Here is a 433,065-nt window from a genome sequence, read left to right on the forward strand (position 1 = left end):
AAAAATCCCTATTTTCCTCACTTGTAACCTCCATGGACTTGCTGGTGATACCATCTAAAAGCCTACTCTATTCTAAAGAGAACGACGTATGTATCATCATCCTACGATAATTACGGACGTGTCAGGAAATTTTTGAAGTTTGTATAGTATCCTTGGGAAATTTCGGAAATATTCGCAGAAGAGGAAAATATCCTGAATTTTTCCCGTCCTTAGTATTGAAGATAGGAAATTGGTATTTGGCACAAGTAATTAGTACACTACGTAGTATTTTTGAAAGTAATTTCCATATCTCTATGTTTACCCAGGGCCGCACCAGAGGGCCCCAAAATGGGGAAAAAGGGATTTTTAAGTAAAAATCCCTATTTTACTCAATTTTTCCCTCCTTAGGGACGTCCGAGGGACATGAGGGTAATACAATCTGGAAGTCTACTCTATTCTGAAGAGAATGACGTATGAATCGTGATCCTACGATAATTAGGGACGTGTCAAGAAATTTTTGAAATTTATATAGGGTATTCTGGGACATTCTGGGAATATTCGCAGAAGAGGAAAATATTTTTCCCGTCCTTAATGTTGAAGATAGGAGATTGGTATTTGGCACAAACAATTAGTACACTACGTAGTATTTTTGAAAGTGATTTCTGGATCTCTATGTTCATTCAGGGCCACGACAAAGGGCTCCAAACCGGGGAAAAAGGAATTTTTTCAACAAAAATCCCTATTTTCCTCAATTTTTCCCTCCTTAGGGATGTCCGAGGGACATGCGGGTGATACCATCTGAAAGGCTACTCCATTCTGAACAAAACGACCTATGAACCATAATTTTACGATCATTAGGGACGTGTCAGAATTTTTTTTTTAAAATTTGTAGGGTGCATTGTAGGGAATTTTTGGGCGTTTTTTTTTAATGCTCTCTCAACATGGGTAAAAAATTTTCCCGTCCTTACTATTCAAGACAGGAAATTCGAATTTGTTACAAGTAATTAGTACACTACGTAGTATTTTTCCAAATTTTTGGAGGTTTGTGCACAGACCCGGTAGAGCCTCAGGGGGCCCCAAACTTTGAAGAAGTTTTTTTTTGGGGGGGGGACAAAAAAATTCCGATTTTCCCTCAAATAATTCCCTTCTGGTAAATCATAAGGGTATGTAAGTGGTACCATTTGAAAGGTTGTTCCATTCTCAGAAAAACGAGGTATAAACCATGATCCTAGGGTAAATAGTGATGACACTGTCGCTGCTTATCTGAGACTCAAGAAAAACGCCGAAAAAGGCAAGAATTTAAAAGGGTTAATAACAAGCAAGAATCATCTTCCCATATACCACTCGATGATCACAATCTTCCGGCGATAATCCCAGGCAGTAATGTGGTTTCCATGGATGAAAAATTAAACTCTTCCTTCAGAACAGTTCGGATTTGTATAGGGTTAAACTACTTTGTAATGCATGTTTTCGGATTTCTGAGGATTTCGAGTGAACATTTCCTGAACCACTTGCACACTTTTCTCCGTCCTGGATGTTGACGGGCGACTGTGTTTCCTAATATCTGCTATAGAACGTGTATCCATTAGCTTCGAATGGTAATTCCTTAGGGTCTTTTCATCTACCACGACAGGAGATTCTTTCACACTTCGCCACGGTCTCTGTACTTGTACCACGGTCCGCCACTGATACCTCCAACGAAATAAATGAGATACCATATAATAAATTATAACACTGTAAGGAACAAAATGCTTGTTGTTTCAGGAAAATTGGTTAAGTATTAAAAGAAGTTATAAACAATTTTCATAGAGTGTTAATTCTCGACCACTCTATATATATATATATATATATATATATATATATATATATATATATATATATATATATATATATATATATATATATATATATATATATATATTTCAAAATTCCACAATGTATTTCGGAAAGATTTCTTTTTTTATTTTCATACTTATTAACTATACGTCAATGAACTTAGCGAGTAAAAACGATAGAACATATAATATTTTCTGAGGTGCCTATTGTGCATTCGAATTCGGGGAATCAAAGGGGGGGAAAAAAAAAAACTCTCATTTTAGAATTTCTTCGAATTTTGCATACGTGAGGCATGTTTGTATTATCATTCGAAAACCTATTCATTTTAAAGGACAACCATAAGGTATAAACCATAAAGTAATTAAGGTAGGAAAGCAGCTCCCTAAGTCTATACAGTAATACTCTTTTGGAAAATAATAAAATGGTTAAACAATGCAACTATTACCACATCGCCATGCATCATAGCAATTTGGACTTGGCACCATGAGTCTACATTCTGTTTTCTATACTTAACGTCTCAATCATGTGAATTTGCTAGTAGTGAGGTGTAACAAGCTTTTAGTATAGAAATAGAGATTTCAGTGTAAAAACAGTTTCTAATGATAGATAGGTATGTTGGTGTACGTGAGGAACTTTAGAACGTCTATAAGTTCCATCAAATTCAAACAATTCTACCACTCGAAACTTTTTAGTCTGACACTTGTCCTATGAGAGCTTTTTTTTCTTCCACTTCCCGTCAAGCCTCCAGAAGAGCCACTCCAGACGGCAAAACGAGTATTAAAAAAAGCTGTCTACTGGGCGTCCCCCTCCTCGTCCCGATAGACAGACACTGCCATTCGATCATTATGGAGTAGCGAGCTTGAAAACATACTGAGTGCAATCAAATCGCTACCCAAGCATGAACTACATAATTTAATTCAATTGCTTTAGCCGGAAGAGCATAATACACAGCAATTCATTGCTGAATGATTAAGAATAACACAGAAACTTGGTAAGTGATGGTTATGTGGATGACTGCTGTAGAATTTGAAGGAAAACTTGTCGATGTAGAGCAGACGATCCTGCTGAATACGTGAATCATATGGTTCGTGAAAGACGTACATTACCATTTCTGAACTGTTGTTAGTTCCCTAAAATTTTAAGATCTGGAGAAATCGAATTACACTTGGTGGCCGCTTGGACTGCACTCGACAGGATTTTAAAGATCGCTACTTCACAACGATTGAATAGTAGAGTGTCGGTGTGAGGGATGGCAACGTCCAATGAACAGATCTATCTTGTCTCATCACTTCACGTGGTTCTTCTCTGGTGGCTTAGCGGAGGTTGAAAAAAAAAAATATATCCCTCGTATTTCTTCTTTCTTTCAGATCTTTTCAAAGGTCTCGTTTCATAAACTTCTTGGCTAGAATTAATTATATGTATCCTACATAAGAGAGACGATCGAGAAAAAAAGGTTACAAAGCATAAAACTTTTATGTTATTCCCTGTAACTTAACGAAAATTTATCTGTTGATTAATAATATGTCTGTCTTGGTGCAGGTTTGAAGACTTCGAATTCCGATCATGTATATCCGAGAAGCAGACATTAAAAATGATAATTCGTCTGAAAAATTGGTCAATAGTACAAGTGAGGTCAGTGGTGCGGTTCCTGTGGGCCAAAACCACTGACCTACTGACATTCATAGGCAGATTGTAGATGTGTATGAGGCAGTAGCGGTTTCTGACGTAGGGCTACCGGGCTACAGCATGCTTCCTATGTTTGTGTATTTGTGTTAGACTAATTTTAGTTCAAAAAATTTTCATCTATTCATTTGTTTAAATTGTTCGTTAATTAACAAAATACAGAACTTTCCCATGACGATCTTCTTTTTCGAGCGTGGAGCGCGATTATCAGCGCCTTCAGCAGTGTGAAAGTTGTACTACGAACCGAGCGGGCTGCACTGAATGGAGCCCGCTTGAACTATACAAGCCTACTCAACAAATATATCTCTACCATGGGGAGCAAAGATCTCAATATGATTTGTCCACTTTCCTTTTTTTTTTTTTTACACCCAGAATAGTTTCCACCGTGCTGAGTTAGGTTGAGCCCGAAGACATTCTGCGCAAGCGCCAAGTATTCCTCTTTCTAGCTTTCTTCTTCTGCTTACTGGCGGCGCTCGCCGCTCGGTTCTCTCTTTTCTCCTCTTTTTTTATTTTCTTTAAGCCTAAAGGTCCGGGAGCCCAGAATTGTCGGGAGTGTATATTAAATGAATTGAACATTTTTGACACAGATTCAGATCGTAGCAAAATTATAGCACATACATTTAATGGGGCATCGGTAATAAGGGATCAATTAATTGCGTACAATCTAAAATTAAAGAACACTTTCCTTTGGCACACTACGTCCATTGTTAACCAATTAAATTTGATAATGCAAAGAACTGCATCTCAAAATCAATCGACAAGGGTTTTTTTTTCCTGTAGTCTTTCAGGATTTTCCACATTTTTCCTCCTGCTCCCCACAGCGTGTATCTGTTTTGGAAAAAGTGGCTGTATGACGTATTCCGAGTGGGTCATCTACTCGATGGAATTTCAAGTCACGAACCGTCAATTCCGTCTATGAAAATTAAAATGTTTCGAAAGAGTGCTTTTCAGAACTAGAGAAATCCAACATAGGGAATTCATGTTTTGGTTAGAATTCTTTCACAAAATAATGCCGCATGTGAACATTTTCTGTAATCAAATTCAGTGCAGGCCTACCATTAAAGTACAAACAGCACTTAAATATTTCATTGAAGCCATTGAGAAAATTCGGAATGACACAGACAATATTAGGACAAGTGATATGTTTCTTCCAACAGTTGGTGAAAACAAATGTGGGCAGATTATATCTTGCAGAGTACCCAATGTCAAAGAAGTATGTGATCGCATTTCTGCGGATGCGCGAAATCGATTTGAGAAAACAAGCCATTTGGATGCCGCCAAACTTCTGGATTCTGCAAATTTTAGTGATTTTTCCGGAACATGTTCTGGACACTGCGGTTGAAAGCTACCCAATGTTAGGTAAGCAGTGACTTCGCACAGAGCTTTTGGTTCTGTCAGCTTATCTTTAAAAACAACTTACAGGACAATTTTAGCGAAATAACAACCCTTTTGCAAATAATAGTGACCTTACCAATGTCCACAGCAGAGCCTGAGAGATGCTTTTCGTCTCTAAAGAGAATTAAGACATTCGTGAGGAATTTCCGTAGGTCAGGAAGGTTAACTGCCCTTGCCATGCTCTCGATAGAAAAAAGTTTGATCAACAACATGCTAGATTTCAACTCCAGGGTGATAGAAAAGTCTGCCAGTATTAAGAATCGAAGGATGGATATAAACTTCTGACTTCAGTGAGTAAATACACGTATATATATATATATATATATATATATATTGTAGCACGCTTTGTTAATGACAGTACGAGCCGCCACTGGTATGAGGAGAGCTAAATTTCAAAGGAACATGAAGGGAAGTGGTGTCGTGCCTTTAAAGAAAGATGGACTAATATTGTTAATGTCAATCCTGGACACAGTGGTACACCCAGTACTTCAACCACTGACGTTACGCTTGGAACGACTAGAGCACACGTTCTACAGCCTTGACCTAGCCACAGTGAATTTTACCTTTTCCTTGTTCTAAAGAAAAAAAAAATGGCCGGCCATCATTATCTGAGATGTGATGTCAAAACCGCTGCCTCAGGGTGGCTATTAGAACTTGATGGATTTTTATGCAAATAGTATAAAATAAATATTTGTCATTGTGATAAACTGTTGAACAAAAACTAATTACATCGAAGACTATTGTTGAGTGTCCTCTATCATTAGGTGTGTTGATCTTCCAGCTATGTCGTACACATAAGCCATAACAGACTTTCTAACCTTTTTCCCGATCATCACTCGTATATTTTCTCATGGGAACGACCTGTCATACCCTCAGTAGTCTTGTCTCAGTAGTCTCATCTTGTTATATGTGTGATATTCGGTAACAAATATATATTGTAAATTTTCGCATTTGCACTCGCTAAACTGTTTCACTTTTATCCAAATGTTTTACTCACAAAGACTCTCTACTTCTAACTCAACTGAAAATAAATAAATTCAATTTGCATCGTGCTTGGGAAAACTTCTATTGAATAACACTTGACAATCCACTCATTCTATTGTTTTCACAAGTAATAAAATAATAATAAATTAGGGGAAATTACTGACCTAAAACTTAGATACTACTATGTAATAGTCTAGTAAGCTTTTCAGACATGATTGAAGTTTACAGCTGAGACATACATCACGTTATGATGCAGTGCAGATACTGATATTATCTAGTTATATTATTAGTGATATAGCATATTCATCAACTCTTCCTAATCTTGTGTTTAATACCATTTCACATTCTATATCATTATATTCTCAAATTTTCATTTTGTTTGTGTCTTGTGTTCAATTATTTTGAAAAAGTAATATAGTACGAACTACTTTACACGATTCTTAGCCATTCATGACGCTTAGCATGTAAGGAGTCATTTACAACACTATGTTTGATAAGGGCGGATCCTACGCCGATATCTAAGTTTCATATTTTAAGATCGAAGTTCAGTACTTCTAACAATTAGTTGTGCTCTTTAATGTTAGAACAAAAAATCGTGACACTCCAAATGCGGGAGAACGTGTTCAAACGAGGCTTTTGTGATCCACTCGAAAAGGACATGTTTAGATTATTAAAATCAACCGCAGATATTGCTGACATTACCACTGTGTCATTCTTAGATGATATAACGAGAATTCAAAAAATAATCCTATTTCCATACTTACGATGCCTTTCATAGCAACTTCTTAATTACAGCAACTCATCCCATAAACAATAACTAATCACTTTTACAATATTGAGCGTGTATCAAATGTTCTGTAACCGTATAAGGTAATATACCATTGTTTCCAAAATACAGAAGTAGCAAAGGAAATATGCATGAGACAAATCTTAATTGAGTCAAGAACAACAAATAATATATGTGTTAATATACGTTAGCTTTAAAAATAATAATAAAAATTAAAAAGCTTAAATACTGTTGCTCATTCAACATATTATATTATATACAGGGTGTGGCAAAAGTCCCGGAACGGTCCAATATCTCGCGAAATATACAGATCACCAAATCAAACAATAACACGTGTTAAATAGTTTTGAAAAAGCTATGTTTGTTTTCAATTCTGGGTCGAAATCACTGTCCCATTTCCTGAAGAATTAAATTGTGCAATAAGAAATAGAGGTTCACATTTAAAATTTTAAAGTTACTCCCGAAAGGGGTGGGGATAGGCGGTTGAGTTTGGTGCCACTGGATAAGCTATTGTATTCAAAGCTATTGTTTTTTGTTTGTTTTGCTGATCTGTACATTTCGCGAGATATTGGACCGTTGCGGGATTTATATTACAAAGTTATTATCAAATAATGGAAGCACGTGAAAATGTACTTTATTAATAGGATCTAGAGCAACGTGTCGCGGAATGGAGACATTTAAGTCCGGCATGATTTCCAATGATGTCCAATTCTTCATGCGTCCAGCACTCAGTTCCGTGAGCGAGGATGGAGGAGGTAGCTGTTTTGGATTCTGAGGAATATCTGCTCTGGATTCTGAACTCCCTTAAAATATTCAATAATGTTGAAGTTTGTGGATTGCGAGGGCCAAGCGAAGTGTTTAATTCATTCCGATGGCACTAAAACTACGCCTTAACAGTTCCAGCAGTGTGAATCGGCGCATTGTAATCCTGGCAAATTATATAATTGGCTGGAAACAGCATCTGGACCATAGAATGGACGAAGTTACCTAAAATGGCCAGATAATCGCTTGTCGTAAAGCGTCCTGTGAGTAAGCGAAGGACCCAAAGGAATACAAGTGAATTCTAGCCCACAGCATTGTAAAGGAGTCATGTTTCAAAATAGGTACTACAAAGTTCGGAGAACGACCTCTGAGCATACATAAACACGAACCATTCTTGAAAATAAAGTGTAAGATGACTCCTCGTTTCCAATCATCAGCTGTCCAGTTTATATGTTCTCGGTGCCTTGCAAATAACGTTCCAGGAGAAAAAAAAAAAAAAAAAGTTTGGATCATTACAGTATATCAGTCATGGGTAATGAAGTTTATCAAACATTAAAAGACATAGCAGCTCAAAACGTGTACCAGAAAGCATCGAATGACCTAGTAGAGAGATATATTTCAGAATATGAAACAAAGCGTTGGTCAATCAGTTCAGGATTACATCTTACAACTTTAAAAAAAACTACGATGGAATTTGGTACATTTCGTGAAGACGCACTAAGAGACCAAATAATATGTAGGTTTTCAGTGAGGTTGCAAGTTGACTTCAGGTGTGGATTCTTCATCTATGCAAGAAGTACAAAAAGTACATACAAAGGGAATAGAACCAAAGGAACAGACAAAGGTTGTGAGTAATCTGAATAACATGGAGAATTCAGAGCTTTTGAGCAGACGCAAAAATTATAATAAGAAAAAGATCTCAAAAGCAAGATTGGTCGAAGGACTAGCTGAACAGAAAAATAAAGTGAAGGAGGAGCACATGTTAAGAAAATTGATTAGCTGAAAGCGTGGAAAGTGATAATTAAATCTATAACATACCTGAAGAAGAAACTAAAATTCGGATTGTGTATATAGCATGGAAAACTGAATTACGATTAATTTGTTTATATTCTTAAATGCAGAAGTATCTGTTCAATTAATTAGAAGAAATGAAAATATGAATGATGAGTTATTAGGGATATGAATATGAATTATGAATACAATGCAGGCTAATGAACATGGTTTGGAACTCATGTTGTTATTTGTTCTACTACTACTGAATTGGTCCTAGTTAGATTAGTAACTGTGTAATGTCAAGAGTAGTGTCTTGATTGCTTACATTCATATTGTATGGATTAAGTGTGTGTAATGGAACAAACTCGTCGATTAAACCTCTAATTCTTCATTGCATTCTTGTAATTTCAATATTGGCAACTATCTGTTACGTTTTACAACGGAAATATCTGTTACTTTTAACGTATTATCACTCGGCACTATTTTCATCGTGTTAAACCGTTGTTGGAGATGATCAACTGTTAGAAATTGTAACAAAACTGCGGATGTTCATGTTATGCAATTCGTATCAGAATGTACTTATTGCAATTGGCTATTTCAGGTGCTGACTGAGTTATGCAGTCTCTCTGCCACATTCGCTCTACGGACCTTGACGTCTTTCAACGCTCGGCGATTCCTGTAATTGACTTTCTGTTCACCATTACTCTTTGCCGGAGCTGTTTAGTCACGAGTTCCGTCGGTTATCATCATCTTGGACACTATTCCTCGTGACACAGCTAACATGGCGTAACACACTAGCCACGTCAGATACACTTGCGCCAATGAACCGCGCACCCACAATTTAGCCCTTTGAAACTCCAAGTCTTTCATCCTGAATTACCACTGGCCGCTTCAACACGCGTATACAGCCTGACGACCTATACACAATCACCTGACATAATATTAACAATTACCAGGCGATGCACACGCATCCTTAGTGTTATTATCTCACATATTTTACGTACCAGTATTGTAAGTTATGTTTCCATTATTGATAACTATAAAATATTTAGCAGTAACTCGTCATTTTTTAAAAAAAAAAACTAAAACTACATTTAGCTTGCTTATAAATACGGAGACCAATTCTCTTTCTCGTCTCGCTTAAAATAATAGTTGGTAAGTTCACAGAATCAATATTCAGGATGGCATTTTTCGGTTTGCTGATTGCTTTGGAGGATATATCATTGGTGCCAGACAGTGGCGTATTTACGATTTTGTTTCGGGAGGGGCTTTGCTAACTTTCGGGGGGGGGGGGCTTTGCCTGAAAATATGAAAATTCTGCAAGATATTTCATATACTTTACTATAGTAAGTAAGATTTCGGGGGGGGCTTAAGCCCGGAAGCCCCCCCTAAATACGCCACTGGTGCCAGATAAGTCCAATGCCTCCCTGATACTACCGCATCCTGAATGTAATGCTCATCGGCGCGCAAAAACCCAGGTTCGATTCCCGATGGGAGCTCATGTAGTTCGGATCCCACGTTAAACTGTAGACCCATGTCGTCTGTAGCCTCGGTACTAAACAGAATGCTAAACTTGAAATTAATCAACTAAATATGTCACTACGGACCAAGAATAGTACATTATATGACTATTGTTTTATCATTTGATATGGAATTTAGCACCTCTTTCAATACTGAAGTCCTATACGACATGGACCTACATCTTGGTGAACAAAAGCTCCCATTGGGAATTAAACTCGGGTCTCGAGTGCCAACCATATAGCCATACGGAAAGCCTATGTAAGACTGAGGACAGAATAGTTTGAAGAAATTTAATATTTGCTAGGGCCTGCACAATCGACCGACCTGAACTTTGAGATATTTTGCGGTGAGAAGAGCAACTCTGGTAACATCCTACAACAGTTTCACATTGAGAATTAGTCATTGTTCACTAAATTTCTTTGACTTCAGTGCAGGACTTGTACTGATATTCCATTACGGGGAGTGGCAAAATCTGATTTGAGATTCCCACAACTTTTGCAGATTATGTATAATTTAGATTCCATTTCTATTCCATAAAAAAAATATTCATATTACTAAATTGAAAAAGGCACGACTAACTACAATAGCTGCGATTACGAAAGTTGTTCATTAGGTTAACTGTAAACTTGGCTGCAACAATACGTACTTATAAACAAACTAGGTACGCTTACACTATTATACATATGTATACTTATACTTACATGCACTTAAAAATACACAAATCTTGAGTAAAGTTAAAAAGAAGGTGAAAAATGGTTTTGAACATTTAAAAAAAGCCACGAAAGTTCAATTTTGAAGTCCGATAACCAATAGTAGACATCACAAACATAAATAGACATTGATATGCCTACCTATATTCTCTCTCATTTTCTGCCTTTCACAGAGCTCCGAAGGGGTCCAGCTGTTGAGGGTTGGCCCCCATTTGTTGTGGCTGTGCAGGAGGAACAGGTGTCTGACCCACTGCTCCGATCACTGGAGCTCCTATTCGAGGACTTCCCATCATCCCACCACCACCTAACATGCCTGCCCCACCCATCATAGGTGCTGCCCCCATTGGCCGCATGCCCTGACAAAAAATACTCCAGTAACTCTATTGTCCACTAGTAGAAATATTATCTACGAAAAAGCCACTACAATACTAGCATTAAAAGTTTTACATGTTTAAGAAATGAAAAAGTGCTTATAATTTTAAAAGAATATTTAACAGTGGTGCAAGTCAAGTATGTGAAGACTTCATGCATAGAAAAGTATCTTAAAATATATTGATTTAGCATTGCATTACGACCATGTTCGGATTACTTTTATCTGAAGAACCTTACCCTATAAACAACTTCGTTTTGTAAGATTCATACACGTAAAGTCGTTTGGTATATTTCGAGTAAGATTTCATTAAAAAAATAGAATTTAGAGACATTGGTGTTGTTCTGGTTACGAAATTACACGAAATTAATCCATAGTTACATAAACAGGCCCCTTTCATCTTACGGCAAAAGGAGATCATTAAGTATTAATATATATGTATATGCACATCTCAAAACTTGTGTAATATTGTAACAAAATACAATGTGTACACTCACATTAAACACTGCTAACTGCTGGCGCAAGTAATGAAAAACCAACATACATATGTACTGATAGTTTTAGGCGATTTCAAGTAGTAAATCAGAAATAAACTTCTGTGGCTGTTTCTATTGTCCACATATTTTAGTAACACCCAGTAAAATGTATGCTTCATGCAGAATGAACTGACAACAAATGCTACAATATGCACGCAAATTGAAAAAAAAGCTACAGACAACTAAGAAAGACTGTACTATGCACGGTTAGCTGGTTTCAACCAAGATGGTTTAAACCACGGTGTTCATAAAATCTTGATGAACACACATTTGTGGGTTATCACATTTCACTCCAGTATATTATTCGTATTATATTCAGACCTAAATTCCGCATTCATTACTCAGAGATTATACTACAAAAGCAACTTTTGTTTCTTTTTTATAAATTTATGAATGTTTTTGATTTTTTTTATAATTTGTTGTTGTTATTGTTATGCAATTGCAATCAAAGAAAAATTCTAAATATTGTTTCGTTTAATAATGTTTAGTATTGATAAAATATATCGAAATGCCATACTTTTTTGCGAGAGGAAGGTCATACAATCCCACGAGAGGCATTTACTGAAATCAGAAGTATCTTTGGTATCTATTTATGTATAAATGGGTCAGAGCCAAAGTGGACTCAAATAATTAGTATCTTTATTCACTTTTCTTACTGATATGCAAATTAAGTCGTCGTATTTCTTTAATTTGGACTAATAAAAGTCGTAGTGAACTAACTTGGACTACATTAGTTCTGTACTCTGCAGTATTTTGAAATTGCCCATATATAATTCTGTATAATGGCTTCACTTGTGCAACTGTGTCTTTTTGTTCTTCTGAAATGACTTGACAATTATATTAACAAATATGTAAAGATCAGTACAACGTATTTTTATCAAGAGTCCTTCGTGAGTGAGTCGGCAGACGTATCGCATTTTTGCCCAATTAGTCCCGATTTAGAGTCCAAATGGAGGACAATTTCTCTCAGGTGTAAACCGAGAAGCGGTTTGCATTCCGTTTTAGGCTTATATGACCCCTTCCAGCGTAACACGGTTGTTGCATAATAACACGAAGACGAATTGATATAAAGACAGAGCAGATTATTTAAACAAAAAACCTGGTTTAAACAAAAAAAAAAAAAAAAAAAAAAAAAAAAAAAAATTCAATAAAAATCATGGTTTTTGCCAACCCTGGTACTATGGCAAACCCTGGTACTATGGTACTATCGTCAAAATACTTATCACCATATACTACTATAGCTGTAGCAGCTGTTACCTTGTTCTTTCCTTTGATAATAGACGACAAAATTTATTTTTCTTGTTAACATCATATACTGTATTTAAAAAGACACTTAATACCATAAGCATATTCTGTAACTAAGCATCTGTTGAGCCGCTGCTGAGCACAAGTGAGAGGAATATCTTAATCCGTAAAACTTGTTTAATCTTTGTCTGACGAAATAATACTAAGAAATGCTCAAATATTAAAATAAAATAAATTGCAATGCTAATCAATATATTTATTTACTTTGAAAATATCTGCTAAACCTTAAGATAAATAATAGTTGCATTTACAGCATGCTTCACTTAGATCTACAGTTAACAATTTAATCCTAGTGAGAGTCAAATGGAGAAACAAAGAGATTTTTGTTCGATTGATATAGGTTGTATGCATATATACATTATTACATTTCATCAACAATAACTAAATTGTTTGCAATAATGATAATTCATTATGTTGTGGAATGTCTAGCAAGTGTTTTACTAAAGAATATACATAATGATTTTGTAGTTGAGTACTTTCTGAAATCTTTCTCAAAGAGCTGTTCATCTTTGATGAAAGTTGACACATCAAGAACGATGCTCTATTTCAATCGGTTGTTTCTCGATTATAATATGGTTAACAACAATAATAAAAGAAAGGAAATGAAGTTTTGTTCCTCTGTTAGCTTGAAAATAATATCCGTTGACTGCACGTAATGGAGAATTAATTGAGTCTCTATTGTGTGAATTGTTTATTATGGCATTGCAAATAATTTTCCTAGAAAACAAATCCATGACAGAGGTACCAGCTAAGACAGTAAATGAAGTACTTTTGAAGTGAATTTTGCCTACTAATAGTCTTATTTTAGAAATGTAGATTGCATTTATTCTGTTTGAGTGAACTAGGTATTAGGATGCGATTAAAATTAAAAACTAACAACCTCACATTCACCAATTCACAACTTACATAATTACTGCAGAGATGAATACTGTATCACAGTATTCTGTATCGTTCTCCTATTGTATAAACAAGGAGAAAACGTTAATTCGTTGATATGTACAATTATTCGTTAGTTAATTGACTACAATTATTTGACTACTCAATTAGAACTATCTAAACGCAATTTTCGCTAAATTTCAAATCTGAAGTTCAAATTTAAAGATGTTGAAAATTTAATTTCTTGACGTCTATAACTACAGACAATGCAGTACGAAAAACAATGGCTGATTTCTCTTATTTCTCAGAATATGATTTTTCTTTCTCTCTCTACAAATGTACCGAAAATTATTTTAACTGTATAGGTTTTAAATGAAGCATACTTTCTGCATGTAGAATACCACAAATACCAGAGTAAGAGAAATTTTATGCATCTGTGTGAAAGGAAGTCACAAAAATAAAATTTATATAATTTTACATATAATCAACACATATTTTAGAATAAAAGCAGATAACCAAGCTTATTTGAATGCAATATGTGGATAAATTTACGTGCACTATATACATAATACTTTGTAAAAGGAAGTGCTTTTTATAAATATTATATATAGAATTTTTTTCTGACATTGCACAGAATATTTTACTTAGACTACAAGAATAGATAATTGATCAATTTTTGTTCATTCTTCAAATAAGTGCTTTAATATACATTATATACAAGTACGTCAGATTTTGCTCAGGTTCATTACTCTGGTATCCTGGCATTTAAAATACTCAAATATATATTTTTTTCTTAATGTTACTGGGATTACCATCTTTCGTATATGGGGACCATAATATACTGGCAGAAACAAAGGTACTGAATTCAACAATAGAAATTAAAGTAAAGAATATTACCGCTGTAAAAGGATTAGAATATTATATTCACAGAGGTGTTTGTTTCTGATAAAAAATAAAGGACAGAAAGCATAAGTATAAAACAATTACTTAAATTACTACGTTTATCTGTAATATACTTATTACAGATACTTCTGAAAATAAAATAAAAGAACTGAAGAAACAAAGTATGATAAGGAAGATAAGAATTTTTAATCAACATTCCACAATGCAAGCAGAAGATGAAAAAAAAAAATTAAAATAATATATTTTTCGGTGTGTAAGACGATCTTTCACTGCCTTCAAAATACGGCTTAAAAACGGGGAGCGCACTACAAAATGAGTGTACAGGGCACAACCTAAGGAAAATACATAACCAGGTTTGGTTGTGCATGTGCATGAAAAAGAATGGATGGACGAAAATAGCATGAAAGTATGGTTTGACAAAGTGTAGGTAAGGAGAAATTGTAAGCTATTAAAGAAGAAAGCTCCTTTCAAAGTGTACGAAATGTGATCAAAAAATATGGTGAATAATTTTATTAGAAACAAAGTAATAATTTAATCTCCTTTAAAGTATTGTCCTTGGCTAGCAATGCACTTATCCCAACGCTGAATCCATGATTGCAAGCATTTATAGAAGGCTTATTTTGGAAGGGAGTCCAGCTGCTCTGTCGTGGTCCTCTCAATATTAGGAATAGTATCAAAACTTTTTCTTTAACCACGGTTTTAGTTTTTGGGAAAAGCCAGAAGTCGCATGGTGATGAATCTGGTAAGGTGGATATGGACAGTCAGGATACTTTTCCGGCCCAAAACTCGTGCATTAAAAGCAAGGTGTGAAGTGGCGCGTTCCTCTGGTAAAGAAGGAAGCCATTTGCTCTTTTGATCGGCGGTTAAAATGCTTTTCACGGACTCACAAGAAATGTTTAGTTCTTCGGAAAGCTCTCGAATAGTCATTCGCCTGTTGGAACAAATCATTTTTGTCACTTTTTGCACGTTTTCATATTTTTTCGACGTCAAAGGACGTCTTGATCGTTGCTCGTTTTCATCTACTTCTTGCCTAACCCACTCCTTGTCGCTTTTGCATCGCACACACCACTTGTAAACAGTTTTCAATGCCACCGGTTCATCGCCACTCTCAGATTTTAACATTTTGTGAGCTTCTTTGGCACCTTTCTGCAGCTTCGAACAAAACTTAATATTGGCGCGCGACAGACACTCTTAATACGTTCTCACTCTTCTGCCTCTGGAAGCCAACATGTCATAACTCGTTTAAACTCGACACTGACTGTACCAAAAGTTTGGCTACCGGGCTTACTAATTGAAATGGATACACCGATAGATGGCACTGTGCAACTATATTCACCGTACTTTTCGATCACACCTTGTACATGAAAGAAGAGTTGAACAAATGAGTTTATCAACTGACGCCGAATGGTGTTCGTCAAACGATCTTCAATTAGACACATGTTAAGACATCTTGGTCGAAAGTGAACGAACACACTGTCATTAAGTCTTTTGTGTGTATTGTCATTTGCTCTTGATGGAAATGAGTATATTTTTGAGTAAAGACGTTGACGATGCAGAGGAAGAAAAATACATTAATGGTGACAACGTAAGTAAAGAAAGAAGGTTCAAATGGCAATAATTGAGGTTTGTATATTTCTAAAAAGGCCAGTGCACTATTCAAAATTTATTACAGTATTTTATTTTTAAATCACAGTCACTTTTTTCTGTCAACTTAGTTTTTTCATTTAAAAAACTAAAATTTTGGGATCCGTCTTACACACTGGAAAATAAAAGCAAATAAAAACTTCGTGTGTCCTGAAGTTAAGAAATGTGTTAAACTGCTTTCTGAATTTAGAATGAGGAAAATTTTACTATTTGCTTCGAATGCTATTTGTTATAATGAATGAAACAGACAGGGAAAAGCCACAAGGATTAAACAGCACGAAAAATTATTACGAATGGATGGTTTCAAAATAAAATTATTCTATATATTAAACCGTCACTTGCTACATCATTGGAGTGTACCACATTTAATGTTTGGCCAAAATCTAAAACAGCAAAAGATGCATCCATATATTTAAGAAAACAATACTTCTATTTTAAAGGCTTTATTATTTCAGATTTAAAATTGTAACCGAGGAATTATAAGTTAGTTTGGCACTATAATTTCATTCGTTCAACCGAGTGATCAGTGCATCGCCTGAAACAATTGCTTACTCGTACTTTATTTCGATTTCTCTTCAACTTTTAGTCGCGAGGATGGGATCAATGGTAAAACAAGTTCTGACTAACAGTTATTTTGTTCATCGGCTTATTTCATGGCTTGGCTACTGATACATTAATCTTTCTTAAGTATGATGGATAAAATGTTTAGAAAAAAGAAAAAAAAATTGGTAGCACTGAAGAAACGGGAAAAGTAAAACAAAGTGTCCTTTAAGATATACGTATGTTCGATCCCCGGCCAAGTAAGTTTGTGGAGGACAACATCGTGTCCATGTTTTTTTCTCGGTGTACTCCCGTTTCCTCCCACATTTTAATTCTACTAATTTTCCCACCAAAATTTACTTGCCTCAATTATAGTCTCCTTTGGCCTAAAAGGCATAACGTGGGACGTTAAACTAAACTGATTTCATTTTCATTACGATATGCATATATACATCTTTAGTATGTCTATTTCCGTACAACCAAGTGCTGGGGCCGCGGTTGCTCGGTAGTAGTGTGCTCATTTCAGGCGCAAGAGACCCCGGTACGATCCCAGCTCCCACTAAGTGGGCTTTGCAGTGCAGAAATGCCATGTGCGTGGATTGTCTCCGAGTTCTTCCGTTTCCTCCCACTTTCTCATTTCCACCATTATCATCCATCTCATCTTCCCCATTTTCCTTAGCCTTCATGCATAATTGTAGGACGTTAAATTAAAATGAAGTGCTTACTCACTCCATTAATATTCTTACATAAACAACGAAATAAATGGAACACTGTCTTTACTTCCTTCCACAGAATTACATCACAAATGAAAGAAAATAGTTCTTTAATTTGTTCCAAGGTTATTGGCAAACGAATATGAACATGGTGTGAAGTTCAATAAGAATATAATTATTTCAATGTATTAAGTATAGGTTGTACAGAAGTGAAAGAAGGAATTCTTTCGCCAAAGTCTCAGAAGAGAGCAAAAATACGTTCAACCCTCTTCTTGTAATTTTAACTCAAAAGACCTGCAGTCTGCAAGTATAATCTGCAGGTAGATGTTTGTACCAGGCAGGTAGTAATTGCTGAAAATCAATATGGGGAAATTATCACTGAATTTTTTTTTGAGTAAAATAAGCAAAAGAACTCATACATAGTAGTTTATCAAGGTTTATTATTTGTTATAATGGATTTATATATGAAAATATTTGTTCTATCCAGTGGTGTCATTCAAATCTATTAAAAAAAAATACAAACGTGTATTATTATTGGGATACGGGGGCTGTGGTAGAGCGCTCGTCCCTGGTGTAAGGGGTTCCTGGTTCGATTTCAGATATGAGTTTGTGATTGGCATAGTTTCCGTGAGTTTTGTTGGTGTTTTCCTGTTTATTCCCACATTCTCATTTCTCAAATTCTTCCATAATCATTCATTTTCATTAATCATATGTTTTCTCTAAATTACACCAAGGAATGTAAAACTAAATATTTGATCTCATTTCATGGTAAGTAATTCATATTATGTATGCTGAGGGATCTACATTTACGAATTAGGAATTCATGGAACTAGTCCAAGATAATAGTAATCCCAACATGACATCCATGGGACACCCCGACTGTTATACACGATGTCTTCAAAAATATACAATACTCCCTTAATAGCACGTATAACCATCTTGAGTAGTCATAAAAGCAACTATTCGGGAAAATACCCGATTGTATAAATACTGAATGTCTCAGGTATGGTAGCCCACGGTCATTGTACACCTTTGGTGTATCTGGATGATGGTCGTTGCTGGAGCATTTTTTTTTCATATAGATAAATTGTTACAGTAACTTAAATATTTATTTTGGCCAACATCAATCAACACGCTTAACAACACTTTATATAGTGTTATGCACATTTTCTAAACGTACACGTAAAACACTTTTTCTTAATTCTATTCTATTCTATTATAAACCACAGGAATTTTAAAGGTTTACACTATTTCAGGTTGAAAAATTTGACCATGTAACTGTTATGGTGATCTTAAAAACACTTAAATCATATGTACACAACTGAAGCTTAATTGCTCCTGCTTAACTATACAGTAATTCTACTCTTATTGAGAAAATGCCATATAGTGGTATGGTCATGAAGTTGTATAGTATTACTGTCTTCTTCGAGGTAGCGGTTCCGTTTTTAATGGAAGTTTTCTGAGAGGTCATATTTTGGACCCAGAATACTAGTAATTCAAACAATTGGACTAAATCAATTCAATCATTTTTTTCTTCTGGACAAGTATCAGGTCCGTATTTAGCATTAACAGAGAGCCCTTTGAATTTTGCCAAATAAATTGTGGTTGTTAATTATTAATAAAAATTTCAAGAATACAAAATTTGTTGGCTCTTTAGTTGGTTTATGAAGAAAAATATTCTAACTTAGGAACTAAATGAGGTCGTAGTTAGCGCAAATCTTGAGATTAAGAATTTCATAGCTACATTTAAGGCTTGTACATCAAACATTGAAGTGTTTCTTTAAAAGGTGCGAATTTTGTAATGGGCCCGAGTATATATATGGGAGTCATGTTTGACGTCATAAGGTATGCTTGACATCTGGTAGTGCGACTCGAAAATTATAATGCCATATGGAAATCCTAGTTGTCTGGTGGTGACCGTGAGGGAGTGGATCTGAGTTATTGTGTTGAATTGGAACAACGCTACAACAGCGTGCTTTACATGAATCTCGAAATTTGAAGAGCCATTGAGAGAATGGAAGAGGGGCAGACCTAGAACGTGAGTGAGATTCTCATGGCACCTGGCGCAGGTATCAACTCAAACCATATGCAACTGACATGGAAAGTGATCTTTATGCACGAACGTCGTTGGTTTGTGTTCCACTACCGGGAGTAAAGCATAATGCACATAGAAACTGGGATACAGAAGATCGCGAGTGAAGTTCCGTTCCCTTTTCAGATAAATAGTGCTTTAGTCTGTAGTTCAACAATCGATGCATACTGGAAAACAAGAAGTGGCAATTGTTCCGACTGTGTGCATGAAATATCCCAATATGATAGAGGTGGAATTATGGAGTCGACGTGCATCTCTTGTGACCAAGTACCGATCAGCATGATTGAGAATGGTAGTTTGACAGCCCACCGGTCCAGATTAGATCCCCAGGCTTCATATTGCGTCGTTGGCTACAGCAGTCATTTCTAGTTCATTTTCATGGAAAATTCTCGTCCTATCGTGCATCTATGGTGGACAATATGTTACAGGAGAGCACAGCGAGGATTGTTTGGTCACATTTTTCCCTGGATCTTAACCCAATAGAATATATATAAGACACCCTGGGAAAATGCATTGCACTTCCGCCGACACCTCCAACTCTGCAAAAGCTGGAATTGGCCCTTTTGAAGGAAGAGGCTGCCTCACAATATCATCGACAACCTCTTTTAGTTCATGCCAAACAGGTGTGCAGTGGTGTTAGCAGTTCAAGGGGATCACAAACCTTACTGAAGTTTATTTGCTGTTGTGCACATGTCCGTCAATATCAACTTCTTCACAATTATATAATTACCTGCCCTGTCATTTGCAGAAATACCGTGCAGTAGCCATAATACTTCATTACAAGACTGCATCGGCTAAGGAACCGAAAATCAAGCTCACACAAATAATCTTTTGCAAAATTTCCAGGGTGATTGGTCGTAATTAGCTGATCCCCTAAATGTTTTGTACATTTTATATTTATTTATTTGAAGTGAAGTTTCTAACTTTATTTAGAACCTAAATAGGAATCGAAATATTTGGCAGATATAGTTTAAAGAATAGTACAATTATTATACGAAAGGTGTAATGGGAAAAAGTTTCGGCTAAAAGAAAATTTATTTTGTTTTTACTGCATGAACTTCTAGAATGCGTATTTAACAATGAAATACTCTTAAATTTCGATAACACTACTATTACTTCATTATATTATTATTATTATTATTATTATTATTATTTTACTCCAAATTATGCTATGCATAAATGACGGAAGTCTCATGGAGGAGTCAAGCAGTTTCGTCACTTCCGCTGTTAACCAAAGTAAAGATTCCAAAAGTCACATTTTCGGTCCCAAACAAAACGTCTGCTAGATAAATAAAGCATACGCCAGTGTTTATGTTTCACTATTTCCTACCTTCCTACCTTTCTTATTTTTAATCAGCTTGTTCTTTAAATCATCTTTCAGAAATTTAAAAAGAAAGTGCTATTCTCTCATTATATTATTCGAAAAAAAAAAAAAAAAAAAAAGTAAATTCCATATGTTGCGCAAGGCTTTGGACTCCACCGGACACAAATGATGCCGGAAGGACCAGCAGAAATACATCATGCCTAATTCATCCATAGAATGGTTATGTCCGTCCGTCCGTATGTCCCAACAGGTATCAGAACAAAAATGGTAAGATATGTCAAGAACTAATTCTTGCAGTCGATTCAGCGTCCCAAGAATAAATTCCATCTCCTCCACTAACCCTCTATTCAAACCAGAAGTGGTAGAAATAAACCATTTCCAGCTTCAACATTGGTCGCCTCAGTAGAAAACCAATAATAGGTACAGACAAGCTGTTCTTTTTGCGATCAATTCATCGTCGTGTGGTTCAAATTTACTAGTACTTCCAGTTTCATTATTGATTTCCATAGAGCAAAAACGGGAAGAAAGCGGTTCTTTGGAATTGATTCAGCGTTCCAAGAACACGTTCCAGCTCCTGCAATAACCTTGTATTGAAACCGAAGTGGCAGAAAAATAAAGTTTATTTCAGTAGAGCAAACATGGTAAAAGATATCGAGAAGCAGCTTTTCGGAATCTATTCAGTGTCCCTAAATTAGGTTTCACCTCCTCCATTAACTCTATTTAAACCGGAAGTGGAAGAATTGGTAGAGATGTTAAGTAAGAGGACTTGAAATAAATTACATGACCGTTTAATTATGGCAACGTATATTAATTATTCTAAATATCTATACCTTTATATTCTTATCGCCTTTACGGATGAAATATGACTCACTCTTATATTGAAAAAATAAATATTTAAAGAAAAAATATACGTATACAACAACTATAGATAACTATTAATACGGAACCATTACTTAGTGTGCGAACATTAAGAACACAAACTTATCTTTCGAACATAATATGAATTACTCTCGTTGGTAATTACAGGGTGTTTCAAAAAGACACGGCAAAAATTCAGGGGCAGATTCCTGATGGGTAGACAAGTAAAAAAGTTCATATGAACATATGTCCGGAAATGCATCGTTACAGAGCTATGGCCACTGACACCACCTGACGGTGTGAAATAGTCACCTTCTGTCCGGAACTGTTTCCCGACGTATTACCAGAGTGTCGTGTGTGAAAGAATATGCAACACAGGTTCGAACGAAAATAATTATGCCGATTGCGCGTTGAATGGTGCAAGAATCAGGAAAAAGGGGATCTGTGGAGACATTTAAAGCCGTTGGTCTACGCATCTGCTGTGGATACTGAGGAGACGCTTCGTATTCGTATCGAAGCAGCTTGCCAGCGACTACGGAACACCGCTTGTACTTGGGCACGCGTTCGTTCATTCATGCGGCGACGGGCTGCAGCTTGCATTCGGGCAGAAGAAAGACATTTTCAGCACTTACTGTAAGGTACTACAGTATCGATTTTGTAGCGCTGGTGATGCACACAATTTACTGTTTGTGGTTGTAACTCTTGTTTGATGCTGGTTCTTTGGACTTTATGATTATCCCTGTGTCGTTTTGCTTTTCTCACTGCCATTTGTATTAGTGTTGCACTTTCCAATACGGACATTAAAAATACCAATTATTATGCATTATTTGCGAGTGCTTTTTTTCTGATTCTTGTACCATTCAACGCGCAATCGGCATAATTAATTTCGTTCGAACCTGTGTTGCATATTCTTTCACACACGACACTCTGGTAATACGTCGGGAAACAGTTCTGGACAGAAGGTGACTATTTCACACCGTCGGGTGGTGTCAGTGGCTATAGCTCTGTAACGATGCATTTCCGGACATATGTTCATATGAACTTTTTTACTTGTCTACCCATCAGGAATCTGCCCCTGAATTTTTGCCGTGTCTTTTTGAAACACCCTGTATAATACTAGAGTGCTCCGAGTCTTTTTTGAGTCTTACTCCAAAATATCAGACCAAAGTGGCCTACGAGAAAAAATTGCTCAATTTAATAATTATTAGTGCTGCGCACAACCTCAAGTTTTCAATACATAAAATATGGGGCAAAAATACCTTGTAAGTTTGGAAAAATACATGTATTATTAAGATAATAACTATTAAATTATTTAGAGATATGACGGAAATATCATCAAATGTGTGTTGTGAAGATACCTAAAACGATGTCACTTTACCCCATTCCTATTAAAAATTGTGGGCCTGTATCCCAGATGACCGCTATGGTGATAGTATGCAGTAGATAATTCAGTTCTACTTCCATTGCCACTATACAAGATATGGCATCACTCTCACTAGCCATGCCAAACTTACAAAGTACCTTTCCCTTATATTGTAAATCCATTCAAACTTTTTGAGGTCGCGTGCGGCACCATTTAATATTACTCAATTGAACTAATGTCTCATAGAGAACAAATTTATAGGTAAAAAAAAAAAAAAAAAACATCTCCGAAGTCGGAAAATAACGGGATCCTACTGTAATACGTGTTAGGTCCATTTTCAATGTTAGGTTATTGGAAATAAAATCATCGCTAGAAACATACGGGTAACATCTCTCGTAAATATCTGTTTGATAAAATGCTTACCGTTTGATTTTACCTTGTGGCTTTCCTGTCTATTCCTTACAAACTTATAGATTCTACAGTAAAAGGGCTACTTACACTTCAAGTCCGTTCGATAAAATTACTTAAATATTAAAAAAACTCGTACCACGGACGTACAACAGAAGCAAAATTAAAAGCTTTAGTATGAATTTTTCAGTCGTACTTGCTTATATCTAAGAAATTCAGAAGTGAAGTATCAACTACTGTCAATTTCTTACCATCTGCTGCATTGCAGGAAACTGGCCTCCAACCGGCATTCCCCCAATGCTCTGACCCTGAAAAATTGATTTTTCTAAGCAATACCAAGCCATAGCATAAGACTAGAAAAACAACGTTTATACAAACTTGGTATTGAAAGAAAAGACGTAAATAATCGAATTATGTAGATGTAAGGAACAATGTTTCGCGCACCTACATAAATAACTATGTTCACCTATCCTATCATTACACTAACGAAAACACAAACTTATCTGATTAACAAAACAATATATTCAGATTAGGAAACTACATACGTGTGACAGTTTCGCCAACTAACACTTTGGCTTCATCAGATATTATGAGATCAATAGTGTCTGAGGAAGCCGAAGTGTTAGTTGGCGAAATTGTCACATATGTAGTTTTCTAATGTGAATAAATTGTTTTGATCATCAAATTGTTTGTGTTTAATTATATACAAAGCAAAGCTTTTACTTATGGAAAATAAAACTAAAACAATTTGACAAGTATTGCGGAACTAGTTACGAATCATTTTTGAGTATTCGTTACTTGTAGTATCCAACAATTTTCAAATGTTTTTTTTACTTGAAGCTTGTTTTCTGGATTTCCTTTCTTACTGCGAAGAACTGTCATAATTGTTATATTCTTTGAGGTTTCAAAGTAGCATATTTCAATTTAGAAAGTTAATTGTGCTTTTGTACGAGTCATAAAAATAAATAAAACTAGGGCTTAAAACAGCTGTGTGGAAATTTGGACACACGACACTAGCTCCCCTCATAAAAGTACATTATCCTCTCCTAGTCCCGCCCTCAAAAACATTTTTCCTTTTCTATTTCACATTGTTGTTATCAATAACAGTGTTATGACTCCACACCAACAATGTATGAAATTTTAATTTGTAGTGACACGTTTCAAATCGCTCATACTGCGTAATGAATTTAAACTTTTGTGTGCAGTATCCTGCATTGCATCGCATATTGGTACTTAACTTCAATTTGTGTTATTGTATATCACCTTTGTGACAATCTGTGCTGTGCCAATGTGTATTAAACTGTATTTGCTGCATCACATAATAATACTCGGAAAAAATAAAAATTTTAACGGGTTAAAACTGAACATCAAGCTCATGAAAATATAATAAAATTTAATATCAGAAAAAGTACCGGTTAAAATAACTTCAAAAATAATTAATTAAAGTTACTATGCAATGAAAATAGCCTTCAGTTTAAAACGTTCCGTAAAATTTATTGGATACAGAACGGTATTTGAAAATTAATCTAGTATGAAAAGTGACTGTGTTCGAACAAAACTGATCATTAACAAAATTAAAATACGGTACCATAAGATATTAATTTCACATATTTGTGTGAAAAACCTTAAGAATTATTTTTTAATCATTACGAAATTTTAAATGACTATCGATTAAAAATTAACTCACGGAAAATTTAATGAACTTTTTAACTAATAAATTCAATCGTTAATTGTTTAACCGATTAGTTACAAACCTATACGTAATAAAATTCTAAGCAATCTTAATAATCCAGTACTTGAACTAATTTGGCACCCCTCTGTGCAAGAAATGGCCGGAAATGGTGTAGTACACTTGACAAGAAGTCCAGTTATTACTGATACTCAACTCAGCTCAACTCTTCTCATCTAGTATTATTTGTCAGGTTAAGATTAATGGTGTTACCAAGTTTGCCCACGAGTATTTGTTGTAATTGGAACACATTGGGTTTAGAGGTCATCCCAACCATTTTTCTTGATTATAATTTGACGTTTATGGGAAACAAAAATTGAGAAAAGGTTTCAGCCAAAGCTTTTAATGGTATTCGAGATGGTTTACGTTGCCTGCGTGGTTTTAATACACATAGTGTTAATTTCATTTAACTATGTGCTGGATGAAAAAAAGGTGTTTAGGAGAATAACAGTAGTAATTAATGTAGAGTAAGCTTTAGCTTATAATCGAAGTAGACAGCCTAAATAATAGATGAACTTCCACGGCTACAACAACTGAGTTAAACCCATTCATTTCAAAGTAATTGGACTACTCTTACAGCCAATATGTTATAATGACAACAAATATTCCTGGTCTAACTCATTAACAACATTAATCTTTACCTCACAATAGTATCCTTTTACACTGTTTCAGTTCTTTCTATAACTTGCTGATGAACGGCCCAGTCTTAAAAAGCAAAATTAGTTCCATTTACTTATTAGTTGGTTAGTACACTTTTGCTTCATCACCGAAGTACCTTTTATTTTGGTTTTCACTTTCGCGCTAAGATTTCGTTGTTCTAGACATAAAAATTAAAATTAACTTTGAATATGCACGATATGATTACCGAAATCACACTAACGTAACTACGAATAATAGTCTTTCACGATAAATTTCTCTTTCAAATTCAACAAAGAAAGCTACCACTGAGTTACCGTGCCCCCCCCAAAAAAGAAAGAGGAAAGTATTTGTGCATTGAGTGAAGAAAATTATTGGAAGAAATTGCTGTGAATATAAACTTATGTAGCGGCGACTGTTAAGTCCATTTCGGTAAATTTACGTAACAAGAAAAATAATAGCGTAGTGATATATACTGTCACTTATAAATAACTATGTCAATTGTAACTGAATAAAAAGTGTTGCAATAAATGCCTCATGCCGCACTTAAGTTTATATTTAAATATACGAATGAGTTCCTTTTGACACTGTGGAACTACGGCAGATTTCCAAACTACAGGAGTCCAATGTTCTAAACAGAAGAAAGATTTATCTGTTCGGTTTCAATAACCATTTTATGGAGGAATGCTCAATCAATCAAAAAACAATTTCACGCTATCTTTTATCGTTTATCCAATATAGATATATTTATTAAAAGCGGAAGTTGTAGTAAATTCTACTACTTCCAGTTTTAGTAGACGGTTATGGGCAGAAATGGCAACTGTTCTTATAAAACAATCTGTATTTTAAAAAAAAAGAAGAAAAAGTTTCTCGCTCTCTCTTACCGACAACCAATTTTCTGGACACTAAATTCGTATCTTAAAAAAAAAAAAAAGTCGCTGATCCTTATTTATTAGCACTTTTGCTCTATTTATCAATATTGAAATCATAAGTTACAACGGATTTCGACCACTTTGTTTCAGTCGAGTGATAAGACAAGAGAGGTTTGTTCATAAGATGCTGAATTCATATATATATATATATATATATATATATATATATATATATATATATATATATATATATATATATATATATATATATACAAAAAAAAACACTTTTTCGCAATATTTTTACAGTTCTCGATATATTGCGATTAACATAAACGCAAATGACAGAGAAACCGGTTACAATTTTAAAACTTCCATCTCCAGCTATTAAAACCAGAATTGACCTATTACCATTTCTAGTTAGAATATTGGACCGTACAGTTTGTAAGTCTACCGAAGATTGACAATGTAAAACAAAACCAACTTATTTTTACATTAGTTTGAGTTGACTGTAGTTGTAATCTATCCTTAATTATCTGTTTTGCTTACCATTGGTCTGTATCCTGCACCTGTCGTTGCTGCCATGGGCTGTGGCGTCCAGCTTGCGGTTCCAGTTTTCGCTGCATTCTTTGGCGAATTCCACTGCACGCCCCTAAAATTAAGAATAAATATTTTTAACAAATCTAAACGAAGTCCTCCTGGTTGTGTTTCGATCGGAATTATTAAATTATACTGTGCATTGCTATAAGCTCCCTCCGAGAGAGACAGAGAGAGAGAGAGAGAAAAGAGAAAGAGCGAGTGAGAGAGAGAGAGAGAGAGAGAGAGAGAGAGAGAGAGAGAGAGAGAGAGAGATAATGATGTTTGTTTTAAGGGAAGGAATCCAACTTAGAGAAAGTAAAATATATACAGTTCACGATAATGTTTATAAAAAAAAAAAACCTGGCCACTAAACTCTGGAAAGCAGTATAACAATATTAAAAATAGTCTTACTTCCTGTTATATGAGTTTTCTTTTTTTTCTTTTTTCTTTTTAAAGTTTGCAGTAACTTTTTTTTTTTTTTTTTTTTTTTAATATGACTTTTAGTAAATTCATTGTGGTACATCTTTCAACTTCTATACCATATTAATTTCTAATTTGAATGATTCTAATTTAACGCCCCTTTACAGCATCAAGATCTATACACATGACACTACCTGCGGCTTGACGACGGAATCAGATTCCCACACTACCCGAAAATTAGAAATATTACAATATTTACCGATAACTCATTACATTATGACAATCTACCTAATAAGATTATAACTTCTTTCCACCTACAGGCAGACTGGAAATGTATCAATTTGGTGTGATGGCAATAGGTATATTGGGTTATTACAAGGAGCGTTCAGTAAGTTCGACGCCTAACATATAAAGAGTAGACGAATGTTTGAAAGTACGTACTTAGATTTTTACATAACTTATCCTGATAGCAACGTACTTAGCACATCGATCAGTATAATTTAGAATACTAGGGAAAAACTTTTTTTTTGTCAATCCCTTAAAACAGTATTGTACAGCAAAAAAGATCAACTCACTATTGTCGCTGTATCATTAACTAAGCAAGTACTTCTTTGGTTTATGAAACAAGGAAAGTCACTTGGAACCAATTCTGGAGACTAGAATAGACTCTGGAATCCGCACTGCTGAATACCAGTTTTGGAAACAGGTGCTCGCTGGGTATCGTAGATATCTTGGGTATCAACGTTCTGCACCGTAATAAAATCCAACAATACAAACAGCGCCTTGTAGTTTTGTTCCTAAGTAAAAAAGGCTAATGCAAACGTTTTACCGAGTTTCATCATCCCACGATTGTTGTGCTGCCTTTAGGCTTAGAACGTAATGAACATTCCTCGTATCTAGAACTACACCCTCCATTCCAAAAGAAACCGAACTTTTGAAAACAAATAGTACCACTAGTGCCATCTGTTGTAATATTTTACCGGTAGATGGCGTAGTCCTTCATTGACAACTGGTATAAATGTCATGACATTTGGATGCACGGCAACAAAGTTACTGCGTTTCAACTGTCAGTGCATTGTGTACATCGGTCGGAAAATGAGTTTCAAACAACGAGCTGCAATTGAGTTTTGTGTTAAACTGGGTAAAACTTTTAGTGAAACGCACCAAATGCTACACAATGCATATGGTGATGAGTGTCTATCCCGTACGCAAGTTTACGAGTGGTTCAGGCGATTCAAATCGGGTAGAGAGACGCTGGATGATGACGAAAGATCAGGCCGTCCCAGAACCGGATTATCGGAAGAAAACATCGAAAAAGTGCGTGAATTCATCAAACATAACAAAAAATCGTCGGTGAAAGTTATTGAAATGGAATTAGGCATTCCTCAAACAACCGCATACCGCATTTTGACCGAAGTTTTGGGCCTTAAGAAGGTTAATTCGCGGTTTGTACCACACAAACTCACCGAAGACCAAAAAGTTGATCGAATTGCGCATTGCAAAGACATCGTTAAAAGTGCTCGGCAGGATCAAAACTTCTTGAAATCGATTGTAACTGGTGACGAGACGTGGTGTTTTGAATATGAGCCCGAAACAAAGCGGCAAAGTGCTGAATGGAGAGCGCCGGATGAAGGAACACCCAAAAAAAGTCGCTTGGTGAAGTCAAAAGTTAAGGTGATGCTGATTTGTTTTTACGATTCAAAAGGAATTATGCACAAAGAATTTGTTCAGCCCGGCCAAACAGTCACTGGAGAGTTTTACTTAGGCGTCATGAAGCGTTTGCTGGCAAGAATTCGTTGTATTCGGCCCGAATATCGCGAAATCGGCAGTTTGACTCTCTTGGACGATAATGCACCATCACATCGTTCGCGACTTGTAACTGAATTTTTGGTCAAAAATCACATTATTCGGTTGCATCATCCGCCCTATTCACCAGATCTCGCTCCGTGCGATTTCTATCTGTTCCCGAAACTGCATTTGGCGATGAAAGGAAAGTGGCACGCATCGATTGATGCCATTGAGAAGGCGACGACCGCCGTCCTAAAGACCATTCCAATAAAGGACATGGAGAAGTCGTTTGACAACTTGTTGGAGCGTGCAAATATGTGTATCGATGCAGAAGGGGAATATATTGATTAATAAAAATGATTTGTTCCAAAATGTACATTCTTTTTCGTTTTTTTTTAAACGTTCGGTTTCTTTTGGAATGGAGGGTGTATAACCATAACAGGTCCGTCAAATCACGTACATTCCGACGTGATGGCGATGAAGTGCGAAAACGCTTTTCTAATCGAACAACGTATGTTCGATTGAACTTGTAGAGTACTGAAAGCAGATAATCAATACCTAGTAAGAAAATTTTAAGTTGCGACAGAAGAGAATATAATAAAGTGAGAAAAAGTTGTTGAGGCAGCAAAGTGCCAACAATATTAGGTTTATTGTGATACTTCAAAAGTGAAACACAACATTTTGTTATACAATTGTTACTGTCAAACTAGAAAGAATTACAATTATTCTAGAAATTATTGTACTGAATAGAAAAATTGAACATTTTTTCCATTAGTAACATAGAATAATACAATTGTATAATGTGAGACCAACATAGTCTTGTTTCTGCAAAACAGAACATGCATATGCCATTATCATTCAACCGTAATCAGTACATTTGAGCTCCCTGTCGACAAGGTTAATGAGAAATCTGGATTTGTCGTATCAGGTGACGAGTTTCCAAACGTCCACGGTTCAACTCTATGTTAATTTCACTTGCTGTCGTCGATGCAAGGTAATTAGTATTGAAAGTCAACTTTGTCTACGGTCCAAACACACAAAAAGTTCGACTGTGCTATATTAAAGAAACAATGTTCTGGTTACCATTATTACAACAACTGCTACGATTTGAGTGTTGGTAGCCATTCGATCAATATATGAATGGATGTCGTTCATAGTTTGTCTCTTGTGCTCTTTAGAAACGTATTCGCACCAATAATACAGAAAAAGCCCACAAGCCACATTGCTTCAGAATACTGATTCAAGGTGTTGTATCACCACAATCTGTTCTTCAGCAAACGCTGATAATCGGCTGCTTTTCTAATTTTTAGACAGCACAGATTACTAACAGAAAGCGCCGGGATATCTGTTCTATGACCTCGATATCAGCTCTTGTTCCTTTATCAATCGGATTCATTTATCACGGGCAGGAGTGATTATAACAAAATGGCTCATATATATCTATACTTATCCTAACATTTCAATGATTACATTATTTAGTGTAATGACCAGGGCCCGGATCTTGTTGACCTAAAATTTTCTAGAAAGTGGCCTAAAAATGACACTAAAATTCCTGTAAAATGCCCCTAAAATTCACAAAAATTGACCTAAAACTTGTGTTTTCTTAAATGTTTATTTCGTAAAACATTGATATTTTAAAAATATCCATTGAATTTTAATTAACGTTTATCGCTCATATTCAAAAAGTTTTGTTTCAGTTAGTTGCAGTCCATTGATCATTTATGTCCGTTGATCAGTCCATTATACGGCATTGTAAGTATTGAAAGCGTCAATTCACTCCCGAGTTGAAACTAAGAAGCACTCTTAAATAATAAAAGTTCGCAAGTGCAGACTACATGAAAATAATAGATAAAAACCTGTTTAAAATCCTTGTACGCCTTCTAATCCATTTTTAGTTATTCACGTGATCACATCCTTTGTGGTCAACAACCCAAAACTATCTGTTTGGACACCTACCAACCCCCACCTTTCGTTAACCAGTTACAGTTTAGTTTTCATTAGCTTGTTAAGAATGCAGTTTTTCCACACCCAATAGTCAGGAAGCAAGAAAAGAGATTATTCAACTTCGTCTTTTCCACAACTGTAAACCGTGTTCATTTAAAGATTTCCTTATGTAGAAGAAGAATAAAAAGACTATAAGTGACCTAAAAATTACCTTAAGATATTAAAAAATGACCTGAAATTTCAAAACGGCAAAAAGTGATCAAAAGTTGATCCTAAAAATATATATTTTTAGAACCTAGAGTTGATGGATAACGTTTTTATTAGAATTTACCTTGTCTTATGCGTAACAGAAAAAAGTTGACTTGTCAACAAAATCCGGGCCCTGGTAATGACTAACTCGTTGCAATTCCATTATTAATGCCCATAATTGTACACATCAACCATTATTAAACGATCATTAAGGCTGAACAAAGAAATGGGAAATAATCTGCAGTTTCCTCTAACACAGGCGCCCAGTAACAATATACATTAAAATAAAAGCATAGCAACGCACTTGAAATTCACATATTCGCAACATTTCCTTTGTTCATTTTGTTGCTCGACTTGCATATAAGATAATATAAAATTATAAGCTGTTAATTTTCTTATCTCTATTGTGTATATTACACTCTCTGCAACTTTTCTGAATTTTAGTGAAAAACTAAATCAGTACAAAAAAATAAAAAAATAATAAAAAATAAATTAGTATGTTTACAAAATACTATTAATTTTACTGCTGCCACGTCTTTCCCTATATGCAAGAATTTGGACGCACAATCTATGACGTCATTACCATGGGAATTTCAAATTTCTGAGGAATATGAAAAGTATTGGGAAAAACTAGAAGTTTTAGTTGTTGCTCAAATAAAATTATACAGTGTTTAATTGTGAATTATGTAACTGTGGGTAACTCTGAAATGAATTTACGGAAAAGTCTCATTTTTGGTAGTGTTATAGTTTATTGTTTGGTGTTCAGTTATTACATTGCATCCCGATAATGGTTCTTCTGCGTAGGTGGCGTGAGTTAAGCAACATGACTACAAGGCTGACAACTAAAGAAAGGAAGGCAGTCTTTAGGTGTTACATGAAGTACGAAACAATCAGGGAGGTTCAACGACAATGGCAAAATAAATTTGGAACACAATCACCGATACGTTTAAAAATCTCAGAATTAGTGGTAAATTCGAAGCCAACAGTTGTTTCAGATGTGAATAAAAACCATTCTGGACGACCTGTCACAGCCAGCAAGTCCTGCTAACTCCTATACTATTTTAGAACAATTCACTCGCTCACCATAGAAATCTGTGATAGTATGTCCATGAAACCAGTATGAGTCGCCTAATTGTTTGTCGCACTTTGAGGGTTGAAAAGTCGAGAGCCTACATTTCAAGATTGCTGCATGCAATAAACGATGACGACCAAGATCGTAGATCGAAGTCCTGTGAGTGGTTTCAGAACATGGCGGATAACGATTAAACGTTTCAAGAGACGATCGTGTGGTATGATGAGGCCATATTCAAACTCAATGACACAGTAAATCGATACAATTGTGTCTCCTGGTCCGCTGTAAATCCGGAAATCCACGTGCATAAAGCCGTGAATTTACCTTTGAGAACACAAATACCAGTGAGGGGTACCGGAAGATGCTGGACGTCCATTTTACCTGTCATCAAAGACCTTTATGAGGATGAGAGATTTTTATCTCCAAGATGGTGCTCCAACCCACTACCAACATCCTGTCAGGCTGTTTCTCAATGAAATTTACCCGAACGACGGATAGGTCGAAGAGGACTTTTAGTGTACCCTTTACGTTCCCCACACTTCACTTCACTTCACTTCTTTTCCTTACGGAGGGCTGTCAAGAACGTTGTTATGGACAAAAGCTGCGTACACTGCATGACCTACGAGCAGCCACTGAACGCTCTTGTGCAAATATCGAACGTAGCATGTTGCAGTCGGTAGTTCGTGCAGCATTTCAGCGGCATCATCAGTATTGATGATAACGTCCAACACTTTGAACACACAAAGCAATGTCAGTTCTTTATCACAAAACTGCAATGTAACAACAGAACATTCAACTATAACACTACCAAAAATGATAAGTTTCCATAAATTCATTTGAGTGTTTTTCGCAATTAAACAGTGTATACATTTTTAAGCACTCTGTATACACAGATGGATAGATATTTAATAATATAATGGAGACCTCGAGTTGAAAACACGCCAGATGTATGGATTGGCAACGGGCAGGCGGCGACTGCCGCAGCGCGGGCTGTTGGTTATGTTGTGCTCCCTACTACATACGAAGCAGCAGAACAGCAATATGCAGTGAACTTAACAGAGGGTAAAAGTGTAAAATGGGCGACCTCCCTGATTTCCAAAGAGGGCAAATTGCTGGCGCTTAGTTCTGTAGCGCAAGGGTGACGGAAGTGGGAAGTGTGTTAGGGACATTGTCTAAGACAATGACAGCCTACGTAACTCAGGAGCAATCACATCGGCGAAGAGAGACAGTGATGAAATGAAAAAAAAAACCTAAGCAACAGGTCTCATGGAACATTAAAGCGGATTGTCACTCAACAGTCGTGAGATTGCGGCACAAGTAATGCAGGAATTCAACCAGCACCTTCCACAGCCTGTATTCACCATCACGATCCGCCGCGAGTTATATGACCTGGACATACGCGGTGAGTTGCATGGGCGAAACTGCTGATAAGGGATCATAACGCTTTAGCACGACGCCAACAGTACTGTGAACATGCAATATAGATCGCTAACGACTGGAAACATGTGATGCTGTCGGATACGTCATCTTTCATCTTGCTTCAATTCATGGACCGTGTTGTGGCAGATGACCGAAGAAGTGTACGATCTGCAGTGTCTTCATCCAACAGTGAAACGGCAATGACTGATGCTATGGGCCGCAATATTTTGATTTTCAATTGGTTCTGTGCTGACGCTTATCGGTCACATTATGTGATTATGTCGCCATATTTCACTATAACAATGCGTCCATCCACACAGCTGAAGATATTGCGGCGTGGTTTGAGGAATATCAATATTTTCCCCTTAATTCTCTCTCATGGAACTGAGTGTTGCACTGCATACGAAATGGTGTAATATTCCACCTGCTACTATTCACATTTCCACTCTACATCGCACAAAGTTGTTCTGAGAGCGAAAGGTGTTCCAATCATATTAATTATGCTAGGCTTCATTTTTTTTTTATCTCAATTAAGTTGATAAGTATCTGTATATAAGTAGTGGTGGAGAACGAACTGAATTTTCTAGAAAAGGACAAAATTACGGATACTTTATACAGTGTGTTTCAAAATAACAACGTTTGGGAGGTGATTCGTGACACCAAGATAAGACGATAAGTATAGACCAACTTGGGTGCACAAATGCTTCCTTTCGAAGTTATAGGTTGCCAAAAACATTAAAAAATGAACTTTAAAGATCGAGAGCTCCCAAAAAAATGGGACTACTGTAGTCGGGTCAAGACTTCACTTAGGAACTAGTATATGTTACTTCCACAACAATTTTTATACAGGGAGTTTGTGAGCACTTCAAATTATATTACCGTAGCCGAACTCCCTCTATAAAAATTGCTGCGTCAGTACCTTAGGATTCTGAAACATGGATTTTTGGGTAGGGCACATACTAGTTCCTTAGTGAAGTCTTGACCAACTACGGTAGGTCTCATAGTTTTGGAGCTATTGACCTTTAAAATTCATTTTTTCATGTTTCGGCAGCCTATAACTCCGAAAGGAAACATTTGTGCACCCAGGTTGGTCTATACATTTTTTTTTTTGTCTTATCTTGATGTCAGGAGTTACCTCCCAAATGTTGTCGGTGTTGTTTTGAAACACCCTGTATAGAGAAACTTTTAAATTGGTTTCGGTTAACCGATATCGTTCATTATACGTCAGAGAGAGAAATAAATAAAAACAGTCTGAAAATATTTACAAGAAAATTTTCTTCACGATTGCTTTAATAACAGAAGAGAAAATTACTGAAGTTGCCACTCTGTCAAGCAATGGATTTACTTCTACGAAGTGAATGGAATTAGCGCTAACGCCCTTTATCATATACGTGTCGATATTTTAGAACAATACGTACTTGACAGCTGGCTGGGCTCCTTTGTTGATTGAAAGATTCTGTGCTAGTGATGCGAGGCTGCTATCAAGATCACCCGTTAATACTTTTCCAGACGTCTGCGCTGGACCTCCTGGAACTGCAGGGGCTACGCCTGGAATTGGTGCACCAGGTGGAGCAGCACCCCCTCCAGGTTGAGAAGTTGGCTGCAGTATATCTCCAAAAGCGTCGAAACCTGTAAAAACACAGCAACACCTTTTAGTCTCTATACCAAATATTATGCATATTTTATACTTATTCCTTAAAGAATTGAGATCGAACTTCAGTATATCTCAAACTTATTATTCAAACCTTACAAGAACTCAACTCTCATAGACTAACATCTACATGATTAACTAAAACAGATTTTTACATAATTGAACTTTTTTTTCTTCAAATTTACCCTGATACAAGTTGGCAGCATAATAGAAGTATGAAAAACGCAGAGCACGATCATAGTTATCTGAGTCATGGTACGCTGTTTATTTACGTGCTGAAGAGGCCGTTCTAAGGTCGGTTACAAATACCATCAAGAGTTATAGCACCCGCTCCTCCTACAGTCACTATTACAATAGTTTTTTCATAAATTTAGAACTTAGTTAAATAGCATTGTCACATCACAAAAGATTCAACATAATTAATGAGAAACTCAATAACGACAAGAATTAAATACACACACACACACAAAGTAGATTGTATTAAGCTTATCATCCACCTTCTATCCTGAACGAATTAGTCCACCCATTTAGAATATAACCTTAATGATAGATACTCTAACTATCCTGAGATTACAATAAAAACACTGAGGGCTACATTAAAATCGCTCCTATAGTCAGTCGAGTAAACCTCATAATGCTTCACAGTTTTATATGGGTATAGATATACATATGGCTATCACAATACTGAAAACACTTGCAGTCTGCAGTACCGAAGATGTGTGCCCAGAGGCTAATCGTTGCTAGTGGTGAAGTACGTGAACGTCTGAGCACGTCAGACCGTTAGAAAAAGTAGAACTGAACTGTGTGTTGAGCTTCAAAGATACCAAATTGTGGGTGTGTAGTTAGTTGAGGCAAATATATCAAAGATGGCTCATGTGTTAGGTGTGTCATGAACCTACAGAACTCATCGAGAAACAACACAAACGAAGAGAAATAGTTGAAAGAGAAGCCTCAGTGACAGGAATCGCCAAGCATTCGAGGATTGTCGCTGAAAACTTGAGCGAATACGACAAAAGTGACTCAATCACCAACTGGAACAGAGTATTACGACAATCAGAGATTGACATGGGTAGCGTGATTTGAACATTTGCGGCAGAGTTGCAATTTATAAACCATTGATCACTGCCATCAACGCGAAGAAAATGGTGTCAAAAACATACAAGCACACCACACATGATTAGAAATGGCATATGATCCAATGGATTCTTTTTCACTTCATTTCCAACAACAGCCCGTATTTATGAACGGCAGGCAATACCCAAAGAAGCTTATGATTCGAGCTGCCTTTACTACAGTGGAATATAGCGACGGCATTGAGATGATGTAAGCCGTAATGTCTTGTTATTCAATGGGCACTGTGATTATGCTCAGAGAATGCATTACAACCAGTGATTATGTGAACATTTTAAGTGAACACCAGCATCATTCTAGCCAGGTGTTTTACGAGGTCAACGACGTAATTGATCAAGATGATGATTGTACCAATTCACTCTACTAGACATGTTGAGGCGTGGTTTTATGAACATAGAGATCAACTATAACACAACACCTCCCCTGGTCCATTCAGTCTTAAAACTTTAACATTACTAAACATTTATAGTCAGTGCTGGAGCTCAGACTTCGACGCAAATACCCCGGTTGACGGAACTGAGTATCACACTGCGAAAGGAATGGTTAAATATTCCTCTGTAAACCATCCACAATTCATATGCCTTTATTCCACGACGAATCAAAGCTATTATACAGGTTAATTTTGGTCCCACACATATTAATCATATAAGTTGTACTTTCTTCAGGTATTTCCAATAGTTTGCAACAGTTCCAATCGAATCCAATAGTTCTGTTGATTAACGAAGTTTACAGATGGAACTGGTAACGGAATTTTATGTCGAAGTTAGAAATGGAACACGAAAGCAAGAAAGTGGAAAACCCGCAGGCACGATGATGTCCACCGCGATAATGATTTGAAGATCTGATACTAATGAACCAGCCATTTACGGACTGAAAATTTTTGAACTCAGGATACATCCGATGTTCCGAGTCATATATTGCAATTCTGGTTCATTACTTCGTACTCATAAGGGATGTGCGTGAACTAAAACACTCAGAACTGCAGAAAATGTGCTTAGAATATAAATCGCTCATCCCAATAACAGTGGTTTGAGCTATTCGCATGCAAAACTGTGCGTCTTACCACGAGAGACATTAAATGATAATCTATCAAAGATCTAAGAGAGAACTTTGGTAACGCAAATAAACAAAATACCAATATAATATGATCAACACATATTGCAATGTCGGGGCCGATTGCCATATTTCCCTGTGCTTGAAATAATTACACGATCTGAACAACAAACCTTTCCCACTGACCTGGTAAGTGTTGTCCCGATATTCAATCCTCAAAGTGCAGGTGTGGGATTTCAATGAAGTGGTTAAAGCAAAACAGAACAGAACAACAACAAAATGCACATAAGACTAAAGCCACTTTTATATATATTCGATACTATTTCTTCATTCAAGTAGCCCAATATCGAACACACACTAATTACATTTTCAAACAATGACATATCAAGATCATAACTTGCCTTTTGCCAAGCTTATAGTAATATAGGTTTGTACTTCGGTGCAAAAGGTTGATTGTGTAACAGAGTGAAGTCTGATGAGGAAAGACGATCGTGTAACTTTGTGGTTTTTCACATTGTAGTCTTACAAAATCAACGATCCTTCTCACGTAGAATTTATATTGCCTAAAGTGTTCGCATCAAGAGTCTGGTAATATTTTGTTGTCTTCGGTGGCCATATGCTGAGCGTAACATCCTTGTTTGGAAAGCTTTCGTGTAATAGCGTATGATATTTACGCATGAATTACACAGCAATAGGTTCTTCGCATCGTCATGTACAAGGTCACCAAGGACGATAATTAGAAAACTTTTTATATACTCTTTCGTTATTTTGTCACTTTTGCCTGCCTCCACATGAATGTTTTGTAGACATGTTGGTTAAAGTTTCTTTGAAACATTTGGCTCAAAAGTGCCTTGTGTTCCTGAAAACAGACTGAGCTTGTTAGCTAATTTTCCACTCGCTGATAAAGCCACATCAATTTGTACAACTGTGTAGAGATATGCACATATGCACAGACTGCAACACACCAGCTATAGTTTTCTCGCCTCTGCGAGACAGTGTTATCAATGAAGGAATTTCGTAATTAAATAAATTTTGGTCACAGTTCCAAACATTTTCTTTGTCCATACTCCGGTCTGTTACATATCTGTTTACTTCCCCACAAACCCTTGAACCTTCTGACGAATACTATAATCATCTCATATGTCCTTACATCTGACGAACGTACTAATATACAGAATAGGTCGAAGATTTATAAAAGATACGTTTTATACCATCAAAGCAAGTGTAATGTATCTGTCTCTCCTTCGCGTTCTCAGATTGCCTCTCCCCAATCCTCTGTAGAAGCAGGAATATCAGACATACTACACTGAAGAAAGTTCATACTACAGTTCCCTCTGAAAACTCCTAAAAACCATCACTCAGAAAATACACTTTTTTTCCTTTTTTAAAGTAAAGAAAGACTCCATTCCCACATTGAGACTAATTTTTCTTTTAACTGAAAATCATAGAAACTGTAAAAGCGATGTATTCAGTGGTAAATGAAACCAAAAACAAACATACTTTTACAAGAGAAATAAGAAGACTGCATTTTAAAACACAGCAACTATATATAGTTACTTGGACCTCTAAGAAGGTTACATGTGAGAAACAATACATAGTTATTTGGACTTCAAAAGGTCACGCGTAGGCATGGATGGGGATGAACTTTATTGGAAGAAAGAGAAGTTAGAGTAAGAGCCAACAAAGGAGTAAAGAAACAGCCAAGACCGAAAGCAGACCTGCAAACAAGCAGGAAAGAGGAAAAAGAGAAGGTCTATTTCCAAGTCTCCAGAAAAAAAAAAAAATGACAGTCTAAAAAGTCTACTACAGTACTGATATGCAACAAGAATTACATGCTTTGCTCCTTATTGTACTTACTCGTTCGAACCTAGATTCAAGCTTCCAAAAACTAAGTAATAAAATAAAAGCTTTTGTCACCTGATAGTTAATTTATTGATTGGTCTAACATATTTCGTCTATCTACTATCCTGTAGATTTCATCAGGGATTTTTTTTTCCTTTTTTACAAGTGTGCATTCCTATATAATCTTTAAATACATTCCTAAAACTTTAACTTTTTTTCAAAGAAAAAAAAAATCACTGGATAACCGCAATTACTACCATGTGCTTTAAACCTTGTGTCTGCTTTACTTCTGTTGCCAAATATTACATTTTAACTATGCATCAACCTATTATATTATTTAAAAAAAAAAGAAAAGAAAAAAAGAAAAAAAAAGAAAATTCCGAGAATGTTGTTGGACATCGCTTATGACGTAATAACACTATTAGTTCTGGATATCAAAATATGTATTAATAAAGGATAAGGCTCATTTCCCATAGGCCATTTATAATGTCCAATCATGATAACGGAGAAACCAAAAGAGGGAGAGAAGCGAAACTTCGCACGAAGCAACTATAGGAAGGGGGACACCTATCCATATATTGAATAACATCAACAGGTGAACAGTGTTGCCAACCTAATATAAAGTTATATTTCTTAAAATGGAATGACTTAAATTTAATTTCATAATTCGAATCAGTAATGAAAACAATGACGAAAGAGATGACACTCGCAGATTAGTGTTGCTTACTTTGAGAAATAACGTTAAACATGTGTCAAATTAAAACGTCTTTTACACACATACAAGGAATGAAGTAGTAACTATTTGTGCACATTAAATTAAATACTGGTAAGAACTCTTTAAGAGGACTTCAAGTTTAGAACGGTCAGTTAACAATGTTACAACAGCAGAAGAGAAAAAAATGAGTTTGAAAATGGAACAATTTAAGTTGGAAAAGGTTACTAGTACAGTATGGTTTAAAATTTATAGAGCAAATCAGTATGTTGTAAGGAGCATTGTCACGTTTGAGTCAAGTACTTACCGAGATATTCGGTATCTTATAAAAGCTGAGAATTTTGTGCTGTACAAGATAGCAACGCTGTCTCAAAATTCCCTATTTTCCCCTCAGCGTTGGAGAAATCGTAAAGAAATGGTTAAAACTAAATGAAACGCTTTCGAGTGCTTGAAACTACTAATTAAGCGCAATGTTGTAGATATAAATGGTTCTTTAGTTTGTAATATGAATTCACATAAAAACAAGATTATACAAAGACCTTTACGAGAGTTGGCTAATAGTTATTTTCATGCGGTGAATAAATATACGTGTTCTCTTGCCACTTGAGGGGAGCAATATCGATACAACTCAGTTCTACCTGTAAATATTACCAACTTGTTACCAATTCATGTTTAAAGCACGAATGAATGAAGTAAGTAACAGTTTGTTGCAACAGAAGCAATACAAGAAGGTGATTTGCAAGCACAATTTCTTTGGCTGAGTGGTAGCTGGTGGGTGTAGCCAAGGCAGAGTAACCAAGAATGTTCACGCAAGTCTCTCGCATTAGCTGGAAGATAACGAAACAAATTTCTTTATGTGATATACTTAGTACAGGCAAACTCTCTTTTAAGAATTTAAGAATTTTGAAGTCATTGGCCCTAACTGAGTAATTTTTTATTTATCATATTGCTACTATATCATAAATCTCTGCAAAGAGAACGAGTTGTATATGCACCAATGAAATAGGCATTAGTATGGAAATATATATATTTACCATAAAATTCGTGTACTTTTTAAATTTTACTTTGGTGGCAGCTTATCAAACTACACGTTTTCTTTTTCCGTATTTGCCAGCTCATTTAGTGAATGTGTAGTTACAATTCATCGAATAAGTTTGAAATGCACCACTGCATTTTATGTGCAGCACGAATTAATGTTTTAAGCACGTATTTAGTAATATTTCTCATGAATTCTAAAGTAAATAAATTGAACAAAATGAAAGTAGTACTGGGGCATTGTAAGATTAATGAATTGTATATAACGTAATGTAGAACCTATTATACACAGGTTCACGCACAACAATGTGAGATACGTTTAATTTATGTAATATAGTGCTGATGGGGTTGAGTAAAATTTTACTCAGGTGTTCTTTTTCTTTCTGTTCTGACTTTTGCAAGTTTCGTTGTGTTACGCTGCCCATTTTTTTGCGGATGCTGTAGTTTTTTTTTTTTTTTTCATATAGACACACGCAGCAGGTAACTTACGCAACGATATACCTGTATTGTAATTAATACAAAACAATCTTCCCTAAGGTAAGCATTGTAGATTATTATATATCATTCTTGTCACATTTGTTTTAAATATATAAGTACCAAGTTACACTATGACAAATGAAGAGTAATATTGCGGAGCTTATGTATAAAGTAGTATAATATGCCTCATATGTAAACATACTAATAATACTGTTAAAAAGAGGAATTATACTACAAATCTAGATTTCTATGTTCACTTCCCGCAAATCGATGCATATTTTCTCACTTCTCTTCATTTACACGTATACTCATCGTCCCTAAAGTGCGTGCTTCTTGCAGACGAAAAGGGTCGCCATCTTCACCCTGCCCTGAGCATGTATACAATAAAATCGGAACCGGCAGTGACTAGGTAACAGAGATGGAGTGTTTCTCGCAATTACTTGCATGTGCATACCATACTCTCACTTGCTGACGCGTCTGTTTCCTATGGACGTAGTCCCACATTAGCTTATTCTCAACTACAAGAATGTTACATCGTGATGATCACGTAGCATAGGTTATCGCCCTTGTCTTCCTTTACGCACATACACACTGTCGCTGACACGCCGCCTCCGTACGGACACAACCCCGTGAGAGCTTTAAGGTTCGTTCTGTTCAATTAGATGAAATGTTGATTTGCAGTGACCATCTTGCAGAAGTTTGTACGTATTTTTCCAAGAATAATCGCTTTTGCAACAGATCACTTAGCAGCATAGCATATAAATCTGCATTCAATTATTGTGAAGCATTGAAGAAAAAGAAAAAGATGGATAACAATTTTTTTGGTCGTCTTGATTGGATTATAACAGGAAAGATATGTGGATATGCCTTCCGAAAGTTAAACTGCAAGAGCACTGTGACTCAGTGGTAGTGCGCTTATCTCTGGTGCGTGGGGTCTTGGGTTCGTTTCCCGGTCAAGATAGTTTGTTGTGGATTATATCGTGATTGTTGGTTTTTAGAGTACTCTTGCTTTCTCTCACATTCTCATTCTACCAATTCTCCATTCATCATTCATTGCCTTAATCATTGTCCCCCTTAGCTTAAATGGCATAATCGTGAGACGTTATGCTGAAAGTTAAGCTGCGCTAAGAAATGCGACGGCGCATATAATTTACAGAAGAACTATGGAATATTATTTCACACAGTACGTTACACTATATTTGTTTACGAGATACCCACCTCTGCTAACGCGCCTGCTCCCTACAGACACGCCGCAAGGTTCCACTAGTTTCGCCTTACTCTGACTTGGTTAAATACATTCCTGATTTTTGTCGCCATTCAGCACAGGTTTGGTTGTGTTTTATTTATATATCTAGTATACTCGTTTACACGCCACCTCACTACGGATGCATCACTTCATGGACCCACCTGGTTCTCCATTTCTTGATCGATCAGATACATTTCTTGCTTTCAATGGCAACCTAACAGAGGTAATTTGGTGCTTCTTCAATTGTAGCTTTAATTTCGTATATCTGCATGCTGTATTTATACCCATAACGTTTGAGTATTCATAAGGAATCCGCACCTATGAATGCAACTCACTTAAAAAGCAATTTTTAAGTTAGCAGAGTTAATTTCGTGATGAATGAAATGCAAAAGAAAATAATGTACGCACTCCTAAAATAGGACAGTACGTATAAATATTGATTTGAAAAATTTTGGTACCAACAGAAGTCAGTAGCTGTATTTCCAACTGAAGTTGACAACTGTTAATATCTAAGGTTGTATTTCCTTTTCTAACATATATTGACGAGAAAGAAATTAAAGAAATATATGTTTGTCATTATCAGGAAAAAAAATATTCACAGCGTACATTACAAGATTAATGAAACACAAAAATATTGAGTTTCCTTATTTTAAATGGTTCGCTTTAGTTCGGCATGTCACAGATTTCTACCTCAATATTTCTCCAACACTGAGGGAAAACAGGGAATTTTGAGACAGCGTTGCTATCTTGTACAGCACAAAATTCTCAGCTTTTACAAGATACCGAATATCTTGGTAAGTACCTGACTCAGATAAACGTGACAACGCTCCTTATGACATACTGATTTGCTCAATAAATTTTAACAATACTGTACTAGTAACTTTTTCCAATTTAAATTGCATCATTTCCAAACTCAAATTTTCTCTCTTCTGCTGTGGCAACACTGTTTAACTGACCGTTCTAAACTTGAAGTCATCTTAAAGAGTTCTTACCAGTATTTAATTTAATGTGAACAAATAGTTACTATTTTATTCCTTGTATTTGTATAAAAGGCATTTTAATTTGACACATGTTTAACGTTATTTCTCAAAATGTACGCAACACTGATCTGCGGGTGTCATTTCTTTCGTCATTGTTTTCATTGCTGATTCGAATTACAGGGTGTCTATTGAGTTTCATTTTCAAAATTCCAGTATATTCAGTTTAACTATCAGCAAAATTCCAGTTCCTAATATACTGATTTTTTAAAAGTTCTTTAGGGATAATCACACTCCTGATGCTTTCAGGTTCGTAATTGTTTTACCATCAAAGAGAATGTTTTATTTTTAATGAATTTAGTTAGCCACGATGTTTTTGTAATACGCATGATTTTTTAAACATTTTTAAAGGGCCTCCCAACTCGTCTCATAGCCCTCCACTCCACCCATTGCTTTAAATGTTTAATTACAAAATGTACATAATTCTTGCTTTGGAAAAATTTACAATCTCAATGAAGACAAAATTGATCCTAAAACTATTAAAACAATTACAAGAAAGTATTTTTAACAAATTACCAGTATCATGATTTTTCCAGTATGCGGATGAAAATTCCAGTATTTCCAGTATCAGTAAACATCCTGAATTATGAAATCAAAGTTAGGTAATTCCATTTTGAAAAACATAACTTTATATTGGGTTAGCAACACTGTTCACTTGGTTATGTTAGTCAATATATGGATACGTGTCCTCCTCCCTATAGTTGCTACGTGCAAAGTTTCACTTCTCTGCCTCTTTTGGTTTCTCCGTTATTATGGTTGGATATTATAAATGGTGCCCCCGGTATATATTAAAGTACTACGTTGAGTTATTACGATAACCCACATTAGTTTGGGCAAAGATCAAGCACAGGCGTGAAAACTGAATTCGGAATTGACATTATTGTCTTTATGGAAAAAAATACAAAATAGACAATGTTTTTTTTTTCCCCTTACAATATATGGGTTTTTATTGTATACAGTGTTTCAATGGCACTTATAGGCCTAGATAGTAATACCTTTAAATTGAGCCTACACTCACCTTCGGGGAATGTAATATTGGCGAGCTATGGCCAATCAAAATATCAGGTTTGTACTTTAGCTATTTTCAATATGACTTAAACTGTAGTCTGTGTTATAGAAACAAAAGAACGTAGTAATTTGTATACAGCCCACACAACAAATTTTGAAGTATTCTGAGGTCGTCCAGATTTGATCTCAATATCTTTGGCATGCAGTCAAACTGCACTCATCGTAAGACTGTATGTCATATGATATAAGCGATATTGATTTGCTTTTTAGGTGCTAAACTCTATTGTACTTAAAACAAATGGGAGTGGAAGGGGTTTGATCCCAAGGCCTTGGATATCCAGTCGAACTGCGCTGAGCATTCGACCATCTGTCTTATTTGATACGCGGCATCTTATTAGGCTTGTATGTTTAAAATATCATTTTGGTTCAACTTTGACCTTAGCCCAAGGCAAGCCTAGCGTCATTTTAAAGGTCTTCCTAAGCACTATGGAAATATATAGTAAAAACCACACATTGTGTTTCAAGAAAATGTTATGCCTATTTTTGTACTTTTTCCATTGACAATAATGTTAATTCTAAATTCAATTTTCGCGTCTCTGTTTGTCCTTTGCCAAAATTAATATGGCTTTTCGTATTAACTCACGTAGTACTTTAACATACGTAAGTTTCATTGGATTATCTGCTGAGGGACATAATTCCAACGTTGTCTCGGAGTTTTGTTGAAGTCAGAACCATGTCTAATACTATACAAGTTTAGTGATTATGCCTAGAGAGTTTATGAATCATTGAAATAGGGTAATGAATATAGCAGACATAAGATGAAGAAAGTTTTCGCAGTGGCGGTTATTCAATAGTTTCAGTATCTTCTCACAAATGTATGGTATAAAAGTTTACGAACATAATTAACTGTAATGTAGGAATAAGTATTTACCTGCAAAAATATAAGCTGAGTTACCGATTAAGTTCACAGCATAATAGATGGACGAAATATATTGAACCAACCAATAAGTTAACTCACTACGGCATCAAAAGCTTTAATAAGTTGTGTAAAATGAATCTTTTAAATTTTGCACACATTATTTAAACGAAATTCTTAAAGATGTCACATTTAACAAACTAGCTGCACCTGACTACAGATAAAGATACTAAGTTTGGTACTGCAAACTACAAGAGACGAAACATTTTGATGAGTTTATAATCAAAGTTAAATTTCCAGGCCCCTCTTTTGCTTGAATTTATTTATTTTTTAATTCTCAATGATTACTGAATAATTTTAAGGTGAAAAAATTGTACAAGCGTAGGTACTTCATATCACGAAACTTCAAATTTCCAGTCTTAAATATCTGGAAGTTAAAGGTACATATTCATACGATCTGAATATGTACGAAATCATGGAATATTTCGCGTATTCAGTGTATTATTACAACTTCTATTCATAATTAAAAACACTTCAACGCTAAACGAACATTTTCAAATTCATCAAGGAAAATCATGCTTAACTGTAAGTTACGTGGGAAGGGGAGAAACTAAGAAAGGAAAAAAATAAACTTAACGAAGGTTGTATGATATCAGAAGTGAGAAGTAACAATCACAACACATTCTTCACTTCATTGTAGAAACCTGCTTAAATTTCAGATACGAGGGAGGATCAGAAACTAAAATTACAAGGCCGATATTTCTGTTATAGAGGAATGACGAGTGTGTGGTAATTTTAATACATGGAGTTCGCAACTGTGCAGTTTCAACCATAAGCCACCTACGGCACTAAATGAAAGTAAAAAATGGCGACTAATCTGGAAAACTGGTCTTGAGAAGAAGTCCGCTCAGTTACTTGATATCTGTGGGTGAAATGTGTAACGCAGCTGATATTCACCGACAGCTAGTAGAAATTTATGGAGAGTGTGTATCGTCAGCATGTCGCAGAATGGTGTCGAAAGTTTCCGTAAGTCCAGAAAACCACCACGCCATGAAGCAGTTTCACTGGGACATCATCGACCACTCCCTTACAGCCCGGACCTCGCTCCAAGTGACTTTCACCTGTTCACGCACTTGAAGGAGCACCTACAAGTCCGTCGCTTCACTTCAGATTAGGAGGTGAAACACTTCGTGACAACGTGGCTGAACACGCAAGAACGGGATTTTTTTTTTTTACCAGGGCGGGAATGTTCAAACTCATCCCACGATGCGACAAGTGCCTCAACCGATATAGACTATATCGAAAAATAATCTAATGTATGTACTATCTATTAGCTTTATGAAATAATATATACACGTTTCACTGCACCTTATTTTCTGATCATCCCTCGTATTTCATTAAAAGAATTAGAATTTCGAATGGAATTTGCAATAACGTAGTTACCATTAATGTTCGAGAATAATTAATTATAAAATATTTTATGACTATGGAGCTCGAAAGGAGGACAAAATTTGTGTGATCTAGAGCAATAATTTTCAACTGAATGCTCTGTGACGTCACCGCTTTTAGGTTTCTCAGGGAGAGGGAAAGGAACTGGCAGATAACCTGACCGTTGATTAAAAAAAAAAAAAAAAGAAAAAGAAAACTGACCGCTGCTTAAAAGATAGTGGTGACAGGCAAACAAGTGCATCGATAACGTAGTCGATAGTTTTTCAGACATATTACCCATGAATTCATGATTGTGTGAACGCTACTAACATTTGATCTCTTATGTCAATCCTCTCTTCTTTCTCAGATTGTAAAGCCGCGCTCCTACGTAGTACATCGGCCAGTCCAGAATGACTGATCTAGAGACTGCAACAGTACTGGGCTGTTGTGTTCAATGTGTACATGTAAGTGTCGCCATTTGCCCACTGCCCATTTGCCAAATTATATTTTCCTCCTTCGTTAATAATGACAGAAACTATTCACTCAAAAAATTAGATAAATCCTCACAGAAATTATTTCTCAAGTATTCTTAAATTAAAACAGGACCGATTTGCCTTAATACATCAGATTGAAGTTTTAACTTTATGGAAACTACGAAACTAGATCACAGCCGTATGCAAACTTTAAAACTTTTATTTATTTGCTGATCTTTGCAACAAGATTTCTCCACCACTTTAAAATATAGTAGATATTAGCACATATTCGCAATATAAACTATGCTACGACTGGTACCAGAACACAAACTAACAATAATTATATCTTAACTCCTGGAATCGAACCAGACATCTGTTTTCAATCGACCGTGAATTTTACTTTTCCACTACACACGGTGCAACCTAGTAGGAATTCAACAGGGAAAGTATCTGGCAGAATCATTCGCAGTACTAACGAGTAACTGGAATCTAACAGAATCGTTACAAATATCAGAAATCTTGGGCTGTTATAAATTAAAATTCTTAATTTACACATTCAGTCTCTATTTCGAATACACAATCATCACAAATCTCCATGATTGTTTATATTTAAACTCCTATATAATCTAAGTATTCTTCTAATCTAATCTTAATGAAGTCTCATAAACGCTTGTTAATCGTTGAGGGATTAAAGAATATGCCGTACGCTTCCCAAAAACAAAAATTAGTAGGATTGGGAAACCCATACTTCACCCTTCAACCGAATACCCCGTACTATTGTATTTCGAGAGCTTTTGGCAGAATAATACCATATTTCACTTATTTTTAAGGTTTTATTTCTTCTTTCGTAAATGTTAAAGTATGAGTTCTGCTAGTTATTAAGTAAACATTTTTTAGTTTTTTTTTTCCTTGTTTATTTGGAGGTTAACGTTACTTTCAGTTCAGAGGTTAAATGAAACGTGATGATATGTTTCACTTCATTATGAACTCCGACAAACAAGTACTCCTACCTTAAGTGAAATTCAAAACCGTGGGCACAGGTAACAATCTAACTACGAACAGACCCTTTAGCTAATCTATTGTGTGGAAAATCGATACCATAATATGTAGATATTCTAAGTCGCGTTTTCTCAGTAAGATGTTATCAGTTAAATAACTGAATTAAATCACGCGCACACGATGCCGTTCAACTTACATGTAAATCAAAAAGCATTATTATGAAATCAGTATGCAATAGTCTCATTTACTTATTTAATTCACATTTGCGATAGCGATCTTTCTTAGATGCTTTCACCAGCACATCTAAATTTTATTTACCACATTTACTGATCTTCACCATGTACTTGTAATATAAGACTACAGAAATGTATCTACGCTTATTTAATATACACAAATATTATATATATATATATGACTATCATATATATACATAAGTAAGTACACACACATGAAATATTCTTGTTATGTCCACTTATACAATGTTATACCCGTTAAAGAAGAGCGAATATAAATTGTCTCTTTTCGTTATGATGAATCAACTACCGTACTTCACGTAAGTTAATAATATAGAATTCATTCTTATGTAGTGTCAAAGTGCACATGCCAACATTCTGATTGAATCAAGCATAACAAACAACATTAATTTTACAGCTACTGGCCAACACACCTTATTGCTAGGATGCAACAGGACTAGCCGATACTTCTCCCTACAAGATCTATCCATTTATACGTTAAACAAAGCAATCTACAAACTTACACCATATGTTATAGAATCAGAATGGTGTCTTAATACTTTAGCTATACTAGACGCTTTTGTTTTTGTATTCACAGTTCACATATTAATATATATAAAATAGCTATTGATGCAATCAACATCACAGGCACCTACAAATGTCAACTAACTGTATAAGCAACGTTAAGTGTCGATATACAGCCATTACATTACTGTGAGCATCACCTGTCATGCCTACTCCTTGTTTTGCTGGTGAACCATATCCAATAGGTGTACCCCCTTGAACTCCTGGAGCAGAACTCCCAAACACCATTCCTCCCTGCATGCCTGGGGGAACTGTCGGTTGGGGAAACTGTGACGGTGCTTGGCCCTGATCAAACGATACACCAAACCCTGCTGCTGGGGGCTTAGGAGGAGTACTACTTGGAACACCTACTTGTGACGTTTTAGAAGGCGACCCGCCGAGTGCCGCTCGAATACTATCATTTAAATCATCAAACGCACTTTTGGAAATAGACTGTCGTGCAGGTGAACTGAAAGGAACCGGGGAAACTGTAGGTGGTGTACCAGTTGTTGGAGGAGACATGCGTGGTCCTGGCATTACTGGTGAAGGTGCTGGAGCTGGAGGAACTGGACCTGGACCTGGAAAAGCAGGCATGGCAGGGAATTTAGTGTCGGTCGCTGCTGCCGCATCTCCGCCCTCGTCAGTGACTTTCGAACCTTCAACAGAGACAGATGGCTCAAATTTACTAGAAATATCACCCTGCCCTTCATCAAAGCCTGTACCTGAACTCCCACCACCCTGCTGCTGAGCTGTATCTGTTGGTTGTAAAACAGATGAATCAGCTGGAACATCTCCAAAAAGATCGGTCGTTTGTCCTTGAGATGGCTGCGCTGTTGTAAAGTCTCCTCCAAACAAATCAGCAGCTGCGTCCACGCTTGGATCACCTGCTTTGGGAGGCTGACCTTGCTCATCAAATAAATTAACCCCAGCCCCAGTGGAGGAAGGGTGTTTGCTAGGAGTAGAGTTAAAGTCAGACATGAAGGGATTTGGTGCAGCCACTCCACCAGAGGCAGCTTGCAGAGAAAAAACGAAACAAAAGAAAGTGAAGATTTATGTTATCAGTACTTGCGTGTCAATCACTCATTACCACATGCAATATTTTTAAAATGTTATAGAAAAAAATACGTTAATGCAATAAAGTTGAAGACAACACTAACACAAAAAGTAAATAGAAAAAGAGAGGGAGAGAGAGAAACAGACAAGATTATATATACATATATGTAAAAGCATATCTCTTTAGCTTTGCAATTTTAAATTCTTTATAAATGCTCACAAATTCAAGTCTTAAATGATAAACTCTCAAATTATTTTTATTTTTCTTTCTTTAACTTTATACTTGCATGAACAAGCTAGCTTAGAAACATCTACTGAGAAAAAAAAAAAGTTACATGCTTTTCTTACTTTTTACAGAAATAATTTATTCTACATGATCACGTAGAGATCAAGACAAAAAAAGTCGTCATTTAAGAATGGTAAATAAATAATCATTTTATCTTCTAATACACTACGCAATGTCACAAGGAACAAAAATGGACTAGTTTGGACCGAGTACGGGAAGTCCCGTTTATAAATGAAACTCGCACAAAGTGAAATCACAGGTAAGTCTTACCAAACTAAAATAATAATAATAATAACAATAATAATAATAATAATAATAATAATAATAATAATAATAATAATAATAATAATAATAATAATAATAATAATAATAATAATAATAAAATATTCCAACAAGCATGAATTGAAAAGTGCGTACTTTCAGACCTCTATACTGCTGAAAATATAAGATTTTGAAGAATCTTAGTTCGAAAATAATGGAAACTAGCACACGCAGTTCGTAAAATTATACTAGTGTATAATATATTTATCTATTCCTATTGAAGCATCATGAGGTACTTGTATAAAGAATTATAGAAATGACACTGTTGAATATTCAGCTATGATTCAACCTTCTAAAATTTAATTAAATTCTTCTCTAGGCAGCCTAGTTTCCACTTTCAAAAAAATTATCCCATTTCATCTGTACTGCACTTAAGACCGAAAACTGACTTGTTTCTTATGTACCCTTGTCAGTAATAAGATGAACTTCGCAGAAATTCATTACAGATGAGTAGATAGCGATAGGGGTCCGCTATTGACTGTAGTGAAATACAGGGGCGTTTGATAGTTCTATGTAATTATTGTTAAGTGCCTCTTTCAGAGCCTTTAAAATTTCCACTTTAACAAAAGTTCTATTGTTTTTAATAATCAAAGAGTGATATCTTAAAAAAAAAAAATCTACTCATTGTGATTACACTTCAGGCTTTTATGAGGTTGTCCAGGTCAGCAGCCCCGCCCTCCCTCCCCAAAATATTCTATTTCCCCACAAGAAATTCACTTTTGAACGTCACGTACATAAGTATGAATGGTAAAGTACGATTGAGCTTTCACTAAATTATGACTATGCTATCACTTTTAAAAAATTGTTCCATTTTTATTCCTTGTGAATACAAGCTAATATGATCAGTCATACCATCACTAATTACAGTATAAATACATTAACACCTTAATGAAGGATGACGTAGTAATAATAAAGCAAATTGACTAAGGCTGTATTTTACTACGGAATCCTTTGCTGTTCAACGCACATATTACATCAAGCACAACAAAACAACTTAAATCCCAGTAAAAATTATGTCTGATGACTGTATGTACAAAATACAAGATTAATTTTACAAAGGCTTAATTAATAATGATTCTCTTTAATATAAATAATGCCGTATTATCAAAGAAAAAAGAGGAATATTTTCTTTGCAACGGGAAGTAAATGGAAAATATTAACGGAACTGAAGAAAAATACATCTGGGCTGGGCTATGACATTTAACAATAATTTAGAAAATATACTTTGTCTGGAGAAAGGGATACAAAGAATATTAATAATTCCGGGCATCTAATCAAGATAAAATAATAAAGTAAGAATAAACTGAGATCCTGTTCATACATGCTCTCTCGAGTTGTTTATTTGACTGGACTGTAGTGTAACGCCCTTCTCAGCACTGAGGTTCCAAGAAATCCTTTGGAATAACATAGAATCAAAACAACTTAAGTTTTCTCCCGTTAAGTAACCGGGATAACTTATTAGGTACCCTTTCATAATGTTTATTATTAGGACTAGGATTTTAGATGATTAAAAAAATAAGTACATCTTGCCCTACATAGCTTTGCTGGTGACACACGACGTAAATACAAATTAATCAACGAATCAATGTAGAGAACTCTACGAGGCGTGTCTTGAAAGTAAGTACCGTTTAAAAAACTAAAACTGGTTTATTCAAGCCAAATTTATTTTTACATGAAAAAGCACATCTAGAACTATTTTTCGACGAAGTTTCCACCAATGTTCAAACACTTGTCAGAGTGGGTGACCAACTTGTCCGAACTTTCCTCAACGAAACATCCTGCCAATGTCCGGCAAGTATGGACCGTTCCCAGGGGGTGAAACCATCAATGCGGAACGATACTGTGAGAAACTGATAAAACTTCGGCGTGCAATACAAAACAAAAGAAGAATGCTCAGTAAAGGAGTTGTGTTCCTCCATGACAATGCTCGTCTCCATACTGCTGAAGCCATCCAAACGTTAATCCGACAGTTCGGTTGAGAGCAGTTTGACCATCCGCCGTACAGTCCCAAGTTACTGCCGTCTGACTACCACTTGTTTCTTCCTCTGAGGCGCGAGCTTGGCGGTAAGCGCTTTGAAAGTGACGATGACGCAAAACTGCTGTGGAGTTATGGTTGTCTTCACTGACGGAATGTTTCTTTGAGGAAGGTTTGAACACGTTGGCCATCCACTATGACAAGTGTTTGAACATTGGTGGAAACCATGTTGAAAAATAGTGTAAGGTGCTCTTTCATGTAAAAATAAATTTGGCTTGAACAAACCTGTTTTAGCATATTTTTTTTAAACAATACTTTCCGGACACCCCTCACATTTCACGTATATTCGTAGATGCACCGTAATGAAAATTTTTCTCAAGATCTGTCTTGTGAAGTGAATTGCTGTTTGCATAATCCCACGCACGCAAGATTTTGATTTGATTATATATAGGTTTTCAGTAAGAAGGTCTTGATGAAAATGAAAGTTTGGTCTTATTCATAAACATTTCTCAAGACAAGCTTTCGATCTCGCTAATTCATAGCTAAACGAAGTTGACAGCAGCAATAGTTCCATATCTTGTACAATCCGCGGCAAAAAAAACCTGCAACATGAGCATATAAGTTTATTGTGAAATGACGAAGTCTTTTGCTCCAAAATAAGTATGCACGGGAGGAGGCTGAGATTTATCCTGGCGTGATTCGTTCCACTTAGAAGTTATATTCATTCCCTGTGCTGTTAGGCGTAGTTTCACAATAAACTTACTCTTCATGTTGCAGGTTTTTTGCCGCGGATTGTACAAAACAGGAATAGCAGTCTTCACCTAGCTAAGTTTCTGCTAAGGAATTCTCAAAACATTTCTAAGAATAAGAATTGTCTCAAGACGAAAATTTTATCAAAAATTAAGTTTTACCCAAAACAAGTTTTACTCAAGACAAGATCTTGAGTGGACTTCATGTATGAATACGGCTCTAAGCTACTGTGTTCACTACATATCTTCAAGCATAAATTATTTTTAATGTATATCTTTCTTCTTAAGTATATTTGTAACTATTTTATCGTACTGCTGTACTAAACTACTGATTTCATTATTGTTAATAAAAGAAAATGCAATATTAATTAATATAGGCTCCAGCCGAATTAAACGAAGTCCGTAGGATTTGATCCTTACAGATTGAATGTGTTCTGATGTAGGTATTAACACGAATTAAACATGTATAACCAGGGGCGGATCCAAGATATGATCAAGGGAGGGGCTAAACCATATTTTGCCGTTTTATCCAGTGTAAAGGAAGATTGAAGCCCATTTTATCCAGTGTATATATGAGCTTCAAGGGGGGGCTATAGCCCCTATAGCCCTCCCCTTGGATCCGCCACTGTGTATAACTAAGTTATTTTGTTAAAATAAAAAAAAAATGAGCTCAGGAGAATTTTTACGAGACTGCCATCGTCTTCAAAATTTTAAATAAAAATTTATACATCAAAATCCTAGTCATATTTATTGCTCAATCCCGTAACTTAGTGCTGAAAAAAGTAAATTACGCTAAAAAGGAAAAAAATTAAATGCTCACTGAATTTCCAAACATCTACACCAACTGTTAATCTGAATTTTATCTACTACTAATGTGAACGAGAAATCGCTGAAGACTATGGAAATACATGAAGAGACACTGTAAACATACGGGATGAGCATAACTCTTTCCAACATATCAAAATTTATTCAACACAAAGTATGTCAAATAGACACTTGATTTTTTTTCTTTTTTGTAATCATCATCAAAACATTCTTTTTCAATACTACGCACGAAAATGTGAAATTTAAGAATGTCTTCCAAAAATCACAAAATGTGTTCTTACTTGTATCTTTCAACATGTGCACCGTTTGTTGCACAGAGAATATATGATATCAATATCTGGAAGTCAATATATGATTAAAGAAAGAAAAAAAAAGTGTGCAGAGGCGTAATATCGGAAGAAGACAGACTATTCCTACCAATTTGGCGGACTCTCACTACAAAATTTAAGCATAGAAGTTGCTGCAAACAAGTGGGTTTCAATCTAAAATGTTGCAATTTTTCCAATTGCTCCAGCTGTTTGAAGTTCACATTGGTTAAGCGCTCTATGTTAAATGAAAAAGCAATGTTTTCTGCTCAGCAGACTGTTCGAATGGAACTTAAAGAGAGAGAAAAATGACGAGGAACGTGAACGCTGTTGGTGAAGGAATTTTAAATACCTCAAATTCATTTCCTAACAATGCTGTATTTTTGTATGACGAGAGCCTTAGGGAACATCGTACTTAATTGGCAATGTTGCTTTTTCAACTTTATATAGGGTGTCTTACCAGTATTGGGTCCAAATGGCTGGTAGGATTGAAAAAAAAAAAAAAAATCAAGACAACTGATTTTCCTCTCTACTTCTTTGTATCTTTAGTCATAACGACGTTGGCCTATGGCCCAAGACTTTTGATACACCCTATATCATATCTATATCTATCTATAGAACTTTTTTTTCTTTACAGATAATCACTAGCTCTGTTTATTGAAGCAACATATCGGAAAGCTGGATATCTGCTCAACAAAACAAGACCACAATCATGAGAACCGATTAACGGAGAAAAGTATGTGTATCTGGTGTCATCTCATCATAAAAACAGTTTCAAGTAGGTAAAACATTTATAGAAACATTGGAAATGATGAAGCAAGTGTATGGTGATGAGTGCTTATCTCGCACACGTGTGTTCGAGTGGTATACGCGATTCCGGGACAGTCGTGAGTCCTTGGAAGACGACTCAAAGCCAGGCAGATCGAATAAAAATCGTGATGAGTTGGTGGAACAAGTGCGTGAAATGATCGCCCACGATGCGAATTCGACTGTGAGATGGTTGGCGGAGGAATTAAATACGACGAAAGGCATGATTCACGAAATTTTCACAAAAGATTTTAAGAAAACTAAATTCTATTTGATTTGTTCCGCACACCTTAAGTGACGACCAAAAACTTGCTTGCGTTGAACATTGCAAGGATCTGATTAAAACAGCCAGAAGGAACAGAACATTCCTGGAATCGACTGTAACTGGTGCTTCAAGTACGACTCGCAAACAAAACGCCAAAGTGCTACGTGGAACTCCCCAGGTTTTCCGAAAGCTTAAAAAATCCTGCGTTTTCAAAAGTCACGTGAGAAGACAATGTTGATTAGTTTTTACGATTCCAAAGGTTATTATACTTCGGGAATTCATTCTACAAGATCAAACAGTGAATGGTGAAATCTGGGTGTAACGGGCAGTTTGTGGAAGCGAATCGTTCGCGTAAGGGCCGAGTATCGAGCGACAGGCAATTGGTCTTTATTGCACGACAATGCACCTTGTCATAGAACCATCGCAGTTGGTGGCTTTTTGCCTTACAAAAAAACATCAGTGTGCTTCCGCCGTATCCACCAGTGTCCTTCGTATACGCCTGATTTATCGCCGTGTAACTATATCCTATTCCCAAAATTAAACTTGGACATGAAAGGAACATTTTATGACAATGTTACACGTCCGATCTGCCGTGACGAGGGTCACTGAGGAGATTCCGAAAAAGGACATTCAAAACTCTATCCTAGCATTGGTTAAACGTGTCTAGCGGTGTATTGCTGCGGAAAGGATGTATTTAGAATAAAAAGAACTACCGTTGATAAAATACCTAATTTATTTTGTTTCATTTTAAAAGTTTCGTTATTTTTCCAACATATATATGGATATTATTCTACGCTTTCTGACTGGCTACTGAAGTAAACTTCAAAACTACTTCTGTATTTTTAAATGCATGTAATATACTCTTGTTCCGGTCTTCAAATAGTTTAAATTGAAAAATTCATTTCATTAAAAAAAAAAATAAATAAAATAAAAAAAAAAATGGATATATACACACAATTTTCTAAGAACTTCAGAAAAACTTATCTTTCTATCAGTCATAATAATTTTGAATATATATGGCTTTTCTTGATCCTGGAAAGATTTTACGCTTATCCAGTATGTTTCCACCCAATATGGTATTTTCAAAATATTTTTGATTTATTTCTGATAATTCTGATATGAAACACAACGTATGTACAATCAAGACACAAAAGAATAAAGACACGGACACAACACAAACTTAAGACATCACTTAAAGCCCAAAAGCGAAAGTACATTTATTTACGTGAACACATCGAAGTACTTACAAATGAGAATCTGAATTCGAGAAATTTCTAGTTATACAATATGAACACCACAACTGCACCTTTTGATGTGTGAAGAGAAGGTTAATCAAGAACGGCTAGCATTTGAGTAAAGACAACTTGAGCCTTGTTTTCACTTAAATCGAGGGTACAGAAAAGGGTCTTAACTTAAACATGAACTTCATTAATCCCACGTAATTTATAACTATTATACAGGGTGTTCGGAACAACAGTAAAAATCTTGAGGAAATTAACTTTCACACGAAAACATGAAATAAATTATATACCATCATTGGTGCACAAATTTTTGTCATTTTGGAGCACTGACCCGCCAGAAACTGGTCAGAATAACATGAAGGCTCATAACTCGAAAATGAAATGTTGGAGAAAGAACATAGTGCTTGTTTCGAATCTAGATTCTATTAGTCTGCCAGTAGATGTGAAGTAGGAGCGACAACAGAGTGAGTCTCGAAGCATAGATTTATGAAGTCTGGTGGAAACAAAAAATGATAACTCAGAAACTGAAAACTCTCTCATTCCATATCCGCTGACACATTAATCGAATTCGGGTACAGAATGTTCGTTTACTCGACCTTCATCCAATATTTCGTTTATGGCTGGATTTAATGTTCTTTCCGTCTCTCACTCCGACGTATAAACTTTTAACCAATATCAAAAAATAAACAATTTATTGATACTTTTGTTTCAACATGTATGTATAAATTTAAATAAATTTTCATTTTGAATACGCTGTAAAGAAAGATTTTTTTTTTTTTTAATAAAGCTACAGAGAATGATTTGGTTTATTGTTTACAATATGCACTAGTGCAATTATTAGGAAGATTAATTTTGAATTTATGTTTGTAATACTGTGAATATACAAACACTAAAAATGTCACTACAACTAACAGAATAATTGATTTGATTGTTGAAGTTTAAAATTTTAATGTAATACAAAACTATTACTTTGACGGCAACAAACTGAACCACTTTTTTAATATTACTTTTTTTTTCTATTCACACTTAGATCATAAAAGTAAATGAAACAGGAGAAAAGGCTATTATGAAACGATAAGAGAATTTGTTGCCATTGTCCAAAAACAGATTTGGATAAGCATTTACCTTTAAAACAAATTTAAACTGTCTTCTTCCTCGCTTTTTGCCAAGCGAAGATTCTATTACATCATCATACTGAATGTCTTGGAGGGCATTTATTCTAATCATGTTTTATTGTCAGCTATGGTTAGACTTTCAATAATTCTGCATCTTTTTCTATTATGATTACAAACTTTGTTCAATACGATATAATTTTTTTTTATTAAAAGTTTAGTGATTTAGAATACATTTCTTGTTGCATTTTTACCCATTTACCAATTTTTGTATTTATTTTTATTTTTACATGCATTTCTACATTTTTGACATTCACGTGCATATTTAGTATTTGTTCATCAGTTTAACTGCATATGTACTAAAAGTTTAAAAAAAAAAAAAAAAAAAAAAAAGTCCTACAATAATTTCTACTTTAAGTTTACGTAAAGAAAAACACATATCCAGCTTTACTTCTAAGAATTCTGCATTCTTGACAGTTGCAAATACTGTATCAATCACATCTCCCTTCTTCACCCAATGATCTTCAACTGTGTAGATATTTCCGATTATTTGTGAGCTAGATTATAGATTGAGGTAGGCAATTTTATACGCTGTATGAAACATATATCGTAAAATGCCTATCGTTACAGAAAAAAGAAGTACATATTTGAAACCAAATAGTTTTGTTTCTGAATTTATTGGTGGAAAGGGTTTTATACAGATAGCTCTAATGTAAGATGTATTATACGGCAGTTGCAACTAATACAAAATTTGCTGTGTAACAGCATGTGTGGGTGGGGGTCGGGGAAAGGCATAAATGTAGATTTAAGCTACGAGCAAATGAGAAAAATAGTGCAACCCAACTCTATAGGTATGAAATACATCAAATCATTGTGTTTTTCGAAGATTTGTGACAGAAATTTATCTGTGCTAACATTCTTTTGAGTAAAGTGGACAAGTGATGTTGCGCGCATTTTTTTAATAACTTCTAAATCCCTTCCTGATTCTTCGACATTAACTACGAACTACGTGAAAAGGATTTATATAATAATAATAATAATAAATTCTGAATATTAAATATGAAGTGCAAGGAAATAGGTGTCCGTGGTAGGAGGAACGCAATACTGTAAACATATTGTTATTGATGTGGCGCAACGAAGTAATACAAACGAGTATGGAATCTATCATAATTATAGTTTTTTTAATTTATTTCTGAACCAGAATGTATTTTATATTTTTACACTTTTTAGAGTATTTTAAAACACATTTTAAGGGATTTTAGAACTATTTTTAGTCCATAAATGCATTTTTTACTCCGCTAATCAAGAAGAAGTAGTAGTAGTAGTGGTGGTAAGGAGGAGGAAGAGGTATTCGACAATTTTTTTTTCTTGCATATTAAAAATTTTCAACGTGTGCCCCTAAGAACGTTGAGTACCTAGGCCCGGGCCTAATGGTAAATATGGTCAAGATTTATACAGGGTGTCCATAAAGTTCGTTGCCACCCCGTGTATCTTCGAATCGACTACGAATATGAGAAAATGCAAAAACACGTCCATCATTATTTTAAGGGGCTTGAATTTTGAGCTATAAAAGATCCACCCCAGACCCCCATATAGGGGTACTTGGGGCCAAATTGAAAATTTTAAATGGCAAAGGGGGTCGAGTAATATATCGTTGGAAAGGACTCAACAAGAGAAATATTTTCCCGAAAGTTTCAATTCCCTATGTTGATTGACCCCATCCAAAATGGCGGGAGTTCACATTTCGTGTCCAAAAGCCCGTTGGCCCCCGTGTATCTTCGAATCGACTGCGAATATGAGAAAACGCAAAAACACGTCCATTATTTTAAAGGACTTAAATTTTGAGCTATAAAACGTGCACCTCAGACATCCCCTATAGGGGTACGTGGGGTCAATTGAAAATTTTAAATGGCAAAGGGGATCGAGTAATATATCGTTGGAAAAGATTCGACAAGAGAAATATTTCGTCGAAAGTTTCAAGTCCCTATGTTGACCCCATCCAAAATGGCGGGGGTTCACATTTCATGTCCATAAAGTCCGTTGCCACCCCTTGTATCTTCGAAACAACTGAGAATACGATAAAATGCAAAAACACAACAATCTCGTACCCCTATCTGGGGGTGTCTGGGGTGGACCTTTTATAACTCAAAATTCACGTTCCTTACAATAATGATGGACGTGTTTTTGCGTTTTATCATATTCTAAGTCGTTTCGAAGATACAAGGGGTGGCAACGGACGTTATAAACACGAAATGTGAACCCTGCCATTTTGGATGGGATAAACATAGGAACTTCAAACTTTTGGCGAAATCTCTCTCTTGTCGAGTCCTTTCCAACGATATATTATTCGAGCCCCTTTGCCATTTAAAATTTTCAAGTTGAACCCACGTATTCCTATATAGGGGTGTCTGGGGTGGACCTTTTATAGCTCAAAATTCAAGCCCCTTAAAATAATGATAGACGTGTTTTTGCGTTTTCTTATATTCGCAGTCGATTCGAAGTGAACGAGGTGGCAATGGACTTTATGGACACTGTATGTTCTGACCAATATTCAGTGGGCTACAACTCCGAAATTATGCATTTGTGCACCCATGTTGGCCTATCTTTTTTCCTGCTTTCGTGTGAGAAAATTTAATGAAATTTAAAAGTTTTTGGTGAGGTTCTTTCGAATATCCTATATAAACTGATCAAACTGGGGTACGATCAATTAGATGTCAAGAAGTTACCTGATGCTGGGACAGTATAATAAAAATGAAAAAGAATTTCATTAATTTTTCCAATTCTCATACATTATGTAAATATAGGAAAGACAGGTTTGACTTTATTTCTGTATTTCAGTAATTCTAATACGACTATTCCAGGTACTTCACGTAAGATATGCATCAATGAATTACGTAAGATATGCAATATTATTCTGAAACTTAGCTATTCCTCAGAACCCAACAGAGAACTCGAGTCTAAAAACTGAACAAAAATTCCACTAAAATCGATTCTGTATCTATTAATCCCTCAACGAGCTCCAATCGTAAAAGGTATACCAAGATCTATATTAAGACTTTATACTTTACTACGTCAGCGTTTCTCAGACTGCAGTCCGCGGATTGCAGCTAGTAAAGTAATGCAAACATATGGCGTCTAACAGAGCATACAAAGAAATGGAGATCAAAATTTAAGCTGCTATGGATTATAGGAAGTGGAGCTAGGGGAGAGAAAACTGAATGTCGTCGAAATGATAGAAAAGCAGTAATGACGGCGAAGCAATATTTTGCAAAGTAAGTAAACGAAATTAATTTACCAACCATAAGAACGGACAATTCAATATAACACGTATGCAACGGAAATAGTGTATGTCTTAAACGGAAATAGTGTGTGGAACCGGTACAATTATATTCTGTGGTAAAGGTTTTATTGTGTATAGTATAATGACTAGAAGAAAGGAGCCGCGTAGTTGGTGCGGAAATGTAAATACAATCAGAGCTACAAAATAGAAGTGTGGTATAATGTGGCATGCTATGGGTCACAGGGAGCGGAAATAGATGTATGCGCACATAGAAAGCGCGCAGAGAGCGTGAGATGTAAAGGCGCGACTGAACCAGTGCTAGTAGTTCTGGTGGTAAGTATTGGTGTTTCTATTATGCATTCGATCACGAAGGTCAGTCAGGTAGTTTCACTGAAAGCAGAGTGCGGCGGTACTAGGAGTCTGATATGGAACGTCCATCATGTGTGTATAAAAATGCGATGATCTGTAGTTGTGGAGCTGTTAGCGGAAGTGTTCGGTATCTCATAGGAAAATCTAACATGGGAGAAATGACTCGTTGCAGAACAGATAAAAATGCAACTGTATCGAAAAAACTTGTGGATGAATTTAACACACTAATGACAGACAATGATGGCACAAATGATTAGGATATTCAATGACGATCCAGCGTTACCACAGGGAATAACGCTGCTGCAAGAACGAAGTCCACCAGTTGCTTAGCACCACGAAAGCTATCGTTCTTATATGCTTCATCACCACTAAAGAAAACTCGCGGACTTGTCAGATGCATAGAAAATCTGGACCAAGCAGTTCAGAGCCATGGAGGTTTCCCAGTTGTGTCCTCCTGGATTAGCAATTGACAAGTCACCGCGTCTAAAATCAGTACTGTTAAGGCATAAAAACGCAAAACAAAATAAGACGGTCTTGCAAAAAATTTAAGAAGATATTCACAACGCTTTGTAGACGCCGGAATTTCTTACAAGCACGATTTAACAATGCTATACATGAGCATTTACTCGGAATGGAACAACACTATGCAATTATTCACGACCGCACAATATGCATCTGGGAGAGAAATATTAAGAAAGGACCTTATTCACATCGTTCAAATCATTTATCCAACGCTTCAAACGTGAATACTAAATAGTTTCGAGTAAAATTACATACAAAATTAGTAAGAGAGTCAACGCTGATGCCGCAGCTACTGTTAATTAAATCAAGTCTTTCATTACAGAGCACGAGTTGATTCCTGATTAGATTATTAATGCAGATCAGTAAGTTCTGGCAGAACTCTTGCTTCTTGATCACCTTTGATGACATGGGTTCAATCGCTGATATTTTATTGTGCTATTTCTGCAGGCAAGTTTCTGCTGATTTGACAACACTGTATTCCAGATAGAAACCCTGTTTATGGTCTTTTATAATTCTTGATAGGTTAAATTTGGTTTTCTTACTTTCACTTTTCACAAGGTATTCAGTTTCACCGTTATTACTGTCTTTCATTTCGGCGACATTCAGAATTTTTTATTCTCTAGCTCCGCTCCCTATTGTTCATAGCAGCTTAGTTTTCGCGATTTCCATTTCTTTTCATGCTCGATCAGATGATGTATTTTTTTGTATCAGGTTTGCGCGACAACCATACTCATCTTTACTTGTTACATTCAACGTTCGTCCAAAAAATATAGAAAAAAAAAATCATGGTAATTGCGTATCATATTTTGTTTTTGAGAATCTCAATGTTTGGAAATATATATATATATACACACGAAATATCAAAATATCCTAGGGTTTTTTTTAAGGGCAAACTAGTAGCAATATGACATTATGCCGGTAGATATCACCAGATACATGTATTAGCTACTGCACTACCAAATTGCGTCATCTTTGGCGTATTCAGCTGAGAGTTGTAGTTGTGCGTCTCAAAATGTGTTTCAGTGCTTCTGCGATTTGTCAAATGGCTGACGTTAAGAAGCTACAGATTTGCATTAAGTTGAAAACTGCAAACAAAACCCACCACATGCTGAAAGAGGCATTTAGTGAGAGTGCACTGAGTCAAGCAAGAACATTTGAGTGATTCAAGCAATTCAAAGAAAGGCGCGAATCTGTGGAAGATGACAAACATTCTGGTTGATCATCAACATGGATAACACTGGTAATCATGAAATTGCGTCATGTGATCCGCGAAGACAGAGGATAGACAATTCACAATGTAACAGACTGCGACTGTCGTGCGGTACATGTCAACGAATTCTAACTGATGAACTGAACATGAGGCAAACTGCCCTCGCCTTCTCAGCATCGATTAAAAAGACCTCAGGATTCTGACGTGCAGTGAGTTGCAGTGAAGAGTTGAGAGTATCTAAATTTTTTATCCAGAGTCATTACAGGTGATTAATCTTGGGTCTATGGTTATGACCCGGAAACGAAGCATGAATCATCACAATGGAAGACGCCATCCTCTCGATGGCCGGAAAAAAAAAAAAAAAACTCAAGTTTGCAGCAAAATCAAATCGATGCTGATCATTTTTTTTCGATATTCGAGGAATTGTGCATAAAACGTTTGTTCCACCTGATCAGAATGTCAACGGGAAGTTTACTGCGAGGTTTTGAAGAGACTGAGGAAAGATGTTCGGCGCAAACGGCCAGAGCTATGGCAAACGAAAGACTGGTTGCTGTACCACAACACGCCCGCGTACACCTCGCTCGTTATGAGAAAATTCCTGGCCAAAAATATGACAACAGTCCCCCACTCTTCCTACTCTCCTGACCTAGCCTTCTACCTCTTTCCGAAGATGAAACTCGCGCTGAAAGGGCGACGTTTTGACTCCATTAAAGACATCCAAATAGAATCGAAATTGGTCCTGAACACTCTATACCCTGCGGACTTCCAGAAGTGCTTCCAAAAGTGGGAACAATGCTGGGATCGTTACGTACATGTCGGAGGTGACTACTTTGAAGGTGACGTAACGGAGGACATTACGACGTAAATGTACTTATCTGATTTTTACAATGACATTCTCGGATATTTTGGGTAGCACCTTGTACATATTATACTTCCCAGCTTTCAATTATTAAACACACTAATATATAGTTTTCTTTCATTTAACAACAATGTCAATATAAAATAAAGGAAACATTAATACTATTTTGAAAATATAAGATATACATAAATATATGCACATTTCCGAAGGGGATAAGAGTAGATTAATACTTGAAAAGAAGCCTGAGAAACGCTGACGTACATGGAAGAACAAATAGAAACCTCCATCGAAAGTTGGCTATGCTAACAACAAATGCCAGAAAAAATCCTTCTCGTTATACAGATACCTAATTTATACTATACAGAGTAATTTCTTTAAATAATTTCGACCTATAGAAGCGCAGCAAATCTCAGCCATATTATACAGTTGGAAACTTGGCAATTTCTAACGTATGAACTAACATGACATCTAATTCACAAAAATCACTAGCATCTACCAAGACCTAACGATGCTTTTTCCTGTCAACCAACCCAGGAAGAGAACTATGATATGAACCGTCACAATGTATTAAGAGGAGTGTTTAACTAAAAACAAAATATAATTGGCTCCACATTGATCTATTATTTAAAAAATATTATGAACAAAATGTCCAGTCTTTCGAGATCTCTTACCTACTTTCATACACTCACCAGCCAAAACATTACGACCACCTGCTAGTTTTTAAATAAAGTCGTTGAGCTGACGTTAAGAGTCGCGGGGCACAGCAGAACAGTTTGCCAGACGACTGGGAATGAGCATCTCGGAAACATAGCGACTTCCCGGGTGTTTGCGAGCTGCCATGGTTCCTGACTTCCAAAGGTAGGAAAAGGACAGTGAAAGCAGCACTAATACACTAGAAAAGCAGTAGCCACACCTCATTAAAAAATCTCAGACGTCGTTGACTGTTGAGGTTAGTACAACAGGATAGGGTACGCTGTGGCAGAATTAACAGCCGACTTTAATAGTGGACAAAGGATGAATGTGTCTGAGCACACAGTTTACCGTACACTTAAGACATTGATCCACGCAGCTGACGTCTTGTTGGGTAAAAAGTGCGTTAGAAAATTTGATATGTACTGGGATTAAGAAAGAAAAAGAAAAAGAATTGTGAAAAGAATGTTTATTTCCTGTTATAATCATGAGTTCATGTTAAAGTTGGAGGATTGTTCGTAAATATTGTACTAAGTTGCAAGATTTCTTAGTAGATTTATGAATAGTACTATCTTAGAGGAGAGCTTAATTAAATATTAGTTTTTATGACAGATGTATTAATTAGATTGGAAATTAGTATTTAGTAAAATTTTTATTAATTTTCCTTAACAGTTTTGGCAACATGAGCCCTTGTTAATAATAATTATGATCTCCTCTAGTACAGTACTATTCATAACTATACTAAGATATCCTGCAACAGTACGATATTTACAAACAATTCTCCAATTTCAACATGAGCCCTTGATTGTAACTGCAAACAAAAACTTTCTTTTCACAATATTCTTTTTTTCTTAATCCCAGTATGTATCAGATTTTCTAATGCACTATTTACCTAACACGTCCCACTTGTGTATCAATGTTAACTACATGACATCATCGATTACGACTGAAATGAGCACGTGCGCATCATGATTGGACTGCTGAGGAATGGCAAAGCATCACATAGTTCGATGAATCACGATACTGTTTTCATTACATTGATGGCCGGGGCAGAATCTGTCATCTTCCAAGGGAACAATTGCTCGAGGACTGAAAAGTAGAATGGCCACACGCTGGAGGTGTTTCCATTATAATTTGGGGAACCTTCGCACTGTTATCAATGGACCCGGTAGTGTATGCGAAGAACATCACTTGACTGTTCCTAGCTATCGGCTGGTCATTCCTGATCAAGTACACATTCATGTCGGACATATTACCAATTGGCAATGGCATCTTTCAGCAGAACAACGCTCCTAGCCACGAAGCCAACGTTGCTACTACATTGCCGCTGTCCTGCAAGCCAAAAGTGAATATACCAGATACTAGGTAGGTGGCCAATCTTTTGGCTGGTCAGTGCATAACATAATAATTAACAGGCGATCAAATCACGCACTACCAGAACGTTATGAACTTCGAATTTTTATATTGTCTTTCCAAGATTTTGGAAAGTATGGAAACCAACGAACCCACGGAAAACTCCTCTTAATATACTCTCGGTACGTTTTCACTCTAACACCTTTGCTTCACCTATCTACACCTCTCACTGGAACAAGAGAATCAATATCAACATTTTATTCACTGCTGTATACGTATATTTTCCTAGTGGTTTAAACCGCTGTCCAAAAAAGCAATGAAACTCACTAGGTGATTTAATGCCGAATTCAAAAAAATGTCTCGGGCAACTCGAATTCAAATTCAAATAACTTCATTGGTTGCACAGGTTGTTAATTGTTTCGTTACTCAAATACATTTCTGAAAACAGACGACTGTAACCTTAAAAAAAAAATTCTAATACTATATTACCTTAAACTGTATAATCAGAATTATATGCAATTCGAATATTAATTGCTCAAAATAAAATAACTATTTTAAATTTGATTTTTTTACTAATACTTTTCATCTATTGTAAAAAAGAAATTTAAATTATGATTAGATCCATACATTATATAAAACTGATTTTTACTCAAGTTACAAAATATGTTACCATCCCACCTACCTGTTCCGCCATCAGCTCCGCCAAATACTGTACTGAAGTTCTTATCACTTACAAACGCATTTGTAGCTCCTGGCATACCACCAAATCCTTAATAAAAAATAAATAAATAAATAAATAAATGAAAATCAGCATAAGACGAACGTAGAAAGAAACAAAAGTGATAATTTATAAAACAATTTAAAATATGCCATTTTCTTTTACCTATTTTCAGCTTTTATATATACACACGGGGTAGACAAAAATATATAAAAACACTTCATACAGGACACCTAAGTTTGGCCCTCCATTGTACAACACGTGTTGCGGTTGCCGATCGTTTTTTGTTTTCAATGTGTCATGTGGACCTTCCTCTTCCGTCAGCAGTAATCCGTTCACCTGTGTGTGTCGTAGTGTGAAAGTAGTGCGGTAAAATGTTCGACCTGACAGACTTCCAAAGAGGCATGATCGTTGGTGCCCGTCTGGTTGGAGCTTCAGTGGCAACAGTGGCGAACATTATGGGGATATCGAAAGGCACTGTGTCCAATGTCACGCGGGCATACACAATTCATGGGCAAACGACGTCTGCAAAGCACAACAGTGGTCGAAAGACAATCCTGTCAGACAGGGACCGGAGGGCATTAAAACGGATTGCAGCATCTAAAAAGAAGACCACTGCAATGAAAATTACGTCTGAACTCGATTCCGGACCACAGAACCCGGTTTCATCGAAAACAGTGCGACGGGAACTTCATAAAATGAAAATTCATGGCAGGGCCGCTATCGCCAAACCCCTGGTCACAGCAGTAAATGCGAAGAGGCGTATCCAGTGGTGCAAGGACCACAAGGCGTGGACTCATAAGCAGTGGAAACACGTAATGTGCGGCTATGGTTGCTTACTTATTAAACCCACAACAGATACCCACACATAGAGGTCATTTTCCGTTGCATATACTATACCAACAATAATACTACAGGAGATTCGGGAAACTATTGCCTCGGGCATGTTTAGCTAGCTACAATTCCAGCATTTACAATTACGACTGAGAGAAACCCTGCAAACATCATAGTCAGAATGGTCAGCAGTAGGAATCGACCCACATGCGAAGCAAACGCTCTACCAATAGAATTAACGCGCTAGATAATATCATCATTCTTATGCTCGCACGAACGAATTGTAAATACCTACACAGCATACATCCACACGTCATCCTCAATCACATTAGACCGCCTCGTTACTATAAGCCTTTCATGGGGCTATTTCTAATTTTTTTCGATTAGTACATGAGGATTTGGATGGAAAAAGGGCCAGAGTTCAATTGAGTTCTTACGAAAAACTGTCCCCTTTTTCCATCCAACTTCTCATATGTGTTTTTCTTCTTGTAATTGTTCCAATTTACGTACAATCACCGCATGAGCGAACCATTACGCCTTCACAATTGAGCGCCACTGAGCTGGAATTTATTTCTCTTTATGCTCTGTCAGTTACTGTTCGTTATGCAACCATGCATAACATCACACGCATTTAAATTTTCGTGCAGCTTTTTGACATATCGTTGTTCAGCAATCGAATACTTGGTTCCTATCAACATGTCTGTATATACATGCTAATTTCGATCCAGTTTTCCTCAGATAATTTCCGGGGAATCCCCACATCTTTTGGGGAATCACTTGCGCACACATTTCTGAATAGAGTAGGTTTGAAGTCTTTGACGTGACCATGCCGCATTCGCTTTATCATTCAGGGTTGTGGTGATATAGAGCTCTCAAGTTCATTTTCCCACGGTTTCTAGTAGCCTCTGACCAAAGTTGCAGAGGAATTTTTTTTTCTTGTCTTTATGTCCCCTATATGGTGGAGTATAGTTGGTGCGCAAGTATATTATATTATATTATATTATATTATATTATATTATATTATATTATATTATATTATATTATATTATATAATATATATATATATATACACCGACAACGTTTTGGGAGGTGATTTCTGACACCAAAATAAGACAAAAAGTATAGACCATCCTGGGTGAACAAATGCCTCCTTTCGGAATTATAGACTGCCGAAAACATGAAAAACTGAAATTTAAAGGTCCATAGCTCCAAACCTATGGGACCTACCGTAGTGTGCTCTATCCAAATATTCAAGTTTCAGAATCCTGCGGTACTACCGCAACAATTTTTATAGAAGTAGTTGGAGAGTATTTAAAATTATGTGCCCGCAGCTAAACTCCCTTTATAAAAATTGCTTCGTGAGTACCTTAGGATTCTGAAACATGTATTTTTGAGTAGGGCACCTATTAGTTCCTAAGTGTAGTCTTAAACCGACTACGGTAGGTCCCATAGTATTGGAGCTATGTACCTTTAAGGTTGATTTTTTCATGTTTTCGGCAGCCTATAACTCCGAAAAGAAGCATTTGTGCACCCAGGATGGTCTATACTTTTTGTCTTATCTTGGTGTCAGGCATCACCTCCCAAACGTTGTCGATGTTGTTTTGAAACACCCTATATAATGTATAGAGGTGTGTGGGTGTGTGCGAGCGAAATTCTCATGTTGCTTTCATATTATGTGTAATGAGGAACTTCACTCTAATATGCTTTTATTTCTATAACTGGTGTCAATATTTTAAGAAATTACCGTTCGAACAAGAGCAGAGATTTCAACCGTAACTTTGATTATGGGGTAGAGTATTTTTACCAAGGACATCCCTCGGATACGCCCTTGTGATTATAGAATGGTGCTTATTGCCGAGATTTTCCCCTTGGATCGAAGATACTATCATAAGTGTTACGGAAATGTGGCTTTATGGTCACTTGCACATAACCACACACACAATGCGAAACTACAAACCTGCCATAACTTTATGAATCATGCTGTACGCAGCTTGATATACAGAAGATCCGCATAAAATCTTGGATGAAACACCCTAATTTACGATTCACCCCTGAAACTTACCATTCTCCAGTTTGATTGTATCAGTTTCAATGAAATAAATGATGTCCGAAATAATCTCATGGGCGCAACCTGCGTCCTAAAATATGCCTGTTGATATCTATCTTGAGAATCGAAAAGTATCTAAAAACTACTGAGTCTTTGGATTTCAAAGTTGAGAATATACTCATTATTATTTCAAAATACCATTACGACACCACACACCCAACATTTTGCTTGATTACCTTCTGCCATTTTTTTTCGACATCATAATCCAGTCGCTATAGAACTTCCAAGTTTTCTGATCAAAAATTGTGAAACACTGTTTTCACAGGCCTCTCATAACTAACTAAACACTATTCAGAGATCTGCAGAGACCGAAAGAAGCCAGTTTGACGGTGCCAGGTCCGAGCTATACGGTGGATGCAATGAAACCTTCCCGTCAAGTTCTCTCAATTTCTAACAGTTCGCTGAAGATGTACGAGGTCTGGGTTGTCAGCAGAGCCCTGCAAACCCAGGCCCAAAAACGGCCCGGATGGATATGTATTCTGTGCTAGGCTTGACCCGGCCCGAATCTCGAGCCGGGCGGAGAACAGGCCGACCACAAACGGGCCGGACGTAACCGGTTTGAGAACAACAAAGTCTGATATGTAAAGTCAATTCTTCAATATGCAATGGAAAATGAGAAAGGTGTCGTCATAATATTGCAATGTCTATTTGTCCTTCTCGAATGGGAAAATCATGTGAAAGGTTACCCAAGGTTTGCTTTGTATATCCCTATTCTGTCTGTCTTGCTGTCCAGCCATGTTTATTATATAATACAGCTCATAGACATAAAAGTCTTATACTACAATCATTAGTGCGTTACAGTAACAGAGAAAATAGGTAAAACAGCTACACCGTATGTAGTACTAATATTACAACTACTACTGCTAATATTACTATTACAATTACGATTACGAATACTAGTGCTAATTTCACTATTGCTGCCAACGACAGCGAATACCACTACTGCTATTACACGAAAACAAAACAATGAAAATGATATCTTAGTTTTACGTCCCACAGATATGCCGGCTAGGCTAAAGGAGACTGTGATGATGAGAAATAATTGAAATAATGGAATGAATGAAGTGGGAGGAAACGGGAGAACACTAAGAAAACCCCACACACGGTGTTTGTCCACCACAAAGTTCACTTGGCGCGAGCTGGGATCGAACCAGGGACCCCATGCACCAGATGTGAACGCTCAACCACTGAGCCACCGTTCCAGGATCACCTAATAGACCCTGGCATCTTGGTGATTTATTTTATCATTATATTTTGTTATATTTGTAGTATCATACTATAAACAATACAGGAACATGTAAAACCATTTGGTATTTGCCTTGCTAATTGAACATAATTACAAATTGCACTGATCGTGTGAACACGCCAGTTCACGGTTTCGGCCTCCGTGGTCTAATGGTAGCGTACCAAATTTACTTAGTAGGTCAAGTACTTGACTTCATCATACGTTCTTTAGGTAACTACGCCTCAGGCCGTATCGATGATGACGGGATGAATTGGTGGAATAAAATGTGTGAGGAAACGGGGCCACCCCGAAAACTCCCATGCACACGGTGTTTCTCCACCACAAAGCTCACATAGCACGAGCAGGAATTGATTCGACTACCTCTAGCACCAGATGTGAGTGCTTTACCTGCTGAGCCACCGTTGTAGATCAAGCATCGGTCCACATTCTACGTAGACCGGCCATAATAACTAGCATTTCCCCGCTTTTTTTTATGTACTTAGAAGGTAAATTCTGTACCACCAGATATGTCAACTATGACGCGAAGTCGTAGCAGTTGTATTAGTATTAGCAGTGGTCGTAGTAGTAATAGTAGAAGTGGTAGTAGAAGTATTACAGTACTTTGCAGGCTTGAATAAAGAGTCAGTTTTCCAAACACACTACGATTAACATAGGCTAACAACATTAGTTTCCGATCCGTCTCTCAGAGTGTCCGGGCCGAGCCGGGCTGGCCCAGAAATATACATGTGCCCGGCCCTGTTCGGCCAGGTCCAATTTGATATTACTTCAAACGGGCAGGGCCGGGCCGGGTAATCCGCCGGGCCAAACGGGCGCGCCCGTCCCGTGCAGGGCTCTCTCAGACAGCATACTTGCTAGCCTGTCGCAAGCTGCAGTGCAGGCAACCCAAGGTTCACATGCGAGACACTTTCTTTAAGTTGAAGTAAAAAGCCAGCGCGCATTCGACTTACAGTTCTTAAAAACCACGTGACGCTGACCTCTTAACTTTCGGCGACAAGGTAGTGTTCGCGTTGTTAGCGTCGTTTTAACATTCATCTTGAATAAAGGACAAAACATTATTATTATTATTATTATTTAAATTGTGCCGTCTAGTATTCTAGTCCCACGTACCTTTAATGTCACTATTTCCTCATATTTCGGTAACCATGATTCATAACGAATTGTGGTATTTATGTATAAAGCATAAAAGTAAACATAGATGGCAGCAGATTTGAGCCCACTTATTTCGCAAAAGAATACAGAACTGTTGCAGATATTTTAATATTAACTTAACGTTTAACTTACAGTATAAACTTTATTTGAATGCTATGTTTACAGTAGAAACATTTTTCTGCGTTTTTATATAAAATGGTAGAAATTTCGAGTACTCGCGGCTAATAGAACAAGATATTGGTAAGAAGCAACGTCGCCCGTTGTTTATCACAACAAAAAAGTTTTGATTATCAATATTTTTGATTTTCGTAGAAGCGGATCGGAGTCGGAGTTTCTACGGCTGTGCATTTGCTTCGATAATTGGAAAGATGAGGGAACATTTATATATCATAGATGACTCAAGGATTGTATAGTAGCATGGATTAAGTCAGCATGCGGATTTCTTACTGTTTTATGTTTTATCTATATTTGCTTGGAATAAACTTAACAAGGTTTGCCATTGATGAGTTACGCTTATACTTGGCTAGCGTTTGAGATAATTTGACTTGCGTTTCACTTACGAAGACAAGCTTGTCGCAAGCCTTGCCCTGAAGTAACTAACTAGCTTGCCACAAGCTTGCAACAAGCAAATTGGCTTTCATAGTAGAACTTGCGGCAAGCCGATTGACCTTCAAAGGCAAGTTTGCCGCAACCTTGCAGCAAGTTTAAATTGATGTCTGGGTGTGGTTGTCAGTGTAGCATGAGATAATCTTTCTGTTGACCATGTCCGGCTGTTTCTTTTGAGTTGCTAGATGCACTCACGCAAATTGTTTGACAGCACAGGCTCGAGTCTATCGTTCTGTTTTGGCGGCAGCAGCTCACAATGCACGATGCCCTCTTAACTTGATCATCTTCTTCGGTGTCAGTGTGGGCTCTGTCACAAACTACGGAGCTGCTCCTCGCTTCGACTACGATCTTTTTCGCACTTTGTTGTCGTAGGTTATCCACTTTTCATTACTCGTGATCAAAAGTTTCAGAAATGACTCTACTTCGTTATGTTACAGTGGAGATTCGCAGATAGAAGTTCAATCAAGTAAAGGTTCTTGAGTCAGGTCATGTGACATCTAAACGTCGAGCTTCTTTTTGTAGCAGCCTTCTACAAATAGTTTAACATTGCCTGGTGATAGATGTTTAGGTCATTGGGGATGCTCCTTACATGCCGATCTTACTGGGTTTTCGCCAGAGTATCATCTACTTTATTGTACTTACGCGCCCATTTCGAGGAACGTTTTGGAGATCGATATTTCCAGAACGAAATCAACTGAACGGTCTTTTGCAGGGTTGGCAAAAACCATGGTTTTTATTGAAAAAAAAAAAAACAAAAAAAACGGTTTTTTGGGTTTAAACCAGGCTTTTTGGTTTAAATAATTTGCTCTATATATTCATATCATATATGGACAAAAATAAGTTTGTTTCGCCCTGGTGTTATTATGCAACAACCGGGTTATGCTGGAAGGGGTCACAGAAGCTTAAAGCGGAATCCAAATCGCTTCTCGACTTCCATCCATCCGAGAGAAATTGTCCTTCATTTGAATTCGGAACCAGAACTAATAGACCACAAATGCGATATGTCCGCCGACTCACTCACGAAGGAATCCTGATAAAAATACGTTGCACTGATCTTTACATACTTGTTAATGTAATTGTCAAAAAGTCATTTCAGAGGGACAAAAAGACAAACAGTTGCACAAGTGAAACCATTATCCAGAATTACATATGGACAATTTCAAAGTACTACAGAATACAGAAGAACTAATTTAGTCCAAGTTAGTTAACGACTTTTATTAGTCCAAGATAAAGAAATACGACGACTTAATTTGCATATCAGTGAATAAAGATACGAATTATTTGAGTCCATTTTGGCTCGGACTCATTTATACATAAATAGATACCAAAGATACTTCTGATTTCAATAAATGCCTCTCGTGGGATTTGTATGACCCCCCCCCCCCACACACACACACACACAAGTACGGCATTTCGATGTATTTTATCAATAGTAAACATTATTGAAACGAAACAATATTTAGAATTTTTCTTTGATTGCAATAACATAATAATAATACTCTATAAAAAAATCACAAAACAAATATCCATAAACTTATATTGAAAAAAAAAGTTGATTTTGTAGTATATTATTTTTGAGTAATGAATGGGGAATTTAGTCTGAATATAATATGAATAATATACGGGAGTGAAACGTGATAACCCACAAATGTGTGTTCATCAAGATTTTACAAACACTTACACTTTTACGAACATTTTTCGTTTTTTGGTTTAAACCAGTTTTTTTTTTTTTTTTTAACCATGGTTTCAACCACCTTGGTTTAAACCAGCCAACCCTGGTCTTTTGGTTATTGCTTTCGGTGACTTATCTTACCCATAAACAGCATTTAAAAAAAAAAATGGGAGGTTCGTTTGTTCTTTTATCGAAACAAAATTATAAAAAATTTAGCACAGTTTTGTGGAACGTTCACTCATCTTCACAGCGTAAGACACCAACTCATATAGACACTAGTTGAGATTTGGGACTCTACGTGCGCTAAAAGCTCAATACTTTTTAGACTAGCTGATCTTTTTGTAAGATCATTACTAAGTAGCTTCTTTTATACATTGCAATATGTAACGCTAGCACTATTTATAATTAGAGAGATTTATATTAGAAGCAACAGCAACAGCATTTACTTACCATTTGGCACCCACATTGTACTAGCCGCGGCTGGTGGCGCTGCTGTGGTAGTTTGAGAAGTGGCAGTAAAGATGTCTGCAAACGGATTACCACTTAACTGAAGCAAGTCATCTGACGCTTTTGTTGACTGAAAATAAAAATGAAAATAATTACTTATTATCTTTTTTAATCTACGCTTTATCCATAAACCTCTCACACACATACGAAAAAAAAAAAAAAAAAAGAAAAAGAAAGCGAGTTTCTAATATGAAATGGGCTCAAGTTCTAAAGTGTGTTTTTTACTGAGGTATATGAGCAGATGGAATAATGCAATTCATCTTAAAATATGCGAACAAGCTTTTTGATTTATGATACAGAAAGTAGTACTGTGCAGCTTTTGTAGTTTTTATAGCTGACACTACAGTAATTAGCGTTTTCGATACATATGATTAACAGTTTTCTCTCCCCCCCCCCCCCCCCCATCGATATTCAACAACTCAGTGATAAAGGTGTCAAAGAATGAGAGTACCGAAATTTTAAGAAGGTTCAAAGTCGTGTGATAACGAACCTAAGCAGCCTAGACCACGAAGAAGCCAAATGACATGATTGCGCAAGTGAAGATAGTTATTACGTAAGAACACCGAATAAGTCTGCGTGCCTTTAGACTTTAGCATTTCCATGAGCTCTGTTGAGACCATTCTGCATGAAGATTTGAAAATGTTAGAAATTCCTTTCAGATCCTCCCCCCTCCCCTACTGACAAGATCGCACAAGTAGCAATATGTCAATATTAACACGTTATGACGCCATGAATGGTGCTTTCATCAATTGTCACAATAGACCAGACGTGAGTTCTGCTTTTCAAACCTGAAACGAAATGGCAGTCGTCACAATGGAAATACCGACTCTCAACCACCAAAGAAATATCGCGTAACCGTCAGACATCAGAAAGTGATGGTGGGTATGTTTTAGAATAGCGAAGGCATAATCCTTGCTGATTGTATTCAAGAGGACACTACAATGACGACTGCAACTTACGAACACGTTTTACATATTAAGCTTCGAGATGGTTGCCCATGTGTTTTTCCATCAAGACAAACTCATGTCTTGATTCGCTAATTACTTTGAAGTAATGTTACATGCTCCCTACTCATCAGATCTCGTTTCTAGTGGCTTTTGGATCTTTCCGACAATGAAGGACACTCCATACACATTCGTTTTCCAGTTACTGGGTTTTTCTGACATCAGTAATAAAGCGGACACGGAATCATGGCGTTAACGCTGCGAAAAATTTACACGTCTACGAGGTAATTACGTTGAGATATGGCAAATTTCGACTTCCTGAAGTACGTAGCTTCTGAAATAAAATATATATGTATATATATATATATATATCAGAACTTAGAACTTGAACGTATTTCGTAGGAAACATCTCCCTCTGTCTCTCTCAGTCGTGGATAATGATTAATTAAATATATTTAGTTAGGTATGGTAGATGATTTTAGATTATATTATTTACTGATAAACAGTATCCCACGCTGTCGTATTTGTGCATAAGAGGTTTATTTTCTAGAAGTTAAGTAAAAGAAGTTGTTTTACCTTGAAATGCTTAATTATAATTTTATTTACATAAAGATAATTTTAATATATATAAAATGATATTAATGATGTTATTTGTATACTTGAGTTATTTGTTATAAAAACTAATTATGTTAAAAAATAAAATATTAAAAATGTTTTTTTTTTATTTTTATTTATTTTTTTTAGCTAAATTTATAAGTGGTAACAATTGAAACTCACATGAATATATGGTAACCTCTCACCCGAAGTCCAAGGTTAATCTTTTTACACATGGCTAAACAAAGGATGTTTTTGTTGCCTTTGTTTTCACTCTCCCTTCTGCCAGCCTAAATTTTTATTATATTATTAAATTTATTAGTTTTTAATTTTAAATTAAGTGTCAAACTTATATTTTTTTTGAAATTAAAAAGTTTTATTAGTTGTTACTACCGTTGTTCCTTAGGACAAGTTGTTATAAAAAAAAACATATTAATGTTTTTTCTTCATCATTTTTAAGGCTTTTTTCATAATTACACTTAAGCACTTTTTTTTTTTTTTACAGATTAGCATATCCATTTATCCTTTTTTCTTTTTTTTAATTATATAAAATCTGTTTCCAACATAATACAGCTTCATGTAAGATCTGAACCACATGAGCTCCCGCCGGTATTCGAATTCTGGTCTTCCACGCCAAAGGCGCGTACCTATCCACATACCAATGAAGAAACTCTTGCAATTAACTTAATAGGCGTAAGATATTATTACAGCACTTCTAATACCAATTACTAACTAATATGGGAAGTATAAAAAATTAGCCACTAAAGTGAGTCGAACTAATTCGTGCATTTAATAAACTAATTGAGCTGTATAAGATATTGTAAAACATAAACTCATCTTGATTGGGTTTAAGAAAATCTCTCTCAAAGATTTTTCGCAAATCTAGACAATTAGACTTTACAAAGAAATTTCTAACACTGCATAATGACGCACTTTTAGTTGTTGCTAATCACAACGAATTTCATTGATATCCGTCTAACGATTAATGAAGTAAATGTACTCAAAATTTATGAAGACTATGTTTGGAAACAATATATTTACAAACTAGGTAAATAAAAACAAGATGCTCATATAAGGATTAGAAATGTGAGCACGATGTAAATGAGTCTAGTATTCCAGAGAAAATGTTCAATATGAACTAGAGGTGCATATTTCGAGTAATGTGCGGCTGGGACTACTAGATGGCACTGCACTGCCAGACTGCAGCTGATTTTAAGTTTTGCTCCCCACGACAAACTGGACTGCAGTGTGCATTCATTAAAGTTGGTTACAGGACACCTGACTATTTCATTCGACTCACCTGTTAAATTCTGATTGAATTTTGGCTATAAAAATTGCATTAATTGCAATATATTCATCCAATGTTCTTGTTAAAGCTAAAACACTGTTTTCATTATTATAGTCGACATAAATTTTAAGTCCATTTATTTCATTAACTGTCAGATGGACAGCAACGAATTTGCTGTGATTCGCAACAACTCGAACTGCTTCATATGTACTGCTAAAAATGTATTTACTAAGTATAGTTCTCCAGATGTGTGGATAATGTTTGAAAGCAATTTTCTCAAAAGCCCATCAAAATGAGTTTCTTTTACAATATGTCATATAGTTTAATTAGGTCCATCAAATGCATGAATTAATTCAACTTACTTCACTTGTAAAATGACTAATACAGAACAAGCCATGCATACTTAACATATGAGAACAAACTATTCAACAAACTGACAGCAAAAAGAGTTTTTTCTTCCGTTCATCTATATTGCTGTATGTAGATACTCTCACAGCTATAGTAACCCCTAGTCCTGGTTCTTTACTTAACAATATCTCCCCCTCCCCCTTCTGTTTTTGAATTGATGACCTTTATTTCATTGGTATTCTTCAATTGTGTCCCTGGTACGTACTAACCTGAGCATTTGCAACTCCACCTGCCGTTGGAGAGCCGAATAAATCCACAATTGGCTGTGACGCTGCGTTTGTTGGAGAACTTAAGAATGGATTCGTACTGGACGCACTTGTAGGCGATTGAGATTTAGCATACTTCTCCTGTAAAACAATGATTTATGTAAGTGCTCAATTTTGTTAATTCAGTTCAAACAGTACATGAACTTCACTCCTTTTTATAGTACTTCATTCTAGTTTCGAAAAAAACACAAACAAGCAAGGTAAAAGAAAACATGTTTCCTTAAGAGAATTTCCAGGTTTTCATTTAACAAGACAAACTTCGTTCTACCTTCAACTAAATGTTCAACTAAAAAAAAAAATAAATTTCTAAGTTTCTGACATTAAAATTCGTAACATACAGCTCAATTCCAAGTTTCCGGTGTACAACTTGGCATCAGTAAAACAATTTTTAACCTATATTGCACATTCGTAAGGAATACTCTGGTGTTTACTTCAATGGCTCACGATTCTACAATCTAGTATTATCCTCTTTATATCGCAAACTTTTCTCCAGCACGGTAAAAATTACACGTTATTTATAACATAATATTACGAATGCATACACTTTATTTCAGGTGTCAAATTGCTATATCGATTTCGCTGCTTTAATTTTCGATGAATGATGGGATTGTAATCTTTGTTGCAGATGTTTACATACTAATAGAGACTCTTTAGGATAAGATTAGGTTTAAAATATGAACGATTAGCTCTAGAACTGATACATTCGATAGTATCTAGATTAAATTGGTATTATTTAAATCTAGTTTGGTCATACATTTACCAATCTTCATTCATATATTAAGAATTCATAAACTGAGGAATACATATCGCCAGATCTTAATTAACGACTTCATTTTAAAATATACTAAATGAACTGTAAGTAAAGTACAAATTTGCTTCAATTGCTAGTTAAAATTTGATAATCTATTTTATTGGAATTCAAGCTTATATTAGTCTGTCATCCCACATTATATTTAACTGTGTTAAAAAGGGGAGGAGTACTTTGTAAATATGTACTTCAATTTATAGTACATACAACTCCAAAACAATATATACTCTTATAGTTTTTTTTTTTTTTAAACAAAATCAAAATGAGAAAAAGTGGGAGAAGGGAATTGGCGGAAGAGTATATTGTTGTAGAATTCCCTCCAAAAGGAAAAATATCAAGCCAATTGGCTATACCCACAACTATTGTCAGAGTGGTGAAATACACACAGAGAGAGGAGGAGGGAAGTTCATAGGAGTACGATGTATTACGACAGTTAAAATTGTGGAATATGAAATGATCATAAAATAAAATGTTATATAATAGATTAGCAACGACTTCTTCAATACACTGATATTACTCTACAGCTTCAATGGTACACAACCGGAGATAGATACATATATTATATATATGTGTGTGTGTGAGAGAGAGAGAGAGAGAGAGAGAGAGAGAGAGAGAGAGAGAGAGATCTTAAATCCATGCTACCGATTTAAGATCAGTTACAGACGTCAAGACCGACTTTCTTTGGAATCAGACATTTTCTGGTCAGAGTATAGAAAGTATGAATAGGTACATCTCCTATGTTAACCTTCTTTTGTGTGTACGCGTTTCTAGAATTTTTTCGTTCAATTTGTGACAAAGAATAATATATAAATGTATATAGATATGAAGGAAAACTACAAATCGCTACAAAATTTCTTTCTTACATGCCACAAAGCGTGAAAACTCAAAATTAGAACACAAAATCTTTGTATCTACACAAGAAAAATTTCGTGTCACACGCAATCAGACTGAGAAAACCGAATAATGATTAACACAGTTTCTTTATGACATTCCCTGTCACGTTTTGACCACCGGTGAGCTGTTGTGGACTGAAGATTTCATCAGCGTTACCATACTTCTTACTTTACCTCTATTATGTAAAAGTTACCCTGAGTGAGTGAGCGACTAATGAACGCCAAGGTTAAACTGCTCAAACTAGAAACTTGAAATTTTAATATGCATAGGATCTGTGACGTAAGGTGCAACTAATGAAGAATTTTTGAAAATTCGACCAGGAAGGAAGGAGAAATAGGGATAGCAATTATTGTAGTAAAATATCCATATGTTCGAGACTGAAAAGCAGAGATGAAATTTGGTATATGGACTTTCCATTTAATAATAATAATTAGACACTTGTTTCGCCGTATTTTGAGATTTCCCCTAAAAAGGATAGAAAAAAGTCGGGAAGTAAAAAGGGTAGGGTAAAATTAGTATAACCATAGCTTGAAATCCCTTATGGGTTAGACATAAAAATTGATATTTAAGCTTCTAATTTAAAACAACTGAAGATCTAATTAAGCGTTTTTGATATTTCCCTTAAAAGGAAAAACGGGGTGGGGGTTGCATCTTCTACAATAAGATAGAAATCCCTTAAGACATATTAAAGTTCTTATTCAAAACAAGTGGATATATGCGACAGCGTTTCCGGAAAATCCGCTTTTAACAAAAGAAGGGAGCAGTTTCTACTTTTTTCTCCAATATATAAACATGGACGTTTGCAGTATCGGCATGGAGAAACTGGTAAATCATTTAAAATCTCTTTTTAACGACGACTACCACTTCAGCAGACATAGGTTATCACTGTGAAATTCGTATTCCAAAGGGCAAAATCTGAAATTCGTATTCCAAGGGACAAAGGAGTTTAAATTTTTCGCAAAAAATAATACCATTAACGTATTCTTGCCGTGCGAATAACGGGAGCAAAAGATGAAGTATGACGTGTCAGCCTGAAGGCCGGGCAAATGCGACGGTCAGGGAGTGAAGTCCCCAGCTAGCCAAAGGCTAGTTACAAAAAAATATAACAAAATTTGGTTCATACGTATACTGGTAGGCATATGTTCGCATTATTTATCAGTACTTTATCGTTTAAATAATATTCTGCTAACCTAAAGTTTACTGACGGATTAAATGATGTAATGGATATTTTCTATCTTCTTGCCACTTACTTTTGTCTGGAGCTTCAAAATGGTCATGAATGAGGTAATTCCTTTTTCCTTTAGAATTTAATGCTGATTTTCAGCATCTACGGTTTAACATGGAATATTAACTATTTCCAGCGAAAATATTATATATATAACATTCAGAAGTGCGTTTTACATTTTTAATGTTAATACAAAATGTGACATCACAAGAATCCACGTCCTCTTCGTTCAAGTAGTTAAACACGGAGTTTAACTATTTCTAACCTTCTACACTGCTTTGAAAGTTCTGTAAATAATCCATAGTAAAGCTATCAAACGAAGTTTCCTTTTTCCTCCTTATCAGACCTCATTTTACATCTACGAATTTAAAAATCCTTCGACTTGTTACATTTACCAGTAGCAATCAGTATCACTTATTTCTTAAAAAAAAAAAAATGCAGAGTAATGACCTTAAATGCAGTTTGATGGAAATTTAGGATCATCATATTTATTTTAATCGTACTTTAAGCGTTTAATCACTTAATAATTATAAAAATGTATTGTCATCTGAGGAAGAGTATATTGTACTTTATATATATATAAAGCACGCAAGAGTAGTATTTAAAAAAAGGATTGAACTATTCAGAAACAGTGTTTTTTGGATTATTTGAAATTCACTCTAGTCACCAAAATACAAGAAATTACTTTTGATAGTTTAGTCACGAAAAATTGAACCAGCTCTCAATATGATGCTGAATTTGCTTTTTTCACAATCACTTGGTTATGTTCCGGAAGACTATACGATGGATCGAATTGAATGAAAATTGTATGAGTTATATTCTATTGTTGAGTATGTTCATTATCCCGTTCAGCCGGTTTAGTTTTTCGTGGCTTACTGTCTGCATTACTTTTGAGATCCACTATGATCAAAGGAAATAAAGCACTAGGCACATGGAATTAACCTAAAGAAAAAGAACGTAACGTTTACATGCATATACACAATGTCGGTTAATTCTGCAAGTCAGTTATTACTGATGAGGTATTTAGTTCGCAAAATAACCCCAAAAAATAATAAAAATAAATTAAATAAAATAAAAAATAAAATGTTCAGTAAGTGGAAAGTTGGTGTTCCAATTCGCACCACCTCGGCATTTCTGCTTTCTGGCTTCCTTCCATACGACAGAAAAAAAAAATAAAATAAATGAATTGAAAAAGTTTGCGATACAAATCAGAATGACTATTTCTATTAAAATACTAATTATAAAATTGCATTGGGTATATGCATGTAATTTGTAATTGTACTGAGGGATACCGTTTAAGGCTTTTGAAGTTTCTCCTCGAACGCTGATAAATAATAATAATCCTTCAATGTTACCACATCTTGTCACAACAAAATTTATTTTTGTATCTGCTCGATGTGAGCGCTGAGTTTTGAATATTTATATGCTTAGTCATACCTATCGCCAAGTGGAAACATCACGTCCTAGAGCTAATTTCATTAACTTGGCCCACTTTCCTTAAACGATATCTCTTGGTGTATCATATCGATATATATAATACAAATACTTTTTTTTTTCTCCAAAGAGAATCTTCTTGTTGAAACATGCAGGAAGTATTAAACATAAGAAGATATACAGTGACACAACGCTTGTCTTGTAATTTTGAAATTCATTGTTCTAACAGCTAATTTCATTGTAATTAGGTGCTTGAATAGTTAAGTGTTATTTGCTTGCAAATCTAATCTTCATGCAGTAAACTCCTATATACAAGTGATTTGCTGCTATTACACCTTATATAGCAGGTAGTTTCGAGAAAAAAAGAACTCCAACTGACTGTATTCACATACTAGGAACTTTAACTATATTGCTTATTTCCTTTAGGCATGCTTGTCTCTCAAGTTCCGAGTACAACTTGTCACTACTAAGAAAATGCAAGATTATATAGTCTCACAGCTATTTGGAAGTGTTTTGGGAGTACAACAATATTTATGTGAAGGTTCTACTAACTGTAAATTACACAGAACAGCAACGTTTTCAGTTTAGAAAATAAGGTTCGCTTAAAAATTGCAACATGAGTTTCGGTCTTTTGTAGATCTTTCACTTTCTGCCATTAAAATATTACGATCCAAGGCAATTTTGTTGTTATTAATTTTATCAGCCTCATTATTAGTTTTATCAGATATTATAGCTAAAGTTCTATAAGAATTTACCATCCTACAATAAACCATCAAATCATTCTAGGTACTCAGTCTACGTCCACGCAAAAAAACTAAGAACACTTATTAATTTAGGCGATAGTGTTCATTCCTGAAGTACATCAGTATAAAAAAAAAAAAAAAAAGCGAAGAATAAGGATGAAAACAATCTTTTTAGTATGTACAGATACACAGTTTAAATTATTATATGATGCATCTCTATGAGCAAAGTTTCCGGAGATAGATGGAAAAGATATCAGCACAATCCACAGTTAGTCTAAATGATTCATCGGGTTTCAAAGCACTATTTATTTACAAGTATACGACGTACAAAGACAGGTGATACATGAAACGATACACTCACTACGTTTAAAAAACCCCGTCTTGTGGCTCGCGTGCACGCTAGATAGCAGGTCTGTAACGGCACTCTACAAGATGACAGCAATACAGTAGAGGAGTATTTGTATGTTAGAATATGGAAAGTGTTCGTCGATTACGAGCGTTCAGCGTGCATTCGTACGCAAATACGGGGACATTCCCTATCCAACTCCACACGGACATACGGCAATTCAATACTCTCACATTGTGACGATTTACCTTTACCGACAGATGTAAAATCGCCTCGTCGCTGAATATCAATATCCCCACAAAATCGTCTTCCATAGCTTGCTATATTCGGATACAAAACTCCAATCTGCGGGCATAATCATCTGGAGTCAGTGTTACACAGCTGCAAACTGTAGGGTTTGAAATGCAAAACACCGCCGCAAAACATTCCACATTGTTTTCTGCAGAAAGTCCAGTTCACAGCTAGCACGAACAGTTGATTTTTGTTGGCTGCGCACAAAACTCTGTCTTACCTGCTCCACGATTTCCTCAGATATGCGGTGGCCCCGTGCTTTTTCCTTTACACATAACCCGTACCACGAAACTGGTGAAAACAACGCAAAATGTTCTGGTGACTAGGCGCAGCTCTTCCGTATTTGCGTACGAACGCACACTGACGAACACTTTGCATATTCTAATACACAAAAACTCTTCTTTTGCATTGCAGTCATCTTGTAGAGTGCCGTCACAGGCCTGCCATCTGGCGTGCATATGAGCCACGAGGTGGGCTTTTTAAACTTTGTGAGCGTATCTTTTCGTGTACTACCCGTCTTTGGACGTCGTATATTTGTAAATAAACAGAGCTTTGAAACACGATGAACCATTTAGGCTAATTCTGTATATACTGAAGATCAATACATATTTCTGCTAAGTACACATGTGGAAATAATAATATTGTAAAACGACACACTGCTAGGTGTAAGTGAGAAAATAATCACATGGAGATACTGGATAGAATTTTCCTTCATTAGATTTCATTATGTCTAACTTCATTAACAATAAAATTTACTCGAGTTTCAAGTAGTTGATTCTCCTTATACATACGAACTTTTTTTCCCCTAAAAATGTCACTGTCTTCAAGAAAAATCTATTCAAGATGCAAGAACTGTAAAATACATGAAGGTCCACTCTTTGTATCAAATTACTACTCGTAGATGCTCAATACGAAAAACAAATACGTATTTATAACATACAACGTACAGGTATTTTTTGATTTCCTGCTCCTACAGTTTACTCTATCATTCTGTAATTCACCATTCTAGTCATGATTCCGAAAACGCCTAGCTTCAATTTTTATTCTCCTACCCCAAAACCCGTAAGACACTGAAAAGCTTAAGATATTTATCCCATGTGATCATTTCAGATTGATTTTTTACTACTTTAGTACTTAGCTTAAATACTTTCACCGAAAAAATTAGGGACAATAATTCAAAGATAGCACATTTTGCATCTTATCAAATTGATTTCTCTCTTCAGTTCATCATTCATAGTCGATCAACCAGGACTTAAAAGACAAGCATTATCGCTGAGTAAAACTAGGTGTTCGAGTATCACTAATAAAGATTACAAATACAATATTGTGGTGAAATAGGGTCAGGAAAAAAATGTTAAGTACATATATGTAATTGTAACAAAAATTTTAAAAAATCATGTGTATGAAACTCACTTTCCCAACGCAATAGCATATACATAGGGACCTACTATCATGCATTTGAATACAATAATTTTGTAACATCGATTTTTTTTTCTAATACGGAAAACAGGAATACTAATTGACATTCTAATACTGATAGAAACAAATATTGAAACATGAAGTAAGTCCTACCTCTGATCCTGACTACAATCCAAATACCAAGGTGTAGCAGCATTGACAAAAACAAATATGACAGCAAAGTTTCAACACTTACATGAAATTGTTAAATAGGACTTGTCATCTGAATACAAACTAAATTTAAAGGATATGCATACGATACGACGACACTAGATTGCGACTAAATCAAGATTATGGAATTTTATTATTTGGTGTTGAAATATTGAATGTGTGCTTTAAAAACATATGCAGCATGAATATACACTTTGAAACGTAATTCATCAAGTTCTGATCATAATTCTTACCTTCCTCCTTTAAGGCGCTACTAAATACGGAAATCCTATAATGTTTCTGTCTTATATCAAATATAGGATAACAGGAATAAGGTAAAATAAATAGTATTACGAAAATATTACGTGAATACCTATTTATGTTACCCTATTTCTGTTATTCTGTAACTGCTATATGGCTACGATATATGAAAACACAATCTACATTACGAAAGCTGTTGAGCGACGTGTTACGAAACTTTAATCGCATTGCTTTCCTGTGCTATTTTATCCAAGTATGAAAATATATACTTCCTCTTCAACTTTTGGAAATGTGTTACCAAGTTGCTATTCTTGCGCGCGCGCACACACGCATATTATATATATTAGACATACATACATATTATCTAACACAGTTATTACACAATGTATATGTCACCTGCTTTCATTATGATACACATTTAATATTCCTTCAATATGTATTTAATGTGAATACATGATGAATTCTATTGGATGTAACGTAGTAACATTCGAACTTCTTAAGTTCACTACTCAAAAAATACTCTCCACTTGAAACGATTTTTTGCGTAATTGATGAGCAACAGTTTTCTTATTTTTTATTTATTTATTTATTTATTTTTAAAGGACATGATTTCAAATTTGATCAATCCATTCAGAAGGTTGTAAATTAGTAACAGGTATTGTATTATGAAGCATTGTACGTAACGGTACATTACTTTACCTAAAAAAGTTAACTAAAATCTACTCGTTACTTATTTTTTTAAATAAAATAATTATTACATTTCATCTTGCTATAAAATAGTTACGTTTTCGTATATGCATCTTAGAGGACCTTCCTCACAATCAAAGGGTAGAAATTTAATTAAAATTTATTAACGTACTGATTTAATTTTGAAGTGAAGATGATTACAAATTCTTGGATTCACTAGAGCAAAGATATCAGAGCGAATTCTTTCGTCTCATCAATTTCGAGCAAAAATAGATGAGAATAGCCAAACCATCATTATTCTTTTGTGATACTACTGCAACGCAAATATTTAGGATAAAAGGTTGTGTCCTTCAGAAAATAAACGGAAAACGAGTAAGATATTTTGTAATCAAAACCCAGGTTCCAGTTTGATCCGAGGTATAATTGAAAGTGTGATTATAACCAGCATTATTGCTCTTCCTGTTATGAAAACAGTCGTTATTCATGAAAAAATCATTCATTATAATTCAACTCATTAGTATACTTCATGTGGAATATGTAGAACAATTAATCATTTACACACGTCTTAATCAGTTAGAGCAATCCATATTTATTTACTGTATGATATCCATCCTTTAAGGATATTATTAATGTAAAGTACATTCGGTTACTGTTGCATTTATGTAATTGTAATTTCAGCTAATGTACTCTATTCTGAATGCTTGACTCGGAAATTTAAAGCACAAACTGCACTATACCCATAAAATAAATTTTGAATTAATATCTGGATGGACAAAAAAAATTCAAACAACACACAATTCTGATTTTACGTCTTTTAACAGCAATCTAGAGAGTTGTTACGAAATTAATACAGGATTTGTGAAATTCAGGATTCTCGAATAGTTTCACCGCCACAATATTTTATACTAAAACGACTCGCAACAGGTGATTTCCTGAGCCAGATTTTTCAGTCAAATCACTTCTTTTGCTGCTTCTGTAGCTGCGACAAAATCAGTTTCAGTAGTTGAGGTAGTGGCTATGCTTTGTCTTAGCCAGCTAACTACACCTTCTGTATACATAACTAGCATTCCTGTTGCTGATCGTCTTGTCTTTTGACAACCACTAAAATATGAGTCACTGTAGCAACGGATTCTTCGTTTGAACTTTACAAATTAACTAACTCAATTGTTCCAGCTAGATATCTAAAGACTCTTTTCAGTCTTATCACGTCCTGTTCAGAAAGATTTTCCAACGTTCTTGATAGAAACCTAAGTAAGCAATGTCAGGTCTTGTTCCTAACATAAAGTACCTTAGAGCTCTTACAGCTTGATGATAGGAGTAATTCGCAGCTTCTTCCCCTTCTTTTATAATAGGAGTTCCTACTGGTTTACAGTTCTCAAAACTAGATCTTCTTAATATTCCTCGTGTAGATTGTTGGTTGATCTTGATATCATCATTACTAGTTTCCTCTAGTTTTAAGCCTAAAAAGAATTAAACTTTCTTTTGTAAAGTAATCTTAAACTTTCCTTTTGAGTTATCTTTCCCAGCGCACTTTGCCTGATGAAAAAGCACGAATCATCTTCATTTCTCTTGAACCTTCTTCCCTGTTCCAACATCGAGGTACTTGTTTCAGATTATATAAGCTCTTCTTCAATTTGCTTGATCAGATCTATCTTCATAACCTTCTGGATGGTTTATGTAGATTTCTTCGAGTTTTCCATATACAAATGTTGTAGATATGTAAAATTGCATTGGATGCATCTTTTAACTTGCAGCAACACTGAAAATTGACTGGATCATTCTTAGCTTCGCAACCGGACTGAATGTTTGACTGTAGTAAAACCTGTCTCCTGATTCAAACCTTTCGCTATTCGTCTGGCTTTAAACACTTTCATCCGAATTTGTCTTCACACCGTAGACCCACTTGCAAGGGAATAACTCCACTAATTCCCAGGTTTGGTTTTCTTCTAAAGATTTTATTTCACTTTCCATAGCTTCTTGCTATTTTCTACATCGTTCGCTCTCCAAAGCTTCATACGTAGTAGGATACTCATTGCCACTCATGAATTCTTCAACTGACATGACGTAATCCTGAAGTCTGGAGCCTTCGAATTTGAAGGATCTCGCTATATCTTTTTTTGAATGTTGTCAACTGCTGTTTGACTTCACGTGAAGGAGCGTGGTTTCGATCTACTGTCTTCCTTAGTTTGAACTGTCATCAGAAACAGATTTTTCTCCTTGAAGTAGTTGTTTTTCTAGTCTGTTCTTCGGTAAATTCTCTTGAAATTTCTTGAAATCGCACATCTCTGGAGAATGTATACTTTCTTTTCTTATCTAAAACTTATTTTCGTAATTGTTATAACCAATCAGATATCCTTTCTTCGCTTTCGTATCCATGTTTTGCTCTTTTAATGTTGTATACGAACCTGGCACGTACGCCCTATCACTGTATCTTTGATCTTTGGCTGCTTTCATGTTAATTCTTCAAAGGCTGGTTTTCTTTTCACTGAAGATTTGCCTATTCTATTCAAAATAAAGATGTTGTGGAGACTAACTTTCACCTAATAGCTGAAGAAAATTTTACTTCTGGATATGAATACTTACGGGTTCTTGCCATCTCAATTACCGTTCGCATTTCTAGTTCATAACTTCTACCTAGCCTTACAATAAATACTGTTCCAAATTTTTAAGTACACTGACACAAAATGGTCAATCCTAATAATATGAGTTACACGACTGCATAATAAACAAAAATCACAAATAATTATTCAAAATGGCTACTATTAGCATGCACACAGTCTGTCTTTGTAGCTACTCATCAATTGCATTACAATCCCAGCCCCCGCCAAGTGAACTTTGTGGTGGACAAACACCGTGTGTGGGGTTTCCCTCGGGGTTCTCCCGTTTCCTCCCACTTTCTTCATTCCACCATTTCATTCATTTCTCATAATCACAGCCTCCTTTAGCCTAACCGGCATAACCATGGGACGTAAAACTTAAAGATTTCATTTCATTTTTTCAATTGCATTACGCAACGCATCAACTGGAAAATCTGCAGCTGCCTTGCGAAGAGACCGCTCTAACCTTTCAATATTGGGATGTCTCTTCTTGCAAGCCATCTTCTGAAGCTTGAACAATCTGTAGTCCTACGGTTTAGGTGCAAACTTGCAGAAGATCAATCTGAAGTGGAAATAAAGTCCGGAACACCTCCCTCCAGCCACTACTGGGTTCTCCGTGCTTTGTGTGCTGGGGCTAAGTCCTGCTGAAAGCTCCAGTTCTGTCCATGGAAGAGTGTGTTAGTTAAATCTCTCAAGCACTGTCTCCTGGTACACTTTGGCTGACGTTTTGACCCCCCTTTTCACAAAAATGGAGCTCCATTATGCATCATGACTGAGGCAGATGCTGACCCCTCTGGATCCTTGGAGCCTTTCCACCGGTTTCTCCATAGGATGTGCCATATATCCAGTCATTTTGGGTATTGAAAGTAGTATCAACACTGAAAATCTTTTCATCAGTGAAAAGGATTCGACGGTGACCATTTGCTGCGTAACCCTTAAGTAAACACTTTGCTTTTAGGAGCTCTGGCGCTTCAATTCGTTTGTCAGGTGGTATCCTTTGAGTTGTTCGTAAACATGGAGTCCCAGGTCACGGCTTAACGTGCGAAACAAATACTTTGGATGTTTTTAGCTCACGATCCATAACTGAATGCTTCCTAGCTGGATTTCGTCGGACACGCGCCGCCACTGCATTTACAAGTTCCGGTGTTCCGTACTGTGCGTAGTCTTCCTTGCTGCGGGCGATCTTTCACAATTCCAGTCTTAACAAAGCGCTGAATAGTGCGGTAACTATATTTCCTGATTACTAATTTGCGACTTCTGGAAGGTTTTGAAAATCCCCCTAGTGATTTGCCTACCTTGTGCAACACTATCGCGGCCACACGATTTTCATGCTTGCCCCATTTCATCTTGAACAATTACAACTGAAAGCTTTACACTTCTTCAGCTCACCCAGCAATGACTCACGTTTCATGAGCGCTCTTGATGTCGCTCGCTTGTACAGGTGGAAGTACAGCTACTCTCAAAAGTTAGAACAGTATTTATAATAAGACTAGGTATTTTGTTGAGATGTGTAAGGATCTGTAAGCCTTTGCGAAATTCTGTTTTCTTTCAAAACAACTTATTTGTTGTCGAATTCACCACCATTGTCACTGAAAAATTCCTTGATCTTTTGACCTTGTGGTTTTGCATAAGCAAGCATTTCCTTCTATGTTCCTCTGACTTCTGTTCCTTTGTTAAAGCAGCCATACCTCAATTTTGAGTAGTCATCCTTGATAATTACCAAGTATGTTTTCTTCTGGAATGACTCTTCAAATAAACAACTTATAACTTCCGAAATTAAGTCTCCTACTTTCGTTACTGGTTTCCTAGCTCCAAATGACAGCCTATGAGCTACACACACAGGTTTCACACAGCGAATTGTCCATACTCACCATAATTTCCAATTCTTTCTTCATTAATTCTCGAACGTGTTCCTTGTCTTGATGTTTCCATCTTGCATAGTACAATTGCAGTAGCTCTTTTTGACATCGTGACGTTAACTTCTACAGCATTCCTCGGAAACTGTTCTGAAGTTTGCCTTGAACAAAGAACCTCCTATTTCTCTGGTTCCATGAACCATCACGCCATTGCTGACCTTAAGAGAACACTTTTGTTGAAGTAGGCTTGAATTCACTTTCAAGTTCCTATCTTGAGCAGCAAATACATTTCTGCTCATCTTAGGAACTAATCAGACGTTCTAAAGAATTGTAATCTCTCTTCCTTTGACGTCTGATACAATCTTAAATATTTCCTACTGCAAGCTGTTTCTCCTCTCGTGTAGCTTTCACATGACATGAGTGTTCGAAAGCTTGAAATTCAGTAAGAAAATCTGGACAGTTAGTCATATGTTTAGTAGTTCAGTTATCTATCCACCAAGTACAAGGCTCCGTTCTTTCTGTAACTTGATCATCTTTAAGGCACTACGTAGCATTAATCCTGCACCTTAGCGTGCTCTGAAGTAGCTTCTTTCTTGGATGGTCTGCAATCCACTTCTTACAGGATCTAAACCAATGACGACTTCTCTTGCTGTAATTGTAATGTCAAGCTTTTTTACTTTCTTACTTCCACTTTTCAAGTATGCTTCTTGAGAAAAATTGTCTTCTTTCTTCTGTACAAAGTTAGGCTCGAACATGCACAGTTGAAAAGTTAGTCGTCAACTGTTCTATTTCATGTTGTGATAATATCAAACTTTATTTGAACGTTTAGAACTCAATAGGAAGAATTTGCAGCATCTTGCATACTAGCAACAAATCTGGTAACTCACTCTTACTGATGTGAGGAAACATTATTCGATTTCCAACAGAACGCAAAAATGTTTATGGAGATTCTACAAGTTACAGATTGAGAGAGAAGGAGAATGTATTTCTTATGGATTCCTATGTTAACTTTACAAGCCCATAAACTCCCGAACTCATTGCTGACTGACGCTGGGAATCGATATGTATCTTCATTAAGACTCTCTATTCCGCCATTCCGGATTCAAAGGAGTCGTGTTACTTGCAAGTTGTTTTTCAAAAAATCGTCTAACCCCCCCCCCCCTCCCAAGAGTAAATCACCCCTCATACATTTTTTCAGGACCAACGAATTATGTCATCTTGTCAAATTATTAACAATATTGCCTGAGTCGTTTTTAAGAAAATAGTCTGAATAAATCACCCCTAATATATATTCTCAGGACAAATTAGTTATGACGCATTACCAAGTTATTAGTGAAATATTTAATTATGGAATATGAACAAAATTGCGTATTTTTGAGAAAAGACAAAGTATACCAATGCGAACTGATGAACAGATGTCAAAAAATCACTTTCAGTATGTATGAGCTATGAAACATGTATATCCGTTGAAATTTCTAATTTGATTTAAATTTTCACGATCACTGTACTTTCTTCTCTCCTTTCGTCGTTCAAAAGTAAAAGAGTTATGCGCTTCTCAAGTATACTAAGACATGCAATAGGAAATGTACTTTGTGCGACAACACACACATTCTGCCAATGGTTCAATCACGCTTCCGCTTATAAAACCTTTCCAGAACCAACGTTATACCCAAAGAAGGTTGTGGCGACTGTAAAATGGTCCGTTGCTGTAGTGATCCATTACATTTTGCTTAATCCAGGCGAATCTATCACAACCAAGAAGTGTTGTTAGAAATTGAGAATGCACCACAAACTGCAACACCTATTCAACACTAATCGACAGGAGAGGTCCAATCATGTTATAGAACAACAATATGGATAAATGATGCTGCCGAAGTTACATGCATTGTGATGCGGAACTTTTCCTTATCCACCATGCTCGCCAGAACTCTCGATCTTTCTTGCCACTTGTTCATGCTTTTGTAGAAACAAGTCTTCAACAACCAAGTAAATGCCGCTCACAATGCCTTCGAGGAATTAATTCGCTTCGAAACAGCAAATTTTTTATACTTTTCAGGTCAAGAGGTCAGTTTCTAGTTAAGGGTAGTTTCAACTTGCGGTTCAAAATCCTGCATTAATCTCGCAAAAACCTAATGCTACAAATGATGTTAACGCATTTACAGTATTCACAACATAACAGAAGAAGCTTCTGAGTCTACCCAATACACTACTTCTAGCTGACATTTTTTATGTATTTGTTATCAAAACATGAAGAACTAAGAACACTTACCTTATACTGGTTCATAGCTGCTTCCTCTTCTGCAAGTGCCTGTTTCTTCAGTGTTTCATCAATGCCCAGTGTTCCATTGGTCTGAGAATCCAAGCGAGCATTCGCCGCTGCTGTTCCAAATGCATTGCTGGTGGAAGACAGTGCAGAGACTGCCGACTTTACATTCACTCGATTGCTACAGTGCCAGCATGGAGAGAAAAGGAACAACAGAACAAGGAGAAAAAGCAAAAGGGCATAGGAGAGGGGAGACAGGACAAAACAAAAAAAGAAACAATAATCAACTACAAAATAATAGTAAAATAATACGTGTACCTAGAAAGCATGCACAGTATATCAAAACTAGAAACAACAAAAACAAAGAAATTGTGACACTAATACTGCGAGCTGTGTAATGTAACTATAAACGTAATGTATATTGCGATAAAACCTTCGTGCCTACAATAGACAAACTCCACTCATAGCATGCTAACTACAAAATGATTTAAAAATAAGTATGATTCATATGTATGTAAGAGAAAGAAGTAATGCAATTTATAAATAAATATCTACGATATATATTTCTCTCATAAAAACTAATTCATGTAACTGCCTACATGCAAGCAAAAAACTCAGACTAAATCGAGAAAGTACCGAAGGCTTAAGATCTAAACAAGCAATCTGATGGCATATCAATCACTGGTTACCGCTCAAATAAAGCATTCTCCAGGACTGTTGGTACAGGAAATTAACTATCTGGCACCGCAGCATCGCCTGTATCTTAATGATTAGAATAGATTTTGTTTCTTAATGACATAAAATAATTTTAATACTATTCTCCGGAAATTACCTTACAGAAGTTCTCTTACTGTATTTCTTAAACGGAGATGAGAATTGCATGCATTGAAATGTGTAAAAACTTCAAGCTATGTATTTGTTACCTAAATGTTTATTTCATTTAATTTCCTGGTTATCAAAAATCTATGTCCTTAACATTTTGTTAATTTGTAGAGCAAACAGAAAAACGGAAAGAGAAATTAATCTTTTTTGAAGTTACATGGTGGCAAAATTTGAGAAAATTAAACATTAATATATCGAAAAAACAAGATTACGTTTTGCACCATCAGTACAGAAACAAATATATTAGGTTATCATGACTGGCCTAGATCGGATTGAAAGGAATTTCAACTAATTGAGCTGAACTAATTTTGAAAAATATTTCTCCAGATTACTATTTTCCATTAGCAACAATTGTGAAATCTAAAATATTTTTACTGGGGAAACAACTCGAGAGAAGGTTATATCTGTATCCTTAGCTATATCCTTCTTGAAAGTATTCGTAAAGCTTGCACAATAATACAAAGTACGAGAGTAAGTTAATTTCTATCATTCGGTATGAGTTATATACCGAAATATATTCTAAACATTGAGACATGATATTTCGTTGCAGTGTATGTGCATATCTCTAATTTGAGATGACTGTACAGTGTTCAAAATTTTTCTCACAATTCTTTTCAATGATCATTTTACAATAAGATCGAATTCTTGGTAGATTGGTAAACATACTAAGCATGGATGTAGTATCCATGAGAAATAAAATTAATCAAACCCAGAAATAAACATTTATGAAGCATACTCAGTTGAACGTGAACAATCCATGCAATCAAAATACACTGCCTACAACCCTCATCTCCAATGAAAAAATAAATTATTATTTACATCAGAAAAGATGTTTAAGTCTCTAGCTGTCAATAAAATTAAAGACTTGACTTGTGTAACACTTATCACATAACTATTTGTACTATAACGTATCTGTCAGTACTACTCAAATCATTTCTACGGTATAGGCATAACTAATTTTTAGAACACGTAAATTAATGAACAATTAGAACAATTCAACTGGCAAAGCTGAGAAGGTTTATTTAGTAGATTCAGCACAAGGTGAAACTCAAAGTACGTAAGAAGAATTAAAAAATCAGGAACAGCTATACAAAAAATACGCTAAAGCGTAATATGTTAGTTACTATGTTCTCAGACATACAAGGTAATCTCTCTACATTAACATACATCTATATTATACGATCAATAAATAATGCACAATATCCCCTTTAAAAAAAAACATTCACAATTTGCTGATACATACAACATTTCTCTTTCCAAATCTGCAATCAGAATTAATTTATTATTATTTGTTCATATATGGAGTATGAAGAAAACATCAGAATTCGACAACGGTCGGTGATCAATTTCTTGTTTAAATCTGGAAACATTCCAGCTACATAACCCATTCAAAACTACAACCTGTGTATGGAAACTATACTCTGGATAAAAGCATAATACAAAGATTGCTTTTACGCTTTCAAACTGGCGATTTTGATAGCGACAAAGAGAGGCAAGAGAGAATCTCATCTGCAGCAACAGTATATGGACTCGTGTGGAGGAAATGATCAAGAATTATCAGACAATAATGACTTCTTAATTGATGGAAAGATTGTCAATCTTGAAAGTAAATGTTTTTAAGCTTCTTTTAGATCTTGGATACCAAAAATTGGACTCAAAATGGGTCCTAAAGCTTCTAACAAGAGAAACTAGGCAAAGTCGGAAAGAACTTGTTTAGACCTCATCGAATCTTTCCCAAGAGCATCTACTTAAGGGTTTAAAGGGTCATAACGTGTGATGAGACTTGACCTATCATTATCATCCTTTATAAAAGCGTCAATCCGTGCAAAGTGTCAAAGGATCACACAACGTCGACAGTCAAGAAAAAGAAAGAATGAGAAAAAAATCAGTAACAACAACAAAGGTTTTCCCTTTCCAAAGACACAATGACGATCTTCTTTGGAACCAAAACTATTTTCATAGACATTCTTGGGAGGGGGAGGGGGGGAGTATCAACAAGAAGTGATACTGTAAATCTTTAATCGGCTAAAAAGAGCATTTTCAGCAAAAAGAGCGGGTCTAAAGACACATAACTCAAATTTTATCAAGACAAAGCAAGACCACACCAGATGCTGGCGCAAATTGCAAGATATGGGTCGACTTTGACGCCTCATCCAGCTTACAGTCCCGACCTGGCTCACTCAGATTTCTATCTCTTAGGTCCATTGAAGAATTTTCTGTGTGACAGAACATTTAAAAACTATGGCAAGTTACTTCAAGAAATTAGAGTGGTTTCGAAAGCAAGATGTAGTATTTTACGAAGGCGCCTTTTTGAGTACGAAAGAACGATGAACGAAATGTATAGAAAGGAAATGTGGATGTATTGAATAATTCTGATCTATAGCCAAAAGTTGCAAGTTCGTACGTATCAAGTATCATTATTGTAAGTTATCATTAAAAAAAAAAAAAGTTAAGAATTGTGCACTACTTACGACCGAACCTTAAATATTTTATATACACAGTACAGTAGACTCACAAGTTTAACCGACCTATGTGGCGGAAGGGCAGGCTACATACCAAAAAAGCCTGAGTTCTGTGAATACTCATTTCCTACCCCACCCCACCCCATAACATTGAAAACAGTTCCTTCTATCAAAACCTGCTCTTATTCAAATATTCTGACCTCCTAGCAAGTACTTTAAAAGTATTTGTTATGTACTATACTGTATATTTTAAAACTTACAGAAAAGTAAAATAAAAATGTTTTACATATTTTAAGATAAATTTCATAATGTTAAACTTAATTGAAGGAAACATAAAAAGAGAAGTTTGGTGAACTGTACAAACATACAATTTTAAAATTAACACAACATTTTCGTAGAACAAGGCCTAATTCTTAAAACAAAATAAACTTATTTTACTATTCATTGATACGTACATAAATGTGAAAAGATAACCCTAAGATACATAGAGAGAGAGTAACTACACTTTTTAGTGTTTCAGAAAGTCCTTAATATATAACTGCTTCTCCCTGGAAAAGTCGCGTTTTCGTGAAGACATTAAGAGTAGATCGTACAAAAAATACTCATTTTATTACAGGTCGGATAATCACGAGTCTACAGTACTAGTAAAGTGTTATAACAAATGATCTTCTAGACTACAAACCTGAGCAAATTTCGTGACGGTGAAAATGGTATAGGTGGAAACTTACTGAAAAACTTACCGTAACTAGTGAAGTTGTCGCGTGGTTATATTTTTTGGCGCTAGCGCGATAGGAGAGAAAACGATTGCCAATGAAGACAAAGGTTTTTTGGTGTATTTTTAGGTCTCCTTGTCTGTTATCACTGTGCATAGTAATTTTATAAAGAAGTTTGGTGAAGATGCACCCAGTGGGGACACTATCCGTACGATATATTCTGAATTTAGAGCATAAGTGAAATTCAACCGGCTCTCTTCCAATAAGCGAGGCAACTGTGGAGCGCATGACGTAGTTTCGTACGAAGTCAACAGAAATCCATTACCTCAGCCAGGAGAAAATTAGAACTAGCAGAAAACCACAATCAACTAGGTGGAAGTTTCTACGGTTTACGTTTGTAGTTCTATCCTTACGGTTTGTTATTGTTGTACGCCATGAAATCGGACGACACAGCCAAAAGCGAGAAGATGCAAATCGAAATGAAAACCGATGGTTTCACGAAATTATTGATGATTAGTGTCAGGCATGGTGCACAAACAATGTCAGGAGGGGTCTGGAAAATCTAGAAGTTCCGTGCAGCATGTACGCGATCAGCCATGAAAAGAAGTATGGTCCTTCTTCGACACAATCACGGGGACTTCGAACCTCTAAATGTTATGGACACGCCTTCTTCCACAACTGAAACATGATATCCCCAGCTTCATTTATCAACATAATAGAGCACCACCCCATTTCCATTCAGTCAGACGTAAACTGAATTGCCGATTACCAAATAATGAATTGGCAGTGCTAGTAAAGAAGACAGTGAACGTTTGCGTTGGCCTTCATGGTTTCCTAAGCTCGCCTATTGACTATTATTCTTTGGTGTTTCGTCAAACACTTGTATTAGCTACCTTTACCAACTATCAACTGGATCTTCGTATTCGTATTAGAGGCCACAGCATTAGTGGATCATTCAAGGTTACAACGTGCATGAAGATATGAACTACAGGCTAGATGTTTGTCACGTGACAAGGTGAGCTCCTATGTGATGTGAACCAAATGTAAAACCAGAACTTTTAATTTCCGTTTCCATTGATACTACTTTCACGCGTCCTGAGTGTTGTTAAGCGATGTATGTTCAGGTTTGTAATCTGAAAGATTGTTTGTAGTAACTGTAACATATATAAACACTTACAAAGTACATAAATAAAGCGTTTATATTTAATAAACAGTGTTGTTAAAAACTATTAGAATAATTTCTTTGCTGTTATTTGAACATTTGTTTTCAATATTCGAATACTAGAATAATGAATTATTCGAACTTGCACAGTACTTGTAAATACTCTAGTTCAAAGTCTTTTCGTTCATTTAAAGAAAAAAAAAAAAAATCAGAAGTTAGATTCTCTATCTTCATAATAGTAAGGAAATTTTTAAAGATCAGTAAAGGAAGACTATTTGGAACAATTTATTCAACAATTTTCATATTCAACAAAATAATACTTACAAATCTGTACGTGTTATCTTCCATTATAAATTCTTTTTATTCATAAATATTTAAGTACTTCATACTTAAACAGTAATGAGGAAGTCTTGAACTAAAACTACACTATCCAGTTACCAAATTATGTAATAGCATACAACCCGAAGGTTTTTTTTTCTTCGCACTGTTATATACCATACTAACCTTGCAGACTGTGTAGGTGTATTTGCCGCTGATCCTTTCTTGCCTTCAAGCACGGCTAAATGCTGCTCTAAAGCATCAAGAAGACTGCTGGGAGCCTGAAAAGCAAATTACAAGTTAGAATCTTAACGTTTACAGATCAATGACTTAACTCTTACTACACATTGAAACAAGTGCATAAATGAAACTACTCTGATAGTGTGAAACAAAAAATTTCTTAACGAGTCCAAATACCTACTACCAAAGTTTTCAAACTAAAGTATAAGCTAAGGTGCAATATGACAATATCTCTATTTCTTATGTTATTTGATGCTCAGCAATTCACCACATAAATGTAACTTTCACTGATTTAGATTTTTCTTTTGATATGACAAAATATATCACTAGGAAATTACAGGGAGAAAAAATATTCTTTGATTTTTCTATAGTACTAAACGCTCTAGCGTTGCAGTCCAAGGAAGGCTATGATCGGTCAGACTATGGTTTTAGTTGAGTGACACGTAGTCAACAGATTTCATTCCATTGCCGTTCAAGAGTGACGGTGGCTCTGTGGTAGAGCACCTATTTCTGGTGCGAGTGGGTCCATAGTTCGATCATAGACTACGAGAGTTCATGTACACTCATGTAGTCGCATATCTATAACTGTCTTCTTGTAAGAATATAATTTCATAATGATTTTGCAGGGTATTTTTAATACTGATACTACGTGTATAATCGGGAAATGTATATTTGTGGTAAATTTCATAAGAAAATTAGAATGAGTAAAACAAAATGTTGCTAAATGGAGATGAAGGTTTTATTTTCGTTTTATTGTTCTTGTTTACTGCTCTTTTGACATGAAATTTGCCACACACGTCTCTCTGCCGATTATACACATACTAACATTATAAGATATACCGGGCGAATTTGTTATCAAATTATATTCCTACAACAACATACTTATAGACATGCGACAATAATTTTGGGCATGAGTGTACATCGTAACACTTGAGTTCTCCTGTTTCCTCCACATTCTCATTCCGCCAATTCTTTCATATAATCCTTTACTTTCATTAACCATCTATCTTTCAGCCTGAAAGGCAGAAAACCGTCAGTGAACGAGTGAAGCTGCGTCCCGTGAAAACGCAATTTCAAGTTATAACCACCATCCATCCTTATTTAACCTACTCTATCAACTATGAACATTTCATAGCTAAATTCCTTGTATTAATGGAGCTATGAACTTTCTGAAAATGGCGTATCTTAAAATGAATAGCACGGGATAAAGTTATAAAACCTTTCGTATAATACGTACATTCCTTTTTCTCGGCTATATTTCGTTTTCACAAGTACTGCAAGCAAATAACCTGCAAACGAACTTCAGCAATAAGGTTTAAAAACTATTCTTTAGACACAGAATGTGCGTAAAAGTACACATAGAAACGTTTCTAATATTTAGTTCGTGAACTATTCTTCGTTTGGACTATTGCTTTCTTTGATTCCTAAGTTTTCTTTTGTTTTCAAAAGAAATAAGCTTTGACTGGATATAAACTTTTTAATCGAAATTGTCATATGACTTTTACGGAATCAAATGTGAAATGGGATAATTATATTGGTATGAGTACACGTAATATAGGATTTGAAAACATTAGGCATTAGAAGAAAGTATGTAAATAATAATAATAATAATAATAATAATAATAATAATAATAATAATAATAATAATAATAGTAGTAGTAGGAAGAAGAAAAAGAAGATTGATTCATCGGTTAACGTTTAATGAGGACGTCAGCAACAAGGCCATTTGCTTCTGTTACGGTAAGGCCAATAGCCAACACAAGCTGCACACTAAGAACTTCTAAATATGTAAATCAAATAAAGATCTACAAACTAAGAAAATAAACCAAAATGCAATACGAACTAAAGCAGGGCTTACAAAAATGCGAAATAAAATATAAAATATATAGCTAGAAAATAACTTTAAAAACATGGCAGTAAAAGAAACTCTTAACGGGAAAAATATAAGAAGAAATTTCCCCGAGCACGTTAACCATTCCAATTGGATGAATAAAGATGCAACTATGGTTACAAAAGACTGCTTTATCCTCCAAAGTCTATATAGCTCTGTATATAGACTTAAGTGTTCTCTAGTGTCTCAGTATTCTGGACATTCTACAAAATGTGCCGAATACTCAGTGGAACGATAGTCTTTGCAATATAGACGGTTACTATCACTGTGAGAAATGTAATTGTCGAAAACGCAAGCGTGCCAGGATCACTTCATCTCTGCGATTAATACGCGATGACATCTTCCAATTGCCTAAAAGAGGTTTAACTGAGTGGAGCTTATTTTCGCTGGCCTGTTATATTTCAATTACTAATTAGAGCACATCTGTGGAGGAAATAGCTACTAACTGTGAGATCAGAGCAAGAAAGAAAGTGCTCCAATGCAACTCCATCCAACGTGACGTTCTTGGCTGCTGTATCAGCATGCTAGTTTCCCCGGATATTATTATTATTATTATGAAGAAGAAGAAGAAGAAAGAAAGAAATTAAATTTCTAGTTTCACGTCCCAGGATTATGTTAGAAAAACCGAAATCAATGAAACTCAACCGTTAAAAAATAATTAGTGAAATAAGAATCTGGGAAGAAAAGAGGAATCCCGAGAAAATCCACGTCTCTTTCGCACGAGAGGTGAGCTAACTACCACTGAGCCCCTGTGCCTCAAAGAGGAAGAAGAACGAGTAAATTTACACCTATGTCAACACGTTTATAAGGTTGTTTACCAAGCCTGAAAGCATACGAAAGCAACAGCAGCAGTGGTAATTATTACGTAAATATCTGAACACTCGACTTTCGAAACTGTTCATTTCAGTCTATTTTGAGGTATCCTTTAATACAATATTGGAAGTACAATTATTTTACGTAAATTGCAATTCCCGCTTATTTCTTACAGTGGATTTCAGTGCAAAAGGTTAAAGTTATACAGAAATTCGAACAGGCAACAGAAACTGAATGTTCCTGTAGCCTATATTTAATCTACAGAATACTATGTATCCTTCCACATGCTCGGTAAAGACATCAGGACGCTTACAAAATTATCAGCAGTAAGTTTTAACAATGAACTCTTGAAGTGAGCAGTGACAGAGTTCCCACTTATTTCGCGAGCGCGAATTCTCTGACTTCCAAGGTTGTTAGGTCATGATTTACAAATTTTCAGTCTACATAATGTAATGTAAGAAAAGAAACTATTTTTTTTCCGACCCGGAGCTTCATTTACCACGCATATAGATGTATATAGTGTATTTGTAGGTAGAGAATTTTTGCAAACAAACTAATTTATTTTATAAAATATCCTGTATCAAACAGCCAAGTAAGGCAAAAGGGCAGTAGGTTCTGATAAAAATCCGTACTTAAAATTCCCTGACTTTACCAGTTAAGTTTTTCTTGAAATCTCCCGACTTCTTCTAGACTTTTTACGAGTAGGCTGAGTTTCTCGACTTTTCGAGGTTTTCCAGGTCTATAGGAACCCTAAGTAATGTAGGTTTTCCCAAACCCATCTTGGATTTATTGTCTGAACCATCATAACGCATTATCACTACGTTGCGTTATCATACTATTCTACTGTATGTGTCGTGGAATAAACTGAATTTGAGTTGCAATTTGTACTACATATACGACCAAGCATATACGTATAAAGCATCAAAACTACTGAATAGATTTAAGTAATAAATTCATACATCAAATCACTCTTACCTTTGTAAGATCCGGTATATCTCCCTTGTCGATCCCAACATTCTACACAAACAGAGGAACAATAATTAGTTATGTGATCAACTATACACTTGAAGTCACAACAATAATTCAGTAATAGCTGCGTTAGTGTTAGTCAATGGCAAACTAAATCAGTAGGAATAAAGAATTAATAAACATCTATTATAGAACTTATCAAATTGAATTAAAACATAACGATAAGCAACAACAGTAAATTTCGTCTGTTTAGTTGTATGTGCTTGAATAATGTATTTAAAAAAATAAAAATAAAAAATCGTTTCAAATTCAAGTAAACGTGATCCTTCCCAATCAAGATTTAAGTAGTGGTTTTAGTTTAGTTTACTAAATAATCAGTATTACCCATCTTCCAGAGAGGAATCTACAAAACGAATTGCTGTAATAAATATTATACTAGATTAATTCGATTGATTCAAATGAAATGTTTGAGTATATTACATATATATATATATATATATATATATATATATATATATATATATATATATATATATATATATATATATATATATATATATATATATATAAAGTAATCTCTCTTCGCATTTAAATTTTTAATGTGGAGTTCTTCAAAAGTCTCACTCCTAAAAAACAATCTGGTTGAATCAAGTCTTGAAGAACGCGGTCGATGAGGCCTCAATCGTGAACCTTTTTTTTACTGTCAGAAACCGATGTCCGTAATGTCTATTATATATGAAGAGTGAGTAACTATCGTATCCTCCCATTAGTGATTGGCCTCAATGTGGCTATATGGTTAAAAAATGCGCAAGAAATCCAGGTTCGATTTTAGTAAGAGGTCATGTGGTTTAAATCTGGATATTAAACTTATTCCACGTCCCATTTAGTCTCGATGTTGAGAAGTGGTGTTAAATTCAAAATGAACCAACCAATTCAACTAAGAAGATGTCAAGTAGCCTGCAAGATGCAGAGTTATTATGCAGCAACTGGAGACTATGTCTTCTGACCAAAGAAGGTTTGTTTCTGAAGATTCTACAGTCTTTCTCAAAACTATGAATACTACATCTCCCCAAGCACTGGCTGGGTTTACTAATTCAAAATCACTTAAGCCTACGATGTAAAAGAAACCATCACCCATGTACCAAGACATGCATTTGCACAACGCTCTGGAAACTCTGCAACATTCCAGCGCGGAAAAAACAAACTAAATATCCGAGTTAATGATGGGTGCAGGAAATTTTGACGTCTGCTCCTGGTAAGGGTACACGTTTAACTATTTCACCATTTTCAATTCCGTTAAGGCCACAGAAAAGATAAGAATGTTGGGCACTAACATGTATTACTATCGTTTTAAAAAACACTTGACTAAAGATCTGATACAATTGAACCCTTAAAAAAAAAAGTTCCCGGTGCGAGGCCAAGGCGGGGCAGTTTCATGGTTGGGGGCTCGGGGGACTGCTGCAATATACCACTGATTCTATAAGGGGCGATCAACTGAAACCAGTTCGTTCCATATCTTATTGGTATAGTGTAGGAAGATATTGTTTGTTTAATAGTGTGTAATGACTAATGTCACTGTGTGTTGAGTGTAGGAATGTTGTTGATACGTGTTTCCGTTTTGCAGGTATAATGAGTGAAAGATGGCGTTCAAGATCCCCAATCCGTCCAAACAGGACAAGCGTGCCGTCATCCAGTTTCTGAGTGCCGAAGGTTGTCAACCAGCTGAAGTGTTCCGGTGTATGAAAGACGTGTATGGTGATGCATGCGTCTCCAAAACAACAGTGGTGGACTGGGCCAGAATGTTTCGGAAGGGGCGTGAACATTCCACTGATTATCCCCGTCCTGGTCAAGCCCATGTTGCCACAGAAGACACGCGTGGAAAGCTGAATGCGGCTATAGCTACGGATAGACGCATTAGTATTCAATCCATAGCGAAGGGTTAAATATGAGTTATGGTACTGCTCAGAAACTTGTGAAAGATCTGGGGTATCAAAGTGTGCGCGCAGTGGATCCCTAGGGTGTTGACAGAAGACCAAAAGTTGGAGCGTACGGGTTGGACGGCATTTGGAAGTTAAGTGACACAGTGGGACAAGTGTATGAACGCTCATGGTGACTTCTTCTGGACAATATTTTTCCTGCATGCTAACCATAGACGCCTCTAGATAGTGTACAAGTTTCCGCTTGAAATAAAATTTATTTTATAAATTATGACCACTGAACGGGTTTCAGTTAATCGCCTCTTATACATTCCATTCTGTTAGAAAAGTGTCGACTTGATTTTGGACATTTGGCCTCATTCCCAAGAAAAAAATATTTTACAGGCAAAAGAGAAGTAACTTTACCTCTGCTACTTTCAAAAATTCTGCAACTCTGTCCATTCGGATCAGGAACTTTTTATATAAATCCAAGGCTTCCCTACATTGTTTCTTGTTCATGTCAAAATATTTTTCTGTAAAGAAAAAAGAAATCCATGATTGCAGCATTAAGTCTTTCAAGATTATGCACTTAACCCTAAATGGATAACGTACATATTAAAGAATTTAATAGAGCATATTTAGAATATGATACAACACTTTTTCTATGGAACAGTAAAAAGGTATTTTCCCAATTATTTTAAAGCTACTTGGAAGATTCCATACCGGCAATTTGGCCCAGAATGATCGACTAATGCATTGGCCATTCAACGCTGCAAGAGAACTATGAAACTTGTGCCAATAGCTCCGTCTAATAGCAAAAATCTTTGTAGTTTTTGGTACCTTAGAACTTTGAGGACGGTTTGCGATATTTACTCGTTCTGCTTCCTCTCCTCCGCATGAAAAAAAAAAAAAAAAAATGAAAAACAACCCAGCTCAAACAACTGTGCGAAAAGCAGTTAGTAATTCCTCTTACTTCTCAAAATATCCAATAGTCGGAGCTAACTTTTAAAACTTTTTTTTTCCTTTCCTAAAAAGAAAACAATAAAAATGGAACTGACCCATTATTGCAGCAATGTCTTCAATTAGATACCACAAAACGTAACACTTTCTTATCAGCTAGTCACTATTTAGTAACAATAATGCAATATAATATAATGCAAGTATGATCATGCATAAAGAATGCTATTTCAGTCGAAACTGATCGTTCCTCTGGCTAAAAAAAATATTGCACAATAACTAATTTAGAACCAAATTTCTTTCGATAATCGGAACACATTATAACCAATAACAAGAACAAATCGACACACCACAGCATCAAAAGCTGGGAATCTAATCAATTTACGGAATTATATTAATCTTACTTGAGAGAGCAGTTCTAGAGTGCAAAATATATAAGTATGGTATGGGAAACAAGAAGTATTCAAATTATTGTTTGGATTTTATTTTTTAATTACTGGATAGAATAAGGCTGCCTACCTTGTCAGTCACTTCGCTTATCTAAAACCTTAAATAGCAATAAGTAGTTATGAGATTCACAAATACCTTACAATGAACTTTGGATCAATGAAAAGCAAGTAAACTTATTGAACCATTGTGGGAAAATCTTATTTGAATATATATATAAATTCAAAATGTCTTATTTACTACATTGAGTATTCATTATAGAATTTAAATACAACTAACTTTCTTGTACTATGAAATCTAAAATATTGGAATAAATATCTGACGGTTGAGCTTGCTGCCAACATCAAAATACTTATCTTCATAAGTATGAACAAAGATACGCTTACTTCAGTTTTCTTAAACAAGACTTTAGAATGCATAAACAGTTATAAATTTAAATATACATTTGTGTTACTGATTTAACAATAACAATGACGTGAAGGCAATTAGTAGTACTAACTAGTGTAAGCTTTGGAAGTACTATGACAACGGATATTATATATATGTCACATTTGACCTTTTTAAGACTTCAAATTTCGTCACATGGTAAAGAAATATTTGGTTGCATAATTTTATGTATATTTTCTTTTATTATATTGATCGACATTTTGTAACTACTTTAAGCAAATTTTTCTCTGCATGCTGCTTCTTACCAAAGCAGTTCAATGTGAATAAATGTTCCTTGGTCACTTACCTAACAAATTAATTATTCCATCATTGTAGCATGCGAACAGTCTTATTAGATCCCTAAACAGCAACATAAATGCCATATTAATAACACCGTTTATTAGGTCATTTGCTGTACAGTCAAATTCCAACAAAGCATCTAACTGGCTTTGTAATACTGGAAGAGTTTTCAATAATTTGTCAGCGCTCATTGTCCTCAAAGTGCCGTCTTCCTTCCTGGAATTTACAAGAAACATATCATAAAGTTAATTACCATCCAGGTTCAATATGATTTCATAAACTTCTTTTGGAATGAAATAACGTTCAAACTTAGTTATTAATGAATACAACAGAATTCAATATAATGATAGTATTCAATAATTGGCATTTAAATATTTTAAACTGAGAACAGAATTCTAAAAGCAACTAATAATATTCCAAAAATATCATTATATTAAAGATGTACATACAAAATCGAATGAAATATACGTATCTTTCAATGAAAGACTGTTTTTTCATGCGCACACAGTCACAAAAACGTGGTAATAATAATAATAATAATAATATTTCGAAGGCAACAGACTAATTTATGTCAAGTTTACGGTAACCTGCATTTGGGGGGGAGGGGGGTCAATGAAATACTTTTTTCCTCCAAAAAGTAAAGGATAAGTGTATCTTTAGCTAACTACTGTACTTGTTCATCGATGAATTACTGTACATTTCAGCGTTAGAGATCCCTAAAAAGCATTTCTCAGTTTTAATTTCAAAAAACCTTTCCAATAACATGAAGCACGACGGAAAGATACAAGTAACCCAAATGAAGAACTAATTAACTATCGCCATCGAACCCGGAGGTTCAATGGATACTTTCTACTTTCTATTGTTATTTCTGCGAGATTTATCTTCAATATAGTCCTCTTACGCATATTATATTATATTATATTATATATATATATATATATATATATATATATATATATATATATATATATATATATATAAATTTTAAAAAACAGAAATTTTATGTGATCTCAGGGATTTATACACTAAAATGAATGGTAATGTTCGTCGTACACTAGCATTTATACAGCTACTATTGAAAATAAATAAATAATCGATCCAACTAGTTCTATTGATTTCAGTTTCTTTCCTTAACTACTCGTATTACCGACTTAATTCTGTCCCCTTTTTGATTATATAAAAACAAATGCTTTTTAAAAAATATATTTAAAGACATTTTTAAAGCTAATTTTCACACCAGGTAAGTGTGACATTTTATTGTTTGCGTCTAAAAGTTTCCAAAACGTTTTTGGTCAATTAATTCTATAGCGCTTCCCCTCAAGATTAACTCAGCTCACTCACACGATGATCGACTTATGAAAACATTATGACCTTCAGGTGCAACGGTTCTAAATCTCTTGAATTTGTTATTTACGTAGAATTTTCTCCTCGGACCTATATTGAAGAAATTAACTTCGACATGATGATTCTTCTGTAGATGTAGGCACGAACAAAATGTGAAGCTCCCTCATAGCTATATGGTTAGCGTACACACTTTTGGCGCGGGAGACCCAAGTTTGATTCCCGGTGGGAGCTCATGTGGTTCCGATCCTGTAAGTCCACATCTCATAAGCCTAGCCGATGAAGGGGAGGCTAAACCTCAACTTAATGAACCAACAAATAAAAAGGTGAATCTTACTTAGGTACTCTTATCTTGATGCAAGTTATGAATATGACATTGAACATCTAGGTAAAAATTAAATTTTATACGAGTAATTAAAAAAAAAAGACAGCATGTAACAATTATAATACAATGAAATTCAAAATAGTTGATATTTAACTTTGTTATATGTAACTACTTTCGCATACAACTTGCTTATTTTATATAATATATATTTTTTTCCATCAAATCTATCTTTATGTGGATTTACACTTAACCAGGTGACAAAAGCCACACAATTAAATGACCGAAACTGTTGAGAAAACCTCTTCTATATACACAATCAATAAAGTAAGTGTTCTTTGAAAATTAGCTTGAAAAATTATTCTAAGTTACAGAAGGGAAGAATATGCACAATTCTTAAATCTACAGTATCACTATACGCTATGTTTCTTTCATTTTCTAACAATAACGTTAGTGAATAATATTAAAACTTACCCCCTCTTTACTTTGCAGAAGTCGAATGCAACTGTTCTGTATGACAAAGCTTTTTCGTTCAAATATTTGGCATACCTTCGTATAAATGGAGACATGTCGTAACCTGAAAATAGTATAATATTTCTTTAAATCAATTCTACGTTCTATCACCTAAAAGAAAAGTAATCTGGACATTTTGTGAATCGAGAAGAAAACAGCACAAGAATACTGGATAGTTCGGGGTGCAATGGTCTATGACGCATTATATTCCATGTATCAATTATTTTGTAATAAATTTCTTAAAAAAGTAAATCATAACTGCATCGCTCAAATCATATTAGTGTATAAAGAAGATACCCATTTAAGTTACAATGTTATTCAATTTTGAGAGAAAAGAATGATAGTAACTATCATAATTCCACAAAATACTGATGAATAAAGTAGGCTCACAATACGGAAGAGTTTTAAACAATTATAAAAGGTACTGCTTTTTACAGCCATCTCGTAATGTTTGCAACAAAGGAAAATACATATTTTATATAAAATACACTTATGTCGGTAACAGCACAATCAGATGTTTTTCGGCTACAAAATACATTAGTAGAAAGACGTCTTTCGGTTATGTCCTTTCAGGAGAAATTTCGGATCGCTGAAGAACTATTTTTTTTCTAATGTGTGTTGATGTTGATAAACATAAATAATAATAATAATAATAATAATAATAATAATAATAATAATTTTACTTTACGAACCCTAAAGTATGTTATTCGTTGTGTATTATACATAGGATGAATAACCAAAACTAAATTTTAACTCCAAAATGCCAAATTCGCCATTTTGTGCAATGCAGAATTGTGTGGAGAGAAAAATAAGAAAAAAGTACGACTAATGAATCTGATTACTTTTGCCACAAGGTTTCCAGTGCTTCACAGAGTCCGATGTGACGAACTTCTTTTGTATTCATATTTTCAATTTATACATATATGAATCAATTTATGTTATACTGATTTTTATTTGCTTATTTAACCTTTTCAGATACTATTTGCAATATCAACCTAGACTAAACCACTGATAATCCTATTTCTGATAGAAAAATATACCTGGCAATCAGTCACGCCCCTAACAGTTCACAGTCGTTCTGATAGGTGTTAGCAGTACTGCCGGCCTGCCTGACAGACACAACTATTATGACTATTTAATTGCAACTTAAAAAAATGCAGAGTTTCAATTTAATTACTTCAAAATACAACACGGGCTGTAACCATATTTAGATTTGAGCATTAAAAAGTTAAATGTAAACCATTAAAATTTTTAATAATCTATAACGTGTGATAGTAGAATCTGAAGAGAAAATTAATAAGATGTTAGAAAACGTGAGGAAAGACTGTGAATACGGAATGAAAAATGTGAGAAAGACACTAGCCATGGTGACTGAAACGAAGCGGTCAGTGTCAAATATAGAAGTAGGAGGGGAGAAAATAGAACAATTGACTAGTTTTCGATATCTGTATAGTATTATTAGTGATGGTATGAAGTGTGAATGTGAAATGAAAGCACGGACAGGAATGGCGAAAGAAGACTTTAGGAGGAAGAAAATACTAATTTGTGGAACCTTCAAGAAATAGTTGAGAAAGACTTATAAAATGCTTCGTGTGGAGTATTGTGCGTGTGGGTCAGAAACATGGACATTATACAAAAATAATGAAAAATTACTGGAAGCTTTCGAAATGTGGGTGTGGAGAGTGGAAAGAATCAGCTAGATTGAGAAAAACTAATGACAATGTTATAAATGGTGGTGGTGGGGGGGGGGACAATTTTAGTCTTCTAGATATTAAGAGGAAAATAAACTGGTTGGGACATTGGGCAAGAAGAAATTGAATCTTGAGGGGCGTGCTCGAGGGTATGGTGGCAGGAAAGAGAGGGAGGGCGAAGGACAGTACAATTAGTGGATGATATCAAAACAGAGAAATCGTAACGTGAAGACGAAGAGGTTAGTGGAAGACTGTGGAGCATGGAAGCTTCTCAGTTGCAGCGAATGAGCTGCCAATAATGGCAGAAAGCTTATGATGATAATGATAGCATGTGAACCAAAAACTTGGAGACAACAACTAGAGAACACAGGGAAAGAAAGCGGAAAAGTCAGCAAGGATCTACATATGAAGGTACTATTCTGGTATTCGCCTGGTGAACTAATAAAAAAATACTCTAAAAAAAATCTGTTAGGATTAACGGCCTTGAGAGTTACAATCCACAACTTCGACTGCAAACCACAGACGGTAAGTACATTAACTCAATCTTATGTTACAATCCCTCCGCCCCCTTCAGTTTGTTTTATCATTCTTATTCGATCACTCGGAAGATTTATTATTTATATCTATTTTTTCCCTTTATAATCTAATAATCTGCTTTCGTATATGCATACCGCTCATTTCACCTTTGGTCCTAATCTACAAGTAAAACATCTAGTCTGACCAAGAAAAAAAAAAAAAAAAAACGGTTTCGGCAATACATATATTGTAGCTTTCATCTGACTGATTAAGGCAATATTATTTGCAGAAGTTTTTTTGCTTTGCTCAGATTTTTGACTTTTACTTGAAAATTCCTCTGTTCTACAACTGATTAGTTCCAATTTGCAGTTCTTCCACCTACCCTAAAGGTTCTAACACACCCTTAATTTTATGCTCTGTGGAACACGAAATTTAACACACAAGAGTACAAAGTAGTAAAATTATCCACATATTTATACAACCACAGATCTATATCAAATGTGTTTTTCTATATTAACTTTCTCCAAGTAAAAAAAGAAGAATGAATCATATGATCACCACCTCAGAAGCTAGACGGTTAAATCTAATTAAGATACAATAGTCAAAAAAATTTACTGTTAATAATTTTAACATTTTACACACACCAATAATTACACAAAAAATGTGGTAGTTTATATACAGCCACTATCTGAAGCTATCTACAGCAACAATGTATAATCTGTAAGGTTAATTATAACGAGATAATAAAAGTAACATACTTAGATGTATTTAGTATAAAATAGTTATTAGTATTGAACTAATTGTAAGTAACTGGAAAAGGCTACATGATTTGACAAATATAGCTAGCTAATTTTAAGCATGCAAATGAAGGCGCATGGGAAAAAGAACAAATCACACATTCTGAGTTACACACTACAAATAATTTTCCTCATGCTGTTAGAACAAGGAGTATCTACAGACTTCCTACAAAACATAAGAATAACAAAGAATAATTTACAAAAAAATGTTAGAAAAAAACGCAAATTGTAGTATTAATTACAAAATTGCAGGAAGAAAAAAATAAAAATTCAACAACCTATAGCGTCCAGTATTCGGTGAATTATTACGAAATAGTCTTTAACATCTTTAGGATGATTCTCGCAAAGTATTTTGATCACCTATTCCATCATTGTAATTAACGTGTGGTCATTTTACTGTGATAAACAATAATATCTGAAAGACTACTTATTTTTAAAGTACTTATTAAGAAAACGCTATGATTTAAAATTATTAATGTTGCTTTGTTTTTCATTATCTACTACACGTTTTTATTTTCCATTCTTCCTGTCTTTCAGTATTGCAAATATTTTGATACGAATGCACTTTTTTTTTTTTTTTTTAAATTCTCCGTTAAACACATGTTTGAATTTATACTGATTTTCTTTACTGTACACATTCGCCAAAATTATGTGGATTAGAAATGTGAAGCCTGAAGATCATTTAACAATTTGTGTCCTGTTTTTCAAATTTAAGTTATCTAACTTACCTGCACAAAGACTGATCAGACTAATATGGTAAAAAGAGAAATTTCTGAGCAATGGAAAACAATTATTATAATGTCAATATTTGTATAGGAGGAAACTAAATGGACTACAGCAGTTGCTGCAGGATTTTCATTACTCAGAAGTTGCTACAAGATCTTTACAGATCATCTTGTACAGTCCGCAGCAAAAAAACCTGCAACATGAGCATGTAAGTTTTTGTGAAACGACGAAGTCTTTTGCTATAAAATAAGTGTGCAGGGGAGGAAGCCGAGGTTTCTTCTGGCGAGATTCGTGCAACTTAGACGCTATGTTGATTCCTTGCGCTGTTAGTAGTAGTTTCACAATAAACTTACATGCTCATGTTGCAGGTTTTTTGCTGCGGATTGTACCACGGTTATTCCTTTATGTCCACGTAACTCGATAATACCAATACGGCTTCAGGTCCAATACGTGAACACTAGTCCAGATAATTTATATAAGACAAATGCTAAAGAAATGGCAGTATACAGTTTACCGATTCATAGACTCTGGGAAAGCATATGGTTCATTTAAAGATGAAAGACTTTACACCATTTTCGAGGAATTTGAAATTTCCCTCAAAATCGTAAGGTTAGTAAAGTAGGGACTAGCAGAGATGTGCAAATAGTAAGAAGTTCGGGATTCATACGGTCTCACGCTTTATCATTGTTCATTTTATTTTGCTTCCGAATAGGTGATTAGAAAAATAAAAAACAGCAACGACACAGGCCTAAATCTGAATTGACTTAACCAACTTCCTGTGTATATGGAAAACAGCCTTGATAACAAGGAAATGACTGAGCTCAGTGCAAGAAGTGTACTAATATTTTCTACCAGTGCATCAAACAACGTTTCTCAAACTGTAGTTTGCAGTCTATATTCCTTGACATCTGCCCTCGTAGTTCTCATAGATTGAACATTAGTTTGAAAAAGACTGAATAAATAAAATTAAAGTGAATTTCATATCACACATACAAGTCATAGTTTGGAAATTAAATTATATATTGCTTCTTTCCCTTTCTCTCCCCCAGAACGGATATTTTATGAAATTTATTACCGTATCTACTCTATAAAATATTCTTTGTAGTCTTCAATTATTGGAAAAAAAATATGTATATTCTTTTATTAAAGGAATTTTAGTTTACTACTTACTATAAAAACGTAAATGTACTGCTATAAACATATGCTTTAAAAAAAAAAAAAAAGTAAATCTGATTTCGAAGTGGACAAGAATATTGACGTCCACTGAGCATTCTGACTTAATAAAAGTGGTCCTCACTTGAAGAAAGTCTCAAGTAAAGAAACTGACCTTGAACTTATCATAGAACTTATAATAGTAACACGTTTGTAGAAATGTTCCTCAAACGAACACGAGTTACTGCTTGTTTTGTTACCTCACTAGATTGTAAACGAGCACTTGATGAGCTCTGAAATTTCCATGTTTAGTAAAAGTTCATTAAAGATTTAATTTAATGTTTTCTAAGTAGAGACAATGGACAATCGTTCACTTATCACTATGAATTAAATAGTTATTCTCTTTAATCTAGAAACAAAAAGGCAGATCAGACAGCAGAAACATTTATCTCTGCCTCCATTCAAGAAGTTTCCCTAGGTCTGTTCGAACGACAAAATTCTTCGCACCATCTTGTACGGTTAAATGGGATTAATTCTGAATTATCTTGTACCAAAAGAACAATGGCCAAATGGGCCGTCCCTACTAAAAAATTTCTGAATAAGCAATTGCTTTCTGTAATGCAGTAACAGACTTATCACAGTCGCTTTGTTCTCCACTAGGACAAGGCAACGGAATTATGGTCAATTTTGTGCAGTGTTAAGGACATCGGGGTGTTTACTTTACCACCGTACTCACCAGATACTGGCTTCAGCAGCTTCCGACTATTTTCAAAACTGTAAAACTATTGCGAAGAAGATCCGATGTGTCCACAAGTGCCCTTACTGTTTTCCACTGTCTAAAACATATCCTTCCTACCCTCTATCTCAGTTCTCTTCAATAACGGGGCAGAAATAGACGGAAATTATCCTTATTAATGGCAGAAAGTCTTCATTCGAAAAATAAAAACTACATAGGACACGGAACAAGGACATAGTAATTTTTGTGAGATACCTCGTATAAAAATTATAAAAGTAGTGAAACATTCACCGATAAGATCTGTCTACTACTGCTAAAGAGAAGTTTAATGAAACCCGAAAGAAATGACTAAATGAATACTCGGTGTTGACAGGGACAAACTATTAAACAAATGTTGTACGGTCCGCAGCAAAAAACCTGCAACATGAGCATGTAAGTTTGTGAAACGTCGAAGTCTTTTGCTCCAAAATAGGTGTGCAGGGGAGGATGCCGAGGTTTCTCCTAGCGTGATTCGTGCCACTTAGACGTTATGTTGATTCCCTGCGCTATTAGGTGTAGTTTCACAATAAACTTACATGCTTTTTTTTTTTTTTTCTGCGGACTGTACAGATGTCGAGTAATATTTCAGACTATGCTTTTAACACTATTTGAAACTTCATGATGTTATGCTTTCTCATACAGGTGTTTCCTTTCTCCTTTTTTCTCTAACGTTAGACAATGAACAGGATTTAAGTTACGTACCTAACGCAAATCTCAATTAATTAAAAGAAGAACCGCGCTTACTACTCAAAACATCAACCTCACTTATATTAGTTTCGGTGCACTTCAAGCTCCATCTATGTATGCCAACACGAGAATGTAAGCAAAGTAAAGTAAAAGGGTAAATGCACAATTACCTAGGTCCTGAAGTTTAAAAATCGCTAGAACTAAATCAAAGATCATCAAAAGGCAACACTGGATCAGTCTATCTACCTGGTAATTGCCATAATTCAAATATTTTGAGTTGCCGAAAACTCTGCATGCCTTCTACGTATTTATGCTCTAATGCCAATTGTTCTAACTTTAATGCGCATTTTTTGTTCTTACGAAAACTTCTTCTTACTTTTCATTTATTTAAATATTGTTTGATTAATACCAGAATTTTCATCTTCAATTATTCCGTAAATAATCATTTTTAAAATAGACAACCATGCGGCTGGAAATACATTTTAAATGTCCTACCATGCTCCTTATTCTTAGTCGCTACATATCTCTTCACGGTTCCTATACAAATAGTTACATGAATGCGACATTATATATATAGTACCATTTGTCCATAAATACCTATCGTAACCGATGAAATATTTCTTTGCATTCCTCCCAGTTTAATATATATTTAAAAAAAAAAAAAAAAAATGTCCTGTTTTAATTTTGTTCTTAAAATTCCATAATGTTCGTTTATCCTTTATCTTTTCTTACACTCCTGTTGGCACCCGTGGATATGGCTCGAAGTGTCCCGAAACTAGTGCGAGACTGAATTATACGGATTTCACTCGTTTCCTTGTAAGTTCTTCATCCCAATGAAAGTCAATTTGGACTTACACGCTTCTCGATTTGTTTACTTAACTATTATGATCAAATCGTTTACGGATATGAATTGACGTATGTTTGTAATAACTTGTAAACGCACCCCTTTATTTACTATGTCCAATATTTAATGAACTATTGAGAGCATTGTTTCGGTGTTCCCTAAGCAACTCTTTCTTCTACAAATTAGCACAAAATCAAGTATAGTCTTCATAAAAATCTTCTGCGTAAATTTTACACAGCAATAAAATCTGATCATATTATCAAGTTTTTGGACACCATTGATTACCATGTACATTAAGTAGTGCAAGATGAAATACTAAGCAGCAAGATTCGTGTAAGTTTCAGTTTCGTGTGGGTTGCCCAGATATGCTGAAGACGATGCCACCGAATACCGAAACAGTACAGATAATAGTAATAGTAAATAGTAGACGCAGTCAATAACAGTGCATGTTTACACATTATTAGAATATTTTGCTCAAATTTGCTGATAATCTAGTGATTTTATACTGGTAACACTTCACAATGAGACTGGTAAGAGAAAAATCGAAAGTTAAGTTCACTAAGGTCCATGAATTGAGAGATGTAATTCCATTATTTCCAAATCGGAATGAGCAAAAATAAATCTCGCCAAAAATTTTACAACCCCAATCCCTTGCTAACTCACTACCTAAGGATACTGAATTGCGAAACTTACATTTGTACAAAAGAAGAAAATTACGACGATCAATGTTACGTAATAAATTACTTGAAATACCAATTTGAATGTTTTCAGCCTGGCATGGATTTTAACAAATGAAGTATCTACATATTGTCGCATGAGAACCAGAGGAACGTAACTCCATTTTCGTAGGTTTACAGGCGAGAGGACAAACATATTTTCTTAGAAAGATGTGTTTTTAATAAGATGGTAATTGAGCTACATTACAACAGATGATCGACAAGCAGAACAGATGGCGTTACGTTCCATTTACACCAAGTGAGGCTTTCAAAATTATGTACAAACGTGAAGAAAACTAAAATCGCATTTTTGGAGTTACGTTCCTTTGGTTTTCATGTGACGATATGTTCTAGCTTAGTCTACATTATCAAATCAATTAAAAATTCACAACATAGAATAGCAAGCTTTACCTAATTATTGTACCTCAGCAATACAGCTTAACAGGAGCGCAATTAGGGACTGACACACTAATCCCAAATAAGTGAAAGAATTCGAACTAGGAATTTGTACATGCACTACCGTTGGGGTGAAAGCAAGTTAGCATTGAAATTCAGTGCTTCTTTTTATATTTACCCATGCTCTAGACAATCTTGTTCCTAGTGTGTACTTACCCACGCGGGCACCTACAGTATTGAAAAATGAGGAAAAACAAGTTTCAAAATCCAATTCTCATTAAACATTATATACACAATCAGAATATATTACATTAATAGAAACAGACACTCAATTCTTAATATATATTGCCACAATATGTACCAAAAAACCTTCGCCCAAACTAAATTTTACGAATTTTACTTCCACCAACAGAAAGAGCCCTCGTACCAGGAAAATTATGATTACTGTACTACATTAGAAACTTAACAGTACAGATCTTTTTATTCTACAACGTTAGTGATAAAATGGAAAAGTTAATTATACTATAAATGAATAATTTGCATTAGAACTACATACTGACTACTAAAACCACACTACACGAGAACAAAGATCTATTTACGTATGAACTTTGCTTCTATGAGGAAGATAGAATGAGAAGAAAGTTAAGAACGAGACACTTATAGACGTTCCACAGAAATAAATCAATCAAAATAAAAAGATCCCTTATTGTTTAGAATAAATACACACTAAAGTTACAAATTTAGTCCCTTTAACATATATTGTTCTAAACAACTAAGTACAATTTTACGCTTTTTATACCCTATGCTACAATTTCTTTGTTGTAATTTTATATAATGTGCAGGCATATTAGAGAAGAAAACCCTATTTTATGTATTTTACAGAAGTACTATTGCAAACTCAAACTTTCATGTCCCTAATCGGAACATTTTTGCAAACTTAAGATTGAAAGAAGTACCACATGCTAAATCTCATTTTCAGATACTAAAACAGAGTTGTCACATAGCAATTTCTACATATTTTGTCTATGTTACGTATTTCAGTACTAGTTTCGATATTAAATTATACTTTTAAAGTATCTTTCTACATATATACAGTATTTTGAGCTATATGCAAATCAGATCATTCATACACCATATTATCCACATTGTCACAAATCTTTATGGAAGAAGTGCCACTATAATAGTAAGCAATACTATCAGAGTTCTATTCCAGAAGGAAATATTTTTGATTTCGATCCTACGTTGTGTTAACTTGTGCTAAAAGTCAACTACAAAATAAGCAACGTATAATCCACATCACATATCAAATACCGTTGCAACTAAGAGTTTTCAGCTTATGTGACCACTATCGACGATTTAGAAAAAGAGGAACTTGGATAAAATTAAACTAATTTGGAGAGTTCAGAAAGCTGTATTATTTATACCAAGAAAGAACAGATGTTCACTGTGATTCTTGCATCAACCGGTTTTACAGTCATTCAAAACTTAGTTTAATTCTATTCACATCATCTGACATTTTCTTTTTCTTCAGATGTGTTACATTCCCAATTGCTATGTTCTAATAGAATAAGCCAGTGCTACTGAAATGTTCGATTTAAAATGAAAACACCCTCTGTAACGTAGCCATAGATGGACTGAGATAACGCATACGACGTCATGATTTCCTACATGTTCAGGAAACAGTCAGGAGGGTTAGTTGATAGTAATGAGTTTAGCGTCCATTTCGGCAGAGGTGTGGCCCTACAGACTAACGTATAGGTCCGAAACACACGAGTTCCCACTAAGAATCGAATCCAGGTCTCCAGTGCTACAGACGCGTAAGCTAACCATTTGGCCACAAGTGCGTCCGAAGAGAGCGTGTCGCTGAACAGAGTCGGGTGAAAATGCACCATGGAGAACACAAAATCGCGAGTGATTTTCACGTATACATTTAAATTGAGGCATTCTGCACATCCGGGAACGAAACACATTAACAGTACATTTGACCTAGAAGTAAAGAAGAGCGCACCATATGCAATTGGTTTGTGAAATTACGTACCGGTAACAACATTGAAAAATGAAAATTAGTCCCGCGATCTGGCGATCAACAGCACGTTCTGATGAGATCCTAAGCAACACCGTGGAAAAATGTTTTTACAACTGCAGACCCGTTAAGCATATACTACGCCACTATCATTTGGCACCTCCGCGCAATCAGAAATGTGAAATGTTGGACTCATGATTCACGAACGCCACATGAAATGACATCCGCCAACAAAGATCGCAGTCTCGAGACGTACAGTTCTTAAGTTAAAAAAAAAAAAAAGCATCGAAATGTCACTTCCGACGAAAAAAAAAAAAAAAAAAAGACATGTTACGATAATAGTAAACGGTCGAGTTAGTGGTTGGATCGTGATTAACGACCAGGACTGCTTAAGTCACCACCCCATTCACGGAAGGTTTTGTTGCTAGCAGGGTGCTCTATGCTGCGGGTGATCCACCACGTCTTTATCATGATGGTGGAACCATTACAGAAAATGGTTATGTACTGCTGAACTACATGGAATGAACTCCAAACAGCCCGAAATGGCCAAAAGACATTTTTCTCATGTGGAAGGATAATGCAAGCTCATATGTCATTCGAAGGAGGGTGTAAACTTTCTATACGCTGCAGTACGAAACCCTTCCTCACCCACAACATTCTCGTGACTTCTCACCCACCGATTACCACCTCTTCCAGCATCTTCACCACTTGACAGGAACTTTCCGAATGACCGGGCGTTGCAACATGCAGTCATCAGCAACTGACTTCTTTAGTTATAGAACGCAATCCTTGATTAACCAATGACAGAAGGTGTGTGACTGCAGCCGGAGACTACTCTGACTAACCAGGTATTGTGGTTTTCAATCTTATGCCTTCAAAAGTGACATGTCAAATGGATATTCCAATCTCAAAACCAACAAACAATATATATATATATATATATATATATATATATATATATATATATATATATATATATATATATGGATTACAGATAATTTTGTTCCTACTTATGTATATTCGTTGGAAGTCCCTACTAAGTCTTTAAACACGAATATTCGAATAAACTACCTGGTTATGACTGGTAAAATACCAACTAGATAATGCGTGGTCAGCACATAAGCTATCACTATTATTTTTATTTTTCTAAACCGAATTTTGTTGCTTTTTTTTTTTTTTTTTTTTTTCAAGGTTCTCAAGTGCCTTCTAACAGCCAAACAAAAATAGAATCCACGCGCAAGCATTAATATTCAATAAGAGTATAAATAAGGTTAACTTTACCAAAATGAGATTAACAAATTTAATTTACTTGAATTTCAAATGAATTTTTAACCATGGATAAACAAAACGTCACACTCGTCCGTTTTTGTTTTCTACAAAGTATTAATATAAAATAAGCTTACCTTGAACTCCACTTTTATCTAGAAAATTACTCAATTGAAAGGTGCTATTGCTGGAAGCTAAGTACTGTGTAAAACGCTGAAATCAGAACACAAAAGACTAGTAAGTGATTAATGAAAAATGAAAAGCCATGACAGAAAAACGTTAACTTAAATTCACTTTTCAAAAGTTACGTACTAATATATTCTTTCTTATTTATGAATATGATTTCATATAAAAATACCCTAAATAGGTAGTGCTTCATTGATTGCAATTCCTATTCAACGTTCACATACAATTATTCAGCTTTAATGACTAAATTGATGGGATGAGACAGTTTGGACAACGCGTGATGGGGTCCTGTACAATACCGATTATACATTAATGAATATAGCAATTTGATTTCTTTACTCATCACTTAGCTGAGGTATAAAAAGTTGTTCGTAGGCTAAAATTAAAGAGCAAGAAAGGCAGTTTTAGTTGTATGCATGCGTGCAAATAACTTTTCTTTGTTTGCGCTTGGCAGCGATAGTAGCAGAGATGGAGACTCCTCAGCAGATGACATTTTGTGTACGTTTTTCAGTTTGCTAGTTGTAAATCAGTTGTTACAGTTCAACGTGCGTTTCGTAGGAAGTTTAACCGTGATCCCCCAAATGCGAAAACAATTGTTGATGGCATAACTAGGTTGAAATGACAGGCTGTCTGTGTAACTGGGACTCCCAATTGAATCTGAGGAAAATGTTTAGCGCATTAGGGAGTCTTTCTTACCAAGTCCCAAGAAGAATGTTAGTAAGGCCAGTCGTGAACTTACAATGCCAGTAATGACAGTATGGAAGGTTTCAAGAAGGATTCTTACATATGCGTCCCTACCGCTTACAAATATTATAAGTTCTAAATCCTATTGACTTCGCTGTGCACTCAAATTTCGCAATTATGTTGCAGTAGGAAAATGATTCTTTCTTGATCGTGTTGTATTCAGTGACGAATCAACATTTCATCTTACTGGTACGGTCAACACGCACAAAGTAAGAATCTGGATATCTGAAAATCCCCATGAACTCTTACTATGCGAACGTGATTCCCCAAAAGTTAATGTGTTCTATGCTCTTCCCATGAAAAGTTTAGGGGCCGTCCTTTTTCGCTGAAAATACCGTAACTGAAATAACTTATTTGGATATGCTCAGAGAATGGCTTTTTCTCCAACGGAAAGATGAACCAAATAACTTCCTTTGGCAACAAGATCACGCATCTGCACATTTGCATCACTGTACGAGATAGTTTGAATGATGGTGTCACTGACAGCTGGATTGGTCGCCATGAACCCTATGGCAGGCTTATCTCCGGTGGCTTACAAGATCACCGAACTTCAATTCGTGAGATTTTTTCCTTTTAAGTTTTAAGACCGAGACTACTTGCTTCCACTGCCTCCTAACTTACCTGAGCTGAGACACATGATTCGAGGAGCTGCTGCTGCCACCACTCCAGACATATTGAAGTTTGGAAAGAACTAACCTACTGGTTTGACGTGTGTCATGTGACAAACGGGGTTCACATTGAACACTTATCAGGTAACTAGAGATGTTACTCTTTCACTTAACATGAGTTTTGTTACTGTTAGTATAATTGTAATTAAAACACCTTTAGAATTGGTATAGTCATTTATGTACACCGTGGACAATCATTATACAGAGAATGCATTGTTTTCTTTCATTTCACATATGCATTTATAACGTACCATACGCTTTATTGCAAACATTTGAAAACTATTAAGAATAAATTAAACTGAAGTAAGAACCCGTACAGACCTCCCACTTTTTTGAATGATAACTACTTACTTTACAACACTGTGGAATGAATATACTATATGATTCCCAAAATATTTCGAATGTTTACTCAACTATCATTGAGAAGAATCAAGCAGAACTACTTACAAATACTCCCAAACATCTTAATATGAAACCACACCAGTGGGAAAAAAAAAAAAAAAAAAAAACTTCTAAAACTTTGGTATGACCTCCTTCGACTCAGCGCATTCTGAAGAACTTAGTTCCATTTCTACAGAGCTCTAATCTTTGCAATTTTAACACTGAAAAATACTGTCACTGAATATTTTCAAAGATTCAATATCAAACCGTATTTTAGCAAAATACCTTTATTAACGGCAAACGTAAATATAAGGGATGGCCCAAATAAAAGAAACATGGTGTGATAATACCGTTTACCCGGCCGGGTTACTCTTATGTGTGACAGCTTGTATTAACTCCAAACATATAACGAAAACATTACATGATTACTGATAAAACTAGATGGTTTCTCATGATCGTATCATAATTTAGTTACAGTCACACTTTTTTGCTGAAATCATGGAACTAAAACTATAACTAATGGAAAGTAAAAAATATAACGACTTCCTTTGTCCGTGTTTCTGTTTCAAGAAATGATTTCAGTACACGTGTCTGATACAGTTCAAAGAAATAAAATGTTCTACTCCAAAAAGTGTGATGTTATCAGACAAAAGTTACTGTTCATGACGAATATTGCTAACACAGTAAAAAAAAACGCAAAACTGCGACCGTTTTAGAATGTTTTCATCACAAATTATGAAAATACTTATTTACACCCACCCACCACACACACACACGCACACACACACACACAAATCATCGTATCCAAAACTTGGCGGGAAAAGAAGGAACGAACCAAGTCATATACTGACATTTCTGCATGCTACGTCGTGAATTCACTAATTAAAGATAAGCAATATTTAATATTAAGCTCTTGTCTTTTAAGAAACAAGCCCTACTTTAATCTCAGTATTACAAATTATGTACTGTACACTATAATAGTAACTTTTCCTCCTCGTATGAAGTTAGCGTAAATAACGAATTAATCTTACCTATGAACTTAGCAGTATAATCAACTTCCAGAAAATATTTATTTTTAAAAGAAACTTATTTTAAAAGGCTATAATGTGTAGTACATGTATATAGGGAGAGAATGTAAGAAAAGCTATTGCAATGTCCTCTCTGGAGCCGGAAAGGAATTACTGTGTTCTTCCGGCGGTGACTGATTTTCTGCCTCACGAATTTGCGACTTAAAGGAGCAGTTAGACTTAGAAATACATTTTTTACAAATTATTTCCATTTGTAGAGTTAAAAATTCTAAAAGGAATGGTGTTTATTTGATCGCGATACGTTCAGTCGTTAGCGAGTAACAGAGGAAAACAGATTTTGTGCTGACGCCATACGTGGGCAACCTGCGAGAGCAGGCTTCCATACACAGAGTGCCACGCATTTCTGAATGGTGCGGTGGCACGTTCTAAACTGCGATTTCATTTTCCAGAATTGATTGTAAAAGACTTAGAAATGTCAACTGCATGTAGAAAATAAAATCTGATGGTAGGCTACACAAGTTTTTTTTTAATAATATTATAAAACGTAGTTTTTCCCACAAAGCATAAGTTTGGCGTTTTACAAAAAGAACTAAAAGTTTCGAAACCAACACCATTTAAATACATGCCAGACGAGATTGCTACAACACCTAAGTACCTTTTCTTTAATCATGGTTCCGATTCCCAAACATAAGTATGTTCATTTTCATGTTTTGTTGCAATTTTTTACTGATGACTCCATAATTTTATGCTTCAAGGTATGTACTGGAGCGTGGCATATGCGTATGCGGCAAAAATGAAATAACATCTTTAAAGTTTGAAAGAATACGAAAAATACTTTTATCCGTTAAATTTGTTGTATTCGCATTGCTCTCTGCGGTACAACTCTAGTCACTTGTTTCATCATCATTGTCACTTGATACAGAAAAATTAAACTATGAATTAATGTATTGAGGAACACTGTCATTGTCATTGATTCATTCTACAAGCCGGTATATTTCACACCCAAATTCACATTGCATAGCAATTGTATTTACATTTATTTCTAAAACAGTACCTTTAGAATCATGTGTAACAACACCGCTATTAAAGCCGAAGAGACAAAGTATCTTTTCTTTTTCCGTTTCCGAGTCGTGATAAATCACCAGATCGATATAAATTATGGCAGAAGAAAATCAATAGGAAAAATTTTGTGCCAAATAAAAACACTCTCCAAACATCTTGAAGAGTCCGACTTCGAGCAATCATGTTTACTCAAAGAAAAGCTAAGCCAGGAGAATCATTTACCAGTAAACTGAGAAAGAATGCTGATCCAAGTATATTATTTAAAGGTTTCGAATCCGAGCCATTGAACAAGTGCTGATGTATGTCCAGTTACCTACGTAAAAAAATCGTACAAGACGCAATTGACGGTTGTAGTGAAGACGGGGCATTAGAGGTTAACTGCACGAGAATTACAACCGAAAACACAGCACGTCTTAGGCATTTCTACCTCACTTCACAGACACAGCACGTGCTGTATTAATACGTGTTTTCTACTTCTTCAAACCATATTTCTGTCAGAGAAAAATGTTCCCGGGGGGCACATATTTTCACACGGTACTATTCTATTTATAATTATATTATAGACGTATTATTTTGGTCTCCTACGGGGGGGGGGGGGGTACTCTCAGAGCTCCGGTAGACAGTGCCCCGCCCAAAACCATGTATTGAAAAGACAATGCTTCGCACAACACTACGTAATAGCTGCTTTCTTTCTTTCTTTTTTTTTTTTTTTTTTTTTTTTTTTTAATACTAATGTTGTAGGGAAAACAATAACAAACGTCCCTCAAGAATTCAACACAAAGCAAGTCTGTTAACGAACCCAAAATAATATATTTAAAATCCATTGCAATAAGTTTATCAGCTGCGCGCAAGTGAATGGTTCCTGACCCACACTGAATTCCTTGCTAGCCCACGTGTGACGTCAGCAGTTGCGATTTATCAAAAACAAACGTCTATAGAAGTTGAACGAGACAGCTTATCAAGATTTTAAAAAAATAAGTGTCTCTATTTTTGTAAACTCTTTCTATTGCACTAAACTTGTTTTTAAGTCGAACTGCTCCTTTAAATTATTTAGAATATTAATAATAAACAATAAAAATGCATTCGATATTAACTACTAAAGTAAGGGAAGTCACAGCTGATAGGGCTTCGAAGGACAAATTTCCAATACGAGGAAAAAACATCGTGTAAGTTTTAAGCGACAAACCACGCCTTCTTTTTCTTCAAGCTTCGCTATTTAAATATATATATAAAATTTTCGATTTGTACAATAATTTGTAAAAATTCTGTCATTTAATACGGAAGTAGAGTGCTTCATGTTTTACGAGCACACCTTCTTAGTCTCTGAAGTAATTCCTAGTTTCTTAAAGCTTAATTAATTTATTATTAGAAAGCAGAACAATGTCAAAAAGACAATATTTGTTTTTCCTCATTCATGGAAAAAATGAAAGCATTTTAATTATAGAAGAAATCTAATTAAACTGTTCGTAATTATGACAATTATATAAATAACCAACTCCTCTACAATAAACTGAAATAAAATATTCATGAAATTTGACACATCAAGGTAAAAACTTTCTTCCTCATTAATTAAAATTAATTTAAGCTGATTGCTAAATACTTCGTGAGTTTATATCCAAATATTTATACAATAAAGCGCATTTTGAAGAAAATGTTACATAAGCCCTTATCCAAAACAATTCTTTCCAATTCTGCCATTTATATAAGGTAACCAAAGAAGTTCTTGCCGTTTTTGACGTCCCATTAATCATGCGTTCACAGAGAGGAAACGAAATGACGTACGTGCCTGCCAAGCGATCGGGAGTTTGACCATCGACCTTCAGTAATACAGGCACGTTGCGCACACATAGCAATCATAGCTCGTCCAGTGTCGAAGAGAAATGAAAGTATCAAAGAAGCTTGTTCGCGTGGTTGTTGTATGACTGTAAAGTGGGCCTATCACCTGCCATATTAAGTTGCCGCATATGCCAGGCATTTGGGGAGTATACCATGTACGAACGCACCCCAAAGCATTGGTTCTAAAAATTCCGTCGGAGAGATGCGATCCTTTCGGACGAACCTCGCAATGGACGACCATGTGTTGGATGACGAGGCTCTGAAAGCAGCTATCGAGGAGAACAGTTGTCCAGAAAGGTTCCGTGTTTCCGCTGAAACAGACTTTAGCTGCACGGGATAGGGAAGTCATACAAGTTATGCACGTGGGTATCCCACACATTGTCGTTAGCCAACAAGGAACAACGAATGACAGCTTGTTTCTCCTTGTTCAATTGATACCTGAACACATCCATGTGATCGTCTGCTCACTGGTAATGAAACATGAATCTTCTACGACGCTCCCACGCGTACCTGACATCGGTTACCACGTGATCCTGTTTCTCACACCACAAGACCATCTCTGCACACACGGAAGGCTACGCTCTCTATAATGGAATTGTCAGCGCGTGGAGCATCACGAGCTCATTCCACCTGGTCAGACCATCATTGCTGACCTCTATTCTTAGCGGTTGCAAAAGTGTATCTTGCATTTCGGCAGAAGGAGCCGACATTAGTGAATCGCAAGAGTATGTTGTTTCTGCACGACAATGCCAAGACATGTGTAGCAAAGAGGATCCGGGAGACCCTTCAGCAACTTGGCTGAGACATGCATCATATTCACCGGACCTTGCGCCAACAGATTACCATCTGTTTCATTTCATCAACCACCACCTCCGTGGAAGATACTTCGCGAATTGCCTCCGATTTGTTTTATATGCATATACATTTTAGTCCATAGCATAGTAATATACTAATGAAAAACGTGAAATTACAGTTCGCGCGGAAAGTATTGATGCCTAAAGCTTAGCGTCAATATTTTTCGCGCTTTTACACGCCATCTCCGTATCTCCTTAATGACACCGCGTACAATATTGTCGCCCGATGGCAGGAAACACTCATCTGTTGTGTTGCTTGCTGTAGAGTAACAAGGTTCAACTTGCTTTAGTAGATCGACAGAATTACTTGGACGGGTCATTTTGACTTCTTCGTTCTTAAAGCGTTTCACCAAACGTTGTATTGTTCTCAGCTCCAGACCCGTTTGCCTAGAGATACCTTTGTTTTTTTTTTTTTTAAAACCAAAATCCGTGCACACGCAAGACCGAAGTCTGGTAAGCCTAGGAAACTGTTTCAAAGAACGCTAAGATCATGAAAAGGCAGCTGCAGAAGCAACCTTCTTTAACAGCTACAGAATTAAAAGAAAACAATCCTGCATTGCTTGGTAATGCGTCCCTTCGGACGGTGCGGTACAAATTCATGACGACTTAGCGCTACGAAGTTACAGAGCTCGCCGGAAACCCGTTCTTACAGAGAATCATCGTAAAAAAAAAAAAAAAAAAAAAAAGGACTTGCTTTCTGTAAAAAGATATGGTACCTAGACTGTTTGTGGCTGGAAAAAAGTATTGTGGACTGATGAAGCCATGTTTTATGTTAGTGGCACTGATTGCAATCGAATGTTCCGTCTACTTTGTGGTGATCCCACCCTTCCTCAGTACACCTGTTCATCTGTAAAACACCCCACCAGTATCATGATCTGGGGTTCTTTTAGTTATGGTGGTATAGGAGAATTAGTTATTCTCCCTAAAAACCAGACAATGAATCAGTTTGTCTATTTTGAGCTATTAAACTATGTATTAGAATCGTCCTTTGCAAATAGTGCGTTTCTTTTATGTAAGATGGAGTTCCTTGTCATGCAGCCAAAAGTGTGGTATCTTAGCTTAAAAATGCTTGTGACCTAGTTTTTGAAGATTGGTCAGGGCAAAGTCCAGACTTAAGCCCCATAGAAAAGAAAAGACGTTTGCATGGTATGGATATCTCTACATTGCCTCTGTTGAAAGCTGCAATCAGGGAGGTTTGGGACAATTTACCACTTGTTATCCTCCAAAATCTCGCCTTGAGTGTTCCAGAATGACTGAAAGCATGCAAGAAGAGGAAATGAGATTGAACAAAATACTGACTATCCGCTAAGTATTCTTTTATTTTGTGGTGTGTTCGGCGTCTTTTTATTTGTGGTTCTAACTTTAACTTGTGTCGCGTCAATACTTTCCGCGCGAACTGTATGTATTGCGAATAGTCTTTTCTCTCCCCTCCCAAAACAAAAGCGGTAATGGGTTAACCGCTAAAGCGGTATTGTCATTAGAATGTCTCATCTTAAGTACATCCTCAAGTCACTCTTTTTTTAATTTATTTTTTTAATATATTAGGACAGTTCTTCCTCACTAAATATCACACTTATTAGTACACAACGAATAATAATACAACATATATATAATAATATAAAACATCTTACCTCATTTCCGTAACAAAGTAAGTGATGTACTGTTATGAGAGCCTTAAATACCACCACCCAATTTGAATGTTGCGACCTTTCAATAAGTAAATTGGCCAACTGCGGAATTGACACATTAGGTTCATTTGTACAATGTAGTAAATCTGGAAAGAAAACCAAGAGAATAATTACTAATCATAAAATAAGATCCAGGTTAACTAAACCTACGCTATTTAATAATTCCAAAACAAAGTCATCTGAATGTATTAAACGTAAGTTTCATGTATCTGATTACAATATGAACAAATAGGATAAACATACAAATATATACAATATAGGCCTAGGTACGTTCAGAAACACTTTTTAATAAGTATTTAGCTGAAGGAAAGTTTCGCCCACAAATGGACTATACATTCCTTCTTACGAGGGTAGTCAAAGTCAGACTTAACCCGTCAGTCAGCTGTAGGGTAATGTGTGATCAGAACGTTCCCATCACCAACAGTTCTCATCTTTGGCACAGTGTTTCAACTTCAAAAAAGCTCCCAACTGTTGCAATGTATGTCGTCTCGCTTTCACGCCTAACTTTCATACTTAGCAGTTACAAAATTATCTAAAAATATTCCTTTCTTTGTATGCATAGTTTTATACAAATTACTGCATGTGAAACTTAATGAGCTGAGTTTATTTTCAGTTTAACTTCGATTTCAGCAGCGAGGCTATATGAGACGGGACCTACTGATTAACGTGGAATTCGAACCACATGTGCTCCGCCAGGTCTCCCACACCAAAGTCGCGTAGCCACGAAGGAGCTCCATGTGAAACTAACTTACTTTGTGTTAACATCAATAATGATCAGAACTCAGGAACTACAAAAACTGGGCGTAAAACAGTACTCATTAAGTTGTCGATAGTGGCGCAGTATCAAGCAGAGTATCAAGCTTCAAAATATGTGAAATTCATAGCTTTTCTTTTAATCGATTTAACTTATGGCACAATTACTGTTTATATTCATTGAAGTGAACAACTTTATCCATTTTCAACAACGCAGAAAGCGTTCACTGAAAATGAAAAGAACAAGAAAAATAACATATTAAGTCACTGACATGAAATCTGAAGGTTGTAAACATGAATGCGAAGTAAAGAATAAAAGAGAAATAGCAATCAGTGAATGATATGGAAGAGGATCGTAATATCCGTTCTATTTCTACATCCAGCAATCCGGACTTCATTATTTCCTGTTGTCTAATTCTTATCTTCAAGCTATGAGTAATCTTGTAATCTTTTCTTTTGTTGAGTTATCTCTTATTCTGCTACCATCAATTTTACAGCGATTACTGATAACGTAAAATTATCAATTAGGCCTTTGGGCGCGAAAGGTTTCAAGTTGTTCTTTCTTCGCCGTGCAAGACTTTTGGGAGCATTCATTTTTATACAAAACTATACATTGAAATTACTAATGTCTGAAAGTAAATATAATGGAAAACCACTCTCTTGTATGTTTTACTTTCTGGGTAGTAATAATATAATATAATTCATAAATAGTTAAGTTTATTTATATATATAAACTTGACTATTTACGAATGGATTAAAAACAAATCGCAATAAATTCGTTATAAAGTTCAGTTTCCAATTTATCTTAATACTAAAGTATAGTTAATTCCGCCGAATTACAAATATTGCCTAGTAAATCGCTTTATTCCATACATGTACTATTATAAGCTTCTGCTTTAGAGTTAGTAGCATTTTGCTGCTTCCAGACTAACCATCAAACGTGCGGCACCAAATACTCCCACACAAGATTTGAAACTATTTTAACTAAAGAATCACTTTATAATGCCGGTAGGAAAAGAAAGATTTATATTCGAGTATTGAACCGGAACCATGTGAAACAGTGGAGAGATTTCCGAACAGAACTGTTCCAATTCTACGAGGGCAAGTCAAGAAAGACTTGGACTGATTTTTTTCCCGGCAGTTCTGTTAACGCTGGAGCTTCATAGTTTGGCATACAAGTAGGGTGGGTCTTGCTGTGCATATATATAAAATGTTGTTAAGGAATCATTGCATGTTTGGTAACCACGACTTTTTATTGCAGGTGATGTTCTAAGCCGCCTCTAGAAGTCGCCTGTAGAAGAAATGGAGTCATTACGAGATGAACAATTTGCAGCTATATGGTTCTGCTATCGCCTGGGGAAAAGTGCAACAGAAACTCTAGGAATGTTGAGAGCAGCCTACAAAGATGACGCTCTGCCACAAAGTACCGTGTTCTAGTGGTTCAAAGAGTTTAAAGAGGGCCGAATGACAATCACGAAAGCTGGTGGACCAGGTGTATCAGCGTCAGCTGTTACTGAGGTGAACATTAACACGGCAGCAGTCATTGTTAGAGAAGATCGCCGCATCAGTATCGACGATCTGGCAGCCGCACTACGCATATCTCATGGCAGTGCCTTCAAAATTTTGCATGACCACCTCCACATGAGCCGAGTGTGTGCGCGATGGATTCCGCGACTCCTGACACCAGAGCAGAAGCCGTTCGAGTGGAGACTTGCAGGGAGCTGTTGCAAAGGTTTGAGGATGGTGGAGACGCCTACCGCACCGTGCGACTTTTTTCTATTCCCTGCCCTAAAATCCAGACTGCGTGGACGCCGCTTCTCCGATAATTCCGAGGTTCTGAAGGCATCGGAGGCGGTTTTGAAGGACCTCTCAAAGAATGGCCTGCGACACGTGTTTGAGGACTGGAAGACTCGAATGAAAAAGTGCATTCAAATGGGCGGGGACTACTTTGAAAAGGATCATGTGCCTGTTGCTGAGTAATAATAAATTGCCTAGAAAAAAAATCAGTCCAAGCCCTCGTATTTTTTATACCAGTAACTACAATTTAAGGATCAAGTATGCAGGCCGATGTATCAAATTGATTGGATTTGTACTAATGGGGCGCCAAGTTTTCAGACCTGGCACCTACGTCGAAAGAAAATTTCTCGAGCCCTGCGTATGCTATTCGTTAACAAGTAGCTGATAAGTTCCGCTGGATAATTTCATAATAAATATTCTGCTAAGCATTTTCCTGAAATTTTGCTTTTGAAAGTATCTGTTCCTCCGATTTATTTGAAAATGAAATGAAAATTTAAATCTTTCAGTTTAACGTTCCTTGATTATCCCTTTTGTCTTAAGAAGACGATGATTAAGGCAAGTGAATGGAGATGGAAGATTGGTGGAACAAGAATGTGGAAGTGAACCGCGAAAACCCACGAAGTTGCCCACCTAAACTTACTTGGTCGGCAATCGAACCAAGAACCCGACACACCACAGGTAAGCGCTCTACCACTGAGCCACAGTGGCCCCCTTCTGATTTATTTGAATATATCATGAGCGTGTGTAGGATTTCTCGCAGGACAGGGCCAAGTTTATAGTGCTTTCTTTTCTACTTTTACTTTTTTAATGACCTTTAGGCAAATAAGGTTCAGTTTGGGATAAGAGAAATGAAAGGGCATGGAAGGTGTCGCCCAAAGATTGTTCCCGGTATGCATGGAACAGTCTGTTAAAAAAAAATAATAAAAAATAAAAAATAAAAAAAACACTCAGTATCATGTCCACTTATTGCCCAAGTACTTTCACAACAGAAGTAAAGAAAATAGGAGACAATTAAAATTTAGCAAATATTGCTCATGCCCGAAAACTTGATTATTGGTTCATCTGAATTCCAGGGAAGACCCATAGTCGCACTATGCTCATGATTGTATACATGATTGTATACATATCGCCACCGGAAACAAAGATGCTAAGCGCCAAACTGCAAATTTCTCAGGAGAGCATAAAAACGAATGAAATACTAATTAACTCCGATTCTTTCATTCCTCTATAGAATTCAGTTTTCACTGCAGACCTTTCATATTGTCTCCTGCCAACATTAAACATGAAATGGGAAGTCAGGATATGCACTTATGTTGGAAATCAAGGAGAATGGCACTCAGCACCTTTCTGTTTCCCGCGGGCAATATGTTGCATCAATAGTATGAGATCTAATTTAAAATCCTACGGTATACATATGCCAACCTCATGAACTTTGACGATCTAGCATTCAAGCAGAACAACTGACGTTTTTGCTCCTACACTATTTACAAAAATAAGACTTTTACTGTAAAAATAAATTTTAAAAAGTAACATATTACTTGCAAAGAATCACAGTGTAATAAACGCCAGAACCTGTCGACCTACGAAGCAACAAAACATCTTTTAAGAATGAACGTGACCTTATTTTGAGTAAGAGCGAGAGTCACGCAACTACCTCGTAATCTTGCTCTGCAAGCTAAGCGATTTTATTTATTTGCTAGACAACCTATGAAAACACACACCGCAGGCAATCAAAATAACCTGTTTCAATCTGCAATGTACGATGAACTCTAGTTAATAAAACGTTATCTGGTTGGGTTGTCTTGAGGCACATCCGTGCTATTACTTCTTTTCCATCTTTTCATTCAGTGTCACTCATCTTCAGCTTAAAATGCAGCGGTATCTGGACAAATTGCTCATCACTCGCGACGAACAAACAACTGCAATCGAGCTCTATTTACTTTTGATGGTTCTTATTAGTTACGTTTTCTAATCTACTTAAAATCATTATTACGTTTAAAAAAAAAAAAAAAACCAGCGCTCATGGTCTAGCACTTAATACATGCTTTAACAGTATTACTGATCCAAACATAGAAATTATGAAGATTTCGTATTTTTGTGAAATAAAATCGGATAAAAAGTTCCTAATGTAATCAAATTATCTTCAAGTTTCGTTTCATAAGCGTGGCTTGTGACTATATGCTATCGTGTGTCATTTTCTTGAGCATACCCCGAATTTTATTCTCGGTGAATAACAAAGCCTTGGGCAAAACATATCCTGTTTAAGCAGGAGATTCATTCGTATGGCTTCGGTGATCAAAATGTATGATTAAACTCCAGTATCAAATAAAATACTTTTAATTATAGGAAATATTCTAACGCGACTTTATTGAAGACTTGGAAAAACTCCAAAGGAAATTTTGGAACACTATGCTCTGGTGCTGGATTAAGTAAATGATAACAGAATTGACAAATTATAATTCAAAAACTTACAATAGAAGTAAGAAGAAATGGGGAATCCTGTAAAACTATGTAGGTTCACCATAAAATCAACATGCATAGCCCGAGATACACCGTGTAGAATAACTACACTTCTGACAGCAGAGATACAAATGTGCAGCACTAGGAGAATGCTGTAACTCAATTATTCGTATTCTGCCATTCCTGCAACTGAGGAACTTCCATGCACTACGGTCTTCAGATAATCTTTTTCTCTTCCTCTTCATTTTTGTTTTGATAAAGTTGAACTGTACACTAAGCAAATGTCCCAACTAGTTTCTCTTCATCTTTGTTCTTTACTCCCCACCATTTCTAACACCCTCTGATTCAGTGGCGGCTAATGTTAGTGTTGCAGCGTTGCGCAACGACAAAGTATTTCAAGAAAAAACATTATTAGCAAGAATAGTAAAGAACAGAAAAATACTTTCTAATACTCCCATATATACATTAAATAACATTTTTTTTTTACTTCTGTAACTGTCCGTTTCGTTAATCCGTTTTAAAAAGCGAAAAATAATCCGTCACAGAGTCTCTAATTTATATTGTGTTGCAGCGACCATACAACGACCAGATTCCTTCAGCGCGGGAATTGGAGCAAATGTTAAGTCTCCTTTCCCCTATCTCAGAAGTTAAAGGGTCTGGTCGTTGCAGTGCTTCTGCAACACAGCACGGTTTCCAGTGAATGAGAAGGTTTTTCGCGCTAAATAAGATTTCTGAATTTTATTTCACTAGCAATTAACAAATGGAATTTGTTTTTATGCATTCATATTTTTAAATTACGGTACTTATACTGAAGCAAATCAATATAATGGCAATTAAAAAAGCGATAGCAGAATTACAAAATAAGAAAGAAAATATGTAGTAGAGTAGAAATCAAATTAAAGTAATCCGCATTTATAAGTTAATTCTTAGCTTATATACATAATGAAGGTTTCTTCTACAGTAATTTGTGAACCAAATATTAATAAGTCAACATGCAGAATCCCCCCCTCTGTGGATAGTATTTTAGTATATACATATTTCTTTTATAAAATAAGTATATTTTATACTCCTGATAAAACTGTATGGTGGAGAACGCCACATTGAATTTGGGACTAGTTAACAATGCTCAGAGGCGTAACCACGAGGGGGTCTACCGGGTCCGGACCTCCCCAAAATTTCGAAACTCGACTAGCATTTCTAGACTTTCTTAACGAACTATACTTGTTTAACAGAGAAATGATTAATGTAAGCTAAATATTTTATTTTACGCCTCATCATGTACTCTTTCTTTTCTTATAGAAGTAATCGTTCTATCATTTTTTCTAAAAATATAGGTGGCAGTAATTAAGAATTACTTATCTTTTCGGGTACAGTATAAGACAGGTTCGTTATTACGTAGACGCAATGGACCTTACTCAAATACTTTGGACCCCTCCCAGCTAACATGTTGTTCCTATATCTGGTGGGTTTCAAGGTTGCTTTCCAGAACGTATGACATTGATAAATAATGTTTCCCCTCATGTGGAAGTATATTGTGTTCATCGTGCATTGCGTAACAACCACGACAGATGATTTGGAATGTAGTTTTTTTTTCTTTTACGCACATGTTGTGTGTTTGTGTTGATGTATGAATAGGGTTGCCAACTCTGTAAAATAAAAAAACCGGCACTTCCTCAAAATTCTCTATGATATAGGTCTCAGCGTGAAGTATCTCTGTTCGGACTAGGGATGGCCACAAAGTTCCGGTTCTAGCGGAACCGGTTCCAGACCTGGATCCGAAGAACCGGTTCCAGACTTGGATCCGAAGAACCGGTTCCAGATCTGGATCTGAAAACCCGGTTCCAGAACCGGATCTTAGGAACCGGTTCCAGATCTGGATCTGAAAACCCGGTTCCAGAACCGGATCTTTGGAACCGGTTCCAGACCTGGATCCGAAAGCCCCCAAAGACCCGTAAAGGAGGCACTAAGTTCACCTTAAAAAATAATGCAAAGAGGACCATGCGCTTGTGCCCCCAGAAAAAAAAATTGGTCCACCAGTGGGTGTTCAGCCAAATGAGTTGGCCAGTTTGCCTGTTTAGCCAATGAGTTTGCCAGTTACCCAGTTTATTTAGCCAAATGAGACAAGCTGCCGCCGCCTGGGCGCCTGCCTGTCACTTCCACTATTTCATCTACCATACTGTTCACAGCTTGCCAGCAGCTCGGGTTTAGCGTAGGGATGGTCACAAAGTTTCGGTTCCAGCGGAACCGGTTCCGCGAGGAACAGGTTATGTTTCCAGAACCGGTTCCAGACTGGATCCGAAGAACCGGTTCCAGACTTGGATCCGAAGAACCGGTTCCAGACCTGGATCCGAAGAACCGGTTCCAGACCTGGATCCGTAAACCGGTTCCGGAACCGGATCTTTTAGAACCAGATCCGTTCAGACCCGAAAACCGGTTCCACCAGGAACCGGTTCTTGCCATCCCTAGCTCGGACCTATCCATGGAAAGGAAATGTACTTCGTGAACAAAAGTGCATTAACACATATATTCTGTATGTCCTTAGAAATTCACTAATAAACTTAATAGATACATTGTGGTATAAATGAGAAACTGAAATTGATCAATCGGCATTGATCAATTTATTGTATTTACCAGTAACTACCATTTCTTTAAAATTACCGAAACAGATAAACAAAAGTATAATAATCTTTACGTGATAATTTTGGATTTGGAAAATGAAATTCACTCTTTAAACATATAGTTTCTACTTCAACTATAGGAAATTGCTTTAAGAAGTCCTTTTCCTCTCTTAATAAATATATAAAATTCCTTGAAAGTAAATTTCAAATTTTCCCTGATACAGTCCCTGTCATCTCTAAAATTTTCTAAACAGGTGAACAAAATATATTAATCGTTGATAGATGGTGAAAGGTAACAGTTTTGAGTTTACAGAATGACAGCTACTTTTCAATATCTATACTTCGAACTAGATACAAATTGAAAAAAAAAAAAAAGGAATATAAAGGGGCTGGTGAGAAGTTTGTACCCTTTAATCGAAATAACAGCAATATTTCCGGCCAGGTCAATGAAAAGCCGGCCAGTTGACAGCTCTATGGATGAATATATGATATTCGCAATTCATATACCAGTATCTCTTTTGTATCAGCTGTTTTGGTTATTAGTTATTAGATTTAGTTTTATTGTGTGTGCTTTAATTCTGTAAATAACTACAAATTCTGAATGAATTGCATACCATGACTTCTGTAAATAAGTTACAAAAAAAAAAAAAAAAAAAAAAAGCTTTCAACTGAGGAAAAACTTACAATTAAGGCTTAGACAAAACAAGCAAAGTGCAATTCAGGAGAGTGTTCAAAAAAAAAAAAAAAAAAAAAACTTTAAATTTACATGACATCTTATGGCAGTAATGTTGTATGCACTATATACATTTCCACAATTTATTTTAAATTTTCCTAGATCAACTGTGAATGAAGTGTGTTCAATTTACATTCTTTTTTATAACACTAATCTCTGCCACGAACTGTCTTCAGTCTACGCTGCAGAGGAATTTGGATCAGTGTCAAGGACTGGGTTTGCTAGAATGAATTGTTCGCAATAATCTATAAAAAATATTTAGTGAATCTACAAAACTTCTGAAATTAATATTAACTGTATCTGTGACGTCAGGAAAATGTGTTTTTCCACATCGAAAAGAATTGACACTTTCAAGGAATTGAATGTACCAAAAAAGGTTATCACCATTTGTTATGCTTTCCATCAAAAAAGACCTGACAATGGGAATACCAGAGTTCAACCAGCATGTATTAGACAAATTTACTCCAATCAAAGAGGTGAGAATGGACTTGCTAATTAAATAAGATGACTAACCGAATAAAATGTTCTGCATTATTTTTTTTATTTTTTAAAAATAGAATTTTATTTAATTTAGTACGGCACCTATGACCTTAAACCCATCAACGTATGAGGGATAACGTCCCTCGGCGGTGCCGAGTCAGGTAACACACTATTCATGGAAAGTATTTTCTAAAATATAAAATTGCATATTTTACTTTAAATAGCTATAAGCATAATCCATACATTAATTTGTTCTATAATTATTGAAAGCTAAGGTGAGATTTTTAATTTATTTATTCATTTATTCAGTGCATTTAGAGCTTTATAAAGGTCTTATGTTGAATATTGTTGTCTATCTTAACATCTTAACATGAAAGCATATAATTCGCCCAAAGAAAGTTCAAAATCTGATAAAAATAACTTTCAATGTGATCACCTTAGTTGTACCAATAATACACTAGCAAAAAAGTCAAAAACCGAGGTGGGTTTTAAGATGTTTTTTTTCAGATGGGTCCAACACGAAAAAACCCGGTGGGTTTTTTCGGGCTGGGCCCACTTGGGCAAACCCTGATCGCCATGGGGTACAGGATGAATTGCGGATGGTATATTAGGATAAACTAACTTTGATTTCTTCTTCATCGAAATACCACTTGCAATAGGAGGTACCACACAAAAGTAACAGTCAGTGATATGATTTGTTGGCTCCCTCCAAATCATGGACACACCAAACTGCATACAACATCCTTTTTTGTTCATCCAAGCATTTAGGTTGGATGTACAGTACATGAACTACAGCACACGTGTGGAGTCCACTTTTTATTCTGATCGCCTACCTTACATCCGAAATACAAAAAAAAAAAAAAAAAAAAAAAAAAAAAAATGCTTTTTTTGTAGTGAGTGGGGGTTATAGCACATTTCGTTTTTGCAAATGCCACCTCACCACAAATATAGCAAAAGTTATCCAGACTGTTTACACAATTTTGCGACATGTTTATAAGTACACTATACACTGATAAACATCACCTTTACGAAGACACTTATGTGTCGGGTGGGGAGGATTGCGTGCTACAGTGAAATTTAGAGCTGTGTCGGTGGTAGTTCACTACCAGAAGGGCCACCCCTACCGAATTGGTCTAAATGGAGTAGCCAGACGAAGAGTGTTCTGGGAGAAGGCAGCAGTTCTCCAGTAGCCAAGTGGGTGGAAATCATAGTGATTGGTACGGCAACTTGGACATTAGTCCCAGGCGTGGTCAGAGTGACTTTAACGGCTGGGACACTGCGGGGTGGAAGGCAACGGGAAACCACCACTCTATTTTCCCTAGTTTGCTAGCAGCGAAAAGAGAACATATGAACAATGGTCTTTCGCAGGTCAAAATGTAGTTCCGGAGGTAAAATATCCCCCCATTCGGATCTCCGGGAGGGGGATGGCTTGGGAAGGACTATTGGACGAGAAAGTAATAATGGGGGGAAGACAAACAGAGAAAGAAAGACAAGGAAGAGCAAAAAATTTAGGATAGAGACATGGAACGTACGTACTATGTTACAGGGAGGAAAATTAGAAAATCTTAAAGAAGAAATGAAACAAAATAATTTAGATTTGGTAGGAGTTTGTGAAGTTAGATGGGAAGGTAATGGGTATTGAACAGCGAAGGATATAGAATGTTTTACTCAGGTAATGAAAAGGGCGGTCATAATGGCGTAGGAATAATTCTTGGAAAGCGCTTAAAGGAGAAGGTAGTGAAAGTAGAATTTATTGATGATAGAGTTATGATGTTAAGACTTAAAGGGAAAACGAAGGATCTAGTGGTGATACAGACATATGCACCGACGACTTCGCATGCAAATGAAGAAGTAGAGGAAAATTATGAGAAAATAGAAGAAATTATAAAATAGATAGGGAGAAGAAGGGTGCATGCATAATTCTAATGGGAGATTTCAATGCAGTTGTGGGAGAAAAACAGGAAGGTAATATCGTAGGCAAATATGGTTTAGGCGAAAGAAATGAAAGGGGAGAGGGACTGGTGAATTTCTGTAGACAGAATTCACTAGTAATTGGGAACACTTGGTTCAATCAGCACAAGAGAAGAAGATATACATGGAAATCACCAATAGACGGCGGAAGATATCAGATAGACTATGTTATGATTCAGAACAGGTATCGGAATAGCTTAAAGAACGCGAAGACCCTTCCCGGGGCTGATATTTTCTCTGATCATAATCTTGTGCTGGCCGAAGTAGATATTCAACTGAAAAATGTAGGCAGAAGAAAAGTAGGTAACAAAGTGTTGAATACTGAAAAGTTGAAAAACGAGGAAATTAGAAATCTTTTCGCTGAAAAATTCGAAGAAAAATGTTCAAACGAGGAAAGGATAGGCGCAGGTAGTAACGCACGGTGGGAACATATTAAACGTTGCTTACAGCAGGCTGCAGAAGAAGCAGTAGGTTACCGCGAACACAAAACTGCTAAGAAACCATGGGTTACAGAGCAGATGTTGCAGGAAATGAGGGAGAGGAAGATGTGGAAACAGGTTGATACAGAAGAGGGCAGAAAGATGTACAGAAAGTTAAATAATGAATTACGAAGAGAAACAGACAAAGCGAGGGAAGAGTTTTACAAAAGAAAATGCGAGGACATAGAAGAATTAGAAAGAGTTGGGAAATACGAGGAAATGTACAAGGAGGTGAAATCTATAGAATTTCGGAGCAAACAAGGGAGTATCATGATGGCAGTAGAAAATAAGAATGGGAAGGTAGTCAGCGAGAGAAATGAGGTCATAGGAAGGTGGAAAGAATACGTTGAAGACTTATATGAGAGTAGGGATAGACCGTGTAGCCTAAATGTTGAAGTGGAAAATGAAGTAGGCGAGGATGATAAAGGATTTAGTATTCTTCGGGATGAGTTTGAAAAGGCTATATCTGAGATTAGGAATGGAAAGGCAACAGGAATAGATAAAATACCAATTGAATTCATTAAAAATATAGGAGACAAGGGAAAGAAAGAATTGTGGCGACTATGCAATGAAATATATGAAACAGGAGAATGGCCAAGAGACTTTCTGAAAACGATCATGATACCTATGGCTAAGAAATCGAACCGAAAGAGATGTGAGGATTATAGAACTATTAGTCTCATATCTCATGCAGCTAAAATTCTGCTCCGAATACTGAACAGAAGGTTATATGGAAGAACAAATAAAGATGTTGAGGAAGAGCAGTTCGGGTTCAGAAGAGGCAAGGGCACAAGAGATGCTATTGGATTATTAAGGGTGATCGGTGAAAGATTTATAGAAAAAGGGAAAGAGGTGTATGCTGTATTTATTGATCTAGAAAAGGCTTTTGACCGCGTGAATTGGGAATTGTTGTTGGGAGTTCTAACAAAGATAGGGTTGGAATGGAAAGATAGAAGACTCATAAGAAACTTATACATGAACCAACAAGTAAGTGTTAGGATAGGGGAAGAACTGACGGAAGAGAGTGCAATTGGAAGGGGAGTTCGACAAGGATGCTGCCTCTCGCCAACACTATTTAATGTCTATCTAGAAGAGATAGTGAAAAAGAGCCTACATGATGATGGTGGCATTTCGGTAGGAGGTAGAATGATTGGATGCATAAGATTTGCAGACGATATGGCCCTTGTTGCAGAATCTGAAAAGAAAATCAATAAAATGTTAGAAAAAATGAGAAGGGGCTTTGAAGAATATGGGATGAAGATAAATGTTAGAAAGACAAAAGCCATGGTGATTGGAACGAAGGGGTCTGTGTCAAATATAAAAGTAGGAGGGGAGAAAATAGAACAAGTGAATAGTTTTCGATACCTGGGTAGTGTTCTTAGTAATGACATGAAATGCGAACGTGAAATAGAAGCAAGGATAGGAATGGCGAAAGAAGCCTTTAAAAGAAAGAAAAGTCTGTTTTGTGGGACCTTGAACAAAGAGTTGAGAAAAAGACTCATAAAATGCTTCGTGTGGAGTGTTGTGCTGTATGGGGCGGAAACGTGGACATTGCGTAAGGGTGACGAAAATCGACTGGAAGCCTTCGAAATGTGGGTGTGGAGAAGAATGGAAAGAGTTAGTTGGGTCGAGCGGAAAACGAATGAGAGAGTGTTAGAAATGGTGGGTGAGAAAAGAACACTTTTAGATATTAGGAAGAGGAAGAGAAACTGGTTGGGACATTGCCTAAGAAGAGATTGTATCATGAGGGACGTCCTAGAGGGTATGGTGGCGGGAAAGAGAGGGAGGGGGCGAAGGAGACTACAATTAATGGACGATATTAAAACAGAAAGATCATACGCGAAGACGAAAACGTTAGCGGAGGATCGTGGAGCATGGAAGCTTCTCAGCTGCGGCAAGTGACCTGCCAATAAAGGCAGAATACCTATGATGATGATGATGATGACACATGTCACATAGTATTTCCACCTAAAGTTACGCTGATTAGTCGATAAGCCCAGTTTATATCTTCTGTCTCCGATCATTCGTACTACAACACCCGAAACCACAATCCACCAACCGCCACTGCTCTGATTACTTTTCCGCTTGACCCAGCTAATTATTTCCATTCTTCTCCAAACATACATTTCGAAATCTTAGTTGTTTTTTTCATCGCTTTTGCGTAATGTAACCATTATGGAGTGGTTACACGACCATAACATTCCTGTAATGGACTGGCCTGCACAGAGTCCTGACTTGAATCCTATAGAACACCTTTGGAATGTTTTGGAACGCCGACTTCGTGCCAGGCCCCACCGACCTACATCGATACCTCTCCTCAATTCAGCACTCCGTGAAGAATGGGCTGCCATTCCCCAAAAAACCTTCCAGCACCTGATTGAAAGTATGCCTGCGAAAGTGGAAGCTATCATCAAGGCTAAGGGTGGGCCAACATATTAAATTCCAGCAGTACCGATTGAGGGCGCCACGAACTTGTAAGTCATTTTCAGCCAGGTGTCCGGATACTTTTGATCACATAGTGTATTTCTTACCTGAAAACGTATTAACGCAAGTATAAATATCAGTTCACTCTATCGACAATATTTGATCCAGGATTATGATGGACGAAATCATGTCCATAGGTCTTTCTTCCATTTTCTCTCAAGTATCTTCAGTTTCGCCTGTTGTTTCATAATCCTTCACTTGGAATTGTGTGTTCCTTAGCCTACATGGCACAGTAGAACGTTAAATTAACTTAATTTGTGATCACTTTCAGAAGAGAAGTGAGAATCTAATAATTTTAAATATGACTATGCGTTCTCTAAACTGACTCATGGAGAGCATAATACATTTTCAAAGGAACAAGGGAGTTTCTTTTCACATTGTGAAATTACAGCAGACTTCCAATGCGAAAATTAAATTCAGAAACAGGAAGTTTAGTAGATGTACAACTTCCCGAATTGCATTGCAATGAAGGATAAAGTCAAAAGACAGAGCCTATCTTTCGGATGCTGAATCTATATCAAAAATAGGGATGGGCAAAACCGGTTTTTATAAAAACCGAAAACTGGTTTCGGTGAAAACTTCTCGAAAACATATAAAACTATTTGTGAAAATGGATTCGGTTTCCGGAGAACGAAACACCATTCTGGTCAGAAATTGAACAAATTTTGGGGAAAAAAACGGAATCGGTTTTGAAGAAAACCGAAACCGGATTTGGAGAAAAATCGAACCGGTTTCGGAGAAAACCAAAACCGGTTCACCGAAACCGGTTTTTTGAAAATTTTCAAAAACCGGTTTCGGTTTTTCTAACAACCGAAAAACCGATTTTTGTGCACACCACTAATCAAAAACAGTTTCTCGTTATTACTATATAGAAACAAATATTGAAACAAAGTTGTACTATTTTTTTTCTACTTTTGGTTGCATTACAAGAATAAGAGCTGAGATTAAACCTGTACACCAAAATCTATATTAAGAAAAAAGTCTGTAGCATCGTATTATTGTTTTCGCTCTATGGCTATTACATACTGAAACCGGAAGTGGTCGATTTCTATCAATTTCAGTTACAATACACGAATGAAGTCTGAGATAGAAGCTATCAATGCGGTACCAAAGAGACATTCATATATTAAAAAATGCTCCTCGCAATCTGTTACCGATACTCACTACTGAATCCGGAAATTCTAGTCTTCCATCACTTCCGGTTTGAAAAATGAAATATTTAAGTTTTATGTCCGACGGTTATGTCGGTTAGGCTAAAGGAGATAGTGATGATGAGAAATGACAAACGATGGAATGAATAAACTAGGAGGAAACGGAAGAATTTCGAGAAAATCCATGTACATGGTGTTTGTTCAGTTCACTCGGCGTGAGCGGGAATCGAACCAGGAACCCCACGCATCAGAGGTGAACATTCCATCGCTGAGTCACCGCGGCCCCCACTTCCGGTTTGAATAGAGGGACAAAGGTCGAGATTACACTTATTCTTGGGACCTGGAACCATATTAGAAAGCCATTTTTCGCTTTCTGATACTTTTTTGTTCTACGATGATTGGTGATCCACTGGCAAAAAGAAAATTAACGAAAGAGGTGGAATATATTCTTCACACGTTTAATCGATTAAAAAAAAAAAAACTCGCTATTTCTTACTGTTTCTGCTCTGATACCTGTTCACCGATAGATGAACGGACGGACATGGCCGTTCTATAAGACTTCCCATACTATACACATTATATTTTTGGAAATCGGAAAAGCTAGAAGACTATCGCAGACTTCCCCTCTCCCCCTCCATTTAGAACGTTGATCAGAATACAACTACTCCAATTCAAAAATTACGTATTACCTACAGCATCAACATCCTCCATTATTTAAAAACCTCACACTTAGCACTCAAAAGGAAGAGAGCGATTATCTCTAGTGGAAGTTGACATTTTCGCGTTCAATACAGCGAAATGTGAAATTTGTTTGAAGACGGACGAAAGGGCGATTAATAAATCACAGCCTGATGATGTCACTTGCACACATTGAAGCTAAAAATAAACAATGTCATAAAATGTTAAAGGGAAGTAATGGAACAAACTAAATTCTCAACAAGCTGATAAAATAAGGGAATATAAGTTAATTCCAAAATATTTAAATGTTACCTCACAAACTCTCATAATATATTCTACATTGAAATATATTTGATTTAACAATTGTAAGAACGAAAGCTTGATTATTGATCTAAAAATTCTCCGGTTAAAGAAAAGCCCTGTCTACACGACGTGCAACGCAGCACACAATATCAGTCCTGGAAAGCATTTCAATAGACAAGGGGCGTTGTTCAGCACTACTGTTATCAGGGGGCGTGCTGTTACCAAGTTTCACGCTCTCAAAGAATTAATGTTCAATAACATCCGCATTCTCTATTTGACATAGAAAATGAAAAGAAATATTAAATTCCACTCTCAACGGAATTTCAAATACATTTTGACTATAAAACATCTAAGATCATACGTACGTTCGAACTTTTTTTTTTTTTTTTTTTTTTTAATCGCTGAGAATATTACAGACAACTACCACATGTTTTTATACGCTTCTTTAGTACATATATTTTACACCAGTCACATATGAAATCACTTACAGGCGTCATCAAAATAAGTAAAGTAAAATTAAACTATATGTCGCTACATGTCATGAAGGTCTATGACTAGTCACTTGAAGCAAATTCAATTGAACAATACCAAGATATTAATTTTAGCCTTTTAGACTGAAGTTCGGTACCTCTTAATTCACAACGTGTTCTATTACCTATAAAAAAAAAAAAAAAAAAAAAAAAAGAGGCGTACACATTAGATACGAAAGAAAAGTAATGTTTCGTAAGACTTTTCATTTCTTTCTTATTAATTTAATAACGAACTTCGCTTTCCTGTAGTAAGACAGATTGTTAATTAATCGTAGTTATACCCAGCATGACTTTATTTATATTAAAAGGAGTTCATATGCTTGCTCCTCTAGCATTAAATTTTTTTTACGAGGTTCTACAACTGCCATAAATTCAGTGTTGAGTTCAATTCTGATGCGAGAAGTTCCTAGTTCGACCCCCGGGCACGACTTTGTAGAAGACAATATAGTATTCGTGGGGTCTCTTTTTCCCCACGTTCTCATTCCACTAATCTTTCAAAAGCATTCCTTTTCATTAATCATCCGTCTCCTTAAGCCTATAGAGCATAATCGTGGGACGTAAAACTACAAATTTCATTTCGCTTTTTACGATAACAATAACACAGTCCCAGGATTGAATCGAAACTGATTACCTTGATCAATTTTCAGAACAGCAGTGACTTGTTTGCTGCGAAGTTATGTAACTTTCAATTATTATTTTAGCAGATCTTATCTCACCACAATCATTTTTTTCAGGGATTAAATTTAAACTCAAGACAAGAAAAGAAGTGTTATTTTGAACAAAAAAAAAGACAACACCACGAAAGCTATATTTTAGTATACATATATAAAATCTCCTTAATGTGAGTAAACTTTTTCAAGAGTCAAATATTCAATTTAAAGTCTAATTTGAGTTTGGTCTGCAAAACTAAATAATGAAGTCATTTTGAACGTATTTTACACTAAAGCACGGCAATAAAAATTACTAACAGAACTTATTCCTTTAGTTTATAGAGTGTAAGTAGATTTAATACAAACTTTGAGAATTAATACTTTCTCCTCCCCGAATAAATATACTTGTCGCCCTTTTCGCACTAACCCTATGAGATATGGACCTAGTTTCAGGTGGAATCTGAACCATCGTAATGTGTTCAAATAACTAAACTACCCCATCACCGCCACACCGGGAATCGAACCCGTGTATCAAATGCCTGTGCGCTTGCCGCTGGACAACCCGGGAAGATTATTTACTGCAGGGTGTCTACTAAAATTCTAAAACGAAATTTCCTGACTTTTTGTGACCTTTTCTTTCCCAAACCATAAAATTTACTAACATTTTCAAGAGCAAATTTGGGTGCAAATTGAGCCGGATTTCCATGAGCCGACCACAGACATTTTTGGTGGTGAATTTTGACGTTTTATAAAACAAAATTTTCCAACCTATACTTATATTGTACAGATGAAAAATCGTGACCCAAAAGCTAAATTTCTTGACTTTCATGACCGTTTTCTGATTTAATGACTTTCGTGACCGATAGACACACTGTACTGTGCAATTCTGAACGATTTTGTGCAATTCTAATTTTGTGCAATTATGAAACAGTGTTTCAATAGAGTTATTTCTAAAGTTCTTTACTTTTGACTAGACGACTCCTTGTTGAACATCAATCTACAAATTCTATTGATCACTGCAATTATTAACTCATTAGGACTCGAGAATCCACCATACACATGTCTCTTTTCCTTTCTCTATGGAATTAATACCCATTAGATTTTGAAAATTATTTATCTTTTATCCAGCGTAAATGCTTAATGTTCTCCTTGTATTAAAATGTGTATTCAAATGGGGAAAAAGAGTAGTTATACTAAAATTTCGTTTGAAAAATTCCTCCCTCGAATCCTCATCTGCAGTAAACAAGGAAAATGTTTCATCACCGTAAATCAAAGTCACGACTACGCACACTACATAATTCTTTAATTATTACTTAAGTCAGTGGTTCCCAACCATTTTTGTCTGGCGACACTTTCCTGAACGTCAATGACAGTGACACATGTATCTTGTAACTGGCATTGTTTCTGTGCTGGACTTGCTCACCCTTACAGTTTGTCTCAAAATTGATTCTAACTAATTTTTAAACGCTTTATGATCTTTAAATTTTAAAATTCTGCGACACACCAGTTGGGAAACATTGACTAAACACTAACTTGAAATGTTTCACATCTTGCTACTGTAAGAACACAAATTATGGGCACTCTCCGTTAATCTAGTGACTAGCGCGCGCGGCTAAAAAATAATAAATAAATAAATAAATAAAAAATCCGCCATGTTCATCGCTGTAGAAATGAAACCTCATAATCGGATGATACCCAATACAGTCACTCCGGATTGTGTAATAAGATGTAAAAATTATTGTAAAATAATATTATAATTTTTTTGAAACTCAAAACTGATCAATAAAATAGCAAATTTTATTCTTCACAATGAAGAGCAGAAAGATCTATTTCAAACTAGTAACTACGCAATATATTTCCGGAGTGAATGACAATCCAAGAAAAGGTAAAACAAGGCATTTAGATTTCAGCGATTGCATGCCAGACATGGAGAGAAATCACTGAACAACGAAGCCTCTGGAAGAAAGAAAAAAACTCATCCATCGTTAAACAACGACGGACGACACTCACTTACAGATCCATTCCTTAGAAAACAGCTCACACCCTTACTTCTTCGCAATATTAGCTAATTACGCGTGACGTAACAAAACACTTCAGTACATAATCGTAAAGAGGTTTTCGCTTCTGATACAGTCATCTGTGATCGCCTCACTCGGGCTAATTATTTGGAAACAGTAACTAAAGTCAACTACATATCTAGGTATGTTTTACGTTACATTAAAACGCTCCCCATTAGCAAAATAAACATGCTGATCTACACAATTACTGTTTATTCAATTCTGTAACGTTATTAGTACTTGTATATAGTTATATCATAAATACTATCACAAGTTTGAATGTGAATAACACAGAATATTACAGGGTGTCTACTAAAATTACAAAATTAAATTTCGTGACTTTTTCGTGACCTTTTCTTTACCATACCACGAAATTTTATAACATTCTCACGAGCGAATTTGGGTGCAAATTAGGCCGGATTTTCATGCATGCGACAGAAGCGTGCTTTGCTTGCGATTTGGTAGCGTCTAAAGCCGATCATAGACATTTTTGGTGGTAAATTTTGACATTTTATAAAACAAAATTTTTCAGTCTGTACTCATATTTTACAGGTAAAAAGAAGTTACCCAAAAGCTAAATTTCATGACTTTTTCTTGACTTTCATGATCGTTTTCTGATTTCATGACTTTCGTGACCGATAGACACCCTGTATTAACACCAAGGCAATTTATTTTGGTCATATTTTACATTGATATGTTTTACACCTGACGCACGAATCATTTTTCGAAATATCCCCCCTTGGTCTTGATGCAGACACGAAGTCTGTCCGGCCACTGGTCAATGGCATTACGCACCACGTCCATGGGAAAAATGTTCACTGCTCGGGTCAAGGATTGTTTCAGACTGTCGACAGATGGATGCCGTTTATGGCAGACCTTTGACTGAAGGACTGTCCAAAGTTTGTAGTCCAACGAGTTAAGGTCCGGGCTGCTAGGAGGCCAATCAGCGGTAGAAGTGAAGTCGGGGACGTGCCGTGCCAGCCACTCCTGGTGTTTTCGCTTTGTGGCCTGGAGCGGAATCCTGCTGGAAGGTCCACCTTACTCCAGGGAACAGACAGTGGTAGCAGACAGTGGTTTCACTATAGGTGTTAGCACTGTGCCCTGGTACACCTTGGCAGATGTTTTAATACCTTGTTCGCAAAAAATGCAGCTGGGTTGTGGCTGAGTAGCTCACTCCCCACTAAACCATCACTGAGGCAGGATGATGAGCCCTCAACCCTTAGAGCTGCCTCAGCAGCTGCAGTAGATGACGTGGCATACACACGGTCATTTTGGGCATTGTAGGCCTGCTAAATTGTAAACACCTTTTCGTCAGTAAACAGAATCTTTCTGTGCAGATTGTTGGCGTAACGCCGCAACAGTCTCTTTGATTTAAGGACCCTCTGCGACATTAATGTTTGGGTCAGAAAGTGACCAGTCCGCCTCTTATACACCCGTAGATGTAGGTCACTCCTGAGCACACGAGACATGGAATTTCTGCTGATGTTCATCTTAGCAGCTATCACACCGTGTTCCAACAGATTTCTTCGAACTCTTGCTGCGACTGCTTTCTGGACCTGCGGAGTTCGTACCGTTCGTGGTCTGCCACTCCTTGCGCGGTCAGCTGCCGTTCCAGTCTCGGTGTATCCCTGTATGGCGCGATACACGAATCTCTTGCTGATCTGTAGGGGCTTCAAGAGGTTGAAAATCTCACCTGCTGTCCTTCCGACCTTGTGTAGTGCAATTACTGCTACACGATTTTGTAATCACCTCACTCCATCAGAAGTCAGTACAATATCAGCATATGTCATGAACAGTAAAACACACTCTACATGCATCTTCCGCCTTATACACAGGTGGCAGCACTGTGCCACTCCGGATGCCTACGGCGCCACTCCAAACTTTGTGACAGTATTTATGATATAACTAGGTAAATCCAAAGATTAGACATATAGTCTACCTGCTGCTGTTGTATGCTGACGTTTAGCGCCCCTCCTCAGTACCGAGGCTGGACCCTCACAGTTTAAGGTAAAATCCAAATAACCTTCAAAGTACAAAGATCACCTACCGTGAATCGAACCCGGGACATGTACGAAAGGCATGCGCGCTAATCACTAGGACAGCGGGAAGGACTAAGAGACATAGCAATCAATAGCTCTCATTGGCCTGAACAAATTAAGGCGAGTAAAAATCCTCGAGCATCGTTTGCGAAAACCCAGAAATTAAAAATTGATGCTGCAAGATGGCCATGTCTCCTATTAAGATGAAACCGATAGTCAAGTATATTCATCAATCTTTTCATTATGGTACCAGCAACACTCCATGGTTAATGAAAACCCAAAATTATAACTAACTCTTAAACTTTAATTAGAATATTGTCCAAAGGTGAAACGTTATCAATCAATAGATGGCATCGAGTTAAACAAAGCAACTGAGACTAATTCTCATGCACAGTTTGAGAAAATAGAGAAAAAGTACTTTTTATGGCGCTATAAAATATGTTGTTCGCTGCCAATAATACTAGTATTATTGTTAGAAAATATTATGCTTTATGTACAGTATATGTAAAATACATTCTTAACTATAAGATTGTATCTACTGTGTTTTCTCCTAATTGTGAAACACATACATAAACACTTCGTAAATAAGCTTCGAATTAAATACTTTGAAGCCTAAATAATAATACTATTCTCGACGTGCTATTTTGAGAAATGCTAGAATTTGAATCTGAATTTAGCGTCCCCTTCATGTGAGACGTGAATCTATAAGCTTTACGTGGGATTTGAACCACGAGTTCCCGCCGGGAATGGAATCCGGATTTATTGCGCCAAAAAAGTTTACTGGCAATACTAGAAGAGCAAACGGTAAGGCACAATAGAATTGCCTGCCTATGTACTTAAAAAAAAAAAAAAAAAGTCAAATCAAAACATATACAATGAAATTACATATCCTGTAAATTTTTCAAAAAAGAAAAAAAGCGAAACTATCTACAAGTTCGCTAGTTTCTTAGAAACATTCAGTATAAAAGGCCAAAGTTACAGAAAGCTCTTTGGAATAGCTTAGTCGTTTGTTTCCTGTTAGTTCAATTGTCAGTTGCACAATGAAACTTATTGTAATTTTCGAGAGTTTTTTAACGACATACTTAATACTTGGAAATCACCCACGTCATTCTTGACATTTTTTTTAAGCTTAACGGAAATATACAAGTTTTTTTGATAAAGGATTTACTATCTACTTTCTCAACTTTACGAGAATTAAAAGAAAACGTAGAAAGATACCCTCAGGTCTACTAATCTGAGAATTTCTAGTTAGCTTCCTGAATAGTTTCAACTATCAACAAATATATACAAGTGAGTCACGGTAATGGCGCATTACAGATCTGATCGAGAAGCAGCGAATGTTAAATGAGCCAACTTCTACAGCTGAACTTGTTTACAGCACCAAAGTATCTGCGACACCTAATCTATTACATCAAATATTCAGTGGAACCACTAATTCTTTGTAAGGCTAGTGATTTTATGCCATACTTAGACATTCACAAATGCATCAAACTCTAATAAATGGTTGATTAACTTTCACATTTACCCACAGTTTTGAAGGCTTATTACCCAGCCATCTGCACAAGTAATTTAGGACTGTTTCGTTGTTGGAGAAACTTGTATTATTATTCATGTGCTTCACAGGTCTTAGCTCAGTGTCTCAATTTTCTACACTGGTATTCATTGATTTTGTGGGGGGAGAACGTTTTTTTCAAATGGCCCGGAACGGCAAAAATATTGAATACTGCCCTGCATACATATCATAAATGTAGATATTATATGAATAGTGAGCATCGTCCCCTCTCCAAACGGAATGCTTAATAATAATTTATTTCACGGTGATTGCCGATTTTTGAGGTTCTTCACCACAGAGGAATGCCGAAAATAGTGTATGGCAACCCGACTGTTACTGACCTACGCAGACTTGCCAAGAAAACTCTGAATCTGCATACTTAAATTCGCGCTAGTTTTCTTTTTTCTTTTACGATACAAGTGATGTTAACCAGGTAAACTTACCACTTTACGCAAGCATTTTCTTCTGTGTCTTTGCAAAAAGTAGATCAGTAGTTTTATACAGGGCAGTCTGAACGACAGTGATGTTGCGTTTGCTGGTTCACTTCATCGTAAGTAGGAACACGCAGGTAATGTAACGTTGGTAAAGGACAGCAGTGTCAAACAAAAACATGAACGACATAATCGATGGTCTTGCACGTATAGCACTCTTATACCCATGACTACGCGTACCTGCCAACACTTATTTCCTTCTTTTATCATATGCCTCTCCGCTATTTCTCAATTCGTAAAAGCGCGCATCATACATCGGCCAATTGAATATTATTTTTTTTAATTTACACATACTTCTGGCCATTACTGGCATGTGTGGCCTTAAAGTCGTCTGGTATAACGGATGACGTCCCTCAGCAGGCATACTATTTGGAATAGGAAGAAGGGAGGAAGCAGCATGGGACCTGTTAGAGATACCATCCCCGCATTTGCCTAGTGAAAGTGAGGAAAACCCCGGAAAAACTTCAGAATGGCTGTTCGGAAAAAGTTGTTACAATGTCTCCACTGTTTCTACCGGGAATCGAACCCGGAACTGCTCGCATCAAAGGCGAGAGCGTTAGCGAGTACGCTATGCGAGGCCATACCGGGTAGCCGAAAATAATTGGTGTTAGTCAATGCTTTGGTTAAAGTGAGTTACGGATATAAATGCATAATATAGACCTAGTGCCACAGTTGTGTGTGATAATCATATGAACCAGGTGCATAGCGTAGCACCAATAAACTATTGAACATTATCTTTTAAAAAGATCAATGATATATACTTTTCTTACTCGCTTTTAGAAGACTAGTTTTCTCTCAAAAGCTCTGATGGAATCGTGCAGTGCGCCACTACTTCTCTTTCTGAACTAATTAATGGGATATCTACTTAAAGGTTCACTCGTACCTTGTTTATAAAGAATGCGAAATCTGCTCACAAACAGTGAAACGTGTGTGTTCCAAGTGATCAAACTAACAAAATTCGGAGAATAATTATTATTATTATTAGGAAAACAAAAGCAAATACGTTTGGAGCTCCTTCGATGCTGAATGATTAACCCCTTTTTTGCATGATTTTTTTCTTTTAGCGAAAAAAAAAAATCAGTATTGGAAATCCTTATATGGGAACTTGAAAAATGAATTAAAACTTGATTTTTTTAGATTTTTCATTTAGTTCCGACGAGAAATAAGTAAGTGTCATATATGACACACAACTCACAAAGAACATGCCAGATGACACCAAAACCTCTTATTCATACACGTCAATATCTCAAACAGCAGACAGAAGTCATTTGGTGCCTTTGATAAATCACAAGAGCTAAAATGAAAAAAAGGGTATGTGCCATATATGGCACAGCATACGGTAAGGGGTTAACATACCTACATCTGATACGGGACTCAGATTCGATTCTTGGTGCGATCACATGTGATTTGCATCCCACGTTAAGCTAGGTCTATATGTCCTGTAGAAAACAGAGCTCAGAGGATCCTGGCCGTTAGGTGTCATGACAAGTAATCAGAGCATAATCTCGCAACAAAATATAGAACAACAAACTGAGTTTATCCACCTCTGGTGCTAGGGGTCCCGGGTTCGATCCCAGGCCCCGCCAAGTGAACTTTGTGGTGTGCAAACACCGTGTGCGTGGGGTTTCTCGGGATTCTCCCGTTTCCTCCTACTTTCTTCATTCCACCATTTCATTCATTACTCATCATCACCGCCTCCTTTAGCCTAACCGGCATAATCGTGGGACGTAAAACTCAAAGATATATTTTGAGTTTATCCACTGCATGTCATATCAGAATTCAAACAAGTAAATCTTGAGTTATTAACCAAAAAAGAAGAAAATACAACACTGCAAGCAAACTTGAACGTGGCCTTGTGGAGAATACTTTATCTTTTTGTAGCTGCTGTTAAGAAACTGAAAGCATTGGTGGGATGCAGTCATTTTCTGAACAACTGAATTGTCAGGCATGATCGAAATCTCCAGTTTGGCACATTCTTACTGCCTATTCAGGGAATTGGGAAGAAAGGAAGCGGCCTGGAATCATTATGCTAAGTACCATCCCGGTATTTATCTGGTATGAACGAGGAAAAATTCACTCAGGATGGCTGGTCTCTGAAAAAACTTTTACACTTCCTCGACGGAGTGTCTCCGCCAGGAATTCAATCCGGGACCGCTCGTACCAAAAACGAGAGATTTAGCGACTACGCTACGGGGCTACTAAATTGGTAAATAATAATTGATTCAATCTGGAATCAAAATTTTCCATGGCCATTAATTTGATGGGTTTGACAGGTCTCATGCAAACCATATTGGAATTACTGTAAACATACACTCAAACTAATATTGAAGTGTTCTTTTCTTAATTTGGCTTTTTAATATACTGACAACTACTACAATGTCACTAACTTGTACTTCCAGCAGTTGAAAGAGCATTTGGTTTACTGCAAATTCTTCTTGTGATTGATGAACAACGATACTACTGGATATTTAATTTCGGTTTCTCTATGTTTAAAATATTATATTATGGACGATATAGTTTTGTAAATGCACATCTTTAAAAAACATTCTTGCATTCGTAAGTAGAAAACAAAGTTTTAGAATGAAGTGAACACCTCAATTGATTCAAGAATATTCCCATTTCATTGGTTTAATTCCACATGTGAACAATTAGAGGTTTGGAAGGGAGGCGTTTGGCCAGGATTTATGCACAAGACTGCTGAAGTAGGTCTTGATCTTGGAGAGGCTGACATTTCCGAACTGTTTAATTCTCGTACAACTACATTTTCTTATTAGTAAGCAACCAGAAAGTATTTTCCAGATTTGGACATCCTTCCCATCCCCACCACAGCCAAATCAAAATCTTATACCTACGCTCTCATTTGATCAATCTGTAAACTCGCTCAATCTAGGACAGCGTTTCCCAACCAGTGTGCCGCGGCACACTGGTGTGCCGTGAATGGGCCGCTGGTGTGCCGCGAGAAATCGAAACAAAATTATTAATTTTATAGCAATCAAATTGCAAAACGTAGAGAAAAATGTATATTTGTATTTCACATTACTATGAACCTCTACTATGAATCTACAATTTTAAGTTTCATATACTGAGAAAAATCCGTTCTCCAGACAGCGATATATTGTACAAATATACGGAAACCTCTTGCTTACTACAGGAATCAGTACGAGGCATACGCTATCCTTATGCTATATATGCACTGCCTAGATGCATCCTAGATGCTATATATGCCTTAGATGTTACATCATGCCGTTGCAGACTATTTCGTAACTTGAAAATTTAAAATATCATTCAATCCTTTCAAAAAAATTACCTACATTTGTGTTTTAAAAATAAGAGATATTTGTTTGTTTGTTCGTTATTTAGTGACCTTCCTTCTTAGTAAAAAGGTTGGATACAGTTTTTAAAAAGAAAGCGTATTTCTAAAAACCTGAGTCCAATTTTTCATTGCATTTGTTTTCTATTTTTAAATTTGAATGAAAAATAAGCATAATTATTTACCACGGGGGAAAACCAGTGATCGAGCTTTCTTCTCTGTGAGGAGATCAACAATAACAGAAAAAATACCACTGTGTTTTATATTTACAAATAATAATATCTGTAAGTGTGCCGCGAGAATCCAAGTAACACCCGTAGTGTGCCGCAAGTTGAAAAAGGTTGGGAAACGCTGATCTAGGATCTAAGAAACCTATAGGCCTATCGCCGCCAAAACAAACAAGTTACCATATCCTATTAACTCTCCACAAGATGATTACAGGATTGGTTCTTTACATGATAATACGTTTCTAAGTGTATTATGAAGACAAAGAAAGCGGCTCCCACCAAAAGGAAATTGTTCTTATATATATATATATATATATATATATATATATATATATATATATATATATATATATATATATATATATATCCGTTTAGATGTTGGATACGTGGCAATTCTTCCTTTTTCTTTTTGGTATATTCAAAGATACACGCAGCTACTGTCTTCCTCGGAACAACTATTTGCTCTTATATTAGGTACAGTTTCCGGTCAAACGTCCGTTTCTAACCGCATGAAATACATGTTTAGGTAACCGAACACCCCATCGAAATTTTTACGTTAAAAAAAATGAATTAATCTTTAATAGGAGCACTATTCTATATGTGCAATCACATTCAAATAGATTTTGAAGTTTGTTGGAGTTTTATCGTCCCTTTTCATTGTTGAGGCTTCATTGATATTGACGAATCCCAAAGTTAATAGCCATTGAGCTACTCACAGCGCCAGTCACAGAATATATCACACACACATGGGTATTGTAACGATACCACTTTTAACCCATTACTGCCCCTTGGCAACTTAAGTTGCCATGGCAATTTTTCGTCATAGCGCAAAAACTCATGGATTGGCATTGCTAGTTATAACCGTAAAGTAACTTTGGGGTCTGTTTCGTTATAGAATTGTTGCATTTTCTTTGTATAATATATTGATGCGGGATTAGCACTGTTTTTTGGGTACAATGTGTTTAGAAGAGAAAGATGCAACTGGATTGATTTGAAAGACTCCAGAAGAAAGGATTGAGGGTCTGTAAAGGAAAGATTGATTTGATTTTGATAGTTATGACTTTCCAGAGTATTTTCTCCTTGAAAATTGTAACTTTTCAAAATGTTCCCTTTTTTTTTTTTTTTTTTTTTGTGAATATGTTGCCTGTTGGGAACTTAAGTTGCCGGGCTAAAAAAACAAGAAAAAAACATAAATATTTTTCAAAAATATTCTAATATATATTTTAGAATACTAGTAAGACCAAATAGGCGAAAAAACTTTTCAAAATACCAGTGGGAAATTCTGGGCACTAATGGGTTAAAGTTCGTAACTTACCTAAGACGGATTTCAACGTATAGCTTTTTTTTCTTCTTTCTCTAAGCACGAAAATTCCGCTTCCTAAGGAATCTTGTCATAAACTTGACCATTATATTTTATTCTAGACACCAATTCAAGAAGTACGTGTATCATAGACGAAACGAACGACATGGTCCTATAATCCACTTATCTTAGAGACGAGATAACGTGGTGGGGAACGGCCTACATTGAGGATTAATCCTGAACAGCAACGAATCCCAGGCCCCAGTCATGGTTCGGAGTTCATGTTATAAACCTGAAATACTAAAACTAGTACCCGATTTACCATTTTTCTTTTGCTTGTTTTTTCGTAAGTGAAAGAAGATAATGAAATGCAGTTTACCATAATCATAGATAATGTTATTCTCCAACAGAAAATATGAACCTGAAGAATTTTCAGTGTTGCCAGATAACAATTCCCCCAAAATCTAAGTAAAGGCAGCGACTAGAGGAACGAACTCAACTGCATTTGACTACGTATCATGTTGTCTTGGAATTCTGTGAACTACTTTTTAAATAATAGTTGTATTTAGTTTGTAACAAACAAAATAATTTTAACCTACAGTTATTAAAATTAAATACTGTTATTTTAAAAGATACAGGATACCAAAACATGATACGTAATCAAATGCAGTTGAGTTCGTTCCTCTAATCGCTGCCTTAACTTAAATTTTGGGGGAAATGTTATTCTGGCAACACTGAAAATTCTTCAGGTTCATATTTTCTGTTGAAGAATAACATTATCTATGATTGTGGTAAGTTGCATTTCATTATCTCCTTTCACTTATGAAAAACAAGCAAAAGAAAAAAATGTATATACCTATTTTAAATCTTTAAGTTTAAAGTCCCACGGTTATGCCGATTAGGCTGAAGAAGGTGAAGATAAGAAATGAATGAAATGGTGGAATGAAGAAAGTGGAAGGAAACGGGAGAACCCCGAGAAAACCCACGAGCACGGTGTTTGTCCACCACAAAGTTCACACGGCGCGAGCTGAGATCGAACCAGGGACCTCTAGCACCGGAGGTGAACGCTCTATCACTGACCCACCGCGCCCCCCAATGGTACATTTTGTATTATTTTTAGTATATGGGACAATAGGTCCTGTCCTTTATAATCTCGTTGTTGCACAAGAACAAACCATTAAAACTCAAACGACATCTTACTACTTATAATTGTAATAAGGTGTAAGGCAGCGTTTCCCAACCGGTGTGCCGCGGCACAGTGGTGTGCTGTAAACAGGCCGCTGGTGTGCCGCGAGGAATCGAAACAAAATTATTAATTTTATAGCAATCAAATTGCAAAACGTGGGGGAAAATGTATATTTGTATTTCATATTACTATGAATATACAATTTTAAGTTTCATACCGTGTTACTGTTCTGTACATTTCTAATGTTGAAAAAAGTATTTGTTATTATTGTTATGAGCATTATTACTTATTTATTGTTGCAGAGTATTTCGTAACTTGAAAATTTAAAATATCATTCAATCCTTTCGACAAATTACCTACATTTGTGTTTTAAGAATAAAAGAAATTTGTTTGTTCGTTCGTTATTTAGTGATCTTCCTTCTTAGTAAAAAGGTTTGATACAGTTTTTAAAAAGCGTATTTTTAAAAACCTGAGTCCAATATTTCATTGCAACTGTTCTCTATTTTTAAATTAGAATGAAAAATAAGCATAATGATTTACCACGGGGAAAAACAAGTGATTGAGCTTTCTTCTATGTGAGAAGATCAATAATCACAGAAAAAAATATCACTGTATTTTATATTTACATATAATATCTATAAGCGTGCCGCGAGAATTCAAGTAACACCCGTAGTGTGCCGCAAGTTGAAAAAGGTTGGGAAACGCTGGTGTAAGGAAAAGGTGAAAGTAAACAAAGGGATAGATTTCAATTAATATCGATAAGAAGTTTTTTTTTCATCTTATTTTTTTCGAATACTACAGGGTGGCCCAAAAATAGGTATGCAGTAGCGTACTCATCAGCTCACTGCATTTTATATCATTTCTTATTGTTATCCATTAAGTAGACACTTTCTTTATTATTTGTTCTTAATGTGTTTTTACTTACATCTTAAGCTCGGAAGTGTCTAAGCAAATAAACCCATAAACTAGAAAGTTATACTTGATCAATACAGGGGTGTATACCTACTTTTGGGACACCTTGTAATGCGTCTCTTACAGAATCATTAAAACTTGTTCTTTTTAAAGGAAATGTTCGTGCACAAATTTTAGTTACCTTCTTGCACAGAACAATGAGAAAAATAAGAGTCAAGGTCTTTTTAGGTTAGGAATTTCCTTTCTGTCGCAGAGAAAAAAAATATGGGAATTTCTTTCTTTTACACTGCCTGAATTAAGTCAATTTCTACACAAGAACATTTTTATTGTTAGTGTCACGCACACATACACATTATAATATACTGGATGACACGGGAGATGGACGGTTTTTAATGAAATAATACTCAGCCAATTTGAAAATTAATGCAGGTTTATTTACACAAAATCAAAGCTCATTATTTGCCATTTTAGTTAACAAAGCTCATTACTTGCAATTTCAGTTATTTGTGAAAAATAATGTCGTCAAGGTAATGTTCTGCAATCATTTCGAATGCAGGACTCAAGTCTCTTCTCAAAATCCTCCATCACATGGACTAACATCTCTGCAGGGATGGCAGCAATTTCTTGCATTCTTTAACTCGTCCAAAGTTCGTGGTTTGTGGTTATAGACACAGCTCTTAAGGTACCCCACAGAAAAAAAGTCACAAATGAGCTTCATCGCTCATGAATAAAATTGCATTTTCATTTGATCCCAAAATCACTTGCATTCTGTAAGCAAAGTCTTCGCATACAGCAAGATCAGTTGCCGTAAGTTGGACAATGAGCATTTTGTAGGGATGGAATTTTAATTCTTTATTCGTCTAACCGATTCACGACTGATTCGTAGCTCACTGGCATGACGTCTAGCTGACCGTCCTGGACTTCTGACTACCGCTTCCCTTACCCCTTTCAAGATTTTCTGGTGTCGTTACACTGCGTCTCGGGCCAGGATGCTTCTTATCCAGTATATTTCCAGTCGATGTGAAGTTTTTCACCCATCTGAGGATTGTTACGACTCGGAACAGCTCTATGTCGACCGACATTAAACCGCGCACAAATCAATCGCTGCGTAGCAGTAATAGACTCACCATTTCTCACGAAACTGTCATAGACAAGCAATCGACGTTGTCAGTCCCACTGCTCCATAGTGACTGAGCAGTGACTGAGTAAATGAAATGGCGTCTTGTGTAGAGCAGAACTATCCTCACCACGACCACCTCTCACCACTGTACTCTCAGTATTACGCAGTTCAAAACCATCCGTCTCCCGTGTGTCACCCTGTATATAGATAGATAGATAGATGGATGGATAGATAGATAGGAGAGTAACAAAAATGTAGATCTTTATAATAAATAGTTTGTTACCAGTGGTAAGTCACTTATTGCATATTGGGAAGCAGTAAGTCCTCCGCTTTTCTCTTAGTTTCGATGCAACTATAAAATCAATTGTAACATTTTTTTCCTTTCCGCTTTTACGTCTTCTAATACAATTTCTTCCCAAACAATTACCCTGTTAATTAAGGTCTATATACAAATTGGTTAAGTATAAATCCAATATCTGATCATGAAAATTTTTTTACAAAACTTATCACTGCCTTCAGACATTTCTTGGTATTAAATCAAGAGTGTGATGTTTGATAAAGGAAGTGATGCAATGTCGAAACTTTTTTATCATCAGATTTTGGAGTTGAGTTGATTTTGAGTTTAACCTCCCTTTCAGCAGCAAGGCTATATGAGACGGGACCTACTTATTAACGTGGAATCCAAACCCCATGAGCTCCAGCCGGAAATAGAACGCGGGCCTCCCACGCCAAAGGCAGTGCTTAGCCACGAAGAACCTCAGTCAAATTTTGGAATCTTCCTTATAGATTAGATCTGAAAGTTAAAGTAAATGTTATTACTTCTTTCCTATTATTTCTAGCAATTATCGTTAATTTTCTGTTATCCATACTCGCATTTCCACGGCCTCCACGTAGTTTTTTTCTCGCTTTTTCGTAATATAACTTCTGCCGAGTGCACTATAATATTTTACACAAAACTTTTCGCAATATTATGAAACGAAATTAAACTAACATCCCACGTTTACGTCCATTTAGGCCATAGAAGACGCAAGATTAATGAAAGTGAGTAATTATGAAAGAATTGGTGGAATGGCAATGCGGAAGGAAGTGGAAGAAGCCACAACACAATATCACCACCAATTCATGGCATGTCGAACCAAGGACTCCTTGCACCAACACTGAGCGCTCTACCAGTGAGCTAGTAACACATGCAGAACATTTCGTACTAGCGATACCCAAAATATGCTGTTCTTTGTTAAAGACTGTCATCCCAATCGTTAGTGCTTTTTTTTTCTTTATTTCTCCCAGATTTGGGGTTGTAATAATACTGCCTAGATACGAACTCCTAAAACTATGCACCTGTTCTACTTCCCCGCTCCTCCATATCTATCTTTGTTCCAATCCTACTACTATCGAATTTGCAGAATTCACTACCAACCCATACTTCTCACAGCTCTGCAGGTTTAGTACACAGATAAAATGTATTCTAGACTAAATTCAAATTTAGACTACAATTTGTCCGGTACCCTAACAGACGATTGGATAAAAACACGTTTAATCGCATTCTAAATTACTTAAAACTCACGACTTTTTATTATTATTATTATTTCCACAAGTTCAATACCTTTACCCTAGCTACAGACCAGAAAACAAACTTATATTCTTACTTTCTCTGTGGACTTTCTTGAAATTTTATGTAATATCTTTTGATAGGTACAACTTGATATATTAAAGCTTTTGAACGGTAATTGAATAATGCATGCAAATAAGCACCAATGAATTACGGTAAAACCAGGCAGTACTCAAACTAAGAAATTTGAGATGCAGATTGGAGCCGAGATTATTATACCGGGTGTATCAAAAGTCGGGGCCATGGTGTCAGTTACGAGTGAAAGATACGAAAGATGGAAACAGAGGGAATTTTTGGAAGTAAGTGGTTTTCAATTTAATTTTTTTTTTCAATCGCACCAGCCATTTGGGCTCCACACTGGTAAGGTGTTCGCGTTAAATGAAAAAGCAGCGTTGCTAGTTCAACTTTCCTTCGGTCCTCACCATACCAACAATATACCATTGTTCTGAAACGGATCTGAGGTTTCCTCACACAATAATGATCAGGTTCACCATGTCATTTTTGAGTGCCCTTGCTTCTGTTCGAAAAGCCAGCTGAACTGAAAATGTTACTTTTCCATTTAACATATGGCACTTTACTATAGTGTTGCCAAAATGTCTTGAGCCGTGGCAAATATGCGAACTAAAGCTCACACCCTCGACACACCCACGGTTGAGAAAATAAGTGTTCAGCTGTTGCTAAGCGAGAGAGCCTTAGCCAAAGGGAGTGGAATTCCTTCAGCCGATAGCAGCGCTCGGAACGGAAGACTAGGTGTCAAGTCAATATGATATATCTTTAGTGTCGAGTGCAAACAGCTGCTGCGATTGCTCAAGTTCTACCATTTTAGATTGAACACCCACTATTTCCAACAACTTTCATCTTTCCATTTTTCCGTACCTCTACTCGTAACTGAATTAATCTATAGCCTCATGCTTTTGATACACCCAGTATGTTTAACTTTCATTATGAAAAATTCTAAATTCAATCTTAAATGAACCTTTCCCTGCTCTCTCTCTTACGATCTACTCTCTAAAGAATATCTGGAAGTCTATTAATAATTACACCTGGCCAAGGGCACTTTGCGCAATTCTCTCAAAGTAGTTTTACATGAACTGACACATAGCTAAATCAACTTACATCCGAAATCTTAGATCATCATTAAGCCATTTTTGACAAAATCCTGCACATTTTAGCTTCTTTCCTAAATTAGTTCTCACAGCTGACCTCGACATCTTTCACAAAATCGTTAGACTCCAGATTTTGTTTCTCCGCCTCTATTACAGATCTTCAAAGGCACAAATCCCTTTTCAGTGACCTCTGCAAATTTTGGTAACGATGGTTCAGTTGTTTTTAGAGTACGTCGAATCCTTACCCCCCCCCCCAAAAAAAAAAAGCTATACTGTTCCCAACTGTTCGCACTTTGTTTTAATTTTTTCGAAATTTAGGCCGAAAAACAACAGATTAACCTCATTTTACAGAAATCGTTAGACTCTTTCAATAAAATACCCTTCTTAAAACCCAGCTTGTGCCAAGTGGCCTGCATGATGGGCAAATCCGTACGCGTGAGTTTTCTCAGGGCTCTCCCATTTTTCCTTCTTCATTCTACCTTTTCATTCCGTCTCATAATGTTTTCTTTAGCATACAAGGGATAATCGTGGGACGTAAAACTGATTTATTCATTTTTCTTCCCAAAGCAGTCTTTGCGTCAGTTGACCAAAGAAATGTCACAAAGTGATCGCATAAAGACAGTAGTATCCCCGACAAAGCCCCCATTACATTACATGCACATGGACTACTGAGTGAAACCTCAGATCACACTCGAACGTTGTGTGTTAACTATAGCTGCACAAAAAAAAAAAAAAAAAAAAAAGTGCCCATTGTATCGCGTACTTTTCCATAGTTTGGCTTGAAATTTCGATCTGATTAATGAGTGTTTATATTGTTCATTAACAGCGAGGTTATATAGGACGAAACCTATAGTTTGAAGTGGAATCAGAATTGTAATCTGTTGGATTTCTTTGCTACAGAATCGAACTCGAGACCTCTTGCAGGAAAGACATGGACACTGGCCACTAGGCCAGTCAGGAGAGTGATCCCCGTTACAAGTCACTAATGGCAGAAGCATAGATTTCTCTCACCTCACAGAAGGCTTTTGCATTTTTACGATCAAATTTGACGGTTATCGGATAAAGATTGTTCTACTTTGTTCTAGTTTCTAGCCTCGTCACCTTCCCTTCCCCTCCCCAAGAAAGAAAGAAAGACCGAGATGGCTCGGAATATGAATTGAAATTTTCATAAAGCACATGGACTAGTGATTACATGCATTTTTTGAAATCTCGTATCGCTATATCTCAAAAATAAAACTCAAAATCTTTATTACCAATCTGGAATTAGAGTGTTCGATCAATAAATGTCCTTCAGAAAAGGATGCACATATGAGAAACGTGTCTCTCATAAATTGGTTTCATGATGAATATAAAAAGCCAATTTATAAATCACTGTGATACTGTAACTACAATCATGATAGTAAATCATGATGGCGTTCTTACTGCTCCAGGTTTTATGTCGACAAACTAAAATATGAGCATCTTGAGAATTGGAATTACATTATTCTGATAATTTCAGAAACATTTAAACATAGAAAGCACCGTCAAAAATTCAAAATGACCCTGTAAAAACAACCTTTTCCTTCCTGACTTGCTAATTAAAGTTTATGAAGGTGAATTGCAAAATGACTGAAAAACAAATTTAAGAAAACATTCCCATTTTTGTATATTGTTTCTCAATGAATCTAAATTTGTGAATTCAACGCTTTTTACACTTTAAAAATATACTAAAAAATGATTGAATCAAACGGTTTTGTAATAAATATTATGATTTTAGAGTTAAAATACGTATGCAAATATTTACGTGCACCTATGACGAAAAAAATTTTTAAAAAATAAATGGAAGTCAATACCACTTCGGTTACAGTTAGTAGACTAAATTATTATGATTAATATAAGCTATCAATTATTACAGTCAAATTTCTGAGTTCGTGTTTAACAAGAGATACACATTCTAAGGAATTCAATTATAAAATACGTAAAAAAAAACAACACGAAAAAAGTAGCAGTATTTACTACCGGAAGAAAAACAGTAGCTTATATAAATGTAAACAATTAAATAAGTGTTCATGCCGTTTTATAAATAACTATATTCATTAATGCCCTCTTTTCTACATCTTCAAAGAATTGTGCGAAATATGGAGAGAACATTTACTATCCATGTAATACTAGTTCTGTTTGATCTGTTCATTATTCATACTTTTCACTGCCCACACCTCGGTTATTAGTCGTTCGCTTCCAGTACTTTCGCTGTAAATCCTATAACATCATAATTCATATTTGGTGCTTGTCTGTAGTGTAACCTAGCTCGTAGCACAAACGAATGAAGTAGTTAACTGTTAGGAAACCGATAAGTTTAAGTGCGTTCTCCTGAGTCTCGGTTCCGGAAGCAGATCCGATTTTTCCCCCAGAGAAAAAAAAATCCGGATACGGATCCTAGAGAGATTTTTTGGAACAGCTTTGGACTCTACCGACAATAATTTTTCGAGAAAATAATCAGTTCTGGTTCTCAGACCAATGTTGAAGTGGAAGCGAAATTACACAGAAAAGGAAAAATCTGTTTATGTATCAAACCCGGTATAAGTGCTTACCCCGAGCTCATTACAGTCGCTCAACAACATTTGATGTTCATAATTATCTTCAGGTAATGATGCTGCCAAATGATTGCAAAATGTACTTTAATTCTCTTTCAAATCACACCGAATTATAGTTTTTGATTCTCTGAACAAAACCGATTTATCGAAACTTTATTTCGACTCTCTTTCCGAAGGACACCAAATTAAAACTTTTATTCAGGTCCCAAGGACGGAACCCAAAACACGTTCGATTCAGTTACTATTAAAAACCTTGCATACGAAGGGTCGCGTGAAATCCGACTTTTAATATTCAATTCCCCCTCACAGCTACACAAGCTGTAACACCTAAACTGAAAATTTCTCAGTAAATGTAAAATGCAGTAGCAACTAGTATCTTCTGCGCATGTGTGTGTTTTCAACATGCAACTGAATGCAACAGGATCCAAAATATGCGCTACATTTTATCTTACAACGTTTGCAGTTTACGCTTGTTTTCAATGAATGTGATAGTTCTCACGGAAGACTTGGTTTCTACTGACTTTCATTTCGCTTTGCGAACGAAAGTTCTTATCATAAGGAAGAACACCGTTACGTCAACCTCCTAGGATTCAGGCCAATGTCGCTCACAAAGAACGTGTTTCCAGTTCAGACGACCAAAGAAAGTAAGAAACGATAAACAAACAGTAATCACTTGAACAAATACACGTTTTATTATGTAATACACTCAATTAAGAACTACAGAACTCGTGTAAGCTCTTGTACCAAAAAGATTATTCACATTTTGCATTTACGCGATAATTGCGCAAGTATTTGTATTTTAGAATTAAATAAGATTCTCTTTTCATTTGGCTTCCGTATTATGACGCTCACTTTTTACTTGTTGTTTCATAATTAATTCTGAATACAACAGAAGAATCTTACGAATTATACTATCACCGTAGCTCTAGGATATTCGAGTAGTACGGTTATTTTTTTTTTAACAGGCCTTGTTCTATATGAGACTTCGTTTTAAGAAACAAATTTTTAAATACTCACTAGCTGAACCTGCGCTCTCTACACAGCGCATCATTCACATATGAACATGAATCTCCTTGCTATTCCTCACATCTGTACATGTCCCTTTATAGACACAAGTGAAAGACGTCTTGATAATAATCGGCAAGAGATACCGTAAAGGCTAGATTTTTTCTATTACTTTTTCAATATCTCGCACCGTTCGCAAGATTTGAGCCTACTTCTGGCTGGAGTTTTTAATATATGACCATATATGACCAGTGTTTTCTTTCTTTCTTGCATGCAGTATGTAGTAAACAAATACATAACACACACAATTAATTATAATGTCAGGGATATGGTGTTCATTGGGCAAAACACTCCAAGCAATAAAGATTCAACTTATTGTTAGAGTGGAGAAATGATTTAGGATTTAGGATTTGGATTTCTGGGCTTTCGGCATCTAAGGCCATGTAGCCCTTCACGATTTGAGGGATGACGTCCCTCGGCGAGCACACAATCCGGGGAAAGGGAAGGAAGAAAGGATTGGGAAAGGAAGGAAGTGGCCTGGGACCTATAAGTTAGGTACCACCCCGGCATTTGCCTGGTGTGAATGAGGAAAACCCAGGAAAACCTCATTCAGGGTGGCTGGCCTGAAAAAGCTGTTACACTTTTTCGACCGAGTGACCCCACCGGGAATCGAACCCGGGACCGCTCGCACCGAAGGCGAGAGCGTTAGCGACTACGCTACGCGGGGCCACTAGAGTGGAGAAATGACTATCCTTCGTTATATCATCATTTGGCCATGAAACAAACGCCTGAGAGGTATGCAAACCCTGTATAAAATTGTGTTGGAATGTATAATGTGTAGGATATGATGCTTTAGTTTTTTTTTCTTTTTTAATTTCAACACATCCAGTGTAATCGCAAAAATGTAATAAAGAAATAATGGCCATGTTTTTTTTCTTTTTTCTTTTTCTTTTTTTTTTTTAATATTCAATTAGAACTGGACAATCGACAAAATTTGCAATCGATCAGTGAAAACGTCATCTTTCTACAGCCTGTAGTTTCGAGATCTCATTGTCGAAAGGATTGGCCAAAAACATATAAACGCCCACAAACGTATAGTTTAAAAGAACTTCAAAGATGGCAGCACAATTCATTTGCATTGATTTTGGAAAAGGCTTAGTAAAATACAAAGGCTTTGAACAATAATTTAAAAAAATAAACTTCATATGAAAAAAGGTTTACTTAAATAATTTATTTAAAGTACACATAGTTTAAAATATTTGTTTCTGTTAAACGTGAAATCACAAATAACTGTAAATAAAGGTTTGAAATCAAAGTTTATAGGTTGGAGCTCAGGCGCTTTTGTTGCTATTGTAGCATTTTAATTGATAGTTTTTTTTTTTTTTTTTTTTTAATTTGCACTCCGAGCTTGCTGTGTAAGTTTCAACCATGGAAGTAACTAATTCTGAATGTAGTTCTACGTCTGGTAACATTTTTCGCGTACCTACTTCAGACTAAAACTCACCTTTTATAAAAATCTCCATTTTACTAATTAAAAAGGTGTTCACTGCAAATTCCAGTTTACTGTAATCACAAAGTAGTTTCCACGAAGCAAATCTTTCAATTTTCCACACAAATTAAGGTCGAATGATGCAAAATCCGGTGAGTAAGGTGGATGTGGCACTGATTCTAATCCCAAATCGAACACAGTCCGGGTGGACAATCCACACTTGTAAGGCGATGCATTGTCGTCCTGCAAGGGAACACCTTGACTCAGCATTCCTCTTCTTTTGGACATGATGTTTTCACGCAACTTCGTCAGAGATTACTGTAATATTCTCCTATAATGATGTGCGCCTTTTCTAGGAAATCCATCACCAGGATTCCCTGGCATCCCAGGAACAACTGGTGCCGAGGAGATTGTCATCAGATGACTACTTCCTGCGTTGTGGTGGCTTTAGATGTTTCCATTCCTTGCTTGCTTTTTTGTCTCTGGATCACAGTAGTGAACCCAGTTTCATTACAAGTCGCAATTCAGTGGAAAAAGAAGAAAGGCACAGCGAGCCAAAGTTGGTACATGTTGTGCATTACCTGTTTGTGGGTATCTATTCATATTCTGTGGATCCACCATTCGAGACTTTAGACAGCCGTAATTGGTCATGAAAGATAAGTTGAACAGACCCAGCACCGATCTTCAGGTGGTTGTTGGTCGTCCACTTCTTGGTTCATCGTCAATGCTCGCCGGAATACATTTATATTTATTTCTCCGTCTGCAAACTGATGTCCGGTGCAGGATAGCGACCTTATAAATCTTCGTGTATTTCGGTGCAAGCAACTCCTCCAATGTTAAACTTTATCAGCGTCACCTGTTGCAAATTCGTAATTTCCTTTGTATGTTGCACACTGCTTCAGATGATTAAAAAAAAAAATGGTTGTCTCCACTTTTCTGCAAAACTAATAATGGACATGACTACATGAGTGCCAAGTCCCATAATCCATGTCCAAGTGACTTACAGAACGAACTAAATGCAAACATTTTTAATTTCCTCGTATTAGTTACACATGGATACATTGGAAATTATTTTCTAAACGAATAGCATGAAACAAATTATGTTAATTAAGATATCTAATGTAGGTGTGTTCAGAATGGTTTGAATAATTGTCTTTCATTTACATGAATAACTGTCCCATTCACATGTTACTGAATTAAATTCCTGACCGAGAACATTTCTGGAGACTCTGCTGTATGTATATGTGAGAGAATACCATTGAGTTATGAATAATGGACCAATGAGAAAACTAAAGAGCTTTTATTGTTACCTACTTAGGCTTATAGGTGGGGTTCTGGCGAGAGTTACAGGCTAAACAATTACAAGATACAAGATCATTATTAAATTAGCACCATGAAGCTCTACACAATCTGTAATTTACAAACCGACAAAAATAAAAAAAAAAAAATAATCTGACACCATTTTCGATAGATGCAACACAGCATCTTGGAATTGGTCTCTCTTTCTCTGTAACCCCTCCCCCACCGATTTTTTCTCTTTAACTAACCAGTTTCTGGAAATAAGTGTAAGAGCTCCACATAAAATTCCTGTCTAAGAAATTTCAACACCTGGAAGACTCATTCTTTTATAAAGCTAACTAGCTCAAAGGTCCCTTCTACGCACGGCGAGAACAGATTTATGGATAATACCTGAACTCCTTTCTCTCTTGGATATGCATTTTCATGAAAGTGTAATTTATAATCATTGAGATTCGCCCCCTTTATGTAACATTATAAAAACCACAAACCTGAGGCAGGAGTTATGCTCCAAGATTCATTTCTAACGTGTAAGCCGTTTGCAGTGACGTGACCAAAAATAGACGTCTATTGCAATGTGGTGAAAAATACAGAAATTGCAACCATAATTTTCGAAAATATGGGTCACGTGTCTGCCTATTTACAATGAGGAATTTAAATGCATATTTTCACCTTCCTAACTTGAGAAACTCATTGGATACTCCATACCCCTTTAAGATAGGCACTTGAATCACAGTACTGACTGAAACCTAGCTCGAAGTAGATACTAAGTATGTTTCAAAATTAATTTCAGTGTTCAGCCATTTTCCCGTGATACCATCACTATATATTACTTCAATGTGGAGGGAAAACAAATAATAAAAAAATAATTTTCATCTTAAAAAGGGAATTTATTAAAAACTCTGAGAAGGATATATGCAGAGTTTTATGTACTTAACTTCAAGGATATACGTGACACTCTATTCTGGACTAAACATTTGAATTATCTTTCACCTTTACACCCCTTAGCATAATTCGTTTCTTATTCTTTGCTCTCGTAATAAAGAGTTATCTGCCGAAGTTTCACATTTCTTCATATATTAACATGACCTAAATTTTCAGTGCACTCACTCTTCCATATAATCGTACATACTGCTCCTCATTCCCATACGGAAAAGAAACTGTACGCCTGAAAAACGCAAATGAGGCTTCTAGTCACACTCGCCCTCTCCATATAGATGTGTTTATATACCACACCTGTATCAATGGAACGATCGACTGTGTTAATATACCACGTTCTCTGTAAAGGATCAAGCATACAAATCCAATAATCTTGCATATTATATCCACACAATATGCACATCAAATTTCCCGGATCTCAAACGACAAACTTTAATAATTAAATAAAACCGGAAATTACCTCCATTCTCACTGCAACATATATTTTATAAATAGTACATCGTAACTGGCAAGTTCCTCTACCGCATTGCTTATAAAATTGCAATGGATTTCAAGCAATAAAATGGTAAGAGTACTTCCTTCTCTTGTGGCATTGGCATGCAAAACTGCACGCAATCAATACAGTTTACAAAATATGGTGATAATTAAAAACTGATTACAAGCTATCAATTACGCACGATAGCAAGTATAAAAAAGAATTCGTAGTATGTATCAGGACTTCGATTTTAACAACTCACGTTATTGCAGGCCAAGCATAATTTTTTTAAAGCAAAGCACTTCCAAGTACTATTGAAACATACATTATTACACCTCGTTAAAAACGAGGAATAGAGTTATTCCTCCAAATCTATTGTGCATAGAAATAACCTTGAATTTTCAAATATTTTTCCTCTGTAAAGTTAACGAAGTGCTGCGAGTTGTAAAATCCGGATTGTCCTTCGCTTCGCTACACAAGCCCCTGGGCACTTCCTTCCGAGATAGTGTGTCGTCATGGAATGTTGAAAGAACTAATGTTAATTAGTTTTAAATAAACACACACACACACACACACACACACAAAAAAAAAAAAGTAAAATGACCGAGGCAACTCTTACGATCCACATGTTCTCGAGTGAACTTCACATACTATCTACAATTAGAACAATTTAGAATAGTTTCCCAATCTTTGTATTATGTCGCGGACGACTTTATAGCAACTGCTAATTTTCCACGGCTCTTCATAAAGTAAAAAATAATGTTTATTATTTTATTATTTTTCCGTATTATAAAATGATGCGATAAACTGCAATTTTACAACACTAATTGTGTCCTTTATGACAACGCAATATACTGTTATAGTGGCGGATCCAAAGGGGGGTTTTGATTTTTGATTTGATTTGATTTTAGTTTAGTTTAGCGTCCTGTTCAGCAGCGAGGCTATATGAGACGTGGACCTACTGATTAACGTGGAATCCGAACCACATGAGCTCCCGCCAGGAATCGAAGATCCAAAGGGGGGCTATAGGGGCCATAGCCCCCTCTTGACGCTCAGATATACACTCAATAAAATGGGCTTCAATCCTGCTTTACACTGCATAAAACGGCAAAATATGGTTCAGCCCCTCCCTTGATCATATCCTGGACCCGCCCCTGCTGTTATACATGTAAATATTTGAAAGAACACCATCATACTAATTAAAACTATTATTATAAATTCAACACCCATGTAATGCTTTTTTCAGACGTTAACTTCCGTACGTTCGGATCAGAACTGAATAATATTAGACGCAGATCTGACCCCACGTTTAGTGTGTTTCTGTATTTGTTTTCCATATGTATGAAACAAGAAAACGTGGCAAATGGCAAACATACATAGTGGCAAACGGCAACAGAATCTTACAGCACTTTTAGAAATTTCGGGATGAAAAGCCTTAGACTGGAACCAAAAATCCAGTAACGGTAACAAAGAGAACAAAGAATTCGACAATCTGTAAGAGGACGTGTGGACGATTTGCTTGTGTTCTTGAGTCATAACCATCTAGATTCTGACCCCGCGGCCAGATATCTCTGTTAACCTGCGAATGTCGGCATAGTTCGTTTTATATTTGAAACTATGTCGTAGTAATTGTTTTACAGTTTCCCCCCAATAGCTTCTTTTCAAATAGATATTACTACAGTGTTTAGTATTATTTAGTTACAAGAACAAGCAAAAATTACAAGCAAAAAAGGACGTCTCTTCCCCGCTGTTCCCAACAGTTTCAATTATGTAGGTCATTATCTATTCCCACTGGAAAACATCGGAACAAGATATGAAACAGCAACTTCCAAATGGTGTGTCGGGAGAAAGTTAGGATATTACAGAATATTATGCACACTTTGAAAGAATTTATTATTTGTATCTTTCAAAACTGTAACAATATCGATTTTCAGTAAGGCAATCGGCAACCGGCAAATGGTAACAATATCTGATTGGTGATTTTGTAGTTCAGTACGCAATATTTGTTTATGATCAAAAATATGAAGCAACTCAGCATTAGCTATGTATAGGGTCGCCATAAAATCCTTTACACCCTAACTAAATGCGTGTGACAATGTAAAATGTTAAGATATTTAAGATTTGAACCTCCCATCCTGATCACTGATATAGCAATAGTGCTCCTCACTTGAATTGCCACGTGAATGAAAGTAACTGCCAAGTGACTGCCCGTAGAGGGAGGAGAATACAGTCGGTGCGTTTACTAGTTCACTGTCTCGCCTTTCCGTGTTTGGTGAACAGCAATGTCAGATACCAGTGACTTCACTTTGGAGGAACGCTTAGTGGCAAGCGTATGGGTCCATGAACGGAAGCACAACGAAAGTATGCTGCAGTTGATGGATAGGTTCCGTGAACGGCTTGTTAAGGACCACCAAATCGTCATAATTTAATCGTGTGGGAGAAAAAAGCTTTTCACCTGGGAGTGTATTGGATCCCCCTCGTTCTGGTCGTCAATAAACCCGAAAGGAAACTGTTATCACTTATGTATTTACTTTCTGTGTGTGTGTATTATTAATGTGGGGATAAAATAAGTGCAGATGAAAGAGGACTTTCTGGCCATCCTGCATAAAGTACCGAATGATTTCAAATAACACAGTGTGCCAGAATCTAAAGACTGAAAACCGCTGATCTCAGGAAAATATTAAAACAAGTACGCACCACGAAGGGGAAACTTCATCAACATCAAAAGGCATCCTGCTAGTCACTTACCGCAAAGAGAAAAGCATCCATGAACCACAGTCCTCACACAGCTAAAATCTCTTGGTAACTACAGTGAAACCTCTGAGGATATCTGAATGAACGAGAAATGTTCGTTATAGACACGTTACATAAATTCAGATTACCCACAGCTCATGTGGTAATTTTATGCAGCATACAGTACGGGAAAACCGTCCTTTTGTGAAGAAACGAAAGTATCTCTGGACGATGTGTTTAGATGGGTTGTGCTTCAAAATATAATGCTTGAGTGATAATTTTCTTTGAGTAAATGCCACACCTCAATAAAAGCCCCTTAATTTGCTTACTGACTTATTCAAAGTAGAACTAACGCTTATTATTATGAAATAATGACAATTTAGATAGAAAAATAAACACTCATGACATACCTTGCGGAAAAGATTGCAATAGTTGTCTGCCGTGGGGACACTAGTTTCTAATCGAAATTTGCTTGTAACTGTTGGATCGCATTAAGATATTTTCTCAAGTTACCAAAAGTATTTTCTGCGCTAAATACATACAAGCTAAAAATAATGCCTATCCATTATGAAGAGGTTACTACATCGTTGGGCGTAAACGACTGTCCGTGTCAATTTCTAAGTGTATCCGTAAAAGGATGTTTTACTGTATACATTTTAATACTATCCTCTAATTCTGTAGTGTCTGTCGCCCCTCTTTTCTTCTATTACATCCCTCAGATGCAGTTCCTTTTTAACTCAGTTCCAGCTAGCTTTTTTTTTTTTTTTAATCTCCAATATTGTTCTTTTTTCGCTTAATATTCCGAGCACTTCCTTACTGGTTATCTGTTCGGCCAGTTAATTTCCTCAGTTCTTCTTTACCCTCACATTTTGAAGCCCTCAATTGAATTTGGAACAAAAATTAGAAATTCTTGAGAATCTTTCTTAGAAATCCTAACAAGACGAGAATTGAAATATGTATTTTCAAAATAGCCAAATATCTTCACATTATATACAACAGGTTTCCTACTGATCCGGAGAAATCTATTTCCCTGACTTTCCTTGACCTTTGGCAGCTAACTTCCTGACTTTCAGAACAGGTGTCGGATGACGTTGACATATAAATAAGGAATGATTAACGGTGAATTTTTATATGAGAATATTTACTCTATAGAGACAAATAGTAATCAATTGGTCAAACGTACATTCCCTTACTTTCCATGAATAAGTATTATAATGGTTGGCTAAGCTGACATTGGTGTGCAATTATGTTACAAAAATATATTTTTAAAAATTTCCCTGATTTCCAGTCTTTTCCGCTGATCTTCCTTGACCTGTACCATTTTCCCTGACTTCACTGACCAGTAGGAACTCTGTACAAAGAATTAGTGGAATGCCCATTCTTCGCACGGAAAAAACAAGGTTTGGAAAAGATTTTTAAAATGTATACATTTCTCTTTTGTGGTTTCAAAATGCGTTTCTGCAAGTTAGATGTCACTGGAGTCAACGTAAACGCTCAACCATGCTTCTCCCTTAAGGAACACGTTTCACCCGTCTCATCATCTTAGGAGGGTATTATGGGAAATATCTGTATCAAACTTCAAGGTTCCACGCCTCATAGTTTCGGAGATCTGAAGAATGACAACATATTACCTTTAATAATAATAATAATAATAATGAACTATGTGTCTGTGTGTATCTGCCTATTGTCAGCTTTTCGCATAAAAAGAAATGGCGTAGAGCCACCAAATTTGGTACACGAATAATCTTCAGAGCTAATCGCCTACTAATCCATCTTCCCGTATTTCGGCACGGAGGAAAATTAGATGGAAGGGTCAAATATATGTATAGAGAGATGAATATCAAGGACACCGGATATTAGCCTTTTTTGGGGTCGCTGAGATGAATAGTAACACGCCATTCGACGCGAACTTAAATCCCCATTGTCATGAAGTTGGGCGACATGAAGATGATGTTCAAAATGAACAATATTAGTATCAAATTCATAGATTTCGAGGTCGCAGAGATTACTGACGCCGCGCCGTGAAAAATAGCATATTCTAAATGACGATATTAATGTGGGATCCATAGTTTTCGGGATGGCTAAGCTGATTGGTGACAGTTCCCATGACACTGAGTCCAAGTTTAGGCAAGAAGAGACTGACAGCCGGTCCAGGAACTGACAGGGGGAATTTATTTCACTCATATTGAGAAGGATAACGTCGAAGGCGTTACTACTCGTTATTTATATTGACAAGAGTTGCATAATCCTTATCTTTTCCGTACGAACAATGGGTATTTCAGCCAGTGTATAATACAATTCAAGCCCCTCAGCAAGCCTTAGGGTCCAAGAACAATATAGAAAATTTCATGGTTCTACATCCAATAGTTTGGGAGACCTGGTGATGAGTGGAGCAGTGAATTTCTTTTTATGTACTTCAGATTTATCATATTATACATCACTCTAATGACAGATTTGTAAGGAAGATAATAAATTTTACAAAAGCTATATGAACATATCACACATTCGGATTTTAGCAGAGATTCGAAAGTGAAATTAAATATGAATGGGTGAAAATCCTAACGATGTAGGTAGCATTTCGGTCAAAACTAAGTTATAAATGATGACTACACACCAGAAAGTTCAAGCTGCAAACAAATGTAAACAGAATAAAGCCCTTTGCCATAAATATAATTGTTTATAATTGAACTTTTGTTAAACTTGTAGAGTTAGCCAACTTATTTATCTCGAAGGAAAAAAAAAAAAAAACACTTATACAGCCATGGATTTTGTCCATTCATATAAACAGTCTTTTCACACTGCAGTTAATATTAAAACGAAAATGGACAATTCATACATTTTTACCGAATGCAATGTAAGGAAAATGTTCTCAATGATCCAATACGATTTCCAACAAATCGAAGCGAGAAAAAGCTGTACCAGTCAATAAAAAAATCTCAATCCAACATCACACTCAAGAATTATACCCAATAAAATGTAGCTTGATAGACGTGGAATTCGAAAAAATAATAAAATGATTTACTGCATTACTATATTTAATGCTTGATATATTTTTGAAGGTCAACGATAACACAAAAATCCAGAAGTGTGAAGCATTTTCATACACTTACAATGATTCATACTTGTTAATGATGTTAAATGAAAAACACAGGAAGCAAAAATGTCAAACATCTACCAACAACATTAAATTCATGAGTACCTGCATGAAGAAGTTTTAAGTAGCACAGCATTGGCACCGTACCATGTTACGTAAGTCATTTCTGTCTTCAAGCAGTCGCGAAATAGCTATTCTGAAATAACTACAGCAAGACTGCTTATTCATTGAATATTTTATATGTGCAATTCTATTCACTTATTCTATATTTTGCTATAGGCAACTGCTACAAAAGCATATGAAGATTACAGTAGTGCAGCTACACACTATACACGGCTTGTTTAATGACCTCGTGGTGTCGTAACTTCAATTCACACACTACCAATCAATTGCATACAATTATAAACTCTTATATAACAAATGACAAATTAGCATTTTATGGACGTTTCTTCCTTGCCTTATCAATCCTGTAAATGGTAGGTGGTTTTCACCGACACTTTAAATTCTGTTAATTTCAATACTACATTTAACATATTCCTTGCTCGTTTGAGTAAATATTTCGAACTAGGAACATTTCTTTTAAATCAACAAGGCTACAGAGAACATTGGAACTTCAAGCTTACCGTAGGATTCTGAATCCCACGTACTGCATCGGAGATCAAACCTAAATCTATTACACCAAAAGCAACGATGCTGACCACTTAGCTTCGAGGGAACTAACTCATTGCTAATGTTAAAGGGAAATATAGGGTCCGGCGAAATGACCTCCCATATTTGGAGAGGGCGCTCTGTTGAGTTGTGGTGGGGATACGACGGCGGAGTGGTATCAATCGATAGCGGTATGCATGCCATTTTCGGTAGTCGCACTAGCATGGCGCGATAAGCATCTTGAGTTTGTTGTGGAGGAATATGTTCGTAATGATGATTCTCTGATTAATGGTAGTTCTGGGATTCAAAGCGTTGTTACAGCTTTGGAGATTGCTGGATGGACGCTCACACACGCGCCATATTTTCCGGCGTTGTTACGGCTCGATTTCGGCTAGGCGATTTTTCTCTCAGTGCAGAACCTGTTGCTCTGAAGTTTGATAACCAAACTTGAATAGTAGTTGTATCCGGAACAATCCGTCGGTCAAGTCCAAACCGAATGCGAACAGAACCACCATTACGAATATACTACTCCATACCAAATGCACGATGCTTAACCATTACTAAAAATGGCACGCATACCGCTCTCTATCGATACTCCCTCCACCGCCTCATCCGTACCACAACTCTCAGCACCTTCTCCAAATACAGATCTTTTTGCCGCACCCTGGTTAATTCAACAATATACTGCCACACACTTCACCTCAGTACTGTTAATGGTAATGGAGATTAATAGGTAGGTCCTGGTTCGGGAACCTAAATAAACATTTTGAAGGGACATGCTTCAAGAAGAGAACCGAAATAAATCTTGACATCATCATGTGCAAACATCGTTAACCAAAGATTGTTAGAAGCTGTAAACGATTAAGCAATTGTGAAACGATAGCTTGAGGTAAACACCCACAGCGGTTGTTAGAAAATTAATTGTATTTAATTGTAATTTCACTTAAATTTATGTCAAAAAATTGGTTTCGGTACGGAGTCAAACTGTCTTATCAGAAAATCCCTTTAGATTAGCCGGCCGGAATCATTTTAGCAGAAAAATTAGTCCGGTTCCGGATGCGAAACCCAGAAGAACCCATTTACGCTTGTCGGTTTCGTTACCGTTAGCAACCCTTCCACATTTATAGTTAGTGTTGTTACAATCAAAGTACAAAATAGAACATATGGAACAATAATAATGGATTACGTGCATTTTCATTCAGTATCTGAACACACACTTTTCATCTATGCTGCTGGCGTCAACTTATCCGAACTTACAGTTTTGAGACCTGCACCCGGTCACTATGGGTCAATTTCTGCGAATTCACGGCTAAGTAACTACGTATGTATCTGTAATAGATGTACTAAACCACTTAACACTCAGCATAGTGAAGATGGTCATATTCTGCTGCTACGGTCACTGACCAAAGCACATATTACTTATCACATAATGATATTTCATAATCACTTTCACTAATAAACTATCTTGTTTAGCCTAAACGGCATAATCGTGGGACGTAAAACTATAAATTTTATTTCATTACATAAAACGCACAATAATAAAAAGCATGTTATAATTTAACACTACGGTATACTAACAATATATGCAATATATGCACTACGTTACATTCTACTATATATATATATATATATATATATAGAGAGAGAGAGAGAGAGAGAGAGAGAGAGTGTTTCAAAACAACAACCGACGTTTGGGAGGTAATTTCTGACACCAAGGTAACAAAATGTATTGACCAACCTGAGTGAACAAATTCTTCCTTTCGGAGTTATAGGCTGCCGAAAATATGAAAAAAAAAAATCAACTTTAAAGGTCCATAGCTCCAAAATTATGGAACCTACCATAGCCGGGTCAAGACTTCACTTAGGAACCAATATGTGCGCTATCCAAAAATACCTTTCAAAATCCTAAGGTACCCTCGATGAATTCTTTTCCTTCAACCTTCAGAAAATTGACAAACTATTAATTTTGCAAAATCATTGTTAAGCTTCTCACTTTAGGTAGTGTATATTTACAACGAAGGATATATATATATATATATATATATATATATATATATATATATATATAAAGGATTATGTGCATTCCTCATCAGTCAACACTGGCTGAATAAAGACAAACCATCTAATGAAATAACTTCCTTTTTTTGAGGAAAAAAAAAGTACAATCTATGTAAGAACAGTTTTTAAAAATTATGATCAACTATGTTAACACGCTTAATATCCCAGGTCAAATCAAACGGGAAACACGCGGCAGCAAGGTCAGCCAGTCAACCGCGTTATACAGCAACTGTGATTATGTTGTGCATAACGAGATCTTTTTTTACCCTGTAAAAGAGTCTCCACGCTTGAAAGGCTTCTTACAGTCTCGTCTACGCAAAATTAATCTTCGAACTCTCGGCTAATAACATACTACCTGGTACAACAGCAACATTATTAATTCACAGCCGAGAGCATTACGCAATTTTAAGGACTGGTTAAACTTACTCCGGTGTATAGTGTTTACGTTCAAATTGCTGCAAATCTTTATTAACATATTTCGCTTTAAAGTACTGCAGACTTCAGAAGAAACCGACATTACTAGGGCTGTACAAGAAGGAGAAAATATTAAGTGATGAGTAAACACTTATGATGTTCTTCATTTTCTTACGCACAGCCACGAAGAGCTTCAATGCATCTGAACTTTCAATTTCATCGTTAGTTCAGTGTGACACACTTTGTCTTTCTAATGTATTGCATTGTCATCTGTAATTGCTTGACTGATTCTGAAAACTATTGTACATTTCAATGTAATGTAAATAAAAAATGTAATTTTAAACGAATGCTGAAATCATAACACATTTCAAATTTTTTTTGAACCTTTTTTTTTTTAGGGGGAATATTTATAGAAAAGAATACACAGAAAAAATGTCAAATAAAAATCATTTCGAGATACGTATCTGTAAAGTAGCTGGAAGGACGAACCATTTGCATGAGTTTTTTTTAAGTTGGGATGCCTCTAAAGAAGGTGGAAGATGAAGATCTTAGGAGACGGATAGTGTGCAGAAGGGGTCATAACAGTGCACTGTTACTCTTGTAATTGGGAATGAGTTTCATAATTGAACTTCCAAAGGCAAGATGATAATGTAATGTTCAAATATAATATAATCTATTCCTTCGCAATATGCACTGAGAATGCAAAATAATAAAGTTTCATTATATAATATTTCGTATTGAGTGAATATTATATAATAAAATATCGTATTTAACAAAAATAATACAAGAACTTTCATTGGATGGCTGAAAGTAAGCAATGGTCTCTTAAACTATACAAATTACTAAGCATTGTAACTGGAGAGTAGATTGCTGTGGTCTTCGACAATAATAATTCTGGTCATATTGTCGTAGGACGATTGTAGTGGCGTAACTTATACCTCGCAGACCCCGTGGTGCAGGGTGAAAACACACTAGAGGGACCTGGTGACTTAGTGGTACTGGCATTGTAGTTTAGTGCTTATCCCTGATGCGAGGTGTCCCTGATTCGATTCCAGGCCATGTGAGTTTGATGTGGACAACACCGAGTTCGTGAGTTTTCCAGGGCGGTCTTTTCCTCTGATATTCTCATTCCACAAATTCTTTCATAATTGTTCACTTTAATTTATTATCGCCTCCTTTATGCAAAATGGTATAAGCGTGGGACATTAAATCGAATATTTCAATTTTCTGGACGTCGTAGTTGAGCATGACAAAGCCCGATCATGTGGATCTGTATATTAAAATGTTAGGTTTATATATTTGTCTCTAATCCTTTCGCATGAGATCTCAAAAATCACAAGTGCAAGGGACGTGTCGTTTTCGATGGTTGATTCCAAATTTTGTGTAGATTGTCCAATTCTAATTGAGTATTTTTAAAAACGTGGCCGTTATTTCTTTATTGCATTTTTAGAGGTACCGTACACTAGAAGTATTGATTTTTTTAAAAAGGCATCATATCCTATGAGTTATACGTTCCAACACAACATAGTTGTATATAGGGGTTGTATATCTCTCAGGCATTTGTTTTATGGTGAATGATAATGAAAAACTATTTCTCCAGGATAAGATGAATCTTTATTGTTTGGACTGTTTTGCCCAATAAACTTCACATATCACTAACATTGTAATTGTGTGTGTAATGTATTTGCTTATTACATACTGCATGCAAGAAGAAAGAAAACACTGATCATACTCAACCGGAAGTAGGCTCAATCTTGCAAACGGTGCGATATTGAATAGTAATCGAAAAATCTCCCCCTTATGGTACCCCTTGCAGATTTTTATCAACACGTCTTTCACTTGTGTCTGTAAAGGGACATGTACAAATGTAAGAAATAAGGAGATTCATGCTCGTATGTGAATGATGTGCTGTGTAGTGGGCACAGGTTCAGCTAGTCCTGGAATTAAAGTCTTCTTCGAGAACTGACGTCTCGCGCTGTCTTCCTGGCCTGCACGGTCGCTCATCGAACATGTAAGGAACAACAGTGTCAATGGCGACGTTGAAACAGTCTTCAGAAAAGTATTCAACGTCTATTTGAATTAGGATCACGCAAGTGGGCCTTAGAAGATTGGATATTGCACACTCAATAACCCTTGAACGATTTATTTATTTTCAATAGATAAGTACAAGTATTTTGGCCGCATTCGTTAATGGAGTCAATCGTATCTTCTTTACAGGTAACAATAGCTTTAACGATCGATATTTATATCACATTTTGAATTATTAAAACAAAGGTAGCCTATATAATTATATATTACTATAAATTACATATTGCGCCGTTGGACGACAGCAAAAATCCTTCAGCAGATGACACCTACCGGACGAAACTGAAATTGTACTGTCTTCGGCAGAAACTTATTTGTATTCACTTTCTAGCTAGGAAAGACTAGATCGAGATCTGAACTACTGTTGTGTGTTCTCCTAATCGGAATCGAACCTCGTGCAAAAAGACAGCTTTGATTCGAAATCACGACGTAGAGATTATTTCCAGCACGTGGAAGTTTCACACCATACTGATCAGAAGTGGTGTACTTTCCTGAGAGAGTAAAATAAGTGAATATTCTGCAGTGAACCTGTGGTAAAAATTTTATTTCAATCACACATATCTTTCTTCGTATTGTAATTTTTAGAAACAGTACAGCACTCACATGGATAATATACCACAAAATCTGAACGACGATAATACAAATCTCGCTTTATTCATAGAACAATCTTCACAGATCATCATTCACAAGCCAGTGCTATGATTAAGGATACTTATGTAGTATCAAGAGGTCACAAGAAGTTTATTAGCTTTAACTGAACAACTGTTTTAGAAAAGAAAAAGAAAAACTTCTATAGGAAAAATTCACTATCAATAATTTAGACGTCGAACAATATTGGATATAAAGCTTAAGCAGACTAGGTGATAGTTGTATTCAAGTTCCCAACTGTAGCCAGGGGTGGACTGGCCATAATCAAGTACCGGCCCGATGGCCGCTGCGCCCTCCTCACATCAGTGCCTTTGCGCCCTCCTCGGGAGGGGCTAAGACCCGTCTTAGGCTCGGGAAGGCGCACAGTTTCCTCTCCGAACACATTAAAAAAAAAAAAAAAGGTACGTAATTATTTTATAAATTCGCTAGCCTTTGGCCAGCTAGGGCTCCACCCCAGACCCCGGTATTTGCTCGACCTGCGGCCTCACTGTTTCTGTTTTCGGCGTGGGAATGCTATTAATGACATTAGATTTACCACTAAATATATAGATTTGACTCTAATATTAGTCATTTTGGACGATTTTTACATATCACCCTTACCAACCCCACGCTCCGCCCCAAATCCCAGTATTTGCTCGGCCTGCGGCCTCGCTCTTTCTGTTTTTGGCTTCAGGAATGTCATTATAATGATCTTATTGACCCTGAAATTTATAGATTTGACTCTAATATCGGTCATTTTGGATGATTTTTATATATCAACCCTCCCACCCCCAATGCTCCGCCCCCAGATCCCGTCTTTACTCGGCCTACGGCCTTGCCCTTTCTGTTTTAGGCTTTGGTGGTACCATTAATGATCTCAGCGACTTCGAAATATATTGATTTCACTCTAATCTCGGCCATTTTGGATCATTTTTACATGTCTCTCCCTCCCACTCCCGCCGTTAGAGACGCTAGTGGCGTTACATAAAAACAAGACTCCGTTCAAGACTTACAGATGAACATCTGGAATCATTGTTCTTGATGAACTCAGAAATATACATTCTGATCAAAATAGACAACAATGTTATTACTGACAAAATGTGTGGAAAAAGCAAGGAGATGCGAACGCTCTTTCAAGCATAAAGCGGTGACTTTACTTTCATTTTCCTGTTTTGTTTTTAAATTTCTTTTTTCGCTAGGTAGGTATATAATTCTAAATTTACTTTTGTTAATTTGTAGTAAATGTTTCATGTATACTTTTTATTAACGGTTTTAAAAATAGATGAAAAATAAGTTAATGTTATGATGAACATAGCTTTAAAAGGACAGAAGTATGAAAAATGGCATAAGCCCCAAACTTAACTCAAATATTCAGTTATAGTTAGGCTGTTAACAAATGTAGCCGAAGAATATAAACAACTGGTGTGATTTTTGTAGTCTCAGTTAAAGTGTGCAGATTTATATAGACCTAATATACGAGGCGTTTGAACATAAGTACACAACGAAAGGTTATTTCAAAAAAGTAAATGTATTTTCAGACCTACATACTTCACTCTATTTTTCGACATAGTTGCCAAGTTTGTTCAAACACTTATCATACCTCTCAACCAATTTCAAAATACCCTCTTCATAAAAACTTGCCGCCTGCTCCGATAACCAAGAGTTCACTGCCGTTTTCACATCGTTGTCATCATTCTAACGGTTGCCACTGAGGTGTTGTTTGAGGTGGAGGAACAGATGGTAATCGCTCGGCGCAAGATAAGGACTGTAGGGTGGGTGGTTTAAAACTTCCCAGCCAAAACTGTCCAACAAATCGCGGGTCTGACCTGCAGTGTGAGGTCTTGCATTGTCATGGAGAAGAACAATGCGCTTTGTCAGCATGCCGCGTCGTTTGTTTTGAATCGCTCTGCGTAGCTTTCACAGGGTTTGGCAGTATGCTTCTGCATTGATAGTGGTTCCTCGTTGCATGAAGTCGACCAACAAAACACCATGCCTATCCCAAAACCCCGATGCCATGATTTTGCGCTGGGACAGAGTCTGTTTGGCCTTCACCTTTACAGGCGAGTGTTCGTCTCCAGTTACGATCTGACTCAAGAAGCTGTCACCTTCTTCGTGATAACGAGTCAAGAACTTCATGGCACACTCAAATCTTTGGTTTTTGTGGTCCTCTTTAGGAGTTTCGGGACCCAACGGGAGCACAGTTTCCTAAACTTTTGGTGTTCAAAAACAATTTTGTAAAGCACTGATCTCGACACGTCAGGAAATTCGTTTGAGAGACCTGTTATTGTGAAGCGCCTGTTCTCACGAACCCTCTCTTCAACTGAAGCAGCAAATCGTCTGTAATCGAAGGGCGACCGGAGCGGTCCTCATCATGGACGTTGTCATGGCCATTTTTGAATTCTCGTACCCACTTACGCACTTTACTTGCACTCATAACAGTATCACCGTACATTTCGCAAATCTGTCGATGAATTTCTGCAGCAGACAGGTTACTTGCTGACAAAAACCGTATCACTGAGCGAACCTCACACGCGGCGGGCGACTTGATAGTCTTAAACATTGTGAAAGCACAGAACACAACCGTACAGGTCAGCTACAGAGTTGAAACTGAGCACATTTGTTCCCGAGGCATGCCGGTACACGACGCACACGCTAGTTGCGGTATGCGCGCGAACTACTAGTGTCTACAACAAAACGGACCTTACTTAAAAAACACGCCTCGTATTTAGAACTCAAAGTCTCTGTTTGTTAATGAAAATATTGAATTTGTATAATTCTATCGTTATTAACTGCAATAGCTAGTTAATCTTTTGTTGTGTTTTGTGTACTAATTTCCTGGGGGAATCCCCCCGGCACTTTCTTTTATTAGGAGAGGGTATTCCATACAAGCGAAAGCCTCAGATGAACGGCGCCCTCCAGAGTATGTGACCGCGCCCTTTTTACATAGCCAGTCCACCCCTGACTGTAGCCTCTGATAAACAGTGACTTCAGCAGGAACTGCATAGTGTAATATCTGCATACAAACAAAACAGTGGAGTTGAGACTTAATTTCGTTCTAATATCAAGCATTTAATTGCAATCCACAGTACTTGTTTATACAGGGTATTACAAAAATGTGTCTTGGGAACAGATTCCTCATATCAAAATAAGAAAAAAGTTCATATGGACCTATGCTAAAAAAGTGGATAGTTTCGGAGTTATAGGGTGCCGAAAACAAGAAACAAGTGAACTTTAAAGATTCATAGCTCCACTACTATGGGACCTATCGTAGTCGGGTCAAGACATTACTGAGGAACTGGTATGTGAACTATCCAAATATCCATGTTTAAGAATGCTCCACTACATTCACACCAATTTCTAGAGAAGTATTAAGTGGAGAGTGATCAAGTACTCCCAAACAGCGTCTCTATAAATGATTGTGCAAGTACCGGAGGTTCTGAAAAATTAATAATTGGATAATTAACATCCTAGTTCCTCAGTGATGTCTTGACCCGACTATGATCGGTCCTATAGTAGTGGAACTATGCACTTCCTATAGTAGTGGAACTATGCACTTCCGACCACAAATCCATATAAACATTCTTTTTTTTTCTTTCTTATTTTGATGAGAGGACTATTCCCAAAATACTGACAAATTTTTGTAACACCCTCTATATTCCGTTCGCCTAGGTATCAATTTTTTTAAGTTTGTGTGCGCCATGCACAGTGAATTATAGGAAAATCAAAGAATTAACCATGTGTTTAACTACTTTAAAATCTTACGTGTCTGCCTTTTACGCTTAAAAATACTCTATCCCTACCGTGAATTCGAACAGACGCCATGGCAATCACTACTTGTCGGAAGCCGTAAAGATAAAGGTTTCATTCAAGTGTCACAATTCGTTAAATACTAATCTTCGATGTTTTTGCAGTATCACATTGAAAAGTAAAATTCCATATATCTTATGATTAAGACAGATTATCTGAACAAATTAAACATTCTCCTTAGTTTAGACCAAAAAAAAAAATAGATATGCTTATTAATTACAAAGCAATGAAGAAAATAACTTATGGAGAATACATCTATTATATAAAAGAGAACGCACAAATCCTTTGTTAGCTCATCACGCTAATACGGCTGAACCAATTTCTTTCATTTTTGGGGGGTTATTAGGATTTGGACCCTAGATGGTTTTTATCATATCACTTTAATTTTTAATTACCAGTGTCTTGAGATAATTGACCATTCAAGTGTCCATAACGTACAAATCCTTTGTTAGTTCATCATAGGTATAAAAATAAACGTATTCATATGCAACCCGCATGACCGTGTCACTCGGCGGGTTAACATAAATGACAGGCGCTATAATGTTAACATTTACTGCAATTTGAAAGCGAAAAAGTAAAAATTATCTAAGTAACAAAGTTTATTGCGTTCCGGGGTGATAGCAGCGAAGCGGGGCGGGTTAACATAAATGACAGGCGATATAATGTTAACATTTACTGCAATCTTCTATGGTTTTTATCATATCACTTGAAAGCGAAAAAGTAAAAATTATCTAAGTAACAAAGTTTATTGCGTTCCGGGGTGACCGCAGCGAAGCGGGGTGAACGCTGCTAGTTGATTGATAAATGGCGATGCTGAATATATGTTGTGACAACTAATCCTGAATATATAATGATGTCATTGACCCCTTTTTCTTACATGTTATGTCGAACTTCGATTTAATACCAACATATCTGAGTAACCAGTCTATATAGAGCAAAAAACGTTTGCACTACATTCCAAAAAACAAAAAAAAAATGAACTACTTTCCTCCTGGGTTGTGCAATACGTGTTTGTAAATATCTTTTAAAACAATCATACTATGCCCCGTATCAAAACTAAACTACTGTCGCATTAAATGAAGGTATAAAAGCTATCTAGTTACGTAGTACGAATTTTCCTATAGTTAGAAAGTCTAAGAATTCATGAATACACATCAGTCATTTAGTCAAGGCCAGTCTGGCGCTACACAGCCAGTGTAATAAAAATATCCAACACCTCTAATTTTATCTCTGAATGAACATGACATTTCACGAACATACACAGCGTGAGCTAACACTACACACACATTGAGTGCCTTGTTTAGCGGCAAAACTTGAAAGACATGGACAGCAAGCGCAAATAAATGTGAGTTTTCCCATATAATTTCCGAAGATTATGTTAGAGGTCATAAAAAGATAAAATTAAAACTGCATATTTATACTTAAAATTAACATTGTTTTAATTCATTTGAAATTATGTTCGAAAAAATCCAAATTTATAATCAATGTTATATACACGTAGTACTGTATATAATACGTATTATTCATATCGAATTGCGACACACTGACTTTTTGATGGGAGGATGGATGATTAGTTAAGCATCTCTTTCAGCAGCGAAGCTATGAGACGTGAACCTACAGCTTCAGAAAATTCAAGACTTCCGTTACTACGTTTGAGGGAATAAATTTATTTATTAAAAAAGTAAGCAAAAAATTCACTGAAAAGTAAATCGAAATTGGCTGTTTCTAAATTAAGAGCATTAATGTGTGTGAAAATGAACAGACCATATAAGCATGAACACAGATCGTCTTTAAAGGAAGTGGCATAATATCTGAGAAAGCTATACTACTTCCCAATTAGTGGTATCATAATCAGAAAATTGGACTTGCTGTGCTGAATATTTTCTTTGGTATATACTGGGTAATGCTAACACCCTAGCCACGGTGATCTACCAGTTCCCATTGAGATAATCGAAGTCAAATAACGTTGGGTCTAGTTCACCTCTGAACTTTTCCACACAGACTTGGCACTTTGAAGTTCATCCAGTGGTTGATTACAATGGAAAGTAACTTGAACGGAAACAGTGCCGAACTCCGGTCAGAAAAAGCAGAAGGAACAGCAAGGAAAAGTATTCTCTGATAAGTAATCTAAAAGGAACGGGTGTTAAAAGCAAGCTGATATGCCTCGGCTTCTATGAGCTTTGCCACTAAGTTTTCTTATATACAGTATTTGCTGGGCAGATTATTCAAGATTCTTCCTTTCCTATAATAATAATAATAATAATAATAATAATAATAATAATAATAATAATAATAATAAAAGCATCTACAGTATTCACAACCTACTGCTTACTTTAAATCTGATATATAAAATTCCTTTACAAATAGTACCGGCCCGGCGTTATTTATCTTTCAATTTAACTTCTCACGATTATCCCCTTTATGCTACGGAGACAATGATTAAGGCAAGTGAACGATAATGAAAGAATTGGTGGAATGAGAATGCGTGAAGAAACGGAGTACCTCGAGAAAACCCCCGGACACGATGCTGCCCACCACTAACTTAGCCGGGAATCGAAGCGCGGACCCTACGTACTAGAGATAAGCGTTCTAACACTGGGCTACCATACCTCCCTCCGGTGTTATCTAGACTCAAAGTTTATTTACAAATATAAGAGGTTCGCAGTTACAACCAGATTCCTAACATTTTAAAAGGTGTCATGACCTATTTTGTCAAGAATTGGTTGGCTGAAATTTTCGGCAATGACTAAAAATATGAATTTAATGTGATGTCACAAAAATTGTCCTGCTTCGTAAACGGCATGAAAAGTTAATTTTCTGAAACCTACAAATGACTTTTCAGCTAATAGAACCTAGAAAAAAATATATCAATGTTGATTGCTTCCAATTGTAACACTGGAGCGATTCTTTTCGCTTCTGTGGAATTTCATACAAATGACAAAAGGATAAAACTATAAACAAACTTCCTACATATTTAATTTGAAGGTTTACCTAAATTTAACGAACACATACAAAAAAAGTTACGACACTTTAGCGACATATTAAAACTACGTGGTTCATCAACAAAGCCTGGTTCTGCCAGTCTGAATATGTTAACTTACATATCACAGCTTATGAGCCTCTGTGCACCTACACGCTCTGCACGAAACGCCCCTGCACTCCAAGGGAATACACTACAATTTTGACACGAATACTTGGATTTTTAACTTTAATATTTCTCACCCATTTTGTATGAACCATCCTCTAATTTCTCCTCATTTAATACAGAAACAACACATATGATAACAACTATGAGCTATCGACTTTAATATCTACACGTGTTGAACGTCACTACAAGGTTTTTTTTGTTTTTTTTTTTAATGGAAATAAAAGTCATAACATCTGAAAGGTTTTCTGACTTTAAAAATGTTAGTTTTCCCTAATTCCACATTAAAAAGAAACGAGCGAAACTTAGTATTCGAATAAAATCAATGGCTATTTTCAAAAGAAATCGAAAAAATGAAATCTAAGTTTTACGTCGCACGCTTATGCCGGTTAGGCTAAAGGAGACTGATGATCAGAGATGAGTGAAATGGTAGAATGAAGAAAGTGGGAGGAAACGGGAGAACCCCGAGAAAACTCACGAGCACGGTGTTTGTTCACCACAAAGTCCACACTGCGCGAGCTGGGATCTAACCAAGGACCCCAAACACCGGAGGTGAACGCTCTACCACCCCCCCCCCTCAAAAGAAATAGAGCTCTATTTCCTGACACATATTACAATAAAGAGAGAAATGAGTAATTCCTGGAAAGGAAATCCGAAGACCCATGAAATGATACATTAAACCTCTCACATTACGATCTGAAAAGTTTCAGTGAAGAGGAGGATTGAATGTCCGTTCTGACAATGAAACTGATGGCTGACTAAAAATAAATATTAATTCAGTTTGAAATAAAGGATGTAGTACTTTCAAGTGTCTGATATAGATCTTTAGAGGGCACTCACATTTAAAAACTGATAAGAGCTTACATTAACATTACTTGTTGCTTATCTATTCTCATTAACAGATCAATAACATTAAAAGAAAGAATGTCTTGGTTTATTAGTTGATTACAGTTTAATGACCATCTTAAGGAAACTGCACATACACTAAGGTGGAATCCGAATCACCACCCGAGCTGTTTCAAGTCTATGATACTTAAAAACACCTATCTCTAAGCGAAATGCACAAGCTACAACGAAAACACTGAAAAGGACCCGAATTCATGCATTAGAGGTGTCTCAATGGTTGAGCACTGAATCATTTGTGCGTCGGGTGTCTGATTCGAGATACGGAAAAAATCTCGCGGGCCAAAACCTCGCCGCCCAAAATCTCGCGGGTCAAAACCTTGCCGTCCAAAAACCTCGCGGACCAAAATCTCGCTTGGCCAAAACCTTGCGGAATAAAATCTTTCCTTAAAATTTACCCAATGAGTTTCTTAATATGCAATTCCATATTACAAATAATAATAAGATACAAAATATCATGTACGTGGGGTTTCTCGGGGTATTTTCGTTTCCTCCTCCTTTCTTCATTCCATCATTTCCTTTATCCTGATCATCTACGTCTCCTTTAACCTACAAGACAATCGAGGGACGTAAAAACTCATTATTTCATACTTTCATAAACATTATTCGATTTTGTTAGAATTTCTTAAGGGCACCGTCAAAGTGAAATAAAAACCATTCCAGGCTCAAACCCCATATGTTGAAAAATTGATTCTCAAACCCATATATGTTGAAAATTTGATCGAGACCGGTCGGGTGGTTCAAGAGTTAAGTCATAAACGCAGCCACTTTCATCTATGTATTTCAATGTCTTCCCCTTCCCGTCAAAGTGTAATGATAAAAACCATCCCAGGCTCTAACCTGATTTGTGTGGCAAATTAGATCGAGATTGGTCTCGTGGTTCAAGAGTTACTAAGTTTTATTTATTTTTACATATCTCCTCCTCCCCTTCATTGTGACGTCAAAGTAAAATTATAAAATACATCCCAGGTCCGAACCTCATCTATGTTGAAAATTTCATCGAGATCGGTCAGGTGGCTCAAGAGGTATGATGTCACAGTCATTTTCATTTTTATATAGGATAGATTTTCAAAGCACGCATTAGAATTTTCTTCTTATTTTAATACAATTATGTGTTATTACAAAATATATACATATAACAATATATAGAGCATTTCACATCAAAGAAATTGTCGTGACGAAGTTTTATACTGACAACAGTTTTTCCCCAGGCGAGATTTTGGGATGCGAGGTTTTGGTCCGCGACGTTTGGACAGGCGAGATTTTGAGCAGAGAGGTTTTGGCCCGGTGCGATTTTGGTCGGCGAGGTTTCGGCCCAGTGAGATTTTGTACCCAAACCGTCTGATCTGAAATTCACCATCAAGATGGATGGAGCACAGGTTTTACGAATTAAAGCTAACATGAAGAATGTAGTATTTCTGTTATGTAAGTATTTCTCTTATGTTTTATTTTAATTTTATTTTGTTTCAAAAAGAGGGTATGGAATATTTTGAAGCGAAAATACTACATACAATTTTGCTAGTTATTTGTGTATTTCTTAAAAAGAAGTGTTTACTTTTAGGGTTGGCTGTTTTACCCCAACTTTTTTTTTAATAACTGGTTTAAACCAAAAAAATAAAAAGAACGAAAAATGCGAATCGTGTGAACTTGATGGTAACGTTTCCAGATATCAAACCACCTGCAATAGTTTTATTTCCCTTTCACCTTTTAATCAAGGTGTCCCACGTTCAATTCTCGGTCGAACCACAATCCTTTTTTCATGCGTAACCCAAGTAGCGGTTCGGATGTCAGTTTAAGCGAAAGTCTTCTCCTTGATAACCTCGGTATTTCGTAAGGATGTTAAGCCTAAATATACGAAACAAACCAAATTGTATATTTCTACATGCCTAAATGCGTGTTGTTTTATAAAGAAGCCAATATTGCTTAAATATATTGATAGAAATTGGCAAAATTTATCGATTGCCTACGTAGCTTCCAACATTAGCTTGGATTGGACTTTCAATGATATCTACGTACCGGTACTAAAATTGTAATTTAATACCTCAGTTTTAGCGTACTGATTATGGTACGTTGACCTTTAAATTTTACATGCAAAGCAATAACAGGATTTTCCCGTTATTGTCTTACATTTCAAGTAATGACGGGATTTTCCCAATGGCTAGGGCGGGAGATTCTCAACTTAAGAAATTTACTGACCGCACTTCTTTAAGCTTATGGGAGTTCTTCCGGCATAACCCCGCTGTTGCATAATAACATCAAGGCGAAACAAACTTAGGCTATTTCTGTGAATATGTAATATAAATACATAAAGCAAAAAATCTAAGTCAAAAAAGCCTGGTTTAAACCAAAAAAGCCTGGTTTAAACATCCCCCAAAAAACGGGTTTTTGGCATTTTCAAAAACAACCACGGTTCTTGCCAACTCTGCTTACTTTTGTATATAGGAGGTTAAAAAATTCTTATTATATACACTGGTTAATCCTGTGGAATTCATAATGTAAATATGTTGAAGAAAAATTGTTTGAAATATTTTTTCGAAATTCATAGTTTATTTTCGATGTTTTATATTATTATCAGCATCAACCACTAATTAAATGATTTTTTGTGTTATAGAGAAGCGATACAAAGTCTGTTTTATCAATTTAAAGCAGTATTTTGAAAAAAGCCCAAAATTTCCGAAGCAAAAAAGCAAAGCAGAAAAACCGAGTATTTTTTTCAAAAAAGCCGGTTCTTTTTCCGAGCCCTTGCATCTCTCGTTTTCAGGATTCCTGGTCCCTCCTATATCCTCTTCCCCTAATTAATCATTACCCATCTGTTATATCATCCACCTTATTTAGCATACAGTCTACAATTGTGAGACATATTAAATATGTTTCTTCACTCGGCAGACCGACACGCATTTTCCTAAGTTCATGTAAATGAGAGCACCAGTATGTATTCCAAGACTATTCAAAAAGTTTTGGATCATGTACACTGCTGTTTGCAAACTAAGAACGAAATAAATAGAGAGAGCAAAGGTGGCCACACCAAGAAGTTGCAATTCCATCAGGTAGATGTCAATCATTGGATGTTTGCTGCCATGTAACAGCGTGACATGTAACTTGTAGATTCTATAATTATACTTTTGTTCCAATAGTAGAAAGTGGGATATGGGTGGCTACCGTTCAAGTCAGTTATCCGTCACGATAAGGATTGTCTCTAACGACCTTGGCCGAGATAATTGCTCTAGCTACCTATTGCAAGAAACAGAATACAAAAATTCGCTTTCGTCTAAGTTATCGTGTGTAGTAACGGACAGATGTATTATCATCACAATCTTATAAGGCCCACTAGCGTAATCCTAATAAAAGTATTACAAAAAGGACATTTTGCTGAAATACGCATTTAACTTAGCATTCTTCACAGTGTCTGTAAAATGATTTTTCCAGTTCTCTAGTTCCAAACAAGCAGCTGCTTGATTTGTTGTAAAACATTCACACGACCCACTTACCATTCCATGTCATTCTTTAACTATACCAAGCAGTTATTATTTGATGTCAGTTTCATGTCGAGCGAACAAGCAAAAAAGGGGGAATGAAGTAAGTTGTACTCAAAGCGTCAACTACCGTGTTATTCTGCTTTATAGAACTTATGAAAGCATTATGGCCTAAAATACGTGAACGGAACTCTAGTCCTTTACAATCCTTTGAAACATTTATTAGTTAGTTTCCTTCTATTAATATCAACCTATAGAATAGACGAAAAGCCTTTCGGTACTTGAGGAAAACTAATTCAACGACTATTTCGAAAAGATGTACTTCTTGCAATACTAGCATAGATTTTTTTTTTTTTTCAAAAAGAAAAAAATGTCAGGATTCGAAAGCGTATTCCATTCTATAATAAATGTTTGACAATCATCCAAGAAAATAAAGTATCATAAGTCTAATATAATTTTGTATTTAAAATAGGTGTACACAGGGTGGTCCAAGTATGGAAACGCTCAAATAAAAGGCAGGATTTTTACAAGAATTGGAAAAGCAACACCGTAGGCTATTAGTGTGTATGCGTGGGGGGGGGGACTTTTAGGACATATAATATCGATAACCACCATTCTGAAATCCACCATTTTCAATTCACTTTCATTTTCTTAAACGAAATCAATATATTGCGATAGCGTGCTCTTATCTTAAATTTCTCAGGAATTAAATGCTGCTGTTCTTGCTTAATCACTTATCATAACTAAGTTATGACTTGTTTTCGGTGTCGTTTCAGATGATTAAGATAACATGACTATGACGCAGGCAGAACGCATTGAGATTATTTTGATATCAGGAGAGCAAAGCACAAGGATCGTTGCTGATGATTTTCACAACTGTCAACCAGATTGGGCACCCAATAGCCATACAACAGTAAGCAAGTTGATCAAGAAATTTAGGAAAATGGTATCTGTGGCCAACAAACCAAAATCAGCTAGGCAATGCACGGCGACTGACGAAACAACGTCAAAAGTAAATCTGGCCGCATTTAGCAAGTGTCTGAATCGAAGCACACGTAGTTTGTCCCAGGAAAGTGCTGTTAGTCGCACATTGTAAGGATGATTTATGCAGGGACAAGTGCAACAGTACCTGTTAGGGGATGACCCCAATCGGCGTTGGAATTCGCAGAATGGGAACAGGGCAACATATAGCCAAAAGCCCAGTTTCGTCTACGTCGTCTTATTTATAGATGAGACAAACTTTTACGTTTCTGGTGAGGTGAACAAACAATGTTTGCTACTGGTTGGACACCAATCCCCGTGAGTATGGAGCATCTGCTGTCATTCCTGGAAAAGTGATGGTGTGGTGTGATGTGATGTGTGTTGTGTTGTGAGTTCTGTGTTTATCACTGGTACGTTAAGAGCAATCGAGTATCGTCGCATGTTGGAAGAAGATATCTTGCCCTTTTACCAACACGATATGTCCCTCCGCATTATGGAAATTTTGTTTCTGAACAACTGGATGTGCAGTTTCTCAACTCGTGGATCGGTAGATGTGGTGCTGTGGAGTGGCCATCACTTTTCGCTGACATCACTCCCCTAGATGTTTATTTCTGGAAACATCGGACCTTATGCAGAGTCGTTTTGACGCGTGATTACTACCATACTAAAGAGTTCGACTAGCATGTTTCCTGCAGTAGTCAGACTTATAGCATGACGCTAATCATAAATCAAAACGGCTCTGCATAAGGCCCATCAAGTTCATTACGTATTTAGTGAAGACCGCCTAAAGGAACGTAGAACAAACGTGTGTGCAAGCATACCTGAAAGCACTTTGAGCAAGGTTTTAGATGAATGGGAATAAAGAATGACTGATAATTCAATGAAATGAACAACACACCGAGCACATCCTTTAATCGGGAGAAATATGTGGTTTGTGAATGATTGTGAAAACCAAAAAACAATCATGATTTCATTATAGTAAGTGATAAAGCAAAAACAAACATTGAATTGCTTGAAAAATTTTAGATGAGGACAAAGTATCACAACATATGGTTTCCATTTAAGAAAATTAAAGTGAGCTTAAATTGGGAATTTGAATATCGCGGTTATCGACATCAAGTGTCCTAGAAGTCCCCCCCCTCCCCCCCCATGTGGAATACTAACTTTTGCAATTCTTTAAAAACTGCCTTTTATTTGGGTGCTTCCACCTTTCGGACCACTCTGTATAAATTACCACTATTCTGAGTTGAGGAAACCCACCTTTGAACGTGACTGTACGATAAAATTACAACCACACACACACACACACACACACACACACACACACACACACAAGAAAGAAAAAAAAATCAGAAGTAACTATTACTCCATTTATAGCTTTTCTTCACTGTTGTAATATTTCTTATTCATATTTGAGGAAATTTTAAAAGATACTTGTAAGATTTTATGAAATAAGCTACAGGTTTTCTTGTAATCTCCAACAAACTTTTGGCTATAATAATATTTAAGCTGAAGATTCTATTAGTTTGCTTTGATTACTTTCAGAGCCATAATCCGGAAACAGTTGAGCTCGCGCATACACATTATCTACTGATAGTGTTTGAATGGTCGCTCAATGGATGTAGGCGTTCTACAGGCATACGATAAATTTACCCCTAAGTATCAATCCTTCCCAACCTTGAAAGCCAATAATCACCAACTTAGCAACATATTAAAACATTTCCCAATCTAACGTTGTACATAAGTTTTCAAACTGGAAATGTTTTAAATTGTAACAACAATTTGGAATAGCTTGATTTACAAACAAATCGTTCTATTCATTGACGCAGAAATTACTTTCATTTTCAGACTGCATGAATCCAAAAACAAGAGCTGATAAACATATACAATTATTTACAATAATATTCATATTATACATCTTGAGAAATGTAATTTGTACATAAAAGAAAATTCAATGAAACTATATCTTTCAGTTTACCGTTCCACGGTTATGTCCTATAACTTAAGGGGTAACGGATGATTATGGAAAGTTAATGATGGAAGAACAGGTGAAATGGAAGTGTAGAAGAAATGGGAGAACTGGGACAAAACTAACGGACACGATGTTGTCCACTACAAATCTACTTGTTCGGGAATCGAACCAGGGATCTTCCCGCAGCAGAGATAAGCACTTTATTACTGAGCCACCGTGTCCCCAAGTACACGGAAGTAAAAAAAAAAGTTACAACTTGAGACACACAAAATAATAGTAAAGGAGTTCAGAGATTACAGGTAAAACCCACCTTTCATTGAGTTCATCAAATCTTCATTACAAGTACACACTGCATGTAATTGACGTTAAACAGGTCTGTTTTATGTACGTATTGTTTTCCCTAAACCTTGTTCTCGATAGCAATTAGTGAAACACGTGGACTAAGTCCAAATCCTACCTCTGACAGTCGATAAATCAGGACCCAAATATCTTCACAGGAATAGGAATTGAGCTATTTATACAATATTTTTCTCAATATATAAAAATAATCCACATATACCTTTTAGCTACTTCTCTAACTCATAAATATTCTTCCCGTGCGAAGATCGAGCATTTCAGCTAGTCACTGTATAATTAGAATATCATTTAGCAGTGAACGTCTAATACAAATATATGATTCCACCAGAATCCATCCATCTAAAATTCTACCAAGTGTCATTTTCATTCAATCCCTCTAATGGAATTGCCGAACTCGTTCCTCCCACCCTTCTCTAATTATCAGCATAATGAGTTTACGAAGTTGCATTCAACAGCAATAACTGCAGTAACCACACCCCACTAGGCGTTTGACCTCATTGCAGCAGCTTATGTAAGGATATGACTAATATAGTCTTTTTACTTAATTACTTGCCGCAAAAATAAATGTCAACGAATCTGTTTCAGCAAACTTCTGCTTCACATTCATATTTAAGATCCTTTGGAAGACATACGCAATAGAAAAATATTATAGCAACATCTCATACATTTTTTTTTTTTTTTTTTTTTTTTTTTTGGAAGCTTTTCCATTCTTGAGACAATACTCAAGTTACACAACGGCTGTTGTCTACCGATTGCTACGTCACGCATTATGAGCACAACCGGTCTCAGTTCAAGGTACTTCACACACAACAGGACACCTTTCGTTTTCCATAAACACCCACATCAAGTAAAGCAGCAATGAGAGTAAGTAATAAATTTAATAATGTGGACTGGCTACTCACACCATAGTAAAAGGATGTAAAAATATGCTTTAACTGAATCATTTGTATGTTTCGTTATCTCCATCCAATGTAATTTAGACGTACTTTTAGTAATGATCTGTAACTTTCTTATCATAACGTTTTAATTCGTTTAAATACGGTTTCATACTCTAGTGTGTTAAAAATCATTACGAATGCGAGTGAAGGAGATAATATAATTGAGAACCGAAAGAGATTTTATGATCAATGTTGTTTCGGAGTCTGTACCGAAATTTATTTTCTTGAAAAAATCGGTTCTGTTTCTGGAACCTTTCAGGAACCTTATCCAATATTGAAGTGGAAGCGAAATCACAGAGGAAAGAGAAACATGCTTTGTAACAAAACCGCTGTAGGTGTTTAACTCAGATTATTTCTTCTATAACAATCTTTACCTATAACTGCAAATGTCATAATGTACTTCGGTCTTATTCTGAAACGCATCGAATTATTGTTTCCAATTTTGCGAACAAAACCGATACGTTAAAATGCGTTGCGGTATATCCCCGAAGCACGCCGAATTAAGATTTTCGGTTCCGTGAAAGAAACCTGTATGTCGAAATGTACTTCGGTTCTTTCCGAAGCACACCGCATTAAGACATTTACTTAGGTTTCGAGAACCTAACCTGAAAACTTGTTTCACTACCATTGACATCCCTACTCACTCATAACAAGAAATTCCTTTAAAAGCTTTACCTTGTACTGAAGTACAAGTCAGAATGGCTCTTGTTGTCTCAGGACGAAAATGGATCGTTATTTGTTGTTGGTTCATCTAGGTAAGAGCCACACCCAGGAAATACACACATTGACTAAGGAAACGCGAACAAATTAAAAAGTTTTAACTGATGGAATGATAATGTAGAGCTAGGAACCCTACAAACCGAAACCAAAAAATGTTCACATATTACAATACGCCAGGTTATGATAAATTCGAAATTCCACAAGTCAGCAATCGCTACTGAGTCGTTAGTCACACCAAAATAAAGTAGACGAGCTTCTAAAGACAAAATAAATAGCATCATTATGTAACTTTGTTCGGGGATTTCCGAATTCATGAGAACGTAACCCTATTCCACTGTCTCCTGAAGTCAGTCTTAAATGTCACTGTGTTTTACAGAAACCTAGCTAAATCGCTTTCTCCCATTCGAAAACGGCAGGTTCTTCCAATACCAGGGAATCAAACAAAAACAAATTCTTAACACATTCTGCTCCATCCTAAAGCTAATGATTAGCTCCCTGAAAACTAGGCGTGATAACAGTTAGCCTTAATCATATTGAATGTCAACGAAGACAGACTTCCGAACTATTCTATGCATAAATATCGATAATCTTCTCTGGACATTCTATTAACCCTCTGTTGAACTGGAAGTGATTTCTAATTAACTCAACAATTTCCGGTTTTAACGTTGATCGCAATAGAGCAAACATTGTAATAGAGAACAAGAACCAATTTCCTTACAATTGATTCAGTGTCCCAAGAAAAGATTTCATCTCTACCCTCTACAAAAACTAGAGGATAAAGATTCCATCTCTACAAAAACTAGACAAAAAAAAAAAAAAAAGTTTCCGGTTTTGTTTTCCATCGAGCACAAGCTGTAAAAGTTGGCGAGAAATGGCTTTTTGATACGGATCCAAGAACATATTATACTTCGATTTTTATCCTCCTATCCTAGGGGTGGTCAAATTTTCTTTCTATTTGTTTGAGGATTAGTATATATATTTTTTTATTATTTATTTTAGAAATCTTTGGCAGTTACTTATGTGTTCACTATCCCACTAGAGAGAATTATAAAACAACAGTGATCGATATAGATAACACTACAGAGACCACATCAAGTTACGTTTCACATGACTTGTCGGTCGACTAGTAGTAGTTCCCAACCTTTCTTGACTGTCGATACAGTTTACGGTATGCTTAAAACATCGCAACACACTTGCTTAACTTTTATTAAAATAATATAAATTATACTAGTTAGTGGGTATGCAAAGTTTCATCACGGATGGGGATGCAAGATTCACTCTCATATCCCTTTAAAACATGAATCTTGTTTGTACATAGATCTTAATATAATATGTGTATTTTTCCATTATATGTTGCTCAAGTAAGTTGAAACCCTTCTTGTATATACTATTGATAACAGTGTAATACTATAGGTATCTATCAAATAGTAAATCTATGTAGTACTGGACATTGTTGCTGCCACTGGAGGCGCTGAATGGCAGTCTCAAAATTGATTCTGATTCTTAAATTCTAAAATTTTGCAACACATGCTATGGGACTCCGCGACACATCAGCTGCGAACCACCAGACTACTAGGACGCAGTCGGCGCGTTGTCCATCCCGGCTATATCTACGATTTCCGCTTCTAACACTGATCGTTATAGAGGGAAAAAAATGGTAATAGAAAATTAAATGAAATCTGAGGTTTTTTTTTTATGTCCCACGGTTATGCCGGTTAGGCTAAAAGAGACGGTGATTATGAGAAATGAATGAAATGGTGGAATGAAGAAAATGGGAGGAAACGGGAGAACCTCGAGAAAACCCACGAGCACGGCGTTTGTCCACCACAAAGTCCACACGGCGCGGGCTAGGATCGAACCAGGGACCCCAAGCACCGGAGGTGAACGCTCTACCACTGAGCCATTGCGCCCCCCCTGGGAAATAAGATTCAGTACTGAAAAAAAAAAAGGAAAGAAAGGAAGAAAAATCAACCGTAAGGTCATTTCTCTTACAATTGGAAGCTACAGAAATTAACAGTCCGGTTTCAATATTGTTCTCCACAGAACAAAAACGATAAGAGAGCGAGATTGCTTTGCAGCTTCCGTAATAATAAGTTTCACCTCAACACCCTCTCTACTTAAATCTCACATAGTAAAACTAGTATAACTTTCGTTTTTAATACTGATTCCTATATAGTAATAATTGTAAAAGAGCGAAAAAATGTTTGAGATAAATTCAGCGTCCGAAGCACAAACACGTTTCCTCTGACCTTACCCCATTATTGCAACCGGAAGTTATAGGTCTATTACTTCCCGTTTCAGTACTAAATCTATCTAGTTTGGAAGTCCACCGAAGCTTCACAATGTGAACGAAACTCAGTTATTATTAGAATAACTCCAATAGTTTTTCGGTAAAAGAAATCAAACATATATAAATACTACACCAGTTGTAAGTTGTACAACAGCACATACAATGTGTAGATATAATGAGCAAGTAAGTTAACTAGTTAAATTGTAACGGGAAATGTTCCCATCTACAGAAACAAAGTAATCTTTACATTTCACTTTACTTTCATTAAAATATAAATTTCACAAACACAAGCAATTAACCAACCACGTGATTGCGAATTCAAGATCAGAATTCTCATCAAATTAAAAGCACCCAACACTAGATTTCGCGACAGTGAAAGGGAGCACAATTGTCACTTTTACCATCCTTGGAATAATGATAATATACTAAGGATTTCAACTTTTAAAATGTTAAAGACTAAACGCCAAGGAACAGTACTGAAAGCCTACTTAAATCAGTGGTAGCTGCCACGTGTCTACCAACATTATAATAATGGGTTACGGAAATTCCGTCAACATTACAAGTAATATTACAGGAAACTATATCTCATTCCAACTTCTCTTATGAATATTGATAGCTAAACTATTTTGTGAAACACTACTGAATATAAATCTATACAAAATTGTCTAAATGCATTGTACAGTCATGTTCAACACATCCTGAGTAACATTTTTGTACACACATTTTTCATATTATACATAATCTGCTGTATAAACAATTTGTTTGCACTTTTCATGCTCATGGCATGAAACCTAAGACAATTATTGCTGTACAAGAATGTTTTGATGGATTATTCTAGTCCGTAAACCACCCAAACATCTGAGCTTAAATCTAGCTCAGGTTTTAAAGTTTTACTTATTATCGTAAAATCATACGTAGTACCATCAATACCATTCGTTTCTGATCTCCACGCATTTTTCCGGAGGTTAAGAAATGTTGATGTTCTTAGAAATGAGCCGCCGAGAAAGAACTCAATTCAATTCAAACCTTTATAATCTCTAACTACAATATTTCACAAGTTCTGTCTACACTCTACTGCGTTAAGAACTTCCTCACAGTACAGTTCCTTTGCAAACTAGTGGTATATCATTTTTCTAATGACATTATACAATTCTTGTTAATTGACTTTTGTATGTAACTTGTGTTACAAGACTAAAGCTGCTTTGATGAGGCTGCTTACGTACAATTATAAATACAATTCGTGTAGATCCGAAATGACCCACACGCTTTAATGACACTTGCAATCATTAGCCTCCTGGCGCTTGAACTCACTGATTTTGTTCGGGAATATGCTCATTTGGACTCGGGCCCACTACTACCTTAATAGGGTTTGCACTCACTTCGGCTCACGCTCAATTTCGTTCAGAACTCCAGTCATTTCTTTCAATAGAACTCGGACTCATTACTTTCAGTGGGACTCGTTTCACTAATCTCAATTGGTTTCGTGTTCGGGCTCACTTAAGACTGTTTACTTAATTTTCAAGAAATAGCACGTAAGATATTGCAGTTTATAACTTACGGGACATTATTGTAAATTGAGCTAACAAAGATAACGTGGCGAGGCTGGGACGAATGACTTTATAACATTCTTTGTCTGCATCAATCACTTTTGCTTTATGGTTTGGTTTAACGGGTTAATGGAGAGAGATAAGTAGACTGCCAGTTGTTTCTTAAGCGAAAAGTGACCCTCAAATCTAAAAAGGATGGCCACCCCTAGTGCAGATACTAGTCTAAATTCAAGGATCTGTGTATTCGAAAAAAAAAAAGAAAAAAAGAAAAAGAAAGAAAGAAAGAAAAAGATTTCCATTTCTTTCGAGTCATATTGCGAAGTGAGACAGTAACTATCTATCATGGACATCGCAGCACCAATATCAAACTAGGAGAATTATAGCGAAGAACAAATTCTGAACATGTATTTCCCGAGAGAACGATGTCTCATCATCGTGCTTATCTAAGACGTTGCTCTTTAAATTATCAGCAAATATTCGCTGACTAACATGTTGCAGAGTTTATTTAACCATACCTCCTATACTGGTTTCGTCTTCCTCCAAGTATTTCTGTTACTGTCTTACACCAACAGAGAAAACACTGACTTGTTAAAGTTATTTTCTGCATTTGACTGAAGAAAAACATTTCACCAGGATGATTGGTGCATGAAAAAAGAAACTAAAACATTTAAAATACACAAAGAACTAAGGTACTGCCCCCCCCCCCCTTCGTTTTCTTATGTCACATGATTATGCACCGACGCTAAGTGAGATTGTGATTATGATCATGAACGACCAGGTGGAATGAAGAAAGTGGAGAAAACAGGAAAACCAAGAGAAAGCCTACACATACCCTTTTTCTCAAAAACAAACCCCACTTGGCGCGAAATAGGACTGATCCAGTATTACCATGCACTAGGGGTGAGCGCTCTACCATTGAGTCAGAAAGGCCCTACTTGAGCTACAACAATGGCTGGTATAGCAATTAACGCATATTAACGCCGACTCCTCAAATTACGGAATGAACATACTAAAATTTAAATACTGACTTATAATTATCAAAAAAAAAAAAAAAAAAAAATAAGTAGCATTAATTGCGAATAATAATTATTTCCCATAGTACATTATAGCTTTCAGATCAATTACCTAATAACTTTGTCATCATTGTAAAAAATGAAAAATGAAATCTGAGTTTTACGTCCCATGGTTATGCCGGTTAGGCTAAAGGAGACGGTGATGATGAGATGAGTGAAATGGTGGAATGAAGAAAGTGGGGGGAAACGGGAGAACCCCAAGAAAACCCACGAGCACGGTGTTTGTCCACCACAAAGTTCACTTGGCAGGGGCTGGGATCGAACCCGGGACCCCAAGCACCAGAGGTGAACGCTCTACCACTGAGCCACCGTGCCCCCCTGTCATCATTGTAGAAAGATTCTTGGATAGAATGAAAAATTTTTACCAACGTATAACAAATATTAGTAAGGCAGAACTTAAAACAGTCTGAAATTAAATCAGGAACTGTGAAGTTCGCACAGAGAATACTGCATGCAACAAAGTGTGAAGGTTACTGGTGTAAAGGTGAAGCCTTGTAATCTTCTGTGAAAACAAGGCTAAGGAAGTTTCACTTTTCCTTATCTCAAACCTGTTTGGATCTTATCTTCACGCGAGAAAGTAAATAAATCGGAGGAAGTTTGCAATTTCATTAGAAAAAGTTTTCTCCACCATTAATCTGCCATATTAAGAATCTTAAATAAGTGTATCAAATGGGAAGGCAAATATTATGCCTATAACAATGAAATAATGATCACTAATTCGAGTAACTGATACAATTCACTGTGCGCGTGTACATGTAGTTTTTCCCATGCTTCTACCTAGAAGCTAATAAACAAACAAAATGTGCAGTACTTGGCAAAACCCTGACGTGGGAGTACCTTATAAAGCAAAGGAGGCACAACGGACTATAAGGACAGCGCGAATGACTACAAAAATTTTTGAATGAAAGTATTGGGAAAAAAAAAAGGAAGAACTTCGAAAAGATCCACGAAAATGAAGTCATCCACCACAATTCTATGAAGTTAGGATTCAACTAACAACTTTGCACTCAACCACCAAGCCACCATCTCCCTTCTGCTTGTATTTAATAAATTTCATGACAGCTTGTATGAAATTCATGAACAACGCTCGATGTTCTTGTTTTCATCAAAGAGAAAAAAAAAGAAGTCTTCCGTGAAATGTAGGGAACTATAATGACTTTCGGCGTATTTTGAAGCATTTTTCTGAATACCTTTAACTTCCCTGGCTTTCGTGGTCAGTGTGAACCTTCATTGTATCTAAATGTTGGTTTATCGGTCGCACGCATCACAAATACAAGAAGTGTACACAAAATTATACCTGAGAGGATTAAAAAAAAAAATAAAAATAAAAAGAAAGAAAAAGAAAAGTCCTTGGGTACGCTATGATGGAAGGAAAATAACACGAAAGATAACAATTCACCTGACTGGACTGATACTATACCTAATATTATACCAATTCCGAATAAATGTGAAGCCGGTGAAATACAAAGTGAAAAAACACTGGATCCAAAATCGAACCCAGGTCTCCAGCTTACAATGCCGATGCGTTAACCCCTACGTTAGTCTGCTTCCTGGACAGCCATACATTCCATCATTATTAAATTCGTGCTCATCCACCCAGATCACAAGGACTGTACTCTTGTAGTGGTTGCAGAACCCAGTGTCTTGTGGTAGGGCGTAGACGCGGCTTCGATTCGCAGTTCAGTCGTGCACATTTGGTCCAACACAAGGGAAAGAACCCACACATTTTACTCGAGCAATAACACTGAAAATGCGAATCTCTATTCAGCACTACACTCTTCATGACCCTTACAGACTAAGGGAAAATATGCCATAATGCGGATATTTTGTTATTCATGGTAGGTCATTTACATCGGAGCCGAAACTGAACTCTCCTATGGTGGCATACGCGTCTTCGTTGCTAGATGTTCGGCTTCCACTCCGGAAAGTGAGAGTTCATGTGGTTTAGATCTCAGGTTCGGGTGTAGCTTCACGTCTACATGTTCGTGTTTTATTTTTTTTTTTTTTTAAATACAATTCTTAATGGAAGAATCATGACAAATTATATAGCCTTGCCTGAACGAATGCTGTGATGGTGCGTAAAATTGTAGTTAGATAACACTGTAGGTGATATTTTTGAAGTATCTAATACATTTTATATATCAAGAAGCAGTATGAGATTTTCTGAGTACCACAATGATACACAAGAGTGAAAAAATGCACGACTAGACCGAAACTTGGACCCGGGATATTCGGCGTACCGTGGCAGTGTGTTAACCACTACCCTACGCAGTTCGCTTCCTGAACAGCCATACATTCCCTCACTCTTTGAGTGTGTTCATTTAGTTAGGTCACATGGTTTGTTCCCCAACTTTCTTGTGCTTGAGCAATCCAGTGGCACAGTTTCTGCGCCCCCTTCCCCCCTTAAGTACACACAGACTTTTGCGTGTGATGTTATGGTAGACCCACTCTACATCCCCCATCATCATTCTATCAAGAAATGACTCATTCTGTGACAGGTAAGCAGGGAATTGCTGATGTCCACTAACTACTGCTTCTGTTGAGTTGCTAACGCATGAAACTCGTTCATTTAACGAGTTTCGACACCTACCCAAAATCCTGCAGATGACTATGAACTGTCGAATGTGAGACGAAGTTCGCTGGTCAGTTCATCATTAATTTGTATCGGATTTGCTTCCATTACTGCTTGCAGTGCATCGTTGTCTAGCTGCATAGGTCCCCCTTCTCGTAGTTTATCGTGAGATCAGTGTCCCAAGACCGAAACTTCTGTAACTACCTTTAGCACTGGCTGAATGTCCCAAGTGAAACTGATACAGTAGACATGCCGTATATCGTCCACCGAAACTGACATGATCAAACAAATTACAATTTAAAACGAGGAGCAGGCTGTTCTTCTACGCATTGCTACACAATGAAATGCTTTTTATGACACAGCTAGGCACATACCGTCTCCTTCACTATTCATTTGTCAGATGGCATCATTAAAGCCGTCATTATATTATATATATATATATATATATATATATATATATATATATATATACGAGAGAGAGAGGATAAGCTGGTAAAATAACGAGATTAAATCTTCAATGTCCCAAGATTATCCTAATAGAGTCGGATCGGATGATTAATAAACGGGAATGCTTGAGAATTGGTGAAATTAGTACATGGAAAAAATCGGGGAGTCACAAACACGATGCAGCCCACCACAAACTCACTCGTCCTTGGGTGTCCATGGTGGCTCAGTGATAGAGGTAGAGCGTTCACCTCTGGTACTGGAGTCCCTTATTCGACCCCAACTCGTGCTTAGTGAACTTCTGTGGTGGCCAAACATCCTGTGCGTGCGTTTGGTCGGAGTTCTCCCATTTCTTCGCATTTTCTTCATTCAATCATTTCATTCATTTTCTTTATCACTCTCCTTTAGCCCAAACGGCATAACCGTGGGATGTACAAGCCAAAGCCTTCACTTAATTTTATTTGTCCCAGGATCGAATCAGGGATCTTTAGCACCAGAAATGAGCATTCTTACCACCGTGGCACCCCCTTAAGATAAATAAAATACATTTGGTGCACAAGGTATCATTCATTCATGCATGTGTGGGTTTATTATTATTATTTGTTTCTAATGTTCAAACGTTATCTTCTACAGCGTATTAATATTTCTCTACATATTTTACTCCTCAACTAGGAGAAAGAACTAAAATCATACGAAGCTGAGCACAGTCTGTTATATTTGTTACACTTGTTTACATTCATCTAAACAATTGAAACACATGTGTCCCAGCTTTAGCATCATTTGGCTTGTGACTCATCAAATTCTTATTTTTCCTTTTTTCAAGTAATGAGTAATGTTTACGTAAGCTTTGAAGAAGCAATCCACTTCTTACGTAGCTGTCAAGAAAACAAAACTTACAATTGGCTGTAACCAATTACATATTGAAATTATATATTAATAGAAAAATATTTGCAACAAAACCTCCCTTAACGGACACCTCCATAATGTAAATAAATCTTTCTGTCTCGGTAAGAAATGGGAGTTATGGAAGAAAAGCCTACCTTTTACAGACACTCACTCACTTAATCTCTCTTTCTCAGATATGGACATGAACAGTCATCTTTTACCCCCGACATTCTAGGAACCTCTTCACAACGGACAGGAATTATTCTGAGCTTATACATATTTATTCCGCCTTCAAGTATATATCTGAATGTACCATGCATTGTAAAAGTAGAGCTTTTCTCACGCATATGTGCCCTTGGTGCATAGGCTCTCGGTCGACTATCGGCTGGAGAGCCCTGAAATTTAAATGCATTACGGAGTTCGGATTTTACCTTAAACTATGAGTCAACGTCTTATACAGTACCAGTGCTGAAAAGGGATGCTAAACTCCAACCATCCAATCTCTGCAAATATATATTTGTACTATAATGAACTACTTAAATAAGCATTATTAGTACAATAGAATTTAATTTTCACCAAGTAAGGAACATTTAAATACAGTAGGACTACAAATTAAACTTTTCTAATCAACAAACAGTGAAAAGGGCATCTGTGACATACAGACCGTGAATGGGTCAATTTTCTCCATGTAACAAAGGCTTTGCCACTTGCTATTGCCACCAGGAGTCAAGGAAGACCCGCCTTTTCATTGAATACGACTTCTAAGTCTTGATTCTCATGGACAAAGGTTGGTTTTGATTTATGCAAAGAAAAACCTAGTAAAATCAAACGATTTGTAACCGTACCAATTGCAATCACACACACACACTAAAACTAGAAATAACAGGCTTCCACCAAGATATCCTACTTATGTGGGTTCAAGTCGGTAGGCCATTACTCACGAAAACAATGTTCAGTAGTTCACAGCGACTGCTTACGAGAGCGCGAGTGTGGCAAGGTTAAAAATTTTTCGCGGCACTCGCGGGCAATCATGGATTTACTGTATAAGGATTCATATCACAAGCATTTCTATACAAAATCCCCCTACACCGCCAACACAGAGCTCCCTCGTGGCTATATGGTTAGCGTATGCGTATTTGGCGTGGGAGATCCGGGCACAATTCCCAGCAGAAGTTTATGCTGTAGGTTTGAATCTTACATAGTCTCGCTGCTGAAAGGAACGATATACCTCAATAAAACAACCGTGTTTACAGAACTCGCAAGTAGTTTGTATTATTAATTTTCAATATTACTACTAACGCCAACCTTCATCTCACTTAAAAAAAAAAAAAAAAAAAAAAAAAAGTCAAGCACTGTTGCAATGCTAAATAGATGTCATTTAATTACTACCAACTACCTATCAAAACAAAAACATTCTCTTAACACCATGGAAGACATAATTCGTCACTTATCGCATTGATTTCAAGATAGCTGTAAAAATAAATTTCAAAGAAATGATGCGACCTTGGTAAAAGAAGTAGACTGAAACCAAATACCCTGAATACAAGGTCACAGGATCCTGAGAAGAAGAGACCTGTTTTGCCAGGAAACACGATCCACACAGTTTTAATAGGCTTTACGTGAATTTAGAAGAAGAAAGAAAAGAAAAAAAAAACACTCTCTGAAACTCATTACAATTTACTTTAATACTTTTACCACTTTCTACCTTCCATTATATAGAGTAACGCGAAGGTAATATAATACCAGGAAATTCATAAATTCAACACCAGGGCTTAGCTCAATTAGGAATGTTAGTTTTCAACTGAAAGTTAAGCAAATAAACCTCACAAACTTGAAATAGTCCAATATTTGTTGAAAGAAACTCTCACATAAATATACTTCTGGCTGATTGGTTGATTACAGTTTTGCGTCCCCTTCCAAAATTGAGGATATATGAGACGATTTTACAATAGGATGTACAGGACGCATATTTGTCCTGTATTTTTTTTACTATTATTAGTACTGGCAGTTGAAATTATTTTGCGTCAGTAGAAAGATATAAATTTAGTATTAATATATTTTGAATAATAACACTTTCGAGGAAACCTATTCAAGTGTGACACGAAATTGTGGACGAGTTTATGCACAAACGAAGTGATTTTGTGTATAATTAAACCCATTAGAGGGAAAAACCCTCTATCTCAACAGTTTCGGGGATATAGAGGAATAAGGGGAAGGCTGCTGCTCCGATATTTTGCTAAGTTTTGAATATATCGCTATAGTACAAGTAAAATAGACTTTTAGAAATTAAGAATTCCTTCATCCACGAAACTTTAGTAATACGTTGCCTTAGACATGAGGGTTACAAAACCGAAGAGTCCATAAAAATTCTAGGGGAACACTGTTTTGGGAGGAGGAAGGCGAAAATAACTGAGTCCAATTGTTGCCAGAAATAGGCCTGTAACGTGTCTATGTATCGCCACCCCCAGAAGAGGAAACTCTTATCTTATATATATAAATAAAACCCAAAAATATTAATAGTTCTAAGTAGCAGTATTACAATCCACCGCCCCCCCCCCCTCCAGAAATCCGTCCTGGATCCGCCCCTGACGCTGAATCGAATAAAAGCATAATTACGTCAGATAGGATGAAAAATATACAAAATGGCAGACGCAACAATATGTATTTATGTTTCATATTATTTGATTTGCTCTTCTATAGCGCTTTTGCACAGATACGACATTGTATTTTTGTTCACATAATAACGTCTCTGTTCCTTTGACAATATAATTAATAAATTTTCATATAACTTTCTCTCATTTTCTACGAACTAAAGACATTATATATTCGCAAGAAATATCATGCAATTTTGTTTTTCGTGTCAATGGCGTTATTCCTCATAGGCCCTTCTCTTTTCGGCCCCGGGTAAAAGCCACGACACTCACCTCAAAACTAAAAACAATTTTCATTCGCTCTGGTACATCTTTCTTAACGTTTAAATGCAATTTTCAAACATATTCACTATCAACATAGCCAAAAATCAACATAATTTCAGAGCACCAGCTTTACCCTTACCCCTCTATATCTCTGGAACGGTTTTTCCCTCTAATGGAATTCATTGTTCACAAAAACACTTCGATTGCGCATAAACTCGTCCACAATTTCGTGTCACGCTTGAATCGGTTTCCTCGTTAGAAATATGTAACATGTACATTCAGAAACCTGTTTTCAGTTTTAATTTATTTGTTGTTTGACAACGCGCGTCCTGTATTTACTGTAGACAAATATGCGCACCTAGTTTATGGTAGAATCCAACTCACTGTAATGTGTTCAAATTTTAAAGCTATCCAAGTGAGAATCGAACCCGGGAACTGTGCACAAAAGGTGAGGCCCTAGCCACTACAAAAGACAGGTCATCCATTTAAATACAGCGCCGAATAGCGATATTCATCAAAAGAAAATTACATTTTAATGCATTATGTCCGTCAGATGTAACGACCAAACCATCAAGAAATAATACTCTTTTTCCTTGGTCAGTTGTACACCTAGTAACGATTGTCAGTAAGAGGGTAAATTTCTAAGGAAGTTACAAACACTTTTACCGCCCACGCATCATGAAATCTGTCATCTACGGAAAAAGAGTACAACATGATGGACGCACTCTGAAAGAGACTATACAAGTTCGTGTTATAGGATATAAGTTTTGAGTTTAACGTTCCTTTCAGCAACGAGGCTTTATGAGACAGTGACCTACTGGTTAACGTGGAATCCGAACCACATGTGCTCCCGCCGGGAATCGAACCCGTGCCTTCCACGCCAAAGGCCCTTAGCCACGAAGGAGCTCAGGATAGAAGTTTCACTGGTAATTCTACAACAGTTTGAAATGAAATGAAATCTCAGTTTGACGTCCCATATCTATGTCCTATAGGCTACGGGAGAAGGATGATTTAAGGCAAGTGATGATTATGATAATGGAAGAACTGATAGAATGAGAATGTGGGAGGAAAATAGGGTACCTGAGAAAACCCATGGATGTTGTCCACCACAAACTTACCTGGCTGGGAACCGAACAAAGAACCCCACGCACCAGAGGTAAGGCTGTACCACTGAGCCACCGTGTCTTAATTTTAAAGTACTATACATATCAACAGTATATATGGCTTAACCTGGACAGGCATTAGCTGTCCCTGATAATTGTTTAACTCTTTCACATCCCATTTCGAAAAATCTTTCAATTACTGTAATATAACGGCCTTGTTTTCTTGCTATTCAAAGAAGTGATACGGTAGTACACATATTTTACTGCTGCAAAATTAAGTTCACGCTAATGTATTAGTAATTAACACATACCAGTTTCAAATATCAAAAGTTAGATCTGCTACTTAAATAATTCTGAAAAGAACAGTCAACGTCGATTATAGTAAAGTGAATGCGTTAAGAAAGCCCGTGGCATATAACACGAGCACCATCATGATGTATTTTCTTATTAACTATGAAGAACGCATTTCAAAGGCCACGTTATTTTACTCATTGCCCTTTTTACATCTACGAGTTCAAGAAACCGAGCAATTTATCTTACTGTGCACATTTATACACACTCAGATGCTATACAGGAATCAAAAATAAGAGAATAATTAAGCTATAAATCAACCAACATAAGTGCGGTCACACACGTGTCATTCTTCACATTCAACTTCCTTTCTACATCTTTAACAGCGTTCGCTAGGTTCCAGAGTATCGGAACATATAGTAGCTAAACACTTGAGTTTAAAGTGACTTAGACGAGCATTGTGACACGGAGTGACCATTACTTTTGACGTGGCTCCGCTCTCCTCTGTCCCGGCTTAACATAATTTAATGTCATGAAACTAACGTACTAACAAGAATCCTTTTACCTTAAAAAAATCTTTATTCTTTCTCTCAGGGGTGGTTCTTATTGGCGAGCACCAATTCCCTGACTTTTCCATGTCACGATTTATAAATTTCCAGGTAAGTGTGTATATATATTTACATATATCTTATGTAAAAAAAAGGAACTATATTTCCCAACCAAAGGATCCTCATCTACTATGAATGTACATACATTATATATATATATATATATATATATATATATATATATATATATATATAGGTACAGAAATTTAGATTTTACCATACCTTTTAGCAGTGAGGCTTGAGACATGAACGTACAGCTTAACGTGGATCCGAACAACATGATTTCCCACCAGGAATCGAAACCTGGTCTCTTACGCTAAAGGTGCGTCCGCTAATCGGAATCCGAACCACATCAGCTCCCTCCGGTAATCAAACCCGGGCATCCTACGCCAAACGCCCGTACGCTAACCGCTTGGCCACGAAGGATCTCAGAGATATATTATAAAATATTCCCTACCAACAACCTGGTAACGCAAAGAGAAATTAGTTTTGAGAAGTAAAAATCCGCACAGAAAATTCCAAGGTGTTCCCAGGTCGGTAGGATATGGACCCTGTCTTTGCTGTTCTGTTTCAATTCGCCGGAAAGTTTTTGACATTAAAGACTGATTACTTACTCAGGAGTGAAGCTGAAGAACAGCTTTATGGAAGACTTCTCAGGACGAGTATTTGATTACACCAAATAATCCGAACAGAATTATTGAGAAAGAATTACTTACATTTCTTTCTCCTTTTATTTCCACACAAGTGAGCCAATGTTCTCAGCGTTGCCTCTTTCTTCCTGTGACACGATTTGTACTTACAGATCAGTTTTGGTGTTTGGACGGTTGCTATTTTTCAAATATTAGCTTCAAGAATTTGTGTTACAATAAACTTTCGTGTGTTTCTAGTAAGAATAACGTTACGCTGATATTTATTCAGAAGGTCATGGTCCAAATTTTCAAGAATGTGCTAAGTTTCAAAAACAGTTCTTTCAGTAGGGCTATATGATTTTGCTATTATTCCAGTGGCATTTCTATAATATCAAACTACAAGCACACGGCATCCGGGTTCTTGAAAATTTTTTCTACAACCCAAAAATGCTTTTTTCTTCTTCTGCAACCTACATAAAAAAAAAATCACCTCCAAAAATATATTTCAAAACTTGGATTGAAATAGCTAATATGATTATAATTACTTTCGTCAATCGTGTTTCTTAGCACATGCCTCATTTCAGAATTGCCTTAAAATATGTACTTATGAACACATCTTCACTGCTGAAAAAATAAATAAATAAAAATATCTGAAAATCGTGCAAACTAATTTTGTCTCCAATCGACGGAAATGAAAAGAATCTTGTTTGTGATCGCATCATTGGGAACGGTTGAATAGTTTAAACGAACTTTTAAACACAATACCTACCTTGACCTATTTTATTATTATTATTGCTTTTTACTGTTTTATAAGTTCCACTAAGAACTGGCCTTTCAGAATTAGTTAGGTCTGGAAATAGGAAAATTACAACTATCTCAACCAAAACAAATTATATTTCTCAACTGCTTTACCTGAATTACGTCACATGAAACTAAACTGATTATAAATCATTCCTCTAACACGCACCATGTTTCAATTGGCATGGCAAATTGTAACAAACGAGAAAATCCTCTAACTTACTTACAAAGAAGTATATACTATTTCTGATTATGACTGAAATTATACACATATGTATATAATTTCTTCATGTGCGTATATATATATATACCGGCAAACAAATTCTTGGGTGTGTAGACAGAATATTACACAACTCCAGAAAATTGGAATTATAAGAGCATTAAAGTATGAGAAACGGACCTACTTTCACGGTGATAATGAAAATAAATTGTATTTGCAAACACTTGGAAGACCATCTTGTTATCATGTTATCTGCAGTACCGGTATCTAAAATTTCCTGCTAGTGGCTCCTACCCTACTTGTCGCCTCCCCCCGCGAGGACGCGTACAGCTGGCACAAAGGGCATAAGCCACTGACCGAAATGAAATGTGACAATTATTGGAAAAAAAAAAAAAACTTGTAATTTATCTTCAGCAAACTTCACATATGCTACAAGTTTCACATTCTGAACTTCCTTTTCCTATTCAAGATTTCTACGTCGCTGAATACTAAATAATTATGAAAATTAAAATTCTTTACGAAATTGTAAAAAATGAGCAGAAAGTGTTAGTTTAGTCAACTCAAGACTTCCAGAAACTAATCTCATCAACTAAGTGCAAACTGTCACTATTATTGACTATTTCAGTATTCAATGCAACACTTTAATTGCGGAAGTGATCAGACAAAAAGCGAAGGGGGGGGGGGGCGCTAGGTAAACAAGAATGGGGATGTTTGTGCCACATAAAGGGGACATCAAGTTGCCGAACAAATGCAACTGACAATATTTCAGAATTTACTGGCAACGCGAAGAGGGAATAACACAAAGCACACTGCAATATAAGGGAAACTGTGAAGTAACCTGTCTACTACCATATACACTGCCGGTCAAAAGTTTCCGGACAGACGCTTCAACTTACATTTTTATGAGCTAATCAATTTATATTCGATAGGGAAAGCAACCAATTCGAAATATTTTCTTTGTTTAAGTCTCTATAATGTCTCAGGAGGATAATAGACGCTTTTCCTTTTTGTAATATGTTTACATGTAATAAAAAAGAAAGATTATTGAATTATTGTAAAGCCTGCGATTGTTTTAATTAAAAATAGCATGATCAGGATCATGCAATAACTTTGCCTGATCGAAGTACGGTTAAACGTTAGCAGTTAATTCCTTTTTATAGTTACCCCTGGATTATAATTCCTTAGTATATAGGCCTTATCAGACAAATAATGTCAGAAGTTTACATCATTAGTGAACAATATTATAAAATAGTACAATGACGTTTTGAACAATGTTTGTGTGGATTTTTGGCCTCTTCTGAGGGTTTCATGCCGTTATTGTTAGAAATCACGGACAGAGGTAAAATCTTAAATGAAGAGGCACACGTTGGAATCAGTGCGCGTCATAATATGGGCTTTTCTATTCGTCAAATACCTTTCAAATTGAAACAGATTCCATCAAGTGTTTTCAGCGAAGACGAAAGAACGTGGACAAAAACTGGAAGGTTTCGTATTACGTCACGTACGAAAGATCATATTATTGTATTGTTTAGCAAAAGAAATTTGAAACTAACTGCAGCGGAACTCCAATCATAGTCACCCTACAAACATTTCAGTTATTACTGTGAATCGACATTTGAGAGTAGCTGCTCTCTGAGTAATAGTTGCTGTGCAGAAACAGTTAAAAGTTCAGTGGAAACAAGTAACAGAGGCTCTAATCGACCTTGAACAAAAATTGGACAACAAACGAGTAGAAACTTTTATTATCGACTGATGAGTCAAAATTTCAAGTTTTTGAACAACGACACCAAGTTTACGTTTTAAGATCTGTTACAGAAAAGATGCGTCCTAACTATGTAACCCCGATTATTAAACATGGAAGAGGTTCTGTGATACTGTCAAAGGACAAAAATAATTATTATTACATTTTAAGCAGCCACATTATTAACTCAGGATTTGATTTGATTGGATTGGTCGCAGAATCACTTTTCTGCACGATACTGATCAGAAGGACACGTCAAAACTTAGTTCTAATTATTTTAAGAAAAAAAAAAGCCAAAGGAGATATTTGTATCATGGAATGGCCTCCCCAGTCTCGAGATCTTAACCCCATCGAACTTCTCTGGGAAGAGCTTGGCAGAAGCGTACGAAAAGACTGTCCAACATCTGCTGCTGATGTTTTTAATATTATGCAGAACGCCTGAATTAATAAATCGCATGAAAATCTTCAAAAACTTGGAAGCCGCATGTCCCGATTGGTGAAACGAGTGATAACGGCTAAGGGCGGTTTCTTTGACGAGAAGAACGTTTAAAGAATTTGCCAATTTTTGTTCTTGGTTAACGTTATTATATTATTCTGATGTTATAACTATCATTGTGTTTCTAAACTACCAAGTATACTGTCCAAAATTGCATCGTATTACAAGGCTAACTTAATATTTCCCTGTTTTTTTGATCTGTTCATAAACTTCTGACCGGCAGTGTATGTAGCAACAAATAGCTCTAGATCCCACAGCCTAACCTTCTCAACTACGCGGTCATCCTCTCACTTTCAGCCCCAACACTCAATTTAGCTGGTTGATTCTACTCTAGCGAGCCCTTCAGCAACGAGGCTATATGAGACGTGAACCTACAGCCGAAAGCTGTATCTACACCACATGAGTTTCGATGGTGAATCGAACTTGGATCTCCTACGCCAAAGACGCGTTCGCTAACCAGTAGCCACAAAGGAGCTTCAAACTATCCCGAGTACGTTATCACAATATCCCATCGTAAGCTAGCAGACTTAGTAAATACGTAACAATAATAGAATGAAGATTTAAAGCACTAACAGACCACTTTCACAACTTTAAAAATTGCGATAAATACAAAAACAAAAAATAATACACCAAACTATTTCCAACGTCTACAATAAAGGGTGGAATGTAAAGTGTAAATATAAGCATTACCGGTGCAACATTACGCCACAAGGGAACACTAGTGACTAAGAAACACATTTACGCAGGCACCAGACTTAGAACTAAATAAAGCAGTAATAATAAATATGCCTACGAGTGAATACCCAAGTAATCTTTTTTACAAGACACCTACAACTTCTGACAAACCCCGCAATATCTTAATACCGTACGTTTCCTACAGATATTTTATACAAGATTCTGTCGACCAAAGTAACTTCACATAGCACTCGCCCCTGAGCCTTCGGTATCTGATTCCGTGCTAGCTGCTACCATCGCTTGCTTAGTCTCGGAATAGTTTTGGAACTGGGGGGCAAATACAAAGTTAACCTAACATAACCTGAACAAACAAAAAATATACCAAGTAAGAAATTTTAACTCAAACCCCCCCCCAAATAAAAAAAAATATGCCCTTACGCTAATATACATTCAGTGGGTTAAGAAATTCCCTTCTGTAAGCATAACCAGTAAAAATTGAAAGCCGCTAAGAGAATACATAAAAATGCCCCCCTCTCCCCGAAAAAAGCACTATTTATGAATATGTAGCTATGCTGTACACTAGAGTATTCTCAATCTGCAGTGGGAATGGTAAATATGTAAACGCGCTGATAAAATACAAACTTCAGAGTAAACATTCTTACCCTGCACGTCACGATTTTCTGATATTATAGTGGGTGGAAAATTAGAATTAATCTTTCTCCGTAAATATATGAGCCTATCACATCTGGTATTACTACAATCACTAAATAGTTCTACGTCCCATCATTTAACACTAAATTCACTTTCAAAGTAATGAAGTACGGAACCATTCAGATAAAGCTACATTGAACCCGAATCAACATAAGTAGGAAGTCTAATCCGCACCTCCGGTATCGTACTACTACTGAAAGCAAAAAAGAAGCACCCACCCATTTTACTCCATTCCCACATTTACCACAAAAATAAAGATACTGTGCTTACACTAAACTTAAAGTACACTACATATTGCGGCACAGTACTTACAATCTAAATGTTTCTTTTTCGGTCCTATCATTTCTTCCGTTGTGGCTTTGCATACCGATTTTGCTAAACCTTGGCCGGCTATGCTATGCCTTGCGGCTAGCAATCTATCGTTAATAGTCTGTCCAGCCATTTTACACTCACAATAAATAAAACTAGTTAATCACACACACTGGGGTTCATAAACCCCGAACTCCGAAAAGCACCAGTCAAATTTTACTCCACAAATGACAACTCAGCTGTAGAATTTCAACTACCACAAGATGGCGATATGAGTCAGGTGATGACGTCAGTATCTACTCCAATAAAATATAATATTACAATCAACATTACGGTAGAAACAAGATTAAGAACAATTTGACTCAATTAATTACAGTTACAATCGTGCACAAAAGATACATATATCTTGCTATTCATGTCAAAAAATGACTTCTCATTTGAGGTCAAAGTATCGGATGCAATGTTGCAAGGTGTAACGATGAAAAATTAACCCACAGATAACTTAGGTGGAAAAGTAAATCACAGGAAGAGGAAGTCTCATTCCATAACATTTCAACACAACGCAAACTTTGCCTTTATTTTGTGATAGCGTTGAGTCACAAATGGTACTTTTTTTTTTTTTTTTTTTACTTATTTTTATTTAAAAGAACAGCGTGAAGAAGAAATAAAAATATATTTCTTTCTTTTTTGTATGCATTAACCTAGTAAATGGAATTTAAAGAATTCATAAGGTCCTCCAACTGAAAGGAATCACTTCCAACGTTTCTTTGGAAATGGTTTAAAGTGCTAAGTGCCCAAGAGTCAATCGGAAGTCTATAAGGCAGTGATTCCCAACATTTCTTGAGTGACGTGACAACATACTTTACTAGTCCCCATGACATCGTGATACACATATTTTATTTTTGTATTAGTACCGATAAAAATCATCATAATGTAACTATAAATTACAATAATCAATATACAAATTCATCAGTATGGAGGTGGGATCGATATCAGTGACCATAGTTTTGGGAGATGAATAGTGACTTCCAAGGTCATATTTTTAAAACAATTAGTCCAATAATACTAGTGAAAAACTTTACAAATATTTTACAATTGTATTATCATAAAGCCATGACATATAAGAAATATCATCATTAATATTTATAAAGACTTTTACTATTATTCTAGAGTTTCTGCTTCATGGTATTTTACGACTGGTTAAAAACATTACAAGACTAGTAATTTTGAGAAATATGCACATGATAACGTTTGAGTATAAATTCAGCCATCATCGGCATGAAAATGAAGGGTGAGCAGGGACTGCGCGTACAAAATGATTGATATTATCCAATCCATACTTTTAGGGGTCGCTGAAATCAATACTAATACTCTCGATATCGTTCAAGTCTAAGTTAATCATCCATCGATTTGGGAGTGAGAATGTGGGAGGGAAAGGGTGATAAGTGAAACAAATCGGAACTAGAGATATTAGTGTCCAATACATGTTTAGGAAATCGCTGAGTAGAATAGTGACATACTTAAGAATGATTATGTCCAAATTCATCCCATATGCGTATCCTAAAGAGGAAGGGAAACAAATACTTTCCCTAACACCTATTCTTCTCGTGCGAAGAACGAGTATTTCAGATAATATATATAAAGGGTGTTAATGAATTAGATTGACAAACTGAAACAGGTTATTTCTCACATGAAAATAAAGGGAGAAAGTTTATATGGACTTATGGTCAGAAGTGTATAGTTTCAGAGTTAGGACTATCCAAAACCGTGGGAAAATGAACCCTATATAACGCCCTGCTATCGCGCTGTGAGGTACAAGAGAGATAGACCTTGCATGGCATTGAATTCGCATGTCCAATATCCGCGAGATATCAGCAGTACGTTGTTTTGTTTTACGTTACATTTGCAACCCTCAGTTGTATATAATCAGCATATTAATTCAACCACATAGGAACTACTAAGTCGTAGGATCAAAATGGTCAACTTTTAAATTGAGGAACTACAGGATATAATTTTCGTGTATGGCGAAACTAGTGGGTTTGTGCTAGCGGCTGCCAGATTATATAAAACAAAATATCCCACGAGAAACAACTCACCATTCCATGTTTGCGAGTGTCTTTGTGAGACTATGCCGAACTAGGTCTGTGCTACCGGGTGTGCGCGAAATCGGTGTTCCATGGACTGTCAGGACTCCTGATTTGAGGTAGATGTACTAGAAGCAGTAGCACGAGAACCGTCAGTAAGCACAAGAGCCCTTGCGCGAGTGCGAGGAACAAATCATATCACAAATCAAATCGAGAACACCAGTTAAGTGCGTATCATTTACTAAAAGTACAGCCTTTGTCAGACAATGATTACGGTCCACGTACTAACTTCCGTGAGTTGTTTCACGGAATGTGTGAGCATAATCTTGTATTTCCAACGTAGATACTCTATAGTGATGAAGCATGCTTTACGTAAGATATTGTGTTGAATACTAGGACTAATCATGCGTGGGATGGAATTTATGATAATGTACGGTTATTTTAAGTGGCTGGCCTACCCTCACCTTACAAAATTTAAGACGGAAAAACCTACACAAGACATTTTCTCAGTAGTCACTATATCTATCAAACAGTTAACAGGGTATTCAGAAAATGATAAATTGCCATATTAGTCATGTTTATTTTGTTACTGAGAAAACGTTTGGAATGTCTCAGAATTCAGTGACCAGTCTTTTAAAATGTAAATAATGGGTGCCGAGGAATAGTCTCTAAAGCATCTCTATCCAAGCATTGCGTAAAGACATTCGATTACACAAGGATGGTTAAGTAAATAATAAACATCGCCATGGAAATTAGTAACAGTGAAAAATAAAAAAAAAACGGGAAAAAAGATCATGGCTGATAAGAGCCAAAGGTTTCGTTTAACAAAGCAAGAATTATTAAAAAATAGAGAACACGGACAGGGTAACAAGTTAATGAACGAGATCAACTGTATTGAACTGGTGAATTTAATCGTAAGATATGGTAAGAAAATTGGAAACCATTTGTTGAAAACAACATTAGCTAGAACTTCAAATAGAGTTCATAATGATCTAAGCACCTCTGTAGTAGAGGAAATTTTCAGTTATCCCTGTATTACTTCACAAAATAAAAGGTGTGATAATTTTGAACTTTGTTACAGGTGGAAAAATGACCATGAATCATATGTGTTACTCGGAATCGATTAGCTGCAGTATTGAAAAAGCATGTATAAAAATGAAATGACATCTTTAACGTTCCTCACGTGTCATTTGGGCTAAAGAAGACCAATGATTATGACAGAATTCATGTAATGATGATGTGGGAGGAAACTGGAGAACATTGAGAAAACTCATAAACATGATGTTTATCATGTTGAATACATTATGTTTGACAATACCGAAGGGCGTATTACTGTTCGTGACCTATTCCACAATTCGAAACAGCACAGTAAGCCACTGTTCCTACGACGCGCCTGTAAAATTAATGTATTTCATTTTCCTACTTCATTCGTAGTTACTAATTTTGACCGTAAAATTACATTTTTTGGCGTCAGTTACCATTTTTTTTACCGTAAATCTGCATCCCTTATCATAACTAAGTATAGAATTAATCTTTAATATCAAACTTACAAAGTATGATGCATTTTTTCACTAAAGGTTGGATACTTCCTTTTGTTGTGAAATACATGAGCTTCACTTGACGAGCACTCTAAGATATTTCGTCCAGTTGCTATGTAGGAATCACAACCACAGTTATTTTCTATTTAACTGTTTTAGATTACATCTCATGCAAACAATTTCAGAATTTTTAGCAATTGGAGAATTGTGAAAAACTCGTTGTGATGACAGCTTGCAGCCTGACTTTTCCGTACAATAGAATATCACAATAGACTTCAACGATTCACCCAATTCTCGAGGATATCGGAATCTTCCTGGGACGTGATAGTCGCGTTCAGTTTCTGATGCTTAATCTTCACAATTTTCGCGGTGGTATTGCAGTGGTGCCCACCCCCCCTTATATCTATGACGCACCCCCCCAATTGTCTATCCGTAGGTGTTCTTCCATGAAAAAATCTTCTTTTCGATTAATTTTACCCCCTCATAAAACATATTTATATAGATTTTAACCCCCCCAAATATTTCAATGACGCAGTTTGCGTCATAGCCCCCCCTTGTGGGCACCCCTGGGTATTGTGAAACAGAAAATTTTCGTTTCCTCGGCATTTTACTGTCTTTAAGGATAGGCATACACTACATATTTGTAGTACTCCCGAGGGAAGTCAGGTCGGTATAAAATATTTTATAACTTCAAAGTAAGACAAGAACAGTTACATAATGTTGTGACTTTTGCATACGGTACAACAATTATAACATTAGGTAACTTTTCTTCCCTTAATTTGAAGCGATAAAAGTTTAATTTTTACCTGTTACTTCCCTTAAGAGTTCCACCTGCATATAAGTGTTTACTTATATTGTGAAGTATCTGTGTAATTAGAGTGATGTGAGAGTGAATGAATGCGAACTATTAATTTAATTTGTTAAATTCTATTTCATTATTTTTACGATTATCTTCGACAGTATCATGAACTCTTTAAAATCCAACGGAACAAAACTTTTATTAATGTTGTACATTGCCAGACAGTTTGAATAAGCATGTATTTGTTAATTGTCACTTTCGAAATTGTCAATAAACTCGACTAGTTTCCTTCACCTTTCTGCGTTCTTTTCTACCCAGCTTGACATAACGTCAGAGTCATCACTTTACAGCCAGACAAAACCACGGAGGACACATCGATAAGGGATATTCGCCACGAAGTTTAGAAAGGTGCAGGATCATCAAAGGCAAACAGATCGTACCATTGGAGGATGACTGACTCCATGTCCCGAGAAAACCATTCTGTTGGTTCATCGCCGTAGACACATTTTGAGTTTGACATCTGAGTAGTGACATGAAGGTGTAGAAGAACATTATCGTAAGAGGCACATCGTCAAGAGAGAATTCGACGCCCCTGGCACTCCAGCAGGATTATGATTCAGCTGTTGGCTGACTCCAGTACATCCAGGCTCCTCCAGGGAAAACCATTCATCATCCAGATGACCAGGACGACACCAGTCTAATTGGATTTGTCAGGCTAGTGCTCATCCTTTATCTTTTAATCATAACCTATCTTTCTTACCTATTTCCCCAACTAGTCACTTTCAAAATTAAAACATTTGAATTTCATTTAAATTCAACCATAATTTTGCAGTAAAGACTGTGTTGTGCTTCAGTTTCATCCCCAATTGTTGCATTTATCTGACGAGTATTATAAAGGATATTAAGTGGTGTCATTCAGCCAGTTCGCCGGAACCAGTTGTTGAAGTTTCTCAGATTCCCGGAATCGTTTGTTAAAATAGTCTCTCAACTTTACATCCAGTGGTTTCGAAAAATGTTAGTTCATCAGTACTACTTTTGAAAATCAATATGCAAAATATCATATGAAGATGCATGTGATTTAGTTAACCCTAGTCACTATTACTATTATCATAGTATCAAATAATAATAATAATAATAATAATAATAATAATAATAATAATAATAATAATAATAATAATATAACAACAACAATAATACTAATAATATAACAATAATATTAATACTAAGTCAAATTACGATATTGATCATGGAACCAACTGTTAAAAGATTTGAAGGATATCATTGATTATATTGATCACAATTTGAAATATTAATTAAGATACATTGTAAAAATAAAGTTATCCATTGATTTAAAGCTACCTGCAGTACAATATATTAAATTTACACTGATAAAGACAGGTATGCTTTTAACAAGATGTCAGAATAAAATCATTTCACAATAGAATTGGAAACACATTCCCTGCGACAAAAAGTAATTGTAATTTGTGACGATGTAGTATCATACAGGGGCCTTATGCAGAGTCGTTCAGACATTCGATTAGGGTCTTACTAAAGACCTGACTACTGTTAGAAACATGTTAGTCAATGTCTTTAGTATGGTACTAATCACACTTCGGAAAGACTCTGTATAAGACCCATTTACTCTATGATATGATAGTCTTAATAAATGACACGTATAAATTGCCAACAAATTAGCTGTTATAAGCTATAATAGTAAATAGATTAAATTAAATTAAAAGTAATCTTTCGTGAGTTATTGGGATTTCTCTTGTTACAGTATTTCGTTTCTGATTACTGTTGAAAAGTTTCCAAGGAAAAAATTTTCTAAAGAAAGTCTTAAATAAATAATGATTAACTGATCTTCATTTTTTTCTTTTCACAATATTTTGAATAGGTTTAATGTTGAAAAGTGTAAAGGGAGTGAATTCTTTAGAAAGGAAAACTCTTAAATAAATAGGTCTTTATGCATAGTCGTTTTGATGTTTGATTAGCGTCATACTAAAGGAGTCACTACTGCAGGAAACAGTCCAAGTCTTTAGTATGTCCCTAATAACGCGTCTGAACGACTGTGCATGGGGCCATATATTTTTCTCCGAATATTTCCTTTACATTTATTACACGCGAAATGGTCATTATTACCGTCTCAGTTTTTATTAGCATTCACAAACTTTGCGGAGTGAATACCAACGCAAAACATTCAAAAAGTCATTATAAATGCTACAACCATTACCTGAAACTTCCGTTGCGTCAATTCAAGCCGTCATGGACTGAGGCCTTTTGGTAACTAAGTATATATAAAAAGCTTATCCTTCTAACATGAAATATATAATACACGATTTGTTGTTAGATAATTTATTTAGTACTCTTGATTCGTCATTAGTATGAAAATATATTATCATTCTCTCTCTACTATAATATTGGCTCAACAAATTAATCATACATAACAACTTTAAAGTCTCATGGCGTTATTCCATAGCATCTTTTGCAAAAATCATGAAGTATAACGGTACGCAATTATACAAAAAAAATAAATTAGAACTGTTATTACAATTAATGCAAAATAAAATTAATACTTTGCTTTACATGGAAGCAAACCCTTGCAGAATGAGACCTCAATACAGATTTAAGATTTACTTGCTATTTATTTTCTCATGTGAAAAATTTCCAACATTGCACCAAAGTTTTTCGCCGGATAGTATTGCCAATTAAGAAGAAAAGTTTTTGTATTTAGTAGAATCTCCTTCAGACTTACGACAAAAACTTTTTTTCGTATATGTCACGTTTTGTGGATTTTAAACGATTGTTTAAAATTTTGTGTATTTTATAATTCGTATAAATAGAATTTGTAGTGTCAATTAAGGCGGAAGTATTGTAGCTCTAATTTTTATCGACTTTTTACCCAAAATTAATTTATCTGTCGTTTAGCGACTTTTTGTTCTGGCAGGTTGACAACACTGTCGTCGGAAAGTAGTTTCGTCTGCGCAAATTTGCCCAACCTGACATACTTTTACTTCAGGAAACTTGGTGCAATCCCAAATTCCATCTTCAAATTAAACATTACACGGTTATCAACCAATATAGATCAGACAATTATGGAGGCATTGCTATTTGCATAAAAAATAATTACTCATATACCACATTCACCTTACCAAATATTACTAATTTCCCTAACATACAAATTCTAGGTGTTACAGTAAATAATATAAAATTCCTAAATATATATATTCCTCCTAAGACTCATGTAAGTGATAATTTTTGGGATTATTTATTAAATAATAAATTAAGTATAGATTATATAGGGGGAGACCTGAACATTCATCACAAAATATGGGGTTCAAATCGAACCGATAAAGCGGGAAAATCATTCTTATCAAAATTAGTGGAATCTCAGTATCTCTATTTAAATAATGGAGCTCCTACCAGAATTTCTTCCACAGACTTAAGTGTCCCAGATTTAAATTATCAAAACTTAATTATTATATTGATACAGAATGGTGGACATACTTCACACCCACATACACCCATTATATTCACAACTCATTTTTTTCAAACTGAAGACATCAATAATTATGAACAAAAAATAGGATTTAAGTCGAAACTACAAAAAATTCACTCAAAAATAAATTGGATTGAATATCATCGTATTCTGGATGGGAAAATTTCCAATTCATCATCTGAATATTTAGGTCAACATCCTTCACAAATATTTAAATTCATTAAATCAACTGTTTCTATCATTAAGAAAAACACAGCAATCACCCCTGCTCCTTCATATAAACAAAAAGAAAAAAATAAACATAAACCTATATGGTGGAATCAAATTTGCCAACAAAATATAAATATGGTACAAAAAGCTTATCATACTTTCATTAATAATAAAAGTAGAGATAATTTTCTACATTATTGTGCACAAAAAGCTAAATCCAAAAAAATAATACAAAGTATAAGAAGACAAAGTTGGCAAAATTTTTGTAACCAACTTTCTGATAGGTCTTCGTTGCATCATATCTGGAATTTCTGGAGAAAATATACAAAAAATATGTCAAATACGAATACTCCTCTATACCTAAGTCAATTAAATTGGATAGATGATTTCCATCAAAACCTATCACCACCTTTTGTTAACAATTCAAGGCTTTTATTACAGAAACAATTACTATGTAACAAAAATCCTGTTTTAGATAAAAACTTTACAATAAGAGAATTAGAACTTGTACTCAAAAATATCACAAAAAATACTTCACCTGGGTTAGATGGTCTTACATACCCTCACTTTAAAAATTTAACAGAAAAAGGTCTCAAATTATTATTAGAATATTATAATAATATTTGGAATACCAGCGTCATACCTCTAGAATGGAAAAAAGTATTAATTATCCCGATTCCAAAGGCAAAACAATCAATTGGTAAAGTAGATAATTATCGTCCAATTTCACTCCTCTCTTGTGCATATAAGATTTTCGAGGGGCTTATACTTAATCGCATGAATTGGTATTTAGAATATAATCAAATTCTGCATAATAATATAACAGGGTTTCGCAAAAATACTTCAACCTATGATGCATTAGCCCCAGTAATTTTAGACATTCATCAGGCATTTTATTCCAGAAACTATCTTCTAGCAGTTAGCATAGATTTACAGAAAGCTTATGATTCTGTAATTTTAGATATACTTATTAATAAGCTATATGAGTTAAATATACCGAGTAAAATTATAAGGATAATACATAATACTTTAATTGATAGAAAAATATATATCAAAATTGGTAATACTTATAATGAGGCACGTACTACATCGATAGGGCTACTACAAGGTAGTAAATTAAGTCCTATACTTTTCAATATATACATTAATGATCTAATTAAATTAAACAAGGGAGCAATACAACTAGTATCATTTGCGGATGACATCCTAATCACAACAACGACTTCAAACCTGGAAATTGGTAAAGAAAGAATAGAAAACTTTCTTAATTCATTAATTTCTTGGACACAGCTTAATGGTTTTGAAGTAAATTGGGAAAAATCCAAATTCATAATTTTTACTAGACGAAAATTGGTATCGACAATAACAATTAATATTGAAAATCACAAATTATCGAACGAATCTTATATTAAATATTTAGGATTATTTTTAGATAAAAAATTAAATTGGAACCAACATCTAAGATATCGTACACAGCAAGCAGAGAAATTTACAAAATTATTTCAATGTATAACAGCTATGAAATATGGTATCAATCCTTTCAGTTTATCAAATGTTTTAAAACATACAGTAATGGCTAAGTTTACTTATGGTGGAATATTTTATTCTAATAATCTCAAACAATTCTATAATCGAGTAGAAAGTATACTTTATGATCTACAAAAAATAATTTTTTCACAACCAAGATTTTGCCCTAAACAAGCACTTTTAGCAGAAACTAATACAATTCCATTAACAATATTAGTACAACGAGCGGCAGAAAGGTTTATTTTAACAAGATTTGGTCGATCCTCTTCATTAATAATTAATAAGTTACAACTAATAGAAGAGTTATTTAATAGGAATAAAAAGATACCATACATCAATAATAGACCATGGATTTATATAGCATATACTGGACTTAAATACATACAACCATTTATCCATAAGGTACCCCTTCTTCCTTGCTTCACATGGCAATATACTATCAATTTAGTAAACATAAATGTCACGATTCCGAATTTTATAAAAATTGAAAATTCGGAATTACGTAATAAAGTATATAAAAATATTTGGGAAGAAGAAATTCAAAAATTACGCACCGACACTGTTTTAATTTATACAGATGCATCAAAATATCCAGATTCTTCAGTGGGCGCTGCAATATTCATATCATCCAATAATCTTACTCTTAAATATAAATTACCATCATCATTATCAATTTTTGAAGCAGAAGCTTTTGCTATTCGTCAGGCATTATTATATATTTTAAAACATAAAATATATATATCATGTATATGTACTGATTCACTTAGTGTCCTTCAAACACTGCAAAATACATACTGGAATGCAAAAGTTACTTGGACAATTTTAAATATAAAACATCTTTACAAAACACTTCAAAACAAGAATTACACTGTACAATTTTACTTTATGCCTTCCCACATTGGTCTAAAATATGGCGATCTTATTGACAGTGCAGCTAAGTCTGCAACTAGAATTGGAAAACCATATTATATAAAAATTCCTTATAGAAGTTACCTTTATATTATAGATACACATTTTTTAACATTAGTAAAACAATGGCAACAAAATAATAAATTATTACCTGGAAATACTTATTGGGAAACCATCGAACATCATTTCCATAAACCCAGGGAATTTATAAAACATTGGGCAAGAAAGGAAATCATTGCATATTATAGAATACTTTTAGGTACAGCACTCACTCCAATTAAATTATTTCAAATTAGAAAAAAGGAGACTTATCACTGTTGGTGTGATAAGGGTATAGGTACCCTAGATCATTTATTATTCGAATGTACTTACTTACAAAATCAAAGATCTACATTTATTCAAAAATTAAATTATCATATCGGAATGGGACCATATAATTACAAATATATTATAGCAACATATAATTGGAAAGCAATTCGAAGCATGATACAATTTATTCTCCTTAATGGTATAAATATTTTTTTAAAAAAAAAAATGGAAAACAATAAATTAGTTAAATATAAGAAGGAATATTAAAAAAAAAAATCTTGAAAAAATCAAAATAAATATATACATATATATAAACACAAAAAAAAGGTATAGAACAAGTTTGAAAAAAAAAAAAAAATTGCTTGAAATATTCCTTCCATTGAAGAAGATAATAACTTAAGTCGAAATGTTCAATAGAGATCACCTAACGAATTTAGCATTTGGAGCCTACTGAGACTACATTTAAGTCGGAGGCGAGGAAAAAACACTGTTAATAGTGATGAAGAAAGAAAGAATTTGCCCATGTGACGAGTTGTTTGAAAAATTTGTGACATATAGAGGGAAGTAATGACATCTGCGATTAAACGGCTAATACTTTCTAAAGTAAGTAAGGGTTGAACTCTGTTGAGCACCGTCGCGATAATTTATATCATGGTAAACCAAATAGAAATTAACCTAAGATAACCTAACCTAGGCTCAACTTTACGATTCGCGCTCCTGCTGGTATCCTTATGCACACATGAGGAATGACACTCGATTAAATTTAACAAAATCAACCCAAACTTTCTTAACCCTAACCTAACTGCACCGTATTTTTCCTGATCCATTAAAGGGTCTTAGGCTTGTTTACAAATTCGCAGCTGGAGCGCGTATTTAAAGCGTGATCCACAGAATTCCACTCTCAGGTAACAAAAATAAAGGAAGTACCGGAGAGTAGGTCCAGGAATATTGGACCTGACCGAAACTAAGCTAAAATATACTAAACCTTAAAACTCTGGGCCTACTGTGCGGCAGAAAGGCCGAAATGGATTTAATGAATGTTATTGTAGGCATTTATTCCGAAGTTGGGCGTCCGCTTTCACCACGTTTTTGCGTTGTTATCTCCTTTCCACACTTTCTGCAATTTATTATTAGGTTCATTAATCCGTGCTCTTCACAAACTTTTAAAAGATTTTGCTCGTTATCAACATATTGCTTCAAAAATGTCAAAACTGGTAGTTCATTGCCCTTGTACATTCATCATGTTGATAACATAAATACTCGTTTCTTTCCCACAATGCAACTGTTCGGTTACATTGCGCCAAGTAGTTCCCTCCGCTCGCCGTATAGTCCCATGTTTATAACCGCTTATATATAACAAATAAACAGGTTTTTCGACACTTATATATTATCAAGCACACAAACGGTCAAATTATCCATATATTTCCTGTAAATTTTAAAAATTTTGCTGGAAACGGACGCCCAACTTTGGAACTTAACCCTCATTGTATTATTGTCACTTTGCTGTTCATTTAAAATAGCTTAATTTGAAAAAAAACAAGATCAAAAAATATACATCAACCTGCGATAGGTGGTCACTAGAAGTCAACTTACGATTATAGTTGCATAGAATAAACCAGATTTATTAACGTTATTTCCAAGTATACAGATAACTTAGATATTCGACGCCTACGTTACTAATTTCTTTTACCATTATTTTTTTATGCGATTGAACACATTTTATCTTACAAACCTGAAAACCTCTGAAGATTTGTGGTGGACAAGCACCATGTGTGTGCGTTTCATCGGGATCCCGTTTTCTCTCATTTAATTGATTCTAACATTATGTTCATTATAACCATCAAAATCTCCATTAGCCTAGGAGTATAATTGTTGACTTGAAAAAAGAAAAAAAAAAAGTACGAACAGAAAGAAGTAAAACATATTTATCCTTGACACTGCAAAATGGGTCCCTTATGTGAGATGGCATTTATATGGCGTTAATTTTTATTCCATTAGAGACATCGACTGCGTGAATTGCTAGTAATGCAATGTTGTGTAATTCTGATATAGCACTTATAATCTGCACATTTTGCAAGTCTCGGATCCGTATTTCTCATGTTTGCCCAAAGTGCTCTAGCTTCAATAATTTTACGGTGGAATGTCCGTAAATTCGGCCAGATTGAGAATACCTCAACACACATATTAAAGCAACAAGTACATTTTGGTTCCCGGCAAGTGGTTTTTCTGGTGGGGAAACATCATATGCGTGGGTTTTCCCGAGAGTCTTTTTTAAAAAAATGTTTAATATTAAATACTTTCTACAATTTAGAAGTTTTGTTCGTAAAACATTCTGTGAAATATCGTGAACACACACACCTATAGAAAGACTTGTGAGCAAGAAACTTCGCAGCATTGTAATTTCAAGGATTTTGTTTCAGTGCGCACTAATTCCAAGAAATCCTTTTCCATATACGAGGGTTATTCAAAATGTTTATAACGATGGCGTTATAATATCTTGAAACTTTTATCGAGTTCGATCTTGAAGTTACCGAGAAAATTGCATAAAATATCATAAACATAACAGAATCTATATTGAAAAAAGGCCTGCTTAAGAGCCTTTTTAAGCTGTTCTTTTCTTTTTAAAAATGTAATAAATGGTCAAATAAATTGAGCCTAATAATTTCTAAGAAAATCACGAATATCGTCCTATGTTTAGATACACACGTGTGTAGAAGATAGAATCTTTTGATTTTCCTTAAACAGACTTGTCAATTGTATCCGCGATACTTTTAATATAACAGGGCTTTAAGGGAGTATAGACTTGTATTTAGGAAGTTTCTACTCGTACGGTAATTATCTTAAATTGATGGTTTGTACATAATTATCTTTAGAATTAATGACATTTACTTGTGACAAAATTCATAAAATAGGAGAAATTCGTTAATATTTTCCGAGAAAACTTTTATCAAATTTGGGTGTCGCTACCGAGTATCAAGTTCAAGGTTTATTGGATAAAATTAGGTTTTATTAAATTTTGTACGTAAATTTAAACCCATATTCTTACTTTGTTACCATGCTTTAAGTATTTATGTTCTGTTGTACAGGACCGCGATAACTCTGTGGTAGAACGATCACCTTTGGCGTGTAGGTCCCATGTTCGATCCCAACTCCCACTAACTGGGCTTTGTGATGCAAAAACACAGTGTTCATGGATTTTCTCGGGGCTCTTCCATTTCTTCCTACTTTCATGACACCACCATTGTCATCCATCGTCTTATCACCGTCTCCCTTACCTTCGGTGCATAACGTGAGGCATTGAACTCAATTTAAAAATACAATAAAATATCGGACAAAGGGAATCTGTGAAACCCCATCCGCGTTTTGTAGGATGTACTTCGCACTACATACTCGCTTATATTTCCATGTCTAGCAAGAAAGAGTAGATAAGTTTGCAGAGTAACAAAAGGGTAGGAAATTCTATCTAACAGAATACGAATTTAAAAAACTTCTATTACACTCACAATTAAAATCCCCCACCCTGTGCTGTCTTGTCTTAAGATTCCTTTAGTTTCTCTAAAACCACGCCAGGCGAATGCTGGGGCAGTACCTCAAGTTCAGAAACCAGATATAGAAAATGACTTTATTAAATGAATTTTTTTAAAAATTGAGTTGAACTTAACGTCCCTTTCAGCAGCGAGGCTATATGAGACGGAATCTACTGATTTAACGTGTAATCTGAACCACATGTGCTCTCGTCGGGAATCGAACCCAGGTCTCGCACGAATTTTTGAAAAATATGTATACATATTATTCGAAGAACTGAAATGTTGGAAACTTTTTTCTTAAAATCTCATTTCCAGTTGTCAATTTGCTGGAATAAAAATCGGGAGTTAGTTCCTAATCTGATTGTTGCTAGTCTTGAATTTCGTTTTGTAAATGAAGCGTTTTCGATTTGTAATTAACTGACACATGGAGAAAGATATTTTATTATTTCTTTGTACTAATATGCGAATATGTACTACAAAAACAAAGGAAATGTAGTCGCATTGCTTTTACGTCAGACTAGCTGAAATATCTGGTCTTTGCACGGAGAGAGTGAGGTTTATGGAAAATACTTCAGCCTCCTCTCTTTCGTAGGTTATGCATATCAATAAATGTATAGTAATAACAACTCCGTAATATATTATATTTTTTTGCATACATTTTGAACCATGTTTCCTTTTAAGTAAAATTACATTATAAAATCCCAGCTTGAGTTAAATCATCATCATCATTAGTATTCTGCCATTATAATCAGGAATCTTCTCAAAACGTATATCGTTTCTTAAATTACAGTAATTTCACCTAGTTAAAACTATAAATAATAATAAGAAATATATATATATATATATGAAAAGGAATACGGATTCTTGATTAAAAAAACCTCACACTACTGCAAAATCTTTAATATTATGGTATTATATTCGTTACAGTGAGGAGAGTGCAAATAACTTGAAATCAAATATTTATATTCATACAGAATTCATGCAGGTGTGCAAGTTTACCTTGAATAACTTTTCTCAATTTTTAAGCAAAATTTATTGATATTCTATCTAAGTATAAACTGCAACGCAATGCAATGCAAAATTTTTGCAGTTTGCAAAATTGTAGCATATTCTACACATGCATATTTTACTTAGGTTCATTACTTATGCTTAAATAGAATAACGTTCTATGATCATAATTAACTTTCTTCCGTAGAAGTATTGTGAAGTAAATTCCGAGGGTCGCTATGACCACCTACTCTTTATGTATTGGGGAAAAAGTAACGTACTGCTACAGACGAACTGTCACGTGTGAGAAACACCTCGGAAAAGACATAGCATACATATCAGGTTGTCCAAAGAGTATTGAGCCTATGGAGATCAAAATTGAAAATGCATTTGTTGTGATTTGAAAGTTACATTATGAAAAATATATGCACCATTTTGTTCTATTATCTGCCATTTTTCCGGCAAGACCATAATCCTGTCATTATAGAACTTCCATGGTTTCTGGTCAAAATATTGTGGCACGTGATTTTCACAAGCTTGTTTTCAAATTTAACTTAATTTCATTCAGAAAACTCTGCACAGGCCGTAACAAATGAGGGTCTGTTAATGCCAGATCCAGACTACATTGGATGCACTGAAATCTGCCAGGCAAGTTCTGTCAGTTTCTGACTGGTCGTTACAAGATGCTTATTGTCTGATGTTGTTAGCTTGGTATGCAATACCCTTTCTGTCAACCAATTCCTATCGTTTCTTTTGAATTGTTAGGTGCACTTTCGCTAATGGTCGAAAGTACATCCGGCAGCAAGAGCTTGTGATGTACGATGCAATTCCAATCCCATCAAACGCACAGCATAACCTTCCTGGGCGTCAGTGCGCACATGCCATCGAGCTGCTTCTCGGTTCGACCACGATCATTTTCGCACATTGTTGTCGTAGGTTATACACTTTTCATGACTTGGGATCAATTACTTGGGCAATGGGTCAAGCTCGTTACGTTTCAGTAGAGATTTGCAGAGGGTAATTCAATCGAGTAAATGTTTCATGTGGGCGCCTTAGCTCGATCTCTTTTTTTGTAACCAACTTTCTCCAAATGGTTTTACACTGTTTGGTGATGTATGTGTAGGTCATTGACGTAGTCATGACCGCTTACTTGTCACTCTTGCTCGACTTATGCCAGAATATCATTCACTTTCGCTGTGATTGGTCGCCCAGTGTGAGAAGGATCTTGAACATCGAAACTTCCAGAACAAAAGTTACAACAAAAGTTTTTGACTTACGTTGCTTTTGATTACATATCTTGCCGGTAAACAACACAAATTTCTTTATGGACCTGCGCAGCATTTGCACCTTGATCGATATAAAATTGTGAAATGTAGAGCTTTGCGAAACGTTCACTCATCTTCACGACGCAATACTTTAGTGTGATTATAACAATTCCAACACATTTTGCACGTCTTCCAGTTTCAACTGTCAGCTTTCAAGTGATGATAGGTCTGACCCTCTGCAAATCATATATCCTGAGATTTGTGATACTAACGCCACCTCATGTGCAAGAGGCTCAATGCTTTTTAGACTATCCAATATCAAAAAGATCCAATTTCATTTTTGCTATAACATCACACAGTAAAAGCAACCGGAAAACCCCGTAGTTTACCGGTCATAAAAGAAATATATAACTTAAATTGTATTCCTTAAAAAAAATTTTAAAAAATAAAAAAAAGGATTTAAATCAAAGAAATCAATAAAAATGGTTCCTATCCAGGAAATTAATTTTATTATTTTAATTCTGTAACAAAACCAATTTTTGGGTGGTATTGCTAAACTCTGTTAGTAAATTCTGTAGAACCTTATCCTTTCTGTATATTAGGAGAGTCATCTGCATATCTATAGTATTATTTTACAAATCTGAAATTTTCATGTAAGAGTTTACTTTCTCATTACCGGTACAAAATTGGCACAAAAAAAAAGAAAAAAAAAAGTAAGAGGAGATCGCCCATAATAAAACTCTATTTGCTTCATTTATTTTCAGAGATAAAGTAATTAATGGAAAGTCCTCTAATATTTTGGTAATCTCGTAAATTTCGTAAGCTGGTAAATTTAGAACCTTATACTAGATTAAATTTTAAACCTTAATTATGCCTAATTTAAAATCTTATATTAAAATACACTCTGTATATAGATTGAATTACATGTTAACGGTAAAAATTACAGATTCTACACTTCCCCACTTGTTTTGTAATTGTTGACTTTAATACATACTCATATTCAGCTTGTTAAGTCTTGAAGTTTGAAATGAATGAATAAATAAATAAAGCATACAGCACTGAATTAGTAATTAACTATGGCAGTACATGTACAAGCTTCAAGTCAACATTTTTTCTCTCTTTCTTTTTCAGATTGTAGACAGCACTAAATACAACCTGACCATTTCGCCGGAAATATCCTCTTCCATTATCACAGTCGGAAATAGAATTCAAAATAGTGGCGCTGAATTTCGCATTCCTGTTCAAGATTTAAGAAAAAATCTTCCAGATAGTTCTGCAGAACCTAGTTTTCAGTCGTTCTCCTCAGATGATGTTATACAATATGATCAAACAGCCGCTGATAAAAATACAAAGGACATTACTTTTAGAGTAAACAAAAATATTTTCATTAAATCTGTGTTAGAAGATATTCTCAAAGACCGTGAGAGTTTTTGGCGCAAAAGTGATTTATTCAGTCAAACAAATAATGAGACAGTCGTTGTGGATTTCAGGTAAGCTAGATAGTGTGTGTTTTTATGGATTGAACATTCTAATATGTATTTTATGGATACTTGGAAACTATACTGCCCTAGACGCATTGGAATACCGGTTCTCGTGAGATCAGTAAAGTCAAGCGGTTCCGGATCTAGGTCAGTGGAAAGATGGGTGACCGTTCGTATTCACCAGATGGTATTAATATTACAGCGTCCACCCGGCTTCGTGAGGACAAATAGGCAGCTACTTGAGAGAAAGAAGTAGAGCGATCTAGAAAACCAGCATTGATGGCTAGGGGACCCGATATGCTGACCATACAAGTACCCCGAAAAATATGATGCTAGAAGATCGGCTGTTAAGGCCTTTTTTTTTTTCAATTTTTTTTCTTAATAGGCAAGAAAATGGCCAATTTTATGGCATACCGAATCCTCTATAGGTGGGAATTTAATGGTATACAACGAGCGAAAAACTGCACGATTAAATTGGGATTCTAACTTGTAAAATTGTTATCGGCGCGTAACCACTCAGATCACACACATTGTACAATCCGCGGCAAAAAACCTGCAACATGAGCATATAAGTTTATTGTGAAATGACGAAGTCTTTTGCTCCAAAATAAGTGTGCACGGGAGGAGACCGCGGTTTATCCTGACGTGATTCGTTCCACTTAGACGTTATGTTCATTCCCTGTGCTGTTAGGCGTAGTTTCACAATAAACTTACATCCTCATGTTGCAGGTTTTTTGCCGCAGATTGTACCACAACTTCTGAAACATAAATCGATTATTTCCTCCACTTAATATATATAATTAAATTCAACCGTTTGAGATGTTCTGTAACGTAGACAGTGGGCTGTCCAAACACAACAATTGTCATACAATCTGTGTGATCTGAGTGGTTTTAAGAGTGATAAAATATATGACTGGAGGGTGGACTCCCTCACCCGAGTTCCCGATTGCCTCGAAGACTCGAGTTCGAATCGCGATTCAACCGTGCATTTTTTCCTATCTGTATATTCTAATGTGTACTGGTCTCCGGTGGAAGCTTTTATATTTGCCACGTCGGTGCCTCAAGTGGTATCACATTTCCGCTTTCAACATATCTACATAGTAATAAGTAATTACTTCTTGCTTTTACGAAACGGTCGAAAGGTCGTTCACAGCAATTACCGCTAATCTATTGCATTATATGCATTGCAAAGCATTGCGTATTTACCTCATCCACGGATAAATTCTACTATTATTTAATAAAGTGTCGTATATTATAATATAAAATCCATTCAGCAATAATCCAACACCCATTTTGTGATGTTTTGCACGAATCAAGTTAATATTGGATGCATATTTAAAATTTGCTTCAGCTCGCGCCGTGTGGACTTTGTGGTGGACAAACACCGTGCTCGTGGGTTTTCTCGGGGTTCTCCCGTTTCCTCCCACTTTCTTCATTCCACCATTTCCCTCACTTCTCATTATCACCGTCTCCTTTAACCTAACGGCATAAGCGTGGGACGTTAAACTTAAAGATTTCATTTCATTTCATTTCATTTTTAAAATTTGCTTTTGTAGTTTGCACACGTTGAGGATTGGATTCTTTAGAGCAGCTTATCCCAATATTTCTGGTTTCACGGACCCTTTGTAGCCATTATTAATTCTTCGCGACCCCCATGAAATCAAAAAAGATTTTTAAAAAATACATTTTATGTATTATTAAAATTAAATATTTTTATAGCAATAAATGTATCGTTTACAACAATGCAATACTTCTATAAATGCAAATATTCGAAAACATACGATCATACAAGTTTGAGCTAATATAATGAGATCGACGTTCATTTAATGTGATGGGTTATTATCTTTCAGTGAAAATTGGTAACTTTGTACTTTCTTTTTTATCTTTTATATTCTATTCTTCTCAATTAATTGAAACTGGATAATGCATATTACAAATATACCAAATGTGAGCAACAAAATAAGATAAAATTTAATGAAAATACAATGTCATGTAGACCTCCTTTTTATCTTTCATACGCTCCCCGGACAGCAGACTTGGACCACTCACTGGAAAATTTAGAGAATCGATAGTTATTTATAGGAGCACTGAAGACGTCGATAACTCTGTGATCGGGCACTGTTAGGACCAGGGGCTAATACCTTTGTGTACCTTGTTACTGGTGCAAGCCGCCAAAGGCAGTGATAACTCGGAAGTCAGGCACCATTAGACATCAGAGGCTCACATTTGACTTTTACATCCGTAGAACAAGAAATATAATCCAGAGTTACGCATGAATTAACATTATAATTATTTTGGTAAGGAAATTGAAGAATTTGTGTTTCAAACGTTAAATTTTATGACCCTGCAATAGGAGCTTTTAGAACCTAATTTGGATCCTTTACATTGCAAAGTAGGTTATCAACAAGTGAGTTTCAATGTGAAACTACAGTAGACTTGCAAACTGTGTAAATTCAATATTCAGACTTGAAGTAGTACATCTGTAACTTCTGTTGCAATAAAACAATAAAATCAAAGATAGATTCTGTTCCTCGGACGCTCAATTTATATAAGGTCAACTTATATATATATAAAACATTATGCTTACTCACTATCGACAAATGTTGAAACCGGAAATGTTTAATTTGAATCACTTCCGAATTAAATAGAGGGTTAAAAGATGAGACAGAACCATTCTCGGGACGTTGAATTAATGTCAAAAAACAGCTTCTTTATACCTCTTAGGGTTTTTGCTCTGTAGAAATCAGATTTGAAACTGGAAGTGCTAGTAAATTTCAACTACTTCCTGTTCCTGTAGAGTGTTGCGGGTTATGATGATGTGTTCTGTTGAGACTCTAAATCGATTGCAGTAAACAAATTGTTGTTATCTGTTACCATTTTTGTTCTGTGGCGATAAATGTTAAAACCGGAAATGGTTAATTTGAACCACTTCCGGTTTGAATAGACGGTTAACGGAGGAGATCGGATTTATTTTTGAAAATTAATCGATTGCAAATACTGCATTTTGATTTCTCTTATTGTTTACGCTCTACAGAAATCAATATTGAAGTTGGATGTAGTAGTAAATTTCAACCTCTTTTGGTTTTGGTAATGTTGCAGATAGTCATGATATGTTTTCGTAATTGTGGGCGAGGAAATTTGAGGGTGAGGATGCCCTCGAGAGGGCTACCCTCGCGAGGGTGAAAATCTCTGGCTCAGGATGTCCACGCCAAATAAGCGAAGCGTTATTCATTTTCTGTGGTGCAAGGACACACCGCCACATATTCCCACAGGAAAATAGAGTTGGTGTATTTGGACAAGTATTTAGCTGCACAAAGTGTGCAGTGGTAGTGCGAGGAGTTTAAAAATAGACGAAAGAAGTCCAAGACAACGAGTGATGGGACGACCTCGTTCCTCGCTGACATCGGAAAACATTACGTATGTTTGCGAAATGGTGAAAACGGGTCGATGTATTCATCTGAATGACATTGCTTGAGAACTTGACACTTCCTGTGGTAGGATTACTACCTTTTTGGTCCATTGAAGAAGATCTTGGCAGGACAGAGATTCGCGAACGATACTGAAGCGTAGAAATTTGTTCGTCGTTGGTTCCGTCACCAGCTGGCTGCCTTCTACATAGCGGGCATCGAAAAACTTGTGGTCGGTGGAACAAATGCCTCAACAGATGCGATGATTATGTGGAAAAATAGACAAAGGGGTGTTGGTTTGTAATCTGGCAATAAATTAGTAGGCGCAAAGACTTTTCAATTTTTCCTCGTATATTGCTGATTATTATTTTCATTCCTTACAGCAACATATTCATTACATCGTGTATTATCAATACTGCTGAATCTAACAACTAGTAACAAACTAATTAAAATATGAACAGTCTTATCGTATGTTACAAAGTAGTTCAACTTCAAACATTATTACAATTTCCTTTACCACAGTTATATTTTAACGCACAAATTCAAAGTTCAAATATACTTATCAACTGCATAAAAATAGCATAACTATAGATACAGCCAACAGGTACTACTATGTTCTAGATATCATCCAAAGTAACTTTGCTAAAGTCCGTTCACAATTAATTAAAATTCTATAAGACCTATAATGCTTACCTAATTAACTTGTAAGGTGCCTTTTGAAAGATTTTTTTAAGGTTTTTTAGGTTGCTTTTTTTCTCTGTCATCTTTCATTTTGTTATCATCTTTTCCTCTCTCCTATCCTTGTTCATTTTTTCTTCGGATACTGCACTTTTTTTTATCTTGGTCATGAGTCTTTATTAATATGTCATATGCAATTCTTTTACTTTTTGTATGTTCATTTTATTTTTATTATTATTATTATTATTAGTCTTATGAATGAGTGTATTTTACTTGATGTATTTAACTTAGAAATATCTATTTTCGGTCTCTAATAGCAACTACATAGTGTCTTTCTGAAACTTTTTTCTTAATATTTTGTAAACTGTTTCAACTATACGGTGAATAATGATTTATTTTTGTATTTTATACGGTATACTTATTCTAAATGCATGATAATTATGCTTATATTTTTTTTACTACTGCTTTATTTTTCACTTTGTAATAGGCATTGCATGTTTTTATTATTACTTTTTTTAACCAATATTTTATTCATTTCACCTATTTTTGTATGATCGGTTGTATGTTGTTATATCTGCATACGTTCTATGCTTGTATAAACTTTTTTTTTTTTTTTTTTTTGAGCACTTGTGGCTGTAACGCTGTTTGTTTCCAATAAACATTATTATTATTATTATTATTATTATTTATTTATTTATTTATTTTTTTTTTTTAAGAAAAAGAAATTAGTTTGTTCAGTTTTTGGAAGTGAAGTTGTTTAGTTTTTCTCTCCAAAATGTTCCAAGGGAACCTTCCCAGATGTATTCAGTTTAGTAGCATTTCAACAGAGGTGTCAGCACATACTGAAACTGTTTGGAGTTCAATTAGTTATGACATAAGTTAAGACTGTTCATGTCTAAGTTATTCATTATGTATTCCGTAGCATCCGTCAGCTATACATGAAAATTCGCAGTGATCGTAATAATTCATATTGTGGTTAAAATATCAAATTATGATTTCGATAATGTGGACACCTTCGAATATCTAGGATTCATATTAACAGACCAAAACCATATTCACGAAAACATTAAATGTTCACTGAAAGCAGAGAATTCCTGTTATTATTTAGTCCAAATTCTTTTGTTTTCGCGAATTCAGTCGAACAATTTGAAGCTTCAAATATATAAAACAATAATTATGCTGCCTGTTAGTGTCATTAATTCTAGAGGGCTGAGATGGACAGGTCATGTAGTCAGAATGAAAGAAAATAGGAACACTTTCAAAATTTTAACTAGAAAGCCAACCGGAAAACGACCGTTAGGAAGACCTAGACACAGATGGGAGGACAATAATAAGAAATTGCAGAAATGAAAATACAAAGTAGAAATTGGATCCAGCTGGCTTAGAACAGAAGTCTGGATTTTCACTTAAGGAGGACAGGAATCAATAGAAGATTTTTGTGAATGTGGCATTCAACCTTAGTGTTCCATAGATCATAGAATTAGCTAGTTAGCATGTATTAGCAATCGGCATAACAAACTACATGTCATTTTTCTCTGTCAGCCAAATACGTTGCACTTAATCCGCGGTACTCTGTGCTAATTAAGCTATAAATTTAGTATATATCCTAACAGAAACCAAACAAGTATGTACCACAGTCATGTGATTTGCTTATAATGTACTAAAAGTGCTAATACAACGAACATTTTATAATCCGTGTGAAGGTCAGTAAGTAATTTGCAGCGATTTATGTTAAAGGTAGTGTAATAGATCACACATGGAGAATACATACGAAATGAAAAACTTATATTAAGGATACTTTTCAGCATATCCGCCAAGTCTCGCAACATATTTCGTGGCACAAGTTTCAAAATATACTTTTCATAGAAGCTTATCTTTTGGGGAGTTTAGCCCTCTGCGCACAGCCGATTTGACTTCGCTGTCGGAATTGAAATGTTGTTTGACTAATAATTTCTTAGTCGGACCTAGATGATGTTAAGTCTGAAGGTTCCAGATCAGGACTGCACAGCTCGTGCTCGAGCACCTCCCACCTAAAGTTCTCAAGTTTCTTTTGAACAGAAGCGGCGACATGCAGTGGGGACATGCACTGCCATGAATGAGTTCGACATTTCCAGCATTAATTTTAGGGCGTTTGTCACGAAGCGCGCGACGCAACTTCGCCAGTTTTTTATACGATACAGCATTCACAGTGATTCCACATATTAGAAAATCTAGCAGTATAACCCCTTGCATATTCCTAAAGTCACAGCATTCTTTTGCAGATGGAGCTTTGAATTTTTTTCAGTGAGGAATCGGTATGTCTTTATTCCATTGATGCCCGTTTTGTTTCAGGCATATAGTGGTACACACAAGACTTGTCACTTGTAAGGATACATTCCAGAAGAGCATGTCCTTCAGTGTACCATGCTAGTTGTTCAGGCGTATTATTATTTGCTCTCTCTATGGATATCTGTGAGGATCTTTGGCATCCACAGAGCACTTACTTTGCGAAATTTAAGTGTACCGTATGAAATCTAGAATATGTTCGAAGATGAATTCGTCAATCATTACGAATTCCTTCTTCAGTTGCTGTGGCATTCTATTCGTGTGATGGTGTTACTGGACGTGCGGCAAGTTGTAAATCCCTAAGGTTCACATGGCCGTTTTCAAAGAACTCGCATCTCCTAGAGATGATACTATGATCCATACAGTTTTCCCTATACATGCGCATCATTTTCCTAAGAATTCCACTTGAGTTTTATCCTTTTGTCTACAGAAAACAAACTACACCTCCTCTCTTCACAAATAAACGACTGTAGCACACACGCTATCGTTGCTTAATAGTTTATCATTCTGCCACTAGAGGTACACCTGATCGTATAACTGTCTATTACATTACATATTTCAAAGTAATTTCAAAGAAACTATTGAATTTTCGCGTACCAGGTCCGTATAATACCGCCTGTGCGATACTTGTTGATTCACCATCGTAAAACTAGAAGTCTAATTTAATTGTTTACTTTTAACGTTTTCAGCATGAGAATATTAGTAAAACTAGACAGAAAATTGTAGCTGCTTTAAGATTAACAAAACATACTTACGCTATTTTTTCTCATCTTTTCAGCTCTCCAAATATTGCTAAGCCCTTCCATGTAGGCCATTTAAGATCAACGATTATTGGGAATTTTATATCTAATCTTCACAGAGCCCTGGGCCGTAAGGTTGTGAAGTTAAACTACCTTGGTGATTGGGGAACACAATTTGGCTTATTGAAAGTAGGATTGGATATGTCAGATTATACAGACGAAATGGTTAGGCAAAGTCCAATCAAATGTTTATATGACGCTTATGTGAGAGGCAATAAAGAAGCAGCAAGTAATCCTAATTTAGCAGAGAAAGCCAGGAAGATATTCAAAGAACTGGAAGAGGGAACATTGGAAGACGTAGAAAGATGGCAGTTGTATCGAAAATATTCAATTGAAGAATTGGAAAGGACGTACGACAGGTTAGGAGTGAGCTTTGACGAATATCATTGGGAATCGATGTATAGTGCTAAAGAAATTAAAACAGTGCTAAATGAATTAGAAAAAATAGGCGTGTTAGTAAGCATAGAGGATGGAACTAAATGTGTTGCTATCCAACCGGATAAAAGTGTAACTTTAGTTAAAAGTGATGGCTCAACATTGTACTTAACTCGTGATGTGGCAGCGGCTTTGGATAGACAAAAGAAATACTCATTTGATAAAATGTTTTATGTCGTAGATAATGGACAGAGTGATCATTTTGTAGCATTGTTTACAGTTTTAACTAAGATGAAACAACCATGGGCGAACAAGCTTACTCATATTAAATTTGGACGAATTAAGGGTATGAGTACGAGGAAAGGAAGTGTAGTTTTCTTAAAAGATGTTCTTGATGAAGCTAGAGACATTATGCAGCAAAAGCAACTGGAATCTCCTAGTAGGTTTTCTTTATTTTGTCAGTTCATTATTGAATATAATTTTCACTCTGGGTAGCTTAATACTTTCACTGCCAGTGAGGTTAAAGTAAAACATTCCGAACCAAATGACTGACCTTACAGTGCCAATTTGTTTGTCCCAATGAAATCATGTCCAAGGATAAGAGCAGCAGCAGCTGTTGAAATGCTTTCGTTGGGATAAATACGTTGGCACTCTAACGTTAATTATATCTTCCAGTTAAGAAAAATGTGCTAAAAGGTTTTAATCTAGAACATTTCTAGCACAGTAAAAACTAAATAGATTTTTGCAAATAGTATTTTAGTATAGAAATATTTTAATTTTATTGCATATATTAATATATTTAATTTCAATAGAGGGTGAGCTGTAAGTCCCTATAAGTCCCTATCTATTTATATATCTCAATGTATCCAGTGTATCTGTATGCTATCCCATTCTCGCTGCATAATATGCGATGCCATGTTCTGTGAGGCATTTTCCGCAACAAAACAGGAGTCATTGTTCCAAATGCCACGAAAGCAGCTGTCCTAAGCTCGTCATTCCAGGTATAACGTTGTTTTGATGTAATGTTCTTTATGTATCCCAAAGAGTTATCATGTTGTCAAGTCCGGGCTTCTTGCAGGCCATTTCTTGGATACTGGGGATATTTAAGGACCACGACCTATCAATCTGTTAGGAAAAATATCGTTGAGATAATCGCGAACACAGAGAGTGTAATGGTTGTTGTTGTTGAACCATACCTCCTCGCTGATTTCAAGTTCATCGAGCTTTGGTATAAACCATAGTTATGATTAGAATTAGGAATTAGATTTCTGGGTTTTCGACATCTATTTGCATGTTAGCCCGTCATATATGAGCGATTACGTCTCGGTGATCTCACTACCCGGGAAATGGGGGATGGAAGGAATCAGCCTGGGACTATTATGTTGGGTACCATTCCGTCATTTGTCTGGTGTGAATGAGGAAAACATCACTTAGAATGAGAGGCTTGAAAAAGCTTTTACACTTTTTCGACCAAGTGTTCCCATCGGGAGAAGATTTTGGGACCGCTTGCACCAAAGGCGAGAACGTTAGCAACTACACTACATGGTTCCATATAAACCTTTATTGTAACAAGCCAATTGAGTTATAAAATATGGTTTTCTGTTTCATCAAAGAAATATGATCCAATAACATAATGCACATTAAGTGCTGCTCACGTCATGACATGCGGGGGATAGTATTCAATTTCCTCAAAATAATGTGGATTCTCTTTAGCCCAAAGGTAAACATTTCGTGCTTTACTCGAATGGCAAATTGATCACTCTTCTGTAAAGATCCCTTTCCGTCGAGGAGGGATCTTACTGAACGTTCGTAGTAACTCATCACACGCCACTTTTCTGTTTTCTTTGTCAGCATCACTCAGTTCATTCACAGAAATAGGTCGCTATACTTCAACTTGGAGATCCTTTTTCATAAATGTTTGCATGATTAATCGCTGAATGCCAAGGTCCACTGATCTTTTCCTTTCGACTTCAATGGTGAGTTCAGTAATAATTGTTTCACACCAGCACATATCTCCCTGCGTAGCAGGGTTGGCAAAAACCATGTTTTTTATTGAAAAAACCAAAAAACCCGGTTTTTTGGTTTAAACCAGTTTTTTTTTTTTTTTTTTTTTTTTTGTTTAAATAATTTCCTCTATGTATTTATATTACATATGGACAGAAATAAGTTTGTTTCGCCTTGCTGTTATTATGCAACGACAGGGTTATGCTGGAAGGGGTCTTATAAGCTTAAAGCGGGATCCAAACAGCTTCCCGGCTTACATCCGAGAGAAATTGTCCTCCATTTGGACTCGAAACCGGACTAATTGGCCACAAATTCAATGAATCTGCCGACTCACTCACGAAGGACCCCTGATAAAAATATGTTGTACTGATTTTTACATACTTGTTAATATAATTGTCAAGAGTCATTTCAGGACAAAAAGATGGTTTCAGTTACACAAATGAAACCATTATACAGAATTACATATAAATCGGGAAACTCCCGCGTTAGTCATTGGGAAATCCTGTTATTACTTTTAAATGCAAAGCAAATCCTGTTATTGCTTTGCATGTAAAATCTAAGGTCAACGTATCATAATCAGTACGCTAAAACTGAGGTATTAAATCCCAAATTTAGTATGTAGATATCATTCAATAAAATTAAAACGAAGTCCTATCCAAGCTAATGTTGGAAGCTACGTAGGCAGTCGATAAATTTTGCCAATGTCTATCAATACATTTAGGCAACCTTTGCTTCTTTATAAAGCAACAAGCATTCAGGCAAGCAAAAACATACAATTTGGCTTCGTTTCATATGTTTAAGCTTAACATCGTTATGTAATACCGAGGTTATAAAGAAGACTTTCGCTTTAAAGTGACACTAGCAGCGTTCACCCCGCTTCGCTGCGGTCACCCCGGAACGCAATAAACTTTGTTACTTAGATAATTTTTACTTTTTCGCTTTCAAGTGATATGATAAAAACCATAGAAGATTGCAGTAAATGTTAACATTATATCGCCTGTCATTTATGTTAACCCGCCCCGCTTCGCTGCGGTTAACCCGCCCCGCTTCGCTGCGGTTAACCCCGAACGCAATAAACTTTGTTACTTAGATAATTTTTACTTTTTCGCTTTCAAGTGATATGATAAAAACCATTATAACGCCTGTCATTTATGTTAACCCGCCGAGTGACACGGTCATGCGGGTTGCATATAAATACGTTTATTTTTATACCTATGATGAACTAACAAAGGATTTGTACGTAATGGACACCTGAATGGTCAATTATCTCAAGACACTGGTAATTGAAAATTAAAGTGATATGATAAAAACCATCTAGGGTCCAAATCCTAATAACCCCCCAAAAATAAAAGAAATTGGTTCAGCCGTATTAGCGTGATGAGCGGACAAAGGATTTGTACGTTCTCTTTTATATATATAGATACAAACCGCTACTTGGTTTACACATGAAAGAAGGATTATGGTTCGACCGAGAATTGAACATGGAAAACCTTGATTAAAAGGTGAAAAGGAGGTAAAACTATGGATGTTGTGATGAAAATGCCTTGTGTCCATCTTAAACACAAACTAATTACAGCTTTCTTACAAGGCTGTCTATAATCTTTATTATAAATTAACTAGAAATGTTACAGTTTCGGAAGTATATCACTTCCTTCTTCAGACTACGTCAGGGAGTAGTAGTCTGAAGAAGGAAGTGATATATTTCCGAAACTGTAACATTTCTAGTTAATTTATAATAAAGATTATAGACAGCCTTGTAAGAAAGTTGTAATTAGTTTGTGTTAGAGATAAAACTAATGTAGATGGTTTGATATGTGGAAACATCGCCATGAAGTTCACACGATTTAAAGCATTTTTCTTTCTTTTTTTTTTTTCTTTCTTCTTTTTGGTTAAAACCTTTTATTTTTATTTTATTTTATTTTATTTTATTTTATTTTATTTTTTTTTGAAAAAAACAGCTGGTTTAAACCAGCCAACCCTGCTGCGTAGCACAGTCTTCCTGAACGAATTCTTAATATTGCCAATTGCACATACTTTCCTCTCGCGAGGTAATATAGTTTTCCGTGTTGATGAAACCTAGTTGAATCTTTTTCGAAATTTGGCACTCAGTGTGTCTATGGGTCACCCGTATTCGTGCACTCATGTACCTATGTACTTACGTTCTAAAAGTGTAAATGGGCTTAAATCGGCCATTATCAGGGAGAAACAAACAAAATTTACAATACGTACAGACATAATTGAATAATATAACATCATAAAATATTGATAGGGAACTCTGCTGTGTCCATAAAATAATCCACAGAACATGACATCACATAATATTATGAATAAGAATGCTCAGCAGCACATAGATACATTTAATACGTAATATATATGAATGGATAGGGACTTAATGGGACATTAGGCCCTATGTGTGTTGTGTGCTCAAGGACTTACTAATGATATCAGAACCATTTTTTAGGTAGTTTCATATATTTCAGAGTTCTATACTTAGTGTTATTTTCTATAGGACATTAGTTAAAATTTTTCAGTTTATATACAACCTCTGACAATAAAGTTGAATGAAGTCGCTATGCTCGACCTGTCAACACCGGCGCAACGAAACACTGTACACGAGTAGCGACAGGTGCCGCCATTGTGGACCCACCGTTGTTCAGCTGTGAGTCAACTATAGTCTGTCTTAGACGTGTTATACCAAGTGAGTGTTAGTGTGTCCGGTTGCAAACAGAACATTAAAAGGAACGAACAAAGGATCGTCAGACAATTCTTGGCCCAAAAGGGGGTGGTGCAAATTGATCATCCACCTTACTCGCCAGATCTGAATCCTCCCGACTTCTTCCTGTTCCCGCGCCTCAAACTCGCGTTGAAAGGAAAGAGATTTGGCCCGATATTCTCAACATCCAACGAAACGTGACGAGGTTCCTGAATACCATCCCGAAAGAAGACTTCTCAAAAAGTTTCCAGTACATGTACAGCCTTGTTCAGCGTTGCATAGCTGCGGGAGGGGACTACTTCGAAGGACAGTAAGGTAAGTTTCATTCATATTGTACCTACATTCTGTTTACGGAATCATTCACCGAACTTTATTGTCAGAGGTTGTATTAGTATATACTGTATGTTAAATGGATGACATAACAGATTTTATCTCACACCAATTCCTCTATATGTACGAATTCAATGATATTCAAAGAGTAAAATATGCATGACTGGACCGTGAATCGAATCCGGGTGTTCGACCATGGCAATGCGTAAACACCTACACTATTCAGTCTACTTCCTGAATAATCATAAACTTTTCGGGTCAGTGTTCGGCCACTTACTTTCTCTTTTTCACTACTCGGGCAAAGTCCGCAATTTTATTTAGCTATTGATTTATATATTTTCATTATTTCAATATATTTTTTCAGTTCATTTTACTTTGACAGAGTGTCTACATATCTGGAATTTTACTTTTGATTTTGGGTTATTTGGAGAAAATTCTGACTTTCATAGGAGTACCTGATTTATTTATTTATTTATGTTTCGTGTCTTGTGATTTTCTTCAAAAGATTTTTTTCGTTGAAGTTTAGTAATCAGATATGTACAAATCCATCCACCCTTCCTACTTACTTACTAACACAATATATATATATATATATATATATATATAATTTGTTGCACGTAGCATATATTACCCAAGTTCCGTTTCGAACTGGATTCGTTGGTAGTGGTCGAAACGATCGGACTCTCGAATATGTAGGTGTGATATGTGACGAAAAGCGTAATAGAATTTAGAACAGTGGTCCTTAACCTTGATTACTTGGTACTGCTGTTCGTAAACCATGCATACTTCATTCCCCACTCCCTTCCTTCCCATAGCAAAGATAAAACATGAAACATGTAGTGTATGAGGTTTGCTAAAACTAAAATGTAAATTGTCATAAGTAATGCTTTATTCATATTTCACAGTTTATTTTTGTCAATAACTTGCGTCCCTTTGCTCGCTCTTCACGCTTACCAAGTTAGGAACAAGTGATTTAGAACACGCTTGATGAAGAAAATGACTAATATTTAAGTGTTTGTTTATATAATATGAACTGAAATGAAACGATTTTTTCGTTGATCGATGTCTTAAGGATTGAAGTTAAGAGCCCAATTGAAGAATTGTGAATCACAATAATTATTTAATAGGCATTTAGTAAATGAGCTAGAGATTTATACACATATTGATAGTGACATCTGAAAGCCTGGAATGACTATATGTATTGGTACCAGCTAATGGTAATAAACGAAGCCGTGGCAATGGAACAATTACAGTAACTAAGATTGATCCAAATCTGGAATGTTATCGTATTGAACGATATTGATAGTATTGGCATCTTGCGAAGAAATTGTCTTCTTCGTAACGCTATACAGGAAAAGATGAAAGAAAAACTCTGAGTAGGAAGAAGAACACAACTGATCGATGATTTGAAAACAGATGAAAATATTGGGAGTTTAAAGAGGAAGTGAAGTTGGAGAAACGCAGAAGAAACATTTTCAGACTAGAACCTAAGGAAGAAAGGAAGGAAAAATAAAAGCTCATTGTCCGTTACCTGCCGGTAGGCAGAATAATAATAATAATAATAATAATAATAATAATAATAATAATAATAATAATAATAATAATAATAATAATAATAATAATAATAATCGTATTGAATGATACTGGCAATATACGTACATCTTGAACGCTTTGACAAAGCAACAAATTAGAAAACACATCGAGCGTTGTAGACTTTTTTGTCGGAATTGAATGTGCATAATTCTGATGCACAAATAGTATGGTGCTAAATACCGCGAAATATGGCTTGGCTGCTAACGTGTTAAATACATATTACCATAAGTATCCACAGTTTTCAGATCATCCATCTCTTACGCCCTTATCTAATAAAGTGATCCTTCACAATTCTCATTAAGTCTGGCCATGCAATTGGGCTATTCCGTCCAATCCACCTTGTAGGGAATGTTGTATTTAAGGTGTTCTTAATATGGTATGGCACCGTTCCTGTGGAATGTTATGCTTGATTGAAGGTACTACTATTGGGGTACCCATACAAAACATCCAGACAATACTGTCCTTCATCATCTGTGTATTTTTACTGAAGAAAAGTAGCCCAAGGTCTCGGTTATGCGAGAATTTAGAATTTTTTTCCAAATAATTTTCGTTGTGGTCTATAGTTCGGCGCAGTTGCTTGTAACAGTTACACCCTATATGTAATGTTTATATAACACCTTGTGCATAGTGGATCGACGTCTTTGTTGTTCTTTGTCATCTAAACGAATGAACTTTTTTGAGTTTCCAGAATATGTCTGGTGTGTTCATTCTATGTTCGTGGGCAGCTAGTACAATCTTGGACAAACATGGACTTGATCTTCATTAACTTCTGGTGTCTGGCGAATAGTATAACGAGATGGTGAGGTTTATCCTCACTCGTTGCGGAAATATAATTTCTTTTTGTATCGAATTTTGTTTCGATGAACTAATCGACGTACTGCACTTTCCCTTTCTGGAACCACTTCATACAATACATTCATGTATTGGCTGTGGAAGCGTTGATACTGTTCTAATAAACCCACACCATAATCGAACAAATGTTTTTTTTAAATATTGTTGTCTCTGCCAAGTAGCATTTATAAGAGTATCGTTTAGCAGTCAGTGTTTGAACATGACTCCTACCACATGACGGCTCCGTCACACTGGATATTATTCTCAGCTGCGTTGAAAGTTGGCTCATTGCTCTTCGCAAAGTATCGCTGGGGATATTAATAACAAGTATTGATACGATCCTTCAATTCTAGTAGTGGCGCATCGTATTTGTAAGACATCTTGCTTCAGATATCTCTACAGAAAAAAATCAGCATATATCAAATCTGGAGGCGGACGATCAAAGTTCGTTACCATAATGAAAAATTAATATTTGTAGAAAAGTTTGTTTTAAAAAATCCATGCTTATTTTGACCTTGTTAGTCACCTTTGATTGTTGTAACCATAAATATACAATACACACGTTCAACATCCGAAATTAAGAAAGAAAAAATGTTCAACGCCTTGAGGTAACTTTCTGATTCACATGATCATCATCCTCGTAAAAATACGACCCGATAATTCCAAAGGAAACAACTCCACGCCACAGTGAAATGCGAACAGTCCAGGGGCCTAGTATGCATTTGATTCTGATTTACATAATTCCAGTAACGAGTTTTTCATTACAGCAAGTAACTCTGAAGTGTTCGTCAGCTGGCATAACCAGGATGGATCACATCTGCGAATTTTGTATGTAGCTATTTTCTGTAGGTCGTGCCCTCCTCTCTCGATACTTTCTCTGATTTTGATTTCACTGTAGGTTTATCCTTTGCATCATTATAGCACAATATTCAATATGGCCAACCTTGCAACGGTGGGAAACGACGAGGTTTTTGTGCCTAGTACCCTTTTTCTTTTCTTCGCATTTTTCTACGTAAATAACGATACGTTAGTTTTGAAAGCCACGTGTTTTTATTTAATTTCCTTTCATATGGTTTTGCTCATAATTTGTGTAAATAATTTTTATTTTCTTACGCCCAAACTGAGATCCCATTGTTATACATATTTAATATCTCGTTATCTCTTACATATAATTGGGGCCGCGGTGGCTCAGTGGTAGAGCGTTCACCTTTGGTGCTTGGGGTCCCGGGTTCGATCCCAGCCCCCGCCAAGTGAACTTTGTGGTGGACAAACACCGTGTGCGTGGGTTTTCTCGGGGTTCTCCCGTTTCCTCCCACTTTCTTCATTGCACCATTTCATTCATTACTCATCATCACCGTCTCCTTTAGCCTAACCGGCATAACCGTGGGACGTAAAACTCAAAGATTTCATTTCATTTTTTTTCTTACATATAATATCTGCTGAAAGCGAACATATTAAACTTGTATGGTGTAAAACTGCAACTGCAGAGGTCTTGAAAGAAAAGTGTATATATATACACACATATATTATATAATGTAAGTTTTTTAAACCAAAGACCTTATTAAAAAATTCTTAGACTGTTAAAATTGGAGCAAACAATTAAGTATGTATTCCAGAGTATAACTAAAAAAAAAAAATACCTGTATATATATTAATGAACTAAATATTATTTATTTTAGTGTCTAGATTGAGGATACGTATAAACACTTTTTGTTAATATTGATTTAGTGTGTACTTAGGGTGATTTCATTAATTCATTTGTTCTATTTATAGCAACAAAGGCCATGAGTCCTGAAGTGGCTGATATTTTGGGGGTTTCTGCAGTAATTGTCAATGACTTGAAGCAGCGGCGACAACGTGATTATGAGTTTACTTGGGATCGAGTGTTAAAGGTGATTTTTTTAATATCATTTTGTAATAATAATAGTATTAGTAGTAGCAAAGGTTATTGTCCTTCTTCTTGTTACTATTATTATTTTGTAATGAGTGTCCCAAAATTCACGCAAGATTTCAATTTTGCGTCATTTGTGCGGTAACTTGTTGCCAACGAAAAGAAAAAGTCAGCGTGACAGATGACAATTCAGGGATATTAAAAATGGTTAAGAATAGGACATTTCGGGAAGCTCTCTACAGCGTATTCTCACGAAAGTTTTACGTTTCCATGCCTACAAGTTCAGTTGATTCAAGAACTGAAGCCTACAGACCATGCACAGGAAAGAGAGATTGTTGAATGGAATCTGGAACAACAAAAAGTGGATGCTGATTTTTTGAACAAAATCATTTTCAGCGATGAGGCTCATTTGCATCTTAATGGCTTTGTTAATCAACTAAATTGTCGCGTTTGTGGTTCAGAAAATCCACGAGTGATTGTTGAGAAACAAATGCATCCACAGCGTGTCACTGTTTGGTGTGGATTTTGGGCTGGAGGCACCATTGGACCATTCTTCTTCGAAAATACTGGTCAAGCAATAACAGTTAATGATGCTCGCTCTCGCAACATGATGATAAACAGTATGTTGTGCCTAAATTACACTATATGGATGTGGACGACATGTAATCCCAATAGGACTGTGCCACATTCCATACAGCCTAAGAAACAATTAAATTACTTTATGAGTCATTTCCTGGTCGTGTATTTACGAAACCTCGTATCTTCCGTATGGGAGAATCGCTGGATCATCTCATCGTTTTTCTCTCTTCGTTGTTTGCAAAACCCTTTCCTTCGAACCACTTTTCAAGCCAGGAAATAGTTGAAAGTGAATGAATGCAAGATCCGGATTGTAAGAGGAATGTTCAGTACTTTCCTAAGCAAGATTATGCACAGGTTCCACATCTCCATGTTGAGTAACTGTGTAATTTTATCCTTTTAGCTTTATTCTTCCTGGCCAGGAGCTTTACAACACCCCTCGTAATGGCTGTATTTCAAGTAGCTTAACTGTACTGCTCAGGCACATAGTTTGGGTTGATATCATTTTTGTTTATTTATATCAGGAAAGTGAAAACGTCACACTACATAGTGAAAATCACACTTTAAGTACTATCGCTAAAATTTCCGTTGTTGGGAGAAGAATACGTAAGAAGAAAAGAAAGAAAAATAATGAACAGAAGAGTAGATATGATGCGTCCAGGTGACCACCGTGATTGGTTTCAAGAGATAACCACATAGACGCTTCATAGCAGCATTTTGCATTGTATAATTGTTCTTTTTCCTTTCTTCCTGCTTCTTTTTTTCTGATAAAACATTTAGCGAAAGAGTTTCTAATGTATTTTTTTAAAATGTTTTTGTCTGATAAAAACATTTTTATTTATTTTTGTGGTGAATAACTTGTTTTTCATGTTCACTTTAAGATTCATATGTATATACACGAGAAGATGGTGAAAACATAATCACACACAATTTCCAGGAAAAGTAAGAAATGTAGTTGTGAAGCGTCTTGGTGGGTGGCACGATCTTTGATTGCAGGAATACTCATACATATCGCTTATTGAATGCTTATACAAGTGTATATAATTTGAACGAAGGACTCAGAAATCACTGTCTTGCATCTTACTCCAAAAGCACCTGAAATCCTGAATTCTATTTGCTATCTAAAATCAACACTCCTACCCCTTTTTCTTGACTACCACCTCCAATTCCATCATCCTTCGAAGACAAACTACTTCCTATCTACTGTTCTCACCATCGCCGAACTTCTACCTTCCATAGATGTAACCTCATTACTAGGGCTTGGAAACTTTTCCACCCAATTAAGAAATCCTCACCAAATTCTAAGTTCGCATTCGTTATCCGAACATATTGTAACGATATAGATCCCAGTTTTCTCGTTTCCCGACAGTATTAACGTTCATTTATAAGTCCTTACATTATTTACAATAATGTACGTAATTTTCTTTATAAAATATCACAACACAGTAGAAAAGATATCGAAACTCAGGAAGGTGTAAAGTAAAGAATCGAAGTAGTTCTTCGACCTCTCTTAGATTGCGGAAAATGCAGCAATATAAAATTTTAGTGAAACTGAAATTTTGCTATTCCTGTTACTCTAGTTATCCTGTAACCCCCCCCCCCCGAGCTCCTCCGTGGCTAAGCGGTTAGCGTACGCGCCTTTGGCGCGGGAGACCCGGGTTCGATTCCCGGTGGGAGCTCATGTGGTTCGGATTCCACGTTAATCAGTAGGTCCACGTCTCATATAGCCTCGCTGCTGAAAGGGACGTTAAACTCAAGATCAACTCAACTCCCCCCCGCCCCCATGGAAGCAAAATTGATCGGAATTGGACCAGATCGTTTGATCGCAATCAACGACTGATCGCTATGTGTAGTGAATAATATGAATAATTTTGTAGGAGGCTAATAATTTATCTCATTGGCTTCCATGGAAGCAAAATTGATCAAAATTGGGCTAGATCATCGTTTGATATAATACGCATTTCTAAGCCTCCTTCCCCCATAATACCCGTAGAAGAAAAGTGATCGGAACTTCGCCAGATCGATTCATTGTCGTCTGATTGCGTTTGATCGGCAGCGATCAGCATTTGATCGCCACGTGTAGTAACGTAATTCACAATATTTTGTAAGGTGTTAAACAAGTTAACCGATTGGCTCATGGAAGCATAACTGATCACACTTGAGCCAGATTGGTTGATCGTCATTTATTGGCCACGTTTGATCGCCACGTGTAGTGACGTAAAACCCATAATAAAGTAGGGGATAACAAATTAACTAATTAGCCCCATTGAAGGTAGATTCATCGGAACTGGACTAGGTCATTCCATTGTTTAGTCCATTGATCAACCCATTCATCAAACAGATTGTGGACGATCAAACGACGATCAGACAATCTTGCCCAATTTCGACCAATTCCATGGAGGGCTAACAGATTAACTTGTTAACCCCCATATAAAGTTACGTGTATTAAGTCACTACGCGTGGTGATCAGACGCTAATTGTTCATAACCAAACAATTTGCTCCATTTCCGATTTTTTTTTTTTTTTTTTTTTTTTTTTTTTTTCATTGGAGGGACTAACATGTCACTTGTGAGCTTGAGTTAATGTTAGAAAAAATCGCGTCCAAAGCAGAGAACTTTATAACATAGAAGTAGAACTTTATAGCGGAAGCTATCAATTCAAATTTTATTTTGTGTTTTTTCTTATCTGTAAGTTATCCAGACACACATACTCCTTAATATCCCTTACATAGTCCATTTATAGTTCTAGATCCAGTATAATGAAATGTATTCACATAAAAACTTATAAGAAAGATTCAAAAAACGTAGATACACAACTTTTCATTTTTGCATCGTTTGAAATTGTTAAAGTTTATTTCCCTTCTCTCTCCCATACGCATATTCATATACATATATAAAGCTACTTCGGCATCTTTATACACGTAGTATGATAAAGTGTTGTTAGTCCTAACTGACCACGCAGCATATGTTGTCTGCATTCAGATGGCCGAAATATCTCTACAGCAAAATGGGTCATACATTGTATCGTGCAGTGAATATTGTGCAGTCGGAATACTGTAAACCTAACCAAAGGAGAGAATAATCTACATATTCTTCAAGTGTATAAGGAGACAACGGGATAGCGCTTCCTCCAGATCCAGTTGTCATAAAGATGGGGCAGCTGGATATGTGCCGTAGTATTCTGTTGTAAACAATTCGCCAAGCAGAAACAATGGATCATACCTCAAGCTGCAAAGTACAGGGTTTGTCCGGGAAGTAATAGGACTGATTTTATTCAGCCATGACTGTACTCCGGAGCGTGCGCGCACCGACTGGATCCGGTAGAGGGCGTTCCTAGCTAACGAACGAGCGGCTGGTCTGTTGTCTCCGAGCACACGAAGAGTCAGGACAGGCTTTTTCGCGCGACGTGTTTCTGTGAGTGGTGCAAGCCGAAAATGCAGCGTTCGTTAAAGCAGAGGTACGCGATTAAACTCTGTGTTAAACTCGGTACATCTGCGACAGAGACGTTTGATATGATCAAGCAGGCTTACCCAGATGATGCTTTAGCAAGAAGTGGCGTGTTTCGGTGGCACAAGGCCTTTTCGGAGGGCCGGGAAGAGGTCGCCGATGAAGACCGTGCTGGAAGACCTTCGACTTCGACAAACACCGACAATGTGACTCGTGTGCGCGAAGTTTTGAACTCAGACCGTCGACTAAGTATTCGTTTAATTGCCCAGATGTTAAATTTACCAAAAACTGTGGTTCATGAAATTGTGGCGGAGCATTTGAACATGCGCAAGGTGTACGCGAAGATTGTCCCAAAAGTGCTCACTGACGACCAGAAATTGCGGCGAGGGGAATTGTGCCAAGAAAATTTGAACATGTGTGAAAGTGACCCCCAATTTTTGAATAACGTAATCACAGGTGATGAATCATGGATCTTTGAGTATGATCCCGAGACAAAGAGGCAATCTTCCGAGTGGCACACGCCGGCGTCTTCTCGCCCAAAAAAGGGAAGAATGAGCAAATCCAAAGTGAAAACGATGCTCATTGTCTTTTTTGACATCAAAGGCATCGTCCACCATGAATTTGTTCCTCCTGGACAAACCGTCAACGCCAAGTTTTACGTGGAAGTGCTCAAGAGACTCAAACGAAGGGTCAGTTGGGTCCGACCAGACATCGGAGCCGACTGGAAGCTGTACCACAACAACACTCCGGCTCACACCGCCTTTCTTGTGAACAGCTACTTGACAAAGGCCGGCATCCCAACGCTTCCGCAGCCGCCCTACAGCCCAGATGTGCCCCCGGACTTCTTTTTGTTTCCTCGCCTGAAACGCCCGATGAAAGGCAAGCATTTTGAGACGACAGAGGGGATCCAAGCAGCTTGCACCGCGGCTCTCAAGGCTATTCCGGAGAATGACTTCCGTGACGCCTTCAGTGCTTGGAAATCGCGCTGGCAGCGCTGCATCGACGCAGAAGGAGCCTATTTTGAAAGTTTTTAAAGAATTGTAACGATTGGCTCAATATTTTTTTTTTTTAAATCGACTCAGTCCTATTACTTTCCGGACAAACCCTGTATAGTCTGCACGGATCAGCAAAACTCAGACTTGAAAGTAGTTTGGCGAAAATCTCCGATCTCTAAAGAGTTCGAGATCTAACTAATATGACGGACCTGGAGTTTTACCATGTAAACAGAGTGCTCCGTTTGTGTCCATAGATGTTCTCTCGCAGTATAAAATATTCTTGGCAAACCGAAAAGTCGGACATCTTCCATGTTTTGAAATATCAACAAATCGAAGGCTAAATTGTGATATTCATTTATATTTTTCAATGTTCATTTAAAGATATACTTTTCAAGTGACCAAATATCTAGACGTGTAGAATTTAACATAAAAATACTAAAATTGTGTTTGCGATGTAGTATAATCATTGACTAGGATAGTTTTCATTCCACCATATTTCTACCAAAAGCGGTGTTTTTTCACATATCCACCCACAATTTCAGTACTCACTTCCACTAGAAATCCTAGCCCTACTCATTACATACGAATATTCCACTTACCTATGGCCTCATAATCCTTGAAGAATTGCTACACATACTCCGAATCGTAAAAGATCAGCACACAATTCCTAATCCAACTACCTCATTTTGTCGTACTGAACAACTTTCGATTTGAAAGTGAACACTCATTCGAAAATCCCGTATCTATTCCATCACGTCGACTCTGACTCAAAATTATCCCGTCAGCACTTTAACTGGGGATATCAGTACGACATTCTCCACAAACAGTTCAATCCTGAAAAAAATGTAATCTGAAAAAGTTGCTATTATTCCAATCTCATTTATATCCTGAAGTTCATTCACTAGCCAACTTCCTATGATGGCGAGACTCCAACTGTTTCGATATTCTTTCAACGCTCCAATTACCCGTCTACCTTTTCCAAAACATATACAAATACATTTGACTACATCTTCCGCGTAAATATTCTCAATATTTGTATTCACCGTAAGTAGCTGACTGGAAAAATCGTGACCATAGACGTTCCAGCAATGACTTGCTTTCATTAGTATCTGACTTTTAAGAAATCAGTGTTGCTTATGTAATTACATTATCTGCTGCTTCCCTGCACTGTAGAAACAGTTTAAACTGAGATTTCTATTTCTTACAGCCAGACTCTTTTATGTCCTTCAGAAGGAGGAGATGGGAAGACACATTTCCATCCTATATGCGGACACCTGTGTATAATACGTCCATTCAGTCCGTTCCCATACACCTATTTTTATTCTTGTTAATTTCTTCTTTTTTAAATTATTTTTTATTTGTATTGTATCATTATTTTTTTTTTCCATATTCAAAATGTCTCCAAGGAAGTACTTGTGAATTGAACACTCAAAGAAAAAAATAGTTACGAGTTGTTTTAGCTGCCTCCATCTTCTCACAGCAGTTAAGCTAAACCTTGCTGTTGGCTAAGTATAAATTTGAACTTACTCCAGTTGCTACACCATTATTGAGAGCTTTTGAAGTGAAATTGTGTTTGTAAGGTGCGTTACAAAAGTGGCCCGGCAAAAGTTTGAACAATGTTGTACCATCAAGTTTTGTGTAAAGCTTAGCGTAATCGCTGTTGTGACTCATGCAAAACTACAAAGGATTCATGGAGAACATTACTTATCCAGGGCACAAGTGTTCAGATTGCACAAGTCCTTTTTAGGATGTCAAAATCATTGCAAATTTTTACCGTTCCAAAGAAATAGTGAGAATGAGTAAATCCAAAATTCAATCGGTGCTATTTTTTTTTTTTTCATTTGTTTTTGTGACAATCCACAAGAAATTTGTGCCACCTGGACAAACTGTCAAACTTTTTATGGAGAAGTCCGTGAAAGCTTCAGGAAAAGGGTGGCATGTGTGCGACCAGGCGTTGCGCGCACTAGGTTATTACACTAGCGGCAACGCACCATGTTATGTGATAGTCTCCATCAATGAATTTTTGGCAGAAGAAAGCATTCCTGTACTTCGGATCTCGATCTGTATGACATTCTTTTTATTCCTCTTGCTTAAGAACCACTTAAAAAGGCGCCATTTTGGTGCTTTGGATAATATCCAGAAGAACGTGAACGACGAGTTGAAAAGTGTTCCAGCAGAAGCCGTCCAGCACTGCTACGAAGAATGGAAACAGCATCCCTATCGGTGTGTAGCTGCCCAGGGAGACTATTTTCAAGGGAATAACCTTGATTTGTAAACATAATGAAATTCATCGTTAACAGAAAAGTCTCACTACTTTTCTAACACACCTTGTATTAATGTGTATCATGTTAAAAATCTGCTAAAAGTATACAAATGTTATTTTTGAATGTATAGGTTATTTCAAAATTAACTACCTATTTTGATAGATTAAAAAAAAAAAAAAAAAAAAAAAAAAACTTTTTATTTTTGTAACTCAGTTATGATTATTAAAATGATAGATGTATATAAAAAGACAGTAAAGAAAAAAAAGATATTTGTTTAAAAAAAAACAATAAACGAAAAAGGATTTACTAATCTTATGTCAATTCTCGAGTATGTCCTTCATCCGTATCCCTACAAATTTCAAATCTATCCTTAGCGTTCTGGACAAATGAAACATATTCTGAAGCATTTCAGAAGTTATCTCCTGTTACAAATGCTTTCAAAGAAGAAAGAATCATAAATTTTTGATTTTGGTAATTACAAGCTACACAGTAAATTTTGGAGAATTCCTTTCCCATTGCATGACTTCAGTTAGTGTTTCATTTGTCCAGACATGACATTGGTATCCATACATGTGTGGAAAGTCGTCTTATCACTGAATATGTTATCTAATAGCTTTTTATTTGCAACTTGCTCTGTAAGTTGTGGTTTTTTCATAAATGTTCAATGCAAGATTCTGTGGACTGTTGTCTTTAACAAAGTGTGAAATTGACGTTTTTAACCGAAGTTGTTGGTTCAGTTTGGAACACTTGTCGAATTCATTCATTGTGTGAGGGTCCGAGTTCCAGTTATTAAATTTTCTTTGAAATTTCTTTCTTCATTTAGTTTTACTTCTCTTTTACGAACTATCACATCAAAGCTCTCTTCCGTAATCATTAAGCAAGAAGTCTGAAAAATAAATAAAACAAAATAAAACGTACGAAAACCTTGTACGTACAAAAATAAAATTTTGTACAATTTTTGCATATTTTTAACATGATAAACATTAAGAAACTTGATTTAAAAAAAAAAGCTTCTGATTTAACAACTTACTTTTGGACCACACAGTGTTTCCTTTGTTATCAGTTGTGTATTTTTAAAATTTATTTTCAATTTTTTAAAACAATTACGTTTATGTGTATTCCTTCCTTATTAGTTTTCCTCTGTCCAGAACTCATACCCACTAATCTGTCCTAGTATTTATCTCCATGTGAAACACTCTACTCCCAAACTTGAATCACGTGAATGCAAGGTGGTACTCACTTGGGTGCTTCACAATAACTTTCTTTTTCTTTCTTTTTCTAGATTGTATTTAATGATGCGTATAGTGAAAGAGTTAGTAGTGTTTCTGTGTGATTCATTATATTTATATAACACACAAATTCAGAAATTAATACTTTGCATATCAGTTTCAGGGAGACACGGGGATTCGATTACAGTACACTCACTGTAGATTGTGGAGCTTAGAAAAAAATTGTGGAGCATCTCTTCCTGAAAGTTGTGACCCGAATGTTTTCACAGAACCAGAGGCCTTGATATTAGTGTTAGAACTTGCGAGGTAAACTTTTTAAATTAAGATTTACTAAAATTAAGTGTTATTTATATACGTATTAAAAAAAAAAAAAAAAAAAAAAAAGTCTGTTAATAGCATTGTGTAGTAAAGTAGTTGACTTGTATATATATGTTGATATGAACATTACCAGCTTACTAGGGCATGAGGAGTTTACAGTAACTCAGTGAGAGAACATTAACGTCTTAATTTGTCTTTATATACTTGTATATTAATACAGAGTGTTTTAAAACAACACCGACAACGTTTGGGAGGTGATTCGTGACACCAAGATAAGCCTAATCTGGGTGCACAAATGCTTTCTTTCGGAGTTTAGGCTGCCGAAAACATGAAAAATTAACTTTAAAGGTCCACAGCTCCAATACTATGGGACCTACCGTAGTCGGGTCTAGACCTCACGTAGGGACTAGTATATAAATTATCCAAATATCCGTGTTTCAGAAAACTGCGTACTTCCTCAACAATTTTGATAGAGGTAGTTGGTGAGTGTTTCAGATTATATGCCCGTAGCCAAACACCCTCTATACAAATTGTTGCATGAGTACCGCAGGATTCTGAAACATGTATTTTTGGATAGCGCACATATTAGTTTCTAAGTAAAGTTTTGACCCGACTACAGTACGTCGCATAGTATTGGAGCTATGGACCTTTAAATTTCATTTTTTCATGTTTTCGGCAGCCTATAACTCCGAAAGGAAGCATTTGTGCACCCAGGTTGATCTATACTTTTTGTCTTATCTTGGTGTCAGGATTCACCTCCCAAACGTTGTTGTTGTTTTGAAACACCTCATATATATATATATATACTACTACTACTACTAATAATAATAATAAAAAAATAAACCTTTACTTTGGTACCTCTGCTTTTTGTTTTCACTCAAATTTCGGTAACTCTTATCTGTTGGCTTTAACTTGGGATGAAAACTTCTGACGAGAATCGAGATTCCATCTGGTTACATTTGTTCGTTGTTTCCAAATTCTTCCCAACATTCCTGATTACTTATCCTGTTATTTTTATTTATTTTTTTCTTAGGTACAACTCCTAGATTCTCTTTAATTTTGTTCCCTAAAATGTTTGATGCAAATAATGAAAACCAAACAAAAAATTATGTAAACTTGAGCTGTAACACAACCACTGTTTTATTCGTTCCAATTGTTGCAGTGTTGCCATATTCGAAATCTAGCTGTATCTTATTCATGAATTGAATAAACCTATAAATATCTTAATGAGTATCCTTTCTTTTTCCCGTGCAGTGTCAATTCTATGGTTTGCTTTATTGCATTTTGTAATCCCATCGTTTATCTAGCAACCCATTATCCTGGTTTAATTCTGGGTTCCTAATTTAACGGAGATATCTGGAACGGTGTCAAAACGCCTTCCTTTCAATGCCAATTTCATTTTCAGGAAAACCTAGAAGTCACATAGAGCTAAATCTAGAGAATATGTGAGTGATCAAGCTCTACGGTCCTATTTTTGGCCACAAACTGGCGTACCATCATGCTCTTGTGCAGGGTGCATTGTTATGCAACAGAAAATTATGAACCTTGTTGCCAATACTAAGGTCGAACCGTACGAATCCTGGTCAATAGACATTGCAAAACACTCGGATAATACTCCACGTTCACAGTGTGACCCTCTAGAGTGAGTTCCTTATGGATTTTGCGTTTGAAATCAAAGAAACACGGTGAGCAAAGTTTTGATTAGGCTTTATTGCATGCGCACTTTGTTCGGTTTAGGAGAACCTTGACTTCCATTTCGACCTTTGATACTTTGTCAGTGATTTTTACTGAACAACATCGTGTTTTATCACCTTCTACAATGCTTGACATGAATCCTGGATCCACATCAACTGCTCCAATGTTCCATTCTACAATGATTTTATTTGTCACTGAGTATGTGTGGCACATACCATGCACAGACCTTTCGTTCGCCCAAATTTTCGGTTAGACTGAGATGAACTTCAGAATTCCAGTGGGACCCTCAATGAGTCATGCAAATTCACAAGGATTTTTGCGTATGCCCTCTCGACCATTACGAAATTTTGCCTATCACTTAAACACGTTCGTACGGGTCAATGCCTCATTACCGTAAGCAGATTGAATCATTTGAAACGCCTCTGTTGCATTTCTACCCAAATTAAAACAGAATTTAATGTTGGCTCGTTGCTCCGTTTTCCCCTTTCCGACTGGCGTTCAGGCTGCCAGTCATAATATCCGCACGCATGGACTGTCTTTGCTAGCATTTTGCAACTTTGATGGAAGATAGTCGAAATATGTCGCTACTTAGTACATATAATTCTCCAATAAATGACACTGGTTGTACTGTGAAAAAAAAAAAAAAAAAGATAAGCTTTCCCACTGAACAGATTGTGTATGATTCATACGTACTTCTTTCAATTTGTGAAGTACTGTTATCTTTTTAATGGAGTGTTTTGCTTACGTTGGATGTGCTGGTGAGAACCTAACACTGGTTAGAGCTTGTTCCTTTGAATGTTTGAGGTATTCTTTTATTCTTGTTCTTGTAGTATTTTTTGCTGTTTGAATGATGATGAAAGAATTGGTGGAATGAGAATATGGGAGGAAACAGAAGTATCCCGAAAAAAGACACTGACATGATGTTGTCCACCACAAACTTACTTGGTCGGGATCGAACCAGGGACCCCACGCACCATAGGTAAGCTCTGGGGATTCGTTCGGTTACATGTATCGTCCGTTTCCTTTAGCTTACAGGGTATTAAACTAAAGATTTCGTTTCATTTTTACTAAGATATAAAATTCTTTTATGCCGAAAACCAGTCCCGATATTACACTAATACAGTAAAACCTGTCTTCAACGGACCCTTTATTAAACGGAAAACTGTCTTAAACAGAAATATTTCACGGTCCCATGAATTTTGGAGAACAAAACGTGTAAAACTCCCTTCATTAAGCGGAAACTGTGTTACGCGGACAACGGAAAGAAAAATAAACATTTAACGGAAAATTCTGAGTTCCGGACTACAGCGTTTAGAAGATGTTTAGACATTCTGTGAGACATACATTACACTGTCTGCGATAAAATGTTCGTTCTTTTGTTAAATATTTCTGGACAGTGTTGATCTTCCCCAATCACTACTCATATTCACCCCCACAAATTGTCCTTAATCCCCGCAACTTAATCAAGAATCATACGGAATGTCGGAAAGAAGAAAACGAGATTGAGGAAGAAGAGGAATACGATACCGAGTTCCAAGAAGAGTGTAGAATAAATACATATCAAGATGCTCTCAGAAGTTTAAAGGAGCTGCAAAAATTTGCCTTACGAAAAAATGATTCTGATTCACTTAGTATAATTTCTCAGGCTAAACTGTATGCGGAAAGTCAAGCAGCCAAGCAGCAATGTACACACAAAACCCTACTTGACTATTAGAAAAATAAAGAAAACGTGTGCATAGCATATTTTGTATTCATTTTAATTTTTTTTGTGTATGTATTTATTCGTAGAAGAAAGAAGTACTGTAATCGAACAATGTACGTACAGCAATATATTTTGTCAGTATGCCCCTTTATAAGCATGTATTTTTTTTTAAAGAAAGGAAAGGTCTACCTCCACTAAGCGGAAACCTGACTTTAACGGAAATTTTTGCAAGTCCCGCTCGATTCCGCTAAAGACAGGTTTCACTGTATTTCATATTTGCAATTATATGGACTGTAATCAACTCTTGAAGCATTTATTCCTGTTTACTGTCTGATCTCTCATGAAAGACTTGTTAATCATATCGATCGTATTTCTCGTCGGAGACAACGTTCTTTTCCCTTCTGCAGGTATTTGGTACACACGATCACCTTTGTACAGTACCGGCAGGGTTGTATGCTTTGGCTTTTTTTTCCTGCGAAAATCAAGTCTTTTTTCTGTTCTGCACTTTCGAATTATTGATTTTACCGTTCTCGTTCTTTATTATTATTATTATTATTATTATTATTATTATTATTATTATTATTATTATTATTATTATTATTATTATTATTATTATTATTATTATTATTCAAATAGATACTATCAATTAAAATGCATTACGATGGTTTACGTTAGGTATTTATGGATTGTGATCCTTGTGGTTGTCGATATACAGCATGGGCCATAAGTTGCTTGACGCTACCAGTTATTGTTCTGTTGATCAGAGTAACAGTAGCTGAGTGAGTAAACAACACGTTATGGTGTGGTTCGTGAAAGATACGTTATATGAAGTGATTTTTATAAAGGATTAGAACTTGGTTATATTTGTAACTAAGCAGCCTTACAATAAATAGGATTTATCAAAGGATAAATATGTGTTCGTACTTCAAACCTAGTGGTTACATGATCACAATTACTAAGATGTGATTGAGATATCTGTGTAACGTTTTCCCAACACTGTACCTCCATCTCGACATGCAATCTATAACTTGAATAAAAGGTTTGACTAAGCGGTCTGGGTAGGATCTTCCTGGTCCAGGTAGGCCTAAATATCTCGACTACAGAAGAAAGTCCTAAGATTGTAGCGCCGTGTTTTGTGCATTAAAAATGATGGGAAACGCTTTGACCATCTGATGTTATGACACAACTTCTAATAATTTTATAGTTTTATAGTTGATAATTAATTCATTGATTGTTATCAACTGATTTGGGCCGCAATGGCTCAGTGGTAGAGCGTTCATCTTTGGTGCGTGGGGTCCCTGGTTTGATCTCCACTCACGTCAAGTGAACTTTGTGGTGGACAAACACCATGCGCGTGTTTTTTCTCGGGGTTCTCCCGTTTCCTCCCACTTTCTTCAGTCCACCATTTCATTCATTTCTCATCATCACCATCTTCGTTAGCCTACACGGCATAACCGTGGGGCGTAAAACAAAGATTTCATTTCATTTTTTATCAACTGACTTATGACCCAGCGTTGTAATGCAGAGACTTTGTCCTTAAATAATAATAATAATTGCAAACCCCCTTGTTTAGCTGCGTTTGCCACTTTGTTTTAGGTGAAGAAGTACAAGAACTACTTATAACTGTTTTGTTAGTTTTACACTTTATTAGAGAGTGAGAGAGGGAGAGAGAAAAAGATTTTATTAGTTATATATTAATAATTCGAATTGTAGAAGTTTGTGGTAGATAGATCACTAGTTGAAATATAAGCTGCTCTGTAGAGCACACGTCGAAACCATACTAACTAAGTTTCTTGGTGATACAGTTACAAAGAGTTATAGCCGATCAAAGCTATGAGGACACAAGGAACTCTTCGTGTTGCAGTTTGGCATCACTGTTGTGTTTGTTTTCTCCACATTCAAACAAGCGTGTGCGCACATCGCCAAGACGCTCATTCTTGGCTTGGCAACCGTTAGTACTGGATCTCCCACTTGGGGGTACTAGCAAGTGCAGAGTTCGCGCGTTTATTCAGTTTTGAACGTAAAACGTGTTAAGCCGATTGAGATTCATTGCCAATTGACAAAAGTATAAGATGAGTCGTGCATGGATGTGAGAAATGTCCGCAAGTGGAATAGGAAGTTTATAGCTGGTTGTACTGAAATTCACGACGGAAAAAAAAAAAAAAAGCGGGAAACAATCAATTTCCGATGAGACAGTCTCGAAGGTTGAGCAAACCAGTGATCAGCACCTGTTTTCTGAGTTGAAAGAACATTTGGCTGGAACAAACTTCAGCAACGACAACAACAAGCGCTTCCTCAAACACATAGCGGCAAGCTGGTATGATATGGGCTTAGAAAGAATGCCACAGCACCTACAGAAATCGAAATGACGATTATGTAGAAAATAGATATATGTACAAGCTTTAAAATGATATAAACATTATTGAGAAAAACTATTCTTTATATTAGAAATAGATCTTGGTTTTGAAATTATCCTCGTATATGTGTTGTTATAATATCGATTTCCATTATCGTTATTTTTGGCTTTCTGCGTGTTGTCATAATAGATTCCTGACATTTATTTTTTGGCTTTCTACCTGTGTTGTTATAATATAGGTTTCCATCATTATTATTTTTGGCTTTTTACATGTGTTGTCATAATACCGTTTCCCACCTTCGTTATTTTTGCTTTTTGCATGTTGTCATAATATAGGTTCCCATCATTGCTATTTTTGGCTTTCTATGTATTATAATATCGGTTCTCATCATTGTTATTTGTGGCTTTCTTCATGTGTTGTCATAAAATCGGTTCCCATCATGTTATTTTTGGTTTTCTACATGTCATAATATAGGTTCTCATCATCGTTATTTTTGATTTTCTACATGTATTATCATAATATCTGTTCCTGTCGCTGTTATTTTTTACTTTCTTCAGTCCAATAACTACTAAAGGAATTAAATGACGATTATAACTATTAACTTAAGCTAAGGATTGCGTCTAGGTATTTATTGATACCAAAATATTTAATGGAAACCTCCACCTTCGTCAATGACTTATCTCGTTACATAAACATACGCTGCTTGCAGTTACATTTAAGGTTACGCAGTAACAACTGTATTCCTTATAAAACTATACATGGATTTAAATGAGTTTGTAGGTTTTATGTAAATAAGTTATGAATTTCTGATAGAATGACAGAAATCTTAATCAAATTAACCATCCTAGAACTAATCGTAAAAGTACCCTATTAGGAGCTACACATTGTACAATCTATGTAAACCAGGAATACCCGTATACAAAAATAACTTTCCGTGACATAGAACATTTGCTGATTACTATGTAAAATTCGTAGTATTCGGAAACTTCCAATGAAATGTCCAACATGTAATATTTCGTTTTTATTTCTAGGTTTGATGAAGTCTTAAAGAAAAGTTATGACCAATTAGAGTCGTGCATTTTGGTCAATTATCTATTCCAGTTGTGGTAAGGATTTACTAAACATGAGTATTACTTACCTAACATTATATTTTTATTTTTTAAATTTTAGTTACTAATTCTTTGGTATGAGACATTGGATAAATTATTATGTATGTACTTATAATGGAACATTATATCTTACGTAGTTCCTTTCTTTCTTTCTTTTTTGTTATAAATATGTTAATTGATGTGTATACCACTAATCATAAGTATTGGTGTCACAATGTGAAAACAGTTAGTTAATAGCTGAAATGTGTGGTGGTCTTGTTATCCAGTTCTCTTGGTGGTGATGTAGTGTGCTGGAGAAGAGCGTGTTTTGTGCAGAATGATCTTACACAATAGTCTGTGCACAGGGCCGGCTCTATCATTTGTGCCACACTTGCATTTGCACTGCTCGGCAAATTTCTAGGGGCGGCAAAATCTGTCATAACTATATTATTTATAGCAAATATAAAGCAGATATTTCTTGGAAACAGATTTCATGATGATGGTAGTTAAATTTACTAATCTCTCCTTCTGTTTGAATACTACATTCATAAATCATGTTTAGGTCGCATTAGTTTAAAATCACATGCACACTGCTAAAGCAAATGGCCAAACAAATCCAATCATCAATTGCATGATTGTTGTCAAATACAAGAACTCAATTCGCGAACAGCTGGTCCATTTAGTTAGTTATCACAATTTTGACATAAAAGCTAGTCTTGTCTTTGTCACAAACAAATTCCTTATGATTGAAGGTGGAAAGAAGTTTTTTTTTTTTTTTTTTTTTTTTTTTGTAACGGATATAGAGGGAAAATCAAGAAATAAAGATGAAGGAGCTAGTTGCACTGGAATTGCAAACTGATATATTGAGATTGAAGCTCAATATTGAATTCTATAAAAAACGATTAGCATCTTTCCTCTGCAAGTGTGTTTGCTTTATCTTTCACAAACATATTATTATTCTTTAAAAAACACACACAACGAGATTGTATTAGTAGAGTTCAGGCCTTTCTGAGTGCGAGTTCTTTTTTTAACCCTCCTCTTCGTTGTTCATGATGGGGTAGCGTACTTAAAATCGTGGCTTTTAAGATTTGTCCTTTCTGAAGAAAGGAAGGCGGGAAATGATGCCATTGCACGGGGCAGCAAATTTCCTAGAGCCTGTCTGTGCCATAGGATTCAAGTTCCGGCGTGGTAAATCGAAAACCCATCCTTCATTACGTCGGTAGTGCGTGAAAACAAAGTAAAATCAACTAATCAGTCAGAAGTTAGAAAATAAAATGATGATCATTAGTTGTCGCTACATAGAAATAGTCTCCAACGTTACTTTTGATTACCAAACTATTATAAAATGACTTTTGTATATTTTGTATAGATGAATGCATTATCCATACGTTAGGTAAAAATTATTGAATTTTCTTGTGCAGTGACAGACTTTAATGACATTATTACATCAGTGCTCATATTTACGATGTCATTATTTTATTCGCTAGAGGAAGAGGAGAAACATAGAAACCAGTCAAAAGTTGCCTGTAAATAAGTAAAACATTAATTCGTTAACACATTTAAATAGCCACCTCTTCGTTGAAGAAAATTAAATAAAATTAAAAATAAAAGGTTAAAACAATCAAAGGACGCCAAACAAAAGTTACTGGTATGCTTGTAATTTTTTAATGTCATTTTAATATCCAGCAATATTATATTTTTGCACAGTTTAACTAGGTTTTGTGATTTACATTGTAGGGTAATTCTTGTTCGTTAATACTTGTGCTAAAATTAATCATTTATACATATTTTTGTTTTACGGTACTTATGTTTTATTGATCTGTGTGCCCAGCTTCGGTTTCAATAAAATATAAGTGCGGATGTAATCGTGATCTGCCGTAGTAAAGCTGGAATAAATGCGAATGAATGCTTAAGTTTATAGAATTTTAACAGCGGCAGAAAAATGCGATTACAACTTGAATTAAAAGCTTTCCTTTGTGTAGGCTATTCTTAAACCAAAAGAAACAGTCATTGATTTAAACACTTCAGAGCAAATATTCATCAAGTTTGTTGAAATGGTTTGACGAGAATGAATCACTGAACTATATGTGTATCACTCTCTCGTCGTATTAATAATAGTATTGTTTTTAATGACTAGATGAATTTGATTGTCGTATTTATAAAATAATTTCCTTGTTCTTATTCCAGCAATGCCATCAATAAAGCCTTCAAAGTGTTGCCAGTTAAAAATCAAGACGCCCATATTGCAAGCCAAAGACTGCTTCTTTTCCATATTTCAAGAACAGTACTTCAGCATGGAATGAGCATATTAGGTTTAAAAGTTCTACAACAAATGTAGTTCATATTTTAAGAGTAGTAATTTAAATATACGAAATGTTCTTGTATCTGTGTGTTTTTGTATTTTGTGAACTTTATTACACAGAAATCTGTCATATAACGTGTTTACCACACGCACATACATATATACTATGTATCTACATTATGAAGCTCAGCAAAACCTTCGTACAACTACAAATAAGGCGTTTTGTTCTCTTTGTAGTTCTATAATGACCATCTCGAAATATGAGACCGTACTGCATTCTAGGTTTTTTTTAGTTTAACGTCCCACAGGATGCCCTTTTGGCTAAGGACACAGGATAATTAATGAAAGTGAATGATCGTGAAATTAGTTTTTTTTTTTGTGCACTCCCATCGGGAATCAAACCCAGGACCACGTGAACTATAAAGACTCATGCTAGCCACTAGATCAGTGGAGAGGGCTCTGGGTTTGGTGTCAGACACCGGCAGTGGCTGTTACTCATTGGAAACATTGGACTTACACCAAACCAAACGAAACTTACTTTCTGACAAGAAACTACCCGAAATTTGTCAGTAAAGCAAACCCTATTTAATAAACCGTCGAAATTTATTTTCTCGCCCACAAATATATGACCCTTTTGAAGCAATATATATATTTGCCAACGATTAACTCAATCATAACATTTTCGTAGTCATTTTCCGGAATAGTCTTCAGCTCCTTCAGCGAATTTCGTTTGATGGATTCAACTAACTCTGAATGCCTTCCGCGAAGTGGTGGTTTGAGTTTCGGAAACAGAGGACATATTAGGTGATAATGGAGCTTGATCAAGAATATTCGTTATTTTATTTATTTATTTATTTATTTATTTATTTATTTATTTATTTTTCCCCCCAAAACTCGGTCGTCATAATCGCCTTTTGTAATGGTGCGTTATCGTGATGCACAGTCCATGAATTGTTCTTCCACAGTTCGAGTCTTTTGCGACGAATATATTCATGTAAATGTCTCATTAGGCTTAAATAGTACTCTTTGTTGATTGTTGAATGTACATCATCATGGTAAGCGGGAAAAATAAATAAATAATAAAAAAAAAAAAAAAAAACAAAAAAACTCCATTACCTTAATTTTGGAGCAACTTTGACGTTGTGTCTTTGGCTTTGGCTTATTTTACCCTCTCTAATCAGTGGTCTTTTGATTTGCTTGCATATTAAACTCGTAAAGGTATGTCTCATCTCCCGTAATAATGCATCCCTGAACGTAGGATCGGATCTTGACCGATCGAGCATTTCTTCAGTAACTTATTGTCCGTTATTCTTTTTGGAGAAAATTAGGCTGTTTCAGAACAAGTCGAATGGGGACGTGTCTGATGCCCAAATTTTAAGAATGGTACGAACAGTTTTGTGTGAAATGTTGAGGTTCAGGACCATTTCACATTTCACTCTCTCTCACATCTCTCACTCTCTCTCTCTCACTCTGAAGCTTGCATGATGATTTTCTATCAGTTTCTTTTATTTTGTTGATGTTTTCATCGGTCAAAGATGTTGAAGGACGACTGGAACAAGGCAAGTCTTCACACACTTTTCGGCCTTACGTTTGAGTTTTGAATAAAACTGATTCACTTTAGGTCTTCAACGATTCTGTGCATGAAATTCTGTTGGCACCAGCAAATTTCAGGTAAACTCTTTGGTCAATATTTTTATTCTTTGTAAAAATCGCAAGACACACTTGAGGTCGGCTAACAAAACTCGTAAACCTAAACAAACTTATTAACCGGTCACGCTCATGTTGCACATCATAACTAGGCATAGTGCTGCCATCTTACAGGAGAAAAAAATACAGAACCTTTTACGCTGGCTTTTTAAATGAGAAATTCCGGATACTTTCTCGAAGGAAAGTATATTGATTGCTTTGTGTTTCCAATGTACTACATTAGTGCTGAAACATATTAGTAAGTTCTTTATAAAATAAATTACTTAATCAAATATAAAGAATATACCAGCAAAATTTGTGTCTCTGCCAGAGAGAAGATAGCTTGTAGTGTATCAAAAGAGGAGGCAGGTATAAATAAAATTATGTCGCCAGGGTCGCAAGTAACATGCAATATCCGTAAACTTATATGGAAAGAAATGAATTACTTTATACAAGGAATAGTTTCTTTATTTAATATGGAACGTATCTTTACAGTATTTGAATGTTCAAGTGGTTCACCAGTTAGTTGGAACAAAATTACATTCGACTTACATTGCTTATTGTAAATTAGTTACGAAAAAAACAATAACATTTCTTAACCCTTTAAGTGTCGAAAACACATTTACACGCCCTCCGCAATTTACACTTGTAGTGCGGAAGGTGTACGCTTTGAATTTGCTTCTGTTAGATTGAATGCTGGTGGCATGTATATACTCTCAAATTATTGTTTCTTCTTAATTTGATTACGAGACTAGGTAGTAAGGTTGTTGCAATGGGTGGAATGATCTAAAAAAAAGACCTTTTTTTGTTTGTTTGTTTTCAGACACATTTTAGGAAAACAAAATTTCTAGAATAACTTCTTCCCAAAAACTCAACACTTAAAGGGCTAACACAATATATTTGTACAATAAGATTTTATCATATACGTGTATATTTCATAATATTACTTCATGATTGGATTAACAGTTTGATGGTACTAAATCATAGATACTAACACTGGTTATGCTAAGTCAGCGTAATAATTACCAAATAATAGAAAATAAATATATCAGTATTTTTATTCCGCGACATTTAACAAATAGTGTACAGTAAACTCACTTTTTTTTACGTGTGTTTCAAAGGCAACAACGAATACATACAATTTATTGTCCAGTCTTTTCTTAAAGGCACCAAATTCATATATATATATATATATCGGGTGTTCTAAAAATGACGCCCACGGACTACAGAGCACTACTCTATAACTTAAAATAAAGTGAAAAAATATATAATTGTATATTTTTCGAGTCCTCGTGTAGAGACGGAAATTGCACTATGTGGCAACATCACAGGTAATGAACCATACAGGAGATATACCAATCTATCAGATAATTACTTCGATTCTTTCCAGATAACAAAGTCGATGGACATTGACACTAGCACCACTTATTATCGTAACAATCGATGTAACCTCTTGATGGATTTGTAGAGCAACGCTAATGGTTTCAAGTTAATCTGCAACGTTGCCACATAGTGAAATTTTGATTTCCTATAGCGGGTGAAGGAGGCCTCGGAGGGTATACCATTATATATCATTTGCGCTTTATTTTGACCTAAAGAATAGCAGCCTGTTGTCCATGGGCGCCATTTTTAGAACATCCGATATATATATATATATATATATATATATATATATATATATATATATATATATATATGAAACGGATTAATTTTATTTATATCAAAATTTGCTTGAATATAAAGATTGTTAATGCAGTATAGTTATGATTGCTCGAAGGCCAATTATATTTTTAAAAATCATCATATGAGAATCCTTTAATTGAATCCATTAACGCTAGAATACGTCCAAACATATTGACTGCATTTGTCATGATTATCCTCAAGTGCTGTTTGTTCTCCTTTAATTTAGTATTTCATAATTCAGGATGAATTGAAGAAATCCGACAGCATAATATTTCAGTGTTATGCATTTAATTTATTTGTCTAATTAGCGATATTTTCAGGTAACAAATGGATTGATAAAAGTGTGTCCAATTGGCTAGAATAATAGTAATAATAATAAAACTCGTGTAAATTTACGTTTTCTGACCTTTACTCTTTTGTCGAGACATAGTACAATTAAACTTTTAGAACTAAAGTGAAAATTTGTAATACTAATAAGCAGAGCCCGGATGTTGTTGACCTAAAATTTTCTAAAATGTGACTTATAAAATGACACTAAAATTCCTGTAAAATGACCCTAAAAATTACAAAAATTGACCTTAAAACTTGAGTTTTCTTAAACGTTTATTTCGTTAAACATTGACATTTTTTAATGTCCATTGGATTTTTGTTAATATTTCTCACTCATATACAAAAAGTATTGTTTCACTTAATTGCAGTCCATTGATCATTTATTTCTATTGATCAGTCCATTGTACGGCATTGTAAGTATTGAAAGCATCAATTCACTCCCGAGTTGAAAGTAGGAAGCACTCGTAAACAATAAAAGTTCGCAAGTGTAGACTACATGGAAATAATAGATAGAAACCTGTTTAAAATCCTTGTACGCCTTCTAATCCATTTTTAATTATTCACGTGATCACATCCTTTGTGGTCAACAACCCAAAACTGTTTGGTCACCTACTAACCCCCACCTTTCGTTAACCAGCTACAGCTTAGTTTTTATTAGCTTGTTAAGAATGCAGTTTTTCAACCCCAATAGTCAGGAAGCAAGAAAAGAGATTTATCAACTTCGACTTTTCCACATTTGTAAACTGTGTTCATTTAAAGATTTCCCTATGTAGAAGAAAAAGAATAAAAAGACCATAAGTGACTTAAAAGTTACTTGAAAATATTAAAAAATGACCTGAAATTTCAAAATGGCAAAAAGTGACCAAAAGTTGACCCTAAAAAGCTATATTTTTAGAACCTAGAGTTGATGGATAACGTTTTTATTTGAACTTGCCTTGTCCTATGCGCAACAGAAAAAAGTTGACTTGTCAACAAGATCCGGGCCCTGCTAATAAGATACAGTGCCTGAGAGCATAGTTTTTGAAAGAATATATGTTTAGTACAAAATATTTATTTTCTAACTCAACACATACCAAACTAAATTACAATACATATTTAACAGTATTTTATTGTTTCAGAACTCATAATTGATTATTATTTTCTGAACAGTACATTAATTATCATTATTGTTTGGTAACACTTATTTAAGACTCATAAAATCTAACTTTTCAGAACAGTAATTTAATGTTTTCCAGTGTACAGTATTATAAGGTTCATAACAAGTCTCCTAATGTTCTATTATTTTGGTATAAGCATTGAAACCTGAATAACTGCATTGATAAATTCGTTAGTTACTATATGTAATAAAATACAAACTTTTAACCAAAAAATACTAAAACATGAACACATGATTACTTAAAACAGAAATACTATTACATGTATATAATGTGATTTTAATAATGAACAGGAAGTAAATCACTTTGAGAATATAAGTACATATTTTTGGATAAAAAAATATTACATTATTATATTTATTTGTAACTGACCGAGACATTATTCAAATCAGAGGATAGCTGTTGATCAATAACACTATACAATTACTTTCATTTGGTTGTACTTGATCAGTTCAATACAGAAACAGTATCATTCAACTTTGGAACTTGTGAATACTCAGGGTGATCCTAAGGAACAAGTCTGCTTCTTAAAAATTGATTGTATCTCACAATTACTTCAATAGCACGAGCCTAACTGCAAATTGGGCAGTTGTTCGAAAAAAAGTAGTACAACTTATTAAGTGGGGGGAAGGATTACGCGATGGACATTCGCATTAAACTATACCATAGTGTTTACATGTTAAAAAGAGAAATAACTTGTTTAGATGAAATTAGATTGTGGGGCACATAATAAAATTAAAATTAATGGAGCTATTACAGTGGATAATTCGTACGCTTAGATGAAGAGGTTAGTTCAGAGCACGGAAGCTTTTCAAATTGGCAAATGATGCCCCATTGATACATAATATTTATTATGAAATATATTAGTACAATTTCTTAAGTAGCTTGTCATTTGTTTCACGAATTAAACGTAGATTCAGTTATGTCTACACACATTCTATGCGTTATCGTACTCCAAATATACCAGAAACACCTCTACATTACATTATTCATACGTATACATACTATAGATAAGTGAGGACTTATACCAAAATTACGAAATATTTGTGTAGTAACTTCAAATTTGATATTTATTGAAATAGTTTATTCGAGTGGAATGACTGTACAACCTATAATGCGACATTAAGAAGACATCTGTCCGAACCCTGTGAATTTGAAATATTGCTTCGTATCGATTACATTATTTGAGAATCCGGATACATTTTAAAATGTAGTTCCATTGCATTTAGCACCCTCAAATTAGTATAAAAAACGCAGTCAGAAACGTATCGAGGTGTGGGTAAATTCACTATTGGCATAACTGGTACTTAAAAGGCCCTCAACTGTGAAGTCATTTTTCGCGTAATCCCATGCACGAATACGTTTCAAAACAAGTACCATTGAATTCAACATCCTCAGATTAGTATAAGAAGTGAAATTACAAACGTATTCAAGTGTGGGCACTTTTACTATTTTCATAAGTAGTACCTCCAAGTTTGAGGTCATTTTTCTCGTGACGTCATGGGTGGGTAAGTTCTAATATAGCTTCTTTGGATTCTGATACTAGTGTAGAAAGCACAATTAGAAACTTTTGCAAGTGTGAGTGCTTTTTGTTAGTGGCATGATCGAATCTCTTTTCGGGGACAATGGTAGCTTTCAGGCGGAGCAAGATAACTATGGGGGGATGAACATCCCTGAACTACTACAGACCACTATAAGGGGATGAGGTACCAATCTGTGTGTATGAGGGTCTGTTACGTGCCCAGCCAACACGAGTGAAGAGGTCACTTCATTTAAAATCTCTTCGTGTATAATCTTAATCTTGACAGAACGTAAATACAAATCAGTCGTTCCAGCAGTTCATAGTAACATTATGTAGAAGCTGAATTTAACCGTGGTGATTTCGCTTACCAGAAATTACAGTAAAACTTGCCTAGAAATTTCAATGACATAAATGTCATATGAACACAGTTTCTATCATTGCAATAGTCGCAATTCCAAGGTAATTTATATCTCAAAATCTATCCACTGTCCAACCTTCTACATCGGTGAAACTCTAACTTCTGTTTTGGTTGTATCAACCGATACTTCTGGAGTGTTCAAATTCCCCGAGCACGTATCTCAGAATACACAACCCATCACAACAATAACTTTGATCACAACTTGCAAGTTAATATCTTCATAACCTTTCCTCCAGACTGTTCCGTGCCCCTCAGAAAGAGATGGGAAAACATTACCATCCTGTACACCAACCACCACACTGATCTTAGCCGTCTATAATTTTCTGTCTCACAACAGTGATTCTGTTTGCCGTACACTTTTATCTTTACAAATCTCTCTTTTTTTATGTATGCATTTATTTATTTACTGTGCCTTACAATAGTGATTCCGTTTGCTGTACACTTTTATCTTTGCAGATCTCTCTTACTTTTTATTTATCCATTTATTTATTTATTTACTTTAGTTCAACGTCCCACAATTATGCATCGAGGCTAAGGAAGATAGTGATAACGGTGAAATGAAGAAAGTAAGGGAAAACGAGAGAACCCCGAGAAAACCCACGCACACGGTGTTTATCCGCCACAAAGTTCACTTGGCACCGAAGTTGGAACCCCACGCACCAGAAATACCGCAGCGGCTCTTTTATTATTTACATTGTTTTTCGCAATTTTCACTTTTTACCTATCTCCTTTTTTTTAATGATTATATTTTAATATATATATATATATTTAAGTTTCTTAACATATATCCCCCTAGTCTCCTAGTACTCGAAGAACTTAAAATTTAAACGAAAACTTTGAGCAAATTTTACCTTGGAATCCGGAAGCCCAGCATGTTCGTGTGTATGTTTGCGTACACGTTCGCTTTCCAGTGCTCAGGCTACGCGTACGCTTTGTCGTTCAGTTCGCTGTCGGGAAGTTGGAGTGAAAGCATCTCGTGCAATTTTCTTGTTATTTTTCTACTTTTAATTTTATTAATTTGCATTTTTATTCAATCATCATCATCATCATCATAGGTATTCTGCCATTATTAGCAGGTCACTTGCAACTGAGAAGCTTCCATGCTCCACGGTCTTCCGCTAATCTCTTTGGGCCTTATGTGCAGTCGTTGTGACGCGTGATTAGTGCCATACTAAAGAGTTCGACATGTTTCTTGCAGTAATCAGGCCTTCAGTATGACGCTAATCACACGTCAAAACGACTCTGCATAAGGCGGTTTGTCTTTACGTACGATTTTGCTGTTCTGATATCGTCCATCAGTTGTAGTCTCCTCGCTTTCTCCCTCTCTTTCCTGCCACCATACCCTCTAGCATGTCCCTCATGATGTAGTTCCTTCTTAACCAATGTCCCAACCAGTTTCTATTCCTCTTCTTAATAATATTTAAAATTGTTAATTTTTCTCTCTCTCACCATTCTTACCATCGTCTCATTCGATTTCCGCTTGACCCAGCTATTTCTCTCCATTCTTCTCCACACCTACATTTCGGAAGCTTCCAATTGTTTTTCACCATTATTTCTTAATTTTCATGTTTCTACCCCCTACAGTATAATACTCCACACTGAGCATTTTACGAGTATTTTTCTCAACTCTTTATTCAAGGTCCCATAAAATAGTATTTTCTTCCTCCTAAAGGCTTCTTTGTTATTCCTATTCTTGCTTTTATTTCACGTTCACATCATATCATCACTAATTATACTACTTAGGTATCGAAAACTAGTCATCTGTTCTATTTTCTCCCCTCCTCCTCCTATATTTGACACCGTTTTTATTCAAATACTATTATTATTTGTTAATATTTTATTTTAAAATTAAGGGTATTTCGTGTCTAAATCATTTTGAAAATTCGAGTTCGTGGAACCTCTCTTAGAACTTGAACGAGGTTTTCAAACGAGTTAAATTCGGATTCCAAGGTATCGCTGTATTTTGTTAACTTCTGTATTAATTTTCTTTTTTTTTCTTTCTTTCTTTTTTTCATTTGATTATTCCATCGTTCTCCTGTACTCTTACCGACATCCCATCCTATTAGTTCTGTCTTCCTTCACTACACTCCATCCATTTACACGTGTACAACTTAACACTTATCACGTGACTTGCATTGGAATGGGACGATTCTCAACTTTTTCCTTATTCTTTAAGTCAAAATGAAAAGTGTGTGCGAGAAATAATTTAAATGTGAAACAGATTGGTAAAGATAAAAATATTACGGCAAACGAAATCAGTGTAGTGAGAGAGATACTTGGAGATGGCTATGATCAATGAGATGGTTCGCGGACAGGATGGTAATGTGATTTCTCGTCTTTTTCTGAGGGCCATGGGATAGTCTGGAAGAAAGGTTGTGAGGATAGTTCTTCCACTTTTCATCTGATGAAATATTTTAGTGAAAGAGTTTATAGTACATGTTTTCCGTTGTTTATTTATTGAAGTTCAGGTTCTCTTGTCACTAGCGAAGCTATATGAGACGTGGGCTTACAGTTTAAGGTGGATACGTTTCCCCACTGGAATACGTTTAAATTTTTAATATTTTCCCACAGAATCGAACCTGAAACCATGTTCACCAAAGGCGCTCGCGCCAGGTACTAGACCATTGGGTAGGACTGTAGTTTCATTCTCTGTGTGTGAGCGATTAAATTTTCAATAGTTTGTGGAAAGTAATTTATTATGTATAATAATAATAATAATAATAGAAACTCTTATCGAGAATGAGAATAAAGTGCGATAAATGCGTGTGAAGGGGCAGCAATGTTGTAAACACACAACTATATGAAATTATATTGTACTTCTAGATATGCTTGCATTCGTTCCATTAGAATTAACAAAAATCATTTTTGTCATTATTGCTAAGAGCATTTCTCAGAAGAATTTCGTTTAGCTTCATCATTTCTCTTAGTTGTTTTATTTCTAAACTCAACCTTTCTATCCCCTCGGCGTGGGTTTCAACAATACCTAAAGAACCAGTCGTGCTAGCTGAGCGCATACGCTGAGTTCTTGGAGGGAATTCAAGATTTTTCTTTATAACCTTGTTGTAAAATTCTTCCGTTCTGTCTGCATTAGTAGGTTTATATTGCCTTCTACTCTTAGCTAATCTTAAAGCAGCTTTCATGACATCTTTTTGTAACCTTTTCTCCCCTGGATTATTCGGTTTCACATTAAGAACTACATGGTAGCCCGTTGGAAATACTAGCGCTGTTCGTTGTATGACGCTTTTAAGGTAAAACGGAATATATTTACTACATAACACCGATTCCATATACGAGATTAACTCTATTTGTCTAATTGTCTTGGCAAGTCCTGCAGTCTTTTGTAATCCTTGTATATCATTAACAGCTATCCCAATCAACAAATTCATCAACACTATAGTTACTAACAACAAAAAAAGTACAAAAATTATTTGAGCACTTACATGTAACACTGTCGGATCGTGATTCTTTTCTTCATCAAGTAAGTCATCAAAATTAATTTCGCCTGACATCCAGACAAGAACTTTAATCAGGCTTATGAAAGGATCTTTAAATCCTGCTGTACTTGGAAACAGAACAGAAAAGCTTAACGTAAATCCAATTAAAAGGCAAGCATATGCTGACAATAACTTTGCGAATTCTCGTGATACCTTCGCATACATTTCAATATAGGATCCGAATGGTGGGAGTTGGCCAATCATCATCATTAGATTCGCCCAACCCATCAATAATGCGAAGGCTCCAATGTGATTTTGCCACTGTTTTGTTCCATCGTATATAAAAAATGACGTTAAAAATACACTGCAACAAGCAAACCACTCAAAAATATTTTCAAATTGAAACAAATAAGTTATAAAAGAGGAGCAAATCGTAATACCGTAAAGTTTCCGTAAAATTTCGAAACATGTGCAGACTACCAGTACATACCAAACTACTTCAACGAATTGAGGATTGTCCTTTATATATTTATCAAAAGCTGTTTCATTACAGTAGCTATTGTATGTACGATTATTGTCCATCACGTTCATTGTCAAACGGCTATTATTATATGTACAGTTAGTGTTTGTCATGTTCGTCGTCAAACGGCTATTATTATATATACAATTATTGTCTGTCATGGTTTTCCTCAGGTTATAACAGTTGTGAGCTAGTGCAGTGTAAACATATAATGATAGGCATATGACAAACACAGCACACATGAGAAGCCGAATGATATAATACTTCCGAATCTTTTGCCATTTTAAATCCAGGAACGCGTTACACAATGGATGATCCAGTAACTCCTTTTGATGCTCATCCGCCAGCATCTTCAGAAATCCTACTTCTCCATGCTGATTTTCTGAAAGCAAATATCGAAAGTCTAGTTTCAATATCACGTCTCTGTTGGATGCTTGTCGGTCCTTCATAGATATAGCACTATTTAACTTTTCATTCACCATCGTGAGTGAAGCAGGAGTTTTACGAACAATGAAGCTAAGGGCAGATAAACCTGCGCATGTCTTGGCTGTGATATCAGCACCGTGGTATATAAGAATATCAACACAATTTGCCAGTTCATTTACAGCAGCCAAATGAAGAGCAGTGTAGCCAAAACGATCCTTATGGTTCACGTCAATGTTCCATTTTATTAATAGTTCCACAATCTCGTTGCCATTATAGTTTTTTCCAATTGCTGTATGCAACGCAGTCCGTTTATCATAATCTTCATTATTCACGTCAATACCACTTTCGAGTAACGCCTCAACACAATCCAAAGACTGTCCTTGTGCTGCTAAATGCAATGCAGTTTGCCCACGATTAGTTCGGGCATCTTTGACCACTCCTTTCTCCAAAAGAAGGATCACGCAATCAATGTGGCCATCTTGTGCAGCTAGATGAAGAGGAGTCATTCCATCCTCAGTTGTTCTGTTTGGATCAGCACCATTTTCTAATAGGAGACTTAAGCACTCGCAATGTCCTAAATCGGCTGCGACATGCACTGCAGTTAAACCGTTTATTTCTTCATTGTTTACATCAATATAATCATTACAATGATCATCAATTGGTTTGCTGGAAAATGAACCATCACTTTTTAAATCACCAATTATATCTCCATTGATGATATCATCGAAGCTTTTATCATCAAGCAAGTATTCCAAAGATTCCGTGGGTCCAATGTCCGAAGGTAGGCGCACCAGTCCCTTTTTCCGCATTTTAGTGGTTGGCATTGACTTCATACTCAAAAGCAGTTTTATACACTCCACAGAATTAGTTACCACAGAATAATGAAGTAAACCTTTAAGATTATTATTGTCAGTAAGAGCACCATTATCTAACAAAACTTTCATGGTTTCAACAGAATTGCCTAAAGCTGCACAATGCAGTGGGGAGTAAGATTTCTCGATTAAATTAATATTTCCATTTTTTGAAATTAGATATTGTAAACAGTCTACAGCACCTACGAATGCGCACAAGTGCATAGCACTAAAACCACTTTCAGGTTCACAGAAATCAATGTCAACACCACACTGTAACAATTCCTCTAAAATTTCTTTTCTTTTGAACAAAGCTGCCCACAGAAATGTAATATGTTTCTCCACATCTCTATTTAGTATTGTTGTAACGTTGACAACTTGACCAGCCTCAATGGCTTCCAATACAGAAACTAAACCACCACAGTTTTCCATCTGTTCCAACAAGCTCTGGCGAATGCTCTCTCTGGATATCTTAATGCTTTCCGTATTAATATTTGGAGTTCTGTCATTGTAATTCGTATTGTAGTCTATATCTGCTAATTCTATATCGTCTGGATCACTTAGATGTTCTATTGTAGTATTATATTCCCAGTGACTTGAGCCCATCTTCGACTGGTACTGAGTTGGAGAAATCATTTCGTTATTTTCGACATCCGCCCTGTCATTTCGGTTTAGCACCTTTTTCTTAATACTAATCATCGCACGCTCCATCATGCAATGAACTGGTGGGTAATGGTGCTCTGATGTAAAAAAAAGTAATCTGAAAAAAAAAAAAAAAAAACAATTACATTAGAATCCAGAAAAGTAATAATAATAATAAATATCACACCTTCGTAATAATTGTCTTGTAACAATTATATATATCGGATGTTCTAAAAATGGCGCCCACCGACCACATAGCATTATTGTATAAGTCAAAGTAAAGCAACATACGAAGGCAAGTCAAGAAAGTCTTGGACTGATTTTTTTCCCGGCAGTTCTGTTAACGCTGGAGCTTCATAGTTTGGCATACAAGTAGGGTGGGTCTTGCTGTGCATATATATAAAATGTTGTTAAGGAATCATTGCATGTTTGGTAACCACGACTTTTTATTGCAGGTGATGTTCTAAGCCGCCTCTAGAAGTCGCCTGTAGAAGAAATGGAGTCATTACGAGATGAACAATTTGCAGCTATACGGTTCTGCTATCGCCTGGGGAAAAGTGCAACAGAAACTCTAGGAATGTTGAGAGCAGCCTACAAAGATGACGCTCTGCCACGAAGTACCGTGTTCTGGTGGTTCAAAGAGTTTAAAGAGGGCCGAATGACAATCACGAAAGCTGGTGGACCAGGTGTATCAGCGTCAGCTGTTACTGAGGTGAACATTAACACGGCAGCAGTCATTGTTAGAGAAGATCGCCGCATCAGTATCGACGATCTGGCAGCCGCACTACGCATATCTCATGGCAGTGCCTTCAAAATTTTGCATGACCACCTCCACATGAGCCGAGTGTGTGCGCGATGGATTCCGCGACTCCTGACACCAGAGCAGAAGGCCGTTCGAGTGGAGACTTGCAGGGAGCTGTTGCAAAGGTTTGAGGATGGTGGAGACGCCTACCGCACCGTGCGACTTTTTTCTATTCCCTGCCCTAAAATCCAGACTGCGTGGACGCCGCTTCTCCGATAATTCCGAGGTTCTGAAGGCATCGGAGGCGGTTTTGAAGGACCTCTCAAAGAATGGCCTGCGACACGTGTTTGAGGACTGGAAGACTCGAATGGAAAAGTCCATTCAAATGGGCGGGGACTACTTTGAAAAGGATCATGTGCCTGTTGCTGAGTAGTAATAAATTGCCTAGAAAAAAAATCAGTCCAAGTCTTTCTTGACTAGCCCTCGTATATATATATGTTTCGAGTCCTCATCTGGCATCGTTGTTAATAAAGAGCCATAGATTAGATCCTACCAATATATCAAATAGTTATATCGATTCTTTCCAGATAGCAGCTAAAATCGATATTGATTGACACTAGCATCACTTATTAGTGTAGCAGTCTATTCAACTGCTTATTGTATTCATAGAGTAATGATTATGGCTCCAAGTAAATCTACGACGTTGCCACATTGTGAAATTTTGATTCCCCATAGCGGTTGAAGGAGATCCCGGAGGGCATAACATCATATATCATTTTCGCTTTATTTTCGCCTGTACTATTGTGCTCTGTAATCCGTGGACGTCATTTTTAAAATACCCGATATATATAATCTTGTTAAGAGGGCAAATTACAAGGAAAGAAATTAAGGAAGTTTCGCTTCTCAAAATCTTGAGAATAAAATATTCAAATAATATACTTTTTTGTAATTTGTACATTACAGAACGTAGATTTTACTTACAGATTCGTAAAAGCGCCTTGCACTTCCTAGCTTTCGGCTCTTTCTTGAAGCTTTGGTCATGGACATTAAAAACAGGAGAAAAAATAATAAAAGCACCAAGAAAATAAAAGAAAGGGTCGAGCAGTGCGAAAAAGCACCTTGTCACACCTCTCATCGCTCATCTAGTTTTGTCACGCTGCTCGGCCCCAGTAACGTAGTGTGGAGTTCCGAAATGGGTAAGCTGAAATTAGGCTCGTAGCTAGAGGATGGCTAAGAGAGGCCAGTGTCCTTGCTAGCACATGAAACCTCGTTGTATGTACGTATACGTGTAAAGTGGACTGAAGGCATGACCCATTTCTCTACTATTCCAGTGCGCCATACTCTTGTATAGTACCACTTAGACTGGAAATGCCCTACTTGCTTTTCATCTTTTTCCACAAGCGAAAGAGATGCAGTGGGTTGTTTATTGTTTGTTTCAACTTTTTTCTCTAATTTGAGACGGGTGAAATAGGTCTCGTTCTCGAGATCGCCCACTAAGTTTCGCGATAATGCCGTAGTAGATCTACTTATGTCACCTCATTAATGCCCCTACATGCACGCGTATCATACAAAGCTGACAAAGTACACACTGTCAAAGAAACAAGTAAAAACGGAAATAGACCTATATTTAAGTATAAATTCCGCAAATCATATACACAAACTTGACCACTTTACCCACAACAACACACGTCAGCGTACTAATACAAAACCTAGTGCTGCAGCGCACAATCAAATTGTGCTCTTATATGTTTTTATGGAAATAATTGTTCTTTAGATAGCAATATTAAAAAAAAGAACTATACCTTACCTGGGGCCTCATTCCGTTTCGGCCCTCGCAAAACTTGCTGATCGTAACCCAAAAAATATAAGCAATTATAACTACTATGACAATTACCGCAAACTAAAATTAAAAATTTGCGTTGCGATAACTCAAACCAGTAAGGAATAAGGTAGTATTCATGACAAATTTTTATTTTTTATTTACTTTTTTTTTTTTTTTTTTTTTTTTCGTTGGAAGTTTTACTGAATGCGAGCTGCTAAATTTCACAGTCTTTCTGTTTTCTACTTCCTGACAAAACGGCGTCTGTCTGTTTTGTTTTCCCGAACACCCGAAAGGCTAGCCCCAGTCATCTTCGTCAGCATTCGTCCACTTTCGTTACATCGTGTTGAATTTGTGTATTGCATAGATAGTTTTCGTCTGCTGAAGGTGGCCGGAAAATGATTGTTACCGCCCCATTCTCCTAATTGCATGAGAGAAGCGGAAGGCTAACGGCTCATAGCCTATAATGTGTTCTTGCAGAAGCTTCACTTCAACTCGCTTGATGTTTAAACAACGAATTATAAAATAAATCCATTTTAATAAAATTCATTGTCCCAATGTCTAAAAGTATCATTTCAAGCTGATGTATAAATAATTGGATAGACTTAGCCTTATAGCCTTAATGGACACTACGTCCCTGCTCGGCCCTAATATTATTGTTCTTTCTCATGATTTTAACGATTGGGTCCAAGGCTCCAAGAGAGAGCGGAAACCTAGGAAATGCAGTATGTTTTCAGGAATTACAGTTAACTTGTAAGTAAAATAAAGAATTTCTGAGCATGTTAATAGGTATTGCCTGAAGTGTACACATGGATTATGTATATATAAAGAAAAGCCATTATGTTTGTGACTTAATAACTCCTGAATCATCTGATCGATCTCGATCAAATTTTCAACATAGATGAGGTTCGGGCCTAGGATGTTTTTTATCAGATCACTTAGGAGAGGGGAGATATTTAAAAATGATCGAATGTGACCGATATTAGTGTCAAATCCATAGTTTTTGGGGTCACTGAGGACGAACAGTGACACTTCCGATGTAGCTTAAATCCAAATTCAGTCCTTTATGTCCAAATGTATTCTTCTTATGCGAAAAACGGATATTCTTCTATTGTTCTAATAATTAACATTTACTGCTGGATGATGTATGGTTATTGTGTTAAAAAATGCATAAACCAATATAATTTATCAGAAAGTATAGTTATTTTTACATTTAATGTTTGTTTAGGTCACAATTTTGAACATAGGTTAATCCCTTCTCTCTACTGCTAGCAAAAATTGTCATGGATCATCAGGAAACTATAATTTTAAACAATGAAGAATTTAAATACTTCTAATATTGTAGGTATGCAGATGATAGCATGCTCTTTATCTATAGAAAAGAGAAAAACTTGAATATTTCACTTAAGAAACTAAATAAAATTCATCACAGTGTTACATTTACCACTAAATTGGAGAAAATTAACAAAATAAATTTCTTGATATTACTATTCAAGGATGGGAAGTAAGTCTCATACAAATAAATTAAAGGTCAGGTAAATTAAACCTAACCAAGTGCCTCAAAGATTTATGTTCACAAAAAGCCACATAGTCGAAGCTATTGATAGGAACAGAAGAGTACTTTATGTCAGATGCTTTTTAGGTTTACACATGAACGTAATAATATTATTACATTTATGGATTGACATATAGAATTATTATTTTACAATAAGAAATGGAGTAAAAATATTTGTTAGCTGGTAGCAGTAATGAATTTTGTTCCGCCCTTCTTCTAGATAGGTTGAGTTGATTTTAACATCCCTTTCAGCAGCGAAACTATATGAGACGGGACCTACTGATTAACGTGGAATCAGAACCACTTGAGCTCCCGCCGGGAATCTATCCTGGGTCGTCTTCTAGATAGGAAGATGAGGCGACACCTGGAATAAAATCGTTCTTGTGACTAGTTGTAAGTTCGATCACTAATTGTAATTTGTGTCATTCCTTTAATGCTTTATGTATCTTGCACGTAGCATTAAAGCTAATAATGTTTTATTGGCGAAATCATATGTAAAATTTAAAGGCTGAGTTGTGTAAATTTGCACACAGATCGACCTAACGAGGCCAGAGTAATGTGTGTATGTTTCTTAAACATATGAATCAGTTTTTCTGTCCTGGCCATCGTCCCTCGTAGAGCCTATTCGATAGCAAGGTAGTCTGAAGATCTTGTCCACTTATCGATTCCCGCGCACACCGAGACATTTTTATTTCTTGAGCACAAGCAGAAAGGGCAAAACAAAGAAAAAAATGAGTCGCATGAAGTTTAGAGCTAACAGGTAAGGCCGAACCAAAGGCATGGGTCATTTACGTAACTTGTTTAAAGAAACAATAAAATGTATTAAAGATGTTTTGTCTGTGTCTAGCAATGAAGTATAAATAAAAGAAGAAACTATAGTAGCTATGTTCTGTTGGAAAACAAGAGGATTGCGCTCACTCTTAATAGAAAGAGGTAGAAAGTATAAAAATACATTACGTGTGAACAAAAGTCAAAACTTTAGATTTGTGTGAGCGTGAGAGACTTTTCACTCGCGTTTAGAAACATCAATAGAAAATAATGAAATAAACTAAAACATCTATCTTTGAGATATTGAGGCAATAGTTACTTAACTATTAAAATATAACAACACATGAATGGAAAATACGTAAAAAGATGTTTTCTATATAAAAAAAACAACAACAAAAGTGTGAAGTTGGCCCCCCCAAGATTATTTTATAAATATATCTTGAAGTTTTTCGAAACAAACTATTTTTCTTCAAAACAGTGAATAAGCAACGAATACAAACGATTGGTTTTGGTTTCGAGTCGAAATTTGAAAGGGGGAGGGGCAATTTCATAGATGTATAGACTGCCACTTAGAGAACCAGTATTCCAATCTCGACCAGGTTTTCTCTTTTTAAATGTGTCGAAGTGGTCGCGTTTCAGTTGTTATGTGGATTGTTTTCATTTTTGAGCGTAAAATACTTAGCTTTTGGAATACCTCTTTATACATACTTTTAAAATATTTTGCTTAGAGAATGACATTTATTTTAAACTTGTTCATTTCTTAAGTTTCAATGACTCCTAGCTGATGCAGAGTTTTATTAACACGTTCATAAAACAAATTTGACGAATGTTCTGAGAACAGCATGATATATCAAGAATACTTTGCAGTAGTCATTTCAATTATATTCAATGAACATTAATAAAAACGCGTCGGTTTGTAAGCAGTATGATTGGAAGAATATGTGTCAAATAGTTTTTAATTCAACAAAAAATGAACATTACGAGCAAAAGTGAAAAAATGCTAGGTAGTAATTGACTCGCGATTATGAAAAATTATAATAAACGACCATAATGAGATTTGAACACGGGCCCTCTTAATAGCAATTTGCGACTTAACCATATGAGCTACGGCAAGTTTTTTATTTTTATACGGAATATGAATGCATTTCTGGCACCGCTTTTACATACTTTAGCTCACTGTCATTTTACTCGAGTATGTTCTATTCCACGAACATGCCCAATATTTTGCATAGTGTGTGTGTAAACCCCAGTTTCTTTCTGATCAAATGTTACCCAAACTGAACCACCCACATATGAAAACATTTTCTAGTTAGCTGCAGAAAACATAATACACATTTTCATCATGTATTCGTGCATTTTGTGCGTATTTTACTTTCACTTAAACCTGATAGGTTGTCAGTATCTTTCACCAGTATCACAATTTCCCTTCAATGCTACAATTTCTGAAGTTTGGAATTATGGGAGCACTCCTATCGGTAGTAGTGTATCTACATTAATATAGTTTTGAATATGGTTATGCTATGAAATGGCAGTACTTGTTCCCTTTGGACAGATACCCGTATCATTCAATACTATTTATTTATGCGGTTACTGAGATTCAGAAAGGATACTACAGACAATAAAGTATTCTGGAGAGGTGCCTAAGGCGCTTTGGTGGAATGAAACACGCATAAGACAGTGAGTCATTTATGTTTCGTATCTCTGTAACTGGAAACAAACAATAAACCTGATGTTAAGTGAAAAAAGACAATGAAATTTGCGTTTGCTAAGGTAAACCAACAGATGAAGATAAACTTAGTGGGCATGCGCACATGCGATAAAGATAATAAAATAAAATATATTTATTTCGTGATTTTTTTTTTATTTATTTCTTTTCTGCAATACAAACACATACGCCTAACCTTGCAGACAGCATTACCGTCAAGTTCATTGTTCAGAAAGTTTCTGTCGCGTACTCACAGCAAGAGACTCAAGAACATGCCACGAAATCGGGGCTTTGTAGGACTAAGCGCTGCTTAGCGAGATGAAATTATCGGTCACGCAGCAAATGGTGAGGCATTGTTGCACATTGTTGGAGATCTTGGTTATGATCCTCGAACAATTCGTAAGTGGCTGAATCGTTATGCAGAGCAAGAAGATGTGGATTGGGTAAAGTCAAGACGTCAAAGTATCCGGCCGAGAGCAACGTCTCTGCAACAGGATGCAGACCTTATTACGAGGTGCGAAATCAGCCCCTGCGTCATCGATCTATTTTGAGGTATAAAGCAGTAGAGTATGAGTGTTCGCATGAAACAATAAGACAACGACTCAAGTCGCCTGGAATCAACCATTCACGTCCCGCAAAGAAAACTATTCTAACAGAAGACCCCAAGGCAAGGCGTCTGGAATGAGCTCAGTTGCATGTGAATACTCCCCAAGCATATTGGGACCTAGTCATCTAGTCCGACGAGAAGGTATTCCGTTCAGACCAACACGGAAGAGTAATATTATACTGACCACGTGGAGCACGTAGTTCGAACTTCGCACTCTGGCCGCGTCGCAGCTCAATTCTGGGGTTATATGACAGCTGCAGGTTCTGGCGAGCTCGTGCCTGTTGCTGGGAGGATGACCAGTGCTACCTATATTCAATTATTAGAGAACACGCTACTGTCATCCCTTCAAAGACATTTCCCGGAACAGGAGGGATTCATTTTTATGCACAACAATAGTGCTGTTCATACATCAAGACAGACGTCGGAATGGTTCGATGATCATCCTGAACTGATGTGCATAGACTGGCCTCCCAAATATCCTGATCTTAACCCCATAGAACATCTTTGGGGCTCTATAGGGTTCAAGAATGGGAAATACATCTATAAGACCGGGACCAGGAACTTCTTCAGGCTCACGTGATGGAATTGTGGAATCATTTCCGAGTGCATCCGGCAAGGTGTTCCAATCTAGTAGCCAACATGAGGAAACGCCTGTCTGATGTCATTGCCGCAAATGGTGATTATACCAAATTTTACTGTCTCAATGCAAATATTGCGTGATGCACTCACTTCTTTCCCTTTTCGGGATAGTCATGGGGCACGGTGGCTCAGTGATAGAGCGCACACCTCTGGTTCCAAGGGTCCTGTCATGTGAATTTGTGGTGGACAACACCGTGCTCGTGGGTTTTCTCGGGATTCTCCCGTTTCCTCTTACATTATATATTCCACCAATTGTAAAATTATTTATATCATCCTTCATCGCCTCTGTACCCTACCCAGTACAACTGTGGAGAGCTAAAGTAAACTTTGCTATTGTAGTCGTATATGAAAATTTTATTTCCTTCTTTTTTTCTTCTTTATCGTGTTTCTTTTGAAGCTCTGAGGCAAATTAAATTCTTTGTTACGCTTATTACTATCAATTATACTAGAAATTCTGGTAAAAGTGAAGTAATATCTTTTGTTGTTTTTATATAGAAAACATTTTTTTTTTTACATATTTTTCATTCATGTGCTGTTATGATATTTTAATAGTTAAGTAAATATTGCCTCAATATCTCAAAGATTGATGTTTTAGTTTATTTCATTATTTTCTGATGATGTTTCTAAACGCGAGAGGAAAATTGTCTCATGCTCACACAAATTCAAAGTTTTTACTTTTGTTTAATGTATTTTTGTTTTATATCTCTTTCTATTAAGAGTGGACGCAATCCTCTTGTTTTTCAAGAAAACATAGCTAGTGTAGTTTGTTCTTTCATTTACACTCCATTCCTAGACAGAGACAACACATCTTTCCTCCATTTTATTATTTCTTTAAACAAGTAACGTAATGACCCATACCTTTGGTTCGGTCTTAATTGTTAGCTCCAAACTTCATGCGTCTCGATTCGTTTTCTTTTTCTTTTTCCTTTTGCCTTTTCTACTTGTGCTCAAGAAATAAAAATAGTTCGGCGTGTGCGGGAATTGATCCGTGGACCACAAGATCTTCAGACTACCTTACTATCAAATACTCTACGAGGGACGATGGCCAGAGCAAAGAAACTGATTTATTTTTTCAAGAGACATACGCACATTACTCTGGCTTCGTTGGTCTTCAATTTTACTCTTAATTTCGCCAATAAGTTATTATTAGCTTTAGCGCTACATGGTGTGGTGGACACGGTACGTGTAAATGATCATAGGGTGTTTTGAAATATCTGAATATTGTCCCTGCATGTTACTTGCGCCATCGATTGAATTTCCAACACGCTTCTTATTATTAAGGATCAACTTCTGCAGAATTTCCAGCAGTAAACAGCAAGTACTGGCCTGCAGTAGATATGCATTCTTTCTTTAATAACATACCGTAAAACAAGAGAGTGCTTGCCTGTTGAATAGTGTTTAATAGAACAGAAGACATTAAATTTGAGAGATTTCTTTCGAAATATCTTCTCTGATAAGTGTGTTGATAGCTTACAAAACATTCACCGTGTTTTTTGAAAATTATGTGACCACCTCCTGCTTACTTCCTCGTACATGACTCACTTTAATCTTCACGATGACCTTCTCTAAATTACTTTTAAGCGGAAGGTCAAATTTGCTTAACAAAAGAATAATATCCAAAAGTTTCCATGATTTGTAGTTGTGTCTTCCAGTCTATAGGCTGCTTCATTTTCTTTTCCTCTGTAAGTGATCCTTCTTTTACCAATGAGTTTCACCACTTTGACAACTCGATGCATTACCAGTCCGTTCTTCTCAACTTGATACTGCCCTTGTTTTGTTTCTTAGCACTATGTTATATTTTGTTAGATACGTAAGCATCCACGCTGGTCTCATACAGTCGGAAGACTCGCGTTCTTTTACATGCTGATAGGCGTGTTTAATGTTACGTTCCTCACGTGCAGGGTTTGTTCGATCTGCAGAATAAGCTGTGCACACGCTGCAAAGGAGCATTTTGAGCAGGACAGTATGACAGTCAAGACCTGTTGGTGCCATCTGCTCATTTATAAGCAAACTCAAGATTAAAGGGTACGCTTTAGTTTGGTTGAAAGAGTTCGTTGCTCTGTTCCCTGCTGCATCACGCTTTTCAATGTTTTCAGTGACTTCGGAATCGGCATCACTAGAACTGGAGCTTTTCTGTTCATTTCCTTCTTTGACAGCAACAATCGTAGCTGATGTTGGAAGCGCACTAATTTCAAAACTCATGGAAGTGGAACTTCTTATTCATTTTCCACTCTGACAGTGACATTAGTAGCTGATAAATTGAGAGCACTAATTTCAGTATTCATGAAACTAGACTTTTCCTGTTCATTTTCCATTCTGACAGTAGCAGATGAGACAGGACTAACTTCAATACTGTGTTCCAGTCTGTTGGAAGTCAGTACTTGATAGTCTTGCAGGTTTGTAGGCTCTAAATGGGTATGTGATCTTTTTGCAGGTATGAACATCTGCTTCTAATAGCTTTACCTTCTTTCCGCGACGCCACGTCGATTTTCACGGTTTAAAGCTTGATCCATTCAGTCCGAAATGCTATTTTACATGTTGCATCTTTGGGGCGATTCATTGAGCGGAGGCGTACCGAGCGCCATCCGGTGGCCCTATCCGTCCCTGCTGACAATCAATGTTAGGGTTCTCCGCTGGCCAGTACCTCGTATTATGTGAATTCACATGACTGGGAAAATGAAACCATACATCATCAATCATGATGTAATGGAAATGGTCTGACTAATCATCCTTGATGTTATTCAAAAGCCACGTGCAGTAATTATAACGAAATACTTTGGATAGTTTAATAATTACCTGTACCTTGGGCAGAAAGTGCTCATACATAAGCAATATACTTAATAGAATGTTAATTTAATAATAACAAAAGAAGAATGTTTTTAATATATGTAAAAAAAAATATATTATGGGATAGTATTATGTAGTTGGTTGCTATGTAATTGTTGTTTATGGATACCTAATCATCATGTCTGTGTGCATGTCAGTTTGAATGAAAATATATTATAAAGTGTATCAACTAATAAACCATTTTGATACCGTTCATCGATTTTATAATTCTGATAGAAAAGGTGAGAATAATAGTATATATAATTATTAAAGATAATTTTACATGCAAACGATTACTACCACTCAAGATTTATATATCATCGATCGAACCAGGTTGACGACTACCCTTGGTGAGTCGTTATAAAAATTTTGGTGCCTTCACACCGGGATTAGCTAAAAATTTTGGTTTACCTCACCCGGGACTTTTCATAAATTCATATCCCGAAGCAAAGTAAGGGTGAATTTACTTTTGTAATAAGGTTGATGAATACAAATTTCACAAGGGGACCGCGCCAAGGTTGGACGACGACAAGATTGGACGACGACAAGCCTGGACACTTTTTGTGTCCAGGCTTGTCGTTGTCCAACCTTGTCGTCAGCGACCCAAAATGAGATATGCCAAAGCATCTCTGGGTCGATCCCGACAAGCCTGGACACCTTCAGGAATGTGTCCAGGCTTGTCGTTGGCCAACCTTGTCGTCAGCGATCCAAAATGAGATGTGTCCAGGCTTGTCGGGATCGACCACGACAAGCTTGGACACCCCAGGAATGTGTCCAGGCTTGTCGTCGTCCAACCTTGTCGTCAACGACCCAAAATGAGATGTGTCCAGGCTTGTCGGGATCGACCGCGACAAACCTGGACACCCCAGGAATGTGTCCAGGCATGTCGCCAACGACCCAATTTGAAATGTCTGTTCCAACAAACTCTACCAGTTAAGGCGTTTACAGTTCATACATACATGCCCTTCAACAGGGTGCGAAATCATTTGAAAATGGGGGGGGGGAAGAAGTTCAACGATCCACACTAATGCTTCGTGGAGCCTCCAAAAAATTGAAATATTAATGGATTATTATTATTATTATTATTATTATTATTATTATTATTATTATTATTATTATTATTATTATTACTCTGCTATAAAATGAATAGAGATTACTACTCACGTAGTTATGAATACTGGTGCCAATTTTGGGGATTGCAGGCATTGAGCGACAGGAGAAAAGTTATTGAAAGAGATTTTATTAAGAAATTACTAGACAATAGCTATCATAGTGAATATTGCTTGCATAATATAGGTATAAGGGTACCAATGTATAATACAAGAAATATATCAACATTAGTTCCGTTGAATCCGAAATCTGTAATTTTAAAAAGACTGACCAATTCTTTTAATTTTGTTTAATTTATTTTTAACAGTATAAAAGCATGAATTTTTGAGCTTGACAAATATTATTGTTACTATTTATGACGACTATTTTGATACTAAAAAAAATGGTGTTAATTTGACAAGGAATTATTAATCCGATATTATTTTACTTTATTTTATCATTATGTTTTATTGTTTCAGTATATAGCTTACATTGTATGTAATATGTGTTTATATTGTCTGATAAAGTGCTGTATTTTTGCCGTTAGGCTGTTCATGGCACAGAAATAAACATTATTATTATTATTATTATTATTATTATTATTATTATTATTATTATTATTATTATTATTATTATTATTATTGTTATTGTTACTACTACTACTACTACTACTACTACTACTACTACTACTACTACTGCTACTACTACTACTACTACTACTACTACTACTACTACTACTACTAATAATAATAATAATAATAATAATAATAATAATAAAAAATGATCAAACTAGTCGTCATTGTTATTTAAAAATACTTTAATGTTATTTATTCATTTACTCAAAATTGGTAACTTATCTACTGCATTTAATATACACTTCGGTGCATATGGTCCAGGGTTAGACTCTCGTGGGAGCACAGTACCCTTGTGTTTACCATCATATTGAAGACTGCATTCACGAAAATAGCTGTAGAGATCTATAAGTCAGAAATAATAGTCCCTGAGAACCGATGTCCTAACCAAGCATTAGAACTACTAACTTGAAGCGCTCCACCTGGCCAACCATAGATCCTCATGAGCTGTAGAGTCAGAGTATAGTTTTTATTATTTTTTATGAAATTCTCGTTTCTTCGCTACGTACGTAGTGTTTCAGTTTGGTCGTTCAGATATACGGTCACCTTTGTAAGTCTAAATAATACTATGTATCTATATTGTATTATTAGCAACAATATATTATTATAAATAACAGATATGATTTCAATACAAATACTTGATATACAACAAAAAGGCGTGTTGCCTCAGTGGTAGAGCGCTCACCTCAGGTGCGTGGGATCAATGGTTAGATCCTAGCTTGCACCAAATTCTGCTTGTGGTATACAAACAATTGTGTTGGGGTTTTCTCGGGGTCTTCCCGCTTCCTTCTGTCTTAATCCACCCTTATAATTAATCTCATCATGACCGTCTTCCTTAGCCTTACTGAATATTCGTAGGACGTTAAACTTTAGAAAATAAAAGCACAAACACTATAATACGATTGATTTGCTGATTTAAATTTGATGACCCTTTTCTGCTGCGAGGCTACGAGATGTGGACTTACAATTCAAGGTGGAATCCGAACCATCGTAATCATTTAAATTTTTTAAGGCGCTCCCACCGGGAATCGAACCTAGGACCCCGTGCACCGAAGATGGTGCGTGCGTGCTAGCCACTAGACCACCGAAGGGAGCCACAATAATACGAGTATTGAATGATTGTGTTACTGTATATATAGACCTAAAATATAGTTTGCAATAACGTATCTTACATTAGAGAAAATTTTTAAGATTAAACTTCACTTTCTTTCCGTGTGTAACGGGAGTTGAAAATGTGATGGCCAGAAGAAACTCACGTATGAGCAGCAGTAATAGCATCCCATAATTTTAAAGGAAACCCACTGAGTTTAATTATCAATAAAGATTTCAAGGTACCCGCCAACATACGGTTTCTTTCGGAACTTTTAATATGAACAACACTGAATCCACGTTCACAGGCAGCAGTTGATAATGGCACAGAACGAACTTTCCGCGTTAAGGCTTTAAGAACTTGAAAATTATTTACCGACTTAGAAATTGACTTGTACTTTCTCCATTCTGATATTGTAGAACCCCCGCTTGGTCTATTGGCTAGCACGCTTGACTTCGGTTAGCGTGGTCCCTGGTTCCACGGTGGGATACAGTTGAACGACCAAAGTGATTCGGATTCCATTATAATCAGTAGGTCCACGTCTCCTTTAGCCTAGCAGGCATATCCGTGGGACGTTAAACTAAATCAAACCAAATCATTCTTACACTGCAGTATCAAGATTCAATCCGAACAATTAAGCTGCTTTATGTACGCCTACGTTACCGTATAAACCATTCAGGCTATTACAATCTTTATTTTCAAACATTGAAAAGCACTTTAGCATATCTTTAAAAGGAAACCTTCTTTCCACTTCGTCTATTAAACCCTGGATTACCTGCCCCCTTATTTGATCAAACTCACTATCATCACTCCCTGTATCAGATGCTTATCTGCAGTGCACTAAATACTTATCTTTACAAAGACTTTGGTTGACATAATCTTTCATACGCATTTCTCTCAGAGCTTGGATTGTAGAGCCAATTTTTTCTCTATTTCAGTGTACGAAACTGCTTCCTTTTGCATCATTTTATTAATATTAGACAGAATGGACGCAATATTCAGAAGAAAAGCGAGCAATAGAATGTTATTTTTCCCCGACAGTTTATTATTATTATTATTATTATTATTATTATTATTATTATTATTATTATTATTATTATTATTATTATTATTATTATTATTATTATTTGTAAATACCACTCAGTTTAAAACTGTCTCTGTTGAAATGGTCAGTATTTTCATACTCCAAAAGTAGGAATTGCATTATACAAGAAAATTATGTAAAGACTGCCAATAATGCATCCTTCTCATTTGAACTCCAACGTATCTGAAACAATCTTTTGATTTTCAGCAGTCCTGCGACATCTGTGACAGTCGTGATACTTTTAAGTGTTGCAGATGTAGATGACTTACTGAACACCTTGTAAAGTTCGCCTAACAAACATTTGAAGTTGTGAACAGCATTCACAACACCAAAAACTCTTTCAGAAACAAGATCAATAACAGTAATAACATACATTTAATGGCAAGTGTGGAATTAAAAATATAAGTTGTTCATTAATCCCCAGTTTTAATATAACTTCTACAAAACAAGCCTCATTATTCATTAGTTTGACTAATAATATCCTTTCTATTTATTTGTTTTACAAATATGTTGTTAAATAATCTGATCACACAATTTTCCAGACAGAATTTTAAGATGTTCATGAGTAAGGAATCAATGGTTAGTACCAGTGTGCGTTGCTCTTGTGAATTTATTTAATTAAATATGAAACACGATATACGAAAAAGATAGTATCCTATTAGTTATACAACCTTTCTTCAAAGTGTTAGAAACAACCAGAAACACTAACATTGATATACACATATTCAGATCATATCTTGCCCCCCCCCCCCTACTTTTAACGTCCAATCGCCGCCACTGTGTATATTCATACTAAATTTAGATTCATCATCTACAACAGTTTGTGTGATCCAATAAGAAGATAAAAAATGTTGATATTTATTGGTTAAAATGTAAATACTTTGCCATGCACGAAAGTAGGTTGTCCTATAATCAGGGCTCGACTCGGACCGGAGCGGACTACAGCGTTCCATAACTTGTAAATTTCCATTTCCAACCCTGTCTATATGTGTTGCTTCCATAATATTATTTTCCATTACATCATCCATATATTTTTTTTTATTTTTTGTATCCATAAAATATTTTATACAACCCAGATACTTCATGGATTTAGAAGCAAATGTATTCAGTTGAATCCTACCTTCATAATAATGTCTAGACTAATGATAGGGTAAAATAGGACCTGCAAGAGATAATATATGTCATTACATATCAAAACATGCCTTTAAAAAAAAAAAAAAAAAGTAGGCCTACTGCAGGACTTAAATAATTTATACCATGCATGTCTCATAGTTTTTTGTGGAAATACAACTATTATAATAATTTCTTGCATTGAAGGTTCCTGCGCCGAAACTTCCTAGCTATAAGTGAGAAGGATGGATTTCTCAATAATTTTGAAGGGATGTTAGGGGGAGTTTTGGGGAATATAGAAAAATCCCTGCCCTGCAGATCTTATGGTAATGCTTTATACCTTCAACGAACGAACAAAACTTTCATTTTTTTAAATTTGTTCACTCTTAGGTTTTATAAATGCAAGAGAAATCCTATATTAATTGTTTGAGGTACTCTTCAACTCTAATCTTGCTATGCATGCAATAATAGGATTGGCGACTTGCTTTAACATTTTTTCTCTGCAACTATTTTTAGCTACATTACTGTTGACAATTTTTGACCGAGCTTGCGAAGTCTTCTAGTCGAAAGTTTGGTATTTGTGTTGTCTGTTTGTCTGTGTGTATGTCGCACGATAAAAGTCGAACGCGTGAACCGATTCAAATGAAACTTTCACAGATTGTTTATTTGTTCAAGTTACAGATCATTCGTTGGAGAACAAAATCGAACCAAGGGGAGGGAGTGGAACCCCATTAAAAGTGCAAAAATGTAGAAAAACACAGAAAATAAAAAAAACGAATTTAATGGTCTATTTTCTGTTGCAAGAGCTTTATAAATCAGCAAATATACTTCGGGGATCTGGAGGTATTTCTTCGGAAAGGGGGGAGGGGGTAAATCGGACAAGGGTGTAGCTAGAAAATTACAAAAGGGGGTTATCTAAAAGTGAAAATTGACAAATACGAATGAAATTTTCGCAGGTTTATCACGAGGTCTATTGTTCGTTTCACAGAGTGTTTATTGGTTCAAATGACAGGTCGAGTTCGTTGGGAAACAAAATCGGACCAGGGGAAGGGGGTGAAATTCCCTCTTAATAGTGCGAAAATATAGAAAAACGAAGAAAACCACAATTAAAAACGAATTTGATGAACTACTCTCTGTTATAAGAGCTTAATAAATAAGCAATTATGAGCTATTGATTCGGAGGAAGGGGAGGGGGTAAAAATCGGATAAGGGTGTAGCCAGAAAGTAGATAAGAGGGTTATTTAAAAATGAAAACGGACGAATCAAAACGAAATTTCCACAGGAAATGACCAAACATATTTCGGCCATTACCTGTTACTTCGCAGGTATGGGGGGGTCGGATAAGGGTGTAGCCAGAAAACGGAAAAGAAAGATCTAAAAAAAAAAAATTAAAACTGACGAATCAAAACAAACCTTTCACAGCAAATGAGCAATGATATTTGGGGATTACGGCCTATTGTTTCGGAGGGAGCGGGGTAAAATCGGATAAGGAATAAAATCGCAAGAATACAAAAACGGGGGTGATCTAAAATTGAAAACTGACGAATCAAAACGAAACTGTCACAGCAAATGAACAAACATATATCGGGGATTACGACCTTTGTTTCCGGAGATGCATGAAATCGGATACGGTGTAGCCAGAAAATGAAAAGGGGGTGATCTAAAAGTGAAAACAGACGAATCGAAACAAAACTTTCCACGCAACACACAATGTATAATATACGTATATTAAACGTATAATAAACATTCTAACGTGTATTAGACATTTAATATGCGTATATTATACATTATGTGCTGTGTGGGTTTCACAGAAAACGAGCAAACGTACTTCGCGTATTACGGCATATTATTACGGAGGGGGTGGGGGTAAAATAGCTAAGGGTGTAGCCAGAAAATGAAACAGGGGTGATCAAAAATGGAAACCGATGAATCGAAACGATACTTTGACAGGAAATGAACAAATATGCTTGGAGAATTACTTTTGTTTCGGAGGAAGATGGAGGGGGTGGTGAAACCAGATAAGGATGTAGCCAGAAAATGAAAATGAATTATCCAAGAATGAGAACTGACGAACCTAAATAAAACTTTCAGAAATTTATCGCGAGGTCTACTGTTCAAAGAATCTTAATACTAATTAACTTAGTTTAACTTTGTTCACTCCAAAGGTGACGCTCCAAGCAATTTGACTTGTGGGACTTCACAGAATTTGTTTTTGACTGTACTTCGATGTTTCATGTGCAAAACTAGTTTTGAAATTTCATAATTTGATTTAAAGACATTTTTATATATTAACAACAGCATTTTTGAGAGTGGCACGTGAACAGGTACGTAATGTCTTTAAATAAACCATAACCCCGTGCCAAAAAATATCGCAAATACCCAAATGACCTAACTGAAAAAGCTAAAAGGGCATTATGGTTAACAAACTAACGTAAAAGATGTGTTAGTAAAAAATATGACATACCCACAGCAGTTTTACAGAGACGTGTAAACCAATATAACGTGAAGTCTCAAGTTACTGTAAAAAATCGAATACTGTAAAAAAAAAAAAAAAAAAAAAACCAGAAGAAATGATTATTGATAAAATTGTGGAGTGTGCAGAGTAGGGTTATTCCGTACAAGAGTATGACATAACACTGATGTTCAAAAGATATCTTAACAAATAAGGGAAAACATTTCCAAAGTTGAAAAATAATTTGCTCGTAAGTTTTCTTCAACGTCATTCCGAAAAATCTCAGATATCGATTTCGTGATGTGTTCGATTTCCATTTTGGGCAGGTAAAAAGGAAACTCTCGCAGCCAAAGCCTTACTATAAGGGAATGATGATAATTCATGTCAGTTGCAATGCAATAGGAAAGTAACACCAAAAAATTAATGCTTGTTCCTATTCACCCCACCTGTTGAATAGAAAAAAACAACATTTAAAAAATTAAAAATATATAACTAAGGAAGAGTATTTTCATTTAATATTTGCAACAGTTTCATTGCCTCAATAAAGACTGTCATTTTAGACCAAAACTTTATTTTCATTGGCCAACTAGTACTAAAATAATTTGGTTCAAATGTGCGCAGTGCTGACCCCACGGCCATCACTCAGGTGGAAATAATTGCACATGATATTGGGGCAGGCTCAGGGCCGCAAGGTCTGTCACGCCAGTGATATATATATATATATATATTAGTGCTGTTGAATTTTTGTGACATTTGCGGTTTTCGGTTTTTGAGAAAACCGATTTTCTGAAAACCGAAAACCGCAAATGCGGTTTTCAAAACCGAAACCGCAAATGCGGTTTTCAAAACCGAAACCGCAAAATCGGTTTTCGAAACCGAAACCGCAAAAGCGGTTTTCAAAACCGAAACCGCATATGCGGTTTTCAAAACCGAAACCGCAAAAGCGGTTTTCAAAACCGAAACCGCAAAAGCGGTTTTCAAAACCGAAACCGCAAATGCGGTTTTCCAAACTGAAACCGAAAAAGCTCTTTTCGAAAGCGAAAGCCGCCCGAAAGCCGTATATATAAGTGTTTGCGGTTTTATAAGGGATTGTCCTTTTCAAAGTAGAAACAATGTTTGCTGTTTTTAATTACACCTTTTAACAATTGTGAAAGCATCTATCGATCGAGACAAATGTATTGATTTATATGTGTGTTTTAACTTTTTTTATTTGCTCCAAGACTATTATGGTAATATGTGCAGCACAGTGCGAAAGGGATAATTCGATGGCTGTACAAGTCACAGCTAAATTAGGGTGACAAATACTGACGTTCGATCATTAGCTTTTTTTTTTTTTTTTTTTTTAGTTATTTCTTTGACGACTATTCAATGTACTTTTCGGCTGCAGGGAAGCAAACTGGACCCCATCCGATTTTCATATATGTTGTAAATTAGACCACCAGGAACACGGATCTGAAGGAATTTTGACATTTCGAATGTCGGAACTCGAGATATTCGAACATAAATTGACCATGGAAGCAAACTGGACCCCACCTGATTTTTATATATTTTGTAAAGTAGACCACAAGGAACACGTATCTGAAGGAATTTTGACATTCCGAATTTCGGAACTCGAGATATTCGAACATCAGTTAAAACGGAAGCAAACTAGACCCCAACTGATTTTTATATATTTTGTAAACTAAACCACGAGAAACACGAATCTGAAGGAATTTTGACATTCCGAATTTCGGAACTCGAGATATTCGAACATAAAGTAACCAGGAAGCGAAAAGGACACTATTTGATTTTTATATATTTTGTAAACTGGACCAAAATTAGCAATTATCTGAACGAATTTTGACATTCCGATTTCCCGATCTCGAGATACTAGAACTTATACAGTAGTTTTATGTAATATGTATAAAAGTAACGAAGAAAGTTCTGTCGCTTTTTGACCTATCACTTAGAGCATAGATATGTCACCAAAGACGTACCTGGAAGATCAAAAATAGTACCCATCAGTATCAATGACCTTCTGCCAACGTTCGGGATGGGCATGGATTCCTTCGCGGTAGAACTTGGTTTGTCGTGAAGCGAAGAAGGTATCAAGTGCATTTAGCACCTCTACTACGGAGTTGAACTGGAGTCCTCTAAAGTGAGTGTCCAAGGAAAGGAACAGGTGATAACCGGAAGTATAATGTCCGGACAGTATGGCGGATGCAATAGTGTTTCCCATTCAAGGTGTAGGATGGTGTTCCGGCTCATTCTAGCTATGTGGGGCATAGCGTTGTCCCGTAATGGGGGAACCCCTTAGCGACTGAGAAGTGTTGGCTCCAGGGTATTGAGTTTTTCTTGAACACGGCTCAACTGCTGACAGTAGACAGTTGCATTGATGTTCTTCTCTGACCGCCCGGTAGCAGTTCCCGATGCACGATGTCGTGAGCAGTCCACCAAACACACAGGAGGACTTTCTGGCCCGGAAACAAATCATCTGGGACACATAGACCCAACTTGTAGTGCTTCCCAAATTGATGGAGGTGCTGGCGAATGGTTTCTCGACTAACATTGAATGTTAGCACCAGTTCCTCACATGTCTGTTCGGCTCAATTGCTGCCTGAAGATCCTCATTTTGTACATGTGTTGGTCTTCCGGCACGTATGGTGCGTCTTTCGTGAGTGTTTCGTCACCGTTCTTAAACTTGCTAAACCACTCTTGCACTGTCTGCGTAATCACGACACCCTCACCAAAGGCCTGAGGTATCTTCCGCCCCGCTACAGTGGCGTTTGATCCAAGTTGGAACTCGTACAGCATACACGCCCCTATGACGCTCTGTGGAGGTTTCATATTCACTCCGTCCTTACATACGTTTACGTTGTAACTGAACTTCCACAACCAGGTAGAATGTCGGATATACCCACACCAACAACTGATCTTCGCCTTATCTCCATTCGCATTAAACTCACGGTATGAGGGTCAATTTTACACAGAATCCCAAAAAAGCGACAGAACTTTCTTGGTTACCTTTATATATCTCTCAGGACATAATATGTTTCGTATAGAGAATATTGTGTTTTTTTCATATAGCGTCTATATTAAACTTTAAGTTTTAATATCTCGAGTTCCGGAGGTCGGAATGTCAAAACGCCTTCAGATTCGTGTTCCTCGTGATCTAGTTTACAAAATATATAAAAATCAGGGGAGGTCCAATTTGCTTCCCTGCATCCTACTTTTCAAACGAAACAGTTTTCCAGATTGTACATTTTGCTTCAAACTGAGTTCTGCCCTGGCTAAGAAACGTAAATTCGCTTCTATAAGAGTCTTTAAAGTTACACTTGAAATTGTCGTTCGGCATTCTTGTAGCTTGTGAAGGTATGAATAATTCAAGTATGTTTGTTACAACATCTACAAACGAATATTCATTCGTATAGAACCTCCAATACATTACATAGAAAACACATGAAATATACAAAGAAAACCATTGTGCATTAGAGCAGATCTCTTATTAGCAAATGATTCTGCACACGCGCACTGCTCAGATAGCCCAGAGCTTGAGCCTGAGCGCGAGTCCAAATTTAACTCAATCGCGATTGAGATTGTCAAAGGTGTAGCGGTTTACGGGGAATATATCATACCAACACTTTATCAACTAAGTTTTCTTAGATTTTTCTCCAATCCCAAAAAGCGGGTGGTTTTTCGTGATTAAGATATGTTTAAGCGGGGGACGAATATATAACCTGAAAATCGGGTGGTACCCGCTAAAATAGGGTAATAAGCCAACACTAAGCTCAATAGAAATAAGGTATATCCCTATTTAAGATCACTACACATGCAACTCATGAAATTCAATTTGAAATATCATCCACTTAGACTGACATCTTTTATATTATTTTTACTCTCTCCCCATATTTTTAAAAATAGTACTGCCACTCTTTCTTTTGTTAACAAAAAGGCACCACCTCCCTTTCTTAATATAAAGAAAGAGAAAAGAAAGAAAGAAAATCTCTATCGTAATACACAATTTTATTGTTGATTTGTTGCCACTTCGATAAATGTGAATGTTGTGGTTTTGCATGTGTCGACTGGCTTCTTATCGCAAGTCCCAGACACCTGCAATAGTTTATACTAGACGGAAACACCGATCATATTTTATTCTGTATCTTTTTACTTCCCAATAACGATAGCCGTGCCTCTTTGAGAAATTGCAGCTTATTTTTTTTTTATTCTGCCAATTGTAAAAGTATAGAATTTCCCTACACTTTAGGACATTTTAAGAAAAAATACCTTCTTTTCCTTCTGCAAATTTTGATCATTTTCCCCTAAGCCGCCGAGGGAAATTTCCCTCCATCTGGCAACTGAGAGCCGGTGTGGGGAAAGATTCTTTGCTGTTTTCTCGTCGTTACTTGATATTAGTGCTGTAGAATTTTTGTGACATTTGCGGTTTTCAAAACCGAAACCGCAAAAGCGGTTTTCAAAACCGAAACCGCAAATGCGGTTTTCAAAACCGAAACCGCAAATGCGGTTTTCAAAACCGAAACCGCAAAAGCGGTTTTCAAAACCGAAACCGCAAATGCGGTTTTCAAAACCGACATTTCGGTTTTATGAAATTTCACTTTTTTCAAAAACCGGTTTTCAGTTTTTTCAAAAACCGATTTCGACAGCACTAATATATATATATACTCATATTAAAAAGTAAACTGCCGATGTGTCTGAAACGAAAAGTTTTCAATGAATGTATTCTTCCTGTTTTGACATACGGGGCTGAGACATGGACACCAACAAAATCAGACATTCACAGTCTGCAGACTACACAAAGGAGCATGGAGAGATGTATGCTCGGAATAACCCGAAGAGATAGGAAAAGAAATATGTGGATCAGGAAGATGACAGGAGTGACGGATATTATTGCGAAAATAAAGGGACTGAAGTGGCAGTGGGCGGGACATATCGTAAGAAGAACTGATGGCAGATGGACAAAGGCAGTTCTCGACTGGATACCTAGAGACAGGAAACGCCCAGGAAAGCGTCGTAATACAAGATGGAGTGACGAAATGAAAAAGCACTGTAAAATAGCATGGAAAAGAACAGCAGAAGATAGATGGTTATGGAGAAGAGTTGGAGAGACCTTCATCCAGCAGTGGATAGACATAGGTTGAAAATGATGATGATGATGATGATAATGAAATTATATATATATATATTAATATTTAAAAACTACTTTTCCTCAATGCATTATATCATTTTAAAATGTTCTAAACTGCACAAGAATTGCTAGGAATGATGGATTGCTGATACAACAGGTCCAGGGTCTGGAAGCGTCCACCTTATGTCCAGGGCCTGCACCGAACTTCCCTACACCGAATCTTCATATCCCCGCAAAAAATACCCTTTCTTGCAATTTGTCCTATTTTTAAAGTACGGTAAAGTCCCTGGACCTCAGAACCTTCATCTATATTTCTAGGTCAAATGGCTAAAGCTAGAAACATCAAAGACAAATGTTGATTATGATGAATGGGAATGAGAATGAAAATTAGAAATACGAAATTTGATATAAAAACCTTTCACCAAACGTGTGTTACGAAAATACTTTCTTTAAAAAGTTCATGAAGTCGCCACCTTGAATCCAATATGGTGGATGAGAATGTATTTCACAATCGCTGGGGATAGAAATATCAAATGAAATACACATATTGATTATCAAGATGTGATCACGAAATGATAAATAAAGTGTGAAAAAGTCGTTGTCTTGAATCCAAAATGGCCTCCTATAATAAAAATCGAAGGTACTAAATTTGGTAGAAATATTCATGAGAATGGGCAGGTAAAGGGAAGAATACCAAATGTAGAAAAGTTCCCATCGTGGATCAGTATGACGCCCTGAATAAATAACGAAAGTATATGCACAACCCAATAAATGGATGAAGGCAGAAACACTGAATTTGGTATAAATGTGCATTATGATGACTACGTAAATGGGATAATATGAAACTTTGAAATGGTTTTCATTTTGGATTCAATATGGTCGCAATCACGAAATAGGAACTTTTCCCTGTATATGACTTTAACCGAAACAACTACTAATTGCCATCTGAATTTAACCAACAAAATGAAAATACAGAAAAAAAGCGAAGATGTCTGAAAAGCCCTCGAAAAAGTGGACGAAAACAAACTACGCTTACATTGTACGGAAATGGTGGCTACTTTGAAATTGTATGTACGGTTGCCGTATTGAATTCAAGATGACAACATTTTCAAAGTTTCCAGTGATGTCATCCTAAAATTTTAGGTGGGATACGCTCTGACATTTATTACACACTCTATAGATGCGGTATATAAACTTCATAAATTTTAGGTAGCCATACAATGGTGTCTCAAAATTGAAGGTGAGTATACGCCGAATATCGTCGTATTCCCTCCATTGCATTCTTGGTATTATCCAATTTACCTAATGGATTTACCAATTTATCATAATGCACATTTATACCAAACTCTGTGTTTGTATAGCTTCAGCCATTTGGTTTGTGCATATACACTCCTTATTTTATTTAGGCTCCAAATAGGATCCACGATGGCATTTTTTTCAAAATTTGGCGTTGTTTCCTTGACTTGCTCATTCTCAAAAATATTTCTACCAAATTTGGTACATATAACTTCAGAACTTTGACTGTACATATAGCTTTGATTTTTATTTTAGGAGGCCATATTGGATTCAAGATGACGATTTTTTCGTACTTCATTGCGTGATCACATATTGATAATCAATATTTGTGTTACATTTGGTGTTTCTATCCCCAGCGACTGTGAAATATATTCTCGTCCGCCATATTGGATTCAAGATGGCGACTTCTTGAACATTTTTATTATTCTTTTAATGCACGTTTGATGAAAGGGTTTTATACCAAATTTCGTATTTTTCGTAGTTCGGGCTGTGCATATACTGTGCTTATATTTTAGGAATCATATTGGATTCAGGATGGAGACTTTTCCCAAATTTATTTTCTGCTTCTAACCTCCTCGTGATGGTCATTATTTATACCACATTTGGTGTCTCTAGCCTCAGCGTCTAGGCTCTGTATTTTTATGACAAATGCTTTCGGCCACCATATTGGATCCAAGACTTTGGGAGGTGATAGGAAAGGTCATTCTAAGCAAAAATGTTTATGTGAACATATAGGGTTTCGGAGATAGAGGTGGAGATAACTTTTTGCATCTTGCACTTGTCCATTCTTGTTTCAAACATTATAGCACACCCTGTAGTTGGTCTTACATTACATATTATAGCTTGTTTTAAAGCTAATGAAACAGGCTTTTAGGAGATCTGCAATTTGTCTCAACACTGCATACAATAGGGAAGTAACGGAGTGTTACATGATGAGAGATATGGTCCCGGAAGTCCGTCGTTCGATTCTGGTGGATGTCACTTACATTTATTTTTTTTCTTTCTTCAAGAATATTTGAAATGTAGCCTCAAGCTTCTTTGAAGCAATTTGTAATACTTTTCTGGTTCATTAAACTAGATGCAATGGCAGAAGTCCTTTACCCTGCACATGTCTACACCTTATTCCTTGTCCTGCCTTTTTTCCCCTTACTTGCTACTTTTCACATTTCACTTCGAGTCATATGTCAGCTATATTTTGTTTTGTCACTTTGTTGAGTCAATATTTTGAAATTGACTAACATGCCAGGTAATGCTCTTTTTACTGAGTGAAGTGATTTATATCCGCAAACATAAACATTATTTTATTGTGGAAATACTTATTTTCTACGTTATCAGCTATATTGGTGAGTTCACGTTGGACGATGTCACCTCCTGTGAGGTTCATTGAGGGTAATGTTTGTGGTACTGAACTTTGGAGGTTTTTGTCCTAAACCTTCTAGAACTTTCTATTTTACGTCAAGACAACGTGACTGTGGGTGTTCTCGAACATTTAAGTTTTGTTGCCTTTTATGGAGAGAAGAAGAAAAAGGGGTTGGGTTTTGTAAAACCAGCCTCTGAATAAAACCACGAACACCGAGTTTATCGAGGAAGTGGGAGTAAGATTTTGACGGAGAAAACATCGTTAAACGACACGTCATGGAGACACTTCGATACTTGAAGGTATTGTAATTAGCTGACATATTGAAGGAACTTTACATTTAAAACCACTGCAATTCTTCAAGACCTAACATTCTAGTCTACCTACCCAAATTCTGCTGCATCTTTTGAAATATGTATTTTGTGTATTTCATTTATTATTACAACATTAACCCTGTTAAAGCTACATCCAAAATTTAGTATCTTTTGCATTACATAAAAGAATTATACAATTTAATTATTCATGTTTCCAGCTTTTCATAAAAGCTGGTGGTGGAGACAACATCCCCAATCTGTTGGGCAACAATTTTCTTACTGTATTAGGTTGCCTTCAGTGCATTCCTACTCTATGTACGGTGATGCAACATGGTGGAATTGATGCTGTGTTTTTTTTTTCTTTCTCTGTAGTACCTTGCAGCTCTACGTAATTGAATTCTAGCAGAAATTGGTCTGGTGGTTTGGTGTAAAGTAATTTTAATATGCTATATTTAATTTGTGCTTATAATTAGTATATTTTTATGTTGCGTCATTTTGCAGAAGGCTATAACATTAGTGATGAATTAGATATAACTGAATTTTTTGAACCTATTGCTTCCTCTTCTCCTGGACGTGTTCATTTTACAAGAAAGTGTTTAGATAAGCTTAAAGAAAATTTACGGTTTTCCCACTCGCTATCTAGTATAGAAGATCCCTCTGTTTCGGTTTTTCAGAATAGTGACGGTTTCTTTCAATCAGACATGGCTGAAGGTGGACAGACAGATAACATAGGGGTTTTGTCACATATTCTCAGGCCAGAACCATTTTATGGGCGGATAGGCGATGATGTAGAGAGATATGTTGATCATTTTGAAATATTAGCCCAGGTGAATAACTGGTCGGATTTGAAAAAGAAGTGGATTTTAGGTTCTTTGATGAAAGGTCCTGCGGGTTATTGGTTTGACACACTTTCGAAACAGTCAGACTTCCCTGATATGACATACGCGCAATTTAAACAAAGGTTTCTTGATGCATTTAAGAATTCTTTGTTACCTCAGTTAACGGAACAGGAAATGAGGGCACGTGAGCAGAATGAGACTGAATCTGTAGTTTCGTACGTATATGCTAAGAGAAACCTTATACTTCGTAATGACAAAGATGCTCCGGTTTCGAAACAAATTCAGCTCATTATAGACGGACTTATTCCTGAATACATGCGGTTAGCAATAAAGAAGAAATACGATACTGTGGAAGCATTGCTTCAAGATTTACTTGAGGAAGAAAAAGCTCGTGTGTTGCTTGAACGTAAAGCAATAGAGAAAATCATGAAGAAAAATCCATTCCTAGCAAATTCTTCGATTCAGTTAAATCCTCCGGAGACTACAGCTGTGCAACAAACACATTTAGTGCAAACTCAGCCTTCTCAAGTTCCGACTCGGACTTTGAACTCTCCTGTTTCCGCTTCACAGACGAGAGAAGAGTACAAAGATCAGTTAGCTGCAATTCAGAAACAGCTAAATCAGCTTACTCTAAAAGTGGATGAGAGTGAAAAAAATACTGACCAGCGCAACTCATTTAGACGTAATAATAATAATAACAACTTTAGACGTAACTTTTCCTCTCGTAGGGGGAATGGCCAGAGATCACAACACAGTGAGTCTCGTGATCACAATAATAGTGGCAATTCACGGAATTTCAATAGACGTCCTGTAATTTGTCACAAATGTGGCAAAGAGAATCATTTTGCTCAGCATTGTAGGAGCAATTTAAACTAGTACACAGGGTTGATGATGAAGGGCCATTGACTCTTAAGCGTGTTAAAGTCCCTATATACATAGAACGAACTCTACCACATATTAACGCTATTATAAGTGGACAAGAGGGCCCTATTCTTCTTGATTCTGGTTCTCAGATTTCGTGTATAGGCTCTCACATGGTTCCACGTGGTGCTAAGTTAATGGGCACGCGTTCATTTTTAAAAGGAGTTACGGGGAACACTTTGTCAGTTAATAAGATAGCTCTAGTTCGATTCCGGTTGGGATCGCATATTTTTTGTCATCCATTTAGAGTGGTTCCTACGTATACACATCCTCCACTTCTTGGACAGGATTTTTTGCTTGCACACAAGGCTAATTTAGATCAGAATGATTTGACTTTAGAAGTTACAAGGTTCGGAAAAATTCCGCCATCAACGTTGCCAACTTCTCCTCATGTTAATTATGTGTCTCATGAATTTGCAACTTTAATCACACCAGTTTTTAAGGTTTTGTCTTCCGTTTGGTTGCCACCCCGTACAAAAACATGTGTTCCAGTCACCAAATGTTTTGATTTAGTGGGTTCTAGAAATTGGTTGCAACCTAACAAGTTTTTAGCAAGTACTGTCAATTTGTTAGTGCAAGAGTCATATGTGGATAGTATTAATTCACATATTTGGGTAACTAACCCCACCAAGAAGCGATTTCTTTTATGGCGCAATAAGATCTTAGGTAATGCGGTAGAAGATAGGGAAGAACATTTGTGTACTAACCTTACGCTTGAAAATGGTCCTCAACCAACTAAAACTGATCAGTTTGACTGTACTAGAGTAAATGTGAATCCTGAACTGTCAGATAGTGAAAAACAACGTTTTTATGATCTAATAACGGAATTTAAAGATGTTTTTAGTTGGTCCCCGGACGATTTCTCTCAAGCCCGCGACTATGAGCATGAAATTCAACTAAAAACTGACCAGCCAATAAACGTCCGTCAATACACTATTCCGTATCATTTACGTGAAGCTGTTAATGAACAAGTGCAGCAGTTACTTAAACAAAAGGTTATTAAAAAAATGTAGTAGCCCTTACAACAGCCCAATCATTTTAGTTCGTAAGAAAAATGGATCTTATAGATTTATTGCTGATCTTAGGCAGTTGAACGCTTGTATTGTACCCACCGTCTTTCCCGTGCCACCTATTCAAGACATTTTGGTACGTTCTAGTGGAAAAAAGTATATAAATATTAGTGACCTCTCGAGCGGTTTTTTTCAAGTGAAATTGACTGAAAAGAGTCAATTATATACTGCATTTTCGATTCCTGGTGACCAGCAGTATTGTTTTTGTTCGTTACCACAAGGGTGCATTACTTCTCCAGCTGCTTTGAACGATCTGATGAAGTTAACGCTTGCTGGTTTGGAGAAATATTCCGTGTATTATTATCTTGATGACATAGTGTGGGGATCGGATACGATTGATGAAGTTATTGAAACCACCCGAAAGTTATTCGAGAGATTGAGAAGTAGAGGTCTAAAACTTTCTCCAGAAAAAACAAAGTTAGGACACTTTTCTTTAGAACTTCTTGGGCATACTATTTCTTGTCATGGTGTGTCGATCTCTGATCGCATTACGGATTCCATTCGAAATTACAAGCGCCCGAGAACTCAGAAACAACTGAAGAGTTTTTTAGGACTGTGTTCTTTTGTGCGAAATTATATAGACAAGTTTTCAACTTTAACTGAAGATTTACAAAAACTGCTTAAAAAGGATGTTCCATTTAAGTGGACTGCGGTCCAGCAGCAGGCATTTGAGCGGCTTAAGGATGCCATTTGTTCAGCTCCAACTCTTATGCAATTTCACCCGCATAGAGACGTATTTGTTTATACAGATGCCAGTGTCCATGGATTTTCTGGATGCATCCTACAACCTGAAAGTGACGAAACAGACGCTCCATTGGTTCCTATTGCGTTTTGTAGTCGTGCTGTGGGTCCCCATGAAAAGAAATATCATCCTTTTGAACTTGAATTAGCTGCATTGATCTTTACTCTTCGACGCTTTCGCTACTTTTTATTAGGTAGACATTTTTATTTACGAACCGACTGTAAGGCCTTAACGTATCTTCGTCAGACGAAAAATGTGGCTAAATTTGCACGGATTCTCGCTGAATTAGAGCAGTATAACTATACTATTTCACACATTCCTGGCAAGTCGAACACTTTGGTAGACAGTTTGTCAAGAAATGTGTTAGCGCCTCGAGACATCGACGACGAACAGAAAAATCTTGAAGATCCGCGAGTTTTCCACATCGAAATTGATGACACATTGAAAGAAGAACAGCGAAAGGACCCATATTTCAAGGATATCATTTTGTTTTTAGAAGGGCAAAATCTACAGGATTACACCACGGAACGGCATGCGTTGCGTTATGAAATGAAAGATGGAATTCTTTATCGTAAACATCGTGGTCCATCTGGCCCACAGTGTCTTGTTGTTATTCCAGCTACTCTTCGTGAAAAAGTATTTTTTTCCGCACACACTTCAACGTTGGGATCGTCACATAATGGTTTTTCCAAGACATACCAGTTGTTACTGAGAACTGTATATTTTCCTCATATGAAGAAATTTATTGCTGCCCGGTGCCGCCAGTGCGAAGTATGTCAACGCCACAAGAAAGTCCCAGGATCGCCTCCAGGAACTCTTCAGATGATGCCATCGGTGGCCCCCTTCTATCGCCTGGGATTAGATGTAAGTGGGCCATACTCAGACGCTAATATTTTACGTCACAAATATTTAGCAATTGCAGTTGATCATAATACAAGATATGTTGTTACTGCTACTATTGGTGACCAGACAGCAGCAACTTTAGCTGATTTTCTTTATAATCACGTAATACTTCGATTTGGCCTTTGTAAAGAAATTGTACTGGACAGATCAACGGCATTTACTGGTTCCCTATTTCAGGAATTATGCAATATTTTGGACATAAGGATGAATTTTATAAATCCATACTATCATCAAACGAATGGTCTTACGGAAGTTATGGTCCGGAATTTGGAAGCGTTGTTAAAAAGGAAAGTGGATCCCATGAACCATGGAAGTTGGGTAGAGCATGTTTCTGCTGTGACCTTTTCTCAAAATGTGACTGTGAATCAATCCACATCTTACAGTCCATTTTATCTTCTTCATGGATTTGAACCATACTTAGAACATCAAGCGATTATAAATGGACCTTGTTTTCATATTTCTAACGAAGAACGTTTAATAACCCTTCACGACATCAGAGAGAAAGCACAGGATAAATTATTTGATAGGTTTCGGACATCACAAAAGTCATATGAGAAACATCATACAACAGTGACGTATAATGAGGGTCAACGCGTGTGGATTTATGATCCAACTAGACGTCGTGGCCACGCCAGAGCATTTTCAGGAGTTTTCTTTGGTCCAGCAATAGTTGTTCGAAAGGACAACGCTAATTCTTATTTTGTTAAATATAAAACTTCGAAAGGCAGGGAAAAGATCGAATCGATAGCCATTACACGATTGAAGCCCTATTACCCAGATGTCACACCGAACGAAGAAGATGAAGAAGTGTTTCATGCTAGTAATTGTGTTCCTGACTCGGAAGATCAACGACCCAATGAATCTAATCATGCTGCATTAACAATAGAATCTGAACCATTTACTGAAAGTTTTGCTGTGGTCGACGTGTTAAAGTTACCAACTATTACTCAAATGAAATATAGATTTCCGGTGAAAAAACCGTTGTATAATTATAATGAGGAAATTAACGATAAAATTAGTATTTATCATGGAAATATTGCCACACTGAAGTGTGATGCAGTCGTTAATGCTGCAAATGAAACTTTAACACCTCTTTCAGGAGTGGACGGTGCTTTGCATTTTGCAGCCGGGCCACAATTACGAGAAGTTTGTGTAAAACTGGGTTCTTTGAAACCTGGTGAGGTTAAAATTTCTCCTGGTTTCAACTTGCCAGCAGATATTGTTTTATTTACATGTGCGCCAAGAGATAACAATAAGCGTATTTTACGTCAATGTTATGTCAACTGTTGTCAGCGAGCTATCGAAAACAATTATAGAACTTTGAGTATTCCATGTTTAGGAACAGGCGCATTTCATTTTGACAAAACTGAAGCTATGAAGATTGCTTTGTCAACAGTACGTAATGTTTTGGAGAGAAATTTAGCTGATTTTGACCGAATTGTTTTCTGCGTTTTTGACAAAGACAACAAAGATCTCTATTATGACAATATTTCCATCTATTTTCCTATGACTGAATATAAGTCTGCTTAGTTTATTCTAGATAAGACATATAAAGGAATATCTCCGTTAAAAAAAAAAAGCCTTGATTAGACTGTGTTTTTTTTTTCTCTCGCTGAGATAATTTACATCTAATCTCTGTTAGACGTTTTCCCTTCAATTACGGAATGGCCATCCATAATTGATTATTTGGGATTTTTTTTTCTTTCCATATGCGCATATGAACTAATATTTGACATATTTTGACTTAACGCCTAACTTGTGAATTGCCAACACCATCTGCAATTAAATGGATTTTGTATCTTTGATACTTTATTTACCTGAACTACTGTTACTTATTCAGAATACACTATTTACATAGTTATGAGCTCAAAAATCCCTATTGTGATTTCTTTTACTAATTTTGATTTTTCATGGACATGACTAATCCTAGGATTCTTAATTTATTTATTTTACCTGAATTATGACATGATTTTATATTTTATTATATTTTATATTGGATGCTTGTTGTTTGATACTATTTAGTGTGACTTCGATACTTAATAATTACGTATTTAATGTGAAGAGAGGGAATAATAATAAAGAATTGAGACATATATATGTTAGTTTATTGAAAAAAAAAACTTATTTTTTCCAAGTATTTTTTTAAACAGGTGTATTTTATTTCACTAACGAACTTGGATTTAGCTTATTTAAGAGAAAACATTGTAGATTTTTTTTTTAATAATTATGCATTTATACTGTATTATTATCGTAATATTAAGGGAATAGTTTTCTTTTGTTTTATATTTTGTATGTTTCTTTGTATTATACTTTCAGATGATCCTGTGCTTCTTTGTAGCATATGTTTCATCAAACTTAGAGGTATCCATATCGAGTGGATTCTATTTTAATGAACTGCATGGGCAAGTTCTTTATCAACACTCAGCCCCACTTTTTTTAATGTAAGTTTTGAATTTCCGCAGGCTATTCCTGCTTCATCTATGTTTAAAGATTTACATTGTGCCGATAATTCCTCTTACCCGATACAGACGTGTAGTCTAGCCTCATCTTTGGATGCCCTACATTCTCACCTAGCAAATAACTTGTTGACTATCAACGAACCGTATAGGCATAAGGAAGGTTCTCGTTCTAAACGTGCTTTATTAGGGTTTGTAGGAAATCTTTTCTCCTATTGTTGTGGTGTAGCTACGCAAGGTCAACTATCATCCTATCAGAAAAAACAAGATAAATTGGAAGAAACTGTTTTACAGCTTCGTCAGCAATTACTACATAATTCTATTTATATTCATAATGCTTCTACGGAACTCTTAAAATTTCAATCAAAATTAGGCCAGAATTTTCAAAAGATGGAAGTATTTTCGAAAACGCTACTTGACCAATCCAAAATTTTAGCTAAATCATTGCAAAGCCTTTCTGATAGAAATCAACTTCAACTTTTTTCGCTTTTGGGCGAGATATATCAATTAGCTATGCATATTTTAAAGATGGTAGAATTACAAAAATATGAAACAGCTGTTCAAAGTTGCCGCTTGGGAAAATTAGACCCAACTTTAGTTCCCTACGATGTGTTGGAAGCCCAGTTACGTTTATTGGAAGAATCTTTGTTTACCCATCGAATGGTACTTGCGATACCGTCCAATTTACCTAATGGATTTACCAATTTATCATAATGCACATTTATACCAAACTCTGTGTTTGTATAGCTTCAGCCATTTGGTTTGTGCATATACACTCCTTATTTTATTTAGGCTCCAAATAGGATCCACGATGGCATTTTTTTCAAAATTTGGCGTTGTTTCCTTGACTTGCTCATTCTCAAAAATATTTCTACCAAATTTGGTACATATAACTTCAGAACTTTGACTGTACATATAGCTTTGATTTTTATTTTAGGAGGCCATATTGGATTCAAGATGACGATTTTTTCGTACTTCATTGCGTGATCACATATTGATAATCAATATTTGTGTTACATTTGGTGTTTCTATCCCCAGCGACTGTGAAATATATTCTCGTCCGCCATATTGGATTCAAGATGGCGACTTCTTGAACATTTTTATTATTCTTTTAATGCACGTTTGATGAAAGGGTTTTATACCAAATTTCGTATTTTTCGTAGTTCGGGCTGTGCATATACTGTGCTTATATTTTAGGAATCATATTGGATTCAGGATGGAGACTTTTCCCAAATTTATTTTCTGCTTCTAACCTCCTCGTGATGGTCATTATTTATACCACATTTGGTGTCTCTAGCCTCAGCGTCTAGGCTCTGTATTTTTATGACAAATGCTTTCGGCCACCATATTGGATCCAAGACTTTGGGAGGTGATAGGAAAGGTCATTCTAAGCAAAAATGTTTATGTGAACATATAGGGTTTCGGAGATAGAGGTGGAGATAACTTTTTGCATCTTGCACTTGTCCATTCTTGTTTCAAACATTATAGCACACCCTGTAGTTGGTCTTACATTACATATTATAGCTTGTTTTAAAGCTAATGAAACAGGCTTTTAGGAGATCTGCAATTTGTCTCAACACTGCATACAATAGGGAAGTAACGGAGGTTTATTTTTTTTTTAAATTCTCTTTTGCAACACAATTTTTCACTGCTCTTGAGTAGAAACTCTGTCAGTAGAGAAACTGTTTCTGATTTGGGCAAAACTATACACAGGTGTCAAATTGTTATCTTCTTTAGAAGCCATAAACACTTCTTACTAATCGGTTTATTTGTTAAATAATGACTTCCACTGGAAACAAACAATTTTGCTTGTTTAGTAATAATGATTATTATAATTTCTTCTCTTATTTTAATTGTTACTGTTATTATTGTCACAATTTTTATTGTAACTTCTGTTCCTACGTGGAAATGTAGAGCTTTCGTATGTTTGAGAATAGTATTGTATTTCCAGTTTTGTAGAAAAACGGCTTATTAACCAAGTAACGGTTATCCTTATATATAAAAATGATTGTACTGTATATATGTACGTATGTATGTATGTATGTATGTATGTTCCACATCTCCTCCTAGACGGTTGAACCGATTTTGACCAAACTTGGCACAAATATTTCTTGCTACTAGGCAACCAACACTGTCGGGATTAGCTACCCCATACTCACCCCGTTGCAGAGGGGGAGGGGGTGGAACACTACACAATGCTTTTTAAATGGCGATATAATTGCATAAATGGTTTTAATGAATTATCTTAAGAACGGTTCGACCGAAACTTGGCCCACATATAGCTTATAGTCCGGCGAATAATAATGTTGGAGTAGAACACCCCTAGCGCGTCCAGGGGCGGAGGTAGAGGGAGTGAAATATAAATAATAGTATAAATAAATGGTTTTAATGAAATATCTTAAGAACGACTACACCGATTTGAACGAAACTTGGCACACGTATAGCTTATAGTCTGGCGAATAATAATGTTGGAGTAGGACATCCCTAGCGCGTCCAGGGGCGGAGATGGAGGGGGTGAAATATATATAAATGATGGAATAAATGGCTTTAATAAAATATCTTAAGAACGACTACACCGATTTGAACGAAACTTGGTACACGCATAGCTTATAGTCTGGCAGAAAATAATATTGGAGTAGAACACCCCTCGCGCGTCCAGGGGCGGAGGTGGAGGGGTGTAAATAAAAATAATGGCATAAATGTTGTTAATGAAATATCTTAAGAACGACTAAACCGATTTGAACGAAACTTGGCACACATATACCTTATGGTCTGGTGGATAATAATGTTGGAGTGGAATACCCCTAGCGAAGGTGGAGGGGCTAAAATGTAAAATTTGTCGAAAATGACCAATACATCCTGTACATAGGTCTTGTACATAGGTTTTGAGGTCACTTAGATCAATGTTAACACTCCAAACGCCGTAATAGTAGTAGTTGCTGTTGTTGTTGTTGGAGTAGTAAGTAGTAGTAGTAGTAGGTAGTAGTAGTAGTAGTAATAGTAGGTGTAGTAGTAGTAGTAGTAGTAGTTGCAGGTAGTTGTAGTAGTAGTAGTAGTAGTAATAGTAGGTGTAGTAATAATAGTAGTAGTATGTAGCTGTAGTAGTACTAGGTAGTTGTAGTGTTAGTAGCAGTAGGTAGTTTCAGTAGTAGTAGTGGCAGTATTAGTAGTAGTAGTAGTAGGTAATAGTGGTAGCAGCAGTAGTTAGTAGGTAGTTGTAGTAGTAGTAGTAGTAGTAGTAGTAGGTAGTTGTAGTTGTAGTAGTAGTAGTAGGTAATTGTAGTAGTAGGTAGTAGTAGTAGTAGTAGTAGGTAGGAGTAGTAGTAGTAGTAGTATAATGTAGTAGAAATAGGTAATAGTATTCCAAAATATTTTTAAGAAACCAGATCTCCCCGTACGAAGTCGGGCGTTAAGGCTAGTAACCTTTAAAAAATAGGAAAATACTTGGATAAACTGCATGTAACGTAAGACCAACTACAGGGTGGGCTATAATGTCGGCAAGTGCACCACGAAAAACGTTACCCCCACCCCTATCACCAAAACGAAGGGGAATAGACGCTATGTTTACATAATCATTTTTGCTTAGCATGACCTTCCCGATCCCCCCTCCCCATCACATCCCAAAATCTTTGCATTTCCTCACCGGACACCGTGTATACATTGTAATATACTTATTGGAAATATCAGTATAATATTTTCAATAAGGGTGATGTTTTTATCAGAAGTGATATTCGAAAAATCTGCATAGAAATTTTCTAGAATTTCTAGCAGAGGATCTCTAATAGTGGATTATCACCTGTTCTCACTTTGTGTGGGGTAGGATACATTAACGAGACTGTTTATGTTGTTCCACTGCGAACTACCGTGGATGAAATGGGGAATCAGTATTTTGCATATCGATAATACTCGGGAAGAAAAAGAAGAAGACTAGATCCACAGATACTACTCTATAGCGTCTCACGGTGCCCCCTACACTATGTTGCGTAAACCGAATTTGAAAATTGTTCTTCGTTCCAAAGATATTTTGATTTGTCAAATTAAATGTACATAAAAACCCTGTATATAAAAAGTGTCTAATTTTTTTTAACTTTATGAAAGTAATTTTTAATGCTGAAATTACCACATCCTATATGGTTATTACTTTTAACAAACATTAAGAAAACACAAATAGCTCAATACCTGCGAACTTGTACCTTTTCATACACACGCACAAATATATTCATTTTCATAACATTTATATTTGAATTGAAATATTTTTGGTAAAAAAGAAGAAAGCAACTTTATGGGGCCTGCAGTGCTACTTTCCGGGGTATTTATCATCTCCCGAGCCTGGAAACGGAACGAAACTTTTCTGGTGGAAGTTCACGCAATGCTGCTCTTTCAGCGCTAAACAAACTTATTTCTACGTGCTTTGAATGCACCAAATCGGCCCATTGGGATGTGTCCAGGCTTGTCGTTGGCCAACCTTGTCGTCAGCGATCCAAAATCAATCCCGACAAGCCTGGACACCTTAGGAATGTATCCAGGCTTGTCGTTGGCCAACCTTGTCGTCAGCGACCCAAAATTAGATGTGTCCAGGTTTGTCGGGATCGACCACGACAAGCTTGGACACCCCAGGAATGTGTCCAGGCTTGTCGTCGTCCAACCTTGTCGTCAACGATCCAAAATGAGATGTGTCCAGGCTTGTCGGGATCGACCACGACAAGCTTGGACACCTCAGGAATTCGTTCGAGACTGGTGCAAGAGGATAAATTGAGAAGTGTCCAAGCTTGTCGTTGTCCAAGCTTGTCGTCGTCCAAGCTTGTCGTTGTCCAACCTTGTCGGGAGCGACCAAAATTAAGTGTCCAGGCTTGTCGTCGTCCAACCTTGACGGCGTCCCATTAAAGCAGACGATAGAGCAGAAGTCCGAAGAATCCAACAAGCAATACGAGGAATTAAAGCAGACGATAGAGCATAAGTCCGAAGAATCTAACAAGCAATACGAGGAGTTAAAGCAGACGATAGAGCATAAATCCGATGAATCTAACAAGCAATATGAGGAATTAAGTAGACGAATGGAACAGAAGTCAGACGAAACGAAACAGTCAATTGTCCAGGCGATGAATGACATCACCTCGCAGTTCGAGGAAAAGTTAAAAAGAATATCCGAGGATTGTCAGGATAAGCACAACCACCAAATCCAAGAAATCAGTGGTGTAAAAAAGGATTTAGAAGTAATAGAATCTTCTGTTCAACAGCAAAAGATTCAAGTCATCAATAATTCTAACAACATACGTGCAAATACGCAAATGATAGCTACTCTACAGGAAGAAATTAGAACGCTACAGGTTAAGGACAATACATACCACAATAATATGGGTAGTGATCGCTTGGAATTTCCCCACTCACCAGAGATGACTTCGCCTTCACCTGTGTCTGATGAGGATATTATTTTGGAAGAAATTCATCCGAAGAGTACAGATGGGCGGAGAAGGGATGGTGCAACGACACATCACGTCATGGATAGGAATTGTCACCCAATAAGTACACGGAATGATAAAAGGAAGGTAAAGTTAAGTGTTAAGATGAGTGAAATACGGGCTATGAGTAAATTCAGTGGTAAATGTAATGAAAACGCTACTTCTTTCCTGGAAAAATTTCAGGACGAATGCAATATAATGTGTATAGATAGATCACAATATATGAAATTAATCCCTCATGTATTACTCCCACCATGTTCTTTATGGTTTAAAGCCGTACGTGATCACATCAATACTTATGAGGAATTGAAAGCAGCGCTGATTGCGAATTATGAAAATGACTTTTTGCTTACAAATCGAGATGCCACCATTAGAAATCAACATTTCAATCCTCGTTTGCACAAATCTGTTGTTGAATTTGTTGTAAATACATACAACGAATTAAAAGTCGTTAATCCATTGCAATCGGAATCTAGAATAATAGCATCGATTCGAAATTTGCTCCCATTTAAGTTACAACAGATCTTGTTTTCTACACAGTGTATGAGTTTCAATCATTTATTAATGCTTGTCCAATGCTATGAAACTCAATACCATGCTATGAATCAACAAGCAGGAGTAGGTAAAAATAAGAATAATTCAGATCATTTTGTACCTGTTCGGAATTTAAATATCCGTAGTGTGAACGATACTGAACACAACCTAAGCCGAGTAAATTCTAGCAATCAAAACGAGCAAAATAGGCAAAGTTATGTAGGGAATCAGCCTAACCTAATTAATCGTGGTAATCCTGATGTCAGATCACCCAACAGAAGTAGACATAAAAACAATCGAAATATAGGGCGAAATTACAGGAATACAACAAACTACATGGATAGACGTAATTGGAGGTCAAGAGATGGCACTTCGTATCAAAATCAGAATCACGATGAAATACATGTACAACATATTGTGGAACCTAATCATGATTGTGCAGTACAATGTACTTTATTAGAATCGTATGCAAGTATGAATATAAGCTGATTACCGTTAATGAAATTAGGTTAAACCCATATCAGTTATAGATTCTTGTGAACTTTTATTTTCAATTTTATGAGTTAATGTTGATAATGAAAACGACTCTTATGAATACTTGAAGTGCTTAAATATAGTTTTAGATAGACTGGAAAGTTAATTTTCAAATGATTTTTATTTTTTCTTGTTAATGTGAAGAATCATAATTCGATTCATAATTGATTAAAAGCAAAGATTATTTATATTAGATTGACTTGTGTTGAAAACTTAACTGCCAAAGATTATGTTAAGTATAAGATTCATCCTATTAAGTTAATTATTCAACGACTATCTTGAATGAAATTCTTCTATATTTTGATGCCTTATTGATCCAATGTTTATTTTAAAATATCACCCAATATAATTATTATATAATGCGCCCTGGATAATGGTAACTCATGTTTTAACTGTAATTGCTTCTTACGATTTTGACTTCGCACCCTTCAAAGATTAAATAAATGGGCGACGACATTTTAATAATAAAATATAATAATAATGTAATGAATGATAATGAAATAAATATAATTAATGTAATAAAAGATAAGTATTAATGAAGTGAAAGATTTGTTATAAATGTATCTATATCTATGATATGTAATGAAGATACATACGAGGGGCGATCAAAATGTGATGGACATATGTAATGTAAGACCATTATTGTAAACGGACCAGTGGTTCTTGAAGATAAAAGCCAAGCTCGCTTATGACTTTTATATTCAGTCCAATTGTCGGGCGACATTTTATATAACGAAATACTTTGGATAGTTTAATAATTACCTGTACCTTGGGCAGAAAGTGCTCATACATAAGCAATATACTTAATAGAATGTTAATTTAATAATAACAAAAGAAGAATGTTTTTAATATATGTAAAAAAATATATTATGGGATAGTATTATGTAGTTGGTTGCTATGTAATTGTTGTTTATGGATACCTAATCATCATGTCTGTGTGCATGTCAGTTTGAATGAAAATATATTATAAAGTGTATCAACTAATAAACCATTTTGATACCGTTCATCGATTTTATAATTCTGATAGAAAAGGTGAGAATAATAGTATATATAATTATTAAAGATAATTTTACATGCAAACGATTACTACCACTCAAGATTTATATATCATCGATCGAACCAGGTTGACGACTACCCTTGGTGAGTCGTTATATAATATACAAACGTTTCTGATTGTCATTTCCCGTAATTGCTGCACAACCGTCACACGATATGATTTCAAATTAAAACTTGAAGAAATAACACTCGATAATTGCATAAACTGTCTGTCCATTGTTTTAGTTGTTTAGTCAATTTCAGAAGTCGAAATATTGCATTCACATTCAAAGGGGATGCGGGCTAGTTTTAACTGCGCTACCCTATATATATATATATATATATATATATATATATATATATATATATATATATATATATATATATATATATATATGATCGAAAATGAATAGGAAGTTTAGTAGCTATTTCCTCCAGTGAATGCGTTCTCATTAGTAAACAGAATGGAAGCTGGCCAACGAGATAAGCTACATTAAGTTATATCTCTTTTCGACAATTGCAGACTGCGTCGCGTATTAGTGGCCGAGGTAAAATGATCCTGAAACACTTGCATATTGAACATTCATATCTCATACATTCCTAAAGTGCGTATTGCAAAGACTGTATTGTTCCACTGAGTATTCACCACATTGTTGTGGAATGCCCAGAATACTCAAACCTCAGAGAACACTTAGGACTACCGAAAATTTTAGGCTCTGGGAGATAATGTGGTCTTTAGTGACCACATTCACAGTTTTGTTCGTGAAATTAAGATATCTGATAGACCCTATGCTCTGAGGTTTCCTTATTGGATTTTTCGTGTTACGCATTATTAATATCGCTATTTTAAAAATTATTTTCTTGTTGTATATTTTGTTGTTCTAGTCTTTTTACGACCACTGCTTTTAACAGTTTTTTGTGTGTTTTATTGTCTTATTTTTTAGTACTTTGATTTGAAATACACTTTTTAAAAATATTTTGAATTGTTAATGTACAATTTGTTTAGGCAATTGGCCTTATCGGATAGGGACAAATAGCTCACTGCTGACATCCTCATTGAATCATAGTGAAAGTCGCGATGTTTGATGTCCCTTTCTGTTCATGTGTTCTTTAACAAACGACTTATCGTGGATAGTCGTTAACCTGGTTCGGCTAAGTAAGATATACAAATTTCGAGTGGTAGTATTTCTTTGCATGTAAAAATTAGCTTCAATATTTATATACTATTAATCTCACCTTTTTAATAGGAATGATAACGTCTATGAACGGCGTTAAAAATGGTTTATTAGTTGATATACTTTATAATATCTTTTCCTTAAAACTGTCAAGCACACAAACTTGCTGACTAGGTATCCATAAACATGTACATAGCAACAACTATCCCATAATAATACTTTACATATCTTAAAAACATTCTTCTTTTGTTAATATGAAATTAACATTCTACTAAGTATAGTGCACATGTATGAGCACTTTCTGCCCAAGGTACAGGTAATTATTACTCAATCCAAAGTATTTTGTTATATAAAATGTCGCCCGACAAATGGACTGAATATAAAAGTCATGAGTAAGCTTGGCTTTTATCTTCAAGAACCACTGGTCCGTTTACAATAGTGTTCTTACATTGCATATGTCCATCACATTTTGATCGCACCTCGTATATCTCTTCATTACATTTCATATATATATATTTTTAACAAATCTTATACTTCATCAATACTTATCTTTTATTACAATAATTATATTTATTTCATTATTATTCACTATATTATTATCATATTTTCTTATTAAAAATGTCGTCGCTCATTTACTTAATCGTTGAAGGGTGCGAATTCAAAAATCGTAAGGGACAAACATGAGTTACAAATAGTCAGGGCGCATTATATAATAAATAAGTTAGATGTTTTAAAATAAACATTGGATTTCTAAGGTATCAAAACATAGAAGAATCTCATTCAAGACAGCTGTTGAATAATTAGTTTTATAGAATGGATCTTATTCTTAACATAATCTTTGACAATTAAGTTTTCAACACAAATCAATCTAATATAAATAATCTTTGCTTTTAATCATTTATGAATTAAATTATAATTCTTCATATTAACAAGAAAGAATAAAACTCATTTGAAAATTAACTTTCCGTCTACCTAAAACTCTATTTAAGCATTTCAAGTATTTATAAGAATCGTTTTCGTTATTGATATTAACACATAAACTTAAAAATAAAAATTCACAAGAATCTATAACTGATATGAATTTAACCTAATTTCATTAACGGTAATCAGGTTACGTTCGTACTTGCATACGATTCTAATAAAGTACATTGTACTGCGCAATCATGATTAGGTTCCGTACTATTTTGTACATGTATTTCATCATGATTCTGAGTTTGATATGAAATGCCATCTCTTGTTCTCCAATTACGTCTATCCACGTAATTCGTTGTATTCCTGTAATTTCGCTCAGTACTTCGATTGTTTTTATATCTACTGCTGTTGGGTGATCTGACATCATGATTACCATGATTAGTTAGGTTAGGCGGATTCCCTACATAACTTTGCCTATTTTGCGCGTTTTGATTGCTAGAATATACTCGGCTTAGGTTAGGTTTCGTATTATTCACACTTCGGATATCTAAATTCCGAACTGGCACAAAATGATCTGAATTATTCTTATTTTTACCCATTCCGGCTTGTTGATTCATAGCATGGTATTGAGTTTCATAGCATTGGACAAGCATTAATAAATGGTTGAAACTCATACACTGGGTGGAAAATAAGATCTGTTGTAACTTAAATGGAAGCAAATTTCGAATCGATGCTATTATTCTCGATTCCGATTGCAATGGATTAACGACCTTTAATTCGTTGTATGTATTTACAACAAACTCTACAACAGATTTATGCAATCGAGGATTGAAGTGTTGATTTCGAATGGTGGCATCTCTATTTGCCAGCAAAAAGTCATTTTCATAATTTGCGATTAGTGCCGCTTTGAATTCTTCATAAGTACTGATGTGATCACGTACGGCTTTAAACCATAATGAACAAGGTGGGAGCAATACATGAGGGATTAATTTCATATATTGTGATCTATCTATACACATAATATTGCACTCATCCTGGAATTTCTCTAAGAAAGAAGTAGCATTCTCGTTACACTTACCACTGAATTTACTCATAGCTCGTATTTCACTCATCTTAACACTTAATTTTACCTTCCTTTTATCATTCTGTGTACTTGTTGAGTGATAGTTCCTATCCATTACGTGATGTGTTGTTACACCATCTATGTTTCGCCCATCTGTACTCTTCGGATGTATTTCGTCCAATATAATATCCTCATCAGACCCCGGCGAAGGTGAGTTCATCACTGGTGAGTGGGGAAACTCCAAGCGATCACTACCCAAGTTATTACGGTATGTGTTGTCCTTAACCTGTAGCGTTCTAATCTCTTCCTGTATAGTAGCTAACAATTGCGTATTTACACGTATGTTGTTAGAATTGTTGATGACCTGGATCTTTTGTTGTTGAACGGAAGATTCTATTACTTCTAAATCTTTTTTTACAGCACTGATTTCTTGGTTTTGGTGATTGTGCTTTTCCTGACAATCATCGGATATTCTTTTTAACTTTTCCTCGAACTGTGAGTATATGTCATTCACCACCTGGACAATTGTCTGTTTCGTTTCATCTGACTTCTGTTCTATCCGTCTACTTAATTCTTCATATTGCTTGTTAGATTCGTCGAACTTCTGTTCCATTCGTCTACTTAATTCTTCATATTGCTTGTTAGATTCATCAGACTTCTGTTCTATTCGTCTACTTAATTCTTCAGAGTTATGTTCTATCGTCTGCTTTAATTCTTCGTATTGCTTATTGGATTTTTCGGAGTTCTGTTCTATGGTCTGCTTTATCTCGGTAGACATCTGAATCAATTGTCGCTGTAAAGCTAACAAGATTCGGTCTTCCGATGTCAATCCTGGTGTTACACTAGTTTCACCGTTGTCACTATTATTTGATTCATGCTCCGTTGTTTCGTTGACCATTTTTCTTACAATTATTTTACCACTTCTCAATACGGTCAAATTTGTATTCATTAACTAAAAAAGTAAATTCACTCCTACTATGCTTCGGGATGAGAATTTACAGTATATCCCGGGTTTCGGCACCAAAATTTTTAACAAACGACTTATCGTGGATAGTCGTTAACCTGGTTCGGCTAAGTAAGATATACAAATTTCGAGTGGTAGTATTTCTTTGCATGTAAAAATTAGCTTCAATATTTATATACTATTAATCTCACCTTTTTAATAGGAATGATAACGTCTATGAACGGCGTTAAAAATGGTTTATTAGTTGATATACTTTATAATATCTTTTCCTTAAAACTGTCAAGCACACAAACTTGCTGACTAGGTATCCATAAACATGTACATAGCAACAACTATCCCATAATAATACTTTACATATCTTAAAAACATTCTTCTTTTGTTAATATGAAATTAACATTCTACTAAGTATAGTGCACATGTATGAGCACTTTCTGCCCAAGGTACAGGTAATTATTACTCAATCCAAAGTATTTTGTTATAGTTCTGGCTTGGCTCTTACTAGTGATTGCCTGCCTCACAAAACTACCCTTTAAACGCCTGCCCTTATGTATAATGTAGTCACAAATATTTTGTTACTGAAAAAAATAATTCATTTTTTTCTAGCTCCTTGCAGCAAGCAGGACAGTGAGAAAGGAGGAAATAAGACTGAATCTAATATTTGTGGCTGTACTGACACACTCTTAACACGAGCAAAGTGAGATGGATTTTTTCCGCTTCTCGCACATACATAACACTGACTCATAATATTTCAAGGACGAGAATACCTGCGTTTATTTGCGACACTCATATACAGATTATTATTATTATTATTATTATTATTATTATTATTATTATTATTATTATTATTATTATTATTATTATTATTATTATTATTATTATTATTAAGGAAAAATATAAAAATAGTTTCTAAGTGTATTTTATAATTTTGAAATTTAAGAATACTTGATGTATGTTTATGTAATTTTTTTCTTCTCTGCAAGGATTTAGGGAGCAAATGAATATTCTTGAACCGCACTATTTTTGAACCGAATATTCTAATAAATAATTATAAAATCACAGTAAGTACAGAATTAGGGATGGCCAAAATTTTCCGGAATCGGAAATTTCACTTTCCGGATTACGGAAAAGTTTCAGAATTTAGAAAAATCCGTAATTCGGAAAAATCCTGAAATTTTCCGATTTTACTTACCGGAAAGTAAAAATTCCGGAATTGGCATCCCTATACAGAATAGTCAATTATCAAGTCACAGGCGTACAACACACGCGCCTCAGTAAATTCGGTCACCGCTAGATTGCGGAACTCCATGCATATTTTCAAGCTTCCTCGTCGGTATATGGCTGGCATACGCGTCTTCGGCATGGGATACTAGGATTCGATTCTCGGTAGGAGCACGTGATTTGGATGCTTTAGAAACGATCGAAATTGAATGCATAGCCCTACTTATGTCAACGCATCATGAAAATAGTATAGTGTCCCTATTTTATCATTTAACTAGCATCAATTACCTGCTTCGCTGGGTGAAATTAACGAAAAATAGGAATATGTTCTGTTAGTTAGTCACTTTTTACTATTACTAAAGCACTCTCTGATATCGGTCATTTTCGATCATTTATATATATACAGTGGCGGATCCAGGATATGATCAAGGGAGGGGCTAAACCATAGTTTACAGCTTTATCCAGTGTAAAGCAGGATTGAAGCCCATTTTATCCAGTGTATACCTGAGCGTCAAGAGGGGCTATAGCCCCTATAGCCCTCCCTTGGATCCGCGCGTATATATATATCCTTCCTCCCCCTCCCAAGTTGAGGGCTGCATTTGGATTTAAACGGAATCGGAAGTGTCATTGTTCATCTCAACGGCCCAGAAAACTATGTATTCGACACTAATATTGGTCATTTTGGATCATTTTTATGCATCTCCCTTTTCCCCAAGTTGCGGGGCTTAATTTGGATTTAAACAGCATAGAAAGTGTCATTGTTCTCAGCAACCCCGAAAACTATGGATTCGATACCAATATCGGTCATTTTCGATTATTTTAAAATAACTCCCCCTTCCCTAAGTTGCACCGTCAAAGTGAAAGGACGAAAACATCCCAGGCCCGAACCATATCTACGTTCAAAGTTTGATCGAGAGCGGTCGGGTGGTTCAAAAGTTACTAAGTTCTATTCATTTCTATATATATATTCTCTTCCTCTCCTCCCCCTCCCCTAAGTTCAACCGTCAAAGTTATATAATAAAAACCATGCCAGGTCCAAACCTCATCTATGTTGAAAATTTGATCGAGATCGGTCGGGTGGTTTAAGAGTGATGAAGTCAGAAAGACAGTCACTTTCATTTTCAATTTTTATATATGTCTCCCCTCTTTTAAAGTCAAAGCCTCCCCTGTCAAAGTAAAATGATGAAAACATCTTAGGCCCGAACCATATATACGTTGAAAGTTTGATCGAGATCGGTCGGGTGGTTCAAGAGTTACTAAGTTCTATTCATTTTTATATATTCTCTTGATCTCTCCCCTCCCCTAAGTTGTACCGTCAAAGTTATATAATAAAAAACATGCCAGGTTCAAACCTCATCTATGTGGAAAATTTGATTGAGATCGGTCGGGTGTTCAAGTGTTATTAACGCACGAGCATAGTCACTTTTATCTTTGTGTATATATATTGATTATTTTTGTTTATCTCCCCCTACGCTACGTTGCTTCGTCAAAGTGAAATGTTAAAAGACACCCTAGGTACAAACCTCATCTACGTTGAAAATTTGATCGAGATCGGTCGGGTGGTTCAAGAGGTTAGGAGTCACAAACATAGTCACTGTTAATTTTATAATATAGATTAATATTATAAGTTAGTTAACTTTTCACTATTATGTAGTTTTTTTTATATCCGCATCAAATTACAGTCTTAAATATGTAGCTATATTAATGAGTATGTAACCAAATGATTTTTTACATAATCGATTTAGGAAATTCAATTGGAGAAATACGTAAGTTTAGATGTGTTGGCAAATTTTACACATGATTTCGCCAATAAGTTATTATTAGCTTTAATGCTACATGCAAGATACATAAAGCATTAAAGGAATGACACAAATTACAAATAGTGATCGAACTTACAACTAGTCACAAGAACGATTTTATTCTAGGTCACCTCATGTTCCTATCTAGAAGAAGTCCCAGGATAGATTTCCGCGGGAGCTCATGTGGTTCTGATTCCACGTTAATCAGTAGGTCCCGTCTCATGTAGTTTCGCTGCTGAAAGGGACGTTAAACTGAAAATCAACTCAACCTGTATAGAAGAAGGGCGAAACAAAATTCATTACTGCTACCAGCTAACAAATATTTATACTCCATTTCTTGTTGTCGTAAAATAATAGTTCTACTCTGTAGACAATGCGATTTTAGTAGTGATACCTTTATCACAATTTACCTATCTGCTTTTGGCATGCCGCTATTTCAAGAACCCGCAAAAAAATGCTAAATCTATCTACAGCTACAAATGGAAAGCAGATAGATGAGTTGTGATGACGGTATCACATGAAAAATAATATTGTCAAGTGCACTCCGTTTTTGCTTTTCGAATATTTTTGTTTGTTTTGAAGATATTATAGAAAAACTCTAAAATTAGCGGTAGTTTAATTTCGCTGTAGTGAAGACCCTTAAAGCCAGGGAATGATTTTACGGGAGCGTTCACCGTTATTTCCGATGTAGCGTCCCTCCTGTAGAACTCTACGGCCTCCACTGAATCACTCGCAGTTGTGTGCTCTTCTTGGAACACTTAATACGACCTTGTTCAACAACGCACTGCCTTCTGAGTGTGTACCTCAGTCTGTTTACTGAATATGTACTGAATTTGTGATGTTAGCCGCGTAACTTCATTCCATCCTTGTGTATTGTAACTGACCATAAGATGAATTTCGCATCAGACAACAAAACGGACATTTCATTCGCGCTAATCTGATAATAATCTCTTCTAATTACTTAGATTTTAAGTTTGCATCGCAGAGTTTCCTTTTCTTTCCAGTTCCTGCCTTGAATTTCCTGTGATAACGATTGTTATATCATCCGCTTAATAATACGACATACGTACAGTATGTATATATGATACATAATTAACTTATTCGCGGCTATATGCTTAGCATACGTGCAATTAACGCAGAAGAAAAAAAAATGAAATCTTTGAGTTTTACATCCCACGGTTATGCCGGTTAGGCTAAAGGTGACCGTGATGATGAATAATGAATGAAATGGCGGAATTAAGAAAGTGGGAGGAAACGGGAGAACCCCGGGAAAACTCATGAACACCGTGTTCGTCCACCACAAGGTTCACTTGGCGGGGGCTGGGATCGAACCCGGGACCACAAGCACGAGAGGTGAACGCTCTACCATTGAGCCACCGCGGCCCACTTAACGCAGAAGAGTAAGGTATGATTACTGAAGATAATTTATATGGTTCGGATCTTTCGTTAAGCTTTAGGTGCATGTTTTATATACCTTTAGTACTGAAAATGAACCTAACACTCGATTTGTTTGTTTACTGAAGTTTGGCGTTCCTTTTCAATACCGAGGTCATATGAGACGTGGATCTAAAATTTTAAGGTGCAGTCCCAACCATCATAATGCGTTCAAATTTCAAAGTTCTCCCACCGGGTATCGAACATGTATTTTGTATATATTTTAAACACCACAAAAAGCGATTGGTATAAATTTTGTACTACGTAGTTATAATCAATTCCAAGATCCCACTGGTCTATTTGTTAATGTACGTGTGTATTGTTTTAAAATGCTCGTATAACACCTATTACTGCTAGATTTTTTTTTTTATTGTTCAGTCGTACATGCATTGTGAAACAAGTCACATGTGTTTTTAGAAGGAGCTCATCAAATTCGTGGGGGTCATGATGTAATCTGTTTGGCCTTCAAGAGTACATCGCAAAAGCCTTATTTTGTTCTCTGGCAAATGCTGTCTAAATGGGATTCAAGAAAACATATATATGTCGTTGACATGACCATCAGTCAGAGTACACGTGTTATGGTCTCTTATACCACTTAGTATTTTTCAAGTGATTTTGAGATCTGTACATTAACACAGGGCCGGTCCAGAGGAACCTAAACTTTTGCAAAAGGGATTTTTCATTTAGAAACCCCCATTTTCCTAGAATTCACCTTTTCAGGTATATGATACGGACATTTGAATGGTACCGTTTGGAGGATTGCTTTATTCTGAAGAGAATGGAGTACGAAACATGATCCTAGGATAAATTGTGATGATGCAGTAGTTGCTTGACTGGAAATCTAAAATTTACCTTTAAAATTCCAAAGAGTTAAATTTGAATGCGTGATTCAGATTTCACCTTAAACCAAACAGAGAAAAATCCGTTCTCCGGACAGCGGTATATTGTACAAATATACGGTATTCTTTTGCTTACTATAGAAATCAGTACGGAGCATACGTTATCCGTATGCTACATAGGCACTGCCCTTAGTTGTTACATCATGCTGTTGCAGGATGTCTGACATCTAAAAGTTTTCCGTATATTACATGCATATACTTATGTTACCTTCGTCAGCTATATGCTATATACGTCCATTTGTATGTGAGATCCTGACCGCCTACATTGTTTCATACGGAAAGTACGTATAGATGGAACACTTATACAGAAAATATAAAACATGCGTTTTCAGTTATACGTCTGCTGTACGTTAAGTCCAAAAACTACAGGAATTACGCATGTAACGTATCTTTTTAAGTACACCACCTACAATTTTTTCTCAGTGCAGTCTCAATCCAGTCTCCTCGATTTCGGAGGAGAATCTGATATTGTAGTGCAGCAGTTCTCTGTCTTCCACGGACGAACCACTATAATTAATACAGAGAATATTAATGTGCCAGGAATCATAGTTATTCTAGAAAAACATAATTTCTTTGTCCTAGCGGCAAAATTACAGACTTACTGATTTAATTTGTACGTAAATAGCTAATTTAAGTATATTTTTAAATTGGAAACATATATTGAAAAATCAACTGTTCCTTAAATGTATATTATTTTAATACATTCTGATAGAAAAATCTTAACAGTAATGATGAAAATATATGAATAATAATAATAAAAAATCAACTCATATAAGTGATCGTCAATGATGTCTCTGTATTGTGGTTTGCTCATAACTTAGTGGAATAGTTTTATCAAATCGCTAATTTAATCATATCTTTACGTTTTGAGATTCCTTTAATATGTTTATATACATTTTAGCATGATGTATGCGTTTGTGTGTTTATGCGATTATTTTATCCACAATAACTCAAAAACTATTCAATCGATCGTATTCAAATTTTGTAGGACAAATTATCCACCTGCAGGCACGATTTCGTGCAAGTGGGATTCGTGACATAAAATACTGTGGTCATCACACCAGGAGCTCGATCATTTAAACTAATTTACTGGAACATATATTGGTTCTTTAAGCAGGATTTCGTAACGGGGGAAGAGGGAAGTAACATAAAATTCTGAGCTTGCTCAATCTAAACTACTTTACTCTTAAAATATATATATATATATATATACTACAACAATTTCAAAAAACGAAATTTTAAAAATATTTGACTTGTGGTATTTAAGACTTCAAAAAATGCATTGATGCTTGTGTGGACTATTTTGAAAAATTGTAAAAGGTATTTTGTAAATAAATTGATTTTTCAGAGTATCTAAAAACTTTCCGAATGCCCCTCGTACCATGCGTGTTTCGTAAGACGACTCCACACTACATGCATTTGTTGCACGCTTATCCCAATACAAACTACATGAAAGCGATTTAAATAAAGACTAATCGGAAGCTTAGAGAAAGGCCTTCGAATGTTGTTACACTATAGCAGTGGCGTATTTAGGAGGGGGGGGCTTCCGGGCTTAATCCCCCCCGAAATCTTACTTACTATAGTAAAGTATAGTAAATATCTTGCAGAATTTTCACATTTTCAGGCAAAGCCCCCCCCCGAAAGAGGAAAAGCCCCTCCCGAAAGAGGAAAAGCCCCTCCCGAAACAAAATCGTAAATACGCCACTGCACTATAGTAACACTTTAAAGGGAATTGACTGCAAGGGCGCCGATTTCTCTGTATATTGGGGGAGGACATTCAGATGCAGAGTATATATATATATATATATATATATATATATATATATATATATATATATATATATATATATAATATGAAGATTTTAAGACAAATTGCATTCAAATTATGCCAAATATTGTATATTCACAAATACAGTAGGGGAATCAACATAAGCTTTGGGGGGGCCACGCCCCCAGGATCGACGCCCTTGGTTGGCTGTTTCTGACAAAGTTCGATTACTTTATGGCCACATCTTGTATATAACTAAAAGCCAAAGCTAGTTTATTAAATGCGAATCAAGGCTTTTTGTCGATAAAAAACTAATATTTAAAGAAATAAGAAATAAGAGAAAAGTGCTAAATACAGAGAAATATCTCTTCGTCATATAGGTCCATACCCAGGGCCGCCCACAGGGGGGATGTATGGCGCAAGCTGCGCCATTGAGAACAATTTTGGAGGGGATTTTACTCTACTTTCGAACTAGCAATTTTACTGTCGGAATAGCATTAAAACACGATTTTGAGAAGCTAATTTTCAAAAATTTTCCGGGGTGAACCCCCGTACCCCCTGTTTCGATACTCGATGAATGAAGTACCGCGCAAGTAGCCGTATGAAAGGAAAGGTTGGTTCGTTTTAAGAGAGAAGGGCCGCATACAGGAGGGACGAATGGCGCAAGTTGTGCCATCGAGAAAAAAATTGGGGGGAATAAAAAAATTGGGGAAGAATTTTACTCTAATGTCGAATAAGTAATTTTGCTGTCGTCAGAATAACATTGGAACACGATGCGATTTTTTTTTATCTCGAGAATGAATCCCCCTACCCCCTGCTTAGAAACTCTATGAATGAAGTACCGCGCAAGTTGCTATATGAAAGGATGGCGCCAAGTGCTGGTGAACAACAGTTACAAACACTCAGGGAATCACTTTCAAATTGAGATTTGAAACTTGCCTATGTTGTCTGTTGAAAATTATAAAGTAGTTTGACATAATTGTGAGCTAGTGGTAACCATACAGACAACAGCCAAGTTTCAAATCTAATTTGAAGTGAGCCAGTGAGTGTTTGTAACTGTTGTCCACCAGAACTTGGCGCCTATTTTTGTGATTTCAATTCTTTTTAAGGCCACTCGTACTTGGCTCTTTTACAGGAATGTTTTTTTGTTGGATATCACTTCTTTTTGTAGGCTAATTTCGAGGATAACATTTTCTTTTGGTATCAAACTCAATAACTTGTAACTTGCGTCTTACTTTTCATGTGCAAGGGAATTATATCAATATTTTGTAAAGAAAAAAATAATACTACTAATTGTGAAAAAAGAATACCTGTGCCATACACGGTGTGTAGAAGTTTTTATACCCTTCAATATCCTTATAGAACATATTTAGTATTGTACACTACCAAGACTACTAATAAAAGTAATGCCATTTTTATAATTACTACTACTGCCCCTACTACTACTACAAGGATTCTATAATAGTACTACAGGAAATAAAAACAACAAAAATAACAATTACTAGTACTATAAAAACTACTGCTACACTGGGCAATTGTTTTTAGAGGACTTGAGTTTTGAGGAGGGAAGAGATTATTAGTTTTGGGGGGAGTGCGCCATCAGCTTTGGGGGGGATGGGCACCCCTGTCCATACCTATTGAATTTATGGTTAGAGTAAGTCTGATATTTTCGGCAAATGATCAGAAAGGGCTTCGTACAATTAACTTCAATGCCAATGAGGAAAATATTGCACAAGTATATACTCATTATAAATCACAGGAAATCGTTTAGACGTAGAAAAGTGTTATTGCAACATTGTTGACATCCTTCTAGGAACCTGCGGTTATTATATCATAGCATACGGAAGAACAAAAATTGTTGCAATCACGGTTGGGATCACATGAAAACCTTTGTTGTGGGACGAGTAAGGAAAAACAGCATTTTCGAAAACTGAGTCTGATCGTGAGTGTGAGCATCCAAGCTATATTTAGAAGGAATGATTCAAGTAGAAGTTGAGAAAGATGTTGCCTCCACTGCATTGAAAATTCTTGAAAATCGATAGGGTTAACGAACATAAGTTTGGTGTGCTAGGCCCACACAACTTATAATGTTAAGAAACAAGAATCCACTTGCAACATCTGCAAATCACCTCAAGAAAAATCACACAAACAAATTAGGACTTAGTTTGTGTAGTTGACCTACAATTTAACAGTCTTGTTTATTTTTATTTGTATTTATTGAATTTAATGTTCAATAATTGCGCCCTCTTGGCTAAAGGAGACAATGAAAAAAGAACTACAGTAGAACTCCTCTAATACGTCACCTTTGCGACTGGGGGTATGGTCGGAACGCAAAAATGGTCAGATTATCAGAAAATACAGAAAAATACGAATTTATAGTAAAATAAACCACCTTTGAACTCAAAAATGATTGTATTGTTCTCAACAGTAAAAACAAACGAACAGAAAACACTAAAAACTATACAGTACAGTACAGTAAACACGCACAATGAAAGAAAGATACAAGAGATCATTGAGCACTAAAGCGGATATGTGGTAACAGCAAGTAAACAACAATGCCACGACGGCAGTAAATGACAATGGGCTTCGTGGGTCACCAACGAGTCGGGACAAGTTCGGTTCGGTCGGATCAACTGAAATGGCGGACCAGCCGAGGGTGGCCGAGAGGGGTTCTACTGTATATGATTGAATGAAAAGCAGAAAGCTAAAAATTTATTTCCTGGGAAAGATCAGGGATCAATACAGATCAGGCATTGGGTTCTGTAACCTATCGTATCACTCTATGCGTATGCTATTGCAGTTTCGTCTAGCAATTACTTTTCAACTTAAAAAAAAAAAAAAAAAATCACAATCGAAGTTGATAATACAGAATCATTCTTTTTCTTAAGACTGAAAATTTTGCTTTGAAAAGTTGCTTTATTACACAAAAACCAAAAGGTTTCAGATAAAAAATAAGTAGCAGTGTCTACCACGTGAAAGAGTTTGGTTATATTGATAGTAACTGAATGATATGGAAACCAACATGATAATTAAGTACCATAAGACGGGGTTACTTTGCACAAAATATGAAAAGAGTTTCACAGTCCTCTGTCGGCAAAACCATGAACAGTAAAGAGGAAGTTTCAACTGCCACCTTAAGATAGAACATCTAACTGTATTTTGGCTATAACGTTGGCGGTAATATCAGTTCTAATTACCGGGAGGGTTCATTGTTGTAGAGGTATGGAAATCAGTCACTGTAAAGGCCGCCAAAATTTGAAAGATATCACGTACGAGATTTTCCGTCAAAGTTAAGTCAGTTTCGTAGAATACTACTGTGTATAATGGGACTGTGATGCAATAGTTGAAATTGAAATGTGAAACGTTTTAAAGTCACAAAAAAGTAAAACTGGGAGAAGACGGTTTCAGCTTCTACTCGGGGTTACTTTGCACCAGTCCAAAATACCGCTTAGATAGGAAATTATTACTACTGGAACCTCCTGCATTCTAAATTTAGGTAAATTTCCTATTTAGGTAGATGCCGGAATGAATTTCTTGTTTGAAAATAAATTAACAGTGGCGGATTAAGAAAAGTAGTTTGAGAGAGGTTTCACTCATAGACTTCATTTTTCTTAGAAATCACTAGACTTTTTTGGGGGGGAAGGGGGGGGACTTGCAGCTTATACGCATAGGAATGACTAACATTAGATCAAAAAAAAAAGAAAAAAGAAATCATGCAATTTGGGTGGGCTTCAGCCTGAAAGTCCCAAACTCCATAAATCTTCCACTGATCACGGTTGGGATGATATTCTTGGACATAAAGATTAACCAAGGCAAATCAGTTCACGGGGATTTTTTTTTCTGTTCCTGAGTTAGCATTTTAGTGCGACATATGCTAAAGTGTTATAATACGGTTCCTGTGCTAGTCCAGAAAATACATAATTTTCTTTACAAATATCGATAATTCAAACAATTACTGATACCGGTACCACCATTCTAATACCAATATTTGTAGACTGCATGCAGTTTTGTGTATAAAGTGAAATGTATAAATACTGAAGGGAAAACATTGCACAGAAAAGTTATGTTCGTATGTTGACCATACTTTTTTGTATATTGAGCAAAGTAACCCCAGCTATGGGGTTACTTTACACCAAAGTTTATATTTTAATAACTATGGTCATACTGAATGTTTACTAATGAAGTTGCACTAATGTTTTCCTTATATATCTAGTTATTATGCGTTTAAAATACAGTGTTCTAAATCATTAGGTTTGCAAGTTACATGCTATTTTCTTTAAAATTGCTTAAATCTTGGGCAAAGTACCATTGGGTTCCATACGACAAACAACGGGACATTTTTTTCTTATATATCAGGTCATCTACAAAGTAGTGAGCTTTTTGCGCACGAGATGGCGATAGTATCACAAACATCAGGGTAATATCATTTGACAGCTGACAGTTGAAACTAGTAGATGTGCAAAACGCATTGGAATTTTTATAATCAAATGTAAGCATCGCGTAATGATGAGTGAACTTTGCCCAAAACTACGCTACATTTTACAACTTTATTTCGATAAAAGTGCAAAATATGCGCAAGTCCGTAAAAAAAATTGCGCTGTTTGCGCACAAGATATATTATAAAACGTAAAGGTCAACAGGTGGTTCTGTGGCTTTCGTTGTTAAAGATGCTTCTCGTAGTGGGCGACCAATTACAGTAAAAGTGGACGTTATTCTGGCAAAAGTCGAGCAAGCTCTTCGTCTAAACAGTCGTGACATAGTCAATGATCAAAATCCATCACCAATGTTAAACCATTTGGAGAAAGAGTAGTACTTCGATGTTTGGGCGCCACATGACCTGGGTCAAAACATGACTCGATCAATTTTTAGGGGGCACGGTGACTCACTAGTCAGCAATAGAGCGCTCACTTCTGTTGCATGGGGTCCCTGGTTAGATCCCCTGCCAAGTAAGTCTGTGACGAACATCATATCCGTGGGTTTTCTTGAGGTACTCCTGTTTCCTCCCACTTTCTCATTCCATTAATTCTTCCATCATCATACACTTGCTTTAATCATCGTCTCCCTTAGCCAAAGGAGCATAATCGTGGGACATCAAACTGAAATATTCATTTCATTTTTCGATCCAATTTCTTCTGGAAATCTCTACTGAAACTAACGATCTTGAGCCCTATCTCAAGCCGTTGATCACAAGTTATGAAAAGTGGATAAGTTACGACAGACACCGTGCTCGTGGGTTTTCTCGGGGTTCTCCCGTTTCCTCCCACTTTCTTCATTCCACTATTTCATTTATTTCTCATCATCACCGTCTCCTTTAGCCTAACCGCATAACCATGGGACGTAAAACTCAAAGATTTCATTTCATTGCATTTTATGACAACAATGTACGAAAACGATCGTGATCGAATCATGGAAAAGCTCCATAGTCCGAAGCAAAGGCCATACCGACGCCCAGGGAGGCTGTACCTTGTGTTTGGTGTGATTGAAATGGCATCGTTTCGATTCCCGGCGGGAGCTCGTGTGGTTCGGATTCCATGTTAATCAGTAGGTCCACGTCTCATATAGCCTCGTTGCTGAACGGGACGTTAAACTCAAAATCAAATCAAATCAAATAGCATCGTGCATCATAAGCTGCTGCCACCGAACAGAGATGCCAGATTTTGACATGTACTGTCGACAATTAGGACAAGTGTATCTAGCAATCAATAAGGAACGTCCAGAACTTATAAGCAGAAAGAGTCTATATCATGCTAACAACGTCAGTTCACATACATCTTTAAAACTTTTGGACCCAGGTGGCCATAGTGGCACACACGGGTGTCACTTTTTAATCCGCTCCAGTGTGGACACTAATTAAGATATCCGGATATTTTTTTTTTTTGCCAAATATGGTTGGACTATAGTTTATCATATTAGTTTCTTTTTCTTCTGGATGTCGAATTTCCTTCTCAAATTTCAGCCCAAAGGAAAAAATTCGAGAATTTTTGAATTTTCTTTTTTCAGTATAGCTTTCTTCGTTGTAGAGAGATCTCCTCAAGACTTGTCAGGTAGAAACCTCGAATAGATACCTAATTGTTGACATCAATTGGACCGGGCCGCGCGCAGTGTTGCCAACTAGGAAAATTAAACATTTACCTAAATTTGGTCAAAAAATCGAAATTTTTGTTTATAACTCCGTACTTCTGCGTCCGAGCTAGTGTTGTAAATATTTCCGGAAATTTTGAACCGGCCGGTAAAAAAACTTTTTTTCGGTTTCTTTCCGAAAAAAATGGGAAAATAAAAATCTTTGTATTAAGTTAGTTTTATTTTCGAACGCGTGGAACCGGTTTTTTTTTTCGAACGCGTGAAAAATGTAAATTGAGAAATTTCAAAATTGTGAATATTTTTAAAAAGAAGGATTCGAAAATAAAACTGTTGTAATTATTCTTGAAAATTAATAATTGCATTCATTTCCTTTATTTGCCTTTTAGTCGTTTACTCCTGGTTGTGCATTAGTTACATAACTTTTACAATTGCATACACATCTACCATCATGAAGTATTCTGTTGCAACAAATAAGGCTCTTGAATAAAACTGAGTTCTTAATGTGCTCTTGGATCCGGTGAAAGTTTGTTAATTTTAACCAAATTACGTCTTAAAAGAAAAGGCAGTAGGCAAATTTCACTAATACTCATGCACTAAGACATATAATTACTATTATTTAATATTCAAATACAGACTTTAATATAAACTTGATGTACAAAATTGTGTATGTAAACAAATACCTGTTTTCTAGTGCGACAAATTATCTACATACATAAAAATGAAAGTGACTATATTTGTAACTTGACAACTCGTGAACCACAAGACTGATCTCGATAAAAATTTTCAACATAGATGAGATTCGGGCCTGGGATGGATTTTACCATTTCACTTTGAAAGTGCAACTTGGAGGAAGGAAGTGCGGATATATATTGAGAATTACCGATCTTAGTGTTGAACTCATAGTTTTCGGAGTTGCTGAGATGAACAGTGACGTTTCCGATGAAGTTTAAATTCAAATTCAAAACTGCAACTTGGAGGAAGGGAAGGGGAGATACATAAAACGATTAAAAAAACGATATTAGTGTCGAATCCATAGTTTTCATGGTTGCTGAAATGAACAGCAACACTTCTGACGCTGTTTAAATAAAATTCAGGCCCGCAACTTAGGGGAGGGGCAAGGGTATATATATATATATATATATATATATATATATATATATATATATATATATATATATATATATATATATATATATATATATATATACAAATGATTGAAAATAGCCGATATCAGTGTCGAATCTATCCTTTTTGGGGTTGCTGAGGTGAACAGTGACACTTTCGATGCCGTTTAAATCCAAATTTATCCCCGCAAACTGGGGGAGGAGAGACATATAAAAATTTTGCAAAATGATCGATATTAGTGTGAATCCATAGTTTTCAGGGCTGCTGAGATGAACAGTGGCATTTCCGATGCAGTTTAAATACAAATTCAACGCCGAAACTTTAGGGAAGAGGAAGGGGTGATATATAAAAGAATGATCAAAAATGACTGGTGTTATTGTCGAATTCAAAGTTTTCGGGGTCGCTGAGATGAACAGTGACACTTCTAATGTCGTTTAAATCCAAATTCAGGCCTACAATTTGGGTAGGAAGAGATATATAAAAATGACTGAAAGTGACTGATATTAGTGTCAAATCCATAGTTTTCGGGATCGCTGGGATGAGCAGTGGCATTTCCGATGCTGTTTATATCCAGATTCATCCACGCAACTTGGGGGTGGAGAGATATATAAATATGATCGAAGATGACCGATATTAGTGCCGAATCCATAATTTTTACGGACGCTGAACTGAATAGTAACACTTCCGATGCCGTTTAAATCAAAATTCATCCTTGTAATATTGGTGTGGGGGAGAGAGGAAATATATATAAAAATGATCGAAAATGACGGATATTAGTTTCGAATCCATGGTTTGAGGTCCTGAGATGAACATTAACACTTCCGAAGCAATTTAAATCTAAATTCAGCGCCGCAACTCGGCGGAGGGAGAAGGGGTGGATGTATAAAAATGATCGAAAATGGCCGATATTAGTGTCGAATCCTTAGTTTTCCAGGTGGCTGAGATGAATAGTGACACTTTCGATGCCGTTTAAATCCAAATTCAGCCCCCATTAGTTACTCCTAAAGGTGAAGGCTGACATGTAAAACTAACTGACAATGTTTTACTAGTGTCGAATTCATAGTTTTCGGGGTCCCTAAGTTCATTGGTGACAGCTTTGGTGGTCTTTATACTCAAAATAAAACGTATTCTCCCAGTGCGATGAACGGGTATTCTGCTAGTCTTTAATAATAACGAACGAAACATTCAGATGTAAAATTCTTTAATATATTTGTCGCTGCTCAAATGTAAGCTCTTGTGCGGTGTATGTGCGTATATGTAAATAAGATTCTCTCTCTTTTTGAGTTGTTCGAAAAATATAATTACAGATAATAAAGCGGGATTTTTATCAGAAATCAGAAAACTAAAAAGTAAAATTAAAAGTTGTTGCTTTAAGTATTTTTCCTGCTAGTGAAGTATTTTGAGTATATGCTACAGACACGTCACAGCAAATAAGATTAGAATAGTTTTCAAATTATATTTTCCGGGTTTTGCCAATATTTCCGAACAGAAGATTTTTCTAATGGATTCAAAATTTCCGGAAATTTTATACAGCACAAGGAAGATACGTATCTCCATAAAATATAATTTCATTTTAACGTACTGGTATTAACTAAAATGATTCTGGCACTGTTATTTTAATACTTTCCTGGCATAAAACGGTAACTATAGGATTACTTAAGATAATTTAAATGCGTCTGTATTAATTATTCTAACTAGGATTATATTTTAGGATCTTTTGTAGTCATAACTCCATTCTATCACAGTGCTAACGTTAAAGGAGTGGCACAAATATATTTGTTGCCACAAAATTTCCCTATTCTAATACAAGAAACATTACTACTCAATTATCTTAACTGCAAACCAGTAAATGTAAAATAGTTCTCATTTTAAAAGCATAATGCAGTGAAATATTCGAAAATTTCAATTTTTCCGTTTTTTCAAGCGTGGAAAAAAACGGTAAAAAACTGTTTTTTTACCCAAAATTTTCTGTTTTTTCCAGGCCTTTACAACACTAGTCCGAGCGAAAGTCAACTTACGCCAGCCGAAAATTGGTTCTTACTGAACAAAAGCGGGTACAGATTGTTACAATGGGGTAATTATGAGGCGCATGAAAATTTCGTATTTAGGTTCTAACCCTTGATTTTATAGTTTTTCCCTACTTTTCTGTGTACCGTAATCTATTTTTTCTAATTAGAAGCTTTGTTTATTAAATACCACCATGATACTTGTAGGATATATTAGGGGTGTACCAATATTTATTTTAAGACATTTTGCGTCTGTCTGTTAGCAGTCTTGCCAGCTACAGAAAATTCCCTATTTTAGGGGAAATTTCGGGAAAATTCCCTTTTTGTCTCTATTATATCCCTCTTGATGGCAAAATTCGAACAAACGTACCACTGTCTGAAAGTCTCATCCTTAGCCTACACAACGCACCATAAAAAGTTTCAGTAGGATAATTAGGGGAAGTACAGTTGAGGTTTATGTAAACCTCAACCATGTTCAGTAAATAAACCATGTTCAGTAAATGGTAAGAAACTGATGAATTTCTTAGATAGAATGAGCTATATATTTGTGTAATTTCATGCTTACTTTATTAAATATCGCCATGATACTTGTAGGATATATTAGTGGAGTACCAAGGTTTATTTTCAGATAATTTGCGTCTGTCTGGTGGCAGTATTTCCAGCCAAAAATAATAATTCCCGATTTTAGGTGAAAAATTCGGAAAATTTCTCTTTTCCCCCCTCTATTCTTTCGCTCTTACTGGCTACATTGGAACAAACGTACCACTATCTGAAAGCCTCCTCTTTGGTCTACAGAACGCATCATAAAAAGTTTCAATAGGATAATTAGGGAAGCTGTAGCCCCGGCCTATGTGTTGATTTTTGCTTTTGAGGAGTAAAAAGTATCAAAATTTCATGTGTATGATGATAGATATTTTTTTCTCTCTCTTTGTATGGCAGCCAGCGACTTCAGGTTTTCACTGTACCTTGTCTAAGCACCAAAGATTTTTTTAGGTGACTAGGACCCATGTAACAACAGTGGCGCCAGGCACAAAAATCTTTAATTTCGGTTAGGGAATTTTTGTTAGTTTTTACCCTTAAATTTCCCTCAATAATTTCCCTCCCGTTGGCAACACATCAATGTAACTTACACCAAAAAATAGCCATCCCTCTTCTAAAAAACAAGGCCTTAACCATATCAATTGGGTAAATAGTTTTTGAGCAAGTCACTAACTGAAAATGTAGGAAGACGCCAAAAATAACCTGGATCAGAAACTAACGACTTTGCTAGTAGGTTTTAATACATCCACTGTATAGTCCAGGACAGGCCCCACCAGACTATCATTATTTTAGTCAGTGCAGAACTCCCTGAGTAGTGTTAACTTCAAAAGAGGCCTGTGAAAACCACATGTCACAATGTTTAGAACAGAAACCACAGAAGTTCTATAGCGACAGGATTATGGTGTTGCCAGAAAAATGACAGACGGTAATCAACGATCATATGTTGTTTCATATTGTTCTTTTCAAATAACAATAAAAGTATTCTCAATTTTGACCACCAAGCCCTGACATAATGCATGAAATCTGATATAATAAACGAAAAAAAAATTTTTTTTTGATTGTTCATATCTTGGCAGGGCCGGACTTAGTTAAGAACGACACAAAAATAAAGTTTTTTTTTTTTTTTTTTTTTGGTGTGTGTGTGTGTATGTTACGTATGGAGCTTAAAATTTTGTTCCATATTTTCCGGCCCTTCTTATTTGCACGAATGGGAGGGGGCATGGTGGCTCAGTGGTAGAGCTTTAACCTCTGGCACGAGGAGGTCCCAGGTTCGATCTCCGATCAAATAAGTTTGTATTGGACAACAACGTGTGCGTACAGTGTCGTAACTAAAGGTTTGGAGGCCTCCGCGTATACAGCGTGGAGTGAGGCCCATTCTCCACGTCCAACTTCACGATTTGGGGGCTCCTGATGGCTTGAGCCCCCCGCAATGCGGGGTCTGCGGGGCCCTTATTTACTCCCCTGTATGCGTAGGTTTTCTCGGGATATTTCCGTTTCCTCTCACTTTCTCATTCCACAAATTTTTCCATTATCATTGACTTGCTTAATCATCGTCTCCTTTAGCCTAAACAGCATAATCGCGGGATGTTACACTGAAACATTTCATTTCATTTAATTTTCATTTCTATTTGTACAAACCGTGAGAAAAAATGTGTAATTACATTAGAACAAAAATAATAATGGAAAATGGTAAATGAATTGCATTGCACGAAATTAACCGCATAGATACGCGAGTAATACTGGTGACACCGATATGTAATGTAGCGCAAAGGGGCGCCGACTCTGTGGGGCTCTGATGCTTGAGCTCCCCCAGAGTTTTTGTGCTGGTGCTCAGCATCCACACAAAAAGAGAAGAAAATTTATAGAAGAGAAAGAAAAGAAGCTAGAACAAAGAGGAAAATTCTAATCTTTGATTGCATTTCCTAAGTAATAGTAGAGTCCGGTATTTTTATAAGGCGGAGAAGCGGGGCAAATGTAAAGTTTCGTTTGACTTTCGAAGAGAGTCGATAGAGAGATTTGGTTTTCTGGACTCGCTCACACATCCCAAGAAACATTACATATCCATCCTGAACTCTGTACTTAATTCGAAATTGATAGAAACCCACTACAACTTCTACTTTGTGATCTACATAGATCAAAAATTATAACAGATAGCGACAAGTAGTTTTTTAAAGTCGATTTAACGTTCTAAGAATAGGTACCGTCTTCTCTCTTAATTTTCTATTCGTATTGAAACTGGCACCATAAACCGGCACCTCAACCACTTCCGGCACTTCAGATTTCAACATTGATCGCAATAGAACAATAATAATAGAAAACAGTAGATACCGAGAAGCGGTTTTCTGTAATCAATTAAGCATTTCAAAAATTTATTCTCTCTACTTAACGTGAAAGTAGCAGAAATCAACCACTTCCGGATTTAACGTTGATCACCATATAATAAAATCCATAATAGATAGCGACAAACGGTTTTCTGAAATCAATTAAGCATCCGAAAAAGATATTCCATTTCCATTCTAATGTTTCTAATAAAACGGTAAGTGGCAGAAATCAATTACTTTCAGTTTGAATGTTAATCTATACAGAGCTAAAACGATAAGAGAGAGCGAAATGCGGTATTCTACAATTAGTATAGAGTTCTAAGAATGGGACTGCTTTTTACCTTAACATGCTATTCGAACCAAAAGTAGTAGAACCACTGCCGGGTTTAAAGTTGGTCGTTATAGAGCAAAAACGATAACAGATAAGCGAAATAGATAACGATAACGGAAAGTGATTTCCTGTAATCAATCAAACACCATAAGAACGTATTCAATCTCAACTCTAATTTCTCTATTCAAACCGTAAGTGGTATAAATCTACGACCACTTCCGGTTTCAGTATTAATACCATATACCAATAATAATAATAATAATAATATATTTATTTATTTTTAGTGCCATGAACAACCAGATAGCAAAAATACAGCACTTAGTCATAGAACTAAGGGTTATAACACACATCTTATATTCCTTTTAATATTAACAATACATTTGTTTCGACGATAGGAGGTCATTGTCTATCTTAAAATATATACATAATTTTATGACTTGTATCTTGTCTGGATAAACATAATTACTTCATTATTCATTAAAATAGTTAGTCAATTTTCTTAAAATTGTCCTTAAAACAAGGATACCGTCAAACATACAAGTATACTATAAAAATATACATACCTATTAAAATCTATACGTCTGTACAATAAATACAATTATCCCGATAATATATTAAAAGAACTTGTCAGTTTTCTTAAGATTATAGAATTTTTATTCATGGGAACCACTTCCGATGCTCTTCTAAGATTATATGTTGGTACCCTTATACCTATATTATGTAGGCAGTATTCACTACTATATCTATTATCTAAAATTTCCTGAATAAAGTTTTTCTCTATCATTTTTCTTCTTACTTGTAATTCTTGCAACCCCCAGTATTCGTTCCAGTAATCATAACTATGAGAGTAGTAATCTTTTTTCTTATTTCTACACAATAGCCTAATGAAACATTTTTGAACCGATTCAATTTTGCTACATAATGTTGTGGATATATTATTCCATATAATTGCACCAAATTCTAATCTGGGTCTTACAAGTACCTTAAATAGATATACATATGTGTTTGGATTTTTAAACTCAGGCCACTGTCTAAATACAAACCCTATAGTTTTTCGTGTTCTATGTACTATGTCATTAATATGATAATTGAATTTCATATTCATGTCAAATGTTATTCCTAAATCTTTAATCTTTTCAACTTTCTGCAGGGATATTCCATCTATGACATATTTGCTAACATAGTATTGCGTCTTATTGGTATATGAAATGAACTTAGTTTTATTACAGTTTATTTTCAGTAGATTATTTTTACACCACATATTAATACTATCCAAGTCTTTTTGGAGTAAGTAGTTATCGTATTCGCTATTCACTATTCTAAATAACTTCAAATCATCAGCATATAATAATATATTAGAGAATTTTACCTTTTCCGTCAGGTCATTAATGAATAATGAAAAAAGAAGTGGTCCTAAAGGAGATCCCTGAGGTATACCATTCTTTATACAGCCAATACTGGAAGTTACATGACCAATTTTCACTCTATATTCTCTGTTTGATAAATAACTTTAGAACCATCGAATATACTGAGAAGATAGACCAACATTGGATAATTTACGAACTAGAAGTCCATGTTCTATAGAGTCGAAAGCCTTTGACATATCAATATATATAGTGTCAACCTGTAGTCTATTTTTAAGAGCTAAGTACGTAAAATCTGTAAAGTGTACAAGATTCGTAACAATTGATATGCCTTTATAAAACCCATGCTGAAATTCAGTTAGTTTGTTTTTTACATTAAAGTATATATGGTTGTGTATTATTATTTCAAATATCTTACTAAATGCATTAACTAATGTGATTGGCCTATAATTTTTCATATTATTTTTATCTTCTGTGTTATGTACAGGTACAATATATACTTGTTTCCATGGATGGAAACTCTCCACATCTGAGTGATTCATTGAATATATTTGCTAGAATTGATGATAACTCAGTACCACATGCTTTTATTATATAGTACGGTATGTTATCTGGACCAGGAGAGGTACTTCCATTAATCTGTTTAATTGCACTACGGACATCCGATTCAGAAATATTAGGTATATTAATTATATCTCCGCTACAAATAGGTAATGTAGAATACATGTTATGGCCATTTACATGACAGTCCCAAATTAAAATTTTCACTGAACATGTCTTTAAACAACTCCACAACATCAGTCTGTGCAGTAGCTACTGTATCATTATATTTCATTTCATTAGGTAATTTTTTGTCATCTGAGTTTTTAAATTCTTTCCAGAAGACCTTATTGTCACTAACAATGCTGTTTTCTAAACTAATAGGCCTTTCTCGCTTCTAGATATTTCTTTTTTACAATTTTACGTAATGTAGAATACCTTTGGTACCACATACTGTCATTGGTTTGTCTTGCTTTGACGAAACATTTAGTTTTCTTATTTATTAAAGTTTTCAGTTCCCTATTCATCCAGGGGTCTTTAGACTTAGGTTTATTAATGACTACTTTCTTAGGTACATAAGTATCTAGAATATTATATATACTATCATAGAAACTGTTGGTCATTGTATTAATATCACTTGTATCTACATTCAATTCATTCATTGCCTTGATACCCTGATATAAACCTAAGAAGTCAGCATTCTTAAAATCAAAAACTTTTGTTTGGTTAGAGATATTGTCTTGATTGTTATTATTACTTTTAATTATTTCCCATTCAAAAACAAAAGGTGGATGGAAGCGGTCAATTTTTATTAAAGGTGGGACATCATACACAATGGAACTATTATCCATGTTGGTTAGCAACAGGTCTAGAACTTTATCTTTCCTATTAGGATCATACGACCTATTCAATTGTTTTAGATTAAGTATATTACTTAGTCCAATTACTTTGTCAGTTTTTTTCATAGTATAATAGATATGTGGTTATAGTTCCAGTAGCCCAATCTATTCCACCTACGTTAAAATCACCTAAAATTATGAGGTTACAATTTCTTGTTATTAGAAAAGTGGTTAACCATTCACAATAGTTAATAAAATTCTTTAATGGTAATTAAGTCAGGGGGAATATAATGCAAGCACAATAATAATGGCTTGTTATAATATGGGGAGTTATAATTTCATATGCATATTCCTTTTTTATGACAACTATACAGCCCCCACCCTTAAATAATAATAATAATAATAATAATAATAATAATAATAATAATAATAATAATAATAATATCGCTTAACATTCATAAACTATAAACGAGTGATTTATTATTCATTTTTATTTAAGTTAATTTTCTTGTTTTTTTTTTTCTCCGCAAAGTATTTTAGAATTTTGCCTAAGTTCAAGCTTTTGCTAATTCCAGGTTAAATGGAGAAAATTCCAAACTGTTCAAACGTTCTGGCAGAATTGATGACCTCAACAAAGTTTTGATCAGTTTCACCCTTGAAAAGGGGAAAAAAATGAAATTAAATCTGTCATTTAACGCTCCTTATGCCCTTTAGGCTAAGGGAAACGGATTATTACGATAAGTGACTGATGATGGAAGAATTGGCGGAATAAGAAAGTGGGAGGAAACGGGAGTACTCCAAGAAAACCCACAGAAACGATGTTGTCAACTACAAAGTTACTTGGCTGGAGATTGAACAAGACACCCCACGCTCCAGAGATAAGCGTTCTACCACTGAGCCACCGTGGCCCCATTTCAAGTTTCTGGTTCGATCCCCAGGGAAGTAAGTTTGTAGTGGACAGTGTCGTGTCCGTGTTTTTTTTTTTTTTTTTTTAGGGGCTCCCGTTTTCTTGTCATTCCATCAATTCTTCCATTATTCATTTGCTTTAATCATTGTCTCCTTTAGCCTAAAGGGTATAACTATGGGGCGTTAAATTGAAAGATTTAACTTAATTTCGTTTCATTTTTTATCTTGCAAAAAACTCCTTACTCCAGATGCTATAGTCACGGAGATTGACAAAAGCGTATGTAGCCTCCTTATATTCGTGTGTATTTGACATTCGAGAGTACATTACAGTTTGGCGCGGAGCTCGATTAGAAACAATCAGTGTAAGTTCAGTCCTATATTTTGAAATGAATTAGCTGGATCATTTTCATTAAGAGTCCCTATCACTGCGAAATTAAAATACCGCTAATTTTACAGTAATTATGTGATATCTTCAAATAGATAAAAGGTAATCAAAAATTGGATCAAGACCTCCCTAGACAATATTATTTTGCATGATGTACCGTTATCAGAGTCACCTAGTAGCTTTCCGTTTGCAGTTATTTAGAAACGCGAAAATAAATGCTGATTTTCTAAATGGCTGGAAATCGAAAGCAGATAAATGAGTCGTGATAACGGTATCTCACGCAAAATAATATTGTCTAGGGAGGTCTTGTTCCACTTTTCGATTATCTTTTATCTATTTGAAGATAACGTATAATTACTGTAAAATTAGCGGTATTTTAATTTCGCAGTGATGAGGCCTCGTAACGAACTCGATTCCTACCTTTTCACTATCTATATCCTGGCCAAAATCGATGGTAACCCATCAAGTGATTCTCGAGGTTATATGTCTCTCGGACACACGGGCAGATGGAGAAAATATACGAAGCAGTCCCTGTGTAACCCCTTTTTACTCCAACGCCTGTTGAAATACACAGACCGGACCGTTCTATGACACAACCTATACTTATGCATAGTATAGTTTGGAATTCTAAAACTGGTGAGGAGGCCGCGGTGGCTCAGTGGTAGAGCGTTCACCTCCGGTGCTTGGGGTCCTTGGTTCGATCCCAGGTCGCGTCGTGTGGACTTTGTGGTGGACAAACAACCGTGCTCATGGGTTTTCTCGGAGTTCCGTTTCCTCCCACTTTCTTCATTCCACCATTTCATTCATAATAACCGTCTCATAATCACCGTCTCCTTTGGCCTAACCGGCATATGCGTGGGACGTAAAACTTAAACTGGTGACAACTGATACGCATCATAAATTATGGAGAAACCAAAACGTTCCCCTTGACTCTATGTACAAGAATCACTGGCGACGCTCATGTTCTCCAGAATCTGAGAAAAATATCCGCACGTTTAGTTTTTTCTTTCTTTCTTTCTTTTTTTTTAAATCCTTACATCTTTATATCACATGGTACCTGTTTGGGCCCCAGGCAAGTATTAAATGCAGTTTGCCGCCAATTTCAAGGCCAAAATAATAAGAACTTACACAAAAAACATGTTGAGGAGAAGGAAGTAAACCTGTTGGAATACTAGCAATACCACATACATTTTTCTCTTATTGCTAAGAGCTTCGCAAAACTATTTTGTGAATTGCAAGCGTGACGAATGATCCTCACTTGCTGTTAAATCTTTTTAAAGCTAACGATTCATACTGTAGGTCCGAGAAAGACTTAATTTAATTAATTGATGTAACAAAAATATTTTACAGTGAATACGTTAAGAATCTGAAGTGGGAAAACTTTTCGAAAGTCAGTGAGTCACGGCATATTTATAGCAGCGGATTCCAATATTGTTTATCAGGCACCCTTCTTTGTAAACTTTGTATGTATCACGCCCCCCTCATACATTCCCGCTCGTTGATCATACGTGTTTTTTTATCTCCTCTCTCTGTGTTTTCAGATGCAGAGTTTCATTCTAAAACCTTCGACAATAGTGATAATAATAATACCATATTCTCATCAAATTATATATTTTCAGCTAGACTTCTGGTTATCCTTGTAGTGCAACATTAATATTTTTTAACATCTTTTGAGTTCAATAGTTTTTTCTTGTGTGCACTGTCGAAAATCCCAAGGGGATGAGAGGGACATGTCCTCTCCAATCTTGGAACAGGGAAGACTGTCCCCCAATCATCCGATTTGAAATGGGTTATCCGGGTAGAACTGTGGTGATTTGTGTCCGATTGCCACAAAGGAATGTGAGATGAAATTGATGTTCCCCAGAACAAGCCTCAAATCTGCCCGCACCCCAAGTGTTGAAGATAACTCTGCTGTCCTGATCCTTCACAGCATTGTTTTTCAACTTCATAAATATTTTGAACATCGCTTTAAAAAAATTATGGGAACGACCTTATCCGTCCCACCTCCAATGTTGAAGTCAGGTTTGCGCCGCTGCTTGTGTGTGTGTGTGTGTGTGTGTGTGTGTTTGTTTGTATGTGTGTGGGTCTGTTTGTGTACGGAATTTCATTTAATGCCTGTTTGTTACATTTGCATAATATTTATAATTACAAATGTAGTTTATTTCTTTTGAACCATTGCTTTATATTCAAGGATACCATTCCAATTAGACTAGTGAAACTGACTTAAAACCATAGATGTTCATTTTACTTCGACCTCACTCACCCTCGCCCTCGCAGTAGCAGTTGGCCCTCGCCCTCGCGAATGGAATTGTCCATCGCCTTCGCGCGCCCTCACCCTCGCGGCCAAAACTTGTCCTCGCCCTCGCGCACCCTCACCCTCGCCATCGAAGCTTGTCCTCGCCCTCGCGCACCCTCACCCTCGCCATCGAAGCTTGTCCTCATCCTCGCGCACCCTCGCCCTCGCTGCCGAAACTTGTCCTCGCCCTCGCGCACCCTCACCCTCGCCATCGAATCTTGTCCTCGCCCTCGCGCACCCTCACCCTCGCTGTCGAAGCTTCTCCTCGCCCTCGCACACCCTCGCCCTCATATCATTGAGGGCGAGGGTAATTGAGGGTGAGGAGGCCTCGAGAGGGCCTCCTTCGTGAGGATCAGAGCATCAATTATTCAACCTATTTGTTGAATTATTTCCTTATCGTCAGTGGCGGATCCAGGGGGGCGATCGGGGCGATCGCTCCCCCCCAGAAGAGGAAACTTCTTTATTTTATATATACAAATAAAACGCATCCCAGAGTTTGGAGCTCTTAAAAGTAGCTCTAAGTAGCAGTATTACAACCCACCACCCCCACCAGAAGTCCGTCCTGGATCCGCCCTTGCTTAACATACGTCCTAAAGAAAGGAAACTAAACATATCATCGTATAACTTACTGTGGAACACCTAAAATGGAACAACTGTTACAATGGAGATCTCGGTCGATAGTGACGTTTACATCATTTATCAACAGTATCCAATGCCTGTACTTCAAAATGTTCCTTGAACTACGATGCAAGCATAAGTATTCAGCCACACAAGGGCGGCTCTCATGAGGGTGAGGGTGAAATCAAGGTTTGATATGTGGCAGTAGAGTGACTGCCGCGGACTATCTGTCAGAATTGGACAGTCAACACGTTGGCCATCCCTGATGTATGTAGCGTAACTGAGGAATTTGAACAAATTCAAAGGGAAAGATCTAAAGAGCTTAATTTTGAAACTCCGTCAGCAAACAAATAAAATACTTCAGAACACTATTGTTGAATTATCACTCGGAAATATATACCCACTCTAACCTATAACATGAATGACTTCATTGATTTGAATGCGAATCTAAGTTAATTGGTATTTTAAAATATAAACTGAAATGTGTCAATGTGCTTGTAAGGTTAATTTCGATCCTCAAATATTGTTAATATTCACCACTAATAGAGATACATTTGTCCTACCTTAACAATGTTAAAATTTTTAATTTTTTTCAATAATTGCCATAAATATGAAACTCTGTCTTAAGAAACTACCCTAGGGGCCAATTTGTGCACTTTATCACTTTGGTCTTGGTTCATTTTTGGCAGCTATCATTGTTGGAAAGTTTATTTTCGGTAATTCCCACAATTATGAAATGATATCTTTCAAACGTTGTCTCAAGGATTCCTTACACTACAAATACGTAAAGGCAAATGAAAAATGAAATCTTTAGTTTAAGATCCCACGATTATGCAAGCTAAATGCTAAAGGAGACAGAAGTGAATGATGAAAGAAATAGTTGAATGAGAATGTGGTAGGAAACTGGAGAATCCCTAGAAAACCCACGAACACGATGTCCTCCACCACGAACTTACTTGGACGGGAATCGAACATGCGACCCTTCGAACAAAGGTAATTTCTCTATCGCTGAGCCACCGTTCCTCCCTAAATGGCACGCTCAGAGCTTAGCGCCTCCAGGGGCCTTGGAAAGATTATCGAGCCTAAAATGATTTAGCAGTGACTTTTATAAATCCACCAATTCAACAATTAATAATGTCGTGCAAACTTTAATACGTGCAAACTTTAACATTGTAGTAATGAAAGAAAAGATGAAATCTTTAGTTTAGCGCCCCAGAGTTATGTAACTGCTAAAGGAGATGGATGAAATTGCAAGTGAATGATGAAAGAAATGGTGGAACGGGAAAGTAAGAGAATAAACCTTTATTTTCTTTAGCATAAATAATTAAATGTGTAGATTAATTGATTTCCAGAAATTTTATTATAATTAGCAATTAAAAACTGAAAGGGCGATCACAAATTTTTCTTGCCCAGGACCTCGCAACAATTTGTTACACTCTGCCATACATCATTAAAACAGGTGTAGAGTGACTGAGTTATTTTGCTCTGTGGTTGAAAAGTAATAATGCAAAACAGACAATTATTGACTTGAAGAGATAGGATAGTTTAAAATTTCTGACTGGGGAATAAAATCTTCATTTTTACGTCCTACGGTTATCGCAGTCTTGTAGCCAACCTGGAACGAAAGAGATTCAGCCCACTGAAGATTCTTTGCGAATATCATTTCAATGTGAATTTCGAACAAAGATCTAAGCTTACCTTCATACTTACGTTACGTCAAACAACTAACATATAAGGTGGAAATTATTCAACTTTTTTCATAAGATGTAATCCAGCTGACTAATTAAAATATTATTCTTATTTGCATTATTATTTTTAATAATTATGTACGTACACACGAGAAATTGTCTACTGCAATTAATTGAAAGGAAAAATACGATTAATGTATAACCTTGCTATGACACTAACTTTTCATCTAGGGGACATGGCAGATGATATTTTAAATTTTGCCTCTCTCCAAAAGAGGTCAAACAGCAAACTCCAAAACAGTTGCTTTTAAGGAAGCTTGTCCTCCTCCCTCACGTGCCCTCGTTCTCCTGAAGGAAGTTGTCTCTAGCCATCGTGCACCCTCGCTCCCGCAGTAGCACTTGGCCCTCACCCTCGTTCACCCTCGCCCTCTTCGTCGAAGCTTTTCCTCGTCCTCGCGCACCCTCATCCCCGCCATCGAAGCTTGTCCTCGCCCTCGCGCATGCTCACCCTCGCTGCCGAAACTTGTTCTCGCCCTCGCGCACCCTCACCCTCGCTATCAAAGCTTGTCCTCGCCCTCGCGGACAAAACTTGTCCTCGCCCTCGCGCACCCTCGCCCTCGCGGCCAAAACTTGTCCTCGCCCTCGCGCTCCCTCGCCCTCGCGTCACTGTGGGCGAGGGAACTTGAGGGTGAGGATGCCCTCGAGAGGGCCACCCTCGCGAGGGTGAACATCTCTGCTTAAATCTAGAAAATGCAGTCTGGATGACAAGGAACATCAATCTGTACCAGCCTTCGCAAATATTGCGGAACGTAACGAAACGCAAACTTGCAAAAATCAATTGTAACAGCCATTACTATTATCGCAAATTAAAATGTTGATGTAAACCATATAGAATACGACCCAGGATGAAGAATTTAAATTTAGGACCTTTATATCGGTAACGGCCAAGGTCACTGTTTTTGTCTGAATCACCCAGGGGCCTCATTCCATAATGATCTTAGAATTTGCGCATCGCAACGCAACACAAATAATACAACAACTAACTGTACTGTTGTGGCGATTATCACAAACTAAAACGCAAATTTTGTGTTGCGTTGACACAAACCACTAAGGGATGAGACCAATTGTCTGTGTCTTGCTTCTCATACTCTGGAAATCGTATCAGCTCTATAGTATTACTGCAAAATTTTGCAGTAGATCCGTTACTCGAACAATATTCCCGATATAATGGTATTTTTAAATCCCAGAACTGATCTCATTAAGATATGGACTTATTATCCTAATGTGGCATGTATCCTACCAGAAATCGAATATCGGAACTCCTATACCAAAGGAGAGAGCACAATCACGTCGTATGCCAACAGTTCATAAAAACAAAATATTAAAGTGAACCCAATTTTGTTCATAGAAAAGGAGAAGAAGAAAGAGAAGGATAAATTTATTGACAAGAGAAAGGAAAGGAGAGAATAATAATCATTAGAATTATGTTAGCAAAATCGTGATTTTTCCTGAGAATAGACTAATAGTCCACATGGTTGTTCATTCGTATTTACAAACATAAAATTGAGGAAAAAATACGTTTCCCCAAGCTAGGTTAAATGTGTGTTGGTCAAAACACATTTTGCCGTTATTTAGCCAACAATCCCGACGTCATACTCAACTACAATTTTGCTTCTTTCGTAGAGGTTACATTGGCAATGCTCGAGAAAGTAGCCTATTATGACGTAGGGTTAGTGTTGACAATTGAGTTGATAGGCAAATGCTCGGGAAAGGGGTGAATTATAACTTAGGGCTAATGTTGGTAATGGTAAAGCAGTCAGATACAACGTGGGGCCATCGTTGGCAATTGAGCTTGTTTGAAAATGCCCTGGAAAGCGGCCAATTATAACATAGGGCCAGGGGCGCACCCACGCGGGGAATTCGCCGGGCCCAGATCCTATTAAAACTTTGTAACTCGATATACATATACAATTTCTTAAAGAAAACTATGCTTGTTTGGCCCAGAATGATTGATGTAACATAGAGAGTTGATCTTACATTCATCTGTACTCTTTCTTTTCTCATAAAAACATTCTAATTTTACATTTTTTCATGAGAATATATTGGCAGTACTTAACAATCACTATCAATCTTTGGGGGGTAAAGGATAACACTGGTTCAATACTACACAGACATAATGTCTTGTAACATTGAACACACTCCTAAACGTTACACCTTTCCCTCCCAAAAAAATTGGGGGGTACGCGCCTGCCCAGAGTAAACATTCTACCATTTGTCATTATTGGGCCTATGCTGCTCGGGTTCGAGGACTTTGCGGATCGGTTAGGACATGGTTTTACATCTTCCGGATCACGAAGCGCATGCCCCTTTCCTTCACTGGCCCAAATTACAAAATATGAATGGAAACTGTGTACTTAAGTTACATTAGTTAGTAACTTATTGTGAGCATGATAATGTTCGAAATTGAACTAAATTCAATGTTGATTCTAATATGTCATTTATGGTTTTATTTCAGTTTAACAGAATAATTCAAGGTTGCTTTTCATCAAATGTTTGAGTCTTTATGCTTAATTCTGATTTGTTATCAGTTTCTGCTTATTTTTTATTTATTTATTAATTATAATAATGCAAAATAGATGGAAGATATTGTTTTTAGGCAATTTGTCCCCTCCTTCTCCAGAAATAACACATCATAAAAGCCACGATTTTAATGGTACCCCATCATGAACAACGAAGAGGAGGGAAGTGCACTTGCACTCAGAAAGGTCTAAACACTACAGTCTCCTTGTGTTTGTTTTTTTCTTTAAACAGCAATCTATTATGTTAGTGAAAGATAAATCAAACACACCTGCAGAGGAAAGATGGTAATCCTTTTTATAGAATACAATATCGATTCACTGTTACTGTCACTGTATCAGTTTGCAATTCCATTGCAACTAACTCTTTTATCTTTATTTATTGATTTTTCTTCTACATCTGTTAATTTTTTGTTTAAAAAACACTTGTTTCCACTTTCAATGATATGGAACTGGTGTGTGATAAAGACAAGACTAGTTTTCGTGTCAAAACTGTGATAACTAATTGGAGCAGATGTTCATTACTGTTCGAGAATTGAGTTCTTGTGTTTGACAACAATCAAGCAATTCATGGTGGGATTTGTTTGACCATTTGCTTTAGCACTGTCCATGTGACCTTAAACTAATGCGACCTAAACATGATGTTGAATGTAATATTAAAGTAGAAGGTGAACTTAGTAAATTTAACTACCATCACCATGGAGTTTGTTTCCAACAAGAAATATTTATTTTAATTAATGTAGTTATGACAGATTTAGCTGCCCCGTGCAAATGCACGTGTTACACATTTGGTACAGCCAGCCCTGGTTCCCAACTAAAGAAAAAATTTTTAAAAAAATGAATATTTCAGTTTTACATCATACAGTTTTGCGTTGTAGGATAAAAGAGACGGATGATTAATGAAAGGAAATTATTATGAAACAATTCCTGAGATAATAATGTGGGAAGAAACGGGAGAGCCCTGAGAAAACTGACGGAAATGATGTTCGTAGGAAAAGGAAATCACAATGTGTCAGAATACTTTGAGGAAACAACGTGAGAACAAGCCTTCACTAGTATTACCCATTACGTATTACTGAGGTAGAATCGTGGCTTTAATTTGTTAAGTAAGTGCACGGTGTTTCAGGCACAAAAGAAAAGAACGCTGAGGGGCTACGGGTTTATTGATGCAGGCAACGAACAATGAAAGCGAGGATGGATTATTATTATTATTATTATTATTATTATTATTATTATTATTATTATTATTATTATTATTATTATTATTATTATTATTATTATTATTATTATTATCCAAAATATCGGGGAGCACAATAGCTCAGCGTTAGAGCGCTTACCTCTGCTGCGTGGGGTCCTGGTTCGATTCCCGGCCTAGTAAGTTTGTGTTTCACAATGTCATATCCGTGGGTTTTCTTGGTGTAATCCCGTTTCCTCCCACTTTCTCGTTCCACCAATTCTCCTATCATCATTCATTGCTTTAATAATCGTCTTCCTTAGCCTAAAGGGCATAGTTGTGGGACGTTAAAATGAAAGATTTCATTTCACTTCCAAAGTATGCTAAGCACCGGAAGTCTTGTAGAAGAGTTTATGTGCGCCTGTTCGTCTACCGACAGGTATCAGAGCAAAAATGATCAGAGATATCGAGAAATGGTTTCATGGAATCGATTCAGCGTCGTAAGAATACATTCCATCTCCTCCATTAATCCTCTATTCAAACCGGAAATGGTAGAAAACAACCGTTTCCAAGTTCAACACTGAGCACCACAGTAAAAAGCAGGAATAGAGAACGAGGAGCAGGTTTTTGAGGCGAATTCAATACCTCAGACAGCAATAGTTTCCGCCTTCGACTTTATTTCTCTAATCTACTGTTATTTACGGTGTTAATATTGTTTCCTTTGGAACGAAAACAGTAACAGGTGGCGACAAACCACTTTACATATGGATCCAGTACCTCAAAAACCGATTTCATCTTAGCGTTATTCTCTTACTGGAATCCGACGTAAATTTATTAAAGAATAGTAGAATATTCGGTTTCAATATTGCTTTCTATATAGTTATAATTGTAAGAGATAGTAAGAAATTATTTCTGATATGGATTAAGCGTCACGTCAACAGTTTCCATTTCTCACATTATTCTTTTGTTGCAACCGGAGTTCATAGATTTTTTTCAATATTAAATTCGCATAGTTTGGAAGTCTTCTGTAGTTTTACAACTGCGAAACGAAGATGATGAGGATTATTATTATTATTATTATATTATATTCCAAACTATGCTATGCATTAAGTGTCAGGGGGCCGCGGTGGCTCAGTGGTAGAGCGTTCACCTCTGGTGCTTGGGATCCCGGGTTCAAACCCTGCTCCTGCCAAGTGAACTTTGTGGTGGACAAACACCGTGTGCGTGGGTTTTCTCGGGGTTCTCCCGTCTCCTCCCACTTTCTCCATTCAATCATTTCATTCATCTCTCATTATCACCGTCCCCTTTAGCGTAACCGGCATAACCATGGGAAAACTCAAAAATTTCATTTCATTTTCATTGTGTCAGAAGTATTAAAGAACGGTTTTGTTCGTTCGGCTGTTGATACGTATCAGAGCAAAAACGGTAAAATATATCGAGATGTGATTTTTTTGCAATTGAGTCAGCGTAGCAAGGATAAATTCCATTTCCTCCATTAACTATCTATTCAAACCGAGAGTGTTTCAAATTAGCCTTTTCGGGTTTCAATGTTTATCGCCCTAAAGCGAAAATGGGAACAGACATCGATTTTTATTTTATTTTATTTTATTTATTTATTTATTTATTTATTTATTTGCAACCGATTCACCGTTTCAGGGTAATGTACTGAATATCCTGAACACTCTACCAAAATTAGAAATGGTTCTAATTTACTATTTCAGAGACTAACACGGTACAAGATATCGAGATGCGGTTTTTCGCAATCGATTCAGTATCTCGAGAATGGGTTTCATCTTCTGAATTAATCCTCTATTCAAACGGAAGTAGTTAAAATAAACCATTTTCAGTTTCAGTTTTCTGCAAAACATTTAGGTTGTGATGAGAACATACTATCACAACCCACAACAACCGGAAGTGCTTAAAATTTACTACTACTTCCGGTATCAATACTGATTCTCATATAAAAACGGTAAGAGATATCGAGATGCGGTTTCTTGGAATTCATTCAGCTCCCCAAGAATAGTTCCTTTTTTCAGTTAACCCTCTATTTAAATCGGAAGTGGTTTATATTACAATTTCCGGTTTCGCCATAGAACAAAAATTGTAACAGATAGTTTCTGTATTCGATTCAGGGTGTCACCATACCAAAATTCATTAAAATATATAGAAGATATTGAAACAAAAGTATGAATAAAATAAGTGTATTCTATTTTAAATTTTATTTTCTATCGTTGAAAACATTGTACGTCAGGGTGATAGGCGGCAAATGCCTTTCGGTTTAAGGACGGCGAAAATTAGGCGAAATCCGTCCCTAGGAGAACGATTTATGAAAACAGATTTTTTAAAAAATAAAAGAAAAAATAATAATTTTGTTAATTTTTTTAAAAATTAAGTATCAGTTTTTAAGTAGCAAATCGGAGTTTCCCTTTCAGGTTTCCGGTGGTCTTAAATAATACACACGAAGTGTCCACCATCGACCGCAGAGGTTAGTTCAATCTCTTCACCAGCTTCTTGTCAGTGACGACGCTAGAGGCGGGGGAGAAGGGGGACAGTGCTTCTCCCGACATGTTATATTGTAACGTACGACGAGTAATATACGGCTATTATATTCCGAATACAAAAATAAAATAAAATAAAATGAAACCTGCCCTTCAAAAAAAAAAAAAAAAAAAAAATCTGCCCCTGCCCAAGAAATGGAAGTTGGCGCCGCTAGTCACTACTCCTTGTGCATTGTGCGGACGGAAAATGTCCAATAGAGTGCTTGTACAGTATTCAATAATTGTTTCAGGTCAGTATTTTTTTTAAAAATATAAGTAATGTAGTAAATTGGGAAATTTAGGTCTGCACGGATATAAAATATCGCATCCGCTTCTGTAGTATCTGGATCCGTACCCGTGTCGGCAGATAATGAGAACAATGATAATTATTATTTCAGAAACAGTTTCTAACATAACAAGTGTAATACCCATGGGCGCCCGAAGAAAATTTTCAAGATGGCGCTCAAATCTCTGGTTGCTATATTACGTTTGTATTTTTATTTGTATTAAGAAATTTTTATGAAATTTAATATATTTTCGTTAGCCAGGGGGGAGCTCGGGTCCCATCCTACCCTCCCGGGCGCCCACGTAAATACCCTTTTCAAAGTTTTGTTAATCATATGATACAATATCAATAAAATTTAAGTGAAATATTAAATACAATAGCTTCTTATTGTAGGTTACCTACAGTAAATTAAATAGAATAAAATTCAAGATTAAATGAAATAAAATTCAAGCAAGCAGTTTTAATAGAAAATACGTACGTACACTTATGCCAAATTATTGTCACATGTCGATTAATATGTTGTTGTTCGAATATAATTTGATAACGAATTCGCTCGGTATTTCTTATAATGTTAGTATGTGTATAATCGGCAGAGACATGTATGTTGCAAATATTGTCAAAAGAGCAGTAAATAAGAATAAAATGAAATTTTTTTGTCCATTTAGCAACATTTTGTTTTACTCATTCTAATTTTCGTATTTATAATTCTTTTGCTATGAAATTTACCACAAATATACATTCCTCGATTTTAGCCTTTAGACATGAGCCCGTGTAGTAATCTAATGAGCCCGAATTCAGAAACTTAATAATTAACCCAAAATTGTGTATTTTTATTTTCACAATTGAAGGTTTTATTTTGCAGTCTATTTTTGGAGCGCTTATTTTGCACTAATTATGGATTTTTTTTCTTCGTAATTTTGTAATATTTTTGACATGCATTGTATTGTGATTCAGTTTCGGCAACAGTTGATTTCTCTTTTTACAAGTGAAAATGAGAATACTATATTTTTTTGTGGAGAAATTGTGAAAGAAATGCTTCCCATACCAGCAAAAGGAAGAAACAATAAGAAACAAAAATATAAACTAACAAATATATAAGAAGAAAAAGATGAGACAACTTGTTCTGAATGTTTTTGTCGCTTTAATTCAGTGTAAGAAACAGTTTTTTCACTCACAGATAAGCTTAGCATGTTTATTTCTGTTACTTTTAGTTTTTCTCTCCACTACACTACACAGTTAGCTTTACTATCAACTGTATAATGATAATCAGAATTTTATTGATTGATTGATTTTGAGTTTTACGTCCCGTTCAACAGCGAGGCTATATGAGACGTGGACCTACTGATTAACGTGGAATCCGAACCACATGAGCTCCCGCTGGGACTCAATCAGAATTTTAGTATGGGCGTCTCAAGTTACAAATTTAGATGTAGTTTTAAAATTCTCTAGAAAGAACGGTTCGATAAATAACGTTCTACAGTAAATTTACAAATTTAGGCCCGAAAAGGCCCGAGAAATATGGTTGTATATTTAAAAATTTATGGCCCGTGCCCGGCTCGAGCCTGAAGTGATCTATGCTCCGTAAGCCCGAGTCCGGCCCACGGGCCGGGTCGGGCCTAAGCCCGCGGGCTCAGCTCGAGCCCATGCAGATCTCTACATTACACGCTCACTTTATGCAACTGCCTACTACAAGTACAACGTTAAAAATCAACTCAATTTTAAATTGTAGCCAATAGACCGTTTAAACTAATTATTACTTAAAAGGGTGTTTACTCTATCTTCAATTATATATATAATTCAACTTTTGCACTTTCTCCCCGTCTTCTTTAGTAAGTTTTCGCCCAACGTGCACTTCTAGGCTTGGATCTGGTGGCAAATCCAGCTCTGCACACGCCCATGTTTCTATTTGAAAATTTTAACTTACTTCCAAGATGGATGGTTTCAAGATAATGACAAATTCTCCGCCTCAAAACAGGCTCCAAAATGTAGGGGGCCGATCAACCATATTATAGCTTATTTGCAAGTCTACCGTAAAACTTTTACGGGGGCGAGCAAAAATTTATGGGGAGGTCCTCTAGCCCTCCGTGGATACGGGCCTGCCTCGAAAGCGTATGATCTTAACATTATCCTATACACCGCTTTTACAGTGATTTAGCTTAAATAAATAAATAAATAAAATAAAATAAAAATAAATTTTAAAAATACCGAAACAGGTATAGTGCACTTATGTCACGAGCTTATTTATTACAGAACTACTTAATATCTAAGAAAAAATATTTTCCGGAACATCATTTCTGTCCAACCTGTATTGCCTATACGTACATATTTTCATGTTATTTCATAGTTTTGAATCACCCTGTATATACGTACCTAAATTAATATTAGCAATGACAATGGATCTGATGAAGAATCCATAATAATGTGAGATAAGGTGTTAACCTTCAGCTCTGAAGATAGAAAGATTACTTTTGAGACTGCACTGACTCCGAAACTGAAACTTAATTGTAATACATTAGCAAGAATTAACACAACACTTCACTGATGCTTTTACATATAGAAACAATTCGCTGTTACAGTCAAAAGTAGCAGCTCATACAAGCGGTACTGAACAGCATGCAAGACTTAGACGCACTAAGAGAAGGAAGACCGGTTTCTCCAAAAGGAAAATAAGACAACTCACATTACGAGGCACGTAACTGCTACAAGAATTTTCTTTAAGCTTCGTTCAGTACAGATTAGCAAGCAACTAATGCAGATACAATCTTTGCAACATTTAATTGCTTTGGTAAGGTCAAGTCTTACCCTACACAGAATATATGAATAGTGTGAAGGGGTCAGTTTGTTCCAAACTTGTCGAGATATGATGCGCAATAACAAGACAACACTTCAAGGTCTCGCAACCAGTGGCGACTGTTGACGGAAGTCACATCCGTAAAAATGTAGTAAATTTTATTGCTACAAGAACAAAGCTTTCTTACAGCTTCAGAAAGCTGTATACAGGAACTAGTATATTAGAAAAGGGGTAGGGAAAAAGCCTGGCTAATAAATTCTTTCACTTTTATCGAAAGAGCTCAGATTTGACCTTATCATTCAAGATCAGGCATAATACTGAAAATAGGTATAAAGCATTCAGTGCACAAGAAGATTAAGTTCACTAATGGTCATTTAGAACATATCTATATATTAAATGCTAGGTTTATATGTTTGTGGTTGTTTATATGTTTGTGGCCAATTCTTTTGATTATGATATCTCGGAAAACACAAACTGTACAAAGATGCCGTTTTCACTGATCGATTGCAAATTTTGTGTAGATTGTTCAGTTCTAATTTAATATTTAAAAAATGAGCGTTATTTCTTTATTACATTTTTAGGGGTACAATTGAAGTATTCAAATTTTAAAAGTAATTCATCATATCCTACAAGTTATACATCCCATCACCATACATTTGTATACGGGGTTAGTATATCTCTCCGGCGTTTGTTTTATGGCCAAATTAGTGATGAGCGCAAGAGTCTTGGTCTTGCAGTATTTGCAATAGTCTTGCACAAGTACTGGTACTACTGAATTTTTTATAGAATGTAAAATAGGAGAAAAATCATTACGTCTTTACTTGAATTTTTTGACTTCAGTAAAAATGCCACTGGAGTGAATGTGTTCCCAATAGTTTTATGCAATCCATGTGAGTCGATCTGCCCCTGTAGCATATAGCTACAGTATATCGTTTCCTGAATTGGTTGTTCGCGTTTTCTGTAGATATTGCTCGTTTTCAAGCCACACAGGTGTCATCTTGCGCCATGTAAGCTATTTTGGTGGACAAACATCGTGTGCGTGGGTTTTCTCAGGCTTTTTCCGTTTCCTCCTACTTTCTTCATTCCACCATTTCAGTCATTTTTCATCATCACCGTCTCCCTTAGCCTTGGTGCATAACTGTGGGACGATAAACTAGATACTTCATTTCATTTCAAAGCATACTAGTGGTGTTCTTCTTCCAAAACTGAAGAGAAATGTAATATTGAACACCGTTAATTCCGTACACCATAGGTGTTGACTACATGGGTATGGCCTTGGCTCTGAGACTCAAGCATCCGTTGGAAATTTTTAATGTGTGCTCATAAAATTAATATCGAAATAACATTTTAATGACGTTGACAAAAACAGTGCATCTGACCGCAAGTTTGATTTCATGGGCGGGTGCTTATACGTTGAATAATTGTTTATCAATATAACTTTTAGTCTCCTTAGGTATACGGCACATCGAGGATTGAGCAATATAACATTATACTACAACAGTAAATCTACTATGTTCGGGACTTCTAATCTCTTGAACCACCCGCTAGAGATCGATCGAATTTTCAATATAGATCAGGTTTGGGCCTGGAATGTTATTTATCAGTTCACTTTGAAGGAGCAATGTATGGGAGCAGGAGGAGGGGGAGGTATACAAAAATAAAAATGAATAAAAATAAAAGTGACTAAATTTGTGACTTAATAATTCTTGAACCACCACACCGATCATAATCAAATTTTTAATATGTACATGGTTCGGAACTGGAAAGTTTTTATAGTTTCACTTTGATGGTAGAACCTAGGGGAGGAGGAGGAGGAGGGGGAGGTATATATAACAATAAATAAAACTTAATAACTCTTGAAACACCCGACCGATCTCGATCACATTTTCAACATAGATGAAGTTCAAGCCTGGCATGATTTTTATCATTTTACTTTGACGGTGCAACATAGGGGTTGGGGAGGAGGGAGATATATGTAAAAAATAAAAGTATAAGTGACTGTTTTTGTGACTTCATCACTCTTGAACCAGCCAATCGATCTTAATGAAATTTTCAACATAGATGAGGTTCGGACTTGTTTTTTTTCTGTCGTATCACTTTGACGGTAGAACTTGGGGGAGGAGGAGGGGAGGGGAAGTGTACAAAAATAAATAAAACTTAATAACTCTTGAACCACCCAACCGATCTCGATCACATTTTCAACATAAATGAGGTTCGGACCTGAGATGGTTTCTGTCATATCACTTTGACGGTGGAGCTTAGGGACGGGGAGAGGAGAGATATTTAAAAATGATCGAAAATGGCCGATATTAGAGTGGAGTCTATAGTTTTGGGGATCGCTGAGATAAACAGTGACACTTCCGATGCTGTTTAAATCCAAATTCAGCCCCGTAGCTTGGCGGTGGGAGGGGAGATATCAAAAAATGATCGAAAATTAATATTAGTGTCGAATTAATAGTTTTTGGGGTCCTAAAGTGAACAGTGATACTTCCGATCCCGTTTAAATGCAAATTCAGCACCGCAACTTGGGAAGAGGGAAGAAGGAGATATATAAACACTATCGAAAATGACCATTATTATCAATGTCAAATTCATGGTTTTCGAGGTCATTGAGATGAACAGTGACACTTCCGATGCCGTGCCTTGCAACATAGGGGAGGAGATATATATTAGTGACCGATATTAGTGCCGAATCCATAGTTTTCGGTGTCTCTAAGATGAACAGTAACGTTTCTGATGCCGTTTAAACCCAAATTCAGCCCCGCAACTTGGAGAGAAGGAGGGGAGAGAAATATAAAAATAATCGAAAATGACCGATATCAGAAAGCGCTTTAGTAATAATAAAAAGTGACTGATTAACAAAACATATTATGTTTTTAAAATTTAACCTATTCATAAGTGAGACTGATTTTGTACAGTTATTTTAAAAAACTTGTAGTTTGATGTCGTTATTTTGTATTTCTAATATAGGTCAAAAGTACTTATACAAATTGAGTTTATAGAAAAGACATAGACAGTTGAGTCGTTTTTGGTTTTCACTCAACTTATTCTAAAATATTAAGTTTCGATTATAATAGTTATTTTAATTTTTTCTCTCTTTTTTGGTCGATATGCTAAACATATCATCATAATCATCATCAAAGCTATTCTGCCATTATTCGCAGGTTGCTTGCTGCAACTGAGAAACCTCGATGTACGATGGTCCTCAGCTAGTCTCTTCATCTTAATGTAGCAATTTTCTGTTTTAATACCTTCCTTCAACTACAATCTCATTTGCTTCCTCTCTCTCTTTCCTTTCACCATACCCTCTAGCACGTCCTCCACAGCCAATATCCCAACGAGTTCCTCTTTCTCCTCTTATCAATATCTAAAATTCTTTTTTCTCCTACTGCTAATATTTCTAATACCTTCTCATTCGTTTTCCGTTCAACACAGCTAATTCTCTCCTTTTTTCTCCATGTCTAGGTTTCGAAAGTGTGCAATTTTTTCCATCGCTTTTGCGTAATGTCCATGTTTCTGTTCCATTGGAATCAGCAAAACAAAATCTCAGTATCTAATTATAAGTTTGTTTAATACAAAGATTAGCTAATCGTGGTTGAAAAGAAAAATCTGACGCCTTTAGAGTGTAAAAATAATTTTGCAGTTCATGATATTTCAATAATCTGCACCGTTTTGATTTTCTTTCAATCATCTCAGGGGTAGCCTCCCCAGTTTGGGAACCAGTGGATTGTTGGATCTGTTAAAAAATATAAAAAGATTACGAAACGTCGTGATTTATCTTATAAGTAGCGAAGCGATAAGACTCAATAAAACAATAAAGGTCACCACTTATGTTGTACACTATTATCATAATTACACGAAGATAAACTGTTACATTTAGAAACATACATTGTATTTCCGTTACTATTGGAGCATTGTAGAATTAATTATCCCTTATATCCAGAGTAAAATTTACTTATGAAAAGCATAAGATTTCTTAAAAGCAAGACTTGCAAGACTCTTGCAAGCAAGACCAAGACCAAGACTGGGTGTGCAAGCCCAAGACCAAGACCAAAACCGAAGGTTCCAGTGCAAGACCAAGACCAAGACCAAGATCACCCAGGTCTTGGTCTTGGTCTTGCATTTGCTCATCAATAGGCCAAACGATAATGAAAAATGAAGAATAACCACTTCTCCAGTCTCAGATGAATCTTTATTGTTTTATTATTTTGCCCAGTGAACACCATATATCACTGACATTATAATTAATTGTGTATGTAATGTATTTGCTTATTACATATTGCATGCAAGAAGAAAGAAAACACTGATCATACATGAATTACAAGAGAAACTCCAACCGGAAGTATGGCCAAATCTTGCAAACGGTGCAATTATATTGAAAAAATAATCGAAAAATCTCCTCTTTATAATATCCCTTGCCGATTTTATCAAGACGCCCTTCACTTGTGTCTGTAAAGAGACATGTACAGATGTTGTGAGGAATGACAAGGAGATTCATGCTCAAATGTGAATGATGCGCTGTGTAGAGAGCGCAGTTTCAGAAAATCTATAGCGAAAACTCCTTGGAGACAGGCACGTAGCCAAGGGGTGGATCCAGGGGGTCCGGATCCCCCCCTTCGGAACCAAAAATGAAAAAAATTAAGGAGGGATAAAACAAAAAGAAACGACAAAAAGAATAAGCAGCGTTAAAAATACAAATCTACAGCAAGCGTTTGGTTACTCTTTCTTCTGAGGAGCTTTGTGTGGAGGAAACGGAAGGAGGGGTCAAGTTGAAAATGGATATTATTGTAACGGAACATTCCGAATTCCATCTAGCTCTCCATGCTAATCCTATGGATTACAAATAATGATCGATAAACCAGTTCTATCAGATAGACTCTCAGGTAGAACTTAAGAAATGCCCACAGTCACCAATAATATGAGCCTGGCAACATAGATTCTAGTTACACTTTTTAAAGAAGTTTTGAATTTCGCGGCAGGGGCGTCATTTAGGGAGGGCAGGAGGGGGATATTGCCCCCCCCCTAAAAGTTTGAGGAATACATATACTTTAATCTATTGTCTACTAATAAACTAGTACAAAACGTTAAAGTCTTATGTCGGTGGTGCTCTTGCCCCCCTCAAGCAAAGGTTGAAATGACGCCCCTGTTTCGCAGCAACACTAATCCATTTTATAGGATATCTTTACTGCCGAAAGAGATCTCGTTGCTATCCTTGATGGCATTAAACGAAGATAAGAAAAAGAAAGAAGACAAGAAGAACTCAGTTCGAATGACCTCGGAAGACTATATCTTTTTCAATACTTTTTTAATATTCTTTTACTTGAGATTTCTTCATAGTTTGTTATTAAAATACTTAACTAACATATCTTCAGTTTATTGCCCTAACAAATCAATATTTGTATGTTGGCAGTAAAATATTTAGATTGATCGAGCCCCTGGTGTGTAACCACAGTATTTCATATCAAGCCCCTCCATTACAAAATCTTGGCTAAACGAACCAATATATGTTGGCAGTAAAATAGCATAGACTGATCAAGCCCCTGGTGTGATAACCACAGTATTTCGTCACGGACCCCCCTATTACGAAATCCTGGCTACGTGCCTGTTGGAGAGTTTAAATAATTTATGTCCAATATCCAGATATTGTAAATAACAACTCTTATACAAAAAAAAAAAAAAAAGTGTTAATTTTCCATTTACTTAAGCGTAGCGTACAAATTTTGTCTTTTTGTCTCAACTTTGGACTTAATTCCCTCGTGCTTTGTTGTCGTCCCATACGTCGAAAGGAGATTGAATAAAATTAACGCTTTAGTGTCACGTCTGCTTGTGATCTTAAAGCTCCAGGGGATGGATGATAAGCACGAAAAAAGCTAAAATGGTTGAACCCAAGAAAACTTATGGACACAAAATCACTTAGGCCTACTTTGGAATCGCACCAAAAACTTCTTGCACAAAACCTGTATGTGACTAGTGATGCCAACCCATGGGGAAAATCCCATTTTGTGGAATTTTTTGACATTAATTTTTTTCGAATACGGATAAAAGGAAATTTTCGTCAAAATTGACAGAATATCTGGGCTTTTTTAAATATATTTTTTCCATTGATGCCAGCAAAATTCTCTATGAGCGGTAGGTAGTCTAATGACAATTGAATAAACATGAAATTAATGCTAATTGTCAAATTTTGTTATTTGAACGTGTCTAGTGTGAAAGTAATTTATGCAGGTTTATTGTGGATCTCAAAAATCAAGCAACAAGGAACGCAAATTGTAGTCTGGACCTTTTAAAAATATATATATATATAAATGGAGGAAAGTAAATTATCAAACGACAAATTGCTAACTTCTAAAACGTCCCACACGAAATAACTGGAGAATGAAGTTTCTCTAATTTCACTACATTTAGTAGTGATAGTGGCACAAAAGCTTGATGGAAATACTATTTTCTAATAACAAAATGTAGTGTTTTCATTAACAATGTCAATAATCTATTTTAATTACGGAAAAATATTTATTAGGAGTTTAGAACATCGAAATTTATAAATAATTCCCTCAAATAGAGAACAAAGTAAGTGATATACAAGAGTCTTAATTTTCGTATTTTATACTTTTTGAAAATTTTGTAATTAGTTTGTTTAAAGCACTATCGATTCGGGAATTTAAGAGCAAAATGGGGATTCTGCTTTTCGAAATGGTTTCAGATTGGCATCATTGAGTTATCTTGCCTTCAACGAAAAGGGGTAAAAATCCTTCAAAATTATTAGCTTGCAAAATTATCATTGGGAAACACGAACTAAACAAAACAATTTCTTCCACTACTAAAATTGTCTTTCGTGTACCTGATGGACATTAAAAATGCAACATCAAGAAAAAGGCACCGGATTTAACCCACAATATTTGCATGTGGTGGGAGGACAATACAACGATTAGTCCTACTAGTACAGGTCTACGACTTATCACGTGTACAGCACAAACTTTCTAGAAACAGTAATTGGAGGCAGGGCAGAGGGCTACCGTTTACTACTCAGTAGTGGGTGACTCTTAGCGTAACATGGGTGTGCTCGACGGTTCAACAACACATCTAATGTGGCACCAATTCCAGGAGGTTTCTGAGCACAATAATTGTGTCATATTCCGACTACAGATTAACGGATTTGGTGTTCCGTTGGACAGAATGCAGCCACAATGATGAGAACATAATGACTTAGAGAAATGAGCCACCAATGTCTCCACGAACAGTTCATCTGACATGGTTGGAAATATTTCACACTATCCGTAGCTGCGACTCCCTTTCGATTTCACAGCATAGGTGGCTGTAGCTGCAATGGTGCTTCGTAAGTTACGCATGGGAGTCGAATTGTACGAAAGCTCATTTTCAGATAAGTCATGCTTACGCCTTCAGCATCATTATGCCACCATGACAACAGGCTAGCTTTCTGCATCGCTACACCGGTCCTTTTGAATTTGATTGGATTCTGTACCCACTCACTTCTAATATGCATTGACGGATTGGCGGGTCTCTCTGACCATTCAGCGGAACACCAATCACGTGAAAGACCCGATTGTGCGTGAACGCGAGTAATAATCCTTGGTCCTGTATACACTCAACGAGGTTTCCAGTATATATATATCCATTCGTTAACCAAGAAAACCAGCATTTTTTCTAGACTTCGTGGAAGGCATCACAAGTGATTTTAATATTCCAACAGGTTTTCAATGAGATGCAAATCTGGAGAATAGTTACTATAGCCTGAAAAAAAAAAACATGAAATATGTTCATACCTTTATACACAATTAAAAGAAATGAACTATCTATATTGTGTTTGTTTCGGAGGTATCTCATAATAGGCACAACTTGGTCGTACAAGAGCTTTGATGCCACCACCTTGCTTCAAATGCATAGTTACTTAAGTAAAATGGTCTACTTCCGCATAACACAATTCCGAAAGACAACAGATAGCTCATGTATCGTGTAATGTGCCGCCAAGCACAATTATTTAGGTATAAACTGAAAGTAGAGTCAGAGCGCCAAATAGGATATTTTCAGGCTTATCTGTCGATCATTTCTGTCTTGTGTCTCGTGTAACCATGAAGCTTTGCGAATTGCTTTTACCTCTTTGAAGATAGGTTACCCTACTTGATACGTTCATAGCACGCAGGTTTCTTTCAGATGATCATTAAATGTCTGCAGCAACCTACCTTCCGTAGAGATTTTCAAAATTGGGTGGCTACTGAGCACACTCTGTGGAAAGGAGTATGATCAATAAAATTAAAATTTTCTAAGATTTCCAGGCGAAGGTGAGTTTTTACTTTTGAGTAACAATTGAGATGGTGTAGTTGCGTGTATATAGAGCTGTTTATGAAAATTATAATACGAAGAAGGAATAATAGTAGGGGAACAAAATTGATAAAGTTGCACAGAAAGTGAATCCGTAGGAAATTCATTGCTAAAAGCGGCGACAGTTATTTTCTGTAAGTCCTTGCATCTAAGACTTAGAAAAGCATTGTTGCCAACTTGACAAATAGGTGTGTTGGTCGCCATATTGAATCAAAAATGGCGGATCCAAAATTCATTAAATACTTAAATTCAATTGAAATATTGGCATATGTGGATAGAAAATTAAAGATGGAAACATCCACAATGTATTAAAAAGTAAGAAAATATATAATACAGAGACATTTGAGGCCAATGAAGGTGAAAGTGCAATACGTAAGCGTTATATTATAATTTATTATAATATATGTATGTGTAAAAGTATATGCAGAAGGTAGTTTTCTTATTCCTTTGTTTTCTTTTACTTTTGCAGGTTCTAATTAAAATAATGAAAAGTTGAGATGGATCCCGTTGGAACACTTAGCCCTGTAAAGCGAAAAAAATATTCATCTGATTGCCTACAATGTATTATATGTTTGCACGTGAATGAACGTGAGGGAAACTGGCATAAACACTTAGAAGCTTTCGAAAATATGCTACCTTTGATTGCTGCTCACAACCTACAAACTACACAAGATGGGGCCCAGTTTACCTTACATGCATGCGAGATTTGCCACACTTTGCCACATAAGTTTATGCAGAGTTCACTGATGGTCATTTTGGTGTCAAAAGAAGCAAGCTGCCGTTTGTAAAGATAGCAACTGATCAAGCCATTGAACATGTCAACAAGGTTTGCAAGGTAGCAGGTGTTATAATAAACATTACTCGGAATGAATCTGCCAGACAGCGATGGGAACTCAGTTTCAATGAACTTGGACATCTGGCTGAAGAGGTAAATCAGCTCTTCAACATTGACATTCAAACACCGTTCAGCCACAATGAACAACATAAGAAACGACTAGAGAGGGACATCACCGATGTAGCATTAATAAAAGAACAACTTGTGCGCTTTCAACTGTTTCGTGATATCAACAATGATTTGAGAGTGATATCAACAGGAGATGTAATCCCGGAACATACTGCACATGACATTCTCAATGCTTTTGAAAATGTCAAAAGGATTATTGACACTATCATTAAGACACGTCTACTTCCTGAATCCCAAGTTAATATGTTTGAGACTATACCAAAATCAAACCAAAAAACATTCAAAGACATAACGTCACAACGAAGTAAGACAAAAGTAAGACATCTGGAATCTGCCGCAAAAGTTAATCAGCGACTAATTACATACATAGCCCGATATCCAAATGTTGATGTTCGATTTCTCTTACATCATGAGTTGTTTGAATATCCTCCATCCCTGTTCAGATCGGATTTTTCACCTATCATTGGTCTTAAGACTGCTTTATTTCAGCTTCTAACACAGGATATAGTAGCCACTGCAAACATAATGGATCTTCAGGGCTCAGTAGCATTGATTATTGATGGTATGGCTTATGTGCACAAGATTGGTAAACCAAAGAGTGCTAAAACTTTTGGAGACTTTGCAGATTCTTTCACTGAACTTATATTTTCCAATTATTCAGCAACATGCACTAGGATTGATGTTGTTTTTGATAGGTATGTCTCACCGTCTATTAAATCAAGTACAAGACATTTTAGATCAGGAAACGCTTTACCCATTAGAAGGATGATCCAAGACAGAGGAACGCCACTTCCAGCATCATGGAGGAATTTTATGTCGCTGCCGCAGAACAAAGAGAACCTTGTAAGTTTTCTCAGTGAGGAACTTCTTAAACATTCAAAAAGATTACCAGACAATAAGGTACTAATTGTTGGAGGCCTTCCATCTGGCAATGCAATACACTCTGCAATCGGAGACATCCCGGACCTACATTCAGATCAAGAAGAAGCAGACACAAGGATGTTGTTGCATGGGAAACATGCTTTAAATGAAGGATTTGCATCGCTTGTCTTTTCTAGCGACGATACAGATGTATTCGTCCTTCTTGTGTGGCATAATTTAGGTCCTCGCGTATGGATGAAGAGAAGCAACCCAACTAGATTAATACCAATCCATAAGATTGTATCTGATATGCCATGTGGTATACGGTCCTCTTTGCTTGCATTTCACAGCATGACAGGCTGTGATACAACCAGTCAAATAAGTAGGCATGGGAAGAAGTCAGCTTGGAAAGTATATAAAGACAACTATGAATTACTAACATCTATGGGACTGGAAAACGAAGTTGCTTCTGATGTGTTCAAGAGAATTGAATATTTCGTTGTCCTCCTTTTCCACTCCAAACCCACTGTATCCGAAGTAAATGATCTTAGATTGAAGCTCTTTCATCAGGGAAAGACTATTCAACAACTGCCCCCAACAGAGGATGCTTTACGCCAGCATATCAATCGAGCAAACTATCAAACGATCGTTTGGAAGAGAGCACTTCAGCAATATCAAAAGCTTCCAACACCTACAGATTGTGGCTGGCAAACGAAAGGGACATCCTACGTACCAGTTCCTACATCCACCAGTTCCTACAGAATATTTGCGTATCACAAGCTGTAAGTGCAAAAAAGAATGTAAATCATCATCTTGTTCATGTAAATATGCAAGACGTTCATGCTGTCCAGCGTGTGACTGTTATAATCAAGTGTGCTATAATGAGTATGTATCTCAAGACAACTTATCGGACTCAGAAACTGAAGTGAGCGATGAAGAATCGTACTGATTATAGATGACGCTGTGAGAATTCAGAAATGAAACGTTCTTTTTGTTTTACAATTACAGTTTTATAATTAATTTTCAGTCCGCTTTCATGTAATGTATTCGATTGAAATAGTTTTCAATTTAAAGTATTAACAAAACCGTAACACTAGTACCTCTAACTAGGAATTTCAGTAAGGTGACCTTACAATATTGACCTTAAACACAAAAAATGGCTTAAACAATGTATACAAGTATTTTCATTTACTTGTAAGCATCCTGAGCTTTCATTTGATACCACATATGACTACATTCTAATAAGCATGTATTACGTAATTTGTCATTATTTACGCCATCTTTGAACCAACATGGTGGCCACCCTACCAGTTGCCGAGGTTGGCAACATTACTTTTCTAGCTCTTTATACCAATGTCTATCAAGATAAAATAGTTGCCACTTTTGGCAATGAGAATCCTACGGGGTGACACATTTCTACATTTTGTTACCCTACTATAACGGGAAATCCAAATTTACACGGTTTGTATGGAAGGATTTACGTGCGAACAATTATAATCTCAGTGGGATGATATATACGTAACCCGGCAGGACCCTGGGTTCAGTCTACTAATTACTGCCGCGGGGACACTGTGATTTTGTCAGCATCAAAAGACCACAAAATAAGAAGACAATTAGGCTACGTTTGCATGGGATCGAATGTTCAACACATAGAAAGGCGACTTACCCGTGAAATTTATGTACGTACAGGGAATGTTGCCAGGAGAGTGATGCGTATGTGATGCAGCAACAATCAGGAGGTAGATCGGTCAATATGACTATATCACAAAATAGACATCTTGTCCACATGATTGTACACCGATGTTAACAGTCACTCGCGAAAATCCCGGGGAGGATGAGGGGGTTATGTCCCCTCCAATCTTCGAACTTGGGGGGGACTGTCCCCCAATAACTCAACTTAAAATATATTTTTGGAGCGAAATGTGATGGTTCTTGTTCGATTGCCACAAAGGGAAAGTTAGATGACATTGATATCCCCCAGAATAAGCCTCAAATCTGCCCGCCTCCCAGAGTTGAAAACAACTCTCTGCTCTCCTGATCCTCCACAGCATGGTTTTTAACTTCATAAATATTTTGAACCCCAATGTTGAAGATAGATTTGCGCCGCTATTAACAGTGTAAGCTCGACGCTGCAGCATAGTAATGGGAATGAACAACGGTTCAATAGTTGAAGGCACGCATGCCTTTGAGTCGACTTCACTGATTCCTGAGATGGAAATGCTTCAGGTTTGAATGGGCGCGTGAGCACCACACTGACGTGCTGTGGCCGACGGTCTCCTTTTAGGGCGAGTCTCGCTTCATTTTTTCTGCAGAGATAACTGCATATGCGTTAGACATTATCGCGGGGAATGCAATGTTTCATTGTGCATTGCTGATTTCCATAGAGACCAAACGGTACGTGTGATTGTATGGAGCGCCATTAGGTACAGTGCTGCTACACATTGAGAGCGAAATGATAATACCATCAAAGAAATTCTAGAGGTTGAGATCATACTTTTTTTTTTTAGACAAGTCCGGACGCAATATTTCACTAGTACAATCATCGGGAATATGTATCCCGGAATCTGAAATGCTTTCCCGAGGGAAGATAAGTATCGTTTCTTTCTTGCCTTGCACGATTGACTGACATGTAACGCTAGCGTAATTAGTTTTATTGCGCCCTGGATCGATCGATTTACTCATACCCGCCCCCTGTCCCACGTATTTCAGCTGCTGTTATATATAGTTTGACTCACGTAGTGAGTAGTTGCAGAGTTGACCACACGCGGTGCCACCGGTCAGTCGTTGAAAATGGAGACTTTCACTGGTACGGAAAGAGCTAAGCGTGTGTTTTGGTTTGAAGAAACGAAGTCAGCAACGAGTGTACAGCGTAAGTTTCGCACACAATACGGCAAGAAACCACCCAGCAGACCAATAGTGTACAAATGGCCCAGTCATTTGTTGAAACAGGTTGTTCTGTGCGACACACAAATACTTCAAGGCGCTTATCCGTGACTGATCATGTGGTGGAAGCAGTTAGGGAGAGTTTTGTCCGCAGTCCTCAAAAATCTACACGACGTGCATCACAATAAACTGGTATCCCTCAGACCACTGTTTGGCGTGTATTGCGTAGATGTTTGTGCATGAAGCCATACAGATTGTCCTTGGTTCAAGCACTGAGTGAAACGGATAAACATACCCGACATGAATTCTGTGTTACCATGTTGGATCGCATTAGTTGTAATGAGTCATTCTTGAACAATGTGGTATTCAGTGACGAATCAATTTTTCACCTTTCCGGCCGAGTCAACAAATAATTGTAGTATTTGGGGCACGGAAAATCTACATGCGCACGTGGAGCTGGTTCATGACAGTCCCAAAGTGAACGTGTTTTGCGCTATTTCCAGAGCAAAGGTGTATGGACCATTCTTCTTTGCTGAGAGCACGATCACCGTCATTGCTTACCTTGATATGCTCCAGAACTTCTTTATTACACAGTTAGATGAAGATGACCACGATGGCCGCTTATGGTAGGAATAAGATAGCGTTCCGTCGCACTACCTGATAGACGTAAGGGAATTTCTTGATCAGCGTTTCCGAGATAAGTTGGATAGGTCATGGTGGACTAATTGCCTAGCCGCCACGGTCTCCAGATTACACGCCACTTGACTTCTTTCTGTAGGGCTTGTGAAAAATAAGGTAGGTGTATACCCTTCCCCTACCTGATATTGTTAATGAACTGAAACATCGCATCACAATGGCCATTGCGGACGTTACCCCCTATATGCTGGTTACTGATTGGCAGGAAATCAACTTTCGTTGGGATGTGTCCAGGATGACCGCAGGTACATACATTAAGCCATAATGAATTTGTCTAAAAAAAAAAACTTGAAGTGTTTTGGAGTATAAGGACACATAAACGAAGTCTGTGTGTGGTTCCAATAAAAAATTATAACTGATTGAAGTTGTAAACCCTATAAAGAATCACCCTATATATATATATATATCCGGACCTTAAAGGCAGAGGGGAGTAAGTCATTTTTATTAAATTTTCAGGAGAGCCAGAAAACAGTGGCTTACTTCTTTTTGCCTTTAAGTGCCTTCGGACTTATATCCAATTTTATTGTTGTTATTTGATAAAGTATTCATAATATAACTACAAACTTTCTAAGAATAAGAGATATCAGAACACGCGTTTCAAATCTGGCAATAACTCACTTTCAGAAAAAAAGACCTACTCCCCTCTGCCTTTAAAGTCCAGATATATATATATATATACTAACAGCATACAAAATTATTTTTATTGTGAGAAACTCAAAGGGGGTGGAACCCGGGAGGGGGCGCGGCACACTGATTACAATGACTCATTATGCAAAACTTTCACTAGGCAGATACCTAGACAAACATTGCAGTGACGATTGTATGGGGATTGCCCATGGGGATCCAGAAAGGGGGCGCGGGCCTCGCGCGCCCCTCAATGAGAACTAAATTTATAAATTAGTCCCTAATGAAGCGCTTGTTCAAAGGCTGTGAAAAAGTTTCACTCAAAAGGAAGATTTTGAGTTCATTCTCCACTCATTGCAGATAATGTACACGTTTTCAGTTCATGGTAAGCCTGGATTCTCTCGTGTTGCACAACAGGGTATAATAGTCAAATTTGTGCGCAGACCTGATAAAGAGTCTTTATTACAAAGAAGGCGTGTTAAAAGAAATCTTTCTACCATTCATTTAGGTTTGACTGAGAATAACCCAATATACATAAACCAATCACTGACCGCAGCAAGACGGATTATATTCGCCAAAGCTAAAGTCATTCAACGTGATAAGAATTATAAATTTCTGTGGGTTGACAAAATGGGCCGCATAAAAATTAGAAAGAATGAAAATTCACCTGTAATTGCTTTGAGCTGTGATCAAGATATTGACAAATTGTAAGAATGTTAATGACAAACATAGGTAATAATGAATTAAGTGTGTATTATCAAAATGTAAATGGACTTAGAACTAAAACCTCAGATTTTCTTCAGAATTTGCTGCGTTGTTCACATGATCTCATAGTACTAACTGAAACATCCTTGTCGCAAGACATTAAAGATGGTGAATTATTTGATGAGCGATATAAAGTATTCCGAAACGATAGAATTCTTACTTTAACAAATAAGGTTAGAGGTGGTACACTGATAGCTGTAAAAACTTGTTACAGAGTTCAACTTCACTCTATTTATAATTCATCAAATTGTGAAACTTTGACTATTAAATTGTTCACTCAAACAGGAGCTATATTTATAAATGTTGTTTATATTACTCCTTCCAGTCCGTTAACCATTTATACGGATTATATTAATTATTTAGAAAGTGATATAGATATTGTATTATCTTAGGTGACTTTAATTTAAGTGAAATAAATGGAACAAATTATAATTTCATGAATGGCTCTACTTCATGTCGCTCAATAGCTAATCTTGCAAGTTTGCTAAATTTAACATCATACAATAATGTGACGAATGATAACAATAGAACATTAGACTTAGTACTTAGTAATATTAGGATGGTAATTGAAAGAGATAGCTTTCTTTTGGTTACTAAGGATACTCACCACCCTTGTCTGAATCTTGTGTTTTCCCTAAACACTGAACGTACAATAGAAGAAGAATTCAAAAAAGAATATTACAATTATAAAAGAGACGATTCTTTTACTTTATAGACTAATACGAGACCACGATTGGGAACATCTATACAAGTTCAATAATGTAGATAAAGCTGTGGATTATTTATATAGATCTCTGTATAATTGTTTCGACCAATGTATTCCAAAATGCAAATATGTATCAAAGTCAAAATATCCGGCATGGTTTACCAAAGATTTAATCAAAGACATAAGAATAAAGGATACATGCGAGAAAGCGCAAATATTCTAAATATCATGATAAGAGGTTTAGAGAGTTGCGGTCAGAGATTAAGAGACGTACTCAAATAGCGTTTCGCGCCTATCATAATAATTTAGAAAATGGAATAAAACAAGATATCAAGCAATTTTGGAATTATGTTAAAAGTTTGAAAACATCCCGTAACTTACATACATTTTATACTTTAGAAGATCTCTCATATTCAAATGCGGAAGCTACTAATGCTTTTGCTCACTATTTTTGCTCAGTTCTTGTGAAATCTAATTTTAAATATAATGCCGAGGAAATTAAATTTTCTGAAACAAATCAGGATTTGAACTTTGATATTCTGAATATTGGGTCAATAACTAGTGCTGAAGCTCTAAGTACTATTAAGAAAAAGTTGAAGCCTAAACGATCGGCTGGTCCAGATGGTATTCCGCCATATATTATTAAGGGTTGTGCTGAAGTAATAACTCCACAATTAACGTTTATTTTTAATCTGGCTTTGAAAACATGTGAGTTCCCAAGTAGATGGAAAGTATCTACTGTTACTCCTATTTTAAAATCAGGAAATTCATCCGTAATTTCGAATTACAGACCGATTTCTATTATTAATTCACTAGCTAAAGTATTTGAGTATATTATGTATGGCAGAATTTACGAACATATTAAATTGGGAATATCGCAGCTACAACATGGTTTTGTACCTGGAAGATCAACAATAACAAATTTATTAAGTTTTGTAAAATGTATTTATGATCAGTTAGATGCAAATAGACGTGTGTATGTGATATATATGGATATTGCAAAAGCATTTGATAGAGTAGATCACGAGATTCTAATAAAAAAGATGTACCATTTTGGTTTCTCAAAAAAATTACTGAAGCTCTTCTGCTCCTACTTAACAAAAGACATTTATTTGTATCTTTCAATAATAGTTTCTCAAGAATTCGTTGCTACTTCAGGAATCCCACAAGGATCTAATCTTGGTCCGTTGTTATTTTTAATTATGATTAATGATTTGCCAGACGTAGTCAAGGATTATGAGTGTCTTCTTTTTGCCGATGATTTAAAATTGTATAGAACAATTAACAATGAAAATGACCAAATAATATTACAGTCAGACATTAATAACATATTTGCCTGGTGTGCTAGAAATTCATTTACTGTAAATATAAACAAATGTAAAGTTATGTCTTACATAAGAAAGAAAAAGTCTACAGTAAATTACTCAATTGATAATTATCAACTCGAGGAAATTAATTCGATTAAAGATCTTGGAATTTATTTTGATACAAAATTATCGTTTACAACTCACTATAAGGAGTTAGTAAGTAATGCAAACAAGTTGCTAGGATTTATAATTAGAAATACTAAGTATTTTAAGAAACCAGAAATTCCTATAATTCTCTATAATAGTTTAATTAGGAGTAAATTGGATTATGCAGCTATTATTTGGAATCCATATTATAAAGAATATATACATGATATAGAACATATACAAAATAAATTTTTAAGGTTTCTGTACTACAAGGTTAATAATAGATATTGCCCATATTATTTATCCAATACTATACTAAGAGAATACTTTAGACTAACTTCACTCAGAGTTCGCCGATCAGTACTGTCCTTGATTTTTCTGAAAAAAAAATAAATAAATAAAAACTGTTCAACAATAGAATAGATTGTCCTTCTTTACTCTCTCAGGTTTCTTTATATGTACCAGGCCTTAGGCCTAGATACGATCTCTTCTTTTGGGTTTCATTTTCAAGAACTACTCAACACAAAAATTCATCGATTGTTACAACTTTAAAACTGTATAATTTGTGTCGAAATATTGTGATATATTTTTTGATACTGAATCACATTTTCATGCAAAAATTAAACAATTATGTATAGATTTGGAGCTCTCTGGCTTAATGTTTTGAAATGGATTTTGCTCGTAATGTGTACACTCAAAACACTAACTAAAACATTATTGATATGTCCTTTTATATGGAATAGTATTGAATTGAAATTAATATTTGTGAATTGAGATTGAAATAATGAATTCAAATTAATATTTGTAGTGCATTTCTAATATATGTACAATTTGCAGGAAAGTGCTTATACTTACATTTATTTTTGTTTGTTGTATCTTTACTTTCTTTGTATTTTTTTTTATCTTGTCTCGTTTTGTCTGTAGCTTGCTTATTTTATTTTACTTTCTTGTCTATTTTATTTTAGAATAATGATATCGTATTAAAATATTATATTAATAAGGTTATTGTAGGATGGTAATCCTGTATGCCTTTTACAAATAAATAAATAAATAAATGGCTTTCTTCATTGCCGCCTCCAGAACGGCGAAATACATACGTATTATGAACCACTGCGGTCCACATTTTTAGTTAGCGATCCAAATATCGAAAAATGTCTCAAGTTGATTTTTCAGACCTGCGCCCCTCTCCCTAAAAAATTCCTGGATTCGCCCCGGGTATCGGCTGTTGCCAATTAATTGCTAATAATCATAGCATACCTTTTGAAATGTTTTCAAACGTTCTTTGCATGAGGAACAGTTTTCCACTTTTTCCCCCTTTTACTGTGCGCCCTGGAGCAACTGCTCCACTCGCTCCATTGTAGTTACACCACTACCTTGGACAATTACGATGTCTTTTGGACTCACATACAATCAGTGTGGCAGGTGATTCTTTAGGAACACATGCAAAGCATGCTTTATTCGATGCCCTAAAGTATAGAGTCCAATTGTAGAAGGTAGGAGCTTCATACTGAACTGATTTATCAAGCTTAGAAATGTTGGTATAGTTTCGAAATTACCTAAAGTAATAGAAACATTTAGAAGTGCAACTTACCTGCCAAATACGCATGATAGTACCGGAAGCCTACTGAACATATCTGATTTGTACTAAAATGGAAGGGTGTAAGTCTCGAATTATTTCCAAGGGAAATTTCTAGGATTCCTCATGCAATGCAGCAGTTAATTCTATCAACGACGATGGAGGAGCCAGAAGATGGAGTCTAAAGTGCAGAATCGATCCGAGATGTACAAAAAATGTTGATTTCTGGAGATCAGAAGTCCAGGGAAAGTATGGTAATTCACTGCGATGTTCATGAAGCCATGCCTCGACAGTTCCATTAATGCTAATTGATGCATCGTCATCTTAGAGAATTGCGTCATTGGCTAAGAGCAATACCTGGACCAAGTGTACACGTGGTTACCTAAAATATCCACAATAACCACTAGCATTAATGCATCCTGTAATTATAATCACAAGACCCACGACATACCAGGCAATTACATCCCAGAGCCACTGGTGTCACCTTTCATAATAGGAAGGAGAAAGTTCGGAACATAAACTTCATTGGGCATCCGCCACACATATGGCCTCTTAAATATGAATACAAACCTAGAAAAATTTTTAAGAGTTCGTTTTGTAGTAGGACGCACGTGTTGTTGTTTATAAATACAATGTGTTGACTGTTTGTAAACAGAGCCATGTGTGGAATATTACAGCTTGGTCGAAGTTGTTGGAAGTAAGGTGAAAGACGATTCTTCGAACCATATTCTTAGTTTCAAATAATCAACGGTCTACTTTGCGTGTTCTCAGTACCATTTTCTTTGTGGTGATCAGCGACTTAGAAATTGTAACCTGACAGTAGACGTTTAGATTACTGATTTCGCGTCGAACTGTGTCGCAATAGGCTGATCAAGGTGCAGAGTTCCGCAGTCACTTTTGCAGCAAAAGCTCTATCGTCCTTAGTGATATTCCTTTTCAAGGTTTGGTGATCCCTCTCATTGAGGCCTCTCGTCTGTTCATTATCACTCTTCGTCGATGAGTTCTGTACGGTGTCCACCGTGGATACTGTTTCTCTCAGCACATTGATCATTTTAGATACACTGCTCCAAGTAATCAGGTACTTACAATTTGGACCGTTTGAAACTCAAGAGGTCCCACTGTCTGCCTGCTACAATATACTCCGTCTTATTCTGCCTGGTATTGTGCAGACCATCACCTAACGTATTACTAACAGCTACCAGGCCCTGCATACTTATCCTCAGTGTTGCCACCTCACATCTTACATGTTGTAAACTAAAGGCGTTTCCATTATAGCGCTTTTCAGATGAGAAACTACAAAACCAGTAACTAATTTTACGCGATATTTGGTGCGGTATTGTCGGGCTGCAGATTTCTCTTTCCCTTCTAGGTCTTTCTCCATTATGATAATTTAATTGGCAGCATTACTCATAATGTAAAATGTTATTCCAATAAAACAGAAAAAATTCAGTGTACATGCTACAATATAAATAGGAACTAAATAATTACCTGTTCAAATATTCCAGTGGAAGTTCTAGAGCCTTGCCATGTTTCACCACGTCCTAGTCTTGCAAATTTGTTATCATAATCATAATCATAAATATTCTACCATTGTTGGGAAGTCACTTGCCGCAACTGAGAAGTTTCCATACTCACGGTCTTCAGCTAACCTCTTCGTCTTCACGTACGATTTTTCTGTTTGGATATCGTCCATTAATTGTAGTCTCCTTCGCCTCCTTCCTCTTTTCCTGCCACTATACCCTCTAGCACGTCCCTCATGATACAGTTAGTTCCTCCTTACCCAATGTACCAATCAGTTTCTCTTCCTTTTCTTAATAATATCTAAAATTGTTCTTTTCTCCGTCACCTACATAATAAACAATTCTAAGAACCTTTCATTCATTTTCAGCTCCATCCAGCTCTTCATTCTTCTTCACACCCATATTTCGAAAGCTTCCAGTCGTTTTTCATCATTTTTGCGTAATGTCCATGTTTCTGTTCCATTCAGTACAATACTTCACACGAATAGGGATGGGCAAGAGCGAGTTCGAGCGAGTTTTCTTTGAAACTCGACTCGACTCGAAACAGACATCTTTGAACTCGACTCGAGAACTCGGCTCGAAAAACTTCCTCCAATTTGGTTCGAGTTTCGAGTCGAGTCGAGCCAAAACGAGCCGAACCGTGTGTGTAGTTCAAGTACTCTCTTCAAGTATCATACATACACAATACAATTATTTTCAATCACACTACTACTACTACTACTACTACTACTACTACTACTACTACTACTACTACTACTACTACTACAACTATTATTATTATTATTATAAGGGCCGACGTGGCTCATTGGTAGAGCGTTCACCTCTGGTGCATGGGGTCCCGGGTTCCACCTCTGCTCCCGCCAAGTGAATTTTGTGGTGGACGAACACCGTATGCATGGGTTTCCTCGGGGCTCGCCCATTTCCTCCCACTTTCTTCATTCCACCATTTCATTCATTTCTCATCATCCCCATCTCCTTTAGCCTAGCCGACATAAGAGTGGGACGTAAAACTCTAAGATTTATTATTATTACAGCATTTTTGCTTCGCAATCGGAAGGTCCCATGCTGGTATCCTGACTGAGGTTTTCCAGGTTTTTCCTCAGTTACACCAGGTCAATGTTCAGATGGTACCTTAAAATACAGACCCTGGCCGCCATCCTTCCACTTCCTTTCCCAATGTTGATATTATTGTTGATTATTTGAGTGCTCCAATGTAAAATGGCCTCTGAGATTGTATCTGGTAGCTTACTAATATATAAATAAATATATCTCTCGTTCACTTAATTCTGCAAAAGATGGGTGATGGTGGGCATGAAGTCATACGTTTTCAGGTACATATACACTTCCTAAGAGATCACCACTTTTACGATACTTTTTCGATACGAGACAGACACAAACTTTGTCTCCTAGACTATTGTCATGGTCTGTATGTGAGTAACTTAAGACACAATCTATGCTACATTCGCGAAGTGTTCTCTCGGGATTCGTGTAAATTGATTCAATTGCAAAGTTCTCCGCGGCCCAATGCATATTGCACTAATTTTAACGGCCCATGTGTAATTTGCATATTTACGGGTCATCATATATCCGGAATTCAATCATACACTACTATAACGCTCGGGAACAAAATTGTTTTTACACTAGTTAAAGACTAGGATAAGATAAAGTATGAATAATGATAATATATTGTAGATATTCACTATTCTTCTTCTTCTTCTTCTTCTTCTTCTTCTTATTATTATTATTATTATTAATAATAATAATAATAATAATAATAATAATAATAATAATAATAATAATTTCAGCACGCAAAGTGTCACACATGTATTTATTTCGTGAAAGCAGAGAATTGTAAATAGCTGTGGAATTCTTCCTGTTATTTGAGGAGTGTCTGCAAATTTTGACTACCATAGCTTTGCTCAAATAAATGACACATTGCCGCAGAAAATGAATATTGTTCTTCTCCTATTTTTATTGCCTACTATAAAAAAAGGAAAGAGCTTAATACTATTCAGTAAAGAAAAGTCTGAACCTCTGTGGGGACCTCTGATTACAGATTCCGTTTGGTGGTAACTTGTTTACTTGCAGAGTTGCAGGGCTGTTGAACAATAAACCACACGTGTTCAGTTGCAGTCCAGTCTAAATCTGTAAGAACGTTTGCCTCCAATGAATAAGATAAAAGAGAATTTCCGGCCATACAAAATATTAAGAAGCGAAGTCAGGACTTTATTTACCATGATATGTGGTGGGGGCGCGGTAGCTCAGTGGTAGAGCGTTCACCTCCTGTGCTTGGGGTCGCTGGTTCGATCTCAGCTCGCGCCGTGTGGACTTTGTGGTGGACAAACTGTGCTCGTGGGTTTTCTCAGGGTTCTCCCATTTCTTCCCACTTTCTTCATTCCACCATTTCACTCATCTCTCATCATCACTGTCTCCTTTAGCATAACCGTGGGACATAAAGATTTCATTTCATTTTTACCATGATATGAGAGGATTTAGCGAACATCATGACAATTGTCACTTCTCGTAAAATTAAGTTATTAGGTGGACTGGATTGGTATTAAACCACAAGGGAAACTTGTTTGATATGTCACCTCTGGTGCTTGGGGTCCCGGGTTCGATCCCAGCCCCCGCCAAGTGAACTTTGTGGTGGACAAACACCGTGTGCGTGGGTTTTCTCGGGGTTCTCCCGTTTCCTCCCACTTTCTTCATTCCACCATTTCATTCATCACTCATCATCACCGTCTCCTTTAGCCTAACCGGCATAACCGTGGGACGTAAAACTTAAAGATTTCATTTCATTTTTTGTTTGATATGTGTCATTGTATCGAATTGCATAGGAATGATGAACTTTCTTTTTATACTTACTCGAAAGTCAGAAAAATGTGGCATACAGTGATGTTTCCACGAGCTGCCCATATTATACAAATAACAACATTGCTATCCGGAATAGGCTTTTTGCAAATATTGGTGATAATAATAATAATAATAATAATAATAATAATAATAATAATAATAATATGTAGAAACTAGATGACGATTATTCTTCTCGCAAGAAATTCTATGAGGAATTTAAAAATACCATAGGAAAATTATACAGCTAAAGACAATATAGGAATATTACAAAAAAGTATTATGAAGATAATTTAAAGTTAAGTATGATTTCTTTTGTCACTAGAATTCTTTGTAATGATTGATATTAACAGAAAACAAGACTAATAAAGCAATATGTTAATACTGAAAAATTAGTAATTTCTCCATATAACCTATGATAAGATATTTAGAAAAGTGATCAATTTTGAATTATCCCTTTTATTAATCATTCATAATGGAAGCCATTTCAACACAGCTATACACAGTCACATATATAAAGACAAGGAGATTTAATGTTGGTAATTATGATTGGAGGGGGTAATTCGAGATATATATATGATAAAATATTGGATAATACGGTAAATTGTACGTATTAATTAATTAATTACGAGTATTCATAACGTGAGAGCTGCTTCAACACGGCTATAGCATAAAGGTGTATACCAGGAGATAAATTGATACCGACATCAATTTAATTAAGAGGGGTTACATGAGACACATCCTGTATATGCCTATATCCATCTTAGAATACCCCGGCAACCCTGTTATTTTTCTGTTCTGGAGTTAGCAGTTATCTGAATCACCGCGGTGCTCGGTCCGGGTTTAGGGTTGTCAACGGATCGAGTGGCTCGGCTCACAGCTGATCTACTATCGAGCCGAACCGAGAAGTGAGCCGAGTCAACACCTCTCTTAACCAAAAACCGATGGCTCACCTGAGCCGAACCGAACCGATTCAGTGGCTCATCCCGAACAAGCCGGCTCAGGCCATTGGCTCAATTGATCCGGGCCGGCTCGCGCTCAGTTGAACCGAGCCGAGCCCGTTGACATCACTACCCGGGTTGGGCTTCTGCTTAGGTTCAGAAATACGACTGTGCAGGTCTCAGCCTTGATGGTAAAAACTATAGTATATACATATATTGGTGCTCACGACATTTGAGGCTGTCTTTTTATTTTTAAAAAATCTATTGTGGTCTCGTTATCGAGACGAGATGAGATGCAATCAGTGTCCCCTCTCGTGAACAACACTAAAAGTATTCCACATTGCGGCTTACATTTCTCATGACCTTCGCTTTCCAGTTTAATCAGGCCATGATTTCAAAACGAGCTAAAACGGCTCGGAACTCGACTCGAGAAAACTACCTTTGACTCGGCTCGAAACTCGACTCGAATTCGAGTCGAGTCGAGTTTCAGCTCGACTCGTGCCCATCCCTACACACGAAGCATTTTATGGATCTTTTTCTCAACTCTTTATTCAAGGTCCCACAAAATAGTTTTTTCTCCCTCTTATCGCCATTCATATTCTTTCTTTTAGTTCATGTTCACACTTCATATCATCACTAATAATACTACCCATATATCAAAAACTAGTCAGTTGTTCTATTCCCCCTCCCCCTCTACCGACCGCTTCGTTCCAATCACCGTGGCTTTGTCTTCTAGCATTTATTTTCATCCTATCCCTTTCTCAAGTTTTCTAAAATCTTATTTTCTTTTCAGATTCCGCAACAAGCGCCATTTCATCTGCAAAATGTACGTCTAATTGTTCTACCAAAATGCTGTCTTCATTATGGAGGCTCTTTTTCACTATATCTTCTAGATATTAAATATTGTTGGCAAGAGAGAGCATCCCTGTCGAACTCCCCTTCTCATTGAACTCTTCTCTGACATTTCCTCATTCTAACACTTATTTGTTGGTTTACATATAAGTTTCTTATGAGTCTTCGATCTTTCCATTCCAAACCAACCTTATTTAGAACTTTTAACAACAGTTCGCAATTCATGCCATCAAAAGCCTTTTCTAGATCAATAAATACAACACTCCTCTTTCCTTCTTTCTATAAACTTTTGACTGATCACCCTTAATAATCCAATTGTATTGGATCTCTTATGCCCTTACCTCTCCTGTATCCGAACTGTTCCTTCTCAACTACTTCATTTGTTCTTCCACACAATCTCCTGTTCAAAATTCGGAGCAAAATGTTTGTTGCATGAGATATGAGACTAATAGTTCTATACTCTTCGCATGTCCCTGGGTTCGATTTCGCAATCGTCAGTATCACGATCGTCTTCAGGAAGCCTTTTGCCCACTATTCTGTTTCATATATTTCATTACAGAGTAGAAACAATTCTTTCTTGACCTTGTCTTCCATATTTGTGATAAATTCGATTGGTATATTATCTATCCTGGTTGCCTTTCCATTTCGAATCTCGGACAATCAACAAATTCTACTTTCCTACCTTCTCTTTTAAGCGCTTCCCAAGAATTATTCCTACACAATTACGGCCACCCTTTTCTTTACCCGAATAAAACACCCACTGTTCAACACTCCTTTACCTTCTCTTCTAACTTCACAAACTAGCTAGCAAATCTACATTATTTTGTTTCATTTCCTTTTTTAAGATTTTCTAATTTCCTTCCCTGTAACATGATACGCTCCATGTACCTACCCTAAATCTTTTGTCCTTGTATGTTTTTCTTTCCCTATTTATGTTCTGCATATTATTACTTTCTTGTCCAACCATCCCCCTCCCGGAGATCCGAATAGCAGGATATTTTACTCCGGAATTATATTTTGACCTGCGAAAGACTATTGTACATATCGTCATCTGAGATTCAATACCACCTAAGTAACATTTACCCAATGAGGAAAAACAAAACTGTTTAAAAACTAGCTTCAACCTCAAAATATGTGGTATTACTTTAAGGGAATGACAGAGCATGATATCGGTGTACTACTTAACCAGATTGTGTGCCATTCTATACTGATTATAATGGTATCTAAAACTCAAGTTTGCCAAAATTGGAGATATGTGGTGTTGAATATTAGACGATGATATGTTCTCTTTCTGCTGTCAATAAAATAGGAAAAATCGAATGGTGATTTCCATTGCCTTCCACTCCGCAGTATCCCAGCCGTTAAAGTCACTCTGACCACGCCTGGGATTAATGTCCGAGTTGCCGTACCAATCACTATGATTTCCGTCAACTTGGCTACTGGAGAACTGCTGCCTTCTCCTAGAATACTTTTCGTCTGGCTACTCCATTTAGACCAATTTGGTAGGGGTGGCCCTTCTGGTAGTGAACTACCACCGACATAGCTCTAAATTTCACTGTAGCACATAATCTTTACCACCCGACACAAGCGTCTCATCACGTTCACCTCTGGTGCATGGGGTTCCGAGTTCGATCAAAGCCCGCGCCAAGTGAAATTTGTGGTGGACAAACACCGTGTGTGTGGGTTTTCTCTCGGTTCTCCCGTTTCCTCCCACTTTCTTCATTCCACCATTTCATCCATTACTCATCATCACCGTCTCCTTTAGCCTAACCGGCATAATCGTGGGACGTAAAACTTAAAGCGTCTCATCATGTCCAATTTCTTTCATTAAATCATCTTGTAATTTTTCCCTATATTGTATGCAAGATTTCCAGCTTTTTGTGTTACGTAACCAATTTCTTCGTTAATAAGTTTTTCTACATTTGTCAGTTTGAATGCTTTATTTCTTTTAGCAACCCTCCGTATTACTTGAGTGAATTCTGCAACAAAACACTAGCATCAAAAATATTTATAAAACTAACGATATTTCAGGATTCTAAATACACTCACAAACATCAAGATTCAAATATCAAAATTTGGCTTATCTCTGATTATCTAAAACCAAAAAAAAATCTATTTTTTTCTGCAGTATTTTAAATTTCTGATTTAGTTTCTTCTTCTTTTTTCTGTGAAAGCTTACAGTTTTAACATCTTTCGGCGTTTCTCATGCTCCTTTACTTCTAAAGATAATTTTCTTTCTCAACTTCTTTCTTGTCTTCTTCTTTCTGAATCTGCCTTGATGCTTTGGGTATTCTTCATATCTTCTGTGGACAGTTAGAAAAAAATCCCTGTCTACTCTATGAAATATAGAAGATTCTCTTGACTTTCAGCATATTCTGAAATATTTTCCTGACTTTCAAGGTTAGTGTGAACCCTGTTATGGTCTTCTATGCTTCTACCTAGAATGTTTCTGACTGCAGGAGCTTAACTCATTTCCCTTCTCCGACAGTACATATTAAGAAGCTATTTTCTTGTACGATACAAAATATGACATTCCAGTTCGCAAATCTCGTGCTTTTACTCTTCAAATCTCAGAGAAGGTTTAGGATTGTCTAAAAACTTTAAATTAGGTTTTGGGGGGATAATGCACTCTTTAGTGATCGTATTCTCACTTTTATTCCTGAGATCGGAATAGATTTGAAATCGAAATTTTCATGTACAGTATGCGGCCTTGGCCTTATCGTGACGGGAACAAATAGCCTCGCTGTTGAAATTCTCATTAAATTGTAACAAAGCCATCAATCGAGCGATGTGTTTCAACTTTGTAAAACTGGTGTGTTTTCCTAACAAATATTAAAATGAAATTTGATAAAATCTCAACCACTCAAGAGTTTTGAAATACGGTAACATTTTATCCACTTAAAAATTATTCGAATCTCTGTAAACGTAGCCTACACTTTAATAATATGCAATACATATCCACATATGCAGTTATCCATATGTACAAGATATACAGTTTCCTAAAAATATTTGAAAATAAAAACCTGAGGCCAACATTACGATCCAAAAGAGACAGGAATGGGAAATGGTTACGGACAGAAGTCAATCGACAGCTCTTGTGAATGCGGCATTGAACTTTCGGGTCCCATAGGCCATAGTTAGTTAGTTAGCACAGTTCCTTAAATGTGCAAAGTAATTCAAGTGCAAATATCTATTTACCTAACATGGACTCACACAACAATGTGTGCTTCATTTTCCGTCAAAAGTACGAAAGTATAGGTCTGGAATGAAGAATTTAAAATGTTCTAAAATTAGGATTTGATTTACTTGTTTGATTGAGATTTTCCTCACGGGGGGAAGGGGGGGGGGTTAGAAGTAAAAGTTCTTGTTTTATACATTACGATTTATTGCTTTACAGCTACTTTATATAAAGAAAAAAGACACATATGTTTATCTCTTCTTCCAAGTGAACTTCTTTCTGGCTTTGGCTTGACCCCACTTCTTTCTTTCTCTCTTGCGATAATCTCTCGTCAGAAGCCCAGCTAGAAATAGAAGTAATAGAACATTAGTGGCAAACTAGTTAATATCTGCCGCTTCAAGAGTTATAAACAAGCCAATAATATAATAATCGCTGATCGATGACATAATGAATAACTCTAAGCATTGAACGGTCTTACATTGTATCCCGAAGTAGAGCCACAATCACAGTTTCGATGTGCGATCTTAACCATGAGTTTTGAATATTGCTAAACTAGAGTTACATATCAATGTTCCTCCCTCTCTGTGGAATCTTTCTGAGAGAAAAAAATTAACCAACATCACTCCTCAAAAACAGCAAGAATTCGACTTCTTGAGTAAAGATTAATCCTTGATTAGTCTTCGGTTTCTTGAACAATAACTGGAATGATTTTCCTGATAACTGCAATTCACTTTTCAGCTGGCTGTAGAAACTAAACACAAAAATCTGTGAACAGACTTACCATGAAACTTACGTTTTCAGTTTTCTCTCAGAAAGGTTTCACAAAAAGCAGATCCACAACTAGGGTTTGTCACTCAGGACAAATATGAAATTCGGCGTCCCCCAAAAATTATTTTATATATTGCCACTTCAACCATGCGACTCGCTTTAGTAGCATTCAGAAGTCATCGATAAAGGTGTTACTATACACCGAAACTACTCTACTTCTACGGGATACAGCGTAAAAATGTTCATACTGAATTAGCAATATATTCAGTTTTCTATTTTTTGCTAGTGCTAGTGGCAAATGCGGAAGGCTAGTGATCGAATGACTGATAATTAGCTACATAGGTAACAATACAGCTATATACATTGGCACATTATACACTTACAAACACAAGGATACTGAGACTTCCAGTATGACTTTCTCCACAGCATAAATATCTTAAGCCATTGAGTTTCTTCTTTGTTCAGTCAAGATGTCAAGAATGCTTCATTTCCATTTTGTTTGAGTGTGATGAATTTGCACACTATATATGAGTGTCTGATGTATCATTTCAGCATGCCTTGGTGTGGAATTTTGTTTGATTTTCTATAAGGTCCAGGATGTTTACGCTGTTGGATTGAAATTCTAATTACAACTTAGGAGGTTTTCCAAAACACGTACAAAGTACAAAACATGACATTAATAAAGTACAAGTTACTAAAAGTGAATTCCGGGAAATAAAGTCAGTGTGTCACTTGTTTTTTCAAATATTTCGATTTACTCATTGGATAAAGAAGCTATAGATAAAGGAAGTGTTTCAAGCAGGTCACGATCAAATTATTTAAACCGACCATCATCTCGTTTATCTTTGACGCAATAAGAATTCGGAATCAACAACGACTTTGAATCACCTGCTGCTTCACACCGGATATCCGGTACTGATGAAATTACGAATAACAAAAACTAGCTGTCCTGAAATTTGTGTGGAACAAAGGCCGAAAAACACGAACTGGCAAACGAAAGAAGACGCGAAAATCTTTCGAAGGCATAAAAAGCACTTTTTTTTTTTTTTTTTTTTTTAATTTTTAAACGATATTCATCGCTGGCGTAGACTAACCGAATCAGTTGGCGATTAAGGAGAACTGTCGCATAAAATACGTGAGAACAAGGCTGACTTTGAAGAAGAAAAAGCTCAAATAGATATTTATGATACAGATATATGTATAAATCTGGGATCTCGCAAATGCTCGAAAATATAATTATTGTTTTAATATCATTATTATTGTGTTTATAAATCTGTACTGATCTGTTCTTTGTAGCTGTACTGATCTGTTTTTGAATAAAAATCAATGATAATTTGGAAGTTATAGCGAATTTTACATGGCGACTTTGGAGTCGATTTACAGATAAGGTACAATATCGTGTGCAGATTTTATTAGTTTAGTGAACTCATTACCAGACGTATTGCACGGAGGTGCATTCAGGTTTTTCATGACTGATTCCTATCCTTATGACAATTCCTCGTAAGTAACAGCAATTTCCTTTCCTATTGGAATTTTAACTAATTCAATAAGAAATAATATTACTACTCAGTGACTCCTAGCTTGCAGTGAGTGGTCTGAGTGATCAACAACCTTGTAATTTGCAACTGCAATTAACAACTTGTTACTGAATTGCCATATTATAATTAACAAGTTGTTTAGTCAGTAACATATATCCAGAAGGTCGAGAATGTGGTTTTTAGATCTGTACTATAATAAAATTATTGTTCTGGATTTTATCCTTCTATTATAAACTCGAATACATAGACCTAACTTCTGACCATTAATTTGCCTATTCTTATTTAAATATAACAACTCAAATAAGAATTCTACTGAATCTAATGCAGAATGAAGAAAATTTTATTGATGAAATTTATTGGAAATTATGTACGGGTACATACATTAAAGATTTATACTTAACAAAGATAACAAATTACAAAACAATTTACATGATCAAAAAGAAGTATTTCGTTTTGAACAAAATGGATCAATAGTATTTATGATCATTATAAGCTATTTAAAAAATCTTATAAATATTTTTAGAATTTTCTCATTTATACAAAGCTTTACGCTTTCAGAATTGTATAACAGCAAACTATCTAACAAACTTTAAGTGTAATGGATTACGACTTTTCTTTTTAGCGAAATCTTTTAATTACAAAACTTACAAAGAATGACATCCTGATACATTGTTCTTCGTAGTTTCCAATAGTAACAAGTTTCAGTTTCGATAAACTTCTTTCCGGTTGGGCAAAAACGGTTTAACTAATGACTTTACTAACTGGTGATAAAAATGCACACTCTTCATTTGTAATTTAGCAGAAGTTCTCGCAGCTTTTTAGATATATTCTCCATCCTATTAGCAGAAGTTCTCGCAGCTTTTTAGATGTGTTCTCCATCCTATTAAATTCACGCGGGACACCAGAGTTCGATTCCCCGCCGGAGAGCCATTTCACATAACCGTAATTAAGGATTACTCGTATCTAATATATATCTAGAAATAATAGAAATGTTAGGATTCGTTGAAATTGTCACGATTTTCTTAACCCATCACATACCTAGAAATAATTGATACTACAGTAATTGATACTACAGAAATAATTGATACATTATTACCTTTCAGTTATGTAAATAAAAGCAAATCAATTGGAATTTTTAATACTTAAAAAAGCAAATCAATTGGAATTTTTAATACTTATTTATTATAGTAAGTTTCTGAGTAGTCTTTGGGTTAATTACAAAATATGTTACAACGGTAGTATATAGTACCAAAGATCCTGGGTTCGAGGATAGTGCTCTTCAAAACATGAAAACATTCTATCCTTTTGACAGCATTAGCATAAATTACAATATTGCACAGAGCAATTAATAGTCAATTCGAAGAGTTATTCGCCATAAAGACGAATTACGAAAGAAAGCAATATTGAGCTCCCAATCTACTCTAGAATACACTGGACTAATGTCATACTTAGACCTAGTTAATTCTTTCTCGAGTTACCCTGATTAATCAATCGTGGATACTAGTAATATTAGACTTATAATACTTACATAAGTACAACCATCCTACACGATTAATCGAAAATATAACGACGAGTAAAAGTCGCGTATAGTCAAAGCGGCTTAGGCACAAGCACACTTTTGCCGTGTGTTTAATATAGCTAATTGAGACAAATTTCGGAGCTATAATTTACTGCGCTATAGGGCACGGATGGGTCTTCGAGGGTTATGAACTACAAAGACTGTGGGGGGAGATCCAGCACATGCATAGGTCTGAATCGTACTGAATGACAACTCGATTGAGACAAGTCGTTATGTACCATCTCAATTCTCTTTCCACATCACAAACCGTAACTTTGACCCACCTACGCCATAGCCTTGCGTCCTATTCCACTTTGGCCAAAATATTATTTTTGATATTTCTAAAGTTGGTCACTGCTTTCCTTCCGTCTTTTAATGAGAACATTTAGATTTATTTCTATTGAAGATCCTGTTTCTTCCGTTTCTTTCGATTGTGATGTCACTCAAAGACTGTTAGGTATCCGTACAGTGGCTGTTAATATTTTTATAAAAATTCTCTTCCGTGTTAAAGATAGTTGTTGTTTTTGCTTTATATGAAATTGTGCTTTTCTTTTTTCACTACTGTTTTGATGCCTCTCTTTCGGAAGTTTTTTTTTGAATAAATGCATTTTTTTTCTGGATACCGTCCCTTTTCTCCACTAGAACGTGGCAATATTATTGAGATATAACTTTGATTTATTGATAAAAAACTTATTAGCATGTAAATTATCTGTAGAACGAAATATACGAACAATGAACGTAGAACCAGAAAGAAGCAGAGATTTAAATGAAACAAAAGACAGGTTGTTAACTTCTAAAAAGAAAGAAAAAACAAGGTAATCTACACCCATGAGAAAATGTAATGAAGCCGCAACGCTGTAGTTTTTTGTGTTTTCAAGGTATGCTTAGTAGAATCCATAAGTTGTCAAAATATTAACTGACGAATACATACTGAGCAAAGACTAAGGTGAAAAACCTCCGAGTTTGAAACCAGAAAGAAACGAACAAAAACCCAAGAGTGAAGACCACAATAACACAACAGACAATGAACTCTCTCTTCTGGGCTCACAGTCATCTACTTCATCCTTCAATCATCAGAGATTGAGTCGTCGTCAGTCATTAGTTCTTCAGTCTCTAGATTTCTCTCTGTGTTCGACTCGGAGATATTTCATGATTCATCTTTGGACTTTGTCTTTAAACTTTGGCATCACCAACACTTCAGTCAAAGGGGCTTCAGTTAGACCACGTTTGAAGAAAATTGAGCGTCCACCGACTTTTCTGGAAACAATCGACTAATCACCCAGACTGTCAAAGGAAGGGATTCATCCATCCTGTCTAAGAGAAGGATCATCTCTGCCGACACTAAGGAGGATCATTGGGAAGAAGGACTTCTATGCGCAGGTTAGTCTTGGCTCATATTGTGTTGCGTTAATAATGGCAATCTATGGATTCATTCGGGCATAATTTGAAACACACACATATGAACACAGGAAACAGAATTAAATATTTCCAGCCATTAAAATTCTTGTTTTTCAATTGAGGCCCAACACACATGAGCGTCCGAAGGGGGAGGGCAGGGTGGGGCCCGGGCCCCCCTCTGGCTCATGAAAATGTATACGTGGTAATATAGCAAACCACGTATATTAAATACCAAACGTAATATAGTAACCATGGAGATGAGCCCCTCCCTAGAAAATTTTCTTCGGGCGCCCCTGCTAACACACATAGAGAAATGCGTTTTTAGGCTGTTTGATTCTGCCGCTCACAACGGAGTGTGAGTGGTACTCACTTTCTTTCACTGGTATAGACTCAAATTTTAGAATTTTCACGCTCTCAAAGAACATTCCAGTGAGGTTAGGCGAAAATTATACACACAATCAAATATTTCAGTGCTTTTTCAGTTGACATAATGTTTCTTCAGTTGCTCATCTGTCACGGATAAATGAGAAGAATTACCTTTAAATGCAGTATGTGGATCATTAGAACCATAATAGGTTCATTTTCAGATTCGTAAAAGAGTTGTCTTTATATTCGTGGATGGATTTGTGTACTTCTAACTGCATTTCCGACAAAATATCAACTGTTTCTACAAATGTTTACGCTTAACCAAAATTTCTTGTTTATCTTCGTCTACTCAGTTAGTTTTAATCAACCCTATCGCATCAAGTGTATCCTGAGTGAACACAGCTTCTTGCTGACGGAATTTTACTACCTAAACTTATGATGAAAAGCAATGTGACGTCAGATGATTGCAGTACGAATAAATTTTAATTTCGTGAATATCTTTACAAATTTTACCTCTTTCCCAGCTGCATATTTTTCAAACATATGCAATTGCGGATCATTTGATAAACAATTGAGGGAGCATGGTGAATTTCTTTTAGATAACATCGAAGAGGTATATTTAGAATTATATACTTCAACAAAATTGACCAGCGATAAACAGACTAAGAAAACAAGTCGTATATTTTTTGAAACATAATAAAATGCTCAAGGGTTGATGCTCTAGCAAACATGGCAAAACAGGCCCGTATCCACGGGGAGTCTAGAGGGGGCCGGGGCCCCCTAAAATTTTCACGATAGGCTTGCAGATGAACTATAATATGGTGATGAACTATATAATATGGTTGGATCGCCCTCTCCCCTACATTTTGGGGCTGGCTACCGGCCTGTGACAATGCTTCACTTTCATATTTTTCCGATTATAATTCTGATCTATCATATTAAGAAAAAAACAACTTCTTGGATATTTTTTTTCAGAATATGCTGGAAATTACTAATCAGTAAATAATGAAAACATCATACACACTCTAAAGAATACACTATACGCTCTTTCGCTAAATGCTTTATTAAGTAGGGAGAAGAAGGAGGACCAATATTTCTTGGAGATTCATTAGCCGTAACAACCACATACTGGGCGATGAACTTTGCGAATTTGAGAGAAAAAAATATTGCTTTCCTTGTTTACGGTACCATTTCTACTCAGAAAGTCAAGTTCTGAAGTGCATAATTTTATATTATGCGAATAACAACATTTGACCAATTTTCTTCAATTGTCTATTTCACTGGAGTAATTTTCCAATTTAGAAAAAACTTTTACCTGGATGAAATCAAGGATGAATTTTAAGAACGTTTGAACCAGCAGCAGATGAATTCGTGCACATTTAAGAGCGCTTTAAAAATCTAGCATGATTGAACACAGATCTATCATGAACATGTTTGAACACAAAGCGTAAATTTGTCTGGCTGTGATACTTTTATGGAGATACTATCAGTTTTTACTCAACATACCGTCTTCCTTAGCCTAGTCGGCATAAACGTAAGACGTAAAACTTAAAGATTTCATTTCATTTACTCAGCACTAATCAACTTTAGTAAACATTAAATTAACAGAAAATAAGTTGTATCCGACACATAAATATACAGTTGCACACGCCAGTATTTTTGATAATAGCAATATATCGTCGAATCTTGTAGTTCGGAAAATTCTAAAATTCTTCTACAACGGTACGATATAAGCTGAGTCCTTATTTATTCATTAGGATGTTTGCGCTATTGTCTTCTTGTGTTCCATGTTATTTTTGAGGTTTAACTATAGTCTATAATACAAATTCCGCTATGAGATATTTCTATGTAAACTGATGTAGGAAAATTGCAGACCACGTGATAATTTATAGTAATGATACAGTATAAATTACAAATTACAGTATAAAATACAATATTCGACGAAATGATTAAGCGAAAAGATAGACGAATTATTATTATGCAACCGAACTGTTCACTAGATTTAATAGAATCAGCAAATATGGTTGCTACCTTGACTGATCGTTTATGAGAATTGATTGTATGGCTTCTGTTATACACAAGACTATTTTACTAAAGACTTTGTAGCACTACTTAACCCTCATCTAAATGTTATGGAGATTGCACTGTAGTTATCTTTCCTAGCCATATAAAGGAAATATTGAAACTATCTACTAAAGAAAGGATGAAGGTATACAATAAAACAAAGCTCAAATTAGTTCAAGTTGCGTTCTCTTTAAGATATATTGTAGTATACCAAATCAAAGAAAGAAAAAAAAACGAAGTTATTGTAAATATTTAAACTTTTGTAAAAATCTATGTAAACAATTTAAGGCTGGCTTGAGTACAAAATATTAACTGTCTAAATTGAATGAATTAAGTCACGGTTGTTTCCAGGATCTAGCCCGCTTTATTGAAATAAGTCCAAAACGTATTTTAATTTTTCAGACATACACCTGGAACTCCCAGACAAGGAAATATGAAAGGCATGCGGATTACATAAAAGGATCACCTACGTTCACTCAACAAACACTTCAAGTCTATACTTCAGTTCTAGACTTGCCATTTGCCTAGAAGTTACATAGGCTACAGAGGAGGCGGAGCCTACAAAGTTTTATTTCAGCTACCACAAGAATCACAATGTAAGTGTCTTTTCATCTGATAGTTTCAGATTCCTTGCTTCGTATCTTAAGCACATTGGGCGGATTGGGCACATAGTTCTACCCCTACATTGACACATTCACCATTGCACTTCTCTGTAATATATTAGTGATGGAGTGATTATATCTATGTTTTACTGAATTCTGCAGTAGTGAATAGAGCAGATAAAATTTCTGCTTTTGCCTTTTCATTCTTGGTTAAGTGGACGCCTGTTCTTTGCACGAGGGAAATAGGTTTATGTGAAATATTTAAAGGATTTATATGAAACTCCTACCCCCTGTTGGGAATTTGCATTTTCATCGAAATGGATTGATAAACACCTAGCTTGACTCAAGTGCTAAATACGTTTACTCGTTTCTCTCGTTGTCTAACCGCTTGCGTGTGATTTGCTCTTTCTTTGCTGCTCTAAATCTGTCGTTGGACATAACATCCCTGGTATTCCTTCCTAAGTTGCTTCGTTTTCTCGCAGGTATTTTGTGGTTTATGCCAGTCTACGTTAGAATAATGGAAATATGATGTGAACCACGAAAAACGGATAATATTTCAATGTAGTAATTAATTAATCTATTATTGCGGCGTGATATACTGTTTTCGGCATAAATTTTGACTTCCGCTACTTTGTTTACTAGACGTATTTTAATGAAAGTGTCACGAAAATCCGAGTTCGAGGTATATACTATTTACGAGTACGTTAAAAAAAATGTAAATCGGTTCAGATGTTCGGCCGTCCACAAATACAAAGAGACAAGATTTTGTTTATTTTTATTAATACAGAAGATAATGCTGAACACTTCCCACCAAAAATTCGGAAACCAGACACTGCTTGTAAAAGTGAAAGGTATACGAGGTTATTTTAATACACTCCGATCATCTTATATAAACTGTGGCGTCATAAAGAAAAGACGGACAACTTATGCTACTAGTCAGAGTTTATAAGCAATGCGCAAATATTTTTTAGTTTACAAATATATGTTTTGGGGATATCAACCAGCTGAAGTATTCGTTGTCCAACGTTCTGAGAACCGATATTGTTCTCATCTTCAGGGCCAGTATGAAGAGACCAGACAAAGAAATTGAGTATATATATATATACTATTTGGGGTAGGCAAGGTGGGCTCTGACTGGTTGATGGATTGTCCAGTCAGTTGGCCTGAAGACTGGCTGCGATTGGTCTGTGGCTCATGCTTTCTGATTAGTTGGTGGATTGTCCAATCAGTTGTTGGTCCGATGCCGATGCCTGATCTCTTCATACTGACCCTGAAGATCAGAACAATGTCTGTTTTCGAAACGTTGGACAACGGACACTTCACCTGGCTGATATTCTAAGAACATTTATTTGCATCACGTCACCAGGAAAACTTCAGCTCCTATTTCATTTTTTAGTTTAGTTTTTATTAAAACTAAATATAAAATATTGCACAACATTCCAATAATTATATTTAAAAATAACATATAAAAGTACTAAGACGCTCAGGAGTATTACCAGTCATCTCATTTACTTCAAATTTTGATTCCTGAATAATCCTTATACTTTCAAAATTTCGGATAGCCCATAGAGCCTCGTTTATGGAGGATATATATAAAAAAAAAGTCAAGAAAGTACAAAGGGATGGGGCTACCGAGTAAAAAGCAGTGCACACAGCTTTGTCCTATGTATTGCTGCGATTTACTCAAGTGACGGTGTAACCTAATGTAAAATGATGCGGTCAAACTGTATATTTCTTTAAAGAGCGAAGGTTGACAATTCATGTTGCTACTTTTACTGTGCCAGTACTACATGTATTTTTTAAATCATTGCTTCTCATTTGTTAATTAACCAATTCTTATCTTGGCCGTTTTTCTACAAAAAAATAAACGAATCTTCAAAACTCAATCTTTGGCCATTATTTCTAGCTCCAAATAAAATTCGTGAATCCACAATATTGTGTTGTATTTCTTTTAAATTTTTCGACAGACCTGAAATCGTTGTGCTTTTGCATCCCTAAGATAATATTTGACACAAAATTTTAAAATGTTTTTAATTACTCCTATATAACCTTACTAACAACTACATTTTTTCTCGAAGATCCCACCATTTTCCATCGAGACCCATGTAAGCTCTAAAATTGGATAATAGTTTAGACATATATATATATATATATATATATATATATATATATATATATATATATATATATATATATATATATTTTCGAGTTTTGATACGTAGTATTTCTGATCCGTACTGTGAAAAAAATCTTCAAATCTGTGGCCAATTTGGGAAACATAGATAGTCCACTCATTTCTCCACTACCGCAGCAGTGGAGCTCCTTCGTGGTTAAGCGGTAACCGTACGCGCCTTTGACATCGGAGACCAGAGTTAGATTCCCGGCGGGAAATCATAGGGTTAAGATTATACGTTAATCAGTAGGTCCCGTCTCATATAGCCTCGCTGTTCAAAGGGACGTTAAACTCAAAATCAACTCAGCTCAACTACCGCATCAGTTTAGTGGATATCCATTTACACTACCAATCCTGAATACATAATCAATTTCTTTCCTTAAACCTACTTCCAATGAAGAAAAACTTAAAGATATAAAGATATTTGACTTGATATGTGACAAATGTGTGGATTTATAGTAAATATAGCACGTAGCTGCAGTGAGCTTATGATAAAAACTGGTGACAAAGTTATTATCATGTAGCCTAATGTTAAGATCTAGATGGGTAAATTTGTCTTCCACCTCATACTCTACTGTAAATTTTAAGCTATGATAAATCTCATTAAATTTACAGTTGTGATCTTTATACAGAAACAGTACTTTATCTAGATAAAGATAGAAATGAACAGACCTAATTCTAGTGCGTGAAAAATTTCGCTTTCAAATGAGTGAAGAAGTAGGTTAGCCAAAGAGAGACAGAGAGAGAGAATGAATTTCACATGCTAATCTCTTCACATGATGGATACGCTAATCTTAAAGGCAAAATATTGTCTTATACAGCTTCCAGTCCCGTATCTTGTCAGTTTGTTATAGGTTTAAAGTTTTGTATTTTGAATTATTTGGTTCTATTTATTCTATGCAAATACTTTCAATTCAATGTATTTTGTAGCTGCCGACATGTGTACAATTTATGATCTGTTGTGCTATTCTGTTTCAAATGTTATTTGTTAATAATTGTAATTCACAAAGAATTTCATTATTGTTCAATAGCGAAAGAAACAGCTTGGGTGACATAAATTTAATCTGCACTGCTGAAACAGCAATGTATATATATATATATTTTTCATGTAAAGTATCTTTGAAGTGGAAGACGGAGTATACGAAACGAAAGTAAATTTCGTATAAAATAATATTAATGAAATATGTTTCAAAAGATTTGAAACTTCTTCGCTTTATATCTTCCTCTTCAATTGAGTTGAGTTGATTTTGAGTTTAACGTCCCATTCAGCAGCGAGGCTATATGAGACGTGGACCTACTGATTAACGTGGAATCTGAACCACATGAGCTCCCGCCAGGAATCGAACGCGGATTTCCCACGCCAAAGGCGCGTGCGCTAATCGCTTAGCCACAAAGGAGCTTACATAAAATTAATATAAACTCTGCGTCGTTCATAATTATTGTCATTCATGAATATGATTCCTTCCAAATATTTAAAGTGGAACACATTACATATATTCTTTCAGTAGAATTTACTTCAAATTTATCAGAATTGCCTGTATTTACAAGTCTTTTTGTTCCCTTTTTACTGATTACTGGTAAAGCAAATGTTGTTTGAAATGTAGATATTTGTTGTTATGATGCATAAACTGTAAATTAAGCTTTCCCGGGGTTCTTGCCAACCACTAACGATGTGAATAGGAATACTACAAATGTAATAATTTTGAATAGCTGTTTTGATTCAAGTAAGTTACTCTATTTCCAGTTATCGTCCGGAAAGTTCTTGGAAAATGGAAGCCAATACAGAAGAAGTCTTATCATGTCTGAAAGCTACTTAAGAATTTTAACTGTCTTTACTCGATTGATGAATGGTACCCCAATTCTATATTTCATGTCTTATTTTCGAAGACAATATACTGTCGTGCAAATGCAAGTAAAAATAGTATTGTACGAATCCTCATATTTGTTATTGAGAGCATGTAATATCTAGTGAGTTATATTCAATTATTACTATAATTATTATAGTAATATATATAGATATAGATATATATGAATTTATTTCTGTGAAGTAGTAAAATATTTCTTTTAGAAAAAAGTGTGTCCAAAAAGGTTTGCAAGAACTATTTTTTGCTCTAAGTACAGTTAGATGACAACAGCATTGCTATTATTTGTGTACCAAAACAGAATCACATATGTTACAATGTTTGTTTAACATGCACGTAACTATTCATTGTTTTGCACAGGAAATACTAACATTTCTCTTTTAGATGTAGCCTGTGCATGGACTCTGTGAAAATATATTTATATTAGAGGACGTTTGTACTAACTTACTTGGTGTATGCCTGTAATACCTGATTTAATGTTAAATTGCACGAATATCCTTCAGTTAAATAAAGGAAATTAAATTTTATTAGTTATTGAGTTATTTCTTTGTTCTCGTGATAAGCTACAGTAGAGGTTCGACATCTGAAGTCTTTTACGTTTTATGCGTGATATTTTCCGCCGGGTTACGTGATGTTCTTTCCTGCAATCTAGGTCCGTTTCTTTTAAGTACGCTCTACACCTCGACACGCTGCGATAGCTTCGTGACGTAATCTCCGGGCGCTTCATTCCGATTATAAAGTACTTCGTGCATATGCAAATAGTTGCACGTCAACCTAGGAAAGACCGATAAAGTCAAGTAGAACATCAGTAATTCTAATAACTCGTTAATAATGACAGTCTTCAACTTCATGTATAGAATAAAAATTACACACTCAAAGACTACTTTAACTGTAATAGAAGAGTGCATATCAACCACATTTATTGTAACCAGTTTGATATGGTTCGCATTGACCAATTTATAAATGTGTTCTTTGACTTCAAAACTGTTATTCAGTAATGTTGAACTTGCTGAAAAACTGTACAAGCCATTTTCTAACTTGCATGCAAAATGGTGCTCTCCTAATATAATAAGCCTCAAAAACATCTGCTTTATGGACTTTTGGAAGGCCATAGATGATGGGCAAGCATAGATCTGCAACTTTTGAGTGATCTTGCAAATCTCCCAATACCAGTAACGAATCAATAGTTTGGTTGGTGAGTGTTCTTGTGTAAATGTATGTAATTTATCTTTATAATTTAATATGTGTACTTTTGTAAGTAATTTATGTTGTATTGCCTCTATTTATTTATTTATTTATTTTGAGTTGAACGCCCCACGATCTGTTCAATTGGAATCTTGTTCGTATAATGGATAAATAACAAAATAACTAAATAAATATAAAAATAAAATAAAAAACAAATAAAAATAAATGAAAATGAATATATATGTACAATAGAATATTAGCTTACCTACTCGCATACTTTCTATCATGTCTTGGTCTACAAAACTTCTAAGACCCATAGATATTCCCCACCTGATAGCTCCAGCCTGGCCACTAGGCCCACCACCAGTTACCTCGGCTTCCACATCAACTTTATCTTGCATTCCAGTAAACAAAAGAGGGAAAAGCAACTGCAACGAATCAATAACAAATAATATTTATTAGAACACATATAGTTACAAGTATATAGGATTGTATACCAACATGTTAACAATATTTACATTATGCTTTATTTAGCAAACTTTTAGATTAGCCTAAATTAGACCATTTTATATTAGAGCCATCAATACTCAACAGCAGCATCAAGAACAATGGCATAGGAATTGGAACACGGGCGTCGTTAGCGGGAGAGGACGCGTCCCCCCAGATTTTGGTCAAATATATTTTAAGAAACTATACTACTTTGTGTATATATAACTTTTGTCGGAAATAGGATTTTGATTTTGATTCACTCGACCCCCCAGATTTGAAAAGCTAACGACGCCAGTGATTGGAAGGAAGTGAGTGAGGTCCTATATCCTGAGACATATCATAAGTAAATATACAGTTCAGTTTATATTTTTTTCCCTTTATTGAACTATACTCTTTTGATACAGAAACCAAATGGTATCCAAAGAATACATGTTAATACCTTGTTCATCAATTTTTAAACAGAAGCAAAATCCCAGTGAAGTACGAAATTAATGAGTTCCGTGAGGATTTTTGCCCATTTATCACACAACACATTGGGGTAGTTTTCCACAAGAAGCGGGTTTTTGAGGACGCCGCCTGACGGTACAATAGCCGAAACATGCTCAGTTGAGTTCATATTCGAGAACTGACTGATCCATGGCAGTTTTTGAATGCAATTTTCTGTCTGCCAAGTTTGGGAATTTTTGGCAGTATGGCAAGCGGTGCCATCTTTCATAAACAGAGTTGTTATTTGTGGAAGCAACTCAGTGGAAAATATCGGTAGAAGACCTCTTAGCAAAATGTCAATGTATCCAGTGCTATTGCGAGTCCGAACACACAGCAACTTGGAAGGCCCAGAGCTCCAAATGGTTTTTTACACTATCAGTGAAGTCCTTCCATATCTGACCGATGGTTGTAAGCAGTCTAAGTTGAATTCTTAAAAGGCGCCCTGTTCGTCCGCTGGATGAAAATTGGGAAAATATGGACTCACCAGATTAAAAAAAAAAAAAAAAAAAAAAAAACGTATCAGAAGTTAACATTGAGCAGTACATGTTTGTTGTCTACTGTTTTCGCTTAGCAATATTAGCTGTGGTAAGCAAAGGTTTATTTTGCAGCACTTCCATGAAATTTGGTTGGTGCAGATATCTGACAGCTGCAATGCGGCTCATATCTGGGTGTTCTGCAACATCTGCAGCTTTGCACTTGGGATATTGTTCTGCACACCTTTCGGTAACTCTCAACTGGAGCTGTGTTGAACCTTCTTTTCCTAAGTCTTTTAAGTTAGCTGGGTCGGCGTTTCGGATCGTTGTCCTCCACCTGTTTCTATCTTGTGCCATATCCATTATGACACCATACTGCACCGGATTGTTCTTAACACACTTTTCCCACTTTTTCTTTGGCCAGCCTTTGGCTCGTTTCCTACTTACTTCTATAGCATCTACTCGGTGAGGTCTTCTTTTTACTTTTATCCCAAGTAAGATTCCAAAGGTCTTTTTTTTACATGCCCAAACCATCTCAGTCTACTTTCTTGCAGTTTTTCTACTACTGGTCTCACCTTTACTGTTTCCCGGATCACTTCATTTTTAATTTTATCCTTCCGCGTCACTCCATATCCATCGCAGCATTTTCATCTCCGCAACATGCAACTTCTGTTCCTCACTCTTCTTTGTCGTCCAACATTTCGCTCAGTACAATAAGGCAGGTCTCACTACTTTTTTTTTTTTTTTTTCTAAAATTTTCCTTTAAGGCGTATTGGAACTTTACGGTCACACAACACTCCTGACGCTTCTCTCCATTTCATCCAATCGCTGCTAATTCTGCTGTTTATATATTCTATTCCTGTATTTTCCTACAGAATTAATCCCAAGTACTTGAATTTCTTTGTCCTTACCATCTCCTTTTCATCAAGTTGTATTCCTGTACTCTCTATCACATTTTTCCTGAAAGGACAATGTAAATATTCTGTCGTAGTTCTACTAATTATAAGCCCTTCCCTCTGCAGGCATCTACTTTATTTTGCAGGGCTGCCTTGGTCTCACAAGTATGATGTCATCCTTAAAACTCCCTGGAAGCTTGTTTCAGCGACTGAAAAGCTTCCAAAGGTATGTGCGCGTCGTGTTCTAGCAGTGTTTCCTGATTTCTTCTAGTCGTGTTGAGACACATTTCCTGGAGGTCGTTTCACGGAGATATATTTTTTTCTTCTTGAATTTAATAACAATATTTAAAACTAAATAGTTTTAAACTACGTAATACATAAACACTGTACATACGTAAATGAGTATATAACTATATACATATTTGAAGGAAGAGAATGCATTTTTGAGGTTCTTCAAGAAACTGATGAAATATTCATTCTATAAAACTTATGTTGGTTGGCATTGTTCAGTAATCCAGCTCTTTTAAAAAGCGAGACATAAGAGAATGATGTATACTGTGAGAGTTGATCTTACATGTCTGTGTATCCCACAACTGTACCGCATTCTAGCCTTAGTCGTGGTTCGGAGTCCGTATTAATAGTACCTTTACTTTTAGCAATCCTTCCTAAAATAAATACAGTGAAACCACCCTTAACGGACACCTCTCAATAACGAACACCTCTATAATACGGACATATTTTTTTGTCCCGGCAAAAATATATGTTCTCTTACGGAAGAAAACCCTCCCTTTTAGGGACACTCTCAGATACGGACGCGGACAGTCCTTTTCCCCCCAAACGTTTGAATAACCTCTTCATAACGGACAGAAATTGTTCTCGTTTCTGCGATATACCGTATTACAGTATACAGAAAAGTCTTTTCCCCATAAGTGTATCTCTCATGAGTCCAGACCTGTTGAACCATCAAACAGAACAGCTGAACTTGAAATTTTTTCCGCAATAAACTGCTTTCTGGCGGAAATCTAGAAAATTTTCAATAAGCAATAACACTCATGCAGGGTTTGTCGTAAGGTCAGGAATTCTGTGCGAAAGATCTTCCCTTCCCTAACAAATTTAATCTTTTTCGTCTGGACCTTGCATCTTTACCGACAATTTCATAGATAACAAAACAAACATTGTTTGTTTTACCATAACATTTTCAACGAGCAATGTTACCTCTCTTACTTTTTTGAAAAAGAAACATTTTTCTTTTACTCATGATACTGGAACAAGTCTAGGTTGGAGTTTTCCCGGCTTCCTTTTTCATTTTCTCTAAAAGAATATTCTTTGTGATTGGGCCTGGGTCAATAAATATATGCACCCCTAATAGCTTGTCTTTTCATCCATTCTGTTAAAGAAGAGCCAGCGCCAGTACACAAATACACATTCACACATGTTTCTTCTGCAATCGTACTGAGGATTTTTAGAGGACACTTGCTAATGAGTTTTATTACTGTTGTAGAGGGAAAAGCATGCCTTTTTCGTTAAACATTGCCCGGCAATAATAGGCTATGATTTAATAGAAATGAATTTCTCCTTCATCTCTCCCAGTAATTCAAACGTGTACTAAATAAGACTATTTTCATATTGAATTTTACGTATTTACGCCCATACATAATGTATTCACTGTATATTACTGCATACAATTACCCTTATGAGAAATTAAATTTCTGTAACCTCTCTATAACGGACACCTCTCAGTAACGGACAAAACTTCATGTCCCATTGGTGTCCGCTATTGAGAGGTTTCACTGTAATAGTAATAACAATAAAAATATTTACTACCTACATATGTTTGTTCGTCGGGATCGTAATAAGGCAAATTATGGATGCATTAAAATATCAAATAATACTTTTAAAAAAGTGGATACTTTCAAATATCTAGGATCAATAATAACAGACGAAAACCATATTCACAAAGAAATTAAATATCGACTGGAATCAGGGAATTTGTGTTATTATTCAGTTCAAAATCTCTTGTCGTCGCGAATTCTGTCCAAAAATTCGAAGCTTAAAATATATAAAACGTTAATCATGCCTGTTGCTCTGTATGATTGCGAAACATCGTCGCTTACTCTGAGGGAAGAACACAGACAAAGTATTTGAGAACAAGATCCTGAGACGAATATTCGGACTCAAGAGAAACGGGAATGGGGAATGGCGAAAACTTTGTAATGAGGAACTGTATAGTTTACCGTTTATCAAATATTGTTACGATCATCAAATCTAGGAGGCTCAGGTGGGAAGTCGTGTACGTAGAATTGAAGAAAGTAGGAACACTTTCAAACTGGAAGTCCAATTGGAAAACGACCATTAGGAAGACCAAGGCGCAGATGGGAGGACAATATTAAGATGGATCTCGCAGAAATAGGAACACAAAGTAGAAACTGGATCCATTTCGCTAAGGACAGAAGTCAATGGGGAGCTTTTGTGAACGTGGCATTGAATCTTCGGGCTCCATAGGCCATAGAGTTAGTTAGTTAGTTAGTACCTACCTATGTGTTCATCTTCTCCCTTCCCAGATATCCCTGTTTTAATATAGTACTTGTATTTCAGTCAGATATTTAGTATTCTCGATTTAATTCTTACCAGCAGCTCTCCAATCGATTATATTAGCTTACATTCAACTACGCAAATGCTAAATTCTTCTCTGATCTTTAACTTTCAATACAATTATACAGCCTTACTACATACTACGAATTTTTAATCAATTAATCTCCCGGTCTTTCTATTTCAAACTTATTTTATTTTTTAAATTTTCACCGAGATGTGAGCTCGGCATCTTCAAGAAAAGTAGACACTAACTATAAGAAGGATAAAATCATCGGAAGTCTGTCAAATTTTGCATTAGATGTTGCAAGTGAGTCTTATCAGGCGAATCCTGGTTAATGCTTTATAATAGAGGCATTGGCTGACTTCCTTTTCCATTGTTGTTGGAAGGATAAAGATTAGTTGTAATGGTGATAGGGTAGTAAATGTTACAAGAAATTGTGAAAAGTGGGCCAGTCATTTATTCGTTATTCAGATATTTTGCTGATACAATTAACATACAGGATTCGTAGTGGTGTGTAAAGATCTGGTTTAAAGCGTGTCTTAGACGCTTACACAGGAGAGTTCTATAATACATGGTATTTACTCTAATTGAATTATAATACAAACGAGCGTGGAGGTAGATAATGTTTTATTATATGGTAAATGTGATTAGGCTTATCCTAGTCGAACAGATCTGGTAAGATCCTATAACCTGTTATGAACGTTTTACACGTCGAGTTAAGAGAAAACCAATTTAATGAAAAAGGCACCCTTGATAAGAACACAAATTAAGCAGAAAGTGTTATTAGTATTATTGATTGTTAATGATTTCATTTAATTGGCCTCACAGGCTCTACCTGCAAGTTTGTACTTAAATAAATAAAATTTGGAAACATCTATTATTAGATAATGTAAAACCACGCTCAGGAATTCTATCATTCTACTTACAGACAGATTTATGTAATTCCTGAATTTTCTTTAAACTTTCAACCTTTGAACTCTACCTTGGAGTCTTGGTCATGGAGAATAAAAACAAGAAGAAAAAGTATAGAACCATAACGAAATAAAAATGAAACGGACTTACCAAGGGAAGAGTTGTGTTGTATGGAAACACGTTGTCAAGTACGTCAGTAATCTTCAGATGTAGTTGATGCAAACTAAAATATGGAGGAGTCAATTTATACGCCTTTCTTGTTCCTTGTTGGAAGGTTGCCAATTCATGTTATTTTTATTGTCGTGCCAATGCTGTGAATTTTTTTTTAATCACCGCTTCCCATTCGTCATTCAACCATCCCTTGTCTAAATTTAATTTGAGATTTTTAAAATGAATAAATACATTTTCAAAAACCAGTCTCTCCTCCATTTCTAGCTCCAAATAAAATTTTTGAATCTTCTATCCTGTGTTGTGTTTCTTTTAAATGTTTCGATATTACTATTTTATGTTCACTATCTAACTACGAAGTTCATAAGGTGGTAGAATAGTAAGTACTGTATTTACTGAGCACATAGTGCTTCGATTATTTGTATATACCATTGTGCGTTAGTATATAGAACGATTGTTGATTTTTAGTTTTGAGATAGCAAAGTTAATGTTGGGATGATGGTATAATTCCGTGATTATGCAATATAGTTTTAAATATAGAAGTTCATGTTACGAAAGGAATTTAGAAGTTATCGTTACGAGAAGGAATCAGAAATATTGTGGAATCTATAGGATAATGGCAGTTACGATGGAAGTAATAATTGATATGTTAATAGTATAAATCATATGTTATTACTTATTAGCAAGCAATTAAACTGTCAATTGAGGTTGTTGAAAGTTTTTTGATGTGGAATTGGAATTAACAGTAAACCAACTGGTTGAAAATATTATCTGCAGTTGCTCAATTTCGATGATAATACGGTGAAACTTCCATTAATGGACAACTCCATACCATGGACTTCTTTTCTCTTTTTTTGTCCCGGCAAAAAATATATACTGTATTATTATCAGACAGAACGTTCCTTTTTACTGACACCCTCAGATACGAACATGGACAGTCTCCGTCCAATGCTTTAGTACCTCTTCATAACGGACACGAATAAGGATTATTCTCAGTTAATTTGTATTTAGCACAAAATGTACATACTTTCTGCAATTTGGAAATATAAAATTTTGCGATAGAGTATAGTAGAAAAAAAACTTCCTCACAAAATGTTTTTGTCATAAGTCAATGACCTCGTACACACCACACACAACAGCTACAAGCTGAACTCTAAATTCTTCTTCCCCTACCGTATGTGCAATACGTGCATTTGCGCAGGGCGGCAAAATTTTAGCATAAAGTATACAAACTTGAAAAATATAAAAAATAAATATTTTCTTTATTGGAACTGGACTTCATCATCATCATCATAGGTATTCTGCCTTTATTGGCAGGTCACTTTCCGCAGCTGAGAAGCTTCCATGCTCCACGGTTCTCCGCTATCCTCTTCGTCTTTACGCATAATCTTTCTGTTTTTATATCATCCATTAATTGTAGTCTCCTTTGCCCCCTCCCTCTCTTTCCCGCCACCATACCCTCTAGGACGTCCCTCATGATACAATCTCTTCTTAGGCAATGTCCCAATTAGTTTCTCTTCCTCTTCCTAATAATATCTAAAAGTGTTCTTTTCTCACCCACCATTTCTAACACTCTCTCATTCGTTTTCCGCTCGACCCAACTAATTCTTTCCATTCTTCTCCACACCCACATTTCGAAGGCTTCCAGTCGATTTTCATCACCTTTACGTAATGTCCATGTTTCCGCCCCATACAGTACAACACTCCACACGAAGCATTTTATGGGTCTTTTTCTCAACTCTTTATTCAAGGTCCCACAAAACAGACTTTTCTTCCTCCTAAAGGCTTCTTTCGCCATTCCTATCCTTGCTTTTATTTCACGTTCGCACTTCATGTTATTACTAAGAATACTACCTAGATATCGAAAACTATTCACTTGTTCTATTTTCTCCCCTCCTACTTTTATATTTGACACAGACCCCTTCGTTCCAATCACTATGGCTTTTGTCTTTCTAACATTTATTTTCATCCCATATTCTTCAAAGCCCTTTCTCATTTTTTCTAACATTTTAATGATTTTCTTTTCAGATTCTGCAACAAGTGCCATATCGTCTGCAAATCTTAAGCATCTAATCATTCTATCTCCTACCGAAATAAATTCAATAGTTCGGCCGGTCTATTTCCATATTATATTCATGTTTACGTTGCATTTGTTTTTGGTTGCGTTATAGTGTTGATATCATACAATGCGACGTGATAAAGCAGCTCAGTTGCAGACTTGAGTACCTGCATTACCAATGTCATTCTTGGCATGACTTTGACCCTTCACTCAAGTTAAAAATAGCACATTATTTCCGAAGGCGATAGCTCAAATTTTTACCTAATTCGTAACAAACATGCGATAACTTTATATGTTCTTACCAATGCTACCATTATTCTTACAAATAATAATAATAATAATAATAATAATAATAATAATAATAATAATAATAATAATAATAATAATAATAATAATAATTATTATTATTATTATTATTATTATTATTATTATTATTATTATTATTATTATTATTATTATTATTCACTGAATTGTATATGTTCATTAATGCTACTAAAAGTATCATGGGCTAACGTCTACTTAAAATTATGGTTAAGATATGTATATAGGGGGAAAGGGTTGACAAATTATACTATTGAATGGAACGGCAAGTTGCGTGTTTACAATAAACTGCTTTTTGGTGGAAAGTCTAAGAGACCACTAATATGTCTAAACAATCCTAGAAAGCCAAAAATCGTCGTACAGCCAAAGTCTCTATGAAACTTCTTCCTTTCCCTTTAAGTTCATTCCTCTTTTTCCTGGTGATTGCATTTTTCATTGCAAAGATTAAGATTACGAAACAAACGTAATTAGTTTTGTAATCAATTAAATTTAAACAAGGACTATTTTCCCCCTAGTTATGTCCAATAAATCGAACTCTGACCACAGCATTTCGATATTAGCCTACATTTATAACTATTGTGTCTCGCATTTAATGTATACTACATACAATTACCATGAACTTTAACCAACTTAACTTAGCCTAAACTCTCTGTAACGGATACCTCTCATTTAAGGACGAGTAACCATGCCCCATCGATGTTCGTTATTCAAAGGTTTCAATATACATATATTATTCAGAATTTTGCAGATTTTAGTATTACTAAAAACGCTGTTTGCCTAAAAAATATAAAATGTAAATTATTGTTTAATTGCATAGGTGACAGTGATGTCTCTTTACGTTGTTTTTTTTTAGGGGGGGGGAGGGAGGGGAGTTAAAGTGTGTTTTTCTAACTTCGGAACACAATTAGTCATTAATGTTATAAACTTCACATTATAAGGACCTTCTTGAGTTTTATTTATTTATTTACTTTTTCTAACATGGTCTCTGCAATCCCTGATTCCAAGCGTCTCATCAAGAAGGAACTAGCAAAATGCATATTTCTCGTAAATGACTGCACTATTTATAACATTGTAAGAAATCTATGGCCATTAAATATTTGGAAATAACTTATCATAATATAATCGAAATTATGACAGGATGAAGATTGGAGAAATCTTTTAATATCAAGGAAACTTGGTTACGATTAAAAACAGTAATTTCTACAAAGAAACGTTGAACTCATCTACGCTCAGAACTATATGAATTAAGAGATATGTAATACACTTGTGTCCTGTAGGCTATTGTTTCATTAGGATTCGTCAACACGTGGTAACCAGTTGGCTACTGAGAATCATTACAGTTGACGACGATGAGCATGTGAGTAGAAATTATAGTGCTAATGTAACTGTAAAATGGAAAATGAAATAAAATCGCTGGTCCTATGTACCATGCTTATATCTTGTAGGATAAACGTGACGGATAACTAATGAAAATGATTAATATAATTGTTTCGAGTGCCATATGACGTAAGGTGAACAGGCAGTTTCAAAAGGGAATTTTATTATTATTATTATTATTATTATTATTATTATTATTATTATTATTATTATTATTATTATTATTATTATTATTATTAAGAAAAAAGCTCTATTTGTCACTAGATTTAGTCCAACTGCCTCTGTTGCTGATGTTGAAGATATAGTAAAATAACATTTGAATAACTTTAAGTGTACTAAATTAAGAACTAAATATGATTCGTATGCATCTTTTCATATAGAAGTCAACAGTTGTGATTATAATATTAATGTTCCAGAAATTTGGTCTAGAGGTATCCTTATTGGCCTTTTTTACGGTAAATTAAAAGTACTTAACGATTGTAAAGGTCAAAATACTTTAGGTTCAAATCGAGAGGCAACCCAAGGATAATTATAAACTTTGGTACCAGAATGTACGTGGTCTTTGGACCAAACATGAACAGTTTTTTTGTTCTGTAGCAGACTGTGCTCATGATATAATTGTTCTAACTGAGACGTGGTTAAGTGATTTACATAACAATGAGGATTATTTTCCGGATGTTTATAATTGTTTTAGAGCCGACAGAATAAATGAACCTAATGTTTGTGAAAGAGGAGGTGGAGTGTTATGTGCTGTTAATAGAAATATCAAAGTTATTCGAAGAACTGAGTTTGAGATTTTTAAAGAATGTATTTTACTTGAAATTGTTAATAGAACTTATTATTACTGTGTGCCTATTTTCACTCCAATTTGCCTCCTACTGTTTATGAGAAAATTCTTAATAACCTTTTTTATTAAGATTAATTCACTGAATTATGATATTCTCATAATTGGCGATTATAATATCCCAAAGGTTGATTGGGCTAATAGGGATTTCCTTCCTGGCATACATTATTATCCCAAATGCAAGGCCAGCATATTATTTTCATTCCTGGATGATTATAATTTAAATGTTGTCTCTAATGTGTCAAATTTAGATTTGGTTATATCAAATTTTAATGTTGTTGAAACTTAAGATATTTTGCCTATTGTTATTCCTGATTCATATCATTATCCTATCGAGGTTACTATATGTAATAAGATATGCTCTTTGGATATTGGTTGTTTGCCAAGATATTCCTTTCATAAAGGTGATTATTTAGCCTTATACCAGGAATTAGCGGAGGCAGACTGGACTAATATCTTGTTAGCTGAGAATATTAATCTTGCTGTTGATGCTGTGGAGAATGTAATTAAAACCAGTATGAATAATATTATTCCTAAGTTTATACCCAAAAGTAGGAGTTTTCCTTTATGGTATTCTTAAGATTTTATCTCTTTAATTAAGGCAAAAGAAAAAGTGTATAATATATATATATATATATATATATATATATATATATATATATATATATATATATATATATATAACTAAATCTGATGATGATTATATTATTTTGCAAATTATAGAAGGCAAGTTAAATTCAAACTTCGTACGGATAGGAAAATGCATATTTCGGGCATTGAATATTTTTTAACCAAAAACACTAAAAAATTCTGGGGTTCTAAATCTTCCTCAGTTATTATGATTGATAATGAGTATGTAAATGATACTAATAAACTTATCAATGCACGGGCTAAGCTATTTGAATCTATATATCAAAGACGTTCGTCTTATGATGAAACTGACTTATTATGTAATTCTGGAAACAGTAAATTTTTTCCTAGTTTTACATCTAATCAGGTTATCAATGTTATTAAAGGACGAAAGTCAAATCCTCTTGTGGAATTGATGGAATACCAACTTTTATAATTAAAGGAATTGCGTATATTATAGCCCCTATTCTTGCGACATTATTTAATTGGAATATACAAACCTCTACTTATCCTGAGAATTGGAAAATTGTTCTTGTTTCTCCTATCTCTAAGGTTAATGGGAAAGATTATACGGATTATAGACTAATTTCTATTATGGGAATATTATCTAAAATTTTTGATAAGGTTTTATACAATTATCTCTATAATCATGTTTCTCCAGAAATTATGGATCAACAGCATGGCATCATGAAACACAGATTTACCTTGTCCAATCTAACATGCTTTATGTATTATATTATTCCTCCTGTAAAAACTCAAGGACAAGTAGATGTAATATATTTTGATTTTCCTAAGGCCTTCGACAAGCTTCCTCATAATATATTAATCAAGAAACTTAATTCATGTGACCTATCACCAACCTTTATTAGATGGTTTATTTCATACTTAACTTGTAGTAGATTTGTTGTAAAATATAAAGGTCATGTTTCTGATATATATAATATTTTTTTGGTGTTCCTCAGTGATCTAATTTAGGTCGACTTTTTTTTCTTTTGTTTGTGAATGACCTTCAAAAAAATATTAACTGTCAATTTCTCATGTATGCTGATGATGAAGATTTATCGTGCTATAAATGATGCTAGTGATTGTGCTAAATTACAAGATAATATTAATATCACTGCTAATTGGTCAAAGACTAACGCTTTACCTTTGAATTTTAACAAAACATGTTTGGTATCTTTTACCTTAAAACAAATCCTGTTTATTATAACTATGTGGACGAAAATGTTTCGGTTAAAGAGCTTGTTTCTATAAAAGATCTAGGTGTTATTTTTGATACCAAAATGTTATTCAATAAACATTTGAAAAATATAATTTCCTGAGCGAGGAGAAATCTGGGAATCACAAACTTGTTTAATCTTGTATTATGCAAATGTTAGAAGTCAATTTGAATATTGTACCAGTATTTGGAACAAAGGAACCCAGTATTTTCAAAGGGATATAGAAGTAGTACAAAACTTGTTTCTTTCATGGCTAAAATGGAAATTTAAATTTCTATCAGAAAAAAACTCATGATGAAATTAGGTACCATCTTGGCCTATTAAAATTATCTGAAAGAAGAACTTTATTTGACATTAAACTGCTTCATAATATTTTGTCTAGTAGGTTACCACTGAGGCCATTAGTCTTGGTGTTCCTAACATGGCTAGAAGAAACTTTAAAATTTTCAAATATAACACGAATTTTAGTGATGCACCTATATATAAATGTCTGTTAAATGCAAACAATTGTTTGCATGTCATTGATTTTTTTACACCTGATTTTCCTTCTATCCAGAGAAAGTTTACGACTTATCACTTATCATAATCTGTTTTTTTCATAATCACAATTTCATCACTGTCTGTGCATGTTTTTTGCTTTGTTTTCTTTTTTATAATTTGATTGTAATTTTAGTTGTGTTTTATGTAATATATTTGTCTGCTGCTATTGTATGTATTCTTTTTTTCTACTTAATATTATTGTATGTATGATTGTTTTATTGTTTATGTACTGTATTTGGAATTGTAAATGGACTATTAGTCTGTAATTTCCAACTAATAATAATAAATTATTATTCTTATTTAAAGGAAAATTATCTGATGTACCGAGAAACATGTGCACGGACCGCAAAATGCTTCGTATTCTAAAAAGCTTTCGTTTACGCTTTTAGTGTAATCTCTTAAGTGTTTGTAAACTACATACATGAATTTTCATTTGAGAAGATTTTTAAACTATTGCTGTTACTGGATTGAAGTTTAAAGTTCCTTTCAGCACCGAGACTATATGAGACGTGAACCTACAGCTTAACCACATGAGAGTCAAAGGCGAGTACGTTAACCATATAATCACAAGGAGCTCCCGTACACATTTTCGGCATGGAAGATCCGAGTTCGATTCAAGGCGGAGCTCACGTAGTTCGGATCCCACGTTAAGCTCTAGATTCACGTTTCATATAGTCTCGCTGCTGAAAAGGACGCTACATCCCAATCCAACTAAACAGCGAGGGAGCTTCATAGATATTAAGAAATAATATCAACTCATATTTTTCAGATAGCACTATAGTAAACTCCATGTTCCGATATTCAATTGCCTTGCTTGGCTGTTAATCAAACGTTATGCATAGATTAGATAGTTCTTGTTACAGACTCACTGACATGAGTAACATACTACACAGAATACCAAGTTATACCAGTTTCTATGATTATTTCGTTATTTTCTACATTTGTCCACCTTAAAGTAACCGATGCTGATTAGTCGAACTTGTATTAAGCCTGTCAACAAATAAGCTATTACTTTATTTTTTAATCTATATTGGAAAGATTTATATGGACTTTGAAATGGACAAACAGTCTTCGTAAGCTTTCTAACTATCCACTAATAAGTTCGAAAATCTTTTAGTTTTACGTCCCACGGTTATGCCGGTTAGGCTAAAGGAGACGGTGATGATGAGAGATGAGTGAAATGGTGGAATGAAGAAAGTGGGAGGAAACGGGAGAACCCCGAGAAAACCCACGAGCTTGGTGTTTGTCCACCACAAAGTCCACACGGAGCGAGCTGGGATCGAATCAGGGACCCCAAGCATCGGAGGTGAACGCTCTACCACTGAGCCACCGCGCCCCCACACTAATAAGTTCGAATCTGCAATTGACGGATATTGTAATTACAATGAAAAAGATTTGCCCGATGGAATCCACGGTAATATTTAGATGACGGCTTCATTGTTAACTGTCATCCTCTTCAAATCGATGACTCTTCATACTTGTAGATATTACGTCCTCCTCCTAACTTATTTGAGACTTCTAGATCCTATTCTGTTTGAAAATTCTGTAGAATATGACGCGTAGGTAGCATTACAACCACTATATATTTGCAACTGGAAATTAAAAACACTATTTAAAGTTTTTATTTACAGGTTTCATTTATTGTTGAAGCTAATACGAGTCTACGTACTGATTGTAAAAGCTACCAAATACAACAATACCGGTACATGATAATTTGATGATCAAGTCCTATATGGAATATCGGTGCCAAGTATTCTGGCTACCTCTTACTACTGTAAATAAATTCTGAGGTTTCAAATCCCAATTATGAATGTTACATTTTTTATTCACTTGTAATTAAATTTTATTATTTTAATTTTGAGAGAATTTTGAATGTAACGTTTGGCTTCCGTAAACTGTCTGTTAATAAAATTGTTGATTACATCGTCCCATTGTTTAACTAAATTGCATTTGTCCAAATTCAACCCAGAACGACGCAGTTCTTTGTAAAACTTTTACCTGGTTAATTTTATATTCTAACATGTTTATATACTGCGATAATGTTGATACTGTTACATCTTCATTTTTTAAAAGCTTCTCTAACACGTACTTTAATCCTGATCTTGATCAGCCGCGTCAATATATGGCTTCATACACACCACAATCGACAATAAAATTAATAGCTTTTATAGTCTGTAAGTTATTTTTCTACGCTTTTGGGTAATTTAAATTGAATTTTAAAACTACAGCTACTTTCTAGAGTTTGTAAGTCGAGTGTGTGAATAAGGGTTAACGATAGCAATTTTTCTGTAGATTTGTTTTTTGGATCTATTTTGATGCTTCTTGAAAATTTCCAAATCTTTCTAAAATTTCTAAAGCTAAATCGTATGTTGACATGACTAAAAGGAATAAAAAGATTTAAATTAAGGAACATGTCAGGAAGAAAGTGATGCAATGGTATCAAAATTATAATACATGAAATACGTTCCAATAAAGAATTAAAGGTTTTATGTACAACTACCTCCTACGAATCAAAAGTACGAATCCTAAGTTGATTTGGGTAAAAGAAATTTCGATAAACAATGGGAGAGTATAATCAATAACTTAATTAATTAACATTAATTTACAGAAGCCAAAAGTTTACATTGAAGTTCTTACAAAAAATACAAATGTACAATTACAAAATGTAACATTCAGCATTGGGTTTTGAATCCACAAAATGGGAATTAAATCTTTACAGTGGTCAATGGTGACTAGGATACTTGATAGGAACACGGGTTGCAATATGGCAGGGTTAAATGCACATTCTTCAGTTCATTAGTGGAAGGTTGTCAACTTGTGGTGTTTTTATTATTATATCAATGCTGTACAAATTTTGTAGTTACTGCTTCCCATTTGTCACTTAACCATCCTCTATCTAAATTTAACTTTAGTGTTTAAGTGAATAAACAAATTTTCAAAAGCTGGTCTCTCCCCTTCATTTTCAGCCTCCAATAAAATTTTTAAATCTATTGTACTGTGTTGAGTTTCTTTTAAAGACAGCAGACTTCATGATTTAACATCTCTAACATGTTCATTTACACGGACCTTGAGGTTTCTTTTAGTTTTCCCTATGTAACTCTCGTAACAACCACACTTTATCTCATAAATACCTGATTTCTCAACGCGATCTGTGTAATAGCTCTTAAAACTGGGTGATGTTCTTCTCTAAAGTTTTGGGGCTTCAAAGCTGTACGGAAACTGCGCTGCGTAAAAATCTGCTTCAATGTTGGTATCAATTTGGAAGAAGAAGAAAAAACGCAGTGTTACCCATTTGGGTTATTAATTTCGGCTTCAAGTCTATCGAAACGTAAATTCCTTCCAACTTGATTACACCAATTTAGTAATAATGGAACTTGATATACCTTCATACTGCCAAACTTTAATAAATGATCAACCTCAACCTGGAAATCTGATTCCAAAGAGGTGAGTCGAATGGCACGTAAAAAGAAATTCTTTCAAATGTTTGATTAGTCTTTGCAGAATGAGTTGATTTACAATTGAATATATTAAGTGCCAGCACTAGAATTATGCTGGAAACTGGTAATGAACTAATGTGTGTGTCTACTCACAAGATTTATAGCAAAATTTTTAACAAGGTCTATAACAAGATTTAAATAAGATATTGATCATATATTAAAGTTTGGCAGTACGGGTGGATATCATAGTTCCATTATTAATAAATTGGTACAACCAGTGGGACTGACTATTTTTCCCACACTGACAACAGCATTGAAGATTTTTACACAGTACGGTTGCCGTACAGCTTTGAAGCCTCCTAAAAACTTTAGAACTTAAGAGCTATTATTGAAAAATTAGGTATTCATGAAACAAAATGCAGTTGCCATAAGAGGTATGTAGGTAACTAAAATAAACTTCACGGTCCGCGTGAAATAACATCCGGTTAGTTATGTTAAATCGGAAATTCCGGCATCAGGTCTATGAAAACATTTAAAAGAAACTCAATACAGGACAATATATTTTATTCGGAGCTAAAATGAAGTAGAGACTAGTTTTTGAAAATGTGTTTATTCACTTAAAAGAACAAAGTTAAATTTAGACAGGAGCTGGTTAACTGACAAATGGAAAACAGTTATTACAAAAATTTGCCCACTATTGGTATAACAATAAAAACACATAAAAAAAAAAAAAAAAAAGAATGTGTAAATTATCTCCGCCATACTACAACTCACGCTCCAGTCTCTTGACGCGCGATTTTTGGTTTCGACGAAGTGTCATCTGAACTACTCTTACCCTGATTAAGTTCATCGTTTTTATTTTTTCTTCTCTTCTTTTGTTGTAATCTGTTACCGAGACTCCAAAGAAGAGTCGAAAGCTCGAAAATACAAGCGGTATTCAGGAATTGCATAAACCTGTACGTAGAATGATTACGAAATGTAATTTTACCCCACATTCAAACAAAAATTCATGTTACATTATAGCTTCAATGATTGTGTTTAAATAATTCTATTTTGTCCACGATTTCCTTATACTTAGGTTGTGCTCAACTCGTTTCTTTTTTTCCCCCTTTATTCTACGTACTGCATTTTGAAAACAAAATCTCTTGATTATTTTTCCTGAGAAATCTGGATAATTACAAAAAAATATCAAAAAGTGTCCTGAGTTACAACATGCTAAGGAAAATTATAATAAATATATGGCGGCATAGGTATAATTAAAGTAAACTTACCAAGAAACTTTTTTTTTATTTTTTTAAATTTTTACAAAAGGATCGTTTTGTATATGCACAAAATAATATATACATGTAAAAAAGCGCTATAAAGAGATATAAATATGCTTCACATAATAAAACATATAAAAAATATATAAAATGTTAAATAACACTATACATATGGTTATTGTCTTTTTAGTAATCATCTCGAAAGGAAACAAATACATATGTTGGTCTTATATTATCCAGTCTTTTCTTGAAGGTACTGAATTAATATTTTATTATATATATATATATATATATATATATGATATAAAAACATAACATTTATTTACAAGGCAATTTACTAGTATAAGTTCTGTCATTCAAGTATATTTTTGATGACAAAAGTTTCCTCACATGGAAATAATAATAATAATAATAATAGTAATACATTATCTTTTGCACATTCTTCCATATGCAATATGGAAACTGATACGTTATAGTTCAACGTCTTTATGTACAATATTAATTAATTTTACAACTGAAAGTATTACAAAAAGTGAATTCATTGTACATCACAAGAAGTAAATATATCACTGTACTGTACAGATTCTTATTATGTGAAAAGAAACCAATACTGAGTTAAAAATATAGAATCATGTGTGCACCAATCCAGCATTAAATAAAAAATAATTTCTCGTAATAAATCCCTGTTATGGAAAGAAGAATACCAGAAAATATGTGAATATTGACGTAACTTACAAACTTATTTTATAAAATCTCATACATACTTTACAAACTAGCACCGCAGTTCACAGCTTTTGATCGTTTTAACTAAAATTACGTTATATAATTCAACTGTGTTGTTGTCACTATACATACAGAATCAGGTAAACAAATCGAAGTTTACGCTGAGCTACCATTTAGGAAAAATGAAAAAGAAAGTAAATTTTATAAACATTAGCATTTTTACAAAAATGCAAAAACCCTTTTTGCCTTTATTCTTAATAAAATTCATGTAATAATATTTAGCAAAAACTGTTTTTATCATTATTGCTAATAGCATTTCTCAGAAGAATTTCGTTTAACTTAATCATCTCCTTTAGTTCTTTCATTTCAATGGCTAACATTTCTATCATTTGTGTGTGGGTTTCAACAATGCCTCCAATACCAACTGTTTTAGCTGAGCGAATGCGTTCAAGCGTCGGATGAGACTTACGGTGTTTCTTTATACTCTCATAAATTTCTTCCGTTATATCTGCTACATTCGACGAACATGAGGACATTGTATGTTTATGTTGCCTTCTACATTTAGCTATTCGTAAAGCAGCCTTCATGACGTCCTTTTGTAATCTTTTCTCACCTGGATTATTTGGCTTTACATCAAGAACTACACGATAGCCTGTTGGGGACATTAATGCTGTCCGCTGTACGAAACGATGAATATGATGTGGAATATATTTACTACATAGTACCGATTCTATATATGAGATCAGTTCTGTTTGCCTAACTAACTTGGCGAGTCCTGCTGTCTTTTGTAATCCTTGTATATCATGAACTGCTATACCTATCAACAAATTCATCAACACAATCGTTACTAGCAACAGAAAGATAACGAAAATCATCTGTGCACTGATATTTAATACTCCCTGGTTTTTACCTTTTTTATCTACCAATAAGTCATCAAAACTAATTTCGCCTGACATCCAGACAAGAACTTTTATCAGACTTATTAATGGATCTGTGAAGCCATCAGTTTTGGGAAATATAACAGAAAAACTTATCGTGAATCCAATCAAAAGGCAAGAATAAGCCAGCAATAATTTAAAAAATTCTTGTGACACTTTTGCATACATTTCAATATAGGATCCAAACAATGGGAGCTGACCGATCATCATCATTAGATTCGCCCAACCCATCAAAACAGCGAAAGCTCCAACGTGATTTTGCCATTCTTTTATTCGACCGTCATAAATCTCACAAGAAATTAAAATCACACTACAATACACAAGCCACTCCAAAATATTTTCATATTGACTACAGTAAGTTCTGAAAGAAGAGTAACTTGTGATTCCGTAAAGTTTTCTTAAAATTTCTAAGCACGTAAAGACTACCAGCACGTACCAAACTACTCTAACAAATTGGGGATTTTTCATTACAAAATTGTCAATAACTGAGTTTTCATTACAGTAGCTTTCATTTTTACCATTGTCCGTCACATTCAAACCTTCACTGTAACAGTGATGTGCTAGTCCTGTGTACACATATAATGACAAACACATAACAAACACAGCACATATGAGAAGCCGAACGATATAATACTTCCGAATTTTTTGCCATTTTAAATGTAAGAATGCTTCACACAATGGATGTTCCAATAACTCTTTCTGACCGTCGTCCACCAATGTTTTGAGGAATGCAACTTCTCCATGCTGATTTTCTGAAAGCAAATATCGAAAGTCTAGTTTCAATACCACGTCTCTGTTGGATGCTTCTGGGTCATTCATAGATATAGCACTATTTAACTTTTCATTCAACATCATGAGCGAAGCAGGAGTTTTACGTACAATGAAGCTAAGGGCAGATAAACCAGCTCGTGTCTTAGCTGTGATGTCAGCACCGTGGTATATAAGAATATCAACACAATTTGCCAGTTCATTTACAGCAGCCAAATGAAGAGCAGTGTAGCCAAAACGATCCTTCTTGTTCAAGTCAATTTTCCATTTTATTAACAGTTCCACAATTTCGTTACCAATATAGGTTTTCCCAACTGCTGCGTGCAATGCAGTCCGTTTATCATAATCTTCAATATTTACATCAACACCACTTTTGAGTAACGCCTCAACACAATCCAAAGACTGCCCTTTAGCTGCCAAATGTAGTGCAGTTTGTCCACGATTGGTTCGGGCACCTTTATCCGCTCCTTTTGCCAGAAGAAGGTTCACGCAATCAATACGACCATCTTCTGCAGCTAGATGAAGAGGAGTCATTCCATTATCTGTTTTAATATTTGGGTCAGCTCCGTTTTCTAATAGCATACGCAAGCATTCGGAATGGCCTAAATCAGCTGCCACGTGTACGGGGGCTATACCGTTTGTTCTCTGACTGTTTACATCAATATGATCGTTAACACAATTATCAATGTTTTCTTTACTAGGGCATGACCCATCACTTTTTATATCACAGATTATATCACCATTGACCAGCTGACTTAAGCGTCTATCATCAAGCAAATATTGCAATGATTCTGTAGGTCCAACATCTGAAGGTAAACGTATCGGTGCACCTCTTCGGGGTCTTTTAATTGTTGGATCTGAATTCATACCCAAAAGTAGTTTCACGCAGTCCACAGAGTTCGCCTGCACAGCACAATGAAGGACACTTTCACAATTATTGTTGTCACCAAACTCAATAACAGCGCCGTTATTTAAAAGAACTTTCATAGCTTCAACAGAATTTCCCAAAGCTGCACAATGCAGTGGAGAGTAAGATTTCGTTATTAAGTTAACATTTCCACCACGTGAAATCAGGAACTGTAAACAGTCCACAGCACCCACAAACGCGCACAAATGCATTGCACCAAACCCGCCTTCAGGATCACAGAAATTAATGTCAACACCACATCGTAACAATTCATCTAAAATGTCTTTTCTTTTTAACAAAGCTGCCCACAGAAATGTAATGTGTTTCTCCATATCACTACTTAGTATTGTTGCAACACTGATAAACTGGCCAGCTTCAATGTCTTCCAACACAGAAACTAAGCCACCACAGCCCTTCATCTGTCCCAACAAACTCTGACGAATGCTCTCTCTACATATTTTAATGCTTAGCTCATCAATATTTGGACTTTCACTTTCCCCATCATAATGTATATTGTAATGGATATCTGATAGTTCTAAATCATCTGACTCACTTAATTCCTCTTCAATAGAGCCACTTTCGCGATGACTAAAGGCTCTCTTCCATTGATGCTTAAGAGTCGGAGAAGCCGTTCTGTAGCGAAGCGAGAATGACAAGCCAGGACGGTTGTTCCTTTCAGTATCTACGCTGGCAGCTCGACCTAGCATCACCTTCTTCCTCATGTCGATCTTCGTATTTTTCTCCATTATGCGAGAATGTGATGATTAAATTAATTCAGCGTTGATCTGCAATTAAAAATGGGAGTACATTAATATTCAGAAGAATAAACACTGGAGCTTAAATATAATAGTATTAAAGAAAACAAAATTCCATGCAATAAACATAATAATTTTAATGTTTCAAAAAAAGAAAGGGAATCGTTTCTGAACTGAAGAGGAATCGAAACACGATTACAGTTTGTCAGATGAATGGTTTACTACTCTGTAGATATGTTTGAATGAAGAATAACACTTGATTATTACTACTGTAAAATCATCTTTTAACAAGAATGAATTATAGATAGTCATCTTGAAAATGATATATACACAATTACGATTTCAAAATCAAAGACATATTCTATCTCGCTATCAATACAAGCTCCTTTCACTTTCTACAAATCAGGATAAATCCTACTAGGAAGTTGTATTCTTGCGACTACAATTTCTTATCAATAATTTGTGGACATGGACACAGTGCTGATTTTGAAGTTTTTAAGTTTTCTAACTTAAATTAGTTTATATAATTAGGAGCTCCATTCCATCGATATAAGCCGATAACGGATATACTGAAGTCAAAGAAGTCGAAGAAGTCGAAGAAGTCAAGTCGAAGAAGTCAAAGAAGTCGAAGAAGTCGAAGAACCCTAACTTTTTTGAACATATCCCCCTCGTAGCTATATGATTATCATACCATTTAGGAGAAGAAGTTAGGGTTAGAGTTCGAATGCAAATTCATACAGTTCGGATTTCATGTTAAGCTTTAAGTGCACATTATATTTAGTTTCGGTAACAAAAAGGGTATTAAGTTCTTAGTGAACCAATTTGTTTTAATAAAACTGACTTCATTAAGTGAAGGCATATTAGGTATTAACACCTTCGAGCCTAAGCCCAAGTAGAATTTGGGGTAATTTATTAATGCCAACGGACGAAGTCTAACGAGGGAACCTATCCAAGTGTAACTCTGACTTCAAGTCGAGACTATGGCCGTTGGATACCTTGTCCCAAAAGATCATAACACGAAAAGGGATACATCCTCGATCGCAATTGTTGCGGAGATATAAGCGTGAAAATTTAGAAATTGAGCTCCATACTATACATTACAAAGTCAGATTTTTCGGAAACGGTCAGGTAACGAAACTCAGAGAATACATATCAAATTACTGTAGGGAGCAAAGAAACTTTTGAATGAATAATTTGTGTCCCCGGGGCACTCGCAGGGTCCCACGAGGAGTCCAACTCAAAACTTGCAAATGAAACCGGGGATCAAGTAGCATATTGTATGAAAGCTATTGTTAAATAAAAGAAGATAGAACAAATCTAAACTCTCTGCGATAACTGTGTGCAAACGGGCAACTGGTCAAAATGTCAAAACAACCTACATCAGAAAATCTATGACCACGCTTCTAAATCCGTTAAGTTGCAACAATAACAAAACAGAAAAACACATTTATAAGTGCAAGATATTGAAGTAAAGCAAATTGCTGCAGGGTCGCTCTCTCAAAAGCACCCTCCGATATATTTTATTTCTGCACCATTATTCCAGTTTTCTCCAACCCCACTCCTCTCCAAGTTGCCTCACAGTTTCAAGGTTACACCTTTTCGTCTTTACTATCATGTTTCTCGTTCAGCAAATCCCCCGATAGAAATTTCACAGTGCAATATGTGAATTTGGGGTCCCGATGCGCGAAGCATATACTTGCCCTTTGACCTTCTCACCCTCCACGACGATTGCGATTGACAATGTATCCTTTCGCTTCTAGGATACGAAATCCAATGGCCATGGTTATTCTATGGTCCATTAGTCATTCGAAGTCACACTTATATTTGGATAAGGTCCGTTGTGCGACTCTGTGATCCTGCAGCAATTTGCTTTACTTCAATACCTTGCACTTTCAAACGAGTTTTTCTGTTTTGTTATTGTCGCAACTTAACGGATTTAAAAGCGTGGCCATAGATTTTCTGATGTAGGTTGTATTGAGATTTTGACCAGTTGCCCGTTTGCACAGGGTTATCGTAGAGAGTTGAGATTTGTTCTATCTTCTGTTATTTAACAATAGCTTTCATACAATATGCTACTTGACCCC

General features: G+C 35.9%; 5 protein-coding genes and 1 non-coding gene across 12 annotated transcripts in view; 1 reads left to right on the plus strand and 5 right to left on the minus strand.

The window, feature by feature from the left end:
- Positions 1–10,772: 10,772 nt before the first annotated feature.
- Positions 10,773–219,830, minus strand: lap (phosphatidylinositol-binding clathrin assembly protein lap). Of its 4 annotated transcripts, none has more exons than XM_081729828.1 (18): positions 219,413–219,830; positions 130,318–130,460; positions 122,065–122,140; positions 118,855–118,866; positions 110,300–110,402; positions 108,170–108,378; positions 106,459–106,565; positions 104,123–104,164; positions 100,390–100,484; positions 94,673–94,799; positions 79,597–79,734; positions 76,097–76,223; positions 67,997–68,083; positions 50,815–51,105; positions 35,706–35,916; positions 27,366–27,468; positions 23,834–23,890; positions 10,773–11,006 (listed from the first exon to the last, which is right to left on the minus strand). In XM_081729828.1, exons 1-18 carry the CDS (start codon positions 219,540–219,542, stop codon positions 10,818–10,820), a joined length of 2,247 nt encoding a protein of 748 aa, XP_081585954.1. In that variant the 5' UTR covers positions 219,543–219,830; the 3' UTR covers positions 10,773–10,817. The 4 variants fall into 4 exon arrangements, with proteins under 4 accessions (XP_081585954.1, XP_081585938.1, XP_081585947.1 ...); XM_081729812.1 differs by having other exon boundaries at positions 94,673–94,847; positions 219,413–219,828; XM_081729821.1 differs by lacking the exon at positions 118,855–118,866 and having other exon boundaries at positions 94,673–94,847; positions 219,413–219,827.
- On the minus strand, positions 168,603–168,677 carry TRNAR-UCG (transfer RNA arginine (anticodon UCG)). Its single transcript has one exon. It is a non-coding gene; the product is annotated as a tRNA-Arg (tRNA).
- Positions 219,831–226,757: 6,927 nt separating the features above from the next.
- ArgRS-m (arginyl-tRNA synthetase, mitochondrial) lies at positions 226,758–272,542 on the plus strand. 2 transcript variants are annotated; one of them, XM_081729845.1, is made up of 8 exons: positions 226,758–226,814; positions 230,795–230,884; positions 237,192–237,550; positions 244,730–245,565; positions 254,371–254,489; positions 263,156–263,304; positions 270,102–270,176; positions 272,346–272,542. In XM_081729845.1, exons 2-8 carry the CDS (start codon positions 230,849–230,851, stop codon positions 272,494–272,496), a joined length of 1,725 nt encoding a protein of 574 aa, XP_081585971.1. In that variant the 5' UTR covers positions 226,758–226,814; positions 230,795–230,848; the 3' UTR covers positions 272,497–272,542. The 2 variants fall into 2 exon arrangements, with proteins under 2 accessions (XP_081585971.1, XP_081585977.1); XM_081729851.1 differs by lacking the exon at positions 226,758–226,814 and having other exon boundaries at positions 230,703–230,884.
- A 9,555-nt stretch (positions 272,543–282,097) lies between these two features.
- On the minus strand, positions 282,098–285,204 carry LOC145663769 (uncharacterized). Its single transcript, XM_081729861.1, has one exon. The coding sequence runs from the start codon at positions 285,196–285,198 to the stop codon at positions 282,103–282,105; it is 3,096 nt and encodes a 1,031-aa protein (XP_081585987.1). The 5' UTR covers positions 285,199–285,204; the 3' UTR covers positions 282,098–282,102.
- Positions 285,205–395,852: 110,648 nt separating this feature from the next.
- The window catches only part of mRpS9 (mitochondrial ribosomal protein S9), a 430,030-nt gene continuing 392,817 nt past the window's right edge, over positions 395,853–433,065 (minus strand). For both annotated transcript variants that reach the window (XM_081729930.1, XM_081729921.1), the window contains exons 10-11: positions 409,449–409,611; positions 395,853–396,012 (exon numbers count right to left, since the gene is read on the minus strand). In XM_081729930.1, coding sequence (XP_081586056.1) covers positions 395,921–396,012; positions 409,449–409,611 — 255 coding nt within the window. In that variant the 3' untranslated portion in view covers positions 395,853–395,920. The remainder of the gene's footprint in view (positions 396,013–409,448; positions 409,612–433,065) is intronic.
- LOC145663781 (uncharacterized) overlaps positions 427,002–433,065 on the minus strand; it is a 56,697-nt gene continuing 50,633 nt past the window's right edge. For both annotated transcript variants that reach the window (XM_081729869.1, XM_081729878.1), the window contains exon 2: positions 427,002–431,011. In XM_081729869.1, the coding sequence (XP_081585995.1) occupies positions 427,892–430,972 (3,081 nt within the window). In that variant the 5' untranslated portion in view covers positions 430,973–431,011 and the 3' untranslated portion in view covers positions 427,002–427,891. The remainder of the gene's footprint in view (positions 431,012–433,065) is intronic.

The sequence above is a fragment of the Thermobia domestica genome, chromosome 1 (genome assembly GCF_964235325.1).
Source record: "Thermobia domestica chromosome 1, izTheDome1.hap1.1, whole genome shotgun sequence".
Taxonomy (NCBI): domain Eukaryota; kingdom Metazoa; phylum Arthropoda; class Insecta; order Zygentoma; family Lepismatidae; genus Thermobia; species Thermobia domestica.

Bases quoted from the DNA above. Each gene is read 5' to 3' on its own strand.
- lap (XM_081729812.1), bottom strand. From the start codon at position 219,542: ATGGCTGGACAGACTATTAACGATAGATTGCTAGCCGCAAGGCATAGC. The intron at 35,917-50,814 runs GTACAGGCTTTG...GTGTTTTTACAG, and splicing joins GCAGGGTGGTGGGAGTTCAG to GTTTCGACGCTTTTGGAGAT. The intron at 23,891-27,365 runs GTAAGCAAAACA...TCAATTTTTCAG, and splicing joins GTGCAGGATACAGACCAATG to GGTCAGAGCATTGGGGGAAT.
- ArgRS-m (XM_081729845.1), top strand. From the start codon at position 230,849: ATGACATCTGCGATTAAACGGCTAATACTTTCTAAA. The intron at 230,885-237,191 runs GTAAGTAAGGGT...TTTCTTTTTCAG, and splicing joins AACGGCTAATACTTTCTAAA to ATTGTAGACAGCACTAAATA. The intron at 270,177-272,345 runs GTAAGGATTTAC...TTCTTATTCCAG, and splicing joins AATTATCTATTCCAGTTGTG to CAATGCCATCAATAAAGCCT.
- LOC145663769 (XM_081729861.1), bottom strand. From the start codon at position 285,198: ATGATGGAGCGTGCGATGATTAGTATTAAGAAAAAGGTGCTAAACCGA.